The sequence below is a fragment of the Crinia signifera genome, chromosome 2 (assembly GCF_055691185.1).
Source record: "Crinia signifera chromosome 2, ASM5569118v1, whole genome shotgun sequence".
Lineage (NCBI taxonomy): Eukaryota > Metazoa > Chordata > Amphibia > Anura > Myobatrachidae > Crinia > Crinia signifera.
In genome coordinates, this window is record NC_139218.1 from 337,571,003 (window position 1) to 338,105,902 (window position 534,900).

Consider the following 534,900-nt stretch of genomic DNA (forward strand, 5'->3'; position numbering starts at 1 on the left):
CCATCTTAGTAAAATTTTCTTTGTCTCTATGTAGACTCCTGCATTGCTGACTGTAAATAAGTCTTTTAACATCAAGCTGATTTCACCAACTTGTCTGAATTACGGTTTTACCCATTTTCTGGTGTTTATGAGAAAATTGCTGCTTGTCATTTGCTACAATACAGTACCACATTTTCGTTCCAACCAACCAACTAGTTGAATGTTTGTCTAGGGCACTGGTTCCAAAATGTGGTCCTCAAAGCACTCCAACAGTCCAAGTTGTAAGGTGTATACATACTAGGCGATTTTCTACACAATATGCACTATAACAATGTATTATTATTATTTTATTTATAAGGCACCACAAGTGTTTCGCAGCCCCGTACAAAGGAACAATACAGGGAGACAAACTTAACATTACAGTAAATGAATAACAAAATAGAGTACAGGTAAAATGAATGACACAATTCAATACATATTACAGCTTAAATGTAAGTAGTGAGGACTTGACCAATGTGTGGCCAAAGATGGAGATGAGTATGCGGACAAAGATGGTCGCTGAGTGTTTAACTATGGGAGAGCTGTGAGTGACATGTGTAGAGGCTCTGAAGATCTTACAATCTAGTAGGATGGGGAGACAGACAGATTGGCTTTGTGGCAGGATGTAAGCAGGCAGAGATTGTCAAGGCAAGGTGGCAGGGGTTGAAGGACAAGCCTCGGAACTAAGGCCCTTATTCTGGTTGGTGCGGTAATATCCGCGTGCGTTCGTCCCGCCGATGTTTTGTGTCTGCGCATGTGCAGAGGCGTCTCTGCGCATGTGCGAGCGGGGCGTACGGCCAAATCCCGCATGATATGTGAACACTCCGAACAGGGGGTGGAGAGGGGCGTGAAGGGCTATTTGGGCTCATTACCATATGCATACGCCCCGCGTTTCATGGGCGTTCCCATGAAAACGCTGGGCGTACGTATGGTAATGCGGCCGTGACGCACGTGTAGGGGTCGGACATATGACATCGCCGGATGTCAGCCGCCCGCCCGCCCGCCCAGATCCCTGCTTTTGCACGGAGAAATGACTTATGGTAATGCGCCCGTGACGCACGTGTAGGGGGCGGACATATGACATCGCCGGATGTCAGCCGCCCGCCCAGATCCCTGCTTTTGCACGGAGAAATGTCCGTGTGGTCTGAGGTTGCGGGAGCTGGTGGAGCACTCGGTCCTGCATTCGATGGTCTGCGACCATCGAATGATGGGGGAGGTTCCCTGAGATGGAGGAGGCGTATTCCGTGAAAAATACACGTGCGGTCCGTTCGGCCAGCTTCTTACCGCGTACGGACGGAGTTGGCGATCCGTATGGAAGGCGGGGTTTCGCACGCACGGTCCTGGCCGCATATTCGGATCTGGCCGCACCGATCAGAATAAGGGCCTAAGTTATGCAGTGGAAGGGTACACTTTGATGAATAGGTGAGTTTTCAGTGCCCGTTTTAAGCTTTGCAAAGTCAGGGAGAGTATAATGGAGCGAGGGAGTGCGTTCCACTGAAGGTGTGCAGCACGGCAAAGTCCTGAACTCTGGTGTGGGAAGCAGTGATCAGGGTGGAGGATAGACGACAATTGCCAGTCAACCGTAGAGGGCAGGAGGGAGTATGAATGGAGTTTGGAGATATATGGAGCAATGGAATTAGAGATGGCCTTGTATGTGAGTGTGAGGTGTTTGTAGAGGATTCTGTAGGTGAATGGGAGCCAGTGCAGCTTTTGTTGAAGGGGAGTGGCAGAAGTGGAGCGGCGGGAGAGAAAGATAAGCCTGGCTGGCTGCGGAGTTAAGGACAGATTGGAGAGGAGCCAGTTGGGAGTGAGCGAGGCCAGTGAAGAGAACATTGCAGTAGTCGAGCCGTGAGATGACGAGTGAGTGGATGATGAGTTTAGTTGTACTGGTGTGGGCAATATTGCATAACTGGAACCGACCAGAAAGGCCCAGAGCTTGGATGTGGGGTGCAAAGGAGAGAGAGGAGTCAAGAGTGACACCCAGGCAGCGGAGTTGGGCAACTGGGGAGATGATGGTGTTGCTAACACTAATAGAGATATTAGTAGGGGGTGTAACTGTAGGTGGGGGAAAGATGAGTTCCTTTTTGTCCATATTGAGCTTCAGAGAGCGAACAGTGGGGGACAGGTCAGGAGATGAGAGGTATATTTGTGTGGTGTCAGCATAGAGGTGGTATTGGAGTCCAAATGAGTTGAGTACACCCAGGGAAGAGGTGTACAGGGAGAATAGAAGGGGTCCAAGGACAGAACCCTGAGGACAACCGACAGAAAGGATGGTAGGTGGTGAGGTGGAGCCAGAGGCAGAGACTGAGAAGGAACAGTTGGTGAGGTAAGAGGTAAACCATTCAAGGACAGTGCCAGAGAGTCCAATGTTTTGGAGTGTGTGAAGGAGGAGAGGGTGATCCACAGTGTCAAAGGCAGCAGAGAGGTCCAGAAGGATAAGGAGAAAGTAGTGGCCCCTGGATTTGGCTGAAGGTCATCGGTGACTTTTACCAGGGCGGTTTCTGTGAAACCTATGCAGAAATCAAACCCTTTTTATTTGGAATTTCATCCAGTGTATATGATCCTTGTCACAGTGTATACTACATATAAATATACATAAGTCACCTCATAGTTTAATTAACTCTAGCAAAGTTAATAAAAATTGTCCCCATTGATATAAAAATTGAATAGTCATTTCCAGATTATTGGTTATAGTTCTTAAAACCAAAATGTTCTATAATAGTATGGATTATTTTTACTTACCCAATCAGTCACTGAAGTTAATAATTTGGATCCTGTGGGGGACAACTAGTGTGGTCTCTGCCCACTAAACATGACAGTTGCACAGTGATATTATGCTCATCCTCCACATTATACAGTGGTCCTTTATGAGATCTGAACATTATTAGTCAGACATTGGGGGTGAGGTACAAAATGTTGACATTCAGAATGTCTGCTGATCAAGGGTTTACTTGGTATTAACTTACCATAACTTTTACATAACACATTTATATTTAATTATCTTCTGTCTTTTCCTTTTACTGTGTAGTTATATTACCATTAGGCAGAGTTGGTTTGCAAGTAAGAAACAAGGGTACAGGAGTGGAAGAAACAAAAAAAACCTTTATTTATACCATTAATGAAACTCCAACTGAGGAGACGTTCTATGGGATGTTTTCCAATATAAGAGCCTGATGATGGTACAAAGTAGTTTTGTAAAATATATAGGAAAATAACTTTATATTAGGCATGTACTGCATATAAAATGACCATATATAGCCTTATGTATTACAACACATTTTAGGAACAAAAACCTTTCAAACAAATGTTATTAATAGCACCCAGAAGACAAGTTGAGTGTGGTATGTGCAAACATAGTACCATGCCAATTTATTATTTTTTAATCCCAGTCCATATCCCTGTATGAGCTGAAAACATCAATACAGCTGCTGACATTAAGATACTTTCTATTTAAATTCTTCAAAGGATACCACATACTGTATGAAGCCTGACCACAGGGGCCGGGGAGGCTACACGTTGAATAATGTACTTTGGGAAGCAAGAGTCCCAGGCATGATCTAACACAGTTCCTACATAGGCCCTTATTCTAGTTTTGTAGGGATAGGAGTCGGTGAATAAATCACCAGCTCCCGTTTATAGGAGGCACGACTATACCCAGGACAATATTATTGACATTTATTGACCGACTCCTATCCCTACAAAGTTTCTTTAGAGGTTCACAAAAATCTCTGATCATAGGGGGCAGCAACTTGGACCCAGAGTAATAAAAGGATCCCCCCTGTTGAAAAACATTATCAGCACTCCTGTGTGACATATTGTCACCCCCCCCCCCCCCCGACCTTATTCTAGTTGACTCGGACGGATGCGTATTTCGGATGGCCACTAAGTGTTCTTAGCCCCGCCTACCGTACGGATCGCTCACACCGTTCGAATGCGGTAAGACACCAAGCGTACAGACAGCGAGTGGATGTTTCATGCGAACAACTCCCCCATCTGTGGGAACCTCCCCCATCCTCCGATGGTCGTCGACCATCGAATGATGGACCGAGCGGTCAGACCACTCGGACATTTATCCGTGCGAAAGCAAGGATATGGGCGGGCAGCTGGCATCCGGCTATGTCAGCTGTCCGCCCCCTACATGTGCGTCATGGCCGGATTACTATATGTATGCCCAGCGTTTTCATGGGAACGCCCATGAAACGCGGGGCGTACTCATATGGTAATGAGCCCAAACAGCCCTTCACGCCTCTCTCCACCCCCTGCTCGAATTGTTCTGACCGATCATTTTCTGTACAGAATCCACGCCATATTTGGACGTGCACGGTGTTCGCACATGCGCAGAAACGCCTCTGCACATGCGCAAACACAATACATTGGCCATCCGACCGAACACGCAACCGTCTGGCTCAATCAGAATAAGGGCCATAGGGAGGACCAATAATCTACACTGTCTATTCCCATTTGACAAGGAAAATCATCACCCAGCTCAGAGGCAAAACTAACGCTGTGGTGGAAATGTTTTAACTGCAAGTTTTAAGGTACGGTAAATTAAATGGAAAAACTGTTTTTGACTTTTATATTATTGCTGCTTTAGATAAAGGGGCTAAATGATCAAAACTTATGGATGCCTGCAACTTGCAGGCTGTCATTTTTATCCTATTTGTATTTTCAAAATTATGGGTGAAATGTAATAGGATGAAAGATTCAGAAAGTGAGAGATTTGGTAAGAAATCTCCAGTTTTTTTAAAGCAGTAATTATTTGATTTTGAAGTGTAAATGATTGCCGCTTAAAAAAAATTCTTACCAAATTTGTCATCTGAATCTCTCATCATATTAAATGTTACCCTATATTTCTATTAAGTATTAATTGGAACAAGTGAATACAAACAATTGTAGAGCAAAGAAGACAATGTAAAAATATAATGTATAAGAAACGTGAGACAAAGGGAAGTGTTAATTATATACAGCCAAGGCAGTAGAGAGCCTGCCCGGGTCCTGGTACCTTTCAGGGGGCATGGCCTAGTTACAGGAGGCGTGGTCCTACACTCAGAATAAAATACAGACAAACATTTAGCACAGGGTTGCCTACCCTCCCAGAATGGCCGGTAGTCTCCCGAAAACCAGGTCCCCCTCCCGGCCCCCTGATTTAGCACTTTGGGTGGGCGAGCGGCAACCCTCCCGGATTCAGGAAGGACCCCCGCTGCGCCCCGATCGCGGCATTTAAATGCCGCAATCCGCAGGTCTCAGAGGAGGGGGCGGAGCTAAAATGTCAAAATCGCGTCATTTTAGCCCCGCCCCCTCCACGGAGATCCGCAAATTCACCTGTTTAACATCATGGGGGCGGGGCTTAGTGACGTCACGAACAAGCCCCGCCCGCTGTGGGCGAGCGGCGACAGCGAGCAGAGCTTCCCTCTCGCTGTCACCACTCACCCTGTCAGTATTCAACGCAGCCCCCTCATACGCCAATTCCCCCTCGCTCCATTTTTTGAGCGAGGGGGAATTGGCGTATGCAGCTCCAGAACCAGCAAGACTCGTGGCTAAATACAGCGAGTTTTCTGCACTAGCCGTGGGTCTCGCTGTTTTGGGGAATTCTCTCCGTCCTGTGACGGCGAGGATTTCCCCAGAACATTGAATAGAGCGAGCGGCCGGCGCGGGAGTTAAACAGCGAGGATCGCTGGTTTTCTGCAGTCCTCGCTGTTTAACCCCCTCGGCCGCATTGAATACCTGCCTTTAAGTGAATCTCTGGCCACACTACTGCCCCAGCATACAGCAGCATTTGCTGTTTTAAATAGAGCTGCTGCCAGGTAACGGGCCACACTCGATGACTCGATCAGACCTGTGCCCGGGTATTAGTACCCAGCCTCTGCAAAAATACAGGAGGACAAAGCACCAGGTTCTTGACCCGCTCCTGGTTCCCATGTGCATGTGATATAGAAGATGCCACTTGTAATAATACTCCCTGAAATCCCACTACACAGTATAAAGAAGAGACCACAGGTTATATATTTGAGAGATGCTTTATTAATATTATTATCATAAGGAATTAAAGACAGATGTACATTCTAAGGAGCTATAGTCCCCTTTTTTTGTATTATTTTACATGCGCATAGTTTAAATCTGGCAATGTGTATTTGTGGGTTTTTTGCATCAGTAACAGCAGTGCAAAGGTTTTCAGCATGACAAGAAAGAAACTGAACTTAGAAAACATTGGAAAATCTATGTAACAATTCATGCACACTTGACATTTTGGGTAACACGACCTGTTCTGCATTATCAGGCTCCGTTACATTTCAGAGAGCTGTATGACTCACCGCAGTCAGTGAAAGCAACAGCTTCTCCCTTGATAATCAGATTGACAAACCAATATGAGCAAGAGCTTATCTATGGCAACATTCATGCAGTGACGGGTGGACAGGCATCCCAAGCAGAAGCCCCCGCTAACGGTCAGACGTTTCATTTTTACAAAAAGGGTCTAATATCAGGGAGCAGTTCTGTTTTTCTGACTATCACCAAATAAGATGACTCCAAATGGGGAATAAAAGTCAGCTGTGTGGTTCACTTATCAGTCATGGGAATGTAAAACTGAATTGTTTCCAGTTGTATACTGTAAAATATAGGTATAATAACTTCAATTTCTAGCAAAATATTTAAAACAAAGAAAGTGTAGATAAAAATATAAGTGAAAATAAAGATAAAGGCGTAACTACCATAGGTGCAGGGAATGCAGCTGCTATGGGGCCCAAAACTAAGAGGAGCCACCTTACCTGTCAAGGTCACGTGTAATATACATTTTTCACCATTGGGTGGTGCATAGGGGCCCTTACATACTATTGCAATGGGGCCTATAAATATCTAGGTACGCCACTGGAAGTTACTATACCTATATTATATATATAACTATTACGTTTCACATTTTTCCGTGACTGATTTTTTTAATGCTTTTTACGTCATCTGAATAAAATATGTAGTTGATGACAAGCTGCACTGGAGAGTAGATCACTGAGTGTTTGCTAGCCGTAACAACTACTTTGTAAGACAATGTCCACACTAACTATTATTAGTTATCAGTGGATACCACATAAGAAATTCTGCACCAGACATTTGTAATCAGATACGTTACTTTTTACCATCTGATATACAGTACTTGTCTACTTCTTGTCTACTCATTTCTGAGGGATGCAGTACAGATGGCTTTCAACCATTAAGGATTCAAAATCATCGATGGCTTATGGAAGATGTTGAATACTTTTTCCATTGATGGGGAGAACCAGATGGTTTCCCTCCATCGATGAAGCAGCATAACCCCATTCTTTTTTCAAGGTGCTGGGACATGGAACATAACTCCGCTTCAACACCTGTGAAGCACCCCTATGTTCTGATTGGGTGGGCAACAGGCCAATCAGTCAAAGAAAAGGGATGGCCATTGGTTGGTGAAACCATCAAAGCTCATCCATTGCATAGTTGGCTACCATCAATGGCCACTTATTTTCATCAATGGTAAATCATCAATGGCAACCACACCGATGACCATCCCATGGTGCAGGGGTGAGGTGGGAGAAGAGGAAGTGGGCAGGGCAATTCATAGCAGTAAGTAGATGTGGATAATTTCAGCAAACTCTTCCCAAGTAAAAACTGAACAGCAGCAGTCAGATGACTTCCGTTACCTCTCAATGTTTACTTCAACGTTAGGGCATTTATGAAGCAAATAACAGAATATACATAACCACCTACGCCCAATTCTGAGTGTCTGGGACTAAGCCGCTATGCACAAAAACAGATAACTCCACATTAATGATGTAATACTAAAATTATTATTAAGCAAACATCACAAAGTGTCATTTTACTGCAATATTTTTAGTATCTAACAAATTGTATCTGAAAGGAATATTCTGGTGGAGTTCCATGAGATAATGTTAAACAACAACACGTTCCTTTCTTGTGGATGCAGTTTAAATCCCGGCGGTCGGGATCCCGGCGTTCAAAATCCCGACGCCGGAATCCTGAACGCCGAAATCCCGACACTTTCTCCCCCCGTGGGTGTCCACGACACCCTCGGAGGGAGAATAAATTAGCGTGCCGAGCGTAGCGAGCCCGCAAGGGGGGGCGATCCACATCCCCCCCTTGTCGGGATTTCGGCGTTAGGGATTTCGGCGTCAGGATTTTGAACGCCGGGATCCCGACCGCCGGCTTTGCATGCCGAATCCCTTTCTCTGTTACTTTCCACAATCTGTTATAAGTACCTGCTGGGGTCTCCTTATGCTCTACAGCTCTCCATTGATGTTGGGATTCCAGGACTAGAACACACATTTACTAACAATTAAAAATGAATATACAAATATAATCTATTAGTAAATGTGTGTTTTCGCCCTGGAAGGCCAACTTAGATTGAATTAAATAGATATGAGATTGCAAAAAAACTAAACAGTAATAATAATAATAATAATAGTTCAAAATCGGTCTTTATGAGTGACAGAAGCTGATGGGCTGTCCATGCTCGTCTCCTAAGAGCAAGCCATTCAGGTCTGCTCTCAGAGAAGCGGGACCCGTTAATTGAGAAGCGCTAAGGGGGGGATAGTACATCTGCCCCAGTATCTTCTGTCCACTTTTTCCAAGGCTTACTCTGTGGACAAACGGTGTGATTGTGGCTGATGACCGGTGTGATTGTGGCTGATGACCGATTTTGGCTAACTGCACTTTATATGAGCTCTAGATTTAGATTGCAATTCGGCCCCAGGCCAAATACATTCTATAGGCAAGATAGTCAAGATAGACTTGCCTGCACAGTCTATTTTTCAATTTCATACTGACTAACCAGGGGCGTGTATCCGCATGGAATGTAGCTGAACACTGTGCAATATACAGTAGACTAACTTTCTATTTGATTTTGACTATATAGTCAGAATCGCACCATGTGTCCACAGCTTTAGTAAATAGAATACACAGCCTGTAACATGGCAGTTAGAAGCTCATTGGGGCAGATGTATTAATCCTAACTGCCATGTTACAGGCTGTGTTTGAAAAAAGTCAGTAAGGAACTGATTGGCTGGACTTATCACACTTGAATTTATCTCTTGTTAAGGCTTAATACATCTGCCCCATTGTCTGATCTCCCTCTTTACTTTATCTCTCCAAGGCTTACTAAATGGAACCCATAGTTTTAGTAGGTGTTTGGTGTCATCCCTTACAAGAGAAGGACATTAAACTAATTTTGTTTATAACAGAGAAATCTGAACTCTTTGTCACTTTAATAAAGCTTAATTAGAAGCTCTTAAGTTTGATAAAAAGGGGTCTGCATGAGATATTTACCATGGAGGTCAAGGACTGCGACTCTCCAAGGGTTTGATCAAACACAAGACATATGGGGCCTGTTGTAGTGCAAGCACTACCACAGTTTGCATAGTATATCTTGCGTGAAATCTTACTCTACATGTCTAGTAACATAGGTATGCGCTTATCACTTGCGTGATTCTGGCACTTATGCCGTTTGTGTTTGGAGAGGGGAAGGGTGTTCTAGATTAGAGGACAATGTTGGCAAAGAGATGCAGACAGGACATGGGGCCAGATGTACTAAGCTTCAAAGCATGATAAAATGGAGAGTGATAAACCGCCAGCCAATCAGCAACTATCTGCCATGTCCCAGGATGTTTTTTGAAAAATGACAGATAGGAGCTGATTGATTGGTGGTTTATCACTCTCCATTTTATCACATTTTAAAGGTAAGTACATCTGGCCTAGAGGCTGAGAGGGCTGTATTATCTCAGAGTGGTCAGGGCAGGTTCCATTATGAATACTGCACAAGTCAGTTGTGTTTATGTGAGTGCAAATGCGCGTCTATCTGGTGCCATATCCGTTGCCCAGACATATATTATTCTTTTGTGTGTGTTATTTAGCAACATTTGAGGAGTTTCTCTTTCTGTTGTGTAATACCCCGTACACACGGGGCGAACGAGTATCTCTGCTTAGTGATGCAGTTATGCACAGATTGCTTGGCACACAGCGCTGCACCAGCGATGTGTGCTGAGTGTTCTTTCACAGCCAGTGTTCTCTGGAGAGAGAACACTGGCGATCACTAAATACTGCATGCAGTACATATCGATGCATGGAACCGCGAATCGCCGACGGCCATACACACGGAGCAATCCATAATTCATTTCTAAGCAATCTAGTCAGATCGCTTAGAAATGGGGCTTTAATCACCTCGTGCGTATGCCTCATTATAGAGATTTTCAAAGTTTTACCAATGCCCAATAGTAATTGCTATTTATCACACAAACCATCCGGTAAAGCATGAAGGTGACGTTCTGTATATCTGGGGTAAAACAGACACATACAGAATAATGCCATTGCCAGCTGGGTCCTTCTTGAGTATATGGGCAGAAATAACAGTATTTTTGCATGTGCTTTCCTTTTAATAAGTTTTTACACCCATTTTGCACTAAACTCTGCATCCGCCTCTGCATATAATTGTGTGCCCCATGCAATGAAATGGCCAAACAAATGCAGGGGATACCAAACTCATTCCTCAGGACCCCACACAGTTCGTGTTTTGCAGGTCACCCAGCTGGAGCACAGGTGCACTCATTACTCATTAACACGCTTTAAAAGATCCGCAGGTGGAGCTAATTATTTCACTTGTGATTCTGTGAGGAGATCTGTGAAACATGCACTGTTTGGGGTCCTTAGGACTGAGTTTGAGAACCTGTGAATTAATGTAATGTTTTCTTTACTATTCAAAGCAAAAATACTCAACAATTCAACAAGCATCCAGATATTGTTATTATTCACTTACAGTTTGTAATACATATATTATTTTCAAATCATATATTTTCTTTGTCAATCTTTCTTCTCCAACTCAAAATGACATGGTAACATCAGGGGGAGAAATGTTGTAACTCATAGCAACCATATCTAAATTCTATAATAAAATGACAGACATATCTAAATTCTTTAATAAAATGACAACTAGACACTGATTAGTTGCGATGTATTTGGCTGTTTTGGGTTTTGTTGCTATAGGGAAATATATCAAACCTTGGACAGAGATAAAGTGGAGTAGTTTCCCATAGCAACCAAAGTTATTGTTATTTCGAAGACTGTGCTAGATAAATTACAGAATCTTTCTTCGGGCAGCTTCTCCACTCTCTCTCTCTCTGGGCCAGATGCACTAAGCTTCAAAAGTGATCAAATGGAGAGTGATAAACAACCAGGCAATCAGCTCCTGCCTCACATTTTTCAAACACAGCCTGTGACATGGCAGGTAGGAGCTGATTGGCTGGCTGTTTATCACTCTCCATTTTATCACTTTTGAAGCATAGTGCATCTGGCCCTCTGTCTCCATGGGGTTTATTCTAGTTCATTCTTTGACAAAATCCTTCTTAGATGGACAAAACCATGTGCACTGCAGGGGGGCAGATGTAACATGTGCAGAGAGAATTAGATTTGGGTGAGTTATTTTGTTTCTGTGCAGGGAAAATACTGACTGCATGATTTTACACTTCAATATAGATCTCACTTTGAAGAAAAACCCCACCCAAATCTAATTCTCTCTGCACAAGTTACATCTGCCCCACCCGCAGTGCACATGGTTTTGTCCATCTAAGAAGGATTTTGTCAGAAAGAATGGACTAGAATAACCCCCCATGTCTTGATACCACTCCCCCTTGCACATAGTTTTAGAAGAATCAAAGATACTCAGTATGTTCAATCCTAATCTACAGCAGTGTGGATTCCACTTTTTCTGGATAGCCCAGGTAACGCAATCTGAATGTACCTTTGCTGTAAAATAGAGTATACAATATTTACACAGAACATCACACTTTACATTGCATGTGCAATTTCAATGCAAAGGTCTAGGAGCTGGTGCTCAGCCATTTTGCACTGATGTTATTAATTATTTTATGATGAAAATATTTGCACTGCCGATAAGCATAGCATATGAAGCATTACAAAATAAGATCTGAAATAAATACAAGAATGTACCACTGATGGGTATTTCAAAAGAAAGATATTTACAAATCTACCTAGAGATTTAAACCCTCTTGTTACTTGTAGGCCCCACTGTGGTACCCTGTTAATGAAATACATATGTACTAAAAGAGGACCAAGTTCTGGGACCCAGTGCAGTGATGATAAAAAAAAGCCAAGGATGTTTCCATTCACAAAGCAATGTTATTAATCAATTTCAAATATAAAAAATATAACAATTCTAAATGTACCCATAATTCACCTTGGTTTTGTATAATCTGGATTGGTCTGCCATATCACAGCATCACTAATGCATCAGAACCAAAGCGGTAAGTCAGTCATGCACTTGGTAAAACCGTTTTATACATGGTGCGTAAACTATAAATATTTTTTCTTAGTGTTTCTGCAACAATAAAATAGAAAGTAATAAAACATAAATTGTAAAATAGTAAATGTGTTAGAAACACCGAGGGCCGCTAGCCTCTTTTCTCTTGTGTTGCCTATGTATACTATATACAGTATATGTTCCTCCTATATACCCTATATATGTACCTCGTTCACATTGTTGCGCAGGGGAAGTCACCTGGCATCAGATGGTAGAAAGAGGTTTTTGTTCTTTAACTCTTGACTAAGGAACTGATTCATCTTTGTTAGCAAAGCTAAAAAGCATTAAAATGGGCGGTACTTATATGTCAGTTGGGCGCCCACTATAGTAAGTATGCAAATCATGTTGCACTGCAGATGGGGCAGATGTAACATGCACATTAGATTTGGGTGGGGCGTGTTCAAACTGAAAGCTAAATTGCAGTTTAAAAATAAAGCTAACATCTGTGGGCTACATGCAAAAGCAGCCAGTGTTTACTCTGCACAGAAACAATATAAATGTATGTGCTCCCCCTGCATTGCAACATGGCTTGTTCCACACACAAAATGACTAGCTTTTTTTGCCTTACTGAATCGTGGCCCTAAATCCACATCCAAAATGCCTTACTCTCATAAAATAAAATCAAAGCAAAATATATTACAAAACATGGTGTTTGCACTAGTCTAACATAAGGAAGAACTTGACAAAATGCCCCCTGCAGTTACTTGTACCCAAACTTTCCATCAACAGTTTATGTAATACATCAGTGTGCGCTTACTGCTAAACATTTTCTAGATCAATATTCCTGTCCCCACAATAAGTAGAGGAGGAGGATGAGTGGTCACACAAGGGGAGGACAACCAATTGGAACGGAAATAGGAAGGACGACATAACTGTGCGGTGCTGGCTGAGCATGTCATAGGGCAGTGGAACGCAGATAGAGATTGATTTACCACAGTGATGGCTAACCTTGACACTCCAGTTGTTGTTGAACTACACATCCCAGCATGCCCTGCATCAGTTTTAGCAAGGCCAAATAGTAACACTGCAGCAGGGCATGCTGGGATGTGTAGTTCAACAACAGCTGTAGTGTCAAGGTAAGCCATCAATGACATGTTTGAGAGAGGTCTGAGCTTGCCCCAGGACTCAGGGGTTCATTTACTAAAATGGAATTTCTATTTCAGATGGAATGTTGCTATAGACAACAAATCAGATTCTATTATCTCCTAGAAGGTGCTAAATAAATAAGAATTAGATTCTGATTGGTTACCTATAGCAACCTCCCATCGGAAATAGAACTCCCAAAGCACAGAACTACTGTACATCTGGGCAGCGATCCCAAGAGCAGCACAAATACAACTTGGCCAGTACTATAGGCACGCTTGGAACATTCTATTTAGGAGCATTCAAAGAATGTTTTATCAGAGGCGAATATTCATCATCAGTCACTCTCTATAATTCATCATTAACCCATTGCGCTCTAGGAATCATTAAATCCCTTACCTTATATCATTGACTCTCCTTTGTTAGTCCCATAGCCTCTTTTATCATTCTTCTTTAAAGCCCTTCTCCATTTATCCCCCATAATGCCATAACACTAATGGGGGATTCATGTCCATTCAGCTTGGTTAAATTGGGCATCTTTGAATGCCAGGCTGCATGCTCTGTGTTCTATGGCAGAGGGTAAAAGAACCCTCTGCTCCATAGACAAGTGCTTCAGTGGTTCTGTAATGCAACTGAACAGCACCGTTATATGGTAATGCAGAGAAGGGTCCAGGTATATTGTAAAGTGCTAAGTGAATAGCATATATCTGTGTATAGATTATTTAAATATATATTGTTCTCATTTTTTCTAATATAAATATAAATATACTTACTCCAATTTTGATGTTCCATAAACATCCCTAATACTAGGGTCCCATGTTACCCAGCTTGGTAGCACTTGCAGGATACATATGAGGTTAGTATTAGAAGAACAGGAGCTAGGACCACGGCCATTTCTCCTACTAGAACAGGGCTGGGCAACACCGGCCCTCCAGATGTTGATGAAGTACACATCCCAGCATGCCTTGCATCAGTTTCAGCATGGCCACATAGCAAAACTAATGCAAAGCATCCTGGAATGTGTAGTTCACTAACATCTGGAGAGCCGGTGTTGCCCAGCCCTGTACTAGAAGCTAAAGAGCGGGTCACATTTCATTTAAAAGGAGACAGTGTTTCAGTAAATGGCAGCACCCAGCCCTTTCATTAGAGTATGAAACACATCGCAGATGGTTATGTTTCCATACAGCTGATGGCTACAATCCACCTTCCCCAAAGTCCACACCAAGGTAATGCAATGGACAGAGTGTTTGGTAAAGTTACTGCAAACCATGGTGTTGGTGCTACCAAACTTCAGTGACAGAATAGAGAGGTAAGATACATGTATCTGTGACTTTATATATGATATGTAATATAAGAGCCTCAGTATATCAAATATTTTATTAATACTGTGTGATCTGGATAGGCATTGTTCCATGGTATACACCATGCGACGGTGCGACCCAGTGATGCAATGTAATGATACACTGCATTCGCCTTACACACTGTGTGACGGTGCAATGTATTGCTACATGGTGCATGTAACAACATCGCATTGGCCGTGGTTGTCCCGTAGGACGTCCAATGGGATTATTTCATAACCGATGGCCAGGATCGACAGATTGGGTCAAACACTATATCATATGTATGATATATCGCTCTGATACATGTTGAAATGAAATATTGCATTATATATCTTATAGTGTGTACCCAGCTTAACGGTTATGCATTGTTACATCATATATCACAGACAGACAGCATGACACCAGTGAGTGGTGAGTGCATACATGGAGATGGATTGGGGGAAAACATTTCCTCTAATCAAACACAAAACAACAAAAGTGAAGTCTTAAAACAAAACATATTGAAATTCATGGGGAGGTCGGGGGTTGCAGAAACCCAGAGAGAACGCTGAATAGGTTTCCCTCAGCTTCTAGTTTTGGTTCTAGTATAACTTTTCTCCATGTCTCAGCACCTTTCCAGCAAAGACATAACGCCTACCCGATTTACAGTTTTATTATTTAAATCATTCTCTATGGAACAATGAATAAGTAATGTATTTCCAATTTCATCTAGCAAATCATATTGTTATCTGTTATATCTCTGCTGCTCTCCACACACTGTAAAACAGATTCTGGTGTCAAACCGGTCTAATGAATATGTCATGGGAATAATCTGGTATCATTGATAAACCGGCACATTGGAGACAGAAGGATAATGTTGATGTGATAGCTATTGAGGCATGTAATGCTATGGACTGGTATCATGTTGATGTACACATCGTAAAATAAATCTAATTGCTATCAATTAGCAATCTGTATCTTGATGCCGAAAAGTCTGCAAAACAGGTGTGACCAGACTACCTGAAAATCTTTAACCTGAGATGTGATGATTAAACACTAACTCAAACTATTAGCCAAAACCTTTTTGTCTTTTAGGTAAGAGGGAAGGACATGCAGGCACCAAGCGAGCCGGTGATGTCTGAACTACAGCAGATTCTGTAAATGAATGGAAAGATTTCTATGTCCTTATATAGGAACAAGGAAGGCTAATGAGTAGACAGTTGTTTCAGCTAGAGTATGTACAACACACTTCAAAACAAATCACAAAACAATACATCCAACACGGTCAGGACAGAACAGACAGGAGACTCATAAATGCTCCACAGGGGATGGAATACATACAATGGTCTGCAGGTGCTTGGCAAATAAAATCATTCTAGGAACTCTACGACGAGTGCAATGCTCTGCAGCCTTTCAGAAGTAAGGGCATGCATGGGATTGCCTAATTCTGGTGTCCTGCTCTGCCAATCTTACAGGAAGTAACAGGATTTTGTTTTGCACGTCACACTTAGCTGGAAATAATAGGAATACTAGTGTACATCTAATACACTGTGCTGGGTATTAATGTGTTAAGCAGCAATACGGAGTCAAAAAATCCAATACATAAGCATTCTTCTAATTAATCTACAGTATATAGTAACATGCTTTGGTCCCTTTGAATTTCTAGATTACAATAAAGTGAAAGGGGTGATTTGATGATTTCATTGTATATAAACTGGTTCCATCATAAAAATGGTCAGACTCTGGTCTTTTAGGGGTGTGGCTAAGGTGTGGACACACCCTGTTGTACTATTGGATTACAGTAAGGGGTAGGGCCGCACTACCATGGCACGGCCTCCTTTGCAGATATGGGCCCTTGGACAGGCCTTGGCCTGAATAGTGTGTACCTACCCACACATCCGACTGTTGGTGCTCCTGGTATCCAACCAGTTCCATACTTTCCATGGGGCTAAACTCTTCTGTACCCCATGTGCTCAGTTCTCAGAACCAGTGACTCTCAAACCACCCACAGACAGGGCACAGTTTTCTTATTGCCAGATTTCCTTGTCAGCATAATGGTGGCAACACGTTTATTTTAGCCCAATAGTAACCCCTGGGCACTGGTTTGAGGACCACTGTTCTGAAAGAGTCCTGAATTCTAGTATCTATCTATATGTAACCTTTTTTGGTGGTTTGTTCATAGTTTCATAATATTGCATTTTATTAGTTACAAAATGGTATATAATCCCTGGCCCGCTTCTTTGGACCTTCTTGAGATGAGATGAAGGGACATAGTTCCATACTTGTTTCTTCATGTCACTGTGCATATGTGAAGTGTTTTTTTGCATCACTCTGGAAAAATTTTAACTAAATCATGCAGAGACTTGAAAGACTTGTGAGAGGCAATATATATATATATATATATCTATATATATAAAATGTAGGTGATTGTACATTGCTGACTGTGTGTACAGCAAAATAAAAGAGTGTTCCAATCTGAAAGACACACAAAAGAAAAATTCGGCTGTTTGACAGGGCAAAGGCAGTTCTGTATGGTAGTATCTAAACGATCCACAAAAAAAGAGAGATAGACCCACAAAGCAGAGACAGGTAGACAGAGAGAAAAGAGCTGTGCAATGATCTGTGGGTCGTCAGCACAGTGTCACAGACGGAGGGATTTCTGGGTTCGTCAAGTTCCCTGAATGCCAGATGTTCTGTGCGTGCCAAGTGAACTGCGGCTTCAGATCCAATCTCTTTATTCCCTGTGTCCTAGTCCTTCTGTACTGCCGGGAGGAGATCTGGATCTCTATGCGGATGGAGAAGTGCCTGGTAAAGAAAAGGTTGTACATCAGAAAGGGAACGGTGGCATGTAGCCATGTAAAGGGAGCTGACACAGTGCAGTTTGCTTGTATAAGGAAACCTATCTATACCACACCGAAGGGGGTATACATATGTATAATAATATATAGAGGTTTTATACTGTCACTGTTTAAAAGACTAAAAGTAATATAATTTTCTTATATTAAAGAGTTACTAGTAACATTCCCAAGTAAATAAAGACTGTATGTATGAAATAAGGAGCTAATACTATTAGTATTAGTTAACAGTTTCTTATATGGCGCACAAATATTCTGCAGCGCTTTACAGAGACTATTTGAACATTCACATCAGTCCCTGCCTAAATTGAGCTTACAACCTATTCTCCCTACCACATATACACACATTCATTGTAGGGTTCATTTTGGTGGGAGCCAATTAACCTACCAGTATATTTTTGGATTGTGGGAGGAAACCGGAGTTCCCGGAGGAAACCCACGCAATACAAATCCCGCACAGTTATAGCCATGGTGGGCATTGAACCCATGACCTCAGTGCTGTGAGGCAGTAATGCTAACCATTACACCATCCGTGCTGCCCACTTATCGTGCCAGATTGTCATGATCGTGCCTTATCACGCAGTGCCTAGGATAGAGCCAATTTTTCACGATCCCAGGCACTGCGAGTCACCAGATACACCAATCTGGGAATCCCTGCCACGTGACACCTTTACTGGATACCAGAGCATGTGCGTTAATTTCAACACGGTCACTGCCACCAACCAAAAGAACAAAGTTTAGGGTATTATCCAAGGCAAACTTATGGTTTTTCCTGCACACAAATTATTCATATTTTGGTAACACTTCTTGAGAGAGCTGGGTTGGATAACAACAGAAACCAGAACGACTATTAAGATACTATGGAGATTTGTATTCCTGGTGACAGCTGACTTCCTGCCTGTATTGTGTGAAATAATGGAAGTAATACAAATAACATAAATTGTGTTGTTAGAAATAAATTGTTAACTAATTACGCACACTAGGGGAGCAATATCTTGATGTACAAGGTTTAAAAAAAAAAAAAAGAAATAGTTTTAAAGTTTAGTGTGTGGTTTTCTTTTGCCGTTTATCCATGGCAAACTACAGGTCTCAGAGGACAAACAGGCTCTGGTAGCCATGTGTATGCTGTAGCCTCCAGTACTACAAGTGTAAGTATGCCCAGCTACTTAATGGCAGCCTGCACATTCTGGAACCTGTACAGAACCAAGGAAAATGATTATTGAAACATTTAATGTAATGTATTTTCCCTGGTGCAGGGCGGTGGGTGACACTGACCTGTTCTCTAGGCCGCAAGTATATGCAGCAATGCAAACAGGTCTGAATCAGGACTAATATGTGTTTTTATTATTTATTTTATTTATTTACAGCCAATACAAGGTCTTACAGCCAGTACAAAGTCTTACAGCCAATGCAAGGTCTTACAGCCAATGCATGGTCTTACAGCCAATGCAATGTCTTAGAGCCAGTGCAAGATCTTACAGCCAATACAAAGTCTTACAGCCAATGCAAGGTCTTATAGCCAGTGCAAGGTCTTACAGCCAGTACAAGGTATTACAGCCAATGCAAGGTCTTACAGCCAATGCAAGGTCTTACAGCCAATGCAAGGTCTTACAACCAGTGCAAGATCTTACAGCCAATACAAAGTCTTACAGCCAATGCAAGGTCTTACAGCCAGTACAAGGTCTTACAGCCAGTGCAAGGTCTTACCGCCAGTGCAAGGTCTTACTGCCAGTGCAAGGTCTTACCGCCAGTGCAAGGTCTTACAGCCAGTGCAAGGTCTTACAGCCAGTGCAAGGTCTTACTGCCAGTGCAAGGTCTTACAGCCAGTGCAAGGTCTTACTGCCAGTGCAAGGTCTTACTGCCAGTGCAAGGTCTTACTGCCAGTGCAAGGTCTTACCACCAGTGCAAGGTCTTACCGCCAGTGCAAGGTCTTACCGCCAGTGCAAGGTCTTACAGCCAGTGCAAGGTCTTACAACCAGTACAAGGTCTTACAGCGATGCAAGGTCTTACAGCCAGTGCAAGGTCTTACAGCCAGTACAAAGTCTTACAGCCAGTACAAAGTCTTACAGCCAGTACAAAGTCTTACAGCCAATGCAAGGTCCTACAGCCAGTACAAAGTCTTACAGCCAGTACAAGGTCTTACAGCCAATAGAAAGTCTTACAGCCAATAGAAAGTCTTACAGCCAATAGAAGGTCTTACAGCCAATAGAAGGTCTTACCGCCAGTGCAAGGTCTTACAGCCAGTGCAAGGTCTTACAGCCAGTGCAAGGTCTTACAGCCAGTGCAAGGTCTTACAGCCAGTGCAAGGTCTTACAGCTTATACAATGTCTTACAGTGATGCAAGGTCTTACAGCCAATACAAAGTCTTACAGCCAATACAAAGTCTTACAGCCAATAGATAGGTCTTACCGCCAGTGCAAGGTCTCACAGCCAGTGCAAGGTCTCGCAACCAGTACAAAGTCTTACAACCAGTACAAAGTCTTACAGCCAATGCATGGTCTTACAGCCAGTACATGGTCTTACAGCCAGTACAAGGTCTTACAGCCAGTACAAGGTCTTACAGCCAATACAAAGTCTTACAGCCAATGCAAAGTCTTACAGCCAATGCAAGGTCTTACAGTCAATATAAAGTCTTACAGCCAATAGAAAGTCTTACAGCCAATGCAAGGTTTTACAGCCAAAGCATGGTCTTACAGCCAATAGAAAGTCTTACAGCCAATAGAAAGTCTTACAGCCAATGCAAGGTCTTACAGCCAATGCAAGGTCTTACAGCCAATGCAAGGTCTTACAGCCAATGCATTGTCTTACAGTCAATGCAAGGTCTTACAGCCAATGCAAGGTCTTACAGCCAGTCCAAGGTCTTACAGCCAGTCCAAGGTCTTAAAATCAATGTAAGGCCTGTGGGACCACCGTCATCTGAGTAACCTTCAGGTTACTTTGGAATGCCACCTCAGATCATATTCTGTGGTAAGAACTCTGCTTTGGCAGAGGCTAGCCTTGACACTTCTACAAAACAGGGCAACATCAGACCCAATCACCACCCCCAAACTCCCTCAACTTAGGAGGCAATGCATGCAAAGTTGCAGGACACATTCTGTCCATGTAGCGAAAAGATCATGTGCATGCTGAGTTCCCTTACCATCTGCCTTGTACAGAAACCATCAGGTTTGCAAACTAGTCTGAATAAGGCCCTATGTGACTTTAAACCTGATTCAGAGATGTGCACTGATCACACAGCTGCTGCATTTTTGCAAGTGGTGGCTGTGTAAAGATATGTCAATGCTGCAGGAGACATTTTGTGTAAACAGACGCTTCCTGCTGGTTTCTGTGATCAGAAGACATCAGTCATCTGAATAACCCTTAGATGACGCAGATGAAATTGTGCAGCTAAATCCACTAAAGCCAGTAAAGCTGTGTACAAGGAGGCAGCAACTGGCTTCAGCACTCCCAGAAAAATGGCCGTCATGCCCCCAATTTCTGGAATGTGCCTGATTGTCATGCCCACAGTGGCAGGATGTCAATTATGCTATGGCATTTGGGGTACTACGAGCAATATAACAGATCTGCACCTGCACATGCCCGGATAAACAAACATCGGAGATGAACATAAACCATCTCTTAATTAGGCCCTTTTTACATAACTTGTGTATTTGTGAATGTTATGAATAGCTCCATAATGCAACAGCATCTGTGGGGATCCTCTTTTCATACATAAGCCAAAGAATAAATATTTAATTGATATAAAATAGTATATGAAAATGTGAAAGTATTTTATTGGGCTGCATCAAAACTAAAGCAAACTGCAAAAGTCAAAACATTTAGCATGCTGATAGCACACCCCTTACCCCAAACACGTATACACCAAGCACCACAGATCACTTCCATAGACACATAACTGCCTGAGACTTGCTACTACTATGCTTCTCTATTGTCATTTCTCCCCACTACAGCTCTTGCCTTACACCTCAACCCTCCTAGCCCCTGCTTTTACACACTGCTGACAATTTACAGCATGCCTTGGCCTTACTTGCATTAGGAGGCTCACTCTACATTTCATAATCTGCCATGCTATAAATTTGTGTGGCATTTTATTGCTAATGTACAGTATGCTGTGGTTTGGGCCTATGTGTGGGGTGTCGGATATAATCATGGCTTGGCTAAGGGATCCAGTGTCAGATTACTGAAGTTGAATCCCAACAGTAAGGACTGGGATTGGGTTTAGGGTTAGTTTGCGGGAGGGTAGCGTTAGGCTGTGGGTAAGGGTAGCTCTAATGTTTAGGCTGCAGAAGGGGAGTGTTAGGCCCCTTTCACACACACCGGCAGATGTTGGGCGGTAACACCCCGCACAACCAAGAGGCTGTGCCGTGTACGGAAGTTTACAATGGTCAGGATGACCACAGCCCGGCAGCTGTCCTTTCCAGTGGCGATAGCCATCTGCAACCAGGCGGCTGGGCCGTGACCGTCCCGTGTGAATGGACACAATCCTGTCCATTATTAACTACTGTGTGCGGCACCTTAGGGTTAGTCTGTGGGTAAGTGGGACAGTAAGGGAGTGGCGGGTTAGGAATAATATTAGGTTTAGAATACTTACAGGATCGAATGGCATCCTGACCATTGGGATTCCGCTGTTGAGATGCTGACCGTCGGTGTCCCAACCGATGCCATCCCATGGAATACCCTGGCTGCAGTGCCCATGCTTAAGTTTCATCATTAGTGGGGAGTTTGTATGTTTTGCGAGACATTGGGTGAGATTTATCAAACCTTCTAAAGAGAGAATTTGCCCAAAGGTGACCATAGCAACAAAGCAGCATCTATCATTTACAGCATGTGTCCTTTTGCATCTAGGCCACTGGCACAGAATTCCCCATCAGGCATAACATAGTAACATCCCCGCCAGTGACCACACACAGGAGCTCACATCTGGGATCCCATAGGACTGCATAGTGGTATGGTGAGTTATCCGAGTGCATGGCAATTCACTTGCTGCAATACCTAATTACGTACATCATGCTGCCGGCAAAGAGGACACATCTGTATCATTCTATTAAATGACAGGAAGTATCTGATTGGTTATTATAAGCAACTTCTCCACTTGTCCACTTAAGACGCCTTGATACATCTCCGTTATGCAAAGCACTATCAGAGAAAGTTGTCGGCTTTTAAAAGTGTAGAGATCTTCAGTAAGCTAAGTCCTTGGTAGCTAAAAGGAGAGAATGCAGGGTACTAGCTGTGCTATGAGATGGGGTTGTGGTATTCCAAGGTGGGAATGGGGTCATTCTGGTACTGCCAGGAGGGTGCTCATGGCATAACAAAGCGAATTGTGTATGATGTCAAAAAATAGGCATGTATGTGTTATGGGTAAAGAACAATGGCCAAAAGGGACCAGGCACTGTGCCAAAATAAGGAGGACAAGCTACACTTCCTTATGCCTGTCCAATGGAAACATCAGATTTATTACTTAAATACTACTGAGTATTTTGAATAGGGGATGCTGTCATTAGGTCTACAAGCCAACAGTCACCAGGCCAACGCATGGTACATTTGGTCGACATGGTCATAAGGTCGACAAGCAGCTTTAGGTCAACATGGAAAATGTCGACATGAGCTTTTCATATTTTAGAGTTAGAATATAATAGCATGCTGAGCGCAGCAAGGCACCGTGTCCAAAGCATGGCGTAAGGGTAGGCCGTACACTTGTATGGTGCCGATGTTGACCTAGTGCCAACGTACAATAGACACCAAAAAAAATTATAGAAAACCTCATGTCAACCTAATGACCATGTCGACCTAAGGCATTTCAACTTATTTCATGTGTCGACCTAGTGACTGTCGACCTATAGTGGTCGACTTAATGACATTCAACCTAAGTTCTGTCGACCCTATTCCCCATACCCCTTGAATACTACTGGAGAAAATTGTTATATAAATAACTTTATTATTCATTGTTAGTCGTGGGATATCATTGGTATATATCGCCTATTTAATGTAGCAACATACAGTGCAATCCTGCTGCCAACAGAGATCAGTTTGGTCGCACAATTAGGGCCCCCATACATTAGGCCGACTTGACAGACCCAATTCTCCTGCGAGCTTCCCTGCAGCTCCCCGGGAGGCTCACATACGATTTGGCACTTTATGTGCTATTTTTTACATGTGATAAATCGCATGCGATTTATCACATGTAAGCGGGGAGCTGCAGGGAGCAGTGGGGCGAGCGGCGGGTGAGGAGCTGCAGCGGGCGGGGTGGGCGGTGATCAGTGGGACGGGCATGCTGGGCAGCGGCAAGTATTAGAGTTTTTTTTTTTAAACGATCTGACCGTAAGGGGTGTAGAAGTGACAGGGACGGGCCGTGGGGAGCAATCAACTGAGCTTAATCTGGCCCTGGGAGTACATATAAAAGCTTGATTCAGTTAATGCTGAAACAGAAATTGGGCAGAAGAACAAGCACCGGGAAATACGAGGCCCAAAGTTACTAGCTATCCTGGATCCCGTCTCTTTCTCTCTCTGCTTCCCTACCTGGTCTCCATGGAAACTGTGCACTAGTCCAGGTTACCATTTTCCTCTGTGCTATGTTCTTCCTCGCAGGGTGAAAGTTCATCCACAGATGTCTGGTTCGTGATTCCTGAAATAGAGAATCAACATAATTAGTGATATGGTTTGCTCTCGGTAAATAATATTGGTTACTTGTGTAGTTTCACGGCGGCAGACTACGATACATTTTCAGCATAGGCTAAGCTACAACAGTTGCCTAGCGTAGTCAGCGTAGTGACTCCGCGGCAGCCCTGCGTAGTCAGCGTAGTGTCCCCGTCAGGCAGCTAGTCACCGTACTGTCCCCGGGAGCTGCAGCTCTGTCCCCGGGATCCCTGTGTGCCTCACACAGCGCCGGTAACCGCTAGATCCCCTGCGCTGGCGGACGCCGGTGGAGAGGGGATCATGCGGGAGCGTCTCAGACGCATATGCGTCTCAGTAAGGATGGCGGCAGGGTACGACAACCCTGCGGACAGGGTAAGGGGTTCGGTAGCGGGGGGGTGCTGTGCGCAAGTGCGTCTCATGCACAATAAGGAAAGCATTTGCCAGTGCTCCATGTTACATACTGGCAAATGCCTCGATTTCAAACCCCACTATCCATGCCAGCCCGAAGCGTGGCGAGCGTAGTCCTCCCGGCTTGTTCATACCCCCACTATCCACATCGGCATGGAGTTGATTTTATAAAGCGTGGCAAGCGCAGCGAGCCCCGAGAGGGGACGCGGATTACTTGACGTATATTCCGCGTCCCCTCGCGGGGCTCGATGGCTGTATAGACTGTATAATATAATCTAGCAGAACTTAATGCAGAAAGCAGAATTTAAAAAACAATAAGTATAACTAATTTAAGGTGCAAGTTTCCCTGTGTGAAAAAAAGTGTAATCACTATTCCTTGGTCTTGGTCAAGGTTAATTGTCCTTGTAACCAGAAAAATAACATGTACAGTAATTGGAAACACTGACATTTTAAGACATCTAGTGGCATGAAAATGTAATGCAGGTAGTACTGGACTCATTGCAATATTGTTCTATCCAGAGGCAGCATATGGAATATAAAACAAATCACCCAACATTAGAAGACACATGTAGGCTGCCTACTGCATCCAACCACAATTAGGACAGATTGGCCTGTTTAGTTTAAGCAGCAGATGAGAAAAGTGTCAGTGCGAGCATTAAGTATTGCTGTATGGCAGCAATCTATAATGCAGTTGTGCCCAGATTTATTAATTTGTGGATACAAGAGGTTTCTACCCCTCGCTAGCAGCCTAATGGGTACTTGTGTATTTTGGCGGCGCCCATCGCATCGCATACCATAACACATACGATGGTATGCGATGCGACGTGATATCGTACGATTATTGAATTGGCATTATTGAATTGGCATTGAAATTGTATGCCATTGTACATGGCATACAATGCCATACGATGCGATGCGATGCGATTAAACATTGTATAAGCACCCTAATGGGTGCTTATACAATGTTAAGCACCCAAATGGGTGCTTACAATGTTAAATGCACCCCCACGCCACCACCCCACTATAAACGTGAACCCGAAGCGTGGCGAGCGCAGCGAGCCCGCGATGGGCGGCGGTACGCGTCCTACGACCTTTTCATACCCCCACTATCCACGTCGGCGTGGAGTTGAGAATAGAATAGTGTGGCGAGCGCAGCGAGCCACCGAGCCCGAAGCGTGGCGAGCGGACGCGGATACCTGTGAAGCCCGCGAAGGGACGTGTTTACCTGTGAAGGCATCCGCGTCCCCTCGCGGGGCACGCTGCGCTCGCCACGCTTCGGGCTCGGTGGCTCGCTGCGCTCGCCACACTATTCTATTCTCAACTCCACGCCGACGTGGATAGTGGGGGTATGAAAAGGTCGTAGGACGCGTACCGCCGCCCCTCGCGGGCTCGCTGTGCTCGCCACGCTTCCGGTTCACGTTTATAGTAGGGGGGTGGCGTGGGGGTGCATTTAACATTGTAAGCACCCATTTGGGTGCTCAAAAGCACCCTTTAGGGTGCTTATACGATTTTTGGTCGTATAGGGGGTCAAAATCGCGTCGCATCGTATGCCATCGGGTGCATGGCATGCGATGCAATGCGATCTGATCGTCGTACGACGGACATCGGGGGCGCCGCCAAAATACACAAGTACCGCCTAATGATGCCAGGAAAGGGTTCATGCAAAATGTCCTTTTGGAGTAAGAAAAGTATACTGTATATACTTATTATTATTATTATTATAATTATTGATAATAATGTGCATGCATTTGGCTCAGTGGGGATGACCTCTTTGACTTTGTTCCTCATTGCCAGCTCTAGATAACACAGGGTTGCTGACTTTTGTAGTCTCCTTTCTGTAGCACTTCGAGGTGGGGGCTTGAGCGTGATGTCATTAAGTCCCATCCACAGGATGGAAAATAACCTGATTTGCCAATCTCCGTGGAGGGGGCGGGGCTAAAATAACGTGATTATGACACTTTAGCCCCGTCCCCTCCTCAGAGATCGGCAGATCGTGTTATTTAACTGCCGCGGTCAGGGGGAGAGCGCCGCGATCAGGGGGCAGAGCGGTCCACCCGAATACGGGAGGGTTGCCCACCTTTCCGGGGGGGCGGGAGGGGGACCCGATTTTCAGGACCCTCCTAGCCATTCCGGGAGGGTAGGCAACCCTGAGATAATGCAGTCTCAAGGCAGCAATACCTAGTGGCAGAGAGCAGTGACTTATCCGCGGTAACCCTGCTGTTAACTAGAATGAAGAATGATAAAAACCCTTCTCTGCCAGAAAGAGTTATCTCCTCTTGATACATAGGGGAGAATTTACTAAGATGGGAGTTCAATTTCAGATGGGATGTTGCTATTGGCAGCCAAACAGAATCTACTTCTTAATTATTTAGCACATTCTAGAAGATAATAGTTAGAATCTGATTGGTTGCCCATAGCAACATCCCATCTGAAATAGAACTCCCATCTTAGTAAATTTCCCCATAGACTCCCTACAGTTGGTATGCAATGAGCGGTCTGTGATTCATATTACATTGCTGCCTTTATATCACACATTTACAGATTCCTCACCACTTGCTGCTCTCTCTTTCCACTTCTGCTTGTTCTCCTGGATGTATTTGGTCCACGTTGTCCGAAAGCTGTTCAGGTCAGCATTGATGTCTCCGAGCTCAGATTGTTCATCGATTGATGGCTGTCTCCACTGAGAGCTGCAGAGAGCAAAATGGAAAGATTTAAAGAACAATGCCATACGAAACCATTGGCAATTATCTCTCCAAGCATGATTGGTTAAATGGTTAGCATTGCTGCATCACAGTACTGGGGTCTTGGGTTCGATACCCACTGTGCCCTTAAACATGTGGAGACTGTATATTCTCCCAGTGCTTGCCAGGGTTTCCTCCAGGTACTCTGATTCCATCTTACATTCAGGGCAGCCAAGAGAAATCCTGGGCCCCAGTATAACAACTTCCCTTGGGCCCCTGGCTCCCCCAAGGTCATCTGACCCATTGTTACGCCAATGCTTGTAAGTTGGATGTTGGGACAGTGCAGACAAATTTACACCATAATGCCTATTATACATGTCACACACCCATTACATATTATACCACATGCCATAATGCCCATTACATGCTATGCCACACAGAACTGGCCAGTACACATTATGCCATACACTGTAATACCTACAGTATCACATGCCTTAATTCCCATTACACATTATTCTACACACCGTAATGCTCATTACATAGTATGCCACACACTGTAATGCCTATTACATATAATACCACACATATTATGCAACATAAGTTCAGCTTAACCTACATGCTCGTTGCTATGGGTTTCATGCCAGGGGTTAACATGCTCTGCCAGGGGTTAATATACTTGCTGCCATGGGTTTACATGCTCTGTCTGGAGTTACATGCTCTGCCAGGGGTTAACATGCTCTGCCAGGGGTTAATATACTTGCTGCCATGGATTTACATGCTCTGTCCGGAGTTACATGCTCTGCCAGGGGTTAGCATTCTCTGCCAGGGTTTAACATGCTCGTTGCTATGGGGTTAAACTGCTCTGCCAGGGGATACATGCTCTGCCAGGGGTTACACATATTCTGCCAGGGGTACGTTGCCATGGGGTTAACATGCTCATTGCCATGGAGTTACATGCTCTTCCAGGGGTTACATGCTTTGCCAGGGGTTAACATGCTCATTGCCGTGGAGTTACTTGCTCTGCCAGGGGCTACATGCTGACTTCCAGAGTTGGATCTCAGCCCCAGCAGCCTGCAGGGAGCCAGCAGACACAGAGCACTCAGCCACCCACCTTGGAACACAGTGACCTGGATATGGGTGGGGAACCAGGTCTGGGACTGCTGAGCTGGAGACATGGCACTGGCACCTGCTGCTGCTGTAGGCGGCTGGGATGTGAATGTGGGCAGCAGGGTGGGCTGGCTGCTGCAGAGTGGATGGTACTCCCGCGGGATGTGGCCTCTCATTGTCCCAGCTCCTCCCAGCACCCTTCTGTCGCCGAGCCACTGTAAGCTCCCGAGTTACATGGCGGACTCCCAGCAGAATGCAGTTCAGAAGGACCTCATTGTTTCCAATGTAAAAATTGCGTTGATCGCATTGCATGCGATTTGGTTGCATGCAATACGATCAGCGCGATTTTTAGGACCCGATGGATACAATTTTTATTGCTGGCGCCGTGCTAGGAAACAAGTACCCTATTGTATTCTCCCACCACACCCTAGTGGATGGTAGGGCATGAAATACCACTTGTCGGCACAAAGGTCAGCTCAAAAAACAGTGAAAAACCCCATGTCGACCTTTTGACTGTCGACCAAGCCCATGTCGACCTAATGCGTGTGTCCACCTAATGACCTGTCGACCTAGACACATGTCGACCTTGACCCATGTCAACCTAAACACATGTCGAACTTGCTGCCTGTCGACCTAGTGGTGTCGACCCAATGCTTGTCGACCTAGTTGGTGTAGACCTAATGACCGTATCCCATTCTAAAGTCTTTGAACATAAGAATACATACTGTATGTAAAGCTCGTGCAACAGGTAACTCAAGTGATCACATTTCCAGTTTATTAGGTACAACGTGAGCAGACCTGGACTGGTTGACAGCAGCAGCTTGCTTAGATTTGCTTCCCTCTTCTACTAATGGAAGAACAATCTTTTCAGCCACATCGGTTAGTACTGAAAATGTTGGATCAACAATAAACTCGATGAAGCCTGCGGGACAGGAAATGACACATTGTTATTACATTGCAATGCAAGGAGCTCTACGGTAGGTCTTGGGTTTAATACACCCATTTTCACATGTGGAAAACTTGAGAAATGAATTACCTATCTGAGACTGAGCAACCAGTGTGGCCTTGCGGTCACACAGCGGAGAGAAAGGCAGCCCCATTTCAGCTTCTTTGTCACCCTGTAGGAAACATAAAAGGATTACTGTGAAGCAGATATGGGCCCTTATTCTGGTTGGTGCGGCCGGAGCCGCACACGGTGCTCCGGCCGCACAAACCAAGCCCCGCCCACAAGACGGATCGCCACGGCCGTCCGTACACGGACGGCTGGCGATCCGCATAAAAATGGTGGAGGCGTACGCCTCCACCATGGTGGGAGCTGCCCCCTGCATTCGATGGTCGTCGACCATCGAAGGCAGGTCCGCACGCCGCGGCAGCTCCCGCAAGCTGAGACCACACGGACAATCGTCCGTGTGGTAGCTTGTATGGGGGCTGAAAGCTGACATCCGGCGACGTCAGCTTTCCGCCCCCATGAGTTGCGTCATGCCCTCATTACCATGCATACGCCCCGCGTTTGCATGGGAACGCCCATGAAACGCGGGGCGTACACATAGGGAAATGAGGGGATGAAGCCCCTCACGCCCCTATACGCCCCCTTTGCGGCGGACGAAATACGTCTGCGGCGAAGGGGGCTGCACATGCGCAGATTGACCTCTGCGCATGTGCAGAGTAAAAACATCGGCGGTACGGCCGCACGCGGGCCGTACCGATCCGATTAGAATAAGGGCCATGGTACTGTGTGTTCCAGGTGTGCAGGATGTGCTTAGATAACTTGCTCTGGGATTGTGGCCTTCTTACATAGAAACAACATGGCGCTATGCAAATGCCAAATGCAGTACGTAGGATAGTGGCCATATTGGTACAGGGAATGAAACCTTCCCTTTAGGAACAATATGGAGTCTGCTACACCTTCAACAAACTTGCTGTATGTTTGGTATTTATATGTACATTTCAATATTTTTATGTGAGAAAAACACAGCAGATGCTTTTGGATCATACACAGGAAGCAGTATTTGCTCCATTTAGGCAGGTATAAGATAACAGTCACTTTGCTTAAGACATTAGCTGTGGAAAAAATAGTGACACATCCCTTTGGGTTTTTTTTTAATTGCTGCACTTTCAGATTAATCGTTTAATTTAAATATAAAATTCCGGATCAAAAGTTGAATGTGTTTTAAAAATCACACTGAGACTCACAATGCGTATATAAAAGGAATTGATATGTTCTAATTATTCCTGAGGTTATACCCATTGATGGGAATAACTAAAACATAAGGCATAAAAGCTGCAAAACAGGCTGGTATACAAAGCAACTTACAAATGAATTGCAGTTTGGCAACAATCTCGAGTGGTAATTATACAAAACACATTTAAAGAAAATATCAGGCAGAATATAACATGAAGAGGGGCGTCAACCGCTCAGGGGGTGGTGACCGAGAGTTTTGTAGGAGTGGTCCAGATAAGGCAAGCGTGTCCAGACTGTTCGGAGGGGGGGGGGGGGGGTGTCAACCCGAAACAAGGCCGGACTATGCAGCCAGTGATGTGCGAGCTACTTTGCACTTGAATGTTTACAGACCCGGCATGTAGGGTGGCCTTGCCTTACGCTGCAGCTTGGAACAATGGTATGCACATGTGTACCCACTGCAGCAAAGATGAGCGTGGCAAAATGAGGCTGGCTATAGTTAAGCCTGCATTTCACCTGGTCTAATTAGCCACAGAAACCGTGTAAATCATACATATCCCGATGGTACCAATGTATCAGCAACTGTACGCTGTCAGACAGAAATGCTGCAACAGCAGTGGGCGTCCTTATGCTTAGATTAGTTTCTGCCCATATTAGCAAATAACCACAAGGATAGAAACAGCAATCAGGCAGCTTCGATGGCAAACTCATTTAAACAGGGAGGATATCCACCTGCTTTGGCTGATAATGCCCTCTTAGAGGTCACATCCATTGACAGGACATTGCTTCTGAAACCTACAAATTCACCACATATAAAGAATACAGATCGGGACGTAGGGGTGGCATACATTTCGACTTACACCCAACACTGCCCTGAAATTAAAGCTATTGTTCCAAAAAATGACAATATTCTTAGATAGGACTCCATTCCGAAGAAACCCTGGGTACTTGTTTCCTAGAACGGCCACAATCGTGAGTGATCGTGGCTCTTAATTAAGGGACACGATCCTCACGATGTGGCCGATTTTTTACAATTTTTTCACTTTGAATGACAAAAATCGGGTCAATCGGTCGGTCGCGACCAATTAAAATCGGCCGCGATGCGACCGACCGATTCACCCGATTTTTACATAGACTTCAATGTTAAAAAATCTTTTAACATTGAAATCGTGAGGATCGCGTTGGTCTTGTGCCATTATAATGGCACAAGATTAGATGGACTTGATTAAGTCCATCTTACATAGGGAAAAATGATAAAAAAGGTGAAATGGGCCAATATGACCCATTTCACATTTTTTATGTGCCCGCCATGACCCCACGATAGACGTCAACCCGAAGCGTGGCGAGCGCAGCGAGCCCGCGAGGGGCAGCGGTACGCGTCCTCCGACCTTTTCATTCCCCTACTATCCACGTCGGCGTGGAGTTGAGAATATATAGTGTGGCGAGCGCAGCGAGCCACCGAGCCCGAAGCGTGGCGAGCGCAGCGAGCCCCGCGAGGGGACGCGTATACCTGTGAAGTTATACGCGTCCCCTCGCGGGGCTCGCTGCGCTCGCCACGCTTCGGGCTCGGTGGCTCGCTGCGCTCGCCACACTATATATTCTCAACTCCACGCCGACGTGGATAGTAGGGGAATGAAAAGGTCGGAGGACGCGCACCGCCGCCCCTCGCGGGCTCGCTGCGCTCGCCACGCTTCGGGTTGACGTCTATCGTGGGGTCTAGCCCACTTAGTAACATTTGGGGGGGCAATTGAAAAAAATCGGGTAAAAAAAAAAAAAAAATCGGGTGAAAAATCGGTCGATCGGATCGGTCGCATCGTATGCGACCAAATCGCATGCGATGCGATCGATCCGATTTTTTATCTTACGACCACAACGATCTAAATCGTTGTGGCCGTGCTAGGAAACAAGTACCAAACCCTGTTTTATCTTTAAAAAGAACGAATCCCTTAAAAATCTCTTGGCACCCAGTCAGCTAAGAGAACAGCCTAAACTATCTATCAGAAGCCCACTTTGGCTCCCTATGAAACCTAAAGGATTTTTTAAATGCTGTAGTTCCAAATACATAACGTGTTCATACATAGAGAATAGAAAAATACATCTATAGGAGCAGGCGATAAAACGTGGACCATTAATTCTTTCATTAACTGCAATACCTCTTATGTGATCTACATTCTCACGTGTGGATGTGATCTCCACTATGTGGGACGCACCACTAGGTAATTGAAGATTAGGTTTCTTGAGCATCGTCGAAATATAATGAACCATGTAACATCACATAGCCTCTCACGCCATTTCCTTGAACATCATCAAGGAAACCCCAGCAGTTTGGAACTCCGAGGGGCAGAACAGATTACAGTTACATCTAGGGGGGAGATCGATTCAGAAGACTGTGCAAACAAGAAGTCTTCTGGGTGCACCTGATAGGCTCAATTCATCCGGATGGCCTTAATGAAATGGTCGGACTGAATATGGTCATCTAATCGAAGAGATACTCTTGGGTTTTGCGTGATTATTTAGAAATATGTATTGTTTGTTGTTTCTCTAATCATATGTAGATGTGCCCCCCCCCCCCCATTTATATATATTTTTTTTCTCTTGAGTAATAATAACACCCATTATTTCTTTATTAATAGGCCTGTAAATTGGGAATTTAGGAACTCACAAATTTTGTGACCACCAATAGGTCTATTTACCAAACTGTATATAATTAGTAGTTCTATATATATAATTCTTCTAGCCATTCCCGATGTTTATTTGATTTATAGTATTATTAGTTTTCTATATAATTCTCAAAAATAACAATATAAGTGTTTCCTATCTGTCCTATAGACTTATCATCCGTTTAATATAAATAACTTCCTCAAACTTTTTTTATTATGTCACATTAATCCCCACTTTGTGTAATCGGTTCCTCTGTGAGCTTTTTGTTTGTATTAACAATTATGTTAGCCATCTCAGCAAATGTAAGATACTTGGGTACTTGTGAGTTATCCGGGCGCCCGATTTCAAAATCGGGTCGGATCGGGACATCGCATCGCATCGCATGCGACCATCGGATGCGATGCGATGCGATGACCCGATTTTTCCATAGGAATCAATGTTAAAATGGACTGAGTCCATTTTAACATGGAATTCAATGGGAAAAAGGGGTCCTTTTCATACCCCTACTATCCAAGTGGGCATGGAGTTGGATATAAACCTGTGGCGAGCGTAGCGAGCCACCAAGCCCGAAGCGTGGCGAGCGTAGCGAGCCCCGCGAGGGGACACGGAATACCGTCCCCTCGCGGGGCTCGCTTCGCTCGCCACGCTTCGGGCTCGGTGGCTCGCTACGCTCGCCACAGGTTTATATCCAACTCCATGCCCACTTGGATAGTAGGGGTATGAAAAGGACCCCTTTTTCCATAGGAATCATTTTAACATTGATTCCTATGGAAAAATCGGGTCATCGCATCCGATGGTCGCATGCGATGCGATGCGATGCGATATCGCATCGCATCGCATCTGATTGTATGCCTTAACTTAAGGCATACAATCAAAAAATCGGGCGCCCGGATAACTCACAAGTACCGATACTTGTAACAGTTGCCCTGACAACCTAGCACACGGCTGGACTCATGTGACATACTAACATCCTATCAGAGGTCCTCCTGCCACGGACCAACCACGAAGAATCCCCCGGACATAGACGTTATACCTCCATCTTACTATATTATTGGAGCGCTGGGGCGGAAGTCACATTACATGCACGTTTATGTCTGGTAATATAGTCATTCGACGTAGCCGCGATCACTGACTCGCCTTATGACTCATATCCTGAGGCGGAAGTCACATAATGTGCAATTCTCTCTGGATGATATAGTCATCCACTACTAATGCGGTCACGTGACCCGCTCTTGTCACCAATCAAGTTCATTCCTTTAGGTCATCTGACCACTGCCACCAACGAGAAACAGCAAACGCTGTGTATACGGAAGTCAATGCTTCCAATTCTCTGACTATTATAATAAATATATAAATGCTTATATATTTTATTTTAGCTCTCTGGGTAAACACCTATGTATAGTTGTATATAAAGGTCTGCCTCTTGCTCTTCCCTACTTTTATTCTATAGTGCTGACATAATTGGATGATCTATGTTGATTGTTTGATCATGTGACCCTAATCGCTAAGGTATATATACCGACACATGCCTACAAGCACTACACCTTTGATAAAGCTGACAGGAGCGGCGAAACGTGTCAGAGGGTGCTTGCCCACCTTCCACTTGCCTATCTGGGATTGCAGTCCGGACCAGCCCTACAGGATTGAACCATCTGTGGCCACCATCTTCCCTACTTGGGAGGCCATCAAACTCCTTCTCTGTTGCACCAGTGCTTTCTCCTCCTGCTATACAAGACCCACCCAACCATCAATTTGCCAGCGGACTTCGGTTATTTGTGCCAACTTTGGGCCGGCCACTTGGACTCATGGATGATGTCTCTAAATGCTTATTTTCATCTAGCAGGAGTGGTAACTATGTATATCTGTTTAAAAAGTCTGGGCATAATAGGAACGGACTGTCCCTGTTGGAATATGTGCAACAGACTGTGGGTTTCACTCATATGCATATACATGTGTATGTACACTGGAGGGACAGTAGATGGCGATATACTGTCATATGTATTGTTTGTCTGCTGTTATATTTCTGTATCTCTCTGATGTTTTCCTGTTTGTTGTAGTCTTAAGAAGAGGAATGGAGAAGCACATGTAGCAGACATCTTGTGTGAACAAGATACCACTGAATGCTGATGTCATGTAATGTTATATTGATCCTGTTACTCAGTTATACATAAAGAAGTTATACCTTTACAAGACTCCTCCTATCTGATTGCAAGGTAACACCTGTGACCATCTTTTATGTGAAGCTGACCGCTGCATACATCATTGGAAACGCCAACAGGTTATGGGCCCAGACTGGAGTCAACACAAGCTGAAGCATATACAAGATAAAAGAAATCTGGAGTGTATTGCAAGTCAGAGAAGGCGCAGCACTACAAGTCCCAGCAGACGCGGACAGCAGACAGTGTAAAAATACACAAGAATCACCCAGGAGAATCTCTGAGGAAAACTGTGAGTACAAACAAGTTTAATATTACAGAAGAATATAGAGATTCATGCAAAAGGGGATATGGCTAATTACACAGATCTCAGACTAGCTGCAAGCAAGCTTTCTAATGAAAACTATCAGACATGGAAGTTTAAAGTAGAAATGCTGTTAACAAGGGATGATTTATGGGAAGTCATAAGTGCAGACAGACCTGCAGGAGAGGATCAGCAGTGGAATGAGAAGGACAGAGAGGCTAGAGCAACCATAAGCTTACTAGTGGAGGATGATCAACTTATTCACATCCGTGATGAACATACAGCTAGAGACATGTGGACAGCTTTGCAGAGAGTGCATGAAAGGTTAAGTTTGAACAGCAAACTATTCCTATTAAGAAAGTTATACCAGATGAGTTTTAACAAAGACATGACAATGCAAGAACACATTAATGCACTACTAGAGATAACTACAAAGCTCATATCAATGGGAGAAGAAATTAAAAACAACCATATAGTAGCTATTTTACTGTGCAGTTTACCAGACACATACAGTGCTCTAATAAATGCACTAGAAACGAGACCTGAAGCAGAAATCACACTAAACTTTGTGAAGAACAGGCTCATAGAGGAGTATCAGCGCAGAAAGGAGCTTACAGAGTGTAATACTGAAAGTGATACAGAGAAAGCACTTAATATGGTGGACACTAAGCCACACACTAAGGAAGCAAGAGCATGCTTCAGATGTAGGAAATTGGGTCATTTAAGGAAAGATTGTACCATATGGAAATCAGAACAGCACAGACCACCTGAAAGATTTCACAAACAAAGAGCCAAAGCCACACTCGCAGAAACAAGTGTACATAACTGGAATGGGACATTTAACCCCTTCCCGACATTTGACGTACATTTACGTCATGGTCGGGAAGCACTTCCCGACACATGGCGTAAATGTACGTCATGGATTTAAACTGTCACCGCGTCTATAGACGCGGTGACAGTTTCAACATGTCTGCTGTCCCTGACAGCAGACATGTCCGTGCATGCCCAGGGGGGGCTGCGATGCCGCCCCCCCCGTCGGCGATCGCTGTGATTGGCTGTTCAGTGTGAACAGCCATTCACAGCGTTTTCCTGTGTCACCGGCGAATAACGTTCGCCGGTGACACGGGATCAGAGGTGATTGGTGCTGTAAAGTACAGCACCAATCACCGCGGGGTGTAAGGGTGACACTGGTGTCACCCCACCTCACCCCGCCCGCCCCCAAAGGCCGTGATTGGTCCGTCGGACCGACGGACCAATCACAGCCAAGGAGGGGGATTTAAACTAACGGTGACTGCACTGCAGACGCCATTCCGGTCTGGAATAGCGTGCAGTGCGGTCACCGTACCCCCCTGCCGCCATACTGACCAGAACCTTGCTCCATACTTACCTGATCGCTGCTTCATCACTGCTTCCTGGATCCTGTTGCTACTTGTGCCTTCCTGTGCTGTGAAATTGTGCTGCTGCAGTGTAATAGCTAGATAGAGAGATAGATAGAGAGATAGAGAGAGATAGAGAGAGATAGAGAGAGAGATAGTGTCAGAGAGTGCTATATTTTGTGCTGCTGCAGTGTGATATAGTTATAGATAGAGAGAGAGAGATAGAGAGAGAGGCCTAGTGACAGAGTGCTATATTTTGTGCTGCTGCAGTGTGATAGTTATAGAGAGATAGAGAGAGATAGAGAGAGAGAGATAGAGAGAGATAGTGACAGATTGTGCTATATATTTTTTATATAACTGACTGCTGCCCCCTCCTTTTGTGCTGATCAGTATAAATTAACTGATCAGCAACTTTTTGGGGGCGCAGGTTTTTTTTTATATATAGATATACCTGTCAGTGCTGCTGCTGCAGTGTCATAGAGTGATAGAGAGTGAGAGATAGAGAGATAGAGAGAGATAGTGACAGAGAGTGATAGAGAGTGCTAAATTTTGTGTCTGCTGCCCCCGCCTTTTGTGCTGATCACTATATCTGAGGTGATCAGCAACTTTTTTGGGGGTACAGAGTTTTTTTTTTTTTATATATATATACCTGTCAGTTGCACCAAAGGTTGTGCACCTGCTGCACCTCACTGGTAATCAGTGTCGCATCACTGATCACCTTTTTTTTTGTGTGTGTGCTGTGGGGTCTTTTTTTAATTTTTTTTTTACACACACTGTGATTTTGTGGGTGTCCTGTGGCCGCTGTGCGCTGATCAGTGACGTACATCACTGATCATCTTTTTCGGCACAGGGTTGATCTATTTTTTTTTTTTTTTTTGATCAAATTCCTGTTGCCTTTGAGCGCTGTTCAGTGACAGACGTTACTGACCAACATCTGTGCTCAATTTTTGGCGCAGGACCTTTTTTTTTTTTTTTTAACCCCTTAAATTTTTTATTTTTAACCCCTTCATTTTTTTTTTTTTTATTGGTATAAAGTATTTTTTTTTTTTCTGCACTACATACACACTACACACTACATACCCCCCGGATTGAAATAAAGTTTGTACCCCCCCCTACACTATACACGTGTTGAAACATTTCACTACCAGTAACACAAAAATAAAAATGGCATCCCAAATGTCCTCCCAAATGTCCTCCCAAATGTCCTCCCAGTCATCCAGGAGAATGTATTCAGTGGAGGAGGCATATGCCATGCTTGCTTCTGACTCTGACACAGCCAGTGATGCAAGCGGGGAATTTGAAGGATTTGCCTTAAGCTCCTCTTCCTCCTCTGGTGATGAGGGACCCCCTCAAAGACGCCCCCGTAGAGCAGCTGAGACCCCCCCCCCAATAATTGATCTCGTATGGACCCCACCACCAGACAATTTTGAGCCCCAGGTTCCTGAGTTTTTGGCCATGCCAGGAATCCAATTTGATTCCACAGGTCTCAGAGAAATTGACTTTTTCAAATTATTTTTCTCTGATGATTTTATAAATTTAATGGTGGACCAAACTAATTTATATGCCCAGCAGTTTATTGCTCAAAACCCCACGTCATCATTTGCTAGGTGGACCCCTGTAGATGCAGTAGAGATGATGACGTTTTGGGGTCTGGTGTTTCATATGGGCATAGTAAAAAAGCCAGAAATTAGGCAATATTGGAGTACAGATGTTCTGTACAGTACTCCATTTTACCGTATGGCCATGACCCGGACTCGATTTGAGACAATTCTTAAATTTATACATTACACCGATAATGCACAGTGCCCACCCAGAGATGATCCCACCTTTGACCGGCTATTCAAAGTCAGGCCGGTCATTGATCATTTCAGTGCCAAATTTGAAGAGGTGTACATCCCTGAAAAATTTATTTGTATCGACGAGTCCCTTATACATTTTAAAGGAAGGGTTAAATTCCGCCAGTACCTTCCCAGTAAGAGGGCAAGGTATGGCATAAAAATGTATAAACTGTGTGAAAGCACCTCAGGGTACACCCACAGGTTTAGGGTTTATGAAGGGAAGGATTCAAGAATTGAACCGCCAGAATGCCCCCCCTCCCTCGTAGGTGTTAGTGGGAAAATTGTCTGGGATTTAGTGCACCCCTTCCTGGATAAAGGTTATCACCTCTATGTGGATAACTTTTACACCAGCATCCCCCTGTTTAAGGCCCTTGGTTCAAGAGGTACAGCAGCTTGCGGTACTGTGCGCAAGAACCAAAGAGGCCTCCCAAAAACGCACATTGCCCAAGTAATGAGAAGGGGTGAAAGCAGGGGAATATGCAACGAAAATATGTTGTTGGTCAAATATAAGGACAAGAGGGATGTCCTTATACTGACAACAATTCACGGAGACAGTACCACCTCCATCCCTGTACGAGGTACCAGTACCCACACCTCCAAACCTAATTGTATCCTGGATTACAATAGGTACATGGGCGGAGTGGATCTTTCAGATCAGGTACTGAAGCCGTACAGTGCCCTGCGGAAAACAAAAATCTGGTACAAGAAGGTGGCCGTGTATATCATCCAGATGGCACTGTATAACGCTTACGTGCTATTCCGTTCTACCGGCCAGAGGGGGACATTTATGCACTTTCAAGAGGAAGTCATAAAGGGCCTAATATTTGGGAACCAGCAGGCAGAGGGCCCCAGTACTTCTAGTACTGGTCCCCGTATTGTACCAGGGCAGCATTTTCCTGATGAAATCCCCTCCACTGGAAAAAAGGGCAGGACACAAAAAAGGTGCAAAGTTTGCTATAAAAAGGGAATAAGAAAGCAAACTATTTTCCAGTGTGACACTTGCCCCGACAAACCCGGCCTATGTATAAAGGAGTGTTTTAAAATATACCACACATCTATGGAATATTAGGTTCATAATTTCACCGTGCTTCGGGGGTCTTGCTAATGCCACATAGCACCCACCATTCATTCCACCAGAATCTGAGCCGCAAAATCCAAAAATCACTCCTTCCCTTCTGAGTCCTGCCATGCACCCAACTGGTATTTTTTGGTCACATGTGAGGCATTGCCGTACTTGGGAGAAATTGGGGCACAGATTTTGGGGTGCTTTTTCTCCTTCATTCCTTGTGAAAATGAAAAATGTTGAGCCAGAACTGCATTTTTGTGTAAAAAAATGTAATTTTTCATGTTCACTGCCCACTTGTATCAAAATTGGTGAAACCCCTGGGGGTTTGAAATGTACACTATACCCCTAGATGAATTCCCTGAGGGGTGTAGTTTGCAAAATGGGGTCACTTGTGGGGGGGTTCCACTGTATTGGTGCTTTGGGGGTCTTGCTAATGCGACATAGCACCCACCATCATTCCACCAGAATTTGTGCTGCAAAATCCAAATATCACTCCTTCCCTTCTGAGTCCTGCCACTTTTTGGTCACACATGAGGCATTGCCGTACTCGGGAGAAATTGGGGCACAGATTTTGGGGTGCTTTGTCTCCTTCATACCTTCTGAAAATGAAAAATTTTGAGCCAGAACTGCATTTTTGTGTAAAAAAATGTAATTTTTCATTTTCACTGCCCACTTGTATCAAAATTGGTGAAACCCCTGGGGGTTTGAAATGTACACTATACCCCTAGATGAATTCCCTGAGGGGTGTACTTTGCAAAATGGGGTGACTTGTGGGGGGGTTCCACTGTATTGGTGCAACATAGCACCCACCATTCATTCCACCAAAATCTGTGCTGCAAAATCCAAAAATCACTCCTTCCCTTCTGAGTCCTGCCATGCACCCAACTGGTACTTTTTGGTCACATGTGAGGCATTGCCGTACTCGGGAGAAATTGGGGCACAGATTTTGGGGTGCTTTTTCTCCTTCATACCTTCTGAAAATGAAAAATTTTGAGCCAGAACTGCATTTTTGTGTAAAAAAATGAAATTTTTCATGTTCACTGCCCACTTGTATCAAAATTGGTGAAACCCCTGGGGGTTTGAAATGTACACTATACCCCTAGATGAATTCCCTGAGGGGTGTAGTTTGCAAAATGGGGTCACTTGTGGGGGGGTTCCACTGTCTTGGTGCTTGGGGGGTCTTGCTAATGCGACATAGCACCCACCAAAATTCCACCAGAATCTGAGCTGTAAAATCCAAAAATCACTCCTTCCCTTCTGAGTCCTGCCATGCACCCAACTGGTATTTTTTGGTCATATGTGAGGCATTGCCGTACTCGGGAGAAATTGGGGCACAGATTTTGGGGTGCTTTTTCTCCTTCATTCCTTGTGAAAATGAAAAATTTTGAGCCAGAACTGCATTTTTGTGTAAAAAAATGTAATTTTTCATGTTCACTGCCCACTTGTATCAAAATTGGTGAAACCCCTGGGGGTTTGAAATGTACACTATACCCCTAGATGAATTCCCTAAGGGGTGTAGTTTGCAAAATGGGGTCACTTGTGGGGGGGTTCCACTGTCTTGGTGCTTGGGGGGTCTTGCTAATGCGACATAGCACCCACCAAAATTCCACCAGAATCTGAGCTGTAAAATCCAAAAATCACTCCTTCCCTTCTGAGTCCTGCCATGCACCCAACTGGTATTTTTTGGTCACATGTGAGGCATTGCCGTACTCGGGAGAAATTGGGGCACAGATTTTGGGGTGCTTTTTCTCCTTCATTCCTTGTGAAAATGAAAAATTTTGAGCCAGAACTGCATTTTTGTGTAAAAAAATGTAATTTTTCATGTTCACTGCCCACTTGTATCAAAATTGGTGAAACCCCTGGGGGTTTGAAATGTACACTATACCCCTAGATGAATTCCCTGAGGGGTGTAGTTTGCAAAATGGGGTCACTTGTGGGGGGGTTCCACTGTATTGGTGCTTTGGGGGTCTTGCTAATGCGACATAGCACCCACCATCATTCCACCAGAATTTGTGCTGCAAAATCCAAATATCACTCCTTCCCTTCTGAGTCCTGCCACTTTTTGGTCACACATGAGGCATTGCCGTACTCGGGAGAAATTGGGGCACAGATTTTGGGGTGCTTTGTCTCCTTCATACCTTCTGAAAATGAAAAATTTTGAGCCAGAACTGCATTTTTGTGTAAAAAAATGTAATTTTTCATGTTCACTGCCCACTTGTATCAAAATTGGTGAAACCCCTGGGGGTTTGAAATGTACACTATACCCCTAGATGAATTCCCTGAGGGGTGTAGTTTGCAAAATGGGGTCACTTGTGGGGGGGTTCCACTGTCTTGGTGCTTGGGGGGTCTTGCTAATGCGACACAGCACCCACCAAAATTCCACCAGAATCTGAGCTGTAAAATCCAAAAATCACTCCTTCCCTTCTGAGTCCTGCCATGCACCCAACTGGTATTTTTTGGTCACATGTGAGGCATTGCCGTACTCGGGAGAAATTGGGGCACAGATTTTGGGGTGCTTTTTCTCCTTCATTCCTTGTGAAAATGAAAAATTTTGAGCCAGAACTGCATTTTTGTGTAAAAAAATGTAATTTTTCATGTTCACTGCCCACTTGTATCAAAATTGGTGAAACCCTTGGGGGTTTGAAATGTACACTATACCCCTAGATGAATTCCCTGAGGGGTGTACTTTGCAAAATGGGGTGACTTGTGGGGGGGTTCCACTGTATTGGTGCAACATAGCACCCACCATTCATTCCACCAAAATCTGTGCTGCAAAATCCAAAAATCACTCCTTCCCTTCTGAGTCCTGCCATGCACCCAACTGGTACTTTTTGGTCACATGTGAGGCATTGCCGTACTCTGGAGAAATTGGGGCACAGATTTTGGGGTGCTTTTTCTCCTTCATACCTTCTGAAAATGAAAAATTTTGAGCCAGAACTGCATTTTTGTGTAAAAAAATGTAATTTTTCATGTTCACTGCCCACTTGTATCAAAATTGGTGAAACCCCTGGGGGTTTGAAATGTACACTATACCCCTAGATGAATTCCCTGAGGGGTGTAGTTTGCAAAATGGGGTCACTTGTGGGGGGGTTCCACTGTCTTGGTGCTTGGGGGGTCTTGCTAATGCGACATAGCACCCACCAAAATTCCACCAGAATCTGAGCTGCAAAATCCAAAAATCACTCCTTCCCTTCTGAGTCCTGCCATGCACCCAACTGGTATTTTTTGGTCACATGTGAGGCATTGCCGTACTCGGGAGAAATTGGGGCACAGATTTTGGGGTGCTTTTTCTCCTTCATTCCTTGTGAAAATGAAAAATATTGAGCCAGAACTGCATTTTTGTGTAAAAAAATGTAATTTTTCATGTTCACTGCCCACTTGTATCAAAATTGGTGAAACCCCTGGGGGTTTGAAATGTACACTATACCCCTAGATGAATTCCCTGAGGGGTGTAGTTTGCAAAATGGGGTGACTTGTGGGGGGGTTCCACTGTATTGGTGCAACATAGCACCCACCATTCATTCCACCAAAATCTGTGCTGCAAAATCCAAAAATCACTCCTTCCCTTCTGAGTCCTGCCATGCACCCAACTGGTACTTTTTGGTCACATGTGAGGCATTGCCGTACTCGGGAGAAATTGGGGCACAGATTTTGGGGTGCTTTTTCTCCTTCATACCTTCTGAAAATGAAAAATTTTGAGCCAGAACTGCATTTTTGTGTAAAAAAATGTAATTTTTCATTTTCACTGCCCACTTGTATCAAAATTGGTGAAACCCCTGGGGGTTTAAAATGTACACTATACCCCTAGATGAATTCCCTGAGGGGTGTAGTTTGCAAAATGGGGTCACTTGTGGGGGGGTTCCACTGTATTGGTGCTTGGGGGGTCTTGCTAATGCGACATAGCACCCACCAAAATTCCACCAGAATCTGAGCTGCAAAATCCAAAAATCACTCCTTCCCTTCTGAGTCCTGCCATGCACCCAACTGGTATTTTTTGGTCACATGTGAGGCATTGCCGTACTCGGTAGAAATTGGGGCACAGATTTTGGGGGGCTTTGTCTCCTTCATTCCTTGTGAAAATGAAAAATTTTGAGCCAGAACTGCATTTTTGTGTAAAAAATTTAATTTTTCATTTTCACTGCCCAGTTGGACCACAATTGGTGAAACCCCTGGGGGTTTGAAATGTACACTATACCCCTAGATGAATTCCCTGAGGGGTGTAGTTTGCAAAATGGGGTCACTTGTGGGGGGGTTCCTAAATTTTAGCATCTTATGGTGCCTAGAAACCTACATGGTGCCTAAAAAATAATCTCATAAAAAGGAGGCTCCAAAATCAAGTAGTTGCTCCTTCTATTATGAAGCCTGTGGTTTGGTCAACGTGCACACTAGGGCCACATATAGGATATTTATGAAAACAAAAGAATTGGGGGAATCAATTTTTAGTCACATTTCTCTAGTAAAATGTACTGTGTTCCTTAGAAAAATGTATTAAAATTGCAAATCTGCAAAAAAAATGAAATTTTGAAATTTCACCTACACTTTGTTTTAATTCCTGTGAAACACCTAAAGGGTTAACAAACTTCCAAAATGCTGTTTTGAATACTGTGAGGGGTGCAGTTTTTGAAATGGCATCATTTATGGGGGTGTCTCACATACAAGTCCCTCAAAGTCACATCAGAACTGAACTGGTCCCTAAAAAAATCAGTGTTTGAAATTTTCTTGAAAATTTGAGAATTTGCTATTCATATTGTAAGCCTCCTAGTGTCCAAAAAAATTAAAAGGAAGTTGAAATAATGATGGAAACATAAAGTAGACATATGGTCTATGTTAGTTATTAACTATTTTGAGTGGTAAGATTATTTGTCTCACAAGCAGAAAATTTAACATTTTGCAAATCGCTAAATTTTCCATTTTTTCACGACATTTTGGTATTTTTCACAAAAAAACACAGACTGTATCGACCCAAATTTACCACTAATTTGAAGTACAATGTGTCACGAAAAAACAATCTCAAAATCACTGGGATAAGTAAAAGCAAAAAAAAGTTATCCCCACTTAAGTGAGACATGTCAGATTTGAAAAAAATGGCTCTGTCAGGAACGCAAAAACTAGCTCTGTCAGGAAGGGGTTAAAGCGACAGTAACCCAATTGTTAGACAAAAGGTATGTAGATTTAGGAGCAACTAGTCATATGACAAATAACAAGGACTTCTTCACTGAACTTTATTTGAACCATAAGGAAACTATTTACCTGGCAGATGGAACAAATATCATTGCAGAAGGAAAAGGGGAAGGTCAATTCCTATGCTCCAAGGGTAATGGCAACTACACACAGATACCAATAACAGATGTACTATACGTTCCTAAGCTAGAAGGGGCGCTATTGTCAGTAAAGAATTTAGCAGAAAAAGGACTTACTGTAAAATTCCAGAATAACAAGTGTCTTATCCAAAATGGAAGAGAAACACTAGCCACAGCCAGAATAAAAGAACACTTATACTGCTTAGATATTGCAGCACAGCAAGTAAAGCTAAGTACACAGAAACACGCAGACTGCATTCACAAGTGGCACAGAAGATTGGGACACAGACACTCAGATTGCATAAAGGAAATGCAGAGAAGAGACCTAGCAAAGGACCTCGCAGTGTCAAACTGTTCAGAAATGATGACATGCCAGTGTTGTATAAAAGCAAAAGCAACAATGATGACAATTCCAAAGAAAAGTGAAAGCAGAGCTTCAAAACCATTAGATCTTGTACACAGTGATGTATGCGGACCTATGAAAATATGCACATCAGGAGGCAAAAGGTACATGCTGACATTTACTGATGACTATTCCAGGTTCACAGTCACTTATCTTATAAGAAGCAAAGATGAAGTCTTTGACAAGCTACAAGATTATGTATCCATGACCAGAAACAGATTCAAGAGGAATATGCTAATTTTTCGAAGTGACAATGGAGGAGAGTTCACAGGGCAGAAAATAGAACAGTACTTAAGGAGACTCGGCATAGAGCATCAGAAAACTGTACCGTACACACCAGAACAAAATGGCATATCCGAGAGAAAGAACAGATCGTTAACAGAAATGATCAGATGTATGCTTACGGATTCAGGACTACCTGATAAATATTGGGGTGAAGCGGCAATGACAGCCACCTATCTTCAAAACAGACTACTCTCCAGAGCAGTACAGAAGACACCTCATGAGTTATGGTATGGTAAGAAACCCAGCCTAAAGCACATCAGAGTTTTCGGATGCAAAGCCTTCGCCTACATTCCCGCAGAAAAACGGAGCAAGTTACAGAATTGAGCCGTAGAGGGAATTCTAGTTGGTTACAGTGAACATTCAAAAGGTTACAGAATCTTAAATCGAAAAGATGATAGAATAACCATAAGCAACAGTGTGACATTCGTGGAGGAACCAAGAGACGATGTCATAATTTCTGAAAAAGAAACCGTAGAATCCAATGAAACAGATGAAAGAGAGATCACTCAAGAAGTTGAGATACAAGATAAGATAAATACCATCGACACTCAAGAAAACACAACAGAAGAAGTGAGACGATCTTCAAGGGAAAACAAAGGTAAAGCACCCGTACGTTTATCTTACAAAGCAGAGGCAATTAACATACAAGAACCTACATCATGGGAAGAAATTGCTACCTTTTCAGAAAGAGAAGCACAAAAATGGCTAGAAGCTGCAAAGGAAGAAATGAAGTCAATGGAAGATAACCAGACATGGACATTGACCAGACTACCCGCAGATAAAAAGCCCATAGGATGCAAATGGACATTATGGGGGAAATTTACTAAAGGAAATTTGTAAAAAATAGGTGTATTTGTATCCAGAAATACACTTATTTTTGACATTTACTATCCCAAAAATACAGCAATTCGTATTCCTTTTGATAGCACATCAATACGACTACGAATTGCCGTATTTTCGGGATAGTAAATGTCAAAAATAAGTGTATTTCTGGATACAAATACAACTATTTTTTTACAAATTTCCTTTAGTAAATTTCCCCCTTAAGGTCAAATATGATACTGAAGGAAAAGTAGAAAGAACAAGGCGAGATTAGTAGCAAAAGGATATTCACAGAAATTTGGAGAAGATTATGATGAAACGTTTGCTCCAGTTGTGAAGCACACCACCATCAGAACCTTACTCCTAACAGCAGCCATAAGAGGTATGCAGGTGAAACATTACGACGTGAAGACAGCCTTCCTACATGGTGAATTAAAGGAAGACATATACATGGAGCAACCACCAGGCTTCATAGATGCTCAATTACCAGATCACGTATGCAAGCTATACGGTCTAAAACAAGCAGCGAGAGCATGGAATACAAAAATAAATGAAGTATTGATGGAGAAGGGGTTCATCAGAAGTAAAGCAGACCCCTGTCTTTATACAAAATCAATAGAAGGAAGATGTTTATACGTATTGATTTATGTGGATGATTTGCTAATTTGTTTTGAACAAGGAGGAGATGAAACTGAACTACTACAAGAACTAAACAGTCAGTTTGAAACAAAAGACCTAGGGCACATAGCACATTACTTGGGAATGGAAGTCTCAAGAGAAGATGATGGTACATTCACTTTGAGTCAAAAACGCAAGATTCAAGAAACCATTGAGGAGTTCGGTATGCTAGAAGGAAAGACAGTTAGTACTCCTATGGAAACAAGTTATGTAGAGGAATCAAACAATCAGAGTGAACCATTACAAGATAACCATCTATACAGACAAGCTATAGGAAAATTGCTATATATTGCAACCGTCACAAGACCAGACATTTCCACAGCAGTTGGGATATTAAGCAGGAAAGTTTCCAAACCAACACAGATGGACTGGAACGCAGTTAAGAGAGTAATTTGTTACTTAAAGGGAACAATCAACAAGAAACTCAAATTCTCAGCAAGCAAAAGTCAAAAATTAACAGGACATGTTGATTCAGACTGGGCTGGAGATGTAAACGACAGAAAATCCACAAGTGGATATCTATTCTCAATCGGAGAAGGATTAATCAGCTGGACAAGCAAGAAACAGTCTTCTGTAGCACTGTCATTTACAGAAGCTGAGTACATAGCAGCAGCTCACGCCAGTCAAGAAGTTACATGGTTAATGCAACTATTATCAGACCTAGGTATGCATCAAGAAGAACCTATCAAGATATATGAGGATAATCAAGGATGCCTTGCGTTAGCGCAAACTGAGAGAGTAAATCCCAGAACCAAGCATATTGATGTCAAGCATCATTTTCTGAGGGATCTACAAGAACAAGGTCTTATAGAGTTGAACTATTGTCCGACAGAAGACATGACAGCTGATATCCTGACCAAGCCTCTTGTCAGAGAGAGACATTCGAGACTTACATTAAAAATGGGTTTAATTGAAGAAACCTAGTCTGTTGAGAAGGGGTGTTGGAATATGTGCAACAGACTGTGGGTTTCACTCATATGCATATACATGTGTATGTACACTGGAGGGACAGTAGATGGCGATATACTATCATATGTATTGTTTGTCTGCTGTTATATTCCTGTATCTCTCTGATGTTTTCCTGTTTGTTGTAGTCTTAAGAAGAGGAATGGAGAAGCACATGTAGCAGACATCTTGTGTGAACAAGATACCACTGAATGCTGATGTCATGTAATGTTATATTGATCCTGTTACTCAGTTATACATAAAGAAGTTATACCTTTACAAGACTCATCCTATCTGATTGCAAGGTAACACCTGTGACCATCTTTTATGTGAAGCTGACTGCTGCATACATCATTGGTAGATTCCATCGCAGAAACGCCAACAGTCCCTGTATATCTGCTGCTAAACTGTGGATATGGGCTATGTTTACATTTAATTGTTTTAATATTATGATATGTTTTTAGATCATGTATTAACTGTAATTATTATTAAATACTTTAACTTTTTTTGGTTAAAAAATTCTTTAGAGCGCTGCTATCCTTCCCCCCTTTTTTTCTAGAAACAGCAATCGTAAGATCAACCACATCTGAATGATGCCCATAAAATTATCACTTGATGCTTGTCTGATATTGGAACCCACAAAATAAAAGCCCCTGGGGTTAAGTGATACCTGTCTGAAAAACTCCTCCATCAGAGCTTTGGTCCACCGTCCATGCACTTTCCACTGCTTGGTGGGGTGGCTGATGTCAGCGGCATGCAGGAGTAGAGACAGCGCCTTTGATTTGTCTATGCTGGAAGCACATAAAGAGGGACATGAGCACAGTGGCTTTGTAGGTGTACTGTAGCATATAACAATGTTACCTCATAGCATTATCTTTGGCACATGCATTTATCATTCTTTAAATATGAAGCAGTCCATCAAAAGCAGTAAGCTTTAGATCTTGAATTCAGAATGTCTAAAAAACAAGGCTACTCATGTTAATGAATGCAATTACAATGGTACAACTCAGAACAAACAGTTTTTCCTTACAAAGAAAATACTAAACTCTAATACATTGCATTCATATATGCTATATACAATATATATATATATATATATATATATATATATATATATATATATATATATAAAATAAATATAAATAAATATATTATGATTGATCGCCAAGGGGAGGTGACAGGGTGCTTGGTGCTTGTAGAATCACGTTGGATATATGGCAATATACAGTATAGTTTGGTGAGGTTAAGAGGCCAGAGGAAAGTCAGGTGCACACTATAACAAGATATTGACCCCTTGATCTACCCACCCAGCTTCTGATTTAGGTAAGCACATACACTTACTTTCCGGCCACTCGATATGTTGTCCTTATGTCAAAGCTGGCCAGGCATTTGAGCCCACCCTGCTTTAATATCAATCCTGCAGCCAATCAATGGACCACCCGAACACACAGCCAGATGTGCCGGTACTACTTATCTGCAGATATATTTATTATATTTATTAACAGTTTCTTATATAGCGCCGCAAGTTCCGTTGCACTTTAAGATATAAAATGGGCATCAGCTGTGCTGTAGGGCTGATGAAATACGTCTGTGAGTGATGTCATACAGGGTGCATATACCTACTAGCCCTATAACATCTACTTGCTCAAACCGATTATATATCATCCAGCGTGTACCGAGCTTCACGGTCTGTTGGGTATATATTTTTTTTTACAGGTATTCCTGAAAGTCGTATTGTATATGCATCTGCTTTTCCCCTACACACTATTCCCCTGCTCCCTACCCCCCCCCCTCTTTTCTTGATCTGCTTCTCTTGAAGGATGTAAACAAACTGAGATGTTCTCCAATTTTCATGCATAACAAAAAAAATAAAAACACATTTTGTACTTCCATGCTGGTCATACATTCTACTCTACAAAGACAGCCAAGAGTGTCTGTGTCACATACAAATTAAGTGAGCTTACATACAGATCAGTAAATGAGTCATGGGTTTGATCACATTTGGAAAGTTCAATGGCCTCAAACTCATTTGTGGCACCACTGTGAGTTGGGTTAGAATGTCAAGAACATTCTGCCCGCAGTGAAATGTGAAGTAGAGTTCATGTTTCAGACTTAGCTTTGAATTCAATTTACACAATATATATAATATATAAAAATAAACTTTAAAAAAAAGATGCCTACTTAGGTTTAAATGTCTACAATAATTTTTTTTTTTTGAACAGTTCAAACAGTTTTTTCATGTCCCACAACATACTGTATGTGTTTCATATGCTGTTAAGTTTCTGTCATGTTACTATTGCAAAGCTTTGCATCTCGTGAAGTTTGCCCCTCCTGATTTCCTGTAGCTAGGCTCTGATGTCATTAGCCCTGCCTTTTTTCCTATCTCTTGCACATTGGGGCAGATGTATGAACCAGCGGTAAGTGCAGAAATGCACTTAACGCTGGTTAACTTGGGGGGATTACGAGTTACTGAATGTATTACTAGCGTGCGCTAGTGACAGCCTGCTGAGTTACGCTTGGCGGGGCTGTCCCCTGCAATCCCCCCCCAGTGTTTAGCGGCCAGCTCAGGGCTAGCGTTGTTCTATCCCCCACTGTGGGGACAATGCTAGCCCTGCTTCTGGCTTGGAGATCTCGCGGTTTTAGTGAGAACTCGCGCATGCCCAGAAAGCCGGCCGGGGGGGAAGCCGCGAGTACGCATGTGCAAAATGCATGGGGAGCCGATAAGGAGAGCCATTAACGCTGGGCATAACGGCTCTCCTTATCGGGTTGGGGGGGGTTGTTAATACATCTGCCTATAACGTGTGCCCGCTTCTCCATGTTATGCTGGAGAAGCGGAACTCATTATTTAAAAAACGTTATAGGCAGATTGATACATCTGCCCCATTGTGTGTCTGCCATTTTAACCTTCAGTTGGTTTCTGTTGAGCTCTGGCAACTGATTATATTTTCACCTACTGTTTTGTGCATTATTACAAGAATATCAGCTTGAAATAAACCGTCATCTGGATTCTTCCCACATGCTTCTTCAGTTGAGTTGACAAAGTGTCCTGGTGTAAGTACCGGTTCAATACACAGATGAACTGACTCAGGTGCCCATACACGGTACAATTATTGTATACAATTTGGACTAGATTGCATCGCATAACATGGGTTTTGCAATGCAATGAGATGCAATTAGATGAGATCTAGTACAAAATGTATGTGCAGCACATTTTGAGCTGTGCGATGAGATGTGTGATGGGAGCATGTATCTCATCGCACCCAGCAAGTGTACTGTTTATGGGCACCTTTACACTCGAGCTTGATTATTGAGACAGAACACGTCTCACCTTGCTCTTGTTATAGTATGGTAAGTTTTTATTTATCTAACTGCTGTTTTTTAAAATGATAAAAGATGATTTAGTTCTACAGGGGCGAATGTATGAAGCAGTGATAAGAGAGGAGAAGGGAGCAAGCAGACAAGTGGCCCAAGGCAACCAATCAGCTGCTCTGTATAATTTTATATTATGTAAATTATAGATGTTACTTCAGTGCTGATTGGTTGCTACGGGCCACTTCTCCTATGGCTCACTTCTCCTCCCTTATCACTGCTTCATACATCTACATCTCGCTGACACGACACAGTCATAGTATTGAGCATCTCTATACCAGATTACTAAGGTAAATGGCGAAATTACTATGAAATTCCATTCATTTGATCATTTACCATGGTACTTTTTGGGAAGGGAGGAAACCATAGCAAATGTACATGGAAAGCACATCAGACTCGGCATGGAAGATCAATTTTAAATAGTAAACTATATCTGCTATGCAGATTACACAATATGAGATTGCATAAGCAAGGAAATGCAAGAGCATGCAAATGCAATTCTAAACATTTCCGAACAGCTGAATGTAATCAGAGAGGACATCAAAGATAGTTTTACTCCTGTGCAGCCTTCATGAATCATATGGAGCTTTAATTAACGCCATAACAGCTAGACCCAAATCTGAGCTCCCTTTGGAGTTTGCCAAAGGAAAATTAATTGACGAATGCAATGGCAAGAAGTAAAATAAAAAGAAAGGAGGTTGTGGTCTTGATTTATGTTGGATATATGTCCATTTTAACCATGTCAAAATGTGACTTGTTTGAAAGGTATCACATTGTACGTGCACACAACTAGCCCTCAGAGTTTTAGTTCACTGCCCAAATAGTTCTAAATGCCCCAGGTGCACTTGGAAAGTCTGTTCAGGGGAGCTCACATGATACAGTAGCTTTCTACTGGAGGGTGTCACGGCCTGGACTGTCTGTGTTCCCGGCACTGACCTGGGTGCGCCAGTGGAGGGCGCAGGGAACTGGAAGCGAGGAGGCTTGAGGTAGCTGGAGCTCATGCACGGAGGCTGGAGGGAGATGATCTGCCGGGGACACAGAGGATTGGCTGAGACCTAAAGCAGAGGCGCGGGGTCTAAGCCGACAGTGGTATTCACCAGGGACCCCCGCAAGGGGATATGGACTTCGCTGCAACTGCCGACCAGGTCGCGGCCCTCTGCCCAGGTTCCCCTGTGGCTTTAGCAGAGTTTGGACAACAAGAGTCTTTAATGGGGTACTTAAACCATCGATGGTGATCGATGGCACTGAATGCTATACAGCAACACGGAGGGTACTTGAGGAATGTGAGATGCGGCCTGGAAGCCGGGAATGACACGGAGGTAACACAGGAAGACGCTGGAGACACTGAGAAACACTGGAGCGGCTAGGGAGCCGATACTTGAGATCACTGGGGATCGCTGGAGCGGCTAGGGAGCCGATACTGGAGATCACTGGGGATCGCTGGAGCGGCTTGAGAGCCGAGGGGAGACGGGCACGGAACCCACGGATAACCGGACACTGAGTAAGTAACCTGGGCTGCACGAGAAGACAGGATCACACGGCAGATGGAAACACGTGGAGACTTCTGGCAGGAGTGGAATGACCAGGACGCTGAGAGTAACACAGGTGACAGCGGACTCAGGAAACCGGACCTCTGGAGCACGTGGGGAGTCTTGACAGGAGCTTAACGCTGGAGAACTCACAGGTAAACTGACGAGTTGTTCAAGACAAGGAGGAGACTGTGAGCTGGGTTTTTATCCCTCCAGGTGATTAGGGAATCAGACGCAGGTGATAGAATCAGCCGCAGCAGCAGCACACAGACCAGGAAGTAAGTTGGAGCTTACCTGGATCATGTGACCCGCAGCTTGATCAGGGAATACACCTGGAGCTCACAGTGATGCAGGGGCGACTTGGAAACAAAAGACATCACGCCAGGGATTGCCGACTGTGCCGGCAGCCGACCTACGGAGGACACTACCCCAGCGTGCCGGTAAGGGGCGCATGCGAGCAGTGCGAGAACCGGGGTTCATGACAGTACCCCCCCCCTTTTAGGGTGGGCACCGAACACCCTTTGGGCTTACTCGGATTGTCTTTATGAAAGGTTGCAATCAAACGGGGAGCATGCACATCTGCAGCATTGATCCAGCTTCTTTCTTCCGGGCCATAGCCCTTCCAATCGATGAGGTATTGGATGTTTCCATATCTTTTGCGAGAATCCACCACATTATCGACCTCGAATTCCACCCCTCGATGGGTATAAACTCTGGGGAGCTCAGGAGTAGCACTTTGGAACCGGTTGAGAACAAGAGGTCGCAATAATGATATGTGGAAGGAATTTGGGATTTTCAGGTATGGTGGTAGCTTCAGCTTATAAGCTACAGGGTTGATCCTTTGGATCACGGGGAATGGCCCAATGAATCAGGGGGCGAACTTCATGGACGGGACTCGTAGGCGAAGATTTCGAGTGGAGAGCCATACCTTGTCACCAAGTTTTAACTGAGGGACTGCTCTTCTTTTACGGTCAGCAAAGAATTTGTATCTTTTTGAGGCTTTCTTGAGAGAAACATGCACATTTTTCCAAACTTGTGAGAAATGCTTGAGTGTGGAAGATGCGGCAGGCACTTCCAAGGCTGGTAAAGGCTCAAAGATCGGTGGTCGAGGGTGTTGACCGTACACTACGTAGAAAGGAGAGTAGCCAGTAGCTGTGTGGTATCTGAAGTTGTGGGCAAATTCAGCTCAAGGCAGCAGACTGACCCAGTTATCTTGTGACGAGGAGACATACAGGCGGAGGAATGCTTCCAGATCTTGGTTAACTCTCTCTGTTTGCCCATTAGACTGCGGGTGGTATGCTGTGGAAAGGTTCAATTTTACCTTCAGGGCAGAACAGAGAGCTCTACAAAAGCGGGCTACAAATTGCACTCCACGATCGGAGACAATATCTGCAGGGAGTCCATGAATTCGAAAGATATGTTGAATGAAGATCTGGGCGAGCTTGGGAGCAGAGGGCAGGCCAGTCAATGGGATGAAATGTGCCATTTTGGAGAACCGGTCTACCACCACCCAGATGGTATTACATTCTTGAGACTTTGGGAGTTCAGAAATAAAGTCCATGGAAATGTGCGTCCAGGGACGCATGGGAGTGGGCAACGGAAGGAGAGTACCTGCAGGGGACTGACGATGGACTTTATGCTGGGCGCAGGTAGGACATGAGGCCACGAAATCCTGGACATCCTTTTTCATGTGAGGCCACCAATATGACCGGTAAAGAATTTCCAGGGTTTTGTAAACGCCTGGGTGACCGGAGAAAGGCGAGGCATGAGCCCAAGATAAGATTTTGGGCTGGAGCTCTGGTAGAACCAGCATCTTTCCTCGAGGTGGCACGGGTAACACATGGGTGGCGGCAAAAGCCGTAGGACTGATGATGGGACGCTGTTCTTGCAGCACTGTGTCATCTTCCATGGAACGGGACAGTGCATCAGCTTTTGCATTCTGGGACCCAGGACGATAGAAAATTTTAAAACTGAATCGTGAGAAGAATAAGGACCAACGAGCTTGGCGGGAATTAAGACACTGGGCTGTCTGGACGTACAGTAAGTTCTTGTGATCTGTGAAGATGGACACGGGAAACTTGGCCCCTTCTAACAGATATCGCCATTCTTCCAGTGCAAGTTTAATCGCCAACAACTCTTGATCGCCAATGGAGTAATTTTTCTCGGCAGGGAGGAATTTCCGGGAGAAAAACCCACAGGGGTGCTGTTTGCCATCATCTGTAACTTGAGAGAGCACAGCACCAACACCCACATTCGAGGCGTCAACTTCCAAGAGGAAGGGTTTGTCTGTATCTGGCTGCCGGAGAATGGGGGCAGATATGAAGGCTTGTTTAAGCAGGTGGAATGCGGACAAGGCTTCGTCGGACCAGACAGCTGGATTGGCACCTTTTTGGGTGAGAGCTGTGATGGGAGCGATGAGGGTGGAGAATCCTTTGACAAATTTTCTGTAGTAGTTTGCAAAGCCAATAAAACGCTGGACTGCTTTGAGAGTGGTTGGTTGGGACCAACTGTTGATGGCTTCAAGTTTTGCGGGATCCATTCGCAATTCTGAGCCAGACACGATATACCCTAGGAAGGGTATCTGAGGGACTTCGAATGTGCACTTGGAGAGTTTACCGTACAATTTATTAGCACGTAAACGGGTCAGCACTTCTTTGACTTGAGAACGATGAGACTGGAGATCTGAAGAAAAGATTAAAATATCGTCGAGATACACAACAAGATATTTATAGAGGACATCTCTAAAAATTTCATTGACAAATTCTTGAAAGACGGCAGGTGCATTACTGAGACCGAAGGGCATCACTAGATACTCGTAATGCCCATCTCTAGTGTTGAAGGCAGTCTTCCATTCGTCGCCCTGGCGAATTCTGATCAGATTGTACGCCCCTCTGAGGTCAAGCTTGGTAAAAAATTTTGCACCTTTGATACGATCAAATAACTCAGTGATCAAGGGAAGAGGATAACTGTTCTTGATGGTTATCTCATTGAGACCTCTATAATCTATGCATGGGCGTAATCCTCCATCTTTTTTTTTCACGAAAAAGAATCCTGCACCAGCAGGGGTGGTAGAGGGTCGGATGAAACCTTTCTGGAGATTTTCTTGAATATACTCAGACATCGCTTTGGTCTCAGGGATTGACAAAGGGTAGGTACGCCCCTTAGGAGGGGACTTCCCAGGGAGGAGATCGATGGGACAATCCCACCGGCGGTGTGGAGGCAGAACATCAGCGGCTTGTTCACTGAATACATCACTGAATGCGTGATACACTGAGGGAAGACCCGGAAGGCTTTTGACTGCGGAAGATCGGACCGGAGTTACTTCAGTCAAGCAATGTTTCTGGCAATATTCGCTCCATTCCACAATTTGGAGAGATCTCCAATCGATACGGGGGTTGTGGAGTTGTAGCCATGGTAACCCTAACACAAGGTCATAAGAGGATTTAGGAATGACCAGGAAGTCCATACATTCTTGATGAAGTACACCTACGTTGAATTTGACAGGAACTGTCCGATGCACAATATCGCTTCCGGGGATCCTGCTTCCATCCACCGCTGTTAGGAAGTGAGGCTGGGAAAGAGGCAGAATTGGGATTTTACACTTCTTTACCAGCTCGGCTGAGATAAAGTTCCCTGCAGCCCCGGAGTCTGCCAGGGCTGAGACTTGCAGGGTACCCACAGGGGACACAAGGGCAACAGGTAGAATCAAGTCAGTGGTGGGAGGAGTTTTACTGAGACAACCTAACCTGACTCCCCCACTGCAGGTTAGGGCTTGGCGTTTCCCGGACGCTCGGGACAGGACCCAATGAAGTGACCGGGGGCGGCACAGTAGATACATAATTTTTCCTTTTGCCTCCTGGACCGTTCCTCTGTAGATAACCTAGATCTACCTATTTGCATAGGTTCTTCTGTAGCGGTTGTCGCAGGACGGTGCTGAGGCGGAGGCGGAACTCGGGGAACTACTTTCTTTAATCTTTCTAAACCTCGCTCTCTTAGGCGCAGGTCTATTTTGACACACAAGGAAATTAATTCTTCAAGCTGCTCAGGGAGATCTCGGGTGGCAAGTTCATCTTTGATGCGTTCTGAGACACCCAACCAGAAGGCGGCTGTTAACGCCTCATTGTTCCATTTGAGCTAGGAGGCAAGAGTCTGGAATTGAACCACGAATTGGCCCATGGAACGAGAGCCCTGTTTGATGCGGAGAATTTCTGTAGAGGCTGATGCAGGCCTTCCTGGCTCATCGAATATCCGTCGGAAGGTAGAGACGAATCTGTCATAATCGGTGAGAATTGGATCAGATCTTTCCCAGAGGGGTGATATCCAATCTAGGGCAGAACCAGTCAGCAAGGAGACAATATATGCTATCTTGGTTCTGGCAGTCGGAAAGTTCTGTGGTAGAAGTTCAAATTGGATGTCACATTGGTTTAGAAAGCCTCTACAGCCTTTAGGATTGCCATCATATTTATTAGGAGTAGGCAGCTGAAGACGGGGAATATATGCTGGGGCATGAGTGGCAGGCTGATTAGATACCGGTGGCGGAGGTGGCCGGAGGGACTGCTGGAGGGAATCCAGACGAGTTGACACATCCTGGAGGTATGTAATCACCTGCTGCTGCGTCGCTTCTTGAGTTTCTATACGCGAGGTGACATCTTGGAGAGCCGCTGGCCCCACACTATGGTCGCGTGCCGAGTCCATCGGTCTTGAACAATCTGTCACGGCCTGGACTGTCTGTGTTCCCGGCACTGACCTGGGTGCGCCAGTGGAGGGCGCAGGGAACTGGAAGCGAGGAGGCTTGAGGTAGCTGGAGCTCATGCACGGAGGCTGGAGGGAGATGATCTGCCGGGGACACAGAGGATTGGCTGAGACCTAAAGCAGAGGCGCGGGGTCTAAGCCGACAGTGGTATTCACCAGGGACCCCCGCAAGGGGATATGGACTTCGCTGCAACTGCCGACCAGGTCGCGGACCTCTGCCCAGGTTCCCCTGTGGCTTTAGCAGAGTTTGGACAACAAGAGTCTTTAATGGGGTACTTAAACCATCGATGGTGATCGATGGCACTGAATGCTATACAGCAACACGGAGGGTACTTGAGGAATGTGAGATGCGGCCTGGAAGCCGGGAATGACACGGAGGTAACACAGGAAGACGCTGGAGACACTGAGAAACACTGGAGCGGCTAGGGAGCCGATACTTGAGATCACTGGGGATCGCTGGAGCGGCTAGGGAGCCGATACTGGAGATCACTGGGGATCGCTGGAGCGGCTTGAGAGTTGAGGGGAGACGGGCACGGAACCCACGGATAACCGGACACTGAGTAAGTAACCTGGGCTGCACGAGAAGACAGGATCACACGGCAGATGGAAACACGTGGAGACTTCTGGCAGGAGTGGAATGACCAGGACGCTGAGAGTAACACAGGTGACAGCGGACTCAGGAAACCGGACCTCTGGAGCACGTGGGGAGTCTTGACAGGAGCTTAATGCTGGAGAACTCACAGGTAAACTGACGAGTTGTTCAAGACAAGGAGGAGACTGTGAGCTGGGTTTTTATCCCTCCAGGTGATTAGGGAATCAGACGCAGGTGATAGAATCAGCCGCAGCAGCAGCACACAGACCAGGAAGTAAGTTGGAGCTTACCTGGATCATGTGACCCGCAGCTTGATCAGGGAATACACCTGGAGCTCACAGTGATGCAGGGGCGACTTGGAAACAAAAGACATCACGCCAGGGATTGCCGACTGTGCCGGCAGCCGACCTACGGAGGACACTACCCCAGCGTGCCGGTAAGGGGCGCATGCGAGCAGTGCGAGAACCGGGGTTCATGACAGAGGGACATGGATAGGCCCATCAGTTCCCCACATGATAGTATCCTACTGGAGGGACATGGATAGGCCCATCAGTTCCCCACATGATAGTATCCTACTGGAGGGACATGGATAGGCCCATCAGTACCCCACATGATAGTATCCTACTGGAGGGACATGGATAGGCCCATCAGTTCCCCACATGATAGTATCCTACTGGAGGGACATGGATAGGCCCATCAGTACCCCACATGATAGCTTTCTACTGGAGGGACATGGATAGGCCCATCAGTTCCCCACATGATAGCTTTCTACTGGAGGGACATGGATAGGCCCATCAGTTCCCCACATGATAGTATCCTACTGGAGGGACATGGATAGGCCCATCAGTACCCCACATGATAGCTTTCTACTGGAGGGACATGGATAGGCCCATCAGTTCCCCACATGATAGCTTTCTACTGGAGGGACATGGATAGGCCCATCAGTTCCCCACATGATAGTATCCTACTGGAGGGACATGGATAGGCCCATCAGTTCCCCACATGATAGTATCCTACTGGAGAGACATGGATAGGCCCCTCAGTACCCCACATGATAGTATCCTACTGGAGAGACATGGATAGTCCCCTCAGTACCCCACATGATAGTATCCTACTGGAGGGACATGGATAGGCCCATCAGTACCCCACATGATAGTATCCTACTGGAGGGACATGGATAGGCCCATCAGTACCCCACATGATAGTATCCTACTGGAGGGACATGGATAGGCCCATCAGTACCCCACATGATAGTATCCTACTGGAGGGACATGGATAGGCCCCTCAGTACCCCACATGATAGTATCCTACTGAAGGGACATGGATAGGCCCATCAGTTCCCCACATGATAGTATCCTACTGGAGGGACATGGATAGGCCCATCAGTTCCCCACATGATAGTATCCTATTGGAGGGACATGAATAGGCCCATCAGTTGCCCACATGATAGTTTCCTACTGGAGGGACACAGATAGGCTGCATTTTACCACCAGTTGTATGTGTATAGCAGATTTAAAGTCAATGACAGATTAACATCATGATGCACCAGCGAACCTTAATCCAGCCCTGATTAAAGTGCAGCTATGCATTTCTGAGTTTAAGCAAGAGGTACAATTTTACATTTATTAAATATAATCAAATAGGTCAACGGGGACGCATTGCAGGCGGCGTCTGATGGACTCGCAAGGCTGCAAATTCCGCAGCCTTGTGAGTCAATCAGAATAAGGTCCACTATGATAGTAAATAAACCCATTGGTGTCTTCCACAGAAAACGACTCCAGATACACGAAAACATCTAATGAAGCACAAAATTGTGAATCTGTAGGCTCTCAGTGAGGACATAGCATCATCACGTAACCAGTTCCAGAGCACGCCTGTGATAATAAGAATTGCTAATAGAGAAGGGTATTTTAGCAGGGACGCTTAGGCATATTTTAGATATGACACGGTCGGTTACAGTAACCCTAGAATTATATGGTCGCAATACGGACCACTGTACAACTGTGCTGCTGTGCAAGACATTGCACACTAAAAAGACATCTCCGTGTGACTGGGAAGTGTGTCGGGAAACATCTGCAATTAATTATTAATACATCAAATTACCAGCAACACTTATGTCCTTTGACAGGTTATGTAGCTGCAGACTGGGTGGGTGACACAAAACACACAACAACAGGATTCTCTACTGACTTGTGACTGTAGAATGGTAATATAAGCTGGAGCAGTAGAAAACAAACAGCAGAAACACTTTAATCAACAGAAATCTAATGTATTGCTGCAGCTCGGATGTCAAGAACAAATCTGTTTAGGTCACGTCCTGATGAGCTTAGGGACGGATATGCCCAAACCAATTCCCATCGTGGAAGGTAATAAAGTATGTTAAAAGTTGTCACCGACAGAGAAAATGAACCCATGTACTAAACACATTGATGTGAAGTGCCACGTCTTGAGGGATTTACAAGGCAACAACATTATTGAGCTGAAAACCTGCCCTACTGAGACTATGGTTACAGATGCATTCACACTTTAAAAAAAAACCTGATGAGTTTGAACTGAAGATCACAATGAACTGTGTGATAACTTCTTTATGCAATTATTACTGCTACACCAGTCATATTATTACACATCAGCTCAAGTGTCCATAGTTACATGTAACCAGGGGAGGCTCCAGAGGAGGGGCTGCAGTGCAGTTCTAAATACAAATAGGGGAGGCCACCAACTGCCAGTGCGAAACTTAGCTCCTGATTGGCCACTAGGCGGACAATTGCACATTTTGGGGGAGGAGCGGAGAATGTAAAAAATAGCATTCTCTGCTTCTCTCAGTATGTACGGCTTCAGGTCAGCAGTTTTTTTTATATTTTTCTGTCTGGGGATGCCTACATGGAACAAAGAGGACACGAGGAGCTGGTGAGTATAATTTTCTTCTGCAGGTACCCTGTGGATTTTCTACTGGACAAGGGGACCGATCCTACGGGTCGTGGTAGGTCAGTAAAAGTATGAATGAGCTCCGTATTTAACCCCTTCCCGACATTTGACGTACATTTACGTCATGGTCGGGATGTACTTCCCGACACATGACGTAAATGTACGTCATGACTTTAAAGTGCCACCGCGTCTAGAGACGCGGTGACAGAGGGACGATGTCTGCTGTCCCTGACAGCAGACATCTTCCCTCATTGCCCAGGGGGGGCAGCGATGCCCCCCGCCATTGGCGATCGCTGCGATTGGCTGTTCAAACGTGAACAGCCAAAAGCAGCGTTTACTGTGTGATGTGTAAAATTTAGACTCTGCTGCCCCCTAGTGTCCAAAAAAATTAAAGGAGGTTGAAATAATGATGTAATAATAAAGTTTAGATATGGTCTATGTTAGTTATTAACTATTTTGAGTGGTATGATTATTTGTCTCACAAGCAGAAAATTTAACATTTTGCAAATAGCAAAATGTTCAATTTTTTTACGACATTTTGGTATTTTTCAAAAAAAAAAAAAAACTGTATCGACCAAAATTTACCACTAATTTAAAGTACAATGTGTCACGAGAAAACAATCTCAAAATCACTGGGATAAGTAAAAGCAAAAAAAAGTTATCCCCACTTAAGTGATACATGTCAGATTTGAAAAAAAGGGCTCTGTCAGGAAGGCAAAAACATGCTGCGTCGGTAAGGGGTTAATAAAGTTGTATTTTTCTGGTGTTTGTTTTTATTGGGTGATTGGTTCTGCTGTAAACTAAGAGTCCCGGCGTGCCCATTAATGCACCCAGTATGCAGGGGAGGCTTGCTGGGACTCATATTTTCCCAGGTGCTAGTTTGAGAAATTACCGGGAACCCCTATGTGGTTAAACCGTGAATTTCTAAAACCAGAACTGGCTCTTTGAGCCCGGGGCTGGTAAATGTCAATTATTTTATTTTCTCTCTATTTATACACTGAAGCCTGCACCTATCGGACTGATCCATGCAGACCCAAATACGGCTGGAAAATTTGTATTTTTTCAGCTGTATGTTCGGGTCAATTACGGCCATATATTACATACCGGCCGGTTAGAAAATTTGAGTGAATGGTGATTCCTATTTGTATTCTATTGATGGCGTATGCATTTGTATTCCTGATTAGGAATATAAATACATATAGAAAATGAATGGCCATAGTAAATGTTTTTAAAGCGGCAATTATTTACATTGCATATCAAACGTTGCAGTGTAAATGATTGCCGCTTTAAAAAAACCTGGGTTGTACATAGGGGCACTAACAAACTTTTGCTATGGGGTCTACAATAATCTAGCTACGCCACTGGATAGATCCATGGAATACTGTACTCGCCCACAAGTTCTGACAGAAACTCCTATACACACACACTGTAGTCTTTACTTAGTGACACTGTGCTTATAGAGAATCCGCTCACTCCTGACACACGTCTGTCTGGTGCACATCTCTCCTACAGTATGAGCTACTGTATTCAGGCATTTATATTGTTCATATGTGGTTTCCTCCTATATACTCACTTCTCCAGTGACTGCAGGGCAGATTTCATGGTTTTGACTTGCTGGAAGTGACAAGACATGTCTGTGGCTAGGACCATCTCGATGACAAGAGACCTTAATTCTCTGAAAAAAACACAATAGAAAATAACTAACTGGGATAGTATTGAGTGAGGCATGTTACTATGGACCCTATTGTAGAAATAGAGATCATAGAAAGTCAATGACCATTGAAGGTCATGAAATGAGATCAGTGCTCTCCTTCATACCATACTCTCCCAAGTACTTATGTATATCTGTATTACATGTGCAATACTGTACACTTCATATCCATCAAACAAGTTATATAGTATTTTAATTTGCTATATGTATATTTTGGCATTGCACGGACGGTGTAACAGTTGACATTACAAACACACAGCGCTGAGGTCATGGGTCCGGTTCCCCCCCATGGCCCTAACTGTGCGGAGTTTGTATATTCTCCCCGTGCTCGCGTGGGTTTCCTCCGGGTACTCCGGTTTCCTCCCACAATCCAAAAATATCCTGGTAAGTTAATTAGCTCCCAACAAAATGAACCCTAGTGTGAATATGTGTGTGGTAGGGCATATAGGGCCGAATTCAGACCTGTTCGCTAAGCTGCATATGTTAACAGCCTAGCACACAGGTAAACGCTCACCATCAAATGATTTTTCACTCGTTCCTTAATAAAAGTCAGTCTAGACTGACTTTTATTATGGCCGCAGATCGTCCACCCCAAGCAGCCGCCCACCCCGTAGCAAGCAAATACATGCCTGCGTCTGCAGGGGTACGCCCAGTGGTTTTATGGGTATGCCCATAAAACCGCTGGGCGTTCCCCTGCTGCAGCTCCCTGCCTGCCCCTCCTGGAGCAAATGGCACTGGGGAACTCACCAATGCCATTCTGTACTGGGGTTTGCGTATGCGCATATTCGCGAATGCATAAACCATGATCATCGGGGACAAATTTGGCCCCATAGATTGTAAGCTCCACTGGGGCAGGGACTGATGTGACTGGCCAAACCTTCCCTCTGTAAAGTGCTGCAGCATACATTCATGCTACATAAATAACTGGTTATATATGAATACACGCATGCACATACACACACACACACACACGGTACAGGGTGTACGGACCAAGGTGGGCCAGCATTGCACATCTAGAACACAAGACACACCTCACTATGTACCCTGTAGCTGGTCCCCCAATATGTATTCTGCTATCAACACCATATTTTGAATGATAGCTTTGGAAAAATGCCCCAACAACGCACACACCCAGATCCCTTGCTCGGCACACTAAGTGGTAAATTTACTAAGATGGACGTTCTGTTGAAGATGGGATGTTGTTCATAGCAACCAATCAAATTCTATCTATCATCTTCTGGAAGGTGCTGAATAAATAAGTAGAATCTGATTGGTTGCTATGGACAACAACCCATCTTCAATAAAACTCCCATCTTAGTAAAATGTATCCCTAACATAGATTTTCGTCTCGCCACTCAGCCTTTTATTTGCGTTTGGCATACCATATACAGATGGAGTAGGTCTCATCCTTGCTGGCGGGTCGCCAGGACGTCCCCTCTGGCGACCCGCCAGCAGCCTCGCCAGCGAATATACCGAGACGCGCACGCGCGTCTCCGTCGCCAGCGCGACGGAAACCCTGTCCGTCTCCGCCTCAGGGAGACGGACAGGGTTAGGGGGGGGGGGGGTTAGGGGGGGGTGCGGGCAGGCGGCGGGGACCCCGGGTTACCGCCGGCAAGCCGGCGGGGACCCGGGGGAACGGATGGAAGCGGCGTTGGAAGGGGACGCGCGCGCCTCTCGTGCGTGCGCGTCCCCTTCTCGACACCACCATGGCGCTGGCGGGGGATGGCGGCTGGCGACGCCAGCGCCATCCCCTGCCAGGATGAGAGCTGCTCCATCTGTAACATGTGTACTCTTTTTCCATTCAGAATAAATATGAGAATGATGAATATGTTTGGCACTTGTTCTTAATAACTGTATATTGGACTTGTTTTACATGATACTATATACTTAATTATTAAAGCATATTTTTATGCTATGTAATGTTTAACTCTTCTTTGTTCACTTTGATATTGGTTTCTATCGCTATTAATAAAATATGTTGATAGCAGCAGATTTTATATTCTGGTCCCGCAAAAGAAACAGTAGAACAGACATACAATATGCATGGCTCTCAGAACACTGTGGTTGTTAGGTGATCCCCTGTGAAATAACCTAACTCCGGCACTGAGAACATTGGATATAATCAGTGTTGTTTTAATATGTACATATTTATTACACGAGATTTGTACATTCCTTGGGCCGCATTGTCTCAATGTATTAGGGCTACTTGTGAGTAGTGTGCAAAATAAAAGTAAAAAAAAAAAAAAAAACATTTCACAGAGCCAAAGTGGTTTTCTGACCACTAAGGTACAAAATAGTGTAATCCTATTAATTCAATTAAGTGTATCTTGCCACTGGGACTATTATGGGTATAGTTACTAAAGTGCGTGTTTGAAGAACGGAATGACTGAGATTTAAGGTCTTCATTAAAGGTTGATTCATTGTATGTAGATGTTTTCGGTGTGTTCACCTTTGTTGACTATAGGCCTTCGCTGGATCACCCAGTTGGGGACAGCGACACCACCCGGACAGGTGGGCATTCAATCTAGAAGGCTGAGCGGTTACCGCTTGTTGATAGGATATTTGTTGATCATGTAGAATAGTTATGGTTGGAGCTTAAATAATTAGCCGTTCTTTCTTGGCCACCATTTATTTTGTTCAATTAAATTAGTTTAAGGTTCTTGAATACAGCTAACACTTTCTGCCAAACCTAAGTCTCCGAGTCGTTATTTCAGGTTAAAGTTAAGTGTTAATTATCATGCAAGGTCACACATCAGTTGGTAGGATGTTTAATACTTTATATTTATCTAGCTCCTTCTAGAGGAAAATAGCTAGAATATGGTTGCTATGGGCAATATCTCCAATTCTATAAACCTGCACTTTAGTGAATATATCCTTAAGGATATATGACAACCACGGCACAGGGTACCATTATGACAGTATGACAGAGTAAACATGAATATACTTGAAATAGTATAAGCACATATATCCCCACTGGACGGAGTCAGCTTTGTATTTAGACATTGCTGGCCTGTGCCTTGCTAAGTTTATATCTAGAGCTGTGTTCATTTCTGTAATAGTGCAGACAGGCTAACTCTGCATTGCTTTCATCTTCATAAAACCCACCGTATGGTGAGACTTAGAACGCCAGAATATGGGAGCTGATACCTGATTGAGATGCTGTGTTTACAAAACATTATCAGTACTAGTACACTAGAGCAGGCCCCAGTAAATATTTGGCATGGCCATGCCCCCTTAGTGGGCAAAAAGTGAATCCTTCGAAACCAGTCGAGGGGGATGCAGTCTTGGGCATCCTTGTGTCTATGCTGCAGGTGCATCTGTGACTTTAGGCTAATGCTGCTACATTGTCCTTCCCTGTATACATCCATGCATCAGAATATAAGAGGAGTAGTCTCTCACTGTCAGTGTCTACAGGTGCTGCAATCATGCTTTATGTGTCATTAGTTACAGGTGCTGCAATCATGCTTTCTACGTCATTAGTTACAGGTGCTGCAATCATGCTTTCTGCGTCATTAGTTACAGGTACTGCAATCATGCTTTATGTGTCATTAGTTACAGGTGCTGCAATCATGCTTTCTACGTCATTAGTTACAGGTGCTGCAATCATGCTTTCTGCGTCATTAGTTACAGGTACTGCAATCATGCTTTATGTGTCATTAGTTACAGGTGCTGCAATCATGTTTTCTGCGTCATTAGTTACAGGTGCTGCAATCATGCTTTCTGCGTCATTAGTTACAGGTGCTGCAATCATGCTTTCTGCGTCATTAGTTACAGGTGCTGCAATCATGCTTTCTGCGTCATTAGTTACAGGTGCTGCAATCATGCTTTCTGCGTCATTAGTTACAGGTGCTGCAATCATGCTTTCTGCGTCATTAGTTACCAACATCGGTCGCACCATTGAATCTTTGTCCATATTAATTAAAGTCTAAAAGGAGCACTAATGCAGAGCTTGCTATGGGAAATTCAATGACCCGTATCACCTTATTGCTCCTATCTTTCTATTTCTTGAGTAATAGAAAGGGCAAACAGACAAGGCCTTTTCTTTTGCAAGTCTAAGTATTCTAGGGTGGTAGCCATGATAAGAAATGAATTTCAACATCATTTAATCAATTTTTTGAGCTGCATCCTGTCATGAGCCTGTACTCCAGATCGAGCAGATATGATCTATGGTTATACACAGACGACATGTTCTTATTATGGTCAGGGAAATCCCGGAGCTTGAGGTTATAATGTAGAGATCCCCCCGTCATTGCCGGCATCATGATGTCATGGCAAATTCCTGGGTAGATACAGTGGGGCAAAAAAGTATTTAGTCAGCCACCAATTGTGCAAGTTCTCCCACTTAAAAAGATGAGAGAGGCCTGTAATTTTCATCATAGGTATACCTCAACTATGAGAGACAAAATGAGGAAAAAAAATCCAGAAAATGACATTGTCTGATTTTTAAAGAATTTATTTGCAAATTATGGTGGAAAATAAGTATTTGGTCAATAACAAAAGTTCATCTCAGTACTTTGTTATATACCCTTTGTTGGCAATGACAGAGGTCAAACGTTTTCTGTAAGTCTTCACAAGGTTTTCACAAACTGTTGCTGGTATTTTGGCCCATTCCTCCATGCAGATCTCCTCTAGAGCAGTGATGTTTTGGGGCTGTCGCTGGGCAACACGGACTTTCAACTCCCTCCAAAGATTTTCTATGGGGTTGAGATCTGGAGACTGGCTCGGCCACTCCAGGACCTTGAAATGCTTCTTACGAAGCCACTCCTTTGTTACCCGGGCAGTGTGTTTGGGATCGTTGTCATGCTGAAAGACCCAGCCACGTTTCATCTTCAATGCCCTTGCTGATGGAAGGAGGTTTTCACTCAAAATCTGACGATACATGGCCCCATTCATTCTTTCCTTTACACGGAGCAGTCGTCCTGGTCCCTTTGCAGAAAAACAGCCCCAAAGCATGATGTTTCCACCCCCATGCTTTACAGTAGGTATGGTGTTCTTTGGATGCAACTCAGCATTCTTTCTCCTCCAAACACGACGAGTAGAGTTGTTACCAAAAAGTTCTATTTTGGTTTCATCTGACCATATGACATTCTCCCAATCCTCTTCTGGATCATCCAAATGCTCTCTAGCAAACTTCAGACGGGCCTGCACATGTACTGCCTTTAGCAGGGGGACACGTCTGGCACTGCAGGATTTGAGTCCCTGGCGGCGTAGTGTGTTACTGATGGTAGCCTTTGTTACTTTGGTCCCAGCTCTCAGCAGGTCATTCACTAGGTCCCCCCGTGTGGTTCTGGGATTTTTGATCACCGTTCTTGTGATCATTTTGACCCCACGGGGTGAGATCTTGCGGGGAGCCCCAGATCGAGGGAGACTATCAGTGGTCTTGTATGCCTTCCATTTCCTAATAATTGCTCCCACAGTTGATTTCTTCACACCAAGCTGCTTACCTATTGCAGATTCAGTCTTCCCAGCCTGGTGCAGGTCTACAATTTTGTTTCTGGTGTCCTTTGACAGCTCTTTGCTCTTGGCCATAGTGGAGTTTGGAGTGTGACTGTTTGAAGTGTTGGACAGGTGTCTTTTATATAGATAAAGAGTTCAAACAGGTGTCATTAATACAGGTAACGAGTGGAGGACAGAGGAGCCTCTTACAGAAGAAGTTACAGGTCTGTGAGAGCAAGAAATCTTGCTTGTTTGTTTTTGACCAAATACTTATTTTCCACCATAATTTGCAAATAAATTCTTTAAAAATCAGACAATGTCATTTTCTGGATTTTTTTTCCTCATTTTGTCTCTCATAGTTGAGGTATACCTATGATGAAAATTACAGGCCTCTCTCATCTTTTTAAGTGGGAGAACTTGCACAATTGGTGGCTGACTAAATACTTTTTTGCCCAACTGTATATTTAACCCAGTAAACTGCTTTGTGTGCGTTATATAGCGACCTTGATAGTTATTGTAGCACTTTTGTGTTCCATTAAGAACTGTCATGAGAATTTACTGACTTATGCTGGAGATTTGAGAAACAAATTTAATAAACATGGCAGAATTAAATAGAGAAATAAGGACTCTGAAATGATTGTTATTAAATATTTTCTACATCATAATAGTTGTATGCATTGTACCAGTGTGATAGCCTTTTTAAGTGCATTATAATGTTACACGCTGCCAGGGCCAGCGAGTCGGGGGGGGGGGGGGGGTGGGGGACAGTGGGTACTAATTACCCAGGTCTTGGTTTGCTGGAGGTACCCAGTGGTGGCCCCAACACCGCCCCCTTTCCCCCTCCGTCCCTCCCGGGCAGCAGCAACAGCACACACCTCTACAGCATGTGTGTGGTGACAGCAGGCTCAGCATGTGCATCTCACTGACAGCGTGAGAGCTCATGCTGAGCCTGCTGTCAGCACAGCACATGCTATAGGCGTGTACTGCTGCTGCTAAGGAGGGGGACAATATCACACACTCACCCCCACTAAACATTTTTGGGGGCATGGCCTAATCGCAAGAGCTGTCCACGCCTCCAGGGATCAGGCCTTGCCCTTGAATTTTTACCGGGGCCCGGCATACCTCTTGGCGGCCCTGCATGCTGCAAGCAGCTACACAACAACTGTGCAATCTTCCCATTGGACATGCAACACATCCAATTGGACGATTCAGTGAAAGGAATTGGGAATGATGTATCGTGGGGACACACTATACCATATTTCATTACTATTCTCATTAAAATGATATATTACATGATATATCCTATAGTGTTTACCCAGCATAACTACTCTGTATAAAGTCTGGTCAGAAGCTACATCCTGTGGAGTTTCTGGTAATACACTGTCCTCAGATCTGTAAGAAAGTAAAGAATTTGTATTCTTTAAAGGAAATTAGCTCTCAAAATCAGTCATTCCCATCCCATGACAGAGCAGACAAGCTTATTCTGTGCTTCCAGGCATGGCTACGTTTTTATGGATTTATAAATGGTGCTAGTTCTCTCATCACTCCTCAGCACTGTGTGGTCCGAAGTAAATCAACTGCAAAAGTACAAAAACATACTCACGAGAACTCATCCTTGGTGAGATTCACAAATATGTTCATTTCATCATCTTGCATGATCCGATAAACAGCGCTGACATGGTGGTTCTCCAACACTGACCGGTCATTATACAGGATAGCACAGTCTGACCTATGAAGATTGGTGTGATAATAACAGAAACAACGTAAACAATTCATTTTATGTCCAGCAGGCTGAGGGGGTAACAGACATTCCAAAATAACTTTTATCAAAGATTGGACACCCCTGCACAAGTGAAATGGGGTGCTCCTGCAGCAGACCTGTGTTCCTAAAGGTATCAAGCTTTCAGATCACATGGCAATTGCACAAGAACATCTGATGCCAAAGTGTACAATACAGTTCTGATAACTTCATAGCGGTTGCCCGTAGGCACGCTAAATATTGGTTCTTCTGCCTGACCCAGCCGCCAGACACACAAAGCCAGGCCAAGGACACGGCAATACATACCAGCCAGGGGGGCATGTGGCACCCTGCCCCCCGGCCCAGCCCGCCACTGTCTACAGGGGTGTCATATGACACATCGACAGTCGGGATTCCGACAGTCATTTCTCCGACCTCGGAATCCCAACTGCACAGCGGGGGGAGCGCAATGAAGCCCCTTGTGGGCTCGCTGCGCTCGCCACGCTGCGGGCACCTATTTTATTCTCCCTCTGTGGGGGTCATGGACCCCCACGACGGAGTAGTCGGGATTCCGACGTTGGAGTAATGACTGTCGGAATCCCGAATATCGGGGAGCCGTCCGGCACCCTGTCTACAGTGCCCTCCACAGCTATTATCAGACTATTTACCAACCGCCCTAAAAACTTATCTGTTCATTTGGCCTCTCACCAGTCTTCATTAAATCTTCCTGTTCCTGTACACAGATTTGGCAAGTAAGAGAAGAGAGGGCGCCCTAAACTCTGGGTCTTTGGTTTTAGCCAAGCACCCAATAATAAAACACTGCAACATTTCAGTAGGATAATCTGGACGTTGTATATGTGAAATGACTCATATACAGTATGTATATGAGTCATATACAGTATACAACAGTATGTTGTTTCGTGTTGTTGTTTCAGTATGTTATTTCTTTGCCCTAATTATCCTAGTGAAATGTGGCAGTGTTTTATTAATTGTCAGCCTTCTAACAGTTAAAACCAACCAACCTTTCGTATATATATATATATATATATATATATATATATATATATATTTATATTTATTTTTATTTTTTTGCCTTCAAAGGAAGAACAGAAAATACAGGATTTTTCAAACATGAGCGCCTGTAAGTCTAACAATCAACTAGTGTCCCCATAGCAACAGAACAGACATACGCTTTTCCTGTATAATTGGAACTAACTCATTCAAGCGGCTAACTGATTAGTCGCTAGGAGATATTCGTGACCGCACATATGGACCTTGTTAGTAAATAACCTCTATAGGGGTGTTATGCCATTCATCATGGTTTTATGACACAAAATCGGTCGCCTTACTTTGTCTGGATGTGGAAGCTGTTTGTAGTTCCTGTATGTTCAAAGTCATGGATGGCAGCAGCAAAAATAATGGCCAGGATCTCAATCTCATTTAGGCAATGCTGTGCAAGAGAAGACAGGCAATGAGGAGTCAGCTGTGATTCATGAGCAGCCAGCAGAGGGTGTATGAGGACAGTTATACTGCAGAAGAAGTTAAGGGAAATAGAAAATGTAATAACTTACCGCTTAAAATAACTGAAGATTTATGTGCAGTGCTTTAAGTGTGCTTAAAATATTGAAATATAATGAGGCTACTGAGCATAAAAAGAACAAAAACCATCTTCAAAGTCAGTTCTCTCCCCCACGCTATAGCACTCTGCAGCAAAGGAGAGCTGCAGTCTTCTTGTGGTGTTTAAATATTTACATATTCAATATTAGCACTTCCTTCCGTATTATAAAACAACAAGGTATTTTATTAGAGTTCTATTCCATTATGGTATTATCACTGTTACCAGATTCTGCCTGACAAAGAGAGGATTAGTCATTGTAGTGTCTAGAGAATCGGCATCTCCTGCCTTCTTCAAAGGATGATGTCATATTTACACTTTTGTCATATTTAGGGAGACTTTGGGGATGATAGTGTAGGGGGGTACACACCCACATGGAACTAGACACACCCACCACTGGCCACACCCACACAGCACTGGTGACAGCTCTTCTTCTCATAATAGGCCATTGAACATTTTCAGCCTCTGGCCCATATGATTCTTAATCCAGCCCTGTTGGTTCATCTGTGTGGACTGCCAGATACATCATTACATGCTCTGAGTGGAGCAGCACATTATATAATGATCAAATATTGTGAAAATATTTCTATCATTCTTATTTGCACCTAATTTTTCCTAAAGGCTGTAGAAAATGTACTGTAACAAATGTACATGTTCTATTGTGAAAGCATGATTTTGAGGGAGAGGGTCCTGTTGGAGGCTCTAGTCCAGTGGTAGCCAACTCCAGTCCTCGAGAGCTACCAACAGTTCATGATTTCTAGATCACCTAGCTGGGGCACAGGTGCACTCATTACTGACACATTATAAATGATCCACAGCTGGAGCTAATTACTTCACTTATGATTCTGTGAGGAGACCTGGAAAACGTTAACTGTTGGTAGCTCTCGAGGACTGGAGTTGGCTACCCCAGCACTAGCTACTGGATGCTGATCTATAGAGGAGCCGATCTATAGGTGGCACTAATAAAAAACTGCCCAGAAGTTGGCAGGGTATTATAAACTGGCCACAAAAGGATGAAACGCGTTGGTCATCATTTCCTAATGCATATTGGGGGTTATGCTGATTCACTCGGAAAGGCGCAATCACTCTCTAATGGACAAAACCATATGCACTGCAGGTGGGGCTGATGTAACATGTGCAGAGAGAGTTAGATTTGGGTGTTTTATTGTTTCTGTGCAGGGTAAATACTGGCTGCTTTATTTTTACGCTGCAATATAGATATCAGTTTGAAGTACAAATCCCACCCAAATCTAACTCTCTCTGCACATGTTATAACAGCCCCACCTGCAGCGCACATGGTTTTGTCCATTAGAGAGTGATTGTGCCTTTCCGAGTGAATCAGAATAACCCCCTTTGTATTAATAATTACCTTTTGTTATGTAGTAGATACAATGCAATCACATTTTAATATATCTGGCCTCATATACTCTGGGAAAAAACACAACTATATGCTAGCATCACTGCTAGGGAGCAGAAATTCAAGTCATAGGACCAGCAAGCTTTTAGGACCTCTCCAGTATGTATGCTGGGTGGGCATGTGGTTTTAGTTTTAAGCAGGTTATTGTTATGAGACTGTAAGACAGTAACACAACTATGGCCCTCCAGCTGTTGTGAAATTACAGGTCCCATCATGCCATGCCACTGTTTTAATATCAGGGAATGCAAAAACTATGGCAAGGCATGCTTGGAAGTGTAGTTTCACAAGACCTACATGCTAACAATTCAAGTTTTAGTGGTACCTTTTCATTGGTGTGAGTGAAATCTCAGCTTACCCCCGATTAGAGCTACTGTACTTCTACCATAGAAAAATTGTACATTTCTGATGACTCAAGCATTTAAATGAATGTTTCTTTGTACAGTTGTCCCAGGTTAAACAAAAACTGAATTACCCCTTTGTAACAAGGTACATTTATAACAATTTCAATAATGTATCTAGCTATCTTCTTCATTACATGAAGCAACATTTATTACTGTAAATGAGGGTTCGCAGCTGCTGGCACAGCACAAATTAAACTATTTGTTATTCTCGGTCTAATTAAGTAATAAAAGAGGGTCGGATTTTCAAATTGATGCAATTTCACGATCACTTAAAGAAAGTTACAGACTCTTAAATGTGCTATAGAAAATTACTATTCACCGCTGATTATGTGTTCAGTTTATTATTATGTCTGGGCTGTGTGATGATGTTTTTGACCTTCATAACTGCAATTAGGGACAGAATTGCTGTGTATTTTCTCACTCCACAGGAAACAAAGATTAAAGTGGAGATTGACTATTCCTATGTATGTTTGCCACATGCAGATCAATCCCACCGTTTGCTGAGGTAATCCGTATGTGCTAGCATAGCATCATACCAATGTCAGATACAGTAATATCTGCAGCAATCTGTTAGTTATTAATCAAATAACTTTCAGGCATCACTAAAATTCCCTCATTTGTCCAACTTGGCCAAGCTAGTTTATGGCCGATCTGAAAACAGATTCTGATATCACAACTTCTTACTCTCTGAATCAGGAGTGGCCAAGTAGGTCCTTGAAATCTACCAACGGTCCACGTTTTCCAAATCACCTAGGTGGTGCACAGCTGTAGTCATTACGATCTGTCACTTTTTTTAAACATGCGGCATTCATACCTACTATAGATCCACAGGTTGTCTGAAAAAAATCAACTGTTGGTAGATTTTGAGGACAGGTTTGGCCACCCCTAGTCTAAATGATACTGTTAGTGCGTACACTGATGGCAATAGTTGAACAAATACCTACAGTATCCTTTACTTTTCAGAGTTGGTAGCAAAAAAAAAAGAAGGAGCAAATTTACACTCTGGAAAAACCATATTGCAGGAGGCTCTTGAAAAGTGGGTGGCACTATTGGATCCCCAGAACATAGCTAAAATCTCCTGGATCCGGGTGAAGCGAGGGGAGCATGGTCATGATGTTGCAAGCAATGATCCCTGCACACACCCATTTTTCTGCACCCCACCCCAGCACCACTCCCCAATACTTCTGCCCACTGTGCCAACCTGTTTGCCCTTTCCAGGATGGGGCAGTCTGAACGTCAGCATAGATGTGGTAGCTATAAAATGTAAGAAAGGGGTGTGTCTTAGCTGAACTCTACAATGTAGTATAAAAATATAGATCCCTAGTATTTGTAGGCTGCATGCAAAAGCATTCAGTATTTATCATGCATCCAAAACAAAAGTAGTTTTGGCACCTCTTGCATTGCAGAATGGTTTGTCCAGGTGCAAAGTTTCTGTTTTTTTTTCTTTGCCCACAACTTTGCATTCCTTTTATAATATTATAAAGAAAAATACAGTTGGCTTGATGTAATACAGTCTGAGGTCACCAGGGGGGGGGGGGGGGGGGGTATGCCGGCTGAAGCAGCAATCACAAAGCAGCATCAGAAAGCAGCCATCATTATTAAGGCACACACGCACATACATGCACACACTCACACACAAATAATGGAAGGGGAAGGGACTTACCACCATGCCTGTCCGCAGTAGAAAGCAGTGCACTGTCTGTGTTACATCTGCTGCATGGATCTGGTTATGGTAAGGATTCTTATACTTCCCATACCCGCTCTCGAGGGAATCCAGAAAGCTCATTAGAAATGCAACAGGAATCTGTGAACAGAGCACACGTGTATGTAAAGTGGTTGTTCTGGAGACAAAATGGGGCACAAGTATTAACATGCAATAACTTTTTAAAATAACGGGTCCCGCTCCTCCTGCATAATGAGCGGGCACCTGTAGCTCAGAGCCAGCAGCAGGGCTAGCGTGTCCCTGCGGTTGGAATAGGACAACGCTAGCCTTGGGCTGGCGAAGCGGCTGGAGCGGCTTAATGGGTGATGTATGCCTAACAGCCAGTCATACATCACCTGAGCCATAAATGACTGGGGGGGTTGAAGGGGACAGCAGTGCGGAGCGTTATTCGGCGGGCTGTCCCAAGCGCACGTTAGGTGCACTGATAATACATTAAAAAAGTTATCCCCCCCCCCCAGTTAACCAGTGTTAAGTGAAGCATATGCACTTAATGCTGGTAAATACATCTGCCCCAATGTAAAAAAATTGTTAGCAATAAATTGGGAATATGCACGTCCCATTAAACTACAGTCGCATTGTGAAAAATGTGAGAACAGTCTAAATTGCCAGCGCGGATGTGTGTGTGTGTTAAAAAACAGGCGCAGGCGTTTCTGGACTGTTTGCAGGGCTGGCTGCAGTGGCTACATGACAACACATGCAGCTGTTCTGACCCTAAGCATGGCATCCCGTCGCTTGGCTTTGCAGCCAGGAGGCTACCCGTTTGCATGACAGCAATACGATTGCAAAACTTTGTAATTCCATCGCGGGGATGGGCTTGGAATGCTGGGTGTCCTGTACTAGGTGGCCCCCAACATGCAGCTTTGTGGTTTATAAGCAAAACTACAACTCAACCCGAATTAGGCCCAATGGCTGTAAAGAATAAAAAAAAATTCAAATTACCTTAAAACGACTGTTCAGGTTGTGTCTGGTCAGTAGTTCAAAAACAATAGTTTTCAAGGCATGATCTTCGCTCACTCTATTCAACACAAACACGTCAAAGTCCCAGAGATCCAAGTGCTACAGAGAATGGAATGGGACAGGAAGGAGTCATTGTTACAATGAAAGTATAACAGCCTTATAAAAGCCGTTTTACTGCACATTTCTAACCTAACCATATCATTTTCGGTACTTGTGTATTAGTAGGGCGCCCACTAAGCTATTTGCTTAGTGGGCTATTCTGCGTAGTGAAATCGCATTGCATGCAATTTTTCTGTGCAATGCGATGCGATTTTTCATTGTATAAGCACCCATACCATGAGATGTGATGGTACTTAATTTTAAAAGCACCCATGCACACCCTCACTATACACGTCACCCCGAAGCGCTGCAAACACAGCGAGCCCCGCGAGGGGACGCGGAATACATGTAAAGTAATACCACGCTTCGGGCTCGGTGGCTCGCTGCACTTGCCACACTTTAGAAAATCAACTCCACGCCGACGAGGATAGTGGGGGTATGAAAAGGTCGGGAGGACGCGTAACCGGCTGCGCTCGCCACGCTTCGGTGTCATACGTATGTAAATTGGGCGCCCTGCAAATACACAAGTATCCTTTTTTCTTATATTACACAGCATCTTCTTACATAAACTGATTTATTCTGGTTACAATAAAGTTACTGATGTGAGTCCTGTTTGGTCTTCACAATTATTATTATTATCCTTTATTTATATGGCACCACAAGGGTTCTGCAGCGCCCAGTTACAGAGTACACATAATCAAACTGGAAAACCGTAACGTACAGTTGAAGACAATTCAGGACAGATAGAGGGTAAATGATTATAGGAACATCAGCTGATTGCTGCAATAAAAGTATCAAGGTGGCAGCAAACAGCGTGCTTTGGTGCAAGAAAGGATAAGCACATGAGGTAAGAGGTCTCTGCTCGTGAGAGCTTACATTCTAAAGAGGAGGGGCAGACAGACAGGGGTGACACCGGAGGGTGAGATAGGGCGAGGAACAGAAGGTTAGGAGGACAGTTTGCTGGGTTTGGTGAAGAAGTGGGTCTTAAGAGCCTGTTTGATGTTCTGTATAGAAGTGGAGAGTCTGAGGGGGAGAGGTAGAGAATTCTCTCAACATGGCGGCGCTCCAATGAGCGTGACTATATCTGTATGCTACATAAAGAAACCAATGATTACGAAACACTGCAGGGTTGAAACACGTATCTTTATCTTCCATGCTTATGTATGTATTTTATATGAAGCTCTACTGTATGTTTTTACTTCTGGAGAAACACTAAACAAGTGTCAGTAAGATGTCCATCTGAAAATTTGTATAAGCTTGGAATGATATTTAAAAGAACTGGTAATTCCTATCGGAAATCTTATCAGACTTTTCTTATAAATGAGACGACTTGGCTGAGTCTGAATTGGAAGTCAATCACATAAATGGGCGTATTCAATCTTGGCCAAGTTTTTCACCAGCTGAAAAAAAACGGCAAAGATTTGCCCATCAGTGTTCAATCATGGGTTTTTGAGTACATTTTCGACCATGCTATTTCACTTTTTGAGTGGGGGGGCATATTGGCATGGGCTAAAATGGATGCAAAGACGGGCAAAAACAGATGCGAATTCACCAAAACCATGTGTATTCACAGCAATTTGGACAATGTACGCAGTTTTCACCCATGTTAGATTTTTCACCTGGGCGAATAAACAGCATGGGGATTTCATAGAGTCCAATTCGCCCAAAAACTGGGCCCGAAATTCAATATTCCCCAAAACAAGTAACTTTTTATCTGGGACAAGTTATTTTGCATGCAGGGTAACACTGGCTGTTGTGCATGTAGCCTACAATTTACATTTGAGTTTGTACACGTCGCTCTCCCATCTAAATCTCTGTGTAAATTTTAAGTCTGCCCCACTTGAAGTGCAACATGACCTTTTTCTTTTTATTAATTTGCTATATGTCCCAACTTACCTGTATCAGAAGCAGTAACCATATGCGATTGATAAATGGGTGTGTCTCTATAACTGTGAACACTGCATGCAATTAGTTCTATTCACACGCTGTCTGCTATGATTGTGGGACAGTTGGGATGTATGCATAAGCCCCTTTATGTTTACATCCCCAGTATGTATACATTTCTGCGCAAGTGGACATGTTACAATTTTTGGAGGGACTGGCGTACTGTAGTTGCAAGTTGTACCTCCCAGAAAATAGTGGCGGTGGCAACAAAACCGAATCACAGAATATAAAACCCCCGGGTAAGAGAGGTACATTGGTAAGACATGATACGTGTACTACACCTTTAAGCTATTAACAACAGCTGTGGAGTAATTTGGGCCAACGGCTGTGTACGTTCTTCGAAACATTCTGGAAAGAGAACAAAGAATTATATTGTGAAATATATTTTCTACTTTTAGCTAGAAAAGCAACCTCTAGAAACTACATAAATCTACCCAGAATCACTACTTTATAAAACACTAAAACACTTTACAGAACTGTACATTTGCAATTCTTTTGTGGTTCAATTTCACTGGCATTCTGCAACATAAATAACACTCTCTGGTTCATGAGAAATTCAACAATATGTGTCAGCGTCTCAGGGAGTTTGTGTTATAACCATAATTGGTAAATAACATGGGGAAACTAATGAAACAATATTTTGCATTGTCACATCCACAGAAAAAAAAAACAAACAAACATGAGTTTACAGCTAAAAAGGGAATTCTCTTGATTGTTTTTTTAAGTCTGATTAAAGCAATACAGCTTCTTTTCTCACTTTAACATAATTAGCATACAGTACATGGAAGTTTGCTTATTGGAGAAGTACTTGATAGCAACCAATTATTTAAAGGTCTGTACTGTATATCAAGCAACATTGCACAGCCAAAACTCCCATGTGACATGAGAGCTCTATACAAGCTGCTGATTGGTAGATTCATATTAAAGGGTTGGCCTGTATGCATTGTAATTTATGGTCCTGTATCCAATTCCGGGGTAGATGCATGAAGCAGTGAAAAGTGCCTGGTACTTTATCACCGGCCAATCAGCTCCTAAATGTCCCTTTTTAAACCCAGCCTGCATTAAAGAGTCAGGAGCTGGTTGGTCGGTGATAAAGTACCAGGCATGTTATCACTTCTCCTCCCTTATCACTGCTTCAGACATCTCCCCCTCTATCTCTTATGGACAGCAGGGTAAGAAATGACCCTACTTTCATAGCTCTACAGTGGTTACTTAGGTGCTTTTTTAAAGGCAATGGAAACACTATTTTGTTGTTCAAAATCTACAGTAGATCACGAAGCAATGGTGCTAAAGGTTACAACCTCAAGGCCGGTATTCAATTAGTTGTGGTAATGTACAGCAGCTAATTGATTTCCTGGGGGCTATTCAATTAGCCTTGATATATTTATTGGGAGTTAAGTGCCCAGTAACTACCTTTTTATCCGTTATAAATGGAGCGAAGGTACATAAGTTTGTTTTTAATGGCAGGACCAATGAAATTTTGCAGGAAAAAGGAAAGTTGTTCTGCAAGATAATTGATTTTTTTTTTTTAAATTGTGAACCCCCCCCAGGGTACATTAGATATTAGAGTAAGATGAGTGCACCGACTTCATTGTCACTGAGAAAAATGCAATAAGATCAGATTTGGAAATGTAGAAGGGTTTGCAGACTTTTGTTTGAGGAAAATAATTTGTTATCTTGTCAAATAGTGTTGGCATAGTTGTGCGCACATTGAGTCTTATGGGTGCACAGGCACCCCCTAATGCTGTGCCCACCCTTACGAACACCTCCCTACCAGCAATACCTTTTACCAAAGACTTTTGCTTTTTAGACCTGTATTCCATTGAAAGAAGCGCCCATCAATCAATTATGTGTGTTTTGCATTGTTACTTGTACCAGACCATTGTCATATCACTACATGTCATCCATATATGTTTTTTACTTTATTTGCATGTATTATTATACTGAGAGACGTTTTATATTGTAGCGAGTACCAATAGATGATGGTAGACACGCCCAATTGCCACTGTTAGACACACCCAATAGGCAGTGTTATACATGTTTAAGATGTGGTGCTAAGCACCTCCCTTTGACGGTGCACCCCCTAATAAAATGTGCTGCGCATGCCTATGAGTGTTGGATTTTGCTTTTGCAAAGGTGAGGTAGGCTGGCAGACTAATACGTGAAGATGGTAAAGATGGTGCTGGTGGTTAGAAGACTGGCTCTATACAAAAGAAGTGAAGTATCTTTACTTGGCAAGTGAAGTAATACATTTGATGTTAGATTTGGGGAGCATTATGTTTGTGAAGCATGTACTGTGCATTAATTAATGCGGTACATAGATATACTATAGGTATCTTAGTGAATTGTTTGACAAAGAAACTTAGAAAAGAGAAGACGCTACCTTTCCACGAAGATCCCTGCTTGTACAGCGTGTACAATGCTACGGAATCTGGGTTTCTCCTCAGATCGTCGACCCGTTGACCGCGTCTGCTGTGTGAATGTGGAGGCCAACCAATCCCTGACTTCAGAGGGAACAGCATCGGAACGGATTTCTGGCAATTCATCTTCTGTGTCTAGAATCTGCCTGCAAATAAAGAATATAGGAATGATCGCTGCCGGGAAAAAGGAATCAACAAATCATAAATCAAAGGTAATTAAACATTACCTATACACAAAATGTGCTAACATATAAAGCCTCAGCAAGATAAACATTTTTTTTGCACAACTAAAGTGCTAAATATTAAGTATTGTTATACTTTGCTAGTATGGTATTTTCGATAAGCATTAGTTCATTCACTAAGGGAATTCCTTTTTTTATTTTCTTTGATTGTCCAATTATTGGGGTGCGAGCGGATCACCAGCAGAGGGGTGACACCAAAATGCTGGCTCATGCTCAGTGACAGGAGCGGGTGCTGCATTGTAACATTAGGCACAGCACTTGGCTCCTGTCACATTTCAGGAGCAAGTACTGTAGACAGTCTCTAAAGGTAGCCCAACATCTCCAAGACCACTGGAGTGGTGAAAATGGGAGTCCCACCCCTTCTTGCAAATTCCCTTGATGGCACAGCCTTTGTGAAATGTGTAAGATGAAGGCGTAAGCTTAGGGAATTTCACTGGCTCTGGGTGTCACCAAGCTTAGCGACACCCCTACAACCTCCAACTTGACTCAAATAAAAATAACCTGTCATTTAGTAGATGGGATGGGTCGAAAAATGTATATACAGATATGTTGTCAAACAACTAGCCTCAATACATGTTCTGGCACATGGGTGTGCTATGGCACTTTCCACAATCAGTATCCCGACGGTCAGTAACCCGACTGCTGGTGCTCCGACAGGGGGCAAGTGCAAAGAAGCCCCTTGCGGGCTTGCTGCGCTCGCCACGCTGCAGGCTTGCTGCAGTCACTGCGCTGCGAGCTCAGTGGTTTGGTTCGCTCACCACAGATTCTATTCTCCCTCTATTGGGGGTCGTGGGCCCCCATAAGGGAGAATAGACCCTGTCAGCGGGATCTCAACTGTCGGGCATTTAAACAGTCAGGATTCTGATGTCGGAATACTGACCGTCGGAATCCCAACTGTTGGGCAGTCATCTGGCACCCCTGGCACACTACACTTGACGCAAGTTAATTATGTGAGAGTCTTTTGTTTGAGTCTACTTTATCTGAATTTGTAAATTAGGAATAAATGTGATGAGACTACACTAATTTACTTGATATGTAACACTTGTATACCTGTGTGTGGCTGAGACTTATACAAAGGACAGCACAACTTGGGGTGGAAGTAAGCCACGGCAGCTGCATCATAGCAGCTCCTATACATATATAGTGTACAGATACAGAAGACAAATGTTGTATATCACGCAGTCTCGTGAAGCAAATTTGCTCCATCTAAGACACAAATGTGACAGAAAAAGAAGCTAGGTGCAAGCCAAGTTGCACAGAACCTGAATCACCATGAACTCTGCAACTGAAGCAACAGTTTATGAGGACACATCTGTACTACCAATCCCATGAATTGTCAGGAAAAAAAAACCTCATTGTAGCGGGAGAAAATCCACTGGTCACCTGTCACAGACACGGTATTGCTTCTGAAGAGGAAGAAGACTGATGCTTTAAGAAAAGTGTACAGTTAATGGCCCACCATCCTTTCCCAGAGATACTGTTTACTGTCTATATCAAGCAGTGACATGTGCGAGTGATTAATGTGGAAGGCTCACCTTGTCTCGTCAATGTATACTGCTTCCAGCAACGAGGCTGTGTACTCCAAGTTCTTTTTCAGTTCCACAATGTTGACCTCTCCATTTTCTAGTTGTTTCACCATGTACTTCAGGCTGTAGATAAAGCAGAGACATGAAAGGTAATTACAATGTCTGAAAACCTAATTGGTATATATATATGAGCACCAACAGTTTTCGTAATATGCATTTGACTTGCAAATCATTTGTCTGTAAAGGACAAATACAAGAAAATGTTCACCTTGTACAAATCTGCACATGCACTTATCACATAAAATCTATTGCATGTACTTAGATCAAATTAATCCTTAGTGTTCTGGGCCTAATCACCACACACCATGACATTCAGCGTTACTTAGACAGCTCAATACCGTCTATGCTGTGGCTGCTTGGGAAACTGTGCTCAAATATAACTTTATTATTTCTTTTTCACATAAGCATGCACCATCCTTGTGTATTCCTTCTGTTAAAGTATTATTTAGATGACAGGTAAGCAATAAGAGATTATCTAGTTTAGTACAGAAGCAATGGAACTGTTCCAGCTATAGTATTGTGTATGTCTGCAGGGCCGCCATTGCAACTTCATTATTTGTGCAATTATACCTTTACAGCTGATGTAGCATTGCAGCAATTTGTGCTTAGTCTTTAGACCTTTGTGCAAATAAAGTAACTATGGGGGAAATATACTGTATCAATACCCTCCCTCTAACCTTAAACCACCCCTAAAGTCAAACCCTTTACCTCCCCCACCCACAACATAACCCTAATCGTTCCTCTGTTGGAACCTAATCCCAAAATACCTCCCTCACAGCCTAACACCAATCTCCTCTCCAATGCAGTTAAACCCTATCCTTTACCCCCTGGAGCCTATCCCTTACCTTCCCCTCCAGTGTAACCCTAAGCTTCTCACCCCGCAGCATAACCCTACCCTCCCTCTGCATTTCCCTAATCTTTCCTACCCTTGAGCCTAACCCTAACGTAACTCAGTCACAGCCTAACCCTAATCTCCTCTCCCCTGCAGCCTAATCCTATCCTTTAGTTCCCTGGAGCCTAACCTAACCTCCCCTCTATCACAGTCTAACCTTAACCTACCCTCCCCTGCAAACTTACCTTACTCAAAACCCTAATATTTAACATTGGAATGTGTAGGGACTATGACAATCGTGTTGCCACTGTCTGTACTATGACCGGCAGGATGCTGACTGCATCATTTATACACAAGTGGTGATAAACACCAAGAAGCAAACAACGCAAGACTGTCCACATTCCTCAGACATTGGATGAAATCTGATTTATTGGGCACAAATAAATCCTATAATTAATATTTTAGCTGAATAATAATCAGATAAGTAGGCAATTTTTCCTTTGGACAACATAATTACAATTGACTATGCTCTACATATAAGGATGGATGGCACTACTTGCTTGCTGTATAACATACAGACTGACAGTGTTATGAAAGGTGTGACACTACAGTACGATCACTTACTAACCCAGGGTATGTGCATCACTTAAATTGTGTCTGGACAAAGTTTAGTACTAAGCAGGTTATTTTCCCTGTATCTTTACATAACCGTGATAAGACAAGATCCTTATAGGAGAAGGCCAAAACAGATGAAATACTGTATGGACAACAACTAAACAAAAGAAAAGTTTTTAATTATTTTCCCTTTCAAATCAGGTTACAGTGACTAGTAGAAAACATTGCATAGTCCTATTAGTCCTATGTACCAATTGATGTACTAATTGATGGTAATGGTATTGTAGAAAAAAATGTTGTTATGAGTTATGATTGGCATTTCTGCCTTACACCGATGGATTCATCGGTTTGATTCCAACCTGGGTCCTACTTGGAGTTTGTATGTTCTCTTCCATGTTTGCATGGTTTAACATCTGATGCTCTGTCGTGATTTATATTTTTAAACAAGACCAGGTTGGTTGTTTAGTCATAAGCCAAATATTTTGGATATTTTGGACAGTTTGAACCAATGAATGCCCTAAAAAAGTTCCATACTGTACATACACGTACTGTAGCACCTCGGTTGGATTTGAACAGATGACCGCAGCAGTAACCACTGTGCAGCCATGACACCTTAGGATGAGAGTAGACACTTACTATGGTTCTGCAGTCAACCAACTAACCAGTAATCCTTTATAAATCACTCTAAATAAACCTATGGGGGGAAATCCCATTTAGAAAAACTGTAAATTAGTCATTTAAATAGATAGCAGTGGGCAGCGTTTTTCACTCGCTATTGTTATCATGAATCCACAGCAAATCACAACAAAGGAATTAGTCCACTCATCTCCCTGGTGTTTTGCATAAAACAGCGCTAATGTCCCATCTGTCCTCTTTCCTCAGTAGATGAATGGTTACTTACTGAGATGGGAATCTACCAGCTCTGCATCATGAAAATTAATTAGACTCTGCAACCTACAGCGACGCTCTGGAAGAGATAGTAAGGCCCTTAAGGCTTTTACAGTCAAGACGAAAAGATGTTCCACTTTACCTGAGTTTATTTCCCAACCTAAGACATCCTGGGGCATAAAAGAGACCAGTGAAGGAGAAAATGAAATGCGAAAATGAGCTCTCAGCAGGGGAAGAGACCTGGAATTAATGAATTTTGCTGTGAAAGGAGCTTGTGGGATGACATCATTTAAAATAAAGAAAATAATTAGTTTTTCTGTCTAAAAACGGAATATCGAAAATGAGAAATGAAACAACAGGTGAAACAACAAGTTCCTCACTTATACACAAGCCAGTATTTGTTTTATCCTGCAGATCCCAAGAAGGAGATCAGTTGCTACTGATTAATCTGCAGGAGCCCACTTCCAGTGGGAGGCTAAATAGGTGGGAGAATAAACACAGTAAAAGCAAGAGCGTGAAACATACACTGCAGTGGGCAGCTGATGGCTGGTAGGCCCCACTCTGGAACTTGCTTATCTTTTATTTAGTTGGTAGCACAAAGATCAATGGGTCATGATCACAGCATCTGAGAGGGCTACAAAATGTTGCATCTAGGCGGATACTGGCTTGGTGGTGGTGGTGAGGGGGTACTTCTCCCAATTACAGTACTAGCATATCGGTTTTAATTCCTGAGGGCCAATTCTAACAGGATACCATGAAAAAAGTTGAGTTCATTCCTTTTTGTAAGAGTTATGCAATGGGGAGACTTTGGAGTTTATTTACTAAAATGGGAGTTCTGTTGAAGATGTGATGTTGCTATGGGCAACCAATCAATCTATTATCTTCTAGAAGGTGCTAAATAAATAAGAAGTAGGATCTGATTGGTTGCTATGCTCAACTTCCTATCTTTAATAGACCTCCCATCTTGGTAAATACATCCCTTTGAATGTGGTTTTGCTAATGACCTTATCTATGGAGGTGACCACGGATTCGGTACGGAATCCCGGCGATTGGAATCCCAACGCTGGAATCCCGACCGCCGAAATCCCGACAAGGGGGAGGGGGGGCGTGGATCCCCCCCCCACTTGCGGGCTCACTACGCTCGGCATGCTAATTTATTCTCCCTCCATGGGTGTCGTGGACACCCACAGAGGGAGAAAGTTTCGGGATTTCGGCGGTCGAAATTCCAGCGTCGGGATTTTAAACGCCGGGATTCCGACCGCCGGGAAATTAACCGCATCCCGTGACCACAGCAGATGATAATTTGTATGTAGTCACATAATCTAGTGTAAAGTGTGATGTACGGCCATTCATTGGTAGTGAAATGTAATATAATCATAGACAGATATTATTTTCAAATTCAATCCAGGATCTGTAAAATTTAGAAAAGGTTTCCGTGGACAATTAGTAATTTCAAACTACAGTACAGAAGAGTAAAAGAGTAGAGGACTGAGATGAAACTATACAGATTTCCCAAATCTACACTGAAAACTATAAGGTGGAAAGGACCTGGTAAGGTGTACAGTCTATCAAGGGATTCCCCAAGGGCAAGTTATTTTGTTCATTTTAAGATAACTGGACTCCACATTTTTTATCTTAATTTGCAATGTGTAATAACAACAGTATTTTAAGTTGTTTTATAAAATATGAGCTTCTGATTTAGTAAACTTTTGGGAATATCTACCGACAATTGCATATCAAATGCACTCATGGTAAGAAAGTTTTGCCACATGTGGCAATGCGGTCATGAAAATCCTATCAAAGGTGGGGGCTGGGATAGTCTTTGAAATAGGTCTGTCACTGCAAATGCCTAGAAGCAAGTGATAGATATGTCTATCACTTTGCTTCCTAGGTCGATATAGTAGTAGACTATTATGGACAAACACCATCTTTAGAACAGAGCTTGGTAAATCCAACTTGGATAGCTTCCCAGTGTAAACCTACAGTCTCTCCTTGTTAAATCTACAGTAAGAGATACTTAGATTATTTATTTATTTGTTTGCAAAGGATTTCTCACAAAATAGCTTTAGTAAATATAAGCCTAGATATTATAACCAAGATGTGTTCTATATATATATATATATATATATATATATATATATATATATATATATATATATATATATATATATATATATATAGTAGCAAGTGTGGCGGAACTTCAACAAACGCAGCAGTAGGCACCTTGATAAAGTGGCATCGATAGCCACGAAACGTTGGTAAAACCCTGCCTTGTGTGATTTGTTGCGAGTGCCGCCATCCCCCCTACATCTCCATATATATATATATATATATATATATATATATATATATATATATATATATATATATATATATATGTTAACCTTGGATGAGTGGCGCCACTTTATGCTTAAATAAATATATACAAAAAACAACAATATTCCCTTATTTATATAGGGTGTCAGCCCGTCTTAAAATGACAAAGTACCGGTATAATACTTATAGAAAAATGTGCAGGGAAGGAATAAGACCTTGGCGACTAAGTGTTGTGAAAAGTAATAAATAGTATATAAAAATATATATAAAATTTTTTTATTATAACAATATAAGACAAATATACAAAAGCGACCAGAGGGGGGCGGTCTGCTAGGATGACAAGCTTAAAATTTTTAGGGAGTCAAGGATACATAAAAAAATATATAAAAAAGAGGTTTTTATATATAAAAAAAGGGGGGGGGGATGGAATATAAAAAATACAAAATACAATGGATAAAAGGTAGAATAGTAATAGCAGCAAATTCAATAAAGAACGCTTATCTTTTTTGAGAAGGTAGGAGGTCAGATACCCGACGCGTTTCGTCTATGTGACTTCTTCTTGGTCTTATTCCTTCCCTGCATATATATATATATATATATATATATATATATATATTCATACTTTTAAATAAAATATACTTGGCAATAAAAAGCCTCCTTTATATATATAAAGAAGCTGACCGATGCTGTTTAATGTTCTATTACGGAGGCAAATATAATGGGTAAAAAAAAAAAACATCCTTACTAGTTACATTTCTTATGATTAGAGTCTGAGAGACCACTGCCATTATGCTCTCTGGAATCTAAATGAAGAACATGAATAGAGAGCGTGAATTTCCATGATGACATTTCCAGTTATCCTGAAATGTTTCTTTATGTGTGAATCATAAACTGCTAAGAAATTGTACAGAAGTCTTTTTCGGTGTCTAAAGATAATATTATTGCTGGAGAATTCTGAGAATTGATCCTATGAATGAGGTCAATAGCTTGCCTTGTGTTATACTTTGCTTTTCTTCCGTAGATTAAATTTGTTTGGTCATTGTGAACCAAGATTGAAGTGCGGCAGTAAATTTATTTGCCATTTTTTTTTTGTAGAACTTAACTTGATTGTTCAGTTGAGATATATCGGGTAAAACAAATGCAGTTATGGATGTTCCTACCTCCCTTATGTTTTACTAAATCCTCTTGGGATTCCTTGAGGAAGGGGATCTCTTTGTAAGAGTGAATGAAGATTGGGGAAGGTTAGGATTTCTTTTTATAATATATAACAAAAGCATCCAAAATGGGGGTCTTGTCTGTCTTTTAACCTTTAATAACCTGAGCAATTAGGTAATATCAGAACTGATGAGATCAGTCAACAGGTGCAAAAGGGGGAGAGACAGGTACTTCAGGTACTACCCCTTCAGAGGACCACACTGATTCTGAACTCTAACATATTAAAAGAAATCTGAGCCAAATAGATCTTGGAAGAGGTGACTGTTCTAAACATTATAATTATTGTTGTTATAATAATAATAATAATAATAATAATAATAATAATAATAATAACAACAGTTTCTTATATATTGCAACCTATTAGGTTGGGCTTTACAATTGGAACAACTGTAATGGAACAAAACTGGGTAATAACAGACAGATAAGGTAAACCCCTGAACTGTAAATCAAATGGTGCTTAAGGTTGCCACTTACGCAGGCCCAAATGTCCACTTTAAAATCACTTGCAAGCTACAACATCAATTGAACCACAATCAAGGCAACCTATGCCTATGGTTCCGAGAGATTAATGTAAAAACTTCTATCCTATTTAGAACCTTTTAGTAAATGCAAATGTTGTGTCATAATGTAAGACGGCAGGTGACGTGTCTTTGCTCTGTGTCCTAGTCATAATATGATTAGTCTTGTGTCTAAGATGTATATGTGAGTTACTAAATCTGGTCATGTGACACAAATTAAAAGTAAATAAAAAATCTCATTTGTAACAACGCAGAACGAAGCAATTGTCAGGCTGAACAGACTGGAAAACAATTTTAGGAGATGCCCTCGTTCTTTATTTCTGCGACACTATTTTTCAAGGAAGAGATATTTTATGTGTGACATAAAGCGGAGATGGCAGATAATAAATACTCATCATAGAGAACAAACAGTCCGAGGGTATGGGCCGGCCCCCTCACAATAGTTACTGGGCTTATGAACATGCTGCGCAGCTTCATATGTTTTCCCTGCACGTTGTCTCCTTCACTATGTCCTTGCCCTGAGCCACCAGCCGTTCAGAAATTGATTTTCCCTTTTTACGCTTTCAGCTTGCAACTAATTGAATAGATGGTACCTGTGATTATGACATGGCTGCTATATCAGCCAGGGGACAGACTTGCTGTGCCGAGCAACAGAAATATCCCACCGCAATAAATAAAGTTATGTCATTTTACATCATGCATACATTATAACTACAAAGGTGGTACTGCCCGCAGGGTAATGGCTGAGCGTTATGTGAAGTGGTACAATATGCCAGTGTCTCCGACACTCATTGTAACCAAAATGTTATATTTGCACATGCATCCGTCTTCAGTGTCTGACAACAGCAATAAGAACATATACATTATAGACCAGCATGAAGGATATGTATGTGACAGCTACGGGACCTGTTCCCAGAATGAGTGTCATGTAACGCATAATGATAGACCAGTCATGCACAAAGACATTATTGAAGAAATCAGCAATAACAGGATGTCCCTTCCTCTCTATCTCATAAATGAATAGGAAATTCTTTAGATTAACTGTCGACTAGGACAGAGGCTAGTATGACACTGACATGAAGTGCTCGTTTACAGCCACTGTGCTAAAATGTATCAGTTTAACGATCTTACAGAATAATTATCAATGAACCTGCTCCTGAGAGAACCTGGGAGCCAACCAAATTGCTGCCCTAGGCAAGGTTTTAGCTCCGGCCCCTTAAACAATGTAGGGGAAGGCCGCTGTGTCTGTTGGGCACTCCCCTGATGCAATGGAGCCCTAGGCATTCATCTATATGGCATAGGACTGGCTTCATTCACCTGGAGGTGCACACAAATTAGGCATCGTTGGCCAACCTCAAGCCTATATGACCCTCCATGTTATAGAGAGGGAAGTTTACTGTATATATTATACTGGTTTCAAGCCAAAGTCCCATGTCCAATCTGGGATTTTGAACACGATTTGAAGCAGGGTTCCAAGCAAGATGCACACAGACCACTGTGTTTTTTTTATTATGTTTCCAATTCGATCCTAATTGTTTTGGTTTTGCAAAAGCACCCTTAAGGGGTTTTGGTTGGGATTCAGATTTCTGTTTGGTTTGTAACTGCAATCCAAAACCTGAAATTCAGATTTATAATCTGATTTCCAAAATGCGGGACTCGAATCAGATATCCTTGGGAGATCCGGACTATGGGGGTTATTCTGATTCACTCGGAAAGGCACAATCACTCTCTAATGGACAAAACCATGTGCACTGCAGGTGGGGCTGATGTAACATGGCATTCACATTGCAGCCGGACCGGATCTGTCCCGTGAATGACCCTTGTCTTGAAATTCCGGGAAACACAACCCGCTTGCTCTGGCTACATCCTGGGTAAGAGCTTGTCCAATGGTCAGGGTTTGTGCATGCGCATGAGCGAATATGCGCATGCGCAAACACCAGGGGTGAATGGCTTTGGGAGTTTCACACTCGCCGGCCCACTCACTCTATAGTAAGAAGGAAGGGGGTGGAACCCTGCAGATGCATGTCAATGTCTGCTTGGAGATAGCTCAGAGATGGGCGAAAAGGGGACAGGATCAGCCGCCCGCCCCTTTTCGGCCATCTCTGTCCAGGACAAAAGTAAGTATAGGCTTACTTGTATCCACGAACGGAGAAAAAAAAAATTGATGGTGAGCGATCATCAAATGATTTTTCCTCCATGCGGCCACATGGCGGTGGTTGTGTAGGGGCACACATCCACTCGCATGCTAGTGGGCGAATTCGGTCGGCAGGGGGGTTGTAGGGCGTTTAGCGGGGGGCATTAATCTGCTCACTGGGTTGCAAATATATGCAGTACAGGTCTGAATCAGGTCCTTGGTGTGAAAAGGTTTTTACATTGCAATGATAAACTGTGAGCATTCTAGGGTTAATGAAAATCAGATTTATGTATTTTGTTACCTATATGCTACTTTATATACATATTTCTGGCATCTCTTATATCAGGCACATAAATCATGTAAAACTGGTATCTTGATATCTACGTTCTTGCTAACATACATGTAAAACCCTATCTACTTGCACTGCAAACGTTAGTAAAATGGGAATAAAGGTTTTCAAGGCATTTACGAATACTGTATGTTGAAATCTCTCCGTTCCTAGAAGGGAAAGCACATCAGGAAGCTAATCCACACCAGCAAAACTAAATGTTCCTTAAATACCTACACAGTGCAGTTCACAGAATAAACCAGCCAGGCCTAGCACAATTGCACTAGTAAATAGAACGTTCCAAAAAACAACTCACTGCAGAACTGACATCACAAAACTGTAATGTAATAGAAAGCAGCAGAAATAAATGTATCAGGGGGACACATATAATAATCATGGATAAATGAAAACAGCATACACTGTATACTTTTACCGTAAATGAGTATATAAATATCAATGTAAGTATAAATACCAGGTTACAAAACTGTAGACTCCCTGTGAATAATAGAACAAATAGTATTGGGTAGATTCCTAGCTACATGAAAAGAACAAATTCTACAAATTCTTAAAACCACAATGAAGCGCTGAATAATGCACATTAAAGCAATTGTCTACATATGGACAAATCAGCCTGATCTCTGTGTAACAAATAATGGAACTGTTCCTCTCCTGGGACAACTGTTACATAAACATTTAATGTCTCCTTTCCGGGAGAAGAGACTTTCAGCTGCCATCAGCGGGGTGGGGACAGAGTCCTACATCATCAAGCACAGACCCCACAAAAAAAAAAAAAATAATCTGGCGAATCGCCGTGTAGGAGGAGATGATGGGGCTAAAATAACACAAAGTGTGTGATTTTAGCTCCACCCCTCCACATGCACATGCAGGATTATACTGGTGGGGGAGGAAGATGCAGGGGAGGCTGGGGACATGCAGGAGGCTTGCCCACCCTCCTGGGATCACTTCTGTTGTGTTCTATATGTTCTATTAACGCAGATCTTTTGGCTCTATGTACTAAGCCTTAAGAGACTTAAAGTGGGCAGAGATCCATGATTTGTTTTAACCCTCCTGGTGTGTCTACCATGTTACATGCCTTTGTGTCATCTGCATAAAAGCATACAGTATGTTCTCTTCAATACCATCTGAAATGCCACAAATAAAGATATGAAATACCATTGGGCCAAGCACAATTCTTGAGGAACACCACTGGTAACATTTCTCTGCTTTGAATACCACATGTACGACCACCCTCTTTTTCCTATCCTACAACTAAGATCTTATTCATTCAACCATTTTAGAATCAATTCCAAGGAAATACATGCGTATGACCAGCGGTGGTGTTTCCAGCCTTCAGAATGCCAAAGCCGGTATCCCAATGGAGGGTATTTCCCCTGCCCCCAATAGCTCTCCCTCCTCGCAAGCCTAACCCCCAACCTTCCCCATTAATGCCTAACATAACCCCTGTACCCTGCTACCTAAACCTCACTCCCCTGCCCCTCAGCCTAACTAAACCTAATTCCCCCCCCCCCCCCAGCCTAACCCTAAATTTCTCCCCTAGTGCCTAAACCTAACCCCCCTTCCCCAGTTTATCCCTAACCTTCCCGCATACTGTACTTAATTTGCATCCGGGAAGTCGGGATTCCAGTGCCAGTATCCTCATTATTGTCAGGATTCGGGTGCCAGACTCCTGGCAGTAGTCGGGATACCAGTGTCAGAATTGTTAACGCCAGCATCCCACCCTAAGTTTATTTAACAGCGCAATGTGGGGTAGTCTCAAAATATGGACACAAAACCCATCCTCGTTTCCAGAACTTTAAAGTTTACCAACGTTTTAAATATAATTTTTCAGTTGTGTCCGCTGTTCATTTTTGTTTATTTTAGAGTAAAAACAGTTTGATTATGAATTTTGGTTTTAATGAAGGTCAAAGGAAAAATAAACAGCATAATAGACTCTTCATCAGTTTTCATATGTTATCAATTAATTTCACATATAACAATATTTACGAACATGTAAAACAATGTATCACACATCCTTTTATTTAAAGGTCATTATAATGTCAGTGGTAATTCCGCTGTAGCAGATTCAGAAGTTGCCCCTTGCTGCATTTTGGGAGGACTCCTAACAGCTGTTCATATTTTCCAATTAGTGGGAAAGATTTTTTTGTTTTTCAAAATTGCAGTTTTTTTCTTTTGTGGTCAAATTTACACAGGACGCACAACTTCTAAATGACTATGGGGTCTCTGTAGTAAGCCCTGGATGGAGTTATAAGTACCAGCCAACCAGCTTCTATCATTTGTCAAACACAGCCTGTAATATCCAGGGGTTCAGAAGATCCTGAAGGTCGCCGTGGACATCGAGGACTTGGTAAGTATGAAAAAGGGGGCGGGGGTGAACAAAAACAAAATCCAAAATATTCTAAAAAAACACAGTTTTTGGAATATTTCGGATAAGAAATCTCCAGATACGGGAGACTCGACCTGTAGTCCTTCTGCTTCGCCCATCCTGGAGGGGTGCCAGATGATGTCCCGACAGTCGGCAGGTTAATCACGTATGGGGTGAGGTTGAATGCTCTGGCCCAAGCCACACCACCACTGTATGCAATTAAATCATATTGACCCCGCTCATGCCACATATAAATGATAACCAAAGATACGTGGCACTATGCTCTCTGTCCTACATGTCCCATCCATATCATTAGAAAGTGGTCCACTCGGCGACGGCGTGCACGTGAGGGAGGTTGCTCTGACCCTCTGGTGTGTTTGACTACCAGCCGGGAATCCTATGCTCCCTTCTCCCCCCCCTCCCTCTACCTGATGCCCGACTGAACGAGCTGCAGAAGCCGGGTCCCAGGCGATTGTAGGTTGAAGCGCACAGAGCCTCGAGTATAACTAGCGGCTCGCAGTGCGCCCACATACCGCGAGGATAAAGCCAGTGACGTCAGAGATCGGCGCCTGGAGCCCGGTGCCCGGAGTATAAGAAATCCAGCGTGTTGTGGTGGACGCCGAGCAGCGGAGTCTGTGTAACACAGCCGCCGGCAGAAAGCCCTTCTCCCATCTGCATCTCCCACCCGCACAATCGCACGGCAGGTGATCCTGCGAAATAGCCGTTGGGCGGACGCCGGTGGAGACTCACTCAGCCTTCCAGTCGCTCGGTGGGCTGACAGACACGTGTATCGGCCAAGTAGCCGGTGGTGACCACAGGGACGCTTGCTGCAGTGAGAGGGATACATCCCCCTGTACCTGGGAGAGGAGAGGTGGCTGCGCCATTCCAGTCGGGGCAGTGGATGCGCAGTGTGCTGCGGCAGCAGACGCCTCCATAGGGGAAGCTCTGGCACTGGAGTGAAAGACGATAAGGTGGCAGAGAAAGGCACCGTGCCTGTGACGGCAGAGAGCCCACGCTTCAGGATGATGGATGGATAAGTGGAAGCCTTCTTACAATAAAAAACAGCAAGTATTACTGGCTTTTCTTGTGGCAAACGTAGTGTGACTGATTTATTGAGAACAGGCTGTGTCTCAAGACTTTTTCATTACATTGAGTGCCTGTGTTCAGTGGAGTAAGGCATAATTGTGCTTTGCGTTGTGTTTTATAAGTCCACGCACACCAAAAATTGACTGGTACGGGACTGTATATCTAAAGTTTCACAGAGAGTGTGACTAATATAAAGGGCATATCCCTTCGTGGGGTGTGTGTGGTGAAAAACTCACAAGCTCGGATGGGGAAGACGGGTCAGTCTGCAGCAGCCGCAAGGCTGGAGAAATATGCTCGAACGCAGGCTCAGGCGGCCAATGCCTCGCGAAATGTTACCCCCCAGAACACCCCTACTAAAGCTGGCACTGATTCAGTCACAAATGAAGTTACATTGTCACAAGTACTGGAAGCCATAAGTACCAGTGAATTACGGCTTTCTGAGCAATTGAATAAGGTCCAATCGGACGTAATGCTGATACGTGACGATATGCAAAAGGTTCGCCAGAGAGTAACAGAGGTGGAAGCTCGGGTGTCACAAATTGAGGATAGGGTGGACCCCCTAACTACCCAGGTTAAGAAGTTGTCAGAAAAAGTATCTGAAATGCGCATTAAAATCTCGGATATGGAGGGGCGAATGCGCAGAAATAACATTCGTTTTGTTGGGTTTGAGGAGAAGGTTGAGGGGACCTCACCTGAAAAGTTCATTGAGGGCTGGCTTCGTAAAAGCTTGGGGAGTGAGGCCCTATCACCCATGTTTTCGATTGAAAGGGCGCATCGTGTTCCAACAAGGCCACCAATACCGGGGGGTCCTCATCGGACTCTAATCGCTCGTGTGCTTCAATCCAAGGACAGGGATGATATTTTAAGACTCGCCCGCAATATGGGGGACTTAGAATATAATGGGAAAAAAATCGCAGCATTTCCCGATCTTCCATATGATGTTCAGAAGGGAAGGGCCGGGTTTCGAGAAATTAAAGCAAGGCTGCGGTAATTGAATGTTAAATACGCTATGCTGTACCCTGTGAAGCTCCGGGTGATACAAAATGATGAAGTTAAATTCTTTTTTTCCCCAGAAGAGGCGGCTGCCTGGATTGATAGGACTTTCCAGAGTCGGAGACAGCTCTCTCATATGTAGTAGACTGTCTCTGTTACTTGGGAAATTACCTTCATCCCTGGGGAATTTTGTGTGTCCTTGGAACGAAAAGATATCTTATCCGGCACTGTAATGCCGATTGACTGTTTATCTGTCGTAGTGTTTATGAAATAATGTTATGTAAACATGTCTACATGATATCGGGCAATGGTAAAACACCAGAGTATTGGGTATCGGATGGGGGGGGGGGATGGGGGGTGGGGGAGGGATATAATGTTTGGTCAGGTATAAACCAGAGGGTCAGGCACGCGCTAGAAAGGTGGCTAATAAGTAATTAGTCCTACTACTAGGGGGGGTAAGAGTAAAGGTATACCTGATCGGGGAGGTAATACAGGGAGGGTGCGGGTGGGGGGGATAATGTTTAGTGTTGTAAGTCCTATCTTTGTCGGGGGGGGATAGTGTGGGGTTTATGTATGTAGTGCAGGCTGTTGGTAAATCGAATATGCTTATTTATGATCATCGAATTCAGAAAAGCGAGGACAGGTATAGTCAGTTTTTGCAGGACCAGTGTGTCTGGCTGGTAAAATATATATATGATTACATATGGTAGGATTTTTGACATGGAATGTTAGAGGTATGAACGAGAAAATCAAGCGATCCTTGGTCCTTAACCAATGCAGGATATCTACCGCTAATATAATCTGCCTTCAAGAAACCCATCTTTATGGGGATAAAATATTAGCATTAAGGCGGCCCTGGATTGGTAGAACCTTTCATTCGCAATTTTCCTCATCATCTCGGGGTGTCACTGTTATAATTAAAAAGAATGTTGCTTTTGAACTGCTAGCGAGTAATATCGACCCAAGGGGCCGATTTGTTTTCTTAGATGGGCGAATTGAGGAAATTCGATATTGTATTCTGGCCATATATATACCCCCTCCCTTCTCGTTAGAGGTATTACGACTGGCGATCAACTTCGCAGCTGTATGTCCAGATAGTATTGTTATTTGCCTGGGAGATTTTAATGCCGTGATGGACGTTAACTTAGACAGATGGAGTAGAAGGGGACATAGTGATGGTCGCCAAACAAAACTGGCTGAATTTATAACTGAATTTGACTGGTGGGATGCATGGCGTGAGACGCACCCTAATGTGAAACAATATTCATTTTATTCCCCTCCACACAATGCGTTCTCAAGGATTGACAATATTTTTGTGTCTAGAAATGCTCTCATGAATATAGCCTCGATTGACTATCTGGCCCGGGGAATTTCGGACCACTCCCCAGTGCTGTTGCAGATTAAGACAGCGGTCAGCACTGGTGTTAGACTCTGGAGACTTCACCCCACTTGGCTGTCGCAATTCAACGATATAGAGGAGGTGCACTCAATGGTCGACGGCTTTTTCGGGACAAATGCTGGTTCCGCCGAGCCCTCGATGGTTTGGGATGCCTCAAAGGCCTACATACGTGGGATCTGTGTAAAAAAGATTGCGCAAGCCAAGCGGAGGTATCGTGAAGCTGCCGTGCTATTAGAAGATGAGTTGACAGTTAAGGAACAGAAATATTTGAGAGAAGATACCGAGACCTCTAGAAAGGAATGGGTAGATGCCCAGCGAGCATGGGTAGAACATCTACAGACCATGATGACCCATAAAATGTTAAATGACTCTCACAAGTTCTATATGAACACAGACAAAGCCAGTAAATATATGGCATATCTGTCAAAATTGGACAGACCATCATGTATAGTCACAAAAATAAGATTAGACACGGGAAGGGTGGCCACTAATGCACCGGATATTGCAGCGGCATTCTGTGCACATTTTAGAGAGGTGTATGCTACCAAAAATACGCATGGCAATGAAGAGATTAAAAATTATCTTCAGGGTATTGACCTACCAGTCCTTTCTAGTGATGACAGCGAGATGCTCGATGCCCCGATATCTATTGAGGAGGTAGTGGCAGCTATTAAATCCCTTCCGACTGGTAAGGCCCCGGGAGTAGATGGAATCCCTGCGGAATTTTACAAAAAATTCGAAGAGATTTTTGCCCCCAAATTATTATTTTACTTTCGTGAAATGGACCAGGGGGGTGGCTTCGCGAGCTCAATGACAGAGGCAATCATCAGTGTCATCCCAAAAAATGATAAAGACCCATCAATAGTAGACTCGTACCGTCCTATCTCTCTGATCACGACAGATGCAAAGATTTTTGCTAAAATTCTGGTCACCAGACTAAATGCCGTGATCGGAAAGATAATTCACCCAGATCAGGTCGGGTTTATGTGCGGTAAGTCTACGGCAATAAGCCTTCGTAGACTTTTTATGTATTTACAAATGGCAGATATCCTAGGCACTCCGGTTGCTATTGCATCATTCGACGCCAATAAAGCGTTCGATTCGGTCGAATGGCCGTATCTGAGGCTAGTCCTATCCGCATACGGGATAGGCCCCAGATATATAAACTGGATATTTAGGTTATACCAATCTCCTAAAGCCAGAGTCTTGGTCAACGGTTATATGTCCGAACTGTTCCCATTGTCTAGGGGCACCCGTCAAGGGTGTCCACTTTCTCCCTTATTATTTGCGCTCGCCATAGAGCCAATGGCATGTAAATTGCGATTGCTACTGGGCCTAACGGGTGAGAGCCGGAGTCCCATTAGCAATATTATTTCGCTATATGCAGATGATTTATTGGTCGGCATGAACGACTATATAGGTCAGCTACCCCAGGTTATAGGAGATATACGGGAGTTCGGTCGGTATTCTGGTTTGACCATTAACTATGGTAAATCTCAGCTGTTAATAACTGGGATAGCAAATCAAAATGGGCCTGACTGTGAGTTGTGTCCTCCAGTGGTGGATAAGTTTAAATATTTAGGGATAGTGGTCTCAAGTAATCCAGCTGACTATATTGCGCATAATCTGGACCCTATAATTGAAGATTGTAAAATTAGATGCAAAAACTGGCAACATCTCCCATTAACTACTCTGGGACGGGTTAACTTAATAAAAATGGTAATACTTCCTAAACTTCTGTATATATTTACTCATTCTCCCATCCTAATAAAAGAAATAACATTTAGTAAAATTCGCCAAGTGATTTCATCGTATGTTTGGAAAAACAAAACTCCGAGAATTAGAATGTCGTTTTTGTGTAGAGAAAGAAGTGAGGGGGGGTTTGCTATGCCCAATTTTAAAATATACTATTACGCAGCGCAGTTAACGCATCTTGTAACCTGGATAAGCGGAAATGAGTATTCCGCAGAACTTGGAAAGTATGTTGCCAATATTTTTCCCAACCATTCCCCGTTACAGGTTGTTCTAAAGCAGGGAGGCCACCACAAAGTTCCCCCATTCATGCAAGAATTGCGGGTTATTTGGCAATGGGCGTGTAAGAGAATGGGGTTTGACGGTATAGATCCGGATACATATATTTTCTCCATGACCCAGCTTTCCAGTTTAAACGCAAACCAGGGAGGGAGATTATGGGAGCACTATGGAGTTAATGCTGTGGGTCAGGTCTTTGAGGGGAATGTGTTGAAGCCCTTTTCTCAGCTGCAGTTGGAATTTGCACTTCCTAAACATATGTTTTATAGGTATCTGCAGCTGAGAAGTGCCTTAGCGCAAGAAAGTCGTATGAAACAAATTGTGTTGGCCGAATCCCCTCTGAAAAAATTTGTGAAAACTATAGGGAATAGAAAAACTCTTTCTAAATGGTATAAATTTCTTATGATTAGTACACAAATAGACAATGGAGATGGATTGATTAACAAATGGTTGGTAAATATCCCAGAGATTGATAGTGAAGAATGGAGAGTAGCGTTAGAGGCCCCTCGCATGTCTACTGATTCTGTGAGAATCCAACAAGTTCAGCTAAATATCCTCTATCGTATTTATCTTACACCTGATAGGATTTCAAGATTCTCACAGGATTACTGTAGTCGGTGCCCGAAGTGTCACAATATCAGTTGTGGGTTTTGGCATTTATTATGGGAATGTTGTGAAGTACAGAAGTTTTGGCAGGATGTTGGTGGGGTACTTACGAGTATTGGCTAGGAGGCTGAGGACCTTCGCCCTCAATTATTCTAGGGGTATGGCCGCGCTCTGTACCATCGGGTTTCCGACAGCTGTTGATAAACTTATGTGCAATAGCAAAGGTCAGTATCGCCCGTAGGTGGATGGCGAGAGAAAGCCCAGGAGTCCAGGAATGGATTGCCCTGGTCAATTCAAACATGTTGCACGAGCGTTACGTGTACTCTTCCAGGAATGCTGTAGATAAATTCTACGATATATGGGAGAGGTGGTATTATTCAAAATACTATACTAGCTAGGTTCTAATCTCAGATTTTTTTTTTTTTCTTTTTTTCTTCTTCCTCTTCTATCGGTCCTTAGGTTTTTTTTTTTTTTTATTTTTTTTTTTTGTTTTTTTTTTTTTTTTTGAGGTTGGAATTTTCACTCCAACATACCTCACATAATTAAAAATAGGGGGAAAAGACGCCCTAGTACACGTTAAAACACTTTAAATAGGAAAAACTTTAATATGAATGTTAAACGGGTCAAAGTAAGTTTAGTAAATTCCTAGATAATCTAGGTCATACACTATTGCTTGGTAATGGGGACGGGAGGGGGGAAGGCGGGTTGGGGTAGTTCACTAGTACACTAAAGGAAACTCTTCTAATTATGAAGAGAAGAACCATATAACTGTTTATAAATAATGGGAAATTTTAGCTCTGCTTCAATGCGGACACGCTTACACACAGGGTAGTTAGGATTTTTTTTTTTTTTTTTTTTTTTTTTTGGGGGGGGGGGTTAGGGGCGGGGAGAGGAGGACGAACTTAGCTGAGTTAATTAATGATTAACCAATTGGAATCTAGCTTCTGGAAGCATGTTTGCACGTAACGGCCAGTGTATGATATAAAGGAAATTGATTTGATATTGTGGTTGCTGCAGGACATACTGGTCTGCTTATTACATTAGTCCTGGTGTTTCAATGGATTCGATTGAGAATATCCTTATGCTGCACTATATTATGTTTGTGGTATGTTAGAAGAATTTGTCATATTGTAATGTACTGTTTTGTCGAAGTGAATGTATGTAACTGCCAGAAAATTTCAATAAAAAGAATATTAAAAAAAAAAAAAAAAAGAAAGTGGTCCACTCATGAGTCCATGGGATTACTTAGAATATTCCTGCATGAACACATAAAGATCAGTGTCACAAAGTACATGCTGCATCAGCCAGGTGAGTATGGCCCCGCCCCCGCTGCTCCATGGGTTAATTCTTTTTTTTTTTTTTATGAAATTACCATGACAGAGATTTTTTTATTGTTCCAATAACAAGAACTACAAATTCTGCCTCATCACTGCAGTTGAGGCTCTCGGGATAAAAAGTATCAGACGATTAGTGCAATAACATTACTGCAGTACTAGAACATTTATGATGTTTAAAAATACTGATGGAAAAACTAAACAATACACAGCAGCCCATGTGGAAATAGATGTGCTGGATTGTTCTTTTCTCTCTGCAATTTACAAGGCAATGTGAAAACACAGCACAGCCCCGAAGGCAAGAATTCCAGCAGGCGTGCTCACATCAGCAGTGTAGCGGCAGTCCGGAAAACAGACGCCTTCTGCTAAACAGCGGTAGCCGTGTCGGAGAACATTATCTTATTAAATAGGGAGATGTAGCACAATCAGTCTCTGCTATGAGGACTGGCCTGAAAGTGTTTTGGAAAATAACAGAGCAGATTACAAAACAAGAGGCACAGACATCAGCAATTGCTGCGCGCTTCCAAACAGCTTTGTTTTAAAGTACATTGAAAAACAAGAACGATAGCGAATGACCTGCACATGTCTTTTGCTTTAAAGCTGCCTGGTAAGGTTATAAGGTATAACTACGGCCTGGAAAGGTATAAGGGGTATATTTACTAAAGATTGAATAGAGGTGATATTGCTCATAGTAACCATTTACACTCCGGCTATCATTTCGCTATAGCATCCTTGAAAATAATAGACAGAATCTGATTGGTTGTTATGGGCAACATCACCTCTTTTAAGTTTTAAAACTTTAGTACATTTAGCGCTCCCCACTGGGCAAGTTTTTTTTGTGAGCGCTCCCTAAAAAACCCCCAAAAAACACTGTGTTTCCAGGGGCCAGGCAGCGCCACATACTAGATCAGCCGCTGCCTGACCTTAGCAAGGTCACGCCACACACAGCAAGGGGGGAAGGAGGCAGGGCCGAGCAGCAGGAGCCGATCAGCGCTCAGCGGCGCTGCCTGGAAGAAGGGAGCGCAGACAGTGGCACTCCCGAGGATTTTCCGGGTTTGCCATTCTGTGCACTGGCGCATAGCCCGGAAAATTCTCAGGAGTGCCAGGGAAGGGGTTAAGCCCCATACACATTATCTGATTTACACCAATATTGGCGGTAGTAGGGACCCGGCGGGGGGCCAGCATCGGCAAATGCATACACACTCGCCCGATGATGGGGCTGTTAGTAACGGCGGGGTGAGGGTCATGCAGCATGGCCGTCATCAATGAGGGCTTCCTTAAGGAGGACTTGTTAATGAGGTACTTCCTCATCTAAACATGTTCAGACGAGAGAGGGGGTCGTTAACGACGCACGGGGGCATACATTGTTAACTATATGGAGTGTACACACTAGGCGATATTGTGAACAACGTCACTAAGCCCTTTCTGAGCGATGCTGTGAACAATATCGCCTAGTGTGTATGAATCTTAACCCTTTGAGTGCCAAGATGTGAAAATTGCCAAGCAAACATTTGTATTCATCATAATGACCTGTAATATTTACCTGGTTTAGGAAATATAATCTTTTTTTTTACAGAATTTTTATTTGAATTTATATAACAAATGTGAGCGACGCTGGCAATTTTTGTGGATATATTGCCCATCTCTCACAGAGATCTTGGCACTCAAAGGGCTAAAGGTGGCCATACACACGCAGATTTATCTTCAGATCTGGCTGGTTGGAACAAAAACATGGTTATGGATGAGAGCAAATGACAGTTGACCATTTGCTTGGAAATGCTGGAAAACTGACAAACTGTCACTCATCCATAACCATGTTTTTGTTCTAACCAGCCAGATCTGATGATAAATCTTACTAGTGTATGGGCACCTTTAGTGCTAAAAAAGGAATGGAGACATGATTTTAACACAGGGTGATTTGCATTGTCTAAATTTTCCTGAGGCGTCTTGGGGGACATGCTGCTCCTCATTCTATTAGCTATTTTTGCCACTGTTTGGTATCCTCGATCTTTACTAAATAAAACACAATTTGAAATACATCCTTTAATTAAGCAGGCAATCCTGTATTTGCCGTAGAGAATACAAACACAGTTTTTATTGTTTATTTTCATTATTAATCAAGAACTAATTAAAGCTATTTGTGTTCTGGAAAAAAGGGGCTCAGACAATTACAAATGAAGTCTACATCATTAGGTTTGTTCATTTATTTCCCTGTCTGCTTATTTAATACAAAGCTCACAAAGACATAATTCTGTGTATTTTATACTAGACTAAGTGCAAACATTCCCCCATCTAGCTGCTTCTGATCTGCCTGTCGTACAGCTAAAGTCTGGGAATGTGTACAAAGCCTGGGCCTACTGTACATGCACTTACATAACTTACAACTACATATAAAATGCTAAGGGATACGGTCAGTTGGTCGACCTAAAGATGGTCGACAGTCATTAGGTCGACACCACTAGGTCGACATACTGGATGGTCGACAGGTGTCTAGGTTGACATGGCACAAGGTCAACAGGTGGTTAGGTCAATGCAAGCATTAGATTGACATGGTCTAGGTCGACAGTCAAAAGGTCAACATGGGGTTTTTCACTGTTTTTTGAGCCAACATGTGCCGACAGGCGGCATTTCATGACCTACCATCCACTAGGGCGTGGTGGGAGAATAAAACAGTGTGCCGAGCACAGCGAGCCACGTGAGGGGACGCAGTGCACTTAAAACTGTGTCCATGTCATCTGTGTCTGTGTCCATGTCGTCTGTGTCGACATTCAGGTAAAAAAAAAAAAATGTTGAACTTTTGACTGTCGACCTAGACCATGTTGACCTAATGCTTGTGTCGGCCTAACCACCTGTCGACCTTAAAGTATATCAACCTAGTGGTTTCAACCTATTGACTGTCGTATAGTAGATGCTTATGTAGAATGGCACCACCTATGTGAAGATACTGTACACACCACTTATATGAACAGTCACCACATACATATAGATTATAATTGCCGACTTTTCCGGGCAGCCAGGAGTGCCAGCGATATTCAAGAACCTCCCAGCTGTTATGGGATAGCAGGCAAACATGATACACATAAATAACATACACTGTACATGCAGGCACACTTCATCTACGTGTACATACTGTACATACTGTCGGGAATATATGTGCAGTTTTGCAGAAAATTAAGGTACTGTATACAACCACAGTTCTATTGTAGAAAAGACCAGTCTAGTCACTTAACCAGGCTTTGTGGTAAATTGGTTACAGTGATTGTACAGAAGAACTCACTACACTGCTTGAATGACAGATGGTGCAGAGCTGGTAGTGGAGAAGGGTGTACAACTGGTGACTGTCTTCTCATTACAAAGGTAACTGTGAAGGGTTACAAAGCACGTAAACACGTGGGTCTCACAAGCTAAGAGGAGGACAACCATAAGATCTTCATTACAATGCAAGTTCTCACAAGCAGGGAACTCCTCTGTATTTCCTACTCTTACTATTTATTTATTTATTTATTTACAGTTTCTTATATAGTGCAGCAGATTCCGTTTCGTTTTACAATTGGAAACAGTGATAAAACAAACCGACATAGAGGTGGGAGGGCCCTGCTTGCAAGTGTACAATCTATAGGAACTCTTCAACTCCATACTCCCTTTGATGGCATTTTCTTGCACCCTAATACTTATTTCAGTGTCAATTGCTGCAGTGTCCTACATTGTTTTGAACTGAAAGTCACTGTTCAGTTGTTTTGCTAATTTGTTTAACTACTCAGTAATTTTGCAAAGCGAATCCCTTGTGGCGCCATATAGAAATGAATATTAGCAAAACGGCAAGGTCGCTCAGCATGTCAAGTCCCCTGTGAGGCGATCACAATGTACAGTAATTGCAATCTAATCACAGAAATGCGATGTGCATTTCTATGGTAGCTCCCTGTCTGAGCAGACTAACTGCGAAGGCAGCCTAGGTGCCATCGTTTTCCATCTCATGTCGGCTGCATGTGATGTCACACAGCCGCACTAAACCACCTGAAATTGGTCCGGACACGCCTGTAGACCGCCTCCTCCATGCTGCCCCACTTACATCACTCAAATTTGCTTCCCTGGCCGATGTTTGGGGTTTGAGCATGCGCGAATATGCACATGTGCAATCCCCCAGAGCAAATGCTGAGGCGTCTGCTCCAGGATGGGTGGGCAGAAGAACGGGAACGCACAGCGTTTTATTGGCGTGCCTATAGAAATCCTGGCCATTCACCTGCGAACGCAGAGGATCCGATATGTAATGCCGGCGGTCGGAATCCCGGCGGTCGGAATCCCGACATGGGGGGGACATGGGGGGGACATGTCGTGGACACCCACGGAGGGAGAAAGTTTCGGGATTTCGGCGGTCGGGATTCCAGTGCCGGGATTCCGACCGCCGGGATCCCGACCGCCGGCAAATTGACTGCATCCCAACGCAGACATGTCGATATCTGCTTGACGTCAGCGCCCTCCCCGAATATGGCCATGTACACATCCCCTGGCATGCTAGTGCAGGGATAAGCTTGTGGTGTGTGTGTGTGTGTGTGGGGGGGGGGGGGGGTTGGAGGTGGGGTTTACCTACTAACATTCCCGCATGCATTTCCGATAACGATTCCCATTGTCGATTCGCAAGCGGGGCCATCTTACCTTTAGCGTATTTGTTGGAGTTTTAATACTGTATTTTTGTACCTACTTGTAGAGTGCTGCAGAGAATGCCTGCAGTGCAGTATATAAATAATGGGTTACTGTACATAAATACACAAGCGTACGCTTTGTCCTGCAAACCTCTATATGCAGTGACACTGAATCATCAGTGTATAGAGTTCTAAATGTGTCATTCTCTGCACTGTCCCCAAACAAAAATAGTATTAAACTAAAATGCTTCATTCTTTATCTTTCACATACTAAACAATCCTTCACACTTGACAGGAACCATCTGATTTCATAATAAAGCTCAAAATATGAAGTCCAAATGACCTGTTACAAATATTAGTTTTGGATGGACTGACTGAGAGGGAATCTCACTGAGAACAGGAACTTTCCCAGTTGTGATTATATTCACCCAATAACAGTATTTATGTAGAATCTGACTCTTTGCAATAGTGTAATCAGTGGCAGAACTTGGGGTTGTTAAGCAACAGTGGGTGACAGGGAGAGGTAGAGGGTAAGAGGGAGATGCGGGGGGGGGGGGGGGAACCGAGTATGACAAGGGCAGCAGTGGGCCTCTTAGTCCTCAGGGGCCCCAGTGCACTGCACCTGCTGCACCAATGGTAGTTCCGCCTCTGAGTGTAATATTATCTACTGTACTTTGTTCATATTTTAACCAGTGGATGGCCCATTATATTGTGAGCAATAATGTAACTTCTGCAAAGGTAAAACTACCCCAGTCCAATTTCAATTAGATGCCAGGAAGATTTGCCTGGCTCCCCTTTTCCATTGACATCGAGCTCCTTTAGGTGAATCCAGCATTTGGCAATGTCAATTTGCTTTAAGGCTCGGATCTGACCTGTGCCACATCATTTTCATTCAGTTTTCTTTTCCTTGTCAGTCTAGTCTCCAAACTTTGGATGGGGCACATGTGCACTTTGCATAAACCCCATATTACCAGAGCTATTTCGGTAGAAATGTCCTAGATTCTTACAAACAAACAGCTTAATTATCTCACTGCAACACATGATAATTGCATTTTTTAATTAGTTTAGGTGGCAGCCGTAACAAACAGCGAGGAAAACAGGTCTAAGTTTATCACAGTGTCTCCGCTTTAGAACCTGATCACAGCTGTAATAGCCCAGCATGCACAGCAAAGCTTCCCTTCCACATGGCGTGAGGCAATTTGCAGATTTCCTTGATGTACTTTTAGCGTTGGGACACGCTACATTCTAGAACTGAGGAAGGATTTAATGTTTAATAAGGAAAAGCTTGAACATTTATGGGTTCCTAAACTAGAACACCATTGGTCGTTATAGCAGGGTGGACGAAGCGGAACCTAATAATTGTCATGTACAACATTTTAACAGCAGGTGGAAAATACTGACCGAATCATGACCTCACTGACCAATAGGATGTCAGGTGAGAACGCTATCTGGATGACAGCACAGAGAGACAAAAGGAAAGGGCTCTAATATTTCCCAGATGACTGAATAATTTGGTCAGTAGAAAAAGAAATTGCTGTCTTTACCCTTCGCTGCCTTTTGTTCGTCTGATGAGTATGTTTTCATCACACTGTGTGAATAAAGGGAATCCGATCTCAGTGAGGATTAATTTAATGGACTGTCTATAAGCATTGCCGCTCTTGTGAGTACAGACACAAGGCAAATCTTAAAACAAACAACGACAAAGAGAATTGTTTCCAGTCAATGGATTGCAGGCTCTTTTCAGCGGGGATCCTGTTACTTATTATTCAATATCTCAACATGCCAGCATTCAAGTTCTATGTGTTCACTGCATAATATTGGGCAGGATGGAAGATGTTACTACCTCCTACCGGTAAACCCATACAGTGCAGAAAATCAAGAAACTCCATGACGTAACTGCACTGTATGTTACCTTATAAGAATAATCTAGAAAAAGGCGAAACTGTGGGTAGTAAGAAGACTGACATATAACGCCGTTATCCTATCTTTGATTTAATGCTCCATTTTACATGAATAAGATAGGTTTGTCGACAGTAATGAAGGATTTATCATCTTCTGCTGGGTGAGCTTGCAGTTCCTTGCTGAATGCGGACTGAATACTCTAAGCTATGGACTCTCATGACAACGCATCATTTCTAAAAGGGAGAAATGCTCTTCCTCCAGGGAAAACGGGTTTGCTGGTTATGCGGAAATGTATCAAGGATTACGGCAAAACCTGTTTCACCAGGGATCCACCTTTTACTATCGACATCTCAATTTGGGTAAACACTGAAGAAACGGGCATTTATTTCACCTGTATATACTGGCACAATGTTAATGAAGGACAGAATGATCATATTCCATCCTTCACTATCAGTGGAGGCTCTGAGAAGAGGCTACAGCTCAATTCAAAATTCAACTAAGGGAGAAACACCAACATCTACTGAGTTAGTTGTTGTTTGGCAGTTGGTGGCAGTGATGTAGACAATATGATGTCATTATGAAACCAGCATTGTACCCAGCTTCAGGTTGGCACTACCAGAAAATATTAATTTAAATAATGCTTTGTAAACTAGAAAAGCTGGTAGAGAATTACAGTTTGTTATATTTTCTATATACTGTATTATTTACCTTTGCATTATTAATAAGTGGAACTGAAATCCCAAGGACTATACATGCATGACCCTGGCAGCAGAGTCAAACAAGTGCACAGGGCCACAGCAGGGTTATAATGCACCCAGTGATGGCGACCCTGTATTAGCTTGCCGGTTAATACTAGGGAGAAGCTGATCTACTTTCAAGGCTGTAGACTCCTTTCCGCAGGGCACTAGGTGCTGCAATGCACCGCTCATCCATCTGTAGTTATGGACCTGCAGATGTAACAAGACTGGCAGGGAAGGGGAAATGCTTTTTTTATGACTGCCAGCCAGTACCAATACAAATTGCAGCAATAAAGGACTTCTGCAGTAAACAGTAATATAAAATCTTACAAATTAGGCATATTACGCCCCATGCACATGGGGCGACTCGGCTAAGGGATGGGCTTCAGCACGATCACTCAGCACACATCAAGGTGCACACGTGATGTACAAAGCAATGCTTTGTGCTGAGCGATCATGCTGAATGGGGCTTTGCATACATACGTAGCGTTCCGTGCTCCTTTTCTAAACGATCTAGTCAGATCGCTTACAAAAGGGTCTCGTCCCGAGTGTATGCCCCTTTAGTTTTGATGGATAAGAGTATTTAAATGAGACAGAAGGTGATAAAAGGAGTAAATAGTGTATGCATAATGGGCAAAGGGTACCAATGACGATATTATTAAAATGAAGAAAAAAAATCCCCCCCCCCCCCCCCCTCTAATGTTGAATGCACAGTACAAAGCTGTATGCCAAAAGTGTATATCGTGTCATATCTGTGTTTGTGGCTGTGAACATTTTAGCCATTACTAGATAAGCTATAAATTACTTCCACCTAATTACTTTGTGAAAAATGAACAGCAAGTAAATGAGACGGCAACTTGCAGGTGTTTCAAGGTAAAGGGGGTTCTAGTGTGCAAGTTAATTACAAGAGATAAGGAGAGAGCTTTGTGTAAATGTAACAAAGGCCGCTTTTGAACTGCGCTGTTCTCTTCTCTATGCTGTATTCTAGCTCGGCAGCTGTATATTTATAGCTGTGAGAACATATGAAGGCCATGACATGGACCTGGAGGACACACGCCATGGAACTAAGCTGAATCTGATTGCACCATACAGATATGTACGGGCTTAAAAAATAAATCTAGAGGCCCTATTTATCTGAATTCGCATGAATTGGATGGGATAAATTTACCCCAATCCGCAATGCGATAACGGAATACACCGCAGGGATGAATCCACTATTGCATGCAGGGTCAGCGCTTGTAAAAAAAGCTCTATACCTGCAAATGAGCTTTCCACAATTATCAGAGTATTTTTCATTAAAGGATGGGAAATGCGATTTGCTTACTTAAAATATAAGACAGGAGTGGGTTTGCTACTCGCACAGGACCCTCAAGACGTGTTGAGGTAGAGAGGTGAACCCCTATTGTGCTAGTGTACACTAATATGTGTTACTCACAAGGGGTGTGCTACCACTGGACACAAATAGATATGAACAAATAACAAAAGAGAAAAGGGTGTCCTGGTGTGGTGCACCTAAATAAACTTTAACGATTAAGATTTAGCTTTTATTGGTATGTCTTAAAAGGCGAAATATAAAAACACACAGACAAAACCAAATGTATGTGGATGTGTTTAAAAAGCGGCGGCTCTTTGACTCAACATCCGTTCTGACTAGAGGTAAGTATCCCCACAGGTATAATATGCTGACACTAGTTTTATTAATGATAAGACAATGCAGTATAATAGTGTCAATGTAGCTCAAAGCCTTTTCATGCAATGGCGCACATACTAACACCAGTGCAGCAATCAATATAGATATAGATACAAATTATCACAGTTGGCTGGTGACCACAATTTGATAGACTATCTTTGTGTCATGTGGGACATCACTGGCTCAAATCTGTATAGTTAAGGCTAGAATTGTCTTTATTGTAGTTGAGCCACTGTATAAAGAGTTCGTCTATCATAAATAAGAGTATATTCAGGTTTGGTCCATTCGTATGGTTATACCCAATCGAATAGGTATGAAGTATATGACCACATATATAACCAATTCAGTGACAGGTGAAAAAGTCAACTCAGATACCAATCTACACGGGTGTCAACCGATGCACCTTGGTTTGATCAGAACTCTATTGTGCAGGCTAAAAAATACCCTCTATATGAGGTAGCCTCGGTGTAAGGTAAGATATATCTGTCTATTAGTGTAGGCAGATTATATATAGTACAGGCTAGAATTATCCTCAAAATAAGGTAGCCTCTGTTCTTGATAATGAACACCCGTCTACTTATTATAGGTAGACTAATGTGGGTAGGTATGCTGTCAAATTATCTTATGGTGCAAACAACGTCAACACATTAATACATTAGTCGACCAGCAAAAGAGACTACACATGTTAAAATTCCTTTTGTTCCTCTTATTTGGCTGGAATTGCTCTTAGAGAGGAAAACAGAACATGCGTAACTCTTTTTATTGTAAAGAGTTTTTATTATCGGTCTATGTCGACATACAATTCAGTTTGTGTCAACATGAAATGGTATTGACAATTTGCTGGTTGGTAAATCAGGTTGAGGCAGGTTTAAAGTGCTCCGTTGAAATAATGGTGAATCAATAGTGGTTTTAATACATTTGAGACAGTCATGGGGAGTACTGCCTGTCAGCACATAGTGGTTTTAGTGGTCACTGGTTTATAAATGCAGTTTTAATATACTCTTAACATGGTTATGAATTAATTGTATCCCAACACTGTTTGTTGAATAGTGTTTAGTCAATGTAGTATAGTTAAACACTGTTTGTTCAAACACTGTTTGTTAATAGCGTTCAATCAGTGTGATACAATTAAACAATTTAACAATTTATCAATTTGGCAGAAGTTCTGTCAATGGTTGGTGGAAAGTATGCCACCTATAATATGCACTGCTGCCAAAATTCAATGGGATTAAATTGAAGGTAGGGGCACTGGTAGCTGTAAACAGTGAATAAGTTACAGCGTGCCCTCCTATAAATAGTGTGAACATGCGGAGTGCAGTAATAGTGCTGGGTTCGTTTGCCGTGGATGTATAAAGGTCAATCCCTAATTGGCAACAAATTACTGCCCCCAGTTAGTTGTTATACGGTGGTCACGAGTAGTCACCAAATGTGCCTACTGTACGGTGATAGAGCAGTGCGCAAAGCAATGGAAGGTTCCTGTGGGTTAAAGCATATATCAGAAATACATCCTAGTCAGATGCGAGTCAGAAGAGCGTCACCGCTAGCCTTATATATTGGCGTACGCTTCGCATTTAGCTTTTTCAAGGCCAACCCGACAGGCCTTTCTGACGTGTTTAAGTACCCTATCAGAGGGTGGGCGTGAGTATCTCGGAGTCCACTGTGTCGCCAGTGTCCAATCGTTTGCTAGCTCCTTCTACGGAGCGGCGTATGGACAGTCAGTGGGCTTGGTTACATAGCTTGGTGGGCGTGAGTATCTCCAGGTTCAGTGGCTAGAGAATGCTGTGTTCAGTCACGCTGCGTATAGAGTTCTTGTAATGTATTAACCTATGATCTGATCATCCGGATGCAGTGGGCGTGGTAAATACATATGTTAGCTTTAATTAGCATATAATACATGATTGACTTTGCGAGTGCAGTTGTGTTGTACATATGTTTGGCGATCTATTCTCCAAACATTAATAGCCGTTTAGGATGGAGCATAAAATGTGTTTATAGATGTTGCCAGTATATGTGGCAACAAAATAGGATAAATATCCCTGGAGTGCTAGAAAGTGAAGAATAATAGGCGCAGCGTAAATACATATCTTGAATAGTGCATGTATATGGAATTTGAGCAATTACCTCAAATGGCTGTTTGGTTATAAGCCAGTACAATATGTTGCGAAGCAAAAATGAAATGTAAAATGTATACTTTGTATCTATTTGTCTCAGTAGTAGTTTCCCACTGACTGATACAGATTATCATGGGAGAGAGGAAAAGGCTGCTAGTATGGTCATGTTGATTTGAGTTGCTTATGAACCCTTGGTGTACATCCGTGGTGGTGCAGATATCAGCTTATGATGTGCAGATATCACACCTATGAATAAGATTAATATCTGTACAGAGGGATATACCATGTATACCTTGTTTGATAAAGTTTAATAATCATGCTGATTAAAAATGATAAATATATGAACATGTTGTGTTATGTTATAAATTGAATTAACACACTGTACATAGAGACAGTGTCTGGTTATTAATAATAGAAATAAGATATAATGAAAAGAGCGTGCATGTTGGAAAGGGTGTGCATGATGGATATACATTTAATGGTAAGGTGTTATAAATAAATAATTAAATAATTAATATTGTGTATAACTGGCTGTGTCAGTCTCAGTCATAAATTTCTGAACAATAATAAGTGAAGTTAAATGTGGGTGACAGTTGTGGCTAGCGGTGACGCTCTTCTGACTCGCATCTGACTAGGATGTATTTCTGATATATGCTTTAACCCACAGGAACCTTCCATTGCTTTGCGCACTGCTCTATCACCGTACAGTAGGCACATTTGGTGACTACTCGTGACCACCGTATAACAACTAACTGGGGGCAGTAATTTGTTGCCAATTAGGGATTGACCTTTATACATCCACGGCAAACGAACCCAGCACTATTACTGCACTCCGCATGTTCACACTATTTATAGGAGGGCACGCTGTAACTTATTCACTGTTTACAGCTACCAGTGCCCCTACCTTCAATTTAATCCCATTGAATTTTGGCAGCAGTGCATATTATAGGTGGCATACTTTCCACCAACCATTGACAGAACTTCTGCCAAATTGATAAATTGTTAAATTGTTTAATTGTATCACACTGATTGAACGCTATTAACAAACAGTGTTTGAACAAACAGTGTTTAACTATACTACATTGACTAAACACTATTCAACAAACAGTGTTGGGATACAATTAATTCATAACCATGTTAAGAGTATATTAAAACTGCATTTATAAACCAGTGACCACTAAAACCACTATGTGCTGACAGGCAGTACTCCCCATGACTGTCTCAAATGTATTAAAACCACTATTGATTCACCATTATTTCAACGGAGCACTTTAAACCTGCCTCAACCTGATTTACCAACCAGCAAATTGTCAATACCATTTCATGTTGACACAAACTGAATTGTATGTCGACATAGACCGATAATAAAAACTCTTTACAATAAAAAGAGTTACGCATGTTCTGTTTTCCTCTCTAAGAGCAATTCCAGCCAAATAAGAGGAACAAAAGGAATTTTAACATGTGTAGTCTATTTTGCTGGTCGACTAATGTATTAATGTGTTGACGTTGTTTGCACCATAAGATAATTTGACAGCATACCTACCCACATTAGTCTACCTATAATAAGTAGACGGGTGTTCATTATCAAGAACAGAGGCTACCTTATTTTGAGGATAATTCTAGCCTGTACTATATATAATCTGCCTACACTAATAGACAGATATATCTTACCTTACACCGAGGCTACCTCATATAGAGGGTATTTTTTAGCCTGCACAATAGAGTTCTGATCAAACCAAGGTGCATCGGTTGACACCCGTGTAGATTGGTATCTGAGTTGACTTTTTCACCTGTCACTGAATTGGTTATATATGTGGTCATATACTTCATACCTATTCGATTGGGTATAACCATACGAATGGACCAAACCTGAATATACTCTTATTTATGATAGACGAACTCTTTATACAGTGGCTCAACTACAATAAAGACAATTCTAGCCTTAACTATACAGATTTGAGCCAGTGATGTCCCACATGACACAAAGATAGTCTATCAAATTGTGGTCACCAGCCAACTGTGATAATTTGTATCTATATCTATATTGATTGCTGCACTGGTGTTAGTATGTGCGCCATTGCATGAAAAGGCTTTGAGCTACATTGACACTATTATACTGCATTGTCTTATCATTAATAAAACTAGTGTCAGCATATTATACCTGTGGGGATACTTACCTCTAGTCAGAACGGATGTTGAGTCAAAGAGCCGCCGCTTTTTAACCCCTTCATGACAGAGCCAGTTTGTGCCTTCATGACAGAGCCCTTTTTTTCAAATCTGACATGTCTCACTTAAGTGGGGATAACTTTTTTTTGCTTTTACTTATCCCAGTGATTTTGAGATTGTTTTCTCGTGACACATTGTACTTCAAGTTAGTGGTAAATTTTCGTCGATACAGTCTGTGTTTTTTTGTGAAAAATACCAAAATATCGTGAAAAAATGGAAAATTTTGCAATTTGCAAAATGTTAAATTTTCTGCTTGTGAGACAAATAATCATACCACTCAAAATAGTTAATAACTAACATAGACCATATGTCTACTTTATGTTTCCATCATTATTTCAACTTCCTTTTAATTTTTTTGGACACTAGGAGGCTTACAATATGAATAGCAAATTCTCAAATTTTCATGAAAATTTCAAACACTGATTTTTTTAGGGACCAGTTCAGTTCTGATGTGACTTTGAGGGACTTGTATGTGAGACACCCCCATAAATGATGCCATTTCAAAAACTGCACCCCTCACAGTATTCAAAACAGCATTTTGGAAGTTTGTTAACCCTTTAGGTGTTTCACAGGAATTAAAACAAAGTGTAGGTGAAATTTCAAAATTTCTTTTTTTTTGCAGAGTTTCAATTTTAATACATTTTTCTAACGAATACAGTAGATTTTACTAGAGAAATGTGACTAAAAATTGATTCCCCCAATTCTTTTGTTTTCAAAAATATCCTATATGTGGCCCTAGTGTGCACGTTGACCAAACCACAGGCTTCATAATAGAAGGAGCACCTACTTGATTTTGGAGCCTCCTTTTTATGAGATTTTTTTTTAGGCACCATGTAGGTTTCTAGGCACCATAAGTGCTAAAAGTTAGGAACCTCCCCCACAAGTCACCCCATTTTGCAATCTACACCCCTCAGGGAATTCATCTAGGGGTATAGTGTACATTTCAAACCCCCAGGGGTTTCACCAATTTTGGTACAACTGGGATGTGAAAATGAAAAATTACATTTTTTTACACAAACATGCAGTTCTGGCTCAAAATTTTTCATTTTCACAAGGAATGAAGGAGACAAAGCACCCCAAAATCTGTGCCCCAATTTCTCCCGAGTACGGCAATGCCTCACATGTGACCAAAAAATACCAGTTGGGTGCATGGCAGGACTCAGAAGGGAAGGAGTGATTTTTGGATTTTGCAGCACAGATTTTGGTGGAATGAATGGTGGGTGCTATGTTGCACCAATACAGTGGAACCCCCCCACAAGTCACCCCATTTTGCAAAGTACACCCCTCAGGGAATTCATCTAGGGGTATAGTGTACATTTCAAACCCCCAGGGGTTTCACCAATTTTGGTACAACTGGGATGTGAAAATGGAAAATTACATTTTTTTACACAAACATGCAGTTCTGGCTCAAAATTTTTCATTTTCACAAGGAATGAAGGAGACAAAGCACCCCAAAATCTGTGCCCCAATTTCTCCCGAGTACGGCAATGCCTCACATGTGACCAAAAAATACCAGTTGGGTGCATGGCAGGACTCAGAAGGGAAGGAGTGATTTTTGGATTTTGCAGCAAAGATTTCGGTGGAATGAATGGTGGGTGCTATGTTGCATTAGCAAGACTCCCAAAGCACCAATACAGTGGAACCCCCCCACAAGTCACCCCATTTTGCAAAGTACACCCCTCAGGGAATTCATCTAGGGGTATAGTGTACATTTCAAACCCCCAGGGGTTTCACCAATTTTGGTACAACTGGGATGTGAAAATGGAAAATTACATTTTTTTACACAAACATGCAGTTCTGGCTCAAAATTTTTCATTTTCACAAGGAATGAAGGAGACAATGCACCCCAAAATCTGTGCCCCAATTTCTCCAGAGTACGGCAATGCCTCACATGTGACCAAAAAATACCAGTTGGGTGCATGGCAGGACTTAGAAGGGAAGGAGTGATTTTTAGATTTTGCAGCTCAGATTCTGGTGGTTTTTTGGTGGGTGCTATGTCGCATTAGCAAGACCCCCCAAGCACCAATACAGTGGAACCCCCCCACAAGTCACCCCATTTTGCAAAGTACACCCCTCAGGGAATTCATCTAGGGGTATAGTGTACATTTCAAACCCCCAGGGGTTTCACCAATTTTGGTACAACTGGGATGTGAAAATGGAAAATTACATTTTTTTACACAAACATGCAGTTCTGGCTCAAAATTTTTCATTTTCACAAGGAATGAAGGAGACAATGCACCCCAAAATCTGTGCCCCAATTTCTCCCGAGTACGGCAATGCCTCACATGTGACCAAAAAATACCAGTTGGGTGCATGGCAGGACTTAGAAGGGAAGGAGTGATTTTTAGATTTTGCAGCTCAGATTCTGGTGTTTTTTTGGTGGGTGCTATGTCGCATTAGCAAGACCCCCCAAGCACCAATACAGTGGAACCCCCCCACAAGTGACCCCATTTTGCAAACTACACCCCTCAGGGAATTCATCTAGGGGTATAGTGTACATTTCAAACCCCCAGGGGTTTCACCAATTTTGGTACAACTGGGATGTGAAAATGGAAAATTACATTTTTTTACACAAACATGCAGTTCTGGCTCAAAATTTTTCATTTTCACAAGGAATGAAGGAGACAAAGCACCCCAAAATCTGTGCCCCAATTTCTCCCGAGTACGGCAATGCCTCACATGTGACCAAAAAATACCAGTTGGGTGCATGGCAGGACTTAGAAGGGAAGGAGTGATTTTTGGATTTTGCAGCTCAGATTCTGGTGGAATTTTGGTGGGTGCTATGTCGCATTAGCAAGACCCCCCAAGCACCAATACAGTGGAACCCCCCCACAAGTGACCCCATTTTGCAAACTACACCCCTCAGGGAATTCATCTAGGGGTATAGTGTACATTTCAAACCCCCAGGGGTTTCACCAATTTTGGTACAACTGGGATGTGAAAATGGAAAATTACATTTTTTTACACAAACATGCAGTTCTGGCTCAAAATTTATCATTTTCACAAGGAATGAAGGAGACAAAGCACCCCAAAATCTGTGCCCCAATTTCTCCCGAGTACGGCAATGCCTCACATGTGACCAAAAAATACCAGTTGGGTGCATGGCAGGACTTAGAAGGGAAGGAGTGATTTTTGGATTTTGCAGCTCAGATTCTGGTGGAATTTTGGTGGGTGCTATGTCGCATTAGCAAGACCCCCCAAGCACCAATACAGTGGAACCCCCCCACAAGTGACCCCATTTTGCAAACTACACCCCTCAGGGAATTCATCTAGGGGTATAGTGTACATTTCAAACCCCCAGGGGTTTCACCAATTTTGGTATAACTGGGATGTGAAAATGGAAAATTACATTTTTTTACACAAACATGCAGTTCTGGCTCAAAATTTATCATTTTCACAAGGAATGAAGGAGACAAAGCACCCCAAAATCTGTGCCCCAATTTCTCCCGAGTACGGCAATGCCTCACATGTGACCAAAAAATACCAGTTGGGTGCATGGCAGGACTCAGAAGGGAAGGAGTGATTTTTGGATTTTGGAGCACAGATTTTGGTGGAATGAATGGTGGGTGCTATGTTGCATTACCAATACAGTGGAACCCCCCCACAAGTCACCCCATTTTGCAAACTACACCCCTCAGGGAATTCATCTAGGGGTATAGTGTACATTTCAAACCCCCAGGGGTTTCATCAATTTTGGTACAACTGGGCAGTGAAAATGAAAAAAATACATTTTTTTACACAAAAATGTACTTCTGGCTCAAAATTTTTCATTTTCACAAGGAATGAAGGAGACAAAGCACCCCAAAATCTGTGCCCCCATTTCTCCAGAGTACGGCAATGCCTCACATGTGACCAAAAAATTCCAGTTGGGTGCATGGCAGGACTCAGAAGGGAAGGAGTGATTTTTGGATTTTGCAGCAAAGATTTTGGTGGAATGAATGGTGGGTGCTATGTTGCATTACCAATACAGTGGAACCCCCCCACAAGTCACCCCATTTTGCAAACTACACCCCTCAGGGAATTCATCTAGGGGTATAGTGTACATTTCAAACCCCCAGGGGTTTCATCAATTTTGGTACAACTGGGCAGTGAAAATGAAAAAAATACATTTTTTTACACAAAAATGTACTTCTGGCTCAAAATTTTTCATTTTCACAAGGAATGAAGGAGACAAAGCACCCCAAAATCTGTGCCCCCATTTCTCCAGAGTACGGCAATGCCTCACATGTGACCAAAAAATTCCAGTTGGGTGCATGGCAGGACTCAGAAGGGAAGGAGTGATTTTTGGATTTTGCAGCAAAGATTTTGGTGGAATGAATGGTGGGTGCTATGTTGCATTACCAATACAGTGGAACCCCCCCACAAGTCACCCCATTTTGCAAACTACACCCCTCAGGGAATTCATCTAGGGGTATAGTGTACATTTCAAACCCCCAGGGGTTTCATCAATTTTGGTACAACTGGGCAGTGAAAATGAAAAAAATACATTTTTTTACACAAAAATGTACTTCTGGCTCAAAATTTTTCATTTTCACAAGGAATGAAGGAGACAAAGCACCCCAAAATCTGTGCCCCCATTTCTCCAGAGTACGGCAATGCCTCACATGTGACCAAAAAATACCAGTTGGGTGCATGGCAGGACTCAGAAGGGAAGGAGTGATTTTTGGATTTTGCAGCTCAGATTCTGGTGGAATGAATGGTGGGTGCTATGTGGCATTAGCAAGACCCCCGAAGCACGGTGAAATGATGAACCTAATAATCCATAGATGTGTGGTATATTTTAAAGCACTCCTTTATACATAGGCCGGGTTTGTCGGGGCAAGTTTCACAGTGGAAAATAGTTTCCTTTCTTATTCCCTTTTTATAACAAACTTTGCACCTTTTTTGTGTCCTGCCCTTTCTTGCAGTGGAGGGGATTTCGTTGGGAAAATGCTGCCCTGGTACAATACGGGGGCCAGTACTAGAAGTACTGGGGCCCTCTGCCTGCTGATTCCCAAATGTTAGGCTCTTTATGACTTCCTCTTGAAAGTGCATAAATGTCCCCCTCTGGCCGGTAGAACGGAATAGCACGTAAGCGTTATACAGTGCCATCTGGATGATATACACGGCCAGCTTCTTGTACCAGATATTTGTTTTCCGCAGGGCACTGTACGGCTTTAGTACCTGATCTGAAAGATCCACTCCGCCCATGTACTTATTGTAATCTAGGATACAATTTGGTTTGGAGGTGTGGGTACTGGTACCTCGTACAGGGATGGAGGTGGTACTGTCTCCATGAATTGTTGTCAGTATAAGGACATCCCTCTTGTCCTTATATTTGACCAACAACATATTTTCGGTGCATATTCCCCTGCTTTCACCCCTTCTCATTACTTGGGCAATGTGCGTTTTGGGGAGGCCTCTTTGGTTCTTGCGCACAGTACCGCAAGCTGCTGTACCTCTTGAACCAAGGGCCTTAAACAGGGGGATGCTGGTGTAAAAGTTATCCACATAGAGGTGATAACCCTTATCCAGGAAGGGGTGCATTAAATCCCAGACAATTTTTCCACTAACACCTACGAGGGAGGGGGGGCATTCTGGTGGTTCAATTCTTGAATCCTTCCCTTCATATACCCTAAACTTGTGGGTGTACCCTGTGGTGCTTTCACACAGCTTATACATTTTTATGCCATACCTTGCCCTCTTACTGGGAAGGTACTGGCGGAATTTAACCCTTCCTTTAAAATGTATAAGGGACTCGTCGATACTAATACATTTATCAGGGATGTATAGCTCTGCAAATTTGGCACTGAAATGATCAATGACCGGCCTGACTTTGAATAGCCTGTCAAAGGTGGGATCATCTCTGGGTGGGCACTGTGCATTATCGGTGTAATGTATAAATTTATGGATTGCCTCAAAACGAGCCCGGGGCATGGCCATACGGTGAAATGGGGTGCTGTACAGAACATCTGTACTCCAATATTGCCTAATTTGTGGCTTTTTTACTATGCCCATATGTAACACCAGACCCCAAAACGTCATCATCTCTACTGCATCTACAGGGGTCCACCTAGCAAATGATGACGTGGGGTTTTGAGCAATAAACTGCTGGGCATATAAATTAGTTTGGTCCACCATTAAATTTATAAAATCATCAGAGAAAAATAATTTGAAAAAGTCAATTTCTCTGAGACCTGTTGAATCAAATTGGATTCCTGGGATGGCCAAAAACTCAGGAACCTGGGGCTCAAAATTGTCTGGTGGTGGGGTCCATACGAGATCAATTATTGGGGGGGGGGTCTCAGCTGCTCTACGGGGGCGTCTTTGAGGGGGTCCCTCATCATCAGAGGAGGAAGAGGAGCTTAAGACAAATCCTTCAAATTCCCCGCTTGCCTCACTGGCTGTGTCAGAGTCAGATGCAAGCATGGCATATGCCTCCTCCACCGAATACATTCTCCTGGATGACTGGGACGACATTTGGGATGACATTTGGGATGCCATTTATATTTTTGTGTTACTGGTAGTGAAATGTTTCAACACGTGTATAGTGTAGGGGGGGGTACAAACTTTATTTCAACCCAGGGGGTATGTAGTGTGTATTGTGTATGTAGTGCAGAAAAAAAAAATACAAAAAAAAAAAAATTGAAGGGTTCAAAAAAAAAAAAAATGGAAGGGGTTAAAAAAAAAAAAAATGGAAGGGGTTAAAAAAAAAAAAAATGGAAGGGGTTAAAAAAAAAAAAAAAGGTCCTGCGCCAAAAATTGAGCACAGATGTTGGTCAGTAACGTCCGTCACTGAACAGCGCTCAAAGGCAACAGGAATTTGATCAAAAAAAAAAAAAATAGATCAACCCTGTGCCGAAAAAGCTGATCAGTGATGTACGTCACTGATCAGTGCACAGTGGCCACAGGACACACACAAAATCACAGTGTGTGTAAAAAAAAAATGTAAAAAAGACCCCACAGCACTCACAAAAAATAAAAAAAGGTGATCAGTGATGCGACACTGATTACCAGTGAGGGGCAGCAGGTGCACAACCTTTGGTGGTACTGACAGGTATATATAAAAAAAAAAAACCTCTGTACCCCCAAAAAGTTGCTGATCACCTCAGATATAGTGATCAGCACAAAAAGGCGGGGGCAGCCGACACAAAATTTAGCACTCTATCACTATCTCTCTCTATCTCTCACTATCTATCACTCTATGACACTGCAGCAGTTATATAAAAAATATATAGCACAATCTGTCACTATCTCTCTATCTCTCTCTCTCTATCTCTCTCTATCTATCTATAGCTCTATCACACTGCAGCAGCACAAAATATAGCACTAGGCCTCTCTATCTCTCTCTATCTCTTTCAGTTATATAAAAAATATATAGCACAATCTGTCACTATCTCTCTCTCTATCTCTCTCTCTCTATCTCTCTCTATCACACTGCAGCAGCACAAAATATAGCACTAGGCCTCTCTATCTCTCTCTATCTCTCTCTATCTCTTTCAGTTATATAAAAAATATATAGCACAATCTGTCACTATCTCTCTCTCTATCTCTCTCTCTCTATCTCTCTCTATCTCTCTATCTATAGCTCTATCACACTGCAGCAGCACAAAATATAGCACTAGGCCTCTCTATCTCTCTCTATCTCTCTCTCTCTAACTCTCTCTAACTCTCTATCTATCTAATAAATCGCAGCAGCACAAGATGCAGCACAAGATGCAGCACAGGATGTCACAAAATGTCACAATATCAATGATCAATGATCAGGTAAGGGTTCTGGTCAGTATAGGCGGCAGGTGGGGCACGGTGACCGCACTGCACGCTTTTCCAGACCGGAATGGCGTCTGCAGTGCAGTCACCGTTAGTTTAAACCCCCCTCCACGGCTGTGATTGGTCCGTCGGTCCGACGGACCAATCACGGCCTTTGGGGGCGGGCGGGGTGAGGTGGGGTGACACCAGTGTCACCCTTACACCCCGCGGTGATTGGTGCTGTACTTTACAGCACCAATCACCTCCGATCCCGTGTCACCGGCGAACGTTATTCGCCGGTGACACAGGAAAACGCTGTGAATGGCTGTTCACACTGAACAGCCAATCACAGCGATCGGCGACGGGGGGGCGGCATCGCAGCCCCCCCTGGGCATGCAGGGACATGTCTGCTGTCAGGGACAGCAGACATCGTCCCTCTGTCACTGCGTCTCTAGACGCAGTGACAGTTTTAAGCCATGACGTATATATACGTCAACGGTCGGGAAGTACTTCCCGGCCATGACGTATATATACGTCAATTGTCGTGAAGGGGTTAAACACATCCACATACATTTCGTTTTGTCTGTGTGTTTTTATATTTCGCCTTTTAAGACATACCAATAAAAGCTAAATCTTAATCGTTAAAGTTTATTTAGGTGCACCACACCAGGACACCCTTTTCTCTTTTGTTATTTGTTCTTACTTAAAATATACAAATGAAAAGGCTTGGAGTAGTTTTTCGTAACTACTACAATACCCCTTTAATACATTTAGGAATACTAAAATAAGGTGAGAGTGTGAAAGCATCTTTTTTCACTTTATTTTATTAAAAGTAAGCTTGATAAATATTGCAGATGCAGTGGCGCCCAGAGGGAAGGTGAGGGCATACGCCTTACCTGGGTCTTATGAAAGAGCCCCGCAGGGTCCCACTGACCCACCCCCTTCCCCATTGTCAATTGTGTGCGGCACTTGGGTGTGGGAGAGAGCGAAGTGACTGCTGCAGCAGCAGCCTTCCTCCCCAAGCCAGCAGACACACTGCTATATGCTGTGCTGGGGAGAGAGGCAGCTGCAGAAGCAGTGCCAAATCTCTCACCCTGGGCCAGATGTAATAAGCATGAAAAGTAATAAAGAGTAAAAAATGGGGTAATTCAGACCGGATCGCATGGCCGCAAATTCCCTGCAGCCAGCATTCAGTTAGGATTCCAGCCCATTAGTGTGAATTCTTGTGCCCCTTGTGCAAATAGGTATAGTACAGATACACAGCCGTGCGAGTATTTCAAACTCGCTTCGTATGCCGCTCACCAGCGAATTATTATTTACATTGTGCAAAACTCATTGCAGGGCCAGAGGAGCCAGAGACTTACTCGGCACTGCAATGAAAACAGACATATCCGGCCATATCCAGCCTGCTGCAGTCACACACCCTCCCCTAAAACTTTTGGGCATGCCTAGCGTCTTTCTAGATGCACCAGCTTGTCATTAGGCATTTCCCCTAAACACAGAGAGACACTCGCGATTCATGGATCCATTGCATGTGGATGGATCATAACGATGCAATTCGGCATTTAGGACCTTATTCTGATTGACTTGCAAGGCTGCTAAATTCGACCCCCCACATGGCTACGAATGGATGAGCAGCGCTCGCAGTTCAGAGACACCTATATAGTGACTCTGAACTGTGGGCGCCCGGTGATGTCACTTGCCCCCCCGCATGTCTGTCACGGCCTCATTAGCCTGAGAATGTCCAGTGTTCCCATATGCTAATGGGGGTACCCGGCACCCCCCGCCCTTCCTGCTTGCCGTGTGGGGTGTATGCACCAAGCGAACCGAATGTTCACCGTGGGGGCATCCACCCTGTGTCTGCACATGTGCAGAAACATCGGTCCTCCGTGCGGACCGAACAGATCTGAATAAGGTCCTTGGTAACCATTGCCCATCTAAGTATCCCCTATGTCCCAGCCCATTTTCTCCTTAACCCTCCATTTTTTTAAATCTATCTTCCTATTTGTTTGTAAACTGTCTCTAGACATATTTTTTGTGAAATGTAAAAAGTGTTTTATTTGCTTGAGCATACAGTATAAGGCATAATGACTGCCTTTAAGATATAGTAACTGTGTTTATAAAGACATATGAATATGTTACCAACAGTCATATCTGTTCTAGGAGATCTAGTGAAAGAGATGTGCTCTTCTGCTTTCATTTTTCTACCATATATTTAGTATATCGCTGTTAATAGTTTGACCATTAAGCATTGTACAAAGTGGGTATTTCAGAATTGTAATATGGAAAAATGTTCCATGTTTGTTCCCTGCTGCTGGTGCTGTGATGCTTCAGTGCTGCAGACAGAGGGCAGAAGAGCACAGGCATTCTGCAGCTATTAGCAATACACAGAGGTCAACCAAGCATTAAAATTCTGGCTGTCTCGATTTTCTGACTTATCAAATGAAACTAACTGAGCATTAAAATGTCATTAGTTGTTTGAAATGAGTGCATATACTTAAATCTGCTATGCAAGGAAATACACAAAAACAACCAGCAGCTTTAACCCTCAGCTAATAAAAGTAACCTGTTCCACCAAATATTTTGATACAAAAGGCCAGAATAACAATTTATGGGGCATGCTTCAGAATACTGTTAGACATTTTTACAACATGTGATACAAAATATGGGGTAGATCGGGTGCGGTTTAAACGCACCCTTCGCATTAAGCCGATCTCGCACCCTTCGCTGGGCCGAATTTGCTTAAAATCGCTCCGACCCCTATGGAGGTGAGAGCACTTTTAAGCGATTTCAGTCCGCTGTAAAGTGCGCCTAGTGCCGTGATGATTCACAAATGCGAATCATCCACACCTAATAGCATCGGCCCCTATGTGCTTATTTGGAATGACAAGTAGGGGGAATGTTGCATACAGGCCATGCTGTGGGGCTGATTACATGCTGCTGTGGGGCTGATCACATGCTGCTGTGACTCATTTATCACCTTTTGCCATAGTTGCATCGTATTTAGTGGTATGCGATACATGCGATGCAATATTCCCGTTAAATTAACAGGAGTGCTTGTACAATGAAATATCGCATAGCATCGTATGCCAGCAAATGGCATGCGATGCAATGTGATTTTTAATTGTACAAGCACCCTGATGGGTGCTTACAATGTTAAATGCACCCCCATTGTCAACGCCACCCCCACTATCAATGCCAACCCGAAGCGTGGCGAGCGCAGCGAGCCCGTGAGCGGCGGCGGTACGCGTCCTCTTAACTTTTCATACCCCCACTATCCACGTCGACGTGGAGTTGATTTTAGATAGTGTGGCGAGCGCAGCAAGCCACCGAGTCAGAACCGTGGCGAGCGCAGCGAGCCCCGCGAGGGGACGCGGAATACATGTAAAGTAATCCATGTCCGCTCGCCATGCTTCTGGCTAAAATAGACTCCACGTCGACGTGGATAGTGGGGGTATGAAAAGTTAGGAGGACGCATACCACTGCGCTCGCCACGCTTTGGGTTGGCGTTGATAGTGGGGTGCTTGTACAGGGTGCTTGTACAATTAAAAATCCAATCGCATCGCATCACATGCCGCTATTTTGCATGCGATGCGATGCGATAAGATGCACTTTGATCAAAATCGGGGGCGCCGTGCTAGGAAACAAGTACCGTTGGATCTTTGATTTTATGCCAGTGCTAATATCAGCACTTCCCCTAGTGTAGAAGCGGGTTCAGTATGATTTCCCAACAGTGGTGATCCCAGCCACCAGAATGCCGGCAGCGGAGACTGCAACAAGCGCACACCGCAGCCTTGGTGGCTCGCTTCAATCACCACTAGGTTCTATTCTCCCTCTATGGGAGTCTTGGACCACTATGAGGGAGAATAGACCCTTCTGGCATTCTGACTCCCGCTATCCTGACTGTTGGCATATTATCTACATCCTGTTGAAGCATGCACCTGACTTTGCCCACTTTGGGCATCTTTAGATGATGAAATCCCATGCATCTATAGTTGCAATCATCATGTTGCATCATCGCCATTTGTAGCTGCCGCATGCTAGGAGCAGATTCTAGATCAGAGAATTGTCTCCAATGTGAACAGATAAGTATTGACTTTACAGCCAGTTCAGCGACATGCCTGTGACATGCCCATAACACACCCAAAACGCCATACAGTATGTCTCTGTCTGAATAGTCACCTCCCTGGGAACGTCCAATACCTTTCCAATACATTTCACACCCTTGTGACTACCCATCTCCCTTTCTGGGCATCTCTAACTGCCTACACGGGACTCTTGTCTGACATCTTTGTTACATAGGGCCTTATTTTGGTTCATTCTTTCTGACAAAATCCTTCTTAGATGGGCAAAACCATGTGCACTGCAGGGGGGGCAGATGTAACATGTGCAGAGATAATTAGATGTGGGTGAGTAATTTTGTTTCTGTGCAGGGAAAATACTGACTGCTTTATTTTTACACTGCAATATAGATCTCACTTTGAAGTAAAACCCCACCCAAATCTAATTCTCTCTGCACAAGTTACATCTGCCCCACCTGCAGTGCACATGGTTTTGCCCATCTAAGAAGGATTTTGTCAGAAAGAATGAACCAAAATAAGGCCCATAGTTACATAGTTACATAGTAAGTAAGGCTGAAAAAAGACTTGCGTCCATCTAGTTCAACCTGGTATAGATATCCATTGCTGATTTGGTAGGTTCTGGTATTTTACAGTTGTTTAATGATTTACATCCCAATGTCTTGACTCGCTCCCCTGGTTCCTCTTGTACCACCACCAAGTACTTCTTGCCCATTTATGAGAGCTATCAACGCAGCGTAATGCTGTAACTGAGAAATACAACGTGTTAGGGAAATGTACAACTGCTTCTCCCAGTGCTTTCCCTTGATGTATTGTCCTGACTGTCAGGTAAAAAAGAAATAATACTTAGCAGACATTTCCATTACGTATATTGACAAGTCTGACAGACTTTGCATAAATGATAATGAAGTAATGCCTAGAATTATACATTACTTGGCTGAGTAGTTCCAGTTGATTTGTTATACGTAGGATGGCCGATCCCGAGACAGGTTTTGAATCAGACGCTGCCCGGCCTCTATCGCAGCGCGTTGTGGTCAGTGGACATGCTGCGCAGCCATTGTTCCCTCTAAGCTGTGCGCGCGTGCGCGCGCACACACCTCGATGAGTGTGCGCACAGACATTACAGCAGAGCGCACAAAGCAGAAGTGGTCCCTTTTTGCAGTTGTGGACTCAATAAATGTGTGTTTCACCCATTAACTACATTGTGTGCTGTGTTTTGAATGTTTAAATGTTTAATATCATTTTGAAGTAAAGTTAACACAATGCTGAATGTCATTATCCAGTTATATATATGTGACGCACAAAAGTTGAAATTTCCTTCCAAAATTGCACAGCCAAAATCTTTAGCCGCACACAGCCTTCGTAAAATTAGAGGGAACATTGTGCGCAGCCCTCCAGCAGCGCCACAGCTCCCTAAAGCACCATCGCCTGCTCACAGCCAAACCACCACTCCCATCGGCCGCACCGCCACTCCTGAAAGCATCCCTACCACACTGCCGGCCACACCGCTTCTCCCTGCTGCTCCACTCGTGTAAGCAGGGTGGGGGCATTTTTTTTCTATTAGGAAAAATGCCCTGTGATTATAATTCTTAGTTACATGTACACAATACAAAATTGTCTTTTTATGGCCTTTCTCTATTCTGCCGAATATAACCTACCATTAAATTACAGTTCTTGAAAATGAAGTCAGCTTATCACACTCGAAGAATACAAACAATTAAGAAATATTTTTATACCGTGGTATAGTATTATAAAGGAACACACTTGTAGGCAGTGCTATTTTTCAGCAGGAACCAGCAGGAACTCAGTTCCTGAACCTCTAATTAAATATGACATCATCAGGAACTCAGTTCCTGAACCTGTTCTGGGCGAAAATGTACTTTCCATATGATAAGTTTTATTTTAAAGTCGACTGTGAGTGCCTTCCTTTCTAAATACAATATTTACATCTCTCTCTCTTTCAGCATCTATTTTTATTTATTCAATCCACCCCTAGACACGGAGTTCCTGAACCTATTTTTCCAGAAAAATAGTACTGCTTGTAGGGCTTCCCAGGTCACAAGATTGATCAAATCTCCTAAAAACATGGTAGACATAATTTTAGAGATAAGAAAAGAAAGTCCTAAAAGCAATTTCTTCACTTGCACATTTATAAAGCTTGATAAATCTCCCTGAAGCAGTGACCACCGAAATTCATTGTTTATGACTGTTCTCCATAGAGGCTGGCTGGGCCCAGGTACTTTTCAGGGAGAGTAGAATAATCTTTCCTGGCCACAATGCAACCTGTATACAGAAGCATAATTCTGCCATTTAAAGGGGCTCCCACTGGGCCCTTGATCACATCTGTGCCCAGGTAATTAATACTCCCCCTCACTATGTGCCACTGAGCGTGTGGCATGCTAGCACTAGCAGTGCCACTCTACAAGAAACCGGACCGGACCTGCGGATGGTTGAACACAAAAATCATTGCTATCCATTCACATCTGAGCAAAGTGTCTAAAACTGTGGGCACAAGTATCAACTAATGATAAATAAAATAACTAAAAATAGATTACCCATCTTTAAGAGGTAAATCTCATTACCAATTACCAGTTATAATGAACTAAGTACATTCAGTTGGCTGGTACATATATGATATAATAACACTTAGAATCCTGACAACATCCCATTTTTCAAACTCTAGGTGAATGCGCCTGAGTATTTTTAACCTAAGAGCCTAATCCTAGCCCACTCCTCCTGCAGCCTATCCCTAACTGTCCCCTACCACAGCTTAACCTCCCCTCACACAGCCAAAGCCTAACCCACCCCTTCTGCAGCCTAACCCTAACCATCCCCTACTGCCGCCTAACCCTAACCAACCCCTCCTGCAACCTAACCTACTCCTAAATCTAACCAAACCCTCTCGGAGCCTAACCCTAACCCACTGCTCCTGCAGCCTATCCCTAACTGTCCCCTACCACAGCTTAACCTCCCCTCACACAGCCAAAGCCTAACCCACCCCTTCTGCAGCCTAACCCTAACCATCCCCTACTGCCGCCTAACCCTAACCAACCCCTCCTGCAACCTAACCTACTCCTAAATCTAACCAAACCCTCTCGGAGCCTAACCCTAACCCACTGCTCCAGCAGCCTAACCCTAACTGTCCCCTACCACAGCCTAACCCACCCCTACCACAGCTTAACCTCCCCTTCCACAGCCTAACCCTAACCATCATCCACAAGTCCCCGGCAGCTTACTCTTTCCTCTATTGCTTAACCCTAAACCTAACTCAGTACAGGTTGAGTATCCCGTATCCGAATATCCGTTATCCGAATTATTCAGAAAACCATACTGTACATTCCAGAAAGTGAACAAACATTTTTTTTTTGCTAAAAACTTACTGGGGACATCTGTAACAGCACTACTAAGGACATGACATGTAACTGGCACTATATATGTACAAGACAATGATTGCTTGGCATTTCAATTCAGTGCCTGAGATTGTACACAAACTTTGTTCATGTCTTGAAACCTTGTTTTATGCACAAATAAAATATATTTGTGTTTATTTCAAGTGTTTGATGTATATGTACAACATAAATGCAAGGTACCTCAAGATACATTATTGAAATATAAAAATATACCGAAATACGGAATAATCCGTTATCCAAAATTCTCCTGGTCCCGAGCATTTGTAATTACTCTTGGTATCCATTGGGATCCTGAGCACTGGGATATTAACTACATTTCCTTTCAGCAGGTAATTTAATTCATAATTATTTAGTATTTAGCAGGGTTTTTATAAATGAGAGCTTACAGTACAGTCTTTTCTTTCTTTTTTTTAGTGCTGTAATTAATTAGAGTGTTTTGGATATTGAAACTGTATAATCTAATACTATATTTCCAGCTTTAGTACTACACTGTCTGTGGTTCTAATGAAGTGGTGGAACAAAGCTCAAGATTCCTAAGTGTATTTTTTCCTTTCCATGCTGTAGAGGTTTGCCACACGGAAGCACACATTATTATTACTACTAAGCGAGCAGAGATTATCTGTTTTATTAGCTGAAGACGGTGCATTGTCTTTATCCCCGCTAATGCCTGCCTTATAGACAGGAACTATAGTAATGCTTTGTCACCTAAACTAAAGGTGAGTCCTGGAGTTCCTACAGATTCCAGACACTGTAAATGGGAGTAAGTGCTGCATGACATCTGGTGATGGGGCAACATCATGGAAATCCTATACTGCAACTTGCTAAACAGCATCTAGCATGTACTGTATATATATACAGTATATATATATATATATATATATATATACGTATATATATATATATATAAAGAGAGAGCACTTACCCCCTTCCTTTGCAGGTGAGGATGGAACCGGCACACGAATTTGAAGGTGAAAAAATAAGTAGTTTAATGTACAAGCATAATTTGCACAGACAGTCAGCTGTAACCTAACAGCTGTTTCAACCACTTCCTAGTGGTTTTCATCAGGAAGTGGTTGAAACAGCTGTTAGGTTACAGCTGACTGTCTGTGCAAATTATGCTTGTACATTAAACTACTTATTTTTTTACCTTCAAATTCGTGTGCCGGTTCCATCCTCACCTGCAAAGGAAGGGGGTAAGTGCTCTCTATTGCCTATTTAAGTTCCTGGCACCAAAGACTTGCTACATTCATGCTGAGTGCCATCCTGTTAAACAACTTTATATATATATATATATATATATATATATATATATATATTTATTTATTTTTTTATATATTTTTATATTTTTATTACCACTATGGATCTCATTCTGAGTAGGACACAAATGCAAATGCGGAAGGATCCCACGGATATCAAACACATATGTTGTAGATAACAATCGCACACTGTGCCACAACATGCCAACGCGTGCGGATGGAGATCAAAGGAGCAAATGATTTCACCAAACTCTAACAGATCATTGTTCCCGTGTGTGGCAAGTGGGCGGCAAACATAAGATTGTACATAACTGATCCTCTCATGGGAGTGTCAAGTTAGTGTTGTGGGTTTGAAGGGACACCTGTTTGAAACAGTAGCAAATAAAGTGGAAATGTGACCACACTGGTGCTGTCTGGAGAAGCAGCTGTTCAAATGGAAGGTGTACAAAAAATATATTGTAGAAGTGAACAGAAGGAAGTTGAGAAGAGCACTACTGTAGTGGTACAAACAGAGGTGGATTTACTATTGGTGCAGCAGGTGCAGCGCACTGGGGATCCTGAGGGCTAAGGGGCCCACTGCTGCCCCTGTCACCCTCTTCCTGTCATCCACTGTGATTCCCTGTCACACTCTGCCTCCCCCTGTCACTCACTGCCATTATATTTTTGCACCTGGGCTCACCAACCACATGTTCCGCCACTGTGTAGATAAATAAACATACTGAATGGGACACATGTAATGTGGTTCGAGTTCGGGGGGCCATGTGGTATGCAGGCCAAACGTAGAGGTTTTTTTAAAGGGGCGGTCATTTTACAAGGAAAAACAATACGGTCACTACGTCAACAATGGGAAGGTTGACATGCATTGGGTCGACCACTGAAAGTCAACATACCTGAAGGTCGACATGGGTCTAGGTCGACAGGGTCATTAGGTCAACACATGCATTAGGTTGACATGGGCTGGGTCGATTAACGAAAGGCCGACATGGGTTTTTTCACTTTTCTTTGAGCCCACATGTGCCGACAGGCGGTATTTCATGCCATACCATCCACTAGGGCGTGGTCGGAGAATAAAATAGTAACCAAAGCATGGCAAGCCATGCGGGGGAACGTGGTGCACTTTTTTTAGTGTCCATGTCAAATGTGTTGACATTCAAAAAAGTGAAGAACCCCATGTTGACCTTTGGACTGTCAACCTGGCCCATGTCGTCCTAATGCATGTGTTGACCTGACCCCATGTCAATCTTCAGGTGTGTCGACCTTGATGCATGTCGACCTTCAGTGGTCGACCTTCTTGTAGATCCTATGACCCATACCCGTAAACGACAGCCCCTTTAAAAAAAAAACAGGGTTCACCTGCAACCTCCCCAGTCGCCAAAATCGCACCACATTACGGGCCTTATTCAGATCTGATCTCAGTACAAGAGAGAATGGGGTGCGCGTGAGATGCACCCGCGTCCCAGATCACTGTAGCCCCTGTCCGCCAGCGGGGAGGGTCTGGCAAGCCCCGGCCAAGGATGGCAGGCGCTACATCTGTAGTTATGTAATTTTAGGGGGTTGACTCCCACAGTTCTAAAACATTCTAAAAGCAATGGGCTAAGGCAGGCATGGCCAAACTATGGGCCTCATTCAGGTTCATGCGCTCGCATGCACATTCGCAAGCACTCTTACCAAAAAAAAACACACGCACGCATCGGGCGAAGGCACGCCTATAGTGCTTGCGAAATCATTCGCACGCAACCATACTTAAAAGGGGGGTGGACTATCATTGCGCGTACGTGTAACTGGTCGCTCGCACCCACACATTTTCGTACGCACACTCACCTCAGTCTGCTAACGGTGGGATTTGTTTGGTTGTAGCGCATTGGTTTGGTCAAAATAACTTTAGCAACAGAAGAAGTTTGTATCTGCTAACACGTGATTGCTGGTGGTATGCAATCAGAAGTTGTGCTGAGTTAATTGTCTCCTGAAATCAACCATGTATTGGTGTCAATAGTGTGCAGGTGCCATTGATTTACCCATTGATTTATCCATTTCGTGCGTGTGTTTGCTCCGTACGAATGAGCACATTACAAGGAGCAAGGTGTGCGAAACTAAAAACCTGCTTTGAGCTGGCGAAAAGTTTTGCGTTTGAGGGGAACAATCCCTCTTGCACTCATGCGAAAGCACACCCACCACTCACAGTGTACGCCCATGTGTACGCCCATGTGTACGCCCACTTTTGCTCATTATAATGGTCGCGCCCATGCTAACGCCCACTGCACGCCTACTACCTATGCACTCGTTCGCACGGAGAAATCTACGCGAAAGTTTGCTTGCGAGTACTTTTTTATTAGATTGCACATGCGCAGTGCGTTAGCTGCACATGCGCAATGGGGGTAGCAGGGTGAAACGTGCGAATTCGCATGCGTACGCGCCAATGTGAATAAGGGCCTATGGTTCTCTATGGTTCTCCAGCTGTTGTGAAACTACAAGTCCCATAATGCCTTGCCACAGTTTTGCTATTAGGGAATGCTAAAACTATTGCAATGCATGCTGGGATGTGTATTTTTACAGCTGGAGGGCCACAGTTTGGGCATGCCTGATATAATTGGTATATTTACTAAGGTGCAGGATTTTAGAAGTTGAGAGATGTTGCTCATAGCAACCAATCAGAATCTACAATAATAATCATTTATCTAGCACCTTCTAGAAGATATTAGCTAGAATCGGATTGGTTGCTTTGGGCAACAGTGGCGTAACTATAGCCCCGCAGCCCCCGCCATGGCGGGGAGGCGCTGAGTAACTGTGGGCGCCGGTCTCCGCTGCGGGGCTATGTTACGCTGTGTGTGGCTGGCCGAGACGTGTGGGCAGACAGCGCGGCCCTCCCCCTCCCATCCGCCCGCCCTCGTACAGTTAATCACTCCCCTTTACCCCTTCTCGTGCCGCCGCCACATTCTCGCAGAGCAGATCTCCAGTCCTTCAGGCTCTGGACAGTCTCATCCTGACGTACAGTGCTATTGAAAACCGCCCCTCAGAATATGGCTGCTCCCTAACAGCAGACAGTTTTTGTAGGGATGCTAGAGGAGGCGGCGGCCTCCTCTAGCATCCTTAAACTCTGTCTGCTATTAGGGGGCAGCCATTTTGTGATGGTATTATTTCATTAGCACTGTACGTCAGGAGGAGCGGTCCGGAGCCTGGAGGAGATCTGCGCTGCGGAAATGCGGCGGCGGCAGAGGGGTAAGGGGGGGGGGGGGTGTTTAACTCTACGTGGGTGGTTGGAAGACCTAGGGGGGGGGGGCGGCGCCTCCTATAACGGCGGGGGGGGGGGGCACAAAAATCCTAGCTACGCCGCTGTTGGGCAATATATCCACTTCTAAAAATTGAACCTTAGTAAATATGCCCCTAAGACCCCTTTCACCCCAGAAATGCAGAGACCAACCTGGGAATTAAATTCCAGGGACATGCAGGGACATTCCCGGGATGGGACCATTCACACATGCTTTTGAAGCAGGGCAACCCAGGTCGGCACCTTTCACATTGAACCCAGGTTGACCCTGCATTTCTATGAGAATATCATTGAAAATGGCCTTTTCAGGGTCACAAAAATGAGGTAATTAGGGAGAGGGTTAAAGGAACAGAGGACAGGCCTTTGTAGACATTGCAGGCTTTCAGAGGTAAAATAGCACTGCTGGGGTCTGTTGTGCCACAGAGCTTGCACAGTGTCTTCCTATGTGCTGTGTGATTGCCAATGCAGATATTGTTGGCTTTCAGGCCGTCAGGGGTTAAAACTCACTTCTGGGGTCTGTGGTGCCACAGAACAAGCACACTCTCTCCCTGCACGCTGTATGCTGCCCCTGGGCGTGTCTGTGAGCTTCCACCACAACAGAAAGTTGCCCTGCTAGCAAATCAGCATTAGCAGAGGCAACACGGGAAGGATGGATATGTCCCTGCACCTTTCACACTAGCCAGTAGTACGGGAAGGACCCAGGAGCAACCCTGCTACCTAGCAGGGTTGAAATGCTGGCAAATTTACCCGGGAATTTGTCCCTGGAACCTTTCACACCAGTGCTAGTCCCAGGTTGTTCCCGGACCCAACCCAGGAATTTACGCTATTGCGAAAGGGGTATTAGTGTGTGTGCATTTCTGTATTAGGGAAATTAGGGGGTAATTCTGGTTGATTCACACAGGGGACCGATGTTGTGTGCATGTGCCATACAAGGTGCGTTCAGCAATGGAGAACAGGGTGTTCAACGGGTGCATGCACCCAACACTGTGGGCAGAGGCCAGTGGCAGGTAGTTGCGCCCATGGGAACGCCCATGGTGCTCAGGTGTTCCCATGCAAATGCTGGGCGTTCCCTTGGAAATTACACTGTGATGTGGGCGCCGGGGGCAGGCAGCTGACATCACCGGATGTCAGCCGCTTGCCCACTTCCTCTCGAGTGTGCACGCAATTCTAAGTGACCTGAGAGTCACTTTATATATGTGGGCGACCATCGAATGATGTGGGTGTTTCCACATAGCCTGCGAATGTTTATGTTAAACATCCATTCGCAGCCCGTGTGAACAAACGCAGCATGTGAGGAAGGGGTCAGGCGGACCGGCATTCGGCGGGCGGCTTCTGGGGGACTCAATCAACCAGAATAACCTCCTTAGTCTGGGGTCCCAAATGGTTGTAAAAAAAAAAAAAGTCCCTCTCTGCAATAACATGCTGCCCTGTTATACTGGGAAATGATGGGTATGAGAACTTTGCAGATGGAGGTACAGATGGAAGTACAGACGTCTACTTTAAATAGATTGACATATTACCCTTACTAAGCTTCAGGGAAGCAGAGTAATGTCAGTATCAAGTGCAAGCAATCTGCCAAGGATATGCTGAAACATGGACTGATAGCAGACAGTGTAAGATAGGAAGCGATGATGTCAAGAGTTATGGGGCATACACACAGGGCGATTAAAGTCCCATTTCTAAGCGATCTGACTATATCTATCTATCTATATATCTATAGATATCTATCTATATATATCCATATAGCTATATATCTATCTATCTATATATAGAGAGTTATGAAAGGCTAACAGTGCATACACACTGGGCAGCTTCCCCCCTGCCCGGTACCGTCAGCGCAGCGCTATGCAAAGTCATCCTCAAAGCCGCTCATCTGCTGGTAATACCAGCAGATGAGCGGCTTTCCTGTCGATGATGCGGGAGCGCGCAGTGATCACCGCTCATCGCCAGGCCATACACACTGTGCGGCTTTCAGCTCAAAGTTGCCCAGTGTGTATGGGCCTTAATTCTCACCTCTGAGGTGAATTATCACAAGTGACCACTAGAGGGCACTCTTAACAGAAAGTGAAAGCAGAATGATCTGTTTCAAACTTGCTGGATATGGAGAGATGGAGCTGTGAAGACAGAGATTGTATGTAGGCGCATATAGGGACTAATTCGTTTTCATTTCGACCGGCTTTTAACTAGTACATGAATAATTGTGAATACTTACACAAAGGACAGCTCTTTCTATGAGAGCTGCCCATTACCTTGTGAGGACTCCTGAGAATGTTACCCTGTAGTCCTGTTGCGCATATGTAACCAATGGGGAGGAGGCAGAGAGGCATCTCTCGGATCCCTGTCAGGGGATTTGTGTGAAAAGGATTCCATAGACCTCTATAGGCTGCACTATACATAGATGGTGTTGTCTGTCAGGTACAAGCTCTGTACAGCTTTGCTTTCAGAAGCTTGATACTGTACATTTGATGGTGGCAAAACTCCAAAAGTGCTAGTTTACTGAGATCTCGGGCAGATATACAGATTTCAAAATGAAATACATTAATTTGAATGTGAAAGAAAGCAATAAATGTTTGACTCCTCTTGGAGGAACTGTGTAAAACTGGGTGATCATTTTCACCTATTTTGGGGGTGCCCCATCATTCGGTCACTTTGGAACGAATGTTCCAAATGCTGAGTGAAATTCTGGGGCTACAGATTCCCCCTGACCCAGGTCTAGCACTGCTCTACCTATCTGTAAGCGAGAAGTACTTAATGTTTAAGTAAAAACAAGATCCATAACCATTTTGTATGTGAAGCCACAGACGCCAAATACACCTCCTCCCCGAATCATATGAAATGGTTCGACTGGTCTCTCTATAGAGAAAAGATGAATCATACTTCTATCTAGTAAATTTACAGACCTTGTGGCACTAGGCTCTCCAAAACCTTTGTATTTCTTGGAATGTGTTGTGATTTATTATTTTGCAAGGCCTTGTTCAGTATCTATCACTTTCATTTCCTATCTTGTATAACCAATTATCTTGTATGTTTGTGATTAGGGAAGATTCGGGATTGAAAAACTGTCAATCCCGGGATTCCTGGGATTGGCGTCCTGATATGTGACACAGGAGAGGAGGCTTGTGGACTCTGGTGTCCGGTCAGATGTGTCAGCGGGGTTGAAGACGAGGTGAGTGACGTAGACAGTAACAGGCGGGGTAGGAGGCGCGATGTGGACTCCAAGACGCATTGGTGGGGGAGGAAGCCAGGTGACTTCGGCAGACGCGACGAGGTCAGGACAGTGCATTGCTGCGCAGAGTAACTTCTAACATCACACTGCGCAGCCACACAAGTTGTTGCTGGGCAGCGCCTGAGCCATCCACAACTGGTGCTCAGCGCTGCTCCGGTGAAAGGGATACAATGCGCATGCGCACTTTAATCATGAAATCACGGGATTGGTGTCTACAAATCCCTGACAAAAATGCCCTAAATCTCGGGATCCCGGCGATCCCAGGATTGGCATCCCTATTTGTGATATTATTCCCTAATGCACTTTTTGGGCATCTCTTATTTTTATACTGCATGAAGATGGCATTGTTATCTTGTAATTTGCTTCTAATACTCCCCTTGTTTTACCTTATTCTTTCTTTCTGTATCCCCCCTGAAAAATTTAAATACATTTTCAACCTCGAACACAAAGTGAACAAAAAGCAATGAACGCTAGCAACTGAAATCACTATCTGTTTACAATCGTACCATGAACATGGTCATGGAATCGGTGAAACCTGATAACTTCCAGCCAGTTAGCCGTTTCTAGCCTTTAGCAAGAACTTGCTTTGGTTACTTGGGGGGTTATTCTGCTCCCTTTGCTCGCATGCGAATTCGCATTCAAGCTCGCATGTGCATTTATGCGCATGTGCATGTGCCAGGTGCGTGCGGCCAAGACAGAGTGTTTGCCAGGCACATGCACCCAAGACGGGCGAACGTTTCATAGGCGTTTCCATGAAAATCACCCAGAGAAGAAGGTGAGGGGGGCCCGTCCAGTTCCCGTCGAGTATGCATGCAAATCTAAGTGAGAGTCACTTAGATATGGGTGCACCCTCCACGTGCACCCTCCACATCATTTGATGTGTGGGTGTTCCCCCATGGCCTGAGAACAAATGTTTTATGCTAAACATCCATTCGCAGCCATGCAGGCAAACCTGCTGTGCAAGGGGGGTGGATGGACCGGAAAGTGGCATCTGGGGGACCTTGCAAGTCAACCAGAATAAGGTCCATGGTGTGTACTGAGGAAGTCTGTGGCTTGCACACAGAATTGGTGGCTAGTCAGAGATCTGGTCGATATCAGGGTGATCATCTCGTGCACCAAGGATCGGGCTAGTGCAAATAGTGATGAAGTGGATGAAAGGATGCTTAGATGCGGCTAGTGTGTCATACAACCGTAAGTATTGAATTAGGCCATACTGCGTGTGTCATATTAAATACAGTGAGCTGCAGTCTCTCCTACTTTTCCATGTGTAGTATTGAAAAACCACATCAGCTTACGGTACAAAGGAATTCTATGCAGTTTTTGCCTGACTGCACGTTCAGAAGAAGTAAAACCACCTGTATTTTCCCTATTTGAAGTCATTTTTATATCAATGTATAATACACTCCTCCCTGCAATTCACTGTCAGCTTGTCAGATAGTCAAAGTGTTAAATATCTTGTTAGTTTGAGTTATGCAAATGGCCTGACCCTTCAGATATGAATGGAAGAAGTAATTTGAAGCTCTCTCAGGACAGCTAGGGCAATCACCGCAGGTACATTTATCATCACAAAGGATAAAGAAAAGTCGCCTTAGGAATCTGCTGAGCAGTCGCAGGAAGAAGACTTTCTTCATGTTGCTTGGATACAGAGATAGTTTTCACCGCAGTGGCACGTGTCATTGAAAGAAAGTGGTGACTGTGACATTCCAGGCTCCAGCTCTACCTCACAGAGGCCGGAAGGGTTCATAAACACTTCATGTTTATCCTCGTAAATCACGGCTTCATGTCAAGTCATCCGCAACGACAATTCCAAATGTGCTATCTAACAAAGCTGATTTATCAATTCCCATCAATGCAAGCGGATTTACATATAGTGTGCGTATACTGACAGCCTCTCTGTCTGATTGTTCACCTTCACCTTATTCATGTGGAATTTCTGTTTCCAGTTATCTATCTATCTATCTATCTATCTATCTATCTACCTACCTACAGTAGCTATCTAGTTATCAGTTTTTCAATGTAGATGCATGGAGGAAAATATGCAGAGGGCATGTATAAAGTGGCCACTCCCAGGATTGGGATCAATGGAGTCCAGGGTTTTGGCCCCAAAAACGATTGGTGCTTCCAATCCTGGGATTTTGGGATTAGACTGCGCATGTGCAGTCTAATGAAGGGCAGCGTCTGAGCGCTCACTCAGATGCTACCCGGCTGTTCCTGATGCCCGACCTGTGGCTCTGCACAGCGTGACATCAGAGGTCATGCTGCGCGGGCCGCACAGCCGCTCCGCCTGCCCCCAGCCTCCCAGAATGGCTCCCTGGCCTGGCTCACAGACGCTCCACTAGCCTCCAGCAGCACCGCATCGCTCCTCCAGGTGTGCATGGAGGAATCTGTATATGCAGGGACATGTAAGTGTGAATGGAGGAATGTATGCAGGGGGCATGTAGGTAGGCATGGAGGAATATATGCAGGGGGTATGTAGGTATGTATGGAGGAATATATGCAGGGGGCATGTACAGTAGGTGTGAATGGAGGAATATATGCAGGGGGCATGTAGGTGTGAATGTAGGAATATTTGCAGGGGGCATGTACAGTAGGTGTGAATGGAGGAATATATGCAGGGGGCATGTAGGTGTGCATGGAGGTATATATGCAGGGGGCATGTAGGTGTGCATGGAGGCATATATGCAGGGGGCATGTAGGTGTGCATGGAGGCATATATGCAGGGGGCATGTAGGTGTGCATGGAGGTATATATGCAGGGGGCATGTAGGTGTGCATGGAGGCATATATGCAGGGGGCATGTAGGTGTGCATGGAGGCATATATGCAGGGGGCATGTAGGTGTGCATGGAGGTATATATGCAGGGGGCATGTAGGTGTGCATGGAGGAATAGATGCAGGGGACATGTAGGTGTGCATGGAGGTATATATGCAGGGGGCATGTAGGTGTGCATGGAGGTATATATGCAGGGGGCATGTAGGTGTGCATGGAGGTATATATGCAGGGGGCATGTAGGTGTGCATGGAGGAATATATGCAGGGGGCATGTAGGTGTGCATGGAGGTATATATGCAGGGGGCATGTAGGTGTGCATGGAGGAATATATGCATGGGGCATGTAGGTATGCATGGAGGAATATATGCAGGGGGCATGTAGGTGTACATGGAGGAATATATGCAGGGGGCATGTAGGTGTACATGGAGGAATATATGCAGGGGGCATGTAGGTGTGCATGGAGGTATATATGCAGGGGGCATGTAGGTGTGCATGGAGGCATATATGCAGGGGGCATGTAGGTGTGCATGGAGGAATATATGCAGGGGGCATGTAGGTGTGCATGGAGGAATAGATGCAGGGGACATGTAGGTGTGCATGGAGGAATATATGCAGGGGGCATGTAGGTGTACATGGAGAAATATATGCAGGGGGCATGTAGGTGTGCATGGAGGTATATATGCAGGGGGCATGTAGGTGTGCATGGAGGCATATATGCAGGGGGCATGTAGGTGTGCATGGAGGAATATATGCAGGGGGCATGTAGGTGTGCATGGAGGAATATATGCAGGGGGCATGTAGGTATGCATGAAGGAATATATGCAGGGGGCATGTAGGTGTGCATGGAGGCATATATGCAGGGGGCATGTAGGTGTGCATGGAGGTATATATGCAGGGGGCATGTAGGTATATATGCAGGGGGCATGTAGGTGTGCATGGAGGAATATATGCAGGGGGCATGTAGGTGTGCATGGAGGAATATATGCAGGGGGCATGTAGGTGTGCATGGAGGAATATATGCAGGGCGCATGTAGGTGTGCATGGAGGAATAGATGCAGGGGGCATGTAGGTGTGCATGGAGGTATATATGCAGGGGACATGTAGGTGTGCATGGAGGTATATATGTAGGGGGCATGTAGGTGTGCATGGAGGAATAGATGCAGGGGGCATGTAGGTGTGCATGGAGGCATATATGCAGGGGGCATGTAGGTGTGCATGGAGGAATATATGCAGGGGGCATGTAGGTGTGCATGGAGGAATATATGCAGGGGGCATGTAGGTGTGCATGGAGGTATATATGTAGGGGGCATGTAGGTGTGCATGGAGGAATAGATGCAGGGGGCATGTAGGTGTGCATGGAGGTATATATGCAGGGGACATGTAGGTGTGCATGGAGGTATATATGTAGGGGGCATGTAGGTGTGCATGGAGGAATAGATGCAGGGGGCATGTAGGTGTGCATGGAGGTATATATGCAGGGGACATGTAGGTGTGCATGGAGGTATATATGCAGGGGGCATGTAGGTGTGAATATGTGCGTGCGTAGGCTGGAATACCAACATTTTTTCTAACAAAAGGAATTGTCCAACATAACAAAATCACAGAACAAAAATGTAATTTAGAGATTGGATGGTTCTAATGTCTGCGCTTAAACTTAATTTGCCTTGTTAAACATAAAGAGAATTGGATTGGGAAACTGATGTCAAGCAGAAAAAGAAAGGCCGATATACTCTATTAAATCCATTAGAACAATTGCCCATCTCACACAGTAGAGCGTAAACAATAAGAAGCACACATGAATAGCAGTGAGTTTTACCACTATAGTCTGTGAGATTTTTCAAAATAAAAAATGTTCCCCCAGTAATTGCAAACATAAGCCATAAATATAGAACAAGTCAGTAGGAAAGATTGTTTGAAAGATCTGTTGAGAGAGTGATTAAAGGTATTAATCAGAATACAGAATGATGGAGAAGAAACCTGACTCATGCATCGCAGTCCATGCAAGTGAAAAACAGAACTAAGGGATCCGGAATAGTGGCTACAATATGGTTATGGTATGATACTGGATACCGAATGCTTGCCAGTGAACTAGGGCCACATAGTATGACCTCTAAAATGACCTGGACTGCTCCCTATGACTCTGTGAAACTGTCTATGTCTACAACCAGCCGATATAAGCAAGTGACCAAGGTCATGTAGTGAGTGATCACTACTGTGGGGTAAATGAGGCTGGTTGAGATAAAAGGCATGAGGTGCATTTCCAGTGTCTGGATGAACAATTCATTCCATTTACTGACTTTCCTTTTCAATCTCCAGTACAGTTTTTCCATGGATAGTTGAGTGTTTTAGGGGAGTTTATTTACTCTCAAAACACTCCCAAACCATCAGAATCCCAACATGTTCTGCCAGTAACTATTAGGATTAGGATACGGCTGCAGGGGGGAGGGGTTAGGGTTAAATGGCAGGAGGAGGAGGCTAAATTACGGTAGGATGTGGAAGGAGTAGGTTAGGGTTAGGCTGCGGGAGAGGAGTCTTATGGTTAGGCTGCTCTAAGGGTAGATTTGGGTTACAGGGAGGGTAAGGGTTACAGTACTTACCAAAACCTTGACTCTAACTGTCCTTTGTTCCCTACATTCAGTCTGTCTCAAAATCATGCTACATGCTCTAATCATCTCATGCATTGATCACTGCAAAAGTCGCATTATTGGTCTTCCCCAATACAGACTCTCCCATCCAAGTATTAATCAGGCCTGACTCTGCTTAGCATTAGAGATCAGACTAGATTGGGCGTGTTCAGGTCTAAAACCAAAACACTAGGGTGGTTTTGACAAAACCAAAAGTCTGCACACATTTATAATTTAACCGTGGCTTTTTCCTTATAACTCCTGAGGTTAAAGGGAAAAATATACATTAAGCGCATCCTCTTGTGCTTATCACATGGATGCGGTGCTCATTAAATAAGTTGATGCAGGCAATTGTGGCCCCATTACGTCTTAGTCTTGTGATTTTTCTGTTCTTCAAATGATTGCAACACATTGACCATTTAAATGGGAAGTGGAACAAAAGAATATAGAAATTAACCAAACCCATGTAAGAAAAAAATAGTCCATTCCCAAAGGCAATTCCAACATTTTAGTTTACAAAAAGGTTTTTTCAAGTGTTTATATACTAAATAATTGGAATTGCCAGTGGGTTTGAGTATTGTTTCTCTGTTAACAAGTCCAAGAGAGACGCTGGGACCATGGTTCTGTCTTGTAAATGATTGCCCCTTTAAGTAAACAGCAGAGTTGGTTGGCCGTGCGGGATGCTATTATATATGGCCCCATGTCTCCAGAATCAATCCGAAAACTGCAATGCATCGGGCATAAAAATTTAATTTTTAGTAACTAAAAGGAGATTTGCTTTGTAATAAGAACATTGCCTAATGTTCGTAGCACAGAAATGATAATTAGTTATTTATTTTGGCCACAGTCTAGTAAAGATAACTGTTATTGTCTCCCAACATACTGTATGTCCCAAGTTTTTTAAGCTCCACTACTTTACTGATGGATCAAGCACTGACCAATATTATATAATACTCTAATATACTGTAGATGATTTCTGTATATGATTACCCAGTGACCTTCAAATGTTTAACTTAGCCAGGAGCTTATGCTAACCAGTACTATAAATAACAGGAGTGGACATACATATGTAGATGTGGTGTTCGTTGCTGTGATAAGTTTGCACATGTGCGTTCATCGCAGCAATTATTACTCATGCCCAGTGTGAATAGTAGAACCCACAGTCACATAGTGTACTTACTATGGATCTTAAGGGCAACAATTCGCATGTGCACAGAAATTAATTGCATCTAGTTAATTGTAGGTGAAATAGTCTTGAGCAGTGTGCACTATTATCCAATATTTCATCTACAGTATGATGACCCCCAAGTCCTTCGATACAGCAGAATTCCATATAATAACTCCATTTAGCCTAAAAGTAGCTTGTTCATTTTTGTTCCCATAATGAATTACTTTACATTTTTCAATGTTGAACCTTGCGAGACTCCACTTTGGACATTACCCTAGCTGGAATGTACTGTATGCCATATACTACCACTCTCTGCCCCTGATTGTGCAACCAGTTTTTAATCCAATGACAAATTGTATCTCCTAACCCTAATTTACCCAGTTTCATTAATAACCTTTTATGAGGCACCGTGTCAGAAGCTTTAGCGAAATTAAGCAGTATAACATCAACAGATTTCCCAAAGTCCAGCCCCCTACTGAGTTCCTCATAGAAGCTAATTAAATTAGTCTGACATGATCTATTTTTGATGAACCCATGCTGAGACAGAATTTACTCTGCACAGAAACAAAATACCTCACCCAAATGTAACTCTCTCTGTTCGCTTTTGAAAACCAACCTGAATCGCCCCATACATCTTAATATCTCCATCCATCAATCAATCAATTAGAGTTCATATTAATTCCCCAAAAAGGATGGTTCTTTCACATAACATTGTAACAATACGTACAATATGTATCTCTAAATTTTCCTAGTACTGAAACCAAATTGTAATTACCGAATCCACATTCTTACTAATTGTTTCAGTTAGGTAAATGCATACAAATGATGTTTGATGGCGCATTAAATAAAACCGGTAGCAGTGGTAGGCTGCTCCTTGGAGAGGACTGCTGCCATTTATTAGGGAGATTAAAATGTTACAGTTCTATCAACACAACTGACAGAATAATATACTTGTGGTTTGCATGAAGGATCAACATTCCACAGATATCTCTCACACCTCATTGCTCCAGAGCAATGAACAGGAAGATTACTGAGACATCCCCTGCTAATGGGTGTATGCTTGTAAAAAGCCTTTAATACATCACTTTCATTTGGCATCACATGCCAGATCAGTCTGGGATTATGGCCTCAAGCATCACATCATACATATGGTAAAGCATGGCAAGAACAGAGCATGCAGTTTGCTGCTGGCAGTCCTCCATTTTCTAGTAGCTCATACAGTACACAGAGCAATGTTTAACTGTTAAGTAGACTAAAAAACAAAACAAAAAACATAGCGCCTTATTTACAGCTGATGTATAGGGGAGTTGTTTTTTTATTATTATTATTTTATGCAAGTATGTAATGTAATTAATTTAGGTACTCTTTACCTAGAACGGCGCCCGTCGCGGGCATCGCGGGTACATTTATGTGTGCCCGCGACGCGACCGACGCGATGACCGCGATTTCCCATTGAAACCCATGTTAAACATGGAAATCGTGTCGGTCGCGTCGCGGCCGGCCATAAATGTACCCGCGATCCCCACGACGCGATGCTCCCGATTTCCCATAGGAATCAATGTTAAAAGGCGCGATGGACCCGATTTTACTGTTAAATGGCTCAATGGACCCGATTTGGCCATAGGAATCAATGTTAAATGGGCCACAGAGCCCATTAACCCTTAAATGTCCCCCCCAAATTTTAACGCCACCCCACGATCCACGTGAACCCGAAGCGTGGCGAGCGCAGCGAGCCCGCGAGGGGCGACGGTACGCGTCCTCCGACCTTTTCATGCCCTACTATCCACTAGGGCGTGGAGTGAGAATATAATAGTGTGGCGAGCGCAGCGAGCCACCGAGCCCGAAGCGTGGCGAGCGCAGCGAGCCCCGCGAGGGGACGCGGATACCTTCACAGTTATACGCGTCCCCTCGCGGGCTTCACAGGTGTCCGTGGCGACGCCGACACCTGTGAAGCCCGCGAGGGGACGCGTCTACCTGTGAAGGTATCCGCGTCCCCTCGCGGGGCTCGCTGCGCTCGCCACGCTTCGGGCTCGGTGGCTCGCTGCGCTCGCCACACTATTATATTCTCACTCCACGCCCTAGTGGATAGTAGGGCATGAAAAGGTCGGAGGACGCGTACCGCTGCGCTCGCCACGCTTCGGGTTGACGTGGATCGTGGGGTGGCATTAAAAATTGGGGGGGACATTGAAGGGTTAATGGGCTGTGTGGCCCATTTAACATTGATTGCTATGGCCAAATCGGGTCCATTGAGCCATTTAACAGTAAAATCGCGGTCAATCAGCCTTTTTAACATTGTTCCCTATGGAAAAATCGCGGTCATCGCGGGCAACGCGGTCATCCCGATTTACCCGCGATGCCCGCGATTTTTACCCCCGACGACCGCGATTTCAATCGCTGGCGCCGTTCTAGGTAAAGAGTACCTTAATTTATTATTATTATTATTACTATTTATTTTATTTAAGTGGGAGAAGTATATACAACAGGATTGTCTACTTTCTGTCTGCCCTAGCCAGGAGAGGGCAACCAGTTGCTTGAGGAAGGGGAGTGGGGCAGCTGAAGGGATGAGAATGGGGCAGGATGAGGAAGAGGCTACAGAGAAACATCAGGCTTCGGGGGCATAGTCAGCACGGTCATGTCCTTGTGGCCACGCCCCCTGACATGCCATTGCGCTATTTCAGGAATTACAAATCAGTGGGTGGGGCTACAATGACTCAATGCACACTATCTGGTCCCACGGACCCCCCCCCCCCCAGCCATTCCAGGAGGGTAGGCAACCCTGATAGGCAGTAAAGGAGGTAACTTCATGTCAACAAAAAGATGGTGTTTCGCTTTGTCCTTGGTGGGCAACATGTTTTTCTCCTTGTTGCTGAATAGGTTATTTAAGTGTGTTGCTCTTGTGGTAGAGGATAGCCCATTCACCTAAAGTTTTTTTCCAAAGTTGGCATCAATTTGCTCTTTCAGCTTTTGTGAATCTTTTATCACATTCTTCCACAGTCAAACTCATTTTCTGATCGTCCTCTTTTATAGAGAACACTCTAACGGCTGAAGATTCGTCCTCTGTACCTTCAATTTTGTTTTGTTGCTTCTTCATCATCCAGTGGTTTGTCTTTACATTCCAGGTATTCACCAAGATTCGGATGTGCATTTGCATTTCAAAGTCCATGTCCTTGTTTGTGCTCTGTTCTTTAGTCTCCCTATAACCTAAAGGTTTTGTGTTTTCAGCTTCACACTCTTGATTAGACTTTCCACATAAATCTAAAGTGCTGTCTGCAGATTACATTTTCACGAAAACCTCTTCCTTGTTCTTGATCTTTTGTAAATCAACACAACTGTCATCTTGATTAACTGATTGCTCCCCTTCCGCAGTCTCTTCTTATGATTTTCAAATTTATCACTTTCCCCCAATATGTCAAGCAATTTCTCATTTTTTTTTATCTTCTGCCCCTTCCTCTGCTTTTAAACTCTTCCACTTTGCTTTGGAGTCTCTTTGCTTGGAGTATCTGGTCTTACTTGTATCTCCTCTGGATTCCCACCTTCTTTGTCAATAGCCTTTTCAGCTACTCCATGAGAAAACTCTTGTTCCCTCCGGTATCCAGGTTCCACCTCTTTATCTCACCCTTCAGGTCAATAATGTGAAGGTTTATGAGGGCTGACTGTCTGCCATGCATGAGATTATGCCACTAACTAACCATTCACCTGACACTTGTACTGGGGTGATGATGACACGTAGGAATGAGATAGTTTGTTAAGGGGGTAGGTGTGCTAGTGTTCCTTCCATATCCAGTTGTAGGAATTATGCAGAAAATTTATGTTTCTACAGACTATGGACGTAAATAAGACAAAAGTGTCAGTACAAGTAGCTATAAAGCTGATATACAACATATTCCCATGTTCCCATGTTTTTATGCACTTGCTGCTCACCCCCGCTTCTTTAATCATTGACATTGATGGAAAAATACAAATGTTCATTGTCATTATTTTCCATAAATGACTAACTGTGATTTTGAACATCTGTCATCTATTTTTATTTGGGTCAGTGGATAAAATGTCAGATTTATGCACTGGAAACATTGTAAAAATTAATTTTGGAAAATATTACGTTACCACAATAGACCATCTGAATACTTTCCTAATACCCCTTTCACACTACAAACAAAATCCAGTCTTACTGCATGTGCAAGTGTAGCAATCTGGGATTTGCTTAGTTGAAAGGGTCCTACAAAAAAATCCCTAGTCAAGAAACCTGGCATTTTAACCAGAGCTGTTCCCAGGGTTGATCCCATAACCTACCTACCTAGGTTGCAGTGCAGTGTGAATGGGTAATCTGCTTCAAGGTGACCCGTTACCGGTTCACAGCATAGGGGAGTAGGCACTGCACCTGTGTGTGGTGACATCACCTACCCGACAATAAGCCAGGTCTAGCTGCCAGTCTGAAAGGGGTCCCAAGCCAGGTTGCATTTGCGTTGAACCCATGTACAAAATCCCGGGTGCAACCCGGCTTTGTAATCAGAAAGGGGCATAAGTCAAGGGTTACATAGAACACAAGTATGAGTGGAGTGGGCATTCTAAAAGTCCAAGCACCTCACTGCAGGAGGGCTACTGTTGTGCTTTATGACATGTAATGTGTACAAGATTCCACATCAGGGCCACAACAAGGGGGACCATAGGGGGGTGCATCCTCCAAGAGCTACAGTAGATGTGATATCCATACATGCATGTAGGAGGGGAGTCCTAGCTTCAGCTCTGGCCACATATTCAAGTGAAATACAGAACTATAGAATCTGATGGCAGAAAATAACTAACTATTCACTCTTCCGTTTATCCACAGTGTATTTCTTACATGGGTATTCATTCATGCTTGTCTACATTTCATAAATTCAATTGTCTTACATTTTGTAAAACCCTTCCTTAGCTTCTCTTCCTTTTGTTTTTGTTTTACTATGACCACATCTGGCACAAAACTCTGCTCAAAATGGTCTAAACCATTTGCAATACAGGTGGGGCAAATGTAATATGTGCTGACATAGTTAGATTTGGGATAAGCTATATTGTTACTGTGCAGGGTCAACACTGACTGCTTTATTTTTATACTGCAATAGATATTTCAGTTTTAACACAGCCCACCCACCTGCAGTGCACATGGTTTTGCCCATTTTGAGAGCAAATTTGCCCTGTGATCAAGTCTGAATTAGGCACATAGTACAAACTCGCAAACATAGTACAGACTCAAAACTAGGGTGGATGCCTTAATTTAAAAGGGTTTTCATGACCAACAGGAAAACACCAAGATGCATGCCACAGGTAGAGTAGGCACTATTAAGCACATAACTGACACTACTATAAACATCATTCACCAGAATTTAGACACAATCAGCCCTCACAGGCACTGAAATAGCAGTGCCGCAATCTCATCCATCTTCAAAAGTCTAATGCTGGGTACACACCAAAACGATTTGGGCACAATCCCATCAATCTGGATCCAATTCAGACCCATTGGATGCAGATTGGATGCCGATTGGGTCAAAATCGTTTGGTTGGATCTGAATTGGATCCGAATCCGATCCTACCTGCTGCAGGTAGGATCTGTAAAAGATCCATTCATCTGAATACAGATGGGATTGGATCGTATGCAAATCGTATGCAAAATCGTTTTGGTGTGTACCCAGCATAACTTCTGAGCAACAACCTGCTTTGGTGCCATCCAAATATATGTGTCTACTACTGAAATGACTGTACGACAATATGATAGCAGGTTGTCAGTGACACTATTCCAATACATGATCATGCCGTTAAGAACTGCCAGTGGGGGGTTGGATTACTCATAACATCCCTTAACAACACGCATGATATTTAGAGGACACAAATAGAAGGGCCATGATTTCCCATGTTGTTATGGGAATAAGAAGATAGATGGCATTTGATTATATGAAGTGGGAGTCATGATTTGGAAAATGACTTATTGCAATTAACTGTTAATGTTCATTACCGATCAGCATTTAAAGCACAATGGGAAATTAGAATTACATTTGCGACATGCAACATCATTTTTATATATGGTCATCACCCTGTTTGTTTCCATTTTACAGCATTGCACGCACTGGGTCCACGTATATATCTGGAGGGGGAATATAACAGTGTGACAAGCGAAGCGAGCCTCCGCGCCCCAAGCGCGGCCAGTGACGCACGCCCGCGAGGGTACAATCCAGTAGCAATCAAATAAAATAACCTAAACATTATAGATAAACTAAAAAAAAACGCTGTGAGGGCATCTACAAATTTGGCACATCCTTGTCAAAGAATATAAGTGGATCTAGACACGTACTACAGTATGTAGAGCTCATCGTATTGTATAAAAAATGTATAGTCCATTGACACACATGTATTAGTTTATCCGGAGGAGATGCATCGAGGCTTCAAAGGAGAGGAAAAGTGGTCAAGTGGAGAAAATACTTATGGCAACTAGTCAGCTTCTAGGTAGCATTTATCAAGCAAAATCTATGAAATGATAGGGTGAAGTTGATTGGTTGTTCACTTGTGTACACTTTAGAAGGCTTGGTACATCTACCTCTCAATATGAACCTACTGTATGTCTGTTTTGACAAATTAACAGAGAGGAGAACATTGTCTGCGGAGAGTCCCTGGTAAAGCTCATAGGGGAACATGCACTACCTTCTAGATCTCCGAGCGGTTTTCCACCCTACTATGACGACAACCATGTAAAAACTACTCTGCAGCCTCTCCGTAGATCAATGAATGCTACATACTCTACATCTGCCTACTGCCCCCATAATTATCACCATTGGGCGGATATACTAAGCTTTGGATTGGTTGATACTTTATATTTCTCCACTTTATCTCTCAGAAAGGCTTAGTACGTCTGCGGCTCCCCATCTGCTAAAAAGGGAAACAGAGAGATTAAAGAAGAGCGGAGAGGGTTAAACCTTACGTCTGGGGAATATATTGTGGTTACAGCATGTAACTGGTTTGTCCCATGATTGTTATGGGTGCCTGTTTAATGTCATATATGTGTCTTTGTGGGCTGATACAAAGAGGGGATTCAATTGGCCGTGAAGGGTGCATATTACCATTGCTGCAGCATTTAAACGCCGATAACAGCACCTCATCTGGCAGTATCAGTTGCCTTTGTGTGTTGGTAGTGTAGTTGTGTAGTGCGTCGTTGGAGTGGGCTGATTATAGCCGTCCTTCCCTTGGCACCATACTAAAAAACATATTTGAACATTCTTACTATGTCAAATCCAAGTCTCTACATTTTTAGTTAAATTATTGTATACTTCTAAATGCGTAACTACAGTATATTTATTTATTTTATTTATTTATTAACAGTTTCTTATATAGCGCACACATATTCTGCAGCGCTTTACAGAGTATACAGTAGTTGAACATACACATCAGTCCCTGCCCCAGTGGAGCTTACAGTCTATATTCCCTACCACATCTACACGCACACAAACATTCTAGGGTTAATTTTGTTAGGAGCCAATTAACCTTCCCTTATATATTTTTTGGATTGTGGGAGGAAACCAGAACACCGGAGGAAACCCACGCAAGTACGGGGAGAATATACAAACTCCGCACAGTTAGGGCCATGGTGGGAACCGAGCCCATGACATCAGTGCTGTGAGGCAGTAATGCTAACCATTACACCATCCGTATGGTTTATGCATTTGACGGCCCCTCAGGTGATTGTAGAGTTACAGCATGAAGTGTAGACGGAATGAAACTGGCCCATACTCTTAGCAGTACATGATATTATTTCTAGGTAAATTAAGGAGGTAACATTGAACCATTTTCATGCTTGGTCCTGTTGCTTCTATTTAATACTTTGAGTGCCCAGTGAATTTGTCAAAATAGGTGTGAAAATTGCCAAATAAACTATTTTATTCATCACAATGACCTGTATTGTCTACCTTGTATAGGAAATATAGGGTGAAATGTAATAGGATGAGAGAATCAGAAAGTGAGAGATTTTATAATAAATCTCCAGGGGGTTTTTTAAAGCGGCAATCATTTACACTGCAAAACCAGTTAGATTTTTTCAGTTTAAATGATTGCCGCATTAAAAAAAACTTGAAATTTCTTACCAAATCTCTCACTTTCTGAATCTCGCATCCTATTAAATTTCACCCATAACCTTTTTTTACACAACATTTTTTATTTGAATTTATATAACAGATGTCAGCGACGCTGGATATTTTGCAAATCACTCGCAGATATGTTGGCAGTCAAAGGATTAATGTAACCTTGTGCAGCAAATCATTGTAGTATCACCCACTAACAAAAATAAGAGTCTGTAGAAAGGCTTATGCCCATCTGTTGAGCAATTATACAAAATTAAATAAAAAATAAATATAACTTGAATAGGATACATTTAGCTTAAAATGTATTACTGAATATACATGTACTGTCTAATTATACTGCACAGCATGATAACAAAACAATAATGAGACTAAATGTACTACTGGATGTCATATTGATTCAGTGTAAAGTAACTCTGGAGAGGACCATTTAGGAGATGTCTTACTGCTGCTACATTTGTCTCACTCAACTAGGAATTCTCATCCGGAGAACAGGAATGTCATACAGAGCGGAGATGGGAGCTTCTCTTGGTGCTTTAAACGTGTTCACCTTGACCAAACTATATGTACATGGATTTTAAACAGGAATACAGTAACATTTACGGTAACACTTACAATTAGATACAATAAAAATGTAGCAGTTTTTGCTTCAATCCGCTCTTTATGTCCTGCTGCCTTGTCCTGTATAGTAACATACTAAGTAAATAAAAGTGTAAGCTTCAAAGTGACCCAAAGGGCATATTAAATTAATTGTATGGGTTTTGGTAGATGGAAAAGCATGTGAACTACAGTAGTGTGACCTGAATACTGTTCAGGGACCATAGCGTATTGATCTACTACTGCCATCCCCTTGGCATCAACAGCTTGTATTAGATCACTACACTCTATCACTAATAAAACTAGCCATGCAAAAGATTATTGTGATTAATTATCTGACAGTTAGCAGCTCACAGAGCCTATTAATAATATGCCGCGAAAGGATAATAATGATTCTCTACTTAGAACCTTACTCCCAACAGTATTTGACTTTATTGTTGAGTGTGAGGCAGACATCTTGGGCAACACACACACATACACTGTGCCCCTTACCTGCAACCTGACATAATGGGGGACATTTACCAAAATGGATTCGTAGAAAAAAGGTGTATTCGTAGGGAGAAATACACCTTTTTTTTACGAATTTGTATTTTCGGGATTTACAATCCCAAAAATACAACAATTCGTAGTCCTAAAGATGGAACATTCGTATTTGTAGTTACAAATACGAATGCCCTACACCATCGATAGGATACGACAGAAATCACTATTCAAAATAATGGTGGTTTCTGATTTACTAAGCAGCCGTACTGATAATACGGCTGCTTAGTGGTGTAAAACACCCACGCAAATACGACAGGAAAATAGAACACCATTTTCCTGTTCTATTTGCGTTTTAGCCTGCACGGATCAGTCAGATCCGTGCAGGCTTCAGTGTAAAAAAAATAGAAAAATTAAATAAATAATAAAAAAAACGGCGTGGGGTTCCCCCCACAGCAGAGGCAGAACTCTGGGAGGCAATGGAGTCATCTGCCGCCGGGCTCCTGCTCCCAAGGGGGCACCTCTCCTCCCCTTCACGTTTGAATCAGTTAATTGAAAGCAGTTGATATTGCTAATGTGGCTGACTCCTCCTTCTAACATAATTTTTGCAAGTATCACACCCTGTATTAGATCCCATGACCTTACTGGAGACAGATACCTTACTGATTGAGCTATTTGGGGGGGCACCAATAGTTATCTTGCCTCCGGGCAACTTGGATGAACTTACGCCACTGCCCCACAGCCGAAACCAGCACCAGGCTGACAGAGCCTGGAGCCGGTAATTAAAAATCAGGGAACCCGACAAATAGGGGCTCCCCGATTTTTAACAACCAGCCCCAGGCTCCAGGTCCGGGGCTGGTTCCCAAAATACGGGGGACAAAATGACTAGGGGTCCCCCGTATTTTAAGAACCAGCCCCAGGCAAAACCAGCCAGCAGGGTAATGCCACAGCCGGGGGGAGACTTTTTATGAAAGTCCCCCCGGCCAAAGCATTAACCCTACCGACCAGTCAGCCTGGCCAGGGGCCCTGGGGGAGTGGGGACCCCCCCAATAAAGGGGTCCCCCCCCTCCAGGACTTACCTGACCAGGCTGAAGCCTGGTGCTGTCCTCGATGCCCCTGGGCGGTGGGCATCGAGCTGATAGCGGTGTAAAAAATAGAAAAACCATTGTTTTTTACTGTGGCACTACAAGTGCCAGCAAGCTGGGACTTGGAGAACCACAAGTCCCAGCCTGCTGGGCATTAAAGGGCCCGCTGGGTCTTGTAGTGCCACCGTAAAAAAAATAGTTAAATAAAACACACTGACACCCGTTTTAAATAAAAGTTTAATACACACATTACATACATACTGATACTTACCTTTCTTGATCCCGTAGGTAGCCCTGGTCCTGATGTCCTGTGTCGTCCTCCAGGTCCATGTCGGCTGTCTGCGTCGTCCTCCAGGTCCATGTCGACGGTCCGTGTCGTCCTCCAGGTCCATGGCGGTGTCCGGGTCCGAAGAAATCCATGTTGGAGCTGTGGAAGGAAATCCTACTCACCTGGTCCTGCGCTGAAGAAGTCTTCTCTTGATCCGACGTAATCCAGGTAATCTTCAAGCTGTCGCCGGTCCCCGCTGTCTGCGCTGTCTCTGCATCGCGCTGAGGAGAGATGCTGAGAAGTTTCATATTCGGCGCCTCTCCTCAGACTGAATTCTATTGGCCGCCTAGCAGGCCAATCAGGAGCCGAGAAAGTCGGCTCCTGATTGGCCTGCTAGGCGGCCAATAGAATTCAGTCTGAGGAGAGGCGCCGAATATGAAACTTCTCAGCATCTCTCCTCAGCGCGATGCAGAGACAGCGCAGACAGCGGGGACCGGCGACAGCTTGAAGATTACCTGGATTACGTCGGATCAAGAGAAGACTTCTTCAGCGCAGGACCAGGTGAGTAGGATTTCCTTCCACAGCTCCAACATGGATTTCTTCGGACCCGGACACCGCCATGGACCTGGAGGACGACACGGACCGTCGACATGGACCTGGAGGACGACGCAGACAGCCGACATGGACCTGGAGGACGACACAGGACATCAGGACCAGGGCTACCTACGGGATCAAGAAAGGTAAGTATCAGTATGTATGTAATGTGTGTATTAAACTTTTATTTAAAACGGGTGTCAGTGTGTTTTATTTAACTATTTTTTTTACGGTGGCACTACAAGACCCAGCGGGCCCTTTAATGCCCAGCAGGCTGGGACTTGTGGTTCTCCAAGTCCCAGCTTGCTGGGGAGGCTTGCTGGCACTTGTAGTGCCACAGTAAAAAACAATGGTTTTTCTATTTTTTACACCGCTATCAGCTCGATGCCCACCGCCCAGGGGCATCGAGGACAGCACCAGGCTTCAGCCTGGTCAGGTAAGTCCTGGAGGGGGGGGACCCCTTTATTGGGGGGGTCCCCACTCCCCCAGGGCCCCTGGACAGGCTGACTGGTCGGTAGGGTTAATGCTTTGGCCGGGGGGACTTGCATAAAAAGTCTCCCCCCGGCTGTGGCATTACCCTGCTGGCTGGTTTTGCCTGGGGCTGGTTCTTAAAATACGGGGGACCCCTAGTCATTTTGTCCCCCGTATTTTGGGAACCAGCCCCGGACCTGGAGCCTGGGGCTGGTTGTTAAAAATCGGGGAGCCCCTATTTGTCGGGTTCCCTGATTTTTAATTACCGGCTCCAGGCTCCGTCAGCCTGGTGCTGGTTTCGGCTGTGGGGGGGACCCCACGCCGTTTTTTTTTATTATTTATTTAATTTTTCTATTTTTTTTTTACACCGCAGCCTGCACGGATCTGACTGATCCGTGCAGACTGCTACAAATAATTCGTATTATCAGCCGTAAATACGGTCGCTAATACGGATGGCTACACCATCGGAGGGTTACAAAGCAGTCGTATATGACTGCTTTGTAACTGATCCTCCGGAACACGAGGTTGCATACGACTTAAACAGTCGTATGCAGTCGGAGGGGAAATACCAATACGAAAAACTAGGTTTTTCATATTGGTAAATTTCCCCCTATGCGACTTCTCCCCTCGGAGAAGTCACATTCACAATCCCCCTCCAGCCGCCCGGGACCCTCTCGGGAGGCAGGAACGCATGAAGATGCGAGAAAGCTTTTTATCACTGATAAAAGACCTTTTCATGGCTTTTTAAATTGAGTCATTTGTTTTAATGCTTGAAAATGTCAGAATTGCAATATAACATCTAATCATTGCAGTGGGTGCTGTAATATAATGATCTTAAGATCTTAGAGACGCTATCCAAAAATACGAATGACAATAGAAAATGAAGTGTCTTTATTTGGCTGACCAGTATTTCCTTCTGACCCAAATGGATACTAGTCATAGAAGGTCATTCAGATGTGGTTGGAGTTCCTATCACTGTTTCCTTGGAATGGTTATGCAGCAAGCAAGCATCTATTACAAGCAGATAGCTCCTGCTGCACTCGTGGTCTGACCTGAGTCCAAGGAGTGAGATCATGACACTGACTCGCCAATGGGCAGCTTGTGACACCTATGGTTCCGCACAAGCCACCTGACGGAGAGGCCAGGAACTCTCTGTGCAACCACGGAAATCACTAGCCACTTTTCACCCGGATAGACCCCTCCGATGTTATGTGCCCTGATACCCCTTCTCCCTCATGTATGAAATGACAGGCTACTGAGAGTAGCGAGATCTCACACATGCACACTGTAGATGATACAAGATTTATAGTAGCTTCAATACTCCGGACACAGATTTTATTCATGTCCGAAATGATTTCTCGGACTTCATCCTGTTCCTGGAACTAGTTATAAGAATTAAGAATAATGGTTCTAATACTTATTAGTGTTTATTTCAATCTAAAAATAGCACTAGTAAAAGCTGTTCCACTTGCTAAGTAAATGTCCTATGGTTATTGTTGGTTCCTCCTTCCATGACAAAAAAAACAATGGAGATGCAATACTGGACCAATCACCATTAAGAGGATACTTTGTAACCAAGTAGATCAAAAAAGTTAGATTTCACTGTAATGGTCATCCGTCAGCTGGACAGTACCCCACTGGTGACAACTCTGAAATTTTTTTAATTATTTCCCCTGTGCGCACGGCTGCGAAAGCATTCCCACTTGTGGACAGGGGCGGGGGTGTTCCATAGGGTTGGCGGTTACCTGCTCCGAACACTCGCAGCCCAGCGAGCAGGTCTGAATCAGCCTCATAGTACACTGTGCTGCTAGGAATCTTTAGTAGAAATAAAAGGATAACAATAATGGAAACACTTCAGTTAACTCTCTATTAAGACACAGGAGGCAAAGCCCCAACACGGTGCATGTTTTCATCAAGCGTTGTTTGCAGCACCAAATACATGCCCTAACAGAAACAGTTAACAGAGGTCTCTGCAGTTGGTTAAGGGCAATGGGAAAAGTAGAGAGGTTTTCAGAATTGGAAACCCCCGCTGATCCCGGCTTCCTGCCAAATCAAAAGAGAGATGGAAATTCACATAAGAAAATGTTTCAAGTCTTTCCCACTTGTATTTCTTCAACAGCCTCTTAGAGGTTCTTTTCCTATAGCAAACATAGAGCGAGATCAATTGTATAATATGCTGAAGTGCTGCGGTCAGTCAGACACCCTTTCTTCTCACCCAACATCAGTATGTAGGAACAGCCATGATAAAACACAGGAAACCATTGGCATTCACTGTACATTTGGAAGAATGAGAGCAAGGAGTCGAATTAAGGACCCGCCCGACTGAACGCTCGCCCCCACGCCGTGCGAATCCCAACGTTTGCATGCAAAGGGATTTGTACACTTACACATCCCCTCGCATGCGGCCACACTGGTGAAAAATCATTTGATGGTCGCTGACCAGTCTAGACTGACTTTTATTCCTGACACAGATGGCTGAATTCGGGGCGGGCACTGACGCCATGTGACATCAACCACCCGCCCTGAGCAAGCATCGACCCGCCTTCATAGGCAGGGGAATGTCCTGCACTTTTATGGGGACACTCCTAAAATGCTGGGCATTCCCCTGCACCAGCCCCCTGTCCGCCCACTTCGCTCCTCAGAATGCCACTGTGAGTGTGATACTCGCCGAAAGCGTTCGCACAAGGGGGTTTGCACATGTACATATTCGTGCATGTGCAGACCCCACCAATGGTAACGGGGCCAAATTCGGCCCCCATCTGATTGGGTCTGAATCAGGCACTAAATATCTAGGAAATGTTTAGGCATACCTCCCAACTGTCCCATTTTCTGCAGGAACTTCACGGTTTTTGGGGTCGTTCCCGTGTCCCGTCCAGGGCTGGCAGTGTCCCGCGACATGGGAGGGGGGGGGGCAGTTGGAAGTTCCCCCCTGTAATACGGTGAATAGATGGTGAATGCGCACAGCGTCTATTCCCACAGCAGAGAGGCTGGGGGGCTGGTCAGCAGCTTACAGAGCCGCTGGTCAGGCCCCCCAACAGCGGCGGAAATGGGGGCGTGGCCTCGAGTGAATGACATGATTTGTAGGCCATGCCTTTGTCAGTAAGCCACACCCCCTAAGTGCCTTATGATGTCCCTCCTTCCTGGTGTGAAAAGTTGGGAGGTATGGTTTAGGATTTGTTCCTAGATGCGATCTTATGATATTTATATAACATGATGATATCCTAAATATATCTATAAAAGATTTTACTATTTACCTGAACAATATTAGTCAAAATTAGCACTAAATAAACAAAAAGACTGTAAGTTTCTAGTTGGCAAAAAAAAGACACTTCTCAACGACAGAAACACTTTCCAGATCTTTATTTCCACCTTTTCCACTCATCAGATCCATGTACTCCCTTATGTCATAAAAAAAACCACAGACGACCACCCACTTGTATCCCATCGTTCAGCTGAACAGATTTCTATGCTGATATCCACTGACAGAGAAAGCACAACCCCTGAAATATGAGTCTCACCTCATACAAGCAACTTGCCGATGAGCTGCATGGACAAATTTTCAGCTAGTAAAGAAAATGATTCCCATTCATCACACTCTGCCTCTCTGTTTTCAGTTAGACATTGAGACAACAGGGAAAGCCGCTGCAGTGCGCTCGCTCTTCTCCATTATTTAATTCAATTATGTTTTGTGCTCAGTGCAGTTTAAAGGCTGGTGGAGATTAGAGAGAATAGCACAATCTATGCTTCTGCCCTGCAGCGCCCCCTGCAGTTTCATTTCTTACCCAGTCATCAGCATTATGGTTTCACTGGTAGATGAAATAACTATAATCACAACTAAGGGGGCCTATTTATGAGGAGAAAAGCCTTTTATTATGTACATACAGTAGTATGTACATAGACCACTTATTTGTGATTGTACAATGATTATCGCAATTTCCTGGATATCAAGGATTCACTTTTGTTATGATTCAAAAAAATGTATTGATTTATTCAAATAAAACATAACTGTGTCTAGAAATTCATGTTAACCATAAATAGCATAGTTTGTCATATATGTTTTATATATTTGTTTTGATGCTCAATTTTAATTAAAACTACCCAAAAAAATCAGATTATTATGGTTTGATGGTTTAAGGTTTGACAGGGGTCATATTTTCTTAAAATGTTAAGCTGGGTACACATTAGGCAATTTTTCACATTTTTTCCAATCTTATGCACTGTCACCTACCTTAGCAATATCTTAGATTCGAACAAATATAACATACAGAAAAACCTGTCCATTTCTGTTCTGCCTGTCCTGAACATGCTCGTTATCCACTGCATTAAAATGTGCATCTTAATCTGCAACTTTCTTCCAGTTAATTTGTTAGAAAAATACTAATCCTAAATTGCACTGCAAAATTCAGGAATAAGCAAGAAATCTGGGTAAAAGGACAAAAGACAGAGGTCCTTTGAGAGTGACTTGCATCACCCATGTTATATTTATACGATTTCTTTGCTATAAAATATAACAACTTTTGGTGCTCAGTACATTATTAGCAAATGAAAACACTAAATTTGGTAAAGATTACCAAATACAGCAATTGCTACCCAAAAGTCTTACATCACCATTCATAAAATGAATAGGTTTATAAGGATTAGTAAGGTTGAGCATAGGGGTGTCAAAATACCATGGCCATAGTTGTCCATATACAGTAGATGCACAGGACAAACAAATATGGACACATTTGTTGGAACAATCTTTACCATAATGTTATCTGGTAATCAAAGCCACAGATACCAATTATTGTAATGAAAGCATCCAATCCATATTTACATTTTGTGTAGAATTGCTATCCCATTCAATATTCAGATTGAAACCTTCATTCCTTACGCAAATAGTGACCCCCCCCCCCCCCCCCCCCGTCCTCTGGAAGGATCGCAAGTATCCAATGAAACAAAAAAACACCATATGTTTCTTTTACGAAAGCTATCGCTGTGGAACAGAGAAAGAGAAAGTTCTCTATAATGTATGCTACGGAATGAAAAGGATAGAACAGTGAGGAAACAATCCTACAATAACAGATGGCTAATATAAAATACTGTAGACAAACACAGCAAGTCATGAGGGAGCCATTGATAAGGAGAATAGAGGACAAAGGATAAAAGGTTGAGGGCACAGGATAAGAACCTTGGCATAGGACAGGACTGCCGTGGGTTACAAGCATGACTGCGCACACTGAAAACCACATCTCAGTGGCTGGCAGCATCATACCCATTCTAACCAAGAATAATCAAAATCAACAAAAAAAGGGGCAAAAACACTGCTAGCATATGACAGCAACCTGTTTTCAGGAATATGAATGCAACAGTTTTTTCTTCTCATCTTTAAATGTATGGTGATAAAGCACAGGCCGCCGGAAACACAGCACTGAGAGGGATTATTTTCATTGGGGTGATGGGAACAATCATAATATTTCAATATTTCAACAAAACATTTTCAGAAATAATCGTATTCAAAAATATTCAGCATCAACCGCAGCCATCTCGGTTTTCTGTCCCCAGCAGAGTTCCCAGGCTTTGGGCTCAGTAGTCGATAGCGAAAAGACACAATTGCACAGCTAAAATGTTATCAAGGTTGTACATTCCATTAAGCGGGTGGAACTCATAGTTTTTAGATCTGTTTAGCATTGTACAATCATGTTAGTCTCGCATGGAATCTGAAATTCAAATCTGTGGCTGGGAAAATCCAAGAACGTGTCAGACCCCCCCCCCAAGCTAATGTACAAAACAGACAAACAAACAAACCAGCAGACTGTTGTTTGTAGATAGAGTTTTGCTGTATAAAATTCATGCATGTGTTTTTATCATTTTATTAGAAAAAACCCTATACCGGGGTTTATCTAATGGTATATGTGGATATAATCCTGTACTTACATGTTTAATTGTGTGCACTGCAGGTTAAATGTAATAGCCTGCGAGAAACTGGGGTTGCAGGATTTTGCGCAAGAAAGATTTTTAAAGCGGCAATCATTTATAAGGCAAAGCACAGGCCATGTAAATGATTGCCGCGTAAAACATATAGTCAATCTCACAAATGTCCTGCACATATGGCTTCTTGCAGGCTATTCATTTAGCTCCTAGTCCTTCTGAGCATTTCGGTGACTACAGGGGGGTATTTATCAAAACATGGAGATAAGATAGTATGATAAAGCACTAGCCAATCAGCTTCTGCCTTACATTTTACAGTCTGTACATGAATAATAATAGAAACTGATTGGTTGGTACAGTACTTTAGCACTCACAATTTGTTTTCCTCTCCAAGTTTTGATAAATACCTACCCAATAATTATCTTTGGAACCTCCATAACAATATATAAAAGTTTTTTAAAATATACAAATGAAAAACATGGGCAGCTTTGGATCATAGAAGAACAGTGAAACACATCATCACCCAATTAGTAGACTCACTATGATTTCACCCTAGGGAACCTCATCCTTCAATAGATACAGTACAGAGCCGCCCTTTTTGCCCTCACTCCCACAGGTAGTTATATTCTCCAAGTGGTTTTCAATGTGAGTTTGAAGGAAGGTTCTCCATTGAAGCTGATTGAATGCAGCCAGTTGCAAAGCAGGGTTTTTCAGTAAAAAGTTCATCCTGGCTCGAGTTCACCTTTGGATGCAAGTTCTTTGTAACGTTCTAATACATAATACTGCAAAACTTTTGTAAAAGAAAAGTGAAAAGTAGAATAGGAAGAATCTAATTCAATCAGGAGCTATATAGCCCTTCTAAAACCTTATGACTTTGCTACAAAACAAAAAGACTGGGGCTCATTACGTGCATTCCATGTGCGACCAGCACCAAGAGAGATCAACAACTGTCACTGCCAAGCATGCGGAGCTTATTTACAAGGCACGCAGCGACTCTCAACACTTCCTGTGGCATCACTTAGAAACATGCTGCATTTGGGGAGGAAGGCAGCCCTTATACACAAAATGATCACAGTAATGCACGCAAGCCAAAGAAGGAAACAGGAAAACTGAAGAATGTTAACTCTCCCTAAGGCTGAATACTGTAAAAAAAGAATACAACAAAAATCTAAAAATAGCATTCTTCATGTTGATCGTTGGAAATATACAGTACTGTATCTTAGCCTGCGCTCAGAAACACATTCAGTGCCGGGTGCTTTCTTGACGGAACATCCTGAATTCATTATGGGGTTGTGATTAATGCGTAAACACTAGGGAAACTTTTTACACAAGTAAAACACAGGCGGAAAGTTTAAAGCACATCGTAGAAAGTGTCTGTAAACATGAGAAAATCGTAAAGATCAAATGTAATGTTATATTTAAACACCAGGATGCTCCATTCGTTTAAATATAAATATGGTTGTGGAATTTCTAAATCACTTCTACAAGTAACTTTATGGTATTTTAGATCTTCTTATATTCATTGTAGCTGATCTTCTACCTACCTGAAAACCGGGATCTGCAGATGTTTCCGGCGCACTTCAATAACCTTGTCTGCAGTGTCACTTAAAGCCGCCTTTCCTTGCAGACAAGACTCTATCTCTGTGGCTAATTTAGCGTCTCCCGCTGGTAAGGACAACATATCTCGGGATCTTGCTAGCTGCCCATGTTGATAGCAGCATGTGTGGGGTGAGAGATGCATGAATGTCAGGGATGTACAGTATGTAGAAGAGGCTACAGAACCAAACCAGATGTTTGTTTCGGCTGGGAGGAGAAAAAACGTGGGGGACGGATACAAATTTAGACGTAACTTCTGAGAAAGTTTTGTATTTATTTCATTATTTAAAAGCTACAATAAGCATAATAGGAGATGGCATGAGGAAGTACCATGTTCTTGATTAACCTTTTCAGAAATAGAATTGTGCAGCCTAGTACAGTACTGCCCATATTAGTATACTAAACTGGCCATCACATAGACCAGGGGTAAGTAAGTAACTAAGTTTTATTTATATAGCGCACTTTCTCCAACAGGACTCAAGTCGCTTGTAGGCAAGTCATTTGTAATGGAGTCCGTATATTTAGAATTATTTTGATCGCGGTCCAGAAAAAAAAAAAAATATATATATATATATATATATATATTTGTATATTTATTTATTTATTAAGGGGGCACAAAACTATCCCATTCACCAGAGAGACACCCCCCCTCCCCATTCCCCTCCCACTGCATAGCATCCATTAAAAAAAAAACAATACTCCCATCCCAGTAAAATACTGGCTGTCACGATCCCCGCTGCGCAGCTGCTCCCTACTGGTCCTCATGCCGTCGCTGCTACCTCCTGCCTTCCTGCTGCTGCAGTTTTCTCGCAGTGCTGCAGCAGCCTCAACACATGGCGCCGACTGATCTCACCAGCTGCGTGCGGGTGCGCGTTGATATCACCCGCGCACCAGCCGCAATGTATCCCTGGGACCGCTGCACGTGGAAAGAGAAGTGGACCATCTAAACTCCTGACTCTAGCAGCGCTGCATTTCTAGTTTCAGAAGTTTAGACGGTCCGCTTTTCGATCCTTTGCGGTCCGGAAATGGACCACGGTCCGCCAGTTGCCGGTCCCTGACATAGATTGTAGTTCAAACTACTCGTACAGTGTGGCTGCTTCTTTTTTATCTCACTATTGAAATAGTTCCAATGTTCTGCACTGTCGTTATTATCTTTGGCATAAACAAGTTTAACATAGGCAGCAGGATGGAAGTAACAGTTATACTCTCTCAGTCTGTAGGTCATTCTAGAAAGACAAGTTAAAGGTCACATCTTTTTTTTTTCAGGGGTAGGACAGTAAGAGCATAGGGCAGGGGTTCCCAAAGTTTTTTCGAATCAAGGCACCCCGAAGTATCAGAAATGTTTTTGCGGCACCCCTAGGCTAAAGGTTTCTTATTGAGAAAGTCAGAAACAAATATTAAGTTAAATAAATTGTGTTTATATCTCATCCTTAGGATCATTTATGTGGTAATGAACAGTATTCACATCTGTTTGTCCACAATTTAACTATTTTAATGGACATAAAAAAACTTGAATTGGTTTTGGGCCACCAACCCAGGGCACCCCTGCAAGTCCCCCAAGGCACCCCAGGGTGCCACGGCATACCCTTTGGGAACCACTGGCATAGGGGTTTATTACTAAGATGGGAGTTCTATTGAAGATGGGATGTTGCTATAGGAAACCGATTTTATTCAACCTAGTATCTTCTAGAACAGCGGTGGGGAACCTCCGGCCCGTGGGCCGCATACGGCCCCCACAGCCGGTCTGTCTGGCCCGCCCACCCGCCGGGCGGCTGCGGAGAGAGAGAAGTACAGGGGAAATCTCGCAAGAGCTATCGACCTCTCGCGAGATTTCCCCTTTACTTGACTCCCTGCACAGCCGTCGGACCACACAGACCGTGAATTCTTAAACTGCGGCAGCCGCGGAGCACGGGACGGGCACGCCGACGTCACTATTTTGGGCGTGCCCGGGCCGCCAACGTCACAAAAGGGGCGTGCCCGGGCAGCGCCGTGACGAAAAGGGGTATGCCCGTCCGGCGGAATCACGCAGAGGAGTGGGTGCGGCCGGCAGCGTCATGCACAGGGGGCGGACCCGGCCACGCGGAAGGCTGTAAACTGCCGGGGAAGTGCCGGGCATCGCTATGTACAGCGGCGCTGGGCTTCCCCGGTCAAAACAGCGGGGACAAAGGCAGGCTGGTTTAGCGGGGTGCTGCCAGAGGGGCAGGGCGCATTTTTCACTTTAAAAAATCGGGCAGGGCGCAGGGCCCCGCTAAAACAGCCTAGCGGGAACACTATTGTCCCCAAAAAGGTTCCCCACCCCTGTTCTAGAAGGTACTAAATAAATAAGGAGATTCTGATTGGTTGCCCATAGCAATATTCCATCTACAACAGAACTCTCATCTTAGTAAATAGTGTCCATATAAACTTACTGCAGAGCGAGATATTTTGGATTTCAAAATTTTTTAAGTGGATCTGAAAAATGGGCAAAAAGCTCAACCTGCAGTGATTACTATGTCAGTTAGAGTTATATCAGTGGCTATATCCTTGTGTGTGAACCGTACTTGCCTTCTCTCCTGGATGCTGTGGGAGACACTCTGTAGTTTCTATCTACCCCTGGAAGAGTGTGTACCCACCACCACCACATTCCATCCACTTCCTAGTGGGCAGAATAGGGCATTAATTGGCATTAATCAGTGAGCTGTCGGTAAGAGTGGGACGCAATTCTGTTGTAATTACATTATTTTAGCCCCAATTATCACCCACTGTATTCTACTCGGTAAGTATAAAATGAAGGAACCAAACAAGATACAGAAGTCCTACAGAATAAAATGACCTAGATTGAAGCTCTGGACATATCTTCACTTAGCAGGGAAACTGTGCAAGAAAGTGTTCATACAGAGCGCAGAAGACATTATTTTGATGTATAAGCACTGTAATGTAGCATATATTGTGGTATTTATATCTAGGTTAGTGCCAAGACAGCTAAGCGGTAATTGCCTGTCCGGTGGGAACACTGGCCAGAAGAGGTACGACATATTTTTGCAATAACAAAAGACATAGTTAACATCCCTCTATGTATCACACTTTCATCCAATTCATTGCTGTTAAATTAGAGATTATTGCTGTGTACTGCCTGGGGAGCAGAAAGCAAACAGTTGCCAAGTCATCTCTGCACTCTCCCACCTACAAAGCAATCAAGATATGGCATTGCTTTGTCGACAGAAGCAGTTGCAGTGGGGTGCTGCAGTGCAGTTCAAAATTCATATAGCGGAGACACACCAACTGCCAGTGAGTCCTGGCCTGGTGATGCTTGGTGATATTTGGGGTGGCAGTTGGTGTGTCTCCCTTATTTAAATGTTGGACAGCACTGCAGACCCACCTCTGGAGCCAACACTGAAGAAAATGTTAGAAAAAAAGATCTTCTCTTCTACATAAATCAAGTACATGATCAGCCCCGATTGTGACTTATCAGTAAAGGCACATACTGTACACACTGGGCGACTTTGTGCTGAGAGCAGCTCAGTTTTCTCCTTTGAGCTGCTTTCAGCTCAAAAGCCGCCCAGTGTGTGCGGGCCAGTGATGCGCAGTGAGTGCTGATGCATGCTCCTGCATCATCACTAGCCCTGCCGTTCATTTTATTTATTTTTATTTATTTAGTTTCTTATATAGCGCAGCATATTCTGTTGCGCTTTACAATTGGAAACAACAGTGATTAAACAAACTGGGTAGATACACACCGACATAGAGGTAGGAGGGCCCTGCTCGTAAACTTACAATCTATAGGGATAATAGGAGGGATACATAAGGATAGAATTCCATAGCATGGCAGTCCCATTAGATAACTAGATGGTCCTGATGGGATGCAATTAGTTATGAATGCTACTGGAGGTTTTGCGCGGGTCCTGAATATGATAAGCTTGCCTGAAGAGGTGAGTTTTCAGGGAACGCTTGAAATTTTGGAGGCTAGAGGAGAGTCTTAGTGTGCGTGGAAGGGCATTCCATAAGGTGGGTGCTGCCTGACAAAAATCCTGCAAGTGTAAGTGAGAGCGAGTAATGAGTGTGGATGAGACGCAGATCTTGTGCAAAGCGGAGAGGTTGGGTGATGATATATTTTGAGATAAGCGAAGAGATATAAGTCGGTGTAGTCAGAGTAATGGCTTTGTATGTAAGTAGAAGTATTTTATATTGAAGGCGGTAATATACAGGCAACCAATGGAGGGACTGGCAGAGCAGATCAGCAGACGATGAACGTCTAGCCAGGAATATCAGCCTCGTAGCTGCATTCAAAATGGATTGTAGTGGTGAGAGTCTTTTCTTAGGAAGACCGGTAAGGAGGCCATTGCAATAATCAATGCATGATATAATGATATTATCAGTAGATGAGTGACGGGATGGACAGCTTTCCATAGTATCCTGTTATGGAAAGTCATCCACCCCCAGGAAAATCGCTCAGTGTGTACGCACATAATGATTTTAAGCCCAGCAATTTTCCCTATCATCTCTCACCATACATGTTGGGCAAAATCGCCCAGTGTGTGTGGACCTTAAGAGCAGCAGTAGGAAAACTCAGTGAAATCAGCCTTTTCACAGCAGGTTACTTTTCTATAAAAGCAATGACGTTTTTATGTTTACTAATAATGCCCTAAATGTTGCTTTATTCCCATTTAAAAGATTTCCAATGATAAGAACAATGATGTTGCTTATATCAAGTTACGGATAATTTTATTCATTCTGTTCGGTTTATACAACTAAAATAGCTTTTGACCACATATTGACCCAGAAATCTACAGTGATTCGGCAATCAGTGGAACAATCAGAGCTGTCGGCGTAAGGACACTATTAGGATAGCCAGTTAGAAAAGACCAGACGAGGGTTGCCTAGTGTAGTCTAGAAAAAAGTATACATTCAAATCTTGGAATGGTTCCACAAGCATGTCATAAAAATGTCTGAGAACGTTGGCACAAGAACTAAAGTGACCCTAGAAGAAAAACAGGAAGCAGATCACAGAAAGTCTCAGTTAAACGGTAAGGAACAAAGGAAAAACGTAATAGGGGAGTACGTCTGAAATAAAAGAGCTTTATAGTCTTTGAAGATTCAACTCCATAAAATAAACATTAAAAATATAATCCTGTTCCTTTAAGTGTTATGGAGAAAAATAAGCAGCAAGTGACACGGGAAGCTGTTTTCTTGTGCCTGCAGCAGCAGCCGCCGCCGCATCCTTCACAGAGGCAATCAGAGATTATCCAGTCAGGGAGTGGGAGACAATATAACTTAATGCATGATTCAAAACAGGACTGCTAATGAAGTTTACTTTCAGAACAGGGCGAAGCTGGAGGCTGGCAAGAGATGTCTGCCAACTGAAGTGCTTTAGAAAGAGATTCCTCCTCGAATGGTACTCCGTACTTGTTGACAAGTGACTTGACCCATACTGTTCTATCTTTTACATGATTTTCACATGATCTAACTTGGCAGTGCTTTCCTTTTCCATTGGAAATAATATATTCTGGCAGCTGCAGTGAACATGTGAAGGCTACAAGGCTGAGTTACCATCTTGCTATATTATAATTGCTTCTATCCAGTAATGCCAGTATTCGCTTCAGAAAAACAAAATATACATTTCAGATACTGTACATACAGAAAGAGGAACAATGTCTATGGGGCTGATGTACAGATAAACTTACTTCAGTTTGCGGAGCGTACATTGCCTGTTATGGCTCTACACATGTTCTGGAACCGAGGGTACGCAATTATGGCTATGATTCATTCGCTTTGCAGTGTCAGCTCCACTAGTGATTTAAGGGACGTAACTAGGCCGCATCCCTGCATTCTGACATAGGCAATGTTCAAAGAGGGCATGTCTACGAACTACAGGCTATGCAGAGTTCGGAATGGCCATCATTGCCATTGCAATCGATGGTTGCCATTGATGCCAATAGTGCAACTGGCCATCAATAGTTGCAAAATATGCAATGGATGACCTTCAATGTTTTTACCTATCGATGGTCATCGATATTCTTTGACTGATTGGCCTCTGGGCCAATCAAAACATAGGGGTGGGGATTCATGTGTATCAGGGGCGGAGTTATGGTCTGTGTCCTGTCCCCTTGGGGTAAAAACAAAAACAAAACTATTTGTTTATGCTTGACATCGATGGAGGGAAACCATCTGGTTCTCCCCCATCGTAGGCAAAACTATTCTCCATCGACCATAAACCATTGATGATTTATAATGCCCATCCCTGAAGAGAGAAGCCTAAATGTGCCTGTTTTCAGACCTACAAGTTGCACCTGTGATTGGTCAACTGCAAGCTACACTAATGATAACGATGAGTAGAAAAACAAGTGTATGGAGAGGTGCCGTGAGCTCACAAGTCTGAATACGCGCGGATACAGTATATGCATTTGTTCTGTGCATGCATCATGGCAGCAATTTTTTATCAGTTTTATAAATATAATTTGCAATATATACAGTATAACGGCTTTCAGTTAGGTTAGGTTACATTTTGGCCCATATTGCATTGTCTTTCTGGGATGCTATTTGCAAGGGAAGTGAATGATTTTAACAATTGCATGCTTTGGACTGTGGAAGGAAACTGAAGAAACTCACAAAAACGCAGAACATACAAACTATAGATATAAGCTCCTACTTGCTATCAAACTCATCTGCAGCCCAACAATGCTAACCAATGTGCCGACATAAATTCCAAATGATAAAAATTGTCCCTATTGCTTGTAACAAATGTGGTTCCGGATAGGCATTAGATCCAGAGACATTACGCATTGTCATATGCCTTTTCAGCTAATAGCAGTGCAGTAAAGGATATTGTGCTGGATAGACCTGCAGACTACTTTTCTCACCTCCCAGATGTTGCGGGAGACTCCTGATTTCTCAGTGAGTGCCCTGCACCCCTAGAAAAGAAGGTGTCTCTCCCGCTTCCCACTCCTAATGTGGAGCCAACAGAATGGAGATAAAAATCAATGCAATTATAGCAACAATGTGAAGGGGACCGGGCTAAAAGACGTGCACTGAGTAAATTAGCTATACCCGCAATTTTCCCATTTTGGGGACAGACCCTAATGATATGACATTCTGGCTCCATCATCAGAAGTGGCCTACTGTGCCTCGTCTCTGGGCTTCTCCCGGAGAGGAGATAAAAAAGTAGGTACAGTAAGTATGACCTTCAGTACTAATTAATGTTTCATGTACATAATTGCTCCCTGTCCTCTGGGGAGTCCTTTCAACTCCCAGGAAAGTAGGGGTGGGCCATTAGGGTGATGACCCAATACCCTATGAATAGTGTTATCAGGGACCGGCCCTAAGCAATATAATGCTAAAAAATAGCACATCTCAAAGGCGGAATGTAATGCCTCCCAAGTTCAGCGGTTGCGCTGGATGTTGGCTAAACTTGGGTGTTTTTTTAAAAGGGGCAATCATTAACAAGCCACGCTTTTGCCTTGTAAGTGAATGCCCCTTTAAAAAAACATCTGGGTTCACCCAGCATCTCGCACGGTTCCAACTCGTACAGCATTATATTCTGCTCCAAAAGTTACCATGTATTATGCTCAGGTGGCTCATGTGTTTTTCTTTAACACCAACTTTTTGGCAATAATTCACCTCCCCGGCATATTCTTACCCTCTAGAATCTCTCATTACTCTTACATTAAACAGTGCCATAATTAAGACGTTCTTTGCTAAATCACAGATTCTTAAAGAGAATTCTACTGAAGTAATTTCAACGTAACACTATGTAAAGCAGAATGGTGGCATTATCCATTGCTAGCAATACAGAAGAAAAATATAAACCATTTAATGTCGGAAGCAAGTAGGGATCCATATAAGTGAAATATATATATTTATTATGTTAAATCCCATATGTGACAATATGTAAAAAATGGTTACTCAGCACTACTGTGTTCGTACTGCAAATTCATCCGAAAGCTAAGATGTTAAATCTATTTAACTTTCAATTCTGTGCCAATTATGGCCCCGAGAGAAGGGATTAACCATTAATTTAGAGGTTGGTGAAAGTGATTGTCTGCCACTGAGAAGGATTTGCTACTGTTAAACTGCCTTTGGCCAGCTGCTAAGCTTAAATAAAACACATCTCTCTGCTTCCCTTTCCATTTCCTTGAGTCTTGGGGGTGAGCATTTTGTTTCGGAAATGTGCCTCCTTGATGAAAGATAACACACTGTGTCATTTTTCAGGGTGTTTGTGTCCTTTTGGCAACATTTTCATTTATCAAGACACTAAAATATAAAAGCATTTTGCTCTACACCTCTGGGTACAATTTCCGTAACTGCTTTGCTAAATATATGTTTTTGTTCCTAAAGGCAAAGTAAACATCATAACAAATTGCACTAATAATCAGGACATCAGAATCCTTCCGTGCCATAACTGGATCTTTGCTTTTAATATATATGGTGTGAACAGGGCAAAACTTCAACTTACACCCCCCCCCCCCCCCTCCATACTGCCACAAATACCAACCCCTTAAGGCATACTTGGCTAACATTCCAGAATGGCAGGGAGGTTCCCAAAAATTGGGTGGTCCGCCCAGCCCCCGGGAAAGTGGACAAGTCCCCTGGAGGTCCCCCTTTGCCATCCACAATAGAGTACAAGGAGGAGGGGGCAGCAAAGTAAGGAAGTATGCCACAAGGGAAAGTATGGAGGTGAGGTCTTAGAAGTTCCACAGCAGCCATTAAGTACAACAAAGAACCTCATAGACATCCTTCATTTTTTTGATAGGCAGACTTGGTACCCCCCCCCCCCGTCCCCCCCCAGATCCTGCCGCCATAGGCAGCTGCCTAAAGCTGCTAAATGGTAGAGCCGGCCCTGGGTGTGAAGAGACCTTACCCAGTGCAACCCTCCATCGGTAGAGTTGGAGATCAACTCTAATTAAAGGAGGGCACGACCTTCCAAAGACATATTTGTCTCTGAATATTTGGGGGATATTTTTTGGGAGTGCCAACAAGGGGACTGAAGCAGATATTGGAAATATCTGCTGTGATCCTCTAGTTCCAACTGCAAAATCAGCCCCCATAGTAGTAGCATCCTGATCACTTTACTACATGTGTTTTTTAAATACATGCGTGCAACATTCCTGCCTACTTTCCCAGAAGCAGAGGGAGACCCCTGCTTTCTCGTGGCGTCTCCCACACGCCCAGAAGCATTGCCGGATCTCTTTCATTCTGCCCACTTCCTAGTAAAGCAGGTAGGATTGGGAGACAACACCAGGAATAATGGTTCTGTGTTTAAGGGGATGTGACTTAATGACAGATAATTGTGTCATCTACCTCTGCCTCTACCTCATGTACCTGATGATCATGGCATTGTGCCACTATTGGGGGTGGAGCCTAATGGTGTGGTAGCCTGGCTCCCCCGACAAAGTTGCCTGCACCTTCTTCTCTACAGTCTTAAAAAGTAGGTAAGTATGGCTTGCAAATAATTTTCATGATAATTCTAATTACAGTGAATAGTGGCTATAAGCAATTATAATTATTTAATAAATATGCCTCTGGGCCTAATTCCGACCTGATAGTAAAGCTGCAAGTTTTGCAAATGGACAGTACCATGCTGCACTGCTGGTGGGGCAGATGTAACATATGCATGGGTACTTATGTAATATCTGGGCTCCCGTTTTTCTTATGAGACCATGTCCCCTCGCGAGGCTCGCTGCGCTCGCCACGCTTCGGGCACGGTGGCTCGCTGCGCTCGCCACACTATATAAAATCAACTCCATGCATAGTTGGATAGTAGGGGTATGAAAAAATGGGGTGCATTTAACATGGGAGCCCAGATAATACATAAGTACCTATGCATGTATAACATGAGATTTGGGTGGGGTGTGTTCAAAATAAAATCTACTTTGCAGTGTAAGATTAAAACCAGTATCTACCCTGCACAGAAACAAAATTACTCACCTAAATCTAACTCTCTCTGCACGTTAAATCTGCCCCAGCTGCAGTGAAGCATGGTTTTGTCCATTTGCAAATTTCAGTCTTGCTAAAAGGTCTGAATCAGGCCCTTTGTCTTATTAGCCTGTTCATGCTGCAACTTTTACTCAGTACTCTGCTTTATTCAACCACTTTCGGACATGCAACCCAGCCATTACCCGGCATTTTGAATGCTGGGTCATTTTGCCGGGCGCAGTTTGACCCCCTTTCACACCGAGCAGCATGTTATTGGGTTCAAAATGTCAGCTCGGCAATTTGCTTAATTACACGGGTATTTCTTCAGTGTAAAAGGATCAACATGGGTCGCAAATCCCGGGTCGCCGACCGTGGTAACAAGCAGCCGGGATTTAAGTCTGGGTTGATCCTTTCACACTGGAAAAATTACCAGGTAGAAGTGCTTCACCTGAAGTTTAGTGTGAAAAGGGGTATTATTTAGACTTTTTTCAGAGGTGCCTTTAAATTATAAGGCAGATATGCTGACTCAGTACACATAAATAGAAGGCAATGCTTTATTCCAGTTGTACCCACTGTAGAGCTACCATGAGAACTATGTAATACTACACGGCAATAAAATAAATAGCTCTGCCTGATCAAATAAATATATGAATAGCAGTGGAACAAGCCAAAAGACTAAAACAATGCAGTCTGTACGAGAGCATGTGCTGTACATTAATGAAAAATTCATTTGAATCACAAAAATGAGGAAATTGGGTTATAAAATGCGTGCTTATATTAACATGACTGCTCTGTTTCACATATTGTTAAATAGCTTTGTGCACATTACAAGGGTTTACGGTTTTATAGTTTATATTCTTAATAATCCTTTTCAGGGTCTTGGTATTTCTGACAATCTGACAATTCCTAAGGACTAGAGGAAATGGCCATGCCAGGCACCGAGGATAAATGATGAGTCTGACGTAACAAAGTAGTAAAAGATGTATTGCATGCACAAATATAATTGCACACTGCTATATTGTCTTGCTTTGTTAAATTGGAAAGAAATTGCTGTTTGCAAAATAATATTTTTATCTATTTATCAAATGACAACAAAACAATGCAACAATTCAGATGAAATTGTTCTGTCCACCCTCCAAACAACTGGATCTATTCAGTATGTCCATCTAAATGTGTGAATCAAACTGGAAATTACTTGGAGAGCATTGTCCCGAAGACTGTATATACTGTAGAGTGCTTTAAGCAATTAGGCTGTATGCCCTCATGGGCAGGGCCCTCTTCCTTCATTCCCACCACATAGCACTATCCCTGTCACAAGCGCGCATCTGTCTACCTGTCTTGCTGGGGGGGTCAAAGGGGTTTCAACCTTGTAAGGGGCCCCAGGGCTCTGAGGGGTCAGGGGCTGCATCACAAGCAATGGTTTTAAAGGTGCCAGCTGCCTGAGCGCACATCTGGATTCTTGGAAGGGAACTTACTTGGAACCCAATCCAGTTACCCCCCTCGGTCTGGTCTCCTGTCTGGCTACTCATACTCATGAGTTGAATGACATCTTGCAACACAACAAACTGCACAATACAAAATGCTGAACCGTCCCTCAATTACATTGCATAGTGAAAATTAAGAATATAAAAAAAATTCATTCAAAATGCAATGTAATAAAAATCAGTGTGCGTGGTTGGGGGCACCAGAGATATTAGTGTACAAGGCCCCAAGATTTTTGTTACCATCCCTGCTTGCTGTCTATATTTATCTGACTGGTGATTCTCATCCTGTTTCAAATCAAACTCATTGTGTTGTTCGAGCCTTGCTCCTTCCCTGTGCCGACCATCTTTGGTTGCTTGTACAGGCCCTAAAGAGTTTCTATCCTACTGAATATATTGTCTTTTGTTTAATCAATGTTCTTTACACTGTGAGTTGCGGGCACCTTGTGAGAGCCTAGAAAGAACAGTTAGGATTAATAATATATATAAATAATACCTTGGAGCTATGTGACCAAAAGGTGCCATAAGATGTGCACTATTCTCCCCAAATAATATATAATCTTTGAGGTCTAACTAAATGACAAAACCTTGGTAGGGGTCCATGTACCATTCAAACATGGAAAAGCACAGACACAAATGGGGTTTTGACAGGAAAGTGGTGCATCACGGTATACTTACCCTCATCTATATTGTATTTCCACCTTTCCATGGGGATTCTATGGACAGGAACATTTTTAGTTTGGGAAATGTCTATCTCAAAGCTTCCATGATGGTTTAGGGGTAGCAATAAAAATAGAGAAAATTAGCCTAAGGGTTTAGGGGGCAAAATACCACTGAATGAGTGTCATGTCACTTATTTGGTGTCTTTATTGTTACTGTGGTGCCCTTTCTTTCTCTTTCCAGTTGCTGCATTCACATGTTGTTAGCCATATGGCTCCAGAATTGCTAGCTGCGGCTCCTCCAAGTTGGTAAAGAGATAGAAGTGAAGTGGCGGTCTATGATGTCACAGCCTTGCAACAAGGAGAAAATGCTCCATTCCACGCAAGTTAAGAATATGAGTGTTTATGAAGGGGATGACATGTCACAGAAAAAAGGGGCAGAGTCAGTGGAAATAAGGGAATGCCACCTAAGGTACCCAAGCCAAAAACCTTGACCACATCAGCTGTCAATCATTTTAACTACAAATTTATCAATGACCTACTTTAAGGCACTGGTGGAGTGTAGGTGTCTTCCAAACCCCAGGTGCCCCAAGCCATAAAAACCCCATGAATGCATTACTTGATGGAAGAAGTGCTCTGTGGTACTATATGGGTCCAGTGGTGAAAAAAAGGTCTACTTGGGAGTTTTACGGTCATGATTCATAGAAGACAACTTGCCTTTAAAAAATGTTTTATTGTAATTATTATTATCCAACTACTGTTTTGTTCCCAACTGAATCCCAAAATAACTTGATATCCTTATCTACAGCTGGGGTAGTATAACAAAGAATAATGTCATTTAATCTGATAACTATTCAGAAAGTTCAGAGTGTATAGCAAAAGTATCAATAAGATACATTTTATATATATCTATATATATAGAGGGTGTATCAGCCCGGCACTCCACGAGTGACTTAGAAGCAGCAGCCGCAGGTGCCTTCCAGACACAATGGATAGAGAGTGATACGATACAAATAGAGGCACTCCAGCGGACTTGGTGAAACAAGCAGCGTTTACTGTGATACAAACGTTTCGGGGATATAGATTCCCCTTCTTCAGTGTACAATAACAAATAACCAGTGTGCAATAACATACCTTTATACCATAAACTGTGTGAGGAGGATCCCTTCGTTGCCTACCCGGCCCGGCGGCGTCTGACGCGGCTTCCGGTTACGTCACTGGGAGGCAAGACAGCCTGCCGGCTCCTGCCGTCTGTAGCCTAGCAACCAAGCAAAGCGTCCGGGCTGTCATGGCGACCGGGGATTGGGCACGCTGTAAACGATAGAGAAACCATTTACTGTACATAAAACTGTGCGGGCGGTGTCAAATATGAAAAAATGAGAAAAATGAAACAAATGCTCAAGGAAATACAAAAAGAATACATAATATACAGAAAACTGATAACTGTGGCGCGCAGCGTGTGGTGTACGCCGTGCCTGTACTAAAAGTGACAGCGGGGTGCATAAATATTCAGGACTGCTTTCGACTACCAGAGGACGCAGATAGGAAAGTGAGTCTATAGTGTTAAAATGCTGACGAGTTACACAGGGACGTGGTGAGTGCCGTGACGGGATCTATATGGAGTACGGTCCGCAGTGAAGGCTATTGTGTCATGCGGGTCTTACTGCCTGCTAGGCTATGCCGTGTGTGCGGCGCTGTGTAAAGTGTCGTGATAAATGAAACATCGTGACTAAAAGGATAAAATACAGCTCCAGGTCTGGACCCTTTTCTACTGCGGAGTCACTAGCTGCTACATCAGGCTCGATTGTAGAATACTTGCTGTGTCCATAATAAGTATCGCGGGGAATTAAATAATGTCCCGTTCTGTGCGGTGGGCAAGGCACGCTGAGTTGGTAGGGGTCATATGAAGATGTTGAAAGGCATCCTCTCGTTGAGGCCATTGGGACTGGTGGTGTTCAATAAAAAAATCCATTTGGCCTCCTTACGTAACAGAGCTCCTGCCCTGTCTCCCCCTCTCAGACTAAGGGGTACCTGGTCAATGATTATGTGTTTGAGTTCCTGTAATTTATGACCTTTCTCAGAGAAGTGTCTGGCCACGGGTTGGTCCGACTGTTTGCCCTCAAGGGCTGCGTTGATGGCGGACCTGTGGAGGGCCATTCTTTCTCTGACTGTCCTGACAGTCTTTCCAATGTATTTCAAATGGCAAGGACATGTTATCATGTATACGACGTGCGTGGATAGACATCCCAGAATGTGTCGTATCTTGTACGTTTTGTCTTCTGTCGAGTTGGTGAATTCTTTGGAGACTATCATGTGTGAGCAGGTGGTACATTTGGGGCATTTATAGCACCCTGGTGTTTTGGAGAGGAATGTCACATTGGGTGGATTCATAGAGGAGATGTCGGCATGGACCACGAAATCTTTTACCTCTGGTGTGGCACACCATGGATCTGGAGTTCTTAAAGGTTTGTAAACTTCGGTCGGTGGACACTATGGGCCATAGGGCCCTGGAGGCCCGAGGGATGACCGGACTGGTGGTGTTAAATTTGACCGTCCAGGGTAACACATCTTCAGAGTGCTTGGGTTTGTGGCACAATAATTCCGATCTGGGGATGGCTAGGATCTCCTGTTTTTGTGACAATAATGAATCAGATGGATAACCTCTCTCGACGAATTTCTTGATTTGTTTGTCCAGTTCTGCTACCGTATTGGACACATCACTGCTGATTCGGGCTGCTCGGATCATTTGTGATCTCGGGAGAGCTCTCACCAAGGCTCTGGGATGGTGGCTGGTATATTTGAGCAAGGTGTTTTTGTCCGTCGGTTTGTTGTAGACTGACGTTTGTAGTTTGCCTTCACTGATCGTGACCAGTACGTCGAGGTAGTTGATGGAAACCTTCGAGTGTTGTGATGTCACTCGAATAGGTGAATCCCTGGAGTTGATGTTGGTGACTAAATTCTGGAAAGATGCTTCACTCCCGGTCCATAATAGAAACACGTCGTCGATAAAGCGTGTGTACATGGCGATTTGAGACGCTGTCTCTGGGTCGTCGAAGAACATATGCTGTTCTTCTTGAAACATGAATACATTTGCAAAAGATGGGGAGACATTGCTCCCCATCGAGCAGCCTGTTAGCTGCAGGTATCGTTTACAGCGTGCCCAGTCCCCGGTCGCCATGACAGCCCGGACGCTTTGCTTGGTTGCTAGGCTACAGACGCTAGGCAGGAGCCGGCAGGCTGTCTTGCCTCCCAGTGACGTAACCGGAAGCCGCGTCAGACGCCGCCGGGCCGGGTAGGCAACGAAGGGATCCTCCTCACACAGTTTATGGTATAAAGGTATGTTATTGCACACTGGTTATTTGTTATTGTACACTGAAGAAGGGGAATCTATATCCCCGAAACGTTTGTATCACCGTAAACGCTGCTTGTTTCACCAAGTCCGCTGGAGTGCCTCTATTTGTATCGTATCACTCTCTATCCATTGTGTCTGGAAGGCACCTGCGGCTGCTGCTTCTAAGTCACTCGTGGAGTGCCGGGCTGATACACCCTCTATCCAAATTGGGGACTAAGTACCCCTCCCGAGCCAGGGCACCCAGAGCGCATCCAAGGTCAAGTACCTTTACCTCAGAACGTGTGCAATATACACAAAACTGCACGGATCACTGCTCCCCACCGAGCACACGCACCACCCACCCCAAGCAACAAGTCACCCTTTGTCCACCAATGGAGTCTCCAGTACTTGCCCAATTCAACGAGCAAGCCGCATGCAGTGGGATTCAATTGGACAAGTTTAGTCTACTCAGCTATACTGACGACGAAGCCGACAGAGTTTTGTTTAAAAGCAAATTATCACAGATCGACGGGAACCCTACCACTGAAGACCTGTACCATCAATTGCTCAAACTTAAACGCAGAGAGATCGACTTCCTCTTACAGTATCTCTCTCTGATTATTACAGAGAGAGAATGATACCCCGAGGCTTCCGGGTCAGGAACATGCCGACCATTGGGCGACACAGCCCAGAATTTTGTAAGAAGTGGACAAGCATTTTAAATAAATGCAGTCTTGACCTCATCATCCTCGTCATAGAGGAGGCAGGCAAGGAGTTGGGCAAAACCAGAGACACCATAGCCACGTTTGAAAACGCCAACGGAGCCACCCTGGCACAAGATCCCACCCACGACTGGATGTCCAAACTGGCGACCCAGGTCGACACGTACCAGAAAGAACTATTAAGGTTTAAACGTAATAAATTCCAGCTCGTGAAGGAAGATTACGAAAAAAACCGGGTCTACCGATGGCTCACAGGAGGAGATGAGAAGCGCCCACAACCATCTAGAAACACTCAAGGCTGGCACAGAAGGCGAGAAGCCCGTTTGGGAATGACAGCCTCCTCCAACAGTGATACAGAAGGAGGAGCTGTCGACTCAGAAGGAGCATCATTGGCGACGAGTGTCCCTTTAGGCCCCACCCCCACGCCAACAAAACCACCAAGAGGCAGAGGAAGACCACCCGTAGGGGAGCCCAAAACCAGAGAACATCTAAGGCGAAAACCCCGGAACCAGATCTGATTTATAACCTGTCCAAAAGAACCCTGACCCCACTGGAAACAAGAGTCCTCAATAAAGGCCTAACCTTCGCACCCACCACCTCCTTCTCAGACTTTGATTGGAAGATAGATCTGTACAGATACTCCAGGAAACTGAGACTTAAGGAACATTTTCAAAACCATCCCATCACACCCACAAGCGAACCACACCAAAATTTCATAGCAAAGAGAGCCAAGTCTAAATTTGATCCAATATCTCAAAATCCTTCCATCAAAACCTACACCCGACTACTGGACGAAGCTGTATGCAAATATGACAAGGCCAACCAGCACAATCCCCAACACTATAACATGACCAGAGGGGAATGGACGGCGTTGAGGAATCTGGGCAATTATAACGACATAGTCGTCCGACCCGCCGACAAAGGCGGGGGCATCGTAGTGCTGGACCTCGAATATTATCGTCAGGAATGCCTCCAACAGCTCTCAGACCCACACACCTACCGCTGTCTCCCTAAGGATCCTACACAAGAGTACAAACTCGAATTGGATGCTTTGCTTAATACAGCGGTCGAACAAAAGACCATCTCCAGTAAGTTACAACGGGCCCTCACCCAGAACTACCCAAAAGTACCAATATTCTTCACAGTTCCCAAGGTACACAAGGACCTCCACCGTCCGCCTGGACGGCCCATTATATCAGCGCAAGACTCTCTGTACCAGCCAGTGTCCCTATTTCTGGACGAAATACTCCAGCCATTAATTATCCAGCAGGCAAGATACATCAAGGACACGACGAGTTTTTTGACCAAGATCATGGAGATCCAAACCGTACCCACTGACGCCATTCTCTGTACATTAGACGTATGCAGCCTGTACACGTCCATTCCGCACGAAACAGGCTTGCAGGCAATGGCAATGTTCTTGAGGAAGGAAACAGTACAGAATATAGATCAAAATTTGTTCCTCAAGCTCCTGGAGCTATCTCTCAAACGAAACTACTTCTTGTTTGACAAAAAGTATTACCTGCAGCTAACAGGCTGCTCGATGGGGAGCAATGTCTCCCCATCTTTTGCAAATGTATTCATGTTTCAAGAAGAACAGCATATGTTCTTCGACGACCCAGAGACAGCGTCTCAAATCGCCATGTACACACGCTTTATCGACGACGTGTTTCTATTATGGACCGGGAGTGAAGCATCTTTCCAGAATTTAGTCACCAACATCAACTCCAGGGATTCACCTATTCGAGTGACATCACAACACTCGAAGGTTTCCATCAACTACCTCGACGTACTGGTCACGATCAGTGAAGGCAAACTACAAACGTCAGTCTACAACAAACCGACGGACAAAAACACCTTGCTCAAATATACCAGCCACCATCCCAGAGCCTTGGTGAGAGCTCTCCCGAGATCACAAATGATCCGAGCAGCCCGAATCAGCAGTGATGTGTCCAATACGGTAGCAGAACTGGACAAACAAATCAAGAAATTCGTCGAGAGAGGTTATCCATCTGATTCATTATTGTCACAAAAACAGGAGATCCTAGCCATCCCCAGATCGGAATTATTGTGCCACAAACCCAAGCACTCTGAAGATGTGTTACCCTGGACAGTCAAATTTAACACCACCAGTCCGGTCATCCCTCGGGCCTCCAGGGCCCTATGGCCCATAGTGTCCACCGACCGAAGTTTACAAACCTTTAAGAACTCCAGATCCATGGTGTGCCACACCAGAGGTAAAAACATAAAAGATTTCGTGGTCCATGCCGACATCTCCTCTATGAATCCACCCAATGTGACATTCCTCTCCAAAACACCAGGGTGCTATAAATGCCCCAAATGTACCACCTGCTCACACATAATAGTCTCCAAAGAATTCACCAACTCGACAGAAGACAAAACGTACAAGATACGACACATTCTGGGATGTCTATCCACGCACGTCGTATACATGATAACATGTCCTTGCCATTTGAAATACATTGGAAAGACTGTCAGGACAGTCAGAGAAAGAATGGCCCTCCACAGGTCCGCCATCAACGCAGCCCTTGAGGGCAAACAGTCGGACCAACCCGTGGCCAGACACTTCTCTGAGAAAGGTCATAAATTACAGGAACTCAAACACATAATCATTGACCAGGTACCCCTTAGTCTGAGAGGGGGAGACAGGGCAGGAGCTCTGTTACGTAAGGAGGCCAAATGGATTTTTTTATTGAACACCACCAGTCCCAATGGCCTCAACGAGAGGATGCCTTTCAACATCTTCATATGACCCCTACCAACTCAGCGTGCCTTGCCCACCGCACAGAACGGGACGTTATTTAATTCCCCGCGATACTTATTATGGACACAGCAAGTATTCTACAATCGAGCCTGATGTAGCAGCTAGTGACTCCGCAGTAGAAAAGGGTCCAGACCTGGAGCTGTATTTTATCCTTTTAGTCACGATGTTTCATTTATCACGACACTTTACACAGCGCCGCACACACGGCATAGCCTAGCAGGCAGTAAGACCCGCATGACACAATAGCCTTCACTGCGGACCGTACTCTATATAGATCCCGTCACGGCACTCACCACGTCCCTGTGTAACTCGTCAGCATTTTAACACTATAGACTCACTTTCCTATCTGCGTCCTCTGGTAGTCGAAAGCAGTCCTGAATATTTATGCACCCCGCTGTCACTTTTAGTACAGGCACGGCGTACACCACACGCTGCGCGCCACAGTTATCAGTTTTCTGTATATTATGTATTCTTTTTGTATTTCCTTGAGCATTTGTTTCATTTTTCTCATTTTTTCATATTTGACACCGCCCGCACAGTTTTATGTACAGTAAATGGTTTCTCTATCGTTTACAGCGTGCCCAGTCCCCGGTCGCCATGACAGCCCGGACGCTTTGCTTGGTTGCTAGGCTACAGACGGCAGGAGCCGGCAGGCTGTCTTGCCTCCCAGTGACGTAACCGGAAGCCGCGTCAGACGCCGCCGGGCCAGGTAGGCAACGAAGGGATCCTCCTCACACAGTTTATGGTATAAAGGTATGTTATTGCACACTGGTTATTTGTTATTGTACACTGAAGAAGGGGAATCTATATCCCCGAAACGTTTGTATCACAGTAAACGCTGCTTGTTTCACCAAGTCCGCTGGAGTGCCTCTATTTGTATCGTATCACTCTCTATCTATATATATATATATATATATAAAAGGCCCTTATAATTCAATGCGTTAATTCGTATATAGCGCCCAGCACAGTTTCAAAAGTCAGATCTGTACTTTAATCAATTTATATTGACCAATTTTCACATCCACAGTATTAAAACCAAATCGCAATCACGTCACAGAGACAGGAATCATAGACACTTTTAATGTCATATTAGATAAAACATTGTATAGTAAAGTCCAATCTGTTTGTTCCACTGACATATCCCAGTGGAAATATACAGTCAAAAATAATTTAAAAAGTCTTAAGAATGTAATAATTTCTATAGATCACTCTAAGCCGAAAAGGGATTTGCAATGTAATTATTTTGTATTTATCAGTATGGGATTATTCCACTGGGAATAATGATAGGAGCCTTGTTGCTCTCCCTACATCTACAGGCAATTTATTGAAGGAAGGACACCCCAAACAGTCCCCAACTCGGATTTGTCTTGCAGGTAATAATGTGACAAGTGTAACAAGTGGGTATTGTGTATAAAGAACACAACACCCACATCAGTGGGTGTCAGGGAGAGATACAGAGGGTGACAGGGAGAGCAGTGACGTGCGGTAAGGTTAGTGGCAGGTGCTTTTACAAAGTAGGAACGAGTCCTGCCAGTGCCGTAACTAGACATTTTGGTGCCCTGTGCCAGAAAGAGAATTGGTGCCCCCCCTATACTGAAAACAGGGAAGGGGTGCACCAAAATTTTACTGGTGTCGCTTCACGGGAAAGGGACATTGCCACATAATAGTACCAATAACACCATAATGCTCCTTACACCTTATGCCGTACACTGTAATTCCCATATCACGTTATGCCGTACACTGTAATTCCCATATCACATTATGCCGTACACTGTAATGCCCATATCACATTATGCCATACACTGTAATGCCCATATCACATTATGCCGCACACTGTAATACCCATATCACATTATGCTCCACACAATAATGCCCTAATCACATTATATTGCACACTGTAATGCCCATGTCGCAATATGCTGCACACCATAATGTCCATATCATATTATGCCACACATTGTAATGCTCATAGCACTTTATGCAACACCTGCTATTAAAGCAGGGAGGAGAGCGGTGCCTGAAGAGGTGCCTTGACCGGCAGATATTTCAAATATGGGCAACAGCTTGTGAGCCAGTCGGAGCTCGGGGTCCGCTGGCCAATCGCTAACTGTGGCTGCTGGTCCGGGAGCTCCGATAGGCTGGTGGCCTGCACCACATTTCAAATATACACCAGTCTCAGCAAAGGAGCAGAGCAGCTTGGATCGGTGGCGGTGAGCAGTGGGAGGGCAGAGCAAGACATCCCTATTGATGATATATAGGTATAGGGTTATACACCCAAAAACACACATTATATTACAATTTTGTGTATAGCACCCCCTACAAACAATAACTCACACCTTATGCCTATCACCCCCCGCCCTCCTTATATCATTATACTTACTTATCACCCTCTCCCTACATCACACCTATCATTTTCCCCTTACAAAAAAAAAACCTCTATCAATCACCCTTCCTCTGCCCATATATCATTACCGTTTGTGGCTGGGGTTGTTCCTCCAGTATCCTGGCTTCAGCGCTCCCAAAGTGAAATGTAGAGGCGTAGCTGGCTGAGGTTAGGCAGTCAGCAGGGGACAGCTGTGCCGCCGCTGAGATGCTGTGTATGCCGGGTCAGCTCCCACACCTCCCTGCCAACAGTCATGACAGAGGTTGCAGGCACTTGGAACCCGTCACCCTGGTTGCCGGTGCTTGTAGGTGGAGGAAAGAGCCAGAGCAAAGAGCACAAGAAGCAGGGACCAATGGGGAGGGAGGGGAAGGGCAGCTGTCTGTCACATAGACAGGAGCAGTGGCCACCACCAGCACATTAATCAGGGTTAAACAGGGGAGAGAGGGGAAGGGTGACCGCTGCAGGGTTCTCCACTACATTTCCCTGCACTGCAGACTCAGTGACAGCGGATACAGGCTATCAGTGTGTGACAGCCTGATCTGCTGTCCTATCACATCTGTCTCAGTCACAGGGGCGTGCTTTGTATGTGGGCTGAAGGCACGTTCCTATCACTGAGGCAGGGGAGTAGGTGCCGCTTCCCTGTTGCTTTTCAATGGGCTTTTCAGCCTCTTTTTGTCCCCACCCCTGCTGCTGACAGTTTTCAATTGTCAGCAGGAGGTACAGTAACTCACCCCATAGATTATAAAAAAATACTAATTAGATATTTATAACACAGTATGTGTTATAAATATCATCTTTGTATTTTTTTTAATGATTTATGACAGGTGAGGCTCTGCCTCCCCTGACTGCACATCCCTGGGGGAGAGGCAGGGGCAGGCAGAGTTTGAGAAAGAAATACAGTGGGTGACAGGAAGAGAGAGACACGGGCAGCGGGGGGGCCTCTGCACTGCACCTGCTGCACCCACTAAATTGTGGATGTGGCTAGCGATGCCATTCTGCCAAACGCAACATGATCCTGCCCCCCCTTTTGGCGCTGAAGCCATCGTCAACTGTGTATGACATTGTGAAGTGTAAACTCAGCATTAGATGTCTGCCAAGATACAGTGGAGAGTTGCTTCCAGTTTATATATACTGGTAAAGAAAAGAAAAGAGGTCAATTAGAAAATTGACACCCCTGGTCACGGGATAAAGCAATGAGAGGAGTTTGGCTAGGAGAAGATGCAATGACATTAATGTGGAAAAATCACATTCTATTCTGCCAAGGGATTATTATCTCTGGAGTATATGGGTCTAATGTAGAGTTGGACCAAAATCAAGTGAATATGATCCTTCACTGCATGCACAGAATAAAATGCATATATATGAAGTGGCAGCTCCTATCTCGATGTTGGAGGGCGGGCTGCTTCTGGTTGTGATGCTGGCCTCTTCCTATGCTGCTGGTCCCCGCTGGTCCTTGCCGGTCCCGCTGCGGGCGTGGGACTGGCGAATGCGCAGTAGCTACCTTGGTACTGTGCATGTGCTGGCCCCCTGCTTCTATGGGCTGCTTTAGCAGCAGCCCATAGAAACTAAAATAAGGTCCCAGTGCCTGTACTATGCAGATGACAGGCACTGGTGCATGTGCAGGATCTGCCTAGGTACTGCTGCACATGCGCAGACCCCTGGTTCTATGGGCTGCAGCCATAGCATGGTGGATTATACCTGGAGGGGCTGCAGTCCTGCAGCTTATAGGTAAAAATTGCCACTATATAAATGACATACTGTATTGTGGTGTGCTTGCCCTCTATTCTTGGTTTGTTACAAGACATTATTATCAGCGTGTCCTTGTACCCCCCTATATACTGGAACAGGGGCGGATCCAGGATAAAATGACAAGGGGGGCACCATGATAAAAGAAGGTTTAGGTGGGGGAGGGGCTGTGTTAGTAATGCCAGTGTACATGCTAAGAGAGTGGCAGAGAGAGGGTGGGAATGGGATAAAAAATAGGCCCTGGCATTTAAAGTACGCAGGCTCCCCATGGCGACAAAATTGAAGGATGCAGTTGTGCGCGCGCCGAAGGCGCGCTCCGGAAAAGGGGTGTGGCCACTCAACAAGGGGCATGTCCTTGAGTGTAGTGTACAACACCATATACAACTTCTACACATTATGCAACAAAATACTAGACCCCACTATACTTGCCCATTACACATGATGCCAAATGGAATGAGCCAAAATTCACATAATGCCACATGGATTGAGCCAAAATTCGGTACTTGTTTCCTATCTGGGCGCCCGCTAAGTTAATTGCGCACCATGCTATTCTCCGTAGAGAAATCGCATCGCATCGTACACATACACGATATTGAACGATGCGATGCGATCCGATTCGATTTCCCATAGGAAACAATGTTAAATGGATCAATTTACCCAAATCAGCATAGGGAAGAATGGTAAATGGGCCAGAAACCCCCAAAAAACCCACAGAGCAGTGGAATGTCCCCCCAAAAGTAGTTGACGCCACCCCGCCATCAACGTGAACCCGAAGCGTGGCGAGCGCAGCGAGTCCGCGAGGGGCGGCGGTACGCGTCCTCCGACCTTTTCATGCCCTACTATCCACTAGGGCGTGGAGTGAGAATAGAATAGTGTGGCGAGCGCAGCGAGCCACCGAGCCCGAAGCGTGGCGAGCGCAGCGAGCCCCGCGAGGGGACGCGGATAGCTTCACAGGTAAACGCGTCCCTTTGCGGGCTTCCCAGGTGTCCGCGTCGCCATGGACACCTGGGAAGCCCGCGAGGGGACGCGTATAACTGTGAAGGTATCCGCGTGCGCTCGCCACGCTTCGGGCTCGGTGGCTCGCTGCGCTCGCCACACTATTCTATTCTCACTCCACGCCCTAGTGGATAGTAGGGCATGAAAAGGTCGGAGGACGCGTACCGCCACCCCTCGCGGGCTCGCTGCGCTCGCCACGCTTCGGGTTCACGTTGATGGCGGGGTGGCGTCAACTACTTTTGGGGGGACATTTCAATGTTCAGGGGTGTTTTTGGCCCATTTACTATTGTTCCTATGATAATTTGGCTAAATTGAGCCATTTCACATTGTTTCCTATTGTAAATCGAATCGGATCGCATCGCATCGTTCAATATCGTGTATGTGTACGATGCGATGCGATCCGATTTTATTACGGTGCCGTACGTAGAAAACCTGGGCGCCCAGATAGGAAACAAGTACCCAAAATTCACATAATGCCACACGGAATGAGCCAAAATTCACATAATAACACATGGATTGAGCCAAAATTCACATAATGCCAAATGGATTGAGCCAAAATTCACATAATGCCACATGGATTGTGTCAAAATTCACATAATGCCACACAGATTGAGCCAAATTCCAAAAATGCCACACAGATTGAGCCAAAATTCACATAATGCCACTAGGATTGAGCCAAAATTCACATAATGCCACACGCATTGAGCCAGAATTCACATAATGCCACACAGATGAAGCCAAAATTCCCAATACGCTTCATAAACAGGGACATTGTCCATCAAAGGCGCGCATTAAACATTTACACCATAATGTCCATTACATGTTAAGTTACATGCCATTATGTCCATTATGTATTCTGCCAAACACCATAATGCCTATTAAAAATTATGCTACATAAGTGCTGCTCATTGCCAAGGGTTCCATGCTCATTGCCAGAGGTTCCATGCTCGTTGCCATGTGGGATTACATGCTCATTGCCAAGGGAGAATACATGCTCGCTGTAAATGGGGGACAGCTGCCGCCAGGCAGAAGTGATAGCCACTGATAGTGGCAGAGCCTGGCTGTATTCAGAGCACTGCAGGTCCCGGCTATTTGAAATAATACCCCTTTCACACCAGAAAATGCATTCCCAGGTTGGCCCCCTTTACACCAGCCTAGTCCCTGCATTTTCTGGTGTGAGGGGGAGAGAAAACCACCCCTCCCCCTCTTTAACCAGTTATCTTATTTAACCGGCTATATCTTCGGAACCAACTGACCCATTTACATGAGACAAGTATCATATTGATTTGAGTGGGCTTTGAATGATTTTGGTCCAGTGAAACTGAAACGTTTGGTTCCAGAGTAATCTGCCATCAAAGAACATGAACAGCCATGGAATTACATTTCAAAAATAAAAAATCGGTTTACATGCAATATCTCTGGAACCGATTGACCGATATGGACCAGCCTGGTATCATATTGAAGGCTCAGCGATTTTGAATTGAATGAGATCAACCACAAGCTTCTGTGATGCCAGAGAGGGAACTGGCAGCCGTCGGAACTAGGTGGGGGTCGGAATTGCCGGGTCCTATGGGGAAAAAAACGTTACAGCTTTGCCAGGCGATATCTTTGGTTCACGAGGGGCTAGAGACACGGGGCTGGGCACGTGCCCAGGTGCCCCCCCCCCCTGAATCCGCCACTGTACTGGAATATTCCTGGACATAGTTACACTTACGTCCAGCTTTGCATAGGCCATAGTGCTGTCAACATGAACTGTGCCTACAAGAAAAAAGGCAAGAAATTCTCTACCAATAGGACTTCAGACAGCGCAGGCAACTACATCGGGATTCATGTCCAGGCCACATCTCTTATCAGCAACCATGTGCCTCCGGTGTGTGAGGGTGATACAGAGTGTGCACCAGGTTTCGCCATACTCGGAGAGAGTGTGTAGATGCAGAATACAAAAATGATTTGTGAGGCACTCTACCTATATCATTTGTATAGTACACTTTAAAAAGTGTTGAATGGATGACTTGTAAAATAATGTAAAATGATTACAAATTTGAAAATGCACAAAACGAGAAGAAAAAAAGGCAATTTAGGAGGAATCTGAGGCCATTTTCTAAAAAAAAATCTGATAGAAAGCAATTCATTCTTACAGAAAAAAAAAATAATTTAAATTAATTTACGATGCTAAATTAACAAAAGTTATGGACTATGCTTTTTTTTCCTCAATACCAGCCGATTGAGCAACAGGTTGAGTATCCCTTATCCAAATTATTCGGAAAACCATACATTCCAGAAAGTGACTGAATTTTTTTTTCTTTCTAAGAGCACTACTGGGGACATCTGTAACAGTACTACTGGGGACATGATATGTAACTGGCACTAGTGGGGACCTGATATGTAATTAGCACTACTGGGGACATCTGTAACAGTACTACTGGGGACATGATATGTAATTAGCACTACTGGGGACATCTGTAACAGTACTACTGGGGACATGATATGTAACTGGCACTAGTGGGGACCTGATATGTAATTAGCACTACTGGGGACATCTGTAACAGTACTACTGGGGACATGATATGTAACTGGCACTAGTGGGGACCTGATATGTAATTAGCACTACTGGGGACATCTGTAACAGTACTACTGGGGACATGATATGTAACTGGCACTAGTGGGGACCTGATATGTAATTAGCACTACTGGGGACATCTGTAACAGTACTACTGGGGACATGATATGTAACTGGCACTAGTGGGGACCTGATATGTAATTAGCACTACTGGGGACATCTGTAACAGTACTACTGGGGACATGATATGTAACTGGCACTAGTGGGGACCTGATATGTAATTAGCACTACTGGGGACATATGTAACAGTACTACTGGGGACATGATATGTAACTGGCACTAGTGGGGACCTGATATGTAATTAGCACTACTGGGGACATCTGTAACAGTACTACTGGGGACATGATATGTAACTGGCACTAGTGGGGACCTGATATGTAATTAGCACTACTGGGGACATCTGTAACAGTACTACTGGGGACATGATATGTAACTGGCACTAGTGGGGACCTGATATGTAATTAGCACTACTGGGGACATATGTAACAGTACTACTGGGGACATGATATGTAACTGGCACTAGTGGGGACCTGATATGTAATTAGCACTACTGGGGACATCTGTAACAGTACTACTGGGGACATGATATGTAACTGGCACTAGTGGGGACCTGATATGTAATTAGCACTACTGGGGACATCTGTAACAGTACTACTGGGGACATGATATGTAACTGGCACTAGTGGGGACCTGATATGTAATTAGCACTACTGGGGACATCTGTAACAGTACTACTGGGGACATGATATGTAACTGGCACTAGTGGGGACCTGATATGTAATTAGCACTACTGGGGACATCTGTAACAGTACTACTGGGGGCATGATATGTAACTGGCACTAGTGGGGACCTGATATGTAATTAGCACTACTGGGGACATCTGTAACAGTACTACTGGGGACATGATATGTAACTGGCACTAGTGGGGACCTGATATGTAATTAGCACTACTGGGGACATCTGTAACAGTACTACTGGGGTCATGATATGTAACTGGCACTACTGGGGACCTGATATGTAATTAGCACTACTGGGGACATCTGTAACAGTACTACTGGGGACATGATATATAACTGCCACTAGTGGGGACCTGATATGTAATTAGCACTACTGGGGACATCTGTAACAGTACTACTGGGGACATGATATGTAACTGGCACTAGTGGGGACCTGATATGTAATTAGCACTACTGGGGACATCTGTAACAGTACTACTGGGGACATGATACTTATGTATTAGCAGGGTGCCCATTACGTAGTTTGCGTAGTGGTGTATTGAGAATAACAATACACCACTATGCTGGCTACGTAAACTACGTAACTTACTCAAATTACGTAATTTATGTTACTGGAGCTGTGCTAATACATAAAGGATCATATCCCCACTATCCACATCATACTCCCAGCGTCCATGTGGGCGTGGAGTTAATTTTAGAAAATGTGGCGATGCTAAACTACAAAAAGTTATGGACTATGCTTTTTTTTCCTCAATACCAGCCGATTGAGCAACAGGTTGAGTATCCCTTATCCAAATTATTCGGAAAACCATACATTCCAGAAAGTGACTGAATTTTTTTTTCTTGCTAAGAGCACTACTGGGGACATCTGTAACAGTACTACTGGGGACATGATACTTATGTATTGCCCATTACGTAGTTTGCGTAGTGGTGTATTGAGAATAACAATACACCACTATGCTGGCTACGTAAACTACGTAACTTACTCAAATTACGTAATTTATGTTACTGGAGCTGTGCTAATACATAAAGGATCATATCCCCACTATCCACATCATACTCCCAGCGTCCATGTGGGCGTGGAGTTAATTTTAGAAAATGTGGCGAGCGCAGCGAGCCTCAGAGCCCGAAACGTGGCAAGTGCAGCAAGCCCCATGAGGGGACGCGGATATGCATCCCCTTGCGGGGCTCGCCACTCTTCGGGCTCGGTGGCTCACTATGCTCGCCACATTTTCTAAAATTAACTCCACTCCCTTGTGGACTCAGGGGGTATGACGTGGATAGTGGGGATATGATTGTGTTAGTGGGTGTTGTGTGTGTGTGTGTAGTGTGCATTATACTTACCATCCACGATGTCCCTGGCGCCTCCGGCACTCGGCTCCCCGCATCGCGGCCGCTATGACACTCTTCGCCGGCGGCAGCAATGTACGTGTATAGCGTAGTGCCGCTGGGGGAGCAGGGAAACCATGTGATGCTCCCCCAGCGGTGACCGCCCGGCAATGGCTACGCTGACAATGTAGCCAAAGCTACGTTGTCAGCGTAGCATAGCCGGGCGCCCGGCTAATACTTAAGTACCGGGGACATGATATATAACTGGCAATACTGGGGACATGATATGTAACTGCCACTAAATATGTGCAAGAAAATGATTGCTTGGCATTCAAAGTCAATGCCTGAGAGTGTACACAAAATTTGTTTCATGTTTTGAAACCTTGTTTTATGTGCAAGTAAAATATATTTGTGTGTATTTCATTTGTTTGATGTGTTTGTGCAACATAAATGCTAGCTACCTCAAGATACATCATTAAAATATTAAAATACAGGTCGAGTATCCCGTATCCGAATATCCGTTATCCGAATTATTCCGAAATACGGACATTCCAGAAAGTGAAAAAAAATTTTTTTTTTGCTAAAAACTCACTGGAGACATTTGTAACAGCATCACTGGGGACATGATATGTAACTGGCACTATATATGTGCAAGACAATGATTGCTTGGCATTCAAATTCAGTGCTGAGATAGTACACACATTTTGTTTCACGTTTTGAAACCTTGTTTTTTGAACAATTAAAATATATTTGTGTGTATTTTATGTGGTAATAAAATATATTTGTGTGTATATTATGTGTTTATACAGCATAAATGCAAGATACTTCAAAATACATCATTGAAATATAAAAATATTCCGAAATACGGAATAATCCGTTATCCAAAATTCTCCTGGTCCCGAGCATTTTGGATAAGGGATACTCAACCTGTATTCTGAAATACGGAATAATCCATTATCCAAAATTCTTCTGCCCCGGAGCATTTTGGATAAGGGATACCTGTAATTTCAAACTTTCAAATTACTAAATGGTCTTAAGGAGAGACATGGGGTGTCAAAGGATTTCTAAAACAAGTCCACCTATTATAAACTTAAAATACAGATTTCCTTACATTTTCACATGTTCAGGGGGATGCGAACAAAAGCAGCCAAATATTCTCCGAAAAACAAATGAGAGTTTGGAATTAAAATGCAAATGTGAATTTGCACTGAATTTGTCTCACAGGGCCAAACTCGCACCTGATTGATTTCCCTGATATATATATATTACATCATTTACATTCAATAAATAATTGCTGAATTCAAAAATATGTATCTGTCTGGCGAAGCTGGACAAAAACCGCGTAGACAGACTGGGCCTTTAGCTGCCAAGACAGTGGCATAAAGCAACAACGGACATTGAGGAATGTATGAGGAAAGAATATATATCCTAGTCAGGGGCAGGGTTATACAAAGGAAGAATGAGTAGAACACTGCCCCGGGTGCCAATATAGAAGAGGTGCCAGTGAAGGGAGAGGCATTCAAGGTTGGACCTACTGTAGCTGCCTAGACAGAGCTGCCTGGATGAGCACCACAGTATGTGAGCTCACAGCCCATACACAGCACTGACCTGACTAGCTGCAACCCAGTACCCATAATCCCGGACTCTGCAGCAATACATAACATATATAACATATATAGTGATTCACATCAGTTTTCTATATAGTGCAGATCATTCTGTTGCTCTTTACAATTGGAAACAACAGTGACAAAACAAAACTGGGTAATGATATAAAGCTAGGAGGTCCCTGATCGCAAGCATAAACTCTATGGGCCTGATTCGGACCTTTTCGCTAGGCTGCACATGTTCGCAGCCTAGCGGACAGTTAAACGTTGCCCACTGCTCCCCCCCCCCCCCCCCCCATTTTTTGCTACATTTGTGTCAATCCATAGTTCGGAATTCAATTAAGAGTGATCATTGAGCGTGGGTAATTGTTTCAACCGGGGCAATCCAAATAGCCCCAAAAAGCTGGTGCGTGCCGTGACTTATCAAGGATTTTCATTCACCTATTTCAGGCATGCAAAGCCAAATCCTTGAAAGCAACCCTGTGAAAACCGGGTTTCACCTGCCTCCGACAGGCAAAGCAAAATACACAATAAACAATACATTGTTGTATCATTAATTTGTTAAAAATAAAAATACTGTATATAAAAGCAATTTGCAGTTTAAAAGTTATTTCACACTGTCTGTAACCCAGTGGTAGTACTAGTATAAATGATGATAAAAATACAGTAAGAAGCAGCTTCATACCCAGAACCAGCTGATAATATGAGATGAACAAGTGAATGGAAAGCATAGGATATTGAATTCTAGGTGACCCCTAGTGTCCCTGCATTGTATGTTAAAGTGTTAATTGCTCCCATTATCACACGTTGCACGTACTGTACCACTGATATATTAGTAAATGAATACAGCTTTATTCGAGGGAGAAAAACCCTCAGCATGGCTGATTAGAAAAAAGATCCAAATCATTAAATGAGAAAGATTCTCTCTCTCTCCGAGATGGGGTAAGCGAGAAGCTCAGATGGCATCATTGATTTTCAAGTGGATTAGCACAATTGAAAATGATGATTTTTTTTTTTGCTGGGGTGGGGGGTAAAAGGAAAAGAATTGATTTTAGGTTTATTGCTGTGCGGACAGAGCAGAAGGGTTGATCTTTCCTCCACCCTGGGTTTGGATTTTCATTTGTTCTTGAAATTGAAAATACTGTATTAACCTCAGTGGAGATATACAGAGAGATCAGGAGTGTATTTATTGCACCACAGATCAGCCCTTGTACAGACATTTAATTATTAAAAAATACTGACCATGCAACATGACGCAGAGTCTGGCAAATGGAAATAAGAATCTCTACAGTTACAATTGGGGGGGGGGATTAATTATTTTTGGGTGCCTGCAAGTAAGGAGTATTTGGTTATAGGTACAAGTGCATTGGGTGGCCATTACTTCTGCTTTCATACTGCTGTGGTGGAAATATGCCAAAACTATGCCCTCTGTAGACAAAGAAATGGGAAAGGTTCAGAAGAAGAACATTTTGTAGTAAATCGTCCATTGTCCTTTACAACACTCAAAACTAGCACCATTCATTTTTTTCAAAACTAAAACTTGATTTTCTATTTACTGTACAGTATATGAGTTATTCCATTTACATCGAGTTATACACAGACAGATCATCATATGGAATACACATGATATGCCAGTGGTAAGTCCCCATCTACTGCAAAACCTAAGCCCTCTCTTCCCCGTCCTGACACTAACCCGCCCGGCATACTCACATTCGGGATGCTAGCTGTTGGACTTCTGGCATTGGGCATCCTGATCCATTTTAAAATTCTGTTGACATGCATCTTACATACCATCTTCTCATTCATAGGTTTCATCTTCTAAACCGAACAAAACCGAACTTATTATCTTTCCCCCACCCAGAGCTATGCCCCCTACTAATATCTCTATCACTGTTAACAACACCATCATCTCCCCTGTTCCCCAACTCCGCTGCCTGGGTGTCACACTTGACTCCTCCCTCTCCTTTGCACCCCACATCCAAGCCCTGGCCCATTCTTGCCGGTTCCAGTTACGCAACATTGCTCGCATCAGGCCCTTTCTCTCACAGAGTGCAACTAAGCTGATCATCCACTCATTAGTCATCTCACGGCTTGACTACTGTAATGCTCTTCTCACTGGCCTCGCTCAATCCCAACTAGCTCCTCTCCAATCTGTCCTCAATGCTGCAGCCAGGCTTATCTTCCTTTCCCGCCGCTCTAACTCTGCTACTCCCCTTCAACAAAATCTGCACTGGCTTCCATTCCCCTACAGAATCCTCTTCAAACACCTCACACTCACATGCAGGGCCATATCTAATTCCATTGCTCCATATATCTCTAACCTCATCTCCATTCACACACCCTCCCGCCCTCTACGGTCAGCTGACGACTGTCGTCTCTCCTCCACCCTGATCACTGCTTCCCATGCTAGAGTACAGGACTTTGCCCGTGCTGCACCCCTTCAGTGGAACGCACTCCCTCGCTCCATTAGACTCTCCCCGACCTTGCAAAGCTTCAAACGGGCACTGAAAACTCACCTATTCACCAAAGCGTACCCTTCCACTGCATAAACCAGCTGGTTCTCCGACCCCTTGCCTGTTTACATCCTGCTATCTAACCACCACCCCCTCGCTTGCACCTCTTGTAATCTGTCTGTCTCCCCTTCCTACTAGATTGTAAGCTCCTCCGAGTAGGGCCCTCTTCCCTCCTGTTGTCAAAGCCCACTTCTCTTCACATTTCACTCACAGCTCTCCTTTACTCCAACACTCAGTGACCATCTTCATACTCGTCTCCATCATTGGCCTCAAGCCTCTAGTTGTATGTTGATTGAGTCCTCACTACTTACATTTAAGCTGTAATGTGTATTGAACTGTGGTGCTCTTTTATTTGTACTCTATTTTTGTTATTTATTCAATGTTATGCCAAGTTTTGTCTCCCTGTATTGTTCCTTTGTACGGCGCTGCGAAACACTTGTGGCGCCTTATAAATAAAATTATAATAATAATAATAAACCCAATTACTAAAATCTGTAATTACAGTGCACACCACACTGATGTGCTCCCTCACCTTGCGGCCTGTGCTCTCTTACGCCATGCCCCTGTGTAAGGAGGCGGGTGATGGTTATGTAAGTATGTAAGTAACATAAGTCCATGTGGGAAGGTTTGATCGGCATCTAAGGATCCAAGTGGAGTAAGTCTGACCGGATTTTGCTGATAACTGGTTTGCATGTAGTGTTGCGTGAGGAGCAGTAGCAGGGGCGGCATGTATACAACAGGATGAACGACGTGTGTGTAGGGTAGCAAAAATGGTGCACACGTACATTTCATTCACAGAAATCTTCCGGGAGAGCCCGCGCTGCTAGCGCAAGCTAGCGCAATTTCTGGGTACACCACCGAAGGGGTTAAAAATTTTCTGAAATCTCAAGATAAATCTTTGTAAAAATGTACGTTTTGCACTAAATCTTTTGTTTAAATCTCCCCGTTCAAGGGAAATCTAAGGGGGATCGAATGGCACGACGCGGTGTACAAATTCAATTTAGACTGTATAGTACAGATCTGTACTATATAGCCTTGCCGCAGGGCAACGCATCGGGATCAAATCGAAAGCGGTCGATTTCGATATGATTTTGCTTATATAAGCGAAATCGAACGAAGAAAATGATGAAATCTAACCATTTGTACACCCTATTGAGATCACAGATCTTTCTAGTGTGTGGGCACATTTAGCCTTTATTATACAGGGTTACAGTAAACAGTCACATTTGCTGCACACTGCACATACTGTACTGTATGTGTTGAACAGTGGTTGCAATAATAATTAACCTGAAGGGAGTCCTCTAGTGTTCGAAACACTGCGCTGTCATAAAGGAATCCTTCAGGAACTATAGTCATGTGGTAAAGCTGCCATAGGACAGACAATCTAGGGGGTGACAGAATTATATAACAATGAGCAGCAGTCCGCACTTATTCCCATCCTGCTCTACTGGGCAATGTGTTCCTGACCTTTATGCCAGATCTGATTAAATAACGTGCAAGCCAAATTATTATACAGTATCCTAGAGGCATTTTCAAGGCTTGCATGCATCATTCATTGCACCAGTCCTGTCATTACAGTACTAGTATAAAAATGAGAGATATTAACCCAGGTGCGGCAAGGCATAATATTAGTGATTAGTATGGAAAATTGCAAAATGTACGGGGGAAATATTATGCATATAGTCCCCCATGGTGGAAAAAAACACACAAATAGCTCACACAGCAATTAAATAAATAAAAACACACTGGCCCCTATCTGTGAGTCAGTAGATGTGATGGTCAGTTTCCCTCTTCTTTGCTCAGTAGGGGGAGTTTATGCAGCCAGAATGTGTCAACTTCAAACAGTAGGAGCAAGGAGCAGGGACCAGCACTGGGCGAGTGAGTGGGCAGAAGGGAAGTTGTGTGCCTCACCTATGAGTCAAGCCACGTCTGCCTGACAGTAATGACAGCAGCAGTCTGTCAGCGGGCATCTCTGGTGGCACATGTGAGAACCATTGGTTTTAGTGTGCCATGGCACAGCTGTTAAAAAAAAGGCTGATTTATGGTAACACATAAAACATAGAATACAAGGCTCAACAAAGTCTGAGTAACCCACTTTAACTTGAAGATATAAACTGCCATACGACATTTACCTGTCCCAGTAACAAGTCCATAATGCAATCTGATGCAGCTGCAAATTTATGATCTGAGGGTCACTCACTTCAAGCCCAGAGGAAGCACAGTATATGTATGAAGTAGCATTAGCCTGGGAGCTTCATTTACAGTAGGGTATGTACTAACTAAATTATTCACTCCCAAATGGATCCAAACTGTTTTTGCGGTTTACAGTCAGGTTCTCCTCTCTACTTGACTGACAGGTCCAATTACAGTGCTAAATGAGCGAAACCAGGGGTGAAATGTAATAGGATGAGAGAATCAGAAAGTGAGAGATTTGGTAAGAAATCTCCATTTTTTTTTTTAAAGCGGCAATCATTTACACTTCAAAACCAGTTTGCAGTGTTCATGATTGCCGCTTTAAAAAAACTGGAGTTTTCTTACCACATCTCTCACTTTGATTCTCTCACCCTATTAAATTTCACCCCAGTTGTGTGCGACACTGGCGTCTTGTCTTACAAACCTGTCTATATCTTTTCTTTCTGATACAGTTTACAGTCTGCCTTTGTAGACTCAAGGGACGCCATGTCATTTTTCACTGGAAGAATGCAGCCCAAAGAACATACCAAATTGTCTGCCATTTTAATATTAGCACAACATGAGGTAACGTTACAGCTAATGGTCAGTGTGAACCAGACTATGGGCCAAATGGAATAGAATGTGAGAACCAGAAAGTGAGAGATTTGGGAGGAGTTTCCCATTTTGTTAAAGCAGCAATCAATTACATGGCAAAATCATCCTGTTTTTTTCAGTGTAAATGATTGGCGTTTTAACAAAACTCATCCAAAATCTCTCACTTCCTGGTTCTCACACACTATTACATTTGGCCCGATGACTCTTTTTCTCCTCTTGTTATTAATTTTTACTGAAGCAAATTTGCCATTATTTATTACTGTGAAATAAATATTATAAACTGAACACACACACACACAGCGCATATGTGGGGGGACATGCCAGTTCCTTGAAATATATATAGATTTATAGGATGGCATTTCTGTGAATGATCTTTTAGGATTCTTGAGTGCCTATTACCTGCATTTTATATTGTATATATACAGTATATCTAGTTTGTTGTATCAATGTCTACTTTGTAAAGCGCAACGGAATATGCTGCGCTATATAATAAACTGTTAATAAATAATAATAAATAAATATTAAATGGCTAATACAGCTTCTCCCTTCTATGGAGGGTGTTTTGTGCACTGGCAGCCACTAGATGGCACCTGATGGACTAAATTACAGGTCTTCAACCTGTGGCCCTCCAGATGTTGTAGAACTACATGTCCCAGCATGCCCTGACAGTTTTGGCATGCTCTTATAGGAAAAAATGTGGCAATGCATGTTGGAACATGTAGTTTTGCAACATCTGGAGGGCCACAGGTTGAAGACCCACTAAATCATTCTTTTGTGTGCTGCAAGTGGATCATGTTGATGGGCTGAATCACATCATTATAGCAATGACTCCTGCTGTACAATGCCGGTGATCGCTGCACTGTATAGTAGGCGTGGCCTCACAACCACTATGCCCCATACTGCTGCGTCTGCCTTGTCTTACCCCCTATTAAGTTATGATGTGAGATGCAGCCCACATTGCCACCCAACCCCTCTCCATCTGGGATAAACTCGCTGCCATCTTTATTGGAGCAGGGAGACAGAGAGTTGAACGTCGTAGCCATAGTGTACAGTGCGTCTGGATGTGCAAGTACGGAGATGCATACTTTTATAGATACTGTAATACCAATTGTTTTGTAAGCACTCCATAAAAACTTGTACCAGCCCTATGACAGGTACAGATTAGACTAGTCTGAGTACCGTATCCTGTGTGATCGATTAATCGTGTACACAAGAACACCCACAACACGTCTGTGGTATTCCCATAACACGCCCATAAAATGCAACTGCATCCCCAACCACCCAGTTACTGCTAGGAAACCCCAATACATTTCCAATACACCTCTCAGTGCGTGCTTCTGAAAACGCTACTATGACACTATAGGAACACAATCAGGACACATGAGCAGTGCCACTTATGTCACATGTACAGTAAAAGGAATCGCACAACTACGTCCAAAATAAATATAGCATGCAATTCACAATCAAGCCCATAGAGTTTTACCAGGAGCAAAGTTATGTTGATCCACCATACTGGATATATAAAGTTATACTGAGCAGCATAATCACTTTTAGGAAGGGGACTAATAATAATAAAGGACTTCATAATCATGTTTGGATGAAAGGCTCGATATGAATCCAAATTATTATAATTACAGACCGCAGAGGCAGCGTGAAGACATGCCAAATTGAATCCATTGTGTTCACATCAAATGAAAGGATTTCTGATTCAATGTCTTATCAAGTGTAATTGCCGTTGTTCTGGGCCTTTTACTTTACTTTAACCCATTTAGAACGGAACAGAGGAACAATTAATTCTCACTGACAGGTACAATATAATGATATAGCCGAATTCAGCATATAAACAGATGTCTTATAGTGGCTGTGAAGAGCACATGTGCCGATACCAGGGACACCACAGGTCTCATGGGAATGTTGGAGCCTGGGTATTATCTAGCATAAACGGTACAGTAGAACCGTAATGTACTGTACTTCCAGCGATCCCTTGGGTTTACTTTACATTTAAAAGTGCAAAAGTTTAGTGTACGGTATAGAGGGAACAGTGATGTAGTATAAGGTATAGAGGGGTCAGTGATGTGATGTAGTGTAGGGTATAAAGGGAACAGTGATGTAGTGCAGGGTAACGAGGGGTCAGTGATGTAGTGTAGGGTATAGAGGGAACAGTGATGCAGCATAGGGTATAGAAAGTTCAGTGATGTAGTGTAGGGGATAGAGGGTATAGTGATGTAGTGTAGGGTATAGAGGGAACAGTGATGTAGTGCAGGGTATAGAGGGGTCATTAATGTAGAGCATGTTATACAGTGGTCAGTGATGTAGTGTAGGTTATAGAAAGGTCAGTGATGTAGTGTAGGGGATAGAGGAGTCAGTGATGTAGTGTAGGGAATAGAGAGAGCAGTGATGTAGTGTAGGGTATACAAAGGTCAGTGATGTAGTGTAGGGGATAGAGGGAACAGTGATGTAGTGTAGGGTATAGAAAGGTCAGTGATGTAGTGTAGGGGATAGAAGGGTCAGTTATGTAGTGTAGGGGATAGAGGGAACAGTGATGTAGTGCAGGATATAGAGGGATCAGTCAGGTAGTGCATTGTACAGAGAGGTCAGTGATGCAGTGTAGGGGATAGAGGGGTCAGTGATGTAGGGTAGGGTATTGAGGGGTCAGTGATGTAGTGTAGGGTATAGAAGGGTCAGTGCTGTGATGTAGTGTAAGGTATAGAGGGAACAGTGATGTAGTGTAGGGTATAGAGGGAACAGTAAGGTAGTGCAGGGAATAGAGGGGTCAGTGATGTAGTGCAGGGTATAGAGGGAACAGTAATGTAGTGCAGAGAATAGAGGGGTCAGTGATGTAGTGCAGGGTATAGAGGGGTCAGAAATGCAGTGTAGGGTAGAGAGGGGTCAGTGATGTAGTGTAGGGTATAGAATGGTCAGTGATGTAGTGTAGGGTATAGAAGGGTCTGTGATGTAAGTGTAGGGTATAGAGGGGTCAGTGATGTAGTGTAGGGCAGGGGTTCCCAAACTTTTTATTTCAAGGCGCACCTGAGTATCACCCCTAGGCCAAAATTTCTCTTTGAGAAAATCAAAAAAATATATTAAGTAAAATAAATGATATTTATATCTTCTACTTAGGGTCAGTTATTTGGTAATGAACAGGATTCACTTCCACTTGTCCATTTGCAGGTGCTGAGAGATTTAGATTTGGGTGGGTTATATTTTTCTATGCAGATTTCAGTTTGAATACACCCCACCCAAATCTATCTCTCTACATCGGTTACATCTGCTCCAACTCCAGTGCCGCATGGGATTGCCCAGTTGTGTGCTATTTTACTTTGCTAAAAAAAAACTATTAAATTAAATGCAAAATACAGAAAAATTTGCTATCTGGGTAAAAAAAAAAAGCAGTTGTCAGATGCTAGTGACCTGTGCCATGCCCTGCATGTCTCATTATGCTTAAAATGAGATACAGGGGGTTATTCTGGTTGGTTTGCAAAAGCAAATTCATTCTTTAATAGACAAAACCATGTGCACTGCAGGTGGGACTGATGTAACATGTGCATTTGGGTGGGGTGTGTTCAAACTGAAATCTAAATTGCAGTGTAAGAATAAAGCAGCCAGTATTTCCTCCATATAAAATAAATCATATAAATCTAACTCTCTCTGCACATGTTACATCAGACCCAACTGCAGTGCACATGGTTTTGTCCATTAAAGAAGGAAATTGTTTTTGCAAACCACCCAGAATAACCCCCACAGTATGTTAATTTTTTGTAAGGGGAGGGCTATTTTTACCCCATGCTCCACTTGGTCCAGAACACTGCTTTAGCCTCTTGCTTTATTGTGTATAATTTAACAATAATGATAATATTGTTTGAAAGAAAAAAATTGTTGCATACAACTGCAGGTACATCAGTGAGTGTGTAGAGTGAAACCATAGCTGTTGGCAAGCATTCATCTTTTCACTGTGCATCTGCATCCCTTGTGTTCATTAATAAACTTGACATTATAATAACTGCAGACTCCTTTTGTGTAGAGCCTGCATTGGAAATCAGTCCATGAGACTGTTAGGATAATATACTCATCAAGTACAAATGAACATCGGGGCCGCTCTTAGTGGGCCGAATTCGCCCCTTTCCCCGATGTTTGGGGTTAAATCCCGGGAGCGTATGGTCGTTCGCTCCAGAGAGGGCGGGTGGGGACGGACAGGGGGCTGGAGCAGGGGAACACCATGTGTTTTCTGCGATTCCCAATAAAAGTGCTGGGCGCTCGACTGGTAACACAGGTGTGGTGTTGCTTTTTTTGTGTGTGGGGGGGTAGTTGATGTCACATGACGTCAGCCCCTGTCCCGTATTTGGCAATCAGCGAGGGAATAAAAGTTCAGACTGGTTATTTCAGGGGAGAAAAATCATTTGATAGTCGGTGACCATCGTGTGATTTCTCTCCCCTTTGGCTGCATGTGAGGGGATGTGTTCTTGTACATATCCCGTCGCATGCTTGTGAGGGGATGCAGGCGGTGCGCGAGGGGAGGGTGGGCATTTGGTCGGGTAGCGTTGACCTGTTCACTAGGCTGGAAAATTAAGAAAAGACTATAATATTTTTTTGGTACTTGTTTCCTAGCACGGCACCACCGATTTTAATTGTATTGATCGGGGCCGCAAAAATCGCGTCGATCGCATCGCATGCCAACCATATCGCACACAAACCCCCCATTTTGATAGCAAACCCCCCCTGATGGGTGAAATGGCCCTCCATTGTTAACGCCACCCCACTGTTGACGCCAACCCGAAGTGTGGCGAGTGCAGCGAGCCCGCTGCGGGGCGGTGGTACGCGTCCTACGACCTTTTCATACCCCTACTATCCACGTCAGCGTGGAGTTGAGTCTATATAATGTGGCGAGCGCAGCGAGCCACCTAGCCCGAAGCGTGGCGACCACAGCGAGCCCCGCAAGGGGACGCGCATAACTTCACAGTTATACTCGCCACGCTTCGGGCTCGGTGGCTCGCCACACTATATAAAATCAACTCCACGCCGACGTGGATAGTGGGGGTATGAAAAGGTCGGAGGACGTGTACCGCCGCCCCTCGCGGGCTCGCTGCGCTCGCCACGCTTCGGGTTGGCGTCAATAGTGGGGTGGCGTTAACAATGGGGGGGCATTAACCATAGTTAATACCCATGAGGGGGCATATACAATGAGAAATTGGCCATATTCGCCCTTTTTCCATTGTTCCCTATGTAAAATCGCGTTGATCGCATCGGATGCCATTATAATGGCATGCGGCCGACGCGATCAACGCGATTTTAACTTTAAAACTAATTTAACATTGTTCTCTATGGGAAAATCGCGTTGATCGCGTCAGTCGCATTATAATGGGCCGCGATGGACGCGATCAACGCAATTTTGTCTTTACCGGCAATTAAAGCTGGTAATTGACAGAAAATCGCGTCCATCGCGTCGATCGCATGCCTTAAGTACCTTAACTTAAGGCATGCGATCAACCCTGACGGGCGCCGTGCTAGGAAACAAGTACCATTTTTTTTATAGAACAATAGAATACTTGCATGACGTGATCGCCAGATCCAACTGTCTTATGCCCTCAATGACATTTATACTGTGTATTTCATTATTCACCGAAATGCTGTATATTTCTATAACAGTGACATCACTACTCTGCAAACATGATGACATCACCATAGTAAAAGTCACCAGTTAGAAATGGTGATGTTTGTTGAGATTGGCCAGCACAGGAGATGGAACAGCTATCTGCTCCATTGCACATGGTTTTCTGGCCTATTCTCTGACACACAGTGACACATCTGTGTTTGCACAGCATGGTCACAGCAGGCGCATTAATACCTGTCATCTCATTAGCAGAAAGGAAAGAAAAATCTATACAAATATTTTGAAAACATCCTCCTCTCACATTATTACATTTGCAGGAAGAGAATGGTATCTCCATGACTCAGCCAGCAGGAGTATAACAATGCACCCCGCAGCTAGCATTATCTTCACAGCTCACTCACAACTGGGAAGAGCACAGGGGAAAGTAGTTGCTGTAAACGATGCAGGATTCAGACCCCCAACAAAAGTGAAAGGGTTTACAGAAGGTCTGTAAGCCCTGTGCAGGGAAATAGGCAATGTGCTTTTTATGAGCTGTGACAAAATGTTTCAGAGGAGACATCTGAGATCTAGTTACAAAAATGACAAATGTTTAAAGGCTTTATTGTGACCTGATGCATAAAGAAAGCTCATTAAACTCAGCTGTCCATAACTATAGATATCACTGTATCCTCCAATAACTTGGGGCAGTTTCAGAATATTTAAGCATTGTATTTCCCAGCACATTATATGTTATATACAGTATGTCTGGCTGTGCCAATGTACAGAAAGGAACAATGTTTGCACTGTATATTATTACAATATCAGTGATAACTGTGAAGTTAGATGGTACTGTACTTTTGAGTGGAGTTTTTGAGCAATGGTAGATTAACCTTCCTCAAGGGATTTATAAAACAAGAATTGGGCACATACCATATACGACTCGAGGTGACTAAAATCTAGCTATACCGACATTTAAGTTCCAGATAAAATATGAATATTTACCCTTTTTAAACATCTGAATTATGGGAAATATTTGGAAAAAATGTGACCAGGGAGAACCGTAATGGAGCACTGCTTAAGGTCCCCATATGCGAAAAATCATCCCAAATCGAATGCCCAAATGTATGACATGCCATTAGGTTCAATGGGCGCATCGGACCTGAGTCGGAGGTTGAACTTGCATGCAGGTCCGACCTCCGATTCGGACCCCCTCCCTACAGTGGGAAACGGGTTGCATGCGATAAATCACATGTGAAAGGACTGAATACGATGATGCGGTCCGGGAAGGTCCCGCGCGGCTCGGGTGACCATACACTGCTGCGATACATTGCAGTAATGTTTGGCCAGCTTAAGACAAATGTCATGAAAATGTGCCCAGGAGAACATCGCTATTGGGGTTGTAGTTAATCATTATGATGAGTACCTTGGAGAACAAGAAAAGTTCCTCAATTGCACAGGTCCATGATAAACCCATGGCACGGCCCATTGGCTTTCAGGTATTTTGTGACCCTTCCAGCACTTCAATCTTGCAACTCGCTATTGCTGACGTTTTAAAGCTTAGCTTATGCCATAATTTACACTTTGGGGTGAATTTAGTAAGATGGGAGTTCTATTAATCATGGGTATTGGCATTCATGGGAGGTGCGATTAGCACTTTTCAGGATTTCCCATGATCTTTCAGCAGTCCCTATCCTCCCACCTGGAACTGCCAACCAGAGAAGTGAACGGGCATACCTGCCAACTGTGATCGGGACTGTGCTGCTGAAATATGGGATGGGTGGGAGGTATATGGACTGGGTGGTATTTCAGGAGAGTGGGATATACAGTATAGTGGATAAATAACTATTCAGGATACAACAGATATTTTACAAAACATATTTAAAGGGAGCAAATATATATATTATATCAATGAAATAATATGATACGAAGATGCGTTTTTGTACTGCATAGAACATTACAGGAAGATTTAAATGTCAGCAGTATTATCAATAAGAGATACAGAAAGGAAAAGTATGGTACGTTCCGCTACCTGGTGGCGCAGATACACGCGAGTTTTCAAATGTGAACATGTTTTTGTAAACAGATTTTTTTTTTTAAATGCAAATATAGGCTGATGGTTTAATGGATGCGGAATATTTTAACAATATTGCCTAAAATCCTACAAATAGTGCAAACTTTCAGAATCCTGGGGATTCTTTTCTGACCTAAGTAGAACCAAGGTGCTAAATGAAACAGCCTTTAATCCATACATATGCTTAAATAAAACCCATGATTCAAGCAAAAAATATGAGGATGGTCATCAAGTGTAGTTCCCTGTACCTTCCTAGTAATCATATTCTGTGTAATGTGCACTTTTTGATAGATAGATAGATAGATAGATAGATAGATAGATAGAGTGCTATATTTCAGCAGGAACCAGCAAAACTCAGAATGACCTCCATAATGCCCCAAGTTCATACTATGCCACATTGAGCACTGCATCTTCAGCTAATCAATCCAAGAGAAGTTTGTTGTCTGAAAGTGCTGAGCTCAGTGATTAGCTCAGCTGCGTGTGAGAGGGTGAAATAAGAACATGATAGATAGATCACATCAATGTGGAACTTTGCAGAGAGGTAGATAGAGACCACCAACTATATGAGCCCTAACAAGTTCCCCTTCTCAGGCTAGGCAATGGATCAATTGCTTATTTGGGCAATTGCAGGAACTTGATTGAAAACTACAGTATATGACCTCAGTCTGGGCTCCCTAAGCCTTTGGACACCACTGCTCTATCTAGCAATGCCTGTGTCGGAGGTGAATGCCCTGTGCTTATTTAAAAAAATTGTACACCATCGATGTGCACCAATGTCACAATTACAGTCCATAAAACATTGAATTTCTATATGAATTCCAATGTCCAAATCCATGCGCATTCTTTGCAAACTGGTCTGTGACATACTGTATGCTATTAAGATATTTTACCCTCAGTTACTGTAGGATCCATTACAGCCACATATTTACTAAGTTATGTATTAATTAGTGTATAATAGTGGTAGTAGTTTATGGTTTTAAGTGATTGGATACAACGCATTACATCTCACGGTTGATATCTAGTAAGAATTTAGTGAAGTGCATACTGATATTTTAAAATGCCACTATAAAATATTACAGGTGGGCTCAACAACTGTTTTGCCTTCAGACTCATGCCCATGGCAAAGGTGATGTTTAGAACATAAATGGCCACTTATGACAATGAGAAAGCGTAGACATGCAGCTTCTTTCATTTTGTGCTAATGCGCCTATTCTGCCTGGCACACACATGGATGCCCACATTTCTTCATCTGTCATGTAAGAGCAGACTCTGCTATTTGCAACATTGTTGCCCAAATGGATCTAAATATAGTACAAAGCGTCACTACAAAGACTGGTCCGACCAACTGTTAACTAAACTATCACAGGTATCACCTTACATACTGATTATACCTACCCCATTAATAAGTCATTCATAAGTCTTACATATATCATGAGAGAAAGAGGACCAGCCAGCCAAACTGTCTTGAGTTCAGTATATAGTATGTCAGAATTTATATTACTTATATGTGTTCATAGCAAGGTAAATGCACCCAGACAGTTTACCACCACCAGCACCATCCGTACTGAATTGCTCCCGTATTTTAGTATCCACCATTATAATTCATAGTGAGATGGGGGTAATTAATTATTGGTGGCCAATCAGACCCCAATATGGATGGGAGAAATAGATTTAGGTGCAACTGCAGAGGGAAAATGCCTTTATGGTTACAAAAGTTCCAAAAATGTTTACATCAAGACTTGCTGAAAGCATGGGGAGTTGGGAGGGATGTTCTAGTGATATATATAGCTCTCAGAAAATATTCTATTGATTAAAGTATAATACTGAGGGGCAGCTATACCTTATAATGCAGACCCGAAAACCACTGTTGGTTATGAAATACCAAACCTTTGCAATGAAGACCCCAAATATCCAGTGTCTATGCAATGAGGACCTACAAATAGCAGCTAGAGAAACTCTGAATCCCCTCAACTCCATAGTTATGACTGGAAGAATATCCTGGGAGGCTTTGAGATGACTGCTATCCTGCTATCCAGTCATAGGGCTGCTCTCCTCGGAGACTATCTTAGGAGAAGCGTAAAGTACTGTAGGGTTACTTTTTCTATTCCATGGTTCGCCAACTGTAATAATTGCTAAACCAGGCTGTTGTAGTGTTTCTGTTAAAGCTATTGGTCAAAATTGGCATTTAGTAAATCTACTCCATAGGAGTAAATCTACAATCTATCGGTAACCCATGACTGACCTAATTCTGGACTCACCCAGGCTAACCCCTCAGGATAGCCTCTAGACTTGGTTTGCATTTATTTCTGTTACCATAATAAATCCATCGGTCAAAGCCGCTGATCATCGTGGTTTTGACAAACCAGAGAATAGTAAATCTAGTCCCTAGTCTTCTTTAGGGAAGAGCAACTGCATTTGGCAACCGTGGCTGCATCCAAGTGCGTGATTTATCAATATATACTACCATGTCTATTTTTCAGCCTTTTTTTGGTGCTTTTCAAATTGCACTTCAGACTACAAATACACAAATTAATTGGATGTGACCTAGAAACTCAGAATATCTGTCAAATGATTAAAATGAAAGAATTGTTTTGCTCATATTTAGCCCCAAACAACATCACAGCAAAAGTACACAAACTCACACATAAATACATTAATATACATTGAGAGGATAAATATAGATAGGCTTTTCCGACGCTGGAAAACCTTTGCAAGAAGCAATATTTAATGCCTAAGCCTGTTCTTCCATCATCTTTCTTCACCCTTGGGGTCAGGTATGATTCTCTCTTATGGCTGCCTATGGCTGAACTCCAGGCATAAACTGACAAGCGAAATAAATGATTTGGTTGTGAAAGTGACTGCCTTCCGCGCATCGGAAGTCTGCAGTGATTGATGCGGCCTCAATCGTCCTAGTAAAATTCAAAACAAACCTATTCTGTTCTCTCCTTCAAATCCAACATTTTCCTGCTCATAAATTGGCAGTTGCAGCACTTAAAAATCTTCGCATAAGGTCTATTCTTTGGTAATTGAGCAGAGTTCTGTTCTGTAACAGAAGGCTATAAAACCATTAAATGAATTGCTTGTGTCTGAGAAATGTATTCTAACCATCAGCAATCTAGATTTCTGCAGGAGATGGATCAGAGATGTACAAACTGTGCAGCAAGAATGAATAAACAGAACAAGCAACATAATAAGCCTTGTGATAACCTCCCTTTACCTCCATCTATCCTCATCATGTATTTGTACAAAACACAGACTCCCAGCTGTGCACTTAGCTGTAAGCCCTCGGTTCAGAATCCGCTGGGTAACTCTGCCATTCAGTAGGTAACAATAACAGGTGACATAGAACATTGTAGGTAGCATACAAGAGATCCATGTTATTGAAAGCTGAATGCAGCTTCCTCTATAAGAAAAAACTCTGGTTCTATAGAGTAATGGCTGGAGATCAGGGTGCTATTGAAGCCTTAATTCCAGTCGAATTTGTGGATGTATCATGGATGTTTGTGCTCTGCAGATGCTATGAAGCCAAACTCGCAGAAGTGCACCAAATTTTTCTCACCTCTCCAACTGCGGCTGAATGGCAATAAAGCGGGATGTACCACACAAAAAATGTTTTCAGGGGTTTTACCGCATTTTCATATATATCAATGCAGAACCTCCACATTTCTGACACAGCTTTTTCTGGCATTAGCCTACAGAAGCCTATAAACTTCTTTTTGCATCCCCCACCTATCTGCGCCGCCCATGCCATCCCCACCCACCTGCTGTCCGGGTAGCCTCCTGCTCTGCTGTCCAGACCCAGTGACTTCCTCCTCCCTATTAGCGGTACTTCCCCTTCCGAGTGCATGGAGGAGGAGCCCGGGAGTCCCTGCAGCCGTCTGCAGCAGGAGGCTGCCGGGGCGTAGGAGGTGAGAGGGTCCCACGGGCACCGTCTCACCTGGAACTGGCGGCAATGCAAAGGGCAGCTCTTTTTACAAGAGCTGTCCTTTGCGATACTAATCGCAAATGTTAGTACATATGCAATTAGTATCAATGGAATGTGTGGTGGGATATTCCGCAATTGGGGCGGGATGTGCAAAGTAATTGCAGTACATCCCGCCACAGAGGATGTATCAGTCGACAGTCAACAAGTTGACAACATATGGTCTGCATGCATTAGGTCACTCGTGCATAATGTTGACAGTTTAAAAATGTCTTGTTTTACTTACCCAGTATTTAACCCCTCCCTCATGCACCTGGGAAATGCTACTGAACTAATTGAGCATCTACCACTATCTGTATGTAGTTTAAAAATGTCGACAGACAAATGATTGAAAAATGTATTTTTGAGTCTCTCGAGCTTTGCAAACAATTTCTTAATTTGCTATTTACATGGACATTTACTGTGATTCAGTGACGTAAGTTTGTCCCAATCGCCCGGAGGCAAGATACATTTTGATGCCCCCTGTCCTGTAGATAGATAGAGCGAGCAGTGAGGCAGCCCTTACAGCAATATTAATAATTTGGCTAGCTGGCTTTGGTATAAAAATGATAAGAGCTGTGCTGAGCGGCCGTGCAGAGCAGGGTTTTGCTTATTGTTTTTATAGGCAAAGCCCCACACGATCTAGGTAAGCCAGTGCAAGCACTGGCTTTCCTTTCAGGCGATAGCGACACGCAGGACCAAGCATCGCCATCGCTGCAGAGCAAACACATGGAGCAATCTGTGCTCCTTTTCTAAGGGATCTAGTCAGATCCCTTAGAAAAGGGTCTGAAATCTCCCCATGTGTATGCCCCTAAAGCTGCAGGAGGGGAGAGGAAAGGGTAAGGCTGCAGGATGGGGGTGTTGGAAGAGAGAATAGGGTAAGGCTGTGGGAGGAGAGGTAAGGGTAAGACTGCAGGAGGGGAAAGGTTAGGGGATAGTTTAGGCTAAGGCTGCAGAAGAGTAGCAGGTTATCTGTTTCTGGCTGTAACCCACTCCCTGCTCCTACCCTGCATTTTATAAGCTCCATTAATGTGTAATCTGACCTGTGTGAGCCATAGGCAGGGGAAGTGATAGGGGAGGATCTCCTCCTGGCTGGTGGTAGCTGCTCACAGTGTGCGGGGCTCCTGTGCCTGGGTGCTAGGCTGGCTGCTGGAAGCTGCATTGGAAGTTGTATGTGTGCCGTGGGCTTGGCAGTCTTCTGCTGCTGCTGATCATCCCCAGAGCACAGAGCAGCATGTGCTGTGCTCTCCTCCAATCAGAGCTCAGCACATGCTCCTCTGACCCCACTGCAGTGCCTCCTGGGATGTGTTTCCCAGTAGTGCACTGCAGAGCACTGTGTGCTGCGCTGCCCCGACCTCCCTCCCCGCATCACAATTAATAGCCGGCACGGCAGACAGGTCCCTCCTGCTCCTCTTCTCCGGGAGGGAGGAAGGGGCACTCTGTGTGGGGTGTGTGCACAGCGGAGCCGGAGGCAATGGAGGATATGTGCCCCCTCAGGAGCAGACGCCAGGCGGCAGATTACTCCATTGCCTCCGGCAGTTCCGCCACTGCTGTGATTAGTAACCTGAGGGTCTATGTGTGTACTGATAGTGGTCACATAAAATGAAATATGCACAAAAAAACCACCAAAAACATGTGTCGACCATTATCAAGTCAACCATTTTACCCTGTCATCCTAAATGCATGTGGACCATTTGGTGTTGATCAATTGACTGTTGACCATAACAATGCCAATCAAATATACCACATCTGGATATACCCTCAAATGTGTCTCTGTCTATGTATATAACTGTAGCCCAATAATAACATTTTAAAGAAGCAAAATGCATATATAACAATACATACTCTAATCAGGCTTAACAAAAATACAACTCTGTAGTTATTAGATGACTACTATATAATATGATCTATTGACCTTTGGTCAGGACTTCCCAAACATGCAGAACTAAAGCACCAGATCTAAGCATACAGTATTTGTGCATCTTATCCAAGAAGAACCTAATTATTTCCTTTTCCAATTAGCAAGACTGTTTATACCATATGCTGATGCCATACAGTTTGACACAAAGCAATGTGAGTATAATAGATTGAACTTGACAAGAATCTTGAGATTATATTCTTTTATATTTTCATGAATGTGCTACCTACTCAGCTCGTATCTGCTGAGAAGTGTTCCTATTTAATGCGTCCTGCTGCTAGAAAACAGGATCCCAACCACAAGTGGGCATAAATAATATATACCATTATTAAAAATGCACTAAGAGGTTAATTAGAGGCAATATATTATGAATTTGAGTCTTATTAGGAAAGTTTTTTTCTCCCTGCTAATTGTGGTGGTATAGTTTTTTGTTTCTACTTACTAATCACTTGAAATGTATGACTCACTGACTCATCTTCTAAACACAGGGACGTCTGCATCAGACTTAAGTCAGGTGTAAAAAATATATACATATTTGTGCAGGAAGAATGTAACATGCATGTATAAAGCCTATCGGTAAAGGACATAAATATAAATTGTTTATAAATAAAACAATGACGTTTCTTTTGCCATATTCCAAAAAGCTGGCATATTTCCGTAAACTGACTGTTCTATGTTTAAGGTCTTAGCTCCTGCCCTAAGTCACAAAATATCTCCCATCTCGACCACTCTGCTCTGCACAAGATTTGCGTCTCTCATCTGAGCGGATAACTAGCTCCCATTCACTATTACAGGACTTTCATCGGGCTGCTCCCATCCTATGGAATGCCCTTCCACGCACAATAAGACTCTCTGCTAGCCTCCAAACTTTCAAGCGTTCCCTGAAAACTCACCTCTTCAGGCAAGCCTATCATATTTAAGTTCTACACGCATAACCCTCTGAGGCACTTATGTATTATATAGCTTCCCTTCTGGACTTGTAACTTGTTGGGACTGCTTTGCTATTACTGATGCCTGTCCTTGTGTTTCCCTCCTATATACCTAATAGATTGTAATCTTGCAGCAGGACCCTCTAACCTCCAAGTCTGTCTGTTACCCAGTTTGTTTTATCACTGTCTACTATTGTAAAGCGCAACGGAATCTGCTGCGCTATATAAGAAACTGCAAATAAATAAATAAATAATAAGTCCACCACTATAAAAGGAAAGTACACTGTATGGGAATAATACTGGCGATACTAGTTATAAAATAAATGAAACAGCCTGCAAGTTGGCATTTATTGGCACATATACAGGGAGGTTGAGAATAATCTCTCTGTCGCTTTTAGCAGCATTCGATGCAGATTCGATGACGAGGCACGTTCACATTTAGTGGAAATCGAAACCAAAAGTAGTCTTGCCAGGCAAAACTACAGGTGGAGCTATTCTGCTGGCAGGTGGTGCGCGCACGTCTCATTCTCTGCAATGGATGAGTGAGTGTGTGAAACGCATGCACGTCCACGTACGCCGGCCCTCCAGCTACTGAAATCTGGTGCGCTGGCGGCAAGGGGGAGAGCTATTACTCTGTATATAGTAAAAATCGAATTGTATCGCATGCCAGATCGAATCGAAAGGTATATGGAATCGAAATCTAATCTAATTCCACATCTAACTGTGTATACACACCTTAAAGACTGTAAGCTCCAGTGCAGCAAAGATTGATGTAAATAATCAAAATATTCTCTGTACTTAGTGATATAATGGTACTGAGTAAATATCAATAATATAGCAGCAGTCAGTCAGTCAAGTGCCAATGTGCCAGATTTCTGCTGTAGCAATTAATACTCTGCCCTTTTGAATACAAATTACGGAGCAGACACCATGCTGCTGCGAATGTATGGTAGTGCAGAGAGGAACCTATCACATTTTTGCTATGGGGCCCAAACATTGTGGTTAAGCCTCTACATAAATACAAGTTATGTCCCTACCTGGAGCTGTTAGAGAAACACTGGGTCAAAGGGTGAGAAAGTGGATGTGTACACCCAATATGTCTGTGAGCATTATCACTAACAGATATAACGGGTGAGATTTAATAGGACGAGAGATTCAGAAAGTGAGAGATTTGGAAAGAAATCTCCAGGGTTTTTTTTTTTTAAAGCGGCAATCATTTACACTGCAAAACCAGTTTGATTTTGTGATGTAAATGATTGCCGCTTTAAAAAAAAACTGGAGATTTCTTAAGTCTCTCACTTTCTAAATCTCTCATCCTATTAAATCTCACCCAACATGTCAGCTCTGCAGCACAGCAGATATGTCTTATGCTAACAATACATTGCTGAGCAATATATTGCTCAGTGTCTCCTTTTCATCAGCGACCAGAGATGGTCGCTGATGAAAAGGAACCTCTGCCGGGGGAGCCGCAGAGGTAATCAGCTGGTCGTAGGAGCAAGCTCCTGCGACCAGCGATTAGAATGGGGCTGAAAACGGGAGCGCGCACCCGGCGATTTATCGCTGGGGCACACTTCCATCACTGGCAATATGGTCACCAGCGACCATATTCCCAGCGATTTCAGCCCCTATCGCCCCCGTGTGTACACACTTTACAGATATATTGGCATGCCTGGTTGTTTGTTAGCTATGGGTGACCTATAACAGCCCAAACACTGGCAGCAGGGACTGCCCAGATATATAGAGCAGCTGATTGGTAAGTGTTTATGCTTACCAAATTGAACAGTGCATTGTTGGATCTGCCAGTTGGCAGATACGTCGGCAAAGTGTGTGCCCAGCATTAGGTGTAGTCATGGCCAGCGCTTCCCTACGCCTGTGTAAAGAATTACTACTAGTGATATCGTAGTCTGTAGCCTTTACAGTACTGTGCAGCTAGTAACAGGCTGAATTGTATCATCAAGCCCCTGGACCGCCCATTGTCTGGGGAAAAAGGGCTGATCTGGCAGTCTGGCCTACTCAAAGGGAAATCTGGGAGAACACACTAAAATCGGGTAATGCTCCAGGAGAATAGACACTTATGCACTTGCCTCAACAACCAATGGTGTGCATGGTAATCCAAGCATTTCTGGTTGTCCTGACACTTTAGAAGCTCTTAAACAACTGCCCAAGATCATGTAACCTCCATAAAGAACTCATTTTTAGTTCTTTGAGGTAGAACGATACTCATCCCAACTGGCACATGCAGAATTGAGGCACATAAACCTCCTACCACAACCATGCCAAACTTTGTCACCCTTTATGAGGCCTGCTATACACCAAAAATCAGGAAACATGAGAGGTATGCGGACTGGTGTGCGATTTATATGTTACCCAAGCACAGACAAAGGAGCACGATTTCCAAGGAGACATCTTTTATCCTTGCAGAAGTTAATGAGTTTGACATGTGGATTTCTTGCAGATGGTTTACAACATTTCTATTCTCTATGGGAGAAATGTGCAATATGAAGTCTCACATCACACATACAGTATATCATGATAAGCCTGTCTCTATGAGTGGCAATGATCTCTTTTATGTCTCTGTAAAATAATATTTATATTCCCTGTAATCATAACAGCGTTTAAATATAATATCAGACAAAAATTGAAAAAAAAAAAAATATTTTTTTAGTAACAATAACAATAATAATTCATCAATTAATTCAGGCCATAATAAACATAAGTATAATAAAGAAAATCCTGTAAACACCAATCCCAAAATTCTGTACACAATAGAAACGTACTATTCAGTGACACAGTATGAGCCAGATATATTGCATTATCTGAAAAGAGAATAATCAGTGCTCCAATAAAAGATTTCTAAATGTCTTGATGAGCAAGCACATAGGCCACAGAATCAATATTTAAGAATAAAAATGCTTCAAGCCTGTTTATTTTTTGGCCAACTGCTAATTCACCCAGTGTTTATCCAGAAGTATTGTATGTGTTTTCCATTTAAGGTTGTATTTCCCTTAACGGAAATAGCGGCACATTACAGCCATTTTTGAGAGCTTTGAAGGCTTTCAGATTCTGCTTTTTTTCTAGGTTAAATGTGAATTGTCGGAAACAGACGCTAATTGTCAAATTCGCAGCTGATTCTGACAATTTAGCATCCGTTTCCGACAAAAACGCGGTTGTTCCGACAGTTGGAACATTGAACACCGACTGACGAGTTACAGTCCGAACAGGTCTGTCGGGAACATAATGACAGCTGAATTCGGGATTGAATACCTCCCTACAGTATATCTCAAAAGAAGTAAAACTACAAATAAGGCAAGTCAGCCTATTTGTAACTTAACATCTACTTTTTATTAACTTAGTACTGTATATACTTCTACATAAATCAAAAGCCTTTCTTTAACACCCTCTTTTTTGCCTAATATTTGGCTTAGGAAAGACAACCTGTAGTGCACACACGCATAACACTTATGCTGCTTTCTCATCACAAAATGAAGGTTCGCACCGGGACTTTGAACCTGCATTTTGGGATGTTCATCGGCATTATTGGCGGTTCGCTGATGTCCTCCCGGGGCGCGGCGGGGAGTTGGCGTGTCATCGGGGGCGGGGGAGGAGGCAGCACTTAGAGCTGGCACTGCTCCAATCGCTGCCTCCTCCATAGTGTGAACGGGAAACTGGTCACTCGACCCGTTTAACTAGTTCACATCGCCAAGAAACAAGGCAACGAACCGGTAAGAACTCTGCTTTCTTACCGGTATTTATTGCCATGTTTTTACCCGTTTTCAGGACATGGTAACCCCTTTCACATCACTTTAATTACTGGGTCAAACTGGCTTGTACCCAGTAATTAGTTGCGATGTGAAAGGGGTATTAGTTATGGGCCCATTTCTGTGCAAGCCTAATGATGGCAGTCACAAAGACAATTTAATTGCAAAGTGCCGGACAGTAAGGGACTGTTTGTGGGAGTGGTGACTGAAAGAGTGGCAAATCACTACAGTTTCTGGGCCGTCTAACAGTCCGTGATTGCGATCCTGTACCATTACTATGGCTCCGGCATCTTACTTTCAGCAGCCCTGCTGCACAACAATAGAGTTACTGAGTATGTAAGAAGCAGTTCAGAGATGCCTTCAGTGGACATCCCAACACAAGCTGTGACATTTGAATATTTGTGCACAGCTGCTGCAGAAGAATTGCAGTTGTGACGGAAGTTCCTGAAACAGCCTCTATGTGCAGAACACTGTACTACATCCTCCCTTATCCACCTCATATCACCAATAAGCCTGCACAATTTAAATATAGAAATATCATTTCTGATTACTTCAGCTAGAATCCACAAATATTTTTAGACTCTTTACCTAATGTGACCCACTTCTCAGCATGTCTTCCTGAAATCTTTACCAGGATTTGCCTCTGTCAGAGTTGCTTAGGCATAATTTGATTATAGCGCCAGCTGCTAAGTTAACTTACAAGACCTGCAGATGCTGCCGATTGCACTGGTTTAACTTACTATAGAGGAGATTCTATTAAAACTGACACCAATAATCCTTTTTAAAACCGACACAAGGTGCAAATGATTAAATCTGTCAAATTGGTTAAATCAGATAATATGCAAACTACATAGTACTATTAGTATATATACATGCACGCACGATCAAAGATGCTATATGATGGCATTCCGCTATAAATGCATGTCAAATCAAATCTAAATATTGACCACACTACTTGTAACACTAATATATATATATATATATATATATATATATATATATATATATATATTAACCTTGTATTTAGAGATTTTAAAAAATTATACAAAGAAATATGCAAACTAAAATATAGGCTACGTATATACTCAAGTATAAGCCGACTTTTCCAGCACATTTTTTATGCTGAAAAAGCCCCCCTCGGCTTATACTCGAGTGAGGGTCCCACTTACCTCAATAAGTTTTCCCAGTTTTTTTGTGGTAATATTAGGTGCCTCGGCTTAAATTCGGGATGGCTTATACTTGAGTATATACAGTAAATGTATACAGAAAATATGAAGTCCACCTTGAAACCCCACTTCAATTTCGCTTTCCTTAATTAAACTTCATTTCATACTGATAAGCCCACTACTAAAATATGACTGAGGTCTAGAGTTCATACAGTGAATGAGTGATTGACCCCTTTCAAACCATCTGTGCCATGTACACAAAGGTCTTAATAACAACACTGGCACTCTTCTTATAGTGTTTGGAAACATTAGTTGTATTCCTTTCTCCAAAACTATTTAACTAAAGGCCCCCATCCACTTGATATGGGCAGGTTTCATCCGATTCTGAGCTTCTGGAACGAGGGATCAGGTGAAATATGGCCATATCACATGTAATTATCTCCAACACATCGTATGCAAAAAGGGCTGCATGTGTATCGAATGGGATCCTGCCACATGGGAGCTACCGGCGTGATGGTGGGGAATCGCATGTGATACCTCGCAGTAGTGGATGGGGGACTTAACACTGGTTTTGACCACTATACTTCCAGAGCCCAGAAATGTATTACTAATACTCCACCTTATGACCCTTGTTACAAAAGAATGATATGCCATCACATGTTATTTGTTGGAAATTACCTCTTATGTGTAACCTGTTTATTTTCTATTCTGTCGTCAGACACAACGGGATGCGCCAATACTGTCAAATCTCTGAAAATGCAACTTCCCCTCAGTGTCCCCTGCTGCCCTTGTTAGCAGATAGCCACGTATGCGCAGAAGGACTCCTGTGTCACATACCCCGAAGTCCTCACTCCTTAAAGGACAGCTTGTTGTATGCTCAAATCTTCATGCATAGAGCGTCAATAAATGGTCCTACGTATGCGATCGTCTACAAGATGCATCACATCCCAAGTGTGATGCTTGATACATCCAGCCCACTGTACATTCCTTGTTAATTCCTTTGTGTTACAGCTTTATTTTTCATTCTGTTCACATAACAATTTATGAAATATGCTGGAGCTGCAATATCCCATTTGGTGTGTCCGAAAAAGCTGGGGATCAAATTTAAAATTAACCTTTCCTTTGCTGAATGAAATAAAAATGGACAAGTACTCTTTAGAAAAAAATAGCATTACATCACAGAGGTAAAACACTGTAGTAAAAAACTGAGGGCCCTTAGTATTGCAGACAGCCCCTGGCAGTAAATCGCCAGCAGCAAAACGCTTTACTGTTGGATGAACTTCAACATTCAAAAAGTATGTTTTTTTTTTCATTTATTACATGTTGGAATCTTCATATATCTCCCAAGTGGAGGAGAAAAACTCTGAATTTGTTTTTAAAAAAATCATATGAAACAACAAAAAAAACCCTTTTATGCGCCTGTCAGTCACTGAGTGTTTATCTCGCTACTTCCCGGAGAGACAAATCAGCATACTGTAATTTGGCAGCACTGAATATACTAGTGACGCTCCTAATGGATAAGCCACAAGCCTTTTCAGCCCAGACATTAGGACTGTCTTGTGCAATAAGGCTATGGTCTTCTGAAACATGATGCAACCTATCCTGGTGCCCCCAATGTACTTGCTAGCTGTGGAGTGGTCTAAAATGACATTTAAGTACATTTCATTTACATCTCAAGCAGGAAATGTGATTCGGTGTAGTTTGCTGCAGGAATTGCTTAGTTGCTCATATTTTCGTCAATTAAGATCACATCTTTGCAATGGGCAAAACTCATGAAGATGGATTCAATTTGCCATTGGTGCAAACAGTTCCCAATATTGTGAATTGAATTCACTCTAATGAGATTATTCAAAAAACTAAGATCACAGAGTGTCATCTGGAGTTTACTCAACACAATCAGTGCCACTGCCATGTGGTGTCCCACAAGGTTATGTACCCCATGCTTTTGCAGTGCACATGCTACCACCGGGTGAAATAATTAGGCGCCATGATCTAGTCTACCACTTCTATGCAGATGATACATAACTGTACTTGTCCTTTGTTCCGGGCACTGAGAACTCAATAACAACACTAAATGGTTGTCTAGCTGAGCTCCAGCAATGGATGAGTGACAGTTGGCTGTGGTTGAACCCTGATAAAACAGAGGTTTTTATGATAGTACCTCAACATCAAAGGACAAGACTGCAGCATAGCCGCCCAACTGGACTGACACATACAGGATTACAAAACTGATTATGTGCGGAATATTGGCATTGCGCTGGATGGTGGCTAGATACTTAAACATCAGGAACATACCGTAGCCAGAATCAAACACTTAATTGCTTCTGAAGATCTGTCAAGTCATACATGCATTTGTATCATCCTGCTTAGATTACTGCAATTACCTTGGTCTCCCACCAAAAGACTTGCTAGTACAAAACACAGCTGTCAGCCTGTTAACCAACCAGCCCCATTCTAGCCATATAACTCCCATTCTTTACTCCCTTCACTGGCTGCCTATAATATGGCAAATCAACTTCAAGATACTGAGTTCAAAGCCCTACATGACCAAGGCCCAAGGTCCCTCAAGCAGCTTCTGATTCAATACTGTCACACCCGATTACTGTGTTCTGTAGGTGAAGGACTTTTAGTAGTACCTAGAATCTCTCGTAATTCATCTTGGGGTTGACCTTCATCTTTTAGCCATGTGGCTCTAACTCTATGGAACTCCCTTCCCCACACAGTTCGAGAGGCCCCCAATCTAAAATTGTTCAAAAACAGACCTTTATGTATCATTTATGACAAGTTTTTCTATACTTCATTGCTCCTGTTCATTCTGCTAAGCGCCTTGAGACCTATTGGAAAAAGAGCGCTATATGAATAAAATTATTATTATTGTTATTCAATCTGTGCCACATTTTCCAACAGTTAGAAAATCTGCACATATTTCGATGATTTTCGGTCAAATTTACAATCGATTTATTCAATCCAAGTGACAATTTTTCTTCAGATTGTCAGAAAACACGCGATGATCCATGTGTTTTAGTTGCAAATGTGTCCATTTTCGACTATTTTCCTTGGATGCTGATTCGACTTTAGACAAAGTCGAACCTGCATTGGTTGAAAAGCCGGACGGAAATGGCCACAATGAATAGTTATGTCTGGATTTTTTGGGTAGCCGAAAAATCCAGGCAAAATTAAATACTCCCCTAAGTATTCTATTTATTAACCATCTTACTACTTTGCAACTTCAACTGTAGATTGAAATAATTAACCTATATCCACGTTCACTGCTTTTAGAAAAGAGTGCAAAGCAGATGCGGGAAGTGGTTATTATAATTTTATTATTATTATTATTATTATTATAATTTTATTTATAAGGCGCCACAAGTGTTTCGCAGCGCCGTACAAAGGAACAATACAGGGAGACAAAAACTTGGCATAACATTGAATAAATAACAAAAATACAGTACAAATAAAGAGCGCCACAGTTCAATACACATTACAGCTTAAATGTAAGTAGTGAGGACCCAATCAACATACAACTAGAGGCTTGAGGCCAATGATGGAGATGAGTATGAAGATGGTCACTGAGTGTTGGAGTAAAGGAGAGCTGTGAGTGAAATGTGAAGAGAAGTGGGCTTTGACAACAGGAGGGAAGAGGGCCCTACTCGGAGGAGCTTACAATCTAGTAGGAAGGGGAGACAGACAGATTACAAGAGGTGCAAGCGAGGGGGTGGTGGTTAGATAGCAGGATGTAAACAGGAAACAGGCAAGGGGTCGGAGAACCAGCTGGTTTATGCAGAGGAAGGGTACGCTTTGATGAATAGGTGAGTTTTCAGTGCCCGTTTGAAGCTTTGCAAGGTCGGGGAGAGTCTAATGGAGCGAGGGAGTGCGTTCCACTGAAGGGGTGCAGCACGGGCAAAGTCCTGTACTCTAGCATGGGAAGCAGTGATCAGGGTGGAGGAGAGACGACAGTCGTCAGCTGACCGTAGAGGGTGGGAGGGTTGAAGGTCTATTGGGGCAGATGTATTAAGCCTGGTGAAGAGATAAACTGGAGATAAAGTGGAAGGAGATAACGCACCAGCCAATCAGATCCCAACTGTCATATTTCAAACACAGCTGATTGGCTGGTGCGTTAACTCTTCCAAGTTATCTCCAGTTTATCTCTTCTCCAGGCTTAATACATCTGCCCCATTGTTTCTATAAAGACAGTGAATACTGTAGGTGGACACAGACAAAAGATCAACATGCACTAGGTCGACAGACAAAAAGTCAACATGGTCACAAGGTCGATAAATGTCGACACCTGTTGATATGGACTCCCATTTAGTGTAATGCTTACCCTTCTTCAGGACTTTACTGTTCCCAACTGTAGTCGATGTGGATGGTGAAATATGAAAAGTAAAAAAAAAAAGTATAGAAACAATTGTGAAAAACTCATGTTGACGTTTCTATGTGTCGACCACTGGTGTCGACCATTTGTCAGTGTCGACCTAGTGGACGTCTGCCTTTTGTCGATGTCGACCTATTGCATGACAACCTTTTGGTGTCAACCTATTCACTGTCTACCTAGACATTCTAGACCAGGGGTGCTCAAACTCCTCAGGAACCCACACAGTTCACGTTTTCCAGGTCACCCAGCAAGTGCCCTGTGTGGGGTCCCAAGGACCGAGTTTGAGAACCTGTGTTCTAGACCATACAAATCGCTTCCTGCCCCTGCTTTGCATTCTTGTCTAAAGCACTGAACATGGTTATAGGATTTGTATGCACACTGTAAGAAAATAATTATTTTTTCATTAATGGAGCATTTATATGGAAAGGAGTTAAAAAGTGCTAATTATAATAACACCATCAATGTTCAGAGATTGACTTTGGAACAAGGGCATTAGATCTGCAGATAAAAAGATTCCAGTGGGTTTTTGGAAGTGCGAGCATTTAACGTAACATCAAAAAGTAGCAGAGAACAATAGATTTATATTCCTGGATTTAATCCCAGTAGTTTACTGCTGCTAGCAATGGCTATTCCATTCCTGCATGCCCCTTGTACTGAACAGGTGCTGTTTACGAACACAGGAGAAGTTCAAAAGTTATTGTAGAAATACAATGCAGAATTAATGACTATATTAAGAAGACTGCAACAGTTACTTACAAATATGGCACTTCACTAGAAGAGAGTCTCAGAATGGTCTAAAGCAATAATCTTCTCACATGAATACCACAGAACTATTACATATATTAATTAGCCATGTAGCTGCTGCATACATTCTACAGTAATGTCTCTGCGAGAGCAGCCCGGGGGCATCCACCACTGCTGGATAAACAATCCTGCGCTCACTGTGTGACTCATAACATCAGACAGACGTCTCACTGTGCTGCAACACCTCTAATATTTTATATTAGTGGGGGGTTGTGTCTACGATGTCAAAGAATATTTCGGGTCATGGGTATCACATAGCATAAATTGTTCATAAATCAAAACCCACCTCAGATAAGGAGTAATGCTGCCCATACACTTATGTGATCGGATTCGATGCGACATCGAAGTGCGATGTCCATCGAACCCGATCGCTTCTTGTGGTGCAAAAAGTGCCCTGTTTCAGCACTCGATGTCACATACCATCTTGAGATGGCACATCGGGTGCTGGAAGAGGGCGGCGTTGTAGTGTAGCGCTAGAAATAGCACTAGCGGGCGGCAGGGGTCATCGGTGGGGGCGTAAGTGTTGAAAACACTGGGCAGCCCTCTGATTGGCTGAGACAGCTCAGCTAATCAGAGGGCTGCCCAGTGCTTAAAAAATTCTGCCGCCACAGTAGCGCTAGCAGGCGGCTGAGGTCAGCGGTGTTGGTAGAAGTGTTCAAACACTGGGCAGCCCTCTGATTGGTTGAGCTATCTATAAAAACTTCTGCCGCCACTACCCGCAGGCGATACAGCTACAATGCCGCCCTCTCCCACACCGCCAGCGGTCCCTCCGGCCTCCTCTCCCCAAACCCCACACCCCTGAAAAAGCGTTACCTCCACCCCCCACCAGCAGATTGCATTCGAGCATCGCATGTGGTTTTTAACTGCTCCTGCAATTCGATAAATGTGCAGCACATAAGACCGTGAGACGCGACATTCAACCGGTGTGCCAGCGCATCGTGGCGAATGGTACACATTTTGTGCATACAAGAATTCGATTTATAGGCCAGATGTGTTGTGCTATGCCAACATTGCCATCAAATTATTTCTCTTTCCTATGGCTGCATGGGGGAGGATGCTTTTTTTATGCTTTCATTTTTTTAATGAAAATGCGTCTTAGTCAACTCGAAATGCTACTAGGACGCAAAGGAAGGCAGATCGTGCTGATTAATGTGACACTTGTATATCTGTGAGCAACTGAGAGGAATATGTACTAAATGTTGTTATGTTAGAGAAGTGGTAACAGCGCACATTGGGAGTTATTCTTATTCATTCGACTGATGTTGCACGTCTGCGCATGCGCAGGTGTGTTTCTGCGCATGTGCAGACGTAGGGTGTGTGCACTCACGCACGCACCCTAGACGGAGGCTGGGGGGGGCGGAGAAGGGCAGGGGGCGCCGAGCTGCCCCATCACTATATGGGAACGCCCAGCGTTCCATGGGCATTCCCATGAGAACGCTGGGTGTTCTCATGGTAATGAGGCCGTGACGCGGGTGCGGGGGGCTGGCAGCTGACATCACCGGTTGTCAGCTGCCCGTGTATATCCAACCCAGCGTGCACACATATGTAAGTGACTTGAAAGTCACTTTTATATGCGTGTACCTTCCACAACTTTCGATGGTTGGCGACCATGGAAAGATGTGGGAGGTTACTCGCGTCATACGAATGGATGTTTATGCTAAATGTCCAGTCGCAGCCTGTGCGGGCGAATCCGCGCTGCAAAAGGGAGCGGGTGGGCGGACATTCGGCGGGTGGGGTTTGGTGGATTTGTAAGGCTGCAAATTTGCAGCCTTGCGAATCAACCAGAATAACCCCCATTATGTGCTGCAGGTGTCGTTGCCTAATCACCACATCATAGGAAATATTGTAACATCAGTAAGATCTCGGTCATGCCCAGTGGAGTCAGCCTCCATGAGAGAGAGACATTTTTAGCAACTCCCCCACTTTAGCATCCTGAGCCTCTAGCAGCAGCTGCTGCTACATTGTAGCACTGCATATATACAGTGCCATTGAGAGGGGGGCGGGTCTGGGTCTGATGGAGAGGCCCGGGTCCCCCCACCCCCGCTTAATTGTATTATTTTTATTTATTACTTATAAGCCCTCATTTAATAACAGCCAATATAATGGATTTATAAAAAAAGCCACTAACTGTGACATGTTCTTTTATTATGAATATATATTTCCTAAGTAGGACAGTTACAGGGGCAGTATCTGCATGTCCTATCCATTTACACTCTATTTAAGATGGAATATAGTACAGTACAGTGGATATTTTGCAGTTATTGGTACATTTTGGGCTGACAGTACTATCACAGGCATCCAAGTGCCGCCCCAAAACCTATGCTGCCCCTAGGCACATGCCTCACGTGCCTAATGGGAAATTCCTTACCCACTGCAGAGAACGGGCAGTGGGAGAAGAAAGGACAGGCTGCCGCAGCAGTACAGCCTCTCTCCCCTGCTCAGCACACGCTGATCAGTGCCGTGTGCTGAGTGGGGGAAAGAGGCAGCTGCAGCAGCAGCCTGTCCTATGGCACATCCCTCTCCTTCAAAACACACATTCAGTATTTCTGACACACAGTCTTACCATTTCATCTCAAAAATATATCCAGTATTAGACCCTTTCACACACCGGAGGCAACTACGACCCTCATTCACTCACTGGTCATCGCCAGACTGGACTTCTCTTATCTGGCCTCACTGGGCAGTATTCAATGAGAAAAGTTCTCCGTGTTTTGTGGAGAATTTGTGCTTTGTTCGCCTTGGACGGAGCATTTTGCTCTCCAAAAGCGAGCAACCCTATTCAATGTGAAATATTCTCCGTCTTTCTAAGTGATTTTCTCCGTGTCTCTCCGTGTAGCAATTCTCCATCTTTTGATGGGGAGCTGGAATGTGAACTTTGAAACTAAAAGGTTGTCAAAAAAACAGGGGTTTTTTTTCTGTGAAGGGGCATGTTATTTTTATTCATGTGCTTATAGCACATGAATATATATATTTAATTTTAAAAAATATATATATATATATTTTTTTTTTACACAGTGCAGCCAGCAGGGGGCCGGAGCGCTCGAGCCGCTCATTACATATTCATATATTCACTGCACCCGATCGTTAATATGCACGATCGGGTGCAGTGAATATTGGGTCCCCCGCTGGCTATAGGGGGGGGCAGCCTGTGCTGCCTGGGTCCTGGAGAGCCCCCCCCTCCCCTCCACATTCCTCTGGAGCAGCCAGGGAGACTATAATCTCTCTGGCTGCTTCCGCCCCCCGGCTCCCTGCCAGCTCCCTGCCGCGGACGCTCGTCCGCTGCAGGGGTTAAGACTCGCCGCGAGTGGCGGCGAGTCTTCAAAACATTGAATAGTGGGAGCAGGAGGCTCCGTAACATGGAGAGTGCATGGAGAGCGAAATAAAACGCTCTCCATGCACGGAGAACTTTCACATTGAATACTGCCCACTGTCTCCCTTCTCTCTCAACTCCAATTTGTCCTCATAGTTTATTTTTTTCAAACGTACTACATCTGCCCTACATTGGCTCTCCTTTCACTTCAGAACCCAATTCAAACTTCCCGCACTCACTAAACCCTCAACCAATACCTTCTTATTTATATCTCTGACCTTTTCTCCCACCCTGAATACTTCAATTTACAAATTAATGCTGCCTCCCATCTCAACTGATTACTATATCACGATTTTGCCCAAACCTCAAACAGACCCACCTCTTTATCAATGCCTCCTGTAAGTGCCTGTGGCTGCCGGAATCAGGAGGGGGTGGGGGCTATAGAGTCACTCAGGGGCTGGGCTGCAACTAAATGCTGGCTGTGTGTGATTCTGATCAGAATCATTCTCAGCAGGTGCTGCAACAGTAGGTGAATTATCATCCCTAGACCGCTACATTCATGACATGAAACAGAATTTGCAACATCAGATCGACATGCTTATAAAAGTGAGATAAAAATATGCAATAATATACTGTATAATTTGTAATTTCCTAACAGTGAAATTTAATTACCTGCAATAAACGTACAACCCCAAAATTGCAACATATGCCTTTGAAAACATTTTTTAATAACATTAACTTCAATTTGTAATCCACCTCCTTTTCCATTGCCTCTGAAGTTCTGTCCAAATCATTGCGGAATATACTGTATGATTGTGCCTAATTTAATATATCTCCCTTAAGTGTTGTTAGCACCAGACTTGAATTTGCAATATTTAGACACAGCGAAACTCCTGTTTCAGCCCGCTTCCATACTAATCTTCCACTTGATTTTTTAAGTGGAGAACCCTGGGGACTCATTCCTAGCTTGAAGTGATGGCTTCAGTGGAACCTTTTGCCTCCTCACAGGCGTGGGTAGCATTGCAATGAAACATCTGTCACAAGCAGCGATCTCTCTCTTTCTCTGTTTTTATCTTGACTTTAGTTTCAGGACTCGTCAAAGGTCGATTTTTTTTGCAATTGCTTAACCAAATATTTTTTTGCACCTCTATCTTTACACGTCTTTTATGTGGTGATCATGCATTAGCTGCATCATATGTTGCCTCTAATGTGACGGGTACAAGCAGTTTATGACTCGTGTCATGTTTTCAAGCTATTTCTGCCTTCACCATTGGGAGCTGAAGATGACCCAGGGCCGAGATAACTAATGCAGCAGGTTTATGTTCTCGCCTGTTAGATTATGGACTATTTTAAATGGGACAAACAGGACAAAAATGAAACATGTACAGGTCGGGTCTCCCTTATCCGTGTATTCCAAAAACTGAAATATTCGAAAACTGATATTTTTTTTTAAGAATATTTTTTGGGGGATTTTTTGTTCCCTAGCGCTATATTTTCAAGTGCACGAGTGCACGGCCGCGCCGGTGACTTCACCAGCGCCACCGCACAATGCACCCCTAGGACCAGAGACTGCTGAAGAGGAACCCAGAGGCCACTGTGGACACCGTGGACATTGGGAGACCATCGGGGCACCACTGGGGAAACAGGTAAGTATAGAAAAAAATAATTTAAAAAAAACTGAAAAATTCCATTTCCAAAATGCTCATGGTCCCGAGCATTTCCTATAAGGGATATTTAACATGTATATACAAGGTGTACACACTAATTAATACAACCAAACAAAAATTTTACTCCCCTGGGCAACAAGCATTTAACTCCTCCTAGGCAAAGAGCATGTAATCCCCTTGGCAACAAGCATGTAATCCCCCATGGCAACGAGCATGGAAAATTAAACATTGCATTATTTTAGCCCTACTCCCTCCAGGCAGAAAGAGTAAAGAACAGTAGGTAAGTATGCCTTACTTTAAAGCTTTATATTTATATTTTAACTGCAACAATGCAAATAATTACTCATTACTGTGGGCTTTCTCCACCTTTAGCAGCACATCCTAATATGCACTTTAATGCAAGTGTTGTTTTGGTAAATTAGGATTACAGACAAAAGCATACAATAATTTTGGCTTGATAATTTTACCTAAGGAATTTTCTAATGCTAGAATTAATGTGAGCAAAAACTGTCCCTTTCCCAACAAATGCTATCCTACTGTACATAAGTAAGAAAGAACCATGAAGTGCACATGCTACTGGCACATATCTGCAGACATCTTATAATTTTTGCAACGTTATAAAAAAAAAAAAAAAACACAGGTTCAGACACAACATTGTACCCTATGGCAGTGGTTCCTTTTTTGAATCACGGCACCCAAGAGCATCAAAATATTTTCAAGGAACCCCTATGCCAAATGCTTCTTATAAAGAAATTCACTAAAAAAATATTAAATGAAGTGCATTGTGTTTATATGCCACAGTTATCTGGTGAGGGACAGGATTTGCTTCTGTTTGTCCACATATATTATGATTGGCAGCCACAAGCACTGGTTTTGCCTGGTACATTGACCATAAATAATATGAATTGATCTTGGTCCACCAACCCAAGGCACCCCTGCAAGTGTCCTGAGGCACCCTAGGGTGCCTAAGCACACAGTTTGGGAACCACTGCCCTATGGGCCAGATGTATCCAGCTTCAAAAAGTGGAGAGTGATCAACAACCAGCTCCTACCTGTCATTTTTCAAACCCAGCCTGTAACATGACAGGTAGCAGCTTATTGGCTGGCAGTTATCCACTCTTTATTTTATCACTTTTTGTTTCTAGATACATCTGGCCCTATTGTCTGTGTGCATGTCTAATTTATTCATTCTGATGGATTGTGTGTGCAACACTATATTGTGAACCCCCCTGCCTGAATGACAGGCAGAAGCGTTCACAGGGATGGACGGGGTCAGAGGCAAACGACGATCGTCAAATGTGTGTGTGTGAGGGGGGACTCTGTTTCCCAGCCATATACTGCAATTTTAGCAATTACAAATGCAGGAAGGAGGTGGTATACAGGTAGGGGTTTTTATGCCCCTCCTTCCGCATTTGAATAGCTATGGATCCCACATGATAAGCTGCTGTAAGCAGCTAAACATATACAATCCAGCCTGAATGAGAGATATACTGTAGGTCTGAACATTTCAAAGGAGAATCTTGATGCTTTAACATTAGCTCCTTCACAAGAATAACCTGCCAGCAGAATAACCCAAAATACTGCAGAATGAAGAACTGCATCCCCCGGGCCCAAGAATAGAGAGAATAGCTGTCTAACATTGAGAAGCAAATAAATAATAGAAGCAGACAAAGTGGTCCAATCCTGACATGCCGTTTTATTCTTTTGATGTTACTGGTAGGCAGAGGCCTTGCACCTACTACAGCTCTCACATAGAGAAAACAGGAGATAATGCCTCATCCACTTCTCACAGGATTGCTAGGTTTCTGCATTTCTCTAGTGTCGCCCTCTTTCATCTCCAACTGATGATTGCAGATTTTGTCTCTATATTTGGAATTTGTTGATACAGGAGGAGGTCAAATGCCTGTCTGGCAAGTAATAATAATAAAGAGAAAGTATGGAGCAAACACCATATAGGCTGCTCATAAATAGGAGGACATGCTTGTCGCTAGCGGTGCTGGAGGTGTAACCAGCAAGTGTGAAGACAGCCTCCTGCACTTGTATAAGAACTGCCTTGGCTACCACTTTAACCAGTTTGACTGCCATGGGCTGTTGTTACACTGGTTGCTAAGACTTCCTTAGCAACCCTATGGTGTGCAATATGTTATGGTCTTGGACCAGTCTTGGAACAAAGATCAGTACTCAATTTGTCAATGATATGTAAAATACAAACCAGAACGACCATGATCGTGACACAATTGTGAAAGAATGGTGCAGATCACCTGCAGATGATCTGCACCCAATCCAATGTAGATGACGAATCTTTAGCGCCGCAGGTAATATCTCCAAATCGACCACATGACCTGCATGGACGCACATCGGATCGGAATCGCATTGATAAAATGCCCAATTCTGCTCTTTTTACATACAAGCGGACAAAATTATATTGAGCCCAAATCGTTCTGGTGTGTATCCAGCATAAGAGTGTGTGGTAGTCCTCAGGGTCATGATAACAAGCAGAGAACTGGCTGCTGCGTTGTGTTATGCCTGATAGACAATGGGCGTTATACATCTGATACAACCAATATATTGTGAGCAGGTTAGCAGGTGTGTAGAAGCGATATATCTGTAAACAACATTGTTTGCAGACATACAGTATCACATTGACTATATATTGTTGCATATGGCTGTGTGTACTGGCAGTCCCATTGCTTTCTGCAGTTTCTGCCTTCACAGCTGGGCAGGCATTTAATTGCCCACCCAACTGGATCAATTGGGAAGTGTATATGTTAACCTGAATCTCCACTCTAAGTCAGTGCGATGGCTGGTTGGCCATCAAGTCAGCGCAGTGTGTGCCCGGTATTGGAAACAGGAGAACTGGAGCTTGAATTGTGTTATTTTCCAGAGATCTGAGATCTGGTTTGTGGTAGATAACACATATTTCGGTACTTGTTTCCTATCTGGGCGCCCAGGTTTTCTACGTACGGCACCGTAATGAAATCGGATCGCATCGCATCGGATTCGGTATTCGATGACGTACGATGGTATACGATGCGATGCGATTCGATTTCCCATAGGAAACAATGTGAAATGGCTCAATTTAGCCAAATTATCATAGGAACAATAGTAAATGGGCCAAAAACACCCCTGAACATTGAAATGTCCCCCCAAAAATAGTTGACGCCACCCCGCCATCAACGTGAACCCGAAGCGTGGCGAGCACAGCGAGCCCGCGAGGGGTGGCGGTACGCGTCCTCCGACCTTTTAATGCCCTACTATCCACTAGGGCGTGGAGTGAGAATAGAATAGTGTGGCGAGCGCAGCGAGCCACCGAGCCCGAAGCGTGGCGAGCGCAGCGCGCCCCGCGAGGGGACGCGGATACCTTCACAGTTATACGCGTCCCCTCGCGGGCTTCCCAGGTGTCCATGGCGACACGGACACCTGGGAAGCCCGCGAAGGGACGCGTTTACCTGTGAAGGTATCCGCGTCCCCTCGCGGGGCTCGCTGTGCTCGCCACGCTTCGGGCTCGGTGGCTCGCTGCGCTCGCCACACTATTCTATTCTCACTCCACGCCCTAGTGGATAGTAGGGCATGAAAAGGTGGGAGGACGCGTACCGCAGCGCTCGTCACGCTTCGGGTTCACGTTGATGGTGGGGTGGCGTCAACTACTTTTGGGGGGATATTCCACTGCTCTGTGGGTTTTTTTGGGGTTTCTGGCCCATTTACCATTCTTCCCTATGCTGATTTGGGTAAATTGATCCATTTAACATTGTTTCCTATGGAGAATCGGATCGCATCGCATCGTTCAATATCGTGTATGTGTACGATGCGATGCGATCCGATTTTTCTACGGAGAATAGCATGGTGCGCAATTAACTTAGCGGGCGCCCAGATAGGAAACAAGTACCCATATTTCCAATGTGGATTTTGCTAGCCGCCAGAGAACTAGGCTGTTCATTTTATCTCCATTCTGAACTGCATGATAGCCAGGAGCGGACTGATCATAAGACTCACTGGCAAGGTTCTGAAAGATTCCCATTTTGTTTGTTGACATGTGACGGGGTATGTGAAGCCATGTCTATACATCTTTTGAGAGATACTCATACTTTTAGTTCCCAATCCCTCCCTGATGATGACCACCCGATAAAGGCAATTACAAGCAAAACAATTCAGAGAGATCATTCTGAATTGCTTACTCATGCAAAGTATGTGGAAGCCATTTTATCATGGAAATTACCAACCACATCTTTTGATATCCACAGGACAAAAAGCTACGTACTGTATTTAACACATTGTTTTTATTATGTTATTTATCTTTTCAAAACATTAGTTTGAAAGTGCTCTTAAATCTGGAACTGGAAGCCCAAGTGTGGATTTCCAATTCTGGTGTGCATGTGAGAGCTGCTTAGCCAATAAGCATGCGCTCCCTGACAGCGAACTGGCCAGTGTCAGTGGATTTGCATAAAAAAGATTTCCCGTAACTAGAAGACAGAAAATCTACTTTACAGAGGGATCTTCATAAACAAAAGCTGTGAGTTACCGGAAGCTATAAACTGCCATTGTTTCTTATTCACATCAGTTATTATTAACAGTCATTTGCTACAATAGGAGGACAAGAGATAAACTAAGCATGGGTATCTAAAGTCAACAACTACTAAAATGTATCTTGGTAACTATGCTACTTAGAACCTTAGAGAATATTACAGTACTTGTGATAATGGGTGTAAAATATTCTCAGGCAGAGAAAGAGGCCACTATTCCACTATAGAGGTTGTTCGTTCATGCGCCTAAAAGCAGAAGGTAATGTGCAATTTAAAATTCCATCCCTGTCATCAGGACGACATGCCAGAACCACCAAAAGACCATTATCTGAGGGAGCAATGTCAATACGCTTACTTTAGACTTATGTTTTAGTCTTTCTGCTTGAAGGGTAAACACCAACCTCAGCTGTCACTTCATTCGCAATAAACATCACATTTACACATGGACAAACTGAGTGCAAATGTGCCCAATCAATAATACAGGCCAATGCGCGGTTCCAGCTCTCTACGCAGAATTTCATGTTTTAGTTGTCACCTTTGTTCATGGCAATAAACACACATTTACATAAATCTATAATGATCACTTTCCATTAACTAAGCTGCCTTTATGAATAATCTGAAAATACTAATGTCACAACAACATGGGCAGAACTGCATTGAAGATGTAGAACGCACATTCCCAACCCGGTCCTCAAGCACACAAACAGTGCAGGCGTTAGTGATAGTGACAGGTGACTTAACCCTTTGAGTGCCAGGGGAATTTGTCAAAATAGGTGTGAAAATTGCCCAGCATACATTTTTATTCATTATAATGACCTGTAAAAATGCGGTAAAACCCCCGTTTTAGGGGGTTTTACTGCATTTTGTAATGTACTAATACCCGGCCGCCGTGTCATTGCAGGGCAGGGTATCGCCACCTCTTCCGCTGTCACAGCAATATGGCACAGCAGCGGTGAGAGTTGACACTTTGCTGGACCAGTCTCCTGGCACATGCACGGAAGTGACCAGCAACCAAAGAAACATAAGAAAGATTATTTTGTGAAATAGGTGGTTTTGCTAGTCAGACATGGCAAATGTTTTCTTTGGAGGGAGGGCTACTGCCAGAGACAGCTGATGAGCCTTTTACAGGTAGGGAAATACAGCGTAATGCATGGCACACAGCAGAGATTGGTAGTAGCCCAGACTCTTGGCTGTAAATGTCCAGTGGCTGGTTAGAACTGTTACTGGTTACCAGGGGTTAAAGTGAAGGGGAACGGGGTGGAACGGAGTTCCACCACCTCTAATGGTGAGGTGGAACATTTTAAACTCCACATTGGCCCTGAACAGTCATTCTCACAGAAAAGCATTCTAGTTTGCAAGAGGATGCCAAAAACCCTACCACTGGCCCTAATGGGGGTAGAGGAGGGGGGTTAATTAGGTGGCATAGATAAATGAGTTCCCCCACCTCTGATTGACCAGTTTAAGCCCCCCTACACTGCGGTAGACTCTGTACTGCAATGCACATGAGCGATCCCTTCCAGCTATAGAAATCTGGCTATTTCTTTCCTTCCCCAGCCTTTGCAAGGTGATTTACAGGAAGCTGGTGTCTGGGGAAAGTAACTGGCCATTTAATGGGAGTACCAAGAAAAATGCAGGTGTGACTGAATAAATGCAGGCGTGCCCAGGGAAAACGCAGGCCTTTGTGATGTCAACTTCAGCCTCGATTAGGCTGATTTCATTGCAGCGGCCGAGTAAGTGCAGGGCTATGCGGAGCTTGCAATCAGTGGCAACTAGTGAAAGAATCAATCGATGGTGAGCGTCTGATGAATGGTTTTGGACATATTCCCTTGGCTACAAATTCTTTGCTAGCCGTACAAATCTATACGCACAGCGTGCACATTAATTCACAAGGCGAGATGTCACTATCTTAGGGAGGCATCTACCTGATGGCTGGCAGCTGCAAATTTGCTTCCGTGCCATCAGGTCTGAATTAAGCCCTATGTGTAGGTGACACACATGCCTACAATTTAGCTCAGCAGGTATATAAGCTTTCTATGGGCATCTATATATGGTAAACGTGACTATCTAAAGTTTGCTCTGTTGAGTAGTCAGTTGTTATTTTAACATATAATTATTCTTTGCTCTATTTCTCTTCATTTATCTCCCGATCTCTTGTCTAGTGCCAAAACGACTTCCAATTCTAGTCCTTGGTAAGCAGCCCATAACTTAGATTCTATCTGTCTTACAAATAGCTTGGTGAAAATAACAGACCCACCCACGTCTCTGCACCAATATGCTGTATGCAGCTAGTACGAAGTGTAGTTTGACTTAATTGTGCCTGCTGTATGAATCCCGCAGTACTGTATGTCATATCAAAAGATATATATGTGTGTGTGTGTGTGTCCACCTACGGGAATGTACACAGATTTAATTTTTGATGTATTCGAAAAAATATCTGAATAAAACTTTAGATGCGTCTAAGGTGCCTTCTCTGAGGAGATTATTTATGAAGCCAAAATCCTGAGGAAACAGCTGTTTGTGCATTATTAAAGCACTCTGACCCTTATTATGGTTCATTCGCAAAGGCAAATTCCTTCTCAAATGGACCAAAGCATATGCCTTGCAGGGGGGACAGATGTAACATGTGCAGAGAGAGTTAGATTTGGGTGGGTTATTTTGTTTCTGTGAAGGAAAAATACCATAGTTACCTCCCCATCTGCATTCTGCAGGAGACTCCCTGAAATAACAGCAATCTCCCTCTCTCCCTCATCGGTCTAGAATCTCCCTCATTTCACCTAGCCCACATTAAACTGATACATTTTTTGGGAAAAAAGCAATGAGAGACAGACACAGCTACACTGAATAATCAGCACCATTTCCCAGCACTTTAGCAAGTATAGTAGCTCTTACTAACTGCTTTGGGGATCATCTACATTTGTATATAAGTCATTTTAAAATATTCCTTTCAGATGTAGCAGTACACACCCACGCTTCTAGGTGCCATGCTCACCTCTTTTTACAATCTCTCCATATAATGGTATGAGACATGCCCTTTGGGTGGGGCTGTGTAAAATTCTGCTACCAACTAAAATCTCCCTGAAACTAGTTTTCAAAAGTAGGCAAGTATGAAAAATACTGACTGCTTTATTTTACACAGCACCAAATCGAATTCTCTCTGCACATGTTACATCTGCCCCCCCCCCCCCTGCAGTGCACATGGTTTTGTCCATCTGAGAAGGAATTTGCCTTTGCAAGTGAACCGGATTAAGGGCCTCTCTATTGAGGCAATTTGCAAATAACTAAACACTGGAGACATCAAAGATAGCTCCTACAATCAGCTAAGTCCTGTACAGCAAAATATCACAGTCCCCAAAATTGTCAAAGGGACTGTGATATGTACCAATTTATCAAGGCCCTGGAAATATCAGTTCTACTTCATATGGTGCTAGCTGCTACGGCCTATAGGCTGCAATATCACCATAGAAGAATCTTTTCTTCCACCAGCATGACGGGATGCGGTCAATTTCCCGGCGGCCGGAATCCCGACCGCCAAAATCCCGACACTTTCTCCCTCCGTGGGTGTCCACGACGCTCAAAGAGGGAGAATAAATTAGTGTGCACGCAAGGGAGGCGATCCACGTCCCCCCCTTGTTGGGATTTCGGCGGTCAGGATTCCGGCGTCTGAATTTTGACCCGCCGGGATTCCATACCGAATCCGCATGGACTACTGTATGCAGATGCAATATAGCCACTCATGAGCAGTAAGTGCACCTCCTTTGCTGCTGGGCAGTTATCACAGGGACATTATCCTATCCCAAGCACTGTCCTGGTATGGTAAATTGTCTAGTAAATTCATCTGTTATCGCTGTGATTGGCTATAATAACAGATTGAAATTAATGAGGCAAAATGTGGAGGGCTAAATATTTCCTTAAGACTCATGATTCCACTCAGAAATGTTACATTTGAGATACTGTACTTACAAACAAAGAAATATGAGATTTTATTCAGGAATCACAAAGTAAAAAAACTAAACAGGGAAATGGTACCAGCAGCTGTGCTAATTATCTATAATTGTCTGTTCTGTATATTATGTTCTATGGGAGGACCTCACTTTTTTATTATTATTATTATTATTATTATTATTACATACAGTTATAGTCACATGTAGGCGACATCCCAAATAATTAATTTGTACATTTATCTTTGAAAACCACCATGTTATTAATGTATTAAATGCATTATATTTAACTTAGGATTTCTTTATATAGACTTAACAAAGCAGGTCAGTGCCTTCGCTTTATCTTAAGCCTGCTTGCCTACTATTCCAGAATGTCCACAAGACTCGCTCATTTTGGGGAAGTTCCATGGACCACCAGAAGTACAGCTCACAATCCCGCATATCACCAATAGTCATTGTTATGGTCCATACACACTGGGCGATTTTGCCCACCGCTAAGAAAAGTCGTCCACAAAGCCGCTCATCTGCGGTCAATACAAGCAGATGAACGGCTTTCCCGGTGACGGAGATGAAAGCGCTCAAAACACCAAGGGCGGGATGTTGTCAAATTCGCCGCCCCCCTTCGCCGGACATCGCATTATTAATAACGGCATATGCTGTAACATATGCCGTTATTAACGCAAGGGACAGCTCTTGCGATAGACCCCGGCGCCGGCTGCAGGGCATGCTGGGAGGGATCCGTGACGGATCCCTCAAACAGTGCTGCGGTAAGAAGCCCATAGGCTTCTGCAGGGAATCGCCAGACAGCGCTGCGGAGGGACAGTACAGCATACAGAAATGCGGTAAAAACCCCGATAACGGGGTTTTTACCGCATTTCTGTGATAGAGAATCTACCCCCATGTCTGAGCGGCTTTCAGCTCAAAATCGCCCAGTGTGTATGGGCCTTTACTTCATATATTATTTTATAATGGTGTCTCAATGCTGCTGGACATAAAAGGGCCAGATTCAGTACCACTCGCTAAACAGCGGTCATTTGCTGCTAAGTGAGCAGCTTAACGCCACCTGTTGCCCAGCTGCACAAACCACCCTCCCTCCTCCGAATCTTCTCGGTACCATCCAAGGGGATGTATGCGAACACATCCCGTCACATGCGGCCGAAGGATTTCTCTCCACTTCGGAAAAAAAAATCAGTCTGAACTGACTTTAATTTCCATTGGAGACCCCCAAAGAGGGGGCGGGCGCTGACGCCATGTGATGTAGCCTTCCACTCAAGCCTGTCTGCATACTCAGGAGAACGCCCAGCGAACACTACTGAATCACCCCCAAAGTCTCCAGAATGTTTTGTATGCTGGGCCACTGCTCACTTTGCTGCATTATCTGAAATATTTGAAGAAGCTTTCATTAGGCTGCACTGCTGCCAGCCGCTCACTGAATAAGAGCACTCGCTTATGTTTCCATACAACAGAAACTAGTCAGTAAATGCCATTTGTGTGGCTCTGTGTGTCTGCTGGTAGGATTCGGTTTTCTGCGCAGTGATGCTCTGCAGGGCATTCTGGCAGGTAATTCAGTACGTACGGTTCTCAGTCTGCCTTGCTTTGTGCTGTATCTCATGACATGGTGCTCGGAAGGCTTGTCTTAGCGTCCTGCCGGGAGATTCCGCTATGAAGCTTACCATTTGATTTAAGCCTGCTGACTAGAAGCACTGCTTGCTGATTCCACACGTTCTAGCTTGGGGAGGAATCTGACAGGGTCATTCCGCAGAAATGCATGAATTAAGCCCTTCTAAACTGAACAGTTTTCATCACCCCATATGGAGCATGCCTCTTGTCTATTTGATATTACACGTGTCTTTGATTCTGTTCTGTAAATACATATAAGTATTTAGTGATACATCTGTAGAATATCAGTACGTGCATGTATTATATAGATTATAGGTTATTTACTAACATGGCTGTAGTGCAATGTTGAGGTGGCCATACACTACTGCACTGTATCACAGCAGTGTATGGCCATGCGACCACCCCCTGTGCCACCCAGGACCTTCCCGGGTTGCAAGATCGCATGCAGGTGGGGGGTCAAGTCGAAGGTCAGACGGTCAGCAGGTCCGACCTCCGGCTCAGGTCTGATGCACATGGGACCGCACATCGGACCCAAGGGTGACATCAAACACATTGCATCATCGGACGTCAAATTGGACTAGCATAATGGCCATCTTTAAACATTTGCTCTCATTAGTCTATTACTAACTTTATATACACTATATTGCTAAAGCTCCAATCATTGCCGATTGGTTTGCAATAAGTTACTGCAGCACCGGTTCACAGACTTTCCAAATTCACGGCGCCCTTTGTTTATTGCACAGCGACCCTAGGCCAAAAAGGTATTACTGAGAAATTCAGAAAACAAAAATTAAATGACAAAATTTGTGCTGTCCTTCTGTCGGTTATGTGGCGGTGATGTTGGCGCTGTTTGGCAGCCACCAGCTCTGGTTTACCTAGCACATGGGCCCTAAGTTAACTGATCCTGGACAACCATCCTATGGCACTCCTACTGATCTCCCACAGATCCCAGTTTGGGAATCACTGAGTTACTGTATTGTGAAGGTTTGAACCTATATTTGTAAAGACGGCCACATAAGGGTTAATGCTACCAAATGACCTGTCCACTGATCAACAAGGTCACTGCCCAGATGGGCAACCATAGGCTTAAACACTTTCGCTGAGTGAAAGGATCCTGTTAATCAAGTGGACGATGACCACGAACACAGGCTGATAGCCATCATTATTCAACAGGATTTACCCACAATCACAGGCACTGGAACAGGGGGGGTCGGGAGGAGTAAAGGGAGCGCAAGTCAAAATACCGGGCTGAGGGGCGCAGTGCAGCTGCTATTTACAGTTAATATGGGCAGTGTCAGAGAGAGATAGTATCCTTTTGGGGCTTCCCCACCTTCTCCCTCCACATAGCCCTTCTCCACCTGCCTCCAGAGGCCTCAGCCCACTGCACCCAGCTACTGCCCCTACAATGTGTGGCTAGTTACTGTGAGCTGGCATCTCCTCTAAGCCCAGCCATATGCCCTTCTCACTTCCCACTTCATATCCTCACCTCTTAATCACAAAAGTGGTTTATATTAAGCAAAACTTTAGTTACTCTCTTGCAACAAAAAAAGGATCAAAACAAAAGCATGGATTAAAAGTCAATTACTAAATAACAGGTGAATGGAAACACTTTTAAATGTGATCATACAGTATACGAATTAGAGGTGTGCTATTAGTACCTCCTCACATGGCCCTCCCATGGAAGTCAAAGAACCACCAAGAATAATTATATTATAGTAGTAAGCCCGATTGATGCAAATGCTTCCAATACTAGGGCATGAGTACAGGTTGAGTATCCCGTATCCGAGTATCCGTTATCCGAATTATTCAGAAAACCATACATTCCAGAAAGTGAAAAAAATTAAAAAATGTTTGCTAAAAACTCACTGGGGACATTTGTAACAGCACTACTGGTGACATGATATGTAACTGGCACTATATATGTGCAAGAAAATGATTGCTTGGCATTCAAATTCAATATCTGAGATAGCACACAAATTTTGTTTCATGTTTTGAAACCTTGTTTTTTGAACAAATAAAATATATTTGTGTGTATTTTATGTGGTAATAAAATATATTTGTGTGTATTTTATGTGTTTATACAGCATACATGCAAGATACTTCAAAATACATAATTGAAATATTAAAATATTCCGAAATACGGAATAATCCGTTATCCAAAATTCTCCTGGTCCCGAGCATTTTGGATACGGGATACTCAACCTGTATAGGCACGAGGGCATGAGTATAGATTAGAAGAAAAAAGATTTCATTCAGCTAGTAGAAAGAATTTCTTTACGGTCAGAACAGTCAAACTCTGGAACTCTCTTCCCAGAGAGGTGGTAACGGCTGGCTCATTAAATGCGTTCAAGGCAAAGTTGGACAAACATTTACTGGATAAAAACATCCATGGGTACATATAAGAAATATAATCTGTCTGTAAAATAACAGAACCCACCAAATCAGCAATGGATATCTATACCAGGTTGAACTAGATGGACGCAAGTCTTTTTTCAGCCTTACCTACTATGTAACTATGGGCCTTATTTTGGTTCATTCTTTCTGACAAAATCCTTCTTAGATGGACAAAACCATGTGCACTGCAGGGGGGGGGGGGGGGGCAGATGTAACATGTGCAGAGAGAATTAGATTTGGGTGAGTAATTTTGTTTCTGTGCAGGGAAAATACTGACTGCTTTATTTTTACACTGCAATATAGATCTCACTTTGAAGTAAAACCCCACCCAAATCTAATTCTCTCTGCACAAGTAACACCTGCCCCACCTGCAGTGCACATGGTTTTGCCCATCTAAGAAGGATTTTGTCAGAAAGAATGAACCAAAATAAGGCCCTATGTAACTAGTCTGCTACAGTACCTTGCGATTGCCTCTGAGGGGTGAATTTATGAAGCTTGGAGAAGTGTTATCTATCCCCATAAAGAACGTTATGAGCAAGGTGATAATGGTTCAGCCAATCAGCTCTTACCTGTCAATTTACATTTTGTAGCTGATTGGCTGAACCATTATCACCTTGCTCATAACGTTCTTTATGGGGATAGATAACACTTCTCCAAGCTTCATAAATTCACCCCTGAGTGTTGTGCATGATTGAGAGAGAAAGAGATGTCGTTTTACTCACTGTCAACAGATGGCGGTGTTTCGGAGACACACAAATGGACACTAGACATACTGTATATATATATATATATATATATATATATATATATATATATATATATATAGGGTGTAGGGGGGACGGCGGCACTCGCACACAGAAAGAATCACACGGAGGCTAGAGTGTACCAACGTTTCGTGGCAGCGTTGCCACTTTATCAAGGTATTGCAATTTATTCTTGAATTGCGCACTCGCTGGTGTTGTTCATGGACCTCTGGTTGGTGTTAAACAAATGTATTACAACAACTGATTGTAAACAATTAAGTTTTTATTGATAATAAAAGGTGCAAACACTCTAATGGTGCGGGGTTAATGGGGATGAGTGGGTCTCCCTGTTGTAATATTGTCACAGGGACCTTCAAGGCTGCAGATCTCACTATTGTGTCTTCTGCAGATTGGTTTGGGTTACTGCAGCTGCGCTGCAGGGTTAGGTTGGGTTAGTTTATTCAGCAAGCTCCCGTGGTTTGGCAATGCACGGGATTTTGTCTGTCTGTGCTGATGTTTGGAAATGGGTGGGGGGTTTTGTGGGTAGTTTGCATAGGCAAATCTGGGTTTTTGGATGGGCAACGGCAGTCCTTTGGTGTCAGCGGTAGTCTCTCGCAGGGAAAAAGAAAGTTAGTTTGTTTTTGAGGTCAAGGCAAGTGTATGGTGGTACCGGGGGCTGGCGTCCCTAACCCTCCGGTGGTGCACCGTGCACTTACCCGATACCTGGGTTTGTTTCCTGCAGGGGATGGAGACCGCGTCCTCTCCTTCGGTGTTCGCCGGCGTCCTCACTTCCTCGCGATAGCCGGCAGTGGATCCACACAGTTGTTGCAGTTCCTCGCGGCACTTCCGGGTTCGGCTTTGCGGCGTCACCCGGGGTGTCACGGGTCCCGTCGCAGTAACAGTAAGGCGGGTAGAAATACAGGAACACCGAGATTCAAAGTGCATCCTTGACAAAGGCACTTACGTGCCGAAACGCGTTGGACCCTAGGACACCAGTCCTGCACCCACTCATCACTACACAAGTCTCCTCCTGGAGGAGTTGAGCGCACACAGCGACGGGACCCGTGACACCCCGGGTGACGCCGCAAAGCCGAACCCGGAAGTGCCGCGAGGAACTGCAACAACTGTGTGGATCCACTGCCGGCTATCGCGAGGAAGTGAGGACGCCGGCGAACACCGAAGGAGAGGACGCGGTCTCCATCCCCTGCAGGAAACAAGCCCAGGTATCGGGTAAGTGCACGGTGCACCACCGGAGGGTTAGGGACGCCAGCCCCCGGTACCACCATACACTTGCCTTGACCACAAAAACAAACTAACTTTCTTTTTCCCTGCGAGAGACTACCGCTGACACCAAAGGACTGCCGTTGCCCATCCAAAAACCCAGATTTGCCTATGCAAACTACCCACAAAACCCCCCACCCATTTCCAAACATCAGCACAGACAGACAAAATCCCGTGCATTGCCAAACCACGGGAGCTTGCTGAATAAACTAACCCAACCTAACCCTGCAGCGCAGCTGCAGTAACCCAAACCAATCTGCAGAAGACACAATAGTGAGATCTGCAGCCTTGAAGGTCCCTGTGACAATATTACAACAGGGAGACCCACTCATCCCCATTAACCCCGCACCATTAGAGTGTTTGCACCTTTTATTATCAATAAAAACTTAATTGTTTACAATCAGTTGTTGTAATACATTTGTTTAACACCAACCAGAGGTCCATGAACAACACCAGCGAGTGCGCAATTCAAGAATAAATTGCAATACCTACCCCAGGGTTTAGTGGGCGGAAGAACCCAGAATCTGCTGCACCGCGAAACATAGTACCAGTAGTGGAGCGCAATACCAACCCCCTAGAAACACACTTTATCAAGGTGCCAGCGTTGCCTTGATAAAGTGGCAACGCTGCCACGAAACGTTGGTACACTCTAGCCTCCGTGTGATTCTTTCTGTGTGCGAGTGCCGCCGTCCCCCCTACACCCTGCATTTACTGGACCCCTCTCGGCGGTCTGACAGTTGGAAGGCACCGCCAAGGGTCTTTAACCCCTTCCCCTCGTTGGGACAATCAGCAAGAAGGAGTGCCGCACCCCGTCTCTATATATATATATATATATATATATATATATATATATATATATATATATATATATATATACATATATATATATATATATATATATACATATATACTTGTAAGCCTGCTCAAAGCAAATGCTTTGAAAGCTAGCAGATGTAGTTTCACTTGCTGCCAACAGATGGCAGTGTAAGTCTGCTTGAAGTAAATGCTTCCAAAGCTTGTAGAGTCGTTTCACTCACTGCCAACAGATGGCAGTGTTTTGCACGCATGGACACTAGACATATATATATATATAAATGATGATTAGAATTGAACATATTTTAAAAAAATATTGCTATTCCTTTAAACACGTACTTTAATATAAATATAGCAAACACATTAGGACAGTGGTACAGCATGATTCTCCGTGAGGGTTGACTCAATGAGTTTTTGTGTGTAACCCAGCAAGGTAATGGGGTTTTAATGTTATTCCCCTTATTGGCTGACTGAACAAACTGAAATCGCAAGCTTTCAGGACGACTTAGGCCGCTTCATCAGGCACAGAATTGAAATGCCACATTTGTATACACACAAGTACAATGCAATGAGATTGTTATCATGTTGACACATAGATGCAATACACACTACTGCATTAATATGACTGTACAGATATTGATCAGCAGATCTGTCAAGGAACTGACATGTAAGCAGGAGATAAGCATTGAGTCAGGTTGGCATAAGACTGCTGCTAGCACAAACAAGGATGGAGGGAGTTTCAAAAGCAAGGATTGGGAAGGAAGGAAGATTTCCGATGAGATACAGTAGGACGGTGCAGATGAATAGCGTAGGAAGCAGTTTGCTCTGAACGAGAATATATGGAGAGATACTACAATAGAGATAATGGGTGACATTTAATAGGATTCGATATTTCCACTTTTGCGATTTTTTGTAAAAAAAAAACAGCCGAATTCGCACATTTTGCAAAAATCGCCAATATAATAGGGTCTTATTTGCGGTAAGTATCTCACATTTTGCAGCGAAAATCTCACATTCTGACTTGTTGATTTTTCTCACACTGAAAAAAAATAAGGCGTGGGTTCGCCCCTCCTGAGCATAACCAGCACCGGCTAACAGAACCAGTCCTGGTTTTAGAAATTCAGGGGTCAAAAAACATAGGGGATCCACAGGATTTCTAAAACCAGCACTAGGCTCAAGGGCTGGTCCTGGTTCCCAAAATATGGGGACAAAATGAGTAGGGGGTCTCCCGTATTTTGACAACCAGAACCGTGCCCAAACAGCCAACAGGGTAATGCCACATCTGGGGGAAATGTTTTAGGCAAGTTCCCTCGGCCAAAGCATTCATCCCGTAGCCGGTCAGCCCGGGAAGGGAACCTGGAGGAGTGGGGGCCCACCAATGAAACCCTTCCAGAGTTACACCTGCCCAGGGTGAAACTCGGCCCACCTGGGGCGGTAGGCACCGGGCTGATACATGGTTAATAATAGATTAAACTATTGAGTAATGTTGTGGAACTACAAGTGTCAGCAAGCCTGCACCACATGCCCACTGCCACTCACGATTTATTAAATAAGTAATGTCACATTATTCCAATAAAGGAATGTCAAAAATTAATTAACTAGTTAACTAGTTACTCTGTTTTCATTTTGAGCTGTGACAGTTTTTACCGTCTGTTTTTAGCTGTGACAGTTTTGAGTACACAAACGCTCCACCCCACTCCTAGTCCTATCTGCTCTTACCTCCAATATCTGTCTTCACAGCTCCCTCTCTCCATATCTAGCAAGTTGGAAACAGACCAGTGTCCCCGCAAAAATTGCTTTTATTTTCTGTTTTCTGACATCTTTTAGCACACAAAGGAGTAATTTGGTCCATCAAGTGGCCTCTAGTGGTCACTGGCGGTACTTCACCTCAAAGAGGTAAGAGTAGTTAGCCCTTTATATATAGATGCCTGTACACTTACTGTATCACACCTGTTGGCTGTGTTTAGTAGAAAATGCCCATTGTTATCTACATAGCTGCAAAGTAATAATATATGTGCAGGATTAGAGCAGAAGGTCTCATGCAAAGCAGATACAAATGATTCCAGGACTGTATCAGTAAAATATTCAGAGCGGTACCGAACACAAAGATCTGACACAGTGATCATGTCAAAACGTTCCCACTATTATCACCAAACACGCTGTGTGCGATAGAAGGGAAAACTGCTAGAGAACAATGTTGAGCCCTAATGACCAGATGTTCTATTAATCAAAATATATGGCTATGCAGAATGATACCGCAAGAGCAGTTTATATGAATATAGATTCTGTACAGCTCCTCAGGGAACCACTAATAGTGGTCAGAGCTTTCCAATGGGACTTGTCACACTTTCTTATACTAAAAGAGACACATCTGGAGGTATTCAATGCTGTTTGCGAGTGGTGACAGCGAGCAGGGCTTCCTGCTCGCTGTCACCACTCACCCTGACAGCATTCAACACAGCCTCCACATCCGCCAATTCCCCCTCGCTCCGTTTTTTGAGAGAGGGGGAATTGGCGGATGCGGCTCCAGAAGCAGCGAGACCCACGGCTAAAAACTGCGAGTTTTCTGCAGCAGCCATGGGTCTCGCTGTTTTGGGGAATTCTCGCCGTCCTGTGACGGCGAGGATTTTCCCCAGAACGTTGAATAGAGCGAGCGGCTGGCGCGGGGGTTAAACAGCGAGAATCGCTGGTTTTCAGCAATCCTCGCTGTTTAACCCCCTCGCCGGCCGCTCGCTGCGGCATTGAATACACCCCATCGTGTTTTGAAAGCATAAAGCAACAAAGAAAATACCTGTTTTCTCACATGGGGGGCTGCCTAATTTAATCACAATCCTCCAGCCAGTCAGATAAACTGGAGGAAGCATCCTGGGCATAAGGATACAGCAAATGTGATGTGCTGGACCACTCTCAAACAATGGGCGTGATTCAGACCTATTCGCTAGGCTGCATTTACTCGCAACCTAGCGAACAGGTCAGCACCACCTGCCACCGTGCCACCACATCCCCTTGCTAGCATGCGAGAGGAAATGTGTGAGAATACGCCCCCTCGCTTGCAGCCGAAGAAGAGAGAAATAATTTGATGGTCGCCGACCATCGAATAATTTCTCTCCCCTTCGGAAATAAAAGTCAGTCTAAACTGACTTTTATGTCCGGTGCCAAATCGCCGAATATGGGGCAGACACTGACGTCATGTGATGTCAGCCGCCCGCTCCGAGCAGGCAGCGTTACAGCGTTTTCATTTACGCACATTTGCATACGTAGGCTCCCACTTTTGTAAACGGGGCCCAATTCGGCCCTGTCCGATGGGGTCTAAATCAGTCCCTATGTCACCACATTTGCACTCTACATATAATAAATATTCTCAAGTCACAGATTACTAGCAGAGATGTCCAATCAAAGATTCTTAATCAGTTAGCTATAAAGCTCTGTTTCTGGGTGCAAATATCACAATTATGAGCACAGAACATTGTTCGGTAATACAACACTGAGATTTATACACGCTAAGGGGGTTATTTTGGTTCACTCTTACTGACAAATTCCTTCTTAGATGGACAAAACCATGTGCACTGGAGGGGGGCAGATGTAACCTGTGCAGAGAGAGTTAGATTTGGGTGGGGTTTTACTTCAAAGTGAGATCTATATTGCAATGTAAAAATAAAGCCGTCAGTATTTTCCCTGCACAGAAACAAAATAACTCACCCAAATCTAATTCTCTCTGCACATGTTGCATCTGCCCCCCTGCAGTGCACATGGTTTTGTCCAGCTAAGAAGGAATTTGTCAGAAAGAGTGAACCAAAATAACCCCCTAAGTCCTAATTATTGTGTTTTAGACTTTGGTTCTGCAGTAATAACTCCTATCAGGACTGCTGCTGTGATGTTTTCTTATATCCCACAGTGCCATAATCCTCAGACGCTGCTGATTCCTAGCAGGTTATTATATCCACCTCTGCTGACGATTTATATGCCTCCTCCTTCCAGCACACAGGGCAGGTGATTGTGCATTCCATACTAGCAATGCTGTGTCCTAGTGATTGTGTTGCTGTATCCTAGTGATTGTGCTGCTGTATCCTAGTGATTGTGCTGCTGTGTCCTAATGATTGTGCTGCTGTGCCCTAGTGATTGTGCTGCTGTGTCCTAGTGATTGTGCTGCTGTGTCCTAGTGATTGTGCTGCTGTGTCTTAAGGTGCCCATACACGTTACAATTATTGTATACAATATTGTATACAATATCATATCTCATCACATATCGGTTTTGCGATGAGATCAGATGAGATGAGATGTAGTACAAAAAGTATGTGCTGCACATACTTTTTGTACTAGATCTCATCTCATTTGATCTCATCGCAAAACCGAGATCGGATGAGATTCGATATTGTATACAATATTGTATGCAACAATTGTAACGTGTATGGGCACCTTTAGTGATTGTGCTGCTGTGCCCTAGTGATTGAGCTGCTGTGCCCTAGTGATTGAGCTGCTGTGCCCTAGTGATTGTGCTGCTGTGTCCTAGTAATTGTGCGGATGTGTCCTAGTGATTGTGCTGCTGTGTCCTAGTGATTGTGCCTCCCATTGAGACTGGAATCCGCGAAAATATTCCATCTCTCTAAATACTGTATGTGTATTTATAGGTTAGTTAGGGGCAGATGTATTAAGCCTGGCAAAGAGATAAACTGGAGATAAAGTGGAAGGAGATAACACACCAGCCAATCAGCAGTGTTTGAAATGTGACAGTTGGAAGCTGATTGGCTGGTGCGTTATCTCCAGTTTATCTCTTCGCCAGGCTTAAAACATCTGCCCCTTAGGCTTTTGATTTTATGCCTATATATATATAACGGGGCAGCACTCAGAGACTTGAAAATCAATGTGTATTTACGAAAACATCACCATCGACGTTTCAGGGAGAGTATCCCCTTCATCAGAGTGTAAGCTTGCAGCAGGGCCTGTCAGTTGTTACCCAGTCTGTCAGTTGTCTGTCAGTTGTTACCCAGTTTGTTTTATAACTGTGTACTATTGTAAAGCGCAACGGAATCTGCTGCGCTATATAAGAGACTCTAAATAAATAAATCAGGATGCCTCAAACTTGCTGTTTTGAGTGGTTTTTAGCTCAAAGTCGCCCAGTGTTTATGGGCCTTTAGGCATCTCTTACACAGGCATGATACTTTAGAAACTGTTAATAAATAATAATCTTACGTAAAACCAGCAGCGCGGCTTTCTATAGACTACATGTGGAAATGGCAATAATCGCAGAAGTAACTATGGCTAAGTAGAGTAGCAGACAACAATAAGGTGTGCCCCATACTGCAGCACTGCTGGCTTTAATACAATCTAGCTGCCTAGTATGTTATCCAACTGCTATTCTCCCACAATCGCTCGGTCGTAGCTAATGGGCTCATCTGTCCTCATCACCAATTGAAAACCAAGATGTGTTCCCGATTGAATATTGCAGAGTCTCACAGAGGGGAGTCCTGGGAATACCCCACAAAATCATGGCACTTTCTACCCTCCCACTCGTTCTTTCCACCTCCCTCACATAGGGCCTTATTCGAGTTCACTCTTTCTGACAAAATCCTTCTTAGATGGACAAAACCATGTGCACTGCAGGGGGGCAGATGTAAAATGTGCAGAGAGAATTAGATTTGGGTGAGTTATTTTGTTTCTGTGCAGGGAAAATAATGACTGCTTTATTTTTACACTGCAATCTAGATCTCACTTTGAAGTAAAACCCCACCCAAATCGAATTCTCTCTGCACAAGTAACATCTGCCCCACCTGCAGTGCACATGGTTTTGTCCATCTAAGAATGTCAGAAAGAGTGAACTAGAATAAGGCCCATAAAGACGTTCCTCTTCCCTCTGCAGCTTAGCAGTTACAGATGTAGTAAAGGCTTTTGGGTAGAGGGGGTAAATGAAAGAAAACCTTTTTTTTTTCCTTGTCGATTGTGAACACTCCCTTGAAGTGGCGTTCCGAACTGCCTTGAATAGTGAGAAGCTTAGAATAGCCCAGAGGAGCCGCTGTCCCTGTCTGTACACTTTTCTAGAAAAACTCAATTATGAATGCTGACAGCATTATAGATATAAATGTATATTTATATAAAGCGCACTGCATGGTCTAGCAGAATGAAACGCTATGAAAAATGCATGCACCAAAGAGCATTCAATCTTTTTTTACTGTAAGATTGTTGGAGGTAAAAAAAGAAAAATGACCTTGTACAAGGTTATTGGAATTATGATGTTCTACTCAAGTAAACAGAGAATTGTTATTTCATTTAGAGACGGTGCAGCGCGTATTCTGTATTTGGTATTAACATAAACAGAACAAAGGTATGAATAAGCAATGTCATGGTTTATGGCACAGCATAACATGCTTATAGATCTGTACAGGTCTCACTGAGGGTTGTCTAACAGGTGAGGCTAATTACAGCACATAACACGTTCTTTAAATCTCTGGAACGAATATGCTGTTACAAATGTTACATTTAACCGTTTGAGCGCCAACATCTCTGTGAGAGATGTTCACAATATCCAGTAAAAAATGCCAGTGTCTCTCGTATTTGGTATATAAATAAAAAAAAAAAAAAATGTTGTGTAAAAAAAAAAGATTATATTTCCTATATAAGGTAAACATGACAGGTCATTATGATGAATGCAAATGTTTACTTGGCAATCTTTTTACATCTATTTTTGACAACTTCAATTCGGCACTCAAAGGGTTAAAACACGGGTCAAAATAGAAAATGTAAACTTTTATCTTGGGCATCGGAAAAACGGTGATCACGTAGCTGCCTACAGACAATGTTCAACGATGTCAAATCTGAAATTGTTTCACACATTGTTTTTCTAGCGCCTAAATCACTGACTGATCGTCTTTTGTTTCATAAGATCACTATTAAACGCAAGAGTGACCGTTGTGGGAAAGAAGCCACGGTGGCATTTACAGCTTGCCAGCCTTTACTTGCCAAATCAATTTTTTTTTATTACATAGGGATAATCGTGTACAATTATTATATTTCTCCGCAGCAGAAGTCAATCTCAATGATGTTCTGCCACCTGCAGGTAGCCTCTTGGATTAAGAGAGTGCATAATTATTTCTGTGTAGCAAGTATCCTGCTATGTACTGCAAACACTGGAAATCATCTACTGGCTTGCAAAACAAAACAATACAATGGACTTTGAGCCGCTAAATGCACATATTAAGTGTTTGCCACAAAAAGCATAAAATGCAGAGAAACAATGAGTTGATTGTGTTGTAAGAGGACGCCTGATAAATATTTATAAGCTTTCAAAATGATGTGAGCAAAGTTATTTCACTAATTCATGGTATAATATAGTTCAGGGCTTCATCAGTTGAAAACAGAGAACTGGGGCATCTGTGTCACCTGACTCAGTTACTGAAAGCATTCTTTTTTTTTTCTTTTTTTGCATGTCTATACTGTCAGTCAATCCAAAGCAAGATCTTTAAATTAATTGTATTCTGGGTATTGCAGAAAACCACATTCAGTACTAAAGATTCATAGTATTTGTTCGCTCGGCAAGGCAGCGTTAAACCGCTCGCTAAGCTACAAACCTCCGCTGTCTAGCATGCGGTAGTGAATTAGGCCCTTAATTTTAAATCATTGATGATCTATGGCAAATGGTGAGTACTTTTACCATCAATGGTTTCACACCATCGATGATAATGGGCAACCAATTGTTTTAAATGTATTTTCCTTCATGGACATGGCGCATAGCTCCACCCCCTTATGCTCGCAAAGCCCAAACCTGAGCTCTTACAGGCCCACAGCTCATTTGATATTAAAGCATGGGTGGTCACCGGTGGGTAAAACCATTGCTGGTTCACAGATGGTTTCATATCATACAGGTTATTCATCAATGGTAGCATCGATAGATATCTCAATGTTGGCCATCCCTACTACTTAATGCAGTGGTTCCCACACTTTTATAAATCACGGCGCCCTAGAGCATCAAAATATTTTCAAGGCACCCCTAGGCCAAATGCTTCTTATCGAGAAATTCAGAAAAAAAGATTACATTAAGTGCATTGTGTTTATATGTCACAGTTATCTGGTGAGGGACAGGATCTGCTTCTGTTTGTCCACATATATTATAATTGGCAGCCACCAGCACTGGTTTTGCCTGGTACATTGACCATAAATAATATGAATTGATCTTGGTCCACCAACGCAAGGCACCCCTGCAAGTGTCCTGAGTCACCCCAGGGTGCCTAACCACACACAGCTTGGGAACCACTGACATAATAATTACCACTAGCTTCTTCCTACTGTTATCTCTATCTCAGGAGGACCTTTATTGGAAAACAAAATGCCAGCCAGTATTGCTGGAGAGCTAAGTATCACTCAATTGCTCGATAGAAATTTTCTGAATAAAAATGTGCACAAACACACACACACCCACACATGCAGCTACATGCCCAGTATGTGGGTCACGGAGACATAGGGGGGAGATTCTCTAAACTAAAAATGAGGTAAAAAACCCCGTTATCGGGTTTTTACCGCATTTTGGGATGTTCTAAGCATCCCTCGCCTGAAAGCCTATGGGCTTCTACCGCGACCCACCGCCGCCCCGCATTGACCCCCCCTCACCTGTGTTCGGGCAGCACAGTGCTGTGCTGCCCAGACCTGTGACCTCCTCCTCCCTGCACTATGATCCTCTTCCGGGTGCAGGGAGGAGGAGAGCCCGGCACAGCAGCAGTGCCAGGTAAGGGAGGGAGGGGGGAGTCGCCAGGAGCTGACAGCTCTTAACGCAAGAGCTGTCCTTTGCCATAATTATTGCATATGTTAGAGCATATGCGATAATTATGTAGGCGATCTGCGGAGATGATGGTAAGGGGGCGCGGATGTTAGAGCATCCACCCATAATATGAACTGAGGGTCCAGTTCGGCCTAATAAAGTACTTTATTACAACATCTCCAGTATATCATTTTGACAATTTTATTGGTAGCCGTCCCCCAGCATATACTGTATATAGTACAACAGGGGCAGATTGGGAACTGAAGGCCCCCATACACTATACGATTTGGGCACGATTTCACCCGATTCGGACGAATCGGGCCGTGAAATCGGGCTAAATCGCATGTGTAGACATCCCGTCCGACCAGATGCGGGATCCCGTGCACATCTGATCAGAGTCAGGAGGTTGGATGGGCTGCACTTAAGATTTGCTGATCAGTCGCTGCCTTTTAATTTGTAGTTTTTTTTTTTTTTTTTTAGTGCAACCGCTGACTGGCTTCCCCTGCCCAGCTCCTTGGTTCACTCCCCCACCTCCACCCCCTCCGCCCGGCTCTCTGGCTCTGGTTGCTGGCATCCCCAGCTCGCTGCCATCCCCCACTCCCTGGTCCCCTCGCCGGCGTCCGCCACTACCCCCCCCGGCTCCCCCCCGCCTGCAGTACCTATCACGTGAGACCCCTCCCGGGGAACTGCTGGGACAATCAGATCCGACTTGTCCTTAGGACAAATCAAATTAATATGTGGGGGCCTTAAACGTCACCCTGGAGAAATTTCTAGAAATGACCTCACCTGGGCTGCACCACATCAAACGTAGGCGGCACCGACCCCAAAATAGATGGTAATAATACATCACTACACTTGTGCGGAAGCTGATGCTTTCAATATGCTTGACGGTCTAGTGGACCCCAGGCCTTTAAACCTCCAAACTTCAAATAATACCCCCCCCTCACTATCTGAGACTAAACACTGACCACAAAACCACCACTAAACAAACATCTCATAAATGTAATCCCCTCAATATCACAAATATCCCCACCCCTCCCTCAGTGGAGCCCAGGAACACGCTAGAAATTGTTACACCTCAGATAGTGGCCATTCCTTTCCCTGTTACAGTTGTCACCATGGATATAAATGGGTGTCAGATTCTCTGCTCTATGAATCCGCCTCTTCATACTGACTAAGATGCCAGGGCCCAGGCGAGTTAGGTCCTTTAGATTTACAGTGTCCAGGTCTAAAATCAAAAAGTTGAAAAGGGTCAAAAGGTCAACAGTCAAAAGGTCGAAGTGTCCAAAAGGTCGACTTTGAAAAGGTTGACATGGGGTTTTCTTGTTTTATATTCAACAAAGGTTTTTGTGTGTTTATGTCAACATAGGTCAGCATGGAAACCATTTAAGTGTACCGCATCCGCTCACCCTGCTGCGCTCAGCACACTAATATCAACTAACTCTATACCCACGTGGATGGTAAAGTATGAACAAGTCGGGTTAAAAATTTTTTTTTTTTTTTCAAAATTCATGTCACTGAGACATAGGGGGAGATTCTCTAAACTAAAAATGCGTTAAAAACCCCATTATCAGGGTTATTTGGCATAGTAACCCTGAGGGACTATTTGGCATAGTTGAAGCGACAGTTTAAAAGAGCACATCTGTATATTGTTGGCTGTTTGTTTTCTTTATGTTAAAAATGCTCCTTATTTTATTTGATAATAATGTTTTCTAGTTCTTACCCACCGGTATGTAGCACAGCTACATAGGACTACCGGGCATGTCATAAATCACTATAGACACAGCACTTCACGGATGCTGGACATGGACAAAATACCAATATAAATTCTGCCATTCTGTCAAAGGGATTTTTCAAGCACTTGAGGAATTGACACATCCATTATAAGAACAGTCATATATAGGATATTATGGTTAATGTCTCTAAAGTGTTTGGTGGCCTATCTGCAGTAGCAGAACAAGAATAATACCGGTGTTATCTCAAAACCAAGTGAAACGGTCTCTCTTATTTGATAGAGAACTGCACCCAGGTTAGAGTCACTAGGAGGGTATAGACAAGAAGAAAGGCCTTGGATCTGGAGTAGGCATCACCAGGGTAAGCTGAGCTACAGTATGTAGAGACTCAAGTATAAAAAGAATTGGGCATCCTGGGCTTTCTGTAAAGTGGCTATATTGGCAGAACGTCAAGGAGGTGGACCTGGAATTTTTGTGATATTTTGAAAGGGGGAAGCCCCGATAATAAGCAAAAAAAACAATAGACCCATAACAAGGAATAGGAGCATTCTATTTTAAAGAGGGGAGTACTCTACAAAGCATCAACAGCAATATAGGATGCATCACTCAATTTTGATTGATCACAAGCATCTATAGATGGCACTGCCTATTATGTACAAGCTCTGGAAACTCTGAAAATGGTAAATTGAGAGGTTTGACCAAATTTTGTATCCATTGATGCATCCTGAGCTCTGTGTTATTGTTGCATGACTGTGGATCAACCTCCGGTGAAAAACACCCATGTAAAATTCTCCCATACATGAGGTTTGCTGCACTGACTAGGTAACCTGACTTCAGTATCCAGTTTATAGAAACAGTTGATAGCCACAACACTGAATCCTGGTGTAGAGGATGGTAATGTGAAAGTATAATGAATGAGTGACTGTGACAGTTCTGCAGAAGATCTATATGTAACATTGCTCTGACTAAGAACCCGGCTGGTGGAGTATGGTGATCGTAAATAAACAGCAAATAACAACTGTTTAAGTATTGTGGTGGAATGAGCAAGGATTAAGATATTCAGGAAACAGTTATATTTTATGCTGGTGAAGAATGGTGCTAGCAATGTAAATACGTCTTGGAATGCTGTTTGATCAAGACTCATGCTTTAACCATGAATCTTGTTCAAATCCCTACAAATCACTGTGCTAACTACTCATTTATTCATTGGTGAGGTCTGTTCCACCATGACCTACTGTAGGTTTTCACCTATTACATTATTCAGTTTACACACAAGAATGTTCCCCAATTAATAATAACAATAATAGTAGTAGTAGTAGTAGCGGCAATAGTAGTAGTACTCATATTAATAGTAGTAGTAATAGTTGTAGTATTAATAGTAATAATAATAGTAGTAGTAGTATTAATAGTAATAGTAGCACTAGTATTAAAAATAATAGTAGTAGTACTACAATAATTGGTGGTAGTGGTAGTAGTATGTGTGTGTATGTATGTATGTATGTATGTATGTATGTATGTATTATGTATGTATTAGTAATACCATTTACTGTATTTATATAGGGAAATCATATTACAAAATATCTTTCAAATTGTAGAAACAAGATTGGGTATTACAAGACAGCCAAAGAGATAAGATGGTCCTGTTTACAAAAAGCTATGTTGCCTCATGTCACCTAAAACAATGAACGTGACATAATGTTGCACATTCAGTGTCTGTATTTTTACCATGATGCCCCCTCACTATGTGCATTTTGATCACATGGAGGGGCAGCAGCTGGTACTAGCATCATAGCTGCAAAGCCGTGCCACCTGCTACTGCTCCTCCATGCTGCCAAAGGAGTAGTAGTGCTGCGCCAAGCTATGATGTCACATCATGGTGCCAAACACCCAAAATGATAACATGACATTCTGGCCTGGAGTAATAGGTTGTCTCAGTTAGGCATATATCTACCATCCTCAAATGCAGATGGTGATAAATCGGCTCAATAGCAAGTAAGTTTTATTTATATAGCGCACTTTCTCTAACAGGACTCAAGGCGCTGCTAATTCCTGAGATAACCAGCCAGCAGAATTGTTACATACAGCATAACATATTTCTTTATATGTGCTACGAGGGCCCCCTGCACTGTATGATTGGCATCATAATCTGAGAATTACTCTGGTTGATTGTGAAAAGAAAGTCTTGATAACATCTGATATGCTATACACTGAAGCTTGGAAAATGAGGTGTATATTTAAACCATAATGCATGATCCACGTTTAGCCTTATTTTAAATGTGTCGACTGAAGCTTTAAATGCAATCACTCATTTTATCCCCTTTTTGTATTTTAAAATTTTACTGGAGTATCAACAGTTCCGTATCTCCAAGGCCAGGATTTAGATTGAAAAAGTGTTTTGAGACTGATGTCGCTGTTGCTCCATTGTTCATTGTGACACATCATGCAGAGAACAAGAAAAACCAGAAACACCAACAGCAAAATCCAATAAATCTCTTTTTATATAATACAGACCTAAAATTTCCAAAAGTGATATTAGAGTAATGGAATTACCTTTTTCACCTCTCTTCCCATGGATTCTAAATACAACAATTCAGTGTTTTTCAACATACTGTACTGAAGGTTATACAATAACATAAGTGCAAGTCCAGAAACTGAAAGCAACAGAGCAATCGTGTACCCCTTGTCCACTGCCGCAATAACCTCGGTTATTACTGGAGCAACCTGGGGTATGGCTCAGTGGAAAAAGTTTCCAAAAAAAATAACCTGGGTCTAGTTACCTAGATAGTGAACAGGGTCTAAACTGGGTCAGATCCGGGTTAAAGTGCCTATGGAAAGCTGGGTCACCGCGGCTTTTAAATGTCATCTCTAAGTACCAGCGGAACAGAAACTGCTGCAGTGTAATCAGGACTGACCTGTGACTAATCTAAGCTAAAGCTACAGTGTGAATGGGTCTGGCTCACTTCTGACCCGAGTTGGAACAAAACCTGGGTTGGACCCAGGATTTAGATGCAAAAGGGATATAAGCTTGCCGTTGTCGGCTATAAAGGTGGGATACACGGTACCAGTTTGCAATGCATGCAAATGTTTTATAGCCATAACAATTACATGAGACCCTCTTTAGTCATAGAACCATAGGCATTTCTATAATGGGTGCAGTGTGCGTGGGTCCAGAGGGGCCCACACAGCACATATATATTGTACATATGTGTACACACATTCCGCAGCGCTTTACAGAGATTTAATGAATTATATAGCCATGTCTTTACTTATTAAACCACATTCTTTCTCTATTAATGCATTGACTGCCGAGGGAATAATTCCATCTCCCGATCACCCCAGACAGAAAATCCTTCTCCACCCGGACTTTAATTATTATCGTGCTAATTAGAATCATGTCCTTTGTACTGGAAAGTCACAGTCATCTGGGACAAAAATCTATTTCGGCCAAACTCTCATGTACAAACTGCTGACTTCATGACACCCAATCTATGTTCTCTTAAAGTGAAACGCACCTTACCATCTATTAAATACCCATTTTTATATAATATGCAAAAGTGTAAAAACAAGCTGAACACATAGCACTACAGCTTGTTAGTTGTAGACCTATGCATGGCTCATGATAAATATTTTATCCATTAATTCCCTCTCTTCATCTAGCTGAGGAATCTCACTTACACTGCCCTCCGATGTGAGACGCACATCCCAGATCACTGCGTTTTTGGATTGTACCCTCGTGGCTTTTTTAAATAACTTGCTAGGTGGAATGATGGAACTGCAGGGGGGGATGTCGCCGTCAGCCCTCTCACCTACCAGCTGAGCACATCGCTGCACACACTGCTTGCTATGCATAATTCTAAGGCTTGCTGATAAGCTGCTAGGAAAATTGGAAAGCACAGGGGTGCCATGCCTAGTTACACCGGGCAGAAAAACAAATAAAACATCACAGTCAAAGTTATTACAGTTATTTAAATGTTCATTTTATGATTAATGAGTTTAATATTAATTTTTTTATACAGAGTGTATACAGGTCGAGTCTCCCTTATCCGTATGTTCCAAAAACCGAAATATTCCAAAAAGCATGTTTTTTTCAGTATATTTACTGTTTTGTTTGTGTCTCCCCCCCTCGCGCCTCTTTTTTCATACTTACCTCATCCCCTGGTGTCCCTGGCAGCCATCGGAATCCTTATCAGCGGCATCCCTGGTCCCAAGAATGCATTGCGCTGGCACACCGGTGCATCAGCGCACTTGCGCAATGCACCCCTGGGACCGGAGATGCTAATGAAGAGGAATCTGAAGGCCACCATGGATGCCAGGAGACACCGTGGACATCAGTGGACCATTGAGGCACCGCCGGGGGACTAGGTAAGTGTGAAATAAGCAATATTCCAAAATCCGCAGAAATCCCTTTTCCAAAATGATCGTTGTCCCAAGCATTTCAGATATGGGATACTCAACCTGTACTATGTAATGTTTTGTATATATACTGTATGAGCAGGATCACTGAAGATTCACTGCCTAAGCATCAGATATTAAGAGCCAGGGACAGTGGCGTAAGTTCGCCCCAGTTGCCCGGAGGCAAGATAAATATTGGTGCCCACACACACACACACACGCACAGCACCTTATATAAATTCATGTATGTTATGTTTAAAATAAACAGAGGGCGGTATTCAATGAGCCTGATTCACCATGTTTTTATGGCGAATTTGTGCTCTTTGGCGAATTTCTGACTAAAACGGTGAATCACCCTATTCAATGACCAGATGGCGAATACATTTGAAGGTTTTTTTCACCATGATTCACCGAGTAGCAATCGCTATCTTTTTATGGTGAAGTGGAATGTGAACTTTTAAAATAAAGTGTTTTGTTTTTTACATTTGGTGTCAAAAAATCAGGAATTTTATTCTGAGGAGGGGCATGCTATTTTTATTCATGTGCTGTAAGCACATGAATATATATTTAATTTTAAAAATAATATATTTTTTTTAATTATTTTTTTACACAGCAGCCAGCAGGTGGCGCCAGAGCGGAGCCGCTCATTACATATTCATATATTCACTCCACGATCATTACGATCCTGTGTAGTGAATATACGCTCGCCTGCTGGCCCCCCCGGGGGGGCAGCCTGTGCTGCCTGGCACCCGGGGAGCACACCTAACCCCCCACAAAGGTCTGGGCTAGGCAGAGAGACTACCATCTCTCTGCCTGGCACCGTCCTGAGGCTCCCTGCGGCAATCGCCGCAGGAGCTCATATTCGCCAGTCAGGGGCTCGCTGCCCCTGACTCGTTGAATATCGGAGCCCGCCGGCTCCGGAACGTGGCGAATGTGCAGCGAATCCAAAAAAGGATTCGCTGCACCTCGCAGGTATTCTCATTGAATACCGCCCAGAGTGTGATGTCTATGGTCCTACTAGGAGGGGAAGTCAGCCAGAGAAGCTATATTGAAGGCTTTCAATGAACTGATTGAAATTTGCAGGGGAGGAGAGGTGCCCCCTTGGAAACAGGAGCCCGGCGGCAGATGACTCCATTGCCTCCCAGAGTTACGCCTCTGGCCAGGGATCTATGATGCATGAGGTGGCAACCCTAGCTCCCATCCATCCCTAAAGGTGCCCATACACAGTACAATAGCCGTGTGTGATAAGTGACACGCTCCCGCACACATCAGAGCATCAGAGATTAGGAGCCAGGGATCTATAATGCATGAGGTGGCAACCCTAGCTCCCATCCATCCCTAAAGGTGCCCATACACAGTACAATTGGCGTGTGTGATGAGATGCATGCTCCCGCACACATCCCATCGCACAGCTCAAAAAGTATGTGCAGCACATACTTTTTAAAGTAGATAGCATCGCACGCATATCGCTTGGAAAACGCATGCAATGCGATCTAGTCCATAACGCATACATTTTTTGTGCCATGCATAGGCACCGTAAGCCCCTCCTAAGTGTGCATCTGCTCCCATCCCTCCCTAAGTGTGCCTCTGCTCTGATCCCTTCCAAAGTGTGCCTCTGTGCCCGTCCCTCCATATGTGTGCCTCTAAGCCCATCACTTATTAAGTGTGCCTTTGCGCCCATCCTTCACTATGTGTGCCTCTGCGCCCATCCTTCCCTAAGTGTGCCTCTGAGCACATCTGTCCCTAAGTGTGCCTCTGAGCACATCTGTCCCTAAGTGTGCCTCTGAGCACATCTGTCCCTAAGTGTGCCTCTGAGCACATCTGTCCCTAAGTGTGCCTCTGAGCACATCTGTCCCTAAGTGTGCCTCTGAGCACATCTGTCCCTAAGTGTGCCTCTGAGCACGTCTATCGAAATGTGTGCCTCTGCACACATCCCTCCCTAAGTCCCCTTAAGTGAGCAATCCCTAAGTGTACCTCTGCTTTGATCCCTCCCTAACTGTGCTTCTGCTCTGATCCCTTCCAAAGTGTGCCTCTGCGCCCATCCCTCCCTAAGTGTGCCTGTGCTCTGATCCCTCCATAAGTGTGCCTTTGCTCTGATCCCTCCCTAAGTGTGCCTGTGCTCTGATCCCTCCCTAAGTGTGCCTCTGCGCCCATCCCTCCCTAAGTGTGCCTGTGCTCTGATCCCTCCCTAAGTGTGCCTCTGCGCCCATCCCTCCCTAAGTGTGCCTGTGCTCTGATCCCTCCCTAAGTGTGCCTGTGCTCTGATCCCTTCATAAGTGTGCCTCTGCGCCCATCCCTCCCTAAGTGCGCCTGTGCTCTGATCCCTTCATAAGTGTGCCTCTGCGCCCATCCCTCCCTAAGTGTGCCTGTGCTCTGATCCCTCCATAAGTGTTCCTTGGCCCCCATCCCATGCTGTGTGTGCCTCTGACCCCCCTGCTGAATGGAGCTAAAGTTCTGGAGGTAAGTGTGTTCAGTTTTAAGAGAAAGGTGGCTGCTATATATAACTTACTTGAGCCAAGAACACTGGGAATTACAGCAACTTTGTGTTGAGAAACAGAGAAGTCCCTGAAAATGGCGACTTATAGCAGCTGGCAGGGATCTAGCTAAGGGAAGAGGGCACCATAGAAATCTAATTGATCTGAAAACTAGTAAATTCAGGGTCACTTGGTTACCATATAGATTTGTGTACCACTTTTAATGGCTAGCATGCTGATACTGGTGCTGGTACCCATAGTTAAAAATGAACAGAAAACAATATGGTGTCTGCGTGTACTATACAGAGTAATAGAAGCTGCTACCTAACCTGCGTGCCATCTGTTCCTCTGGAACAAAACTTTTTAAAATTATAAACACTGTCATTAATCGAAAAAAAGGAGCCTGCTTTTTTTGTGTATCCATCACGAGAATGACCACAGCTGAAGTGTCAGTTCATATATAATGTACAATTTAAGTACACATTTCTTGCATTTCAACCTCAAAGTGCTCCACTTGCAGGATTTGCTTTCTTCACAACATGATTTCAAATATTCAACAAAATTGAACTGGCACCTACAGCAAAGCCTGTAACTCTTAAGCCCCATACACAGTACGCACATTTTTTTAAAATATATAAATAAATAAAAAAGTGAAATGTGTATGCTCAATATCAATAACAGTGTATGCTGCTGTGCATCTTTAAACCCCCTCTCAGCTGAATATGCAGGTTAACTTTTGCTATGTAGCCAATGACCTGAATTTTCAGAGAGGTCTTGGTGACGTCAGTGTGTACGCTCAATATCGTCAACCCGCAGCACAGCCAATATCGTTAATGGCAGTGTTTTGCGGGTCATTTGCTTACAGGATTTTACTGCGTTCAGCATTAATAAATAATGGTGATAGGAAACTTTCAATTACAAGGAATTTACATTCCTTTATATTAAGGTCACCCAACATCTATAAGCATACCTCCCAACTTCTGCAGTTGGGAGGTCGGAAAGGGGTGCGCTCCCGAGAAAAAGGGGTGTGGCCTCGCGGGATGACGCGACATTCGGCCACGCCCCCGTTTTCATGGCAGCGTGGGGGGCTCCCAACTGTCCCCCCCACCGCGGGACAATGGCGGCCCGGGTGGGACGCGGGAACGTCCTCGAATATCGGGACGTTCCCACGGTAAGCGGGACAGTTGGGAGGTATGTATAAGGGATCTGCTAAAACATTATTCTGTTTTACAAAACAAGTTATTTGAAAGCACTGGAGGGTGTGAGAGACATCCAATCACAGGAGTGCCTCATGTTACGGTGCACCACAGGCCTTTTTGGAACTTGTAATGAACACAAAAGGCAATATTAGCGCTGAATTTAACCAGATGAAACGTCCAAATGCACTCAATGCCCAATACTAAGAAATATAATGTACGCAGTATGTACAAGTACATCAATTCATATTTGTTACATACACTTAAGAACTCTCCACTCTCTCCTTAATATTAAGAGTTGAATGACCGTAAAAATAAAACAAATACTGTAAGTTCAAATAAATGCCTAATTCAATATTAGCCAGTAATGAGTGACAACATTTTTACAGTACTGTATGATGCGCCCAAAAACACACATTCAGTATTCCCTCATTTGTTTTTCAAGCTTCCCGCTAAGTGACAGATGGGCACAGAGTTGAGTGTGAGTTGTCAGAACATTGCATTCCACTGTTAACAGGACGCACCATTCTAGTTTAATGAAGGATAAATCCCAATGTTCAACACATCATTGCCTGCAAGTCCTCATTGCAAATACTATTACATCTAGAGAAAGGTGAAATATTTAATTTAGATATTATGCAATTGGTAGAAGCAAGATTTATAGCCATACAATAAATGAGCAGTTTATTTAATGTACTTGTAGATTTATAAGCACATGCTGTTGACTTTTTTCCTCAATTTACTAAATGTACCCATAAAGTTTCAGCATTGTGTTCCAGTATTTCCTTAATTTCCATCTGCTATAGCTCTGTAAGCTGCTCTGATATGCATAATAAGTGTGCACTGCAATCACCCAGGTCTGAATGGCATTTGAATAACAAGTCCTTGGAGCCAATAAATGTGGTTGAATAACACATGGAATAATCTTTCAAATGAAAATCAATCTAAAATGACTGGGAAAACCAATTCATCTGCTTCCTAATCTCTCACAGCATTCAGTACATGAGACAAGAGTTATTGTCACACGTACCGGTTATCATGATATGTCTAGTTTTCTACTGTTGGATGTTGCAGCGATAGAAAGCAAATATTTCCATAATTTAGCTCTAAAGCCTCATCAGGGTGATACTCAGCTGCCTCAATAACAATGGCTGGCCTTAGTTACAGTTCATTAATCACTTAGGGGGGTATTCAATGTCAGGGGCACGGCTGTCGAGCTAGCTCGACAGCTGTGCCCCTGTCCCGTTCTCGTTTTGCTCGACTGGAGCTCGGCAGTCGGGATTCAATGTCCCGGCCGCCGAGCGGCGAGAAGGGGGCGTGTCCGCGAGTTGAGGCCGGAAATAGTCGAGCTCCGGCCGGGATCACGACTATTTCTGGCTTTTCTCGGAAGAACGAGCCCGACAGCTTGTGATGTCGGGCTCCTTCTGCCGAGAACCCCTGTTCAATGCTGTCGTAGAAGACAGCATGGAATAGGGCCCCGCAGCCATCTCCCCTGTCAGATTTTTCAACAGTTAAAAATAACAGCACTTTTCACCATTTTTATCTGACCTATACAATTAAAATGCTGATTATTCAACTGTCAAAAAATCTGGCACAGTCGAAAAACTTGTGCATCAGCAAATTATTTGCTGATCCACGTGTTTTTGCAGCAGTTTTTTTGGCACAACTGCAGCAGTCATGTTTCACTGATAAAGTTTCGACTTTAAATTTATTTTATTAAACTGCACTGGCGAAACATATCTAAAAACTGTCCGAAAACAGACGCACTTGAATTCTAAAGTCGATTTCTTTTGTATAAAAACCATCCAGAAACCTCTGCAATTGAATACTAAAGTCTGTTTATATTTTGGCTAAAAATCGCCTGAAAAGTGGCCGCAATTTAATCTTAAAGTCCCTTTTTTTTTCAGCTAGACAAAATGTGTTGCACCAATGTGCCTCTAATGTGTCGCACCATCAGTCGGACACCAGCCACACTATAGGACTTTCGAGCAACACTCTGGCTGCTGACAATGTCCATTGACAGATGGCTGCCAGTGTCAGTGAAATGATGCATTCCCTGACTCTGGCATGCCAACACACCAACAGCGTTGCATGTTGGCGAATGCAATTCAGTGGCAGTCGTAGAACTAAAGGCCCACATACATGTATTTGACTTGATGGAGGGAGAATTCGCATAAGAATTCCTTTTGCATTTGATATATCGCATGTGATAACCATTCGCCGTTGCCGAAGGCTGTCTAATTCCACAAATCCTTTGTGCAGCAGGTTCGATCTCCGACTCCAGTGCACACGGGACCACGTTTCAAACGATTTCTTGGCCCGATCCGTCAGAATCAGGTGAAAAGTGGCTGAATAGCTTAACTCTAGATTATCCCGATTGTATTGCAAAATGGGGACATCCTGGGGATATAGCTACACACGTTTAGTGAAAGTTTGACAATTTGTGTAACTTGAGCACAGTTTTGAATAACATAATGGAATCAACATACTGTGGTAGCCAAATCACCAAGCGGGTAATGGATAAACTTTAATATAAAACTGATTTTTGAAGAAATAATAAAAAATGTGAAAACACTTCAGTGACAGAACAAACTTTACTTTTGTACTTTTTTATAGTACCATAACTTTATCTATTTTATATTCAAGTAAATGAAAGCCTGCCTATAATTTTATGAGCACTGATCATTCAAATAGCTCAACAGTAATATGAAGTACTAGGTTACTAGATACACAAAGTCAACATTATTTTCCTTTACTAGAAAAATATAGCACTTCAACATATTAATTATACAGTACCAACATTTTGTATTTGTGTATATGTTTATGCTTTAGGCAAGATATACATCCCAGCAAGCGCTGCAACAGTTTTAGCATGACCAAATTGCAAAACTATTGCAGGGTATGTTGTGTAGTCCTACAACAGTTGGAGTGACAGGTATTTTCTCACCATATGTTGATATAGTCATGGAATTGCCCCTGAACAAACGCTACAACTTCTATATCATATAAACTGTATGCATAAATCCTTATCCAACCCTCTCCTGGAGTGATGGTGAGGATCAGACCTTTGAGGGGGTGTGGGTGAGCACTGATATGAGTGGCCAGGGTCATAAACAGGGTAGAGTGGCTGGTGCCATCACCGCGCACACCCTCCAACTACAAGACTGAGCTCTGCAGCGTAGGAAGGCTGGGAGGTATGATGTAATGATGTAAGTTGCTGCCTGTGATGAAGTTTTGTGCCCTCTTTAAGTGTATGTGTGTATATATATATATATATGTATATATATATATATATATATATATATATATATATTCTTAAGGGGGCACAAAACTCCATCACAGGCAGCCCACTTTTATGAACTTACACTTGTGAATAACCCTCCTACATATCAGCATATAGAACCCCCCCTCCATCCCACCACATAGAATTTTGCGTGAGTCTGTGTGGCTTAACATGGATTTTGGCTAATTCTGTGTGGCATAATTTGGATTTTGGCGCATTCCATGTGGCATAATGTGAATTTTGGCTCATTCAGTATCCTGAAGACAATGTGATAAACATTGAAACATTGATGCTACTCATCGCTGTCTAAGTGTATTAATTTATGAAGGCCTCAACTGCATGCAACGATGAATCAGATTCTATTAGTAGGGATCCTCCCCCTCTTGACCGACTCCACCCCCTCAGCAGACCCCGCCCCCAGGGCTGCTCCCATAAATTTCCCGGGCTGGTTTTACCTCCCAATCCGCCCCTGCTAATAAAGGTTGTTTTATTAGAGTTTTAATCATCACCATGATGAAGACATGGATGCACTGTCTACAAGAGCCGTACCTGTCACTTCGCCCAATCACTAAGCAAAACAATTCCTTTCCACACAAGAACCCATTTGTACCTCATGTCTCAGAGCCTAGCTCCTTGTCAACTGATAAGTTGAATAGGTACTTATGTATTATCTGGGCTCCCATGTTAAATGCACCCCATTTTTTCATACCCCTACTCAGGGCTATTTTTCAGCAGGCTCCAGCAGGAACTGAGGCCCTTATTCTAGTTCACTGTTTCTGACAAAATATTTCTTAGATGGACAAAACCATGTGCACTGCAGGTGTAAAACCCCACCCAAATCTAATTATCTCTGCACAAGTAACACCTGCTTCACCTGCAGTGCACATGGTTTTGTCCATCTAAGAAATATTTTGTCAGAAAGAGTGAACTAGAATAAGGGCCTCAGTTCCTGCTGGAGCCTGCTGAAAAATAGCCCTGCCCCTACTATCCAACTACTCATGGAGTTGATTTTATATAGTGTGGCGAGCGCAGCGAGCCACCGTGCCCGAAGCGTGGTGAGCAGACACGGTCTCATAAGAAAAACGATATTACATAAGAAAAAGATATTACATAAGTACCGTTGAATATTTATTCATGCCATACAATGGCTGCTTCCACTGTGTGATGTAATGGGTCTACTTTCAAGTACATATATACTGTATGTGTAGAGAACAATATTTTTTTTATAGTATACTTCTAAATAAATCATGGCAATAAACAAGAAATACAAGAGAAATGTCTCAGACAATGCAAACCTATAATCTCAGTTGATTTTTTTTTCTCAAATAAAAGCGTACAATAACTCTAAATTCTTTTTCACTGAAAATCCCTGTTCCCAAATTGCTGTATTTACTTGCAGTCTCCTGGAGACAGGAAGCATTAAAGCCTCCAGAGCGATATTTTTTGGACAATTAGGTGCACAGGTTCTACTGAAAACTCAATTATCTAGCATTCCCTTTAAACACCCTCTGACAAATCAGATTTTTTTTTTCTCAAGGGCAATGACTAGAGAAACACTCTAAAAAAAATGACATTTTGCTTTTTGTTTTGCCTTTTTCCTCATTTCCCTGATTGAACAGATTGTCTAGGTGTCACTGGAGAGCTTATATGGAGATGGCTAGATGTTCAATGCTTAAATACATCAGTTAATCATTCCTAGGTGCAAGGACACTGCCACACTGTAGACATATTTAGTAATGGATGCAAAGCAGCTGTGCCCTTTGCAGCCCATTCACTAAATGGACCACGTCTATGACAACCTGCTGTCTGCATAGGCATGAACAGAATGACATCTAATTATACAGGTATACATTACTCAATGTATTCATCTACATAAATGGATAAATTCAAAACAATGAACAATGATTGATAGAGATAGATAGATAGATAGATAGATAGATAATTTACAACTTTAGACAATCAGGCTTCCAATTTTCCCTACAAATTCCCTGCTGCGGAGAATTAAGATATACACAATTATACAACACTGTATGTACAGTAGGGATGGGATGCAGTTACAATCCCGGCGGTCGGGATCCCGGCGTTCAGAATCCCGACGCCGGAATCCCGACCGCCGAAATGCCGACACTTTCTCCCTCCTGGGGTGTCCACGACACCCCTGGAGGGAGAATAAATTAGTGTGCCGAGCGTAGCGAGGCACCGGGCCCGCTGCGTGGCGAGCGCAGCGAGCCCGCAAGGGGGGGCGATCCACGTCCCCCCCTTGTCGGCATTTCGGCTGTCGGGATTCCGGCATCGGGATTCTGAACGCCGGGATCCCGACCGCCGGGATTCAATACTGAATCCGTAGGGATCTTACATATTTGTCATTTGTTAGATGGCATGGCATGTCCAAACTGTGGCCCTCCAGCTGTTGTGAAACTACACATCCCAGCATGCCTTGTCATAGTTTTAGCATTCCCTAATAGCAAAACTGTGGCAAGGCATGATGGGACTTGTAGTTTCACAACAGCTGGAGGGCTATAGTTTGGACATGCCTGCCATAGGGGCCCATAAAGGGGTCCAGACACTACACAAGTTGGGTCAGGGAAGCAAGACATGGCAAAGTTGTATAACATAGGGTAGATAACATGGGGTTTAAGGGTTTAAATCTGCTGGACAGATTTGGATGAGAACCTCAGATGACACTAGGCAGCCACCTCCTGGGTCTGTAGGAAGAGCTATCAAGCTTAAAACAAGAGACGGGTTAAGTTCAAGTGATACTACAGTAATTGTACAATCAAATAGAGTAATAACTCCAATGTTTCGGGGCACAGGCTTCTTTTTCAAGGTGCTCACAGTACACTAATTTGGGGTCCATGTGTTTAATTTGGGGTCTCATGTAGACCTTTTGCTGTGTTGACCTTTTCCATGTCAACATCTTCCTTGTGCCTTTTTCCAGTGTCCATCTTGTTCACCTTGACCTTCTGGGGGTCAACTCAGACATCTTACATCTGCAATACCCGCACCCTCTATCACTGCTCAGAGATAAGCCCACCTAGGTGTCATCCTTGACCGTATACTGTCCTCTAAAAGAATATATGCAAAATATTACCATTTATTACACGACAGGTGACACTGCTAAATTCTAATCACCTATAATCTCCTGCAATAATTATTGCAATTGTCTTGTGACTTGTCTTACCACACACAGACTCCCACCACTACAATCATTATTCATTATTGACCTGAATTCTACCGTATTCAATATAAAATACTTTTAATTACATATAAGGCCTTAAACCAAAGTACACCAATTTAGATCTCTTTGAAGTATCTCAAAATATCTCCCAACTTTGCTCCGCACAAGATCTATATCTCTCGTCCATATCCAGGTGCATTACTTGTTCCCATTCACGATTTTACAGTACTTTTCCAGGCTGTATGACTCTGTGGAATACATTCCCATGCACAATAAGACTCTCTTCAATTCTCCAAACCTATAAGCATTCCTTGAAAACTCACAAAGGAAAGTGGTGCTGGATTAATTCTAACATAATTTTTAAAAAATGTTATGTTCTAACATAACATTTTTTAAAAATAGAAAAATAGAATTAATCCAGTCATAGTTCCAAACAGCAATTCATTCTTTATTCATTATAGCCAGCGCCACTTTCCTTTGTGTGTTTTTGATATATTTCTCCTTGGGGAACTGACCTTCCTCTAAGTGGCTGCTCGACACACATCCCATTCCAAGCGCCCAGTTCCATCTGCATTTTCCTTGAAAACTCACCTCTTTGGAAATGCTTCAATTCCGGAACTGCAAACATAACTTTCTATCTAATTACATCCCACACATATCATCAATTGTTTTCTGTTTTCTCAATTTCACATCCTCCTGACCCCAGTCCAACATTGCATATATCACACAGCCCACCAAGAACCTTAACAATGTGGCTGTATATCGTTATCATTAATAAACCCTCCTGTCCTCTGATCATGCAATCAAATTTTGACTATATCATCATCGACTGCATGTTCAGAGGGAGGAAGGGGGGGGGGGTTGGTGGCAGTTGACACCACTGAACAATATTGTTAATATCGTTAAATAAAGTGTGTACCCAGCTTTACAGTGGTGGACAAACAGCCATCTAGAACTGTACATGGGACTTTCTAAGTTGTATACAATTCCCAGACCAAAGTGATTTCCATAGGTCATCGTTCCTCTTCGGGTGTTATTACATCACACAGTAAGTCCAGTACATTCACAGTCTATATCATAAGTTAAATCCATTTCAGCTTGGGTATGTCCTTTCATTAGATTGACTAGCCAACTAAAGGCAGGGCCTATCTATGGAGCTCTAATGCTTCTCAAAGGTAGTCTGTGGCCCCCTTATTATTAAAAGGAACACTTTTAATGAAACTCTTTGGGAGGAATTCAATTAGAGTGATGCTCTCAACTCAACCCCGTGCAGCTGTATACTGTAATTACAATACTGCCAAACACACACTGATTTTGCAAAACAAGTTCAAGCGGTGTGGGGGTGAACCCCGCTGCCGGTTCTTACATGTTGGTGGAAAAGCAACCCCTCACGCGCGTGTGTGTGTGTGGGTGAGTTCATTGAATTTCCTTCTCTAAATTGCTTGTTGCTATTTGGCAACCTGAACCCTTATTATTGTTTACTGTAATGTTTATGCTAGACTCTATACGGCTTCATTTAGTTTTATGCAACCTTATTTTCTTGCAAGAATGTTATATGAAAACTTAATGTACACAAAAAAGTCATGTCATCACTACACAGGGGCCTCTCACACTCCATTAAACACAAAGGCAGTAATTGTAATGTCTGCTTGTTCAGGTGTAAAATGACTGGCAAGGTAATCCTGTCATACATCTTGTTTAATCAGCACTAACAAAAACAGCCCTTTTCACTTTACAAGAGCTGCCTAATGATGTACATTATATAAATGTATGACTGAAATCAAGAGCAGTGGTGGAGCTACAACTCCCAGATTCCAATATAATGCATCTTTCCACTCCCCACATCCATATTAGTGTTTACTTACGTCGTATGCATGAAGAAAATCACATAGGACAGTGCTGGAGGGAGAGCTGTCCTTTGCTGTGATAGGACGAGACTAATGACACTGCTGGGGGTGCTGGGAGGAATCCGTCTGAACCTCTCTCAACAGGGAGGTGCGATAGAAGCCCATAAGCTTCTATAGGGCAAAGATGCCATTCCCTACTATATCCAAGCCTTGGAATCTATCGCATTCTACACCTTGGTGTATATGCATTACTGGGCCAAACCTCCACTACTGTATGCAGTGAAAAAAGGTCTGTCTCTTTGCATAGTCAGGAGTCTCAATTGTTTGGCTCATTGAAATTTGGACACACCCCTCACTAGTTGCATCCTCAGAGGTGGTTCCAGTGCCATTTCTACAGGCAGACAACCTGTGCAACCATATGGAGTGCTGCACCTTCCACCTCATGACTGCAAGGCTTGTCTGCTGCTAACTGCCACTGGTATCGCCGCTGGGCCACCAGCTCCCTTGTGACCTGCTGTGGAAGCCGGTAAAAGGGATTAGCACGGCAGGGGGCACCAAGCCAGGGAGATGTTCCACTCCTTTGGCTATCCTCTGCTGCCAGGAGCTACCCTCTACCAGTTCCCATGATCCATGGCTACTGTGTGTTTTTTTATTGAAGCAGTGGGCGCGCAGTGTGTCTGTAGCCCCCTGGGCAATGAGCATGTAAACCCTTCCCCGGGCAACAAGCATGTAATCCCCTGGGCAAGGAGCATATAATCACCCCATTGCAACAAGCATGAAACCCCTATGGCAACAAGAGGGAAACCTCCCATGGCAATGAGCATGTTATCCCCCCGGCCAACAAGCATGTAATCTTTCCATTGAAACCCCCCTCACAACAATGAGCATGTTATCACCTGGGCAATGAACATAAAATCCCCCCGTGGCAATGAGCATGAAGCTCCTGGCATTGAACATTTAACTACTGGCAACTAGCATGTAGGTAAGCAGCACTTTTGTGGCATAATATGTAATAGGCATTATGATGTGTGGCATGATGTGTAATGGCCATTATGGCATGTGGTATAATTGGCATATCAGTGTGCAGTAGTTATAGTGTGTAATGGGCATTACAGTATGGGGCATAATGTGTAATGGGCATAATGGTGTGCAGCATAATGTGTAATTGGCATCACCGTGTGCGGCATAATGTGTAAAGGGCATTACAATGTGGGGCATAATGTGTAATGGACATCATGGAGTGTGGCATAATGTGTAATAGGCATTACTGTTAAACAGTGTATAGAATGTATATTGATTTAAGTAGCCTGTCACTGTTTGGGCTTGGGGGGGAGGGAGGATCTGTGTGACCTACTAGGTCACTGTATGGGCCTTCATGTTTATATGTCACTGTGTGGCCTTCAGCCAGCCAATTTAAGAGTCAGAAGATGAGCTTTCCTGCGGTAAGCAATGTCTGGACATGCAAGTTGCAATACTGGGGTGTAAGGTACAATAATTGTTTTTCTGCTGGACCACACCCTTTATAATTAGGCCATGAACCTTTAATTAGGCCACATCCCTTGCGGAGCCTATGGTGTGCCCAATTTCTTCAGTACCAAATTATGTATGTGGCGGGGGGTGGGGGCATTTTTAACTGTTCGCATTGGGTGCCAAATTGTCTAGAAACGGCCCTGGGTGGTTCTGAACTGCAATCCAAAATACAAATAGGGAAGCCACACCAGCTGTCACTCCAAACATGGCTAAACATCACTGGCTGGAATTAACTGGCAATCTATATATCCTGTATCTCGCCTATTTGGATTATGGACTGCACAGCAGCCCCACCTCTGGAGCCGCCACTGCTTCTCTCAAATCTAAATCTCTGCATACTTTACATGGTTTTGCTTTGTGGCAAAACCATGTCCATTCACAAAATAAAAGGCTCCCCAAATCCTTGTTCGGTTTAGTAAGTGTAGGATTGACCCATAGCCTTCTTGTGTCCACAGAGAAACCCATGGTTCATTTATAAAAATGGCCTTGGCAGCCACTGTCATTTACATTCTGAATGTGCCAGACATTACAACGGCAGCCTGCTGCTGCTGATAAATCAGAGAAAACGTAGATGTACTTAGTCATTGTAATTAGTATCACACCAGCAGGAGACTACACTTTTTAGAAAGTAATAAATCTAAATAGTTATTAAACTTTACATTGCTGGTTACGTGAACAGTGTTATAACAACTGTGGACACCAGACAAGGTGGTTCTTTAAATAAACCTCTGAAGAGAACAAGGCTGTAAGTCCTTGAGGTACACAAATACCAGTTCTACACCCCACATGGATTGTTGCTTAAGCACAGTGCCGACCCTACCTTAGGAAACGCCCAGTGCGAGCGGAGTGCACCTCCAAAAAACAAGCTTCACTGGCTAGACTCCAGTTTTCATCACGTCAGCGGTCATGGAGATGCAGGCTGCCTCCAGGGATCGTGCAGTGCCGGCTCCTACATGGTGACAGGAGCCAGGTGCTGCACCTAATATCACAGAATTGGCAATTAGGTGTTGGGTACGGATCATAGGGCCAACAATGTCTACATCAACCGTCAATAGGTCGACCATGAATGGTCAACAGGAACAAGGTCAACATTGGAAATAGTTGGACAATGGCAAAAGGACGACACAGCCAATAGGTCGAAATGGAAAAGGTATGACACATGAAAAGGTTGGCATGACAATTTTTATGTCAATGCCGACATGGCCCCCCCTAATTAGTGTAACACCTGTACCCTTACATGGCTAGCTTGGCATGCTTTTGGCACCTTACCATTCCCAATTGCAGTTCATGTGACCGTAAAGCATGAAAAAGTCCAAATAAAGAAAAAATCATGAAAATCTCAAATTGACCTTTTCATATGTTGACCTTTTGCTTGTATCAACCTTTTTTTCCAGTGTCAACCTAGTGCTTGTCAGCCCTTTGTACATGTTGATCATGTGCCTGTAGACCATTCCTGGATGACCTATTGACTGGCTACCTAGACATTGTGGACCTATCATCCGGATAACTTGATGTCACCCCCGCACCACCCTTGTGACGCCAATGTCTAAGCACCACATGAATATTGAAAAGGGATTTTGGGGTAGGTGTAAAAAGACTCATTATTGGGGAGAAGCAATATCTACAATATGAGTAGTTGTCTGGCCAAGATACAGCACAAAATATTCCAAATTTTCTATAGCAGTATAAAAAATGCCTTTTTCATGTGGATTACACTTGTCTTGTGTTTAAAATGGAAATTAGATATAAAGCGGTTCCAATTTGTGACAAGATAGTTTCACAACATGGTGAATAGTAGTACAGTCAAGTGTTACAGATTTGCATGATTGTCAGGCGGTTTTCCATGATCATCAGTGAATATTGCGAGGAAGCTTATGAGCGTCTACGTATGCTTTGGTTCTGTTATTACAAATGTAGTGTAGTGTGGTCTTCTCTGCAGAATATATACATTCTGCATACAGAACATTAATATCCAGCCCTGTGGATATTAATGTGAATGACCAATTTATTATAGTAGGTGCTCTATTAATGGTCCTTATGTGACCACCTGCATCCCTTTGGTTAAACATCAATCATTCAGACCGCTAAGAAGTCCTCAGCAATATCCTTGTACAGGTACGCAAACAGACTAAAGTCCAAGATAAGATTTAGGTAAAAGGCCAAACCTGTAATAGATTAATTTTACAAAATCAGGTGGCACAGGCAAAAGGTTAGGATGGGCAGCAGGCAGGGACACTGAGACATTGGGTGGGCCCGGGTACTGGATGGTGTGACCGATGAAGGGGGTGCAGCTGTGTTGCATCATGCTGAATATTGTGCATCATGGTGTGTGGTGGCAGTATGTTGGTGGGCCACCTCTGCTACTCCTACAGAGGGCCAGGTTATTTGTACCTGCTTCTCCTCCTCTCTCCACTGGATGGGGATGGTCATGCGACACACAGAAAGTTGGCAACAAAGACACAATACTAGGCCTTAAGTTTATTCTTTGGCTGTCACCTGCAAGGTGCCACCCTCAGTCCTGGTGCCCTTGGATGCATCCTAATCAGCTTATTGGTTCATCAGCCACAGAGTCTGAGCTTTCTAGTGCTAGTGAAAATCGCTGGTAAAATGCTGCACACAGGCCTTCTCCTCTCCTAAAGCATCTCTGAATAGAGGTGTTAAGCCATGTACACAGTTAGATACTGGCTAATAGACAATTTTGACTAAGCGATTTTGACTAAAGGTGCATACACAATGGGCATTTTTTGCCCAGCGTGTATGCTGAAAAATCACTGGGCTGAAAATCACTCCTTGCATCTACACTGGGCATTTTTTTGCCCGTCCAAGCGATTTTCATGGAGGTGGACAGCTCTCCATAGCAGGACACTATGGAAAGCCATATACGCCGCTGCTTATCTGATGGTAATACCAGATGAGCAGCGGTGGCTGGCAATGATGCGGGATTGCGCCTCAGCACTCACTGCTCATCGCCGAGCCATACACACTGGCTGGCTTTTGAGCTGAATGCAGCTCAAACTGTAAAATTGAGCAGCTTTCAGCTGAAAATTGCCCTTGGTGTATGGGCCAGATTCACTAAGCTTCAAAGTGATAAAATGGAGGGTGATAACCAATCAATCAGCTCCTGCATGACAATTTCAAACACCGTCTGTGACATAGGTGTTGATTGGCTGGCTGTTTATCACTCTCCATTTTATCACTTTTGAAGCTTAGTGCATCTGGCCCTTTATTTATTGCCCAAAGAAATGACAATTTGCAAGATCTTTTGAATTTGCAAACCAAAGGAATTCTCGTAATCCGTGTGAAAATCTTCTAGTAATTAAGTGGAAAATATATTTGTTTTTTGATCTGGACAGCGTGAACTGCTCTGCAAGGAGTAAAGTATGTTCATAATGCAATACCATAATGATTAATGGATTACTGTATATGCAATGAAATCCCTTAACCAGGCTGGCATGAAGTAATCACCAGTCACTATGGGCGGATTCATTTAGCCGTGGTTAATTACTGAGGTAATTGCTATAACGCAGTCATTCAATTATAGTTTGCTGTAGCAAGCAGTCTGCGGTCATTCCTGTTCGATACAGCGGACGTCGGAGCAAAATTTTACGTTATATGCCCTGACTGCGTGTGTCGCGAAGATTTTAATCCATAGCTCCGGGACCTTACTCCACCTTCTATACGTACTAAACGTACGGCAGTAACTAAATTACCGCAGAATGATAAGGAGCTGTAATTCAATAGTCCCTACGCCTTAAAGCCAGAGACTACCACCCTTTTCCCAACATGCTAAATGACATCTTGCAAATGAAATCGTCCCTATGTTGCAATGCAAATTCAAGTATATTCAAATATGAATTCAAATAAGCATGTACACATTAAAGAGAATAAGATACACACCTGACCGACACATCCGCAGATCCGCTGCCATGACAACTGTACAGCCAATACACATTTACCAAATGGCCACCATTGTGTTAGTCAGGACACCCATCTGGCTGGGCATTTGAAGCTGCGAGGCCAGCCCCCGGCAGCAAGTTTATGACTGCATGTACACGCAGCCAGATGCACAGATATAGATGAAGATATATCGGCCATTGGCTGTGCTGCACAGAAAATGCCCCTACATTGCTCCATGTGTAGGGGCCATAGCGATAGTGATGCGTGGCCCCGTGCTGTGCTATTCCTATTAATATCCAGCATGCTGGATAAATGTACGGATGGTGTAATGGTTAGCATTACTGCCTCACAATGCTGAGGTCATGGGTTCCATTCCCACCATGGCCCTGCCTGTGCGGAGTTTGTACATTCAACCCCGTACTTGCGTGGGTTACCTCCGGGTACTCCGGTTTCCTCCCACAATCCAAAAATATACTGGTAGGCTAATTGGCCCCCAATAAATTAACCCTAGAATGTCTGTGTGTGCATGTACATGTGGTAGGTAATATAGATTGTAAGCTCCACTGGGGCAGGGACTGATGTGACTGTTCAACTACACTCTGTAAAGCGCTGCAGAATGTGTGTGCGCTATATAAGAAACTGTTAATTAATTAATTAATTGCCGGGCAGGGACAGCGCTGTGTGCTGAGAGATCTTTCTGAGTGTTCTGAGCATCTAGTATCGCTCAGAATGCTCAGCACATCTCCCCGTGTGTAGGTTCCTTTACAATTACACCAGCTGAATTCTAGGCACACGTCAGGAATTTTAGTAAACAAGTTACCAACAGAGACTCACAAATGGGAAGTAAAGAAGAACAAGGGTTAGGTAACAAAAAATAATAATTATATAGAGTTATTTTAATACAAAGGAAATGTCTTGTATTAAGAGAGAACCTGTGGCAGACCTAATATTACTTTTTAGACCTTATCTGCAGGGTTCATAGAATACCGCAGAACAACCAATTAAATAAACGTAAAATAAAAAGATCAGCTTAGAAATGTAACTTTGTCTCTTGATGATAATAAATGAGAACATGTAGGTTGTGTAGGGATGTTTTCATTTAATAAAATAACACAATTATTATTCTTTGAAATGTGTGATAGCAACGCTGCATCACTATCTATGGCCATTAAGTAGCAGGTTCGTCGTCCTCTTTCCAACACTACATGATATATTACCCATATGGTGTATAATGATCCCCCAGTTGATCTGTGACTTTCCATTTTCCATTTTCACTTATGGATAAGAAGTACTAGTGATGCATAATTAGTGTCTTCTCACCAGAGGTAGAACTACAATTGGTGCAGCAGATGCATTGCACCAGAGCCCCTAAGGATGCATTGCACCAGAGCCCCTAAGGACTAAGGGACCCACTGCTGCCACCCACTGCTGTGTGGCAATTAGGCCCCATATATGGTACAATGTAACTTCCATCATTCTCTCTTGCATTCAAGGAAATTTGTAGTGTCCTATAAATTGTCATGTATTGAATACTTGATAACATTCCCAGATATGTAATTTCCTTATTAGGCATAAGGATTTAAATGTGCTATTTATTGTATTATTCATTGCTTCAATAAAAATAGGAATTTAATACCTACCGGTAATTCCTTTTCACGTAGTCCTTATGGGATACTGGGAATGGTCTTAAGACATTGGGTATTAGAGGGTATCCGCAGGAGACAGGCACATCTATAACTTTGAAGCTGGGTGTACTGGCTCCTCCCCTCTGATTCCCCACCCAGGAACCAGTTAATGGAAAAACTGTGCCCGAAGGAGAATGTACATATGAGAGGAATAACTTATATGTCACCTATGTAAACATAAGTGTGAATAGTGTGGTGAGATTCATGCCAGCACACCCGCATTCATCAAAAATAAAAAACAACTATAATACCACCAACTGGGTGGATTTTCTTTAACAAAGGTCACTGAACTAGACCTTAGAACCAGAAGACAATAAAGTGAACTTCTGAACTTTAATCAGCAGAATAAGCTGCAGTCAGACCCCCGCACCGGGCGGGCGCCCAGTATCCCATAAGGACTACGTGAAAAGGAATTACCGGTAGGTATTAAATTCCTATTTTCACTAACGTCCTTGATGGGATACTGGGAATGGTCTTAAGACATTGGGGATGTCCCAAAGCTTCCAGAAAGGGAGGGTACGTGCGGAGACTGCTGCAGTACTGCCTGCCCAAACTGGGTATCCTCTTTGGCCAAGGCATCGAACTTGTAAAATTTTACAAAGGTGTGTTGCCCTGACCATGTAGCAGCTCTACAGAGTTGCAGAGCTGACACACCCCGAGCAGCCGCCCAGGATGCGCCCACCGATCTGGTGGAGTGAGCCTTTAAAACAGGGGGTGTCGGCATGCCTGCCGTCACATAGGCTTGTTGGATTGTAGTCCTAATCCATCTAGCAATAGATTGCTTAGATGCAGGGTGTCCCTTCTTTTGTGCGTCATACAGGATAAATAGACAATCTGTCTTCCTGATTCTTGAAGTCCTCTGGACATACACACGCAAGACACGCACCACATCCAGAGATACCGGAATATCCGGTGAACTGGACGCAGACGGGACTACAATAGGCTGATTTAGGTGAAAGGAAGAGATCACCTTAGGGAGAAATCGCGGGTTTGTTCTCAACTCCGCTCTGTCTGAGTGAAAGATTAGATAGGGACTCTTACAGGAAAGGGCTCCCAATTCAGACACTCTCCTAGCCGAGGCTAGGGCCAAAAGGACCACCGCCTTCCAGGTGATATACCTCAAGTCTATCGACTCCAACGGTTCAAACCAGGAGGATTGAAGGAAGTTTAGAACGACGTCCAAACTCCAAGGAGGTGTAGGAGGTACAAAGGGAGGCTGGATGTGAAGCACTCCCTGAAGGAAAGTTTGTACTTCCGGGATGACAGCCAATTTTCTTTGGAAGAATATGGACAGGGCCGAAATCTGTACTTTTAGTGAGCCCAGACGGAGACCCAAATCCAATCCCGCTTGTAAGAAGCACAATAACCTGTTCAGGTTAAACTTCGCTGGGGGGACCTTCTGCTCCTCACACCAACCCACGTACTTTCTCCAGATCTTGTAGTAGTGGGTGTTTGTTACCGGCTTTCTGGCCTGAATCATCGTGGTGATAACTGATGAATGCAGACCCTTCTGAGCTAAGATCTTCCGCTCAGCCTCCACACCGACAAACGTAGCCGCCCTAAATCTTGGAAGACGCAAGGGCCCTGTGTGAGAAGATCTCTCCTTAGAGGCAGAGGCCAAGGATCCTCGATCAGCATGCTCTGTAGGTCCGAGAACCAAGCCCTTCTTGGCTAGTCCGGAGCCACAAGAATGGCTTTGAACCCTTTTTAGAACTCTTGTCAGTAGTGGTATGGGTGGAAACAGGTACACCAAGGGAAACACCCATGGAATTGTCAGGGCGTCTATTGCCACTGCGCAGGGATCCCTGGTCCTTGTGCAATACATGGGGACCTTGTGGTTTAACCGAGATGCCATCAGATCTATCTATGGCTGGCCCCAACGGTCCACAATTGCTGCAAAAACCTGTGAATTCAGGCTCCATTCCCGGGGTGGAGGGCGTGACGGCTCAGAAAGTCCGCCTCCCAATTGTCCACACCCGGGATAAAGATGGCCGACAGAGCCACCACGTACATTTCCGCCCAAGCCAGGATCTTGGAAGCTTCCTTCATGCAAGTCCTGCTTTTCGTGCCTCCCTGGCGATTGATGTAGGCCACAGTTGTGGCGTTGTCGGACTGTACCTGGAGCGCCCGACCTTGGAGAAGATCCTGGGCCTGTAACACTGCATAGTAAACAGCTCTCAGCTCCAGGATATTGATGGTTCTGTCCATGGTCACAGCACCGCATCCCAGCAGACTCGCATCCGTCGTGAGTCGCACCCAATCCTGGATGCCAAATCTCCGACCTGCCAGCAGGTTCGACTCCTGAGTCCACCATAGAAGGGACTGCCGGGACTGATGCGACAGAGAAATCCTCTTGTACATCAGGAGATGGGAGCCCGACCATATTGACAACAGATCCAGTTGGAACACCCTGGTGTGAAAGCGTCCGAACTGAATGGCCTCGAAGGTGGCCACCATCCTGCCCAATAACTGGATGCATTGGTGAACCGACACCTGAGGTTTTGCCAAAATCACCATCACCAGGGATTGTATGGCTTCCATCTTCTCCCGGGGGAGGAAAATCCTTTTCACCTCTGTGTCCAGGAACATTCCCAGAAAGAGGATACGCCGCGATGGCGTCAGAGAGGACTTGGGGATATTTAGGATCCACCCATGCTCGGATAAAACCTGTCTGGTTCTTGTTATATCCTGTAGCAAGACCTGTTCCGACCTTGCTTTAATCAGCAAGTCGTCCAGGTAGGGGATAATGTTGACACCCGACCTCCTGAGCAGTACCATCATTTCTGCCATCACCTTCGTGAACACACGCGGCGCTGATGACAGGCCGAATGGCAGCGCTCTGAACTGAAAGTGCATTTCTTTCAGCGCAAACCTCAGGAAAGCCTGATGTGGACCCCAAATTGGAATGTGGAGATAGGCGCCTTTCACATCTAACGATGCTAAGAACTCTCCTTCCTCCAGGGTTGCTATTACTGCCCTGAGGGACTCCATTTTGAATTTGTGAACCCTTAAAAAAGGGTTTAGTGACTTTAAATTTAAAATGGGGCGGACCGAGCCGTCCGGCTTCGGCACGAGGAATAGGTTGGAGTAGTAACCCCTTCCTTGTTCCTCCAAAGGGACAGGTGTGATAACCCGTGACGTCAGTAGGCGTTGTATTGCCTGTTGCAGGTTCACACGATCTGCCTGTAGGGCCGGCAGACCTGATTTGAAGAACCTGTGAGGGGGAGGTTTTTCGAATTCCAACCTATAGCCGTTGGTAATAAGATCTCTCACCCAGGAATCCAGGAGAGAGACTGACCAGACGTGGCTGAAAGCTGACAGGCGACCTCCCACCTCGCAAGTGACTCCAGGGTCGGAACCCGAGTCATGCTGCAGGCTTAGAGGCGGTGGCATTAGCGGCACGATCCTGAGATCCTGTGCTGGCGGGCTTTCTGAACCTACCGCGGCCCCCTCTGGCGGCCGAACTGGAGCCTCTCGCCCTCTGCCTGGGCCTGGAAGGCCGAAAGGACTGAGACGCCTGAAAGGACTGGAAAGCATGCCCCTGAAAGGGACGTTTAGCGTGAGTGGAAGCTGTCGGCAGAAAAGTCGACTTGCCGGCTGTAGCCTTGGATATAAGGTCATCAAGTTCGCTACCAAACAACTTTTCTCCCTTAAAAGGCAAACTCTCCACACTACGCTTTGACTCTGGATCAGCTACCCATTGTCTTAACCAGAGGGCCCTGCGGCCCGAAACCGCCATTGCGGAAGAGCGAGCATTTATAGCTCCAAGCTCCTTTTGAGTGTCACATAGGATCTTTGCAGTATCCTGGATATGGCGAAGTCTCTCTCCAACTTGCGCCAGTGACATATCGGCCAGCATGCCTTCCTGGATTTGGGAAGCCCATGTATAAATGGACTTTGCCATCCAACAACGGGCGAGGACAGGTCTCTGAGACGCCCCACTCGCAGTGTACATGGACTTAAGGGTAGTATCCAGTTTTTTGTCTGTACTATCCTTTAGTGTTGCTGCCCCTGGGACAGGGAGAACCACCTTCTTGGACAGTCTGGACACTGATGCATCCACAACCGGAGGCTCTTCCCACACCTCTCTAGTGGCGGGATCAAAGGGAAAGTTAGACTTAAACCTTTTAGATAATTGGAAACGCTTTTCAGGATGTTTCCAAGCCTCCTTAAACGTCTCATCAAGGTCAACTTGTTCAGGATAAACAATTTGCTGTTTCCTTTGAGACCCAAAAAACGGGTCACCTTCCTGCATGTCTGCTAAGGGAAGGTCTAAAACTTCTCTTATTGCTATAATAAGAGGTTCCGGGCCCCTAAGAGATGACTGTGAATCAGGGATCAGAGCCCCGTCATCCACGTTATCATCCATGTCGTCACCCGCCTGCAGATCATCATCTGAATCAGGCAACATGGCGGCCGCAGCACGCTTCCGTGACTGGCCCGTGGTGGTGTTCATATTATCCACCCGTGCGGCTAGAACTGTCCTGCTGCACCTGTTTGGTCTGCATTGTATTTGCAGCCAATTGCGTTGACACTGCCTGCAGCATGGTCTTTATGCCCGCAGCCCACTCAGGCTCCTGTGAGTCTGATTGGGGAGTACCACTGATCTGGGGTGAAACCCCTGTCTGAGTGGTCATACATTCCTCACAAGTAATCTGTGAGGTGGACTTAGGCACAAACTTGCTGCTGCAAATGAGACAGGTTAACTTCCTCACCATGTTGAAGGAAAGAGTAACCTTTTATCCACAAACACACCACAATCACAATGAAATAAAGATATATAAAATCAATGTGCAGTGTATAGCAGCTATATATGTGTGAGCTCTATCACTGGAAGTGTGTAGCTTAACAAGCACGTGGGGGAGCGCTCAGATTACACTGAGGAGACCAGCACACCCTGTACAACCTGAACTCCTATTTAGGAGTTGGTAACACGCATAACCACAGAACAGTGTGATCAAGTAAGCGATTTTAGCGCTAAATACACTTGCTGTTTTCTGCAGATTTCCTCTGTCCAACACCTCACCGCTGAGGAGTGATCTGGAGGCAGTAATGGCGCCCAGGGAGAAGCAGGAAGTAGTGTATGCGCGCTCAGAGCTCTGGCCTCGCTCCGCTGAAGCCCCGCCCCCCTGTGATGGCGCAGGGGCTTCACTGATCTTTATACTGGCGCTGGCTGTCAGTTTTAATGGCGCCCTTTACACTGAACAGCGTTTTATGGTGGGATCTGCCCTGGTAGCCCAGGGACTGTCACCCGCAGCCAGTTTGTGACAGGGGGTCTGCGCAGCCCCTGTGCAGGGTACCGCGTCTGCTGCCGCCGACATCTTGCCGCACAATGAGCCGGGGTACCCCACTGTGGGGACCCCGGTTTCTACTCACCACAGACGTCTTCGGACTGTGTCAGGAGTGTGCGGCATGCTGGGGGTGAGTATCACTGCAGCGCAATGCCCGTGAGTACAAACACCCTCTCAGGACAGTGGTCCTGCAGCAGGGACAGCTCGGTACCTTAAGAGGCCTGCAGCTGAACCCTCCTCAACTGACTCCCTCGAAGCAGGGATACTGTGAAGTCCAACACAGTAACCCCAAAATAATAAAAGAAAATAAACTGAAGACAAACTCTCTGGAGCTCCAGCAGTGTGCATCCTCTCCTGAGGGCACATTTTTCTAAACTGGTTCCTGGGTGGGGAATCAGAGGGGAGGAGCCAGTACACCCAGCTTCAAAGTTATAGATGTGCCTGTCTCCTGCGGATACCCTCTAATACCCAATGTCTTAAGACCATTCCCAGTATCCCATCAAGGACGTTAGTGAAAATATATTTTCTTAAAAATACAAATAAAATGACCTCCTTGGGGTGGTGGACTCCAATCATGGGCTGACCAGTCTGGTTGCCTTTATGGCACGGAGACTCGACAATGATTAATAAAAAAAATGTAAAACTTTTTTACCCAATTAATACAACGAAGCCTGTACATATCATAGTCATCTTCTAGAGCAAGGTCTAGTATTTGAGCAGGATTCTAAACATGCCACAATCCGGTGCATTTATTCTGGTCACTAAAAAGATATTGATAGCGAATCGGAGTTCTAGGGTGTTCTAAAATTGGTAGTTGGTCACTTGCATTGGTTTGTCCTTTAGCAAATCCGCAGATTGCAAAACCATGACAATAAACGCCCAAAAAAGTAAAACTGATCCTTTTAGTAAATACATCCCCAGAGTGTACTATAATATAAAACACATAGAGCTGTATGAAATGTTTTGCATTGAATTGCATAATTTTGACACCACACACACACACACACACTTTAAAAATGGTAGAACTCACCTCAGTGCCGCAATAGTGATACTAAGATAACCGTAACCGACTGCCCCATCATGGGCGGTGGGTGGGGGCCAGTTTAAAGGTCAAACTAACTAGAAATTAAGCAACAGGTATGTTTATGAAAGACAGAAAGATCCAGCTCCCCCTTATGTTCAGAAAAATCGACTTTTCAAAGAGTAATTGGAATCTATAGATCATTTGATCGTCATCTCTTTCAGTCTGCTTCAGTTAACATTTTTGAGGCTAGCAGATAATCAGTGTACGTGAAAAACAAAATAATGCAGACATGAAACAGCCATTTCCACTCTGATCTGGTGTAGATCAAGTGATGTCCTTGTAAATGTCATATCCTAGAAACTCATACCAAGCTAGCGCAATACTTTTCATTATATAAAAATCTGCAGTTTAGTCCTAAAACATTTCTCTCTTGATCTATGGTTTCAATGAAGCAAAAGTTGCATGTATTAAATGTGGCACTTTTGTTGCCGTTGCCATGACAACACCGACAATGTCAAATCCATAAGGTCTACATTCAGGATGGAAATGTTGACAACACCGATGTCAATGTGCGTAATGTTGAAATAACTTGCTGAGCTTCTCAAAATGGACATTTTGAATGTCGATAACATATTTGTGTGATTCAATCTTGTTGTCAAACAGCTGTAGAGCAATCCCATTAAAAACATAGGACAAGAACGGATTCCTGCCAGCTTGGGAAATGGCCATGTTGTCACCGGAACAGGAAGCAACACTCATTCATGTCATATCCAACCCTATTCTTCAATGTATGAGTTAAATCACATTTTATAAAGGTCTGAAATGCTAGAAATGTTCTACTGTATATTAGGCATGGGATTCCCCCTGCTGCCCAAAACCTTTTCTGACAAGCATTACTGCATTGTACTGCAAACCAATGTGCTTTAGCAGAAGCCTTGGTCCACATACACAAACTGTAGCACAGTATTCCATTGAATGGTTGGCATTGCCCTAAATACATTTTCTGTATTGTAAATGAGATCCAATCACGATTAATTTGGCTAATATCATAACAATACCTTCATTGCTCACACTCGAAGCAAAGATTTACTTTTATTCTAATATACAGTTACTATCTGCCTAGGACAGGCTTAGGAAATTCATGGCTCTTGTTTTTCTACATTTCTATATCTACGAGGCTGGAGGTTGGCATGGCATGCTTGGCTGTACATCCTATATTTGCTCTAGGCCTTTACATGGGAAGTAGCACAAATTATTCATCCAAAAATATCACTGCAAGGCTGGAAGCTGGCATGGTATGCCGGGATGTATAGATTCTCTTTGCTCTAGGCCCTTACAGGGAAAGTAGAACATATTGTTTATCCAAAAATATCAGTGCAGGTAACTGTGGAAGAAGGACAATAGCATGCCATAGCAACATCTACATGCATTCATGTATCTACTGATATTTATACCTCCCTATATTTGTGCCTGATGAGTTTGGGTGCAGTGTGTGTGTTCAGAAATAGGACAATCTCACCTTACTGCTGATCAGGCTGGCACATCCCAAGCACTTACGGAGCTGCTGGGCTGAAATCTGCATCTACCATCAATGTTTGGAAAGTACCACACATCCATTCACGTCTGCTCTGCTGGAGGATTGGGATGGGCATTGAATGTTGACCCTTTGATGGTGCTATCAGTGTTTTACATCAGTGGCTTGAAGCCAACAATTGGAATCTATCAATGATTTGCACCATTGATTAACATTCCTGCTTGTTCTACATGACAGTCCAATTGGGGAATATTGGTAGAAGCTAAGCAGAACACCAGGAGACTATGCACCATTTCTCCTGTGATAGGGGAATAAAACCCACTATCACAATACTCCTTGGCATCAATGACAGAGAACCAATGGATTTATGCCATTGATAGCAAGAACATCGACTATCGATGGAAAATGGATAAGCTAATTTACTGTAGGATTCATATTAGGAATAGGACACCACAACCTACAGTACACCATGCTTTCTCTTTGAGATCATGATCACTAGAGAAAATGTTCTGATGAAACTCCTGCTGCCTGGGTATGACCAAGACCTCTCTTCCATAGGAACCCATTAAGGGAGCCATAGGCTTTTGTAGAAACACAATGGAACTCTACATAAACTATATAGTCAATATTTACCCTGCACAGAAACAAAATAACACCCAAATCTAACTCTCTGCACATGTTACATCAGACCCCTGTGCAGTGCACATGGTTTTCTCCATTAGAGAGAGAATTTGCTTTTGCAAGTGAACCAGAATCAGTCTCACTACCCTTAAAATTAAGAACCAATGCAAAATAATCTGATCTCATCACCCCAGATTCCAAAATGCCACCATGTGACCCTTTTGTTGGTTAAAAATTCCACCGTATGCGACTTCTCCCACAGTAAAATGACCCTGTATTTACTATGACTCTTGTTTTTTTAAACAATGTCCGCACAAGCCCTCAGGTACCACGTAACCTATAAGATATTCCCTACAGAACTCACTGAATTCCATTCAAATCTCCACCCATGCTATTCAGACCTCTTCACATGCCTCCCATGCCACTCAGACCTCCATGCGTGCCCACCTGCCACTCATACCTCCTCATGTCCCCCAATTGCAACGTAGACCTCCACACATGCCTCCCATAAAACTCAGATATCCTCACATGTTCTGCATGCCACTCATACCTCCTTACATGTCCCCCTATGGCACTCAGAATTCCTCGCATGTGCCCATATGGCACACAGACCTATTCACATGTTCCTAAATGCCACTTAGACCTCCACACAATTCCCATGTCACTCAGATCTGCTCACATACCCCTTCCCCTCACCTATGAGACTCAGTTCTCTACAAATGTCCCCCTATGCCACTCAGTGAAAGTGGTTACGTACACAGACATTCGCCTACTCACATAAAAGGCCACAGTCACGTGGATAAAGAGAACCTTCCAAAAGAGATGGTGCAAATTTCGAAAGATTGACCGATAATGTGTTTAAAGATACGCCCATAGGATTCTCAGTGCCTGCGGATGCTGCAGTTGGTGTCTCGGGGTAAATTTACTGAAGCTTCTACAAAATGCATCCTGGAATATGATAGATAGAATCAGATTTTTAGAAAATGTAATACATTTTCCCCCACAGTTTTTGTGCATTTGGACACACTTATGTACACAAGGCAAGGGCTGCGTGGCATTTGCATAATGTTGCAAACAGGTGACTGACAGCAGACTCAGCGGAACAACAAGAAATCAGGCCCATTACATCCATTTCCTCTACATTCTAGCTTCTCACAGTAAAATACACTAGAGATTTATACTGCTCCATATGGAGAGCACAAAGGCACTATACAATAAATGATCAGATCACGAACAGAGGAATAAAGAACATGTTCTATTTCCCATGTTCCATCATCTGTCTCTATAAACCCATGTTCGCTGTCATTCTCTCTCTCTCTCTCCATTCACAAAATGGTGTTATCTAGTACAATACTATAAAGGTTAAAAGTCTATATATGGTATATATAATAGGGTGTGATTCCTGTGACCCAGTGTGATCTTAGTGACTAAGCTAGAAGGTTTTAAAGTGCCAATAATGTAAAAGGCTAAATCAGGTTTCTTTTGCTTTTTTAATTATCGTAGCTTTAACTCTACCAGCATAATCATGCCGGTTCACCGAAATCCCACTCTATTACATATACCATTGTAAAACATTATCTGTAATTTACAGCATATAGGAAACATTTATATTTTAATTTAAAAAAAAGAGGAAATTAATCGATTACTTTGCACTCTCTAAAACAGAGATAAAAAAACATATTATTTTAATTATTTTAATGTTAAGAATGACAAAATTGTATTACCACACCCACTACTTTACATAACCCCGGAGGATGTTGCTCACATATGTCTGTATAAAGCTTGATGCAGACCAAAATCAGAATTTAGAGGTGACCTTGGCCTTTTTATGCAATGTTGTCAACTATAAGTCACACAAAGACCTAGGACAGTAACCAAGATGCGCCGGAGCCTGCACTGTGCCAGGAAAATCCAAACACTTGTCAGATATGCTATTCTTGGAATCACTGAATAGCAACATAACACTGAAAAATATATTACTTTTCCATATTAATAGGCTCATGCTTGTTTAGCATAAAATATACAAAAAAGTGTACGCCTGTAGATCTAACACCCTTGGGGCCTTATTCAGACCTGTTCGCTAGGCTGCGTTCACTCGCAGCCTAGCATACAGGTCAGCGCCGCCACGAAGAACACCGCCCCTCCCTCCCAGGTCTGCACATGTATATTTTCACCCATAATCAAGCGCAGACCGGCAACATCGGTCCCGGACCAAATTCGGCCAAAACTGAGCGGGTCTGAATTAGGGCCTTGGAGAAGGTGAGGAAGGGATGCGCAAATGCACTGTGGGTATAGTAAGGGCATGTTTGTGTAACTGCAGCTTAGGCAGACCCGTGTAAATGCACAGATCTATCTGACAGTATCCACTTGCTTGTGCTTAGGTCAGTGGCGTAACTAGAAATTTGGCTCTGCCTTGTCAAAAAAAAAATTCTGGCACCCCATACAATGGTTATAATTTTTTACATTGAAAGGCGTTACATGCTTGTTGCTAGAGGTATCATGCTCGCTGCCAGGGGTTCAATGCTCGTTCCGAGAAGTTTCATGCTCATTTCCAGGGGTTACAGGCTCATAGTCATTGTTTTTTTATTAATTGCCAGTGCTTTTTGCTGGTTACCAGGGGATTACATGCTTGTTGCCAAGAGTTAACATGCTCATTGCCAAACTTCTGATTAAAACTACCCAGTATATAAACTACCCAGTGATATAAACTACCCAGTGATATAAACTACCCAGTAAGACCTCTAGCATGTGTCTCCTGCAAGGTGGCAGCCATTATTGGAGGGAAATTTTACAGCAGATTCCATACGGATGGCCAGAACCACTGGAATCTGCAGAGCATGCGCCCCACAATGCCGGCCGCCCCAAGCCACCACTTAGGCTGCAGTGCCATTGTTACGCTCGGTGCTGGTGAAAATACAAACTGATGATGAAAATTACAAGCATGGGTTATCTACTTCTGATAGGCTGTTTTTAAATTTACCTCAGAAGCTGTCAGTGCTCTCTCCTGTGCACCTGCTTATATCTAATGGTTTTGCTGACATGGTTTATCAATCAAAAATGAAAAGGAAGATTACCCCTGCTGCATTATAGAGAGTTTTGTGTTCATATCATGCCTCACAAAAAACTGGTGCATATGATGCTGGTGTAAGTGGCGCAAGTTCATCCCAGCTGCCTGGAGGCAAGATAAATATTGGTGCCCCCAATATTTGGTGCCCCCTTCCCTACAAACACACAACCCTACCGCCTTATATAAATTCATGTATGTATGTATGTATGTATGTATGTATGCGTGTGTGTGTGTGTGTGTGTGTGTGTGTGTGTGTATGTATGTATGTACTGTATGTATGTATGTATGTTATGTATATTATGTTTAAAATAGAGTGTGATGTCTATCTATCCTGCTTGGAGGGGGAGTCAGACACAAAATAGATGTCAATGGCTATCAATTAACTTATTTAAACTTGCAGGGGAGGAGAGGTGCCCCCTTGGAAGCAGGAGCCCAGCAGCAAATGACTCCATTGGCTTCCAGAGTTACAACCTTTGGCTGGTGTACAGCAGGATGATTTCCCCCAAATACCCCATTATATGTACATACATACATAATCCTTTAATATCTTTAATATACGCTAGGCATACATATTGCTGCTATATCAATAATAGCTTAAATCTGATTGGTTGTTATGGGGAACGCCTCTGCTTTTCCTTTTTAGAAGTTTTAGTGAATGTGCCCCGTAAGGGTCAATATATAGTAGATGCAAGTTGCAGTCAGCCACAGAAGTCTGTAGATTTTAGCCCCTAGATTTAAAGCAGCCATGATTTCAAAAATAAAACCAGATTGCATTTGCTCTTTAAATTATTGCTGCTTTAAATCTAGAGGCAAAAGGAAGAACCCATATTGTGACCTGTTGGGTTCCATCCTCATGAATTACAGAATTGCTGGCTCCACTGTGTATAAGCAATGGGTAAATCTTCACTATTCATACTGAGATAAGGAGAAAAGAAAAACACAAACATTTATGGAGAGTGTGTGCATATTCGCAAAGACAGGACTGTGATATTGAAGTCGGAGAACAATTGTGGTGCTGCTGTAAATGTAATTGGTTCTACTCTAATCCATCAAGTGCTAGGCCTTGCAATACATTTCTCAGCAGTAATAGAGGATTTGCTTTTTATCTGTTCTGTGGATGAATTAGGAGTGAATTGCAACAGACAGTTTTGCTGACTACTCTATGGATATCATTTTAATAGTGTATTAATATAGGCATGATGGCTCAGTTTGATGGCGATTTCCCCATTCATACTTAACTGTTCAACTGTGCGATGCAGAATCATTAACAAAAGTTCTTGTTTACTTAGTAAGGAAAGCACACTTATGCACACATAGAAGATGATGGGGTAAATTTACTCAGATTGGAGTTATTTTGCCCATCGCAACCAATCAGATGCTATCTATTATCTTCTAGAAGGTGCTAAATAATTATGAAGTTTAATCTGATTGGTTTCTATGGGCAACATCCCATCTTCAATAGAGTTCCCAAGTAAATTTACCCCAAAATGTCAGTGCAAAGTAGTGGATAAAGTAATATAAAGTACAACTGCAACTCTGCTACTTAAACATATCACTATTCACCATTACAGCAGTTCAGAGGTACTGGGTCCCAGCCATGCCCATTGTAAGTTTCATGTGTTTTTAAATGATTCATACTTGATGAAGGGTGTAGCTACTATGGGTGCAGGTAGTGCAGTTGCTATGGACGATAGTGAAGCTGCTATGGGGCTCATATCCTAGAGGGGCCCACCTTCCTAGTCATAGACACGTGTTATATACTTGGTTAGTACATAGTACAAACTTTTGCCTTGTGGTCTGCTATATACAGTATATAGGTATGTGGACTTTCTCATTGTAATGTGGTAGAAATGAACTGGAGAGCATTATGTTACATAATATAACCTGGAGGGCATATACTATAGTGTGGCATAATATGAACCTGTGGGCACTGTAATGTGCCACTAAGTGCAGGCAATATAGTGTGGCATAATATGAACCTGGGGGCACTGTAATTTGGCACTAAGTGCAGGCACTATAGTGTGGCATAATATGAACCTGGGGGCACTGTAATTTGGCACTAAGTGCAGGCACTATAGTGTGGCATAATATGAACCCGGGGGCACTGTAATTTGGCACAATATGAACTCTGGGCATTGTAATGTGGCATACCTTGGGGACACTGTATGTCATAATGTGAATTGGGGGGGTACCATATTTTATAATATGTCAAGGAACAATACAAAGTGACATAATGTGAACTAGGGAACGACTATGGTTCATAAAATAAACTAGGGCATTGGCGTAACAAGGAGGGGGGTGCGGAAGCGTCCCGGTCCAACATATCACCCGCCAAGGGGTAACACCAAAGTGGCAGCTCCTGCTCAGTGACAGGAGCCGGGTGCTGCACTATAATGTTATGTGCAGCACCTGGCTCCTGGGGCAACCCACATCTCCCAAAAAAAATGAATGTGTAGCCACGCCTCCTTTAAAGTAACAACAGCTCTGTCCCTCAAAGCCATATCCTCATCCTACAAAGCCGTGTCTCCGTCCCACTAATCTATACTCCCTTTAATAGCAATCTATACTCCCTTTAATAGCAGCCGTGTGTCCAAGCAGTAAGTGGCGCTACTGAACTAGCGCCCATAAAGTGCTCCCTACCCCCCTGTACTTGATAGCTGAACCCAGTACTATTTTTCTGGTAAAATAGGTCCAGGAACTCCAGGACTGGGGGTGGAAGAGAGAGAGAGAGAGAGAGAGAGAGAGAGAGAGAGAGAGAGAGAGAGAGAGAGAGAGAGAGAGAGAGAGATATTGTACTTAGAAACAAAGGCAATGATAGCTAAGTACATTTTGGCCAAGAACAGGTTCAGGAACCCAGTTCCTGATGATGTCATATTTAATTAGAGGTTCAGGAACGGAGTTCCTGCTGAAAAATAGCACTGGCTGAACCTATTAATATATATTTGAGTAGAAGGTTGTATTTAGCTTGTATCACCTGCTCAGTTGGCCATGTACAGTTTACCCGTATGACTAAATTACTACAGTATACCCTTACTACTCTATTACTATGGTATACCCTTACTACTGTTTTACTATGGTATACCCTTACTACTCTATTACTATGGTATACCCTTACTACTGTTTTACTATGGTATACCCTTACTACTATATTACTATGGTTTACCCTTACTACTATATTACTACAGTATACCCTTACTGCTATATTACTGCAATATACCTTTGCTACTATATTACTACAGTATACCCTTACTGCTATATTACTATGGTATACCCTTACTACTATATTACTACAGTATACCCTTACTACTATATTACTACAGTATACCCTTACTACTATATTACTATGGTATAACCATACTGCTATATTACTACAGTATACCCTTACTACTATATTACTACAGTATACCCTTACTACTGTATTACTATGGTATACCCTTACTACTATATTACTATGGTATACCCTTACTATTATATTACTATGGTATACCTTTACTACTATATTAGTATGGTATACCCTTACTACTATATTACTACAGTATACACTTACTGCTATATTACTGCAATATACCTTTGCTACTATGGGGGAAATTTACTAAAGGAAATGTGTAAAAAATAGGTGTAAAAATAGGTGTATTTGTATCCAGAAATACACTTATTTTTGACATTTACTATCCCGAAAATACGGCAATTCGTATTGATGTGCTATCAATACGAATTGCCGTATTTTCGGGATAGTAATGTCAAAAATAAGTGTATTTCTGGATACAAATACACCTATTTTTACACCTATTTTTTACAAATTTCCCTTAGTAAATTTCCCCCTATATTACTACAGTATACCCTTACTCCTATATTACTATGGTATACCCTTATTACTATATTACTACGGTATACCCTTACTACTATATTACTACAGTATACCCTTACTACTATATTACTATGGTATAACCGTACTGCTATATTACTACAGTATACCCTTACTACTATATTACTACAGTATACCCTTACTACTATATTACTATGGTATACCGTTACTACTATATTACTATGGTATACCCTTACTACTATATTACTACGGTATACCCTTACTACTATAGTACTACAGTATACCCTTACTGCTATATTACTATGGTATACCCTTACTACTATATTACTATGGTATGCCCTTACTACTATATTACTATGGTATACCTTTACTACTATATTACTATGGTATACCCTTACTACTATATTACTACAGTATACCCTTACTACTATATTACTATGGTATAACCGTACTGCTATATTACTACAGTATACCCTTACTACTATATTACTACAGTATACCCTTACTACTATATTACTATGGTATACCCTTACTGCTATATTACTACGGTATACCCTTACTACTATATTACTACAGTATACCCCTACTACTATATTACTATGGTATAACCGTACTGCTATTTTACTACAGTATACCCTTACTACTATATTACTATGGTATAACCGTACTGCTATATTACTACAGTATACCCTTACTACTATATTACTATGGTATAACCGTACTGCTATATTACTACAGTATACCCTTACTACTATATTACTATGGTATACCCTTACTACTATATTACTACAGTATACCCTTACTACTATATTACTATGGTATAACCGTACTGCTATATTACTACAGTATACCCTTACTACTATATTACTACAGTATACCCTTACTACTATATTACTATGGTATACCCTTACTACTATATTTCTACAGTATACCCTTACTACTATATTACTATGGTATAACCGTACTGCTATATTACTACAGTATACCCCTACTACTATATTACTATGGTATAACCGTACTGCTATATTACTACAGTATACCCTTACTACTATATTACTATGGTATACCCTTACTACTATATTACTACAGTATACCCTTACTACTATATTACTATGGTATACCCTTACTACTATATTACTACAGTATACCCTTACTACTATATTACTACAGTATACCCTTACTACTATATTACTATGGTATACCCTTACTACTATATTACTATGGTATACCCTTACTACCAGTGGTGTAAGTTCGTTCCAGTTGCCCGGAGGCAAAATATATATTGGCACCCCCCCCCCCACCCTTTTAAATGACTAATTCAAACTTCCAGGGAGAGGAGAGGTGCCCCCATGGGTGCAGGAGTCCGGCGGCAGATTATTACTACAATATACTCTTACTATTATTAACAAAGAGCAACATGTTCCTTTAATTTATTCATACAAGTTCTGTTCCTAAATTGAGAATTTTTGTTTTTTTCCTGGTTTCCTAATATTCCTGGGGTCTTATTTGCCCGTAGTGAAAATGAGTTTCATCTCCAATTAGAAGTTATTACATTGTCTTTAACAAACATCCCATATCTTTGGAAACCAAAGAATACCCCTGCGATGAAGCACTTTAATGGCATGTTTTATTCATACTAAGCTTAGCAGTAAAAACAGCTTATAGTTTTAGGCGAGCCCAGATTACACACTAGGCTCAGCAGGTGTGTGCCTCAGGCCATGGATGCTTAAGGACACCTTTTAATCTGAAAAATGAATATATCATTCCATTTATCTTTCTGTCAGCAAAGAAAATGTAGCTAGCATTAGCAAATAAAATGTTATCAATTTAAGGAATGACATTACTGGAATGGATGACCAGATGACACAGCGAGGTCTATTTATCAAGTGGTGATAACATTTTTCTGTCTTTTTTTAGCAGATAAAGAGGCTGTCATCACTTTGTGCAACCTACGTAACCGGTCACCACAGAGATCAAAGATTTCTCATGCAGCCCATGTATAGTCATCATGTATTAGTCCCTATAGTCCAGACTTGCCTACTTTTAAAGTCTCCTCTCCGCGCGAAGAATGGAGAGGAGACAATTAGCAGCACTTTAGTGGAGCTGGGCCTGATGTAGACGTCATCAAGCCCTGCCCCAGTACGGCAGATCCCCTGATTTTACAGGTCTTTGAGGAGGCACCGAGACTAAAACAACCTGATTTGCGTTATTAGCCCCGCCCCCGAAAAGCCTCGAATCACGGTAATTAAATGGCGCGGCCAGGGGGAATACAGGGGGGGTGTGCCCACCTTTCTGCAGGGCAGGGAGGGGGACTCGACTTTCAGGAGTCTCCCGCCCATTCAGGGAGGGTAGGCAACCCTGCTATAGTCTCTTATGGTTACTGTAGTGTATCCAAAAACGTTATCATTATTCACTTACTGTAGGACCCCATTTACTGTATCAATGAAGAATAATAAGAGTGGAATATTTCATTTAGTATCACTGATACAAATGAAAATGCAACTGGTATTCAGCACTACTTACCTCTCCGGTGCGGGCCAGCAATGTCTCCACAGCATTAGCTCAGTTGCTGGCATTGATGTGCTTCAATGCCATGCGCATTCGTGACATCCACTCAGTGCATGCGCAATGCCGAGATGGCTTAAATGATACCAGTTGGGTCCCCATCTACTGAGGTTGAGAGTGGTACATTGGCAAAAAGTGTAAAAATACGTTTACTGCTGTTTTATAATCCTGAAAGTAGGACATAACGCCTCTAGTGAGTACTATGTTTCCTGGATAAACGGGGACCTTTGTTTCTGCAGACACACAGCATCATCTGAGGATGTAGGAATCACTCCCTCCTAAAGTAAAGGCCCCCATACACTATGTGATTTTGGGACGATTTCATCCGATTTCGGCACTTTGTGCCGATAATCGGGTGAAATCGGCCCAAAATCACAGGTGTGTTATATCTGATCCGATCCGATGCGCGGTCCCGTGCGCATCGGACCGAATCAGGGAGGTTGGACGGTCTGCACATAAGATCACGTCCGACCTCCTTGTATGCATATGCCTGCCCACCTGACAGGCATATGCATGCAGACACCGGGGGAGCAGCGGGTCCCTGAGAGCTTAGCTTGCGGCGCCGGCGAGTGCTGACCTGGCCGGGCGGTGATGATCATAGATATCAGCAGCGCTGCGGGAGTCGGGACGGGACGCGCAGTGGCGGGTATTCAATTTTAAAATACCTGTCAAATGACTGTCCGTTCTCAGCCAATCAGAGAACGCCCAGTCACTTTCGGCGCCTATGCCCACTGCTGCCCCTGTCAACCTCTTCCGGTAACCAGCTGTTTATCCCTGTCACAATCTGCCTCCCCCTTCCTCTCCCTGTCACCCACAGCCATGTTGCATATTGTGAACTAGTGGATGGGGTGGAGGAGGGGGGCCCAAATTATATTATTGCACCTGGGCTCACCACCCACAAGTTCCGCCACTGTATGACATGTAACTAGATTGTGTACAAACAGGATAATGCATTTGATACTAACAAACTCCAGCTACTTCCCTTCCCTTCCTCTGCGCTGCTACACACTTGCATCTTCAGGTGCATCCTGCTGAGTATAATATGCTCATAAATGCATTCAGGAATAAAAAAAAAGAATAAAAGAGCAAGAAATCAATAAGTTGTACTGAAATTAAGTGGGTGGCCTTGATGCGAACGTAGGGAGTAATTAAATTAAGTTTTACTAACATGAGCATTGTAGTTAGCCATCAATATGTACAAAATGTTTGAATGAATGAATGAATATTAATTCAGAATGGTGGAGAAAATCTTTGTATGTACAGCAAACAAATAGATACATCTACAAAAGGAATGTACTCCACATTTCTGAGTTTATAAATGACCCCTATTGTTATACTTATGCTAGATCAGTGACAGGCAACAGCTGGCTCGGCAAGACTTCACCTGCGTATGTCCCCGCTCTGACTTATTCTCTTATGTCTAAAAAGCAGAGTATAAGACTGGAACTGTCTTCGCCATCACCTGGCCTTCCCTGCACAACTTAGTAATGTCATACAATACATGCTATCAGAGGAGGAGGTGTTGTCTGTCCCATGCTTTCTCCCTCCTTCCTCCGCAGACAATCAATTGAAAGTAAGCACTTTTTAGGAAGACCTTGTATTGAATATAAAATGATCATTTAAATAGTGACTAAATAAGTACATTACTAAGCAGTGTGTGGTCATTGGTCTTTGCTAATGGGATCACATGGGGAGGGGCCTGAGTGCTATGGGTATGTATTGGAATTCCGATAGGGGGGCGAGCGCATTTAAGCCCCTTGCAGGTTTGTTGCGCTCGCTATGTTGAGGGCTTGGTGGCGAGCTGTGCTTGCCACCTATACTATTATGTCGTGGATCGCCACAAGGGAAAATAGCCTGTGTAAGTAAGGCTCCTGAGTCATCCGGCACCCAGTGTTGGGTATGATATAACTCATAACCCTCTGACAGTCGAGACTCCGATGGTTGTTTCTCAGATTTTGGAATCCCCATGCTATGCAGGGGTAAATTTGTTATTTAATAACATACAGAGAAGCATGTGAGGTATTTTGTGATAAGGGGAGGTCTGAATAGTGTGGGGACCAGAGAGCACGTGGGTGCAGTTTATAGCAAGTGGGAGAGCTAAATCTCTCTTTGCTGATAAACAAAACGGACTGATATACTGTAGCAATACTAGAGAGAAACATTGCCTTACTGCAGCACCAGTGGCCCCTGGATACACACCTGCAAATCTGGGCTTGACTAGATCTTGGATGTTAGTTACAGACAATTAAATACTGTATATAATAATTGATGATGGCACTTTTCTTCCTAGGATTACATAAGACCCCAAGAACAGGAAAGGGGTAGGGGTGCCAATCCTTTAGTAATTAAACTATCTGGATTTTTTAGGCTATGTGACTTGAATCTGGGTAAGAAACAAAAAGAATCCACATAGACACAGAAGCTGTATAATTAACTAAAGGGAAAATGTTGATATCCTGGCTAGTAAAAGTAATGAGGGTATTACAGTATGTACAGGGCCAATTGTGATAGCAATTTATGCTAAACACAATCCATAGTACTACACCATGTATACCAGTGGGGCCATATAATAATGGTAAAAAAAAAAAAAATAGATGTAACATGTAACGTACCTTGGTCAGTTTTGGAATACGTGGTAACAGAGGTGATGAGGCACATTTCATGACAGGTGGGGGACAGAATGTTATGTGCTGGCATTTTGTGGGAAGTTGCAGGTATGAATGGAATGTGGGTGTCTGAGGACATATTGGGGCATTTTGTGGAAAGTGGTGTTGTGGGGACATTTTTAAAGGAAGTGGGAAGTTTTAGTAACTTACAGAGGGTCTTAAGGGCATTGTGGAAATCATTGATTTGGTGTTCATCTGGAACTCAGTTATTTTATTTGTGGTATATTTAAAAAATTAATTCCTTTTACAGACTTACCATACCAATAGTATTAAATGTAATACCGGACGTGTCTTTCTTTATAAATGTTATTGCCCATTTTTGTTCTTTTGAATTTTGTTAGTAACAACAGGATGTATCTCGTATACTATAAAGTCAGTCTTTTGTATTTTTTACATTTTCTAAAAGGAAGATTGCTACTTTAGTTTGTCAACTGTTCCCACACATGGCCAAACGTATAAGATGAAATCATATTCTATTTTCTGGAAAACACATCATAGGGATATCTTAACATACACAACAACATGGGATATTCTACCGAAAGTTAGAAGTCATCATTTTAAAATAGAAAAAACAAACAGATAAAACCTAAACCGTTATTGGCTTGATTATTCGGCAAGAGCACTGATGTTGGCTCCTGCACGTCACAACTGGGCACAATTCAAATAGAAGCAACTATGTTCTTCCCGCTAGTAAGTGCAGCAATTGCTGTAGAACCAAACTCTATTTGTGTTGCAGCCCAAAATGTCTACGCACAATAAACAGAGAGTCCGGGTCACAGGGGGTACTTATGCGGCCTTTGTGGGTGTTTCTGCGCTGTCACAATGGCAGTCGCCCCTTAATTTAATTAATCTACTTAAATAAAATTATTTATAAAACCTAAAATTCAATATTTTACACAATATACTTGTTTAAGTGACCTCCTTAAATGAAACAGCATCTTATCAATCCATGATCTATACAAATTAGCATAACAATGTTACAAATCTGCAAATGCTAAGCAATTCCGTATATTATTTACAACAGCGTTTGACATAAGATGTGCATAGAGCAAAGGATGAAATTGCCAAATCTTATCTACTAAAGTGGGGTACAGATATAGCTTAAGGTGTTATTCTGAATCTTATTCCGGAGGTTGCCATGGTAATGTTAGCATTTGTGCCCTGCCATTGCAGATTCCACTTATCTTTCAAATGCATGGAAAAATAATTCCGCTCAGTGCAGCACACTGCTGTAACATCACGGGTGAGTACACCCTTGTATGTGTCTCGTTAAATCATTTTTGTTATGTGATGGTTTATTCAGAATGGTTTTGTTTTGAAGGCAAGGTGGAAAACACAGCTTCTCGACAAAGATGGGATTCCTAAGGGTGGTCTGCGCATGTTGGGAGGGGAAGTCCCTTAACCCTTCTTATGCTAGTTACTCACAGAGCCCGCAGTTTGACCCACATCTTCTTGCTGGGGCCCGACTTCAGCTCGAATGGAGAGGTGCATGCCTCCAGGAGATCTTTGTCGACGCTGGGTGACTCCATCATTCCTGCACAAAAGCAGAAAACATGTCAGTGACATTATTATAAGCCGGTGTTTGACGTTCTACGGTTTGGTGGAAACTTCACAGGGAACCGTAGTGTTAAACAATTCTCCATTTGACAACCTCTTCAGCTGCAGGATGAGGTGATTGATTATATCTGTAATCGTTTACGCAACGTATCTGTTCAATAGAGGCTTCTACACCACTTAGCTGACATTAAACACATCTGACCAATGCACTGACCAAGGGCAAGAGGCTAACCCATGCATTAGGGATGGGGCATACTGTAGTTCCTATAACCATCCCAGTGACAAACAGCGATGCACAGACAGTACCCAAATCACAGACTCTGAGACATACCATAACATGGAAAGCAGGAGGATCAACCTTTAACTACCAGGATTGCTATGAGAGCTGCACCAGCAAGCAAGGGGTTCATGCAAATGATTTCCTCTCACATGTTCTGTGCTCTCCCTTGTGTCCTTCAGGGAAATCAGTCCATTCTCCTTGCGCTGTGATGGATAAATGTGGGCAGCAGGGAGGGGGACTAATAGCAGCGGCGATGGCATGAAGCAGGACGCCAGCCCCTTCTGCAGTGGGATCTGAACGCGTGTAAGTGAACGAGATAGAGTATGTTATACCTCTAATCCACACCAGAACCTCCCCCGGTTACTCTAACAGGTTATCAGAGTCTGCACATACTATTCCCACCTCCCCATAGGGATATATATGTGACCTGTAACTACAGTCCTGCCCCCCCAGAGATGCCACATGTGGCTGTCATGGCAATAAGACATAAACAACAGATTATAAAATGGTCACCATAAACCTGCAATGCACCAAGGGCATACAACTCTGCAAGGAACAGAATGTGTCGTATAATGTGCAAAATGATTATGTCATGTCTAAGTTCTAAACATACACTGTAATAACATGTGTAACCATTGCATCAAATATCTTACAGCATGTAAAAAGGTTCTACTGTGGCTTTTACTGATGATCCACTCACTAAGCATAATACATACATTACACAAACAAGTCACTGACCTGTAGCTGCACTATACAAACAGATATATACATACAGTGCTTGCACAACTTAAAACATTTACTACTGCATATATTATATATATTTTTTTATATATTTTTTCCTACAAATTATATATACTATATATAAATACCGGTACTTGTTTCCTAGCAGGGTGCCCAGATTTCTTACGTACGCAAACGTAGTGAAATCGCATCTCATCGCATCGCATGGTACGTTTTAACCGTGCGATGTGTGCGATGCGATGCGTGCTTACAATTGTAAGCACCTGCACCTAAGCCATTGTTTAGCGTCAACCCCAGTATCCACGCCACCTGAAGTGTGGCAAGCGCAGGGAGCCCCGCAAGGGGCGGCGGAACGCGTCCTCCGACCTTTTCATACCCACACTATCCACGTCGGCGTGGAGTTGATTTTAGATAGTGTGGTGAGTGCAGCGAGCCACCGAGCCCGAAGCATGGCGAGCGCAGCGAACACCGACAGGGGACGCGGATTACTTTACATGTATTCCGCATCCCCTCGCGGGGCACGCTGCGCTCACGATTCGGGCTCGGTGGCTCGCTGTGCTCGCCACGCTATCTAAAATCAACTCCACGCCGATTTCATAATCTGATGTGTGTGTGTGTGTGTGTATGTATGTGTATCTATATATATATATATATATATATATATATATATATATTTATTATATTGGTGAATACAAATTTCTTTTATTACGGTATCAAAATAAAACACGTAACTCTAAAATTATTAAGGGAACACAAATGTAAGGGATATTTTATAATCTTTGAAGACACCAAACCAAAAATATTGGATTAATGACCGTGTTTGTTCCATCATTTTACTCAAGTACACCAAGGGGGTAAGTAGAAACTCCTGTTATTTTAACTTACACTGAAACCGAAATTGTGGAGGAATATGGGTAGTGATCAGTGGGGTATCTATGGTGCAGCAGCCCCTGCAGTGGCTTGGGGGAGCCAACGTCGGCTGGGTGCACTGTGTAATTACCTAACCCAAGCTGCCATTGTGAATGGCCAGATTGCCCCCAATCCAGTGGTGCACCATACCTTCTCTTCCCCTCTGCTGCCAGCGCCTATAGTTTGAACCATGAAGGGTGAGGAGCCAGCCAGTCTGGCTAATCCAGCCTCTTGGGCCTCCTCAATCTCTGATACTGCTGGGCTGACCAGCCCTGGCATGAAAAAGGGAAGTGTTCTGCTGCGGCTGGTGCTGTGCAGGAGACCCGGGGCTGGCAGTGCTGATTAGACAGAATAGCACACTAAGCTATTTGCTTAGTGGGCGCCCTGCTAGGAAACAAGTACCTAAATATAATACATAACCGGGGCACATCTGAATTGCACAGGTTCTATAGCTGGCTAAATTCTATCCTGCATTTCGCCTGGATTTAATCAGTGACAGAACCTGTGTAAATCATAAAGATGTGTTCTACTCCAACATACTTGCTGCAGTTGCGTTAAACATCCCTACTGCCGGTAGACTGGAGCATCTTTACATGCACTTTTTCCCTTAACATGCACCTTAAGGTGCCCATATACAATACAATTGCCAGGTGCGATGAGATGCGCGCTCCCACACACATCCCATCGCACAACTCAAAAAGTATGTGCTGCACATACTTTGTGTACTAGATCTCATCACATTGCATTGCAAAACGTATGCGATGCAATGCGATCTTTTGTACCGTGTATGGGTACCTTTATTCACATTAAATACGTGAATAGGATGCACAAGCAACTTATGCAACATACAGGATACAGTCGCTATCACAAAACAATATAGGCATGTTGCACATCCTTTTAATCAGCAGAGACTGCTTGTGTTTCTTATTCACATATTAGCACTGTTGCCTGCCCGTGTACTGCCAGCTCAATCGCACTAGGCATTTCAAGGTGCATGGCGTATTGAAAAATATATGTATGTATGTATGTACATATATATATATATATATATATATATATATATATATATATATATATATATAATGTCCTCAAATTGTGATAGCAATGTGACTTCCAATAGGTTGCTAAGCAACACCCTGCAAACACTAGTTCAGCCATTTAGGAGCAGGCCATGTTTACACTTTGCATTTATATTCTGCTGTAAAAGTATGCACATGTCCCTGACACAATAATGGAACAATGTAAACCAATCTCAGGTGTGCAATATTTAGGCTATAAGTAACAGTATGGGCATAGAAGGAACACTTATACAGTGACTTTAGAAATCTGCTTCTTTAGCTGTAAGGAACAAAGTGATGTAATTACAAATTAGAAATAGTCACCTGTCAGGCAGGTCACATGTGTATGAAGAATAGTATACCCCTTAACACTGGTAGTTGAAAATATAATCCTAGTTAGTAGTGCAATCCACACTCACTCTGCACAAACATTGACTTTACCAATTTCAGTATTGCCTTCAGCAGTGATAAGAACAAAAGCTTTATACGATATAGTGGACTTCTATGGAAGCTCTCGAGAGGTCACACTTTGAAAAAATAAAGACGCTGTTTTTTTTTTTAAATTACACTATGAGGTTTTGTCTGTGCTTTGAACAAGCGTTGTTTTCAACACCCATGAGGATCATGCCCAAGGCTTACACCGCAGTCCAGAATATCAGTTCTCAAGTCATTAGCGTGGGCATAGCTACAACTTTTCGTAGATGGATAATCTTGTTGCTGCAAACCCACAAATGGAGTGAATGTTCCTTTGCACTAACATACACAGATCACCGGCATTTAACAGGCACACCCCCCCCCCCCCCCCCCCCCCGGGGAAGCTGCCTGTTAAATAAGGGCCCTTATTCTGGTTGACTCGAAAGGCTGCAAATTCTCAGCTTTGCAAGTGTCCCGAAACGTTGCACGCCGAGTGCCGGTCCGTCCACCCCCCTCACACGCCGGGTTCGTGCATGGCCTGTGAATGGATGTTTAACATAAACATCCATTCACAGGCCATGTGGAAACACCCAATACGCTGACACCCCCTGCCCGCAGTCTTGGGTGCATGTGCCTGGTAAACAGTCTGTTCACCGTGGCCGCATGCACCCGGCGAATGCACATGCGCAGAAATGCATATGCGCACAACATCGGTTCCCCGTGCAAACACACTGCAGATGCGAACGGACCAGAATAAGGTCCAAGGTCTGACTTGTCCGATGTATGGGGTCATTTAGGTCGATTTTCCTATCAGTAAAATATAGCACATTCCAATGCTGTGTTGATTTTGAATTTGCCGCCTTGAGAAATGTATACTGGTCCAAAACTTGCACGTAAAATCGATGGTACACATACAACTTCGATGGTGTAGGAAAAGCACAGTCACAAGATCTGTTCATGCGCAGAACGAGTCCTGCATGATTGTTTGAAACCAACCCCCCCCCCATGATTAGCATGTGAATGCAGCAACTGGAAGTGATCTACAAAACGGGTGGTGGTGCTAAGCTCGGGACTTGACACAGACTTTTTGGAATCGCCAGAGATGTTCGCCAGCCGGTATGAGTTAGCTTTGGCCAAGGACTGCAACATCACAGATACTGGCAGGAGCTTATGTTTTCCTACAGATGGCTCCAGCAAAAATTACAATATTAGTGGTAAAATAAATATTGTACACCCTTTTTGCCTGGATTTGTCCATCTAAGAAGGATTTTGCCAGAAGGAGTGAACCAGAATAGGTCCCAGAATCACTCCTAATTTCATCATATTGAGTCTCCCCTAGTCATCCCTCATTTCATCATACACTTCATAAGTGGGATGCAACAAACCTAAAAATGCGGTCAAACCTTTAAAGATGCTATTTCCGGAGGTTTGGCCGCTTACCGTATTTGCACAAGGACCCAGAATGCAATAGATTCCAGGGCTTGGATGCAGTGGACAATACCATGTACAGATCATGCCACGTGCACCTAAAAAACATATTCAAAATTCACCCTTACCTTACACAAAACTGTAATCCATGCTCTCACGCATTGATTATTGCAATAGTCTCCTTACTGGCCTTGCCCAATACAGACTCTCACCACTGCAGTTCGCTGTATGCAAAGTGACTCTGTCAGTCACTTCATTGGTTACCTGTATTCTACAGTATTCAATAAAAAAAATATTTTACTTACACACAAAGCCATAAACCAAACTACACCAACATAAATATCTTCTCTTATCTCAAAATATCTTCCAACCTGACCTCTTCGCTCCTCACAAGATCTGAGTCTCTCATCCACACTCATTACTCGCTCCCATTCCCGATTGCAGGACTTTCTTCGGGCTGCACCCACTTCATGGAATGCCCTCCCAAGCACAATAAGACTCTCCTCCAGTCTCCAAACCTACAAGCGTTCCCTGAAAACTCACCTCTTCGGGCAAGTTTATCAAATTCCAGAACCAGCCACTTAACCTTCATATACCATTCCTATCTAATCACATCCCCCCTGTACAGTCCACACATATCCACTCTCTTTCTTTTTCACATTTTCCATCCTCCTGTCCCCTGGCCAAACTGCAGGGTCACTGTATCATACAGCACACCAGGAACCTTTGCATTCTGGTGGAATTAATGTTATAAACAATATCTATCCTTGTGTATCAATGCCTATTTCCCTATAGATTGTAAGCTTGCGAGCAGGGCCCTCATACTCCAGTCGGGGGAATGGGGGGGGGGGGGTAGAGTTCATTATCCCCTATCCCCCCCCCCTTTAATCCAGCTGTCATTGACCCCAGTTCATATTATGCCGTATAGAACTAGACAGTGTATTATATAGTATGTGTACAACTTACTGACAGGGATGACTGACATTAAGGAGTGCATGGGCACACTCTGGTCCCTGGGGGCCATTCAGACCCTCTCGCCGGGCTACAAATCCAGTCATTTGGGGGCGTGCCGTCAGTGTTTTCTGGGTGTCCCCCAGAAAATCCAAGTGTTCCCTGGCTGATGAGAGGGAGGGACACTGACATCATCAGCTGCCTCCTCCCCAAGGCCTCCGCAGCGCCAAGTGAGTCCTGGCTCACTCAGCGCTGCAAGCAGGGGAAAATAATTAGTGAATAATTTTCTCCCTGTGTACATGACTGTGTACGTGCTCACAGTCGTGCACAGGGGCGGGGCCTTGTGAGGGGAGTGTGCTCTGTCGGGAGGCGGCTACCTGCTAGCTGGGCTCCAAATGCTAGCAGCCCAGCGAACAAGTCTGTATCGGGCCCCCTACGTGTGCATGGCTATAGATATTTTCTTGTTAAATTGTGGCCATACAGGTTTTTTTTTTTTTTTAATCATGGTTCTTGTTGGTAATAAAGAAAGTTGCATATTACCACATAGGGATTTAGGTCCTTATATCTTTACACTGGATCTCTTGTGCATAATATAAATATAATTCAGGAACATCCAGGACACTTTGATTACGCTCGCTCCCATCTTAGTAAATAAACCCCAAAGTCCCTCAATGTTAAACATTTTAATTCCAGGCAATACTGCTTCATGATTGTAGAGATGTTAGGCTGCCCCATTTGGCATATAAGTCACAAACAGGCAGCTTCCTCTCTTGTCTCTTGGGATTAAGGGACTCGAGACAGAAACACATCCAGGGAGAAAAGAAATGGCTCACCAAGGATCATTGCTGAAACGGTACTTGTGTATTATCGCGGCGCCCCTCGCATCGCATACCAAAAGGCATGCGATGGTATGCGATATCGCGCAATGTTGTACAATGTCATACAATTTTAAAATTGTATGACATTGTATACAATGCCATACAATGCGATGCGATTAAAAATTGTATAAGCACCCTAATGGGTGCTTACAATGTTAAATGCACCCCAATGCCACCCCCCACTATAAACGTGAATCTGAAGCATGGCGAGCGCGCGAGGGGCGGCGGTACGCGTCCTCTGACTTTTTCATACCCCACTATCCACATCGGCGTGGAGTTGATTTTATAAAGTGTGGCGAGCGCAACGAGCCACGGAGCCCGAAGCGTGGCGAGCGCAGCGAGCCCCGCAAGTGGACGCGGGGTATGGGTGTGAAGCCCACGAGGGGACGCAGATACCTGTGAAGGTATCCGCGTCCGCTCGCCACGCTTCGGGCTCGGTGGCTCGCTGCGCTCGCCACACTTTATAAAATCAACTCCATGCCGACGTGGATAGTGGGGGTATGAAAAGGTCGTAGGACGCGTACCGCCGCCGCTCGCCACGCTTCGGGTTCACGTTTATAGTGGGGGGGGGGGTGGCGTGGGGGTGCATTTAACATTGTAAGCACCCTTTAGGGTGCTTATACAATTTTTCATCGTATAGGGGCAAAAATCGCGTCGCATCGCATGCCATCAAAACATCGTGCGACCAACATCGGGGGGCGCCATGATAATACACAAGTACCCTGAAACCTTGGAAGGCACCTATTCCTCAGGCAAAACAAAACCATAGAAAATCTTTGACCAATCTGTTTCCCACTTGTATATATGTGCCTTTATCAGAGGTGGGACCAGACAGGTTTTACTTGTTGTAAATAACCAGTAAAGAAATGGGTCCATCTGTACAATCTCCATTTCTTGATTCCCCGATTGGCCACTTAAAGAATACCGCTGTGGTGGAGGTGTCGGATACTCCAACACTGTAATCGGATGACCATTGGCCTCAGTGTAGAATGATTTCTGGAGTGAGAAGCTTCTTGCCATAAAGGGAAGCACAGAAATGTGAAATCTTTTGGTGAGGGAACTCGAGACTATTCAGATCCAGACCTGGTGACAATTGAGCAAGACACGAGTGGAAACTCCGGCCTTGTTAAGTCATGCATGTTTTCTTATCAGCAAAGAATTTTCTACTAGATAAACTCTAAATTTTTAGCTTGTTGCACTTGGACCCACCAGGCAACATTGGCAGGATCAGTCCAATGAACCGTTCCAACATGTCCAGCTCTACCACCTGGGTAGAAGTAAGCTATTAAGGTCACATTCACCTAACTGCAAGGTTGGACAGTTTCCGGGCCAGGATTCAAAGTCCTTTAATCAGTATCATATGCTACAGACAGACTCCGGAAAGAGGACAAAGCGATCAGAGGTGGCTTGGGCCCCCCTTATATATAGCAAGAATCCATATGGCCCATGAACCTATGGTCCCGATTTGAAGGCCTCAACATCATCCTTGACCTGCATTTTGTCAACATTGTCGACATGGACACAGTTTGAAGTGCACCGCGTCCCCTGGCATCGCTCGTTTTGCTTGCGATGTTTCGGGCACAGTGCCTGCCTCGCTACGCTTGGCGCACTATTTTATTCTCCCACCACGCCCTAGTGGATGGTAGGGAATGAAATACCGCCTGTCAGCACGTCAGCTCAAAAAACAGTGAAGTCGACCTTTTAACTGTCGACCTTGCCAGTGTTGACATAATGCTTGTGTCGACCTAATGACCTGTCGACCTAAACCCATGTCGACCTAGACCCATGTCAACCTTGCTGCAAGTCAACCTAGTGGTGTCCACCCAATGCTTGTCAACCTAGTTGTTGTAGAGCAAATGACCGTATCCCCACGGAGCTCAAGCGTTATCTTTAACGTGACTTTTAGCGCACGGAGGGTAGATGTATGTGGACATATCTGTAGCAATGTAGCTTCATAAGAAAACAGATATATGGGAATTCAGGGTGGCATGCAGTATTACTATTGAAAAAGAAATTGCAATTTTCAAATCCATTTATACACTGATGACCCAGGATAGTTTGCACTGTGCTCCTCAACGGGGGACATTGAAGAATTGGAAAAATCTGAGTGAGACACACTAGCAAAGTAGTAAGTGTTATATCACAGACCAACATTCTATCAGTGTAGATTATTCATAAGGGAAAAGGTACATAAGGGTTTATTTATGCATATGATACAATTTTTTGTATGCGTGAGTGCGAGTTTTTATTACATCGCATAGAGTGGGGCTGGGAACCTAACAGCAAGGCTATAGATTGTAAGCTTGCGAGCAACCTCTATGTCTGTCTGTAATCACCCAGTTTGTCTTCTCACTGTTGATTCCAATTGTAAAGCGCAACGGAATCTGCTGCGCTATAGAAGAAACTGTAAATAAATAAATAAGGCACTTGGCAGCTTCACTAAACAGTATCCTTTAAATTTGCAGAACAAGAACAAAAGGTTGCTAGAATTATGTACAAAAAAAAGACCCAAAAGGTCATATCACCATTCTGTGCCTCCAAACTTTGATAGGAACATTGGGGGTTACTCCGGTTGATTCGCAGGGGTTCCCAGAGCAGCACCACGCGACCTGGCAATTACCATGGGAAAGCCCATTGTTTTCATGGGAACGCCCATGAAACGCTGGGTGCTCCCATGGACAAGTACCCCTACCCGCCGCCCCCTGCCCCCCCCCCCCCGCAAGGTTCGCCGTGGCCGCACGCACCCAGCGCATGTGCATGCACATTGAGAAAACATTGGCCCCGTGCGAACGAACAGGCCACTGCGAATGGATCTGAATAAGGTCCATTGTGCATCCAACAATGGGTTGCATTCAAAACCCCAGGAATACTATACTGATCCAGCATCCGACTACCACCAGGAGACTGACAATCGGATGCCGACATCGATGAGGAGGCGGTTTTGAGTTAGGCGGGAGGGTTAAAGTAATATTCCACACCCATGTTGGGACTCCCTCTATTGGGATGGCAGAATGGGTATTCTTATCACTAACATCTTCACTGCAAGTCATCTGCAGGGGTTAAAGTGAGGGGGAACGGGGTTGAACTGAGTTCCACCACCTCTAATGCTGAGGTTGAACATTTTAACCTCCACATTGGCCTTGCACAGTAATTCTCACAGAAAACCATTCTAGTTTGCAGGGGGATGCAAAAAACCCTACCACTGGCCCTGTAGCTGCCTAATGGGGGGGATGGGAGGGGGTTTAATTAGGTGGGAGAAATGAGTTCCCCCACCTCTGCATGACCACTTTAAGGGGGGTATTCAATCATTGTCGTGCACCCGCAGCCATCTCCCGACGGGGGAGATGGCTGCAGGGCCCTATTCAATGCTGTCTTCCCCGACAGCATTGAACAGGGTTTCACCGCAGAACGAGCCCGACATCACAAGCTGTCGGCTCGTTCTGCCGAGAAAAGCCGGAGCTCGTCTATTTCCGTCATCAACTCGCGGCCACGCCCCCTTCTCGCCGCTCGGCGGCCGGGACATTGAATCCCGACTGCCGAGCTCCAGGCGAGCTGACCGAGAATGGGACAGGGGCACGGCTGTCGAGCTTGCTCGACAGCCATTCCCCTAACATTGAATACCCCCCTAAGCCCTGCTCATCTGTATGTATCCTGCAACACCTACAGCCTCTGTTACCAGTTTCTGTCATTTTGTCTACACCCTCTTGCATCCCCCTAGTGATAAATTCCAATAACATCCATTTTCTGTCAATAATCTGAGACTGCAGTCATTAAAAATATTTTAACACAAATGATCAGAATGGCTTGACTGCCACTTAGACCAAAGCATCCAGGAAAGGAGCTCCAAGCCTTTCTTAACAGAAAACAACAAAAGTCAATTGTATAGATATCTTACTCTTCTATATCAAGGATGGGCAGGAGAAGTGATCAATTGAGGTGCTCTGAAATGACTGGCCCTATTCCTATACATGATCCAACCAATAAACACATTGGAGCTCGTTTACAACAAACACAGCAGTTGAGGTTTGCAATAAAATCCACTATGTGCTGCCATGACATGGATTTGTGCAAACACACCTGAATAAAAAGTACAGAGAGAGAGGGATTCACTGCAAAGGACGGAGTAGCTGTACTACATTTTGTAGAACAATGTAATAATAAAGCATAAGGAAACAACATTAAGGAAGTATTTAAGCGAAAAGTGGAAAAGTTCATTTTATTAGCTGTTTTAACAGCGGTGGAAGTTTGGACCTTGATATGGCATTTACTCTGTTACTAGTGCACCACTTGACATGTTTCTGCCTCTCCACACAACTATAATATGTGCTCTTCCAAGGCTGGGGAGGTGACTAGAGATTAAGCTTGTCCCATGAGTTGGCCAATTTATACAGGCACACTAGTGTAAAATCAAGGTGTTTTGCAGAATCCATAGAGCGCGGGTGTCAAACACAAGGCCCGCGGGCCAAATCCGGCCCGACAGACCTCGTCATGTGGCCCGCGCAGCCGCCGCCAGCCTTCACCTTTTATTCTCTTTTTTGAAAGTTTTTTTTTTGCACTGCCGGTGGCCATGTTCCTGTGGTCTTTTAAGATGTCTGCGGCCACAGGAACATGGCCGCCGGCCTCCATGGCTACGTGGAGGAGGGCCCGGCAGCCTGTTCCCTCTTATCGAGGCAGTGGCAGACGCTGTGTGGGGACGTCATGACGATTTGCAGAGAGGAAGTAAGGCAGGCCGAGTCAGGGGGCCTCAGCAGGACAGGCCGCGGCGCAGAGAGTGGAATTGAAATTACTGGAGCCGCAGCAGCAGCAGCAGTAAAGGAGCCTGAGGGATAAAATACAGTAAGTTACATAAAAAAACAATATATCTGGTGGAGGTGTCATGGCATTACTTTTATATTATACAGGGGGAGCAGCCTGTGGTGTCATTATTATTGTACAGGGGGAGCAGCCTGTGGTGTCATGGCATTATGCCATGACACCACAGGCTGCTCCCCCTGTATAATAATAATGCCATGACACCACAGGCTGCACCCCCTGTATAATATAAAAGTAATGCCATGACACCACAGGCTGCTCCCTCTGTATAATAATAATGCAATGACACCACAGGCTGCTCCCCCTGTATAATAGTTTGTGTCATGGCATTACTATTGTTATATTATACAGCGGGAGCAGCCTGTGCTGTCATTGCATTATTATTATTATTATACAGCGGGAGCAGCCTGTGGTGTCATTGCATTATTATTATACAGCGGGAGCAGCCTGTGGTGTCATTGCATTATTATTATACAGCGGCCCTTTGAGGGTGACCAAACTGCTGATGCGGCCCCCAATGAATTTGAGTTTGACACCCCTGCCATAGAGCATGCTTCATGCATGTGGCTCACTGTGGGGTAGATACATGAAGCAGTGATAAGGGAGGGGAAGTGACCTATGGCAACCAATCAGCACTGAAGTAGAATCTATAATTTGCATAATATAACATTATACAGAGCAGCTGATTGGTTGTCATGGGGCACTTTTCCTCTCTTCTCCCTTATCACTGCTTCATACATCTACCCCTGAATTTCTTCAAAGAAACGTTTCAAACATGTCACTTGTTCTAATTATCAGTGGCGTAACTCCCGGAGGCAATGGAGGCTTTTGCCGCCGGGCGTTACCCACCGGGGGGGGGAAGGGGTACAGAGAGCAGGCCCCCACCCCCACTCTGGAAGGGTCTCCTGCGGCTGCCACTCGCCGTGGATCGGATCTCTATTACGGATCCGATCCGCACCGTTGCCCTCCAGCTCACGTCAGGATGATGCCTGTACTGCACAGATAGTCTGGACACTGCTGAGCGACAGCTCAGCGTCCAATGATATTTAAAACTACTGCCTGCAGCACCCTGATTAGCTGGTGCACAGGCTGCCCGGAGGAAGGAGGCTGCGGCGTCACTAGGGAGTGTGGACCGCACCAGGTTCCTTCCTGCAACACACGTATCCCACATTGCTGCCTCTGCCGGTTAGGAACGGAAGATCGCAGGGTGGAAAGTGGGGCTGGACCAATGCCTCAGCCCGCCCATCCTTCTATGCTGCTGCCGAAGCAAGCAGCATTGCCGGGCACCCGTTTTAACAATTATTATGGTACACCAGCGGTTCGCTGCTGCACTGGCTGTCCCCGGCTCCCTGCACCTCACTGACACCCGCTGCCTGCACTCCTATGACCGCAGACCTCGGATCCAGATCACTGCACCTCACTTTCCCTGGCTCCAGCTTCAGCTTCCTGCACCCCACTTCCTTGAAGAACCTTCCATACCAAAGATAAATAGGGAGCAGAGAGGCAAACATTATATAAGGGCTGGCTGGGGGGGTATTACATGCTGAAAAGTATATGTTAACTTATGCTGTGCATGAAACATATTAGGAGAGGGGCAGGGTGTTGATGGGCATAAAATAGGAGTGAGGGGGGTGATGGATACAAAAAATAGAAAGGGCTTGAGTAATAATGAGCATAAAATATATAAGTGGAGTAACAAAGGTATAAAAAAAAGGGAAGGGGGATACGTAGTGGCGTCATTAGGCTGGTGCGGCCAGCGGGTGTCACTATATGTGTGTGTTGTGTGATATATATATATATATTTTTTTTACTATTAAATGGCACCACGGGGGGGGGGGGGGGCACCACCATCTCTACCACCACCACTATCCATACCGCCTCCAGGCGTCTTGCATGAACTTACACCACTGCTAATTATCATGGTTACTTCATACAACATTTTTTGTTAAATTCCACATTTGCACGCAAAAATTATGGAAAAATATATGCAATGTTGCAAATTAGGCTCAAATGAACTCAAACATATTTGAACTGGCGGAAGCACAATCAAACCTGTTTGCTTCGCTTCAATGTAGCGCCAGAAGATGGACAATTTGTTGTGAATTTTCAACATTTAGAGAATCATACACGAATCCAGATCGAGAACCATGGCACCAGGGCTTAAAGTGGTCCTGGAGAGGTGTAGGAACTCATTTCCCTCTGCTACCTAATTATCCCCCAGGGCCAAAGATAACATTTTTGGCACCCCCTGCAAACTATAAAGCTTTTCAGTTTTCAGTTACTGTGCAGGACCAAGGTGGAGGTTGAACTAGCTCCAACTCCCCATTAGAGGTGATGGAACTCAGTCCGCCCCCCCACCCCCCCCCCCCCCCCCCCCCACACACACACACACACACACACACACACTCTAACCCTGTGCTTAGCACCCTACTGCAGAGGAAGGAGGCTTGTTTAGCATATAAACATTCCAATTATTGTGACTACATATTACTCAACTCAGTAATCCTATCATTCGATATTTTTTTCTTTAACATTAAATAGTGTGCATAAGAATGAGATGTTATGTTTTCTAGGAATGTTTAATTAAGCTGTAAGCTGTTACTTATGTAGGGTACACACCAGGACGACCACCGTCGTTCACGACCGATAGACGACCATGGAACGATTTCCCTTGGACTTCCCGGGAGCTCCCAGGCAGTCCCCAGCAAACGATTAGCAAAAATTGTGTTTTTTTGGCGGAACGATCTAGATCCGATCCCGATGCGCCCGCGATGGTCGTTAAGACGGTCGGATCGCTGGTTTTTGTTTTTTTGCAAGAACACCTGCGACCGTCGTCCGATTGGCCTTTGAAATTTAAATGAAGGGGCTGGACTAGCAGAGGGGATAGGAATAGCAGCAGCCATTTTAAACCAGTGTATTTCTGCTTTGTTACTAGTGAGGCTTGGTTTATACCTGCTGAACGCTGGACATAGCTATTTACACATTACTTTGTTTTGCCTGCCATTACAAAGTGTCTTTTAACCCTGCACTATGGAGAATGCAGTGATGGGTAGTCACCAGCAACAGTACCTGCTCTATTATGCAGTGTTGAAGCTCAGACGTCAGAGAGCCCAGCGCAGGAGAGAAAGATCATGCTGGACAAAGCAGTGGCTACTTCAGCGTCAGACTCGTTCGCACATGCCACTGCTCAGGGACATCAGGGAGAATAACCCAGACGATTTTCGTAACTTCTTGAGGATGGATGATGCCACATTCCAGGAATTGCTGCGTCTGGTGACTCCCCACATCGAGAAGCAGGATACCAAGTATCGCATGGCTATCCCTGCTGAGGAACGGCTGGTGGTGACCCTGAGGTTTCTGGCGACAGGACGGTCTCTTGCTGACCTAAAGTTTGGATCCCTCATCTCCCCGCAAGCTTTGGGCCTCATCATCCCGGAGACCTGCAAAGCCATTGTGAAGGTGCTGCAGTACCAGTATTGCAAGGTAAGGATGAAATATACACTGTACACTTTATTGTGCAAACAAAATATTTTTATTTATAATTTAGGCCTAGGACAGAAACAGGTTTTTTAGGCCTTTCATGGTTAAAACATGTAAAATAGTAAATAGATTGTGTCAACACAAATATATTATAATACCATATATAAAAGATATTGTACAAAAACACACACTATATATAAAGATTTAAGTATGTATGACCCAGTTTAAACTTTCCCAATAAGTACGGGCTACTGTGTGGCAGAGGATGTCTGCCGCAGATAAGTAAAGGCTGCGGCCCACATGGCGCATGGCGCAGATGCAATGGTCCCGGCCCCATTGATGTGCGCCATACGCCATGTGAGCAGTGGCCATCACATACCTGCAGCTGAGACCATGTCTGCCGCACAGTACCCCATACTATTGGCAAAGAAAAAAGGGCAATAAATGGAGTTTGCTATCCAGATTGAGGAGAATCCTGTTCTCCCTCTGGTAATGCAGGTACAGGTAGCAGCATATAAATAAACAAAAAAAACACACTCTGGTAACTTCTGGAACATGCCCTTACAACAGTAGGGATAAGGTACTGTGCGGCAGAGGATGTCTGCTGCAGATATGTAAAGGCTGCGGACCACATGGCGCATGGCGCAGATGCAATGGTCCCGGCCCCATTGATGTGCGCCATACGCCATGTGAGCAGTGGCCATCACATACCTGCAGCTGAGACCATGTCTGCCGCACAGTACCCCATACTATTGGCAAAGAAAAAAGGGCAATAAATGGAGTTTGCTATCCAGATTGAGGAGAATCCTGTTCTCCCTCTGGTAATGCAGGTACAGGTAGCAGCATATAAATAAACAAAAAAAACACACTCTGGTAACTTCTGGAACATGCCCTTACAACAGTAGGGATAAGGTACTGTGCGGCAGAGGATGTCTGCTGCAGATATGTAAAGGCTGCGGCCCACATGGCGCATGGCGCAGATGCAATGGTCCCGGCCCCATTGATGTGCGCCATACGCCATGTGAGCAGTGGCCATCACATACCTGCAGCTGAGACCATGTCGATGGTAAATGATAAAGTAGCCTATTTTTTAAGACAGATCCTCAAAAACAGGACACTCTGGATCTTCTATCAGTAAAGAACTGTAGAATTGACGGTACTGGGGGGGTTGAGAAGGCTGTGTAGGTGTTGACTGGGTATGTGTTGGAATTGTGCTCGACTGGCCTGCTACGGTGGCAGGCGGAGTAGGCACTGGTGATTCTAATGACAGTGGTGTGTCTGGTGCACTACCAATGCCAACTATTTTAGTGCCACTGTTGAGATACCCTAAACTGCCATTATACACCAACTCCATGCATAACTTTTCAAAAGTAAGTTGCTGGTCAGGAGCCATGTTGCGAACACACTCTGCCACATAAGTGAAGTAGTTGTCATGTTTGTCGGGGTTTCTTTGCAGGACTTGATGTGCCCGCATCATAAATTCTTCATGTGCCGCTGCTTCTCCTTTTTTTCCTTTGCCACGCATTTTTTTGGCACGGGGGAGTGGTGGAGTGGGTTCCAGGGTGGGTGGCGGAGTGCGTGCCGGAGTAGGAACTTCGTTCGATGTGCATGCATTCTCAGATAGGACAGATAGGTCTGGGGTTGCAGGTGGGTAGTCACCAAGCTGTAAAAAAATTGAACATGTTTACTAATCAATTCTATTTACTTCTAATTTCAGTTCCCTACCAGCGTGAATGAATGGAAAGTCATCGCAGAGGAGTTTGAACAGCGATGGAACTTCCCAAATTGCGGTGGAGCCATTGATGGCAAACATGTCCGCATAGCCCAGCCTATCAATAGTGGTTCCTACTATTTTAATTACAAGGGCTATTTTAGCATTGTACTAATGGCTGTTGTTAATGCGAACTATGAGTTTATCTTCCTGGATGTAGGAAGGAATGGCCGTGCATCGGATGGTGGCACTTTCAAGGACACAAAGTTCTACGAAAGGCTCATAGCGAACACCCTTCACTTGCCGTCTGTCCAGGAAACTAAACAGGGGCTTAACTTTGTTTTTGTGGCTGACGAGGCTTTTGGCCTGCACGAGCATGTCATGAAGCCATATGCGCAAAGGGGGTTGAACCATGACAAAAGGATCTTTAACTACAGGCTATCCAGGGCACGGCGTGTTGTGGAAAATGCTTTTGGCATCCTGGCAAGCCGGTTTCGCATTTTCCACACTGCCATTAACCTGAGGGTGGACAAAATTGACTGGGTTGTCACGGCGTGCTGTGTCCTGCACAATTTGCTCCGCAGAAAAGCCACACAGCAAAGGGCTACAGGCACAGCACTCCAAGAAGACCAAGAACTGCCAGAGGAGGTAGTGCAGATATCCTCCTTGCAAACCCCAACACAACACTACACAGGGAGTGCACGAGCCAAACAGGTGAGGGAAGAGTACATGGCCTACTTTAATGGGGAGGGCGCTGTGGATTGGCAGGAGGAATCAATTAGATAGCCAAAAAAATAGACTCACCGATGCAGACTGCGAATTCTCCTCCTCCTCCTGCGCCGTGACTTCTTGGTTTTCATGTTCTACCATAAGGACTACTCCTGTCCTCATCGACTCCTGGCTGAGGGTGAATGTCAACCGGTCATAGTACCAGAGCGATGTTTGATACATCTCGTCGACTCCAGCACCAGACTTCTTTGCAGCCTCCATCTTCTTGTGTTCCTTTAAGAACACCGTGCGCATATTCTGGATGCGTTTCCTCACCCATTCAACATTGGCCTCTGGGTGAAATGGAAGACTGTAGCGTGCCAACTCCTCCAAGGCTTGGTTTCTTTTCATTTTGTTCGAATACTCCTTGGATTTTGTGCGCCACAGGCATTCGTGTGAACGATATTTTTCAATAAACCCTTCCAAAAACTCTTGTTCCTTTGCGTTGGACATTGGGACTGTAAAAAGATAAAACCATTTTAGTTGTTATAGTTATACCCATGTTTTGTTTCATATTTAAATTTTTATAGTTATAGTTACCAGTTTACCTAGTTCTTATGTTTTAAGTATTTAAAATGTTAATAAACTTTTATGAAAACCACTATACATTTTATTGTGCAGATTGCTATTCACACACACAGGTGAATGGGGCCTAGCAGAGAGGAGTGCATGGAATACTGCAATGGTGGACAATGGTTTATGTATATATATCTATATATACACAAACACACGCACACAGGTGAATGGGGCCTAGCAGAGAGGAGTGCATGGAATACTGCAATGGTGGACAATGGTTTATGTATATATATCTATATATACACAAACACACGCACACAGGTGAATGGGGCCTAGCAGAGAGGAGTGCATGGAATACTGCAATGGTGGACAATGGTTTATGTATATATATCTATATATACACAAACACACGCACACAGGTGAATGGGGCCTAGCAGAGAGGAGTGCATGGAATACTGCAATGGTGGACAATGGTTTATGTATATATATCTATATATACACAAACACACGCACACAGGTGAATGGGGCCTAGCAGAGAGGAGTGCATGGAATACTGCAATGGTGGACAATGGTTTATGTATATATATCTATATATACACAAACACACGCACACAGGTGAATGGGGCCTAGCAGAGAGGAGTGCATGGAATACTGCAATGGTGGACAATGGTTTATGTATATATATCTATATATACACAAACACACACACACACACACACACACACAGGTGAATGGGGCCTAGCAGAGAGGAGTGCTTGGAATACTGCAATGGTGGACATTGGTTATATGTATACACACACAGATGGGGCCCACCCAAAAAAACAAAAGTGACATGGTCGGGTGCACGGTTGCCAAACCAGTGCTTTATACACACTATATACATTGGTGGCAACAGTGGGCATGCATAGAAGAGCATTGGGAGTGCAAACATACCAGGTTGTTGTTCTGGGAGATGAGACAAGAAGGAGAGTCCAACTGCTGCGCCAGCGCTGTTTGCTATGTGGAAAAACATGGCGCCGGGGGAGTGTTTAGGAAATGCCACTCAAATAGGCTGGATCAAACGACGGACGCACCGACGGACGGACGACGGAGGCGGCAAAAAACACTCACGATCTGCATACGATTGACGGTCGGTCGGCCTGGGATTGACGGATCCTACCTGCAGCACGTAGGACCAAAGATGCGACCAAACGAGCGGCGTGAACGCGCATTGGATCGGAATCGGATCAAATAAATGGCAAAAACACACGATAATACACACAATCTGCATACAACCGGTCGGAATTGGATCTAAATTGACAGAATCGTGCCCTAGTCGTCCTGGTGTGTACCCAGCATAAGAGATGGCTGGGGATATTAATGCAAGCTTATGATATGACATCACTTCCTAAAGGTTTCCTTATTACTTTGTTTTTCCACATTTCATTTGTATTTTGAATGGTTCTACTACTAGGGAGAGACATCGCTGAGTGACCGAAGCATAAGAAAGAGAGAGAAGACTCCCAGGCAATGGACACTACAGTATTTACATAGTCTATCTAGTGTGACAGTATCAAATATATGTAGAATGTTGTTACTCATTTAGTTTGCATAGCTGAAACTCCAGCAGAATTAAAATCAGTGTTTAGCTGTAACTAAAAATCAATTAACAGCTTTGAGTAACTGGTTGGACATGAACTACCGCCTCATGAGAACCATGAATAATATTACAAGGCGATCTTCACTCACTAGAATTTGAATCTGATTTTTCTCAGGACCTGCAAAATAATGTAGTCGGGTTTCTTTATACAGGCGGAGAGAAGGATAGAGCCGAGCCGGACAAATCCCAGGAGCCATGTAGCTAATACTCCTGAAAAAATGACTTACTGCTACTGCCTACATGTTCACAGTCATTTCTATTGATATGAACGGATGCTCATTTTGCCTACTGAAGATCTATCGAACAACCTGTGGGTTCCAAGATTTGAATGACCGGCTTTGGAGTTTTTCATTATGTTCCCATACAGTGTGTACTGGAGGTGGCTAATTGTGCTTATGTTTCTGGAATAATGAACGCTATGCCCTAGTTTTACAACCCATGTTTTACTTATTTATACACAAGAAACCCAGGTTATATTTCTTCTAATCACCTATGTACAGTAAATAGTTTTGTGAGAAATTGAATCCTTGGTTTCTGAGAATAGGGACGTTCGGTTCCAAATAACAATACACGGCGGCTCCATTGGTAAGTGTGCTTGCTGCAGATTCTAGGACAGCAAACATGTTTACAAACGCAGTGTTGTATATACCAATGGCGAATTCAAAACCGGTAGCATTCATCAATTAATAAGCACTGACAGTTGGTTTAGGTTGGTGCCAACAGCAAAGAGATTGCATTGCCTGTCTACATTGCAACACTAGTGTTTCCTTTGGAGAAACAGCACAGTGACTGCAGGTACTAGCCATTTATCCGCACACTGTATGCCGGGGCTGGTTGCACGTTCAGCACTGAATGAAGCATTTGGGGCAAAACCTTAGATTGTTAATCCTCAGAATCGTGGTACTCACATCATGACAGATATTTCTAAATACATTGATGCCATTATTAATACATGAACTGTAGAACATTCAAAAAGAACTAATATACAGTATATTCACATGACACATGTACAGTATTGTCACTAATAATCTGTAAATGGAAGTAGAGGTGACCCTGGCATTCGGTGCAATACAGTAATGTCCCCACTGTCCTAGTGGAACAAGAAATTCATCACACTGATGTTTGCTGCATTATTTAACTTGACAAAGTCGGAGTACAATTTATTTTACTGTGCTTTAGATTTCTAAATATCAGATGAACAGGCATTCCACACACACACACACACACACACACACACACACACACACACACACACACACACACACACACACACACACACACACACTGTGCTTTAGATTTCTAAATATCAGATGAACAGGCATTCCAGACACACACACACACACATCAGAAGTGTTTTATGCCACACAGATAACTCCATTAAATCAGTCTTGTAAACTGTTTTCCTTTCTGGATCTAATTTTAGATATACAGCCTATCTGTAGTTTATTTTATAAACTATGGCAACATAACAAACACTCTGCATATAGAAAGAAATTGGCGATGAAATCACTCCATCAGAGAATTGGGCTTCTAGTGTACCTGGGAGGAGGGGGGGGGGGGGTCATGATGTGTTTGTTAACATCACAGACTGGATAGATTTACATGAAATACGTTTGTTTTTCTAGGTGTATATTAGGTGATGCCATGTGTTTTAGGGGTCAGCAGTTACACCCATGGGCTGTTTATGAATGCAGAAAGTGCTCTATTTGAAGAGCGCCAGAAATACTCGTTGTGTCTTATGAAGAATCCTTCTCTATTCCGGGAATCCTGCAAAGAAACAGGTTGGCGCTGTGCTTCTGTTTGCATTGTGTCTAACACATTGCTAGCTCTGGATAGTGCGGACACTTTCATGTTTAGCATCATTATGGTATCATTCAAACTGTAGTACTAAACACATTTACAGCATTTTGCACATTGCTGGAGCTTTCAAGTTGAACTTATACCAAGACAATAATAGAAACTGTAGGTGTTACATATCAGTGCGGGCATGAAGACACCTAGCATTGCTTATATAAGAAACTTTATTTATGGTACTTGTGTAGTTTCACGGTGCCAGCATGGCGCCGTACGTCTGAGTCCCCTTGCGGGCTCGGTGGCTCGCTACGCTCGCCACGCTATTTAAAATCAACTCCATGCCAACATGGATAGTGGAGGTATGAACTATCCATGTTGGCATGGAGTTAAGTTACTTTTTTGGACATATTTTGTGGCGAGCGTACACCCGGAAGTAGCACGGCGCGTGAAACTACACAAGTACCTTATTTATCAATACAGGGTTGTCCTCCCTAGTGGGAGACAACCCTGACTTGATTACAGTTTGGAACATAAGATCTACAAGTTAATTTATGCTCCACAATTACAGTATTACACACACATTTACATGAAATACAGCTCTAATATATATACTTTAATATCCATTTTGTATAGGTCCTGATGACAAAACCATACTGTTCCTCAAAAAAAAAAAAAAAATATATATATATATATATATATATATATATAGATATATATAAAATCTACATCTGTGTGTGTATTTATATATATATTTAAAGGTCGGTGCATGTGCAATGCATACAGATGTGAGTGAATGATAGAGACGTGAGTGCATAGAGATGTGAGTGTACACAGGTGTGTGTACACAGAGATGTGAGTGCATAGAGATGTGAGTGCACACAGCAGAGGCAGGTGAGTGGGCAGTGGAACAGGTCTGCTACCTGGATGCAGCATCAGGGGAGCTCCGCGCTGCAGCCGTCGTGCCGCTGGCTGGGACATGCTTGCACCGGTGCCTCCGCTCACACTCAGGGGAAGTCCCGGGGGAAGCTCCTGATTGTACCGTCAGAGTCAGACAGCGATGACCACCGCGCTCCCTGGTGACCTGGAGGAGCCCGTGTGCTGCTCGGTAGCCCCAGCGTGAGCGCTGCCTCCTGCGCCGGTGCTGCTGACTTGTCGCCGTGTGACCTGCTCATCCGGCCGGGCACTGTCTGTGTGTGCAGCGGGGAGCAGCGAGCATCGCCGGAGAGAGGTGGCGGTGGGGGGAGTGAGAGGAGGGGGAGCAGATAGGGGAGATGAGAGGAGGGGAGTCACTGTAATGGGCGATAACACATCTAGAGGGAAAGCGGGCACAGCTGGGGAAGGGACAGGTCTGTGCAGATCTATAGTAGAATATAACAACACATTGGGCAATACAGTGATCACCCACACGCTGGAAGGGATACTTAAGCACAAGCTTAGTACTGTATGTAGCACCTTGTTCAGGTCTATCCAGTGGTTTTAATCAGTTGGCATACTGCACATACTGTAGCATACCTCCCAACATGACCCTCTCCAGGAGGGACTAGGGATGGGTATTGGGTAATCATATGATGTTTCATCGGTAACATCGGATTTATGGTTCCAATGTTCGATGTTTAACCCTGCAATGTTGAGGATCCAATGTTTCATCTACATCGCTAGATTTCTCCCCCGATGTTTTTCTCAATCTTCCAATGTTTTTTCTTTTGTGTGTCAATTAGGGTGGCCAATCCCGGGATCGGGATCCGCGGGATCCCGGGATTTGGCCCCCAAAACACCGGGATTTCAATCCCGGGATTGGAGTTTCCAATCCCGGGATTTCGGGATTAGACTGCGCATGCGCAGTCTAATGCCGGGCAGCGTCTGAGCGGGTGCTCAGCAGCTGCCCGGCTTCTCCCGTCCCGGGCAGCGCGGCTCTGCGCAGCGTGACGACGTCAGAGGTCACGCTGCGCAGGCCGCACTAGCTGTCTGCCTCCATCCTGTCCCCGGAACAGCCTGCCCAGCTGCCCAGTCCCCTGACCAGCCCGCCCAGCCCGTCCACCCAGCAGCGGACCTGCCGGCATGCCACCAGCGGACCAGCCCGGGCTCCATCACCCCGGCTCGAAGCCGCCTCTGATCTGCTGTCTGATCGCGTTAGTGACCTTTCTGCTGCCTGCGTCGCTGTGATGTGTCCTGTACCTGTCCTGCTCGGCCTGTGCCCATCCTGCGCCCGCCTCACCCCCCCCCCCCGGTGCCCTGAGGTCTGTATTAGGGAAGCCAATCCCGGGATCTCGGGGATCCCGGGATTGGGCATTTTTCAATCCCGAATTCCGGGATTGAAAAAATGCCCCGGGATTGGCTTCCCTAGTGTCAATGTGTGCTGCTTTCAATGCTTTGCAGCCAGCTCACTCTCTCCTTGATTTATATTCATTAAAAACTTAAGAGACTGATAAAAAAAAACATTAACAAACATGATAGTATCACTGCTGGCTGGGCTTTCATATGTGTGTGTGGCTGTGTGCTGCTGCTGTGGGTGGTAGCTGACAGTGAAAGACAGTCTGGCCAGCCATTCAGCAGCAGCACACAGGACAGCCCCACCCCTGCCTCACTGCACTACAGCAGACAGCGACACTCCAGGCAGGGAAGAGGAACTGTATGGGTTTTCAAAGATAGCGGGTGCTAGAATGAACAGTATAATATGATAGTCACTAGTAGTGACATTGTGGTGAACTCCCTTCATATTTATTTATTTATTAATAGTTTCTTATATAGAGCAGCATATTCACTTGCGCTTTACAATAGGAGACAGTGATACAACAAACTGGGTATTTACAGTCAGTCAAAGGTATTAGGGCCCTGCTCGCAAGCTTACAATCTATCAATTGATTTATTATTATGCAGCAAGCATATCACAGCAACTTACAAAGGGCCTGATTCAGTTGTGGATGCAGACATTTGCACAGTTTATTTCTGTGCAGTGATTTATTGATAACAGCGGCTGCAGATACTGAGTGACAGGTACAGTAGTTTCTATTTGAGGGAGGGGATGGGGGCTGGTTTGTCAAATGCAGACGTGTTTCAAACATTAATTTGCAGTTGCACTGGCTCCAGCGTCTTTGTTCTGATGGTTATTCTAAGCAACAATCGGGTTGCTCAGATGTTTGATGTTGGCAGTGTTTCATCTTTTATACTTAAGCGGTGGATTTGAGAGTGCAACTGCATCCACCTCTGAATTAGGCCCAAAGTTTTTCCATATTAAAAAAATCGTGATAAATGTATTTAAATTAAAGTATTTTTTTTTTTATGAATTAGCAATAGCTTGCTATTACAAATGCCAGCATAGTCATGTTTTTTTATAACTTGTTACGGAGAGTCAGAGAGTATCATGGAGAACCCACTAAGATAAACTTAATAGAGGGATTATTTATCATTTTAGAAGCTTATTAGTGTATTATATGCTTTGGTAACCAGTTTATTTTAAAAAATATCGAAACATCGGTTAACATCGGGTTCACAGTACCAATGTTTAGGTCTAAATGATGTTTTGCAACCAATGTTGAAAAACATCATTTGACCGATGTTTTCTTTCGATGTCCCATCCCTAGGAGGGACACAATGCTCTGTTTCTGGACTTCTCTCTTAATTAATGATTGCCATCACCTGTGTTGAAGCAGCTTTCTTATCAATTAACCTGTGTGAAACAGGTGATGGCAATCATACATTGGGCGAGATTCAGCAAGCTGAAAATGCCGTAAAAACCCAGTTTTCTGGGTTTTTACCGCATTTTCATATGCAGCAAAGCCCCATTGCTGGGGCTACGCTGCGGGGGGTTACGTCAGTTCCTATTTGGCGTAACCCCATGGAAGCCTATGGGCTTCCCTTCGCGTCCCCCGCCGATCCGCGCCGCACCCCCCTTACCTGTGTCCGGACAGCCTCCTGCTGTGCTACCCGGACCAGTGATTTCCTCCTGCCTGCACCACTTCTGAGCTGTGTAAGGGTTCTGGCACGGAGGGGGAGACCCGGTGCACATCGCCAGGCATCGCTTTTGCGTTAATAATCACATATGTTAGTGCATATGCGATTATTAACTATGCGAATGCCTGCGATGTGCACCGGGTATTATTGCTGAATCTTGCCTATTATGAGGGAAGTCCAGAAACAGAGCAATGTGTCCCTCCTGGAGAGGGTAATGTTGGGGAGGTATGCTGTAGGCTATTTTATTTTTGTTATCTGTGGGGAGCAGTGTGATTGATTTTTATATGGGGGCCAATTGGTTTGGGTTTTTTCCTGTGGGGGCCAATGTGTTTTGCCATGTGGGGATTTAATGGTGTGCCTTGGCAATTTTATAATCTTTTATAAGGCGAGATGAACCCCTTTTCGGGGGTTTTACCACATTTTGTTTTCATACGCAGCAAAGCCCCACCCCCAGGGCATCGCTGCGGGGGGGGGGGTGTTTGTGTGTGTGTGTTACGCCAGTTCTAGATGACGTAACCCCATAGAAGCGTCCCTCGTCTCCCCGTGCGACTCACCCCCTCACCTGTTTTCCAGGCAGCCTCCTGCTGTGCTGCCCGGACCAGTGACCTCCTCCTCCCTGCACCTATTCCGGGTGCAGGGAGGAGGAGGCAGAGCCCTGGCTGAGCAGCAGCTATTGGGTAAGGGTCCAGGGAGGGGGCTGCCTGTGACACCTGTCACCAGGGAGAGGAGAAATGGGAGAATACAGCCTGCCTGTATGGCATGTATCAGAAACCGGAACAGTTCAGACCACAAGGGTAGGCTGTAATCTCCCCTTCCCCATGTACATGGTGAAAATCACAGTTTATATAATTAGTGTTGAAATCGATATTAATATAACCAGAAGAACAATAAGTGAAATGCGCAGTTTACGTACTTATTCCGTAACTTGCGTACCCTTTATTCCTAGCTACGTGCGAACAAAACGTAGCGCAGCGTAGCGTACCTTTTCCGTGTATTGTACACGCTGAATCAATAACAGTAATTGGAAATCCCTTCGCAGTACTTAGTCTCTAATCTGCGAATACCTTTGTAGGACAATGTCCGTAATATACGTTGTCGCTAGATGCGAATAATAGACGAGACCACAATATAACAAGTGAGGAGATAGATTCTCCGAAAATAGTGTATTTAGTCCCTAGCGGACAAAAGGGGGTTACAGAAAGGAGAAAACAATTACAGAATACAATCAGCCAATAAACAATATAAGACAGCACAAAGAATGCAACCGTTTACCGTCTCATCAGATATGCGCAGCACAGTCCGGTCGGAGCTCGCTATGTTCAAATAGAACTTTAGCCCGGTCAATGGTGGGGGATAGATGCAGTGCCGAGGAGAGCAAGCCAGTTCCGGGATAGCTATTTTATAGGGTCCAAGAAGGGGGGTCAAAGGGCGTTGTAATTGGTCAAGGATTCGAATGTCCAGTCCTCAGTGATTGGGGCAAAGAATTACACTTGATTTGGATTGGTGAAGGGGGAGAGTACTTTGGTGTCCTTTGTTTGTTAGCATCGTCATCAGGGTCGTAAATCAGCAACATGAACTGTTACAACTTGATTCCTTTGTCTTACACAGGACACATGGCAATAGTACATATAATAAGTATTTTGTCCGTAATTATCAAACCATAGGACTTGCAAATATTTGCCTGCGACCGGAATGCTGCGCATGGGACACAGAACATAAAGATACCAAACATGTACAGAAACAATCGTGTATTTCTAATTAAACTATGTGTAGCGTACTAAACCTTTAATTAACTATGTTTTATTTTGTGTTAGTGTGATATTATGAATTTATGTGTGTTAGTATGGCTGCGCTTATGATTCACTTTGTTACACAGACTCGGGTATTATACTTTATTTGTGCAACTCTGTGAACCAAAATGGCAGCCATACTATCCTAAATTGGCGTGTGTGTGACTCGACTTTAACAGTCCACCCTTTGACAGTAAATACAAAACTGTCACAGCACAAAATATTTCCTAAAAACACAACAGAAATTCATAATCCTAACAAAATTTTGGGATCCTTGAATTTTACATAAAAGGGGAGTAAACCATCTGCTCTTAGGCCAATCCAGGATTATGGATAAACGAGGGGCCACATTTATCGAACAATCTACTCAGGGTGACGAAGGATAATGTACAATTTTGGGATAAAAATAAAAACAGGGGCGGTTACACTATATACATTTTTTTTTTCAGATATGATATCTTTTAGTGGGTGATGGTTTCAATTCTAGGGTCATATACCAAACCCTGGTCTTCCTCTGCATCCCTCGTTCTTACACTCATGATTTCAGTACGTTTGGTCTTTCCCCGGGTCACCATTTTAACACATTTAAACAATAACACAAAGACTATGATGGCACCACCGATGCAAAGAAGTAGTTTTCCGATATTAGCTATGATTCCTTGCGCCCATTCTCCTAGCCCGGAGAACCAATGCATTGGGTTCAACCAGGAGGTCCATTCGCTGACCTTATCACCTACTGCTGCCAGGCTGACATTGTGTTCCCTTCTAAATTCCCATTTAAGCTGAAGAATCTCATCCATCCGATGATCGATGATTTCTTCTGGGTCTTCAGTATTGTTGGTAATGTAAGTACAACACTTTACCCCAAACTGTGTAGAGAGGGTGACACAATATCCTCCTGTCATGGCTGTCAGATAGTTCAACACCATCCGATGTTGAACTAGCTCTCTTTTATAAGCTTGTAACTCCCTCCCAGTGTATCTAAAGGTGTCATCATAAATCTCAGTAATATTGTCTACCAAGCTTGCTAATGCTTGAATATACTTAAAATTAATGACTCCCCTGGCGGTATGGGTAATGTCTAGCGCAATGAGGAGTTGGATACCGAATGATTCGTGTATCAATTCAGAGGCTAGGGGTTCCTTCTTGATTGTTAAATCCCTTTTGTGGATTTGGTCATAATGGGTATGAGTGTAAGGAGGAGGTATACCTTTGTGTATGCTTACCATTTCATCATGTGTAAGGGTCATTACTTCAGGTAACACTCTACCTAAATAACAAATTCCAACGTAGTTCATGGAGAGCCATTTGTATGCCCTCCTACCACAAATATAATAAACATCGTCAGGGAGAAAATAAGGGACAGAATATTTCATGATTTTATCACACACTATCCATAAGAATATTCCCGTCCCCTGCTCCCTGACCTGTTCTTCACAGGTTTCTGGTTGTAAGGTCATATTACAATAACCGGCGGATACTCTGCCAGCCATCATTTTATTTTTCTTTACAGTGTAAACATATTTATAGTGTCTTCCACTGGTGCGGATCTTTAATAACAAGTCCTTATCAATAGGCTCTCCATCTGGGCGCTGGGAGTAAGTTATCGTCTGGTTGTACCATGTCACTTCCCAAGTACCAATCTGTCTGGAACTAGAGAAGTTCATACACACCAGGGACTTGTCCACTTGGTATGGGTGTAATCTAAGACTAGGGGACCTGGTATACAGGTATCTCTTATCCAGTGGCCTCCCCTTGTTTAAGACACTTATCTCAGATATATTTAAAGGATATGGGACTAGGCCTACACTACTCATTTTATGTAATACTTGTGAACACACCCAGCATTCTGTTTGGTTTAAGACCTTGCCCACTAATGAGTGGTAATCACTCAAGGGATGTCGGCTCGTAGTGGCCTTACCCATCGACTGACATCGCTGGATGCATTCTTCTTCCATCTTTGGTTGACAATATCTACAAACACAGTATTCACCAGACAATAACTCATCACATTGCCCTTGAACTGCGTTCCCCTCATACCTCTTACCATCTCCTGTTATGGGTAAAGTATCAGGCTTACTTAGGGATTCTACTTCACCCTGATCTGGGTCGATTAGTACACTGTCAGAACTCCGCTCCGATCGCTCTAGGGTGTGGCAGCCACCGAGTATCTTTGGGTGAAGAAGGGGAAACAAAAGGAAAACAAAGGAATAGAAATAGAACCATGAACCTGTTGCTTGTAGTCCTTCCATCCTCTTTACCAGGGGTCTTTTATTGCTCTGTCCTTTTTAACTTTGCTCGTACAAGTTGCTCGACCTTGGCTGCCTTTCTTCCCGGAACAATGCCTCTAGCGATATTTCCTCTCTTTCGCTCTCTTCACAAGGGGATTCTGGGTTACTGGCTTTCTTACAGTGGGACGAATGTATCCAAGTCTCTCTCTCTGCGACTTTAATTGATGTAGTGCTGGTCAACAAAACTTGGTACGGTCCTTCCCAACGGTCTATCAAACAACCTGAGCGTAAAAAAATTCGGATCATATCAAAGTCTCCTGGTTTAAGATTATGACAGTTCTCAACAGGCATGTCAGGTGTCAACAAGTTCAGTTCTTTTTGCTGTTTCCTCAGCTGTTTGTTTAGCTTTAGGATATATTGCACAGTCAGTTCATTGTTACATTTTAGATCATCCTGTGGGTCTATCATGACGTGTGGCTGCCGGCCAAACAATATTTCGAAGGGGGACAAGTTAAGCGGAGCTCTGGGAGTGGTCCTAATGCTATACAGCACAATGGGCAGTGCCTCTGGCCATAACAACCCTGTTTCAGCCATAACTTTACTCAATTTGTTCTTAATAGTACCATTCATTCTCTCAACTTTGGCGCTCGCTTGGGGTCGGTATGGAGTATGAAGTTTACTATTAATTCCCAGGAGTTTACACATGATTTTGAAGACTTCTCCTGTGAAATGAGTGCCTCTGTCACTCTCGATAACCTTTGGGATACCATATCTACAGACAAACTCTTGACATATTTTCTTAGCTGTAAAGGTAGCAGTGTTGGAGGCAGCGGGGAAAGCCTCCACCCAGCTGGAAAACATGTCAACACATACTAACACATACTTCAAATTTCTACAGGGTGGTAACTGTATGAAGTCGATTTGTATTACCTGGAAAGGGCCTTCTGTAGGAGGGATGTGGGATGGCTCTGTTGGGATGGCTTTTCCAGTGTTCTTCCTCAAACAGGTGAGGCATGACATTGCCACTCTACCTGCTTGAGAAGCGAACCCTGGTGCACACCAGTAGGCCTTTACCAGCTTGCACATACCTTCCTTCCCAAGATGTGTCAGCCCATGGGCCGCCTCGGCTAGACTAGGAAGGTATGCCCTGGGGGCCACTGGTTTCCCATGTCCATCTCTCCAAAGTCCGGTGGACTCTTGGCCACGTCCCTTCAACTTCCATACTGCTCTTTCCTGTGGGGAACACAAATTCTGCATGTCTATCAGTTTTGATGTGGATACCATGTTTAGTGTACAAAGGTTTGTAAGGGGAGTAGAACTATTTACAGGGCATGCGGCCCTTTTCGCTGCCTCATCAGCGCGGCTGTTACCAAGTGACACTGGGTCCTTCTCTGATGTGTGTGCTTTGCACTTGATAACAGCCACTCTGTCTGGAAGCTGGATAGCTCCCAGAAGTCTTCTGATATATGTCGCATGCGCCACTGGTGTGCCAGCCGCCGTCATGAAATTTCTGAGGCGCCATAGGGCCCCAAAATCATGCACGACTCCAAAAGCATATCTGGAGTCGGTATATATGTTGACTGATTTCCCTTTGGCCAGTTCACATGCTCTGGTCAATGCCACCAGTTCCGCTACCTGTGCCGAGTGAGGTGGTCCTAGGGGTTCAGCTTCCACAATACCTTCTCCATCTACTACCGCATAGCCTGTGCACAGCTCTCCCGTCTCCGTTTGTCTATGACAGCTACCATCAGTGAATAAGGTTATGTCTACCTCACTTAATGGGCTGTCGCTTATGTCAGGACGTGCTGTAAAGGTCTGATTCAGGTAGGTCATGCAATCATGTTTGTCCTCACCTTCACTAAACTCTGCCTTACCATTTTCAGCAACATTACCATCAACCCCCACCCTTTGTGCCTTGGAGGGCACATGAGGTAGGAATGTGGCTGGGTTCAGTGTGTTGCATCTTTTTATGGTAATATTTACTGGGGCCATCAGCGCCAGTTCCCACTTGGTGAACCGTGCTGAGGACACATGTCGCGTTTGGGCAGAGTTTAGAAGGGCAGAGACAGCATGGGGAGCATGAACAGTTAAATCGTGTCCTAACACCACATCCTCACTCTTGCTTACTAGTTGTGCTATTGCAGCTACGCTTCGTAAGCAAGTTGGGAGTGAGCGTGCTACTGTGTCCAATTGGCCACTGTAGTACGCTACTGGTCGGTTGGCATCACCATGTTTTTGGACAAGTACTCCTGATGCACACCCAGCTGATTCTGTTCCGTACAGTTCAAAGGCTTTCCCGTAATCTGGCATTCCCAGTGCTGGGGCCTTTGTTAGGCTCACCTTTAGTTCCTCGAAAGCCAGTTCAGATTCCTCAGTATGAGAAACCCGATCTGGCTTAGTTGAGGAAACCATTTCTTGTAGTGGTAATGCCAGAATAGAGAATCCTGGGATCCAATTGCGACAGTATCCACACATGCCTAGGAATGTACGGATCTGGTGTTGGGCCTGCGGCAGTACCATGTTTTGAATCGCTTGGATTCGGTCATCGGTGAGGTGTCTCAACCCTTGGGTAAGACAGTGGCCCAGATACTTAACCCTGGTCTGGCACAATTGTAATTTATCCTTTGATACTTTATGTCCTGTCTCTGAGAGATGCATCAGCAGGTGTCGAGTGTCATCCACTGATGACTCCAGTGATTCAGAACACAACAATAGGTCATCCACATATTGTATTAGTATCGAACCACTCAAGGGTTGAAAGGATTGTAAACAATCATGCAAGGCCTGGGAGAAGATGCTAGGGCTGTCTATGAATCCCTGAGGGAGTCAAATCCAGGTGTACTGTACTCCTCTGTAAGTAAAAGCAAAAAGGTGTTGGCTGTCCGGGTGCAAAGGGACAGAGAAGAAAGCAGAACACAAGTCAATGACTGTAAAATGAGTACAGTGAGGTGGGATTTGCATCAGGATGACAGCTGGGTTTGGCACTACGGGGAATTGGCTCTCAACTACTTTGTTTACCCCTCTTAGATCCTGCACTAGTCTGTAGCCCCTCCCCCCCACTCTTTTTCACAGGAAAGATGGGACTATTGGCCGTGCTAGAGGTTCGAACTAGGATTTCTTGTTGGAGCAATCGTTGGATCACAGGGTACACACCTATTTATTTATTTATTATTTATTAACAGTTTCTTATATAGCGCAGCATATTCCGTTGCGCTTTACAATAGCAGACAGTGATACAACAAAACAAGGTATTTACAGACAGTCAAAATGTAGGAGGGCCCTGCTCGCAAGCTTACAATCTATAGGGAAATAGGCATTGATACATAAGGATAGATACTGTATTCTTTATTGCATCGATTCCACCAGAATGCAAGGTTCTATGACTGGTTCTGGAATTTGATAAGCTTGCCTGAAGAGACTTCGACTTCAGGTTTTAATGGGTATTGTGGTATTTTTGGGGCTATCCTGCCTTCTTTTAAACGAATCTCTACTGGAGCTACGTTTGCCATCAACCCAGCATCCTGTCCATCTTTAGTCCAAAGGGAACTCGGTATTTGTGCTGTAATTTCAGCTACCCTAGATGGATTCGAATCTACAACAGTTGAATGCAACATTAGCCTCTGAGGACTGTCCAGCAAATCTTGCACTTCCTGTGCAAGATTTCTAGGAGTGTCCAGAAATACCCCATCGGGGGTGCAATAGATGAGACATCCCATTTTACATAGTAAATCTCTACCCAGGAGGTTAGTCGGAGCCGCTGCAGCCAACAAGAAAGAATGTTTGGTATGCAGAGGCCCGATAGTAATCTCTGCTGGTTTCGTCAGTGGGTAATGTTGCACTTTTCCTGTTACCCCAATTGCTGCCACTGATTGATCAGTGAAACCCAAGTTAAGAGGAGTATTGAGAACAGATCTGGCCGCCCCTGTATCAACCAAAAAGGTTTGCCTTACCCCAGCTATATCAACCTTTACCTGAGGTTCTTCTCTAAGGTGTTGTGTCAATCTAACTGGCTGTAGGATACAGGTATGACCTGTTTCCTATTGTCGCACCTGTGTCGCCCTTAGCACTGTGTCAGCCATCAAATGAGGAGGAGGAATGTTGCGTGACCTGTCTGTCTTCTCCCATTGTCTAGGGGTTGGGTATCTCCGCGTCTCACCCTGGTGAGGCTCCCAGTCTCGTCTATGTGCATTGTATCTCTTGGGGTTTCCTGACCTGCAGTTTTTGGAGTAGTGTCCTTCCTTATTGCAGTTGTAGCATACTATTGGCCTTCTACCTGCGTCTCTGGTGTTCTGGTGGTATATGGCTTTGTTAGGGGCGTTACTGAGAGCTTGGATGCTAACCAACATCAATTTATCGGTTTGCAGCTCTCTGTGTTTCTTTATGTTACGGTCGTGTTCGACAGCAGATTCCCGTAGGGCATCTACTGTCATTCCACGCCAATTCGGGAAGGATGTCTGAACTCTAACTCTTAGGTTTTCTCTAAGCCCTTCCACTAGCACAGAGACAATCATCTCCCTCAGGTGGGGGTTGTCCTTAGGTTCGGAGACACCAGTGTGTTTTGATACCGTTTGCAAGGCCCTGGTGAAATAATCACCAGCGGGTTCACCAGCCTTTTGTTTGATAGTGAATATCTTGCTGTATTCCACTGCCGCAGGAAAATATACTCCCAAATGTAAGTTGATTAGGCGTATATTTTCCTGGTTGATCTCATCATTTATTTCCCTGTCCCCTCTCAACCCACTATCCTGATTGAATACCGTCTCATCAGATATGCGCAGCACAGTCCGGTCGGAGCTCGCTATGTTCAAATAGAACTTTAGCCCGGTCAATGGTGGGGATAGATGCAGTGCCGAGGAGAGCAAGCCAGTTCAGGGATAGCTATTTTATAGGGTCCAAGAAGGGGGGTCAAAGGCCGTTGTAATTGGTCAAGGATTCGAATGTCCAGTCCTCAGTGATTGGGACAAAGAATTACACTTGATTTGGATTGGTGAAGGGGGAGTGTACTTTGGTGTCCTTTGTTTGTTAGCATCGTAATCAGGGTCGTAAATCAGCAACAAGAACTGGTTACAACTTGATTCCTTTGTCTTACACAGGACACATGGCAATAGTACATATAATAAGTATTTTGTCCGTAATTATCAAACCATAGGACTTGCGAATATTTGGCTGCGACCGGAATGCTGCGCATGGGACACAGAACATAAAGATACCAAACATGTACAGAAACAATCGTGTATTTCTAATTAAACTATGTGTAGCATACTAAACCTTTAATTAACTATATTTTATTTTGTGTTAGTGTGATATTATGAATTTATGTGTGTTAGTATGGCTGCGCTTATGATCCACTTTGTTACATAGACTCGGGTATTATACTTTATTTGCGCAACTCTGTGAACCAAAATGGCGGCCATACTATCCTAAAATGGCGTGTGTGTGACTCGACTTTAACATTAGTTTAGTGGTTAGGTTCCACACTTGGAATGCACGGTGTAATATTACACTGAGAGAAAACATTGTTCCCTGTAGGGAGGTGGTGGGATTGATTCTGCAAGAGGTAATAATGGATATGGAAAGGTAGTTGGACGCTGTCAGCTGGGGTCATTTGGGGCACCTTGGATGCCGTCAGTTGGGATCGTTTGTGTCACCTTGGATGCCGTCAGCTGAGGTAATTTGTGGCACCTTGGATGCCGTCAGCTGGGGTCATTTGTGGCACCTTGGATGCGATCAGCTGGGGTCGTTTATGGCAGCTTGGATGCCGTCAGCTTGGGTCGTTTGTGGCACCTTGGATGCCGTCAGCTGAGGTAATTTGTGGCACCTTGGATGCCGTCAGCTGGGGTAATTTGTGGCACCTTGGATGCCGTCAGCTGGGGTCATTTGTGGCACCTTGGATGCCGTCAGCTGCGGTCATTTGTGGCACCTTGGATGCCATCAGTTGGGGTCATTTGTGGCACCTTGGATGCCGTCAGTTGGGGTCGTTTGTGGCACCTTGGATGCCGTCAGTTGGGGTCGTTTGTGGCACTTTGGATGCCATCAGTTGGGGTTGTTTGTGGCACTTTGGATGCCGTCAGTTGGGGTCGTTTGTGGCACTTTGGATGCCGTCAGTTGGGGTCGTTTGTGGCACTTTGGATGCCGTCAGCTGGGGTCGTTTGTGGCACCTTGGATGCCGTCAGCTGGGGTCGTTTGTGGCACCTTGGATGCCGTCAGCTGGGGTTGTTTATGGCAGCTTGGATGCCGTCAGCTTGGGTCGTTTGTGGCACCTTGGATGCCATCAGCTGGGGTCGTTTGTGGCACCTTGGATGCCGTCAGTTGGGGTCGTTAGTGGCACCAGCTGAAACCCCCTTAATGATGCTTGGTGGGTATTTCCTATAATTTTTCAGGATTAGAATGTGATGAAATGGTTTGCATGCACCTCAAAGCTTTATGCAGTTTTCTTTCCTAGTTAGGTGTTGGAGTAGTAAGAATGGAGGGAGGGGAGGGGATGGTGGGTAACTAAGTGAGTTTTTTGTGGGTAAGGATGGAGAATGGGATGAGTGGAATGTGAAGTACAGTAGCTTGGTGGAGGGTAGGTCGGGAAAGTGAAAGGGTGAAGGTGGTGGGGAATGAATGGGTTGGAAAGGATGGAGATGGAATGTTTGGGAACTTATTTGTATTGTGGAAAGAGAGGAGAGTGTATGGGGTATGAGATAGGATGAGTATGGCTGGGCATGAGTAATGGGAAGTTCTAATGGGTGACGGATGAGGTGGTAGGAAGCCGTAATAAAAGGGCAAGACATGATTAGAGAGATTTCAAATAAAGGAACAAAAACAAAAAGAGTATTGGTGGAAATATGGTAAAGTACTTATTTGGTGGATTCTGGTTGAGGGTGATTTATTTAATGTTTCATTTATTTATGTGTTTTAAATGTAATGCCGGCGCAATATTCTTTAATAAAAGTATTCCCAATACAGCACATACAGTATACCAATAAATTACATGCTGCATTCCAATACTGCACATATTGCATACCAATACTTTACAGAATGTATACCAATACTGTACATTCTGCATACCATTACTGCACATATTTTATATCAATACTGTCTATAATGCACTACAAACTATTTTTTTTATTAATTAATTACATTTATTTAATTTAATTTATTTATTTGCTAACAGGTATTATATGGCCCAGATTGGGTGCTGTTATCATGCAGTGTAGGACTTCCGGACCTGGAAGCTCATCATATCTTTTGCAAAATATATGTAACTAAGATCTCTGAATGACCCTCTATCATGTTGTTTTTTCAAATCTTATTACTAATGCCCTTTGGTGTGCTGGGGGTTAAATCCCCCTCCCTTGCAGCACCTGGGGGGTATTACTAGTTTGAATGAGCAGCTTTCACCACTGTTTTTATATGCAAGAGGCATTTGTTGGGACCTGCATTTGGAGGGCATGCTGGTTCCTGTAGTGCCACAAGGAGGATTTAGGGGTAACTCCTGATAGGCTGGCTCTCAACTTAGATATATTGGTAAGTGCTGTTACCATGTAGCCTTAAGGTCCCCATACATTATGCGATTTGGGCCCGATTTCACCCGATTCGGATGAATCGGGCTGTGAAATCGTCCCAAATCGCATGTTTTGACACCCTATCCGACCCAATGCGCGGTCCCGTGCGCATCGGATCGGAGTCGGGCAGTCGCACCGGCTGCACATAAGATTTCCTAAATCTTATGTGCAGTCTCCGGGCAGGGTCAGCGGGCGGGGGACGCTGGGGAAGGTGAGCTGACAAATAGTCAGCAGGCGGGGGATGCCGGGCATTGGGAGAGGCTGGCAGGGGCAGCTGACACTATAGACAGCGGGCGGGGGGACGCCGGTGAACCGGCCAGGGGGGTAGCTCACTGCTGGGCAGGAGGACCAGGCAGACGCAGCTTCAATACAAACGAATGGGGAGGCAGTGATTGGCTGAGAGAGCTCTCTCAGCCAATCAGCAATTGGCTGAGAGAGCTCTCAGCCAATCACTGACTCCCCATTCTTTGTATTGGTTTTTTTCTTCCTTGAAGCTGCGTTTGCCTGGTCCTGCCCAGCACGTGAGCTGTTCCTCTCGCCGGTTCACTGGCGTCCCCCTGCCCGCTGCCTATGTGTACACTGCCCCTGCCCATGCCCGGATCAACAGTGTCCCCGGCCAGCTGACTATTTGTCAGCTCACCCTGCCCAGCTGTTCCCTGCTGCTCCCCAGAGTCCCCTACCCGGCTCTCCCCCTGCAGCTCCCCGGGGACTGCATATGATAAATCCATGAGATTTATCATATGCAAAATTTGGCACATCAAGTGCCTAATCGTGTGTCCCCCTCCCGGGGAGCTGCAGGGGAAATCAAGTCCAACTTGTCCCTAGGACAAGTCGGACTAATGTATGGGGGCCTTTACAGTAGACCATTATATGGCCCAGATTGGGTGCTGTTATCATGCAGTGTAGGACTTCCGGTATCAGAGAAGCCTTGACGAGGCCCGGAAGCTTATCATATCTTTTGCAAAATATATGTAACTAAGATCTCTGAATGACCCTCATAGGCGTGCGCAGCCCGTTTTATTAGGGGGTGCACCATTGGAGGGGGCGTGTCCATCACTATCTACTGGGCGTGTTCATCATCTCCTATTATTACACATAATGAAACACACTAGACATAATGTCACGCACAATAATGCCCATCACACATGCCACACACCGTAATGCCCATTACACATTATGTTAGGGCTTAAAAAAATATTATTAAAACAGGGACAATAGGGACTGTGCACGTCGAAGGCGCGCGCCAAAAATTAACACATACTTACATGCATATTACACATCACACAGCCATTACATAGTATACCACATTCCATAATGCCCATTACACGTTGTACGTGTAATTCCCATTACATGTTACGCCTCACACCATGATGCCCATTACACGTTACGCCTCAGACTGTGATGGCTATTACAGATTATGCCATGGGGGGGGGATGTGAAATGTTCTTTGCCAGGAGTCACATGCTCCCTGGGAAGGGGGTGGTTAAATGCTCGTTGACAAGGGGAGTTTCATGCTCATTGCTGGGGGTGCGCATTGCACACCAGCGCTCCCGTGAATCCGCACTTCCGGGTAGCGCTGTGCACTCTTCTTATAAGATGCCCACCGGAGCCGCAGCCTCCTTCCCTTTTGAGCCGCTGGCCGGATGCTGCACGCCGCACACTGAAGCTACTTTACCTGTCAGCGGCAGGCAGCATCTGGTCAGCCGCTCAAAAGGGAAGGAGGCTGTGGCGGGCACGGGACACTTGTACCCCAAGTGCCCAGGGGCAAATGCCCACCCGCACACATACTGTAGTATACACACACACACACACAAATACAAAAAAAAAAAAAAACGGTTTAACCTCAATATCCCTGGAATCAAATAATCCATATGGATCCGCCTGGTATCAGATTGAAGGCCCAGCGATTTGGGTTCGACTGAAATCAACCTCGAGCTTCAGTGATGCCGAAGGGGGAACTGGCAGCCATTGAACTGGGTGGGGGTCGGAATTAGCGGGTCCCATGTTATCCTATAGGGAAAACGTTCCAGCTTTGCCTGGCAGTATCTCCGGTTCCCAGGGGGCTAGAGACACGGGGCTGGGCTCGTTGGAAAGCCCCAGCCCTCAGCTATGATTAGGAGGTGCCTGTGCACCCCCGGCACCCCCCTTGCGCACGCCTATGATGACCCTCTATTATGTTGGTTTTTCAAATCTTATTTCTAATGCCCTTTGGTGTGCTGGGGGTTAAATTCCCCTCCCTTGCAGCACCTGGGGGGTATTACTAGTTTGATTGAGCAGCTTTCACCACTGTATGTATTATATTGCACCAGCATATTCAAACACACTTTATAATTTGGAAAGATTATAATAAGATTAGTCTTTGTTTTAACAGTCCATTGGCCTCTTTGATACAGTCTTTTTCATGCATTCTTCCCATGTACACCCCCAGAGCGGGATTAAGGGAGGGGCTCTGGGTATCAGTACTCCTGGGCCCCCCTCTCTGGAAGGGCCCCCAGCTAGCCGCCACAGATCAGACCTGTGTTAAGGCCCCCTTACATTTTGCGATTTGGGCACGATTTTGCCCGATTCGGATGAATCAGGCCGTGAAATCGTCCCAAATCGCATATGGTGACATCCCCTCCGACCCGATGCGCGGCCCTGTGCGCATCGGATCGGAGATGGGAGGTCGGACGGGCTGCACATAAGATTTGCTAAATCTTATGTGCTGCCCGGAGCCGTGCTCCCCCACAACAGGGGACCTACCAGAGTCAGGCGCAGGGAGCCGGGCAGCATCAGCGGGAGCAGGGGGGGCGGCGCAGAGTACCAGGGAGCCGGGCAGGAGAAGACGCTGCAGCAGCAGCACTTAAAAAAAAAAAAGGGCCATACAAACGCATAGGAAGCCATTCATTGGCTGAGACCTCTCTCAGCCAATCAGCGATTGGCTGAGACCTCTCTCAGCCAATCGCTCATTGGCTGAGAGAGGTCTCAGCCAATCAATGGCTTCCTATTCGTTTGTATGGGGTTTTTCTTTTTTTTTGGAAGTGCTGCTGCTGCATCGTGTTCTCCTGCCCGGCTCCCTGGTACTCTGCGCCGCCGCCCCCCCTGCTCCCTGCCCAGCGGCTTCCTGCCCGGCTCCCTGCACCCCGACCCCCCCCCCTGCCCACTCTCTGTTTGCAGGCATATTCCTGCTGCTGTCCCCCGCTCCCATTGTACCTGCAGCTCCCCGGGAGTGGCATGTGATAAATCGCATGCGATTTATCACATGCAAAACTTGGCACATGAAGTGCCATCGCATGTGATCCCTCCCGGGAAGCTGCTGGGACAATCGGGTCCGACTTGTCGTTATGACAAGTCGGACAAATGTAAGGGGGCCTTTAGCGATCTGTGGTACCACTCCTCCCAAATACAGCCGTGCCAGCTGCAGAGCCATGCTGGACTGCGACGGCTGACTTTTACAATATGTGTAGCTGCATCCTGAGCTCACAGAAGGAGGCCGGGACTCAGCCACGGCAGCTAGCATTGGAGAGGGGGAAGGAGATGGTTCCTATTTTCCCTTCCACATTTCACCACATGCCCCACTGCCTGTATGTTGCATGCTGCGCACCACCCACCTCACTGCCAGCCTGCTGCCTCCTAGAGGTTTTAAAACAAATCCGACAATTTGGGGAGTATTTTTTATGTTTTGGGGGAGTGAGAGTTGTAAGGGTGACAGGAAGACGGAGAGATGCAGGGATGATGGGGATGGAGAAATGCAGGGGTGCAGTGGGATTGAAAGGGGTGTGGTATAACTCACCGACAGTCATTATCCCGACTGCCTGGCCTCAGACAGCGTGGCCAGCGCAACAAAGCCCCTTGCGGGCTCGCTGCGCTCGCCACGCTGCGCTCGCCACGCTGCGCTCGCCACGCTGCAGGCACGGTGGCGAGCTACGCTCGCCACCTATTCTATTCTCCCTCTATGGGGGTCGTGGACCCCCACGAGGGAAAAAAGCCGCCGGCCGTTGGTGTTTTAACAGTCGGGATCCCGACGTCGGGTTAATGACTGTCGGGATCCCGACTGTCGGGACCCCGTCCGGCACCCATTGAAAGGTGCAGGATTAATGCAGATGGATAGGTACAACGGTGACAGGGATGGAAAGCCGCAGGAGTGGCAAGGGATATGGGGGATCAGTGGTGATGGGAACAGAGAGGTGCAGGAGTGACAGGAGGATGGAGAGGTGCAGCGGCGATAGGGGGATTGAGAAGATCAGCAGTGACTGAGGGACAGAGAAATGCAGGGCGGACAGAGATGTGACAGGAGGATGGAGAGGTACACCGGAGACTGAGGTACAGGGGTGAGGGGGACGGAGAGGTGCAGGGGTGACAGGGTCCGCAGCACCATATAGAGGGCAGAACAATAAGAAAGTGCATGGTAAATAGTACAGTACAGAGATTAGTCCAATACAGTAGACAAGGAACAAATAGCACTACAGCTGTTAACTCAGCCACTAATGCAAGGAGGGCCCGGGATTCTTTAAATATTATTACTAATAAAAACAGACAGACAGAGCACACTTACACATTGTTCCATTTTGTTCAACACAAGGGCATATTTTAGGTATAAATTATGAACATTGTAAAACTTTTTGGACTGTTACTTGAATGTTTAGTTTCTGAAGGAGGTGATTAAAGTTAGGTGCAATAGGGAAAATCAGAAATTGTGCAATTAAGGAGTGTATAATTGCAGCTGCTGTTGTTCAATGCATCTAACGTGGGCTACATCTTAAGTGCACAACCAGGCAAGGTATCTGAGCAGTGTAAGGTTTTTTTCCTAGAAACTGTCTGAAACATATATAGTTCACAGCGAGGAGGAGGGAACACAAGTTATAGCTTTACGCTTTCTCTTTTTGCAAAAGGTTGCAATTTATTTTAGTCGTTTTTATTTTGTAAGTGATTTTAAAATCGTCACACGGATTTATGTTGCCTATTTGTACACAAGCAAAGCTACTATATTAATATTCAGCAAAATTATTAACTATTTACATACATTATTTAGTTTTATACCCCTTTTACACAAAAAATCCCGCATCCGACCAGGCATTTGGAAGAAGGATCCAAGCCGGGTCGGATCCGGGATTTACTCCATTTACACTGCGGTGCCCACCCGCAGTGTAGACGGAGGCGGCGCTTGGAGAGGACATCCTCTCCAAGCGCCGGGACCGCGGTGATCCCCGCTGAATACATCGATCGCTGTGCTGGGGGCAGCCCAGCACCAAGGTAAGCTGCTGGGCTACCCCCAGCCCCCGTGCAACCCCCAGCCGTCGTCCGGGAAGTGAATGGATGCTGCACACAGGCATCCATTCACCTCCTCCGCTGCCGCTGTCTGCAGAGTATAGCAGACAGCAACGAAGGCTGTCTGTGCCCCCCCCTCCGTCCAACCTGCGGATGCTACGGTCCGCAGGTTGTTTTTCCCCCATTGATGTAAATCGGAGCCGGGTCATCCGACCTGGCGTACCCATTTACACCGCCCTCTACCCAGGTCCTAGCCGTGTTCTACCCTGGTCAGGACCTGGGTAGAAGTCCCAGGGACACAGCGTGACACATTTACACTGCCTCTGACCCGCCAAAGACCCGGGGTTTTGAGGCGGTGTAAAAGGGGTATTAGATATCCATTAATGGGTACATGCATTTTATATATAGTCACCTTATAGTCAAATGTAGTCAGTGGGCCTGAGTTTTACCTCCTTTGCGCATTTGCAACTGGATGCAAAAGCTGTCAAAATGTTTTCCCTTGTGTGCATCTGTGCTTACAAATGTGCAGTGACTTAGATACCCACTTTGAGTATATAGGTGCTTTGATACAATTGGTGTATGTTTAGCTACAGTCATTGAAAATTGCACCTGCCTTATGGCAGGTACAGCTTCTCAGTGAGAGTATGGCCTCCTAGGTCAGTGTCTGTGTACTCACTGCTTTTGCTTACAATCCTGTAGCACTCTCGTAACACGCCCATGAGATGGACCATTTTGCACGTATTAAAGGCCACAACCTAGTCACCACCAAGAGATGCTCTGCACTTTCCAAACCATTTCTGATATTGCCTTTGTGCATATATACCAGGGTTGGCCAACCGGTCAGAGGTAAAGAGCCGAAAAATATCTGTAGTCTAGCTAAAGAGCCAACAACATGCGATCGCCGAAGGCGGGCGCGCCAAAAAAAGGGGCATGGTCTATTTGGACCCCTTGGATGGGTGTAATACACATATGCCTCTAATAGTGCCAGATACATATGTTCCCACGGTGCCGGGTATTTTACAACATAATGCCGATTACACGTCAAACAACCATTACATAGTATACCACATGCCATGCTCATTACATGTTATGCCACATACCGTAATGCCCATTACATGATATACCACACACTGTGATGCCCATTATTCATTATGCCAGGACTCAATTTATTTCTAAGTAGGAATAACATGGACAGTGCGTGCCAAATTCACTGTAATGCTGATTACATGTCACACACCCATTATATAGTATACCACATGCCATAATGCCCATTACATGTTATGCCACACACCGTAATGCCCATTACACGTTATACCAAACGCCATAATGCCCATTACACTAAACACCATGATGCCCATTACACATTATGCCACACTTTTTAATGCCCATTATATATAATACCACACCCGTAAAGCCAATTACATATAAGTGCTGCTTGCCTAAAGCCCGTTGCTACGGGGTTAATTCTTGATGCCAAGGGTTTCCTATTTCATGCTCGATGTCAGGGATTGCATGCTCTGGGGTACATGCACTATTCCAGGGGTTATATGGTCTGCCAGGGGTTACATGCTCATTGCAAAGGGGGGAGTGAGAGGTGAGGCCAGGCAGGGGGAGCAGTGAGGCCAGGCAGGGGGAGCAGTGAGGCCAGGCAGGGGGAGCAGTGAGGCCAGGCAGGGGGAGCAGTGAGGCCAGGCACGGGGAGCAGTGAGGCCAGGCAGCCCGGCAGAGAACTATCAGCGGCAGCGCAGCCCACCCCAGCCGCTGTAGCTGTCAGAGGAGAGTAAGTCTGTGCGCTATTTGAAATTTTGCGCCAGCTCACACGGTCCGACAACGGCAGCCAATCAGGAGCCGCCACTCAGATTAGCTGCGTGAGCCGGCGCGAGATTTAAAATAGCCGCAGAGTCAGACGCACACAGTCCTCTGTGATGTCGGGTCACCGGCAGCACCGGAGCTTGATCCCCGGCGACGGCAGCGAGGCTGCCCGACCCTCTCTGCTCTGTTCCCGGACAATGTATAGTCTGGGAACGCCATCCCGGACGGGTGGTAACCCAGCAGGAGGAGGCGAGCCGCATGCGGCTCGAGAGCCGCGGGTTGGCCACCCCTGATATATACTGTGTATAGCATATGCTATGCAAGTTTCTAGGGATTTTTCTGCACGCTGTGACAAGGAATCGCATAGACTGCATTGAAACAAAGTCTGGTTATTTGTTTGTAGCAGGTAGACCGCATACCAGGATAACAGCTTGGCAATTCTTTAGGTTGCAGCAATGCAGTTCTCAGGTTACAGCAATGGCAGGTTTCAGCAGGCAACACACAGGTTTAACAATAAGGGTTTTCCAGAGAATCCCTAATGTAATCCACACATTCCTTCCAGCCTATGGCATTTCCACTAAAAGGCATTGGAAACACTGACCCTCTGGACAAACATATAACAGGAAGTAACAGGTGTTGTTAATTAGACAGTAATTCACAATACAGCTTAGGTGTACCCGGAATTTATATGACTAGGCCTGTTGCTGCTGCTCTAATTCTTGGACTGGAACTTCCACACTCAAAGCCCCCCCCTTTAGCATCGACCACCCTGGTGAAGCTAAGAAATCCTCGGACGTGCTCTCTGCCTCGCCCACCTTTAATTGTATAATTCACCCGGATACACATCCCACCAACACTTTCCAGAGGTTACTGTATGCCAGTCTCTAAAATTTGCAAAGAAAAAAAAAAATCTATGTGGTACACAATATAAGTCCAAAAAATAAATGAATTTCACAATAATTCAAGTAAAATAAAAATAAATATAAGCATGAAAATATACATAAAAACACACAGAATAACTCCTGGGGGTAAATAAATAAGAACATAGCATCAATCAATGGCTGTTGGATATAAAAAGTTCACTGAGAGAGGGGGAAATTGCTCCTCATCTGTCTGCAATGGATTGGCTGAATAATGGATAATTTATGGAAGGAGACCATATATTGTGTAAAAATGATCTGTAGAAGTGGGTATTAGTTGCAATGACCATATTGGTTATTCTTCGAGCATGTAATAAACTTGTTAATAATCAGCAATAGCCATAGTGATTTAAAGCCTCATTTGGCTGGCTCCCAGTGTCCTGGTTATGTGCAGGCAATGCCTGAGTCGTTCTGTACAGCCGTGTTTAGTGCAGTGGTTTTTCTGACTTACTCTGTGTCGGGGCTCGGTCACACTGGGTTCCATTATACAAGGGACATCCGAATACAAATGCAGCCGTACTCCGTCTGGTGCAGTGGTGGCTTTTTTAGTGCAACGACATCTACGGTCAGTGCGCTACCATGGCTGGTCAATCAGCGGGCCGGCAGCGGTGTACAGGTTCTGTTTGGTGCTGCGGTGGCTTGTTAAGCATGGCCATATGTACAGTCAATGTGTGGCTGTAGCATGTCAATCAGCAGGCAGTGGGCACCACGGTCTCACATAACGTTTTTCACCGTTCGCAGGGTGGCTTTTTTTTAAAAAGGGAGAACTGCCCCAATCCTGTCCCAGAGGCATCTGTCTTCAACACAAACTGTTTTTTAAAGGCAGGAGCTGGCAAGACACGCTCTGTACATAAAGCTTGTCTCAACTTCTGCCAACAGTTTTCACTGGTCTAGAACATGTTATCTTGTCTGGGGACTGTTATTTTAGACATTCAGTTAGTGGAGCCGCTCGAGTGGCAAAATCCCATATGAAAATCCAGTCCCATATGAACAGTGTCAACATGGACACCGTGTCCCCTTGCATGGCTCGTTGCACTCGCCATGATTTGAGGATGGTGCTTCGCTGAACTTGGCAGACTATTATATTCTCCCTTAATGCCTTAGTGAATGGTAGGATATGAAATACCACCTGTGGGCAAAACTCAGCTCCAAAAAACATGAAAAAAGTCATATCGACCTTCCCATTGCAGACCTAATGCTTGTTGACCTTCTGACCCTGTCAACCTTAGCCATGTCGACCTAAGCCATGTATACCTTTAGTGATCGACCTAATGTACGTCGACCTTCAAAATGTGGACCTAGTTACCGTGGCCGTGCTCTAAAATGTGCAAAGGAAGCAGGTCCAGCAACAGAAATTGTGAGGCCCTATACACTGATATCTCTGAAGGCCCCACACCCGCTCAAATGCTAACAGCCCCCCCATGCTGGAACATAACCTAAACACACTATGGCCTGCTCTCTATCACACTGACGCGCTTCCTCACCCCACAGCCTGGGCTCTATCACACTGATGCACTCCCTCACCCCGCAGCCTGGGCTCTATCACACTGATGCCCTCTGACCTGTGACCTATCACACCGATCCCTGACCCTGCGACCTGCGTTCTTTCACAATGATGTGCTTCCTCACCCTGCGGCTTGCATTCTCTCTCACTGATGTGCTCCCTCACCCTGCGGCCTGTGTACTCTCACACTGATGCTCTCCATCGGCCTGCGTTCTGTCATACTGACGCACTCCCTTACCCTGCGGCCTGCATTCTAACCCACTGGAGCCCTCCCTCGCCCGGCGGCCTGCGCTGTATAACACTGCGGCACATTCTTACCCTGCAACCTGCGCTCTATCACAACGACGCACTACCTTACCCTTCAGTCTGTGTTCTATCACACTGGTGCACTCCCTTACCCTGTGGCCTGCATTCGTTACATTGATGCCCTCCCTTACCCACAGCCTGCATTCTATTTCACTGGCGTGCTCCCTCAGCCTTGTGTTCTATACCACTGATGCGCTTCCTCACCCATAGCCTGCATTCTATTACACTGATGTGCTCCTAACCCTCCCTACCCCTGCAGCCTAATCCTGACCCTCATACCCTTCAGCCTAACCCCACATATAATCACACTCACCACACTCTTACCTTAGAAACCCCTGCAGAGCGCATTCTCACTGGTTGGGTGGCTCTGGAAGGCAGCAGCTTCTCTTCTCCCTCTTGCTCCGCCCAGTCCTGTGTAGCTCTACCCCAGTTAAGTCCCATGTAGCCCCACCCCTTTTAGATTCCCAGGAGGGTGGAGAGAGTGGCCGATCGTCTGGGCATCTGTGAGCAATGCGAGGAGAGGGGAAGGGGGAGCTGAGTGCAGGAATGAGAGGGACTGACATGGGGGGCCCCTCCGGTCATCAAGGCCCGGGACAGCTGTCCCCTTTGGCTCCTGTCACCGGGCCTGAGAGGAAGGCCTCAATGTTGTCAGCTGGAGGGAGCTTTGGTAATCTCTCCCGCTCACCTTTTCTCAGCTCCTTTAACCCCTCATGCAACACCTGAATCTGTTTTACTGCCCGTCATGTGACATCTGAATTTGAGTTTGTTGCCCCTTAATCTGGGCTTGCTGTTTAGCAGCTGGATCCTGTTGCCGTGCAGACAGTTCTGCAAACATTTTCTTTAATGGCTCCATAGTACCCTGGGTTTCCCGTTTAAGGGCACATTTTGGAGGCTTATAATAATGTGCCAGACTCACACCTGCCTGCTTCACTGGCGACAACACAAAACAACATTGTATGACACCGTGGCCCTTTAAGGCTGGCTGCTAGTCACAAAACCTCCATCAACTCCAAGTCGCCCTGTCATTTTACTACAGGCAGGGGAGGTTTACTAGGCTGATTTTACCATTGTGTACAGGTGTGTACAAGTTCTGAGTAGTCCTGGACTTACTCATCGGCTGCGATGGAAACAGACTGATCATGGCCGGTGCCGACGTCGTACACACCTGCCCCTGAAATGCTTGGGCATGCCTTCATTTTCCCTAAGCACTATTGCATTCTTTCTGGTGCTCCCATGAAACAGACGGTTACCACCCCCAAATGCCGACTTTCTGTCAATCACATTGCAAGTGTTAGCGTTCCAAAAAATTTGGATTTTATCTCTGGATGGAGTTGTGAATGCGCATTGCTGCCCAGACACATCGGCAGTCTATCGATAATCTTCCGTTGTGTGAATTCACACAGCAGCAATCAGATCTGAATCAGGCCCTAAGAGTAGAGAACAACCTGAACCACAGGGAAGGAGAACTCATGTAATAAATGATGGAAATCAGAAGCTCGAAACTGCTTCTATCACGGACGTCAGACATCCCAGGAAACTTAGGGGGGATTCAACTTGACTTGGTAAGCAGCTAAATTCATGCTTACCGAGTGCTGAAACGCTGCTAGCTGGGAGACCAAATGCCTACCCCCTTGCCGAGTCGCCGCCATGCGAATGTCCACCCCAGAATGTGGATTAATGTGTACGCTGACATATCCATTCGCATGCGTTCCCCTGCCCCAGCCCGCTCTCCGCCGCCTCCCCTGCCCGTGCGAACACCTGGTGTAATACTTGCCGCAGGTGTTCGCACATCGGATCTGCACATGCGAATTTTCACCCATACACATGTGCAGACCCGCAACATTGGTCCCCGGACCAAATTCAGTTTACAGCGAGCCAACCTGAATCAGCCCCTTATTGTCCTGGCTAGGTACAGGTGGCCAGAAGCAGTGTAAATAGACAGCTCTAGCATTAGATTGGTTGTGTGAATGATGTAAGTGTAGGACAAAGGGTGGAACTACCATTGGTGCAGCAGGTGCATGGCAGGGGCTTTTGAGGCCTATTGTAAACTTGGGTTGGAGAAGAGGAGGGGAGCTCAAATTACTTATTTGCACCCGGGCCTCACAAGTTACGCCACTGTGGGGTACTGCAGTTAGGGTGGCCAATACCCGGATCGGGATCCCAGGATTTGGCCCCGAAATGTCCGGGATTTTAATCCAATCCCGGAGGTCCAATCCCGGGATTAGACTGCGCAGTCTAATGCTGGGCAGAGTCTGAGCACCTGCGTGCGGCCTGCACAGTGTGACCTATGGCCAAGGCACGCTGCGCAGGCCGCACTAATGCCAATCCCAGGAATCCCGAGATTGAGCATTTTTCAATCCCGATTCCCGGGATTTATAAAAATGCCCAGGGATTGGCATCCCTAACTGCAGTCTATGGCTGGAATAGCTAAGCTGACTTTAGGCAAGATTGCTGTATTAGGTGAATACTGATTTGACAAGCCAGCTGACCTGTGCAAACAAGTGAATCGGCAGTGCTGAGGAGGATAAACAGGTGTATGTTGCTGCTTTTTTACATCGTTTTCTGGACAGCCAAGGTTACAACTGAAAAGAAATGACGTCAGTATGTAATATGCTGCATTATGCCACATCTAACATTTACTTAATTTAAGGTCATTCATTTACAGTTGAGTGTGACTCTCTGCCCCTTATCACAATCCTGCAGAATCTTCCTGCACACAGAAGATGATGTGTAAACAGTAAAGATACAACAAGCTTGGCAAGGTTCTGTTTATATAGCTATATCCTCATATATTATTGCTGCAGTCACTGCAAACATCCCCTCTAAGCACGTCAGGTCACGTGAGCATCTCTTATGTATCTGTTTTCGAGCAAAGATTTGTCTTAGGGCCGGATGTACTTAAGCCTTGAAAAGTGATAAAATGGAGAGGGATAATCAGCCAGCCAATCAGCTCCTGCCTGACATTTTTCAAACACAGCGACATGGCAGGTAGGAGCTGATTGGATGGCTGTTTCTCTCTCTACATTTTATCACTTTTTAAGCTTAGTACATCTCGCCCTTAGTCACCATGCGATGCAACTAGAACACCTAAGCGAATAATCATTTGGTATGCAACATATGTATATCTGTAAAAATATTTTTTGCGCTGGCTGAATAATATACACAAGACGGTAAGATCAATTAATAATTTTTACTGAATTAATAATTTTTACTGAACACGATTGTGACCGGACGCCTGCCCTTAGCTCTGGCTACGCCCTTCGGGTCCACAGATAGCGGTTCCTGGTCTCACGGGACCTGGCCAATAGGGGATTCCCTGTTACCGTCAGTAACCTCCTGTTACTGACTCCGCCCACTACGCAGTGGGCGGGGTTATCGCTGCCACCACCAGACTCCTCCTACGTGGCGTCTGGAACCACGGATACCTCCTCAGGCCCAACCGCTGGCCCTGAGTACTACCTGCGTCGACACACTGCTGGTGTCGACTGGTCCCCCACTGGTCACGGACCAGACCTCTGCTTTGGTAGCTGGCAGAGCGGAGACTCGGAGACGCTGGATGCTATGCCCAGAACAGCCGGAGAACGGAATTATTGCAATTAATCCTGTTGGTCGCAGATGAAGCAGACTTCTTGGGCAAAAGATGGTTTATTGCCAATGGATCTGAAAAGATCCCTTCTCCTTTCAGAGGTACACAGCATACAAGTGATGTTACAGCATTCAGATACAGGCAGAAGTACCACAACTTGGGCTCACAGGCCCTGCTTATAAAGACAGAAAACACACTGACATTGTCAGATCCTCCCCCATACATTTACAATTTGCATCTCAATCTGACATGTTACTTCTAGTGCATAACGAACCAAGATTACATACTACAAAGGATGAGTCCAATTTCCTTATAATATATAACTTCCAGGAACAGGGGAGATATTTATCTCCTGGACATGTTTACATAAAGAAACACAAATGTCTGCATTACCAACACCTGGCACACAGGATGGCCTGGGTTCAGTGACCCATCACATACAGTACATAAATTTGTTTCCTTATCACCTTTTACACAGGGCTTCAGACACAGAGCCTACTCCCTGCTGTGTTTTGGACACTCACAGACCTTCTGACAGTTTAGCATCTCATTTCCTCAATATTCAATACAATATACACAATATATGGTGCAGTCCTAGCTCAGTGCCAAACATATATTACATAAGTACATATAATCTGTGCCTGGTGCCCACAGTAGGCTACAACTTACACCAGCACTGCAGAAGGGGTCTGTCCCAGCTCAGTGCTGCTCACACAGTTTAAAACATGTCAAGTGCCCTTGTTCTGAATAACGGCAAAGCACGGAGAGTTAACTCCTTCAGTGCTGTAGCCGCCATTAACCCCGTGTGCCGGGCTCTCCGGCCACACTTCTCCCCCCCCCCTTCAAGCGGGAAACCAGAGGGCCATGTCCCAACGACTTGGCTCCTGGTCCCGCAGCCTATTTGGGGGTTACTGGGAGTGCCTGGGGGTGTTGGCCCCCAGCCTAGACAGTTCCTCCAGACTGCAGTGGGCCATATCCGGTTGGTGCTGAAAGTCCACACAGTCACCACAGTGTCCAAGTCCAAGGCCCCACAACAACAGTCTGTCTGTTTCCCCCAATGAAGGGGGCAAACCTTCATCAGGTGGGTGTTCCTTCACCCCAGTGGGGTGCCAGTGGCACCATCTGTGCCAAAGCTGGTCTGCTGCATACACAATTGCCACCCAGTGTGTCCAAATTGTGGCATACCCCACCTCCCACCATAGCAGTATTCTGCTCACACAAGCCACAGGGTGCTCCTGCCCACATGGCTCCTCCTGGCTCAGTACTGCTGCCAGTCTGTGCAGTGACGCAATAGTCCGTACCACAATGTCCTGGTAATAAATATGCGTCATCAGCACTGGAGCTGGTACCAGAGCCTCCTTCAGCGACTGGAATGCCAACTCACAAGCAGGTGTACAGTCCACTGTCTTGGGAAGACCCTTCCTAGTCACTACTGTAAGGGACGTCACTACCAAACTAGAGACAGGGACAACTGGTCTGTAGGGCCTTACAGTTTCTAAGGTCAGTACCTGTCTGGGGGTTGTGGGCTGGGGACAGCCTCTGGTCGCCTCTACCTTCACTGGTCTGGGCCTACCCCTGTCTCCTCCCACACTATCCTCCAGGCACTGCACCCCAGTCACTTCTCCCGGGCACCCGTCTGCAACAACTGTCAGACCTGCCTTCCTGTCCTCCTCAAAGGACCTACGTCTTGGGGAACCCACCCTCTCTGGTGTATCCCCTTCTACCTTCCTGACTACCCTCGGCCTGAACCCTTCCTCCCCGGGCACACTCCCCACCCCATCAAGGCCGCTGCGAGCTTGGCACCGTATGCCTGTCAGGGATGGGTCAGAGAGCGGAGCCTCCTGAACCCCCTGCCAGTGCCCCTCACTTTCTCCTAAAGGGGGACACTCTACAGGGGCATCTAGGTTGGGATGTCTAGGTTCATTCTGGTTTGGGTCAGTCATGTAAAGGTCAGTGTGGTCACTCATACTCACCGCTGGAGTTGGCAAACCACTAGGAACAGGAGCATTGCTGGGCACCCTCACAGGATACAACAAGCTGGCACACACATCCTCTGCGTTGCTAGGGGACGTAGGCACACCAGAGGCAAAAGGCATGCTGGGGAGATGCGCTGATCTAGCCGCTGTGGTCTTTTCCTCTGGGCTGGTTGATGCTGTGGTTGGCTGTGCTGGCAGTTGTCTTGCCGCTGTGGTCTGTTCCTCTGGGCTGGGCTGTGCTGGTGTTGATGGTAAGGACGGTAGTCTGGCAGCTTGACTCCAGGCGATGGCGTTAGCAAATGTAGTAACGATTCCACCCCCAAGATCATTCCCCAGGACTACATCTGTTGGGAGGCCATCCATGACGGCAACATCTCGCAACTCTGGTCCAGCCCCCCAATCCAGGTAGACTCTGGCCATGGGCACCTCTCGCTCCACTCCATCTGCCATTGTAACTTTGGCAGTGCGACCCTGCAAGGTTGCAGCAGGATCAATCAGTCTGGGGCTCACCACAGTGATTGAGGCCCCAGAGTCTCTCAGGCCTTCCCCCTGCAGGGGCCCCACTTGGACCGACTGCAGGTGCCGCCACATATTCTGTAGAGGCCGCATGGCCATGCAGGTGACTCTATCAGCAGAGTCTGCCTGCTTCTCACCACACTCCATCGGACTGACTGGAGGGGGTACAGTCTCTGTGGGCTCATCTCCACGGGTCAAGCAAGCAAGCCGGGATCCAGCATTCGGATTGGTAGCGCGAATCTGGGGTGCCGGCAGTGTGGGACAGTTCATCCTCAGATGTCCGATTTTCCCACAGCTGTAGCACTTCTTGACCAGTCGGGGCTCCGATGATCCCTGATTACTCGCAGGGACGCTGCGGGGCGCTTGCTGGCCAAGAGCACCCGGGTTGGAAGATGCTTGCTTTGGGGGGCGATGAGCTGAAGAGGGGTGTCCCCCTGGTGGTAAAGTCCTTTGTAGTGGGCTGCTACTTGGGCGTTTCAGCCCCTGTGACCGAATTGACACATACTTGTCCGCTAGCTGGGCAGCCATCTTTACGCTGGGTGGCTCCCGATCTAGCACCCACTCCTTCACTTCCTGGGCACACCTGCGGTAGAACTGCTCCCTGCAGATCACATCAATCAGGGTGTCCCAGGTTGTGGCCTTTGATTCCTGCACCCACTTCACCAAGTACTGCCGCAGCTGGGTGGCAAACTGCTCGTGGGTGCTGCCAGGATTCTTTGGCAAGTCCCGAAACTTTTTCCTGTAGGACTCAGGAGTAACAAAAAAACGTTGGAGGAGGGCCTTGGCGACAACATCATAGTCCCCACAGTCCTCATTATCCACTCCTCGATAGGCCTCCAAGGCCTCTCCATGCAGGGTGGGCACAAGGTGTCTTACCCACTCCTGTTTGGGCAAATCATGTAGTTTACAAGTCCTCTCAAAAACTTGCAAATGTCCATCAATGTCCCCATCGCTGTCGGCAAACTTGGCAAACTGAATCCGTCCCACTCGGGGGGTAGCAGCTGACAACGGTCCTCGGGGTACCACAGCCTGTGGTGCCCGCTCCGCATGCCACATCCGAATGATGAGCATGCGTTCTTGTTCCGTTGCCCTCTCCCCTAATTCCGCTAGCCGATCCGCTAGGCTATCCACGCCGTCCACCCTGGGACGCGGGGATCCTGGCCCTGCTAGGGAATGTTGAGAAACGTGGCTGCTGCTAGAGGGGGTGGGGCTTGTGAGTCTCACCGGGTCCAGATGAAGGTCCTCTGTGTGGCTGTCCTCCTGGACACGGTCACCATCAGCGTGCTGCACCTCCTCCCGACTCGACTCCTCCAAGCGCTTGAGCGCCGCCCTCATTTCGTTTACAGTTGCTCTGGAAGGGATATCCACACCCTTCCTCCGACACACGATCTCGAGGTCATCCTTCGACATTCCATTGAAGTCCGCCATCTTGCGCGTTCTCCTGGCTGCCGTTACTCTTCCCTGAGTAACGCGGCTTCTCCAATCGGGTGACTGAAGAGCCGCCTGGGTTATCCCACCGGCTTGCCACCAATTTCTGTGACCGGACGCCTGCCCTTAGCTCTGGCTACGCCCTTCGGGTCCACAGATAGCGGTTCCTGGTCTCACGGGACCTGGCCAATAGGGGATTCCCTGTTACCGTCAGTAACCTCCTGTTACTGACTCAGCCCACTACGCAGTGGGCGGGGTTATCGCTGCCACCACCAGACTCCTCCTACGTGGCGTCTGGAACCACGGATACCTCCTCAGGCCCAACCGCTGGCCCTGAGTACTACCTGCGTCGACACACTGCTGGTGTCGACTGGTCCCCCACTGGTCACGGACCAGACCTCTGCTTTGGTAGCTGGCAGAGCGGAGACTCGGAGACGCTGGATGCTATGCCCAGAACAGCCGGAGAACGGAATTATTGCAATTAATCCTGTTGGTCGCAGATGAAGCAGACTTCTTGGGCAAAAGATGGTTTATTGCCAATGGATCTGAAAAGATCCCTTCTCCTTTCAGAGGTACACAGCATACAAGTGATGTTACAGCATTCAGATACAGGCAGAAGTACCACAACTTGGGCTCACAGGCCCTGCTTATAAAGACAGAAAACACACTGACATTGTCAGATCCTCCCCCATACATTTACAATTTGCATCTCAATCTGACATGTTACTTCTAGTGCATAACGAACCAAGATTACATACTACAAAGGATGAGTCCAATTTCCTTATAATATATAACTTCCAGGAACAGGGGAGATATTTATCTCCTGGACATGTTTACATAAAGAAACACAAATGTCTGCATTACCAACACCTGGCACACAGGATGGCCTGGGTTCAGTGACCCATCACATACAGTACATAAATTTGTTTCCTTATCACCTTTTACACAGGGCTTCAGACACAGAGCCTACTCCCTGCTGTGTTTTGGACACTCACAGACCTTCTGACAGTTTAGCATCTCATTTCCTCAATATTCAATACAATATACACAATATATGGTGCAGTCCTAGCTCAGTGCCAAACATATATTACATAAGTACATATAATCTGTGCCTGGTGCCCACAGTAGGCTACAACTTACACCAGCACTGCAGAAGGGGTCTGTCCCAGCTCAGTGCTGCTCACACAGTTTAAAACATGTCAAGTGCCCTTGTTCTGAATAACGGCAAAGCACGGAGAGTTAACTCCTTCAGTGCTGTAGCCGCCATTAACCCCGTGTGCCGGGCTCTCCGGCCACAACGATATAATAGCATATCACATTTTATCACATTAAAATATAAAATAAAATAAAAAAATTGACTAAATATATAGCTCAGTCTCTTATTATTCAATATAAGTGGTTTAACAGTCATATGTCAGTTGTGTGGGAATGAAAATCATATTACCATCCTTGGTCCTCCTCACAGTTAAATTTAGTGGGTGTTTGTAATCCAAGGTTTTTTTTTTTGGTATATTGACCGATGTTTCCCAGTGCCCTATAATTTCAAGAGCTCAAGACTCCCATAATGTGGCTCACCATGTCATCCGATTGATTAGGGATTGTGCTTTTATCCCACATCCTCTGTCTTTCTCAGATGCAGTTTAGCGTTGTTGTGCTCTTATCGGGAGAAGTGGGTAGGTCTCCAAAAGAAAGTCCCCATCAACTGACAATCAAGGTGCTCAACGCGTTTCCCCGGCTTAGTATGTATCCGGCTTCCTCAGGAGAAAGTGGTTCATTTGATATGCAACATACAGGTATGTATATCTGTGTTTGACTAAAGGGTAAATGTACTTAGCTCCCGTGTTGTTGCCTATTTGCAACTCACCTGGTAACAAATTTACACAGATCTGTTTTGAAAAAGAAAAAAAGAAATCCAGAATTTACTAAACTCCTGTGTTCTCAGGATTCATGTTTTCTGATGGTGAAGCCATTTGTGTTTGGCTGTTGGTTTGCTAGTGCAGAGGCGCTAGGCCAGACTAGGTTTGACATATGCCATTGTGGGATAGTCATCGTCAGTACATGCCTATCGATGTTACCGTTTCATGTCATCTGTTTGATGAGTTACCATTACATGTAATCTATTGGATGGGTTACCATTACATGTAATCTATTGGATGGGTTACCATTATATGTAATCTGTTGGATGGGTTCCCATTACATGTTATCTGTTGGATGGGTTCCCATTACATGTTATCTGTTGGATGGGTTACCATTACATGTAATCTGTATGATGGGTTACCATTACATGTAATCTCTGTGATGGGTTACCATTACATGTAATCTCTGTGATGGGTTACCATAACATGTAATCTGTGTGATGGGTTACCATTACATGTAATCTCTGTGATGGGTTACCATTACATGTTATATAGTGGATGGGTTACCATTACATGTAATCTATTGGATGGGTTACCATTACATGTAATCTATTGGATGGGTTACCATTACATGTAATCTATTGGATGGGTTACCATTACATGTAATCTGTTGGATGGGTTCCCATTACATGTTATCTGTTGGATGGGTTACCATTACATGTAATCTGTATGATGGGTTACCATTACATGTAATCTCTGTGATGGGTTACCATTACATGTAATCTCTGTGATGGGTTACCATAACATGTAATCTCTGGGATGGGTTACAATTACATGTAATCTCTGTGATGGGTTACCATTACATGTAATCTATTGGATAGGTTACCATTACATGTAATCTATTGGATGGGTTACCATTACATGTAATCTATTGGATGGGTTACCATTACATGTAATCTCTGTGATGGGTTTCCATTACATGTAATCTCTGTGATGGGTTTCCATTACATGTAATCTCTGTGATGGGTTACCATTACATGTAATCTCTGTGATGGGTTACCATTACATGTAATCTCTGTGATGGGTTACCATTACATGTAATCTCTGTGATGGGTTACCATTACATGTAAAATGCAGAGGAAATGTGGGATACTCTAAAAAAGATGCTTGATTCACTAACTATTGAATACATTCCTAAAGTAACTAAAGGTAAATTCAACAAAAAAAGTCACCATGGTTGGACAAAGAAGTAAGGTCAGCTATCAACAATAAAACCAGAGCCTTTAAATTCTATAAAAATAACTTGAATAAGGAGGCGTTCGCAAAATACAAAGAATCAAATAAAACTTGTAAAGGGGTAATCAAAGCAGCTAAAATATTTTAAATACATAAATAGTAAACGTTTAATTAAGGAAAACATAGGCCCACTAACTGATACTAGTGGAAAAAGTGTTACTGAGGACAAGGGAAAAGCAAAACTGTTAAATGAGTTCTTCTCATCAGTATTTACTAAGGGAGAGCAGACTGTGGAACGAACATTTGCCACAAACGGGACAAATAAGCCAGATCTCATTGTGGATTTCACGCCGAAGGAAATAATACTGAGGCTAAGCAAACTCAAAACAAATAAATCACCAGGGCCAGATGGGATTCATCCGAGGGTATTAATGGAATTAAGGGATGAACTAGCCACCCCCCTACATTATATCTTTAGCAAGTCACTATTGTCAGGTATAGTACCAAAAGATTGGAGAATAGCGGAGGTAGTGCCAATATTCAAAAAAGGAAGATCCCGCTAATTACAGACCCGTTAGTTTAACATCAATTGTGGGTAAACTATTTGAAGGATTTTTAAGGGATGGTATCCAGGAATATTTAGATCATCACCGTCTACTCAGTACTAACCAACATGGGTTCCTGAAAAATCGTTCATGCCAAACTAATCTACTAGGGTTCTATGAAGAGGTTAGCAAAAACCTCGATAATGGAAATGCTGTAGATGTGATTTTCCTAGATTTCGCTAAAGCATTTGATACTGTCCCACACAAGAGATTGATTAATAAAATGGAGAACCTAGGATTGGGTGAAAATATTTGCAGATGGGTAGGGAATTGGCTATGTAATAGAAAACAAAGAGTGGTTGTGAATGGTGCCGTATCAGATATGATACCGGTACTAAGTGGAGTGCCCCAGGGTTCGGTTTTGGGGCCCATTTTGTTTAACATTTTTATTAACAATATTGGGATAGGGTTACTCAGCAATGTATCCATCTTTGCGGACGATACAAAACTTAGCAAAGTCATCAAATCATCAGAAGATGTCACCATGCTTCGAAATGATCTTGCAATTCTAGATGAGTGGGCAAAAAAATGGAAGATGAGGTTCAATGTAGATAAATGTAAGGTTATGCACCTTGGGAGACACAACCAGTGTGCAAGTTACAACCTTAGTGGAGAGGAACTGGGTAATTCCATACTTGAAAAGGATCTAGGAGTCCAAATAGACAGCAAACTAGGATGTTGTGCCCATTGTAATGTAGCTACAAAAAAAGGCCAACAAAATTCTGGCATGTATTAAGAGGGGAATGGAAACTAGGGACTCAAGGGTAATTATGCCACTATATAAAGCATTGGTGAGACCTCACCTAGAGTACGGGGTACAGTTCTGGGCCCCACACTATAAAAAGGACATCATAGAATTAGAAAAAGTCCAAAGGCGAGCAACAAAGCTTATTAGGGGAATGGAGAATTTAAGCTACGGGGAGAGATTAAGCTATTTGGGACTATTTACATTAGAAAAGAGACGTTTAAGGGGGGACATGCTCAACATGTACAAGTATATCAAGGGCCAATATAAGGAACTGTCACACACCCTCTTTTCTACTAGAAAGGATTCTAGGACACGAGGGCATGAGTATAGATTAGAAGAAAAAAGATTTCATTCAGCTAGTAGAAAGAATTTCTTTACGGTCAGAACAGTCAAACTCTGGAACTCTCTTCCCAGAGAGGTGGTAACGGCTGGCTCATTAAATGCGTTCAAGGCAAAGTTGGACAAACATTTACTGGAGAAAAACATCCATGGGTACAAATAAGAAATATAAATTGTCTGTAAAATACCAGAACCTACCAAATCAGCAATGGATATCTATACCAGGTTGAACTAGATGGACGCAAGTCTTTTTTCAGCCTTACCTACTATGTAACTATGTAATCTGTTGGATGGGTTACCATTACATGTAATCTCTGTGATGGGTTACCATTACATGTAATCTCTTTGATGGATTACCATTACATGTAATCTCTGTGATGGGTTACCATTACATGTAATCTCTGTGATGGGTTACCATTACATGTAATCTGTTGGATGGGTTACCATGACATGTAATCTGTTTGATGGGTTCTCACCAAACAAAGGAATGCAACCATTGTTAATGAAGCAGCAGCGGTTACAACCATTGCACTTATGTTAACCAATTGAAAAACTATCATTATCAATACAAAAACATTGATAATGAGATTTTAATTCAGTATGCCCCAATCTTCATCTATGTTCCAATAAACTCTTTATCTCATGTATGGCTTTGTAAGAAGTGTTATTGTAATGACCTTATTCAGACCTGCATGTTGCATTTACCAATTATTGGCAACTCCCCATGTGCAAAATAATTTGCAAACCCCTAGGACACGTGTAGGGCCATTTTATCCATTAGGGACTAGGTGCCCTTTTTTGGGAGGCAATGTTACCTGTACCCTAGGGCTCTAATGGTCAACGGCATTTTGCACTCTGAGATGTACTTACAAAAAGGTTTGTTTTAAGACAATGGGGGGTGGGGGTGGAGAAAATGGATTAATACTATATCAATAGAAAAAGGAAGAACGATTGCATTGTGAGAATAGAGGACATCAGACTTTATTGTTTACTGTGTATCATTGTTTGTGTGATTACTGCTAGTGTAAATGGTGGCATAAGTTCTGCTTCCGAAATGCTAGTCATTATATGGTGAGAAATTGAAGTGCCCCATGGGTCCCGAAATACCTGAAAGCCTAGGGGCCCAGCCATGGTTTAATATGGCCCTGGACTCATGCATTACACAGAGTCTATGTACAAAGAACGGTGCTTTGCGATCAGCAAAGATTTACAAGAAATGAGGAGACTGAGGCAATTATTGTTAACCACTGGCGGTTGGAAGTGGTACTGCACTTGGTAGCAATAGAGGCTAGATACCAGCTCATTGTGATATACAGACGGCAGGTGTCTCCTAATCATCCTTGGCTACTAAACCATTAATGAAATAGTTTGAAGTGGAAGACGGAGAAACTCAGGGGCAAACGCAGGATTTTCAGAAGGGGGTTTCCAGGGGGGCGGAGCAAAGCACGGAGATGGACACTTAGGTGACCCAGTATATGCCGGGTCAGTTAAAGTATTATAGATAGACCAAATGTATATAAATAATAATAATAATAAAATATATATACATATATACATATATATATATATATATATATATATATATATATATATATATATACATACAGGGGCATCAACAGCAGTGTAGACCCCTGGGCATAGCAAAGTATTGGGGCCCCTACCGATCCTCCAGCGGTAGGGGTGGGGGAAGATTTGATGTCCTGCGGGTGGTAGGGGTATTATATCAACCGCTCAGCATGTAGGGCCTGGATCAGTAATTTCCACTAATTACCCCTTTACTGCACAGATGGTGGGAGAAGGGGGCATTGGGCTGAATGAAGGGCCCCTGATACATAACTTCCAGGATGGTAGAGGATGTTTCATATGCAGAGGAGGGGTGTATAGTGGAGTGGGCTTATTATTCATAATTTTCTGGTGGGAGGACAGCTTGCTTGACTGCAGATATCTCCAGTTCCCGGAAATAAATTTCTTGGATTTTAATGGAATTAAAAACTAGAGAATCCCACCTACCAAATGGTATTGGGGACTAGGGGACCATGGTTCAGGAGGCAGAGCAATCTGCCAACGAGTATATAAAACTACATACCAGGTGTGTGGAGCTGGAGCAGTAACCAGTTGCTGGAAGACTGATATCTCTGGTTTTAGTAAAAGTAGAGACAAGCTACTAGTGTCTATCAAAGGGGGAGAGTCCCAGCTTTTGGAATCTACCCTCAGAAAAACTCTAAGTCAGGCAGAACCTGAAATATCTGACTGGGAAGAGCAATTAACATGCTTGGATGGGGACCACTGTTTTGAAGTCAGATATCTCCGGTTCCCAAGGGCCGATTTTTTTTTTAAATTATGGTACCTATGGAAAGAGGGGACTCTCAGCTTTCAGAATAGGGCCCTTAGACTTCTGGGGGGGTTTCTGGGTACTCAGAAACCCCCCCCTGCGTGCGCTACTGAAACTCCATCTGCAATATGGCCGGAGCAAGTGTCGATGGTGCGCCTTTGATGGCACGTCAAAAATCAACAGCAGTGCTATAACATGAAGAGGCGCTGAAAGTAGGCGTCTCAGTTCTCGCACACCAGGAGAAAAGGGCTGAAAGTTGTCGATGACACACACAATAGATCAATGTGCAGTATTCAATGCTGGTGCGAGCGGCCGGCGAGGGGGTTAAACTGCGAGGATCACAGAAAACCAGTGATCCTCGCAGTTTAACCCCCGTGCCGGCCGCTCGCACTATGCAACGTTCCGGGGGAATCCTCGCAGTCACAGAACTGCGAGGATTCCCCTAAACTGCGAGAGCCGCGGCTAGTGCAGCAAACTCGCTGTAATTAGCCTCGGCTCTCGCAGCTTTTGGAGGCACATTCGCAAATTCCCTCTCGCTCAAAAAACGGAGCGAGGGGGAATTTGCGAATGAGGGGGGGGTCAGTTGAATACTGACAGGGTGAGCGGTGACTGCGAGCAAAATGTCCTGCTCGCAGTCACCGCTCGCCCACGGCATTGAATATATGCCAATGTTTCAAGGTGTGCACATTTGAGCACTGTGCAAGTTTGATGGTGCGTAGGAGGGTGCACTGCTGGTGCATAGAAAGACACAACGATTCAGAACTGTACTGCTACAAGGCGCTGTGTGCGACAGAATCAGACCCTAAACTAGCTAGTGCCTTTCAATTCTACCAAAGTCCATGTATCCATTTGCTACACTCTCCCCCCAAATGTACAAATGATTCCATGTATAACCAATTGAACTGCATATCTGTAGGTTTATGTACATAGTTCTTGCTTTGCATACTGTAGTTCTTGCTTTATATAAATCTTCCTGATATTCACCCAGTAAGTACTTTTTGTATTGAGCTCTGTAGAATAGTCTCTATTGAAATCATAAATTTGTCCTGTTATATTGCCGAGATGAATGTATTGCCTTTTTTCAGAATAACAACTGTTCTGAAATGGTTCTTGTGAATGCAATAATATTTCTCTGTCCTCATACATTTCAAATAAGTCGCATTTACATGTTGGTGTGAACAATTTATATTCTACAGTAGGTAACGAAAATGAAATATTGAGTGATATCGAGTGAACTATACGTATAGAGTAGAGCTGTGTAGCTGATTAAAATACTGTATTTTAAAAAAGCACCAAGGTAATGTAATAACACTCCCTCCCCTGGTACAGTCTTATAAATAAAACAACAGCAAATCGGGAGCAAGAATAATATAAAAGAGAAAATATGGATAAGTATAAATTTGCTCCACAATTAAAGTTAAATAACCATCCGAAATTACGGCAGGTTTATATGTAAAAAATAGGGACAATGGGCCAGATTCTGGTTCACTCGCAAAAGCAAACTCCTTTTCTAATGGACAAAACCATGTGCGCTGCAGATGGGGCAGATGTAACGTGCAGAGATAGTTACTGTAGATTTGGGTGGGGGTTGTACTTCAAACCGAAATCTATATTACAGTGTAAAAAAAAGCAGTTGCAGCATGCATTATCATAACAACATTAATTAATCAATCAATAAAACAGAATAAAAACTTCACAGTAATCCACTGATCGGACTGAAGCTTGGCACATGGTCTTAATAGGCCGTGTTATAAGTGTACTTTGTATCCACAAGAAGAAAAGTTCCTGACAATGGTGGTTTGATAGACGCGCTATGCTCAACCTCCATGTAATAAACACTCACTGTAGCTTAGAGGTCTGTTCCATGGATGGCTAGGACTAGAGCAATAGTGTGGTAATGAGCCCAGTCCGTTTCAGGCGAGCTGGCCGGTGTCTCTAGCAGAAATTACACTCACCAAGTCACAGCCAAGAGTTCCTCAGCTTATGAGGCGAGCCGCTGGTAGCTGGTGTGTCATCTCTGCGGGGTTGTAATTCCTCACAGAGGGAAGGTGCTCGGAGCTTTAAAAGAATTCAGTTAAGTCAGTTGGATAGTGAAGCCAAGGGTCCCATTCTCATAGGTAACAATGGATTAATCTCTTAACTGGTTTATCCGCTGTATTTTCATAGCAGTTTCATCAGAAGGTATCCTGTCCACTTCACCTGTGCAGGTATTTGAATAGTTCATTGACCAATCACAGCAACATGATTAGTTAGTGTGCATCTGTGTCTACAGACTTAGACACAGATGCCCATAGGTGTGTTCGTATAAATATATGAGTTCCAATACATAAAGATACATACAGTCTTAGAAATGTCATTTCTGAATGTTTTTATATACAACTATATATCTGCTATATGCAACAGATTTCAAACAAAAAAACAAAAATCAGAAAAGTGGCAAATGCAAATCTTTGGGAACACAGTTTTCTGTGTCAGCAACTTTGATAAACCAACGTTTACTAACTATCCGTAAATGCGAGTGCACACTATGGCTCTTATTCAGATCTGATTGCCCAAATTTGTTCTCACAATGGGCAAAACCATGTGCACTGCAGGTGGGGCAGATGTAACATGTGCAGACAGAGTTAAATTTGGGTGGGGTGGATGGGGGGGCGTGACCACGGCGGGTAGGGAGTGAGGTGTGAGCGTGAGCTCTCCGACGCATATCCTGAAGCGGTGGCCGCGAGACCTGTGACCCGGAGCTGATGACCTGCTTCCGGGGGAGAGTGGCGTGTGGCGGCCGGCGAGCTGGAGCTTGTTGCACGCGGACACCTAAGCTGGACTGACGCCTGCTGTTTGGTCCCGGAACCCCGTCGGCGCATCTCCTACTCCCTCTGATGACACCGCGCCTCCTCCCTACCAATATTGTGGCGTACTGTGAAACATCTCCTCTGGCAGTACTGAGTGGCAGGCAGGACTGCATAGAGGTAACTCCGCTGGTGGGTGGAAGTGCTGGGACAATTGCATCTCCCCCGGCAGGAGCTTTGTGAACTATCGATCCTAGCAATATTGCTGACTTCCAGATTGGAGAGGTGAGCTGGGGGCGAGAGGTTGTTAGTGGAGAAAGCATTGAAAGTTATATATGGCCGACTGAGGACATCTGTTAAAGGTGATTGATTCTGCAGCGGTGTGCGGCAGGCATAGCGGGGGCTTTAGATAGAGCCTAACTTGGATGAGACTGCTTTAAAAGAAAGATAAAGAATTTTTTATTCTTTTATTTTGTGGCTTATCTATATACTGAAGATTCCACCGTGTCTAACTGCCGCTCTACTATATACACGCTGAAGTGACTACTTATACAAAGGTGTATCTGCACTTGACGGAGCCTAACGTCTGGCTTGCTTGGTGCCTTGTTACTCCCTGCAACTATATTAAGCCTCATCCGGCGATAGAGGGTAATAAAGCTTTGTGCTAAGTGGAAGTTTTCTGGCTCGGGAAAAAGACTGGGACTGGGTATAATAGGTAAAACAAATAATGCTACTGCTGCTGCTCGTTTAGAGCGATTTGCTTGTACACAAGGAAACCCTACCCAGACCCCAAATTCTACTCCCCATACAACCCCCTCAAAAGATAAGAGTCCCCAGGGGCTTCCAGATAACACACTGCATCAAATTCTGGAGGCTATCTCTAACAGTGAACAACGCCTAACAGAGAAAATAAACTTAGTCCAATTAGAGACTCAGGAGATCAAAACAGATCTTAAAGCCATTAATAAAAGAAGTCTTGAGGTGGAGAGTCGTATTTCTAGCCTGGAGGATCTCAGTGCAAATTGTATGACAAAAGTGAATAACCTGTCTAAGCAGATGCTTGAAATGAGATCTAAAATGGCAGAAATTGAAGGCAGGCTACGCAGAAATAACCTGCGATTTGTGGGACTAGCTGAGCACACAGAGGGGAATGAGGCAGTTGAATTCCTGGAAAAATGGCTGTTGGGGGTGTTTGGTAAACCTGCTTTTTCATCCCACTTTGTGGTAGAACGGGCCCATCAGGTCCCCCCCAGGTCTTCTCCTCCAGGTGCTCCTCCACGTACCCTCATTGCAAAATTCTTGAATTTTCAGGATAGAGACACAATACTCCGGTTAATTCGCTCTAAGGGACAGTTGGAATATAATGGAAATAAAATTTCTTTATTCCCGGATTTTGCCTTGGAAGTGCAGAAGAGTCGTGCAAAATTTATGGATATCAAGAGACGGTTGCGGGACTGTAATATAAAATACTCTATGACTTTTCCAGCAAAGCTTAGAGTCATATATGATGGAGAGACTCAATTTTTTGCTTCCCCAGAAGATGCAGCTAAGTGGCTCGATAAAAGGGCCCCAGGCCCTAAGCAAATGGCCACCAGCTAATACGATTTGCTAGTAACTTGAAATTAATAATGTCGGAGAGCTCCCCCTATACCTTGGTGGTTAAGGGTTCTTATTTTTTATAGCCCAACACCAGGATAGTTTTTCTTGTCCTAATTTTTTTTTTCTTGGGGGGGGGGGGGGGCGGTTGTGGGTATCTTAAGTATGCCAGCCAGGGGATGGTATACAGGGAGGTGGGGTGGGGGGGGCTTCGGGATTATTGTATTGTGTCTTTTGTATTGTCATATTGTACTACAGCCAGGCCCAGAAAGAGCTTATTGGTGACGACCCTTCCTTTACGAAAAGGATGGATATGCACGGAAGGAGGGAGAAGGGTGGATTTGTAGATTTATAATTGATTAATTCTATTTAAATTAAATCCATGGGCAAATTAAGTACGTGGAATGTGCGTGGCATAAACGATAGAATTAAACGATCTTTAGTTTTGGACCAACTTAAAAATCTAAATCCGATATAATGTGTATAATAGAAACACACCTGACTGGTGGGAAACTATTATCGCTTAAGAAGACTTGGATTGGTCCGACTTATCATGCCCCGTTCACCTCCTCCTCCCGAGGTATATCCGTCCTAATTCGGAAGTCCCTACCTTTTGTGTGTAATAATGTTTGTATTGATTCAGGAGGTCGATATATATTTATGGATTGCTTAGTGCAGTGGTTCCCAAACTGTGTGCCGTGGCTCCCTGGGGTGCCTCGGGACACATGCAGGGGTGCCGTGGCTTGGTGGTCCAGGACCAACTCAAACTATTAATGGTTAATTATTTAGGAGCAAAACTAGTGCTGGTGGCTGCCAATCATAGAATGTGTGCAAACAGAAGCAAATCCTGCCCTTTACCACATAACTGCCTCTAAGAATAGCATATAAACCCAATCTAATTAATTTTTTTTGGACCTAGGGGTGCCGTGAAAAAAATTCTGATTCTCTAGGGTGCCGTGAATCAAAAAAGATTGGGAACCTCTGGCTTAGTGAATAACATCCATCTACTGTTGCTATTTGTATATATTCCCCCTCCATTTTCTTATGATGTATTGCTTAAAGCTGCAGAGTTTGTTACATCTCTCCCTCAGATTCCTGTAATCTGTATGGGGGACCTTAACAACACTATGGATCCGATAATAGACAGATGGCGGCAGACTCAGGTGGATAGGAACCTGGGGAATAGGGGGTTCTCTGAATTTATACACAGTTTGGGGTGGATTGACATATGGAGAATCCAGAGTGCACCCAGTACTCCTACTATTCCGCTACCCATCACGTTTTCTCCAGAATTGATCTTACGTTGATCTCTAATGATTTGACTACTCAGGTTATTAATACTGAGTATATGGCAAGGGGGGTCGCTGACCATTCCCCGATGATATTAGAGCTATCGGAGGCTAGGGACTATGGATATCAGTTCTGGAAGTTTAACGCGAATTGGTTGCGGAATCTCGGACAGGAGGAATTAATAACTTCCCAATGGGAAGAGTTATGGAGTTTGAATAGGGGTTCTTTTGTGGGATGCGTTCAAAGCCTTTACTAGAGGGATACTGAAAAAGAAGATTGCTGAAATAAAAAATAAATGTAGAAATAGAATATCAAATCTAGAGAAAGAGTGTACTGCGCAAGAGATAAAATATCTGTTGGACAAAGATGAGCCTGCTAGACTTGATTGGCTAGCGGCACAACGGGAGTGGATGGAGGCATTACAAGACCATAATATGAAACTGGTACTGGGTGCTGCCCGGAGGGGTTACCAGAACTCAGACAGAATAGGCAGAGATTTAGCCTATCTGGCCAGGGCGGAGACCCCCTCTGGCAGCATCCAATCGATAATGAGAGCAGATGGGGAAATAGTGTATACTACAGCAGATATAGCGGAGCAGTTCGTGGGTTATTTTACTACTATGCCTCTAATCTTAAAAGCTCACAGAGTATGATAAAGGACTATGTCATGGGAATAGACATTCCATCTTTAGATGCCCAGTCAAGTTTAAAATTGGAGGCCCCACTGACTATAGATGAGATTAAAAGGGCAATTAGTGATCTTCCGGTAAGGAAAGCACCTGGACTTGACGGAATACCAGCGGAATTCTACAAAAAAATTCTACAAAATTTTTTATGACAGTCTTTCCCCGTTGCTGTTGGAAACATTCTCATCCTGTTTTGAGACGAATAAATTGCCTCCTTAAATGGTTGAGGCAAAAATTACTGTAATCTTAAAGCAGGATAAGGACCCCACTAAAGTTGAGTCTTATAGACCCATTTCAGTGCTTACAGTGGAAGCCAAAATTTTGGCAAAAATTCTCGCCAGTCGGTTAAATAAACACATTACTAAAATAATCCATCCAGACCAAAGTGGCTTTATGCCCGGGAAGACCACCTCTATGAATTTACGTAAACTACATAGTCATCTGCAAACCCCGAAGGGGGAAACAACAAGGGCCGCAGTGGCCTCTTTGGATGCCACTAAAGCTTTTGATGTAATTGAATGGCCGTATCTTTGGATTGTTCTTAAGATCTTTGGCATAGGACCACGTTTTATAAAATGGATCCAATTATTGTATTTAGAACCCCAAGCTAGAATCTCAGTCAATGGCTGGATATCTTCGGCCTTTGGGTTGGTAAGGGGGACAAGGCAGGGATGCCCACTCTCCCCTGTCTTGTTCGCCTTGGCAATAGAGCCTCTGGCGTGTTTATTGCGGAAGCATGTGGGCCTTACGGTTTTAAAGCAGGCTCTGGTTGTGATATGGTATCCTTATATGCAGATGACTTACTGATATATTTATCTGATTATGTGGTAGAACTGCCTAGGGTCTTGAGTACGATTGATCGATTTGGTGAGATATCAGGGGTGAAAATCAATTGGAGTAAATCGAACATTCTTTCAGTTAATCGTAAAGGGGCTCCACCCATCTCGCACATATTTCCGATGGAATGGGTCTCCAAGTTTAAATATCTTGGGGTTTGGATCTCCCTAGACCCAAAGGAGTACACTCCATTAAATATTCAACCCTTGGTGCTCAATCTAGAACTTAAATTTAAATCTTGGAAAAAACTCCCTTTAACGCCATCTGGGCGGATTAACCTTGTGAAAATGATTGTTCTCCCAAAACTACTGTACGTGTTCCAACAGTCCCCAATTTTCCTCCCCATGTCATTATTTAGAAAAATCAATAGTTTAATAACATCATTTATTTGGAAAAATTCTAGACCTAAAGTTAGATTGGAGGCATTAATGAGGGATAGAGACCAGGAGGGTTTGGGGGTACCAAACCTTAGGAAGTACTATCTGGCGGCTCAATTAGCACAAATGAGTGGGTGGATGAAAGATGATCCAGAAGGTAACTTGATCCAGGACCTGATAAATATAACTGCACCCGGCTGTATACCTTTCTCTAGATTGCTTCAGGGCCATAGTATGTCAGGGGACCCTCCATTGGTGACCCAGGCTATAAAGGTTTGGAAGGAGGCAAATAAAGTAATAGACTTTACAAGTCTTGATCCACATCATCCAATAGACGATAAATGGTTGATAGGAGACCTAAAGGAATTACAGATTCGGGAAGTTTGGGGTCCATACTCGGTCTTCTATCTGGGTCAGGTGTATTTTGAAGATGGGTTTAAATCCTTCCTGCAAATGAAAGCAGAATTTGATCTCCCCCAATTGTACTTCTTCTGTTATCTCTAACTTAGAATTGCGCTGGATCGACGGTTCCCTGACCCCCGCTTATGTTTCGGTCCTTCTCCGATAAAAAAAACTATAGTTTCTAGTAACAGGAAAACTACATCTAAGCTATATAAATTGTTATTGAATGAATCATCAAGAGAATATTTGAGTAGTTTGAAGTTTAAGTGGGAGCAGAATGTGGGTCTATTGCAAGAAGAAGAGTGGCAGATGGCAATACTCTCAATATCCAAGGCCACCAATTCTATAAGGGTTCAACAAGTACAATTTTTTATTCTACATAGGGCTTACTTGTCGACTACCAGGATGATTAAGTATGGTGCCATCTCTACAACATTATGTAAGAGATGTAAGAATGCTGATGGCACTTTTTTACATCTGCTTTCGGAATGCCAACTAGTAATGGAGTTTTGGAATAAAGTGAGATTAGTTTTAATTGAAACCGGCATTCAGGCCGAAATGCTCTCTATAAAAAGTTGTATCCTTAACATTTTCACAGGTCTAGGTTGGGAGTGGGGTCAAAAAATGTATGTTATAACACTAACAGCACTCGCAAAGGTGGTTATATCTAGACACTGGATGGCAAAAACAGGTCCAGTGTTAGATGAGTGGGTGGCACTTGTAAATTATACAGCTTGCCAAGAGAAATATTTGCACATGGGAAGGAACACATTGAATAAATATGATATAATTTGGCGAAACTGGAGATGCTCAAAATATTGGGACTCCAGGAATGCTTCAAGAATATCTTCGTAGATTGTCTTATTTTTCCCCCTTTTTTTTTTTTTTTATTACTAATTATAGGTATTTGTGGATACATGTATTATGTGTACTCAGTACTTGTGTTGGTTATGAATACACATGATAATTGCTCACTCTTTTCGGGGTTTTTTTTTATTTCTTTCTTTTTTACACTGTTTGCTAAGAGAAATAATTGCACATGCGAAGGAACACATTGAATAAATATGTTGGATATGAATAATTTGATGTAACTGGAGATACACAAAAATACTGGGCCTCCAGGAATGTTTATAAGTACACTTTATAAACTCCACACAGACATAGGCATTCATCCACACTCACACCACTTATCTAAGAAATAAAGACGCTTACAACTGAATTGGGCTTAAAGGGGACGGCTTATTTATTTTGAGCAGGGGCGGCCTATTTGAATCTAACTAAAATTTATGTCCCTGCTCTAACTAAGGTGGCGGGCAAAGAACGGCATGCAAAATAAATCACATCGCTGGTAAAAATAACAAAGTAATAAAAATAATAAACTCCGGATCCAAGGGCCTCCTGCCCTTATTTGCCTAGGACGGGCCACCTGCCAGCGTCCATGACAACGGCACAATTTCGAAGCGGACTTTTCAAAGGGGCCACTTGCCCTTAAGGTCAGGGGGTTGACCTTCTGCCCCTGACCTCGCATATCACTAAGGCAGAGCTCACCACTCTGCCCGAGTCAGAAAAAATTGGGCCACCTGCCCTAACCTACAAATGTCCGCAACAATTTACCCTATCCGAAGTAAAAGATTGTTAAGGTCCAGATGTGGGCCCACCTGGATCGGTGATGCCCACATCTCGACATCAACCACCAGCTAAATGTAAATACGGCTCTAATTTAAGCTACCGTTCTTTCCGCCACATCAGTTCAACCTGAACTGACCCGCCACCAAACTAGCGACAAAATCTCCCTCAACTAACCCTCTAATCCTCTCAAGGCGTCTATCAAATTCTGAAAGAACAAGTCCATGCCGACTATAGAGAGATGCACCCCATCCGGCCTATACGGGGTCTCGTTTCTAAAGGATATGGCCTCATGCCTGACGACCACTCCGCCCTCCATTACTATAGCCCTGCCGACAACTGAATTAATCCGCCTCCGTACCAAATCAATGGCACCCGGATTAAGTGCATCCCTCCAAACCCTTCTAGGAATAATCTCTGACCAAAAGAAACGGCAAAATCGCCATTCTCTGATCAGATCCAGCAATAAATTCCTAATCTCGAATCGTATATTGAGACCGGAATTATGCGTGAGGTGGTTGCCCCCTAAGTGTATGATGACAAAAAGTGGGTAACCAAACGACCTGACCGACTCATCCAGAAGACCCCTCAACGCGGACCACCTCATACCTCTACGCCCCAGCCAACGGATAAATCGTGTCTCCGGGAAACGCTCCGTATCCGTGGTTACCTGGGACAAGGACAACCAATAAATAAATGAATGCCCCACCATCCAAATCATATTGGTGTCCAAGCGTTGACCTGTAATTCGAAATGATAGATACAGTTAGTAAGACTGAATATAAGCAAACATTGGGAAAAATTTAACGCGCCCGGGAATTCCCTTAAAGGTGATTTTAGATTTCTATATTAAATTGGTGATAACTAATAGGACTGTGATTTTGGGTGATCTATTTAAGACTAATTGTTTTTTGACCCACTGAAATTATTTATAAGCTCTACTTATTGTTTCTTGGGGGGGGGGGTCACCCGATTTGACTTGAGGCAAAAAACACAAATCGTCCACCAGTTGGCTAGAGCCTAATTTAAGACTGGTGGTAACACAAAAAATTCCTCAAGGCCCCCCAAACAGAAAGAGTGTGTACCAAAGTCGGCTGGAGAAAGACCCTGATGCAATATACAGCGCCTGAAAACCGACCTGAACTGAAAGTTAGTAAGGGGGGACCCGTCGATGTGCATCAGCCAGGCCCCGGGCAATTGGGGCCGCAGCTCCACGTAAGCCAGAGCCGCCGCCACCGGACAGATCCGGCGGTCGCCACTCCGACCCAAATGGACCCACTGACTCCTGCCTGCTACATCGGTCTTTGAGCGCTGTATCTTGCACCATAAACCGTCGTGGTGCACGTCGACATGGCCAAACAGCATAGGCGAGGGAGATGCCCTGGTCGCGGACACCAGTTCGCCTACTCTGAACGCCCCATGGAAAGCCATGACAAAGGCCAGCCTGAAAAGTCGAACCTCGTAATCGGTTGAGCAGATTACTCTTAAAGACTTCGAGATTCGACGCAACAGACCGGCATCAATCGGCCGGCGCCTGTCTGGCAAAACCGGCCTGGTTCTGGCCCATCCCTTTAGCATCCTGGAAAGGATGAAAGACTTGGTGATGTCTCTCTTCCCACCAAGACGCAAAAATAATGAGATACCTGCCAGAGAGCGTCCCACAAAACTTCGAGACTTACCCTCCAAGTACAGGCTCCATACGAAGGCAATTATAAGACGCTTAGAGCTCTTACCTGTGCCACCCTGTTCAATAATGAACTCGCTCCAGCGCTCCCATGAGGCCAGATACGCTCTGAAAGTCGCCGCCGCTAATGACCGCAGGGCCAGCTCCTCTACCCCTCCAGAGGCACCTGCCATAAAAAAGATGGACACTGTTCACCATATTTCTGGGCTAAAGGCACAAGTTGCCTAAATCTTACCCATTCAAAATGAGACAGTGCATCCGCTACTTCATTAAGCACGCCTGGGACGTGCTTGGCTCGCAACGTAATGTTGTTCCCCAAGCACAGCATCACTATCCGCGCTAAGATACGCAAAACTGGGAGAGAAGTTGACTTTAGGCGGCTAATGGATTGTACTACCCCTAGGTTATCGCACCAAAAGACAACTTCTCTGTTACCCAATTCTGCGCCCCAAAGCTCTAAGGCGACCATTATTGGAAATATTTCCAATAATAGCATATTTCTAGTCGTACCCAAGACTCGGGCCAGGCATCCGCGCACCAACGTCCTGCATAGAATGCGCCGAATCCGGAAGATCCTGCAGCATCTGTATATAATTCCAACTCCGCATTCGCAACGGCTGGAGCTTGCCATATGCAGATGCCGTTAAAATTATCCAGAAACATTTCCCACACTTTCAAATCTCTCTTCATTTCTGAAGATAGACGTAGAAAATGGTGGGGTTTGCGAATCCCGACAGTCGCACGCTGAAGTTTCCTACAAAATATTTTGCCCATGGGTATAACTCTACATGCGAAATTAAACAGGCCCAATAGAGATTGGGCCTGTCTAAGTGTTAACTTTGCCGCCGCGATGGCATAAAGTATTTCGTCATGTAGGCGACGTACCTTCTCCAGAGTTTACACAGACCCAGCTCGGAATCAATTTCAATTCCAAGGTACACCAGATTCGTAGTAGGTCCCTCGGTTTTTTCCCCTGCCACGGGAACACCGAAATCCTTAAATAAATCAAGCGCTGTTTCTAATAACTTAAAGCATAAGTCAGAATTAGGAGGACCCACTAGAAGAAAGTCATCCAAATAATGAGTAATGCTGTCAGCTCCCGTCACTTCCTGTAGGCACCACTGTAAAAATGTACTAAAGCGCTCAAAATAAGCACATGAAATAGAGCAACCCATGGGCAAACATTTATCTATGTAGAAACCCCCATTCAATTTAAATCCCATGTATTGAAATGCGTTTTTATTCAATGGTAACAGTCTAAAAGCTGATTCAACATCCAACTTGCACATGAGGGCACAAGGACCAAGCTTTCGAATAATTTCTATAGCGTCCTCAAATAAAAAATAATTAACAGTGCATAAATCGTCATCAATGGCGTCATTGACAGACGACCCTCTAGGACATGAAAGATGCTTAATCAGCCTGAACTTTCCTTTAACCTTCTTGGGAACCACCCCAATAGGGGACAAAATTAGTCCCTCAACTGGTGGTGTTGAAAATGGGCCTGCCATGCGACCTAGTTTAACCTCGGCCTCAACTTTTTGCGATATTATGTCAGGATATTCCATGGCAGAACGTAAATTTCCCCTAGCTCCCGTATTAATTGGAGCGGAAACAGGTAATTGGAAACCCTCTGAAAATCCGGACTGTAAAAATTTTGCTCCATCTCTGTCCGGATACCGTTCCAGCCATGGTAACATCCTGACTAATGATATTGGAGTTGGGGCTCTATCCAACGACAGGTGCCACTGGACCGCGGCTTTGTTTTGTCGTGGACTGAGCCCCACCTCCCCCTCCAGTTGGTGGTTTTGTGCAATCCTTGATTGCATGTGGACCTCCGCATCTGAGACAAAGGTGCCGAAAACGACACCGGTTTCCCAGGTTGCACTGGCCATTATTAAACGAGTAGCACTTACCATGGCCAGGCTTACTATTACCACCCTTATTATTGCTATTATAAGGCCTATTCCCATACTGCCTTACCCATCCCTTATTCTCAGCAGCCCTAAGAGGCGTAGCTGATTCGGTAACTTCGACATATAACTCTACGTCTTTCTTACCGAAATCAAACACCTCTCGGCCTTGCTGCTTCCTCCTAAACTCTTCGTCATAGATCCGCCAGCCGGGACCCACGTACGAAGTGTAGAGTTTATGAATGAGAAACTGGTATCTCACCAGGTTCACATATTCATCTGGATGCGTTTCTAAATAACAGGCCGCAAAAATAAGTATGCCTCTTACCCAGTTATTATAAGTACGAAAGGCATCCTCATTAGAGGGTCCTTTCTTCCTAGCCGCCAGGAGTGCCCGCCTATCTTTGCTTGTTAAGGCAAAGATATCTACATAGCGCCCTTTTCTGATTCTGTCCCTAGCCCTAGGGCGCAAACCCCGCTTAACAGCGGTGTTTGCACACTGTACTGTGTCGGACTCGACCGATACATTAGAGGAGCCGGAGCTATGGGACCTATATTCTCTACGCCTCTTTCGCTTGCGCCTGCGCACGCCGCCGTCCGAAGATGAATTACCTTCGGAAGACGTCGACGCCAATGAAGAATCAGAAGTTTCATGTCTGCGTCGCCTCTTACGAGACTTGGCAGACCTTTTACGCTTAGACTTCTCTGGTGAAGATGAGCCCCCCGACCCATCGCTATCCGAAACGGCATTACCCTCACTAGTCCAGTCTGGATCATTAGAGGACTCACCCGCTTCAGATGCTCCAGCTCTTCCTCCCGCTCCTTCAACGTTGCCACGGCTCGACTACGGTTGGTCCATACTTTGCTGCGATAATCCTCGACCTGCCAATATAGTATCATTAACGACACCGATAACAGGCACATCAACAGGCGATGGATTTTCCCTTTCGCTAATTGCTCTTTCGCCTCTCGCCGCGGTAATGGTAGGCGCTATGGCTCGGGCTATGATGTCGGACACCGAAGCCACTGTAGCCGTAGGAGCAGCACTCCCTTGTCCACCTGGATCGGTGGTCAGCAAAGGAGCCACTGCGGACAGTGGCGGATTCAGGGGGGGGGGCACCCAGGCACGTGCCCCCCCCTGTCTTTTATTTTGTAGCTGAGGACCAGGGCTTTCCAACAAGCCCAGCCCCGTGTCTCTAGCCCCCCGGGAACCGGAGATATCGCCTGGCAAACCTGTAACGTTTTTTCCCCATAGGATAATATGGGACCCGTCAATTCCAAACCCCCACCCGGTTCCGACGGCTGCCAGTTCCTGCCCTGGCATCACAGAAGCTTGTGGTTGATTTTATTCAATTCCAAATCGCTGGGCCTTCAATATGATATCAGGCTGGTCCAAATCGGTCAATCGGTTCCAGAGATATTGCGTGTAAACCGATTTTTTTTATTTTTGAAATGTAATTTCATAGCTGTTCATGTTCTTTGAGGGCAGATTACTCTGGAACCAAACGTTCCAGTTTCACTGGACCAAAATCATTCAAAGCCCGATAAAAAGTTCTTCAATATAATACTTTTCTCATGTAAATGGGTCAGTTGGTTCCGAAGATATAGCCGGTTAAATGAGATAACTGGTTAAAGGGGGGAGGGGTGGTTTTCTCTCCCCCTCACACCAGAAAATGCAGGGACTAGGCTGGTGTAAAAGGGGCCAACCTGGGAATGCATTTTCTGGTGTGAAAGGGGTATTATTTCAAATAGCCGGGACCTGCAGTACTCTGAATACAGCCAGGCTCTGCCACTGTCAGTGGCTATCACTTCTGCCTGGCGGCGGCTGTCCCCCATTTACCACGAGCATGTATTCCCCCTTGTCAATGAGCATGTAATCCCACATGGCAACGAGCATGGAACCTCTGGCAATGAGCATGTAGAGAAGCAGCACTTATGTAGCATAATTTTTAATAGGCATTATGGTGTTTGGCATAACACATAATGAACAGAATGGCGTGTAACTTAACGTGTAATGGACATTATGGTGTAAATGTTTAATGCGCGCCTTTGGTGGACAATGTCCCTGTTTATGAAGTGTATTGTGAATTTTGGCTTAATCTGTGTGGCATTATGTGAATTCTGGCTCAATCCATGTGGCATTATGTAAATTTTGTCTCAATCCGTGTGGCATTATGTGAATTTTTTCACAATCCGTGTGGCATTATGTGAATTTTGGCTCAATCCGTGTGGCATTATGTGAATTTTGGCTCAATCCATGTGGCATTATGTGAATTTTTTCCCAATCCGTGTGGCATTATGTGAATTTTGGCTCAATCTATGTGGCATTATGTGAATTTTGGCTCAATCCTTATGGCATTTTATGCATTTGGCTCAATCCGTGTGGCATTATGTGAATTTTGGCTCAATCCGTGTGTGTTATTATGTAAATTTTGGCTCAATCCATGTGGCATTATGTGAATTTTGACACAATCCATGTGGCATTATTTGAATTTTGGCTCAATCCATGTGGCATTATGTCAATTTTGGCTCATTCCATTTGGCATCATGTGTAAGGGGCAAGTATAATGGGATCTAGTATTTTGTTGCATAATGTGTAGAAGTTGTATATGGTGTTGACACGCCCCCTGTTGAGTGGCCACACACCCTTTTCCGGAGCGCGCCTTTGGAGCGCGCACAACTACATCCTTCACTTTTGTCGCCATGGTGGGCCTGCGTACTTTAAATGCCAGGGCCTATTTTTAATTCCATTCCCACCCTCTCCTGCCGCTCTCTTAGCATGTACACTGGCACCACTAACACCGCCCCTCCCCCACCCAAACCCTTTTTTATCATGGTGCCCCCCCTGTCATTTTATCCTGGATCCGCCCCTGACTGCGGATACCACCGCCGCGCAAATGGACGTCAGAGCCGATGAATTTAAAGTCACCGTATCTCCGGCCCGACTAGACCCCCTCACTGCATCCGCATAGGAGCGACCAGGCATTATCTCGTTACCTTGTATACTTACAACACTTTGCCTGGCTGGTTCGTCTGCTAACCTCCTGCGTTCCCTACGCCTCGATCTTGCATTACCTACCAAAGTCCTATCCTGCGCCTGACCTTGTTGCTCCCTCTCATGCCCGCCATCCGACGACCCCCTCTGGTGGCCGGATAGTTCCTGTAGATTTTGAGAACCACTGCAGTTATTACTGCAACCAGTCGTCCCTGAAGTCCCATCGGATGACCTTGAATCATCCGATGAGTCACTGTTGTCCTGCCATTCCCCCATAACCGACTCCAGCATATTAAATTCCCTGTCTGTTAATTTTTTTCTAAACTGCTGGATAAATTGATGCCTATCCTTGTTATTTCTATGCGCGCCACTAGATGGCGCTGCAGGCTCATTATTTATTTCACTGACCACATCTTCCATATTAGACCTGCGGCGGCTACTTCTAACAGCAGCCACCGCAGTATTACTCCCAGTGCCATCCGGCACTGCACCCTTCCCCCTGCCTCGTTTTTTATGTGGCGCTGTATTGTTGCTAGGGGCAACGGGACGTCTACCCCGTCCCCTAGCGCGCCCGCCATTTATTTGAACAGAGTGAGAGGGAGCCGGGCCGGGCTGTATCCCGGCATCCCCCTCACACCCTCCGTCATTTATGCCTTGCGCTGCAGTGTCGGCGGCCGGGCGCGACACCCGGCGCTTACTGCGTACCCGGGGAGGAGAGAGCAGCGATGGTGGAGAGGGAGCCGGGCCGGGCTGTATCCCGGCATCCCCCTCACCCACCCCGTCATCTGCGTGTTGCGCCGCGGTGCCCGCGGCCGACCGCGACACCCGGCGCCTACTGTTAACCCGGGCGGGGGGAGGAGAGACCAGCGACGGTGCTCCTGTAAGACCACCGCGCGATCTCCCCCGCCGCCCGCCGCCATTGGAACTGGATGCACGTGGCGTCGCGGATTGAGCTCCGCGACGCCCTGCACCAGCAACAGCGACAGAAGTTTTGGGCAAAACCTGGGAGGGGGGGAGATCCTTGGCGCCCACATTTCTCCTGCGCGGCGAAGGGGACAAGCCCCTTACATCGCCGCGCACGGGAGGCCTGGCCCTGGCCCTAACATCAGCCTCATCAAGGCTGACATATCTGGTGGGAGCCCCCACAGAACGCTTGGGCCTGGCAGACATTAGGGAATAGAGTGGGATAGATACAGTTAGAAAATAAAGAAAAGGTGACAGAAATAAGAGGTTTATTATCTAGAGAGATATAGATGGGTGAAAAAGGGGTTTATTAAATGAAAATACAGCAATAAAGTCAGTGTCTAGCTAATCAAAAGAATCTCTGTACTCAACAGTCCAAACGATTCCTGAAGCAAGAGGCAGAATCTTCTGGAAGCAGGATTATCATCCCATCAATCCCCAGCTCTAACTTCAAAACAACCTATCCTGGACCATCATTCAAATCAGCCACCCGTCAATCAAGACAAGCCGAACCCCCGAGCCCAGATCCAGTGTGTGAGCTAAGGATTCCTGCCAATAGCCAGGTGAGTTTATGCTGTTTTCAGCCAGACAAGCTGGCTTCTACAGTCTTTAGATTGTATTTTCACAGTCCCATATTACTAATTATAGATATGTATGATATATACACTATGCCTATTCAGAATTTGGGTTGGCTATGAAATTATGAACCCACGTGATAATTGCTCACTTTTTTTTCACATTTTCTCCTCTTTCCCCTTATTATAATTTTTATTTTTTTCTTTAGTGTACAATGGAGCACTTTAAAAATATACTAGACAGGTTTGTGCTCCACTCTTTGACCTATATACCTGTATTTGATTCTCGCTAGACCCCAGCTCTCAATAGGGACCCCCGGAGTAAACTGATAATTCTATATAGGAAAGGGTCGCTACCAAAAAAAAATAACAGTGGCGGGCTCAATCCCTTGTGGATGAAGGCCCTCTACATGTCTTGTATTCTACCACTATGTTAAGACTGGGCTTGGCTGCCTTGCATGTGTATGTACTAAATATATATGTTTGTCTATCTAATTTTTCTGTTTTCCTCCTTTTCTTATCTTATTGCTTATGATTCTGTATAATTGCAAAATTTAATAAAAGAATAAAAGTAAAAAAAAATAAAAAAATTTGGGTGGGGTGTGTTGAAACTAAAATCTAAATCGCATTGTAAAAATAATGCAGCCTGTATTTACCCTGCACAGAAACATAATAACCCACACAAATGTAACTCTCTCTGCACATGTTACATCTGCCCCACCTGCAGTGCACCTGGTTTTGACCATTTTGAGAACAAATTTGTACTGCGATCGTATCTGAATAACTGCCTATGTAACAATGCATCATATCTGCCGTACACGCTAGATGGTTCGCTGTAGGATGATGGGAAGCATGTATCTATACTGAAGCAGCCTTGGAATCATCCCGTTCTATTGAAGACGGGATGTTGCACTTAGCAACCAATCAGATTCTATCTATTATTTTCTAAAAGGTTCTAAATAAATGAAAAGTAGAATCTTATTGGTTTCTATTGGCAACATCCCATCTACATTAGGAGTGAATAAGAGGGCTACAGTAGATTAAAATTGGTGTCGCTTAGACTGAGGACTTGCACTTGGACAATGGATATATGTCAGCTGGACACAGGATATATGTCGTCAGCACACTGGACAATGGATGATATATGTCACGCTGGACACTGGATATATGCCGTCACACAATGGTTAGATGTCACATTGGACACTGGATATATGTCGTTACACTGGACAATGGATATATCTGTCACACTGGACACTGGATATATGTCGTCACACTGGACACTGGATATATGTCGTCACAGTGGACACAGGATATATGTCGTCACACTGGACACAGGATATGTCGTCACACAGGACACAGGATATATGTCGTGAGTGACTCGTGACACTGGACAATGGATAAGATATAGGCCGTCACAATGGACACAGCCCCTTGTATTACTGCAGCCCCTGTACACAGTGTACTACTCAGCAGCACTGCAGCCCCTGCGTGTGAGCACTGCAGCACTGAGTTAGTTAGTTAAATCACAAAAAACACAGGGTTCAGGGCTAAATAAATCACAACACAGGGCTTAGGGCTAAATAAATCGCAACAGGGCACGGGCCACAGGACAGCCCCTGCACAGTGGACACTGCAGCCCCTGCGTGTGAGCACTGCAGCACCTAGTTAGTTAAATCACACTACAGGGCTCAGGCCTATAAACAGTCACTGACTCTCAATACAAGTCTACAACACAGGGCAGTGAGGGCACAGGGCAGGTCACGGAGCACAGCAGGGGCGGATCCAGGATAAAATGACAGGGGGAGCACCATGATAAAAGAGGGTTTAGGTGGGGGAGGGGCGGTGTTAGTGGTGCCAGTGTACATGCTAAGAGAGCAGCAGAGAGAGGGTGGGAATGGGATTAAAAATAGGCCCTGGCATTTAAAGTACGCAGGCCCACCATGGTGACAAAAGTGAAGGATGCAGTTGTGCGCGCTCTGGAAAATGGGGTGTGGCCACTCAACAGGGAGCGTGTCCTTGAGTGTAGTGTACAACACCATATACAACTTCTACACATTATGCAACAAAATACTAGACCCCATTATACTTGTCCCTTACACATGATGCCAAATGGAATGAGCCAAAATTCACATCAAGCCACACGGATTGAGCCAAAATTCACATAATGCCACATGGATTGATCCAAAATTCAAATAGTACCACATGGATTGTGTCAAAATTCACATAATGCCACACGGATTGAGCCAAAATTTACATAATAACACAAGGATTGAGCCAAAATTCACATAATGCCAAATGGATTGAGCCAAAATAAACATAATGCCATATGGATTGTGTCAAAATTCACATAATGCCACACGGATTGAGCCAAAATTCACATAATGCCACACGGATTGAGACAAAATTCACATAATGCCACACGTATTGAGCCAAAATTCACATAATGTCACACGGATTGTGACAAAATTCACATAATGCCACACGGATTGAGCCAAAATTCACATAATGCCACACGGATTGAGCCAGAATTCACAATACGTTTCATAAACAGGAACATTGTCCACCAAAGGCGCGCATTAAACATTTACACCATAATGTCCATTACACGTTAAGTTGCACACCATTATGTCCATTATGTATTATGTCAAACACCATAATGCCTATTAAAAATTATGCTACATAAGTGCTGCTTATCTACATGCTCATTGCCAGAGGTTCCATGCTCATTGCCATGTGGGATTACATGCTCATTGCCAAGGGGAATACATGCTCGCGGTAAATGGGGGACAGCCGCCAGGCAGAAGTGATTGCCACTGACAGTGGCAGAGCCTGGTTGTATTCATTCAGAGCACTGCAGGTCCCGGCTATTTGAAATAATACCCCTTTCACACCAGAAAATGCATTCCCAGGTTGGCCCCTTTTACACCAGCCTAGTTCCCTGCATTTTCTGGTGTGAGGGGGAGAGAAAACCACCCCTCCCCCCCTTTAACCAGTTATCTTATTTAACCGGCTATATCTTCGGAACCAACTGATCCATTTACATGAGACAAGTATCATATTGAAGAACTTTTGAGTGGGCTTTGAATGATTTTGGTCCAGTGAAACTGGAACGTTTGGTTCCAGAGTATTCTGCCCTCAAAGAACATGAACAGCCATGAAATTACATTTCAAAAATAAAAAAATTAGTTTACAAATAATATCTCTGGAACCGATTGACCGATATGGACCAGCCTGGTATCATATTGAAGGCCCAGCGATTTGGAATTGAATGAGATCAACCACAAGCTTCTGTGATGCCAGGGGGGGAACTGGCAGCCGTCGGAACCGGGTAGGGGTCGGAATTGACGGGTCCCATATTATCCTATGGGGAAAAACGTTACCGGTTTGCCAGGCGATATCTCTGGTTCCCGGGGGGCTAGAGACACGGGGCTGGGCTCGTTGGAAAGCCCTGGTTCTCAGCTACAGAATGAATGTGCCCGGGTGCCCCCCCCCCTGAATCCGCCACTGGAGCACAGCACAGGGCAGTGAGGGCGCAGGTCACGGAGCACAGCACAGCACGGAGCACATGGCACGGAGCACAGGGCAGTGAGGGCACAGGGCAGGTCACGGAGCACATGGCACGGAGCACAGCACAGGGCAGTGAGGGCACAGGGCAGGTCACGGAGCAGAGCACAGAGCACAGCACGGAGCACACGGAGCTTCCCAACCACCCTCTTCCCTCTCCAAGATTGGAGTGAAGATGGCGGGGCGCGCGTGCGTCTTTTATAAGCTCCCGCGAGAATCCGACAGCGCGATGATGACGTTCGGCCTCGTTATTGGTCCGGAATTCAGGCGGGAACTCCCGAGCTGGCTCGGATCTGACCCGGATCCCCGATATTCGGATCTGTCGGATCTCGGGGATCCGGGCCCGCTCATCTCTAGTTTCCACACTTCATAGGTATATGTAGTATGGTGGGCAGAGTATCCTAGCTTGATGCAGTGAATAATGGTGGTACCTGGGTAATGCTTGCCTCTCCTTAAAGTAACCGATCCGTAGAGGATGAAGTTGAGGGTCCAAGCTGTGTGAAGTGGTTCAGTATGAGGAGGTTGCTCAACACGTTTCAATGTGGAACTGCCCAACATATAGTTTGAGATAGGGTTTTGGTATTTACAGTACCTGGAGCCTCCATTTCATATAACAAATGTGGTGTGTGCACCAAAGCACATTGGGCATTTTAAGATTCTTCAAAAGGTTAATCCAGACCTGTGGCCTTTAAATTAGAATTGTCAGCTTTATTTTGGCACACAATGGGGCAGATGTATTAAGCCTTAACAAGCGATAAATGCAAGTGTGATAAGAAGAGATAAACGTCCAGCCAATCAGCTCCTTACTGACTTTTTTCAAACACATCCTGTAACATGGCAGTTAGCAGGTGATTGGCTGGACATTTATCTCTCCTTATCACCCTTGCATTTATCTCTTGTTTAAGCTTAATATATCTGCCCCAATGTGTTCAAACAATTACTCTGTCTTTCCTCCTCCTTCCATCATTGGTCAGATGGAATTGTCAGAAACTGATATTGAAGGGGCTGCAGGGTTACAGTCAACGCATGCTCTTTTACTTCTTCCAAGGTTCTGCAAAGATCATCCATGGAGCCTTGCAAGGGGTATCCGATGTACAGTATGCCTCCTTATTTCTGTTGCAAGCTGCCTTCACGCGGCAGCTTGTGCACTATAGGAGCAGGTGTGTGGGGGTCTACCATCACTTAAATGATTAACCACTGACCACTCACTGTATCTGCATGACTGTATCCAGTGTATCTGACCCAGGCTAGTCAGACTGATGACATTTATCTTGTCTACTGTTTTTGGTTCTGATTAATCCCCATTTGTTTCTGACCTGGCGTATCTTGACAGTTCCTTCTGGCGATCCATGTGTCTTATTAACAGTCTGCTTGTACCAGACTTTTGATCAATTGCTCTTATCCATCATTAGCACGTAACATCTGGCGGCACAGCAGAGGGATGTAAGTTATAATATCATGTATGAGGCCATTTTTCTTTGAGGGATAATACATTTTTTTTATATCTGACACTAGATCATTTCAACATAACTGGTTCTATATACTATGGCGGTTATTCTGGTTGATACTCAAGGCTGTTTATTTGCAGCCTTGCGAGTTCACCAAACACCTCTCGGCAAATGCTGGGCCACCCGCCCGCACCATCGGGGCATTTGCATGAGACAGCCCCGCTGGGCGTTCCCATATGGACATGGCCCGGCCCGCCACCCCACGCCCGCACACTTGGGTGCAGGCGCCCAGCAAACACCCTGTTCGCCATGGCTGCACGCACCTTGCGTCAGCACATGCGCAAAAATGCATCTTCGCATGCGCAGACACAAAACATCACTCCACCTTGTGAACCAGAATAACCCCGTATATGTAGTACATGTTTATGTTGTGCCCTGAACCTAAAAGTATTGTAGATCTTACCAGTGGTGCAAGTAGAAAAAACGTCTTAGTGGTACTGTGCTGCGCGCCGAAGGCGTGTGCCAAAAATGGGCGTGGTCAGGGGCGTGGTCATATGACACAAGGGGGAGTGGCTACATGACAAAACTTTATGCCCCCAGTGCCAGATATGCCCCCCACAGTGCTATGTATGCCCCCAGTGCCACACATATGCCCCACAGTGCCAGATATGCCCCCATAGTGCTAGTTATGCCCCCAGTGCCAGATATGCCCCCACAATGCCACACATATGCCCCCACAGTGCGAAGTATGCCCCCAATGCCAGATATGCCCCCACAGTGACACACATATGCCCCCACAGTGCAAAGTATGCCCCCAATGCCAGATATGCCCCCAGTGCCACACATATGCCCCCACAGTGCAAAGTATGCCCCCAATGCCAGATATGCCCCCACAGTGCAACACATATGCCGCCACAGTGCTAGTTATGCCCCGAGTGCCAGATATGCCCAATAATGCCACACATATGCCCCCCAGTGCCAGATATGCCCCATAATGCCACACATATGCCCCCAGTGCCAGATATGCCCCATAATGCCACACATATGCCCCCAGTGCCAGATATGCCCCCACAATGCCACACATATGCCCCCACAGTGCAAAGTATGCCCCCACAAACTAGCAATGCCCCCTACATTGCTAGTTATGCCCCCAGTGCCAGATATGCCCCATAATGACACACATGCCCCCACAGTGCTAGCTATGCCCCCTCAATGCAACATATGCCCCCACAGTGCCAGAAGCCAGCAGCAGCACAAGTTACTCACCCTTCTGGTGTCCGGGTCTCCTCTTCTACTCCCCTCTGGTCCTGCTGCTTCTAGCTCATGGCAAGCTGCCATTTCCTGCTGCCGCTAGTGTACGCCTATGCTCAGCTGCTGTCAGGGAAGCAGGGGAGGGGGACTGCTTCCCATTAGTCCCGCTGCCACACTGCTGCTCTCATAATCTTGCGCCCACAGCTGTGCTGCTCCACCCACCAGCTCTCTGCTCATCCACCCGGATGCCTGTCCAGAATTATGCTGCGCGCATGAAGCGGAAGTACCCGCTGTCAGGATGGAACAGCGAACAGCTTCCGGCAGAAGGACATCTGTCTGACTGTGTGAGCTGGGCGGCAATTACATTTCCTGATTGTGAGGTCCCTTCTCATCGGCTCCAGTGGCGCCGGGCGGTGAGGAATCAGCTGTGGCGGGGGCGGCGGAGGCCCCGCCCCCGCCACTTAGATCTGCGCGCATTAGACACTTTCCAGGGCATTTTTTATGGCGGTACAGGGCACCGGCACAATATGTTTTACCGGTACATGTACCGCCATACTTACAGCCCTGGATCTTACCTTACCTGTCAAACACCGTTCAAAACATCACTTGTATAGTAGGCAGTGGGCTCTACTTGCTCTGTTGTGTCCATCATCTGACGTCACCTTGCTGAAAAGGAAAACAGTATTGTCTGTAAATATTAGGAATTGGTTCATAGTTGAAAATCATTTAACAGCTTTCCCATCTATACTAGGCAGCAGTGAGAAAATACAATGTAAGGCAGTATTAATCCTCTGACCCACAATTCCCCTCATTAACATTAACTGCTGTGCTGGACCAGTTCATGCAGAACAGTTCATAGCATGTGCTGCAGGGCAGAATGCCATCTAGCAGCTCATTCACAGCCTTGTTAGCAATCAGATCTTTTCCTGGTATTTTCCTAGTAAAAAAAATTGAATGTGCTCCTCTAAAAATACATAGCAATTATATATGCAAAATGGTTTACACTCTAGTACATACAAATATACTGGTTACACCCAGGGGCGGATCCAGGATAAAATGACAGGGGGGGCCATGATAAAAGAGGGTTTAGGTGGGGGCGGGGCGGTGTTAGTGGTACCATTGTACATGCTAAGAGAGCGGCAGAGAGAGGGTGGGAATGGGATTAAAAATAGGCCCTGGCATTTAAAATACGCAGGTCCACAATGGAGACAAAAGTGAAGGATGTAGTTGTGCGAGTGCCGAAGGCACGCTCCAGAAAAGGGTGTGTGGCCACTCAACAGGGGGCGTGTCCTTGAGTGTAGTGTACAACACCATATACAACTTCTACACATTATGCAAACAAATACTAGACCCCATTATACTTGCCCCTTACACATGATGCCAAATGGAATGAGCCAAAATTCTAATATTGCCACATGGATTGAGACAAAATTCAAATAATGCCACATGGATTGTGTCAAAAATCACATAATGCCACACGGATTGAGCCAAAATTCACATAATAACACACGGATTGAGCCAAAATTCACATAATGATAAATGGATTTAGCCAAAATTCACATAATGCCACATGGATTGTTTTAAAGAGAAGAAGGAAAAAGACTCTCTTTTTGTCGGGGCACTCTTTATACTAAATTTTTTTTTTTTAAATAATGAAAAGAAGGTTAATAGAATAATAGTTTTGGGGTGACACGGCGGGTCCTCAAATATGCAAGGGTTGTGAGGTTATAGTAACGCAATTATGGTATGTTCAGGGAATTCCCCTGATGTGTAATGAAAATTAAATTAGATAAAATTTAGCTTTTAATTAGAATATCTTTAAAATAAACACTAGACATGGACACACAAACAAGTAACATAAAGAGGTTGTGAAAAATAGTTTTTTATACTTATTCCCCTAGAGTTTCCGAATATCTATGGGATAAGATCCCTCTGATATAGTTTACAGAGGATGCGCTCTCTCTTATAATGAAAAGCACACACTGGGAACAATCACGTATACAAATCCTGTGTTAGGGAAGAAAATGCTGTGGCTGTAATGCCTGCTGTAACTATGAGACATTCAATACATAGTTATTGTTAGGACTACCAATGTTGCAATCTCCAAGCAATTATATTCATTTAAGTTGCATACATTAGTATCACTAACAGTACTAGCAATTAACGTGTGCGTGTTTGAACTGATAGTCCAATTTAATTAGGAATGATCAGGTAAATCAAATAGAGAAACTAGTCGCAATAACAGTACTTTTGATCATGATCATTATCACGGTTATAATAGAAGTACTATATTTATAAGTATAATAGTTTTCACAACAAGTTTATTTTTAAGCTTCGCGAAATATAAATTGCTATAGTGACTGTTATTGCCAAAATGGCAGTAAGATAAGAATTGCCTAGAATGATTGGTCTCCACCCTCAGAAAAAGGACAGAGAAAAGAAAAAAAGGAGGGGGGGGGAGGGAAAGAACAGGGAAGATAGAAAGTTATGAGAATAGAGAGCCGAACAAAACTCCTAGGTGACGATTCACCGACTGTATATACCTGTAGCATGGCAGTGAACACAATTGTTCATATTCAGGTCTCCCTGGATGTTACTGGTCATGCTCTGCCATACCAGTTGCCACTTGTTGTATACAGTGGACCTTTGAAGGTATTGTGGGAAGTCAACCTAAATTCCCTGTTGATCCCCTTTGAGGTGGCTGCTGCCCAGCTATATATACCTGTAACAATTTGAGGGGTGCAATGATTTCCTGCAGTGGGGTCACCCCCTCTGTGTACTCACACGGCCCAGGTTTTGTTAGCTTCCGTCAGCATGTTTTCATGTTGAGGGGCTTTTTTAGGTATTGCGGGTGAGCGGACCTCAAACCCATGAGTCCCAGAATACTGTTGTAGGTATACGCAGCTGGGTAGCAGCCACCCCCCCTCCATCCCTCCCAGGCCAAAATTTGAGGTCCGCTCAAACATACCTGAACATACCATAATTGCGTTACTATAACCTCACAACCCTTGCATATTTGAGGACCCGCCGTGTCACCCCAAAACTATTATTCTATTAACCTTCTTTTCATTATTTAAAAAAAAAATTTTTAGTATAAAGAGTGCCCCGACAAAAAGAGAGTCTTTTTCCTTCTTCTCTTTAAAATATCCTATGTTCACTCTCTAGGGAGCACCTCCACATCTCTAATCAAAACAAGTTTTTTCACTTGTATCTGCATCCTGACTATATTGTGGATTCGAACACACTACACCTTACTTATTATAAACTCAAAACACCAGTGCACTGGTCTATCCCCATCCCCTCCTCCTTTATGCCACATGGATTGTGTCAAAATTCACATAATGCCACACAGATTGAGCCAAATTCAAAGAATGCCACACGGATTGAGCCAAAATTCACATAATGCCTCACGGATTGAGCCAAAATTCACATAATGCCACACGGATTGAGCCAAAATTCACATAATGCCACACGGATTGAGCCAAAATTCACATAATGCCACACGGATTGAGACAAAATTCACATAATGCCACATGGATTGAGCCAAAATTTACATAATGCCACACTGGTTAAGCCAGAATTCACTCACATAATGGCACACAGATTAAGCCAAAATTCACAATACGCTTCATAAACTGGGACATTGTCCACCAAAGGCGCGCATTAAACATTTACACCATAATGTCCATTACACGTTAAGTTACACACCATTATGTCCATTATGTATAATGCCAAACACCATAATGCCTATTAAAAATGATGCTACATAAGTGCTGCTTATCTACATGCTCATTGCCAAGGGTTCCATGCTCATTGCCAGAGGTTCCATGCTTGTTGCCATGTGGGATTACATGCTCAATGCCAAGGGGGAATACATGCTTGCCGTAAATGGGGGACAGCCGCCGCCAGGCAGAAGTGATAGCCACTGATAATGGCAGAGCCTGGCTGTATTCAGAGCACTGCAGGTCCCGGCTATTTGAAATAATACCCCTTTCACACCAGAAAATGCATTCCCATGTTGGCCCCTTTTACACCAGCCTAGTCCCTGCATTTTCTGGCGTGAGGGGGAGAAAAAACCACCCCTCCCCCCCTTTAACCAGTTATCTAATTTAACCGGCTATATCTTCAGAACCAACTGACCTATTTACATGAGACAAGTATCATATTAAAGAACTTTTGAGTGGACTTTGAATGATTTTGGTCCAGTGAAACTGGAACGTTTGGTTCCAGAGTAATCTGCCTTCAAAGAACATGAATGATGTTTAGCGTGCACGCCTATAAAAGTGACTTTTCAGTCACTTACATTTGCATGCACGATGGCGTGGATATGGGTGGGCAGTTGACATCCGGTGATTTCAGCTACCCGCCCCCCACACCCGCGTCATTACCATCAGTGGCGTAACTATGAATTGGGCGCCCCCCCGCCGTTAATGGGGGGCGCCCCCCGCCGCACCCCCCGCCCGCAGCCTTACCTGTCTTGCTGGTTCCGTCCCGGCTCCCTTTCTGGCTTCATTCTTGTGCTAGTGAGACGGACCAACACAAAATGTCCGCCCCCATACAGCAGACAGTTTCAGAGAACTGTCTGCTATATGGGGCGGACATTTTATTGTGGTCCGTCTCACTAGCAGAAGAATGAAGCCAGCAAGAGAGCCGGGACGGGACCAGTGAAGTCAGGTAAGGCTGCGGGCGGCGGATGGGCGGGTGGCAGATGGGCGGACGGGAGGGGGCTAACTATAGCACCACAGCCCCCCGGCGCCCACACATGCACAGAGCCCCCCCCCCCCCGCGGCCGCGGGGGCTGCGGTGCTATAGTTACGCCTCTGATTACCATGAGAACGCCCAGCTTTCTCATGGGAACGCCCATGGAACGCTGGGCGTTCCCATATGGTAATGGGGCAGCCCGGCGCCCCCCGCCCATCTCCACCCCCCCACGCCGGCATGGGTGCATGCACCCGGTGAAACGAAAGGTTGCCCTGGGTGCACGCACCATATGCCTGCACATGCGCAGATACCCGCCTGCGCATGCGCAGACTCGCAACATCGGTACTGCGTGCGAATGCACGCAGTACCGAAGTGATCTGAATGAGGCCCTTTACACATTCCGTAAGAATCGGTTCACACACAATATCTCTGGAACCGATTGATCATTATGGACCAGCCTGGTATCTTATTGCAGGTCCAGCAATTTGGAATTGAATGAGATCAACCACAAGCTTCTGTGATGCCAGGGAGGGAACTGGAAGCCGTTGGAACTGGGTGGGGGTCGGAATTAACGGGTCCCATATTATCCTATGGGGAAAAACGTTACAGCTTTGCCAGGCGTCCCCCGCCCATCTCCGCCCCCCCCCCCCCCCCCACGCCGGCATGGGTGCATGCACCCGGCGAACCGAAAGGTTGCCGTGGGTGCACGCACCATATTCCTGCACATGCGCAGATACCTGCCTGCGCAGACGCGCAACATCGGTACTGCGTGCGAATGCACGCAGAACCGAAGTGATCTGAATGAGGCCCTTTACACATTCCGTAAGAATACTATTATACAACTATCAATCATAGGCGTGCGCAGAACATCTTATTAGAGGGTGCACCGTCAAAGAGGTGTGCGTAGCACCACCTTTTGGGCATAGCTAACACTGCCCATTGGGTGTATCTAACACTGCCAAACTGACGTGTCTACCATCATCCATTAGCACTCGCTACAATATAAAACGTCTCTCTGCCACACCATAATCTCCTGCCTAGTTCAGCTCTGTGTAACAGTACATGCAAATAAAGTCATAAACATATATGGATGACGCAGGTATGTAGTGATATGACAATAGTCTAGTACAATTAACAATGCAAAACACATCATTGATTGATGGGCGCTTCTTTTAATGGAATACAGTTCTAAACAGCAAAAGTCTTTGGTAAAAGGTATCGCTAATGGCAGGGAGGTGTTCATTAATGTGGGCACAGCATTAGGGGGTGCACCCCTAATGCTGGCCACACATCAGACCAACTTTCCTCCAACCATCCAACTAGTTGGTTGGATGGAATAAAAACCTGCTACTGTATAGGAGCAAATGTAATTTGTAATTAAGTCATTTGTTTCCCAAATCTGAAAATGGACAACAACTGTCACTCAGACAATGTACTGGAGTTGGACCTATTTGATTTAAACAATTTCACAGAATGTTTTTGTCCATTCTCCTGAGTTTGTGAGCAAATTGCTTATTGGCATTTGTCCCCATACAGTACCAGATTTTCAGTCCAACCAACCAACTAGTTGGATGGTTGCAGGAAAGTTGGTCTGATGTGTGGCCAGCATAACACTCAATGTGCGCGCACCTATGCTATCAATCCAGGAGTCATGGGGTGAAAACATTTCAGATGAAGGGGGAGATGAGACAAAATGAAGTTGTCCATAGCAACCAGGCAGTTTCTAAATGTAATTTCGGTAGACTGTACTAGATAAATGACAGAAACTGATTGGCAGCTTTGGGAAACTTCTCCACTTTATCTCTTTCAAAGGCACAACCCCCCCCCCCCTTAAATAACTGGAGTAACTGGAGCTGTCCTTTTTGTGTAGTAGTATGATTCTATATTACTTTATTATTGAAATAGTTTTATTCCCTAAATAAGGGTCATACAATAAAAGACAAAAAAGTAACACTAACTTGAATTTACCCAGCATTCATAAAATGTAATAATTGGATTTATTTTTCTTTCAATATTGATACTTTTGGTTATAATAATAATAGTAAATATGTCATTATTAATCACTAGTATAGTGACCTAGCATATGCCAGGTCACATCCATCTAAGCCCACGCTGTCCTGAACCCCACTCCCAGCACGCAATGACAGCAACATGTAAAAACTTTGTCAAATGTGCAAATACTTTATCTAGTGCACTTTATATAAAATATGTAGCAGGATCCTGATCAAATAGAATGTTTAGCCTGATACAATGGTTGAACTTGTTGGTAGTGGGCCTAGGTGCAAATATTCCCTTCCCTTCTAGGTCCCATGCTGAATTCCTAAAATTGCACATGGTACTGCACTACTTCACCACCCAATCAAGACAGACAACATCCCAGTGTGTAATAATAATAATAATAATAATAATCTGTGCCTCTTTAATTAAATAATCACCTGTGTCCCCTTTAAACTCACAATGTGAGCGGTAGCGCGAGGAGGCTTCACAGATGGTTTGCTGGCAAGTATGACAGATATAGGAAAAAAGGTGACAGGGAGAGGCAGAGCCGGAAGGGAAGTGGCACATGGTGATGGGAAGAGAGTTACTGACAGAAGGTGATGTGGAGAGGCAAAATGTGATCGGAAGAGCCAGAGGGTGATGGGCAGAGTACGAGTGTGATGGCAGGTTCCAAGAGTTATGGACAAAGACCGAAGTTGATGGGGAGAGGCAGAGAGTCATAGGCACAGGGTGACAGAGGATTACAGGGAAAGGCAGAGGATGTCATGCAGAAGGTGACAGCCAGTGGCAAATATGATGAGGAGAGGCAAAGAGTGACGGGCAGATGATGACTTGGAGAAGCAGAGGGTGATGGATATAGGGTGACAGAGTGGGGCAGGTGGCGACCTGCAATTTGAGTGGCTGCGAGTCACTAATGAAAGGACTTGAAGAGGCCCTAGCTTCCCTCCATCTCCTGGAGATATGTGAGTAGTAAGATCTCTGTGACTGGCTGCAAGTGTCAGCTGATATCAAGCAAGATGGCTGCACCCAAGCAGCAGGAGCATCATACTAAAGATTAATAAACCGGAACAACCTGAGACCACCGGTATTTTGATTATTGGATTTTTGTGTATTTTATAATATTTGCATCCCATAATGGGATACTTTGGGGCTGTGCCAGATTAACAATGGGGTGTATGAGGTGCAGCTCCAGGCCTCCACATAAAAATAGGCCTCTCACCATGACAGTATGATGATCACCAGACAGACAGCAGCTGACACATGGTTGGCCATAAAACATGTATTAAAATTGCATTTCTCTTTTCGGAACAAACTTATGCTATTTTTGTACTTTGATATACATTTATAGATATTTAGTGCATGGGTTCTGCATGTTTTAATGGAATTGGCCTCACCTAGTCAACTTCTCAGGATTCAGTATTAAATCCCGGCGGTCGGGATCCCGGCGTTCAGAATCCCGACGCTGGAATCCCGATCACCGAAATCCCGACAAGAGGGGGACGTGGATCGCCCCTCCCCCTTGCGGGCTCGCTGCGCTCGCCACGCAGTGGGCCCGGTTCCTCGCTACGCTCGGCACGCTAATTTATTCTCCTGGGGTGTCGTGGACACCCCCGGAGGGAGAAAGTGTCGGGATTTTGGCGATCGGGATTCCAGCGTCGGGATTCTGAACACTGCATCCCACTTCTCATAATAGGCCCTTGACAATTTTCAGCTCCTAGCCCATGAGACCCTTAATCCGACCCTGCTTTGGAGGTGGGGCCCAGGTCTAAACCCAGACTTCACTTATATACACACAGCCTGAATATAACTTTATATTTATTTGTGCAGGAAACAAAGTTTTTGTACACTGAACCATCAGAAAGCAGAGCTACATATGGGAGACTTAATCCGTACTGATCTTAATTCCCAGGGCCTAGTCATTGCCTCTGAGATTGAAGAAAATTAAAAAGTTTTCCTCCAGATAAAATTTTATTATGTAAATGAATTATTCAATTTTGTCCCAATTTTACTAGAATCAGTAACCCCGATATCTCAGTGGCTATTTTTACAAAAAGCAGCATTTATAGACTTTTTTAGTCTATAGTCCTACAATAAAAAAATATCCCAACCTCCTTGTTGCTGTCTACATAAAATATTTGACATGTTACAACACTGAGGCATTTACATGTTAATGTTTACAACACAGAAGCATTTCAAAATGAGTTTGAAGCACACTTGTCTACCCTCCAAAAATGATTGAGAGGCTGCTGAAATTCAGGGGCTCCTCCTGGTCCCCAGGAATGGGGGGATTCCATAGGAAAAGAAATGAATTGTGTCATTGTGACACCGAACCACACTATAATAAGGTATTCTGCAGGGGTGTGGCCACAATGACACCATGTACCACTGTACAGCCTCCTATTCGATCTCCCGAAGAAGACAGACAGAAAGTCAGCAATCCTGATTTGGGGTATCCTATCCATGATATATCAAAGAGGTTCACAAAAACATTTCCTAACAAATTACTAATTAAAACAGGTTACGATATACATAATACAAAAGCTCTGTTAGGAAATTAGCATTTGTCTTTTTATTAATCTGAAGAGACCATGGTGGAAATACAGGCTTGAGTATCTGTATTTTTTACTATAGCCTTGAAAGCAGAGGATGCACAGGAAATAATGAATTGCGCCTAATTTGATCCAAAACCATAATACACAAATGTAAAGTAAAATGAGCCCTATGCCGCACTTTGGAAAATGCACATTTTTTAGACCATGCATTTTATCGTAACCGGAGCATTACCGTACATTTTATCGTAACCGGAGCATTACCATACATTTTATTGTGACCGGAGCATCAATTTAAAAGCTGCTGTTTGCCAATGCTGCTGTCTGCGGGGTACAATACCCAGATCGCTCTGCAATATATGGCAACGGGATGCAGTGTAAATCCTGACGCTGGAATCTTGATCACCGAAATCCCGACACTTTCTCCCTCCGGGGGTGTCCACGACACCCCCGGAGGGAGAATAAATTAGTGTGCTGAGTGTAGCGAGGCACGGGGCCTGCTGCGTGGCGAGCGCAGTGAGCCCGCAAGGTGGGCGGGGCGATCCACGCCCCCCCCCCCCTTGTCGGGATTTCGGCGATCGGGATTCCAGCGTCGGGATTCTGAACGCCGGGATCCCGACCGCCGGGATTTAATACTGAATCCATGGCAACATACAGATGGATCTCACTTTCATTTCCAGAACCTCCCCACTGGCAAGCGCTGGCAGAGAGGGACTCTATTAGACTGGGACACACGAGCGTCTCACACACATGTGCGTCCCAGTCAGTCGGTGGCTGGACCCTTCACATCTCCGCTCCAGAGAGATGGGAAAGTTTTAGGGGGGTGCGAGCAGGTAGGGGTGGCTAGGCATAGGGGCAAGTGTTGGGGACCGGCGGCGGGGACCCGTGGTTCGGGGGGTTCCATCGGAATGGGACGCGCAAGCGTCTCATGCGCACGTGCCCCCTTCCGACGGCTGGCAGGGCCTGTCGGCTGGCGGAGGCTGGCAATTCTATCGCCAGCCCCTGCAAGCATGACACAGCCTCCATCTGTAAAATCTGCAGTGTTTCTCCATTATTAGTAACCTTTACATACAACAGTAAGAATAAGACCGGGCTTCTCATTAACGTGTACTTGTCTTGTTTGCTTATTGACACGGTAGAATTCACCCATTCGAAGGTTTACTCACAAATTTTCTATTCAACAGATGTTACAGTCTTGTTACTTTCTTCTTTGGGACAAAAAGAAGGTATTTGTGAGAACTTCTTCCAAGACCCAATTACTAAAGATGACAAAGAAACGCATCAGTGATTATAATACATATTTCCAGGCTTGGGTGCTTTACCAGAAAGACATTCTGCTACATTCGTTTTTCTAATATGAAAAATGCATATCTGCAAATCCACGGTGGTTCCATCAGTAATGAGATGGATAGTTAGAGATCGGGAAAGCCTTTGTTCTGGTAATAACAAAATAATAATACATATCAGCTTTAGGGGGTAAGCCACTTGGAAAGGTCCCGGCAATGGCTAGTTTATGTACTTTTATATATCTCCATGGGGGCCTTGGCAAGTCATTCCATCACTCTGCCCGAGGCTTATGCAGTAAACCTGAGGTCTCATGATAAAGTGCCAGCATTTTCCTCTATGCTATAAAGACCAAGCTCTTCTTAACCCTTTCTAATCCAGGTAAGAGATCTGAGAGATACGGTCATCAATTAAACCACACATGTCAACTAGGTGTTGGCATATGATAAAGCTAAGAGGGTATAATCTTGTTGTAATAATAATGGAAGCTACAGTTATATTCCTTTATAATAACGGAGTCCAAAAACAAGCTATTGGGCATCTGAGGTACATTGTAAAGCCAATGGGCCGGAAGTAATGAGAGACGTTTTTTGTGAAACTCGGCCGATGTAACGGTGTGCGATTTTTCACTTAATATGCAAATTGGATGTGACTTCTGGTGTCTTTTTTTAGACCAGGACGTGCCTAATTTATTTGGACCAATTGGAATGCAACATATATAGTATAGCGGTTTCAGGCCAAGAAGTAATGGGGCCCGAGCTAGCAAATCTCACACAAAACAGCTCTATAAAGTCAGACATAATTAGAGCAGGTTTGTTTGGGTGAGTTATAATCATCAATGTTTAAATGAACTTACAAGTACAAAATTACATCACATTTGTAAGAATAAAGAATAAATATTTAGAAAATATTTCTAACCTTAAAAATGAAAAACATACTTTGATTTTTCAAAATAGCTCTTGTACTGTACACGTCATTTTTCCCATTAAATGCATCTTATGCACATTGTCATGCTAAATAGATCCACAAGCAGCTTTTTCGGATTAAAATGATGTATAGCATGCCTATATTGTGTGTAATTGCAATTTTAGCTGTATAAAATGTTCAGATGTACATTGTTTCCTAGACATACAGTGTAACATTATTTGTTATGCACATACTGTACAGTCACTTTGTGGCTTGTCTCTAATTGCGAGTTTATCTGCATAACATATAATGATACACTGTCTAGGAAAAAACTCTATCAACATTTTTTTCCCCGTTACAATCACAATTACAGACAGTATGTAGGCATGCTATCTATCATTTTAATCAGCAAAAGCTGCTTGTACATCTTTTTAGCATCATGATTTGCATAGCATGCATTTAACAACAATGGGAAACTTACATGATACAGTACATGAGCTATTTCGACAAATCAAAGTATAACAATTATTTCTAAAAGGTTTATTACAAATGTTCTCTAATTTTGTAATTGCAAGTTAATTAAAACATTGCTTATTATAACTCGCCCAAACAAACCTGCTCTAAATATGTCCAACTTGGTTGATCTGTTTTGTGTCCGAGTTACAAACTCGACTCCCATTGCTGAGTTCTATGCGTAACATGGGCAAAACATCTGCATCTCACTTTTTATCGGTGGTTCTTATTTGTAGGATTAAATATAGTAATGAGTACTGCTAAGTGTAAGGATAATATGGGAGGGGGTCCTTTTAATCAAATAGGATTTTCTGGATTTTCCCTTATAATATCTGTTTTCATTGGATATTCTTAAATATTAAGGAACCCCCAAATATGTGAAGGAGGAACCGCATCTGATACTGCTGTTATTTCCTGCTGTCCTTCCATTCTAACAGCACACAGCCGCCATACAGTAGGTTTCTCTGGGGGCTGCAAAGCTGTCAGATTTAGCAAGCATTCCAAAGCTTGGCAGTGATAAGATAATGCAAGGGCCCTTTAACTATTTTGCTCTGGGACCCCATCAGGCAATAAAAATAATTACAGCCCCAGCAAGATACTGCAGAAGGCCATCACATCACATGGGTAGTCAGCAGACAGAACTTGCATGGTGGCACTGTGGAAGCACAACATGATGTGAAGAGTCTAACATAACAGAAAATTCAACAGATTTTTCAGAATCCTTGAATCACTGACTAAGATTAGAAAAGTCATCAGCCTGAAGCAACATGGAGTCACGACCCCATGCTGAGACGGTCCGGTCCCACTTTGGGGTCAGGACCCACAGTTTGAGAACCGCTGAGTTAATGCCATTCCTGGGGGTGTTATCTTATAGTAGCCAATAGTCTACTATGTCTCAAAAATGGCGGAGGGGGTTCCTTGGGAACCCTCCCCAGCAATGGCCACAAGACATGCATGGTCTTATGGTCTTATTCATTATATATTTTACACTTTATTACGTAAACACTTTAAATTCCCCCACGGAGGTCATGCATTCAAGTTATTAAACAGCCTGTACTATAAGGAACAGATAGTTCTGCTTATTCACTCCTGCTTATTCAAGTGTGTATGCCGATATTGGCATACACACTTGGTGATGCCAGAGGGTAGGAAGTAATGTCGTGGTAGCTAGTGGGCAGCATGGCCCTCGTTAATGAATATCTCTCTCGTTTGATCTGTTCAGACGAGGGATCATTAACGATGTGCAGGATTACGCATCGTAATAATTATACGTGTACATACTGTAGTACACAAAATAGTTAAAGCTATTGCTGAGAAGGACTCTTCTGAGTGATATCGTTTACTATCTTTTCTAGGGTAAGATGCATCAAACTTCAAAAAGTGATAAAATAGAGAGTGATAAACCTCCAGCCAATCAGCTCCTACCTGTCATTTTTCTAACAGCCTGTAACATGACAGGTAGGAGCTGATTGGCTGCCTGTTTATCAATCTCCATTTTATCACTTTTTTAAACTAGATACATCGGGCCCATAGTGTGTACGGGTCTTCAAATTTGGGTGAGTTATTTTATTTCAGTGCATAGTAAAGACTGGCTGATTTAATCTTACACTGAAATTTAGATTTATGTTTGCACACACCTCACCCAAATCTAAGGGGTACATTTACTAAGACGTGAGTTCTACTGAAGATGGGATGTTGCCCTTAGCAACCAAACAGATTCTATCAACTTTCTTCTAGAAAGTGCTAAATAGAGAAGAAGAATCTGATTGGTTTGTGTGTGATCAGCTCAGTATGAGTTTGAGTCAGGCCGTATGTTTCTTACACTATGGGATCAATTAAGTTAGGTGCAAGCGGTGCCATGTGTCATTTCATCAGTGTCGGCAGCAAAGGCGCTATGCACCAAATGTGGGAAGAACAGAAGTCAAGATGAAGATCAGAAGAGTCAGAGGCCAATCCCCTGATAATCACAACTCACACCATACGTTACAGTGATAAATAGCAGAGACATTTCCCCCCTGGATTCTTCCTGGAAGAAAGAGCGTCAAAGCTGCTTTAAGCTTCTTTTATACAGCTTCGGGCATATGACATTGGTTGATCATTGCTGATTGCCTTAACGTTCCATTCACTGTGATCAGCCAGCTCCTGCAGGGTATAAATTATTCAGTGCATTTTGGGTGAATCTGGATCAATTTACGACTTAATTTATGAATTGTTGAAAATTGGTTAAATCAATTCACTCATCTCTAGTACTCGCATGCTCGTGCAATAAAATATATTTGCATCACAAAACTCATAAGATTTCAACATTAATCCTGCGTTAAGGAATTGTGGAGACAAGGAAATTGCTCCATACAGTAATACAGAATACTTGTAACAGCAAAATTACAGTATAACCGCACATCCAACTTGCAGACAGTAAGATCCTATCATTTTAGCTTTCATTGAACTCATTGTTCAGTTTTGAGGCAATGCTCAGGTTAAGTGTATGTGAAGCAAACCTATTTATAGAAGGACACAGCGTATAATCATACTGTACTTACCGACTTTTAAAGTTGCCTCTCCAGATGAAGCCCGGAGAGGAGACCCAGTGTTGCATGTCAGGGGGCAGGGACAAGGCTGACATCACAAAGTCCCACCCTCAATCCACTCAAACTCCATGATTCGCGACTTACTAAAATGATGCAAAATGACATGATTTGCGTCATTTTAGTCCCAACCCCTCCCTGCGGAGGGGGTGTGGGGGCTTTGGGGAGAATGCAGGAGACTTGCCCACCTTCCCGGGGAGGCCTGAAGGGGACCCAATTTTCGGGAACCTACCGGACATTCTGGGAGGGTAGGAAAGTATGCGTATAAGGGGCCTAATTCATGTTTGTACGTTATGGCCGATGTTCACGCAAGTGAGCGATTATCATCAGACTGACCATGTGCTGTGATCGCACTGCTCACCATGAGAATTTCATGGGAAAGTGAGTGAAAGGAAGTGGAAGGGAAGGTGTTAATGGGGAGTGGTTGCAAAAACATTGGCGTGTGATGGTTGTTTTAAAGGCGTGTCCTTCGTGAACACCCTTGGTGCTGTGGACAGCCTGAAAGGCAGGGCACGGAACTCATAATGACCGTCCAGCAGGGTAAACCGCAGGTATGTCTGATGGGGCAGCAAGATTGGGATGTGCAGGTACGCATCCCTGATATCCAGAAAGGCCAGGAACTTCCCCCTCTCCAGGCCGGAGATTACCGCCTTCAAAGACTCCATTCTAAACTTGAACACTTGTAGATACGGGTTCAGTGACTTGAGGTTCAGAATTGGGCTCATTGAGCCGTCTGGCTCTGGTACAATAAATAGGTTTGGTTAATCACCCAGACCTCTTTGGGGAGAAGGAACAATGACTTGTCTTGTCTGAACCAACTTTTATAAAGCTACTAGTAGCGTATTCCAAGTAACCTGAGAAACTGTCAAACCTGACTTGAAAAATCTTGTGGTGGGCAAGATTCCATACTCAGGAAACATGCCAGACTTAACCGAAGAGCAGCAACAACACCACCACCTATAGTTCCCCCAGTGACTGAGGTACAGTATGGTGTCAGGCTGAAGATTTGGAGGAGGTAGAGCCAGTACTCTTCTCCTGGGAGCTGGCCTCGGTGGGTCTATGCTGTTTTCCCTACCACCAGGGCCGGTCAGTACCCCTGGGACCCCCTCTATCTAGAGGCCCCCTGTGGTTAGCATATATTTAAAAATATATATATATTTTTTAGCTAAAGGTTTTGTGCATGGGAGTGGGGTGGTGCTGCAGCTTTGCCTATCTGCCAATATGACCATGATTAATGGTGCTGAGCATCGGGAGCCAAGGCACTCTGACTGCACAAATGTTCAGTGCATTACTGGGATTTGACTCAGTCCCATGAGACTTGGCACAAGAGGTCAGAGGCTGAGAGGCTTGTGCTGTGCTCTGCTTGGTGGAGCCCATGGAGGACAGCAGCAGCAGCGGCCTCATCATGGGAGGGTTTTTAACTAGAGGCAGCGCTGAGCCTGTCAGGGCTCCTACAAAGTAAGGTACAAAAGACTAAAGTGACCTTGGTCCCCTCAAAGGCTTAATGTGGCCCTGCCTACCAACCCTTATGGCATTGGAGGCACCCCTGATCATACTCCAAAACCTGCCCCAAGGACTGCAAGGTGGTTCGGAAAGGACTGCCTGACAGGTGGAGTTGCTGAGGGGAGGAAGGTGGATTTTCCAGCCATGGCATTAGAAATTCAAGCATCCAATTCCCCTCCAACCACCCCCCCTTAAAAGGAAAATGACTACGCTCTTTTTTATCCGGGGATGCCCAAGTTTTTCTGAAAAGGTCATCCAAATCCTTGGAATCGGGAAAGGTGACATTAGCCCTTTTCTATGTAAAGAAAAAGGATTATTGCACCTCAAAGGACCAGAGGGAAGGAAACCAGCACCCTTGCCAAACAGACCCATATGGAATGTAATGGTGCTATCAGTGTAATTTACACTGATATCCCAGTTAAACAAGCCCTTAAAGGAGCTGTTTTCAGCGACTCTCCCCCAGTTTAACACCCCTGTACCAGTAAGTCTGTAGACTGGACTGCCTTGGAGGAGCCAGAACAAGCTGCACGCTGTTCCTTGCAGGAAATGGGGCTGAGTCACTGCTGGTCCCGCTGAGGTAGCTCCACCCCTGTAATGGCACGGGAGCTACTGAGAATATTTATACTGGCAAATATACATATAACATGTAAAACCATGCCCAAAGGTTGTTCCCTAAAAGCTGCTAGTGTGCGCAGGGGGCTTTTGGGATCCCCCATGAGAAGGTCCATATGCCCCCCTGCGCGTGTGCCACACAAATTAACCAAGGTACCCTCCGAGCATGGTTCCTGGTTTCTGCTCACCACTCAGACGTTTTCAGACATGTTAGGGGTGTGCGTGAAGCTGCTGGCGTGTGTGCCCTGGCCCAATGCCAGGCGGTACACTAACCCATTCCGGAACGTGAAGAGGTCAGTAGCCATCCACCCCACTGTAAGCTCCCACATTGCAGGCATGCTGCATGTCCAAGCAGCATGCCCAAATAAATAAAAGTTTGAAATAATGAAGAAAATTCTCTCCTGAGGGCACATTTTTCTAAAGCTGCAGGAGGGGGCATAGAGGGGAGGAGCCAGAACACCCTTTTTAACGTTTTATGTGCATAGGCTCCTTTGGACCCCATCTATACCCCATTGTACTAAGTGATTCCCCATTATCCCTTATGGACAAGGGCGTAACTACCATAGGTGCAGGGGGTGCAGCTGCTATGGGGCCCCTAGCTGAAGGGGGCCCATCTTTACTGTCGAAGTAATATGTTTTAAAGACATTTATCACCATCAGTTGCTAAATAGGGGCCCTTACAAACTTTTACTATGGGGCCTACGAATATCAAGTTACGACCCTGCTTATGGATGATAGAGAAATAGAGTGTAAGCTCCACTGGGGCAGGGACTGATGTGAATCCGCTGTAAAAGCGGAATATGTGTGCGCTATATAAGAAACTGTTAATAAATAAAACAAAATAAATGTACAGATTTTGTAGCCTATAAATAGTCCTGGAATGTTAATGGTCAATTCATTCTTCTATGCACTTATGGCCAAATGGCTGAAGCTAGACATACAAACGTTGGCAGCCAAATTCAGAACTTGGCAAATATTCTGCAAACAATTTTGAAAATGACTCGCATGTCTACTGTGCATTTATAATGTAGTGCTCTCAGTTATCTCTTAGGAGAGTTTACAACTGGAAAAGGAATAATACAACATTTCGGTTCAGTTTTTCATTACTTTACGGAGAATACAACCACAACAAAAGTAAAATATGACTGAAACTATTTGTAGATATCCCAGAAGTAGCTACTGGATTGTAGCCTGTATCTATACTTCACATTGCCTATCATATGAAACTGACTCAGTAGAAAGCAGAATGCATCTTTATATCTATCTTAAATAACATTGGCAGATTGCTTTACAGGCAAAGATAATAGGGAAAATCTATACCCATAGATCTGTGAAAAACGCTTCATTGCTTTACACCATGATGGATCTATCTGCCAGCTGGGGCTAATGCTTAGGGATGTCACTGTGACAAGGTGGTAGCAGGTTTGAGGATTGGCAGCTCTGCTGAGCCTGCATTTTCCAAGAAGTGTCTTAGTGTATATTAAGACCAACTGCCATTGAATTGTGGTAGGTGTAATGATCTGTTTCATGTCAACTAATCTGCTACATATTGTTTCTTAATATTATAATATTTCAGGATTGTCTTGAAAGAGAGTGGCGTGATGGTTCTTTAGTGTCTGTTGTAATTTACGCAAAGAGAACTATTTCTTTAACCCTTACACTGCTCTTGTCCAGGCCAGCTGTGTATGTTTGGGAATGTAATGTGGAAAGATCATTATAAAAAACAAACCAGGATTGATAATGTTGGCTAAGAATCTTGCATTTGTTCTGAATGCATGCCAGCACTTTAATCTGCCAGATAAAGATAAACCTCAGAGTTATTTAGATTACAAAGGGATTCAATTGTAATGTCAGATTAAAATATCAATTCAATAGAGGGCAATTTGTCTGAGAAATGTACTGAGCATATAAATCTCTGTTACTTTTATGCTACAAACTCATTCGACCTTATAACTCTGATTAATGCCATTTGCAGTGGAGTTTTTTTCATCCTGTTTATGTCTGCAAAAGATAAGGGCATAAATCTTCAAGAAAATGAAGGGTCCAATTACTACACAATCAAGTGGCATTAGGATAAATAATATGAAAATATTAGACCAGACTGGCCACAATTCACAGCTTGTGTGGGTCCGGAGATGCTAGTTATATTGATCATTATCGATGACCATTATCCACCCATTCTGGGTATATATGACTACTATTACTACTGTGGGCATTATGTGTAAGGGGTATAACTAGTGTGGGTATTATGTGTAAGTGGTGCTGCTACTATGGGCATTATGTGTAAGAGGTAAAACTACAGTGGCATAAGTGTAAGGGGCTCTACTACTGTGGGAATTATGGGTAATTGGCGCTACTACTGTGGGCATAATGTGTATGGGTTGCTGCTACTGTGATCATTATGTGTAAGTGTGACAACTACTGTGGGCATTATTTTTAAGAGGTGCTACTACTGTTATCACTATGGGTAAGGGGCGTTACTACTGTGGGAATTATGTGTAATTGGTGCTACTACTGTGGGAATTATGTGTAATTGGTACTACTGCTGTGAGATTATGGACCTTATTTAGGTCCATTTGTAGTGCCGCATGCGTTTCATGGGCGTTCTCATGTGCAAATGGGATGGCCCGCCACTTCAGAGTCACTACATGCGTGCGTCTTCACCATCATTCAATGGTCGCTGTAACAGGGACTGCATAACATCCATTCGCAGGCCCTGTGAGTGAATCGCCCTTTGTGAATGGTGTGCCGGCGTACCACCATTCGCTACTACTGTGGGAATTATGTGTAATTGGTGCTACTACTGTGGGCATTATGGGTAAGGGGCGCTACTACTTTGACCATTATGTGTAAGGGGCTTTGTTACTGTCACTACTACTTTGAGCATTATTTATAAGGGGTGCTACTACTGTGGGCATTATGTGTAAGGGGCACTACTACTCTGGGCATTATGTGCAAGGGGTGCTACCACCTTGGGAATTATGTGTTAAGGGACACATAATGCCTACAGTATTTCATATGCTGTACTGAGTCTGGGCCTGGGCCCACAGATGGCTGCCCTGCCCCTGCCCTGTCCCCCCCCCCCCCCCTCTAAGCCACACAGATGTTATCAGTGATGACCGCGGAGAGAGAGAGGAGCCACCACTGACGGACAAGACAGAAGACAGAAGAGAAGAAATCAGAAGAAAGAAGGCAAGAGAGAGGTAAGTGAAGGGCAGCAATAGCTGTATGATGGAGGCCACAGTGTTGTATGTTTGTGTGGAACACAATTCATATTAATAGATTAATATTAAATAATTCATAGTAATTTCATACTTTGCCATTTCTGTCTGTATGATTTATCAATGGAGTACCACTTTCATGTTCAATTTCTTGTGTTCCAACTTCAAGTCTTGTTATTCCCCTTTACCCCAGCCTAAAACCCTTGGAGCGTGCAATAACCTGGGTTTGCAGGCAGTGTAAATGCACCCATTTAAAATGTCCCAGGTCCTGAGACCCGGCATTTTTACCCAGGTACAGAGCAGGGTTGAACATGTGTTCAGCCCGGCTTGCTGTGCAGTGTAAACGGGTAACCTGGGTCAGAGCACCTGGGACCCGTTCACTGCAATGGAAAAGGCAGTGCTGGGAGGCTCCCAGCGCCGGCACCAGGACCCACCTACGTTGACTTCACCCCCCGGCATTATGCCGGATCGGTAGGTGAGTATAAAAGAGGTCAAAATCCCGGATGTGACCCAGCTTGACGTATTGTCCAAAAGATTATGTGAATTAATCTCTGCTGTACAGCATGTTTTTTTTTATGTTTAAACATGGATTTTGTTGCAGTTACCTATAAATAAAAGCTTAATTGTTTTGATCATTTTTATTCCTGTGAGTCCTGTAGTTAGGGGCCCCACCAACCTGCTTTTGCCCGGGGGCCCATAATGCTGTTAAGATGGGTCTGTCATTGTGTTGAGATTGACAGATGTAGCCAGCCCTAGCTCCTGACACTGCCCCTCCCCCCAGTCTTATTCCCACGTCTTCATAACGTTTTTGTAAACTATGAATTGTGGCATATCTAGACTTTAGTAAGGCATTTGACACTGTCCCACATCGCAGGCTGCTAAATAAACTTGACAGTGTGGGAATCGATTATAAAACAATTAAATGGATAAGCACCTGGTTGCAGGATAGGAAACAGACAGTTGTAGTAAATGGAGTGCATTCTATGGAGGGACATGTTACCAGTGGAGTACCCCAGGGATCTGTTCTTGGACCAGTGCTCTTTAATATCTTTGTTAGTGACATTACAAAGATCCCTTTTTGCAGATGACACAAAGATATGCAACAGAGTAGACACACCAGGAGGGGTAAATCAAATGACTGATGATCTAGGTAAACTTTAAAATTGGTCAAGAGCATGGCAACTACAGTTTAATGCTAAAAAATGCAAAATTATGCACTTGGGACTCAAAAACCCAAAAGCTTAATATAGTATCAAGGGTTCTATAATGGAAACTGCTGAGGAGGAAAGGGATCTAGGAGTCACTATTTCAAGTGACTTAAAGGCAGGAAAGCAATGTAACAAAGCAATGAGGAAGGCTAGTCAGATGCTTGGTTGCATAGGGAGAGGAATCAGTAGCAGAAAAAAAGACGTAATAAGTGACTCTTAGAAAATGGCTGCCCCCATACTGCAGACAGAAAATGGTCTGCAGTATGGGGGCAGCCATTTTCTATGTGTCCGTTTCCATTATAGAAGCAGGAGCCAGCGCTAAACAGAAACGGGACTGTGATGGCAGTAACGGCACGGCAGGCAGGTACCGCAGACAGCAGCGGGTAGCTATAGCCCCGCAGACCCCCGGCGCCCAAACTTTCTCTGCGCCTCCCCGCCACCGCGGGGGCTGCGGAGCTATAGTTACCCCACTGGGTAGAGGCTAAGACAGTAGAACAATTTAAACATGCTTGGGATAGGCATATGAATATTCTTACAAAGAAATAAGGATCAAAAAGGGTTGAGATTACCTGAAGGATAAAAAAGGGGCAGACTTGATGGGCCAAATGGTTCTTATCTGCCGTCAAATTATATGTTTCTATGATTTTTTTCGCATGCTAAATAAATAATTAATACGATACAAAAAAAAAAAAAAAACACCCAAAACTAAACCAAATATACTGTAATTGTGACAGAACTCAAATTGCTGAGAATGAACTGAGTGTGATGTGCTTACATCCATCTGCCCAGTAGTCTATCAGCAATCCTGGCAACTGGCTAACTGACTATAATTACATAGAATGCTCATTTTTCAAATGCAAAAATGTTTATGACCGTACGATTTTATTTCTCCAGAATCTCAATCAACACAGTTATTAACCCTTTAAAGTGCCAAGTGAATTTGTCAAAATATGTGTGAAAATTGGCAAACATTTGTATTCATCATAATCACGGGTAAGGTTTAGGAAATATAGGCCCTTATTCTGGTTGGTGCGGTAATATCCGCGTGCGTTCGTGCCGCGGATGTTTTGTGTCTGCGCATGTGCAGAGGCGTCTCTGCGCATGTGCGAGCGGAGCGTACGGCCAAATTCCGCATGAAATGTGAACACTCCGAACAGGGGGTGGAGAGGGGCGTGAAGGGCTATTTGGGCTCATTACCATATGCATACGCCCCGCGTTTCATGGGCGTTCCCATGCAAACGCTGGGCGTACGTATGGTAATGCGGCAGTGACGCACGTGTAGGGGGCGGACATATGACATCGCCGTATGACAGCTGCCCGCCCAGATCCCTGCTTTTGCACTGACAAATGCCCGTGTGGTCTGAGGTTGCGGGAGCTGGCGGATCACTCGGTCCTGCATTCGATGGTCTGCGACCATCGAATGATGGGGGAGGTTCCCTGAGTTGGAGGAGGCGTATTCCATGAGAAATACACGTGCGGTCCGTTCGGACAGCTTCTTACCGCATACGGACGGAGTTGGCGATCCGTATGGAAGGCGGGGTTTCGGACGCACGGTCCTGGCCGCATATTCGGATCCGGCCGCACCGATCAGAATAAGGGCCATAATCTTTTTTTCACACATTTTTTTATTTGAATTTATATAACCAATGTAAGCGACGCAGAGATGATGGCACCCAAGGGACGCATAAGGAAGGAAAGAGAAGCCTCATATAGCCAGACACCCCCTATTTATTATCAGTTAATAATACCCCTTTCACACTGCCGCAAAAACCCGGGTTTTTCCTTCGTGGACCCAGGTCAGCGGCAGTGTAAAAGGGGTTAACCTGTGTTGGGACTTCTACCCAGGTCCTGACCAGGGTAGAACACGGGCATGACTTGGGTAGAGGTCAGTGTAAACGGGTACTCTGCAGACAGCAGCGGAGTCAGAGAGAACGTGAATGGATGCCTGTGTGCATGGGGGCTGAGAGCAGCCCAGCAGCTTACCTTGGTGCTGAGCATTGCCCTCAGTGCGACGATCGGAAGTCCCGGCGCTTGGAGATGACATCATCTCCAAGCGCCGCCCCCGTTTACATTGCGGGTAGGAACCGCAGTGTAAACGGTGCAAATCCCGAATCCGACCTGGCTTGGATCCTTGTTCCAAATGCCGGGTCGGATCTTGGATTTGGGTGTAAAAGGGCTATAAATTACTCTATTGAGATTTGTATTAAATGACTTTCTGGGAGCAGCAGAGTCCTCTGCATTTATCACACTCCTCCAGCAGTGAGGAAGCCGTGTGCTTCAAATAACACTGCACTCTGCAGTAATATTATAATGGGCCCCGTCATGGAAATGGTTAAGAACAGCATTTGACTGATGGAGCATTGGAGACAGATATTCCCATTGCCTCTGCATTATAAAGTTTGATCACACATGAGCATTTTTATTCCAGGCACTGCTGCCACAGAGATATGTTAATAGCTGCAGAGCCATCTGTTTTCCACTCTGATCAAAGCTTACCGGGCAGTGGCAAACGCAGGATTTTCAGAAGGGGGTTTCCAGAGGGAAAGCACGGAGATGGACACTTAGGTGACCCAGTATATGCCGGGTCAGTTAAAGTATTATAGATATAGACCAAATGTATATAAATAAATAATAATAATGAAAAAAAAAAAAATTATATATATATATATATATATATATATATATATATATATATATATATACACATATACAGTATATATACATACAGGGGCATCAGCAGTGTAGGCCCCTGGGCATAACAATGTATAGGGACCACTACCGATCCTCCAGCGGTAGGGGTGGGGAAAGCTTTGATGTCCCACAGGTGGTAGGGGTTATTATATCAACCGCTCAGCATGTAGAACCTGGATTAGTAATTTCCACTAATTACCCCTTTACTGCACAAATGGTGGGAGATGGGGTGGGAGAAGGGGGCATTGGGCTGAATGAAGGGGCCCTGATACATAACTTCCAGGGTGGTAGAGGATGTTTAATATGCAGAGGAGGGGTGTATAGTGGAGTGGGCTTATTATTCATAATTTTTTGGTGGGAGGACAGCTTGCTTGACGGCAGATATCTCCAGTTTCCGAAAATAGATTTTTTAGATTTTAATGAAAATAAAAACTAGAGAATCCCATCTACCAAATGGTATTGGGGACTAGGGGATGAGAGTTCAGGAGGCAGAGCAATCCGCCAACGAGTATATAAAACTAAATACCAGGTGTGTGGAACTGGATCAGTAACCAGCTGCTGGAAGGCTGATATCTCTGGTTCTGGGAAAAGTAGAGACAAGTTCCTAGTGTCCTTCAAAGGGGGAGAGTCCCAACTTTTGGAATATATCCTCAGAAAAACTCTAAGTCAGACAAAACCTGAAATATCTGACTGGAAAGAGCAATTAACAGGCTTGGATGGGGACCACTGCTTTGAAGTCAGATATCTCTGGTTCCCAAGGGCCGATTTTTAAAATTCTTGTACCCATGGAAAGAGTGGACCCTCAGCTTTCAGAATAGGGCCCTTATACTCCTGGGGGGGTTTCTGGGTACTCAGAAACCCCCCCTGCGTGCGCTACTGCCGGGCTCAAACAATAGACGCTTTTCAATAAAATAGGCTGGACCCAAATCACAGACCTATTATAGCAGATACAAGGTATTATTTGGCATCATCTGATAGAACAAGGCTTTTACCTGGGTGCCTTAGTATTGGAAAATGTTGGAGCAGAATGATAGATGATCCGTCTATGCTGTCATACAGCTTTATTCTGAATAAAAGGGTCACGCGCACAACAATCACAAAGTTATTTATCCAAAATGTCTATGACAAGATGGAGGAACAGGTGCTGCCAGCTACAGAACAGGCTGCAGACTGTCAGGTGAGCTCAGCTTTCTTGGCACAGATGCAGCCACCAGTCAATCATAACAGCCTGAGTAACGCTTTCATTATTCCAGATACAGTTACCTGACAGATTTGTTTATTGATGGCCGTAGATATACATGAGATATCACATGATTTACCCAGTATTCTATATTTGCAAATGATGTTCTGTATATCTGTATTCATATATCTGTTAATCTACAATAAGGCCCCTATACATCATAATCCTCTCGGAGAAGTTGCATCCAATTCCCCTGTGAGCCACCCTGCAGCTTCCTGGGAGCAGGCTCGGACTGGCCTGGCGGGGGACCGGGAGATTCCCCGGTGGGCCCCGTTCCGTCTAAACCCCTCCCACTTTTAAAGGGGGGAGGGGCCTGCTGTGGCTGCCGCCTGACAATGCTGCTGGCCCGGGAAGTCGCCGCCGGGTAGTCAGTCAGTGGCATCCGTTGCGGTCGCGGATGACTGACCCTGGCGGTGGGGCCAGCATTAAGCATCAGCTGAGGCTGGCGCTGCTGCTGGCTGTCTGATTGACAGCTGCTGCTGGGCATCACTAGGCGGCTGCACAGTGTGGGCTCAGTCATGACGTCAGCCGTCAGGTGATCCTTCCAGTGGACGTGGACCTGCCCACGCTTTACTGTCTGGGGGCCAGGAAGAAGAACTTGATGCTGCATTACACCCTTCCAGCGCTCTGGTGGAGACAAGTCACTCTGGAATCTGGTCCTGGATGCACGTGATCAGGCTCCCGCCCACACTGCCTGCCTGGAAGGTCAAGGAGATCCCTTCATAGCTGGTGTATACTAAATATTTGCAGGTACCCATTAAAATTACAGATTATTATGGAGAGTACTGTGTATACTGCGTGGTATTATGGGAGGTGCTGTGCTTACTAATTAGTGTTATGGAGGGTGTTGAGCATACTGTGTGGTATTGTGGTATGAAGGGTTCTGTGCATACTGAGTGGTGCTATGGAGGGTGCTATGTATACCGAGTGGTGTTATGGAGGGTGCTGTGCATACGAGTGGTGATATGGAGGGTGCTGTGTATACCGAGTGGTGTTATGGAGGGTTCTGTGTATACCGAGTGGTGTTATGGAGGGTGCTGTGCATACCGAGTGGTGATATGGAGGGTGCTGTGTATACCGAGTGGTGTTATGGAGGGTTCTGTGTATACCGAGTGGTGTTGTGGAGGGTGCTGTGTATACTGAGTGGGGGGACCTACTATGTGCTGTTTTATATGGGAGGGTTTATGTGCTGTACTATTATCTGTGTGGGGAGGACCCATGTGCTGTACAATTATCTGAGTGGGGGGGGGGGGGGGCCTACTCTGGCCCTTATTCTAATCGGAACGGTACGGCCCGCGTGCGGCCGTACCGCCGATGTTTTAACACTGCACATGCGCAGAGGTGAATCTGCGCATGTGCAGCCCCCTTCGCCGCAGACGGATTTCGTCCGCCGCAAAGGGGGCGGATAGGGGCGTGAGAGGCATCATGCCCTCATTTCCCTATGTGTACGCCCCGCGTTTCATGGGCGTTCCCATGCAAACGCGGGGCGTATGCATGGAAATGAGGGCATGACGCCACTCATGGGGGCGGAAAGCTGACGTCGCCGGATGTCAGCTTTCAGCCCCCATACAAGCTACCACACGGACGATTGTCCGTGTGGTCTTAGCTTGCGGGAGCTGCCGCGGCGCGCGGACCTGCCTTCGATGGTCGACGACCATCGAATGCAGGGGGCAGCTCCCACCATGGTGGAGGCGTAGCCTCCACCATTTTGATGCGGATCGCCAGCCGTCCGTGTACGGACGGCCGTGGCGATCCGTAGGGTGGGCGGGGATTGGTTTGTGCGGTCGGAGCCCCGTGTGCGGCTCTGACCGCACCAACCAGAATAAGGGCCTATGTGCTGTATTATATGGGAGGGTTTATGTGCTGTACTATTATCTGAGTGGGGGGACCTATGTAATGTATTATATGGGGGGGGCTATGTGCTGTACTATTATCTGGGTGGGGAGGACCTATGTGCTGTATTATATGGGGGGGACCTATGTGCTGTACTATTATCTGAGTGGGGGGACCTACTATGTGCTGTATTATATGGGAGGGTCTATTTGCTCTACTATTATCTGTGTGGGGAGGACCCATGTGCTCTACTATTATCTGTGTGGGGAGGACCCATGTGCTGTACTATTATCTGTGTGGGGAGGATCCATGTGCTGTACTATTATCTGAGTGTGGGGATCCATGTGCTGTACTCTTATCTGAGTGGCGGGACCTATGTGCTGCACTATTATCTGTGTGGGGAGCACCCATGTGCTTTACTATTATCTGAGTGGGGGGACCTATGTGCTGTACTATTATCTGTGTGGGGAGCACCAATGTGCTGTATTAAATGTGGGGGAGGCTATGTGCTGTACTATTATCTGTGTGGGGAGGACCCAAGTGCTGTATTAAATGTGGGGGAGGCTATGTGCTGTACTATTATCTGTGTGGGGAGGACCCATGTGCTGTATTATATGGGGGGGCTATTTGCTGTATTATTATCTGTGGGACCTATGTGCATTATTATCAGGGTGGGGGATTTACGGATCAGATGTCACACACCTGCGATTTTGGGCCGATTTCGCCCGATTATTGGTCCAAAGTGTCGAAATCTGATAAAATTGGCCCAAAATCGCATAGTGTATAGCCATTCCTCTCTGGTCAGGTGGCCACACCCCTTCAAAAAGACCATGCTCCTTGGTGGGTCCCTGTGAGTGCATTTCCCTGGTGGGCCCTTCATGCCCCAGTCCGACACTGCCCACTAATAATGTTTGTCGTTTCCTTAGCAGCAGGCACGTGCAGTCAGGGGAGGCAGGGGAGGCAGTGCCTCCCCTGTCATTAATTATTAACAATATAATACAAAGAAAATACTTATGACACATATTAGGTGTCATAAGTATATGCTTCATATTATTGTAATCATTTTTACCCCCATCATTTTTTATTACTAGTTTCGGAGGCACCGAGAGCGGTTCCTCCGACTGTCAATGTAAAAGGAGCAGGAACAGAGGACGGGTAGTGGGCGCGGCAAAGCTGCAGGCTGTAAAAGCCCATAAAAAAGGGTCCCTGTCACTGGGGAAGATGTGATTGGGTGTTAGATCCTCTCACTGAGGCGGCTGAATGAGGGACACAGATCAGAAGAAACACAGCGGTGGGCCCGGGACTGCAGTGTTTTACCCAGTGTGCCTGGACCCTACCCGGATCCAATGTGCACACATTGTAACGAGTGTCCAGGTGAGCAGGGGGCATCCTCAAGGTGGGTACAATGTATGAGCACCATGAAAGGGAGGATCGCTATGCTGCTGGGACCCCCGAAGGTTTAGAGGTCTCACTGTCATATACAGTACCTGCTAATCTCCACTGCTGGGTCTGCTCCGCAGCCTGGGAAGAAATCACTGCGAGGGTGGGATATCTGCAGCATCAGTGACCCCATGCTGAGTTTGCATGGCTGACATTGTCCTTTGTATGGCAGCCACAGATCTCTTCTGTTGGCTCTGCCTAGAGAGGTGAGAAGGGATCTCTGGCAGGTGGATCAATGCAGCAATGGACAGGTCACAGGATGCATTTGTGATACCAGTGTTCACAATACCGACCTGGCATCCCAACTACTAAAAGGAGGAATCCTGGGATCAAAGAGGAGGCCAGTGCTAGGACGCTGAACATTAAGTATGTCGGAGTTTGTTAGGGTTATCTAGGGAACATGGGGTTAGAGATAGGCCGGGGATAATGGGGTTAGGTTTAGACACTGGGTGGGACTTAAAGTTAGGCCATGGAGGCAGGGTGAGGGTAACCCCACTGCCGGTCATTTGTATGCAAACACCAGCTTGTGAACACATTTGGGGGCTGTCACTCTCTCTGTCAGGGGCAGATTTATTAAGCTTGGTTTAGTGATAAACTGTCTGTTTTTTATCAGCGGCCAATCAGCTCCTAACTGTGTGGTTACAGGCTTGGTTTGAAAAATGACAGGTAGGAGCTGATTGGCCGGTGATAAAAACCAGACATTTTATCACTTCACCAAGCTTAATAAATTTACCCCACAGTCTCTATGTCCCTGCTAACACTCCCTGTCTCTTCTGTCACTCTCTCTGTCCATATGTCCCCGCTGTTACTCTGTGTCCCCACTGTCATTCTCTCTGTCCCTATTGTCACTCCCTTTCCCAATCTCCCTTTTGTCACTTCCTGTCCCCCCTATGTCCCTGCTGTCACAAATTAGGTGCAGGCCGCCCTGACCCCACAGCCCCGACTCACAACTCCCCTGGCAGTGCCTCACTAACCACTCTCCTCAACGCACGTCACTGCTTAGCAGCATATTTGCACACACAAAAAAGTGGGTGGGGCATATGGCTCACTGAGGCAGTCATGGGGTCTAGGCCTTGCGCTATGCCCCCTTTCTCCATCACCCTCATAGTAACTGTATTATCCCTACTAGTTTTGTGCTGCATTTGCCAATGGTAAAACTGAGTGTATGACGGTGTTATGTTATGGTTAGAAGATACTGAGATATATACAGTAATACGCACTAACACTGAAGTAAGAATTGGACAAGACCTTTTATCCACAAAATATATCAGTAAATTACCAACATGTAAAATAACATTGTATATGTCAATAGGACATAAAACCTTCCTCCATTATAAAAAAAATATTTTTTATTAAAATTGTTCAATATCACCTTCATCCACCCGCCAATTACTTTCCAAACCGCTGAATAGTAAATCCAAAGGTTTAGAGGTAAAATCACAGGCAAAGGTGATTATTTGTAAATTTCCCCCTTCCCCTTTGAGGCCTGTGAATCAGGACAGTTGGGATGTGCGCTCCCCCCCCCCTTATCCCTAAACATAATTTGGAGACTTTTACTAAATTTTTGCTGAATGGCGGCCATCTTGTCCCATGACATCATTATGACATCACAAAGGCTGTGTCAGAGGACTTTCTGGCAGCATCAGGAGAAGAAGCGGATATTTTCTCTCCTGCTTTATCTGCTATATCTAAATTACTGTGAATTTTAGCAGTTACCTGTATCACAGGCGACATTATGGGCTGTCTGTGCAGCAAAATGTGCATCCCTGCACCCAGCAGGAAGGTAAGTGCGCTGTTATATTTAGGGGTTGTACATTGCACATACAGAGGGTTATCACAGGCCGCAATAGGGGTGAGCTCACTCGATATAGGGCATTTCTGGGCAGATTAGGGGGTGATTTGTCCAGTTCTGTAGCCTAAATATGGGGGGATAGGTATATTGTATTGTTATTCTCATGTGCACAAATTTCCACACGTTAATGTAAGGTTTTGTTTTACACATATTGAACATCCATGTAACAAAAACGATTAAGCTGCTCTTCACCTCTAAAGGGGGAATTCAAGGGTTTTCCATACCAGCGACCACTAGATGGCACACTATTATTCTGTAGCATTAGGGATACATGGATGGGTGACGCTCCCTGTATGTAGTATTAGAGGTAGCCTCACAGGCTCTCACATTATCAGCACTGAAGTATCCATCATCCCACCTTGCTGGGCTTTGTAGTTCTGCAAGCACTTCCCCCTGGAGACCCCCTCTGTAGGTTCCCCCTGGAGACACCCTCTCACATTTTTGGCTGTGTGCAGTGTGCTCCTTCTCCTGCCAGTAGCTGCCTCCTGCCCGTTCTCCTCCTGCCTGACTAACTGCCACTAACTGCCCATGCGCCATGGTGACCAGGGTTGTCAGACCATCCCTGTAATAAGCGCACATATGAATTACACAGGTCCCAGGTGTCATTATGTCCGATGAGCAGTCACATTTAGCCCCAGAACCTGTGTTACAAAAATATTAACTGCAGATTTGATGTAATGACAGTTGGTATGAACTCTGACCCCTGAGACTTGTGTAATTCATATGTGCGCTTATTAAAGTGATGATCTGGCACCCCTGCTGGGGACCCTCATACCAGGGAAAACGCAGGATGTGAGAGGGGGGTTTCTCCCAACATGACCTAGGAGGGACACAATGCTCTGTTCCTGGGCTTCCCTCTGATATTATGATTGCTGTCACCCGGGTTGAACTAGATACTTGTTAAGAAAGGTGATAGTATTCCTAAAATAAGAGTAGGGATGGACAACCACCATGATTCATAGACATTGATGGTTTATAGCCGATTTAGAATAACAGCATTTTGTGCATTCTGGAGTGGATCACGGGAGATATATATATATATATTTTTTATCACCAATACAGTCACTGTTACTGCAGCGCAGGTAAAGATGAAGTCAGGCCCGGACAGTCTGCATTATTAGGCTCCGCCCATTCTTGGCATAATGCCACAAATAACAGGTCTGTCTGAAGGGGTGGAGCAAATATGATGGAATTTTTTGAACTGCATCATATTAGCTCCTCCCCTCACCACAGACCTGCTACTCATGAAATTATGTTGTGAGGGGCGGAGCTTTGATTGCCTACCAAAGCTCACATGTTTAAAAGAAAATCGGGGGGGGGGGGGGGGAAAGGGGGGGGTTAGGGGTGTTACATATTACTGACAATATATGAAATTTAATGAATATATGGTAACAAAGCTGAGCGGATCTTACCTGCATCATTATACATTGCTATAATCTTATTATAACTGCTGACGCCGGTACTAATAGTTATAACAATAAATCAGGGCCATCTTAACAGCAGTGTGGGCCCCTGGGCAAAGCAATGCACTGGGGCCCTTACCCATTCTCCTCTCCTAGGGGTGGGGGGTGCTACCGGTATCAGCAGCAGCTTTGATGTCCCATGGGTGGCAGGGGTTGCTCTATTTTCCACTCAACATGTAGGACCTGGAGCAGTAACTTCTGCCTATTACTCCTTTACTGCACAGGTGGTGGGAGGGAGAACACTAACGTGTGGAAGGGGGCACTGAGCTGTATGAAGGGTCCCTTTTAAATGACTTCCAGGGAGGTAGGGGGTGTTTTATACGCAGGGGAGGGTTGGATAATGGAGTGGGCTTAAGATTCGTCATTTTCCAGTGGAAGGGCAGCTTGTTTGACTGCAGATATCGCCATTATCTGGAAATAGATTTCTTAGCCTTCAATAGTATAAAAACCTAGAGTCCTAACTTTCAGGAGGTGCTGGGAACTTGGGGATCAGAGATCAGGAGCCAGATCAATCCATTGACAAAAATATAAAACTGTACACCAGACTTTTGGAGCTGGAGCAGGGACCGGCTGCTGGAAGACTGATATCTCTGGTTCTGGGCATGATAGAGACAAGGGGAGAGTCCCAGCTTTTAGAATATAAATGAGAAATATGACTGGGAAATGCAATTAACAGGTCAAATGTGTACTGCTGCTTTGAAGTTGAATATCTCCAGTTCCCCTGGAAAAAGGGGATCCTCAGCTTTCAGCATTGGGTGCTATACACCTGGGGCCCCTGGGTAAGTGCCCATTAAGCCCATATGAAAAGACAGCCCTGCAATAAATGATAAGCCACAATGGTGAAGTTACAGCTGGTTCCATTGCCCTGATCTGTTCTATTGCTTCCATGGTAGAAAGTGCTTGCACTGCAGAGAGTCACAGCACATGTTGTCTCTTCCTCTGCTCCTTACAGCCTGGCAAGTCTGCGAGTCTGAAGAAGGGACCGGCCAAGCACCCCACCAGCGTGCAGCCTCCCACCAGCGTGCAGCTCCCCACCAGCGTGCAGCCTTCCACCAGCGTGCAGCTCCCCACCAGCGTGCAACTCCCCACCAGCGTGCAGCTTTCCACCAGCGTGCAGCTTTCCACCAGCGTGCAGCTCCCCACCAGCGTGCAACTCCCCACCAGCGTGCAGCTTTCCACCAGCGTGCAGCTTTCCACCAGCGTGCAGCTCCCCGTGCCCTGTCAGCTGACAGATGAACTGTCAGCTAAGTTGGACTCTAGGCTGGCACGAGAGGCATATGTGGCAACAGCGGTGGCAGCAGCCATTCATGAAGTAGTGGCATCCTTCTTCCCTATTGATGGTAAGTTTCCCCCTTGTGTTATGTATGGGCTGCTTGTTTCTGATCACTATTTCTAATTCTAGTGTTGCTTTGTTCGGGTGCACAGGAGATTGCGCCTCCGCACAGAACTCACACCCTATTACATAGAGCCCATAGACAGTACGGGGTACATTTACTACACTGAAAAGAGGTGATGTTGCCAGAGCAATCAATCAGATTCTGTCTCTCATTTTTAGATGATACATCTACTGAGACCACAGATGCCAGCAGTGACTGTCATGAGCTTGAGGACCTATCTGATACCAGCAGTTACTGTTCAGAGCTTGGAGACCTGGTGGAAATGCCCACTGATAGCAGCACTGCCTCTTCTGGGAGCATGGAAGAAGTCAGCAGCAGAGACTCCTCTCCCGGGTAGGTTGCTGGCACAATCCGCGCGTTCTCCCTGCTCTGGTCCCTGGGGTAGATTTCAGGTCTCTTGTCTTAAGGGGTGTACACACGGAGAACTTTTAACAGGAGATTTTGACTAGATAGTCAAAATCTTCTAGAAGGTTAGCCAAAATCTCCCTATTTTTCTCCTGCTTAGTCAATATTGTCTAGCAGAAATGGCTTAGCATAGATTGACTGACTGTGCAGGCAAGACAATTTTGACTAGATCATAGACTATCATTGCTTAGACAAAATCGCTTAGTTAAAATCCCCAGTGCATCTAGCCAAAATCTCTCCCAAAAGTGCTTAGTCAAAATTGTCCATTAGTCAAAATCTCCCTGTATTTTTAATCTCCATATCTCCTGCAGCCGGGGCCGCTACACAAGTTCTCACACACAGCGCTGATGGGCTGGTATTCTGCTTATATGACATACATGTATATATCATTATACCATACTTGTCTACTTGCTGGCTGCCCTCTCCGTCAGAGCCGGCCCTAACCAGTTTGATGCCCTAGGCAAGATTTTGGCTGGTGCCCCCTAGCACCACCTCTCTTCACTAACGCATCCCCCCGCATGCAGTCACTTGCAGAGAATGATTTCGGAGGTGGCGAAAAGAAGCCCATAGGCTTCTATAGGGTATCGCCACCCAAAGGTGGCGATACCCTACAATGCGGTATCGTGGCGGTGGCATTTTCATACATAGGAAAATTTGGTAAAACGGGGGTTTTACTGCATTTTTCCCTTAGTACATCCCGCCCAAAATGTGTACACTTAAGAAATATGCATGTTTACACCCACACTGTGCAGATGTAAACTTTGATTTTAGTGGGGGCAAGCTAGGAGGTGAGGTGCTGCCAGCCCTCGGCAGCAGCACCCTACCCAGCACTTAGCTGCAGCCTTCCTCCTCCCTAGACCTCAGTAGCATCACCACACATCCCCAAGCCCTCACCAGCGCATCTTGTCTCACCCCAGTGTTGCCGTCTCCCCCAGTGTTGGCGGCCTCCTCCAGGTGACGCCAGTAGTGAGTTCCTGCTGTGGAGTTTTCCTGCTGTGTACAGTCCGCAGCTGCGCTGGACGCTCCCTCCCGCCGTGAATAGCCAGCGCCGTCAATTCTCACATACAGTGCCGCATCCCCTTCGGCAGCCGCAGCACCAATCACCTGCTCTGGCGTTACTGCTGGCGGGCGGGCACCAGACGGGCAATTCTCATTTCAGCTCAGCACTGCAGCGCTGCTGACAAATGCCTGCCGCGGCCCCACTGTTCACCAATGGTAAAGGAGGGTGCCGCCCTAGGCATAGGCCAAACCCCCTAGGCAATTGCCTAGTATGCCTGGGGCCGGCTCTGCTCTCCGTCGAGGTGGGGGGGGGGGGTCGCGGGAGTCAGACGGCTCCCCAGTGGGGTTGCCCGCTTTCAGAGGACCAGATTGCTGGGTTTTTCTGGCCATTACGGGAGGGTAGGCAACTCTGCATTATAGAATAGAATAGAATAGAATTCCTTTATTCGTCTCACAATGGAGAAATTTACAATTGTTACAGCAAGGTTCAAGTACAGATAAGGGTGAAAATAGCAAATAAGATAAGAAGTCCAAACAATATAAATCTAGAATCTAAGAACATGTAGGTCCCTACAGACCATGACAGTTGTACATTCTGATTGCAGCAGGTAGAAAAGACCTGCGGTACCTCTCCGTTGAGCATCGAGGGTGAAGCAACCTATCACTGAAAGTGCTACACAGATCCGTCAAAATATTTTTGAGAGGGTGTGAAGCATTATCCAATAATGATGTTATCTTGCTGATCATTCTCCTCTCACCCACAATCTCTACAGAATCCAAAGGCATTCCTAGGACAGAACTGGCCTTCCTTACCAGTCTGTTAAGTCTCTTATTGTCGGCTGTTGAAGCACTGCTGCCCCAGCAGACCACTCCGTAGAATATGGCTGATGCCACTACACAGTCAAAGAAGGTCTTCAGGAGCGCTCCCTGCACTCCAAAGGACCTCAGTCTCCTCAACAGATAAAGTCTACTCTGCCCTTTCCTATACAAAGCAGCAGAATTATCAGTCCAGTCCAATTTATTGTTCAGATGAAAACCCAGATACTTGTAAGTTCTTACGATCTCAATATCCATTCCCTGAATACTCACAGGAGTTGGGGGGGTATGCTGACGTTTCCTGAAATCCACTACCAACTAAGGAGTGTAACATTATAAGAAGAGAAATGCTACAGCAGGAGAAATGTCATGTCAAATATGGGGCCTACACAAACGTAGCGATATTATCAGTGATCTGAGTGATGCTAGATCGCCCAGCACTGATCGCTAAGCACAGATCTCTCACTCTCAACAGACCGCTCAGCACACAGCCCATATTCTCAATAGAGAGAACACAGATGATGACCAGATTTATATACTGCATGTAGTATCTGCATCTCCCGGTGATAGCGACACACGAGGCCACGCATCGCCATGGGCCCCACACACAGCAATGTGTGCTTCATTTCTAGGCAATCTAGTTAGAACACTTAGAAAATAGGTCACAATCTCTGGGTGTGTAGCCACATTAGAGGGATCTCACATCACTGTACACTGGGCTTCCTGTATGGGTCCGTCCTTGTCATGTCACACCCACAGTATCAGCTCTCTTATTGGTCCAAAGAGGAATCACATGGATAAATGTAGTCAGTAAGGGCCACTAACATGGTGCAGGTGCTAGGTAGCAGCAGGCCAGGGAATAATGAGGTGACTTGTACATGGCAAACGTTTGTGTCTATATAATAACAGTCACTGATCAACGTTTGTTTTTATAGGATGATCTACAAGACACGTGTAGATGTTGGATTCCTATGGCAGGAGTGGCAGGAGGAGGAGGACGGAATGCCTAGAGTCGACATTTAACGTGGACATCGGACTCGCTGAGCCCATAACATCTCTCATCCCATAACCTGGGAACATGTTTTTAAATTTAAACTTGATTTGACTTGTGTCAGTTAATTGCATCAAACTTAATCATTACAGTTTGTGCAACTGTTATTTTAATGTTAAAGCCAGTCCCGTTGACGGCTCATCCCCCTACCTAAGCCTGTCCCGTTGACGGCTCATCCCCCTACCCATGCCTGTCCCGTTGACAGGTAATCCCCCTACCCCCAATCTCTGTCTTCACAACTCCCTCTCTCCATATCCAGCAAGTCTGAAACACATGATTTTGCTTTTACTTTCTAAGGAGTAATTTGGTCCATTGAGTGGTCTCTAGTGGTCACAGGTGGTACTTCACCTTAGAGGTGAGGCGTATTCAGCCTTTTCTATATAGAGATATTTGATATGTGTAATAAATATACATGCACATACAGAAATTAATATACATATGTATATATGGATCTGTTTCAACAATAAAAAAAAAGACCGGCAAGTCAATCAGTGTCTGTTTTAATGTTTAAATTTTCCATTGTATTACTATATTTGTCTGACCCCTGCTCTTGTGTTAAGCCTTTGGGTGGTATTCAATGCCACCGGCGAGGGGTTTAAACAGCGAAGATTGCCAAAAACAAACCACCCTTACCGTTTAACCCCCGCTTCGGCTGCTCACCCTATTCAACATTCCGGGGTAATCCTTGCGCTCAGAGAACGGCGAGGGTTCCCCCAAACAGCGAGGTTCGCGGCTAATGCAGGTAGCCTGCTGCATTTAGCCACGAGCCTCGTTGTTTTGGCGGCCGCACACACCCGTTTGCACCGTGCTGTAAAAACCCAGTGAGATGGAAACGGCGGGTGCAGGGTGGGGGTGGGGGTTTGAATACTGATCCGCAAGCTGTGACGGACAGCAATCAGCACTGCTCTCTGTCACAGCTCACTAAAGAGCATTGAATATGGCCCTGTGAGAGCCAAGTAAATTTGTCAAAATAGGTGTCAACATTGTCAAGCAAACAATTGTATTCATCGTGATGACCGGTAATGTTACCTTATATAGGAAATATCATCTTTTTTACTAAAAATTTATACAAATGTATAGAACAAAATGTGAGCGATGTTGGAATTTTTAGCTGATATTTTGCACATCTGTTAGATGTTGACACTGAAAGGGTTAAATAGCTGTGGGCATGTAATGTATAATAACAAGTATATGGTAGGTCGGTGCAGCACGGTGGGCTATAAGGATCTGTGCAGCTACAGTACACCATACATAAATTTTTCGGAAAACGGGGGGCTTATGGTAATGTCCCTTACTGGGGGCGTGGCCAGTGCAAACACATCATCTCTTGGCCATGCTCCCTGCCGTGCAATGCCAGTACTATGGGGGGGTTCCATCATTGAGTCCCCATGGACCCACCACGGAGGGGGGGGGGGGGTGTTGGAGACTGGTGGAATTGCAGGAGACTTGTCCACCTTTCTTGGGGGACGCGACGTCATGGCCATTCCGGGTGGGTAGGAAAGTATGAGCTACACTGAGCCCCAGAGGTGACTGATGCTTTAACGCTTGGGGGCCCATTTACTACGGATCGCATATACTATGTGACCTGGACGAGTTCTTAACACCCAGGTTCACATTGCAATATGCGATCCTATGGGTGGATTAGGCTTTAGCAGGAAGGGTTAGGGATTTGAACTTAGGGCAGAGGGTTAGGCTTGGACACTAGGAGGAGGGTTAGGCTTGGACGCTAGGAGGAGGGTTAGGCTTGGACACTAGGGGGAGGGTTAGGTTTGGACGCTAGGGGGAGGATTAGGCTGTGGTTAGGGAAAGTTAGGGCTAGGCACTAAAAAGGGGGGCTATTGATTGGCACTTAGGGCAGAGGGTTAGGTATGATTTTGGAGGTTATGGTTAGGCTACAGTGGTTGGGGTTAGGGGGAGAGGATACATATTCTCACCCAGCCCCTTATCCAGATCGGGATGCTGCAGTTGGTTTTCTGACCGCTGACATCCCGACAGCTGGACTTCTGTGCATATCAATATATACAGCCTTCTGAACACAGGGCCGGCACTACCACTAGGCAGCTTTAGACAACTGCCTAGGGCGCCGGCCAATGGAGGACACCCTTTTGATCTATCCAACATTTACATTTACTATATTGCTACTCCAGCAATCGGCCAGCAGCTGGGTCAACGCTGCTGGTAAGGGTTCGTGGCAGTTAGGGGCACTATGGAGCCGACGGCTGCACAATCAGTCCCCAAGGAAACCCCACCTTTACTCCCGTCTGCAGCATGGCGCAATGGAAGGCTTTATTATCCCTGGCCTGGTTCTCCCTGCACCTCGGATGTACAGTATTAATGTTGGGGCGTGGGACATCAGAGAGGTGCCGCTCCGCCGCTGCCACCATTATGTCCTGCTGAAGAGACACCACTGCTTGTGCTGTACTTCAGTCCCCGGTGCCCCAGTGCCCCCTGCCCGGCACCCACCTCCCTCTACGGGGCATCTTTCCTGCTCCAGCTCACCTTGCTGCCCCCAACGCCATCAGTACTGCTGCTACTGATTGATGGCTGTCCGACTCCTGTCACCAGCTCCGCTTCCAGCAGCCGTCAGCGCAGGCTCTGGAGGAGGTGGACTGACACTCCAAAGAGCTCCGAGGGACTCCCAGTCGGGCCAGTCATGAGGAGAAAGTCAGCCCAAATGCTGCAGCGAGCCAAAAGCGGGACACATGTAGGAAGCCTGTAGCGTGGAGGGGGGGGGGGGGGCTGTTAGCTGCTGATGAGAGAAGAGGTTGAACTTAGTGGGTAACATGGAGAGGGAAAGTGTATTCTCTAGCTCCCTGTCATCCCTTTCCTCTTTGTGTCACCCTTACCATCTCCATGTCACCCACTATCTCCTTGTCACCATTACCCCCCTGTTGTCACCCTTACCCTCTCCTTTTCACCCTTAACGTCTCTGTGTCACCCTTACCCTCTCTGTCTCCCTTACCCTCTCCATGTCACCCTTTCCCTCTCCGTGTCACCCGCTATCACCATGTCACCCTTACCCATCACCCACTGCTTTATCGGGCACCCACTAACTCCCTGTCATACGCTATCTCGGTGTCACCCTTTCCTTCGCCCTGTCACCCACTTCCTTTCTGTCGCCCACTATATCTCACACACCATATATTTCCAACCACATCACCCTCTGTCTCTCCCTGTCCCCCTCTACCATCACCCTTTGCCTCTCCCACTCACCCACTGCCTCTCCATTTCCTACTATCTCTACCTGACAATGACTGCTTCTCACCATCTTCCTCTATACTTCCCCCTCTGCTTACCCCTGGCATCACCCACTTTCTCCTTGTGTGTCCCATTCCCTGGCTACACCCATTGCCCTCTCACTGTCACCCATTGCCTCACTGTCACCCATTGTCACCCATTGCCTTACCTCTCCCCTGTGTCACTATCTCCCACCATTCTCTCTGGGAGATGGGAGGGGGGGCATATAGCAATTTAATGGGTGCCAAATTAAGATTATATCTTGGCCCCCCCAACATAAAACCTTTCTGGCTCCCCTGAATATACGGTATATATAGATGTGTGTGTGTTTAGGGTATGTGTACACACAGGCTCGGACTGGCCTGGCAGGGGGACCGGGAGATTCCCCGGTGGGCCCCATTCAGTCTAAACCCCTCCCACTTTTAAAGAGGGGAGGGGCCTGCTGTGGCTGACACCTGACAATGCCGCTGGCCCGGGAAGTCGCTGCCGGGTAGTCAGTCAGTGGCATCCAATGCGGTCGCGGATGACTGACCCCGGCGGTGGAGGCGGCGGGGCCGGCATAAAGCATCAGCTGAGGCTGGCACTGCTGCTTGATGTCTGATTGACAGCTGCCGCTGCTGGGCATCACTAGGCGGCTGCACAGTGTGGGCTGAGTCATGACGTCAGCCGTCAGGTGATCCTTCCAGTGGACGTGGACCTGCCCACGCTTTACTGTCTGGGCGGGGCCGGGAAGAAGAACTTGATGCTGCATTACACCCTTCCAGTGCTCTGCTGGAGATAAGTCACTCTGGAATCTGGTCTTGGATGCACATGACCAAGCTCCCACCCGCACTGCCTGCCTGGAAGGTCAAGGAGATCCCTTCATAGGTCAGCTGGTGTATTCTAAATATTTGCAGGTACCCATTAAAATTACAGATTATTATGGAGAGTACTGTGTATACTGCGTGGTATTATGGGGGGTGCTGTGCTTACTAATTAGTGTTATGGTGGGTGTTGAGCATACTGTCTGGTATTGTGGTACTGTATGAAGGGTTCTGTGCATACTGAGTGGTGTTATGGAGGGTGCTGTGTATACCGAGTGGTGTTATGGAGGGTGCTGTGTATACCGAGTGGTGTTATGGAGGGTGCTGTGTATACTAAGTGGGGGGACCTACTATGTGCTGTATTTTATAGGAGAGGGTTTATGTGCTGTACTATTATCTGTGTGGGGAGGACCCATGTGCTGTACTATTATCTGTGTGGGGAGGACCCATGTGCTGTACTATTATCCGTGTGGGGAGGACCCATGTGCTGTACTATTATCTGTGTGGGGAGGACCCATGTGCTGTACTATTATCTGTGTGGGGAGGACCCATGTGCTGTACTATTATCTGTGTGGGGAGGACCCATGTGCTGTACTATTATCTGAGTGGGGGGACCTATGTGCTGTACTATTATCTGTGTGGGGAGGACCCATGTGCTGTACTATTAACTGAGTGGAGGGACCTATGTGCTGTACTATCATCTGTGTGGGGAGGACCCATGTGCTGTATTAAATGTGGGGGGGGGGCTATGTGCTATACTATTATCTGTGTGGGGAGGACCTATGTGCTGTATTATATGTACGGGGACCTACGTGCTGTACTATTATCTGTGTGTGGAGGACCCATGTGCTGTATTATCTGGGGGGGGGGGGGGGGGCTATTTGCTGTATTATTATCTGTGGGACCTATGTGCATTATTATCAGGCTGGGAGATTTACTGATCAGATGTCACACACCTGCGATTTTGGGCCGATTTCGCCCGATTATTGGTCCAAAGTGCCGAAATCGGATGAAATTGGCCAAAAATCGCATAGTGTATAGCCATTCCTCTCTGGTCAGGTGGCCACACCCCTTCAAAAAGACCACGTCCCTTCATGGGCCCCTGTGAGTGCATTTCCCTGGTGGGCCCTTCATGCCCCAGTCTGACACTGCCTGGAAGGCGCACATGTGATTTGGAACCTGATATGTGATAAATTGTAAAGACTCCAAGGAAACTGCAGCAGCAGAGGGGGCAGGAGAATAAAAAAAAAAAACTAAATGAATGGTCAGCCATTGATTGGCTGAGAGAGCTTTCTCAGCCAATCAGTGGCTGCTCACTCTTTTGAATGTTTTTTTTTTTTTTTTTAATCTCCTGCCCACCGCCTGGAGGTTGAACCTGCAGATAGATGTGTGCCTGCTACTATTTGTTTATTTTTATTTATTTACAGTTTCTTATATAGCGCAGCAGATTCCGTTGAGCTTTACAATAGTAGACAGTGATAAAACAAACTGGGTGACAACAGACAGACTTGGAGGTAGGCGGGCCCTGCTGTAAACTTACAATCTATAAGGACATAGGAGGGAAACACAAGGACAGGCACCAGTAATAGCATAACAGTCCCACCAAGTTACAAGTCTAGAAGGGAAGCTATATAATACATAAGTGCCTCAGAGGGTTATGCGTGTAGAACTTAAATATGATAGGCTTGCCTAAAGAGGTGAGTATTCCATACCTCCCAACTTTGATCGAGGAGCAGGCGGGAAAACGCTGATGCGCGCCGGAATTTTCGGGGGTGTGGCCTAATTTTGGGGGCGTGGCCTATACTCGCGGCTCTCCCGCGAGGTCACGCCCCCTTTTTGCCGCTATGGGGGCATGACCCAGAGGCTCTGTGAGCCTCTAGCCATGCCCCCAGCGTTTATTCCCCGCTGCTTAGCAGCAGACAGGGGGGACTCCCAACAGCCCCCCCTCACCGCGGGACACTGCCGGCCGCGGGAGGGACAGCGGGACAGGCCCTTATAATCGGGACAGTCCCGCTGAAATCGGGACTGTTGGGAGGTATGGTATTCAGGGAACGCTTGAAAGTTTGGAGGCTAGCGGAGAGTATTATTGTGAGTGGAAGGGCATTCCATAGGGTGGGAGCAGCCCGATGAAAGTCCTGTAATAGTGAATGGGAGCTAGTGATCCGCTACAGATGGAATCAGACGTAATACGATGTGCCGCTGATGGGTCCAATTCCAATTTATCGTATGTTCTGCATGTCTGGCCTCCGACTCCAGCCCGTTGTGCATGGGACAACGCATCGGATCGAATGTCATACACATGCGATTTGGCCCGATTTCACCAGGTTTCTCTTCCCAAACCCCCGGAATCAGGTGTAATCAGGCCCAAATCGCAAAGTGTATGGGGGCCTAAAGTGTAAATATGATGTAGTGATAGAATTATTTTCTTTGCATATTGAAATTGAATATGAAGTGAAAAATCCTCCCAGCAGTTTTCCAATATGACAAATTGACATAATGCCTGATATCAGACTAGGAAGCCCGGGGGGTATAATTACTAAAGGTCTATCTTAATCGTTTTGAATCAATATAAATCAATGTCTTGTTTCAGGTGCTAATTTGCACGTTTGCTAACATTTAAAAATCTTATACAAAATCCTGAGCTAGTGAACGTTCATTTTAATCTCTGAAGCATACACAGCAATTGAGACGGCCTTTCGCAAATATTCACCTTTGTATTTTTTTATGTGATAGCAATTATTACCATTACACAATGGGGTGGATGCATAAGTCCTATTTCTTGGGATCAGGGTGATTGTTGGGATATAGCAACTAAATATAGCAGCAATTTGGGTTAAGGCAAAACTAAAGAGCGCTCTCCATCTGTATGTAGGAGGCCATGCATTACATTTAACTTTATAGTATGATGATAAGCAGGGCTTAAAGTGGTCCTGGAGAGGTAGTGGAACTCCATTCCCCCCTAACACCCCCCCCCCCTCCCCCTATTAAGCAGAGCCTAGATAAGCGCAAGGGAATTTGTGTCCAAAAAGGGATAATGGTCCCACAACACATGGTAGCACAATTGTATACACATTACACCGCATGTAGTGCCCTTGATTCATATCAAATCACACAGTAATGCCCCTTATACACATACTCTCCTCAGTTGTTCATCTTAATTTTACCTTACATACGCCGTGCCAGAAGAAGAAGCCGCTGGGACAAGATTTTCTATTGGAATTACTGTTTAGGACTGTGGTAGAGGTGGAACTCCGTTCCCCCTACCATTAGAGGTGGTGGAACTCAGTTCCACCCTGTTCCCCCTCACTTTAACCCCTGATGATAAGGTAGAGGGTCCCAAATGTGGTCCACAAGGTACTATAACTGTCCAAGCATATCCATTCTTGGCCACATGTGACATAATTAATTACTCAAACATCTGTGCATGGATATACTTAAAACCTGGACCATTAGAGTGCATTGAGGTTATATTCTTCTCTTTATTTTGCCTGGGTTTTATTCTCTCTCTCTCTCCCACTCTTTCTGCCCCTATACTCTCTTTCCTATTGTACCCTATTCTCTCTCGCCCTCTTTTACCCATGTCTTGGCTTCTGTCTCCTCCTATCTGACTCCGCTTGTGATACCTGGACTGGATTGGCCATGTGATATGAGGTATGTTTCTAGGGAAGTGGCCACTGTGCACATGTGCCAGTCAGTGCATGTACAAGCCACATACAGAACAGGGGCAGCCAATACAGGGAATCATTCTAGGACTCTATGGCTGATACAGTATCCGCCAAGATGACATAATCGCATCTTGAGGACGTGAGGAGGAATTTAACCCTTTGCAGTCCAATTGGCAGTCCAGTTGCAATTCAAACATTCTAATTTAAATGTTTAAATTATCTGTAATTTTTTAAATTATTTATTCACAAATGGTACACATTGTTGTTTGGCGATGTTAATGTTCTTATTTTAAAGTGACTCACCATTGGATATGCAACTAGCGCTAGGGCTGTTGAGTCTGACTAGACGTTGGACCTGAAAGGGTTAAGCTTTTCAGTGAGCTAGGGTGTACAATAGTATACAAATTATCTGTAAGATATCCAAGGCTCTCCTAACAGGGGATCAGAATACTCACCCACTATGGCAAAAATATCATGAAATATGGTAGAAATATGATTGGTTAATCAAGAAATATGTTTTGACCAAACCATCTCTCTGACATGAAATTACCATGCATCCATTTACCAAATTAATCATTGCAAAATGTTTATTGATTTCTAAGTATTTTTTTCTACTATAATCTCCATGCCATTTATTCTATCTAGTCTGTTTGTTAATCATATTAAAAAGTAAGATTGATTTAGGACAGCAGTGGTTCCCAAACTGGGGTTCAGTGAGGCTCTTGTAGGGGTGCCTCGGGTTGGATGACCAAATCAAATTATTTATGGTCAATGTTATAGATAAAACATGTGGAAAATAAGAAACACCGCCATATTACTGACCCTAAGAATGGCAGGTAGGCACCATTTACTTGAATACCTTTATTTCCAAATGTATCAATAAAACACTTTATCTTAGGTGGTGCCAGGAAAAAAATGTTAATGCTTTAGGAGGCTGTGATTCAATAAAGTTTGGGAACCACTGGCATACAGTAAACAAAAAGAAAAAAAAAACAGTTACTGCTCTGGCCATACATAAATCCTTCCGAATGGTTACTGTTTGGCATGGCGGGCCGTTGATCAGTATACTGATATTGGAATCCCGACCGCCTGTGGCTTCCCTAACCACAGTTTCTATTGTACCTCCAAGGGGGTCCTGGACCTCCATGAGGGAGAATAGACCCTGTCAGCCAGGATCCCAACTGTCTGGCATTTAAAGAGCCTGGATTCCGATGTCGAAGTACTGGCCATCGGAATCCCAACTGTCAGGCCATCAGCTGGCGTCCGTGACAAACAATGGACAACATTTGTTGCTGTCCCCTTTACTTGCACTTAATGGAACAGAACAGAGCTAATACAGAACTGTGTTAGGAGTGGGGTATCTGTGAAGGCTGGGACAATAGGCACCGATTCAGTGGCTGCTTCCAAGCATCCATGGGAAATGTTGAGCACCCATGAGCCCGACAGGTGCAAATGGGCCCGTGGATGGGCCCCAGAAAATCTGACCCTGGCAACCTTCACCCATTCCCAAAGGTGCATTGAGGGTCTGGGCCGACATGCTTGCGTCATGACGTCATGTAGCAAGAAGGGTGGAGAAACAGGACGTGTATTGCTAAGCACTCCCATTGGGGAACAGTCTGGAAGCTGCAGCACTGCTCGTGTTTTGACAGCAGATACTGCAGTGCACAGTGATCAGTATTTCAGTAAGGGTGCATTACACTCTGCAGCCTACTGTATATTACAGATCACAGAAAACAACTAAGGACAGTACTATCTCAGTGGCTGCCAATGTACTGCCATACTAATTTTTTTGTGGAGCTTCATAGATTAATTGTACCAAAATCCAGTTTATTCAGATGTTGACCCCACGAGCGGTCTGCTAAGGGGTGGGATTGTTTAGGGCACCACTAGCGCTTGTTTCAGCTCTTGTGATTTCACCAGGCACCAGATGTAAACCCAATTGCAGGGCCACACCCCCTCCACAAATGACATGCCCCTTTCCAGAAGGCCACACCTCCTTTCAACAGGCTTGAGCACCCACCCGCAAAAAAACATATGTCAGCTAATTTGCAAGGGGCAAAGCAGAGAGAATAGCTGAAAAACAATACTGTAAGCTATATCTATTGATCATTCACGCTGCATTAACCCTAGTGATCAGCCACAGTGATCCTCATCATGGGTATCAGTCAGCCCTTTGTACAGTTCTGTTTCAGTTGCATTTTGTTCAGGTCAGCAGGGTCTTATAAATATCCACAGGTGCATACTGTCCTGCCTATGAAATCTTTAATTAAACATATCCATTCATTTTTTATATGAAACCATACCCCTAAAACTAGTCACATCATGTACAGTATATACTGTAGACCAGGGCTGGGCAACACCGGCCCTCCAGATGTTGATGAACTACACATCCCAGGATGCTTTGCATTAGTTTTGCTATGTGGCCATGCTGAAATTGATGCAAGGCATGCTGGGATGTGTAGTTCTTCAACATCTGGAGGGCCAGTGTTGCCCAGCCCAGCTGTAGACCAATCACAGGTCTAATTTTACGTTTCTACATGACCAGCTACAATAATGGATACTAGCCTGCAACTTGTAACTAACTTTATTCACTAAGTACCAATAACAGCATTAGCAGCAGCAATCAACTATTTAAACAATAATTAATCATCTATCATAATTCTCCAATTTAAAAAAAGCAGTCACCGTGAGCCTCACTGGCAATTTTAGCATATATTTTGAGGATGACTCACAGCAACGTTGAAACTCGAAGTGTTAAGTTCCCTCCTGCTCAACCTCAGCACTCTAGCATGGGGACTCTCTTTAAAGCCAAACTAATATGGGATGGATTTCAGCATGGCATTTTAGGATGATTTACTTTAATATGTATCGAGCACTAAATAGAATCTATGACATAGGAAAAAATACCGCAATCCCAAAGATTTATATAAACTCAATTTAAAACAATTAGGATCAATGGAATAAGAAAGAATACGATAACAATTACAAATGGCATACTTAGGCAGATATAGCTTCATTAAAACTTTGCTAGGATTCTATAACAGTGGCGGGTGTTGCCAATCACCCAATCTAAGATAGACAAAACAACAATTATTATGGCTTTCATTCAATTTATAATGAGTAACAAATAATTGAAGTACTGTATCACTCTTACGGAATTCTAAGGAGCTAAAGATAAAGATGAATATATTTCTTTGATCTAAAATTCTATAATCAAGCAGACATCTGTTGTTACATCAAAACTGGAATGTACATAGACTCACAACAGAACACTAGTTATTAGCCAGAATTTAGCAAGTTATATTTGCAGGTTATCTCCTGCGACCTGAAAATATCAATCATCGACTGAATGTAACATGGAGGGACTGCAGCAGATATCTCCAACATCTGCCGGGGCCCCTCTATTTCCTACATGACATGCAGCCTCATAGGCAGAGGTGGCTCAAGGGGACTAACAGGGCCATCTACCTGAGCACTACACAGTAAGCCCGACCCCTCAGACTCCACTGCATTCTGCCCATCCCCTTCAACTCTTGGTCTGTGCAGCTGCTGCTGTCACTGGTCAATCCCACACCAATCTGCCCCCTGGTCTCTCCTACAGCTCTATTTCCCCTCATAGAACACCCATATATATACAGGCCCCATGATTGGTTTGGAGATGTACTGACCCAGCACAAAGATGTTGGGGAGGTCCCTGGTGGGCGCTGCAGCTGCTGCTCGAGAGGTACAGGACTATATAGCACCAACTGCATCAAAATAACAGTGTTGAGAGTATAGAGGGGTAAGTAGTATACGTTTTAGAGGGGGCAGTTATGCAGTGTAGGGTATACATGGGTAAGTATTACAAGTTATAGAGGGGTCAGCGATGTACTGTAGGGTTTCAAGTGGTCTATAATGTAGTGTAGGACATAGGGGGGTGAATAATGTAGTGGCAGATGCAATGGTGTCAGTAGTGTAGGGTAGAGAGGGGTCAATGATGTAGTGTAGTGATAAGTGTAGTCATTTATAGATCGTAAGCTTGCGAGCAGGGCCCTCCTGCCGTTATGCTGGTTTGTTACTACCCAGTTTGTTTAATCACTGTTGTTTACAATTGTAAAGTGCAAAGGAATATGCTGCGCTATATAAGAAAGCATCACGATATAGGAAATACCAGTTTACTGACTTATAAAGGGGAAAAGCAATCCCTAAAAAGACTTTACCATCCACTACCTATAAAGGAGGAGCAACTTTGGACTGTTTATATTCATGTTCCCTATTTATTTGTCTTGTTTTGTCTAAACCCACCCCAGTGTGTATACCGGTATTAGCATATTTAATTTTTATTGAGCACACCGTACTAATCGTACTGTAAATGCCCCCCATTATAGATTTTTAAATTATACTAAAAAATTTTTTTTCTAAATAAAGCAGATTTACTTTGAAATTATCAAGTAGTACATTGTATTTATTGGCACATGTGTATTGTGGCGCAGAGTACACCCCTTTGACCAAACATACAACCACTCCTAAGGTATTTGTAGTATACCCGTACTCAGCAGAAACAACACACATTGGGTTTTAGCGCATACCTCTACCCCCACCTTCTATCCTAGGGGTATTAATGTGTCAGTAGTGTAGAGTATACAACGGCCAGTAATGTAGTATTGTAGTATCAAGTACAGATTGTGCAGTATAGTGGGTCAATAATGTGCAGTATAGTGGGTCAGAAGTGGTGGGTATAAAGGGGTCAATCAAATAATGTAGAGAATAGAGGGGTTAGTAATGTGGTGGGTATAGAGGGGGCGATATGGTGGAGTGATATATAGAGGTCAGTCTTGTGGTGTAGGGGTATAGAGAGGTCATTGATGTACTGTACAGTATGTGTAGTAATGTAGTGTATGGAATGTTTTGGTTAAATACTAATTCCCCAAGTACTTAATATACTATTATGTAGAAATATGAAATCTTGGTTAAAAAAAAAGGGCAAAGGTCAGAGGTTCAATGTGAATGAAGCCACCATGCATTGCCTGCACCATGTATCAATATACTGCAAATTAAATATATGAATTAATTATATGGAAAGCATCAAAGGAAGTCTTCACCCTGGGCTCCACTCAGGGCCGGCGCTACCCGCTCAGCAGAGGATTCAAAGCAGGTAGGCGCTGGGCAGGAGAGGCGCTGTCCCTGCTCTGCATCCCCTGCTGTCTCTGTGGCTGCCGGCTGCTGCTGCGCCTGTCACACTGCAGGGCACGCAGCAGCGCCAGAGGCACAGAGCTCCCTCCAGGCTAGGGATGGCCATCGACCATCGATGATTCAAAATCATCAATGGTTCATGGCCGATGTCGAATACTTTTGCCATCGATGGGGGAGAAACAGATGGTTTCACTCTATCGATGGAATAGCAAAACGATGTTTCAAAGTGCCGGGACACATAGCATAGCTCCGCCCTTGACACCCGCGAAGCCCCGCCCCCTGAGTTTTGATTGGCCCACAGGCCAATCAATCAAACACAATCGATGACCATCGATATGTAAAAATATCGATGGTCATCCATTGCATAGTTAAGCACTATCGATGACCAGTTGCAGAATTGCCATCGATGGCAACGATGGCCATCCCTACTCCAGGCACTTAAACAGGTGACAGTCAGCACAAGCAGTACGGATGAAAAGGGGCGGGGTTACACACGTGAAAAGGGGCGGGACTACACGGACGGAGGGGGCGGGGCTATGAGGGAGCAAGACTGTCACTGAAGACACAGGAGAGGCTGAGCTTCCAGGAGACTAAAGTATAAGTATACTATGTCGGCAACTGATGTGAACATGTGTACAGGCAGCACTACTAATGTCAGCAACTGATGTGAACATGTGTACAGGCAGCACTATTAACAGGGGCGTAACTATAGCACCGCAGCCCCCGCCACCGCGCGGGGGGGGGGGGGCGCTGTGCATGTGGGGGCGCCGGGGGCTGCGGTGCTATAGTTACCCCCCCCCCAATCCCCCGCAGACTTACGTAACTCGCTGGTCCCGGCGGCTCCGTTCTTCTGATGAGGACCACCACAAAATGGCCGCCCCCATATAGCACACTGTTCTCTGAAACTGTCTGCTGTATGGGGGCGGCCATTTTGTGGTGGTCCTCAGCAGAAGAATGGAGCCACCGGGACCAGCGCTATAGGTAAGACTGCGGGGGAGGGGGTTAGCATGGGCGGCGGGGGGGTGCTTGACGGGGCGCCCCCCCCCTAACGGCTGGGGGGCACCCAAAACGTAGCTACGCCACTGACTACTAATGTCAGCAACTGATGTGAACATGTGTACAGGCAGCACTACTAATGTCAGCAACTGATGTGAACATGTGTACAGGAAGCTCTACTAATGTCGGCAACTGGTGTGGGCATATATATAAGCAGTGCTACTAATGTCGGCAACTGGTGTGGGCACGTGTATAGTCAGCGCTACTAATGTCGGCAACTGGTGTGGGCATGTATATAGTCAGCACTACTAATGTCGGCAACTGGTGTGAACATGTGTACAGGAAGCTGTACTAATGTCGGCAACTGGTGTGAGCATGTGTGTAGACAGCGCTACTAATGTCTACAACTGGTGTGTGCACGTGTATAGCCAGCGCTACTAATTTCGGCAACTGGTGTGGGCACATGTATAAGCAGTGCTACTAATGTCGGCAACTGGTGTGGGCACGTGTATAGTCAGCACTACTAATGTCGGTAACTGGTGTGGGCACGTGTATAGTCAGCGCTACTAATGTCAGCAACTGGTGTGGGCGCGTGTATAGTCAGCGCTACTAATGTCGGCAACTGGTGTGGGCACATGTATAGGCAGCACTGCTAATGTCGGCAACTGATGTGGGCATGTGTATAGGTAGTGCTACTAATGTCGGCAACTGGTGTGGGCACGTGTATAAGCAGCGCTACTAATGTCGGCAACTGGTGTGAGCATGTGTGTAGACAGCGCTACTAATGTCGGCAACTGGTGTGGGCACGTGTATAGACAGCGATACTACTGTTGGCAACTGGTGTGAGCATGTGTATAAGCAGTGCTACTACTGTCGGCAACTGGTGTCTGCACATGTATAGGCAGTGCTACTAATGTCGGCAACTGGTGTGGGCACGTGTATAGGCAGCGCTACTGCTGTCGGCAACTGGTGTGGGCACGTGTATAGGCAGTGCTACTGCTGTTGGCAACTGGTGTGGGCATATGGTTACACAGTGCTACTAATGTCGGCAACTGGTGTGGGCATATAGTTATACAGTGCTACTAAAGTCAGCAACTGGTGTGAGCACTACTTATAAGCAGAGCAACTACTTTTGGCAACTGGTGTGAGCGTTATGAATAAGCAGCCCTTCAAAAGTGGGCATATCCAGGAGTACTCGGGGCATTATGTGTAGCATAATGTGTGTCAATGTCATATGGCCATTATGGTGCATGGCATATTTTGTAAGGGGAATTAGGGTGTGTGGCATAATTTGTAATGGGCATTATGGTGTGCTGCATATTGTGTACGAGGCATCATGATATGTGGCATAATGTATAATTTGCATTACTGTGTGTGGTATAATGTGTAATGGGCATTGAGGTGTGAAGCATAATGTGTTATGGGGATTACGGTGTAATTGGTATTTTAATGTGACCACGCCCCTTCCCCATGAAGCCACGCTCCTTCATTTTTGCGCACTCCTACGGCACGAACTCTGCCTGTTTTTTAACTCATGTCACCAAAATGGCTAGTTACAGCTCAGCAGCGTAACTATAATTTTGGCGCCCCCCCGCCGATAATAAAACACGCGCCCCCCCCCCCCTCACCCTCACCCCCACTCCGGACGCCGATGCCCCCCCAACCCCCCATCCCCCGCATACTTACCTGTATTCGCTGCGCTGGTCCCGGCTCCCATTCTGGCTTCATTCTGATATGAAACACGGACCATCACAAAATGGCCGCCCCCATACAGCAGACAGTTTCAAAGAACTGGCTGCTATATGGGGGCGGACATTTTATGGTAGCCCGTCGCAATAGCAGAATGAAGCCAGGGGAGCCGGGACCGCCGCAGCGAATATAGGTAACGCTGCGGGGGATGGGGCATTACGATAGCACCGCAGCCCCCCGGCGCCCGCACTTACCCAGCGCCTCCCCGCGACCGCGGGGGCTGCGGTGCTGTAGTTACGCCAGTGTTACAGCTGTGTAAGGTGAATAATATTGTGCTACTGTGTGGTATAATTTGGAGTGGGAGTACTATTGTGTGGCCATTCCCTTTCCTTGTGAGATCACACGTTTTTCTTTTGGTGTGCACTGTCCCTTTGTAAAGCTTTTGTGGGTGCAAATTTATAGTTTGCAGAAGGGCTCCGAACCCCCTAGCACCGGCCCTGGCTCCACTTGGTATAGAACTGACCCTGACCATAGATTTCTATAGGGGCTGCTAAGCTATTATATTTCAGCAACATTCCGACAATTAGATTCAGAATGTTGTTATGTTGACAATATGTTTTACATGAACTTATCATCTAACCCTAGCGGAAGATATGGAATGTGTAGAATGCTCTCAGAAAATACTGCAAAATAAGGATTGTTTGGTAAGGAGAGCACATCTAATAATACAGGGGAGATGGGACTACAATACAGGTATCCAGGCTTCTGCGCGATTTTCCATTTCCTGGGTGTTAATATTATTCAGAACCAACTTTAGGAAATAAAGTGTTTATCTCAGCAAAAAGTTATATTTTTTTTGCCAGCGGTGAAAATTCTCTGCATGTCAGTAAATTAATCCGGAATCCTATTTTATGCGGTCCCATTTATTCTTGGCACAATACCGCATTTCTGTATTTTTTTTTTTTAAACAATATTTTTCTTTATTGAAGCATGACATACAATAAATGTGTATAGTAAATACATTTCCATTGTGCCGGCTACAATCCGCAATCACATAAGTTTGTACATAAAAAGAATAAACCATTTGTCACAAACATTGAGCAGCAGTGACTTTATGTTACAGACAACAACATAATGAATAAAAGGGAAAGACATAGAAGTATTTCTAAATCCGAGCCTATACCCTTCCTAGTCCCAGCTAAGGAGGCACGTCATGTACTGCAAGTGATATTGGGGGGTCCTGAACACACATTCGTGTTTCATACCACATGGTGTTCTTGAAACACTTCCATATTTGTTCCTTCATAGGGTCTGACAGGGTTTCTATGTAGCTTTCCCATGTTTCGAAAAATTTCTCTGTGAATTTTTCTTTTTGTAGTGAGGCCTCCAGCCATTCCATTCTAAAAATGTGCGACAATTTATCCGAAAACATTGAAAACGGGGGTGCTGTGGGTTGTATCCATAATTGGAGGATGCATTTTTTTGCAGCAGCGGATACTATTATTAGTAACTTTTTGACCCCCAGTGCTATTCGAGTATGTTCTGGTGTTATACCGAATGTCGCCCATTCAGGTGTCAGGGGTAGGCAATTTACTAGTTGTTGAGTGACGAATCTCCAAACCTGGATCCAAAACCTCCTTATTATTGGGCAGTCCCACAAACAGTAAAATATGTCCGCCCTTGGGGAGCCACATCTAGGACATGAATGATTCGTTAGTGTTCCCATAAGATATCTACGGTGTGGTGATAGATATGTTTTATGGAGTACATTTAAGAATAACTCCGTATAAGATGTCGCTGATACCAGCTTAACCGATGCATCAAATATTCGCAATATCTTTTTAATGGTAAGGGCTGGGAATTGGTTTTTCCATTGTGCTAGTCCTGTTTGCTGGGTCTCGTAGTCGATAGGGACATGGAGAAATAGGTAATGCACAGAAATTGCTTTGAAAGAGGGGTTCGGTGTCGCTAATAAGGTATCCAGTGGGTTAGTATAATCTTTCGGGGAGAGTATCCTGGAGAGACTAGCTACGAAGTGTTGGGCTTGTAAATAAGCCAAGGGGAAGGGTTCTAGCATTGGGAATTTCTCCACGGCCTGTGCAAACTGTAACGGCTTCTTAGTCTCACAATCCATTAGTTGCCTAGCAGTTTTCAAACCCTGTCTGTCCCACAAGGAGAAGGGGTGGCCTGCAAGCCCATTTTGAAAAGAGGGGTTACGTACAAAGGGGAGGAATAATGATGTATGTGAGTTTATTGTATGTTTGTGGCGTAATATGTGCCAGACTTTTCTGGTGGACATTAAGAGTGGGTTATCCCGAATTGACACAGGAATTTCTTCATCAAGAAGATGTAGGAAAGAGATTATATGGATACCAGTCAGGAAAGCACCCTCCAGAGCAGTGTTGGAGTAGATACTTTCTCCATGCATCCAGTCACGGAGATAACGTAGATGAGAGGCATAACTATATTCAGTTATGTTAGGTAGGTTAACACCGCCATTGGATCTTTGTTGTTGTAATTTGACCATACTAATTTTAGCCCTTTTACCGTTCCAAATGAATGTGCGGATGATTTTGTCAATCTCTAAGGCATCTTTTTTGGTAAGCAGAATTGGAAGGGATTGTAGTGGGTATAATATTCTGGGGAATAGGATCATTTTGACCAAGTTTGCTCGTCCTAAGTACGAGAGGGTTAAGTGACGCCAGCGTTAAGTGTCTTCGCGCATAGTGCGTATTATATTTTTTAAGTTAAGAGTGTACAGGGAGGCAAGATTTTTTGGGAGCTGTATCCCTAGGTAAGTGATGACCTTGGTTGCCCATTTAATGGGGATGTCCCCATGCCATGTGGGGAGCCTGTAGCCCGGTTTTAAATAGAGAGCGGTGGACTTGTCAAAGTTAACCTCAAACCCGGATACCGATCCAAATTCCCTGATACGGTCCATCAACGGTCCAAGGGCCCTCCTGGGTCTAGAAATAAATAAAAGAACATCGTCGGCAAAAGCCGATATCTTAATCTCTGTGTCCCCCAAGCTGATGCCCCTAAATTGTGTCCAGCTCTGTAATACACGAAGCATGGGGTCTAACGCCAAGTTAAAGAGCAAAGGTGAGAGGGGACAACCCTGTCTTGTTCCCCTAGTCATTACGATCCTCTCCCCGACTGTACCATTCACCAATAGAGCGGTAGATGGCTGACAATAAAAGAACTTGATAGTGTTCTGGAATTTTAAGCCAAATCCTCTCCTCTCCAATATTTCATAGAGGTACGGCCAAGACACCATATCAAATGCCTTTGTCGCATCCAAGCTCAAAAGCATGTTTGGAGTAGTGGATTGGAGGCTGGCCGCCATCACAGCTGCTATTGCTGAACGTATCCCCTTTACAGAGTGTCTACCCTTGGTAAAGCCTAGCTGGTGATCCGTTAACATGGTGGCCAGGGAAGTTTGGAGCCTATCTGCCAGTACTTTGGCAAGCAATTTGAAATCTACATTTAATAATGTGATAGGGCGATAAGACGATGTTTGAGTCAGGTCCCTGTCTGGCTTGGGAATAAGTGTGGTGAATGCTCGGTTAAAATCAGGATACACAGGGGAGTTCGTTGTAATGTTGGTGTAGAGAGTATGAAGTGCCGGTACTATATCATGGTGCAGGATTTTGTAGTATTCTATGGAGTAGCCATCCGGGCCTGGTGCCTTATTTAGGTGCATGGAAGTTATTGCTTTAGCAATCTCCTCCTCAGAAATTTCAGATTTCAGCATTTCACGTTGTGAGGGTGTTATGCACGGGAGATGAGCTTCATCCAATAATTTTGTCATTAAGACGGGGTCACTAGGGGTGGCTGTATACAGTTGGCAGAAATAATCCTGGAAAGTTTTTGCGATGTCTACAGTCTTAGTGTGTAAGACATTGGAACAATTATCTGTGATGGCTGCTATGTGGTGGCGTCTTTTAAAACTTTTGGTCATGTTGGCCAGTAGAGTCCCAGTTTTGTTTCCCCATCTAAAGTATTTTTGTTTAGTATAATCGAGTTTTGTCTGGGCTTGGGTGACTAAGAAACTGTCTAACAGGCGTCTGGAGTCAATGTATTTGTTATGAGTGTCGTCAGTAGGATTATTGATATAATCCGTTAAGCGGGAGTGCATGGCACTTTGTAGTGTTTTATACTGAGAGTTAATGTCCCTGTTTCGCTTCGCTACGTATGACATAATATGTCCCCTCATAACCACTTTCAAGGTTTCCCAAAACAAGACAGGGTTGTCCCAATGCTCCAGGTTATCGTCCGAGAATTCTGCCCATTTTTGTTTGAGAAATGTTTTGAATTGTTCGGACCTGTAAAGATATGACGGGAAACGCCAAGATACAGGGCGAGGTCCAGCTGAGCCGATGTTCAGAGTAATAGACACAGGGGCATGGTCAGAGATGACTATATCTCCGAGGAGAGTTTTTGTGACATTTGAGAGAAGCGTGGAGGAAATTAACAAATAATCAATGCGTGAGAAGGACCCATGAACCGCCGAGTGGAACGTGTAGGAGCGATCAGTGGGATTAAAGAGTCTCCATGGATCCACCAAGGAATGGTCAGCCAGTAGGTTGGAGATATACTGCCAGTGAGGTCTATGTATATTCGTAGGCGTAAGGGATTTATCTTTGGAAGGGTCCGCAACAGTGTTAAAATCCCCTCCAAATATTAGGTTATGGTTGTGTCTACTAAGTAGGAGTTGGGAAATAGATTGGTAAAAAGCTTGTTGTTCGTTATTTTGTGTATAAATATTTAGTAAGGTGAATTTAGTGTCATGAATTTGGACATCTATCAATATGTATCGACCCCCTGGGTCAAGAACAGTATCCAGGATAGTGTATGGGAGGTGGCGTGCAAAAAGGATGGCTACACCCCGGGATTTAGAGTGATAAGAGGACGATACACAACTGCCAATCCAGCCTTCGTGTAGTGTGGAGTTGTCCTCATGCTTCCAGTGTGTTTCCTGCAAGTAAACTATGTCCGGTTTTAGCTTTTTAAGGGATGAGGTGATTCTCTTACGCTTAATTGGTGTATTCAGGCCACCTGCGTTCCAAGAGACTATTTTTAACGCGGGTAATAGTTGTGAATCAGGACTGTTGGGTAATTGAGCTGCTGATGTCATCCTATACCTGTCAATGGGAGTTGCAATACTAGAGTATGTGCAGTGGGGATGGTCTTACCCCAGTCCCAGCTAGCAGGGGCAATCCCAAAAGCTACTCCTAACAGACGTGGTTCCAAGTCAACAAAAGTAGGAAACGCATTACACAAACAAGACAATTGAAAAATCACATGCTTCAATACATTTTCAAAAATTTTCCTTACCAAAAAGATTTTATGCCAGTCCCTGGTGTGTATCTCAGGGAGTGACAAATGTTTCAATACAGTTACAACGCATAAAACAAACAGTTGAGATTTGTAATAACAATTGAACATTCCGTACATAAACAGCTGTACAGAGATCAAATACAACTCCGGGGGGAGTTCTAGTGAGAAGTTATATTAAACCAGAAAGTTGGGTAGACTCATGTTGTTGGGGAGGAGCTTGGTGGAGTGTGGGCAGGGGAGCCCCTGGATGACCCTCTTGACATTACATGTGCCCGTGCTGCCTCCGGGCTGTCAAATAAAAACGTTTGCCCATTATCAGTAAGCCTTAGTCTAGCTGGGTACAAAAGTGCAAATCTCTTGTTATTATCGACCAGGTATTTGCAAAGTGGTGAGAATTCTTTTCTCTTTTGGGCCACCGCGGCAGAGTAATCCTGAAAGATAAGGATGCGGCGTTCATCAATGAGTAATTCTCTCTGTCGTTTGAACGCCATCAGGATCCTCTCCTTGTCGCGGTAGTCCAAAAACTTCGCAATCACTGGGCGGGGGCTACTATTGGGCCTGTCACGCTCAGGGCCCAGTCTATGTGCCCTTTCAATATTTGGTGTACCTAAATCCTCTGAGAGGTGGAGAGATTCAACCAATTGTTTGCTCAAAAAATCTATCAAGGCTGGCCCTCTAATTTGTTCAGGTATGCCGACAAACGGAGATTGTTTTGTCTATGACGGTTTTCCAAATCATCCACTTTGTCAAGTAGGGATTGACAGGAAGCGGTGTTGGATGTGCATGCCGCCTGTACAGCGATTACATTATCCTCAATGTCACTAACCCTTTGTTCTACCTCATCTAGCCTTTTGGCATGGTCAGTCAATCGAGTTAGTGCTGAATCTAACGAGGTCTGCAGCTTATCTAGCCTCTTATCAATTCTGGGTACCATCTGATCAAATTGCTCCTCAATTCTAGGCAGAAATGATTGAAGCTTTTCATCTATCAAGGGCATGAGGGATTCATATTTTTCCTCAATTTTTGGCATTATAGCATTTAATAATGTTTCCGCCATGTCATGTCGATCAGGGCGGGTGTCTCCTCTACTCATATCTGGGCCCTCCTGGGTTGGCGAACCTTGTGAGGAGGGCGGGGAAGGCCCCCCCTTGGCCGGTGTTTTAGATGGTTTAACCATGTTACGGGCTGAGGTTCTAGGAGGTAGTGGAGACTGAGCCCTGTTGAGAAATTTGTCCATGCAAATTGAGTCTCCTGAGATTTACAAGATTTAGGTAAACAAGCCTGGATTGTAAGGTAATAGGTTCCCCCGGGGTATCAGAGAGGAGAAGTTACATCTCTAAGATGACACGTCAAACCTTTAAAGATATAGCAATGGGTGATTCACGTATAAAAGTATAATGTAGCTCGCTTCTATCCAATAAAGCAAAGACTCACCAGGTATGCAGTATTAGACTAGCTAATTATGGGGTAATTCAGGCAGGTAGGTCAGTTAGCAAGCACTATACTGAATCTTATGGGTTTAGATATGTGAGCAAGTCGCCATTAGCCCTAAGTGGCAAGTAGCACATACAGAGGGATAGCGAATGTTGCTCTGTTTCTTGGCACAATAACGTTATAAGCGTAGAGAATACGGTTTCCACAGCACCCCCTAGCAATGGGGGCCGCTTGCTAGTGCAGCTGCAGCAAGTTAAACAGTAAAGCAAGTAGTTACAGGTGGGTTTACAATAAGAAAATATAGGTAATTCAAGTGAAATACCAGTGATACAGACGAAATAAAATATAATCTGCGGCTCTGCAGTAGGAGGTCAGGAGGTGGTGCTGGCTTATCAGAGTTGGAGGCAAAGCCTTGTATTAGCAGGGCTGCAATGACCCCTATAAATTGTCCAAAGAGTTATCAGATTATGAGGAAGTGATCCCCGTATTAGCTGCTGGGTTCGAAACAACTTTTGTCTCCTGTGATCCCTGGGAGCCCCTGTTCGGCAAAGGACACTGCCAGTGTTCCCCAAAGGAGTACACTGAATCTAGTAGACAAAAGGGGCTCTCACCGGTAATGAGTGTGTCTACCGCAGTCAGCAGAAGTCAAATAGCAAGGGAGTTATCAAGAGAAGTTCCTGTTAGAGAGCCTCCTCTAGGGTCTCTCAAGGGGGGGGGGCAACAAGTGACTGCGTACCTGAGTAGGGGGGGGTATGGGCAGAGTAAGATGCAGAGGGTGACCAGCAGTGTTTTTGATGAAAAATACTCACGACCACCTTAGGATCCAGTTCGGAGGGCACGTCTTCCAGTCCTCAGTTGTCTGGTCGTGTAGGTATAGAGCTCAACAGCCTCCCTGCAGTGGCAGTAACTGGCCCTCAGCACACACAAGCAGCGCTAAGCCACCGCTTGTCTCCCAGTGTCAGCAGGCGTTATGAGTTACCAGGCGTAGCTCCTCAGTGGACTCAGGCACAGCGGCTCCACAGTCAGCTGCAGGGTGCCCGCATCAGCACTGGATCCCGCCGTCACTCACCCGGTCAGCGCGCCTCCGGTATCCCCCACAGGCGTCCGTCCGCGGCTAGGTCCACCGTAATGCGGCAGCGATGTGGGAAGGCTCCTCTCCTCCCGCCCCACAGCCGCCCAGCAAGTCTCAGGCAGCGCGGCTTCAGCGGGGCGTCTGGGCTCTGCGGCAATCTCGCCTCCTCTGCAGCAAGCAGGTGAGTAGGGGGACGAGGGCTTCCCCACCGTCCAGCTGTGTTCCAGGTCCTGACCAGAGAGCGCGATAGGGCTCCCAACACCTTAACCCCCTCAGGCTTATCGATGTTCCCAGACGGAAGCGGGATCTCCCGATGACCCTCCACTCCCCCGGGTCCCCAGGTGTAGTTCCAGTGGGGTGCCGGGCGTCCTAGGTGGTGTCCCCCCGCGCCTGATCAGGTGGTTCAATCAATAGGACGCCGTTGTAGTCTCCACGCGGCCCCAGCTATAGAGCCCGACTCCGGGGTGGAAGACAATTTGTAAGCTCCAAATAAAAACCTCTGCACGTTCCCCTGGGCAAGAGGAAGGCAGTGCTTGTGGTGGTTTGGGGAAAAAAGATGTTCAGAGACCAGGATGGCTTTAGATAGTCTCTGAGGTGGCGGAGCTGTGTTAAAATGCGGCCATCTTAGATGCACCGCCCACCGGAAGTCGTATTTCTGTATTTTATCCCTCCCTCAAAGGGAAGGATTGGATCAAGGTACTTTTCATGGTTGTAAATATCAGAAACGTTAAAACATTCTCAATTAGTTTAATAACAAAAATAACATTTGGCATGACACAAACTATAATTACAGGCTCTCCATCTGGAAATACTGTAAGTTCAGAATGCTTAAATAATTGTGATTTATTGCCAATTAGACTCTTCTCATAGCAAATCCATATCAGATGCACAATCATCGTGATTTATTCTATTTAGCCTTTTTTGGTTTGTTTTAATCGTTTTAAGGTTAGGCAATCAGCAGAATCATGTGAAGTCTGCATACATACACCTGTCTTCCTGGAGGTATTAATAATACAAATTTTATTTATATAGCACTCTTTCTCCAATAGGACTCAAGGAGCTTAACAGATAGATAGAATGAATGTAATACAGTTCAGGAACAATGAAGCACAGAAAAGCCTTTCAGAAACTATACTTAAAGGAATTATGAAAAAGGTTGAATAAACAGGAAAGTCTTGAGTATGTTTTTGAAGGATTCTAGAGTGGGCGTCTCACGAACTGTACGGGGAAGGGAGTTCCATAGAGTTGGAGGCGGAGCCACTATATTTGTACAACAATGAAATAGCGGAAGGGGGGTGCGAGAGTAGAGGAACGAAGATCAAGGATGTCAATGACACACACCATCAGAAAAAAATTGAAAAAATGCTATTATCTGTCATAACTTTATCACATGGGCAGTTGAAAGATACTCTGTTGACTTTGTGAATAGGTAGTAACATCTTTATAATATGTTACAGTCACTTAGAATGGCTTACCCTCTAATTTTCTGCCTGGTTCGGTTCTCTTGTCAGATAACTTCTAAACGTCCTTTCTTCAATTTTCTGTTCATTGCGGTAATAGTAGTAAGTATTTTTTGGGTGCTAGTTGTGAAAATGTAGCTTCGACAGCAAAGTGATTCTCAGCTCCTCAGTGACAGTAATAATAATAAATAACTTACAGTTCTCTGGCTGACGGGGATCCCATCTGAGCATGCGTGTGCCAGAATTGCTAGGTCACACATGTGCACTGCACCTGGAGCATGGTTTTAGAATAAAAAGGCCTTTTTTTCACTGAACCTAATTTGCTATTACCATTCTGAGATCCTGATAGCATCAGAGGACAGCTGGTGGGACAGGAAATGTGTGTGGTCCAATAGATCTACCTTAAAGAGATAGACAGTCAATAGGTCAACCCCAAATGGTTGACAGAGGCAAAAGGTTGTCATGGTCAAAAGGTTGACCTGAAAATGGTTCATACAAAAAATGGTCGACATTTTGTATTTTTTTTTTTGTGCCATGTTGTTTCACCATATCTCAGGCAATGGGCCAAATGTAATAGGATGTGAGAATCAGAGAATGAGAGATTTTTGGAGAGTTTTCCCATTTTTTTAAAGCGGCAATCATTTACAGGCAAAATCAACCTTTTCGAGCTTTTCATTGTAAATGATTGCAGCTTTTAAAAAAAAATGGAAAACGGTCCCAAAATCTCTAATTTTCTGATTCTCACACCCTATTATATTTGGCCCAATAAGTGTAAACATGTACCCTCGTGGCTTTAATCGGTTCCCATGCTTTGGGCAAAGTGCCTCACTCCGATACCGCTGCACTTGGCACTGGATACTATTCCTATGCATGTACTTCAAGTCGATGGTAAATGATAATAAAGTTGAAAAAAAAAGTGTGTCGACCATATGTTTGCCAACCATGGTCATGTCAACCATTTAAACTTGGGGACTTTAAGCACTGTCTACCTTTTACATGGTTGAACTTTTGAGCATGAAGACCTTTTGAATGTCGAACATTTGGGGTCAACCTATTGACTGTCTACCTTTTTACTGTAATCAAAGGAAAGAAAAAAGTACTCTCTTTTTTTGGGGGCACGCTTAGAATTAAAACTTAACGTTTAATTATAAATTCATTTAAAATTGTTTTTGGACATAACTGGACAGACACACATAAAACATACAAATGCTCTAGATACTCTACTTTTGAGTTCTATGTTGTATGTGGATTGGTTTATATTCGGGTAAGAGTTCACCTATTTAGGGAGAATTCTCTATAATCGCTGCCAATCTCACACAATTGGGGTGCCACAATCTCTATGGAGTGGGCCGCGAATATTTTTTAATTTTCCTTAAATTACACCATAATATGATGAATTGGTTATCAGGTCACTCTGGCGTGATGAGCCAGGGAATATACCTGAGAGAGTGCCAATTGGTACAGTCAATTTATAAGTGCAAGAATATAGGGTAGAGAAAGAAAAGGAAATTGGTGTTAGTACACCCCTGCAGTTTGTTTGTTGCAACGGTGACTGCTGCTGATTGCTCTATCCGGCCTGGCTCAACCAGACCTTACAATTGAGCGGGTCTATCCGAGCTACAGTTGCAGATTCGGGTTCGAATAAAGTTAGGGTGTTCAGACTCTCAGTGTTAGAGTGGGTGACTCCCTGGTTAGCAAGAGCCCTTGCAGGGAAATCTACCCCAATCAGTGAGATTTCAACCCTGAAAGTGTGTAGCTTTAAAGAGAAAAGTTAGTTGCCATATCAGGTGTCTGTACACGCTGCTTTCTCCCACATGCTTTTCAGTATTGGTGGGCGATGAGCGGTGTACTCTACCTTTCTGTGCAACTTGAAAATTATAAATTAAATAGATATATTTAGGTAAAGAAATAGAGCAACAGACTGAAAAAAGATATTACTATACAAATGCACTCTGTCAGTGAATATATGGTTTTGGGGAGTAATCACAGTCAAGTAGGAATATCAAATTTCTACCCTCTCAAATTCTTGTGATGTGCACCGCAATAATTTCTGTACAATAGCTGTTCATACTCTCTCTCTGGACAATATTACCAATTACCAATTAATAATTTTTTACATAAGGATGGAATTATCGTTGAAGTTTATACAGAAAAAAACCTTTTTACTGTACAGTATTTATTATAATTTTTTTATTAACAGTTTCTTATATAGCGCAGCATATTCCGTTGCGCTTTACAAAGGAGACAGTGATACAACAAACAGGGTATTTACAGACAGTCAAAATGTAGTCCAAGATTCAATATCCTTAATTATATTAAGATAGATATCAACAATAGGGATAATACACCATTAAAGCATCCAAGAGAAAATTAATATCTATTTAGAGAGATTTTTTTTTGAGAATATCATCCGGTGATGGGAAATCTGGGAAGTCCTGTGACCACGACTTCCATAACCTACCCCAAATTTTTCTACTTTCGATGGCAGTAAATCTGAGTAGATATACCAAATTTTTTATTTTGTTGTCTCTGCTAACTGAAATAGGGAGTTCAAAGGGGAGGGGGTTATGCGGTGTAATATATCGTCATAAGCTCCAGGTCTGACTTTACTATAAATGTAGTGCTGTATTTGATGATAAACGAAGAAATGAGAATTGGGTATATCATACTTATCTCTTAGTTGTTGAAACAAATATATATTGCTGCCAGGATGAAAAACTTGCAGAATAGATGAAAGGCCTTTTTGTTTCCATTGAAGATAGAATGAGATTGTCAATGAAGGCGGGAGGTCGATACTGTATTCTTTATTGTATCGATTCCACCAGAATACATGGTTCTGTAACTAGTTCTGGAATTTGATAAGCTTGCCTGAAGAGATAAGTTTTTAGGGAACGCTTAGAGGTTTGGAGACTGGAGGAGAGTCTTATTGTGCTTGGGAGGGCATTCCACAGAGTGGGTGCAGCCTTAAGAAAGTCCTGCAGTCGGGAATGGGAGCGAGTAATGAGTGTGGATGATAGACGCAGATCTTGGGAGGAGCGCAGAGGTCAGGTTGGAAGATATTTTGACATAAGAGAAGATATGTATGTTGTTGTAGTTTGGTTTATGGTTTTGTGTGTAAGTAAAATAATTTTGTATTGAGTACGGTAGAATACAGGTAACCAATGAAGTGACTGACAGAGTAGCTTTGCAGACGATGAAAGTCTGGCTAGGAAGATCAGCCTCGCAGCTGCATTCATGATGGACTGTAGTGGTGAGAGTCTGTATTAGGGAATGCCAATAAGGAGACTATTGCAATAATCAATGCGTGAGATAATGAGAGCATGGATTAGACTTTTTGCAGTGTCTTGTGTAAGGTAAGGGCGAATTTTAAATATGTTTTTTAGGTGCATGTGGCATGATTTTGAGACAGATTGAATGTGGGGTACAAAGGAAAGTTCAGAGTCAAGGAAAACACCTAGGCTTGAGAGGTAGGAGTGATTGTAATCTTCTCAACAGCAATAGAGATATCAAGTTGGTAACTACTATTTATTGGCGGAAATATAATTAATTCTGTTTTTGAGATATTAAGTTTGAGGTGGCGAGATGACATCCAGGATGAAACAGCAGAAATCATTCAGAGACATGTCTCACTACAGATGGGGACAGGTCCGGGGAGGATAGGTAGAGCTGAGTATCATCTGCATACAGATGATACTGAAATCCAAAGGAACTGATTAGTTTGCCAAGAGATGAGGTATAGACTGAGAAAAGCAGAGGACCAAAAACTGAACCCTGAGGTACTCCAACTGAAAGAGGTAGCGAAGAGGAGGTATAATCAGAGAAATAAACACTAAAGGAGGGTTAGATAGGTAGGATGAGAACCAAGAGAGGGCTGTGTCTTTAAGACCTAGGGATTGTAGTGTTTGTATGAGAAGTGTGTAGTCAACAGTGTCAGAAGCAGCAGAGATATCTAGAAGAATTAGTAGTGAATAGTGACCTTTAGAAGGGATTTAAATGTATTAAAAAGACGTTTTGGGTTAGAAGCTTGAGCAGAAATGAGAGTTTGGAAATATGTTTGTTTAGCAGTTTCCAGGGCATAACTGTAGGACTGGTAGATAGTCTTATATGTAAAGAAATCCATTGGACTGTAAGATTTACACCATTTACGCTCAGCTTTGCATGAGAGATTTTGTATGTGTCTCGTTAATTTAGAGTGCCACAGTTGGCATCTAGGCCTACGTGGAGTGTAGTGGGTAACTGGAGCCACTTCATCCACTGCTGTTTTGAGAGTTAGGTTTAGGTGTGATACCGCCATCTCAGGAGTAGTGAATGCAGAAATAGGAGCAAGCTGTTGTTGCAGTGAGGAGAGTACTTGAAAATTAATATCATTAATATTTCTGCGGGCTTGAGGTGGATTAAAGGATTTCAATGTTTTTGAGTTAGAAGTACTAGAGCATAGTGTGCAGGAGATAAGGTTGTGATCTGAGAGAGGGAAAGGAGTATTGGTGAATTCAGACACTGAGCACAGCTTAGTGAATACCAGGAGTCAGTCCATTGGGAGAGGCCGAGAGAGGAGGTTAGAGAGAGTAGTTTGGAGGCATGAGCAGCAGATTTTGGGCTATCAATAGCAATGTTGAAGTCACCCATGATGATGGTTGAGATGTCAGAGGAAATGAAGTGAGGGAGCCAGGCAGAAAAATCTTCCAGAAATCGTGTTGGCTGCCCAGGTGGGCCATAGATAGCTGCAACACGCAGCGAGAAAGGAGTGTAAGTTCTGATGGAATGTACTTCAAATAATGTGAATGTGAGTGACGGAACCTGTGGAAGAACTGTGTATGTAAAGGATTGGGATAGTAATATTCCAACCCCACTTCCTCTGCTGTCACCAGGCCTGGAGGTGTGTGTGAAGTGGAGACCACCATGTGACAGGGCTGCAGGGGAGGCTGTGTCTGATTGTGAGAGCCATGTTTCTGTTATTGCCAGCAGGTTGAAGTTGTTTGAAATGAAGAGGTTGTGGATGGATGTTAATTTGATGCCAACAGAGTATTTTAGTGATTTGGGGGATGAAGGGAGGCATTTGATGTTTATAAGGTTAGCTGGATTACTATGTTCCTCAGAGTAAGGTGCCTGCGAGCGGGGCAAGCAGCAGGGGCCTGGATTAAGTGAAATGTCACCAGTAAATAGAAGCAGTAGAGAGAGATAAATGTAGCTGCAGGTGGTTTGTGAATATTGTCTATTGTCTATCATATATACAGTACTTCTTTCTGCCTTTCAGAGAAGTACTTGTCTTTGCTTTTATCTTGAAATACATAAAGATGACCAGCAATGGGGATGCCGGCAGTCAGAATACCGACATTGAGGCCTTCATAGAGGAACCCTGAGAGGGGTCTGTTAGGTATACTTCCCTTCCCCATGCTCCCACTGCCCCCTCCTAAGTGCCTAACCTGAGCCCTCCCTTCCCGCAGCCTACCCCCCCAAAGTGTAAGTCTAAGTCCCCTCTAATGACTTAACCTAACCCCCGCCACCCACGGCCCAACGCTAACACTCCCCAAATAAGTTCTGGATTCCGCTGTCGGCATCCTTAACAATGTTGTCATTCTGGCACTAGCCTCCTGAAGGTAGTTAAGATGCTGGTGTCACTATTGTGACTGCAACATCCTGTACGCTGGGATACTGAACTCATCCTTTCAGCTCACCCAGGTTCAGGAATCTCATGCATCGAGCACCCATATTTGCAGTTTGTTTATCTGCCCATTGCAGACTCAGCAGAAGTTCTGTGTCAAAAAACCATACAGCCATCCCTACCACCTGTTTGAATGCCGGAATTTTCTGCAGTCTCCAATATAATGTCCAAACTTTTTGGGGTTCGGGATTGCTGGGAATTGTTTCTAGTATCTCACAATACTGTCATCTACAGATGTTGAATCCTCCCATTATGTAAGTGGATTTCTTGAAAGCAAATAATGGAATTTAATAAGTGATAGAGAGATGCTTGTGTTATGCAGGGAGTGATACTAACAAGAATCTAGTAGTTCTCGTATATGGAGAGTCAGGATGATGCTGTCTGTGTCTGCCTACTGTATACTATCATGTACGAGTAACAAACATTTGTCAGTATGTTTCTAATACTTGAATAATTCAATAGTAATTAAATTGTCTTATCGGTGCAGCAAGAGAAGCACTTTAATGTCATCAGTATTTAAATGCATGATGAAACTTGTAAGATAGCCATCTCAATTTATCCAATTAAGTGATATCTCTACTCTCTTATCACAGTGCTTACTAGAAAACAAAACATTTCTGTCACACCATTAAAGACCTAATTATTATAATGGGAATATTTACATATATTATTGTATTTGGAAAGACTTATCTGTTATACAAAAAACTATACAGTACTATAGGTACATTAAGCTTGTATTCAGGTTATTTTGTCATCATTCATCACATCAACATTTATAATGTCGACATGCTGTTCACACCATACCTCTTAAATATTCCAATTTTTTGCAGGACAGTCCTGTTGTTATGGGTCTATCCAGCTGTCTGACCCCTGGGCAGCTGTGTCCCATGGTGTTGGTGGTTTTGGTGGGGCTGGGGGCAGTTGGAGCAGCGGTAATTAGAAGCTGTGCATAGAGCAGAGATACTGGGGGCATCTTATCAGCTCACAGAGCGCTGGGCATGCAAACAGAAGGTGTGGCTCACGGTCTTGGCATTTCCCTGAAGCCATGCCCCCTATGCTGAGGCAACCCCCTCTTTTAAATGTTGGGAGGTATATGACACTGATGAAATGTCGACAAGATTAGTATGTTGACAAAACTGTGTGTCTCATCTCCTCTATGGGGGACATTCACTGGTGTAAGTAGGGCTCCGCAGCCCAAGTGGGGGCAGGGGGGAGCAGGCTCCATGGGTACGCAGAGTCCTGGCACTGTAACCTGCATGTATGACTCCTGCAGCTGCCTCAGTGACACAGGCTGTGGACATGGGGGCGCAGATCGCCCCCCTAGGCCAGTGCTGTTACTAGGTTGTACTCACACCTGAATCCCATGTGCCGGGACACAGTGCAGGAGGTGGATGTGCCCGATGACTCCTGCGCTGCCCAGCCGTGGTCCTGCTGGACCACGAGCCAATAGGAGCTTGCGGTTCAGCGGGAGACTTGAAAATAGTGGTGGACAGACCTGCTTATACAGCACCCTCCCCTTGGCAACGAGCAATTTCAGTCACACTTGGCAACAAGCTATTTCAGCTCCCCTTGGCAACGAGCAATTTCAGTCCCCCTTGGCAATGAGCAATTTCAGTTCCCCTTGGCAACAAGCAATTTCACTGCCTCCTAGGCAATGAGCAATTTCAGTTCCCCTTGGCAACAAGCAATTTCAGTCCTCCTTGGCAATGAGCTATTTCAGTCCCCCTTGGCAACAAACAATTTCAGTCCCCCTTGGCAACGTGCTATTTCAGTACCCCTTGGCAACGAGCAGTTTCAGTCCCCCTTGGCAACAAGCTATTTCAGTCCCCCATTCAGTCATTAGAGCTGAGGATAGGGCAGCATGGGTATCCATAGTCCAGACTTGGTCTTCTGCCATTGAGGAATATTTATGTCCCAGTCTTAGAAGACAGCTTCACAGTCCATGTGAAGGGGCAGTCCCAGAATAAGCAGGTGGTGGTGTCCAAAAAAAGCCATATTGCAAATAAGGTTGGCTCACGACCAATGTGAATATTAGTAAAAGCAGCAGGTGCAATGCGGGCAGTCCATCCAAAGGAAGACAATGTCCAAGGTTAAAGGCAAAGGCAGAAGGTGGTATTCAAGCAGCAGATAGGAGTGAAAGGCCCAAGGTGGGATTTGGGCAGCAGGGAAGTCCTATGATGGTATTCAGTCTGCATATACGGTAGGTGTCAATGGCCAAAGGTGATATTCGAGCATCAGGTTGGTGTCAAAGGATGATGTTGGTATTCGGGTGGCATGTAGGTGACAAAGGCCCAGGGTGGTATTTGTGGATGTATTGGCTCCTTTAGACCATGATGTTGAGGTAAATCGTCCTTATAATATTCAAGGATGGATGGTAGCGGATGGATAGAGATCTGAAGAAGCCGCTGATACTGGAAAGAGGCGGGGAAACGCGTCATGTACCACTATACCACTACCATCTATTCTTGAATATTATAAGGATGAATTCCTCAACATCATGGTCCCAAGGAGCCAAAAACAGCTATTAAACTTTCCGGATATACAGATGAAGCCGGGCTCCATCTTGCTGGCGAATCGCCAGAACGTCACCGCTGGCGATCCGCCAGCAGCCCGGCTCTCCATCTGACTGTGACGCGTGTGCGTCTCACGCGCACGTGCGTCTCAGTTTCCGTCGGCGGGGCGACGGGAACCCTGTCCGTCTCCGCTTCAGGGAGATGGACAGGGTTAGGAGGGGGGGTGCGGAGAGGCGGTGGGGACCCCCGGGTGACCGCGTCAAGCCGGCGGGGACCCGGGGAAAGCGCAGTCGGAAAGGGGACGTGCGCGCGCATCCCCTTTTGCAGTACATATGACGGGTGGCGGGGGATGGCGGCTGGCGTCGCCATCGCCATCCCCTGCAAAGAAGAGACCCGCTCCATCTGTAGCTGCATAAAATAGGTTAAGGACCAGCAACTGGGACTTGATTAAGCTGAATCTCCAAAAATTTACTTTTAAGTCTGGCCAGACATATATTCTATACTAACCAAGTGGAGCTTAAGGCCACTAACAAAACTTGCTTTCTTTATTATTGAAAATTCAATGATACAGCATAGAACTATTTATTTCCCATAAAAAACAGCCACACAATCCAGGAACTGTTGAGCAAATAGAGGCTTTCCTATTAAGGGCTGCCTAGCTAATAGAGGTTTTTTTAATATACAATTTTTTTATACATCAGAAACAGGGATTTTGTACTTACCGTAAATCCTTTTCTCCGAGTCCACAGGTGTCACTGGAGCGTAGACAGTGGGGAATAGAAGTTCAACCACAGGGAGCATGGGCACTATTTATTTTAATTAGTGTGGCTAACTCCTCCCCTTCTACTGTCATAAGGCAGTCATAAGGATTGTGCCCGGAGGGAGCTGGAAGAAACCACATACTTCCAAGAGGAGGTAAATATAACATACACATAGAAATCATATAAAAAGAGGGAAAAACCCAGTGAGAAAACACTGCAAACATAACAACCACACAAGATATGTATACTCTCTGTATTACCAAAAACTCTTCTGACAGGAAGAAGTCCAAAGTTATGAAAATTAACCTAAAATGGCACACAACGCCGAGGTGGGCATCCAGTACCTCCTGTGGACTCAGAGAAAAGGATTTACGGTAAGTACAAAATCCCTGTTTTCTCCTTCATCCACTAGGTGTCACTGGAGCGTAGACAGTGTGGACGTCCCAGAGCTCCCAACACTGGCGGGAAGGTGCTGGGAGCCCCCTAGAATTGAATGACCAAATTGCGAAGCAGAGGCCAAAAAAAGTATTGAATCTGTAAAACCTTACTGGCGACCCAACCAGGTGGTGGCTCTACATAATTGTTGAATGGAAACTCCTCGGGCAGCCGCCCAGGACGGACCAACTGAATGTGTAGAGTGCTCTTGTATGGATACCGGAGAAGGCAAAGCCGCCGCTACATAGGCTTGACGAATGGTAATACGTATCCATCCGGCTAGCGTTTGTTTTGACGCAGGCCACCCTCTTTTTATCAGATCGTAGGTGATAAATAGAACATCTGATTTCCTAATAGACGCAGTCCTGGAAACATAAATTCGCAGAGCTCTAACCACATCCAGAGAATTGTTGTCAGAATCCTCTGTAAAAGCAGGCACTACAATAGGCTGGTTTAAATGGAATGTAGAAACCACCTTAGGCAAAAAGGATAGGTTAGTCCTGAGCTCTGCCCTGTCTGAATGAAACACTAAGAAGGGGGAGCGATATGACAATGCTCCCGATGCAGAAACTCTTCTGGCGGAAGCCAACGCCAATAGAAGTACCGTCTTCCAAGTTAAATAACGTAGTTCCACCTCTTCCAAAGGTTCAAACATGGAAGAACCCAGAAAGGAGAGGACCGGGTCCAAATCCCAAGGAGCCGCAAGACTCCCTGGAAAAAAGTCTGAACCTCAGGCATGAGTGCAATCTTCTTTTGAAAAAATATGGATAAGGCAGAGACCTGGACTTTTAAGGATCCTAAACGTAATCCCTAGTCTAGGCTGTGCTGTAAGAAAATAAGTAACCTGGCTTTTTTGAAGAGAGTAAAGGAAACACCACAACCTTCACATAAAGAAATATATACCTCCAAATGCAATGATAATGCTTTGAGGTCACCTCCTTCCTGGAATAACTGCTCGTCTTAAAACGGCCCTCTCAGTAACCATGCCGTCAAATGAAGACACCTTAAGTCTGGAAAGAGAAAAGGAACTTGAACGAGAAGATCTTCTTGGAGAGGTAAGGGCCATGGTTCGTCCACCAACAGGTGCATCAGACTGTTGCATCTGTACCAGGACCGGCGCGGCCAATCTGGAGCAATTAACAATGATGTTACCTTTTCTCTCCATGAGCGTTGAAGAACCCGGGGTATAAACAGGAAAGGAGGGAAGAGTTATACGTACTGGAAGGGCCAAGGGGCCATTAGTGCGTCTACTCCTGCCCCTGCTGGATCTCGAGTTCGAGCGAAGTAAAGCGGGAGTTGGTGATTGAGACGAGAGGCCATTAAGTCCACTTGAGGATGTCCCCAATGACGTACTAGCTTCCTGAACAACTGCGGGTGGAGAGACCATTCTCCCTGATGCACGTCCTGTCGACATAGAAAGTCGGCCTCCCAGTTTTTTACCCCTGGGAAGAATATCGCTGAGATCACCATGGAGTGGTTCTGGGCCCACATCAAGATCCGGCTCACTTCTTTCATTGCTGCACAACTTCTTGTGAACAAGATCTGGCTCACTTCTTTCATTGCTGCACGACTTCTTGTGAGCAAGATCCAGCTTACTTCTTTCATTGCCGCACGACTTCTTGTGCCTCCCTGTTTGGGCTCCAGGGCCGGGTCTGGTTTCCAAAATACGGGGGACAAAATAACTAGGGGTCCCCCGTATTTTAAGAACCAGTCCCAGGCCCAACCTGCCAGCAGGGTAATGTCAGAGCCGGGGCTGGGGACACTTATTATATAAGGTCCCGCGGCAAAAACATTAACCCTACTGACCAGTCAGCCTGGTCAGGGGTCCTGGGGGGAGTGGGGACCCAACCAACAAAGGGGTCCCCCCCTCCAAAACGTACCTGCCCAGGCTGAAGCCTGGTGCTGTCCCCGGTACCCCTGGGCATTGGATACCGGGCTGATTAAAGTGGTAAAAAATAGATATAAAAACGGATGTCTAATACTGTGGAACTATGAGTCCCAGCAAGTCTCCCCCGCATGCTGGGACTTGTAGTTCCACAGTAATAGTAACTCACCTCTTCAGGCAAGCCTATCATATTTAAGTTCTACACGCATAACCCTCTGAGGCACTTATGTATTATATAGCTTCCCTTCTGGACTTGGTGGGACTGCTATGCTATTACTGGTGCCTGTCCTTGTGTTTCCCTCCTATGTCCCTATAGATTGTAAGCTTGCAGCAGGGCCCTCCTACCTACAAGTCTGTCTGTTGTTACCCAGTTTGTTTTATCACTGTCTACAATTGTAAAGCGCAACGGAATATGCTGCGCTATATAAGAAACTGTAAATAAATAATAGAAATAGTTAAATAAACACACAGACACACATCCATCGGTCCTGGGGTCCGGGGATCCTGGGTCCGGTGGCTGGTGATCCTGTTGTCCTGGGGTCCAAAGAAATCCTTTTGGGGACCTGTGGAAGTAAATTCTACTTACCAAGGTCCTCCGGCATAGATCGGTCCTCTTGGTTCCCCCGGAGCCCAGGGATCTTGCAGAAAATAACAAAGCGCAAAACCGGACACCATCGAACTGATGGAGAGCCGCTGAAGTTTCATCTTCAGTGCCTCTTCCCCGAGAAATTCGGCTCCTGATTGGCCGCTAGGCGGCCAATAGAATCATAGCCCAGTATGTTTGGGCTATGTATGCATTAAAGTTTCATTTTTCATGTGTGTGTGTCTGTGTGTTTATTTAACTATTTCTATTACTGTGGAACTGTGGAAGTTCCAGCGGGCCCTTTAATGCCCCACATACTGGGACTTGTGGTTCTCCAAGTCCCAGCTTGCGGGGGAGGCTTGCTGGTACTCATAGTTCCACAGTATTAGACAATAGTTTTTATTTCTATATTTTACCACGGCACACAGTTTGGGAACCACTGGTTTAAGTGATAATACTGTTGCACATAAAATAAATGGCCTACAAAATGGGTGCAATTGGGAAGTAAGGATCTGTGATATCACCCAGATGCATATTTTTTTATTTTTTATTATTAGCAGTTTCTTATATAGCGCACACATATTACGCAGCGCTTTACAGAGTATAGCTGAACATTCACATCAGTCCCTGCCCCAGTGGAGCTTACAATCTATGTTCCCTACCACATATACATGCACACACAGACATGTGGGAGGAAACCGGAGTACCCGGAGGAAACCCACGCAAACACAGGGAGAATATACAAACTCCGCACAGTTAGAGCCATGGTGGGAACTGAACCCATGACCTCAGCGCCGTGAGGCAGTAATGCTAACCATTACACCGTCCGTACTGCATATGCTACTGTTGTAGACAAGAACGCCTCTCAACCTCCAGATATGTTCTGAATTGCGCTGTTTTTACATGATACTTTTTCAATAGCATATTATGCTCATTTTTCTGCAGACTGTGCATCATCTCTGCAGTGTCACAGACAGATGGGCACTTGTGCTGTGGATGTGCATTTGTCACTTGCAATAACTTATTTCTGTCTTTTTTAACACTGGATACACAATCTTAACTTATGTACTATATAAACTATCCTAGAGCTACATTTCTGCTTTCCAAACCTATAATAAAAGAAAGAGACGTCTCTTGCAAAAAAAAATCTAAATTGGTGCAATTTAATCGCTTTTTTCTTCTAACAGACACATTCAGCAATAATTGCAGGCTGTCATCATAAAACAGCTTTCACAATGCATCTCAAGATTCATATTCACTCTATATCCATAAAAACAACATTATTTCCTCAGTCTTTCAGTCAACCCTGTATTACCTGGATTTTACACATTTTTTAAATGTCTCGGCTGTATTCCAAACGCATCCGTAGATTTGTAGATGGTTAAGTTCTCATGAAGTGCTATGCAGCCGATATTTCATTACTTTTCTACAGAACCTCACAAAACAAGAGAAGCTGAAAAGGCATTGCTGATAAAATCTGACCCCGGGGCCTGGTACATATGCAGTAAGCCACCTTTATCACAGCACGAGGTTGCAGTTTTAAGCTAATATAAAAAGTAATACAGAAAATGGAAATCAAAACATGTGAGGGGGGGGATTCAAATCAAGTTATCGGACATCACCATGATTTATGGCTACACACATTACTGTCTAGTTCGATGCACAACTGCACTGGACTCTGGCTGTAAAGATTAAAGTAATGTCTGCAATAGGCATGGAGTGGGTTGAACATCCTAAGCTGTGTGTGTACCTTGGAAAGCATGTGACTCGGTAGCCCAATAAGGATTCAGGGAATGGCAGGGTTAGCTGTGATATCAGGACAGGAAAGGGAGGAGTCTTCCTCTCTTTCCTGAAGAATTTTCCCTCCCTCCCTCCCTTATAGGCTGGGGATTGGGTGGGTGTGAGTTGCGTTGGCTGACAGAAAGAACGGCAGGTTAATGGAATTAGTTCTGCTTTAAGTCATCATGCATATGTTTGGTTTCGGTGCACTCGCCTCTCATTGGCTTAGGCCTTCGCTCGATCACATGCTCGGGGACAGCGACCCCACCCAGATGGGTGGGTAGTCAATGCAGTAGGGCGAGTGGATACCGCTTGTTAGGGTAGGTGTGATTATGTATGCAGATTGTGGGGTGGAGTTTAGTTAATTAGCCGTTCTTTCTGGGCCACCATTAATTAATTATTAATAAATTAATCTATCTTAAAAGTGCTTAAATAAATCAGCTAACAATTTCTGCCAAACCTAAGTCTCCAAGGTCGGGATGTATTAACATACATCGCCGCCTTCGCACTGCAGCCGCCGCGATGCTGCCGCATATGTACTAACATATGCGGCGAGCATCGGGTTGCGGTGACGGAGACCCCCGCGATACCTGTGATGTGGGCTGCGGGGGTCTCCGTCACCTCCCGGCGGCTGGCAGCGTCCCCCTGCTTCTCCTCCTCCCCCCTGAAGCCGGATGGCCTGCCGGCTGTCACACCAGGGGGAGGAGGAGATTTTGGAGGACGGGAGGGGGGGGGGCGCGCCGCTGCAGAAGCCCAGCATGGCTCTGAGCGCTGGTGGCTGTGACAGTAGGGAGAAGTGCCGCAGCAGCTAGCAGGGAACTTTACCTGGCACTGATGGGTGGAAGCTTTCACTGTGCACTGTGTGCCCACCGCAGACCACAACGGCCCCATAGTTACGCCACAGGACCCAATGCTTGTCGACCGAGTTGTTGTAGACCAAATGATCCACACCCTTTAAAAACAATACTAGCACTACATTACTCAGACGGATGCTGCCTGCCCTCCTTTCAGCACCTGATGTGTCATCACGAGATGGCATACGACATTGGGTGCTGAAATGATGCACTTTTTGCACCATAAGATGAGATCGGATATGCCATCAGTGTACGGGCAGCATTACACTGAAATTTTAATTTCAGTTTGATCACACCCTACCCAAATGTAATTGTCTCTGTGCATGTTACATCTGCCCCAGTGCATCATGATTTTGTCCATTTGAGAAAAAAGGTGTATTGTAATCAGATCTGAATTAGGCCCCATATAAGAAAAAGGGCACTGTCACCAAGGGTTAGTCGCGCAGCGGGGGGGGGGGGGGGGGTAGGATGCCATTATATTGGTGGGAGGGGGCAGGGAAGCCATCAGGGGGTACTGTGGGGACTCCAGTCCTGAGCCTGGACAGAAATGGGACCCAGGACTGGAGTATATAATGTATTATTTGTCATAAGTCTGTTGACTTATGCCATTGCGGTATGGTATGGGAATTCTAAGTGTTCTGATCGGAGATCCCTAGACAGGATAGTCAAGGCTGCAGCAAAGTCATTGGCCAACCCTTGCCTAGGATAGCAGACATTTTTTTAAAAAGGGGAAAAGTTAAGGATAATAAAATTATTTTAGATCCTAGCCATCCTTGTCATTCTCTTTTCTCCCTGTTGCCCTCTGGGAAACGTTATAGGTGCTTAGGTTGCCGTACTAGTCGGCGGAATAGGTTTTTCCCATCTGTTATTTTAAGTTTGAATTTGTAGTATGTGAATTGTGAGTATTTCTTTCTCTCTCTTCTTTCTCTTCCTTGGAATTTCACTTATGCATTTTTTGATGTTGTAGTGACAATAAATGATGATTTGATTTGATAAACAAATTTCACATTTCCCTTTAAATAATGTAGTGCGGTCAGTGCTGCAGACTCCGGAGGTTTTACCAGACATTCCAGATATGGAGGGCCCTGCCTATTTTGTCAGTCCCGGGCCCCACAATTTTTGTTGGCAGCCCTGGGAGGGGGAGAAAGCATGTCTGAAGGCCTCATATATGAGTTGAGGATGAAAGAGCTATTGGTGGAGGGCTAATGACGGGGATTTATCTGGAGCAGCTTTAGCCGCATTTTACAACTGTGTTTTTTTTTTTTTACTTAGATAGGAGTTCTATTTAAGATGGGAAGTTGATATGCGCAACCAATCAGGGTGTACTTCTTATTTATTTAGCATCTTCTAGATTCTAGAAGACAATGGCTAGAATCTGATAAGTTGCCTATAGCAATATCCCATCTTCAATAGAATCCCATCTTAGTAAAGAAAAACCTTTGTGTCAGTTTTCTTAGTACAAGGTTTTGTCTGTGGTTTTAACAAGCCCATATTCCAGTCATGGCTAGAGTATGGCAAGGTCATTAATAGTAAAATACCAATACACAAATATATCAAGGGTTATAACAAGTGGGAGACATTCTTCACAGGAAGAGGAGCAGCAGAACACGAGGACATGCACTGAAACTAGAGGGAGGAAGATTCAGGGGAAATGTGAGGAAGAATTACTTCACAGAAAGAGTAGTGAATAAGTGGAATAGCCTCCCAACACAGGTGGTAGAGGCAAATACAGTAGTACAATTTAAACATGCTTGGGATAGGCATATTGATGTCCTTACAAAAAAAATAAGGATCAAATATGGTTTGAGGTAACATGTTTAAAAAAGGGGCAGACTAGATGGGCCAAGTGGTTCTTATTGGACGTCAAATTCCACAGCACATAAAATAAAGATTACGTAAGACAGAACAAAATAGAAATGGTGATGCATATATTCCTATATAATTAAAGGAAAACGCTGCGCCTACCTTCTATGTGGGGAATTCAAGTGTTGTGCATGCTGGCAGCCATTAGATGGGGCCTGATGGAGCATTTTAAATGATGAGGAGTGTGCAATACTTAAATGTTAATACATGGCATAGAGGTATGGACTTGTACTACGCTGGTGGCTTATGGATACTGTGGTTTGGGGGTACAATAGTAAGCTAACACTGCTAGTAGGATAGTGCCAGTGGGGTAATTGTGACTGGTGTGGGGGAAAGTGTTATATTGTTACAATGGGGGATATGGAAGAGGTGGTAGACAGCACACTAGGAATTTTGATTTTCTACTAAAATAGTTACATATGGCCGCCGACAGGGGGGTGCCGTGGGTACAACTGTCCCGGGCCCCGGCCTCTGGAGGGGCCCGGGCAGCTGCCCACAGTGGCGCTGCACCACCCCCGCACCATGCATCCCCCCCCCCCCCCGCCAGGCACACACAATACACAGTGCAGCCTGCAGAGTGCCGAGCCAAGGATACAGAGGGGCTCGACACTCTGCAAGCTGCACTCTGCAGATGTTGGTGATACCCCTTTCAGACATACGGCAAAATCCCGGGATTTTTCACGTGCACGCGCACAATCCCGGGACTAGGGTATGTCTGAAAGGCTCTACCCGGGATTTTAGTCCTCTAAAATCCCGGGTCCTGCGCACCTGCAATGGACCCGGGATTTTAAAAAACCCGGGTTTGAACCGGGTCTAAAATCCCGGGTAGTATGTCTGAATGGGGTATAAGTAATAGTAATTGGGGGCATAGGGGGAGGCGGGGTGCCGGCAGAGGGGGGGGGGGGGGGTGTGCCATTGGGGGCCCGGGCTGAAGGTCAGTCCCGGGCCCCAAAATTACTAGTGGCGGCTCTGCATATGGGCCTAATTCAGTGAGGATCGCATATGATCGCATATGCCCCTTTCCTCTTCATAAACGATTTCTGCATGTGTGCAGTTTTCCAACCATCGGGATTGCTGCTGCTGCGATCCGTAGTGAATTAGGGCCTATGTTTTTTAAAAAGATATTCTTTATATAATATTTAAACCTCGACACCATATAAGATCATTGGATCTTTTGGAGCTTAATAAGTGCAGTTCACCCCTGATTATCAGCTGTAGTGTTGATGTATGAAAGCATACTGTACCTCGCAACTGTCCCAATTTTCAAAAGACAGTCCTGTTTTGTTTTTTAAATGTCCTGTGTCCCACCTAGGGCCGGCAGTGTCCCATGATAGAAGGGCAGTTGGGACTCCCCCCTGCCTGCTCACAGCACAGAATAGAAGCTGTGCACAGCATCTATTTACGGCAGACAGAGGTACAAGAGACATGACCAGCAGCTCTCAAAGCGCAGACCATGTCCCCACAGTAGTGAAAGTGGGGGGCATGGCTTGCGGGAGCATCATTCCCGCTAAGCCATGCCCCTTTAGGTAAGACCATGCCCCTTTTCTGGCACTGGTGCGGCTGAACCACGCATGGGTCCCAACCAGTGGTGCAAGTAGAAAAAATTTCTTAGTGGTACTGTGCGCCGGGAAAAAAAATGGGCGTGGTCAGGGGTGTGGTCATATGACACGAGGGGGAGTGGCTACATGACAAAACTTTAAAACACAATGACATTTCTGTTTGGGCTTGTGCACATATATGCCCCCACAGTGCCAGATATCATTTACCCCCACAGCGCCACACATATGCCCCCACAGTATGCCCCAGTGCCAGATATAACCCCCAAAGTGCCACACATATGGCCCTACAGTGCTACGTATGCCCACAGTGCCCCCACAGTGCTAAGTATGCCCCCAGCACCAGATATGCCCCCACAGTGCCAGACATATGCCCCCGCAGTGATAAGTATGCCCCCAGTGCCAGATATGCCCCCACAGTGCCACACATGCCCCCACAGTGCCAAGTATGCACCCAGTGCCACGTATGCTCCCAGCACCAGATATGCCCCCACAGTGCCACATATATGCCCCCACAGTGCTAAGTATGCCCCCACAGTGCCAAGTATGCTCCCAGCGCCAGATATGCCCCCACAGTGCTAAGTATGCCCCCACAGTGCCACACATATGCCCCCACAGTGCTAAGTATGCCCCCACAGTGCTAAGTATGCCCCCATCCCCAGATATTCCCCCACAGTGCCACGCATATGCCCCCACAGTGCCAAGTATGCTCCCAGCGCCAGATATGCCCCCACAGTGCCACGCATATGCCCCCACAGTGCCAAGTATGCTCCCAGCGCCAGATATGCCCCCACAGTGCCACGCATATGCCCCCACAGTGCCAAGTATGCTCCCAGCGCCAGATATGCCCCCACAGTGCCACATATATGCCCCCACAGTGCTAAGTATGCCCCCAGCGCCAGATACGTGTGCAGCCACTCTCAGACAGCCTGCGGCAGAGCTGCTGCCTCCCCTCTCATGAGCCTGTGCAGTTCCCGGCACTCTCACCTGTCAGTTCTCACTAATGGTCACCTGTTGCGCCCACCCCACAGTCTGGCGCTTCTGCATAATGGAGGAAGGAAGGCGGTGTGTTGATCTGGATGTTCGGGAGCCACGCTGCTGGGGGGCGTGTCATGAACTCATGATGAGTCCGGGAGCTGAGAGGGGAAAGTGCGGTAGCCGGCGCTATCAGCCTTCACTACCCTCGTTCAATGCAGGAGCCGGAAGTGGTGCTGTACATCAGTACAGTAGCTAGCCGCTGCCGGGTTATTCACTGTAGACCCGCTTTAGATCAGCCATGGCGGGGCGGCGGAGACCACGCCCCCCGCCACTTATATATGCGCGCATGCGCATTAAATACTTCAAGGATGTTTTTATGGCGGTAAACTCTATATACACTCACACCGCACCATATAGCATACAGTAGCTGCCTACCCGCCAGTATTCTGCAGTCTTCTCTTCAACAAGTACAGTAGATCTTACTAACTGCTTTGGGGCTCATCTACACTTTGATGTACAGTAAGACATTTTATGACACGCCCCTCAGAGGTTGTAAAGCACGTCCGCGCTTCTAGGTGCCACCTTTCAGGGCCTACCCCAATTCTGGTGCCTCCTTTACAATGTCCCTGAAACACTGTTTAAAAAGTAGGTAAGTAAATTGCATTGGAAAGTTATTACATAGGCAAAGCATGTTGTACCTAATGGAATGGGTCATGTTGGAGGGTATGCCTTTATTATCTACATAAGTATAACTGAATGATGTTTGTGTGTGTATGGATGTTCCATGATACTGTAATGGCGTGTACACACGGTAGATGTGCCTTAAGATCCTATCCACGATCCGATCAGATAGGATCGTGGATAGGATCTTAAGGCACATCCGATTTGCATCCTATCTTGACTATATAGTGCAGATCTGGACTATATAGACAAGGCAGCCAAGACTTTCTGGCTTCCGATACGTGAAATCGGATCGGGATCACAAGGGTTAAAACCCTTGCGATCTGCATCCGATTCCAATCCAATGCCGATCCGATGTTGACTATATCATCAACATCGGAAAGGAAATCGGACCGTGTGTACACAGCATAACTCTCGAACGCTTTAACTAATCATCATCAAACTTTGCACACTACCTTATCATCTTAATTGATGATCTAAATTCGAAGATGGGTTTAATCAGACGAGCCCTTAAGGGTGCTGTCATAAGGGTCCATGCTTTTTCTGCGGTTTTCATGCATTGTGATATGTCGTTGGAAAGCTTATGACTTTCTGAATACAACCAGGGCTGCTGAAAGTGCCGCCAGGCCATGGTAAAAAAAAAAAAAGGTGTAGTCAATGAGAGGGGTGTGACCAATGGATGGGGCTTGGCAACGCCCCTGTAAAAAATAAAATTGCAGGGGTACTGCACTGAGCAGCTTGTGCTGAGCGGGGGAAAAAGACTCTGCTGCTGCGGCAGCCTATGCTCTCTACTCCCACTGCCTGGTCTCTACCTGGTCCCACTGCCTGGTTCCCTTCTCAACGACACTGATTACAACACAATAAACAGTCTCCCTTAAGTGGACCTTAACCCCTTGAGTGGTGGGTTTTACCAGGGAAGGTTTGTCCTGCCCCAGAAAAACTCACACCACAGAAGGGGCAGCCTCTGCATTCTGCAGCAGCCCATGCTCCCCTCGGGCTGCTGCTGCCGGCTTTGGCTGTTTCCGGCTGCTTGGAGAAGTTCGGGGCCGCTTGAGGGGGCTTGGGAGCGCTGAAGTGTTCAGGCATTCCTGTGTTTCGATGCCCAAACACATGGATGGCCGAACCTCTCTGAGCAGCCCTGATTCTACCTGAGCAGCCCCGATCCTCCCAGGAGCGGTGACGGGGAGGATCAGCTATGTGGATGGGGAGGATTTTACTTAACAAAACTTTTAAGAATTACATAAGCATAAACTTAAGTAACAGTGCAGTAACATATGCGATAATTATGGCAAAGGACAGCTCTTACGTTAAGAGGCTCTCCCCTCCCTCCCTTACCTGGCACTGCTGCTGCTGCTGAGCCGGGCTCTCCTCCTCCCTGCACCCGGAAGAGGATCAGTGCAAGGAGGAAGAGGTCACAGGTCCGGGCAGCACAGCTCTGTGCTGCCTGGACACAGGTGAGAGGGGGGGTCAATGCGGGGCGGCAGGGGTCCGTGTGGGGAGGCGATGGGTCGGTGCAGGGAGGAGGAGAGTTGCGGTAGAAGCCCATTGGCTTCTATGGGGCATCGCCAGATTTTTCTGGCGATGCCCCCCGCCGGGGTAACCCGGCGGGGGATGCACCCCGATCACAGGGTTTTTACCGCATTTTTTGCTTAGAGAATCTCCCCCTGGGTTAGAAGAAAATAGATACCACTCTGGCCAAAGGGCCCCCTAAGACAGGAGGCACTGACTGGTACTCTGGCCCCCCCCCCCACGCATTTTGGGTGGTGCGTGCCACGCTCAACAGGGCGCTGTGCGAAATTATACAGACTAAAATCTCCCTGAAAATAGTTTTCAAAAGTAGGCAAGTATGCCTTATAGATTCGCTATATTATAAAGCCTCAGAACTGTTTCTTGTGCCGAAATCTCCACATAACAAAATAAACATGGAAATGTTATTTTTGGATCCGATATGTAATGCCGGCGGTCGGAATCCCGACACTGGAATCCCGACCGCCGAAATCCCGACATGGGGGGGACGTGGAGCGCCCCCCCTTGCGGGCTCGCTGCACTCGCCACGCAGCGGGCCAGGTGCCTCGCTACGCTCGGCACGCTATTTTATTCTCCCTCTATGGGTGTCGTGGACACCCACGGAGGGAGAAAGTTTCGGGATTTCGGCGGTCGGGATTCCGACCGCCGGGATCCCGACCGCCGGCAAATTGACTGCATCCCGTTATTTTTACGTTGATTGATTTTTTTGATATAATTCAATATATACTATGTATACACAAATCAATAACATTATACACTGCATTAGCTAGCATATTGTCATAATGGCATACAGTGAAAACAACATCTATGATTAATGCCACTGACACTAGAATGCTTGTGGGCACAGGGTGTAAGAGAAGCAGTGGATGCCAAACATAGTATGGAATACATTTAACATAGAATACATATGAAGTAAAATCAGGTTATATAAGTATCAAGCATCAGGGAAGGAACCAGTGCTTATCTGACACAGTGCCCTACTTTTTCCATAAATCCTAATCACATAGGAATAAAACTAAAGGAAACAATTTGTAAATACAGCATATAGATATTGTAAAATATTCATAAAATCAGTGGCGTAACACCAAAATTTGCTTTTACCAAAGTTAAGACCTCCAACTCTGCCTTACCCTTCCGTTTGATGCCGCCGCATCTGTGGCCAAGAGCTCCAGATCTACATGTCTACAGTGCTGGCTCTCCTCCTAGCTCCTGCTAATGAAAACTGACTCTCACAAAATGGCTGCCCCTAACAGCAGACCATTTTTAAGGATGCTAGAGGAGGCTGCCACCTCCTCTAGCATCCTCAAAAACTGTCTGTTGTAAGTGGGTGTAGATTTTGTGAGGGCCATTTTTTATTAGGAGCCAAGAGGAGCGGCAGGACCACATACAATAAGATCAGCGGGTCCCGGCCACAGATGCGGCGGCAAGTGGAGTGATGAGGCAGGTCCAGGCAGGTGGTAGCGCAGCTATTGTTACGCCACTTCATAAAATAGTGCAGTGCTTATCTGACACAATGGGCCTGATTGAGATGGGGGGTTGGTTGGCACAGGCTTAGAGATAATTATTTGTAATGCAAATTCAATGGTAACAATAAATGTAAACCAACATGAGGCCTCAGATCTCTGAGTGAAACAAAAAAAGCAAGTAGCTTTTTGTCTGGAACACACCATGTTTCCATGTAAGGGGAGCAAATACATGTACTGTATAGATTTTTCTTTGTAGGGTAAATACTTGCTGCTTCGGGATGTAGCCTACAACTGTTAAAGTAGGGATGGCCATCAACCTTCCATGTTTTGAAATCATCGATGGTTTATGGCCGATGACGAATACTTTTCCTATCGATGGGGAAGAACCAGATGGTTTCCCTCCATCAATGGCAAAGAAAAACTGATGTTTTTTTTATAATGTGCCGGGACACTGAGCATAGCACCAGTGAAGCCCTGTCCCCATGTTCTGATTGGTCCATGGGCCAGTCAGTCAAATAAAATGGATGACCATCTATAGGTAAAACTATTGATGGTCATCCATCACATAGTTGTCCACAGTTTATTACTATTGATGGTTGCAGTTTGGCAATTGATGGCAAGCATCCATGGCATCTGCACTGATGGCCATCCCTATGTTAAACAGCTTTATTTTTACACTGTAGGTCAGATTTCAGGTTGGACACACCCCACGTTACATCTGCCCCACCTGCAGTGCAGCATGGTTTTGTCCAGCTGCTTGCTGTTTTGAACCTCAGAATTAGACCCAATGCGCCTGATTCCAACCTAATCCTGCTGAGAGAATTCCCACAGTGGGCAAGTTTCGATTAACTGTGCATGTGTATATGTGTCTCAATGCGTGTGCGCAATGCCTGCTAGCATAAAAATCCTGCTACTTTTTTCTTTTGCTAGCCATTCGCAAGGTGATTGACAGAAAATAAGTGCCAGGGTGTGGTAACTAGCCCCTTTGGTGGGCATGCTAAGAAAAATGCAAGTGTGCCATAAAAAATGCTTGGCACACCTAGGAAAACGCGGGTGTGCCCAAGTGTTTTAGGTGAGGGTGTTTGATGTCAGCTCCGGGCTGGATATGCCTGTATTCATTGCAGCAGCCAAGTAAGTCCCTGGATACCCCTAGCTTGCGATGCCCAGTAAAAAATAATAAGATGGTGAGTGGATTTCTGCCTCCTTTCACTCAAGTACTGTACCTTGAAACTCCAGTCACCTATCCCGTGCCTTTCCAGTTTCTTACCCCATCTCTTTCCAGCCTCCTGCATAATGCCTCTCCAGCCTCCTATCCCTTGTCTTTCCAGCCTACTGTCTTTCCAGCCTTTTACCCCATGTCTTTCCAGCCTCCTGCTTAATGTCTTTCCAGTATCCTGTCCCTTGTCACTCTAACCTCCTGCCCCTTGTCTCTACATCCTCCTGCCCATTGTCTCTCCAGCCTCCTACCCCTTGTCTTTCCAGGCTACTGTCACTACAGTCTCCTATCTCATGCCTTTCCAGTTTCTTATACCATGTCTTTCCAGCCTCCTGCTTAATGTCTTTCCAGTCGTCTGTCCCTTGTCTCCACAACCTCCTGCCCATTATCTCTCCAGCCTCCTACCCCTTGTCTTTCCAGTCTTCTCTCACTCCAACCTCCTATAGAGTGTCTTCCCAGCCTCCTTCCATCTGTCTTTTCAGCTTCCTGCCTCTTGTCTTTCCATGCAATGTTTAGTATTTTACTTGAAATAAAAATCTCCAATATATATTGTTTACTTCTGAAACAACGAAAATGTTTGTGTCCCACAAGAGGACTTAAATCAACTGTAAATCCAGTTCTTACTTTACATTGTATTTTTTTCTCTGTACAAATGTCAGATGCCTTCACGGGGATCACTGATGCATGAGTTTACCTCTGCTTGTCTGTATTCCTCCCCTCGTTTTGATGTCTAATAACACTGACATAAATGCAGAAAATCTCATTATTCTTCATATTCGCTACCCTATAATTTTCTGGAGAAAAAAAAAACTTCAATAGAGGATATGGTTTGTTACCACATGGCCCTCTGATGACACACTGACAGGAAAGGGTGATATGTTATTTACCGATGTTTGCACTGATTGTTTACTAGCTAATCCCTCTTTGTTACCTATTTTATTCATACTGGGAAACTAATCCAGGATTATCTGTCATTAGTGCACCCTCTTGCTGGCTATAAAAACAATATTAAGCTTCATAAAGATTTGTAACACCTGAATACTTTCCCACAATTTAGGAGCAGTGTGCAGCCATTACTACAGTCTGGGCCGATTCAGACCCGCTCGCCCGGCTGCGAATCCGCAGCATAAACAATTATCGGATGACCACACATGCATACAGTAAGCTGTTCACATGCGCCAGCCGCTTGTATGAAGCCAGCGAAGGTTCTGGCAGTGTTGTCAACACCCTGTGATGCAGCGTCTTCTGGGAGAAAGTGCAGGTGTTCCCCCGGCGGTTGGGAGGGAGGGAGGGCCACTGACATCATCAGCAGCAGCCTCCTTCTCCCCACGGCCTTTGCAGCACTGAGTCAAGGTGCCCATACACGTACCAATTACCCGGTACTTTTTGTGCTAAAATAGCATCGCATCCCATGCACAACATATGCACAACGATGCTATTTTAGCACAAAAAGTACCGGGTAATTGGTACGTGTATGGGCACCTTAAGTCTAGACTTACTCAGTGCTTGTGACCATGGGAGGGGATTTCCACCTCTTTGCACAGCTGCCAATACATTCGCAGTTGTGCACTTGTATGTGATTTCACTCGTGTAGGGCAGCTTTACCTGCTCGCTGGGCTACAAGTTTTCAGAGCAGGTCTGAATTGGGCCCTAATTCATGAAACAGTGTCAGTTAGTTTCTTTAGACTTTAGGGACTATTTAAAAAGTGATGAAAAACCTGAACTCTTCGAACAATGGTAGGTGTCACTGTATCCATTTCCCAATACTTATTATTGGGTCCTACAGATGGAGCGCCCTTCATTCTTGCAGGGACTGGCGATTGGATCGCCAACCAACTGCCCCCACTAGCGGCCCCACCAGCGTCCTCTTACTACGGAACTCCACACCAGTACCCGCCGCTTTGCCCCCGGTCCCTGCTGCCCGATTCCCTCCTCCCTGCTCCCCCCTAATCCCCCGGCACCTCCCTGGTTTTCCCAGTGCCACACCTGCACTCCTCTGTCCCCCTACGCTTCCCGTCCCGCAGTTACCGCTGCACCTGCCGTCCCCCTGTCACACCTGAGCCTCTCTGACCCACTACACCTCACCGTCCCACCCTCGCCGCTGCACCTCTCTGTCTCCCCTGTCACACCTGAACCTCTCTATTGGATTGTCCACCTGCACCTCTCCGTCCCCCTGTCACACCTGCACCTTTCTGTCCCCCTGCACCTCCCCGTCCCCCTGTTACACCTTAACCTCTGTATGGTATTCTCATAAAATTGTAAAACATAAAAAATATTTGTCAAACATGAACCTTTTAAAATCTCAGGCAGCAGGCTGGTGGGCAGAGGTGCGGGCGGTAGGGGGGCCGCGGGTGGTGGTACGGGCATCATGCAGACTGGCATGGCAGATGGAGTTGGGGTAGTAGTTTTTCTCGCACTAGCTGCGGCAGCGTCCTGACCTCTTCCGGTGCAGGCTGCAGCTCAGCAGACTCCGCCTCCACATAGTGCAGCAGAGGTCAGCCGTCAAAGCAGTGCTGGCTCTGCAGCACAGGCTGTCGGGTCATGCATAAAAAGTGCTATTAATATAACTTAAATGATAAAAAAAATTCTATATAATAAATGCACACAGGGGGTCCACCATTTATGTGTTATCACAGTGATCTATAACAGCAATCATTATACTGAATGCCTCTGGACTGACAGGGCTGCCTATCACAAGTCTGTCTATGGGGATCCATTAACAGGTATATCATTTTGTAAGAAGCTTGCAACATGTTAAGTGCCACTAAAGTATTATTAAAAGCCTCTTCATTTTCTACACGAGTCAAAGTTGAAGTCTTGTTTTCTGTCAGCGGGCAGCGTACCAAATCATAGTGCGGCATGGATATCTAACACTCAGCTGCCGATTGTCAAGAGCTCTGTATCCTAAAGTCAAGTGGTTGCCAGTTTTTAAATAATATAATTAGTTATCATTCAATGGAGATATCATCCGTCTCATAATCACAGGATAGAGAAAAACACTGCATAATGTAAAAGTTAGTATAAAGACATTAACAGAGAATATGTAAGACTTGGGAATCTGCACACAGCAATTAACTGGTTACATTTTATTAAATCTAACATGTACAACACTATATATAATATTATCTATTGTTTTGTGTTTTGTTTCGGTCTATGTGGAAGCCCAGCAACCCTGTATTCACATCTGCCATCTTAGGGGTAAAATTACTGAGATGGGAGTTCTATTGAAGATGAGCTGTTTCCCGTAGCAACCAATCAGATTTGACTTCTTAATAATTTGGCACTGAAGATCATTTATTATTTCACAAGGAAAGTTACATAGGGCCTTATTCTGGTTGGTGCGGCCGGGCCGTACGCGTACGTTCCGGGGTTTTTCATGATCTGCGCATGCGTACATTCGCTAATGCGCAGGCGCGAACACTCCACAACGCTTACGGACGGGTCTCTCCGTGCGAAAAAACCTGTACGCGAGAGTACGGGCATTGGGGGCGGCATAGGGGCGTGTTGAGGGGAGCGGCCGAAACAATGAGGGAAAATGGGCGTAAACATGGGCGTACACGGGGGTGTGCACCAAAAATGAACGGTGCTACTACCGTATGATCGCCTAAAGCACCGTTCATTTCGGACACAAAACAGGCGGCCGCCAACCGCCACCTCAGACCACCCCTACAGATACCGCATGCCAGCGTGCGCCTGGGTTTGCTAATTTACGCTGATTACTACTCAAACACATACACCTGAATGTAATAAGCAATGCTGCAGTCTATTAAGTCAAAACCATGATTTCACTACCTGCAAGCCACACACAGCACTCAAACACATTGGAAGCTTATCTTTCTATACTTCTCTACATTTAAAGGTTTGTTTAATTTAAGGTAAGAATCTTTTTAAGACCTGCTTATATATGCTAAGGTAGCTATTTGTTAAACAGTTATACACATTCACTACGTGCTTTCATAGACTTTACACAGTAGCACACTCAATCTACACAAGTCGACATGTGTCAACGTGTTCATTCTAATACAAACATAGGTTTTGTATTTATGATACAATAACATAAACCACATCTAACACCTACAAAGGATGTTTCAGCAATGTTTTAAGGCCATGCCCACTATTTTGCACATTAATTAATTCAATCAATTAATTAATTTTCATAATTATAGTTGAAAGGCAAGATTTGCAGGTCCATATATGTGAAGGGTATGCCAGCGTACACGGACGTACGCTCACTCTCACGAGCGGTGACATAAGCTGAGTTTTCTATTGAAAACAATAGGGACCCGTCCGTGCAAGCTGGCGTACGCTCAGATAGCCGCAAGAAGTCGGTGGGAAGACGGACGAGAGACGTCCGTAAACGGTGGCGTACGCTCTGTTGTACGCCAGTTGTCGGAGTGTAAGGGCTGGTCCGTCCGTGTACGTTGGCGTACGCTCAATTGTACGCCACTCCCCTTCGACGTTGTTTCTGCCCGTACGTATGCGGCTGAGTTGTGGGTGGACTTAACCCCAACGGCCGCGTACGGAGAGCGTACGCTAATAGTGAACGTACGCACGTTTGGCCGCTCCGATCAGAATAACCTCCAAAGTTACATAGTAGGTAAGGCTGAAAAAAGACTTGCGTCCATCTGGTTCAGCCTGGTTATGCTGTATATTATGTTATTTTAATTAAATACTGATTATGTTACTTAGATATAACCCTGGATATTTTTAGCCAATAAATGATTGTCCAACCTTATTTTGAACGTATTTATTGTGGTCGCTGTTACCACCTTGCCCGGAAGAGAGTTCCAGAGTTTGACAGCTCTAACCGTAAAGAAATTTTTCCTGCCCGCTGCGGATTTTTTTTTTTCTTCTAGTCTATACTCATGCCCCCGGGTCCTGTTTTCCATTCTAGAAGAAAAAAGGGTCTTAGACAGTTCATTGTATTGGCCCCTAAATATTTATACATGTTGAGCATGTCCCCCCTTAGACTTCTCTTTTCAAATGTGAATAGTCCCAACTTACTTAGTCTCACCTCATAGGTTAAATTCTCCAATCCCCTAACAAGCTTTGTTGCTCTTCTTTGTATTTTTTCTAATTCAGCGATATCCTTCTTGTAGTGTGGCGCCCAGAACTGTACTCCATAGTCGAGGTGCGGACTGACCAATGCCTTGTACAGGGGCATAATCACTTTTGGGTCCCTAGTTTCCATACCCCTTTTGATGCATGCTAGAATTTTGTTAGCCTTTTTTGCTGCTACATTACAATGGGCGCTGCACCCCAACTTGGGGTCTATTAGGACTCCAAGATCCTTTTCGAGTTCTGAATTAACTAGTACCTCACCACTAAGTGTATAACTTGCACACTGGTTGTGTCTCCCCGGGTGCATGACCTTACATTTATTAACGTTGAACTTCATTTTCCACTTGTCAGCCCATTCCTCTAGGTTTTCTAGATCCTTTTGAAGTGTGGTAACATCCTCCGATGACTTGATAACTTTGCTTAGTTTTGTATCGTCCACAAAGATGGAAACACTGCTGAGTAACCCTATCCCATATCGTTAATAAAAATGTTAAACAAAATGGGCCCCAAGACTGAACCCTGTGGCACTCCACTTTGCTGTTGCCCCCTTGCCACCACCTCCACTTTGGATTGCAGTCAGGACCAGCCCTGCAGAGAACCCCTTTGCTCCCCTTTACCATCTTGGGACACCCAAACTTGAATCATCACCGCTTACCATAAAGATCCTACCACCCAGGTACCTGAGGTCACTTACCAAATTGTCCTAGACCAACTCCAGTGGACTTCGGTTATTTGTGCCATCTTGGGCCGACCATGTGGATATCAGGACACTACAAATACCCACCTATGGAGCGGTAACTATACTTTCCCCTTGTGCTATCTGGGCAAAATAGGAAGGGACTCTCCTACTGCTTTTCTAGTGTGGAATCGGGCGTGCATTATCAACTGTATTTTATACATGCCAATTATTTTTATATGTTTTTGTTATTGTTTTATATCCTATAGTAAACCATTTTTTGTATGATCATCCAATTTCTTTTTAATCATTTTTAGCGCTGCTACCACCCTTTTTGTCTTTGTTCATCTATACAGGACCAACTAACCTGTTTTCTAGCAGCTGCTGGGAAGCCACTCCTACCCAGCGCCCGCTAGATCCCTCCCCTAATTGGGGTGGGCTCACCTTTTTTCTCGTTTTGCACTCCACTTAGTACCTGTGTCGTGTCTGATACTGCCCCGTTCACAGACACTCTTTGTTCCCTGTTACACAGCCAGTTCCCTACCCATCTGCAAATATTCTCACCCAAACCCATGGCTTCCATTTTATTTATTAGCTTCTTGTGTGGTACCATATCAAATGCTTTAGCATCAAGGAAAATCACATCCACAGCGTTCCCATTGTCAAGATTTTTGCTAACCTCCTCATAGAAACATAGTAGATTGGTTTGGCATGAGCGATCTTTTACAAACCCATGCTGGTTCGTACTGAGTAAACGATGAAGGTCTAAATATTCCAGGATACAATCCCTTAATAATCCTTCAAAAATTTTACCCACTATTGATGTTAAACTAATCGGCCTGCAATTGGTTGGATCCTCCTTTTTCCCTTTTTTGAATATTGGCACTACTTCCGCTACTTTCCAGTCTCTTGGAACTATACCTGTTGACAGGGAGTTGCTAAAGATATTATGTAGTGATGTCAGGGCCGCCGACAGGGGGGGTCTAAGGGTACTTGAGTCCTGGGCCCCGATAGAATGGGGGCCCGGATGGCAGAGATGCGGACAGCACTTCATTACAAAACCGGCAGCAGCAATAGCTGCCAGACAATAGCAGCCAATCAGGAGCCAGGAGGGACTTATGTAGGGCAGCCAATCAGGACCCTGAGAGACCGGTGCACAGAGGAGCGCCAGGAGAGTTGCCGGGTAGCTGGCGGCATGAGCGCCCGGAACCTGGCAAGGAGGGCTCCGGAGCCTGCATTGGGACTCGCAGCAATCTGGAGCTAGAGTTGCCGCCGGGTAGCTGGCTGCTGCGTTCCTTTAATTTGCCTGTAAAACGGAAGCGCCGGGGAGCGGCTACATGGAAGGTATGTGCAGGGCACTGGGACGCAGCACCAGCTCCGTAATGGTACTGGGGGGTCCCTGCTCCAGGTCAGGGGACGTCTGTCAGCCGGGCTCTGCAGTGCCCCCAGCCCTGTGGGATCTGACTGAGCCCATTATGGTGCACAGCATTAGGTGCCCACTGTGTGACCTGCCCTATGTGTTCTACACTGTATGATCTGCCCAGTGTGATCTGCCCTATGTGATCTGTCCTATGTGTTCTACACTGTATGATCTGCCCTATATGATCTGCCCTATATGATCTGCCCAGCGTGATCTGCCCTGATCTGGATTATTTGTCCCATTCGTGGTAGGTGTTTGTACCTCAGTCTGCTCTACCTTAGTAAACACTGATGAGAAGAACTCAAGAAGTTGTTATGGGCAACCTATCAGATCTACTTCTTAAGGTCCATACACAATGGGGGCCTGATTCTGGTTCACTTGCAAAAGCAAATTCTCTCTCTAATGCACAAAACCATGTGCACTGTAGTTGGGGCAGATGTAACACGTGCAGAGAGAATTAGATTTGGATGGGGTTTGTACTTCAAACTGATATCTACATTGCAGTGTAAAAATAAAGCATCCAGTATTTACTCTGCACAGAAACAAAATAACACCCAAATCTAAATCTCTCTGCACAAGTTACACCTGCCCCACCTGTAGTGCACATGGTTTTGTCCATTCTGAAAGAAAATTTGCTTTTGCAAGTGAACCAGAATCAGGACCTGGGTGTGTTGAATAAACTTCCATTCTGTATACCACTTTTTTTGGCCACTCTTTGTGCAGCCTTTGGCCATTATTGGTAAAAGCAATATTGTGAGCTGTAATGGGGTCCATGATTGTATCTGATTTCATCCATTTTTAAAGAAATCTAAAACAAAAACCAACAATAGGGTATTTACAAAAAAAAAAAACACAACCATAATTTGGATCTAATACCACGTTGGGCTAAGTTTATAGCTTATTGACACATACCTCACAACAATTTTGATTTTCAGATCTGCCTCCTTGCTGTACAGAACAGTCTCCATGCTGAAGACACTCACTGGCATATTAGTGCATTGTGGCTGGCCAGGTATGAGGTCACACTGTGAAAAAGAAATAATACAGCGCTTGGGTTTGACTGAATTAATGCACAATACCGCTTAGAAGACTAACTATACATTTAGTAAATAAAATTGGCATACAACAATATAAGGAAATAATAATGATAAAAAGAGAATTCTCATGAATGAATGAATAATATAAAAGTACATTGTAAAAAAGATATGATAAAAATGAGTTCCAGCTAACATAGAGGTTCCATGGAGAGGAATGGGGCTGTATCCGTATGACCAATGAGTTCATAATTACCAGAGGGAATATTTGATGTCTCCTTGCTGGAGATAAGATGGAATAGTCCCGGGGAATACCCAGTGTAGGATCCGAAATCACTCAAGAACGTAATTGGTGCAGGTTCTATGGGGTTGGGATAGTTGGGTCTAAAACAACTAGGTCAACAAGCATTGGGTCGACACCACTAGGTCGACATGGGTCAAGGTCGACATGGATCAAGGTCGACATAAGCATTAGGTTGACATGGGCTAAGTCGACAGTCAAAAGGTCAACAAGGGGTTTTACCCGAATGTCGACACAGTGGACATGGACACAGTTTGAAGTGCACTGCATCCCCTCGCATCGCTTGCTTCGCTCGCGATGCTTCAGGCACGGTGCTTGGCTATGCTTGGCACACTATTTTATTCTCCCACCACGCCCTAGTGGATGTTAGGGCATGAAATACCGCCTGTCGGCACATGTCGGCTCAAAAAACTGTGAAAAACCCCATGTCGACCTTTTGACTGTCAACCTAGCCCATGTCGACCTAGATCCAGGTCGACCTTGACCCATGTAGACCTTAACCCATGTCGACCTTGCTGCATGTCACTAGTGGTGTCGACCAAATGCTTGTTGTAGACCTAATGACCATATCCCATTCTATGGTATATCAATACCTGGCTTGTTGCTGCAGAGTGGTAAGAAACGGTAGGATCCTGTGATGGAATGTAATCTGGTCCAGATGGAGTCTGGTTGTTTTCTCAGAGGTGCAAACTGGAGAAATGAAGATGGCAACTCCTCGCAAAGTGCAAGCTGGAACGGAAACAGCTGGCTCGATGCGTTTCGGCGTGTTCACAAGCCTTCATCAGGAGCTGAGATAAATAGTATGGCCAGGGTTGTTCTACATATACCCTGAGTTGATTGGGAAACCATTCCCAGGTGTGGTGTAAATTTATTGAAACACTGAAAATATGCGTTAAAACAAATAAACATACAGATTGTTCCTGCTGGAGCCTGCTGAAAAATAGCCCTGCATATAGATGATCGGTGGTGGGGATGTCAGCTGTCACAATAATGACCCCGACATCCCAATGGAAGAAATCTCAACAGGTAAGTATTTGTACCTTCCTCCTGGTCCCCCCTAACCATCCCAACTCACAGCCTAACCATAACCCCCGCCCCCCTCCCCCCCCCAACCATAACCCAACTGGAGCATATCCCTCCCTACTAGTAGCTAACCCTCATACCCTGCTGCCTATACCCAACCACTAAACCTCGCAGCCTAACCGTAACCCCCTGCAGTCAAGCAAAACCCACTAGTACCTTACCCCTAAACCTAAACATCTGCCTCAAAGCCTAACCCTAACACCCCCCCCCCCCTTGTAAGTGCATAACACTCCCTCCCCGAAGCCTAACCCCCCATTCCTGCCCCCTGCAACCTGTCTACAGCCTTACCATAGTCCCTTCCACAGCTTAACCCTAAGTCCCCCATTACTTTCTGAGAGTAACCTATAACCCACCTGTCATGATTAAACACCATTCTGATGCCAGAATGGGCCTAACTGTACAATGCCATTTTTGATGCCAGAATGGGCCTAATTGTACATTAATGTCATTGATAAGTGACCTGCATTTATCCTGTGTGGTTATGAAAATGTCCTATGATACATTGAGCAGAGATAGCTCAGGGAAGCAGATAGAATCTCCGTTATGCATAATTGGATCGGTGGGTTTTTATTTCCCTATTTTATTTTCTTTGAAATTGTTTTCACCTGTGACTTACAGTAACTTGAATCAAAATATCTTGTAACCTTTTTCTTGTAATAAGCCTTGTAGTGTTTTAACTTAAATTAAAGAATCTTAATTTAGTTTCGGTATATGTTGTATATCCAGCTCAATCCTCTAAAGCAGGGGTGTCAAACTCAAATTCACCGGGGGCCACATCAGCAGTTTGGTCACCCTTAAAGGGCCGCTGTATAATAATAATGCAATGACACCACAGGCTGCTCCCGCTGTATAATAATAATGCAATGACACCACAGGCTGCTCCCGCTGTATAATAATAATGCAATGACAGCACAGGCTGCTCCGGCTGTATAATATAACAATAGTAATGCCATGACACAAATTATTATACAGGGAGAGCAGCCTTTGGTGTCATTGCATTATTATTATACAGAGGGAGCAGCCTGTGGTGTCATGGCATTACTTTTATATTATACAGGGGGTGCAGCCTGTGGTGTCATGGCATTATTATTATACAGGGGGAGCAGCCTGTGGTGTCATGGCATAATGCCATGACACCACAGGCTGCTCCTCCTGTACAATAATAATGACACCACAGGCTGCTCCCCCTGTATAATATAAAAGTAATGCCATGACACCACCACCAAATGTATCAGGGCTGGGCAACACCGGCCCTCCAGATGTTGATGAACTACACATCCCAGCATGCCTTGCATCAGTTTCAGCATGGCCACATAGCAAAACTAATGCAAAGCATCCTGGGATGTGTAGTTCATTAACATCTGGAGGGCCGGTGTTGCCCAGCCCTGAGATATATTGTTTTTTTATGTAACTTACTGTATTTTATCCCTCAGGCTCCTTTACTGCTGCTGCTGCTGCGGTTCCAGTAATTTCAATTCCACTCTCTGCGCTGCGGCCTGTCCTGCTGCGGCCCCCCGACACGGCCTGCCTTCCTTCCTCTCTGCAGACGCGTGGGTGGGAGGCGTCATCGTCATGATGTCCCCACCCAGCGTCTGCCACTGCCTCGATAAGAGGGAACAGGCTGTCCGGCCCTCCTCCACGTAGCCGTGGAGGCCGGCGGCCATGTTCCTGTGGCTGCAGACATCTTAAAAGACCACAGGAACATGGCCGCCGGCAGTGCAAAAAAAAACTCTCAAAAAAGAGAATAAAAGGTGAAGGCTGGCGGCGGCTGTGCGGGCCACATGACGAGGTCTGTCGGGCCGGATTTGGCCCGCGGGCCTTGTGTTTGGCACCCGTGCTCTAAAGAATTCACCAAACAGCTACCGTGTAATTAATAATTTTGTGTGTCGGCAGAACCATAGCTGCCGTGGACTAAGTCCAGAACAGGTACTGTAGTTGGTGGCAGTCTATCCATTGAAATAGGCGCTCGCTTGGGTGCTCAATAACCGTGTCATGTGGCAGGGGTTTGCGGATTGGCGTATCTGGGGAATCGCTGTGCCTAGGATCGTGACACATCAATCCTTCTGGCCTAACTCTACCCATTCCAGCATACTTACATATGGAATGCCAGCAGTTGGGATTCCAACACTGGTATCCTCACCAATGTTAGCATTCCAGCACCAGTCTCAGGGTGGTGGTTGGGATGCAGGCTTCAGTATTGTGACTGCTGGCATCCTGACCAGTGGGATCCTTAACGCATCACTTCTCACAATAATGGCCAGTCACAATGTTGTCTTAAATCAATGCATGTCAAGAAACACATGATTAACAGATCTGTAATTAATTTATGATGATAGATTGCGCTGTCTTATTTTAAAACCTACACTATGCATTCTCACAGTTTACCAGCTGAGCTTTGATACAGCAAATTCCCACTTTCCACAAGCGTTTGCTACACGTCAGTTCACCACTATAGCACACTAAGGGCCTGATTCAGACCTGTTCAAGAACACATCCCTTTGCATGCGGCCGAAGGGGAGAGAAGTCATTTGATTGTTGACAATCATTGAATGATTTCTCTCCCCTTCAGTAATAAAAGTCAGTCTGAACTGACTTATATTACCGCTGCAGTTTGTCGACAAGCAGGCGGGCGCTAATGTCATGTGACGTCAGCCGCCAGCCCGAGCAGGCATCGGCCCGTCTGTGTACCAAGGGGAACGGCCAGCGTTTCATGCTCTAGCCCTGTGTCACCAGATAGCTACCGTGTAATTAATAATTTTGTGTGTCGGCAGAACCATAGCTGCCGTGGACTAAGTCCAGAACAGGTACTGTAGTTGGTGGCAGTCTATCCATTGAAATAGGCGCTCGCTTGGGTGCTCAATAACCGTGTCATGTGGCAGGGATTCACAGATTGGCGTATCTGGGGAGTCGCCGTGCCTAGGATCGTGACACATCAATCCTTCTGGCCTAACTCTACCCATTCCCGCATACTTACGTATATGCACATAAATTCCCATGCGCAACCCAACACCATCGGGGGGGGGGGGGTTTGGGGTTGTTGCGCATGGGCATTAAGAACCCAATAGAACGTGTCTGAATCAATCCCAAACTATGCTTCATGGTGCAATAATAAATACTCTACTTACTGTAGAACGATGATAAAGTAGATTTTCTCCAATGCCTTAGCTAGAATGTTGTTGATAGCAACGAGAAAACATTTCATGCAAAACACAAATGATCACACACTAGGGAAATAAGCACAAATCTTAATACATGCTTAATGATAGCCCCGCCTGTCTTTCCCTTTGTGCTTCAGGGTATGGCGGAAAAATTAATGCAAGTGCTTGGCAGCAGCAAGACAGGTTAGCCGACCCAGCTATATCCCAATAGGAAGCCTGCTTCAAGTTTAAAGTTAACAGCGCATGAAAGATCTTTTTTTTTTTTTGCTATTACACCTGAGAAAAGTATCTGACAGAGCTCTTGTCCCAGGAATAAAAATGACCTGCCACATCTCTGGCGGGATACGCTGATTCCAATATTGTCTATAGCAATCTTGCATTGTTTTTTGTTTTTTTTACGTTTTAAAATATTTCAAAGAATTTTCTATCAAATGTCTTGTAATTCCTGTTTTATGAATTTGTTGTTTTCATAATCTGATGTGTGCGTGTGTATGTGTATGTATATGTGTATCGGAATCCACCAGAGCGCTGTTTGCCCAAAGCCTCAGCAACATCGAGGAGCAACCAAGCCTAGAGATCCTCTACCGCCAGTGGCACAAGTTAAAGAGGAGGGAGGTTGATTTCCTCCTCCATGGGGTGTCCCTGTCGGACTACCTCAGGGACAAAATGATACCCAGAGGATTCAGGGTGCGAAATACTCCGACCATCGGCAGACATAACATCGATTTCTGCCGAAAATGGGTCGGCATCCTGAACAAATGTAGCCACGACCTGATGGTGTTAGTGGTAGAAGAATCAGCGAGGGAGCTCCATGAGACCAAGACCCGAATTGAGAGGTTTGAGACGAAACACAAGGAAACTCTCACACTGGATCCCAGCCAAGACTGGGCAGCTAAACTCCAGAGTCAGATTGAAAAATATCAGAAAGACCTGTTGAAGTTTAAAAGAAGCAAATACTTCACGGTCAAGGAAGATTACGAACAAAACCAGGTCTACAGGTGGCTAAGTGGAGGTGGGAGTGATACCAGGCAGGGCAGATATCAGGCCCAGAGAGCAAGACCCAACAGGAGAGCTAGAAGTGCCACACCTAGAAGCCAGCACCAATCCTCTAATAGTGACAGTGACTTCCAGGTTGAACCCGACACACCAGACAGTGTCCCTTTAGGTCCAGCGGCAGTGAAGCCCAAAAGAACCCCAGCAAGAGGCAAGGAGGCAGACCGACCACCCGCAGGGGGGGCCAACACGCGCGGATCCGTAAAAAACAAGTAATACCTGAGTCCACAGTCTACAATCTATCAAAGAGGACGTTTAGTGAGCTGGAGCTTCAAGTTCTAAATTTGGGCTTAACCTTCATCCCTACCACTCCCCATGATGATCTAACATGGAAGGTTGATTTACATCGATTTGGCCGCTCTCTCCGCCTCAAAGAACATTTTCAACACCAGCCCCCCCCCTTCCACCAATGATCCATCCATCACCAAGTTCCTTCGCCAACGTAAGACCTCCAAGTTCGATCCGCAGTCTCATAATGCATCAATACAATCATATCTGAGACTGATGGACGACTCAGTAATGAGATACTCCCAAGCCTCACATCCAAAACATCAAACCCTGAATAGCGACCAACAAGCGGCACTGAAACAACTGGGAAGCTACAGGGATGTAGTATTCAGACCGGCAGACAAGGGCGGAGGCCTGGTGGTCCAAGACCTCGCTGACTATACCACAGAAATCTACAAACAGCTGTCAGATACAGAAGTATACGAAAGGTTGACTCAAGATCCCACGGAGGGCTATAAGGCCGAGCTAGACCAGATTTTATCAGCGGCCTACGGCAGAGGCTGGATTGAGAAGAAAGTGCGCAAAGCACTGACACAGGACCATCCAACGGTCCCAGTACTGTTCACAGTACCAAAAATCCACAAAGCCTTAAATAACCCTCCAGGACGGCCTATTATTAGCGCCCGTAATTCAATCTATCAACCGGTATCGCAGCTGCTAGACAGCATAGTCCAGCCAATCATCATGCGCCAGAAGACCCACATCAGAGACACCACAGACTTTCTGAATACCATTAACCGCATAAGGAAGGTGCCCCCGGGCACTAGCTTGGTTACCATGGATGTCAGCAGTCTGTTCACGAGCATCCCACAACAAGAGGGCTTGGATGTAATGGAAGAATTCCTGAGAAAGGAGCAGATGTCCACTCTTAATCTAGGACTGTTTATGGAGCTAATGCGGTTAACATTAACCAAAAATTATTTTCTTTTCGATGGCCATTTCTACAGGCAGAAGACGGGATGTGCCATGGGGAGCTCAATATCACCTTCCTTTGCAAACATATTTATGTTTAAACAAGAGGAGGAGATGTTCAACAGTGACTCTGCGATCAGGGACAAGGTCATCCTATTGACAAGATATATAGATGACCTGTTCATGTTGTGGGGAGGCACTGAACCCGAGCTGGTTGAACTAATAAGCAGAATTAACAGCAGAACCTCCCCCATCAAGCTAACATACAACAGTTCCCAAGAAAGCGTTAATCACCTAGATGTGACAGTCAGCATCATCAACAATGTCATCCATACTGACCTTTTCTCCAAGCCCACTGACAAAAATACAATCTTAAAGTACAACAGCTTCCATTCACGTTCACTCAAGGAAGCGTTGCCTCGCTCCCAGATGATCAGAGCAGCACGCATCATCAGTGATCCAGGAAAATTACCGAAGGCACTGGACACCATGGCAGCCAAATTTGAAGAGAGGGGATATAAACCCAAGAGACTGTCATCAACCATTGAGGAAGTACTTAAATTGGATCGCAAAACTTTGTTAAGCCCCAACACCCAGAACCGCAGGAAAGATGAGCAGGAAAGGTTACCTTTCATGGTTAAACTCAGCACAGCCAGCCCCATCCTCCCCAGAGCAACCAAGGCCTTATGGCCACTAGTGAAGTCCGACCGGGACCTACCAGGCCTAAGGGACAAAAGACCAATGCTCTGTTACACCAAGGGTAGGAGTATACGGGACACCATAGTCCACAACGATATAACGGGCTTTGGCGAAAACTTGCTGAGACCCACCAACTTTCTAACCAAGCATGCGGGGTGTTACAAGTGTGTGAAATGCACCACTTGTCAAGATATGATAACCGGGCACAGTTTCATCCATCCCGCCAACGGGCGTGCATTCCCCATCAAACATACACTTAGTTGCCTTTCTACACACATAGTGTATGTAATCAAGTGCCCTTGCAACCTACTGTATGTAGGAAAGACCATCCGGTCTATGAGGGAACGTATGGCCCTACATAGATCGGCTATCCAACAAGCGCTTACAGGCAAAAAGAAGAAGAATGCACCAGACCAACCAGTGGCCAAGCACTTCCTCGAGGCCAAGCACAAACTCTCAGACCTCAAACACATGGCGGTCGACCATATCCCACCATCCATCCGCAGAGGGGATAGAGATGGTAACCTTCTCAAACTCGAAGCAAGATGGATTCACAAATTGAACTCAACCAGCCCGGCAGGATTAAATGAGAGACTGCCAATATCGGTCTTTTTGTGACACCAGTGCATTTCTCTAATAATAAGCATTTGTTTCCACTTAAATGATAGAACAAACCATCTTGTCGACACACAGTAAGAGCCGACACAGAAATCCATCATAATCACTGTAGTGGTCGACACGTTAACACAGGTTTTTTACCCCAATCCTATAACTTGTTTTTGAGATGTGAGCATTTGGGGAGATAGAGTGCCTCGCACAGGGTGTGTGTCGACGCCACCAGTTGGTGTCCACACACACTAGGTGCGACATCACTACTCACTGACCAGCAGTGGGAGGTATTCATTAGTAATTACCAGTGCAAGCATTTTTTATCTTTATATTTTTTTTCTCGAATTATGTTTCTCACACGGTACAGGTTTATCATGTTTTGTCACAACACCTAGGTTTTAACATAAGCTGCACTGACAGCTCTCTTACATTGGCAGACACACTCTGCCTTTTAACCACCTATTTTCACCAGCAATGAATGGCTGGATCCAACACCCCGGACGCTGAGTCCCAATCCAGCGATCCCTGACACTCGTTTTAAACTCGCAGACCGCGTCTTAACATATGTCTAGTGTACACTTATATTGCGGTACATGTATTTCTAGGTTTGATCACTTATGTATTTCTTTCACATGTCTCCCCCATCCAGAGTGTGGCGGACAGCGGCGGGGACAAGCGCCGATATCAGCGGTGGCCAGTTACCATGACCACCGCTCAGCTTGCGTTCCAGCAACCACCCTCAATCTTTCCAGACGTCATTTCCGGTCGACAACTTCCGGTAGACGGAGCGCAGCGTCCCAGCCGGCGTCCCATGCACGAGGGAGGGCAGACTGTCACACAGCACTGTATTTAAGGTATGTCTTTTTATTGTTCTGTGTTACACTGTTTTTCACCTTGACAAAGGGGCATATAGCTCCGAAACGTTGGTGTGTTTTCTTCAAATATATTCCTTTTGAAAATTCCTTGGAGTGCCGTGATTTACTACAAAAGCTGCACATCTGTCCTCAAGGGCACCGGGGTACTGTGACCACCGTCGGGAGAGTGCCAGGCCGCCATCCCCCTTATATATATATATATATATATATATATATATATATATAAAACACAGGGGGCCCAGCACTCACTACAACAACTAACTCACCTTAACATTCAAATAATCAATAAATAAATAATGGGGTTTTAGTTCATGAATTGATCAATGCATTTAAGCTTGCAGCCCATCGCCAAGGGACCCCATTTCACTGCAAGTCCTACACTAACAACTGGTTTTCTTGGGAACCTGGCACCTGCTTACATATCATAGCTAAAATGAACATGTGTTTTTTTTTCCTGTTTTTACTGTGATCATAGCTTTCTCATGCACCCTAGATCAGCTCATTTACCTGAAACCTGTGACAGCTGCCCCTTTAACCCCTTCCCGACATTTGACGTATATATACGTCATGGCCGGGATGTACTTCCCGACACATGACGTATATATACGTCATGACTTTAAACTGTCACCGCGTCTATAGACGCGGTGACAGTTTAAACATGTCTGCTGTCCCTGACAGCAGACATGTCCCAGCATGTCTCCCCCCGTCGGCGATCGCTGCGATTGGCTGTTCAATGTGAACAGCCAATCGCAGCGTTTTCCTGTGTTACCGGCGAATCAGACGCTCGGTAACACAGGGATCAATCACCGCCGGGTGTGAGGGGGTGTGAGGGGGTCACCGGTGGTCACCGGTGATGACCACACCTCACCCCACCTGCCCCCAAGGCTGTGATTGGTCCGTCGGACCGACGGACCAATCACAGCCATGGCGCGTGATTTAAACTAACGGTGACTGCGCTGCAGACGCCATTCCGGTCTGGAATTGCGTGCCAATCTGTCGTGATATACTGACCTGATCCTTGCCTGATACTTAGCTGATCACCGCTGGTAGCGTGCTGCCAGCAGCTGGATGCTTCCTGGATCTTGTGACTTCCTGTGTGCTGCTGCTGCAGTGTCATAGAGTGACAGATAGTGAGAGATAGTGAGAGATAGTGACAGAGAGTGATAGAGAGTGCTATATTTTGTGTCTGCTGCCCCCCCTTTTGTGCTAATCAGTATATCTGTGCTGATCAGCAACTTTTTGGGGGTGCAGGTTTTTTTTTTTTATATATATACCTGTCAGTTGCACCAAAGGTTGTGCTGCCTGTGCAACTGACTGCTGCCCCCCCTGCTGCCCCCCCTTTTGTGCTGATCAGTATAAATTAACTGATCAGCAACTTTTTGGGGGTGCAGGGTTTTTGTTTTTTTATATATACCTGTCAGTTGCTGTCAGTTGCACTGTCAGTTGCACCAAAGGTTGTGCACCTGCTGCCCCTCACTGGTAATCAGTGTCGCATCACTGATCACCTTTTTTTTTTTTGAGGGTGCTGTGGGGTCTTTTTACACACACTGTGATTTTGTGGGTGTCCTGTGGCCACTGTGCGCTGATCAGTGACGTACATCACTGATCAGCATTTTCGGCACAGGGTTGATCTATTTTTATTTTTTTTTTGGATCAAATTCCTGTTGCCTTTGAGCGCTGTTCAGTGACGGACGTTACTGACCAACATCTGTGCTCAATTTTTGGTGCAGAACCTTTTTTTTTTTTAACCCCTTCAAGGTTGTACCAAAAGCTGCCTTGAAGTTGCTGAGTGACGTACATCACAGATCAGCATTTTTGCCACAGGGTTGATCTAATTTTTTTTTTTTTTTATTGGGATCAAATTCCTGTATAAAGTATTTTTTTTTCTGCACTACATACACACTACACACTACATACCCCCCGTGTTGAAATAAAGTTTGTACCCCCCCTACACTATACACGTGTTGAAACATTACACTTACAGAAACACAAAAATAAAAATGGCATCCCAAATGTCATCCCAAATGTCATCCCAGTCATCCAAAAGAATGTATTCAGCGGAGGAGGCATATGCCATGCTTGCCTCTGACTCTGACACAGCCAGTGAATCAAGCGGGGAATTTGAAGGATTCGTCTTAACCTCATCTTCCTCCTCTAGTGATGAGGGACCCCCTCAAAGACGCCCCCGTAGAGCAGCTGAGACCCCCCCCCAAATGATTGATCCCGTATGGACCCCACCACCAGACAATTTTGAGCCCCAGGTTCCTGAGTTTTTGGCCATCCCAGGAATCCAATTTGATTCAACAGGTCTCAGAGAAATTGACTTTTTCAAATTATTTTTCTCTGATGATTTTATAAATTTAATGGTGGACCAAAGTAATTTATATGCCCAGCAGTTTATTGCTCAAAACCCCACGTCATCATTTGCTAGGTGGACCCCTGTAGATGCAGTAGAGATGATGACGTTTTGGGGTCTGGTGTTACATATGGGCATAGTAAAAAAGCCAGAAATTAGGCAATATTGGAGTACAGATGTTCTGTACAGCACCCCACTTTACCGTATGGCCATGACTCGGACTCGTTTTGAGACAATCCTTCAAATTTTTACATTACACCGATAATGCACAGTGCCCACCCAGAGATAATCCCACCTTTGACCGGCTATTCAAAGTCAGGCCGGTCATTGATCATTTCAGTGCCAAATTTGCAGAGATGTACATCCCTGAAAAATTTATTTGTATCGACGAGTCCCTTATACATTTTAAAGGAAGGGTTAAATTCTGCTAGTACCTTCCCAGTAAGAGGGCAAGGTATGGCATAAAAATGTATAAACTGTGTGAAAGCACCTCAGGGTACACCCACAGGTTTAGGGTATATGAAGGGAAGGATTCAAGAATTGAACCGCCAGAATGCCCCCCCTCCCTCGTAGGTGTTAGTGGAAAAATTGTCTGGGATTTAGTGCACCCCTTCCTGGATAAAGGTTATCACCTCTATGTGGATAACTTTTACACTAGCATCCCCCTGTTTAAGGTCCTTGGTTCAAGAGGTACAGCAGCTTGCGGTACTGTGCGCAAGAACCAAAGAGGCCTCCCAAAAACGCACATTGCCCAAGTACTGAGAAGGGGTGAAAGCAGGGCACAATCCACCGAAAATATGTTGTTGGTCAAATATAAGGACAAGAGGGATGTCCTTATACTGACAACAATTCATGGAGACAGTACCACCTCCGTCCCTGTACGAGGTACCAGGACCCACACCTCAAAACCTAATTGTATCCTAGATTACAATAAGTACATGGGCGGAGTGGATCTTTCAGATCAGGTACTGAAGCCGTACAGTGCCCTGCGGAAAACAAAAATCTGGTACAAGAAGCTGGCCGTGTATATCATCCAGATGGCACTGTATAACGCTTACGTGCTATTCCGTTCTACCAGCCAGAGGGGGACATTTATGCACTTTCAAGAGGAAGTCATAAAGGGCCTAATATTTGGGAACCAGCAGGCAGAGGGCCCCAGTACTTCTAGTACTGGCCCCCGTATTGTACCAGGGCAGCATTTTCCTAACGAAATCCCCTCCACTGCAAAAAAGGGCAGGACACAAAAAAGGTGCAAAGTTTGCTATAAAAAGGGAATAAGAAAGGATACTATTTTCCACTGTGAAACTTGCCCCGACAAACCCGGCCTATGTATAAAGGAGTGTTTTAAAATATACCACACATCTATGGATTATTAGGTTCATCATTTCACCGTGCTTCGGGGGTCTTGCTAATGCCACATAGCACCCACCATTCATTCCACCAGAATCTGAGCTGCAAAATCCAAAAATCACTCCTTCCCTTCTGAGTCCTGCCATGCACCCAACTGGTATTTTTTGGTCACATATGAGGCATTGCCATACTCGGGAGAAATTGGGGCACAGATTTTGGGGTGCTTTTTCTCCTTCATACCTTATGAAAATGAAAAATTTTGAGCCAGAACTGCATTTTTGTGTAAAAAAATGTAATTTTTCATTTGCACAGCCCAGTTGTATCAAAATTGGTGAAACCCCTGGGGGTTTGAAATGTACACTATACCCCTAGATGAATTCCCTAAGGGGTGTAGTTTGCAAAATGGGGTCACTTGTGGGGGGGTTCCACTGTATTGGTGCTTCGGGGGTCTTGCTAATGCGACATAGCACCCACCAACATTCCACCAGAATCTGTGCTGCAAAATCCAAATATCACTCCTTCCCTTCTGAGTCCTGCCATGCACCCAAATGGTATTTTTTGGTCACATGTGAGGCATTGCCGTACTCGGGAGAAATTGGGGCACAGATTTTGGGGTGCTTTGTCTCCTTCATTCCTTGTGAAAATGAAAAATTTTGAGCCAGAACTGCATTTTTGTGTAAAAAATTAAATTTTTCATTTTCACTGCCCAGTTGTACCACAATTGGTGAAACCCCTGGGGGTTTGAAATGTACACTATACCCCTAGATGAATTCCCTGAGGGGTGTAGTTTGCAAAATGGGGTCACTTGTGGGGGGGTTCCACTGTATTGGTGCTTCGGGGGTCTTGCTAATGCGACATAGCACCCACCAACATTCCACCAGAATCTGTGCTGCAAAATCCAAATATCGCTCCTTCCCTTCTGAGTCCTGCCATGCACCCAAATGGTATTTTTTGGTCACACGTGAGGCATTGCCGTACTCGGGAGAAATTGGGGCACAGATTTTGGGGTGCTTTGTCTCCTTCATTCCTTGTGAAAATGAAAAATTTTGAGCCAGAACTGCATTTTTGTGTAAAAAATTTATTTTTTCATTTTCACTGCCCAGTTGTACCACAATTGGTGAAACCCCTGGGGGTTTGAAATGTACACTATACCCCTAGATGAATTACCTGAGGGGTGTAGTTTGCAAAATGGGGTCACTTGTGGGGGGGTTCAACTGTATTGGTGCTTCGAGGGTCTTGCTAATGCGACATAGCACCCACCAACATTCCACCAGAATCTGTGCTGCAAAATCCAAATATCACTCCTTCCCTTCTGAGTCCTGCCATGCACCCAAATGGTATTTTTTGGTCACATGTGAGGCATTGCCGTACTCGGGAGAAATTGAGGCACAGATTTTGGGGTGCTTTGTCTCCTTCATTCCTTGTGAAAATGAAAAATTTTGAGCCAGAACTGCATTTTTGTGTAAAAAATTTAATTTTTCATTTTCACTGCCCAGTTGTACCACAATTGGTGAAACCCCTGGGGGTTTGAAATGTACACTATACCCCTAGATGAATTCCCTGAGGGGTGTAGTTTGCAAAATGGGGTCACTTGTGGGGGGGTTCCTAACTTTTAGCATCTTATGGTGCCTAAAAAATAATCTCCAAAAAAGGAGGCTCCAAAATCAAGTAGGTGCTCCTTCTATTATGAAGCCTGTGGTTTGGTCAACGTGCACACTAGGGCCACATATAGGATATTTATGAAAACAAAAGAATTGGGGGAATCAATTTTTAGTCACATTTCTCTAGTAAAATCTACTGTGTTCCTTAGAAAAATGTATTAAAATTGAAAATCTGCAAAAAAAATGAAATTTTGAAATTTCACCTACACTTTGTTTTAATTCCTGTGAAACACCTAAAGGGTTAACAAACTTCCAAAATGCTGTTTTGAATACTGTGAGGGGTGCAGTTTTTGAAATGGCATCATTTATGGGGGTGTCTCACATACAAGTCCCTCAAAGTCACATCAGAACTGAACTGGTCCCTAAAAAAAATCAGTGTTTGAAATTTTCTTGAAAATTTGAGAATTTGCTATTCATATTTTAAGCCTCCTAGTGTCCAAAAAAATTAAAAGGAGGTTGAAATAATGATGGAAACACAAAGTATACATATGGTCTATGTTAGTTATTAACTATTTTGAGTGGTATGATTATTTGTCTCACAAGCAGAAAATTTAACATTTTGCAAATTGCCAAATTTTCTATTTTTTTACGACATTTTGGTGTTTTTCACAAAAAAAACACAGACTGTATCGACCAAAATTTACCACTAACTTGAAGTACAATGTGTCACGAGAAAACAGTCTCAAAATCACTGGGATAAGTAAAAGCAAAAAAAAGTTATCCCCACTTAAGTGATACATGTCAGATTTGAAAAAAAGGGCTCTGTCAGGAAGGCAAAAACAGGCTGCGGCGGTAAGGGGTTAATACTAATTCAGGTGCTGTTTTTGGGATTGTCTCACCTTATAAAAGCCATAAGTTACTTGGCAGTTGAGCATTAACCCAGGAAAAAAAACACATGTTCATTTTAGCTATGATGTGTAAGCAGGTGCCAGGTTCCCAAGAAAACCAGTTGTTAGTGTAGGACTTGCAGTGAAATGGGGTCCCTTGGCGATGGGCTGCAAGCTTAAATGCATTGATCAATTCATGAACTAAAACCCCATTATTTATTTATTGATTATTTGAATGTTAAGGTGAGTTAGTTTGTTGTAGTGAGTGCTGGACCCCCTGTGTTTGTATTTACTAGAGTGTGTGGTCACAGGCCACCGCACCCCACCCTGGGATGTGGGTGCTGTTTGCACCCCATTCCTAGGAATGGCGAGTGTGTTGGTACTTCTGTGTGTGTGTGTGTGTGTGTGTGTGTGTATGTATATATAATGTATGTATATATAATGTATGTATATATTATATATAGTATATATAATATATAGTGTATATATATAATATATAGTGTATACATATAATATATAGTGTATATATATAATATATAGTGTATATATATAATATATAGTGTGTATATATAATATATATAATGTGAATAAAAATGTCTTTTATTACGGTATCAAAATAAAACATGTAACTATAAAATTATTAAGGGAACACAAATGTAAGGGATATTTTATAATCTTTGAAGACACCAAACCAAAAATATTGGATTAATGACCATGTTTGTTCCATCATTTTACTCAAGTACACCAAGGGGGTAAGTAGAAACTCCTGTTATTTTAACTTACACTGAAACCGAAATTGTGGAGGAATATGGGTAGTGATCAGTGGGGTATCTATGGTGCAGCAGCCCCTGCAGTGGCTTGGGGGAGCCAACGTCGGCTGGGTGCACTGTGTAATTACCTAACCCAAGCTGCCATTGTGAATGCCCAGATTGCCCCCAATCCATTGGTGCACCATACCTTCTCTTCCCCTCTGCTGCCAGCGCCTATAGTTTGAACCATGTAGGGGGAGGAGCCAGTCTGGCTAATCCAGCCTATTGGGCCTACTCAATCTCTGATACTGCTGGGCTGACCAGCCCTGGCATGAAAAAGGGAAGTGTTCTGCTGCGGCTGGTGCTGTGCAGGAGACCCGGGGCTGGCAGTGCTGATTAGACAGAGACCTCTAATTGGGTTACCTGGAGCCACTGAGGGGACCCACTTCCGCAAAGAAGACCTGGCAGTGATGTAGAAATCCAGTGCCAGTGCTGGAGGTACCAAGCAGTATATACATTCTTTTTTGCACTACCTTACTCTGAAGCACTGCCTCTGGGGGGTGGGGGCACCCACTTTTCTCGCAGGGGGGAACAAAATTTGTAGTTACGCCACTGGTGGTGGTGGTGGTGGTGGGGTTGAGCAGATGAACATGAGGTGATAAATGTACGAAGCAATGGGTGAGACCAACAAACATATACATGGGAACCCGAATTCTAGATGAGGTGATACCAATGACCTATACTAAATGCTAAAGGAAGATCTAATTTCTGTCTCAAAAAAAAGTAGTTGAGGAGCATTTTACTAGGTGCTAAGCTAAACGGTCTATCTCTGATGGTGACCTCCAGTACATAATATCCTTATCCTACCTTTTATGCCCCTAGAAAATGAATAACAATAAAATGTCTCCATAAGGTCATGTAATAGTTTCTGGACATAAAATTCTTACTGAGGAAGCAAGTATTGAGTTTAAGACCTTTAGCGAATAGATGACTTTCCTAGTTAACATATTTAAGAGACAGTAAAGACGCTGAGCCTGATGCTGAGTAAGTAATGTATCATTTAGTGGGAATATGCACTGTGTATCTCTGTGTATCTCTGGAAAGCGAGAGGATACAAAGGCCTGACTGCAGACCTGCAGGCTTCCAATACAGCTCCCTGTGACTGGAAAGACGAAAATTATTTGGGAATGGATAGGCCCAGTGCCAGTAAGGTCATGGTCCACCGAGTGCTGCTCATTCACACCAGCAATGCTTCTGAGATACACAGAAAAGGCAGTGCAGAATTTGCATTGGCTACAGGACAGATGTTAATAAATCATAATGAAGAACAGCACCATGACCTCATTGCTTCTCATTGGACGATTGCTGAATGACCTGAACATTTTTATCAATTCATATTACATTAAATGTCCATAGCAAGTGCTCAGCAATATAAAATGTATATTCTAATAACTCTCAAAACTAGGGGTGTGCACCGGGTACTTTTTGTGTTTTGGGTCGGTATCGCTGGCTGTGTTTTGGGTCTGGATCTGTTCCAAAACTCCACCCTTCCGTGTTTTGTGTTCCGTGTTTTGGATCTGCATTTTTTTTTTTAAACCATAAGTCGCAGAGTTTGGGATTTTTTTTGCTCCTACTCTATTATTTACCTCAATAACATTAATTTCCACTCATTTCCAGTCTATCCTGAACACCTCACACCTCACAATGTTGTTTTTAGGCCAAAGGTTGCACCGAGGTAGCTGGATGACTATGCTAAGCGACATAAGTGGGTGGCACAAACAGGAAGCTCATCTAGGAGTGGCACTGCAGTGGAGGACAGGATGGCAGTTTTAAAAACTGTGCCAAAAAATGCTCCAAAGAGCACATACATTACTGTATGCAAAGAAAATAGGTGCAAGATGAAATTGACCTTGGCAGTTTAAAAAAATAGGACCCGAGCAGCGTGCCTTGGACATGACGAGAGAAGCAGCGTGGAGCCTGTGCGGAGAGCCAGGAGAACCGCATCAACATGCAGTCAGCATCTGAAAAGTGGTACAATAGGAGGGATTATGTATTCATTGAATTTTATGTTGAAGACAGAAAAGATAAACTAACTTTTAGTTGTCTTAAACACTAAAATAAAGTTGACCTCTATCAGTCTATTGATGCATTTCTGAGCAGGGTGTGTTGCTATGCAAATTGGCCAGTAATACAGGTACAGGGTGCTCGCAGATCAGAGACACCATAGAGGTCACCAACCATCAATTAATTTCTCCCCCGCATTATACAAATCATCCATTCACAGGCATGCAGGGGGATGCGCGGAGGGGGGGGGGGGGGGGCAGCCAGCGTTTGGTCCTCACTAAACGCTGCAAAATTTGATGTGATGTCCACTCTTGCAAGGGTGCAGGGGACTACACAAAAAAATCTTGAGAAAGCAGGCAAGTATGCATAAGAATTAATCGTATGCAGGTGGAAGTTAAAAAATGTAGCACAATTTTTCCAAGTATGCATAACTGCCACCATCACTTTCCTCAGCAAAGTATGAATCATGTGTCATTTTCTGTTAACTGGGAGACTCTCCTGCAACCTCTTGGAGAGTATATAAGTTTGGCTTCTGCATACCTTCCAACTGTCCCGATTTTCGTGGAACCGTCACATTTTTTGGGACTATCCCGAGTCCCGTCTGGGGCCGGCTTGTCCTGCGGTGGGGGCAGGGTGGGTATCAGTTGGGAGTCCTCCTGCCACTGCTCTGCTCTGCAGAGTAGTGGGGAATAGATGATGTGTGCATGCCCGCAAGGCCACACCCCATTTGACCAAGGCCACACCCCCTTTTCAGACAGTATGGTTTTCAAGGTTGCCTACCCTTCTGGAATGGCTGGAAGGGTCCCGGAAATCAGGAGGCAAGCCTCCAGGAATGCAGGCAGTCTCCAGCGACCCCCCTTGGCAGGGGGTCCATGGGAGCAAATGACAAGAATCACGTTGTTATAGACCTGCCCCCCCCACACACACACACACACACACACACTATGCCTGAAATACCGGCATTGCACAATATGGAGCGTGGCCACGAGGACATGATTGCGTTGGCCACATGCCCACAAGGATAATCGGCCAGCCACCCCACCCCTATCTTGCCCCTTTCCCACCCCACTAGCGGCCCTGCCCCCCCTGCCTCACTGAACTGGCTGCCCTCTCCCAGAGGCAACTATGATGGCTTCTGTACCCACAAGTAATGTAACAGGCATGCACAATTGTGTCTTTGCATCTCCCATTTTGTCCACAGTTCTCATCAATACATCCTCACCTAACCCTTACTAAGTGATATTTTGGTGGCAACTACACAAACTGTTACTGTGTCAACATGGCCTTTACACAGTTGGAAGCCCAAGTTGTGTATCCAAAGTGCACAGTGCAAATAGACATGCATGTGCAAACATAAAAGTGAAGGCCAGCCACAAAACAATGCATCTTGCATTGATACTCTACTGTACGACCATAATGCAACACATGCGTCCACTAGGTTTGTCTTTTAAAAGATATTTGAAAAAGGTTATTTTATATTACTAAGTGACAGAGCTTTCCAGAATTCACTACAATACATATTTACATCAAGTTCCCTTGAATTATGTAAAAATACATTTCAGAAGGACTATTTGCAGTGCCGTCTTTTTCACTCTTTTAGGAAACATTGGTAGACTATTTGCTGCACTTAGACAGAATACTGCAGCTTTTAGCCCCCAGCATTTTAAATTAATACGGCTGTTTCCTGAGTAAATTGCAAAAGGCGTTTCTGCATTCAGAATGTAGTGTACATTTATAAAAGACAAATGCCCCTACCTCGGGGCCTATTTATCAGCACTAAAGGGCCCGTAGAAAAACTAGTTTCCATATATGTATCTCAGGTTATTTATTATTAGAGGTCTGATATTATCACCTGATATTCAAATTTCAAAAGCTTCAGATGGCGCTTTTCCTTGATGCCCCACTACTTCCTATGGGAAGGAGTATCTGGAATGCAAAGACGGATCCGAGCGGATCCCTCCATCTCCTCCTCACTAAGGGCCTTATTCTGATCAGTGCGGATATTCCCGCATGCGGACGGACCGCCGATGTTGATCGTCTGCGCATGTGCAGAGGTCACTCTGCGCATGTGCAGGCGATTTCGCCGCACGGATTCTTTATACGCCGCACAGGGGGCGTGAGGGGCTACTTAGCCTCATTACCCTATGCATACGCCCCGCGTTTCATGGGCGTTCCCATGCAAACGCGGGGCGTATGCATGGTAATGAGGCCGTGACGCGTGGGTACGGGGCGGGCATCTGACATCGCCGGATGTCAGCTGCCCGCCCCCATACATGATTTCACACGGACAAGTGTCCGTGTGGTCTTGTGTTGCGGGACCTGGTGGAGCGTGCGGCCCTGCATTCGATGTTCGGCGACCATCGAATGCAGGGGCTGCTCCCAAGACGGAGGAGGCGTATCCCCGTCCAATTTCATGCGGATCGCCACATATCCGCGTACGGACGGAGGTGGTGATCCGTATGGAAGGCGGGGATTCGCCTGCACGGTTGCGGCCGCATATTCTGATCGGGCCGCACCGATCAGAATAAGGCCCTAAGTAACCAGGGGTTTTGCACAAGCTTGATGTCAGGTCAAACTGGTGCAAAAGGTGGCGACAAGATAGGTACCTTAAGTATCTCTGCTGCTAAAGTTTTTGTGTTACTGATCACGGGGACAGAGTATCCATTTCTGCGAGTTGGTTACTTAATCAAAAGGCACCCAATGATCAATAGGCCCCTAATTACTAAATGTAAAGGTATACTCCTAAACTTTTAATGATGGAGGCAGCCAAGACACTAAGGGCCCCCTTGACGCAATCACGGGGCCATGCAGAGCATTGTTTCTGGTGTCCACTGGTCCTTGGCATGTACAGGCCAGTCAGCTTGAGAGATTTCTATAGCTATATGGTGGTTTCTCCGCATTTGGGACCCTCTGAATAAATTGATCCTCCCTAGGCAGAAGGTGATTTCACTAGGAGATCACATGATCCAGAAGATGCCTGTTTGAGTAGGAATATAACCAATGTCATCACCATATAACAGTGGGTCCGGTGGCGGAACTCATGGAGGCAATCGAGTAATCTGCCACCGGGCACCATGATTAAAAGCACTGGCTCCATTGTCTCCCAATACGCTGCATCGTTCCCTGCTCATTAGATATGCACGGGCAGGGACCTGCTCATTCAAGATGCACTTCGCCCCTGCATCCCTCTGGCTCCAGCCCACGGTCATTACCATATTCTGTGTCTTCTTGCTACTCCTCTTCATTCCCAGGCTATTCTGCCATTCTTGACCACATGTGACATACCACAATGAACGAAAAACCTTTTTTGCAACGGCCACTATTGTTAAAAGCCTGAGTGACAGGGCATTACCCTACCTAGGTGCCTGCACCCTACAGTTCACTGCAACAGCACAGGCAGACGTTTGAAACAAATTTACTGGGGGAAGACAGATTTATCTGTGGACCCCTAATTGATTGGCCTTGGAACCTATAGGTCCGGTACATGTATGCCCTTGTACCCTCACCCTTCCCCCGTCAACAGGCCTAAATATATCAACTAAATGTTCATATTTATTTGTATAAACAACATGAAGGAATGTTTTAATATTTAGTCAAATAAAAATTAGACAACACTTCATAATAACAATTGAACTCATGTAAAATGCATAAATTATTATTTGTATGGCATTTCTAGATTATCCAAAGCCTGGGGTTCATTCTCCTCTGCCCCCCCCCCACCCCCCCTGTGTGGTCCAGGGGTGTAACAATGGTCTGCAGAATCCAATGGGTCTGGCTGTCCATATGGAATCTGGTGAAAATGTCCCTCCAAAACTGTCTGCCGCCTTGGAGGAGACAGCTGCTATGAAACCTCTGGCTATGAGCATGCATCCCCTGGGCAAAGATCATAGTAATTATGGTATGACCACACCCTTTCCCAGCAATAACTTTTGGGCCGTGCATCATTAGCACACACTGAAGCTATTTAAAATATGGGGGTGGATGTGCCAATGCTCTTGCTGGCAAGGGCACTAAAATTAGGATTGCTATGGAGTGCTGCTGGTTGTTGCTGTGATTTGTGCTACTGGGTGCTTGGTCATAGGTTGAACTAACAGGGGTGCTAAAGGGCACCAGCCAAAATCTTGCCTAGGGCATGAAATTGGTTAAGGCCGGTCTGCCTATCGGGATGCTGAGGTCTTTTGACCGCTTGTATGCCCAACGTCGGGGTATCATATGTATCCCACACACAAGCAGAGTTTACACTATACACAGTAGGTGTCACAACGGGTTGTTGTGGATCCCCTGTGGGTGCTTGCTCCGATACAGATGCGTGTGGCGGAGAGAGTGTGGCTGGTCGGATATATTGCCTTCGCATAAGAAAAGTCCTCTCGGAGTTTGGCGAAACTCCCGACCAGAGGCGCGGAGTCTAACTGGGTGGCGGTTTTCACCAGGGATTCCCGCAAGGGAATTTGGACTCCGCTGCGTCCACCCAGCAGGTCGCGGCCCTCTGATGGAAGCCTCCTGGAGGAGCTAAGTCACTGGTAGGGACTAGAGCACTGCGGAGTCTTGAATGCACAGTCGGAGATAGAGGAACTGAAGTATAACGGAACTCAGGAAGCACACTTGGCAAATAACGAAACTCAGGAAGCACACTTGGCAAATAACGGAACTCAGGAAGCACACTTGGCAAATAACGGAACTCAGGAAGCACACTTGGCAAATAACGGAACTCAGGAAGCACACTTGGCAAATAACGGAACTCAGGAAGTACACTTGGCAAATAACGGAACTCAGGAAGCACACTTGGCAAATAACGGAACTCAGGAAGCACACTTGGCAAATAACGGAACTCAGGAAGCACACTTGGCAAATGACAGGCTTGCTGGGCAGACTGGACAAAATGCTGAGGAGTGTTCCCACGGATGGCCAGCAGAAGACTGACCTAAGTCAGCAGAAGCATCAGCATTAGGGGATAGGCATACCTGCCTTTTATTACACCCAGGGGATGACCTCACAGACCCAACCTCTAACAGAGGTTATATCAGGTCCTGCCCCTTAGAGTGGATGCCCCAAGCAAGATGGCGGCGCCCATCCCGGGAGCCGGCCGTGGGAGCCGCCGGACCCCTGGGGAGACAGCCGCCGGATCCTGCCAGAGCACGGGGAGCAGAGGTGAGCGGCGGCACGGCAGAGACATTTGTCTGCCGTGGCATACAAGTGAGACGGCGCAATGCTCTGCAGCCGCGCCGAGACCTGACAGCCTGGGAGAGGAGAGCGGGGATCAGCGAGGACGCCCGGCGGCACAGCAGAGACGTCAGCGCTCGTCCAGGTAAGTAAGAGACGCTGCGCAAAGCTCTGCACCGAGGCGTGACAGTACCCCCTCCTTTAAGAGTGGACTCCGGACACTTATCCGGGTTGTTCTTCCAAAACTTATCAATGAGTCGAGGTGCATGCACATCACAGGCATCGACCCACATTCTCTCTTCGGGACCGTACCCCTTCCAGTCTACCAAAAATTGCAGTCTCTTTTGTCGTCGTCTAACGTCAAGAATTTGTTTCACCTCAAATTCCACATTACGTTCTGCTTGGATATTGGAATTTCTTGGTGGCGTTTTTTGGAAGCGACTGAGGATTAAGGGTTTCAAAAGAGAGACATGAAATGAGTTAGAGATCCGCAATGAAGGAGGCAACCTCAAACGAACAGCTACTGGATTAATGACCTCCGTAATAGAATATGGGCCGATATATCGCGGTGCCAGCTTCCTGGAAGGGACCCTAAGACGGATATGCCGAGTCGATAACCACACTCTATCACCAACCTTATAGGCTGGGGCAGCACTTCTCTTTCGATCTGCACAGGTCTTGTATCTATTGGAAGCTTGTCGGAGTGCCCTGTGTACATTCTTCCATATACTTGAAAAAAATTGAATTGATGACTGGACCGCAGGTAACTCGTTACTAGGAAGTTTGGAGAAATCGGGAACCCGAGGGTGTACTCCATAAACAACGAAGAAGGGAGTGGCTTGGCTGGAAGAGTGATAAGTATTATTGTGGGCGAACTCCGCCCATGGTAAAAGTTCATACCAGTTATCCTGAGACGAAGCGAGGTAAAGCCGGATGAAACTTTCTAAGTCCTGGTTCACCCTTTCAGTTTGTCCGTTGGTTTGAGGGTGAAAGGCGGTTGAAAACTTTAGATCAATCTGAAAGGCTGAACACAAAGCCCTCCAAAACCGAGCCACAAACTGGACACCCCGATCGGATACAATTTCTGCCGGTAATCCATGTAGACGAAAGATTTGAGATATAAAAAGTTGGGCAAGGGTAGGAGCACTTGGTAGTCCCTTCAGAGGTATAAAATGAGCCATTTTGGAAAAACGATCAATGACTACCCATATGGTATCGTATCCGTTAGAGGAGGGCAAATCCGTGATAAAATCCATGGATACATGGGTCCAAGGCCGTGAGGGTATTGGAAGCGGCAGAAGTTTACCCGCTGGAGACTGGCGCGACATTTTGTGTCGAGCGCATCCGGGACAGGAGGACACGAAACTCTGGACATCAGACCTCATCGTGGACCACCAATAATTTCTCTGGAGAAGTTCCAGGGTTTTTTTCTCACCCGGATGTCCGAAAAATTTGGAATCGTGTGCCCAATGTAATAATTTTTTACGAAGTTTAGGCTCCACGTAGGTTTTGCCTCTGGGAATACTGATTATTTTAGTGGCTGCGAAAGCGGAGGAATCAACAATTGGATAGGGTTGATTCGTTTCATCTTCAGGCGAGCAGGAGCGAGACAGGGCATCCGCTTTAAGGTTCTGGGATCCCGGCCGGAATGAGAGTTTGAAATGAAAGCGGGTAAAGAACATCGCCCATCTTGCCAGTCGTGGATTCAAGCATTGAGCATTTCTGAGGTAAATTAGATTTTTGTGATCCGTATAAATCTGAATCGGAAACTGAGCCCCCTCCAGAAGATAACGCCATTCCTCTAATGCTAACTTGATAGCAAGAAGCTCCTGTTCCCCAATTGCATAGTTCTTTTCAGCAGGTAGGAATTTCCGAGAAAAGAAACCACAGGGATGGGTGGAGCCATCCTCATATTTCTGGGAAAGAATGGCACCCACAGCCTCAGAGGATGCGTCCACCTCTAGAATAAAGGGCTTTGAGAGGTCCGGCTGGCGAAGGACAGGTGCCGAAACGAATGCTTGTTTTAATTGCTGGAAGGCGGATAATGCCTCTGGGGACCATATTGCCGGATTGGCTGATTTTCTTGTTAGAGCCGTGATTGGGGCCACAATGGAGGAAAACCCTCGGATGAATTTCCGGTAATAATTTGCGAACCCCAAAAATCGCTGGACAGCCCGAAGTGTAAGGGGTTGTGACCAATTCAAGATGGCTTGAACCTTCTCTGGATCCATTTGAAGGCCATTTCCCGAGATAATATACCCAAGGAAGGGTACCGAGGTTTTCTCGAAGATACATTTTTCTAATTTGCAGTACAAATGGTTAACGCGGAGCCTTTGGAGAACTTCTTTAACTTGAGTTCGATGGGTTGTTAAGTCTCTGGAGAAAATCAGAATGTCGTCTAAATACACCACGACTGACTGATACAAGAGGTCTCTGAAAATCTCGTTCACAAAGTTCTGAAAAACTGCCGGGGCATTGCACAAGCCGAATGGCATGACCAGATATTCATAATGGCCATCTCTGGTGTTGAAAGCCGTCTTCCATTCGTCCCCCTCTCTTATACGGATGAGGTTGTAGGCCCCTCTTAAATCCAATTTGGAAAAAAACGTTGCCCCCTTTATGCGATCAAAAAGTTCCGGAATCAAAGGCAAAGGATACTTGTTCTTGATCGTGATCTCATTTAGTCCCCGATAATCGATGCAGGGTCGCAGGGTTCCATCCTTTTTCTTTACAAAAAAAAACCCTGCGCCGGCTGGAGAGCTGGAAGGTCGAATGAATCCCTTTTGTAGATTTTCAGAGATGTAATCGCTCATTGCTTGTGTCTCTGGTAGTGACAATGGGTAGATCCGTCCGCGGGGAGGCATTCCACCAGGGACTAACTCAATGGGACAATCCCATTCTCGATGTGGAGGAAGAACATTGGCTGCTTGCTTGTTGAACACGTCGGAAAATGACATATACGGAGAAGGAATTCCCTTCTCAGAGTCCGAATCCGAATTCCTAACGGGAACTACTTTATACAAACAGTCTCGAGAGCACAAGGGACCCCATGCTGTAATTTGCATGGTAGGCCAATCAATTTGAGGGTTGTGTTTCTGGAGCCAGGGAAAACCCAACACCATTGGAGATGTTGTCCGGGGAATTATAAGGAATTCAATCTCCTCGTGATGCAGAGCCCCAATACCCAGGGATAGAGATGTTGTGCAAGAAGAGATTAACCCACTCTGAATATAGCTCCCATCAACCGCAGTCAGACGCACTGGATGTTCAAGATTTTTAATGGGTAAAGAATACAACTTAACAAAATCAGCTGAAATGAAGTTTCCTGCGGCACCGGAGTCTAGGAGGGCCTGGGTCTTCAGCGTCTGACCTGCGAAACAAAGTTGAGCTGGAATGATGGAGTCAGACAATATGGAGGAAGAAGAAAGCTGACCCAATCTTACCTCTCTATCCTTGCCTTGCATTGGTCGGAGAGAACGATGAGGGCACTGAGCGACTTGATGGCCGGGCTCACCACAGTACATGCACAACTTCTCCTGGAAGCGACGCTGTCGTTCTTGAGGAGTGAGCCGAGCCCGGTTAATCTGCATGGGTTCCTCAGACGTAGACGGTGAAGATACTTGAAGCACAGAAGGAAGAGGACCTCGGAAGCGTTCCCCTCTGGATTTCTCGGCCTGGCGCTCCCTGAACCGCATGTCAATCTTGTTGCAAAGGGAAATTAGCTCTTCCAATTTAGAAGGTAGGTCGCGTGAAACCAGATCGTCCTTTAATTTATCAGAAAGCCCGCTCCAGAAAGCTGACCACAATGCCTCCTCATTCCAGGCAACCTCCGAGGCTAGGGTCTGAAACTGGACCACGTATTGTGCTACTGGACGATTCCCTTGTCTCAGGCGCATGATCTCTTGAGCTGCTGACGAAGACCGGCCTGGTTCGTCAAAGATCCTCCGGAACTGGGCTATGAAGTCATCATACCTTGAGAGAAGAGGGTCGTTTCTCTCCCAGAGAGGAGACACCCAGTCCAAGGCTGAACCCGACAAGAGAGACACAATATAGGCAACCCGGGATTTGTCAGTCGGGAAGCTGGAGGCCAGCAGGGAGAAATGCACCTCGCATTGATTGAGGAAGCCCCGACACAACTTTGGGGTTCCATCAAATTTACTGGGCGATGATAGATGTAAATGCCCTGGGGGGGCTGTTGGAAGGGTCACCACCCGTACTGGTTCTGGCACTGCTGGAGCTGGCACTTCGCGTGAAGCTGATGCCTGTAGGGCCTCCTGACGACGGGCGATATCCTGGAGTCCCTGGGCGAGGTGCCCCTGGGAGGTTTCCAAACCTTCGAGACGGGCCACGATTCTTTGTAGCAGTTCCGTATTGAAGTCGACACCTGCTGTGGGATCCATGTGGCTGATGCTTACTGTCACAACGGGTTGTTGTGGATCCCCTGTGGGTGCTTGCTCCGATACAGATGCGTGTGGCGGAGAGAGTGTGGCTGGTCGGATATATTGCCTTCGCATAAGAAAAGTCCTCTCGGAGTTTGGCGAAACTCCCGACCAGAGGCGCGGAGTCTAACTGGGTGGCGGTTTTCACCAGGGATTCCCGCAAGGGAATTTGGACTCCGCTGCGTCCACCCAGCAGGTCGCGGCCCTCTGATGGAAGCCTCCTGGAGGAGCTAAGTCACTGGTAGGGACTAGAGCACTGCGGAGTCTTGAATGCACAGTCGGAGATAGAGGAACTGAAGTATAACGGAACTCAGGAAGCACACTTGGCAAATAACGAAACTCAGGAAGCACACTTGGCAAATAACGGAACTCAGGAAGCACACTTGGCAAATAACGGAACTCAGGAAGCACACTTGGCAAATAACGGAACTCAGGAAGCACACTTGGCAAATAACGGAACTCAGGAAGTACACTTGGCAAATAACGGAACTCAGGAAGCACACTTGGCAAATAACGGAACTCAGGAAGCACACTTGGCAAATAACGGAACTCAGGAAGCACACTTGGCAAATGACAGGCTTGCTGGGCAGACTGGACAAAATGCTGAGGAGTGTTCCCACGGATGGCCAGCAGAAGACTGACCTAAGTCAGCAGAAGCATCAGCATTAGGGGATAGGCATACCTGCCTTTTATTACACCCAGGGGATGACCTCACAGACCCAACCTCTAACAGAGGTTATATCAGGTCCTGCCCCTTAGAGTGGATGCCCCAAGCAAGATGGCGGCGCCCATCCCGGGAGCCGGCCGTGGGAGCCGCCGGACTCCTGGGGAGACAGCCGCCGGATCCTGCCAGAGCACGGGGAGCAGAGGTGAGCGGCGGCACGGCAGAGACATTTGTCTGCCGTGGCATACAAGTGAGACGGCGCAATGCTCTGCAGCCGCGCCGAGACCTGACAGCCTGGGAGAGGAGAGCGGGGATCAGCGAGGACGCCCGGCGGCACAGCAGAGACGTCAGCGCTCGTCCAGGTAAGTAAGAGACGCTGCGCAAAGCTCTGCACCGAGGCGTGACAGTAGGTGCCAAAGGTTAACTACTAAGTTAACTTAAATGCATATAGACATCCTAAAGGCAGATGAAATGACCCCTTGTGTAACCTTACTGTATCTAAAATAAACTACACAGAGACTTAGATTCGGCAGAGAAATGTTAGCTGATTTATTCAGGTTAAACTTTAAGCTTAATTATCCGTAGCTATAATTTAATTAAATGAATGATGGCAAAGAAAAAACACCTACAATCATACTCCCTTCTAAACGAACTACCTCAAATAACCAACAGAACTACCCACAACAAAAGATATCCACTCACCTTCTAACTTGAGTACCCACTCATTCGGGTGATGTCGCTGCACAATTTAGGTGGTCCAGCATAATTCAACAGTCAACGAAGCCATGCGTGCAAACTCCCCATCAAACCATTAACAAACATCTAATAAAGACCTATAACAGGAAACCTGCCTCTGTTTCCTACCGAGACGCAAAAATAAAACCAACCACCAAGAAAAAAGGAGAGGGTGGAAAATTCAGATGAAAGAAGTCGTCTCCACCTCAGGCTAGCCCCTGTATACCAAATCCACCCCCTTTCACCTCTGCCTACCTATTGGGTAGCCGTGTCATACGCTACCCACAAGGCCATTTCATTATCATATATTATTAGCCAACCACATGACTGATTTTTTTTTTTTTTTAGATTATATTGTTGATTACACAAACACACACACACACATAGACACACGCAGACATACACACGCACTTAGACACACACACACACACAGATATATCATTTTTTTGCAGCATTGAATTCAGAAAAACACATGATAACACTGAAGCTTTATTTAAAGGAAGTTTGCACAATACATTGTTACAGATCTATTATTGTAGAACAGGGGTGGCCAACCCGCGGCTCTCGAGCCGCATGCGGCTCACCCCCTGCTGAAGTGCGGCTCTCCTGCTGCCCGCCGCCCGTCCCCCCCGTCCCCAACTTCCCTTGTCCTGAGGGGAGGAGAGCGCGCATCGCGCATCTCTCCTACCACTCACTGTGCATCCTTGTGACTGTGCCGTCCGCCAATCAGAGCTCGCGGGCCGGCATCCAATCAGGAGCCGGCCCGCAAGCTTTGATTGACGGATGGCCCAGTCACAGGGAAGTGAGGGGGGAAGGAGACGCGCTGTGTGGTGTGCTGTGCTCTCCTCCCCTCGTGGACAAGGCTGCAGGGGGACGCAAGTTTGTCCTCTCCGCGCCCGGCAGCAGCAGCAGCAACAACGGTGAGTGCTGCTGCTGGTAAATTAGCACTGTGAGGGCAATGCAGACGGTGGCACTGTGGGGGCATAGCATCTTTTTGGCACTGTGGGGGCAATGCAGATGGTGGCACTGTGGGGGCAATGCAGATGGTGGCACTGTGGGGGCAATGCAGATGGTGGCACTGTGGGGGCAATGCAGACGGTGGCACTGTGGGGGCATAGCATCTTTTTAGCACTGTGGGGGCAATGCAGATGGTGGCACTGTGGGGGCAATGCAGACGGTGGCACTGTGGGGGCAATGCAGACAGTGGCACTGTGGGGGCATAGCATCTTTTTGGCACTGTGGGGGCAATGCAGATGGTGGCACTGTGGGGGCAATGCAGATGGTGGCACTGTGGGGGCAATGCAGATGGTGGCACTGTGGGGGCATAGCAGCTTTCTGGCACCGTGGGAGCATACTCGGCACCATGGGAGCATATGTGTATCTGGCACTATTGGAGGCATATGTGTATTACACCCACCGCAGGGGTCCAAATAGACCACGCCCCTTTTTTGGCGGGCGCGCCTTGTTTTTGGCTCTTTAGCTTGACTAAAGATATTTTTCGGCTCTTTACCTCTGACTGGTTGGCCACCCCTGTTGTAGAAGTAAGTACTTGTGAATTTAGGTGAAAAGCAAATCCTACGCATTAGCTCATCTGTAGAATTAATGTATGCAAGTGCATTAGAAAACACCGGTAACATGCAGACAATGACAAGATGCCTTCTTAAGATGCTACGTTAAAGTTCATGGAGATTCTGATGTCTGCAGAACCCTTTTATTGCTCTGTTACAATTTGTATCATTTAGTAAGTGTGTCTCAGTGTAAAAGAGTGTCCAGAAAATTCAATGTAAATTTATAAAAAGTAAAACCAATGAAAACTTTGGAATTTTGAAAGCAACATAGCATGAGATTTATTCCGGCAGAGATAACCGTAATTGATGGCAAATATCCATTGTGTTGAGATGTTTATATTTTGCTGTAGTACTCGTTACATACACTTGTTTAGCTATCTGGTTATTAGCAGTGATATATGAACCCCTGAGGAAGGTGATTTCTAATTCCTATACTTTGTTAGTAATATATTTTTATAATTAGCCTCGCCACATTACGCTATGGCACAGTAAGTGGCCGTTTAAGTCCTGTACTACTGTTCTCATATATGTATATGTGTGTGTGTGTGTGTGTATACCTACTGTGGCAAAAACAGCCTATTCCCACATAAGGATATTTGAGATTTGGGCTGATTAGCAGCACCTGTAGCTTTCTGATATAAGTGCTCCTGATGGTGGAATAGCAGCCCAGGGGTGTGGGCTGGGTACCAGATGACTGCCCGACAGGGGGGATCCCAACAGCCAGTATCCCGACGCCAGATGACTGCTCCGACAAGGGGGATCCTGACTGACAGGGGCTATTCTCCCTTGTGGGGGTCCATGACCCCCATAGAGGGAGAATAGAACCTGTGGCAAGCAAAGTAAGCCACAAAGCCTGCAGCATGGCAAACACAGCGAGCCCGCAAGGGGCTTCTTTGCGCTTGCCCCCCTGTCGGAGCACCAGCAGTCGGGATACTGACCATCGGGATCCCCCCCTGTCGGAACGCCATACCACACCCGTGTGGGCTACAGTAAGGACCACTGGAACATAAGGGGAGTTTGTACTATGCTGTGACATCTGTATGCTGCAATGCTGTGACCATCCTTGCCTATGCTGTTTACCTGGTATGCTGTTTATCTGCTACAAAATAAAGACCAAGACTTCATCTTATCCAGGGGTTTGGATCATTGGACAGACAGCAACTAGGTCGACAAGCATTAGATGGACACCACTTGGTTGACACGACTGAAGGTCGACATGCAGGAAGGTCGACATGGGTTAGGTCGACAGGGTCATTAGATCAATATGCATTAGGACGACAAGTGGAAGGTCGACAGTTAAAAGGTGGACAGGGGAAGGCAATGCTTGCAGGTGTTAGCGCTCTACACATTGCTGAGCTTATCTGCTGCAAGCTTGGGACACAGTGTACAGTATGCTGGTAACATAGACAGTAAAGGCCCCCATACACTAGCCGATTTTGGTCAGATTTCAGCCAGATCAGTCGGATCTGGCCGAAATCGGACCAAAATCGGCTAGTTTTGATGTCCCCTCAGATCCGATGCGCGGTCCCGTGCGCATCGGATCTGCGTCGGGTGGTCGGACCTGCTGCACGTCCGACCACCCGACTTGGGACCTAGTGGGGCGGTGGAGGGAGCAGGGGGGGCTGGGGACGCTGCGGGGGACACGTCTGTGTCCCCCGCTGCTGGGGACAGCGTCTGTGCGGCGAGAAGGTAGAGGGAGCAGGGGGGGCTGGAGACGCTGCGGGGGACACAGGCTGCATAGAGCCGGGCAGGGGGAGCCGGCCGGGAGCTGCCAGTAATGAATAAAAAAAAAAAGCCCATACAATGAATGGGCGGCCTGTGATTGGCTGAGCGCTCTCTCAGCCAGTCAGCAATTGGCTGAGAGAGCGCTCAGCAGCCAATCACAGGCTGCCCATTCATTGTATGGGCTTTTTTTTTATTCATTACTGACAGCTCCCGGCCGGCTCCCCCTGCCCGGCTCTATGCAGCCTGTGTCCCCCGCAGCGTCTCCAGCCCCCCCTGCTCCCTCTACCTTCTCGCCGCACAGACGCTGTCCCCAGCAGCGGGGGACACAGACGTGTCCCCCGCAGCGTCTCCAGCCCCCCCTGCTCCCTCTACCTTCTCGCCGCACAGACGCTGTCCCCCGCAGCGTCCCCAGCAGCGGGGGACACAGATGTGTCCCCCGCAGCGTCCCCAGCCCCCCTGCTCCCACCAGCTCTCACCTCTTAGCCCCCCCCCCCTGCTCCCCGGGTTTTTTACATGTGATAAATCGAGACGATTTATCACATGTAAAAAATGGCACATCAAGTGCCAATCTAATCAAGCTCCCCCGGGGAGCAGCCGGGGAAGCTCAGGGGGAAGTCGGGGGCGACTTGTCCTAAGGACAAGTCGCCCTAGTGTATGGGGGCCTTAACACCACTGCATAAGACAACAGGAAGTAATCAGGATAATGCCATAGCAGAGAAGGTGCGGTGGACTTCATGGTAGGCATTTCGGAGTAACACATATGGAAAGCAGGATTCCAGCATGTCTACAGTAAGGAATGAGGATTCCTCAACAATCTGAAAAGGAACCAAAATACACAATTACAACATTAACAGTAAGCTCAGCAACATCAATGTAAGGACAGAAATAGGACATATTCTCCCTGCGCTGTGTGTGCAGAATGCTAAGGAATGCATAAAATTACCATTTTCTCTAGCAAAATCTACAGTGTATGGATCCATATTCACATTCTCACTGCTAGATTGCTGCTGAATTCTAATCTTACCTATAATGTCCATACTGAAGTCACTGCCATTACTTGTGAACCAGCAGAACAAACAGAGGTGGTTGGAGGTTGCATCTCTGTTGCTTACTTGGAAGCAGCAGTGATGCACAGATACAGCAATGCAGCAGCATGAGTGTAATATTAGTAGATGCCTCATACTGCAGTAGTGATTCCTGGATGCAGCATTTGATAACCTGCAACACCATTGGCCGGTTACATGTCCTATAGGTTCAAGCCCACAGCTGCCATAGTTCTTACAAAAAGGCCTGGAAATCACCATCCCCTAAAGCAGTGGTTCCCAACCCTGGTCCTCAAGTACCCCCAACAGTGCACGTTTTCCAGGTCACCCGGCAGGTGCACTCATTATTCAGGCACATTTGAAAAGATCCGCAGGTGGAGCAGGCCCGGCGACAGGGGGGGTCAAAGGGGACAGGTGTGACGGGCCCCGGGGATCTGAAGGGCCCCAGACCTTCCGTGTCCCGGCCTGGCCGCCTGTACAGAGCTGGATTAAAGGCTCCCCCACCCTCCTACCCTGCCGGCTGCTGCTGCAAAACAGATATCTGTTTCCTATCCTTAGTGCTCCACTGCACTGTGCACACCCCACTGACAGCTGCGCCGGGACCGTAAAGCAGTACTGGCCTGGTCTGGGACGTGAGCTTCAGGCTATATACAACCAGTTGTACGCATCTCTCTCTGCAGCTTGCAGAAGGAGAGATGCTCGGGATGCAGCTTCCTGTTGTAGAGTCACTGTGACAGCATGACTGTGTACTGCTGCTGCGGTCGGAGGAGGGGAACGTGGCGTGCAGGAGGACAGATCTTGTTTCCTGAACTTCATGACGGCCTCTCTGCTCTAACAAAGTAAGGTGTAAATCAGACTGACATTCCCTGGCTCCCCCCTTCACTTTAGGGCACGCTCACTTGCTTCTAATGTATGTGAGGTTTGTTTTCTTAGTAAAATGATGTGCACTTTTGGTGATAGATATGTGTATGTATGTATGTATGTGTGTATATATATATATATATATATATATATATATATATATATATATATATATATATAATCATTTTTATTTTTTTTATTTATTATTTAACAAGTAATTGTGAACTCTGGGTGATAATGTGTGTCTTTATATAAATATATTGTCTTCTTTGACCTCAAAACATTAACTACTGCAGTGCAATGCCTACAGTATGTTTTTTCTTGCATTTGCAGCCAGACACTCTTTGCCTATGGGTCTGATTCAGTTGAAAATATAGTTTAGCAAATATTTCTCAGATCCCCATTAGCAGCAGGAGCTACCGCCACCTCTGACTGACTTTCGCTGAATCCCAACTTTATTTGTGGGTAGCGGAAGCATGCTCCCTCGCTACTTGTGCCGGCTTCTGAGAGATGTGCTTTCTAGGTAGTAGAGCATGCATAAGCTATGCTGGGGCTTGCAGCCTGGTTATAGCCTCAGAAATAACACTCACTGGATTTGCTTGTAGGCAATAAACCTTTACTGGCGGTTGTATTTATCATATTGTATATGGTATATATTGTATACAGACCTTGACTTTTTGATTAAAAGTAGTGTACATTATTATTTTTGTATAAAATATTAATTATTCCATCCAAGTCTGAAAGAATCATTAAAATTTACCACCTAATTGTAATTTTATTTCTAGTGATTGATAATTCCATTTTAATTTTAAAACCTAGGGCCCCCTGTCTTAAGTACCCTGGGCCCCCCCAAAGCCTTAATCCAGCTCTGTGCCTGTACAATACCGCTTGGAGACTGAGTCGGCTGTCTACTATCTGTACCCGCTGGCCTCTGCCCTCTCTCTGGCTCCTACATGCTTACTGCACATGTGTGGCACCCCATGTTGTCTGTTCCATGCTGTGCGGCTGCCTGCCCTGCCTGCTTGGCGTTCTTTTCTGCAAGTGGATGGACAGAGAAATGAAGCCGCAAAAGTTTTGGTGAGGATAGGGAGCTCAGCTCTGCAGTGAGTGACAGTGTAATCATTATTGTCATTTTATACTAATTAATTGTTTTAAGCCTCTCCAATGGCAATATTTGGCAATACATTTATTGATACATGCAGATGAGGGTTGTGTGGGTTTGGGATTAGGTGGGGGGGCCCCAGAAATATCAGTGTACAGGGCCCCAAGATTTCTGTTGCCGGCCCTGAGGTGGAGCTAATTATATCACTTGTGATTCTGTGTGGAGACCTGCAAAACATGCACTGTTGGGGGTACTTGAGGACCAGGGTTGGGAACCAATGCCCTAAAAGGTTGACAACACACCTTCATTTGAGAAGTTCCAACCTGCCTCCAGGCAACTGGGTTGAATTTACGCCTCTGAGGTGGGAAACACATGTACCTATAATATCATAATGTTTTTTTTAAAGAACACAAAAAAAATCCTGTTTCCACCCTGGTTGTAAATACCGTCAAATGTATCTCTCTGCAAACCAGAATCAGACCCTATATGTACAGTATTGGTATCACCTATTTCAGGCCACTTTCAGATCCACTCTGTTCCCTATTTGCATTACTGATCTATTTCACTCATGTAATATTTATCTGCTTCTGAGCTTAGAACTGACAACTAAACACATTACTGGTACCAGGGAGTAGCAGGTATTCAGCAGTAAAAGATGGATTGTTCATTTCTATGCATACTGTGTATTGAGTCTTATCGGGTATTAAGAGTCAAATTCTGCATTGCTAAGTGTAATAAATGTATAGGTACTCTTTACCTAGAACGGCGCCCGCGATTAGAATCGCGGGCGTCGGGGGTAAAAAAACGCGGTCATCGCGGGCATCGCGGGTAAATCGCGGGTACATAAAAATCGTGTACCCGCGATCACCGCGATTTTCCCATAGGGAACAATGTTAAAAAGCCTGATTGACCGCGATTTTACTTTAAAATGCCTCAATGCCCGCGATTTTCACATAGGAATCAATGTTAAATGGGCTACAGAGCCCAAATAGTCACAATTAACCCTTAAATGTCACCCCAATTTTTGTACGCCACCCCACGATCCACGCCAACCCGAAGCGTGGCGAGCGCAGCGAGCCCGCGAGGGGCGGCGGTACGCGTCCTCCGACCTTTTCATGCCCTACTATCCACGTTGGCGTGGAGTTGAGAATAGAATAGTGTGGCGAGCGCAGCGAGCCACCGAGCCCGAAGCGTGGCGAGCGCAGCGAGCCCCGCGAGGGGACGCGGATACCTTCACAGTTATACGCGTCCCCTCGCGGGCTTCACAGGTATCCGTGGCGAAAAGCGGACACCTGTGAAGCCCGCGAGGGGACGCGTTTACCTGTGAAGGTATCCGCGTCCGCTCGCCACGCTTCGGGCTCGGTGGCTCGCTACGCTCGCCACACTATTCTATTCTCAACTCCACACCGACGTGGATAGTAGGGCATGAAAAGGTCGGAGGACGCGTACCGCCGCCCCTCGCGGGCTCGCTGCGCTCGCCACGCTTCGGGTTGGCGTGGATCGTGGGGTGGCGTACAAAAATTGGGGGGACATTTAAGGGTTAATTCTGCCTATTTGGGCTGTGTAGCCCATTTAACATTGATTCCTATGTAAAAATCGCGGGCATTGAGGCATTGAATGCAAAATCGCGGTCAATCAGGCTTTTTAACATTGTTCCCTATGGGAAAATCGCGGTGATCGCGGGCATCGCATCGCGGCCGTTTATGTACTGCCCGCGATGTCGCGATCACCGCGATGGGCGCCGTTCTAGGTAAAGAGTACCAATGTATATATGCTGTACTTATGCCTCAATATTATAAAGCAAACATGTAACTATGGAGGTTATTCTGGTCGGTGCGTACATTCCCGAAATCTTTCGGAGCGGGCCGCACGCCACGCTGTGCGGACATCGTCCGAAGAAACGCCCACCGGTCCTCCGCTGACGGACGGACTCACACTGGAAGACCAGGGCGTGTTTACGGACGACATCCAAACCTTGCGTGTGCGGTGGCCACACACATATTCTGCACGGTCTTACCGCGTCAGAATGGACGGGAACCTGGCCGTACGCACCGATGCGGTGTATTTACGCACAATTCAACACTATTATCTGACCACAGAAATCGATCACATGACCCACTTATGCAATTAGGCAACCTCATTAAAAAGTGCTTGTTTCCTATTGGAATCAATTAAATCCTAATTCATACTTAAACACATTACTACTACATTCATTACACACATTAACCCTTACATCATGTGAACATAACATACATCTATATACAGTATGTACCTTTTGCTAATTAAAAATATTCTAAACAATTTACACATATACTGTTTAATTTCAAACAAACACACAGACAACTTCTAACTGTTTACAACTATTTATTCTTAATTTAACAAAATTATTGTAATGAATAAAATAATGAAATGAAAAAAAAAAATTCACATTAACAGGTCGGTCAGGTCCTGGAGATCTGCCACGACCAGCTGGATGTGGGCCCTCAATCTCAGGAGGGCCCCACGGACACCCTCATCTGCTTGGGTTGGCTCATCTGTGGGCATGTTAAAAAGGGTACACCCTTGGTGCGAGCGAATATGCGCCTGCGGGCCGCCGCATAAGCATGGCGCTTCTGGCTGTTTGTTATAAATGGGCCCGCACGCCCCAGCCTGGTCTCCATAACGGAGACCAGTGCCCTGAGCTCTGCGGGCGAAAATGGGGCTGCTCTCCCATAGGCCGCCATCTTAGCAATGGCACAATTAAAGCAATCATGTCCTGTAATTGGTTGTTCAGAGTGATATTTGGTATTAACTTTATTGTTCATTTTGACATTAACAGCGTGTATGCGCCACAACAGACGGCTAAACCATTGCATCGCAAAACAACACTTGCTGTAGCTTTGCATAGCTGAGCTGACCTTGCCATTACTTAGTATCTCCAAAACAGACAGGGTGAAAGAAGTTGGGAAACCATTATATTCACCAAACATGGCTGAAAACAACAGGTGAAATAGTGTGCATCACTAGCCAGTTAAACCTAACTCTACAAGGTACTAAAATAGACAGCTTTATTATTGTGAAAGCTAGACACCAGAAACATAGCAAATAGTGCAAGACCTTTTCCCAATATTAGGCCATGGTGCCATGTGAACACTTACCTTCTACCGGCCCACACTAGAGATGTGGAATGAAATGTACCTAGCATCAAGCCAGTATTGAGAGACCTTTCACATGTGATTTGGATGCAAGCACTGATTACTATTGCCTGAGTGGTGGACTGGATTAACATATGGAATGGGTTAGTGTCATTTGTTGTACATACCAAACAAGTGCACAGTACAAATGTACATTTACATATAGATTTCATGTCTGGCCACAGTTTTAGGTGTTTATTGGTTGTTAAATCTGCCAATAAGTACTAAATCAGACTTAGAAAGTATGTGTCAGGTTCTGGGTCTGCTGTGTTCCCGGCCCTGACCGTGGTGAACCAGTGGAGGGCGCTGTGTAGCGGAAGGCCGGAGGCCTGATGAATGACATGCACAGAGGCACTACCTTGCGTACCAGAGTGTTGGCTGAAACCAGAAACAGAGGCGCGGAGTCTAACCTGCCAGCGGTATTCACCAGAGACCCCCGCAAGGGGATATGGACTTCGCTGCGTCTGACAGGCAGGTCGCGGCCCTCTGCCCTGGTCCTCTGGACGTAGGCGGAGAGTGGTAGTGATATTGGAGACACTGGGAATTGGAATAGTCTCTGGAGGGCACAGTGTGAAAGTGTCAACACTGATGTCGACAGCAGGGTCGATGAGATCACTCAACTGCACGATGGTTATTTTGCAGGAGGCTTCTGGAGATGGTATGCCAGGTAAGATGGTAACAGGAGTAATACTCGACTGCAGAGTGGAATGGCAGGAGTCTTCTGGAGATGACAAACCAGGTAGTATGCAGGAAACTGCGAGAGGTACACGGGGAGACCGGATAACCAGGAGCCTTTGGAAACAGCTGAACACAGGAGGGACTGAGGTCAGATGAACACATATTCAAGGCGATGACTGTGAGTTAGAAGCCGGAATATATCCCCCTTGCTGCGCACTGATTGGTTAGCGTCAGCAGCACCAATCAGTCCAGGGAAAGAGTTAGTACACCTGAGAGGTGTGCAGGTGTGTGGGTCAGAGGTCACCCTGGCTGGACCGTGGGATTGGACCCTCTGGTCAGCTGAGCGCATGTGTCATGGCGGCGCCCATGACGCGCGGGCTCCAGCGTGCCGGCATGTCGATTGCACGGGTCAACACCAGCCAAACATGGGACATCTCGCCAGGCGCTGACAGCTACCAGAGGCCTTACTCTCACCGCGGACCACCGGGAAGGTAATGGACGTGGTCTCAGACGGGGCTGAGACCCACGGTTTGTGACAGTACCCCCCCCTTTTAGGGTGGGCACCGAACACCCTTTAGGCTTGGACGGGTTCTCTTCGTGAAATGCTTTGATTAGTCGGGGGGCATGTACATCTTCTGCATCTGCCCAACTCCTCTCCTCAGGACCATATCCTCTCCAATCAACGAGATATTGGAGATGCCCATACCTCCGACGAGAATCAACAATTTTGTTAATCTCGAATTCTACTCCCCTGCTGGTTTGAACTTTGGGTAGTGAGGGTGAGGAAGCATGGAAGCGATTCAGGATGAGAGGACGTAACAAAGAGATGTGAAATGAGTTGGGGATGCGTAAAGATTTGGGCAACTTCAGTTTGTATGCGACAGGATTGATCCTTTGTAGAACCGTATAGGGACCGATGAATCTGGGAGCAAATTTCATAGAGGGAACTCTCAGTCTGAGATTCCGTGTGGAAAGCCACACTCTATCTCCTGGGTGCAACTCAGGAACAGCTCTTCTCTTGCGATCTGCAAAGAATTTATACCTTGTTGAGGCTTTCGTGATGTTGGAATGAACCTCTCGCCAGATTTGAGAGAAATGATTAATGGCTGCTGCGGCTGCAGGTACCTCTATCGCTGGTAACATTTCAAAATTGGGGGCACGGGGGTTTTGTCCATAGACTATAAAGAAAGGGGAATGACCAGTGGTTGTGTGGTACCTGAAATTATGAGCAAATTCTGCCCACGGGAGGAGTCTCGACCAGTCATCTTGCGAGGATGATATATATAGACGAAGGAAGGTCTCCAGATCTTGGTTCACCCTTTCTGTCTGACCGTTGGACTGGGGATGATAGCCTGAAGAAAACTTTAATTTGATTTGGAATGCGTTAGACAGGGCTCTCCAGAACCGTGCCACAAATTGTACCCCCCGATCGGACACAATTTCGCTAGGCAAGCCATGACTTCTGAAGATATGCTGTACAAACAGCTGAGCCAGAGTGGGAGCGGACGGTAGCCCGGGTAATGGGATGAATCGGGCCATCTTGGAAAACCTGTCAACTATTACCCATATGGTGTTGTACTCTTGGGATTTGGGTAAGTCACAGATAAAGTCCATTGAGATGTGAGTCCAGGGACGAGATGGAACGGACAGAGGATGGAGCTGGCCGGCTGGGGCTTGTCGGGATACTTTGTGCTGTGCACATTCTGGACATGATGCCACGAACTCTTTTACTTCTTTGCCAATCTGCGGCCACCAGTAGGATCTCTGAAGAATTTTTAATGTCCCTTGAGCGCCAGGATGCCCAGAGAATAATGACTTGTGAGCCCAAGAAAGAAGCTTCTGACGTAATTCAGTGGGAACGAAGATTTTACCAGGAGGAGGCACAGGCGACACCTGAGTGGGAGCAAAGGCGATGGGGTCCAGAATGGGCCGATTTTCCTGCAAGTCGGAATCTTCTTGCATGGAGCGTGACAAGGCATCTGCTTTCACATTCTGAGTGCCTGGACGGTATAACAACTTGAAAGAGAAACGAGAGAAAAACAAGGACCAACGAGCCTGTCGGGGGTTCATACACTGGGCAGACTGGAGGTACAGGAGGTTTTTATGATCTGTGAAGATCGTTACAGGAAACTTAGCACCTTCTAAAAGATATCTCCATTCTTCGAGAGCTAATTTGATGGCCAGTAATTCTTGGTCTCCAATGGAGTAATTTCTTTCTGCTGGAAGAAACTTGCGAGAGAAGAACCCACAGGGGTGGAGTTTTTCATCACTGTTCTTTTGAGATAGTACAGCACCGACTCCTATGTGAGAGGCATCTACCTCAAGAAAAAAGGGTTTGTCGACATCAGGCTGGGACAGGATAGGAGCAGTGACAAAAGCTTGTTTTAAAAACTGGAAGGCTGCGATGGCTTCAGAGGGCCAGTTGGCTGGATTAGCCCCTTTTTTTGTGAGTGCGGTGATGGGTGCAATCAGCGTGGAGAAGCCTCGAATGAATTTCCTGTAGTAGTTGGAAAACCCTATAAAGCGTTGGACTGCTTTGAGGGAAGTGGGTTGTGACCACCCATTAATAGCCTCTAATTTCTCTGGATCCATACGTAGGTCGAACCCAGAAATGATGTATCCGAGGAAGGGCACAGAAGGGACTTCGAAAGTACACTTGGAAATTTTGCCATACAGTTTGTTTCTGCGAAGACGAGACAATACTTCCTTGACCTGAGTTCGATGAGAGGATAAGTCTTTTGAAAAAATGAGGATGTCATCGAGGTATACCACAAGGCAAACGTAGAGCATGTCCCTAAAGACCTCGTTTACAAATTGCTGGAATACTGCTGGGGCATTACAAAGACCGAAAGGCATTACCAGGTACTCGTAATGACCATCCCGGGTGTTAAATGCGGTCTTCCACTCGTCACCTTCACGGATTCTTATTAAGTTGTATGCCCCACGGAGATCCAATTTGGTGAAGACTTGGGCACCACGCACTCGGTCAAAAAGTTCTGTAATAAGAGGAAGCGGGTAACTGTTCTTGACTGTGATACTGTTTAAACCCCGGTAATCGATGCACGGGCGGAGGCCTCCATCTTTTTTCTTTACAAAAAAGAAACCTGCGCCTGCTGGTGAACTTGAGCGCCGGATGAAGCCTTTCTGAAGATTCTCTTGTATGTATGCCGACATGGCTTGTGTCTCAGGAACGGACAATGGGTAAGTTCGACCTTTAGGGGGGAATTTCTCTGAGAGAAGGTCAATTTTACAGTCCCAATCACGATGAGGAGGAAGAGTATCAGCGGACTGCTCGCAGAACACATCAGCGAATTCACTATAGACTTCAGGGAGGCCAGGAAGAATTTTTACATTGGCTGAACGAGTGGGCACCACTGACTTGATACACTGCTGTTGGCAATGAGAACTCCATTGCTCGATCTGTAGCGTCTTCCAATTGATGTTTGGGTTATGAAGACGAAACCAGGGAAGACCAAGGACGATTTCATAAGAAGATTTGGGAATAACGAGAAATTTGATCTGTTCCTGGTGCAGCATGCCGACTCTGAGGGTGAGGAGACTGGTACAGAAGCGAACCTCACTGCCTGGGATTCTGCTGCCGTCAACTGCTGTCACAGCTAGGTGTGGAACTAGTGGTTCCATTGGAATCTTCAGTTTAGTGACCAGGTCTTGAGAAATAAAGTTCCCGGCCGAGCCGGAGTCTGCCAGGGCGGTACTGGAATGGGTACCAGTAGGGGTATCCAAAGATACGGGTAAGACAAAGTCATATTCTGGAGGAGATTTTGCCACTTGACCCAACCTGACTCCTCCCTTGCAGGTTAGGCCCGGTCGTTTCCCGAACGCTCGGGACAATTGTTAATGAAATGGCTAGGAGCAGCACAATATATGCACAGGCGATTGCGCTGCCTACGGGTGCGTTCTTCGGGAGTCAGTCGTGATCTACCCACTTGCATTGGTTCTTCACGCGTAGGAGACTCAGAACGAATCTTGGGAGAAACTTTGGGAATTAACTTCTTGTGTTTTTCTAGTCCTCTCTCACGAAGACGTAGATCAATCTTGACACATAGAGATATGAGATCTTCCAAGGGGGTAGGAAGGTCGCGAGATGCCAGCTCATCTTTGATCCGGTCAGAAACTCCTAACCAGAAGGCAGCTGTCAGGGCTTCATTGTTCCACTGTAATTCAGACGCGAGAGTTTGAAAGTGGATTACATACTGCCCCATGGGGCGGGACCCTTGCTTAACCTGGAGGATGTCGGTAGCTGCTGACACGGGTCGACCTGGCAAGTCGAATATGCGGCGGAAGGTCAGGAGGAATTGGTCATAGTCTGTCAGCAGAGGATCTGCTTTTTCCCATAAGGGTGATACCCACTTCAGGGCCGAGCCAGTTAATAATGACACCATGTATGCGATTTTAATTCTGGCCGTAGGAAAGTTATGAGGAACCAATTCGAACTGAATTTGGCACTGGTTGATAAACCCTCTGCAGGTCTTGGGGTCACCATCGTATTTGGTGGGTGCTGGCAGGTGGAGACGGGATGATAAAGCTGGTGTTGCTGATCTTACGGAAGTGGTTGACACAGAAGTCGACAGGGACTGTTGCAGGGTGTCCAACCGACTGGATACATCTTATAAGAATTTAATCACCTGTTGCTGAGTAGCTTCTTGGGTCTCCATTCTGGCAGCAACATTTTGAAGAACCGCTGGTCCCACACTTGGGTCTTGGGCCGAGTCCATCGGCCTTGAATATACTGTCAGGTTCTGGGTCTGCTGTGTTCCCGGCCCTGACCGTGGTGAACCAGTGGAGGGCGCTGTGTAGCGGAAGGCCGGAGGCCTGATGAATGACATGCACAGAGGCACTACCTTGCGTACCAGAGTGTTGGCTGAAACCAGAAACAGAGGCGCGGAGTCTAACCTGCCAGCGGTATTCACCAGAGACCCCCGCAAGGGGATATGGACTTCGCTGCGTCTGACAGGCAGGTCGCGGCCCTCTGCCCTGGTCCTCTGGACGTAGGCGGAGAGTGGTAGTGATATTGGAGACACTGGGAATTGGAATAGTCTCTGGAGGGCACAGTGTGAAAGTGTCAACACTGATGTCGACAGCAGGGTCGATGAGATCACTCAACTGCACGATGGTTATTTTGCAGGAGGCTTCTGGAGATGGTATGCCAGGTAAGATGGTAACAGGAGTAATACTCGACTGCAGAGTGGAATGGCAGGAGTCTTCTGGAGATGACAAACCAGGTAGTATGCAGGAAACTGCGAGAGGTACACGGGGAGACCGGATAACCAGGAGCCTTTGGAAACAGCTGAACACAGGAGGGACTGAGGTCAGATGAACACATATTCAAGGCGATGACTGTGAGTTAGAAGCCGGAATATATCCCCCTTGCTGCGCACTGATTGGTTAGCGTCAGCAGCACCAATCAGTCCAGGGAAAGAGTGAGTACACCTGAGAGGTGTGCAGGTGTGTGGGTCAGAGGTCACCCTGGCTGGACCGTGGGATTGGACCCTCTGGTCAGCTGAGCGCATGTGTCATGGCGGCGCCCATGACGCGCGGGCTCCAGCGTGCCGGCATGTCGATTGCATGGGTCAACACCAGCCAAACATGGGACATCTCGCCAGGCGCTGACAGCTACCAGAGGCCTTACTCTCACCGCGGACCACCGGGAAGGTAATGGACGTGGTCTCAGACGGGGCTGAGACCCACAGTTTGTGACAGTATGCCTGGTTTTGTAAAAAAAATGTTTTCGCTGGTATGGGCGTGGCCTATGCGCCGCACGGTCTACGCTGCCGTACGGAACGCTGCCGCACGGAATGCAGGGTGTCGCTGATGTACGCCAATTACAGAAATAGTATATAAAGGTGTGCTAGAAAGCCAAAAAGTTGTTACAAACATGGCTGGATCTCAATCTGAGGGAGACCAGGAGTGCCAGGAACTCTTTGCTCGCCTGGACTCCAGCACCTCCTATGTGCCCCTCACCACAGATCAGCCATTGGGAGAAGAGCAGGCAGCTGGCCCATCAAAATCAGCCCAATCTGCAGCTGGGCCATCTTCTGCCTCAGCAGAATCATTTGGAACACAGCAGGTGGCTTCCCAACAGAGTAGCCTGGCCAGCACTTCAAGTACAGCGACAGGTGGGCGTGGCCGAAAGAGGCCAACAGAGGAACCAAGCAGCAGGAACATGGCATTCGAAGCGCAGGAGCTTGCCATACTGGTACCCCGTGTACGGGATTGGATCGAGTGTCCACAGGACAGGTTGACACACACAAGGAGATGGAAGATTTGGGAGGACATAACTGCAGAGATTAATGCGGTAGCTCCACAAGTTCGTGAGGCGGAGCACGTCAAGAAGAGGCAAGTTCATGTGTGTTACATTTGAGCAGTACAAGACCAGTAATGTTTTAATTAGATGTTAGATGGAGTTGGTAAATGGTTGGTCACGTTGCTAGGAGCCACAGACATGATTGCCATGTCATTTAGTCGTACATAGAGGGAAAAAGGGGAGTGGAGTGGGGACCGCACCAGTCTCAATGAGCACTATGTTATGTAAATTATTATTCGTGGTCTAATTGGTGTATTCTGGGACAACTGACTATATGAGTACCATCTCACAATAGGTCACCCTCACCCCTCAGATATATCCTTGGGTTTAATGTGACAGTCAGTGGTGCACCCCGAGTTTTAGAATAGGTCAAATATGACTGTTAGTTCAAGAGAGAACAGAAGAAAGAAAGAAAACTCTATTTGGGGGCACCCTTACGTCCCAAAATATCGTATGTGCTATGACTATTTATTAATATTTAACTTTTATTTAGATCTTTATTAAAATTATGAACCACCTCTTGCTGTTTTATTACACACCGCGAAAATATAAGTGATTTAAACTATCCATATCTTGCATATTCAAATGTAATTGTTTGACAATTCTCTTTACAGACAATTGCAAATCCAAGATTCACTCTACATGAAAGGAATCTCGGAACTTGGTCTCTTTAAGAAGTATTTATGAACCTTATTTGAAGAAAATTCCTATAGGGAGAGAGTGTGAAAAAAATGTGAAAAAAATGTGAAAAAAATGACCGTCATATATCCAGCCACTTTTTACCCAATAACTCGGGTTGGTTGTGTGGTCAAATCATTGGTCATCACCTTCACACACTCTCACTAGGTATAAATCCTGTTACTTCACGTAGTATTTGACAAATTCTTTAAACAAAAGATGAAATGATAGATAGTCAGCCCTTTTGGACCTTATTTACCTCTGCTGTTCACCCTTCATGCCATTCGAGGCAGAGGAAGGGGAATGAGAGAGTATATTGTCCCAGGGTTATGACTGAGATAGATGAGATAGCTAACTATCCTACCACTGTGGTTATCCCCGGCCCCCCTGTTGCCACTTGGGCATTGCAAGGTATCACCATTGGGTCACAGTTGGTTATTTAGTTTGCTATGAAATGTTGACATTTAAGAGAAAGGGAGGACTTCTCACTGCACAGATAGTAGTGGTCACCCCTGTCAGCGGAACTCCACCTCTGCTTTTCTCCCTCTTGTAATAAAACAGCGGAGGGAAAATGAGAGAGTGGGGTCCACCCGGGTGTTGACCTACGGATAGTCAGATGACCGATTCCAGTGCCGGCAATTCTTGCAAGGTGCTCCTGATACTTATATTAGTATTGCAGGATACATTTCTTGCTGAAGGTCGGCTCTCATATCGGTCACAAAGGGAGAAAAAGGATTCAATATAGTTTTAGAGCATATAGGGAATATAAATAGTGACCACTCTATATCTTTTTATCCATTTTTCTATTTCACATTTCTATAATAATTTCTCTATCTGTGATGCCTCTAATATCATAAACCTGTCTCCTATTTAATTAGAAAAAATCAACAACTCTTAAATTACCAAATACTTTCCTACTCCTTTGTAGGTATGGTGGAATATAGCTAAGATAACGTTTTCACTGACAATGCTTGAGAATTATTACCCCCACATGTTGATCACAAATTAATCTCAAAAATAAGAAATTATTATAACATTATCCGCATTGGCTCAATTCAAAGCAATGTTACTTGTTACCAGCATCAATTCATATCCAAACAGTATCAATCATCTTCGGCTCAAAGAATCAATTAATATCGGTGTTGATTTCAAACAGTATTAAATGAGAAAAATTCACCTGTATTCACTTAATTCACAGCCATATCAATTAATTCTCAGAATAAAGGATTTATACCAATGTTCATTTGATACGAAATAATTTCAATTAATTATACAATTACCAGCATTCATTTGCTTCTAATTAGTTCTCTGAATAGAAGATTTTATCAGTGTTCATTAGATACAAGATGGTTAAAAATAATTATCGGTTAAACAGTTACCAGCATTGATTTGCTTCCAGACCATATTAATTAATGGATTCCCCCAAAGAGAATAATTTATGTCCTACCAAACAAAGCCCTATGCCTGTCCGGTATTCAGGCGTAGTTCACAGGACAGACTGCAGAAAAATGTTTCCTTTATTAAGCTACATGTAGTTTCCAAGTCACTGATTGCCACATAGAAAATGATACATCTGTATGGTATGCAAACAGTTACAATATTTATCTGTTGGAAGGTCATGTAGCTATTGGGTACCCTTTAGGTGATAAACTGCCCAGTTTAGGAGGATCCCACCCGATTGTAGGGTAATCTTATCCTTTGGGCAAGTGTCCCGGGCAAAACCTGATGCGCCCGCACATTCAGTAACACTTATGTGCGTGGCTGCCGGGTGTCCCAGGTTAGCAATGCCACTCACCCCTGTGGGTAAATATCTCCTGCTCTCAGCGGCGATAGGTAATCGTTTTGGACAGAAAAATCCTGTGCCCGCACATTCAGTAACTGATTTGTGCGTGGTCGCAGGGTGTCCCGGTTAGCGCTGCCGCTCACCCCTGTGGGCTGATGTCACAAGCCCCGACTCTTAGCAGCGGGCCGCCAGTGTTTTGCTCGCAGTGACGCGAGATACTCCTGGCGTCCCCCTGTTACCTCTCCCGCCGGCAGGATCTGATTCTTCCGCAGTGACTCACTGCTACGTCCGATTCTGTGGGGAAATCCTCTGGACTGGTTTGTGTTGCGGTCACGTGAGTGCACCACGTGATCCGCCGCTCTGACGTACGTTTCGCCTCAGCTTTCTCAAAGTTGATTGTGTGTGTCCTGTGTAGTCCCCCTGACTGCCCTTTTATCTATGCTTTTATCCAATCAGCGGGCTGACTACATCTGTTCAGTGCAGATTTTGCCTTTCACACTATTTGCATGTTTTCATTATTTCTCCATTTCCCTCAGAATAATTTCGCTATTAGTTTTGGAGATTAGCGTTTTTAATAGATTGCCAATTGAGTATGGAAATTAGTAGAAATAAATGTGTTTAAAAGGATTTTAGGAGAATAATTCTCCTAATTGTCCCCTAAAGATAATTTATTACATACATGTTTTATTGGAAGGGGTTACTAGCGATAACTCTACCATTTGCTGCATATGTACCATTTGATACCTATACCTCCATGTCATTCTTGATTTTTCATTTATTTACATTGGTTTGATTTTAGATCCATTAATTTTTTATTATTGTTAAGCCACGTGATTAACTGTGCTAATATTTGTGATCTTCCTCGCTAGTGATAATAGGTGTTTAAAGATATTTAGATGAATATAAAATCTACATAATTGTTATCTCAACAATCACATAGATTTATATAGAATAGGTGAAAAATAAGCTTTAAATAAACCGTGTCTATACATAATTTGTGTCTCTATTTGCTTTAAAGATGTGTGCACATCGGACCTATGCACACACATATATATGTGTGATTATCTGCTCTTTATAATGTGCAGAAGAGCATGTATATATATATATATACCAAAAATTAATTAACAAAAAAAATAAAAAAAGGGTAAAAAAAGGGGACAAAGAAACTGTGAAAAACCTGTGTGTAGAAATCCCAAACCGTGAACTCGTGAAAACTTAAACTCTATAGGGGCCTTTTATTTCTATTTGTATATTTATTATGCTAAATTAACATATGTTCTAATATCTATTATCAGGACCAATGTTCCTCCAGAAAGGGGTTTTATTACGTTCTTTTTATTTATCTCACTTATAATGTTTTTTTATATGAGGAAGGCACCATAATTTATATATTCATTTAATCCATGTGGATTCATGGTATTTAGGCAGAAGGTCCATTCACTTTCCTTCTTTAGGAGTGCATTCGTCAGATCACCACCTCTAATTCCTAAAGAGATCTTCTCAAGTCCACATACCTTTAATTCCTGCCATCTGCTATTATGGTACTTATGGAAGTGGCGTGCCACTGACGTTAGTTTTTTCATCCTTCCCAGATCAGATGTTGCATTGCGTATTGTTCCCACATGTTCCAAAACACGTTGCTTTAATTGTCGTGTGGTCATGCCCACATATCTTTTTTGGCATTTACATGTAAGACAATATACTACCCCTTTCGTGTTGCAGTTAAAAAATCCTTGAATCTTGCGTGTTTTTCCAAAACGATCTTCTATTGTTTTGGTTGTTGTCATGTGTTCACACGCTTTACAACCTCCACAGGGATATGTTCCTGTTATCCCTGCTTCCTTTCTTGTTGTTCTGACATAGTGACTGGAGACTAAGCGGTCCTTAAGATTTTTTGCCCTCCTCCAGCTCATTGATACTTTGTCATCAAGGTTCCCTGCTAGTATTGGATCTAGGTGTAGGACTGACCAGTGTTTCTGCACAGCTTGCTGGACCTCCCTCCACTCTTGGCAATAATTACCAACAAATCTGATTTTGTTTTCTTGTTTTTTCTTTTTTGTGACAAATATTAGGTGTTCCCTGTCCTTGGACTCAGCAATCCTGGCTGCCTTCTTAATAGCTGTATTGCTATATCCCCTTTCCTTCAGTCTGCATGACAGATCTTTGCTCATGTTTTTAAACTCCCGATCATCCGAGCAATTTCGCCTTAGGCGAAGAAATTCGCCCTTAGGAATGTTTTCCACAGTTGGCGGGAAGTGCGAGCTTGTTTGATGAAGGAGTGTGTTCGTCGCAGTTTCTTTTCGGTAGAGTTTCGTCGCTATCCTCCCTTCCTCCGTTCGATGTATTAGAAGGTCCAAAAATGGAATCTCTTTCTGACTGATTGTGTACGTAAGACGCAAATTAAGGTTATTGGAATTAAGAACCTCAATAAAGGAGAGAAGTTCCTCTTTCTCCCCCTCCCATATCATAAAAATATCGTCGATATAACGATTCCACATAATTACATTTTTGGTCAAATATGCATTTTGGTCATTAAAAACTAATTCACGCTCCCACCAGCCTAAATAGATGTTTGCATAGGTGGGGGCACAAGCCGCCCCCATAGCTGTGCCCCTCACCTGTAGATAGAACCGGTCATTGAACGTGAAAAAGTTATGATACAGCACAAATTTCAATAATTCCATGAGAAAATCATGAAATTCTTCATAGCCACTGGTCCTGAGAAAATATTGTACTGCTTGTAATCCTTTTTCGTGCCCGATTGAGGTGTATAGCGCCTCGACATCCAAGGACACCATGTACTGGTTATCCTCCAGGGTAATATCATGCAATTTTCTGAGAATGTCCGCTGTATCTTGAGTGAAGGAAGGTAATTCCAAAACATACTTCCTCAAGTGTAAGTCAAGAAAATTGCTCGCCCTCTCGGTCAGGCTTCCTATCCCCGAGACTATCGGGCGTCCCGGGGGATTGGTCAGGTTCTTATGCACTTTTGGTAGTGCATAAAAAGTGGCTATTTTTGGATTATCAGTTTTCAGATATCCATATTCATTTTTTGTGATTAGGCCGTTCTTAAATGCTGTATCAATCATCCGATCATATAGCCTTTTGTAGTTTTCCAATGGATTAAGTAAAATGCGTTGATAGCATTTGGAATCGTTAAGCTGACGGTTGACCTCCTTGAGATATTTTTCCTCTGACCAGAGGACAACATTGCCCCCCTTGTCAGAGGATTTAATGATGACCCCCTTCCACTCCTGCATTTCTTTCAGGGCTTTTCGTTGTTCCTGGGTTAAATTGGATGATTTCAAACTTTTAAACCCTCGTGTATAGATTTTATCAAACTCCTGAGATACTAATTTGGAAAAAATCTGTACCTCAGGTGAAGTGTGTTCCTGGGGGAAAAAAGTTGATTTCTTTTTAACCTGAGGTCTTACTGCCTCACCTCCTTCATCCACTGTATCCCCTGCCAATTCACATAATGCTTCTAGTGCTTCTTGCTCCAGGGTGTCCAAGTCATTCTCAAGGGTTAATTCCTGTTGTTGACCCGTAGGAGGTTCACTTCTCTCTCCATACATTTTGGTCAGCAGAACTTTTCTGCAAAAAAGTTTCAGGTCTCGTTCCCACTCAAATCGATTAAAATGTGGGGTTGGTGAGTAGGTGAGGCCCTTTTGCAGAACTGATATTTGTTCATTAGTTAATATCTGTTCCGTAAGATTTATGATTTGAAGAGGTGCAGTTCGAGATGTTCTTCCTTGCACGTCCTCTTCTTGGGGTACTATTGTCTGCGGGTGGTTCTTTGCGGGTATCGAGGAGTCTGTGGTAGATCCCACTGCGGAGGGCTTCTTGTGTTTCTGGCCCCCCCTCCTCGTCTTCTTCCTCTTGCCTTGTTCCACCCTCTGCTCTCCCTGATATCCCCTAAAAAAGGGGCCGATGCAGAGTTAGAGTCCAATAGACGGTCACCTCTTGGATTTTGATTATTCAGATGACTACCCAAATGTTCCACCTCCTCGTCCACACCTGATGTTTTTGCCTCCGAGGATGTGTATTGTTCTGAGTATTTACGAGGCGCCCTCGTTGGTATTGATTTCCGCCATTTGAAAATTCTCCCTGTTGTAGAGTTATCGCTAGTAACCCCTTCCAATAAAACATGTATGTAATAAATTATCTTTAGGGGACAATTAGGAGAATTATTCTCCTAAAATCCTTTTAAACACATTTATTTCTACTAATTTCCATACTCAATTGGCAATCTATTAAAAACGCTAATCTCCAAAACTAATAGCGAAATTATTCTGAGGGAAATGGAGAAATAATGAAATCATGCAAATAGTGTGAAAGGCAAAATCTGCACTGAACAGATGTAGTCAGCCCGCTGATTGGATAAAAGCATAGATAAAAGGGCAGTCAGGGGGACTACACAGGACACACACAATCAACTTTGAGAAAGCTGAGGCGAAACGTACGTCAGAGCGGCGGATCACGTGGTGCACTCACGTGACCGCAACACAAACCAGTCCAGAGGATTTCCCCACAGAATCGGACGTAGCAGTGAGTCACTGCGGAAGAATCAGATCCTGCCGGCGGGAGAGGTAACAGGGGGACGCCAGGAGTATCTCGCGTCACTGCGAGCAAAACACTGGCGGCCCGCTGCTAAGAGTCGGGGCTTGTGACATCAGCCCACAGGGGTGAGCGGCAGCGCTAACCGGGACACCCTGCGACCACGCACAAATCAGTTACTGAATGTGCGGGCACAGGATTTTTCTGTCCAAAACGATTACCTATCGCCGCTGAGAGCAGGAGATATTTACCCACAGGGGTGAGTGGCATTGCTAACCTGGGACACCCGGCAGCCACGCACATAAGTGTTACTGAATGTGCGGGCGCATCAGGTTTTGCCCGGGACACTTGCCCAAAGGATAAGATTACCCTACAATCGGGTGGGATCCTCCTAAACTGGGCAGTTTATCACCTAAAGGGTACCCAATAGCTACATGACCTTCCAACAGATAAATATTGTAACTGTTTGCATACCATACAGATGTATCATTTTCTATGTGGCAATCAGTGACTTGGAAACTACATGTAGCTTAATAAAGGAAACATTTTTCTGCAGTCTGTCCTGTGAACTACGCCTGAATACCGGACAGGCATAGGGCTTTGTTTGGTAGGACATAAATTATTCTCTTTGGGGGAATCCATTAATTAATATGGTCTGGAAGCAAATCAATGCTGGTAACTGTTTAACCGATAATTATTTTTAACCATCTTGTATCTAATGAACACTGATAAAATCTTCTATTCAGAGAACTAATTAGAAGCAAATGAATGCTGATAATTGTATAATTAATTGAAATTATTTCGTATCAAATGAACATTGGTATAAATCCTTTATTCTGAGAATTAATTGATATGGCTGTGAATTAAGTGAATACAGGTGAATTTTTCTCATTTAATACTGTTTGAAATCAACACCGATATTAATTGATTCTTTGAGCCGAAGATGATTGATACTGTTTGGATATGAATTGATGCTGGTAACAAGTAACATTGCTTTGAATTGAGCCAATGCGGATAATGTTATAATAATTTCTTATTTTTGAGATTAATTTGTGATCAACATGTGGGGGTAATAATTCTCAAGCATTGTCAGTGAAAACGTTATCTTAGCTATATTCCACCATACCTACAAAGGAGTAGGAAAGTATTTGGTAATTTAAGAGTTGTTGATTTTTTCTAATTAAATAGGAGACAGGTTTATGATATTAGAGGCATCACAGATAGAGAAATTATTATAGAAATGTGAAATAGAAAAATGGATAAAAAGATATAGAGTGGTCACTATTTATATTCCCTATATGCTCTAAAACTATATTGAATCCTTTTTCTCCCTTCGTGACCGATATGAGAGCCGACCTTCAGCAAGAAATGTATCCTGCAATACTAATATAAGTATCAGGAGCACCTTGCAAGAATTGCCGGCACTGGAATCGGTCATCTGACTATCCGTAGGTCAACACCCGGGTGGACCCCACTCTCTCATTTTCCCTCCGCTGTTTTATTACAAGAGGGAGAAAAGCAGAGGTGGAGTTCCGCTGACAGGGGTGACCACTACTATCTGTGCAGTGAGAAGTCCTCCCTTTCTCTTAAATGTCAACATTTCATAGCAAACTAAATAACCAACTGTGACCCAATGGTGATACCTTGCAATGCCCAAGTGGCAACAGGGGGGCCGGGGATAACCACAGTGGTAGGATAGTTAGCTATCTCATCTATCTCAGTCATAACCCTGGGACAATATACTCTCTCATTCCCCTTCCTCTGCCTCGAATGGCATGAAGGGTGAACAGCAGAGGTAAATAAGGTCCAAAAGGGCTGACTATCTATCATTTCATCTTTTGTTTAAAGAATTTGTCAAATACTACGTGAAGTAACAGGATTTATACCTAGTGAGAGTGTGTGAAGGTGATGACCAATGATTTGACCACACAACCAACCCGAGTTATTGGGTAAAAAGTGGCTGGATATATGACGGTCATTTTTTTCACATTTTTTTCACATTTTTTTCACACTCTCTCCCTATAGGAATTTTCTTCAAATAAGGTTCATAAATACTTCTTAAAGAGACCAAGTTCCGAGATTCCTTTCATGTAGAGTGAATCTTGGATTTGCAATTGTCTGTAAAGAGAATTGTCAAACAATTACATTTGAATATGCAAGATATGGATAGTTTAAATCACTTATATTTTCGCGGTGTGTAATAAAACAGCAAGAGGTGGTTCATAATTTTAATAAAGATCTAAATAAAAGTTAAATATTAATAAATAGTCATAGCACATACGATATTTTGGGATGTAAGGGTGCCCCCAAATAGAGTTTTCTTTCTTTCTTCTGTTCTCTCTTGAACTAACAGTCATACATGTCATTTAGTCGATAGTTATTGTAGGGTGAGTGTGAATGTATCTTCTAAGGGTTGGTTTTATAGTTTAATATAATGTAAGTTATGTGGAATGAAGCACATGTTGTAATCTGTTGCAGATTGCAATGGCTGCTACAGCAAACATCAGGAGTGACATGTAGTAATATGTAAACTTTGATTGCAGGTGGCACGACTTCAAAACCAACCTCAAGAAGAAACTGACCAAACGGTGGGAACACAGCCACACCTCTGGGGCTGGCCCCATGCCAGGCCGCCTGAAGCTCACCCCCCTGGAGGAGATGGCCGAGTGCTGTATTGCAGTAGAGGAGGTCCGGGGGGTGAGCAACATGGATAGCGAGGCCCCAGCGGAAGTCTTTGCTGCTTTTGTTGAAGGTAATTATTTGGCATGGCATAAGTAGTTGGTACTAATTAGCTTGGAATGTGTTGTAATTTTAATTTTCTCTTTCAACAGCATCCCCACCGCTTGGTCAAGAATCTCTTGAGGAGGTGGAGGAGTCTGTGCCACCTGCCACCAGTGGCAGGCATGTGCAGCAGCAGCAGCCACTGGCCGAACCGGATTACGACCGGTGGGTGCAGGTGCTTGGGCAGATTCACCAGCAGGGAGACTTAGCATCAGAGCGGATGCGTAGGACTGAGGAGGTCATGCAGGGTTTGGTCAGCACCCAGCAGGCAATAGCTGGGAGCCTGCAGGCTATTGCTGAGGCCCAGCAGGCCATGGCTGGCACCGAGCAGTCAATAGCTGCAAGCCTGCAGGTGCTGGCAGATCAAGCCCTGCGCCAAAATGACCTCCCCCTCCACCATAATGAGCTTATGGTGGAGCTAGTTTCTAGCAATATGGCCCTATTGTCATCCGTTTCTGGTGCATTTCCACCACCAGCACTCCCTGCTGGCAGAGGGGGAACACCATCCCCCCCTTCACCAGCATCTGCTCCACATGGGCCACCATTCCAACGTGGCCGTGGCCAAAGAGCTGCTGCATGTGGCAAGTAGCCTACCAGGGCCAAACGTGCCCGCAAATGCACTTGTGTCCGCATTAGTCTCCACCCTTATGTCTTCCCAAATCTTTCATTTAGCTGTGTGTGTCAGCTTCCTGTGTCCAATCCCGTGCAGAGGGTACCCACATTTGCCCTCGGTTCGAATGTCTTGTTTGGTTCCCCTGTTGTCCTCTTTCGGCTACCATTACTGTCTGCTGTACTTGAAGTGTTGGTGCTATACTTTTGTTGTGAAGCCACCTGATGTGTTCCTAATGATTCTGCTGTGGCTATGTATGTCAAAAATACATTTTTTTATTTTGTTTTATTTTTGTACATTCCTGCCATGGTACCTTTTAATTTGTTGCATGTGTCAAATAACATGCTTTCCATTTTCTTTTTGAAGTTATTGTAATAAATTTATATTTTGGTCCCCAAATGTGTGGTTTAATTGGTAAATGTAGAAGTGGCATGTCTATTTATATTAGTGATAGTAAGTTCTGTCCATTGGTTGCAGTGTAAATGTGTGTCAAAACTGCAGCATATATTTGTGTGTTTAGTAATGGTCCATTTAAGCTGCAATGGTTCCAATTGAAGCAATGAGAA

General features: G+C 44.7%; 2 protein-coding genes across 7 annotated transcripts; one reads left to right on the forward strand and one right to left on the reverse strand.

Annotated features, from left to right (window-relative positions):
* Nucleotides 1–15,426: 15,426 nt before the first annotated feature.
* On the reverse strand, nt 15,427–322,706 carry PDE1B (phosphodiesterase 1B). Of its 6 annotated transcripts, none has more exons than XM_083169525.1 (16): nt 322,377–322,706; nt 299,946–300,054; nt 82,872–82,985; nt 81,058–81,240; nt 78,956–79,022; nt 76,614–76,730; nt 75,615–75,755; nt 71,868–71,968; nt 70,384–70,509; nt 63,207–63,308; nt 49,137–49,257; nt 29,490–29,571; nt 29,252–29,375; nt 27,216–27,352; nt 24,178–24,246; nt 15,427–17,574 (listed from the first exon to the last, which is right to left on the reverse strand). In XM_083169525.1, the coding sequence occupies exons 1-16, from the start codon at nt 322,432–322,434 to the stop codon at nt 17,555–17,557; spliced, it is 1,671 nt and encodes a 556-aa protein (XP_083025651.1). In that variant the 5' UTR covers nt 322,435–322,706; the 3' UTR covers nt 15,427–17,554. The 6 variants fall into 6 exon arrangements, with proteins under 6 accessions (XP_083025651.1, XP_083025652.1, XP_083025654.1 ...); XM_083169526.1 differs by having other exon boundaries at nt 24,141–24,246; XM_083169528.1 differs by lacking the exon at nt 322,377–322,706 and adding an exon at nt 300,507–300,662.
* Nucleotides 322,707–410,180: 87,474 nt separating this feature from the next.
* On the forward strand, nt 410,181–422,052 carry LOC146058534 (uncharacterized). Its single transcript, XM_083170821.1, has 4 exons — nt 410,181–410,330; nt 417,934–418,321; nt 418,537–418,711; nt 421,534–422,052. Exons 1-4 carry the CDS (start codon nt 410,181–410,183, stop codon nt 421,619–421,621), a joined length of 801 nt encoding a protein of 266 aa, XP_083026947.1. The 3' UTR covers nt 421,622–422,052.
* The last annotated feature ends 112,848 nt before the right edge of the window (nt 422,053–534,900 follow it).

Bases quoted from the DNA above. Each gene is read 5' to 3' on its own strand.
- PDE1B (XM_083169525.1), bottom strand. From the start codon at position 322,434: ATGTCCCAGCCAGCGGCACGACGGCTGCAGCGCGGAGCTCCCCTGATG. The intron at 79,023-81,057 runs GTAGCGTCTTCT...TTCTCTTTCCAG, and splicing joins GCAGGGATCTTCGTGGAAAG to AATGTTTCGAAGAACGTACA. The intron at 49,258-63,206 runs GTGAGTATATAG...ATGTGCTTCCAG, and splicing joins GCCCTGCAGTCACTGGAGAA to CATAGACAAATCAAAGGCGC.
- LOC146058534 (XM_083170821.1), top strand. From the start codon at position 410,181: ATGATAGATGATCCGTCTATGCTGTCATACAGCTTTATTCTGAATAAA. The intron at 410,331-417,933 runs GTGAGCTCAGCT...TGCTCCTTACAG, and splicing joins AACAGGCTGCAGACTGTCAG to CCTGGCAAGTCTGCGAGTCT. The intron at 418,322-418,536 runs GTAAGTTTCCCC...TCTCATTTTTAG, and splicing joins ATCCTTCTTCCCTATTGATG to ATGATACATCTACTGAGACC.